A 576,716-nucleotide genomic window follows, 5' to 3' on the forward strand; every position below is an offset into this window, starting at 1 on the left:
CAGAGAATTTAACCCTAAATTTATTGTTTTACATTAGTACTTCTATTTTACAGTAATAGATTTCTAGGATGGACTGGCAATTGAGTTCTTTTTCTCATTTTAGTGTTAAGAGTTCTCATTTGGACTATCTTGCTTTGCTGATTGAAGTGGAAAATGCAGCAAAATAAAACAAAATTTAGAGATGAGAATGGAGTAATTTACTTCATCATATGTATACATAGACATAGAGATTTACATATATGTATATACATGTATACCTCTCTCTATATATGAATGGTACATCTTTTTCTTGTAATCTATGAGCAGGTTTTTGGGATCTTACCCTGTATCTTTGGCCCAAGCACTCATATATTCACAGAGAGTATGTAGTATATAGACCCATGTTCATAATTAATCTCATTACCTTGAATAGTTTTTTTTAAATCAATTTAGATTGTCTAAAATGACCTTAGCTGTCAATTCTTTATAAATAAATATATCATGTGTCTCTTTGATGGCAAATGCCCAGGGCCTACTTGTGTCTCACACAGAATAATGATCTATCTATCTATCTATCTATCTATCTATCTATCTATCTATCTATCTATCTATCTATCTATCTACCTATCTATCTACACACATACTGACTAATCAGTGAATCTGTGCTATTTCTTAGTCACCCACCATCATAAAGGTCCTACTGCTTCTTACTATTGCCTCTAAGTTTGGCAACAATCAAATTGCTTTCTTTATATAAGCTATGAAATCTTTGAAATTGCTGAACCACTGCTGCTCCTTTTTCACTTCTAGAAACACAATGAATGATTATTATTTTTTATATCTAGAGACTTGTGGTGATAGATGTATTCGAGTAGTCTCTTAGAAGTCCCACAGGCTGTACTACTGATTTGCACAATGATTTTAGTTGGTGCATGACTTCACATTAAATAACATTAGCAATATAATATAATGCCCTTTGAGAGGTAGTCTTTTTTTCTAAATACTTTTAAGATAGGGGAAAAAACTATTTTAGGGCCAGAGAGACAGTTTAACAGGCTAGAATGTATGTAAAGTCCAGGGTTGATCCCTGGCACCTAGTAGTCCCCCAACACCATAGGAAGTGCCACCCCATCCCTGCTGGCTCCTCCTCTCCAAGTGGCTCCTGAGAACCACTCTGTCTGGTCACCATCCCCCCTAAAAATTTCTAAACTATCCAGCAAGATATAGAGAACAACTTAATGATACTTATTCAAAACAAATCATCTCTAATAATTCCAAGCATGCAATATTATTTGCTCGAAATTTAATTAAACATCATTGCTTAGTCTCTTTTGCACCTACCCTTTCCTGTTCTCTTCTTCCTTTTTTTCACCATCCTGAAATTGATCTGTATCATTACTGCCTATGACCATGCTTTTTGTAATTCACTACGTATTTACAAAGATATCAACAGCACATTGTATTTTTCTATAGGTTCTCAAATCACATATAAATGATATAAAGTCCTTCTCTGTCACTTGCTAATTTCTCTTACCAAACCAAAAGCATATCTCAAGTTAGAAGCACAAGGCAGCAATATAGCTAGCTAGAATTTAATAATACTGCTTTGTTTTCTATTACATTTCTTTCAAGGCTTACCTTCTATCTTTAAGCAAGTGTTGCCAGTTTTCCATTTTCTTTCTTCTTTCTGGAGTTGAGAGTCGGAAGGCCCAAGACACATTCAGTTTTGTTCATGGCTCACTCCTGGCACCTGCCCTGGCAGGTCTCAGTGAACCTTCTATCTGTACCTCAGATTTATTAAAAACTGGATATCCAGGGTATCCAATCTGTCAGCAGTGTGCAATGCATGCACCGTACCCACTGAACCATGTCTCTGGCACTATGCTTTCCATTTTTACTAGTGATTATTTTCTTTAAAATTTAATGTAGGGGCTAAAGCAATAGTAGGCCTTGCACATGATCAACATGGGTTCAGTCCCTGGCCCCACTTGTGTTCCCTTGAATCTATCAGGAGTCAATTCCTGAGTGAGTGCAGAGCCAGGAGTAATCCTTGAACACCACTGTCTGTGACCCAAAAGCAAAACAAAAATAATAACATAAGAAAAAAGTGATTTAAAAATATTAAATAAATAATAATAAACTGGGCAGTACACAGACATGGAAAAACATTACAATTTGTTGAAATAACTGAAATTTTATATACATTCATCAAATTCATATTCCTTGCTGGAGCAGATAAGATTCCCTAATCTCCGTTGTGGGCTCCTCCTCAGTCTAATCGCCACCACTTTTTCAGTCAGAGTTTCTCTTCTCTACCATCTAGAACAATCTGGGTTGTTTGGAATCTGTCCTGTAACGGAGTCAGCATCAACTTCCACAAGCCTCTCCCATCATCCTCTCAGGCTCCGAGGAAGCCCTCTTCCATTTAGTGCCCATCACCGGCTGAATTTACGGTTTTCTAATGTGATTTTAAACCCAGGGGTAGTACTTAATGCCAGTATTACAGAGTATTATGAATGCCAAAAAGAAATGATGTTTGTAGTAAAAGCTGAGGTACAGATAGAAGGCTCATTGTGAAAAACAACAACAACAACAACAACATTAGTTTTATTTTTCATACATTGAGTTTTACAAAGCTCCCTTCCTATATCTAAATCTCTGATTTTAAATTGTTTTATTTCAACATTGATGCAATACATTATCTATTAGATTAAGGGAAAAATAAATTCGACGTTGGGAAATGGGGGGTTTTATGTTGAGATAGCTGCACATTACTACATCTATTGAAATTACTTGTAGGAAACGAGAGATCTAATGCAGCATTCTTAGTGTAATATATTTGAAGGTTTGATGTTTTATTGGCAAAAGCTCCTAAACAACTGTTGTGAACATTGAGAAGTCGGAACTATCTTCAAGTTTCACAATTACAACGCACCTAAATAAATATAATAATATTAACAAAAACAACGCAGGTCATACGGAAAACTTAAAAGGGGGGGGTACTTCTTATGTCTCCAGTGGAGATGGACTAATTTCATTCATTCATTCATTCATTCATTCATTCATTCATTCATTCATTCATTCATTCCTGAGTCTTACTCTGTATCTGATTGTCACACTACACAATTAAAACAAAAACAAACAAAAAAAGACTGCACTTGATCATAAGTAAATGCTCTTAGTTTAGGTGCAAATAACTCAAAGCACTGCTGGACACGTTCCAAGACTTCCTTTAGTTGGTGGGTTATGCAAGGCCAAGGTCAGAGAAGAAAGGCTTGGGTAGACGGGTTGGGGGTGTTGGTTTAGGAAAGCGACTTTACACTCTTCGTTAGAGAAATGTCATTTTTTTTTTTTAACTCAGTAACGTTCAGCATGCCAAGGAGATGGCGGGTGGAGCGCAATCGCCATCACGCTGTGCATCTTGCGTGTTAGGTTTAACCCGCCTGCCAAACTTTCCATCAATCTGGGTAGGTCAACCAACAGCAAAGCTGCCCGAAAGGGAAATGCTGGACTCTGAGCCGGCTGGTGCTGCCTTTCAGAACGTTAGCGTTGGAAATACTCAGAGGCTCTCAAGCGACTGCACCCAAAGATCAAGCTTCTTTGAATTCGGTCGTTTCCGTTGGGAACTGCGGCACCGGCAGGTCCTGGGTGTGGCGAAGCCAGTCGGGAGTTCTTAGATCTCCTTAGCCTTTCCGCCTCGGTCACACCTGCCCTGCTCCCAAGCGCTGAGTGACCGGCGAGATGAGTGACGCCAGCGCCACTATCCCGCCCGGGGCCTCTAGCGGGTTCCACCCGGCGGCTGCTGCAAACGGGCGCAGCGCTGAGCTCGGCTCTCCGTGCGGGTGCGCTTCTCCCCATTCGTCCCGCGGCTGGAGGCGGATCCCCGTCCCTGCACAAGTCCTTATATGCACCGGGGCGCCTTACTCCGGCCTCGCAAATAACCGGGCAGGGAGGAGGTCGCTCGCTCCCACTTCCCACCGCCGCCTTTTCTGGATTTTATGTTAAGTTTTTGCAGCATTTGCACCCCGTCGCGACGCCCCCAGAGGAGACTGGAGGGCCCTTTGACTGCAGCTCATGAACTGGACCCCCCCAATTAAAGCTCCCTGGTGCCCGTGAGAAGCACGGCCGGGTGCAAGAACAGAGCTTCGGATCCGGGGCCGATCCGTCGGCAGGAGGCTGGCGGCGAGGGTGCGGGGCCCTCCGGGGCGCGCTGGTGCAGAGGCAGCGGGTCAGGAAGCGCGGCCTCTCCCGGGCCCAGACCACGCCTCCTCCGCCTCGGCCCCCCGCCCCCCGCCGTTACTCCTCCCAGGAAGCGGTGATCGACAGTTCGGTGTGGCTCTCCACCCCCACCCCCCAGCTGAGTGGAGGAGTTGATGTGTCTCATTATAACAGCCAAGGCAGCCGCCATCCACGCACCCGCAAAGAAGCATGTCCCATTTAAATACACCCACGCAGCCCCAGCGCCCTTAGCCGAGCGGGGCGCGCAGCCCACACGCGCCGCGGCCGGGGAGCCGAGACCCGCGCAGGCTGCGCTCCGGGACCCCGCGGACCCCGCGCCCAGCACCGGGACCCGACGCCGCGCGGCCGGGGTGGGCGGGGGAGGCTGCGCCCGGGCCTCAGGCTCCGCACCCGCATGAGGACGCCCGCGAAATAGACCAAGGTGGAATTTCCAAGGGGAGAAGCTGCCGGTGGTTTTGGTCCCTGTCTTCGGCGAAGAAGGCGACATGGCGAGCGACTCCCCGGCTCGCAGCCTGGATGAAATCGACCTCTCGGCTCTGAGGGTGAGCAGAACAGGTTTTCTCGTTTTTTCATCCCCGTCCCCACTGGTTTGGGGCCGGGGTGGGGGGGCGGGGGGGATGGAATCGGCGTGTCGACTCGGGCTGGGGGCTGGGAAGCAGAGGCGGGGTCAGGCGATGCCGAGGGACCTGGATTTCTTTGATTCGGGGCTTGCCGGGGGACTCTGGGCTAAGCCCCACGGCAGGACTGCGCGGTACGTGCCCTCCTTTGCTTGGTGCCCAGGTTCCCACGAGAGCGCGTGGAGCGTATGCCTGTTTCACCTTAGACCGATGTAAGAGCATTAAAATGAAAGAGCTCTGTGTGTGTGTGTGTGTGTGTGTGTGTGTGTGTGTGCGCGCGCGCGCGCACGCGCGCGTGTTTCTGTGTGTACACAAACCCTGGGCAGTCGTCTCCTGCCAAGGCGCGAGACCCAACTGTCCTTTCTGAAATATATATATATATATATATATATATATATATATATAATAAAATAACAACCCGGTGCAAAGATGCACTGGCTCCCCCACGTTTGCAGCTACCTGCAAGATGACATTGTGAGCCTGGCGGCCCCTCCAACGCGAACCTGCCGCTCCAAGGGGGCAGCTATCGCTATGCTGCTCTTGCAGATGGCAACTGCCTCCCCTCCCCCTCTTCTTTCCCCTGCCTTGAGCGCCCCGACACTCTCCCGACGCTCTCTTAAATGCCAGTCTGCCACTCACCTTTATTTATGGGTCTAACTCAGCCCTGTCAGTGCTTTCTGACTTTGTGGCTGTGACATTTCAGTTTTATGGCTGAACTTAAGCAGGTGAAAGGATGTGTTCCGTTTCTCCCTAGTCAGATAGGAACTCCCCGGATTGTGTGTGTGTGTGTGTGTGTGTGTGTGTGTTTTCCCTGTGTTTGTGGCCAGTCCTTTGTAGAGCACCTCCCTCCCCCACCCTCGACACCCCCCCCCCCATGATTTGCGTTTACCTTCACGTGAATCGCCATAGACGCCGTTTCATTGTATTGACCAAGATATCACTAATATAGAATCCATTTTGCTGTTGTTTTGAGATCAGAATAGCAGGAATCCCAGTGCAGCCTCGACGCCTCCCCACCCCCACCCCGAGCCCCACACACACTCCTTCGGGGAAGAGGGCAGAGCTTTCTTGCCATTTTAATTAGATGCTGTCTGCCGGGAAGGGGATGAGGGCTGGGAGTGGGGGCGGCAGCCCGGGTAGGAGAAGGATTGCCCCCCAATTTTCAAGGCTTCAGCCTCGGAACCCCATCCTTCCCAAAGGGAAGAAAAAAAGAAGACTGGCAACTACATGTACTTGCGGCTTGCAGAGTCCGGGAGAGCAAATTGCTGGTGGAGATGCACACTGAGACTCAAGACACGTAGGATGGCAAAGCTTAGAAGTTCACACGCCCTCCCGAGGAATACATTGTTAGGCTGAGGGGAAATTTTGTCGCTGTTTACCTGGATCTTCAGTACTTCTGCCGACGTTGCCTTCCTCAGCCTGTGATTTTAATGAGCAAAGTGGTACTTTTTCGTTAGCTGTCTCTAGCCACTCTTCCTTGCCTTTCCCCTTATTCTTAGTCCTTCATCGGAGAGGTGAGGTTTCTGCCAGGCAAGGCGGTCAGGGAGCTGAGAAGGAAGAGAGATGCCGTTTGAAAAGACGCTTCTGGTAGTTGGGCGGCAAAAGCTCATTCATACATGATTACAGTAAACTGTCTATTTCCCAGTGCGGAAATGCCACATTCAGGGCACCTGGGGGTGAGGGTGGGTTACTGGGTGGGTGCTCTGATCAAGTCGCTGGCTTCTTGCTTCGCAGACTGTGCATTTGTCCTACTTTCAACGCTGGGAGTTGCTGCCAGAGGGTTAATCAGGTGGATAGATGGCCTGGACTTCAGGGTAGAGGAAAGTGGCAAAGGGGCGGGGAAGGAGCCTGAACAATGGGCTTATGATCTCCCTGAGCCCCAATCTCCCACAAGCTCTTCTAATGGAAAGCCTGCTGATGGGGTCTTAAATCAGCAGTGTCTCTTGGGTTTTTTCTTTTTTTCCTCCTTGGGGAAAATTTTCTCAGAGACCCAGAGCAGAGTCTGCAGGTCTGAAAGTGTAAAGGTTAAGGTGAATGCCTGGGGTGTGATTCACATGTGGGAGCTCTGTGCTCCAGAGATCTGTAATTCTGCAAAGATATCTTTGTAATATCCAGAGAAATTGCTTTTCCTGGGCTGGACTTTGTATTTTGGCCTTCAGGAGGTGTGTAAAGAGGGAGGGCCACAAGTGAGGCTAGGAAAACAAGGGCTAGGTTATTGCTGCTCTCAGGTCTTAAAGGCAGATTCAGATATGATCGCATCCCCCTCCGTGGGGTCTGCCACCTGTCTTGTGGTAGCTGAGGTGTGAGACAAAAGGCCTTTTAGGTTACTTCACAAATCCTGTGGCCGAGCATCTCCATCTCAGTCTCCCCAAATTGGGAGAGGAAGGCGCTCACTGATGAGAGGTCTCATCTGTCCCAAGCCTTTGGGAAAACCTGCCTGCTGAGAGCCTCCTGGGGAATGCCTGACCCCTGAAATGCAGCCAAGGTCAGTCACTTCTAGGAGAATTTGCTGCAGTTTTACCAATCCCTTGCTGTTTCGGTGGCTCTTTAATGTACACAATCAATGCTCTTTTTGTGGACCCTGTGCTCAATGCATTAAAAGGAGATCCTGTCTGGAGAAGCCTTTATTCTTCTCACTTTGGGGCTTATTGTTCTCAGTCAGTGATCCCAAACTGGACCCTGTCTGAATTTTCCCCAAATAGCAACAATGCATAATTTAAACCAGAGCAACCAGTGACAGTCATTTAAATTATGCAAGATTTGTAGGTTTTCCAAAGTGAACTAAAACCCGGATCTTCTTTGGTTACAAAAGATCTGAATCCAGTTGTATTGGTCCAGATTTTTGAGAGCTTTGAATAGGAACTAAGTCTTGGGGGAGGGGAATGATTTCATAAATTGGGAGCTGGGAGGAAATTTCAGAACACTTACCCACTCCTTTCATTTAATACCTGGGAAGCTGAAGCCCTGAGAAGTGAAATGTGTTGCTCAAGGTCACACAGCACCCTTCTGTGTGTGTGTATGTGTGTGTGTGTGTGTGTGTGTGTGTGAGAGAGAGAGAGAGAGAGAGAGAGAGAGAGAGAGATACAGACAGACAGACAGACAGACAGACAGGGGAGAGGGAGAGAGGGGAAGAGAGACAGAGAAGAAATAATAGTTGGGGAGAGAATCTCAGTTTCCTGACTCTCCATTCAATACTCTTTTAGCAAAGTCACATTGTGTCTGAATCAGAAATCAATAATAAATTTACTACCCTGAGCATAAAAAAAAAGGCAGAGAAATAATTTCACTAGGGCCATGGAATGTAACTGTGGAAGCTCCTACTATGTGAATCCATGGGATTTTTAAGCATCTTTGGAAGTCATCTTATCCAAGCCCTGTCAATTCCTTTTTGTAGAGAAATGACTGAATCATGGACAGATGATTATTATGTGCTGTGACCTCTCTCTGTAACCCATCTGCACTTGAATATGTCCTAAGGGACCAAGCTAGGCATACAGATTCTTCAAGTATTTTTGCATGTGAGGGTCATAGAGCTTCAAGTGTGGTTTTGTATAATCCATATGGAAGCAATATATGCATAGTATTATGACTATAAACTATCCATGTGGGTGTGTGAAAAGTGTATGTACATACACAGACTGCAGAAAACAATCTACTCACTCAAACCCGGGACTTAAATCATTTTTCCTTCAAGATTTCACCATATTAAATGACATTAATCTTACCATCAGTGCTTTATTATATACGAGGTGATATCAGCTCCAGAAAGCTTTTTGGTGATTAGCATATATCTAAATCCGAGCACCTTGGCTGTCCTTAGCTTGGTCCACAGGGTAATGCCAAGACGGCTACTGCTGACTTCATACTCTGTTTCTGCCAGGACTCACACTCACTTTACTATTTGAGCAAATGAGATGACCTCTGCTTGTCCTTCTCTCCTACCCTTACTCCCTTTTAGACCTAGCTGTTTCTTCCCAGATTTAGAAATGACCTCTTTTGGAAGACAGCCCTCCTGCTACACTTTTGTGGTGTGGACTTTCTTTGTCCCTTCTTGCTGAATTGTGAGCTCCTTGAAGCCAGAGGCCACATGTTGTTTATTTTTGAGTCTACAGTCCCAGTGCTTTAAATAAATAAATAAAAGCATACAAATATAAGTGACTGGATGTAAGGGTCTGATCAGTGGGTTCTCTGCCCATGTCTCACTAGATCTGTAATTTCATTTAATCATAATTTACTTAAAATGGGGGTGATCTCAACAGATTGCCTTCTATCTATGCTGGTTTCAAAAATTAAATCAAGTATGGCTGGTAATGCTTTGAAAGTTGTAAAATACTATGCTAATATATTCTTCCAAGATTAAAAGGAATTTTATGGGAAACTTGAATTTGTTAATGTTTGATGCCAATAATTGTGTCTAGCAGAAAATAATGCTAGGAGAAAGATAAAAGTTCTTGCCTCCATTCTTTAGTACCTTTCCTTTTAAGATGCCAATGTGATCTTCTGTGTTTCTCTAAAGACCTGGGTTGAACTTGGCATCTATCTCAGCATTTATTACACAAAGGTGGCTCACTCCAGATGTAACCAGTGTCAAGGATCTTCATTGTTCACCAAAACTTTTCCATTTTTGGGGGTCTCTCTCTATATATCTCTCTTTCTTTCTCTCTCTTTATCTCTCTGTTTTTCTCTCAAGGGTTAAGCTTTCAAATGTATACATGTTTATTAAATCTGTGCCATTTCAAATCCATGTGTGGGGAAATGGGGAGGAATTTGATACCTATAATGATAGAATATATGTTTAGCATTGAAGGCCTCTGGCCAGAGACCTCAGGGTGCTTAAAAAAATCTGAAACACTTTAAATCATTTCTCCAGAACACTTAATTAAACTGAGTCTTAAATAAGACTTCAATCAATTGCAAGTATTGATAAGATAGCAGTAGCACTGTAGACTGTCATCCCGTTGTTCATTGATTTGCTTGACTGGGCACCAGTAATGTCTCCGTTGTGAGACTGTTACTGTTTTTGGCATATTGAGTACACCACGGGTAGCTTGCCAGGCTCTGCCATGTGGGTGGGATACTCTTGGTAGCTTGCCGGACTCTCCAAGAGGGATGGAGGAATTGAACAGGGTCGGCCGCATGTAAGGTGCTATGCTCTGTGCTGTTACTCCAGTACTAAGATAGCAGTATCTTTTCAAAATTATTATTATTATTATTATTATATTTTGGTTTGGGGGCTATACCTGACTATGCTTGGGAATTACTCCTGGCTCTGAGCAAAGGAATCACTCACAGCAGTATTCATGAGCTGAGCTGAATAAAAATGTGGTGCTAGGGATCAAACCCAGGTCAGCTGCATATAAGGCAAACACCTAACCCGCTGTACTAGTTCTCCAGCTACAGATAACAGTATTTTAAAATTATAATAGCATTGTAGTTTTAGAATTAGGTACACTTGTTGTTTTTTCAGAGATATAAATAAATGTTTTCTTGTTGATGACATTGACTTATAATAAAAGTAAGGTGTAGTGACAGTTATCTGATGAACATCAGAGAAATATGCATAATCATTTTCCATATTCACTATTGCTCTGCTCTTTGTACAGAGCCAATATAAGTCATGATTTGGTATTGGCATAATTATCTACTTAAGAGATCACGAAATAATTTTGTTGAAAGAATACCAGCACTTGTCTTTCAAAGGAAGTATCACCGTCCACCTTCGGCTCCCGTCCCTTATCTGTAACGCTCTTTGAAATTTAGTTTTGAGGCTTGCTGGTTGGTTCTTTTCTCTTTCCGAGTCTCTGCACAGAACTTGATCTTCTGTGTCCTTGGAGTTGCAATACCTTCCCAATACGGTGGTTTTGAAGTCCACTCAGCATTATGCTACTCGGATGGAACTATGGCTGCCAGACACAGCTGAGCACAGCCAATCTGTGCATCTGTTTTTCTGGTATAATTTGGGTAAACTTGTGCCTTGAAAGATGCTTTCATGTCAAATTGGGCCTTCCTTTTCTATGGAGGAAGGAACTCTCTGCGAACAAGGTCTGAACTGAATTCCAAGAAAATCTGGCTGATATTTTTTGAATGAAATGTTATTCTGCATATATAAATATAAGATTTCTAGTGGAGAAAGAGAGGGAGGACTTAAATAGAAAACGTTGGATGAATTCTGCTCATAATTTCTTCCATTCTGGTTGGAGCTTATTTTTCCCTAGGGAAAAATTATTCTCTATCCGCTTTTTATATGCCCAGCCTCTCTCTCTTGTTGTCTGCAGGTTATGTGAGAAAGGTCTCAAAACTCTTCATATTTTATCTCTTAGAAACCCTTGTTTGCTGTTATCTCAGGATGCTTCATCTCTCTTTAATCGTGCAGTTGCTAGGATTTCTCTTTCCTCAGTAGCCCCCAGGACAAAGCCCCCTTGTCCTAGCTAGGCTCTCTTTTATCGGGCAGTAGTGATAGTTTTCTGGAAGCCCAGTTTCACTTTGGGTGTTTTTTCTTCAGGATCTCCCCTGACTCTTCATAGGCCACAGATAAAGACTTAAGTCTCCAGGCCAACTCTTAGCTTTCATCCTACTGGGCCTTTCACTGAGCACTGAGGTCTTGGGCCCTCTGCTACATTCCTGAAGCAAGCAGGGAGGAATTTCCTTCTTCCTGTATATGTTGCTTCAGAGGGCAGCCTACTTCATTCTCCTTTTCTGGACCCACTGCCTGCACTAAGCCCTAGAAAACTACAATTCCCACAAAATTGGCTCCAATTCTCTCAATGAGAAGTGTCTCTCCCCGTGAGAAGTGATTTCACTCTTCTTTTCGGACATTCAGAACTTACTCTCTTTGCATCAGCTACTTTAACTGTAAGCTTCAGGAAAACACCACTTGATCTCAGGCAGGAATCCCCCTAACCGTGGCCTCTTAGGCTCTCGGCCCACAAAATACTGACCTTGAATGGGAGCAAAGACTAATGAATTGCTAAATGTTTATGCAATTTTTCTTATCCTCATTATTAATGCAACACTCAATCACTGTCACTGTCACTGTCATTCTGTTGCCCATCAATTTGCTCAAGCGGGCACCAGTAATGTCTTCATTGTGAGACTTTGTTGTTACTGTTTTTGGCATATCGAATACGCCATGGGTAGCTTGCCAGGCTCTGCCCTGTGGGCAAGAGACTCTTGGTAGCTTGCCAGACTCTCCGAGAGGGGCGGAGGAATCAAACCCGTGTCGGCTGCGTGCAAGACAAACGTCCTACCTGCTGTGCTATCATTCCAGCCCAACATTAATCAGTGCAAAAAAAAAGGGGGGGGAAAGTAAAAATAGTTTCCAAATCATCTGAAATATTTTTCTTGGGGCAGGTGTACACGATGTTGTATTCAGGGTTTATTCCTGGTTCTGCATTCAAGGATCACTTCTGGCTTGCTGTAGCAGCAAAGGGGCATGTAGAGTGCTAGGAATTGAACCTGGGTCATCTAGTGCAAGATAAGCACTTACCCTCTGTACTATCTCTCCAGCCCCTCGTGCGAATTCTTTTTTTTTTTTTTTTTTGCTTTTTGGGTCACACCCAGCGATGCTCAGGGGTTACTCCTGGCTTTGCACTCAGGAATTACTCCTGGCGGTGCTTGGAGGACCATATGGGATGCCGGGGATCGAACCCAGGTCGGCCGCGTGCAAGGCAAACGCCCTACCCGCTGTGCTATCGCTCTGGCCCCACCTCGTGCAAATTCTTGACTGCCAGTGATTGCCACGTAGAAATTTTGATATTTTGATATATGGCATTGTGGCTTTTAGTCTGCACTAAACTATTTTTTAAACTTAGTAATAAACCTTTTTGCATACTACTGATGTTTTTCTGTGGCATCATTAAAAACACTTTATTATGGAGAATTTTATAGTTAATCTAAAATATTGTGAATATTGTGATGCTCAAAATTGCTAGTTGGAATGTAAAATGGTATAGGAACTTTGTAAAACAGGCTCACAGTTCCTCAGATGTTAAATACAGAGTTACTATGTTACTCAGAAATTCTACTTCTAGAGAACATATGAATATACATACACACTCCCCAACGGTTAGGTGTTTATGCTATTATTATTCATAGTAGTTAGAAATCAGGAGTAATCTAAATAATCCTTAAATTATGAATGATATCAAATGTAGTTTATTTATACAATGAAATATTCTTTGACTATGAAAAGAAGTGGTGATACATACTACAACATAAATGAACATTATGCTAAATGAAAGCAGCCAGACATCAAAGGTCACATGTTATATGATTCCACTAATATGCATTATCCAGAGTAGTTGCATCCATGGAGATTGTGGTTGCAGGTCCTGGGCTGGGGAAGCAAGGTATGAATGGTTGCTGGTACCCTAAAGTTAGTGGTGATGATTCTTCAATATTTAGGACACTACACTTCCTTAAATACTTCAAGAGAGTGATTTTTATGAAATGTAAATAAAAGCTCAACAAAATGGCTATTAAAAATGTAGATAGAAGGCTGGAGTGATAGCACAGCGCGTAGGGCATTTGCCTTGCATGCGACAAGGGTTCGATTCCCAGCATCCCATATGGTCCCCCGAGCATCGCCAGGAGTAATTCCTGAATGCATGAACCAGGAGTAATCCCTGTGCAATGCTGGGTGTGATCCAAAAAGAAAAAAAAAACCCAAAAATGTAGATAGAAGTTGTACCTGCAGGGCGAGTGCACCAACAGCCTGATGGTGTCTTCAGGCTTCCTGATACCCCAGAATTGACACTGTGCCTATGGCCAGACCCCAACAACTTGGGACCAAGTTTGCCAAGAAACTAAATAGCCAAAAGTTAGGTATATAGGAGAAACCCCCACAAACCACCTCTGACTCAGCTATACTAGCTCATTTATTGGCCTTATTTCAGAGACCCATAGATAAATCTCGAAAGAGATCAAAAGCCAAAGTTAATTTTGGACCCGCACATGGCTAAACAGAGTGGGGTAAATCATAGATGGGTGGGTTGACCTGGTGGCTCACCCACGCAGTGTCCCCAGCAGCCGCTTGCTTCCACAATCCAAAATCCCTGCCATATCCCCGGCCTGACTCCACCGTCTCAGGATGGAGTCACTAAAATATAATCTGCTGAAAATTCTGTTATGTGTGTTTTATGACTGAAATCTCCAGGCTTTTTCAGAATTGGGGTGGGCTACCTCTCCCCCACTTCCTAATATACATGGAAGCACTGGCAGTCACCCCCACAAACCAACTCCAGCACCACCCTGTAAGCTCTACTCCTGGCCTAGCTTCAGAAACCCCTAAATAAATCTCAAAAGAGATCAAAAGCCACAGAAAAGCTTAGACCCTTGAATGGCTGAACAGACCTGTGTAAATTGGAGGGGGTGAGTTGACCTGTGCCTGCTCAAGCAGAGCCCCTGGCAGCCATTTGCTTTCATAATCCAAAATCACCGCCATACCCCCAGCCTGACTCCACCGTCTCAGGATGGACCTAGATATAATCTGCTAAAAATTTTGTAATGTGGATCTTAGCACACCAACAGCCCTGACCCAGAGACAGAGCAGTGAGTCTCAGAAGACACTACAGTGCCAGAGATCTCTCCGGGCTTCATACCAAGCCACTTTCACCAGGGCACCCCAGATGGAGCAGGTCCAGTCTCTCCGCCTATTCCAGATGGAATCCCGGTGACCAAGAGCTTCCACAAGCAGGGCCCAGGTATATGGGTTCCAGGACTGAATCTCCAGGCCTCATGGCAGCAGAGGACCTGGGCTTCCCTCCCTGGGTCCCTGCCCACCCAGAAGACTGGCTGTCATGCCCACAATTTGCCTCCAGGTGCCATATTAGCAGCATCAACAGCCCTGACCCAGAGACTCCTAACTGAATCCCAAAATGGGTTAGTGCCATACAGAGATGTCTCTGGAATTAAACCATTTGCAATCTAGAAATTTACATTTACAATTGTGGCCATACGAGCTCAAAATGATATTCAAAATGAGCAATGGAAAATAAATTATCTAGCGTCTGCCCCTGGCAGGTAGGCTTGAACCTTGGTGGGAAATTTTGAGCAAAACATAATGACCAAAATGAGAGAGAAAGAGAGTATTGAGGAAATTGTCTGCCATACAGGCAGGGTGAGGACTGGTATGTGAGTGGTGGAAAATGTGCACTGGTGGAGGGATAGGTGTTCCATCATTGTATGGCTGAATCCCAAAGATGAAAGCTTTATAACTCTATCTCACGATGATACAATTTTTAAAAAAGTAATGTGGAGTTAATGCCCAATTCAATCAGCTTAATCAATGGCTAAACAAATAACAGTGCTTCTACATTATTTTAAAAAACGTAGATAGAAGAGTAAAATGAGCCCCTACCATATTAATTACCTACACGTGACCAATCTTGCTTTCACCTACATCCTCATCTCCTTTTCCCCCTATACTATTATAATGAAGCATCTTATCTTTTTCTAAATATTTTGATACACATTCATAATATAAATTCAAATTTGACAGTACTGGAGGCTACTCTCAGTTCTGTGTTTGGGGGTTGCTCCTGGCAATGTTTGAAGACCAGGAAAGCTAAGGGTCATAAACAAGCCTCCTGTATGCAATACATGTATTTAGCCCACCGAGCTATCTTTCTGGCCCTCTAAAACATACTTTTAAAGTGTATAACTACAATATTATTAATCATGCCTACAAAATTACTGTGGTTTTAAAATTTCTGCAGAATTTCAGTGTTCAAATATCTAAGCATGTATTTTAATGACTGAGTCAAATATCTACCCATATGTTTTAATGTTTTTAGCATTTTGTGGGGGCTAAATCACACCATTAATTTATGTTTGGATTGTGGACCACACAGAATATTTAACTGATTCCTATTTATGAAGTTTTAAGTCAAATCATTTAAAATCATTTGCAAATAGCACATCAAGGTCTTTGTATACACTTTTTCCTTAGAAGAACTTGTAAGTTATAATGAACATGCATTAGTGATCTCTAATTTTGTAGAAATTTGTCAAATTCTCTATAAGTTCCTGTGAGATGAGTATGTATCATTTGTAGGTGAACATCTGAGTCTTAAAAAAGCTACTAAATTACCAAAAACCGTAGAGCTTTTAGTGGCCAAGCTCATGGCTGACTTGTCTGAAAGCCACTCTCCAAAGTGACTCGTGGTCATAAGCTGACTTATAGACATTGCCTAAACATTGGAGTTATTTATTCCATGTTTTATTTTGGAGAGTTTATGGATTTTCCAGATCCTTAATTTTGAGGCACAGAACCTCTGATGAACATAATGGTGTTTTAGAGTTATTTGTGGTTATCTCTTGCTTGTGGATTTTCGTTGTAAATATGTGATTTTCATCTATGGTTATATTAATTGTACATGTTTTTGCCTAAACATCTGTCACTGTCACTGTCATCTCACTTCTCATTGAGTTGCTCAGGCGGGCACCAGTTATGTCTCCCTTGTTACTGTTTTTGGCATATCGAATATGCCACGGGTAGCTTGCCAGGCTCTGCATTAGGGGTAGAGGAATCGAATCCGGGTGGGTCGCGTGCAAGGCCTAAACATCTAAGACATAAATCTCTTTTGGGAATAGTATGGATTTTGTGCGCATTTCACATGAGGTATATTTCTTTTAATCTATCATTTACTTTAGAAAAATCATTCAACAATGTGCTTGGAAGACATGGAATTAGATTCAGAAGTTTCCATTTTTTAACAGTTGGAAAGCACTTTATTTATGGTTATCATGGAAGAGAACAAAGTGAACCAGCAATCATGATCAGAGCTCCATTTGCAAGCTTTTATGTCAGATAACTGTTACAGCAAAATCTTTAATTATATTTTTTTTCAGATGATTATAGATAAATTAAGACTAGATTGGAGACGATGGTAGTTGGAACTGGCAACCCAAAGAGAAAAAAAAGCTTTGTTTTAGATCACTGCCTACTTTTCACCTGGCTTATAAGTAAGAAACTTAAATTAAGCACAACCTTGTAGCTGTCAGTTCTGTAGAGGATGGTTGCTTTGATTTACTAGATTTTATAATCCAACTGTCTATTTTGAATTCCTGCAAGTGACTTATGTGTGGGGTAATACATATATTCATATGGACATGATTTCACCATTTCTACTCCTATTTTTAAAAGCTGTCTGTAATCATATTATAGCAGTTTGGTGGGTGGAATAGATTGTAAGCCATAATTGCAAGCTGTATTAAATAATAATAGCATTTACAGAGCACTTTATATCTTCAAAATACTTGCAAACATTATCTAATTAAATGCCCTTTCTGATTATAATCTAGATATGAATGCACTTAAAACCAGAGCATGGTCATGAGAAAAGTATGTACTTAAAAGTTAGTACTAGCTTTGCTTTGAAATGGAACCTGTGCAATGATGGGAAAGCTAGAATTTGGAATTCTGTTAGAAGTGTGTGTATGTGTGTGTGTGTGTGTGTGTGTGTGTGTGTGTGTATGTGCGCTCATTCTTTTGTTCACCATAGTGTTGAGATTCAGTTATAGATGCAGTGTATCAATGCCTCTGCTTGATTTCTGATCATTTAGGACTGAATGTTGATCAACGCTCTATTCTTTATAGACACTCAAAGATAATCAACGTAAATAAGCTTTCAAATGAGCTCCTCACTATATTTCATGCCCTGCCCTTAGATGAAACTCCCATTAGCAAGTGAAGTGAAGTGGGGTTGTTCAAGAAAGAATGGTTATGCATTGTGGTTTAGTAATTTCTTTCTGAGAAAAATAGATTAAATTGCACAGTAGGACACACCATAAAGAAATACACTGGAGAAATGAAATGTCTTTAGTTTCACTACACTAATGACTTCTTGCTGTTTTGGACATGTGTCTGTGTATTGTCCCCTTGCACATATGTCCTGTGTTGGTAATTCTCATAGTGTTTGTAACAAAGACCTTTTGACTTACTCAGTAGGTAACTGTAGGACTCTGTAGCTGGTAAATTCTCAGTATATGTTACCCTCTATGTTGTCACTTTCTAAAAGCTGGTTGCCAGGTTACCTGCTAACCCAGTGATTCTCAAAGGGAGATCAGCAGCTTCACGATCATGATCATCTCATAGTACCTACCTCTCTGATCTACTGGATCAGAAATTCTAAGAGGGCCTGAAGCTTCTGCTGTAAAAATCCTTCTATACGGAGCTGGAGAGATAGTACAGAGGTTTAGGTGCTTGCCTTGCACACAACCAACATCGGGGTTTGGGCTCTGGCACTGCATGTGGTTCCCTGAGCCCTGAGCCAAGAGTCAGCAGTATGCCATGAGGAACACTGGGCATTGTCCCAAATTAAACAAAGAAGATGCACAAGAGCACACACATGTAGTCTTCTAGGCACTTCTGATGTACTTAAAGCATAAAAAAAAAAAGAGATTTTTTTTGGTGTCCATAACTAAAGGTGTTTAGAAGCCACACCCAGTGGTGCTAGGGAGACCGTGGGATACCAGGAACCACACCTCAGCCTCCTGTGTACAATGCATGCACTCTAGCCCTTTAAGCCATTTACTGGTCCTGCTCATGCACTTTAGAATTTCAGAACCACTTATCTAAATGCTGAAATAACGGTAATTTTCTTTTTGTTTCAACTTGGTTCATTTATCCATCTAACAGCGATATATTGAGCACCTGCTATGTGCCTCGCATTGTGCTATATTCTGCAGATGTTTAAAAGTATATGAATTCTGTCCCCACAGATTTTAGTGCCTAATGAAGCATATGTTAGGTAAATGATAATAAAAATGATTTACTTAAAGGAGAGTTGCTTGGAAAAACTGTAGAACATAACTATAGAAATTAGAATACACAGGAAGCTGATACAGCAAAGAAAATTCTGGTTTATTTGAGTCAAAAATAACTTTTTAATAAGGTGTTTCGATTCAGATTCTGGAAGTTACATGTTTTTAATAACATCATTTAAAAATTTTATTTAAATTTAGTATGGCAAATTTAGTATGATAAATGCATTTGAGTTACTTATAAGAAAAAATAAAACATGAAGTGGGGAAGTCTGTAACTTTCAAATGATAATTCTGAACCATTCTTTGCATTGCCATTTCTAAAGCAAGTTTTTCAGAGTGCAGAAACACCCTACTATTGTGATCAAGAAGATGAATCTTTTTGGTGTCAATTCTCCAGTTTTCTCAATGGACCTGCAAGGATTAAGTTTAAAGTCCCAGGAGATACTGGTATTTTCCTTGAAGCTGGAAAAAAAGAATTCAGAGTCACAGTTTATTCAGTCCTAGTATTTTCCTTGAAGCTGGAAAAAAAGAATTCAGAGTCACAGTTTATTCAGTCCTACTTTTGTTTGAAGGCTGAAATTTTGGCTTGTTAATGTTTTAAGACTTTGAAAATTAACTGGATGTTTGAAATCTAGACAGCAAGCTAAAATTTTTCTCATGAAATAGTGAATGTAATCAAAGTAAAGAGAAAGTAAAGTGAAATTTATCAGCTACACAGGTGGGGTGGGGGGCTGGGGGAGCAGGGGACTGGGGGGAGGTTTACTGTGGTTCTTGGTGTTGGAATATGTGCACTGGTGAAGGGATGGGAGTTTGAGCATTGTGTAACCAAGACTTAAGCCTGAAAGCTTTGTAACATTCCACATGGTGATTCAATAAAAAATTAAAAAAAAAATTTTTTTCTCATGAGAAATTCATAAAATTTCTTTGTAACAAATTATTAATATCTCTTAACTAATCACAGAGATGTTGATGTTTTATTTATTCTAGACTTCTTAAGTAAACACCTTGCCATATTGCAGTCTGTCTATTTGAGTAAGAATTGTGATGACTATTCTGGAAAGACAATTTTATATATAAGATGAGCATGAGCATATATCAAATTTTATTTCGTATTAAAGGTTAGGGAAGATGTTTTTGAAAAAGCTAATTCAAAGTACTCTTTTGGAGACCTGGGAATACGAGTCCATAGTAGAGTGCTTATCTTATTGGCTTAAGACTACTGGTTTTAACAGCAACAAAAAATAAGGGAAAAAAAAGCAAAGACCCCTTTTGGAAGGTGCACTTCAAGAGAAAAGGGATGATTAAATAATCTTCATTAAATTCAATGTCAAAAGCATCTAGTCACAAATGATTTGCTTTCTTTTGCGATATTGATTATCAAAGGGCCCCATTCAACTTTCTAAGAAGAGGTCTTCATACTATCAAATCATCAGAGAATTGTTTGAGCATTTTATTAGGTATGCTGATTATTCTTTAATGAGGCAGTGAGACTATATTATTCAAAATATTTTACATGGAACGAAGTTTGGGGCACTTGTATTTGGAGTAGCAGTGGCATCTTAGTCTCTATCTGAAGTCATGCTGATTTAAAATGGTCTTTTTGCAGCCACACCATCTGATTCTTATCAGGCTGTTGAGATAAATTGTACTGACATTTGTATGGGTCCTTTTGAGGTTTGGGTGCTAGTGGTTTTCTCCTTGAACTTTTAAGAGATTCTTAGAGTGCAGTTTCTGGGTCACACTTAAATAGGCAGAAGGGGTGTGGTTTTGATCTTGTCCTATTCTGGAAGAGTTAATACAGTCAAAACTGAGTTTTCTTATTTTTTTCAAAAACTAATTTTATAAGGCCCCATGATTTACAAAGTTGTTCATAAAAGAGTTTTTGTCATATAATGTTCCAGTATCACTCCTCACTGCCAGTGTCAACTTCCTTCCACCAGGCTCCCAGTTCCTCTTTCCTCCCCAGCCTGCCTTCTTAACAGGTACATTTTAAAGTTTGGTTGTTGAGCTTAGTGCTTTTGGTATTGTTGGCTCTGTAGTTTAGATATACAATATACCACGGGTCCAAGTCCCCTGATCCCTACTTGTTACCTCCAGTCTGCCTCTCTTCTTACAGCCCCATTTAGTCCTTCCTTGTGCTTCTCATTTCTGTAATTTGGGATCTAGGGTAATCTAGATATCCCCTTTGATACCTTGAATTTCCTCATTCTCTTATTCTACATACCGGAGATACATGTGATCATCTGGTATTTGTCCTTTTTCTGACGTATTAACATGATATCTTTTAGTACCATTCAGGTTGCAGAAAATTTCATAATTCCTTGCAGCTGCATAGTATTTCATTGTCTATGTAATACCATTGCTTCATTATTCATTTATCTGTCATTAGATGCCTGAGTTGATTCCATATCGTAGCTATTGTGCTAAGTGCTGCAATGACTAATGGTGTGCATATGTCTTTTTGAATGAATGATTTTTCCCCCCTTGGCAGTAGAAATTGTTGGGTCATATGGCAGCTCTATTCTTAATTTTCTGAGAAGACTCCATATTATTTTCCATAGGGCAGGTTGAATCAGGCAACATTCTCACCACCTGTCGATGAAAGTTCCTTTTTCACCACATCCCTACCCATGCAGATTGTTCCCAGTTTTAATTTTTGTTTTGTATTTTTTCCTTTGACATGTGCCATTCTCATCTTATTGTCATTTTGTTCTGAATTTCCTGATCATAAATGATTGAGCACTTTCCCATGTGTCTATTGGCCATCTGTCTGTCTTCAGAAAAGTGGCTGCTTGTTTTTGATAGGGTTTTTGGATTTTTGTTGTTGTTGCCAATATTGTGAGTGCTTTATGTACTTTGGATATTATTCCTTTATCGATGTGATGAGTGTGAATATTTTCTCTCATTTAGTTAGCCCTTGTTTCTTTAGCCCTGTAAAACCTTTTTCATTTCATGTTATTCTATTTGTTCTGTTTCTGTTTCCTTTACCAATGAAATCATATCAGTGATGGCACCTTTAAGGTCTAAATCTTATAGCATTCTGCCTGTATTTACTCAGTGTATTCTATAGATTATTGTCTGATATCAAAGTTTTGATCCATTTTGGGTTGATTTTTGAGTAGGTGTGAAGTATGAATCCAGCTTAATTTTTCTTTATATGTGATTATCCAGTTTTCCCAACATCACTTGTTAAGGAAGCTATCTTTACTTCATGGACTCAACTCCTTTGTCAAAAATTAGTTGACCACATATCTGGAGATTTGTTTTTATAGGCAATATTCTTAGACTAGTAGCTCTAGCACCTGTCACAGACCACTATTTTTTTCCCCTGCACACAAACAAAGCAGCTTTCATGGAGTTTACTGCCCAGATGCTACTTCTGGGAAGAATTCTGCACATACATACCCTTTGGTGTGAACTATATGTATGTTCTCTTCTCATTAAGTATTTTAAAGATATAGCTCACACTGGTATCATAGTCATCATTTCTTGGATATAACAGCTTTTATTTCTGGAGAAGAACAGATGTAAATGTGCGAAATACAGAAGTCTACACATTTTGGCAGGGGCAGGGGAGGAGAAACAGTATTTCATGGTAACCCAATCTTAGTTACTCCTTTGTTTTCCTTGAGTGACTGAAAATTAACAGGGGGAAATCTCTTGGAACCTGACCAGCTGGGTACCTAAACCAAACTTGCTTTTAACTGATTGCAACAGGAAATGTGTTTGGTAGTAATTAGCATAGGTCCTCCTGGCCAGGAATCAAACAGGGTGCCTTTGAAGAAGGCAGCCTCTCTGAAAAGAGAGGGCTGTTAGGGGGGTTGTGACACGTGAAGGGCATTGAAAGTTACAGAAGTTGAGAGTGAGATTCTAGAGCTTGGGATTTGTTTTCTAGATGGACAGCCTGCAAGTAGAAGAAACTGAAAGCCTTGCTCTCCTGGTTTTTGAATCAAAGCCTGCTCCGGTTTTCCAGTGCCTACCCACCTTTTAATTTGTGTGTGTCTGTTGATAAAATGTGCCTGTGGGGGTTCAAAGAAGCAGGATATTCTATTCTCCCTCTTTCATTCACATACTGAGATTGTTTCTATCCTTTTCTATTATTTTTTGCAGCTAATCATGGGCTTCAATACAAATTGCATCAGATGAAAAGAAGGTATTCCCCTTGCCTTCTTTCTGGGTTTCTGACTTTCATTGATACCTTCTGTAAATGCTGCTGGTTTAAGAGTTCACAATGAGAAGTGTTGTCTAATTGGCTGTTTAGTGTTTGAGGTGAATTTTGCCTTGTTTGGTTACTTGATTACTCCTCTTTGACAAATATTTTGGAGAAATTCTCTGTGACTATTAGATCACAATATTGCATTTTTATACAAAATGATCTCAGGTATATTTTCAACAAACATCTATGATAATTTTTTTCTAAATTTCAGTGCAGTTTGGGGTGTGAAAAAGAGATGAATCTTTGTGGACTCCACAATTTTTAGAACAGTTGGTTAAAACCGTTTTCAAACCATGCTTTGTGCATAAATGGCACATCTGGATTTACGTCAGAGAATGTCGATAAAATAGAACTCTCATAGCTTTTAGGTGGAAATATAAAATGGTTCACCATTTTGAAATGTGGTTTGGCTGCTTTTGAAAAAGCTAAACAAATGTACTATATAACTCAGCAATTCTGCTTCTGAATAGCTACCCAAGAGAAATGAAAATACATCTATACTCCACACAAAACTTGTATGTGAATAATGGTAACTCCATTGTTCATAATAATTTACAATATTACAAAAAATTAATAGTATTTCCAAAATAGAAACTGCCATCTGTCAAGCAAAATAAGTAAATGAATGGAGTGTGCTGGAATATTATTTGACAATAAAAAGGAATGAAGTGCTGATAACATATTACTGTTTGGATGTTATGGTAAATGAACGAAATCATACATAAAACATCATCTTTTGTTTGATTCCATTTTATGAAATACACAGAAAAGTAAAATCTATAGAGACAAAATAGATCAGTTGTTGGCTAGGAACTGAAGATGAAAACAGGGTATTTTGCAAATGCAGGTATATTTGCAAATTCTTTTCTGAGGTAATTAGCTGGTAGTAACAAATGGATTTTATGGTATGTAAATTATACATCAATAAAGCCTGAGATACTGCTTCATAGTTGGATCCTTTCTGTATGTCATGAGGGAAAATTACCGAGTCCAGTTTCTCTGGTAGTTCAAGGAGATCATCTCTTCAGTACCTTGGCGTGGTGGGGAGGGGATTTACGAGGGTGAGATTCTTCTCCTGTCTTTTGCTTTCTACTACTGTCATGTTATCCTTTATTCGTAATAACTTTCTTCAAGATAAGGTGGCCAGATTGCTTATCTCCCTTTCTAGAGAAATAAGGACTTTGGAGCCAGGCCATAGTAACTAGTTCTGCCTGAAACCATTCCTTACTGAGTGCTTTTCAGTTTACTTTTTCATGCTCTTATTAACTTTTGTGCTGTTCCCTCCTGTGTTATTGGTCTGAAAATCTCTAGGTTCTGTTCTTAATGGATCATTTATTTGCTTACTCTCTTCCCCAAATTTCAATATCTACCAAGGCAAGACATGTGTTTTGATTACTGTTCTAATTGATTATTAATAGAATGAATGATTTCTTATGACATAGCATAAGACCGAACTTTTAGCAACATCCTAGAAGTTCCCAAACTTTGCTGCCTACCATCTCCTTTTCAGAAAAAAAAAACCCAGCAAATCACTCAGTGCTCCCTTATATTCCTTAAGAGAACAATCATTATGCTCCCTCCAATTGTACTTGATGCTGCTAGAACCCCCTGGAATCTTCCACTCTCCCTCAGGAAATTCTGATCTAATCTGTGCTTAGATTTTATCTATTGGCGATCAATACCTTCTCCTCTCTCCCTTTCTCTACCCTGTGTTTTCAAATTGTAATGAATTGTAGAGTGAATCAGTTTTTGCAGAAAAAAATTGAAACCAAGCACACACTGTATTTGCATGTGTAGTGGGTTAGAATGTGTGCACTTCTTACTGTTTACTTTGGGGGCTGCAAGTTTAAAGTTTGCTACTTTTGTTCAGTTGATAAGATTGCTAAATACTCAATAAGTGGTATTTATGTATTTATTATATATTTTTGGGTTTTGACTTAGACCTGGATGTGCTCAGGGCTCACTCCCTGCTCTGCTCAGAGGTCACTCAGGGCTTAATGCGTGAGGGAAAGGGATTTAATTTGGAATTCTAGTTCAATAATCAATCTAGGACCACCATTCTGCACCTCTGTGGCCTTCACAATGGAAGCATATGAAGAAACACTAAAATGAACTGCAGTTTCTGTCATACACCTAGTTAATTTGGTCTCTTGTTTACTTATTAAGTACCCATTAAGAGCTATGAGGAGCAGAGCTGAGTCCCAGCCATAGTGGCAAACCCCAGAGATGCACAGGTTGTCTATGAGGAAGAGTAACTTTTCTTGCAGATTTTAACTCAGCCATACATTCTGCTACTTTTGATAAAGCTCAGAGACATTTGACAATAGCATCAACAGAACAGGAAGACTAGATGCTCAAATGAGCTAGGTTCACTTTAGAAAAGAAATTCTCCAGCTCTGTAAGAGACAAGTACTATGCTGTAGAGCTGAGAGTGGAGGACTAAGTCTAACGAGGACTAAAGGCCAAGTCTCAAGGAGGAGCAAATTACTGGAAACTGCAGTAGCTACCATGACATGACACATGACTGGAAATGAGGATGAAGAGAAGAGGTTTGGAATTTTTATAAGTAGCAAGACTGTTGGTGGCAATGGTGATGGGGCAGAGAGCCATCATCACTGTGGTCATTCCTCAGACTTATATGGTCTTGGATGCCTGATAACAATACAAAGGAATCCGTAGGGATTGCCATATTATGCTCAGGAAAACTGCAAGGAGTATTCTGCAGGCTTCTGCTGTCTGTTGTGTCCCCATGAAGAGGGTAGTTGAGAAGAATGTGGCATTTCTCTCTGAGTAGCTGTGAGATACGGTAACACATCCATGAAAACTGTAGCTCTGTATCACTGTCATCCCGTTGCTCATCGATTTCCTTGAGCGGGCACCAGTAATGTTTCCATTGTGAGACTTTTTACTGTTTTTGGCATATTGAATATGCCACGGGTAGCTTGCCAGGCCCTACCATGCTGGCGGGATACTCTTGGTAGCTTGCTGGACTCTCCAAAGCAGAGGAATCGAACTCAGGTCGTCCGTGTGCAAGGCAAACGCCCTACCTGCTGTTCTATCGCTCTAGCCCGTCCATGAAAACTAGTGGAGGCTAGATACATATTTAATTTGGGTGCCTGTCTATCCCAGTGAGGGATTGGCCAGTATATGGATCTGTCCAGTGACTCCCACTGGCATTGATTAGAGTATCACTGTATCACTATCATCCCATTGCTCATCGATTTGCTCAAGCGGGCACCAGTAACGTCTCCATTGTGAGATTTGTTGTTACTGTTTTTGGCATATCGAATACGCCACGGGTAGCTTGCCAGACTCTACCATGTGGATGGGATACTCTTGGTAGCATTGCATCTGACAGGGATGGAGGAATCAAACCCGGGTTGGCCACATGCAAGGCGAACATCCTACCCGCTGTGCTGTCACTCCAGCCCATTGATTAGGGTAGAGATTCAATATCTTGACATTGAGTCCCCCGGATGTCATGTGATCAGAGTACATACCAATGCATGGATGCACTTGGTAATGATTTAGGGTATCAGTTGCTTATAGACTAATAGTAAATATGATGGTTATGATAGTAACATCAGTATTAACAGCTAATATCCTTTTGACCACTTCCCATGTGCAAATGCACTAGTCGAATTATTTTTTAAAATCTGGTGTTATTAATGTGTGGCATTTCGTGATATATATTATTCTTCTAATTTCACAGAGATTACAGTTCATTTACTTGTTAAAAATAACATCTATGGTTTTAAATCCAGGTTGGAATGATCTTGAAATGTAAGAAATGTTATAAGTATTGACTAATATTAATGCCTGCTCTCCAAATAGAGTGGAATACCTTCCTAGCCACAGAATCAGTTTCTCAAGGCTGTAAATTCTTATTTTGAACAAGATTTGGGAATTTTATTATTTTTCTTTAATTAAAAATTTTATTTTAGGTATCATGATACAATATTGATAATGGTAGTATTTCATAGACAAAACATTCCAGCACCATTATCTTCCTGAGGTAAAAGTATGCTTCCCTCTACCATTATCCAAATATCTCTAGTACCCATCCCACCCTCACCTTCATCTTATTTCTTTCAAACTCCCCTAGTGTCATGCTTCCTACCAAAGACCATTTCTCAGTTTCTGTTGCCTTTGTACATTTTGTGTTTGGTGGCTTTTTGGGTCACACCTGGCGATGCTCAGAGGTTGCTCCTGGCTCTGCACTCTGGAATTACTGCTGGTGGGACTCTAGGGACCATATGGGATGCCAGGGATAGAACCTGGGTTGGCTACATCAAAGTAAACCTACCCTCTGTATTATTGCTCCAGCCCTGCATTTGTACATTTCCTGTTTCCTTACCTTGTTTCTTTATATCTCACATATGAGGGAGATCATTCTCTTTCTGTCCCTCTCCTTCTGACTAACTTCACTGAGCATGATACTGTCCAGATCCATCCGTGTAGCAGCTAATTGCATAATTATGTCTTTTTTTCTGATACTGAGTAGTATTTCATTGCATATTTCTTTATATAGCTATCTTTTCTTGTTCACTTGCATTACTTTTAGATTTTGGCTCTTGTGAAGAGTGCTGCACTGAATATAAGCATGCAAGTGTCTTTCCTGAATAGAGTTTATTGACCTTTGGGGTAGATGTCAAGAAGTAGAATAAGGCAGATGAATTTCTAGTTTTTTGGAAATGTACATATTGTTTTTATGAAAGGTTGAATCACTCAATATTCCCACCAGCAGTACGAATTTCTTTTTCTCCACATTCACACCAAACACCTTTTTTTTTTAAATGATATGTGTCAGTTTTACTATATGAGGTAGTATCAGGTTATTCCTATCTCCTTGCTATTTTAATTAGCATTTCACTGACGATAATGATGAAGAGCATTTTCTTGTGGTCCTTTTGGTTGTCTGCATGTCTTCTTTGAGAATGTTTCTGTTTCTCTCTCCCCCATATGTAATGGAGTCAGTTTATATTAGTTTGCATAGTAAAGTTCTACCAGTGCTTTATACAGCTTGAATGTTTACCCTTTGTCAGATAAGTTGGACAAATATTTTCTCCCATTTTCTGGGGTGTTTTTTGATTCTAGTCATTGTTTCTTTTGTGTCATAAGACACATAATACTCATTTTCCATAATTACTGCAACATATTTGATGGGGTTCAAATATGGTGTGAACCATGGGAACACCTGTAAGGGCAATTAGAGGCCACCCTAAAAGCCTCCATCCCTCTCAGAGAGCCCAGAAAGCTACCCGTGGCATATTTGATATGCCAAAAACAGTAAAAATAATGGGCCTCATTCCCCTGACACTGAAAGAGCCCCCAATACGGCAGTGCTAAGAAGGATGAGCAAGGAGAGGCTGATAAAATTTCAGGGATGAACTAGGTTGCCCAAACTCAGAATGACTAAAATGACTGTCTGTACTTTCAATGCATGTATGCTGGCATTGAAAGCATCCATTGAGGACCTGATGGTGCAAATGCAAAAGATCAAGTATGACATCATTGGTTTGACCGAGACTAGAAGGCATCAATCACATCACGCCATTTTTGACACTGGAGAAGAACTGTTCCTCAGAACATGCGACAATAGAGGTGTCGGTGGTGTCGGTGTCCTTGTCAACACGAACTTGGTCATGAGCATTGATTGATTCGAATGCCTAACAACCCGAATCGGACGATTATGCTTGAGTAGATGTGACTCACTGCCGGCAATTTCTATCTTTGTCATCTATGCACCAACACCAAATACGATGAAGAAGAAATTGAGAAGTTCTACATGGAACTGGAGAAGTTCTATGAAGAAGACCACAGCATCTACAAGATCATTGTCGGTGACTTTAATGCCAAGATAGGACTGAGAAGGTCACCCAAAGAACTCCACATCAGGACCAATAGCTTAGAATGGAACGAACAGGGTGAGAGACTGTCTGAGTTCATCATGTTGACCAAGACCATCCATGGTAACTCACAGTTCCAAAAGGCTGAATCTAAATGTTGGACATGGGAGTCTCCCGGTAAACAGTTCCACAATGAAATTGACCATATTATATTCAATCGATGGTTTTGCCTGACCGATGTCACTGTTGTCCCAAAATTCGAAATGGGATTGAACCACCATCTCTTTCGTGCAAAATTCTACATCACAAAGCGGGAGAAAGGACTGCAAAGTTTAAGTTTAAGAAGAGAGCTCCCAGAATGACCACCAACAGGGAGCTCTTTGGCACTATTGCAGCAATGTGGGAAGATGCTGTTATTGACAACATTGATGAGGAATACGATCTACTGGTTCAGCACCTCCATGACTGTGTGAGGAATGCCAAGAGTGAGAAAGCCACAAAAACGATGCCTGTCTTCGGAAACTCTTGAGCTCATTTGCCAACATGGTTTGGTGAGAGCCTCAGGCAATCACAAGCTAATGTCCGAGCTTGCAAAGCTGGCAGAGAAGTGATAAAGGAAGACCTCAAAGAGAGAAGAGCAGCAGTGTTGGTCGATGTGGCAGAAGCTGGGAAAAGCATTCGCAATGCTCACCTGTCCTTTGCCAACTACAAGACTAAGATGACTGCCCTCTGATGTCCTGATGGATCTATCACATCTTCCAGAAGGGCAATGGAGAGGATTATTCACGACTTGTACTCGGATCTCTTCGATAGCCATGTCTACCTGCCCACATACCAAATTCCACAGGATGTATATGTTGTTTCCAGTTTTCTCCCTTCCAAAATCCGACATGTCATTTCATTGGTAAAGATGCATCAGCACCCGGTCAAGAAAAGGTTAGACCCGAACACCTAAACAATCTGCTGCCACTTCTTGTCAAAACACTGGCTCAGCTCTTCACATGCTATCTGTCAGAATGCAAGGTTCCATCCCATGGAAAACCAGCAGGACTGTTCTGTTGTACAGGGAGGGAGATGTCCATGACATTGGCAACTATCGCCAATCTGACTTCTGTCTGTCATCTACAAGTTGTTCATTCGTGTCATCCTGAATAGAACAGGCAGAAAACTAGACGAAGGACAACCATGTGAGCTAACTTGGTTCCGAAAAGGATTCAGCACGATTGGCCATATCCACACTGTAAAAAAGCTCATTGAAGTTTCGTGGGAGTTCAGGATGCCACTCTGTCTAATGTTCATCGATTTAAAGATGGCCTTTGATTCTGTTGAGACTGAAGCAGTCATCGAAGCCCTAGCCAAACAGGGCGTTCAAACTCAGTACATCAGGATACTCTGTGAGCTGTATTATGGATTCACCACCAGGATCTCATGATTCTACAAGGAAGTGATCATCGACGTAAAGAGAGGGGTTCAGCAGGGTGATACCATTTCACCGAAACTCTTCAGTGCCACCCTCAAGAATGTCATGTGACAACTGGAATGGAAAGGAATGGGAGTGAAGATAGGCATGGAACACCTTCAAGATCGTCGAAGAATTTGTTCAGAGGACGAAGAACCTTCAGTTCTGGGCACATCTTTTTGACTCCACCATTCTTCCAGCACTAACATATGCCTCAGAGACTTGGGCCCTATGAAAACAGGATGAGAACACTATTCAGGTATCTCAAAGAGGAATCGAAAGAGCTATGCTTGGAACATCACATTTCACTCAAGTGAAAAAGGAATCCGGAGTTCTGAGCTCCGTCGATGATTAAGAATTAGGAATGCTGTCTTGTTTGCCAAGACATTGAAAATAGATGGGCTGGACATGTAATACGATATAGAGATGACCACTGGACTAGAGATTACTGACTGGATTCCATGGGACGTTCAAAAGACCGAGTGGCCACCCACCTCTGAGATGGTCAGACTTCTTCATCAAAACCCTGAACAAATGGTTTGAGGTTCTATGTGTTCAGTGAGCGAGCAGATGCTATTGGGCTACACTAGCACTCAACAGGACGAATGGACATGTTACTGGTGCCCACTCGAGCAAATTGAAAATCAACGGGATGACAAGTGACAAATGACAACTTTATTTTGCATAGTTTGTCATAGTCCTATTTGTTTATTTTTGTGGAAGTGAATAGAATTTGCTTGGCCAATGGCTGAATAATCCTTTAAGATGCCTCTCAATTTTATTACATTGGTCTGAGAGTTTTTCTTTATTTCAGTAACACACTTTTTTGATATCTTCAGCCCTACAGTATAATATAAAATTGGGGAAAGAGAAGCCTCCCATCTACTTTTACCCTAGAATTGCTTTGTCAGTTTTGGAATTTTTGTCACTCGGTGTTAATTTCAACAGCATTTGACCAATATATTTAAAATATGTAATAGTTATTTTGAAATTTTGACCAGAAATTTTCTTGTTTCAGTTAAAAAGAAGTTTGTGCCTGGAGCTCTGCCCCGCACGTTGTTCAGGTCTAAACACTACTCCTGCAATGAGTGGTAATTGAACAGCTCTGGGAAAAAATTCACTTATTGCACTCATTGCCACCTCAGTGAACCTAATTAATCCCCCCCACCAAGAAAATAGCTGTCACATATAGTTTTAGTTGTAGTTAATTCATCACCCAGGACCGTCCATCCCCATTTATGTTAATGTCTTCTTATCTTCTCTGATTTTCTGTTTCACTTTTTAAAATAATTTAAATCATTTGTAGCTTTCATTTAAGAATTTTTTTTATAACCAGTATCTTCCTAGCTTTAATAATGTGTTTTTTTTTTAACACAGGTGTGCCAGGTATCTCGGGTTCTGTGTACTCCAAAACCCAGCAGTCCTTTGAGAAACACGGTTTTCATTCTGGTACTCCTGCTGCCTTCTTTAACTTGCCTACAGCCCTAGGAAATGGGGGAGGGGGCCCATCAATCCAGCCACAGCTGCTGTCCACCCACCTGCCTCCTTTATGCACATTCTGACCCCCCCATCAGCAGCCATACTCCCAGATCCTCCTCCATCACCTGCAGCAGGATGGCCAGAAACCACATTTGCAGATGATTCTCTGTTACCCGCACTAGCAGGAGGAGCAGATGGGCAGCGGGCAACATAGCCAGACCAGCTCCATCCCGCAGAAGTCCCAGACCAACAAGTCTACCTACAACAGCTATAGCTTGGCGGCCAACTGAGGCTCTGGCCCTCTTATCCCAGTTCCATCTGAGAGGGTTTCTCAGCATGGCAACTATGGGAACAGCATCAAAGAAAGAAAGGAATATGGAGGCAGGGGGTTCTGCTGCCCCGCACCCCCAGTGGCACCCGCCCTCGCCTCAGCTTCATGTATATTCCATTCCCACACAATTCCTACTCTGTTGTATGTATTACAAATTTGTATTTTCTGTTTTATTCTTCCTTTCCTCTCTTTTTTTCATAGTCTTCTTCTAGACTATGAAACTTTGCTGTGGGCCCTGCCTTTCCTTCTCCTCCTGTTCACCCTGGTGGTGCCTGGGTAAGGTGGAGAGAGGGGACCCCCAAATATATATCAGCCCAACAGCCCTACGTCCTCTCCTTTATTATTAGGAAACAAATAAAAATATTCATAAATCATGAATATGAAAATCATTGTCAGATGATTAATTTGAAGGGGCCTTTTTGTACTGTGTCCTCAAATTTAATGAATTAATGTGTCATGTATGTATAAAAAGAAAACCTCTAAAATGTAATAAAATTAAAAATGGTTTAATAAAACCATTAATAATTGAAAGTCTATGATTTACAATACTATTAATAATGATTTCTCATGCACATAACTTCAACAGCACACCCACAACCAGTGTACCCACCTCACTTCCCCAAAACACCAACTCTTCTCCCTTTCAACCACCTTCTCCCAATTGAATTGTGTGGATCAGTTCTTCCTTTGTGTTGTCTTTGGACCTCTGTTGGTAATCTTTCTGTGTTAAGTCCCACATATGAGAGGGATCATTCTGTATTTTACCCTGTCCTCTGACTCACTTCATTCAACATGATATTCTCTGGTTCCATTCATGATGTTCTTGTTTGCATGAATTTGTTTTTTCTTAGAGCAACATAAATTCAACTGTATGTGTTTACATACATACATACATACATACATACATACATACATACATATCTCATAACTTCTTAATCCATTCATATGTAGTTGGCAATTTGGGTTGTTTTCATATCTTAGCAATTGTACTAAGGGTGGCAATAACAGGTATGCAGGTACCCTTTCAAATTATGTGATTTGTATTTTTAGGGATAGACAGTGAGAATAATAATGTGTCTTTAAATTGGAAACTTTATGATCTTTGTTGGGCGGAGACTTTTGGACCATCCCTGCTGTGCTCAGGGCTTTTTACTAACTCTGTGTTCAGGGATCATTCCTGCTGGAATTTCGGGGACTATATGTGGTTCTAGGGGTTGAACCAGGTTAGCTGCATATAAGAAAAGTTTCTTACCTTCTATACTATTGGTCAGACCTTAAATTGGTAATTTCCTAAGGGCAGGGATACTATATGTTTACATCTGTGATCCATCGGCTTCCGAACTCATAATTCAGTACAAGATACATTTGAAGTCATCCTTAATTCTAGGAACTCATTCTAATGTTTGGATCCTATAGTCTCATTATGGTCTTAAATGGACTATTGGATTTTCACCATTAAGTGGATAGATTGTGGTATTGGGAAATTAGAAAGGGCAGTGTCTCTTGAAAATGGAAAAACTGTATCCCAGGTAGTGGTAGGTTTCATGTTGGAATTACTGGAAACTTCCTATGTCCTATGAAGATGAGTGGGAAGAAGTAGAAGATTTGAAAATGGTGAGATGGCCTTTAATTATTGCTTTTCTATCTCCCCTCAGACTTTAAAGTGGCTCATTAACACAACAGACTATAAACTACTTTATAAGCACAGGCTTGCTAAATGAGACTCAGGTGAATTTTTATTGGCAGCAAGTCACTGTGAACATACAGCAGTTATATTTCCACTTCAGTTCCAGGGCCTCTAAAAGGCACTGCCTGTGGGGGAAGCTCCAGCAACAATTTTCAGGAGGGGAGAGAAAAGGACACTGGATTACAAAATGGAGTGGGAACTCGCTTGCTTGTGAGTGCCCTGAATTTCCTTAGCACCTGTCATCCAGGGCATGATGTGCACACTCAGATATCTGTTGAATGAAGTCATGTGGAGAAGATATAAAAGAGAAAGACTCTTCTTCCTTCCTAACCCAGGAACATAAAATGAAGTTCCTGGTCTCCCATGTGATTGGGAAGCTAACTTGTGCATTCTGGTTACCTGTGAGGAACTGGAAATTGAGGGACAAGCCTTGGCAGTAGACTCACTCTTAACTCCCTGACAATTGCAAGACATACATCTGTATGGCACTGGGTGGGCTTGGGACAGAAGGAAGGACTGAGATATCCTTTTTTTCTCATTTTTAATTATATATATGTATGTCTGTATATGATTAATTATATAAACATGCATGTATATCACATATACATTTAACTTTAAGCACCATGGTTTGCAATAATGTTAATAGTAGGGTTTCATATATAGTGTTCCAGTACTTCACCCTCCACCAGAGTGGCCACTTCTCTCTACTACTATCCTTCATATTTGAATGATAAACTAACCGGGCAGAGTATTATTCATATGACATTCAGGGTCCCTTCCATTCAATCTTCATATCATCCCACCATGTCAAGCTCACTTCTGTAAACCAATTCTAAAGTTCTGTTGCTTTTGGGTATTTGCTATTTCCTAGTATGTTTCTTAATATCTCCCATATGAGAAAGATCATTCTCTATTTGTCCTTTTCTGACTGGCCACTAAGCATGATACTCCATAGATCCATCCACGTGTCAGTAAATTGCATGATTTATTTTGTCTTTTCTCATGGCTGAGTAGTAGTCCATTGTGTACTATCATAGTTTCTTTATCCAGTCATTTATTTTTAGACACAGGGTTTTTCCCAACAGCAAAAGCCATTGTATTTTGGCTTCAAATTTTGGCTGTCATGGATATTGTTACAATGAACATAAAAGCACAATTAGTTTGATATAGTCCTATTTGTTTATCTTTGTTTCCATGTACTTGGACAATGACATTGAATTATTGAAGATGCCTCTCAGTTCTATTCATTGTTTTAAATATTTTGATGGACTATTATTAGATGCATATATGTGTGGGAGTGTGAAATGTTCTTGATATATTTATTCCTTGATCATTGATAAATGACTATCCAACCCTATGGTTTTAAATTTTAAATCATTGATGTCTGATCTAATATGGCCAAGCCAGCCTTTTTAAGGGATTTGTTTGCGTGTAAAATTGTTTACTATCATTGATTTTGGACCTTTGTTTACTGATTGCTCAGGTGTATCTCTCATAGGAAGCAAAAGGTTGGGTTCAGTTTTATGACTCATCCTGCCACTTTGTGTCTCATAATTCAGATCATTGAGGCCTTGATTCTAGCCACCTAATTCATTTAGGTAAATTCAAGATATTGATATTAAGTAATAATCTTGAGTTGAAGATATTTTTACCATAAATTTGTAGAAGTTATTTGTACTTGTGAAGTTTATCTTATCTTTTAATGATGATCCTTTAATACTTTGTGTAAAACTAGTTTCAAGGCTATGGCATTCCTAAGGTATTTCTTGTACTTGAAGTTTTGTATCATTCCTTCATATTTGAATGATAAACTAACTGGGCAGAGTATTATTCATATGACATTCATTTCAATGAGTCTTTTTTTAAACTATCCAACCATTCTCTTGACCTGTAGAGTTTCATTTGACAAATCTGTTCTGAATCTTATGGGAGTTCTTTTATATTTAAGTTTCTTCTTTGTTCTTGTTGCATTCAGTATTCTGTATTGATCTTCAACTTTCATCATTTTGATTACAATGCATTTTGGAATATTCTATTTGGGTCTATTTTAGCTAGGACGGTTTGGACCTCTTGAATCCAGGTGTATGCATTGTTCAACTCTTGGGAAACCTTATTTAATTATTTCTTTGACTCGTGGTTCTCTATCGAGTTAGACTACCTCTTCCTATTCTTTAGGGAGAATAATTTCTTACAGAAATGAAGGTGCTCTGGTGTCTCATGCAGCTGTAAATCCCAGATCAACTAAGAGTGTCACAAAAATTAGCCTTGAAATAAGTGTTGGTGTAAGAGAGAAAACTCCTTTCTCCATTTATACTACTGCTTGCTTTTTCCTTGTTAGTTTCCAATTATTGATTAGCTTTAGGAGGTTTTTTTTTTTAACCCTGTTTTTTGTGACCTCTTTTACATATCTGGGGAATAAGACATAAATTGTATTCTGGGAATAAGCGGCATTTGGAAACAGAGCAAGGTAGAAGGGGAGCTGTTTTTTATCTGCAAAATATAATTCTGCGACCAAGGCTGCTATGTCTCTATGTTCCCTACCATGTGTTGCCAGCTAAGCTGTGAGACTTTTTTTTTCTCTCCGGAATGCACACTGTTGCACTTTACAATAATTAGCTGATATGACTGTAATGGACTCTGACTTCATTGGAGAGGATCTTTGAAATCAAGTGTATTAAATTGGTTCTTCCTCTTTCAGGTAATAATGAGTAGACATTCCTGTTATAAACAGAGAATTAATAGATTCCAGGCTTTTATAGGCTTTGGAGCAGTAATAAAGAAGGACGCTGGCATACACACAGCTTCATTCGCTTTGATTCTCTGTGGTGTGGTGAGATTCTGGACAAGATGGCCAGGTGATCGCCAGGGGCAGAGATGTCACAGGCTCTGTGTGAGGACAGGAAGGGAGGATAGGTGGAAATGCTGCCTGTCCCCTGTGCATTTACATGGAAATGTTCCATCTTTAAGTCTCTCCCTGTCCTTCTAAAATCAGGGCATGTAGATGAATGCTGGTACTTCTGGCATCTGGTTAGAAGCTGTCAGTTGACACCTTAGCAGTGCATTGAGCCAAAACATTTTTGGCAGTTTCGTGGAGAGTAACCTAGAGGAGAGGTGACTATGACATAATTTGGACTCACTTGTGAGCTGATGGTTTATCTCATTTTCTTTTAGAGTCACAGGAAACAGAATAGAACCAAGTTACAGTAAGGGTCAGAGTCTGAGTTTGAGTCCTGGCACTGCAGCCTTAAAAGCTTTGCAGAGTTGGGCAAGTTATATAAATTCTCCAGGCTTTTACCATAGCTATAAAATGGAGATAGCAATAAGAGGACATGTAGGGTTATTTTGGGAATTTAAGAAAACATTTATATAAAGTACTTAGGAAAATACTTGCCACATTGCATACATATGGTAAAATATTCATTATACTCAACACTAGCGTCCTTTTTCAAACAATTGGAGTGCTCACTATGAATCTGGGATAGTGCCAACAACTAGTTCTATGTAAGTTTACAAGGTTCTGCTTGCAGGAAGCCCAGAAGCACCGTGGTAGAGATAGATATAAAAATGGATATATTTGGTGAGAATGCCAGAGTGGATGGTTAAGTGGGTGGTGGGGAGGAAAAAAAGGAGGTGGGAGCAGTGGCCTAAGATAGGGAGTGAGATGTAACAGGGAGATGAAATGCTTTAAAGCATTTCTTAGAGATACCATGTTGGGAGCACATTGATGCCGAATACTGATGTGGAGGAAGTGTGTGTGAGCTGTTCTTACGAAGATCCTTTGCGTTTCTCCATATGTTCGTCCCTACTCCCCCTAGCCTGCAAACAAACTACAGTGCTTTGCTTCTTGTCTGGATTGATAGATGTGTATTTCTTGCCTGCCACCTTCGCATTCCAGGTTTTTCCTTTTTCTTACCTAGGAACTGGAAAAATTAAATTTAATAATTTTGCATCTACACACACATGTAGAATGTTGTTTATTAATAAGTAGCACTGTATGCATCCTGCCTAAAACTTTCTATCTATTGGCAATGGAAGAATTTTAAGCCTTACAGTACCTTAATTTATATTTTAGGAAATTAACACAACACATTGGAAGAACAGAGTGGTCAGATTTTGAATTCTGGATATTAGCTCTTGAATCATTTAACAGATAGCAGAAGACACTGGTAACTTTTACCAGTCACTCTTGATTTTAAATTCTAAGAAACCAATTGTTTTTCATTAAACTTTTTTTTATTTCTCCTACTGCTCTTTCTTATTAATCAGGGATTCTTTCTTAAATTGATACAATTTGTGTCTAAGGACAATAGCCCACCTCATTCCTAATCTTTGAGCTGCAGAAATTTCTCTTTGGCCGGCACTTTTTTAGTTCCTTTTTTCTGATACATTAAAATCTCCTTCCTTACTGTTGAAGCTCTGAATTTATTTTAATATTTGTTTCCCTTCCAAGATCTCAGGGGAAGTGGGTGGGAGTGCAAGGGAGTGTTAAAACTTCCCATATTAACAAAACAAATTCAGGTTGGGCAGGAGGGGACCTAATCTCTCAGCCACAATATGGAGTAGATTAAATACACTGAGTCAGTCATTTGAATTCTGTTCCAGTTGCTGATAATTAGACAAGTTCTAGTATACAATCCTGGCCAATGGAGAGGCCAGAGGACATCTCTTTGTGGTTCCTGGGGAGGTTTTCCTTGCTTCTACATACAAATTTTTCTTTTTCTCTCCATCTTATATTTATTTATTTTTATATTTGGTCCATACCTAGAAGTGCTTGGAGATTACTCCTTGCTCCACACTCAGAAATTACTCCTGGTGGTGCTCAGGGGGCCATGTGGGATGACAGGGATTGAGCCTGGACCAGCTCTGTGCCAAGCAAATACTGTACCTGCTGCACTATCGCTCTGGCCCCAAGAATTTTTTGAATGAGAATTCTTTGTCCTTTTGTGTGTCATTGAAGGTCCTGGTATTGCCAAGGGCTGCTGCTCTAAGTTATTCCCTGGAGGCTCCAGGCATTTGTGCCAACAAGTAGTTGGTACGAAGCTGAGATAAAGAGGTTTCATGTCCCAGGATAATCCAACCCATGTCATTAACAGAGTGTTTTGTTCTGGACCTGGTAAGTTCCAGATTGGGGTACTTTGGGGAGTCCCTAGAACACATTATGACCAGTGTTCACATTATGCCCATCTATACTAAACTAAGACGCATCATTCAGGCCCTATGCAGGGTCAAAGTTAAGTTTGGTTACTACAAGATGCACACTTTAAAGGAGAAGTTTAGCAAGTTTAATGCAGATGAATTGGAAGACCTGGGTGTTGGAAAGTACTTATTCCAGATGATTGTTGGGTCAGACACATCCTCAGTTGTGATTCAGTGGACAAATGGAAGCTTTGCACTCATGTGAGATCAGAACTGCCCCCTTCTTAGTTACACCCACATTAAATCTACTTCCTGAGCACAAACAAAATAAAGGCTTTTTATATCCTGGAAATAGATATTGTCTGCAAGATTATGAGGCATTGATGTGCCATTTTTCAGTTACAAATGGAATGCCTTGGAGGATTGCAAAAAAATGATTCAGGTACCCACATTGTGTGTAGTTGAATTTGTCAACCCTGTATCATGCCTGAACTTCAGACTTCATATGCTACTAGATAATGCAGTTTCCTCATTTCTTAACCCAGCATTCTTCCAGCCCTCTGCACGTGCAGACCAGCACCTGTCCTGCGCACTACGCCATGGACTGGAAGTTATAGCCAAGGCAGTAGGCTAGTGGCTTTCAACCTTCCAATGGGCTGGCACTGTTCTGCAAACTGCTGACCGAAGGAAGCTGATTTAATAGAAATGTATGCTTTATCTTTATGTACGTGTCATTTTTAATAAGCTTTTCTATAACTGAGAGTTGTTGTCTTTTCTTTGTTCCTTTCCTATAAAAAATTACTTGGGTATGCACATATTTTGTTACATTTCCTTTTTATTTCTTTCTTTTCTGGGTGTGTGATGCTGGGGATTAAATCCTGGACCTCACAAATGTAAGGCAAGTGCTCAGTTTTCATCCTGTCGCATTATTTCCTCACCCAAATTTGTTGATGGTTAATAGAGTTTGAGTGCTTCATATTATGAAAGATATTTAGGTTACTGGAATTTGTAGATCATTTGATTTTCTGGCTGGTAAACACAACTGAAATTGAACTTGAGTGGGAGGGGTAAGATGGGGGAAAGGAATTGGCCCCATAGTAAGGGATGGAAGTAGACACTCTAGTGGAGTATGTGGTGTTGGTACATTGTATCCTTAACACTGTTGTCCGTAAAATATTATAATGATAGCACGTAAAATTTAAAAAAATTGAATAAAAATTATAAGAACATTGGAATTAGTTTCTTGGTATATGGATAGGGTCAGTTTTTAGTAATTTTTCTTGGAACTACACTTTTGCTCATGGGAGCAGGTTTGGATACATTTATTCTTTCCTCATGTTTGAACTTATTCCTATGGAATTTGCTAAATTTGAATCTCGGACTATTATAAACCTTATATTACCGTTTTTTTCTCTTTATACAAAAAATGTTCTTTGGACATTTATTTTTATTTCTTTGTTTTTGTGGGTTCCACACAAAGTGGTGTTTGGGGCCAGTGGACTATGGGGGCCACTAGGGATACTCCTGTCAGTGCAGAGATATGGGGACTAGACACAGAGTCCAGGGCTTCCTATGTCCAGGGCATGTCCTTACTGGGTGCCACATCTCCAGCTCCTGCTGTCTTTTCATGTGTCACTTGTTACAATATTTCATGTCTGTTCTTCACAACATGGACATACTTTCTGCAGTGTCCTTTCTGCTCCTGTCTCCAAATTTCTATCTCCATTTTAGCTTCCTGATGTTCTTTTTAGGTCTTTCTTGTCTCCATCATCATGTCTCTCTCAACATTTTGAGTGTTTGCCTCAGTTGTAAGGAATCTCTGGCTCTGTTTTGAGAACATCATTAAAGTGCACTCCAGAATTTTTATGTAATATGTTTGGTGTCGAGATATCAGGACCTCATGCAATATAGAAACAATGGAATAATATTCCAGTGGCACAGGTTTATTGTTATTTTAATTTTGTTTTTGTTGATAATTTCTAAAAAGGAAGTAATGAGCTAATTTCGGGATTTACCAAAAAGAATGGTGGAAGTCTAATCTTGATGACTGTGGTGAGATTTCCTGCCAGCCTCATGTGTTTGATCATGTGTACAATTACTTAATATTTTTGGCAACTCAATTTTTCTATGTATAATTTTTAATGTATAAGTTGGGAATGATAAGGAAAGCAATTTCAGTGTTACTGGAAGTATTGCGTGAGATGATACATGTTAAAAAAAAAGAGAAAAATCTCTTACATAGAAAACTATTGTTTTGTTGCAAAACAACAAAAGCAAAAAAATATCACCTTGCAGGGGTTTTGTAGATTTCTAAGAGTTAATATATGCCTACCAAAAATTAGTATTCAAAATTATTAAATAAGGAGTAAAAAATTATATGTAATCCACCCTGAGACACAACCAGTTCTGTTTACTATTTCAGAAAAAATATATTGTTACAAAACCCTGGACATTTTGGCACTATGCCTCAAAAAAAGAGCTAAATATCCCCAAATTTCTGAAGACAATGTAGCAGATACATTTCCTACTCTTCATAGTGGATTGTGCTTTAAAAAGTAGGCGATCGATTTCAGGATTATATGAGATATATGTATATATACTGTTAGAAGACATTTTACTCTTACTTATGATTGTCATTTTATTTAGGAAATGGAGCTTTTATTTTGGACTATATTAATCTTTTTACAGAAGCATGCAATTTGCAGCAACATGGGCAGAAATATAGAAAATAATATGCTGAGTGAAATCAGTCAGAAAGAAAGGGATAGATGCAGAATGATCTCTCTCGTATGTGGGACTCTAATATATAGCAAGGTAGCCACAAAGGTCAGGCTCTGAGAAAGGTGAAAATATAAACGAGCCCAAAGACAAGAGGAGAACAAATTGAAGATCTCCAAGACTGCATGAGTGTGATCACTATCTTGGTGAATTATAGATAAAAAAGGGGACTGTGCATAATAAAGCATAAAGTTTTGGAGCTATATTAAATTATATTAAAGATTCCATCCATTAACATTCTTTGGTTGGCTATTTTTTGGTCCTATGACACCGCGTAAGATGTTTTGGATAAAAGAATTAGCTCGATGGGCTGAAATGTATACCTACATGCAGGAAGACCAGATTCAATATTCACCACCACATGGTCCCCCAAGCACTGCCAGGCATGACTCACAAGCAGTGGACAAAAAGCAGCTGCTGAGCACTGTTGGTGATGACACTGCTACCCCTGCACCACACACACAGACTCTTGTTGATATATAGATTATTTAGCTGCCTGCTCAGAAAGAACTATATTTTAAACTTCACTGCCCTTCTACAATCCCCAGTTGCCTCCTATCTCAACAGATAAACTGAATTCCTTCATTACTAAAAGAAACCCAAGTCATCAGAAAAGAGATTCCTCACACACTCTTATATCAATATAAGTGCATACATGTCTTCATCCACCATCTTATTCTTTCTTTCCATTTGAGAAAAACTTCCTGACTTCTAAGATAATTCTCTACCTTTAATCTTCTTTTCTTAGGCATATTGGAATGCTTCAGTAATAAAATACTTGGTACAAGGTTACTAGCCTTATGAAAATTCAGTAGCTTTTTCAATGCTTAGCATCTTTAGCTGTAAAATAAAATACAAATATCATGTGCAAGACAGTTATTGTACATAAAAATATGTATAAGCACCTGCCACTGAGTAGGGTGCTTAAAATATAAACAATTGGGGCTGAAGAGACAGGATATTGGTAAGGTGTTTGCTTTGCTTGCTGCCAACCTGAGTTCAACCCCCAGCACTGCATATGGTCCCCCAAGAATTGCTGGCCGTGATCCTTGAGCATAGATCCAGGAGTAAGCACTGAACACAGCTTAGTGTGGTCTCAAATATATATTTATATAAACAGTTATTATTTATTCTTGAAAATCTTCCTGTTTCCATTTATCATGCATGCTTTGTCTCACATTAATCACACATTCACTTAAAAGCAACTGTCTAAGAGGCATTCTAGTCATTGGAAACATAAATGAATTGAAGCCAAATGAAAATTCCTTAGCCTCATGGAGGTTGCAACCAGAGAGAGAGAGAGAGAGAGAGAGAGAGAGAGAGAGAGAGAGAGAGAGAGAGGGAGAGAGAGAGAGAGGGAGGGAGAGAGAGAGGGAGGGAGAGGGAGAGGGAGAGGGAGGGAGAGAGGGAGAGAGGGAGAGAGAAATAGAGAGGCAGAGAGACACAGAGAAAAAGAGAGACAGACAGAGACAGAGAAACAGAGAAACCAAGACAGAGAAAGAGAGAGAGAGAGGGAGGGGAGAGAGAGAAGCAGGCAATAAATAATACCCAGAATAATTAGATGGCTTTGATGTGTTTGGCCAGGCAGTATGATTCCTAACAGTAGAATGCAATTCGTGGTTGGGTATGTGTGGCTAGAGCTTGGAAACAGGTGAAAACTAAATATAGAGAGGTGACAATTGGTGGATTCATTCATCTATTCATTTATTCAATAGGCAACGTTCTAGGAACAGAACAGTGTGCTATGGACCTCAGAAAAGGAACAGGCTGTGAAAGTAGCTTCAGAGATACAGAAGGAGTCAGAGACAAAACAGGAGGAGAGAGAGCAATGGATTTTTGGAGAAATAGTCTTTGCAGTACCTGAGGACACAGGCCACCGATGAGAGACTTAAGAGAAGGCATCTAGAAAGACAGTTGGGTAGAATCAAATGCTATTAGAGAAACAGCTGCACTGGATTCCAGTGGCTATACTGGATTTTAGGAACGTCCTTATTGCAGGCAGGAGTTTTGTTTGGGAGAGAAGAGGATGAGTCCCTTGCTTATGTGTGGGGGAGGGGGCGGGGGGAGTCTGGGGGCAGTTTTTAAGAAAACAAAGGCAGAGGTTTTTTGCAAGAAAGTTAGCATCACATCTTAAATAAAATTAGGAGTGCAGAGAGCTAGAGCATGAATTCTTTTTTCTAAAAGTTAGAAAACTTTCAGGAAGTGGTAATGAGGGAAAGGAAGCAATGGTGGGGAAGAGATATAGGCATCATTACCCTGCAGACTTGCCTGTCTCAGGAAAGGGTCACTCTTAACTCTACAAATGTTGCTCAGGATAAAATGCTTGAGAGGAATCACACAATTCTCCCATTTTTTTGCACCATATATTAGCACTATCTGAAAAGTATTTTGGTTAAAAAAAAACGAGTTGGCTGGCGGACCGCACGATGACTGGACTTGCGTAGGGCCGTTTTTTTAAGCCCAGATCTGCGGGGGATGGGAACCTAGATGGACCTTGCCAATAGCAACCAACCTTCTGGGACCTGCCTACTATCCCTCATCTAGGTACCAGCCCAGTGTGGGTGCTGCCTGGAGCCACGGATGAGTTATCCCCCTCCATATTTCATCACTGTCACTGTCACTATCATCCCGTTGCTCATCTATTTGTTCAAGCAGGTAGCAGTAATGTCTTTCATTGTGAGACTTATTGCTGGAGTGATAGCACAGCGGTAGGGCATTCATCTTTTACTCGGCCGACCCATGTTCGATTCCTCTGCTCCTGTCAGAGAGCCCGGCAAACTACTGAGAGTATCGCACCTGCATGGCAGAGCCTGGCAAGCAACCCGTGGCATATTGGATATGCCATATTCCGTAAGAACCATAAATTATCCAGTTAGATGGAACTTTCACTAGAGCAGCTTAAGCCTTTAAGTCATTAGCCCCACCTCAATTAATATTACACCAAAACCACAACAGTAGTAGTGAGCATGAAAGGCTAAACTGCACAGGTCACAGTGGTAAAGCAACGCAGAAACCCACCAAACTTAGTTAGTAAAGAAACTAGCCCAGAAGACCCAACCAGTAATGAAGCGCTAGACAATCTCTCTGACAATAAATTTAGAAGGGAGCTACTGAGGATGCACAGGGAGCTAAAAGAAACAATGGAATGCACCGCTAATAAAATGCACAAGGATTTGTGAGCTGAAATGTGGAAAATGCAAACAAAATTACAAACGGAAATGACATCTAAAAAATCTGGTAGGTGAATTGAAAAACTCCGTGGAAGGCCTCAGCAGTAGAGTAACAGCTGCTGAGGACAAAACCAGTGGGCTCCAAGATGAAGTGCAGAGACTCTCCAGACAACAGCAGAAAATGGAAAAAAGACTCATAATTAACCAACAGATGCCAAGAGAAAATCGGGATGAAGCCAGGAGGAATAATATAAGAATCATTGGAGTCCCAGAGGGACATGAAGAAAACCTTGATGAAGAAGAAACTGTCAAAGACATCAGTGGTAAGATGTTCCCAGAGCTGAAGACCACACGCGACCAGATTCAGGAGGCCCAAAGAATACCAGCTAGAAGAGATTCAGATAAAAATACCCCAATACACATCCTGATCAAAATGATGAAAACTTTAGACAGAGGCAAAATTCTGAAAGCAGCAAGCTCAAAGAAAGAAATTGCTTATAAAGGAGCATCTTTAAGATAGACAGCCAACTTATCTGTTGAAACCTTCAGGGCCCGAAGACAGTAGTGGGATCATCATCATCATCATCATCATCATCATCATCATCATCATCATCATCATCATCATCATCATCATCATCATCATCCTGTTGATTGTCAAATTTCTCTAGCAGTCTCAGTAACGTCTCCATTCGTCCTTGCCCTAAGATTTTAGAAGCCTCTTTCTACTCATCTTTCCCAACGATGCCACATTGGAGGCTCTTTCAGGGTCATGGGAATGAGACCCAGCTTGTTACTGGTTTTGGCATATGAATACACTATGGGGAGTTTGTGAGGCTCTCCCATGTTCGCAGGAAACTCTCAGTAGCTTGCCAGGTTCTCCCAGAGGAAGAAGTAGGCTATAAGCTTCCAGAAGCTTGCTTTTAAGTCTCTGGATGTTGGCCGTTGATGGGATTACAGGACGCTGTGAACAGTCCCGAAGTGTGACCGCCTAGCTACTAGAAAATGGGAAATCTGGGTGGAAGAGGTCCAGTTCCGATCCAAGTAGACTTGGATTTGGAGGTCTCAGCCCCGGATCCCACACACCAGGGTTCCTCGGCTGGTACCTTCATGCGTGAGGCTTGTCCGAACATGTGGAGAGGGGCCTTGAGCATGGCTATGGCTAGGCTCCAGAGGTCTTCGGCTTCTGGGAGATCTACTCAGGGAAGGGAGGGAAGCTGGAGCCCATCCCCTCCAAGGGGCCCCGGGGAAGACAGTCAGGCACGCGGGCAAGAGACTCTTCGTGTTGCTCTCTTCTGGAAGCTTGCTTTTAAGTCTCTGGATGTTAGCCATTGATGGGATTACAGGGACAACACACAGTTTCCCAAACAACAGCTCATGAATTTCATAGACTCAAAACCATGATTACGAGAACAACTAAACATGCTACTTTAAGACAAGATAAGCCCCTTAAATACACCAAACTTCGGCAGAAAGATGGGACAAAACCCCATAACAATAATCTCTTTCAATGTCAATGGGCTAAATGCACTAATTAAATGACACAGAGTGGCAGGATAGATCAGAAAATTTAACCCAACATTCTACCGCCTGCAAGAAACACACTTGAACAGTCAGAGCAAACACAGATTCAAAGTTGAAAGCTGGAAAACAATTCTACAGGCAAACAACTACCTTACAAAGGAGGGGTGGCCATTCAGGTATCAGACCACATTGATTTCAGCCTGAAGAAGGTCACTAGAGACAGTGAAGGTCATTTCTTATTGATCAAGGATCTGTACAGCAGGAAGAACTTACATTTCTAAATGTATATGCATCTAACAGCAAAGTACTTAAAACAACTACTCATAGGCTTGAGGAAAAACATCAATAGCAACACAATACTAGTGGGAGATTTCAACACCACTTTATCACCTCTTGATAGCTCAACCAGACTCAAGCTTATCAAGGACATACTTTATCTGAGGGATGAAATGAAAGAAAGGGGCTTAGTAGATATATACAGGACTTCTCATCTTCAAAAAGCTGAATACACATTCTTCTCAAGTGTACATGGACATTCTCCAAAATTGACCACAAACTGGGCCACAAAACATACTTCCATAAAATTAAGAAGGTAGAACTTGTATCAATGATCTCCTCAGAACATGATGTACTGAAAATAGAAGTGAGTATCACACATAAACAGAAAATCAGATCAAACACCTGCGAATTAAACAGCTCACTACTGAACAATGAATGGCTTAGAAAGGAAATCAAAGAGGGAAATCAAAACATTCCTGGAAACGAATGAAAACGAGGACACGCGTTACCAGAACATATGGGACATGGCAATAGCTGTGTTAACAGGAAAGTTTATAGCTCTACAAGCATTCCTCAGGAAGAAGGAGTGAGCCATTTAAGTAACCTAACCTCACAGTTTAAGAACTTGGAGAATGTCCAACAAAAGGAGCCCAATCCAGGCAGGAGGAAGAAAATGATAAAACTTAGAGCAGAAATTAGTGAGATGGAAGCCCAAAAAATAATCTGAAAGATCAATGAAGCCAAGAGCTGGTTCTTTGAGAAAATAAACAAGATCAATAAACTTCTAGCAAGATTCACAAAGAAAGGGAGAAAGAAAACCCTAATAAATTGAATCAGAAACAAAAAGGGGGACATAACAACAGAAACTACAGAAATTCAAAGGATCCTCAGAGAGTACTTTGAGAATCTTTATGCCACGAAAAAAGAAAACCTCGATGAAATGGGTAAATTTCTGGATTCTTATAGCCTCCTGAGGCTGAACCAAGAAGACCTGAATACCTGAACAGACCTATCACTGTCAAAGAAATTGAAACAGTAATAAAAATTCTCCGCAAACACATAAGTCCTGGCCCAGATGGATTCATTAGTGAATCTTTCCAACTCTTTAAAGAGGACTTAGTCCCAGTCCTTTTTAAGCTTTTCCAGGAATTGAAGAATCAGAAACAACTTCCAAACAGTTTCTATGAAGCAGATATCACCCTGATAACAAAAGCAAACAGAGATACCACAAAGAAAAAGAATTACAGGCCTATATCCCTGATGAACACAGATGCAAAGAAACAAAATCTTAGCAAATGGAATCCAACAACTCATCAAAAAATCGTACACTATGACGAAGTAGGATTCATCCCGGGAATGCAAGGATGGTTTAACATTCACAAATCAATCCACATAATTCATATCAGTAAAAGAAATAATAAAAACCATATAATCATATCAATAGATCCAGAGAAAGCATTTGACAAGATCCAGCACCCATTTCTGATGAAAACACTCAGCAAAATGGGCATCAAAGGAACTTTCCTCAATATAATCAAAGTCATCTACCACAAGCCTACTACAAGCATCATTCTCGATGGGGAGAAACTGAAAACCTTCCTCCTAAGATCAGGCACAAGACAAAGTTGCCTGCTCTCATCACTCCTGTTCAACATAGTACGGGAAGTTCTGGCCATAGCAGTTAGGCAAGAAAAAGATATCAAGGGCATACAGATAGGAAAGGAAGAGGTCAAGTTATCACTATTTGCAGACAATATGATACTATCTTAGAAAATCCTAAAGACTCTACAGAAAAGCTCCTAGAAACAATAGGTTTGTGTAGTATAATGGCAAGCTACAAAATCAATACTCAAAAGTCCATGGATTTCCTATATATAAATAATAAAAGAGGCGAAAGAAACACTAAAAAAAATCCTATTCACAGTAATACCTCAGAAAATCAAGTACCTCAGAATCAGTTTAACTAAAGAGATGAAGGACCTATATAAGGTCAATTACAAAACACTACTTCAAGAAATAAGAGAGGACACTAGGGTATGGAGACACATTCCCTGCTTATGGTAGGAGGATTGACAATATCAAAATGGCAATACTGCCCAAAACACTATACTGATTTAATGAGGTCCCTATCAGGATACCCACAACATTTTTCTAAGAAATTGACAAAACACTCTTGAAATATATATGGAACAATAAACTCTCATGAATATCTAAAGCAATTCTTGGGAAAAAGAAGATGGATGGCATGACCATCCCTAAATTCAAACTGTACTACAAACAGTAGTAATTAAAACAGCATGACATTGAGCTAGAAACAGACCTGCAGACCAGTGGAACAGAGTTGAATATTCTCTCTCTGACTCTCAAATATATGATCACTTAATTTTTGATAAAGGAACAAGAAATGTGAAATGGAACAAGGAAAGCCTCTTCAATAAGTGGTGCTGGTAAAACTGGATAGCTACCTGCTAAAAACTGAACTCTGACCTCTGTCTAATGCCAGGCACAAAAGCCAGATCAAGGTGGATTAAAGACCTCCATATCAGATCTGAATCCATAAGGTACATGGAGAGGAAAATGTAGGCAGAACCCTCCATGGCATTGAAGATAAAAGTGTCTTTAAGGATAAAACACCACTGATCAAGCAAGTGGAAACAAACATAAACAAATGGGACTACATCAAACTAAGAAGCTTCTGTACCTCAAAAGAAACAGTGACCAAAATTCAGAGAGAGCTCACAGAATGGGAAAGATTATTTACCCAATATCCATCTGATAAATTATTAATATCCAAGATATACAAGACACTCATAGAAGTACACAAGAAAAAAACCTCCAACCCCATCAAGAAATGGGGAGAAGAAATGAACAGAAATTTCCTTAAAAAAAATATTAAATGGCCAAAAGGCACATGAAGAAATTCTCCACATTGCTAATCATAAGGGAGATGCAAATCAAAACAACAATGAGATATCTCACACCACAGAGACTGGCACACATTCAAAAGAACAAAAGCAACCAGTGCTGGTGTGGATGTGGGGAGAAAGTGATGCTCTTTCACTCTTGGTGGGAATGCCGACTGGTCAAGCTTTTCTGGAAAACAATATGGACAGTCCTTCAAAAACTAGAAATTGAGCTTCCATATGACCCTGCAATACCACTTCTGGGAATATATCCTGAGAAGCAAAAAAAAGACAGTAGAATGACATCTGCACCTGTATGTTCATTGCAGCACTTTTCACTATAGCTAGAGTCTGGAAACAACCTGGGTGCCCAAGAACAGATAAATGGTTAATGAAACTTAACCATCTACACAATGGAATACTATGGAGCTGTTAGAAAAAATGAAGTCATGAAATTTGCTTATAAGTGAATAGACATGGAGAGCATCATGTTAAGTGAAATAAGTCAGAAAGAGAGGGACAGACATAGAAGGGCTGCACTCATTTGTGGAATATAAAGTAACATAATATGAGACAGACCCCTAAGGACAGTAGAGACAAGGACCAGGAATATTTCCCCATAGTTAGAAGCCCATCTGATGAGCTGGGGAAGAAGGCAGCTGGAATAGAGAAGCAATCACTAAGTCAATGATGGTTGGAGAAATCATTCAGGATGGGAGATGTGTGCTGAAAGTAGATAAAGGACCAAGCATGATAACCTCTTAGTACCCATATTGAAAACCATAATGCCCAAAGTAGAGAGAGAGAGTATGGGGGAAATACTCTGCCATTGAGACAGGGGGAGGTTTGGAAACCAGGTATACTGGAAACATTGATAATGGAGAATGTGCACTGGCGGAGGGATGGGTGTTTGATCATTGTATGATTGAAACTCAAACATTAAAGCTTGTAATTGTATCTCAAGGTGATTCAATTTAAAAAATTGCTAGAGAAATAGTTAAAGATTTAAGAAAATTTCTTTAAGGCAGCTGACCCTGGTCATTTTCTGGCACTTATGTCCTTTAAAGCAAAGCAAATGCTAGAAACAAACCCTGAGTATAGAGCCAGTAATATTCCCCAAGCACCACTGGGTGTGGCCTACATTTAACCACCATGATGTATGTGTGTGTGTGTGTGTGTGTATGCACATGTACTTGAATATATATGCAGTTTTTCTTACTACATATATATACACACTTGACACATATACACATATATTTGTAAATATATATATATATATTCAACTATTCTCACATCTACTGACATCGAGCCTCTATCACCTTCTCTTGAATTACTTAAAAGTCTAACTGATCTCGCTCCTTCTTGCTTGTCCTGGAGTCTATTATAATTACAGCGTCTAGATTGATCCTAATCAAGGTTAAGTTGGTGTATGCCATTCCATAGGTTTCACCATGGGTCCCATATCTCTTGACCACTCAGAGTAAATGAATCTTATTTTGCACTGTTCCCAGGGTGTGGTCAGGATTGAGCTGCCCACTTCTTCCTACTGTCCTCATTATTCTGCCTTCCCAGGCTGCTCACCTTAATCTCATCAGATTCAGCCCCCCCCCCCCCATCTCTCTTTTCTCTTCCTCACACACACAGAAATGCCTTTGTCCAAATGTTTGCTTGATCTCCCACCTCTTTCAGTTATTTGGTCACACATATACACCTTTCTGGGGTGGGGGGTGGTGTTGCAGGGGACACACTCAACGTTGCTCAGAAATTACTTTCTCCTGGTGCTGTGTTAGGCAGACAATATATGGTGCTAGTGATTGAACCCGAGTCACTTACATGCAGGGCAAGCACCTTAACACCTGTGCTTTCTCGCTGGATCCCTAAAAGATGTGTTTATTAAGTGGAATCTCTCAGAACACATTTTCATAAATTTTGATGCCACAGGGCTTAGCATTTTCTAGCACTGTTTAATTTAGTGAAAGGCATCCATGAGGATTGTTACCAATACTTAGATCAGTGACAGTACAGAAATTAACACACTTTCTTTGTACTTGTTAGACCCCAGTTCAATTGACCATTGATACAGAATTACATAGTACCTCAAGGTTTGCCAGGAGCAACCCTGAGCACAGAACCAGGAACGGTCATCATGAAAAACAAAACCAAAAGCAACAGTAACAAACTATTCTTACTATTGTTTAAATTTTGACCTCCCCCTATTAACCATAAATATTCTTAATGACATTTAGAATGGTGAATTTTTCCCAGAAGGTTTAAATTGATTGTGTCATTTCATCAGTGGAATTACTATATGTGACAGCTATAATCTTAAATGTATTTCTTAATTTGTAAGACACAAAAGTCAAATCTACTTTTAGATCCATGAGTTGCCAAATTTATGCCGTGTTAGAAAGCAAAAAATAATGTTAATCTCTTTATACAATTCCACCAGAGCTCTGTACTGTTGATGAATAGTCATATTTTAAAATGTTTCTTTTTGTCTAAGCAGTAGATCTCAACACTATGTTTAAAATATTTAATAAACCATGTTGTAAATAGAGTCAGGGTTCTTTTGTTCCAGTTATAGAACATAGAACAGAATTTTTATGAGTCTTGAACTTTGCAAAATGGAGGTTAAGGGGGAAGAAGCGTTGGTTTTCATTTAAAGTTATCAGCTGTATTAGTCCCTGTTAAGAGAGTTAGCCTATCTTTTGAAGATTTGAAGCAAGACATTGAATTCTCTCTTGCTATGATGGTTTGATATGCTTTGACTCTCCTAAGAGTCACCTTCTCTTAGGAGAAGATGACTTTATTGATATTGAAAATAGCTGCTCATCATTTAGCTAGATACTTTGGACATCTTGCTAGAGTGCCTCCATCAGCACTTGCTTTACCTTGTGCTTTTATGTTATGGAGATTACTTCCTCCCTTAAACCTCACAAACCACTCTGCTAGTTTCACACATTTGTCTCAGCTTTCTAACCTCTCTCAGTCTTCATATAATTAAATAGAGTTGGAGCCTTGTTCTCGATTAGGTCATGAATTAAGAGAATGACATGGCTAGTTTGACCTTTTAACCAGCACTGTCTGTCATCGACAGACATGAGTGGACACTAGTAACATCTCCATTGTGAGACTTGTTACTGTTTTTGGCATATCGAATATGCCACAGGTATCTTGCCAGGCTCTTCTCTGCGGGCGGGATACTTTCAGTAGCTTGCTGGGCTCTGCGAGAGGGACTTAAGAATTGAACCTGGGCCGACTGCATGCAAGGCAAATGCCCTACCCGCTGTGCTATCACTCCAGTCCACTCAAAATTTGTTCCTTTGAGTGATATGGCTATTTCACTTTCTTTTCATGCATGTGTTTTCTAGAGTAGCACTTACAGTCTCTTCCAAGAACTTTTCCTTTCCATTTACAACGTGTCTAAATATTGCTAGAAATATAGCTTTCAGTGCATTTAACATTTTTGGAGGGTGGCGGGGGATGGGCAGTTAGTAGTAGCTGGTTGGGGTGCAAAGCCTATTCCTTGTTCTGTACTCAAAACCACAAACCAAGTGGTGCTAGGGCTATAATATGAGTTTCCTGCTTGCAAAGCATGCTTTCCAGCCCATTGAGTAGTCTCTCCAACCCCCTTCCTTTGCTTTTGACATACCTTCTTCACTAATCTCACTCATTTCTAGTTTTGTATCTGCATTTGTGTATCTAGTTTTATATTTTGTATTTGTATTCAGTTTCCTACCTCTATCTAGTTTCACTAAGCTTAATCTTTTCTAGTTTCGTTCTAGTTTCAAGTGACAGACAGGAGAATCTTCCTTTTATTTGAAAACCTGAGACCATTGTAGGGTAATTAATTGGCCTGGCCAGGAATGGTGGTCTTAGGAAATAGGGAAACCCAAGGAAATGGAAGAAGACTGAGGAGAGTGAATTACAATGAACCACAAAACTACTCTGGTTACTAACACAAGTCGAGAAAGTAAGTCACATGCTCTGCCGAGATGCGACCTGGGTGGCCACACATTTGTGCAGCCGCTCTGCTGCTGATCGACCACGATCCAGAGGCCAGCTAGACTACTTTTGGTACCAGCAACTGCTTCCAGCAATGTCTCTTGACTATGAACTAAGCCATAGTCCCATGCTGCCCCAGAAAGGGAAATGATGCAATTTCTAACATAAATCTCCCTGGACTTAATTACTAAAATACTAAAATACAGAAATCCTAAACCAACTTCATATCTCTTCATTCTCAGCAATGGAAAACTAATTATTAAATGCTTCCTTGTCAGCAGGGCTGTTTTCTTGGGGAAAACTCCAACAACAATAGTGAATTTTGTGTTGAAATATGGAATGTAACCAAGTAAAGAGAAAATGAAGTGAAATTTATCAGCTACGCAGGCGGGGGTGGGGGGCGGGGGATGGGAGGTATACTGGGGTTTTTGGTGGTGGAATATGGGCACTGGTGAAGGGATGGGTGTTCAAGCATTGTATAACTAAGACATAAACCTGAAAACTTTGTAACTTTACACATGGTGATTTAATAAAATAAATAAATTTAAAAAAAGAAAGTAAGTTAATATTATTTTAACCAAGATCTTATGAATTTTTTCATTTAATGTTGGGCAAAACAATAACCCTTTGGGGGATAGGAAAACAAAAAAAAAGGATAGAGTGCATGTCCTAAGTTGGTGCAAATTCGAGTCCTGTTACTACATGCTCCCTCCCCTGTACCACTGTGTGAGACTTTGGTGGCCCCTGAGCTCAACCTCCTATAAATAATAAAATAAACCAGGTATTCTGCTTTAGGAATCCCCTCCCATAATCTGAAAACTTCCCTGCCTTACTTTCCTCTCATTTCCCTTTCCCTAAATGAAGTATCTTACTGAAGTTTGCCAAAAGAAGAAGAATAAGGAAGAAGAAGAAGAAGAAGAAGAAGAAGAAGAAGAAGAAGAAGAAGAAGAAGAAGAAGAAGAAGAAGAAGAAGAAGACATTTTATCAATATTATGTAATTTATGTAAATAAATTAGACATCATTTTTTAAATATTTCTTCGGTACTGCAATTGTTGACAGAGTTCCAATTTATAAACAGTATTTTAATGGTAAGCACACAAAAATAAAGATAAATAAAAATACTTGCAATTGATTAGCATGTAATTTTATTTTAAAAATTCATTATAGTTGAGGTAATAGCATTGCAATAGTGTTTAGGCTTCTGGTATTGATATTCAAAGTTACTTCATATGACCCTCTACCACTGTGATCATGATGCTTCCCCCACCCCAGTGTCACTCCTTGTCCAATGTTTATTTCCTCCCAATTCTGTCCTCATGTTTTGTTAATTGACATGGTTAGGTGTATACTGGACCTCCTTTAGCACCACCCACGTGATTAAAACACTCAAACAATGTTCTTGTGTCAATTTCAGTTAAGCTATTGTTTCCATACCCACTTCCCAAAACTGGCTTTCTTCCAGTTTCTGAGATTTTATTATCACTGATATTGTCTATTTCCTTAAGTTGTTTCTTTATATACCACAGATGAGTGAGATTATTATCTATTTGTCCTTCTGCCTCTTAGCTCATAGTAGAGAGTGTCTTATGATGTGTCTTTGCAGCCGCTTGGTTTAGGAATATGTTCATTCATACGTGAAGCTCAGCCCAAGCATGTGGAAAGCGGCCTGGAGCGTGGCAGCAGTTGGGTTGTGTTGTCGATTGCCGGGGCTCTCACCCGCCCCCCTCTGAGGCACCCCGAGTGAAAACAGCTTTGCGTGGAGTCCGGTGGCATGGTTATGGGGGCCTCATTTTATGCTCCCTTCTGGGAGAAGAAATCATGAAACAGTTATGGATTATAATTGTTTCATAGGTCTGCCATACTTATTCACCTGAAGCAAAAATATTTAAGATTTCTATTGAGTTTCTGTGGTTTACAATACTATTATTAATGGTTTCTCATGCACATAATTACAACACTAATCACTAGTTACTCACTTCCTTCTCCCAAGGACCCCAACCCCTCTTCCTCTCATCCACCCTTATAGCACCAGTTTAATTGTGTGTATCAGTTCTCCTTTTATTCTGTTGCTTTTGGACATTCATTGCCACCTTGCTGCCTTGCTGTGTAATTTTTTTTTTCAGTTTTTGGACCACACCCAGCAAGGTTCAGGGGTTACTCATGAGTCTTGCTCAAGGATCACTGCTGGTGGTGCTTGGGGGGACCATATAGGATCCTGGGAGTAGAATCTGGGTTGGCTGCATGCAGGACGAGCACCCTGCCCACTGTACTATTGTCTTTGCCCCTTACTGTATAGCTTTAAGTGCCATATCTGAGAGAGATCATTCTGTGTTTATCCCTGTTCTTCTGACTGACTTAACTCAGCATCAGGATACCCTTTATTTCCATCCATGTTGCTGCAAAAAGCATGATGTTTTAGATGACCATTTAACAACTTAATTTTGTTCTGCATTTTCCTTTACCATTTTGGTGGCTATAACTTTTGCCATTTGCATTTGTGATTGGACTTTAGAAGTGAGTGATCTCATAAGGAAAGTAGGAGAGAGTTAACAGTGAAGGGTGTGGTTAAAATCTAGATAATGGGCTGATATTTAGGAGGACATTGGCAATTTGGAGATTCTAGAGAGGATGGAGCTCTCTTAAGGAGGGAGAAATTTGAGACAACATAAAGATAAATAGATTCAATTATTGTTTGAAATAGTTTTATATGCACTACAAAATGGCATTGACATTATTGTTTAAAAAACCTAGCACAAAAACCGTGTATCTCATTGTAATTCAATTAAAAAAGAAATTAAAAACCCCTTCATATTTATAATGTTTTTAAAAATAAATTAAAAAACGCTTCATATCTATAATGTTGTCATTTCTTTTTTTCTGTAAGTAGAAGCTATTTGATCCAAGTGAAATCTTTTTATTTTAAATAAGGAAAAAGATTACCTTGCATATCTTCTGCATAGAGTAAATATACTGTATATGTATGGGTAATATATGTATATTATATATAGCATAAGGTATAGCATAAGGTATAAATATAATTGTTTAAATTAGAATTTGTAGATGACATAGTTATGCAATTTTGCCTTTATATTTTTAGACAGAGGTGCTAAATTTGGCATTTATATTGGTGTGATTAGTGTTACCATTTATAACATTACTAACAGTTATTTGAGAAGACTTGTTGGTTTGAATACCCATCTTTCTGTTTGCATATCTGAGAAGACTTGTTACTTTGGATACTAATATTCTGTGTTTGGCTGTTTGCTTAAATCATAGTTTTTAAAATTTATGTGTGCATGTTGAAATAAATATTAATTTTACTGCTTTCTCTCATACCAGTGGAAATGGCACACATCAAGAATAGTAACAATCAGTGTGAGAGAAAAGGAATTCTCATCCATGGCTGGGAAATGTTGTCTAGTACAACCCAGTAGAAAAATAGTATGGAGAGTTCTCAGTAAACACATAATTAAACTTCCATATGACCCAGCAATACTACTTTTCGCCATCTACCCTCAGGGCATAAAATCACTCTCAAAAGGACATATGCACACCGTTATTCAATGCTGCACTGAATATGATAGGTAAGATATGTAATCAACGTAGATGTCCAAGAACAGATGAATGGATTATGAAGATGTGGTATATATGCACAATGAAATACAATATAATTGCAAAGGATGGTGAAATCATGCAGTTTGATTCAATCTGTTTGGAACTGGAAAATACCATGTTAAGAGAAGTAAACTAGAAGAATAAGGACACAGCATGAGCTCACTTCTCTGTGGTATATAGAATACTGGATGAGGAAATATAGTGTACCGAAAGGGAATCCCTCAGTATATATAGTGTAGTGAAATGGGATCACTCAGCTCCATTGTGTAGAGAGAAGGACAGAGAAGAAAAGAAACAAGGAGGGAAGAAGAAAACAGGAAGCGATGGGTGAACAGGCACCAGAGCTTCAGTTATACTGGTGATATGGGTGAGCGGTATAGCCGTATATTCAAAACACAGATTCAATAAAACTGTAAACATAAGATCAAAGCTGCAAGCTCTGAGCTTTGTAATGGGCTGTGAAGTTTACAGGTGGAGACAGGGTGAGACTTGGAGTGGGGAGTGAATAAGGGAGCACTGGTAGAGGAAAATTGACACTTGTGGTGGGATTGGTGTATTGGTGCCTTTTTTCAGAAGAGCCCCAGATTTTGAGGATTAAGCTGTTCAAAGCCTCCATCTTGGTGGTATTAAGGCATAATTAAAAGTAATATAAACAAGTAAAATTCATTTGGGTATTAAAAAATTTTAAGAAGTCAAGAGCTAGGACAGTTAAAGCACTTGCCAATGACTCTGTGACTGACCCCAGTTCAATCGCTGGCACCACAAATAATTCCCCAAGCACTGACAGTAGTGGTCCTTGAGTGTAGAGTAAGACTTGAGTACAGCAACTTGAGTGGCTCCACAAAACAAACAAAAAATAATTTTTAAAAATACAGTTTTACTGAACTATGAACTTTTCAAGGGTTAAGCTATCTAGGGACCCATATTAGTTGTCTTTATACTTGACACACTTTCTAGTACATACTAGGTAAATGCATAAAATCTAAAATATGTTTGTTTTTCCCATTTCTGAGAGTTCTTTGCAAAGTCCATAAAATAGGACAGAGAGATAAATTAAATGACTACACAAGATTTGCATGGAAGACTCAGATCTAATATCCAGCACTACATGGTCTTGAGTATCACTGAAAGTGGTCCCTGAGTATAGACCAGGGAATAGTCTTCAAATAACCCCAGATATGACCCCTCTACCCAATAAAATTAAAAAATAAAACAGGATTGGGGTGATAGTTGTTTTCTGGAGTGCATTGTTGGCATGCAGGAGATCTGGATTTTATCCCCAGTACTGATGATGCTTTGTTCCCTGAGCACTGAGGAAATAGCTCCTATGCACTCAGCCAGAAGGAGCCCCTTAACATTGCCCAGTGTGGCCCCCAAATAAAGATCAGATCAAACAAAAATCGGTAATAAAAGAAAGTCTTTTGAGAATGGAGAGTATTTAATAAACAATAAATAAAGTTGAAACTAATACGATAGTTTAAAAGCTATATTGTATGGGTAACTTTCATGTTATATCATCATCATCATCATCATCATCATCCCATTGATCGTCGAATTTCTCGAGTGGTCTTAGTAACGTCTCCCTTTGTCCTAGCCCTGAGATTTTAGAAGCCTCTCTTTACTCATTCTTTCCAATGGTGCCACATTGGAGCTCTTTCAGGGTCAGGGGAATGAGACCCATCATTGTTACTGGTTTTGGGATATAAATACACCATGGGGAGTTTGCAAGACTCTCCCATTCGGGCAGGAAACTCTCGGTAGCTTACCAGTTCTCCCAGAGAGAGAACTAGCCATATGATGTCTTCCAGGAGCTTGGTTTTATAGTCTCTGGATGTTGGCTGTTGGTAGTATTACACGGCGCTGGGGGCAGTCCATGGGTGTGACCACCTAGCTACTGGAAAATGGGGAATCTGGGCAGAAGAGGCCCAGTCATGATCCAAGCAGGCTTGGAGGTCTCAGCCCCAGGTCCCACACACCTGGGTTCCTCTGCCAGTTCCTTCATGCGTGAGCCTCGTTTCATGTTTATAGTTTAATTTAATAATTCAGGGAAGGATCAATTGAAAGCATATAATATATGTATTTGAATGCATATGGATAAATACATGTACATATTTGTGGGTACAAAGCTGTTTTATTTATTTCCTATTATACATTTTAAAAATTTTTTCCAGTGATCATACTAAAATGAATGTTCCTTAAAACTGAAAAAAATATTCATTCAATCTTTCAGAATAAGCTACCTTTACAGTAAGCTAAATAAGTCATGGGAATATAAATTTACAGTATGGTAACTATCGTAGCACTGTAGCACTGTTGTCCTGTTCTTCATCTGTTTGCTCTAGTGGGCACCAGTAATGTCTCCATTGTGAGACGTTATTACTGTTTTTGGCATATTGAATATGCCACGGGTAGCTTGTCAGGCTCTTCCATGCAGGTGGGATACTCTTGGTAGCATGACAGGCTCTCTGAGAGGGACGGAGGAATTGAATCCGGTCAGCCACATGCAAGGTCAGCCTTACATGCTGTGCTATCACTCCAGTCCATGGTAACTATAATGGATAATATTGTAGTATATATTTAAAACTTACTAAGAGAATATATAGTAAAAGTGTTCATTTTACTTTTACGTAAAAGTTCTCATTTTGCGAGCTGAGGAAATAGTGCTGTAAGGGTTTGCCTTGCACACCCTGACCGTTGTTTGTTCCCCAGCACTGCATCTGGTCCCCAAAGGTTTTCAGTAGTGATCCTGGAGCACAGAGCCAGGAATAAACCCTGAACACAACAAGACATGACCTACAACTCCAATCCCCAACAAAGAAAGAGAGAAATTGGTGTCTGTTAACTTGTTCACTTCCCAATAGGCAGATACATTGAGTTATGGTGTTATATATCTAAAAATAATACAATTTATATATAAAATCCGCTTCAAGTTAAAAAAAAAAGTTAACTCTTCAGGATGTTCAGCAACATCCTGAAGATGAACACCTCCTAGATCCTGCTAGGTGTTGATCAGATGTTGATCAGATTATTTAACTCAGTGTCCACTTTTTCTTAAATAGTGTTTTTTACTTGGAGAAAAAGTTAACTATGAAAATTTTGCATAACTACTCAGAGCAGGTCTGGGTACTCGAGTCAATATTGTGCCCTAGGAAGCCAGGCTCTCGGTGCTAACATGCATACGTTTCTTTGGGCTGTAGGTGAACCCATTTTAGCAGCACAGCTAAGAGTAGCATGTAGTCATGGGCACCCAGAGGACTGATGGTAATAGGACCTCACACGGACAATGGTGTCAGAATTAAATTGCAGCACATCACTACAGGCAGAAACGGGCAAGTCCCTGTGCTTTTAATACGATACTTTGGTGGACTCTTTATGTCATGTAGGCCCAGGAAGCCCACTTTGTGTTGAGATGTTTTTGTGTTGTGGGGGGTTGGATGTGGGGAACAATCTTGTGTGGGCCATTGTGCAAATATTGCTTTATGCTGAAAATTGTCACCGGAATGTCATTTATGTGCAACTAGTGATTGTGTGTTACCTTATTTACCTTATTTATTTTAACATGTATATCAGATCATTGTGATGCACCCTTACACAATTTTCTGTGACAACTATGTCTCAAAGAAACTGCAAAAAGAAAGTTATGTGTAACTAGTAAATACATGTTTGATTTCATGTCATGGGGTAACCCAGCTTACTGTCTAGGATAGGTAATCATATTTTCATGACGGAAACAAAGGCACAAGGAAATGCATAGTTGTGGCTCCTGACTGTTCAGTAGTGGTTTAAGGATTAGAACTCTAACCTCTAAACACTCTAAACCTTACTTCCCTCTAAGGTCAGAGTAGAATAGCACTTTAGAAATGCTTAGAAATATGGGTATCCCCTTTGATCTTGCTATTGTTTTTGATGGCTTGCTTTTGTATACTGATAAGCTTTAGTATTTTCATCTGCAGAACAGGAATAGTGGCTAAATTAAAGTAGACACAACAATTTATAATTTAGTTTAGCATTAAATGCTAATACATGAGCTTTTTGAAGGCAGGGATCTTTATACAGAGCCCAGTATCAGGTTTATCTCAACGGCAATTACTAAGTACTGGTTGAGATAACAATATTCACAAGTCAGGCATGGCATGATTAAGTTAATCAGTTACCAGATAATACCAACCCTGGACATAAGTCATTGAAATATCTCTGATAACCTGGAAATGTTTTGTCATGGGTATTGGAACTATTAAGTAATAATCGTTTTGTCTTGTTTTGCTTTTCTGGCGGCTACATCCAGCGGTGCTGAGGACACAGTGCTCTCAGAGGATTGTTCCTGTCAGTGCTGGAAGACCATGACATGCCACAAGTGGAACCTAGGTCTCCTGATAAAAACAAAAACAAAAACAAAAAACCATCCTCTCCAGTGCATTGAGCTATCTCCGTGGCTCCAGTACCCACTTAAATTTCCTGATGTCGCCTCTTCTCAGTCAAAAACATAATCTTGGGGGCCTAGGAGATATCTCTAGTAATAGAGCACATGCCTGGAATGTGCAAGGTCATGAGTTTGAACTCTAGCACTACATAACTCCTGCTGTGCAGAATTACCAGTTAAATCTCTGACTCCAGGGCTCTTCCAGCAAGAATGTCACCTGTATAACACCCACACAAGGTGTAGTCAAATTCAGTGCCCAAATATTAAATCAATTAATTTCAAAGAATTACCTAGGTTTCTATGGATTAAATAATAACAATATCATTGAAACCACTGATAGGTGGACACTCTCCATAGCCTCATTTAATTATCACACCAACAGGGAAAGATTGCAATACTCTTCCTATGCCACAGGTTTTAGGGAACTGGAAACAAATCACACATTATTGAGTGGGAATGTTGGAATTTGAAGGGCTGTCATCAAAAGGGCTTTGATCTTTAGGCAATAATCTGGGGTTATGTTAACTAAAACAATTAGGTGAAATATAATTCATTTGTCAGACATCTGAGTTATGCAAGTCAATAGATTTTGGAATACTCAGAGTTGAGCAACCACTATCAGTCAATTTTAGAACATTTCATCGCCCTGAAAGGAACTTCATACTTGTTTTTTGTTGTTATCCATTTCCTACTGCAGCCCATGTAGCCATTAAAAATCTTGTTGCACTTTTATAATTGCTTAGTATGTACATTTCATATAAACATGTTTATATAATATATAGTCCTTTGTGATTAGCTTTTTTCACTTAGCCTGATATATTAAAGATTGACATATTGTAGCATGCATTATTATTTCAACCCTTTTATGACTGTATTCATATAGCAATGTTTGGTTATACCACAGTTTGTTATCTACTTATCATTTGAAATTTGTGTTGGCTTGTGTGCAAAAATGTTATTGTGACCCTTGGTATACTACTTGTATGTGGACAAATGGATAATTTCTTTTAGATCTATGGTAAAAATTTTTGGATTATTTAGTTTGAATCATATTTTTAATCTATGAAGTTTCATAGGTATTTTAAGAAATCACCAGAGTATCCAAAATAGATTGAAGGAACAACATAGAGAACTTCCCAGAGGTTTATGCTGTAGTTATAAAATTTGATCATCATATTCCTAGTCCTTTTTCTGCCCACATGTAACACTCAATGAAGTAACTTCCTCAGAGTTGAAAAGCAAGTAAGGGTTGACGTAGTCTAGCTGCTTTTAAAGATAAAGAAACTGAGCAGACTTACTTTCCATATTGATGCAGCTGGTTAAAGGCTAGACCCAGGCTAAACACATGGTCTCCTTTTCTCTCGGGATGCTTAGGGGTGCTTGTCTTGGGAAGCATTTTGATCATATGAAGCTGGTACATGAGGCCCCAGAGAACAGAGCAGTCTTTAGATTGTTTTGAAAGGTGTCCATTTTTTTTTTGAAAACTATCATTGTTGGGACTAGGTGGGTAGTGTGATTTCTGGAAAGTGGAATCTGAATGTCTCAGAGCCTGATAATCCAGGACATTTACAAATGTCCAAATTCATCAATAGAAGTGGAAATTAAGTAAAACACGTTGGAGTATGAAAAGCAGAAAATTAAGTGATTTTAAATGCTACTTTACTTTTTACAATAAAATCTATTCAATAGGCATAAAAGAAGTAAGCATCTGTAAAATTTATCATTGAAGAAGCTGATTCTATGTGGGACATCACAAGAGTCTGCAGGAATGTAAAGATGAACTAAATACAGTTTTTATCTCAAGGAATTTGCAACTTTTGGATTGAAGTATATTTTATAAGAACTTTAAAAATGTTAATAGCAGATGGAAAGTGACAGAATAGGGTATATGGAATAAAGACCAGAGAGACAGTAGAGGGGGTAAGGTACATATCTTGCACCCTGCTCTTCTCAGTAGCCCAAGAAGTGATCCCTGAGCACAGAGCTAGTTGTAAGTTCTGAGCACAGCTGGGTGTGGCCCTAAAGCAAAAACAAAACAAAAAATATTACAAGTACACATGGCAGGTTTAGGAAATGGAGTGGATTTGTTTCCTCCAGTTAGCACTTGACATGTCTGTGAAAGTTAAATCTTGTTAAAGTCAAGATATAGGTCATCTTACTTTGACCAGAAATATGTAAGGAGAGGGGGAGATCATGTATCTGAAAATTACACAATGATATTTAAGGGGTCGTTTATGATAACTTGGATCTTGGCCTTAAATAGATGACTTGTGTAACTAATGGAGCTTTCATAATTTCTCAATTTGACAGTTAGGTATCTCCCATTTCAGGTTCTAAACACATTATATCTTTTTAGAAAATGTTTGTTTTGGCTTACATTACTATTAATAATGATTTCTCATGGACATAATTCCAATACCAATCCATCACAAGTATATGCATTTCCCTCCCCTCCCTTTCATCCCTCCTTAACACCAAACTCCCAACTTTATTGGATCATTTCCTCTGTTACATTTGGATCTTTGTTGCTACCTTGCTGGGTATCTTTAAGTCCCACATATGAGAGAAATCATTCTATATCTGTTCCTTTCATTCTAACTGACTTCACCCGACATAGTGTCATCTAGTTTTATAAATGGAGATTTCTCAAAAAAATAGGAATGAAACTTCCATATGATCCAACAATACCACTTCTTGGTATCTATCCCTAAAGTACGACAAGGTTAATTCAAAAGGATATTTACACTCTTAAATTCATCGCTACACTGAAATATGAAAATAACTCAAATACCCAACAACAGATGACTGGATTGAGATATTGTTCGTATACACAATGGAAAATTATGTAGCTCTAAGAAATCATCTCTTTGAAAGTAACAGCCTAGCTCAGTTGGTAAAGCAGAAGACTTTATTATTTTAGTGGGGCTAGGGAATGGAGTGGCAGCGGCATTGAGTCAACCTGGAAGTGCTTGGGGGCTCTGTGGTCTTCAGGATCCAAATACGATAGGACACATGCAAAGCAAATGCCTTAACCCCAGTACTAACTCTCCAACCAGCATGAGAAGTCATTTTTTTAAGTGTAAGAGTTTTTCTGTTTAACTTACTCTTTTCAATTATTATAATTTATAATCATATTAACATTTATGTTATAGGCCTACAGTGCTATTATACCCTCTTTTAATCTTTTTTGATCTTTCTGACATAACATTTTTGGAGTCTTACTAAATTGCTTATAGACTATCTTACATTCTGGACAAGTGATAATTTTTTTCATGATTACTTTCAGGTTGAATATTTTGTTAAAATATTTAAGTGATTGCTACTGAGTAGCTCATATTGCATCATATGGAAGCACATAATATTTCTTTATTCAACTCCCACTTGATGATAGCCAATTTACTATCATACGTGCAAATTCAAGAATTAACTGGAACCTTCCTTCCAGAGGGATGCAATTGTCTTAGGTAGTGCAGGCCCCTTTGGTTGATGGTGGGAAGACTTGCCATTATCTGAATGGCATTAGCTCTTGTGTAAGCTGTTTTGCCTACAATTGTGGGATTCTGGTTCCAGAGTTCTTTATATGTCCTATTTATGACATTTATTTCCTGTGCCCTTGCCCTAACTATGAGATTGATTTTTGTTCTTTTGGTTTTATGCATGACTGTTCAAGTGGAAATTTCAAAAAGGAGATTGATAAGTTATATTCTTCATTTAGTGTTCAGTAGGCACTTCCTATTACGAGGCAATATTCTAAGTGAATGCTCCATGTGACACTGGTGAACTATAGAAGGCCCTGCCCTCATGGAGATTACTTTCCAGTGGGAAGACAGGTTATAAAGAAAGAAAAATCTGTCAAATGCCCAATAGTGATAATTACCATGGTGAAAAAGTAGGGGAAGAGACCCCAGTGTGCGGGGCACCAAAGGTCTCTCAAAGGTGATTTTATACACAAATGAGAAAACAGACTATGCTGGTGTTCAGATCGAATATGCACTATGTGCCTGGGGAAGCGTCCAGTGGCTAATGCAGCAGCAGCAGAGCAGTGAATGGGAACAGGGTGGTAGAAAACTGAAGGTAGGAAGAGTACTCAAATATCATCTATGTGCCCTTGTTTTTGTTTGTGTTGAGCCACACCCAGCAGTGCTCAGGATTTACTTCTGGCTTTGCACCAGGGATCACTCCTGACAATGCCCAGGAGTCATATAGTTTGCTGGGGCTTGACCCCAGGTCAGCTAAATGCATGGCAACTGTCCAGCCCTCTGTACTATTCCTTCAACCCCTGAATATCTCTTCTTAAAGATATACACATGCTTTAAAATCCTTTGGTGCCTAAAAAGAAACATGGTAGTCAGGTATAAACTGAAAAATTTAAACCAAGAAACTGGCATTTGAGCAAGCTCTGACACCTTCCTGAGTGTTCTCATTTATCACTCAGAGATAAGGCCTCTGGTTTGTCTGCTGCTGCTGCTGCAAGGATGCACTGAGGTGATGGATATGAATGTGCTTTATAAACTGTGATACACTCTGCAAGTCTAAGGTATTATTATCATTTAAACCTTTATTATAGTTTTGATAAACAGAGGCAGTCTATTCTCTACCTCTCGTTTGAAAGGGGAATGACAAATAGTTACTTCAAGGGAAAATGCTTCTGAAAGAGTAGAATCTGATCAATGCACCTAAAGAGACCTAATGAATTATTCAGTAGTTCTTCAAACCAGCATATCTGAACTAAGGAAATGATGATCACTTTTCACTACAGTTTCTGCCTCCTGGAAATCAGTATGCTGTTTGTGAGATCTTTTTGAGTTTCAGCACTAGATTAATAAACTAGGAGCAGATTTGTTCTTATTGGAGAAATGGAAACTTGAAAAGGATTTGTACATATAAGTAGGTAATTGGCAACAGTTCATCAAGTGTTTCTCTTAAATGGGTAGATGCTTGTAGATGTATACTAGGTCGCTGGTGATAGAAAATGTGTGACAAATGGCTTTGGTAATAATTATAGCTGATATAATTAGGTGATCATATTTGTCTAAGATGAATCTACCCACAAACCACAGTAGTAACTAATACTATTATCCCATTTTACTTAGTAAGAAACACTATTTAGAAGGTTAAAATAGCGTGTTCAAGGTCTTAAGGGTAGAAAATGTCAGACTTGGGATTTGAGTTTAGATTTCTCTGACTGTATATCCTGACCTATGTCCCTAACCATATACTTTCTCAAGTTTCATATATGATGTCATTGGAGAAAGAAGTTTCTCTCAGGAAAGCTACATAGCAGGACTGATTCATGTGTACATACGATGGAGAACAAGTGACAATGGGTTGCTGTGGACTGAGTTATGAGTCATTTAGTCTAATGGACTGAGTCTTAGTGCATTTAGACTACTGTAAATTTAGCGTATAAAATGCAGGAATTTATTACTTACAGTTTGGGAAGTTGAAGTTGGAAATCAGATTGTCAGCATGATCTGGTGAGGCTTCTCTTTCAGTCATAAACTTCCAGCAGTAGCTTCAGTGAGAGGTTTGTATCAATGTATCACTGTCATTCTGTTGTTCGTCGATTTGCTCAAGTGGGTACCAGTACTGTCTCTATTACTCCCAGCCCTGAGATTTTAGCGGCCTCTACTTACTCATCTTTCCCAACGATTGGAGGCTCTTTAAGGGTCAGGGGAATGAGACCTATTGTTACTGTTTGTGGCATATTGAATACGCCATGGGTAGCTTGCCAGGCTCTGCCCATGCAGGCAGGATACTCTCAGTAGTTTGCCGGGCTCTCTGAATATATATTTCTATCTATGATTTGTTGCCTAGTGTCTGAATTCCATCAAATATGGTATGGTAATTATAGAAAATGGATAGGAAGTGTCTTTATAATGTGTCCAGAAAGTGGCCTGGAGCATGGTGGCAGTTAGGTAGTGGAGGTCAGCTACCAGGGCTGGGTCCCTTGGGGCGGAGACAGTTCTCACCCACCTGCCTCTGGGGCTCCCTAAGTGAAATCAGCCTGGCTCGGAGTCCCTGGCATGAGTGGTTCACATGGTGAAAGTTATCTCACAATCTTGTATAAAGACACTTACTCATGAGAGCTCTAGTCCCAGGACTAAATCACCTTTCAAATCCCTTACTTTTTAGACCATTATCATAGGGGGTAGAATTCAGTTTATAAGTTTAAGGGAGGTGGCACATTCAGCTCCACGAAGAAGCTAGGGAAGAGATACAGAGGAGCGAAGGAACTTAGAGACTAATGAGCTGAGAGACCTTGTCCTTCCAGATGTGATGTGATGGGGAGGAGGATTAGAATAGAAGCCCGAGTCTTTGCTGCGAGACAGAGGAGGTTAGTCTGTGGAGGGAGACCAGATTTTATTTTGTTAGTCTATAAGATTCTTTGATGGCTCTGAAATTAGTTTGTGAGTTAACCAGAGTTGTATTTGAGGAGACTTAATTTGGAGTAAGATGTAAGGGCCCATTGGAATTAGAAAAGATCAGATATAAGAAAAATAGGCATTGCCATATGATGTTATATGGTTATTTATCTCTAGTAAAAGAAAATATACATGGATTTTTTGATGTATGAACACAGACTATACAAACACTCTTAGAATGATCCCCATGTGTAGAGTAAGGGTCGGCTGAGGAGAAGAAACCCCACTCACTGTTTTCCTGCTGAGCTTGGCCTTTTTTTGGTTCATGTTCCTGATGTTTCTAAGTTTCTTTCTCACTCTTGTGGTTTATTTTTGCTGGCTTGGCCGTAGTTTCTCTGGCCTGCAAATAGAAAATAGCTGCCATCTATCAGAAACTTACTATGATCTTGGAGGTCATAGCAATTTTAAAAATTAAAGTTGTAAAAAAGCAAATAAAAAAATAAAAAAGAAAAAAATTAAAGTTGTATTATCTCTATTTTGCTGCTGGAGAAACAAGCAGAAGAAGGCTAACATCTAAAGCTCATAACCAGTTCAGTATTAATTGGTAGAGTTGGAATTATCCTTGACTGGCCTTGTCTGAACAAAATATCCATTTCTTCTTCAGTACTTTGTATGGTTGTTAGTAACATAAACTTAATTGTTGGTCATCCCTGCTACTTGTTTGCTAAATGCTCTTGAGCAGACTGTTAAATGTATTTGTGGGCCTCATTTTTCTCAAAGGCAAAATGTGGAAATTTGTTGCATCCCCTTGTGTATTATAAGAGATCAATTAATAGCTTTTATGAATAATGCTTCATTATTATTTTCTATCTCTAGATCTGTTTGTTGACTGAAAATTTCTAGCACTCAGAAAAAGTTTAAATTATGAAACAAAGAGGGACATCTTTGAAAACTCATTTCATTTTTTGCATACTAATTAGAAAACTCTAATTAGCTATTTTTTCCAGGGATTTCTTAACCCAATTTCCATGTTTTCTCTTTATACCCATCAGAGTTCACATTAGCTATAGCTCCCAGTTCAACTCAGTGTACATAATGTTGGCACAGTGGGAAGGACCTGGGCACTGTCTTGCTACCAAACTTACTTTGTCCTTAGCAGAGAAGAAGAGCCTTTCTCCAAAGTGAAAAAAAGGTACTAGAGTTGCCTTTTTATTTTGCCTGTATTGGACAGAAACAAAGTCAAGTAATTAATGATTTGAAATATCTGAAAGTCACCCAGAAAATATGAAATAGACTATTATAAAACCAGACATGCAAGGAAAAAATGCCATGTACTTGGTTGCGATGGCACAGCGGGTAGGGCATTTGCCATGCATGTGCATGTGGCTTACCCGGGTTTGATTCTTCTGTCCCTCTCAGTGAGCCCGGCAAGCTACCGAGAGTATTCCACCCGCAAGGTGGAGTATTTGATATGCCAAAAAACAGTAAACACAAGTCTCACAATGGAGACTTTGCTGGTGCCAGCTGGAGCAAATCAATGAGCAAGGGGATGACTGTTATACAGTGATACAAAGTGATACTTAGTTACACTGATCAGGAAAGGGGAGTATAAAGGACTCTGAGAAGCACTTCCTGCTGAGATTAATAGTCATCTAGAACTGAATTACCCCTTGCGTCTTCTGATAGGACCCAGAACACTGGAGACAATCATTAACAAGTTACAGGTGGGAATACATTTTGATGTAATCGCTAAGTTGGCCTTTGTAGGAGTGACTTCTTTCTTATCTAGCTCTAATGAACAATTTTATATGCAGTTGTGTTTTCCAGTACCAGTAGTATTGATTTTGGGGTCCAATTTAAAATAACCCAAAGTTTAGTGGCTCATCTAAATGAATATTAACAACTGTAGTCAAGCAGAAGTTTGCATTGCTAATGTTCTGAAAATCTGCTTATTCAATATTGAATAATTACTCTCTCATTTCCTCTTGGAAAACCAGTGTAAAAGGAGCAGTGAAACCTTACAATGATCAAAAATGAAAATTCAAGCTATTATACCTCTGTAAAAATACTCAGCTTTTCCACCTAGAAGGCATTAATACTTACATTGATACAATAACTATTAACAATAAATACATTCGGATGATCATTGGTGATGAAGGCCAACTCATGGACTTCTTTCTTTTTTCTAATAAATTCTCTATCATTGGAGATAATAACTCACGCAGTTAATGAGTTGACCACTCATTGTCTCTTTCTATTTTCCCTACCTGAACATTAGGATCACCCATGGAATCACTTATGCCCTTGTCTGGTTACTGGGGTTCACTTTAACCTACCCTATGTTTGTGATAGACAAGGCTAAGGGTACTATGTTAAAGCTAGCTTCTTGTAAAAGCAGGATGGGAAGCAAATGGTGGAGTGGACATCGATGGAGGAAGTAGACACTGGTGAAGTTATCTGTGTTGAAATACTGTATGTCTGAAACCAAATCATGAATAACCTCCTAATTTCACAGTGACTAAGTAAATGTTTAAAAATATTTATAATATGTTATAATATTTTAAATAATTTATATTATTAAACTATTTAAATTAAATATAAATATTTATAATTTATAATATTTTAAAAAATGAAATAAAATAAAGTTGGTTTCAAGTTTTTATCCTGCTGGAAAGGGACTGTGGTAAATTTGGGTTTGTTTGATGATTGCTTTGTTACACAGATTACTTTAGAAGTGACTACCTGTTTTCTGGGCAAAGAGTTTAAGAGACAACCCAAGTGTTTAAGAAAAGATGACTGGATAAAGATACTATGAGATATATATATACATATATATTACAATATATATGTATATATATACATATATATATACAAACACACATATATTTGTATATGCTACTGCTATGTGGGTAGACACAGAGAATATCATTCTCAATGAGGTTAGTCAAAAGGAAAGAGACAGATACAGAATTATCTCTCTCGTATGTGGGATGTAACGTAGTGAGGGAAGAAAAAATGACCATAGGCACAGAATGTGAGAACTAGTCTACTCAACTGAGCTGGCCAAAGTCAGAGGGATGAAGGATGTGTGTGGAGGGGGACGATTGAAAACCAGAGAATGATGGAGTAGACACTAGTAAACAGCGTGTTGTTGGAATGTTGAATACATAAAACCCTATCACTAACATTATTTTACAGTGTCTCAAATAAAAATGTTACAGAGATGTGGCTTTCATTTCTAGAGTATTGTGATGCTTGTTCTAGGAGAAGTTAGAAGCCACGTAAGAAATCTGACTAAGAAATGCTCTGCTTGGAGAGGTTGTGGAGCAAGAGATGCTAACTGACCATAAACAGGAGGTTATACATGTAAATGTTATCAGATGGGAGGGAAAAATCCAAACTATGAAAAACAATAAGGTCATATTTGTGAGCTACGAAGTTTTGGGTGACTTAGTTATCCAATATTAACCAACTTATGGAGACATTTCATTCTTTTCTGTAAGAGGATGCTTTTGCTTTTCCAGAATAGTATATTACTATTTCTATAGTCAGACTTTAGTTATTTAAATTGATATCATCCAAGAGCTTGACTCCACTTTATCTTTATTCAGTTTTGTCTTACTTAGTTGGATGAACAGCGGGTAGGGTGCGGCCGACCCAGGTTTGATTCCTTCGTCCCTCTTAAAGAGCCCAGCAGCTACTGAGAGTATCCTGCCTGCACGGCAGCGCCTGGCAAGCTACCCGTGGCGTATTCAATATGCCAAAAACAGTAACAAGTCTCACAGTGGAGATGTTACTGGTGCCTGCTCCAGCAATGGGATGACAGTGCGACAGTGCTAGTGTTTGGATGACATTTTTATTTGGATGAGCTTCTCTTCCTGTGGTATGCCACTATTGCAAAACTAGTATTGCTCTGTCTAGAAGAAATCCTGGGATGAGGGGAAGAACCTGGAACTTGACAGAAAGGAGAGAGTAAAAAAATTATTTAAAACTAGAAAAATACGGTGACTGTATTAAAAATGGAGAGAAAACAAAAACTCTAGGACTCTTGGTACTGATTATTTAGTGTCTGGAATCTTGACTGTTCAAAATGATTAGTGCAAGGTCTGAGGCGGGATCATGGAAATGAAGAAACAGTCTAAGGAGAATTAGGCTGTAAAGGGGTTCGTGGGACTCCTGGGCGGACCTCACAGGCCTCTGAGGGCCTAATGAAGACTGCACCAGCCTGTGTGTTTAGGGGGCATTTATATGGGAATAACGGAGGTATGGGGCAGGGCGTGGGGGAGTGGGGGTGTGGGTTGGGGTTGGATGTTCTGTTAACTCGGAATCAGGTTCTGTGTCAGCCTGGTGGGGCTTGGTTGACTGGGGGCAAGTCTGTAGGTAGTCTTTTGTTGTGGGTTCCAGGGATTCAGGCAGGGGCCCAGGGTGGTGGTGGAACTGCATATGAAGGCTTTAAAGTCTCTGGGCAGACCTAACAATTTGGTGCATTGGTGCTTGTTGGGAAGCCCATTTGGGGTGTGTGTGTGTGTGTGTGTGTGTGTGTGTGTGTGTGTGTGTGTGTGTGTGTATGATCTCAAGGAATTGATAGAATAAGATTCCAGTCCAAGGCTTTGTGTCTGTCAAGTTAATCATCTTCTCAACAGTAATAATGGTGGAAATTAGGGGGGCCTTTTGGGGTCTGTTTATTTGGAATAGCTGGAACTGAAGACTATATACATCTACAGTCTAAAAGTCACTTACAGTCCTCCATGAATCAACTGGTGGAAATGCTACCAGCTAGAGAATGTTAGTGCATTTTATATTTAGGTTTTTAACTGTTCCTTTTATGTAAGTGTTCTGGTAGATTAAAATCATGCTTTCGTTTGTTTTGCAAAGTGTCAGGTCCTTGGTTAGGTATGGAGGTATTTGTTAAGGCAAGTTTCATCTCAGAGGCACTCATAGTGTTTTTGGCTTGAAGTGTTTTCATCTGTTTCCATATGATATTACCTGTTTTTTTTTTTTAAATCCAGTCCCTTTTAGATCACTGATGCAAGGATGAAGAACTATCAGGTATTACTGCAGATACTTGTCTTTAACTTTCGAAATTCTGGGTTTTCCTAAATTTTACCCGAGAGTATGAATAGAGAAATAAAAACATTAATTAAATGCAGCGAAATGAAAATAACCATAAAGCACAGTTTAGTTGCCCTCAGGAGATGCTCATCTAAAAGTATATCAGCATTTGAAAGGAAACAGTGGAGTGCAGGGAGACTTCTTTTGTTTCATTAACATTGTGTGGAAGGAGGACAGAAAGATGCTAACAAAGGTGCTTCTTATTTGGTGTATTTATTTAAAGCAAAGATCTCCAAATTGTCTTTTAGGAAAATAGATTACTCAGCACCCATTTACCTTCTCTCTGGAAACAGGAAGTATCCCCAGTTTCACCGGAGGTGGAGGCGACTGCTGTTTCTCCAGTTGTTTCAGGACCCCCATGGGGGTCGTATTGCCCAATTTAGGAAACGGCAGGCTTTAAAACTTCACTTACCTTAACCTTGCTTAGTGTCTGTCCAGTGGAGAAAAGTGAAATTCAGAAAAGCTGTGCTTGCCATTCTGCTGGTCTGAGGTTTGGCAAGATGGGAAAGTGAACAAGATGGTAAAGTGGGTTGGAGGTGGCTGCTGTGTCTGGTTAGAGTTTGGTGTGTACTAGAGTCTTTCCCAAGTTGATTTAATTGTCACAATAATTCTCTGAGGTCAGTACAATGATTCTTATCTGATGCCAAGGGGTGTGAAGTGCCAGAAGAGTGTTACACATGTTGGGGAGCTGAAGGGTTCCTTCAGAATATCCTGTCAGTCTGTCCACTTTCTGGCTCTCTGGTGCCATCTGTCCTAGAGTACAGGAACTCTGTCCCTGCAAGCTTGACAAGGATCCTTAGCTGCAGGAGTATTCTGATGATGGACTTTGTTGAAGCTCTCTGTTGTAGGAACCTTCCACGAGCAGGCTTTGGTTGCCTTGGTTGCCTCATCCGCAGAAACTCTTTCAGCAAAGAATGACAAAAACTTCATTCTGGCAAAACTCTTCAACTCTCGTGGGAAAAATCTCTGAGATATTTTATTTTTCTGGGTAGACTTTTTAATGTAGATATAGAATTCATACATAAACATAAGTGGAGATAGTATGTGTATTCTGTTACCTTTTTCTCACAAATAAGCAACCAGTGACATAGTATTTTTTTAATAGAACTTGTATTTTGTTCTGATCCTCATCGAACTGCCGTGATTTTCTATTTTCTCTTGAACCATTTGTGGGAATTGTTTTTACCAGAATGTGAGCTTTAGAGCAGGCTTGCCATTTACCAGGGACTTCAAAGACTAATTTGAAACCTTCATTCCTGAAGGGATTGGAGACTGGAAGCCGCTCTGAAGCCATCAAACCTCTGTTGGGTTATTATATGATTCTTTGGATGCCTGAATGAGCATCATGAAAATAATGGTGCTCATAGCCCTGAGATCTCACATGTGTTTGATAGTGGGAGAATCAGTTCTCTTTGTGTGCATGCTCAGGGAAGTCTAGTCTTAGCAAGAACCTCAAAGCACTAGTTAAAGTCAAAAACAGAAACCCTTTGGATATTTCTCTTACCTTAGAAAATGAGGATTTAAGTTCTTTTGTGCATAAAGTGATGGCATTGATCCTGAGTGCGGTGGTGCTACTTCAGTGCCAACGTTCTTTCTCTTGGCCAACATAGAACATGCTACAGGCAATAAGTATTCATAGTCCAAAGTTTCCCTAGAAAAGATTCCCACAAAGTAACTGGCCAGAGTAGGAGATCATGTTCCCATGACAAATAGAGATGTTCAGAGTTTACAGATGACAAATAGAGGTGTTCAGAGTATGATCTTTCTCAGTACTCTGGGTACTGAGTACTCTGGGTACTGAGGAAGGGGTGTCACTACCTCCTACTTTGTTGAAAGTGCTCTGAATGTAAGTGGAACTAGGTTGTTTTAATAATGTAGCCTTTGTACCATATGAAATGGAACAAAATGAACCAAAGCAACAAGACAGTTTTCACTCTACAAATAGAGGAGTTTCTCTTTGGAACAGGTAATTAAAAAGGTAACTGAATCCTTGCATTACTGAAGGTCATCTGGATGGATGCCTGCACTCTATTTATGCATTTCTGGCATGATTTCTGTAATCTATGTCCTTTTTGCCTTTCTGTCGGTGATCACTGTGGGATCACTCTGGTTCTCTGAGTCTTTCTCTCACTTTCTTCAGCTTAACTTCTCCTGCTTTCCTTTGCTCCTTTCACCTACTCTACACCCATGAAGAATATCTCTCCCCATCTATCTAATACAGAGTTCCCTTTGAATTTCTTCCATTTCTCTCTGAAATGGAGTTGACCACTATCATATCTTCTTTATAAACATAAGCCTTCTCCACTTATATTTCCTCTACTGAAAAGATTTCTTGTTTTCTCTGCTTTCCTTTTTCTCCAAGTAGAGTATTATATATATAGGATCTCCTGTGATCCTCATCTGCAAATCATTATGCTCTCTTGGCTTTCAGTATTAACCCAGAGTACTGAGAAAGATCACACTGATCACACTCTGAACACCCCTATTTGTCATCTGTAAACTCTGAACACCACTATTTGTCTTGGGGACATGATCTCTTATTCGTGGGAATCTTTTCTAGAGAAACTTTGAATACTATGAATACTCAGGCCTGTAGCATGCCTCAGAGTTTTGGGTTTTTAATTCATGGCTGTAATAATCTAGCTGGACAGTAGTAATTGGACTGTGACTTTTGGCTTTTAGAGAGCAGCAGCTGTAAGGTTCTATAGATAGGGAATGTGTTATGGGAACAGGGACAGAACCCAGCAGAACTGAACTAGCCAGGAACTGAACCGATTACAAGAAGAGACTCTGTGTTCTATTCTAGTGTTTCTTCAGTCATTGATTACTGAGTTGTTAACTGAAAATAAGCGCATGTGGTCCTGGCATTATAAGTCCAAATATACTTGTCTGCCTACCTTATATTGTCAGACATAAATTGTCATAAAGTTTAGGCCACCCAGAGTATTATCAATTGTATGTTCTCTGGTCCTATCCATTCTTTTTGTTTGTTTGCTTTTGTTTTGGGACAATACAAAGTGATGCTTAGTTGTTAATCCTGGCTCTATACTCAGAGATTACTCTTGGCAGTGCTTGAGGGACCATATGGGATGCCAAGGATCAAACCCAGGTCTACTGCATGCAAGGCAAATTCCCTACCATTATGCTACCACTTACTCTGTCCCCTCCTGTCCATTCTTAACTGTGTAGACCTTTGGTTCTATACAGGTAGGGTCCTAAGAAATAAGCACAGGCGTCTTGAATTTGTACTTATCCCTAATGTGTTCCTTTTTACCTATGCTTGATATTTGGTCCTGCACCTGACTATTTTGTTGTTCTACCTTAGTATTGCTGATAGATGCTCATGAAATTTTGTTTTAGGTGATGTTTCCTAGCAAGGTGTCATATTCTTATAATTCTGGTAAATTTGGTTAAAATGAGAAAAAGAAAGAAGAGGCAGAGAGACGGAGAGAAGAAAAAGAAGAGGAAGAAGAAGAGGAGGAAGAAGAAGAAGAAGAAGAGGAAGAAGAAGAAGAAGAAAGAAGAAGGAAGAAGGAAGAGGAGGAGGAGGAGGAGGAGGAGGAGGAGGAGGAGGAGGAGGAGGAAGAAGAAGAAGAAGAAGAAGAAGAAGAAGAAGAAGAAGAAGAAGAAGAAGAAGAAGAAGAAGAAGAAGAAGAAGAAGAAGAAGAAGAAAGAAGAAGAAGAAGAAAAGAATGAAGGTAAAGAAGAAGAAGAAGAAAAAAGGAAGGTGAAGAAATAAGAAAAGGAAGAAAGAAGAAGAGGAATAAAGAAGAAGAGTTCCTGCCACAGAGGCAGGCTTGTGGAGGTGGGTAGGTGGGAAACTGGAACATTAATGGTAGGAAACATACACTATAAAGGGATGGATGTTGGAACATTATATAACTGAAACCCAATCATGCACAACCTTGTAACTGTGTATTTCACTGTGATTCAATAAAAAATTAAAAAGAATAAAAGAAATAAAATGGAATTTTGGGGCACTTTACAGTGCATACAGGAGAAAATGTGTTGGTTTCCTGCTTTGGTTGTTGGTCACAACAATCACAACTATTACATGGAAATAGAATAGAGTTAGATTCTCTATTTCTATTTGGAAGTTCTTTGGGTTCAATAGATGCAATGTTTTCAGACTGCTGTTTTACTTAATATGTTTCCTCTATGTTATTTCTGCTGTGATCTTTTATAAAGTTGGTATCTGTGACTTCTTTATATATTTACATTTTTTGTCTTTACAAGGTATACATGGGGAAACTAGAAATTTTTATTATTATTGGAGTAGAAATTTGATGACATTCAATATTCTGTACTTGAAGATATAAAATATTGACTACTATGACAAGAGCCGGTAGTTACTTAGATGTTTCTATATACTTTGGTCACTTCCATAAATCAACCAAAATGTGTTATGTGAGGGATGTTGATTTAAATGTTTTACAAGTTCAAAGATAAGAGAATGTTACATTATATATCTAAAGCTTTCAGCCGTTTCACTTTTCTTGTAATTTATCTTTGAGTAAACTCAATGAAAAATTTTCCCCATAGTTTTATTGCCTATATTCCCGCCATTACCTGTGTTTGATCTTTAGCACATTGGTTAGTCCTTTCTCTTCTCTAAGTGGAATACAGACAGTACCTATCTCTGCCAATTCATGTAGGCTTATGAACTCTGCTTTATTGATTTTCAGGTCATGTCATTCTGGGGACAATTACATCAGGCCTAATGATTTAAAAAGAAGATACTGGGTTTGAAAGTCATAATTACTGTGTTCAAGGTTTGAATTGAACCAGTGTCTTGTAGACTTGACTAGAGGACGTACTGAGTATTACAGCTGAGCGAGGAAATGACTACCCTGCCAAAAGAAAGTTCTGTTTTCTACTCCAAATTCTGTCAACTAGAAGTTTAGAAAAAAAGAAAAGAAAAAAAAACTGCCAAGCCTTATCATCCCTGTCTGTAAAAATGAACAAAATAATGTTTTCCTTGACAGAACTTTTAAGGGAATTAGCATAATCAATGAGAAAACATATATGAACTTAAACAAATTAAAATGTGCACTCTGCAGTTGTGAAGCCATTTAGACTACAGGCTGGCAGGGATTCTAGATTCTTCAAATTTTCTTTAGCTAAGGGATTTTGTTTTGCTTTGTTTTAACTTAAGGCAAAAACTATCTTTAGTAACAGCCAAACATTTGTGAGATCAGATTGCTCATGATTTCTTAACTAATGTGTTATGAAGATTCATTAAGTTAATGAGCTGATGAATATTAGTTGCTGTGTTAGGGCAAGGAGTTGGCAGGTTTGAGTTTGAATTCTTTTTCCTTCTTCCTTAAAGTGGTTCCCAGTCAAAGATACACAATTGGAAATAAGTGTGGGAGAAGGGCATTTTTGGTTTTCACTATGAACTGGGGGTGTGGTGTGGAGTGAGTCATAAAGGTATTCGATGGGCAGGAGACAGGGATGCTAAACAATCTACTCTGAGTTCAGTTTTATGAAGTTACCTTGCTCACAATTTGCATACTTACCTCATGAAACCAACATGTTACTAGGCTTGATTTCTGTACACTTAAAAGTACATAGCCAACCCTCCTTTAAAAAAATAACAAGCTGGGCTCCATATTTTCCTAAATTGAAAATATCTTTCCTAATTATTCATCTTCATTGCTTATACTTTAAAGGCTTCTTGAAATTTTTCCATTTATTCTCTGAGATGTGCATAATACAGGAAGTCAATGCAAGAACAAGTAAAACCACGAACATATAAATGACCAAGAATATAAAAAGCTATCCTACTTCTCTTTCTCTCTTTCTCTCTCTCTCTCTAGAGAAACTTACTTTCTTGCTTTATTTTGTGGTGTACAGGGCCTACTCTTGGCTCTGTGCTCAGGGACCATTTCTGGTGAGCTGAGGTGGGGAGAGCATATAAGATGCTGTGAATGGAACCTGAGTTAGCCACACTCAAAGCTAGCATGTTGCCTGCTGTATTATCACTCCAGCCTAAATTTTATACTTTTAATTTTTTAAATTTTTGAATAGGTACTGATTTGCATGGTTCAAAAATTAAAACAACACTAGAAGTGTGTCTTAGTAAGTTCACCAATCTATTCCTCTCATCCTTATTCCTCTCATCCTTATTCCTCTGTAAGTAGTCAGTATTTTTAGTTTCTTATTTGCTTGATTATAGTAATTCACACACCCCTTTCTAACATAAAGCTCTTTAGAAAATAATTTAGATTTAATTGTATTATATTAATTTAATGGTTTCATATATGTATACATACGTCTCTATAAAAGTGTATGAGTCGTCCCTGTGTACCACCAAGGAGACCCAACCTTCTTCCCCCAAAATTGTGTATAGAATTTGAGAAATTGAGATTTTTATGTTAAATGAAATAAGTTAAAGTGAAAGACAATTTCCATATTCTTTCATATGTGGGATAGAAACTAAATAAATAAACTGACAAGCCAAAACCAAATAAACTGAATAAAAGGCACAACAAAATAAATCACATAGTTTTAAAAGAGATAGTTGTCATCAGGGGGAAAGGAGAAGGCAAGGGAGGAATAGGAAGGAGGTGTTAATTAGGTAGTGTGATTGCAGTAAAATTATGTTAGACACAATTTGTTACACACAATGAGGCATATACACATAGAGGTGTAAAATTGTACAAAACAAATTCTAAACTGTTTTAATCCAGTGGTAAATCAATAACATCTGAGTTCTAGGGATATTGATACTTGGGATATTTGGTGTTGGATATGAAGTTGTAGCAATGTACCCTTAAAATATATAAACTTCTACACTCTTGTAAAACTTTTAATCAGTTAAAAAAAGTTGAAAAATGTATAGGTTATAAATTATACTTTATTTGTAGATGAGTAATTATATAGGATGTGTGTAAATGAACTTATCTCCTTCAAAATTTGGGAACTTAAAGTGACTTAGATATGATACAAAGTTATTCTGTCTACATAAATCAAAGACAATCACTGTCATCACTGTCATCCCATTGCTCATCGATTTGCTCGAGCAGGCACCAGTAACATCTCCATTGTGAGACTTGTTGTTGCAGTTTTTGGCATATCGAATACGCCATGGGTAGCTTGCCAGGCCCCTCTTTGCAGGCGAGATATCTTGGCAGCTTGCCAGGCTCTCTGACAGGGGTAAAGGATTGAACTCCGGTCAGCTGCATGCAAGGCAAATGCCCTAATTCTGAATTTTGGAGCTTCTGTTGATTCTGTTACTTGAAATAGACTGTGTTCCTGAGGATGAAAGAAAGCTATATACTGCTTTGATTTTGTTTTTAGACCACACTCGGTGGTACAAAGGACTTACTCCTGGCTCTGTGCTTAGGGACCACTCGTAGTGGTACCAGGATACCTTATACGATGCTGGATATCAGTCTTGGGTTGACCATGTTTAACCTTACGCATTGCAATATCTTTTTGGTCCCAGAAAGCTGTAGTCAATGATGAAGTACTACTACAAGGTGACATTGTAGACACTGTTCACTATATGACTCTCAATTTATGAAAGAAAAGTATTTTCACACTTAATAGCAATACAAACATTTATTTCTTAGTTTTGTACACCACAGATTATACTAATGATCCCACTTTCTTCTTTGAATTCACTTCCAACCAATTCATAGTCAAGATGATGACCTACCACTAGGATCAAATAAGGGATTTCCTTTGCATGTCCTGTAAGTCATTTCTACTGGGCACCAAATATAAATTAGGTTTTTTCAAGCTTGCCTCACTATCTTAATTTGCTCTGCATGTGTATTTGCCAACCTCCAAAAATTTTTTTAAGTAAAGTGGGGGTAGCAATAATGGAATACCCAGACTCAGAACGTCTTATCCTAAAACTACATTAGATAGACTTCCTAGCAAGAACATTATTTTTATTCAAATATTTTTAATCTTTTGGAGTGCTACATTTTATAGTAAAAAAAGGGACTAATTATCTTTAATTCTTATCACAAGAATACTCAACCACAAACTATCAAAATGTAAGCATAAATCATAAACTACAGAGATATGGTTATTAATATCTTTGTTTGAAGGGTATAGCACCCTACATGACTCCTGAATTTTCACATTAACTGAGGAGTAACTGCTAACATTGTATAGGTGCTTAAGAAATCAAGATCATTCTGCTTGATTCCAGAAATGAATAAGAGTGATAGCAGCAGTGACAACTATAATAAACACGTAGTTTGCGTTCTGCTCAAGACATAGGACTATGTTTAAATACTTTATTTAGCAGTCCATGGGGTCCATAGTAAATCATTTCCTTGGTTTTACTTGTAAATTTTTCCTGAAACTCACATATTTACATTTATCTGATCATTTGCATCTTACTTGATCTTGAAAAATACATTGTTAAGAAGTTCTATGACTGTGCAAACATTGTAGAGTGCAGCCATACCAACCTAGAAAGTGTGTCCTACTCTGCACCTTGTCTACGTGGCACAGCCGATTGGGATCATCATTGTATAAGTGCTTATTCACTGACTGAAACATCACTGTCACTGTCATCCCATTGTTCATCGATTTGCTCGAGCGGGCTCCAGTAACGTCTCCATTGTGAGACTTGTTGTTGCTGTTTGGGGCATATCGAATATGTCACAGGTAGCTTGCCAGGCTCTGCCATGCGGGCAGGATACTCTCGGTAGCTTGCCAGGCTCTCCGAGAGGGGCAGAGGAATGGAACCCAGGTCGGCCTCGTGCAAGATGAACACCCTACCCGCTGTGCTATCTAAACATGCTTGATTGTATTTAATTTTGATTTTTTCTTTTGTCTTTTGTTCCTACCATCTCCCTTAACATAGTCTTACCTTCTAATTGAGAGAACTTGGAACTCTTTCCTCCTTCAATTTCCTGCCTTTCCAACAAAGGGATTTGCTCCTCACTGTATCTACCCTTGCCTTTTAAACTGTGATTTTTATTTTATTTGATTATTTTTTCTGTGCACCATAAATATCTTTTATTTTTAATTAAAAACTTACTTATTTTTCTAGTTAGGTAACATAATTACAATAGTGTTAACATTTGTGGCATAGATGTGCAAAGTTATTGCACCCAAAGTACCCAACATTATTTGCCAATGTCCTAATGCCACTTATATTTAACCTCTTTATTCACCCCCTTCTCCCACTGTGTGATAATCTTAGGAGTTTGTTTATTTATTTTGGTGGATCACACCTGGCTGTGCTCGGGGCTTCTTCCTGGCTCTGTGCTCAGGGAGCATTCTAGGCACAGTTCCGGGGACCATCTGTGGTGCTGGGGATCAAATGCGGGTTGGCTTCATGCAGGGCAAATATCCTAACCATTGTACTATATCTTCTACCCCAAGGTAGAATTATAAAACATCTCAGTTGTGTAATAGTCAAGAATTTGTCATTATTTGATAATGTCTATTCCCTTGTTTTGTCCTCTGTAGACCACAGATGAATGACATTATGCATATTTGTCCTTCTTGAGACATTTGCTTAACATGCTACCCTCCATTTCCATCCACATGGGAGCATACTGCATGATTGGATCAAATTAATTTTTAAGCCAATGTACATTTTAAACTATGTACTGGGCTCACTTGGAAACACTGAAAAATTCTCAGCATGGTCTCAGTATCCTAAGATGAATGCTTGGCAGGAGCAGTGCAGGTCCAGGTATGTGACGGCTGTAACCTCACTGTGTAAGACACAGTGGGTCAGACCGCAGAAGAAATGTGATTCTTTTGTTGAAGATTATGCTTTACCTGGGCTCTGGGTATAGCCTCTCCTTTCTTTTTCCAGGACTAGACTTCCTCCCCATTTCCCCCATCTGTTCTGCCTTTTCCATCACACCCTCTACCCCTGTATCTTCACTACAGCTTCAGAGTGCATTCTTCTCTTGACTCTCTGACCACAGGTCAGTTTCTCTTACCATTCTCAGACAAACCTTCAAAAAATACTTGACAATTTTTGCATTGTTCTCATTTTGGTCCTACCTGGGTCATTCTAGTAAAGATCATCAGTCCTCTCAGAACTTATCTAAAATGTGATTTGGGATCATTCTTATTTCAGTCTCTTTGAGGCACTTTAACCTCAGGAGTTCATCTTCCCTCACCTTTCATGACATCCTTCTGCTTATCCTGTTCTCAATTTCTTCCTTGTTTTGAGTGTTTCCAAAAAATAAATTTTGTCAATGTTAAGAATAAAATAGAACTTTAAGTTTTATATCATCATAAGGGTAAAGTAATGTTCAGGATAAGATAAGATATCTCTCTGTTGTCAGGGGTCTTAATCTCACATTTTCTCTGAAGAAAATGAAAAAGATAATCAGGGAATGGGTTTGGTGAGATTCCTTATGTATTTGTACATTAAATCAGAAGACAACCATTCTAGAACTTGAAATCATTCCTAGAATGGTAAAAGAACTGTGAGTCATAGGTGTGTTTTTAAGAAAATCGGCCAATCCCAGGTTGTCTTTGAGTGGTGCACTTGCAGGAAGCTACAGCACTGCTTGTGTGTCTTGTTCATTGTGAATGCCTGAGTGTTGGTGATCCAGGACCCTGACTCTGGATCTCCTTCCCAAAGCCCGGCTGTCACTTATGAGAAGCTTGGAACAGAATAAGTCAGCATTCTTTACTTTTGTCTGCTTCAATTTTGTTATTGTTTCTTCCCTGCTCTCCATACCATAGTAAGCCAATGCTAATTATAAGTCACATGAAAAATACTGAAAATGAATGGGGAATAAAATCAATTTCATTATCACATATTATGTTGCCACTCAGACTGACACCATTAAACATGATTTGTTTCCTTCTAGTTGTCCCATTCATTACAACTCTTATTTATATATTTTCTCTAAATTGTTTGGATCAAACTATATATTTATATATGTGTGTATATCTGTTTAAATACATATATGGCACTATTGTTCTGATGTTTTTATAACAATCTGTATTATTTCATAAAATTTTTTTTACCAACATGATTTCTTTTAATGACTGCCTAGTATTTTAGTAATGAGATGTTCATAATTTTAGTCAATTTCCTGTCATTGAACATTTAGGCTGTTTTTATTTTGTATACTCTTCTAAATAATTATGCATTTCATAGTCTTAAACATAATTGCTCATGCATTGCTGATGATTTCTTTTGGACATGTTCTGAAAACTGAATATTCTGGGGTTGAGGGTGAGACCAGTACTTTTTGATTGATTGGCCACCAGCTAAACTAGCCTCAGAGAGGGAAGAAGACTCAGGGGCTCAGGGAATTCACATACTGCTATTCACAGCTGCTTGAGATCTCCTGTTACTGCATGCTGAATTTCAGAAAGAAGCTTCAAAGAATAACTTCAGAAAGCTATAAATGGAAAACCCTGCCACAGGTGAAATTGAACATATATAATTCAGAATAAATCCCTGTTTGCTGGTTCTGAATTTTCTGTTTTGGTTAAGTTCTAAATTACTTCAGAGAACAACAATGAAGTTCCTACTGTTTGTAGGGAATTGTGCTTATTTTCAGGGGAAACAAAAATGAAAATGCCCTCATTGGTCATACTTCCAGTGTAGGAAATTGATATGGAGAGGTCTTTTGCCTCAGATCAGGTTCTTTTTAAGGGTGCAGAGAAACAAATTCCCAATTAAATAAGAAACAAGTTTCTATAAAACAAGAAGCTTTATAGACTGTGTGAACTTAGGCTATACAGGTGGTGCTGAATAGAATTTGAAGAATAAGAAATATTTCAGTTTGATAATTTGTTTTCCATTGCTGAGAATGAAGAGATATGAGGTCAAGTGACCGCACTAGCGGCCTCACGGTTTTGGGTTTTTGTATTTTAGTATTTTAGTCCAGAGAAATATCTGCCAGAAATTGCATCACTGCCAACTTGTACTTCTCAGTTACATTATATTCCACATATGAGTGCAATCTTTCTATGTCTGTCTCTTTCTTTCTGACTTATTTCACTCAACATGATACTTTCCATGTTGATCCATTTATATGCAAATTTCATGACTTCATGTTTTCTGACAGATACATAGTATTCCATTGTGTATATGTACCAGAGTTTCTTTAACCAGTCATCTGTTTTGGGGCACTTGGTTTTTTCCAGATTGTGGCTATTGTAAACAGTGCTGCAATGAACATAGAAATGCAGATGCCGTCTCAAATGCTTCCTTTTCAGCAGGTCAGACTTTAGGGGAAGAAACTCCAAACAATAATAGTGAGTTTTGTTGAAATATTGAATGTAATCAAAGTGAAAGTAAAGTGAAATTTATTAGTTACACAGGCGGGGGGGGGCTACGGGCGGGGAACTAGGGGTGTGGGGGGGCAGGGTGGAGCTATACTGTGATTCTTGGTGGTGGAATATGTGCACTGGTAAAGGGATGGGTGTTCGAGCATTGTATAACTGAGACTTAAACCTGGAAACTTTGTAACTTTTCACATGGTGACTCAATAAAAAAATTTTAAAAAAAGAAATATTTCAGTTTACAGAGAGGGAAAGGTTTCTAGGGGAAGGGAATGGCAGGCACAAAACTGGGAATAATGAGGGTGATGTAATAAGTCAGGGGAACGATGGATGTATCACTGTAGGTGTTATCCAGGTAGAATGTCTCAACCACACTGACATGTACGTGACAGATCTGCTTTGACAATCCCTTCCTGAGGGATTGGGTCAGGAACCTGACTTCAGCAAGTCAGCAAGTTCATTCATTTGTCTTCATGTGCCATAGGACACGCTCAGGTAGTCTGATGACTGTGCTTGGTGGAAGAGTGAGGGGAGATGTGCTGGGAATTGGGACTAGCTCCAGATGATGTGGGCAGGTTGAGGGCCAGGATAAGTTCTATTATTTTGTCAGTTATTTAAGTATAGTCCCTCTTCTGCACACCACTCCGGAGGTAGAAGATATGGTACCTCAAGTCACTTACCACCTCATGCAGCAGCCTGCATCCTTTCCTGCTACAGAAACAATCGCATCGTCTTCATTCCTTCTCCCTAAACAACATTTTGATGCTATTAGCTCTGCACATTGACCTGTTTCACACCTCTTTGGGTAAATTATTGCAATGTTAGAACTACACAGTAGAAACTTGCAGTTGTGAAGTCTGTTTTGAGTTGGCAAGAGGTGACAGTCTAAGGAGGAATTATTTGAAAAGTGCTAATAGTAAAACATCAGTTATTTCAGTGTCTCCAAAAGTTCTATACTATTTACTGCCACTGGTGTGAAAAGAATCAGTAAATGGGAAAATTGTGTTTTGACCAATGTAAATTAATCCTTCACATAGCACCAGTGTTTTTCTTTTTCCATCATCTCCTGTTCAGTGCATATCACTTTATATTCGAGGTCTAAGAGATCATTAGCAACAAGGTTAAGAAGAATGTAAAAACTTTAGAATTTCTAAAGGGGAATTAGGTAACACTTTACTCTTTGCTTTGTTTTGTAAACACTGTAGAAATAAAACAGGGAACTAAGCAGAAAAGAAAAAGTACGCCTAGATTATAGTAGTAGCCTCATTGATAAACTCCTCATACTGATATGTTTTATGTAGGTTATCTGAATGTATTATACAAAACACTACTATTATTTATATTTTGGATTTTCTTTTAAATATAAATATATCACTATTATGCATGTGTTTCAAACATAAATTAGCTTTAGGGGAAGTTGTCATTTTGCAAATTCAGTTCTTATAGGAGATATCCTTTTCCTTACCCCTCATTTCTGTTCTTAATTAAGATGCTGGAAATTGGGAGTTCATTTGGGCAATCAGGAAGTCAGCACATTTTCATACACTTTATCAGGGGTATTCAGAAAACTTACTTCCTGAGGCCTGTACTATGTTTTTCTAAGCAATAGTTAAACATGAGTCAGAGATCTGAGAAATATTAAAATTCAGAGACATTTCTTTGTTGGCCAACTTCTTAACCCCCTTGCCACAGCTGATGGAAAGGTAAGTAATATACTTCTGGGACCATCACCTCTGTCCATCAACCTGGCCGTGACTAACAAGGGAGGGGTGAGCGCAGCCAACTGTGAAAAACAAGGCAGGCATGCGGTAGGAAAATTGTAGACAGATGCCCTTAGCACTCTGGTATAGAAAGACTGAGACACTGATACATCAGACCCACAGGGACTTGTGAGGAGGCAAATAGATTTTTCAGATGCCATATCTCAGAATATCCCAAGTGAAACTTCTGGACCCTAAGATCATCCTGTGCTTTACCCCCAGTTGGCCCTGTTAAGAGTGACTGATGGGATATTAGCGTATCTAGAACAATCCATGGTCTTGGTGAAAAAGTAGATTTATCTGACTTTTTATAAATGCACTTACTAAATGTTATTGCCCCCAAAATGGACTATGCCTAATGGGATGATGTTTCTCTATGTCTTCAATATTGCTTTTATATTTCACCCTTAGTGGTTTCATCATTACAGTTGCTGTCCACAGACAGAGTGGACTGAATCCAAGAGAAAAATGCTTTAAACGATGTTATTCTGAAAGTCACAGAAGTCAACCAAGAATGGCCAGGAAGTCAGGAAACCTTTATCAGTCTATTTTCTCTATTTTTCTTGCATTTTATTGTTTCCATTTCTTTTAAAACCACATTGAAATTAAGTATTTTTTTTCTGAAAAGGAGAAAATAGGACAATTTTCTGAAAAGGACAATTAATTTTGGGAATGTTTCTTCTAGACTTTTAAAAAAATTATATTTGATAGGACTGGAGAGATAGTTTAGTGGTAATGTTGCACATGGTTGAACCCTGTTGATCTATGGCCAAGCACCAACAGGATACTCTTAACCATTGAACCAAGAATAAATAGCCTGGGGCCGGAGAATTAGGACAGCGCGGAGGGCATTTGCCTTGCACGTGCCTGACTTTCCGCATCCCATATGGTCCTATGAGCACTGCAAGGAATAATTCCTGAGTGCAGAAGCAGGAATAATCCCTGAGCATCGCCAGGTGAGACCCCAAAAGCAAAAACTGAAACAAAAAAAGAATAAATAGCCCCTTGAATACTGCAGGATGTGTAAAATACACAGAGTGAGTGAGTGAACGAGAGAGAGAGAGAGAAAGAGAGAGAGAGAGAGAGAGAGAGAGAGAGAGAGAGAGAGAGAGAGAGAGAGAGAGAGAAAATGATGAATGATTGTGGCCATTGAGATAATAAGGCCCTTGCTTTACATGAAGTTTATTATTCTGGTTCAATCTTCAACACTGTAAATGGTCCCCCAAGCACCACCGGGAATAACCTATGAGCACAGTACTAAAGGTAACACATTGGTTAACTTCATTCTCATGAGAGGTCCGAAACAGGAAAAAAAGTTACAGAGAGAGAGTGTGTGATAGAGACAGAGACAGAGACAGAGAGAAAGACAGAGAGTCACAGAGAGACACAAAGAGAGATTTGTTGTTGCTAAGGGCTGAAAGTGGAGGACATGGGGCGGGGGGGGGGGGTGGGAATGATAATAGAGGTTGTGCGTTTTCATTCTGAGGTGATTAAAAATGTTCTAAAGGTTGCTCTGGAAATGTCTGTAGGTCTATGTGAATCTACTAAAAACCATACAATGGCACACTTCAAATGAGTGATTGTATGGTCTGTGAGATAAATGCCAAGACATTGGTGGAGGGGTGCTGATCTGCGTGGTGGGTATCTATTTGGAACACTCAATGCCTGAAACTCTATCATGAACGATATCGTAAAACATGGTGCCTTAGTGAAAATTGGAAAGAAAGTTATTTCTTTAATGAAAAAAGAAGTAATAGACATGAGAAATATAAAATTCAAAGTGCCGGTTTCTGTGGAAAGTGAGAAAATCACATGAGGGTAGTGCTGCTTAGATCTTTTACAGGGACTGATAATGTTCTATTTCTTGAGCTGAGTGGTAGGAATTTGGTAGGAATCACCGCGCCCAATTGATTATTATATTTACTTAAAATGAATACTTGGATTTATGATACATCTCATAAAGAATCTAGGACACTCTCTTTTCCAAAAGACTAATGAATACTGGAAGAGATTTCACTTCAGTATATCGTTTCTGGTGGGAAATAGTGGCTTCCCAGCAGTAGTAGGGAGTGCAGTGATACTTGAGCAACTGACTGGTCTATTCAATGCAAAGGACTAGTGATGCGACACTGTTTGGACCAGGCAGCACTGCGGGGGATGGGTGGGGGGGGGCTTTAGAACCAGTCCAGAGGTGCTCAGGACTCTGCAGTGTACATCCAAAGGTATGTACACTGCCATGCAATGCTGGAAATTGAATTAGGAGCCATGAACACACAAGGCACATGTGTGTTCATGTGTGACCTCTGAGTTACTGCCTGTCCCTAATGGAATATTTTAAAAGCAAATGTTATTTCAGATATTTAATTCTTTGTTTCATTGTCATCGTTATCTTTCTCAAATCACCATTTCACAGTTCATCTTGTGTGCCATTTTTCAATGCAATATAGAGGAAAATGTGATGTGTTTTTTGTTTGATTGGAGAAAGGATATCAGAAATAATTGTAACAGTTCCAACCTTGTACTTGGGGCCTGTTCAATGACAAGCAGTGTTAGAGAAGCTTTTTCTGAAACTCTTAATTTAATTTCTAGAGATATGCTTTGAGATGTCTATGATAATCCCTATGGATTGCTGAAACAATGAGGGTTTAGATTAAGAAAAGTGTTCAGAGTGAGAGAGCTGGTTAATAAAGGAATGGGTTGAGAATTCTCATTCAGAGTAATATTGGAGTCTTTACTTTCTAAGAACTATGCCAAGTCAACTTTCACTGTACTGTAGTGTTTTATGAGATAAACACCGTGCTTCTTAAGGTTTATCTCATAAAACACTATGATATAAAAACATGCTCTCCTTAAATGGAGAATCATTAATATTTTTATTTTTGCATCTGCCAAGATCACTTTGTTAAGCATATTTTCAAGTTATATTGAAGGAAAAAGAGTGTTTGGAAGTAAGGGATCTATTTCTATGGTAGAATACATACTATGCATATTTGAGGGTCTGGGTTCAATCTTTGCCACATATGTACACACGCACACACACACACATACGCAGAGTAATTGTTTTCTAGGCATAAAATTTTATTTACCCCCCCTGGAATTAGACATATTTCCTCTCCCCAATGCAAAATCTTGAGATGTTTTGCCAACTGGATAATCCATTTTCAAAAGGGCGCTTCATAGTGGATAGCAGTATTTGATTAATGCCAGATGAGGCGAACAGCAGGTCATTTTCATTGCACTATAAAAAACATTATAGAGTTGAAAGAAACTTAGAAACCATCAGTCTTAATTCACTGTGTTTAGAGTAAGGAGAAACTTCAGTGTAAGGAAGATGTGCAAAACTATCTAACTGCTGCTAACTTCTCAAAATCATGGACTTTGTGAACTCATGAGTCATCTTGTGAGCCAAAAGGATATTGCCATGAGATTTGTTGCTCTGTCCTTCCAACAAATATGTTTTGATCTCCAGCTCCATGCTGGGCAGTGTTCCAAGGATTTTTGTATCAGAAATGTAAGGCAAAGGGCTTTCGCCTTTTCAGAAATCATGGTCTATAAGGGAATATAAATCCAGTTCTCCAAATTAGAGTGTTAAAATGTTATAATAAGACGTTAGGACTATAAGATAGAAAACTGAACGTTTATTTCAGTCTTAGGAAGAGAAGTCAAAGAAAGGGATTTAGGTAGTTGGCATTGTGAGGAATCCAGATAGCAGGGGATGCTAAGAGAAATTTGGTTTGTTGAAGAAGACATTTTTTTAAAAAAAAATTTTAATTGAGGTATTGTGATTTTTACCACTGTTAATGGTAGTTTCATACATCATTTCAGCACCACACCTCTCAGCAGGGTACCCACTTTACGCCACCAAGGTCCCTTTGGTTCAAACCCCCACCCCCAACCCCATAAGCTAAATACGGTGGACCAATTCTCTAGGTCTGTTGCATCTGGCTATCATTTCTCCCATACTGTGTGTTGAAGAAGACATTCTTAATTGGGAAAAACCAAGAGTAAATGATACTGAGAACATAGTGCTGCTGTTTGTTTTTATTCCCTTTTGCCCATAGATGAAAGTGATTCATTAGATCATTCAAAACAGGGAGATGGGTAACATGACCAGATTTTCCCTAGAGAAGTTACTCTGATAGTATTCTCCAAGGATACATTAAAGAGGAAAGGAAAAAAATCAAAAGGAAAACATGATTTACTCAGTTAAGAGGGATTAGTTGATGTGCCTATTATTTTATGGGCTAAGAGATGAAAAATATCTTTATTTTCAAATATATCTTGATTCCGGAGATGTTAACATGTGGGAGGAAATTTGTATTTTTAAAATGGAAATGAAGTGTTAGCGTTTGTCAAAAGAATGATGAGACTTTTCTAGCAATGTTTTATATGTTCTATATTAAATAGAATACCTGATAAATGATCTTTATCTGTGACCTCTAAGTTAATAGCTTCCCATAGTTGATGAGTTTTGCATATTATCAAAGAAGCAAGTTGATTGTTTTCCCTGGAATTTGTCCATTTGTTGGTATAACAATCTCTGTAGAACTTTTGGGGGGAGATTTAGATATGGCTGACAGAAGAAGCTGCTCCAAGGGATAGCATTATTTCATTTCAATTTAAAGTCAAATCACAGAAACTTTTTGGACACACTGGCCACTGATGGGAGCATCATATGGTTTAAGAAGTAGATTTAGAAATTAGATTGTGAAAATGTGTTGATTACCAGCAGGGTGTGTAACAGGAGAAGGCGGGAGTGTGGAATGGTCATGGGAGGCATTTGGGTAAAGTGATGGCACTAAATTTTGGTGATACATGTGGTCACACACACACACACACACACACACAGAAGTGTGAGACTGTTCCTGACATTATACAGTATTGTAAACCAATGGAATATTAATAAAATTTCATTAAAATTAAAAAAACACCAAAACATAACTAAAGATAAATAAAATTCAATGTAAAATCATGCCATAATTGAAAATGATTACCCAGGGATAATTGACATGTCTGCCCTTAGGGGCCCTCCTAGGAGGAAATTGCTGTTTGTGTGCTTAGGCTAAGTTGTTGATGACTGCTCTCTCCTGCGGCAGCTGGGTGCTCTCTGATCCTCGGGTATGTCTGGTCTGCTCTGCCATGACATTTGTTCAGTGGGATTCCAGCCAGGAATGTCTAAGAGACAAGGGCAGCTGGGTCTGGACTGACCTCAAGATTGCATTTTGCTTCTGTGGCTGTTTTGCTTCAGTTCTCACCATTTGGGGCACTTCTACCAGCAGAATGCAGCCAGCTCTGCCAAAGTCAGATACATTCTTCACATTCCCCATGTGTTTAGACTTGTGCAATCTGAGAAAGTGCACTGAGCTAGGAGACAGGGGCTGAGGGGGGTGGTAGAAACTGATGTTGGCAGCCCGGAGATACAATGATAAAGTGAGTTTTTCCCTAAGGTTCCTAGGACTGTGACTTATATGGGCACATCACACCATGTTTAAGCCAGACAGCCACTGTCTGTATTGAGAAATAGAAAACGGAAGGACTGGTGCCTCCCTCCTTGGAGAGATAAGGCAGTTATTCTTGTGTCCAATAAAATGGTTGTAAATATCTTCTCTTAGGAGATTAAAGGGTGCACATAAATGATTTTTGCTTATGATATTTGTATTTTCTTAGCAAGATGTTGAAATTTTTTTTTAAATTGAATCACCGTGAGAACAGTTACAAAGCTCTCAGGATTAAGTCTCAGTCATACAATGATCAAACACCCATCCCTTCACCAGTGCACATGTTCGACCACCAAGAACCCCAGTATACCCCACACACACACTCCCCACCCTGCCTGTGTTGCAGATGCTTTTCACTTTACTCTCTCTTTACTTTGATTACATTCAATTTTTGACAGAAACTCCACTATTATTATTTGGAATTTACCCCCCAACAATCAGACCTGCTGAAAGGCATTATTAAATCATTTATTTTCTATTGCTGATAATGAAGAGCATATAGTGTTGCACGGCCGCAAAAGCTGCCACATGGTTTTAGAATTCTTGTATTTTAGCAATTAAGTCCAGAAGTATTTCTACCAGCAGCCACTGATTGGTTTGTGTTCCTCTGGGCTCATGGCTGTTAGGAGCGGAGAAGTTGTTCGTGTGCAGCTGCTTGGGGTCTCATTTGGGCGGGGAGCAGGGCTGGTTCTGCCCCGCCCATCACAATATTTCCCGAATGCCCCATCACTGCAAGCTCCTACCTCTCTGTCCAACTGGCTCTGAAAAGTGACAGTCACAATGCTGCTGCAAAGGGGAAAAGGCCGAGGGACAAAAACCCTTCCCTTCCTGGAGCTGTACAGGGCCATAGCTTAGTTCACAGTCCAGGAGCATTTCTGCCAGCAGCCACTGTGTTCCAAGATTGGTTTGTGTACGTCTGGGATCATGGCCGCTCAGGGGTGAAGCAGCCATTCCTCAACGGTAGAAATTGTCCCAGTCCCCACATACTGGAGCCATGTTAATAGAAGCTCAGTGTCGCCGGGATTCCATCTGGAGAAGGCGGGGACTCTGCACCTTCTCTGGGGCATGCCGGTGTTCTTGGCCTGGTCTTGGGTCCGGAGCATTGTCCCCAAGATGTTGAAATCTTGCTTGGATGTTTTTGATAGATGAAGGATTAATTGTTTTTACATGGCAAAATGTCCCAAATTGGTTTTGTTCATATATTTTTCCTTCGATGGGACCCTTGTACTTGTGGGGGCTTCTGGTGTTTCCTTCTATCCATTCTTGCTGGCTCCATCCACTTTCTCACAGCCATCAGTTTGACATGGTGAATAGACTGCAGTGTAAGTACCCAGGACTCCACTGGACCTCCACCTCTGCTACTTTCCTACCCCACTTTTAGTTTTACTGATGGCATCTCTTACTGTGTGCAGTACTCCAAATTCTGTCTTTTGGGCTCAATCTCTGGATTTTTGCCAATTGAAAGTAATTACTATCTCTTCTAAATGACCAAGATTTTATTAGTATTTTTTTTTATGTTCCTAAACTAATTTCTGGGCTGGTGCAATAGCACAACAGGTAGGGCATTTGCATTACATGCGGTCTGCCCGGATTTGATTCCTCAGTCCTTCTTTGAGAGCGTGGCAAACTACTGAGAGTATCCCGTCAGCATGGCAGAGCCTAGCAAGCTACCTGTGCCGTATTTGATATGCCAAAAACAGTAACAACAAGTCTCACAATGGAGACATTACTGGTGCCCGCTCGAGGAAATGGATGAACAACAGGAGGACAGTGCTACAGTGCTAACTAATTTCTTTCTTTTTTTTTTTTTTATTGAATCACCATGTGGAAAGTTACAAAGCTTTCAGGCTTAAGTCTCGGTTACACAATGCTCAAACACCCATCCCTTCACCAGTGCACATATTCCACCACCAAGAACCACAGTAAACCTCCCCCCCCACCTCCCTAGCCCCCCCTACCACGCCTGTAGCTGATAAATTTCACTTTACTTTCTCTTTACTTTGATTACATTCAATATTTCAACAAAAACTCACTATTATTGTTTGGAGTCTCACCCCCTGCAAAGTCAGACCTGCTGGAAAGGAAGCATTTGATAATTTGTTTTCCATTGTTGAGAATGAAGAGATATGAGGTTGTGTAGCTACAATAGATGAGGTTTTGGATTTCTGTATTTTAGTATTTTAGTAACTAAGTCCAGAGAAATTTCTGCCAGAAGTTGCATCATTGCTAGGTCGTACCTCTCTGCTACATTGTATTCCACATATGAGTGCAATCTTTCTATGTCTGTCTCTTTCTTTCTGACTCATTTCACTCAACATGATACTTTCCATGTCCATCCACTTATATGCAAATTTCATGACTTCATGTTTTCTAACAGCTGCATAGTATTCCATTGTGTAGATGTACCAAAGTTTCTTTAACCAGTCATCTGTTTTGGGGCACTCCGGTATTTTCCAGATTGTGGCTATTGTAAACAGTGCTGCAATGAACATAGAAATGCAAGTGTCATTTCTACCATACCTTTTTGCCTCTCCGGGATATATTCCCAGGATTGGTATTGCTGGGTCAACTGGGAGCTCAATTTCTAATTTTTTGAGAATCATCCATATTGTTTTCCAAAAGGGCTGAACAAGTCGGCATTCCCACCAGCAGTGAAGAAGAGTCCCTTTCTCCCCACATCCATGCCAACACCACTTGCTTTTGTTTTTTTGGATGTGGGCCAGTCTCTGTGGTGTGAGATGATATCTCATTGTTGTTTTGATCTGCATCTCCCTGATGATTAGTGATGTCGAGCATTTTTTCATGTGCCTCTCAGCCATTCAGATTTCTTCCTTGGGGAAGTTTCTGTTCATTTCCTCACCCCAGTTCGGGCAGTTTTCTTCTTGAGGAGTTCAACCAGTGCCTTGTATATCCTTGATATCAACCCCTTTGCTCTTCCTTTAGTGGAGGTGAGTCTACATTGGTTCAAATGAAGTTGAAAGATTAGTGAAAAGTTAACTGACATTCTGAATTATTAGAGGTCAGATGATCAAGTGTTTGGATTCTAGTCCCTAAAAAAAACCTCCTGCACAATACATGGATTCTGGTTTTAAGATGGTCACACACTCTAATGAGGTTAAGAAATATTTGATAGGGACCAAAGAAAAGAATACAGTGGATAAAGCACTTTCCTTGCTCACACACAACCTAAGTTTGATCTCTGATATCTCATACGGTCCCCCAATCCTCTCCAGAGTGATCCCTGAGCACAGATCCAGGACTAAGCCTTGAACATTGAATATATGTATTTATATATCTATGTTTATATACACACATAATATATAATAGAATATTATGAGGGGAAGAACAAAACCTTCTAGTCATCCTAGGTTAATTGATTGGGACCCTGAACTTCAGACTGACAAAATGAAAATTATTTAAAGAAACAGAGTTTTGAACATGCGTCACATATGTACACATATGTGATGTGTACATATCAGGAAAATCCAGGGATAAGTAATTCCAAGAGGGGTTTAGAATTTGGACTTAGGTAGGATCTTAACAAGAGAGTTGTCCATTTATATAAAAGTGACAAAATGTAGGATTTATTACATAGATTCCTCTGATTCTGTCTCTGGGACATAATAGTCTAGAGTGATCTCTAATAATTAATAAGAATTTTTCTGCTTTTCCTGGTAGAGAGGGTAAGTGCTGTGTATGTGGTGTGTCTAGTGTATGTGGTGTGTGCAGTACGTGTATGTGTGTGCACACGCATGTGGGTGAAGTCTAAGGTTCTGATCAAGGTTCTGATGGTGAACATCCACTTTTAAGATTTTGCTTTACAGTTCAAGTGTATTGTGTATTTATAGTAAGATTTTATTGGAGGGTATCACAACATAGAAGTAAAAGATGGTTGGAGGTTTATAAAACACTTAAGATGGATGCTGAGGAGACAGGCTACTAACAAAGAGTGGAGGTGCAGAGAGCCCCTCCCTAGCTGTTCATTTGCTTGGAGGGTTGGTCCTCTTTTCTTCAGTTGAGGGTCCTGAAAGTTCTCCCTGGAGAAGGCTTCCAAATTAAGGAGAGTGTGAAGTCCAGAAGTAGCCTCATATTTGGTGCAATTTTCTGTTGTGTCACAGTTCAGATATGTGTTACAAAGACCACCTGTTACTTTTTATTTAAGCGAGTCTTCTCACATAGCCAGCCTTTGTCTTTTCTTGACTTTCACATATGTGCTTGTATTGATAACACAAATCATGCTTTCATTATCCCCACCTTGGCATCTCTAGAGTGGTGCTCCATCTGAGTACCCCCTACCTTTCATCAACCAGGATCAATAGTGTCAGTGCACATAACATTTCCATTCATCAGGAATGCAATGACATCAGTTGATTTAAAACAGTTTGCTTAATTATTTTCATTTGTCTTCAGGTCAAAATAATCCTTGCGTCATATTGACATGTTTTGGGATGACATATTCTGAATTTATTCAGTGATTACAATCAGAGCAGAACAGGACAGCACATACATCTGAAGAAGAGCATACAAGAAGATCTGCACTCTGCACTCACATCTGCACTCACATCTGCACTCAGCTACTCATGCTAGATGGTCGTGGACTTTCACCTGAAAGAAATCAGGTGAAATCACTCACCCCATCACTAGCATCAGTCAGCATGACTTTCTTCTTTGGAAGCAAATGCTAAGACCAACGATGCAGTTTGTTCACAAATTGTGTAAACCTCAATAAGATATTTAGTTATGTTAAATGAGTGGCTACCTGGAGACTGGGAAATAGGAACTTTAAAGGAAATAGAAACTTTAAACTTTAAAAAAGGTGTCTTTAAACAAGAATAGCTTACTCCACCACAGAATGCTGCTGGGAACTGAAGGTGTATAAAAGAGCAGAGGCAGGTATTATGACAAAAGCCATAAAATGAATTCACAATTATTCTGTATTATTCACTTTCAGGTTTCTCTGTTTCCAAAGATAGTGTGGCAGTGATTAACTGAGTGACTGAGTGAATGTCTGACAAGAGTGTATTAGTTGGGTGGCATTTTGGTAGCCAAATTAAAGTGCTGAGAGTAATTTCTAATAATCTTTTATATGTGGCTGATGTACTCTTGTGTGCTGGGACAGAAAGTGCCTCCATTATTAGACATTGCTTCAATTTGGTCAATCAGTGCCAAAAGGGTATTGCAAATTTCTACTTAAAACTGGGTTTGCCGAATATGGGTTGGTTACTGACTGTGCATAGTTTTGGTCAGTTAGCACCATGGTTGCACATCTCTGGGGGGGCTATTCACAGTTTATTCTTATCACAATGTGTTGTGCTCTGGGGTACCATTCAGATCAGGTGGCGTATGAACAATGCCTCTCTTTGTTGTGAGCAAAGATGTATCAGCTTTAAGATGGAGTTAATGGATTGATGATGCAAGTCCTATGGGAGTCTGGCAGGACGTGCTATAAAGTTTCCATCTCATAGAGAAATGGTTTTGATATCTTGATAACCAACTTATTTTTAGGTGTCATCATAGTACCATTACATTGGAACCCTGATAAATTCCCTACGGAAGCATTGCACTACATCATATCGCTGAAGTCCATGTCTGGGTTGATCAACATTTGTAACATAGATGCTGTTTTATTAAAAGAATTTTCCATGGCTACATACATGGCACAGAGCAACATAGTCTGTGTTCTACTAAATGATTCATAGATTGCCCAAGGGCAGACTTAATGGACATGTAACATCTGTCCATTAAGAACATGTGCTCTGAAACACTCATGTTTCTATAGAAGTCTCTCCATAACATGCTGGCAGCTCTCATGTCTGCTTGTAGAAAAGTCAAATTGTCTGTAGATTCTCAGTGTTTACAGTTAGAATGAAGCAGACACTCTAAAACCATTTAGAGAGTGATTAATATGTGAACAAAATAATGTGAGTGCTGATACAGTATTTGGTGAAATCAGCTTTTTGTTTTAACTTTATAATTTACAATGTTAACCAACACCAATAAATTTGGTATTAGTACATTTTAGAGTAATTGCTTTATAATTTGAGCAGAAGGAAAATGCCATTCTTTCCCTAGACTTTAGTAAGTGGTAGGTATCATCTTAGATTTTTTTGTGGTAAATTATAGGTTTATAAATCTTTATTATAATCATTGATTTGCTGTATTTGGATCTGTTTACTCATTTGTAAAATGAAAAAGATAATATCTGCTTAAAAGAAATCTTTCCAGGATTTTTCAACATCCTTAACACATAGTAAGTGCTCAAGTAACAAACACTATATTTATTTGTTCATTTATTTATTCAACACTCATTGAGCACCTACTGTAAGTTTGACTTTATTAGAAGTTAGAGTTACTGATGTGACTTAGAATGACTTTAAGCCATTCAGTTTAGTAGGGAAAGTCAGACATGTTTGTACATAATTATGATGCATAGAACATTATAGTTACTTCCTAGAACAAATGCTGTGAGATTCAGAACGGGATCAACCAAGCTCTGCTACTGAGAATGTTGTGAGTTTTAATAAAGTCTCCATAGAAAGATGTTTGATCTGATTTGAAGGTGAAAATCGACCTTAAGGAAATTTTTGTGAAAGACTAGTTCACGATAGAGTGAGCTCTGTGTGTGTGTGTTTTTCTGTGTCTGTACACATACACATATGCAGACTCAAGCATACATCCACAGAAATGTTTGGGGGGAAAGTCATTCTTTGTGAGAGATATATTTCATTCCCAAGAAATTTAAGAAATTCAACTCATAAAATAATTTGTTAAAAGTCCACACACCTAGTAATTAGCAAATCCAGAAATTTGAGCTGGAATGATTTCTACAATACCAGTACTCTTTTGCCCTAATGTTGTCTGACCTAACAATAGGTAGATTACAGTTTCAGATGTGTTTTGTACTACTCATTAAAACTCTAACTTTTCCAGAAGAGAGTATCTCTATCCTTAACAGGGTTGTGAGAAAATTCGGTTATAAAAATGAAGTTCTAAGTTAGGCCGTTCTGTCATGGTTATTTCAGGCAAAGTGAGATCTCTTGATGTGCTCCAGTAAGTCAAGAGGCACCTGTGTTAAGAGGATATGGACCTTGCCTTTTTATTGGGAATAACAAGATGGTAGTAAGTGATGGAGACTTAGAAAAAGTTTGTTATCCCTGACCTTAAGTAGTTATCTTCAGTGAGCTTGTCAGAGTAAATGGAATCACAAAAATGCATACATTCTCCCAAATTATTCTTTATTATTCCTGGAGAGTGATAAAGTTAAATAAATACATCAGTCAAGTCATTTGCTGACAGGAATCTACCCTATTCTTATACCTCTTGTAAGTGTTTTTAGTTGTATAGCCATTGCTTTTGTTTCCAAGAGTCCAAGTTCTAAACCACATTTTAATCTTACATTTCTCCCATGGAGAACTTGGAATAGCTCCACTTACAATGATAAGACATTACCGAAGTGAGAACTAATATATTCCAGCTAGTGCTAACTAGAACTTCACATGCCTCAATTCTTAGCTATCTTAGTTACCTACACACTAAGAAATTTAGCACAGTTTTTCCCCAGTATCTAAAAGTAACATTTTCCTATTTGGAATGGTCTGATATTTTAGTTTTAGGTCTCGGAAAACCTTAAATTTTTTCTTATAAATTAGTGGTAGTATGGTTTGAAGACTCAACAGCTGACTTGCCTAATGTACCTAATAAGTGTTACTTTTGGATAGTTAGGTAAAGCTGTACAACAGACAGCTGGTGCAAACCAAAGGGTTTTATCTCGTGCAACTGACCTCCCTTCCTTCTCTTTCATTCTTTAGTCTTATGATTTTTTTTAATTGAATCACAATGAGATATACAGTTACATTGCTGTTCATGAATGGTTTTAAGTCAACAGTGTTCAACACCTGTCCCTTCACCTGTGTGCATTCCCCCCTCGAACATGCCTCTACAGCAAAATCTTTTCTTCTCTCTCTCTCTCTCTCTCCCTCCCTCCTTCTTTCTCTCTCCCTCCCTCCCTCTCTCTCTCTTTCTCAGGCATTATGGTTTGCAATAATTCTTGGGCAGAGCAAATCCTGAGCACACACTAGGTGTTGCCCTCCCTTCCCCAAATAGTAGGCTGAACATTTTCTTTGTCCTGTTTATTTTCAAGCCTGAGCCCCAAAGTGGAGAATTGGTGATGGGCATGCATTATTTTAATACTAACTGATAAAAACTGATTTCATCATTGCTTGTCTTTGGCAGAATTACTTCATGTTTTGGTCTCATTTTAATTTTAGTACAGCTCTAGGCAACAACCTGTTGGTTCAGTTATTTTACTTTACAGGAAAGGAAAGCAAGGGCTTGAGAATTTCAGGGAATTTTCTCATTATCAGGAAAATGGTATGTGATGAAATCAGATCAGTCATCTGCTCTTCTAACACAGCATTTCTTTTATATTTTACTTATTTTACTCTATTGCTACTAATTAGGCATGCTCCTTAGGGGTTAAGTTATGCTATAATATTTGAATATTCCATAACTAACACAAACCAATTCAGTATTCCATATAGATATTGAAACCACACAGTAATAGTTTCCATATTCAATGAGGGTATGAATGGACCAAACTCCTTTTTGAGTATTTTCTATAAGCTTCTTTTCCTCTCATCATACCTCTGATAGATAGGTTTTGTCAATAATTTTGGAATGTCAATTTTCATTTAATTTTCCCAATGATCTTATTAAACTGTTAATCCTAAATTTACAGGCCTGAGTTAGGCCCACAAGTCTACATTACCCAGGGGTTGGGAAGTCACACTATGTTGATCACTGTATCACTGTATCATTGTCATCCCGTTGTTCGTCGATTTACTAGAGCAGGCACCAGTAACGTCTCTATTACACTCAGCCCTGAGATTCTAGCAGCCTCTCCTTTCTTGTCTTTCCCAACTATTGGAGGCTCTTTCAGGGTCAGGGGAATGAGACCTATTGTCACTATGTTGATAGGTGAAAAATTTGTAGTTCAGAGTAATTTTTCAGGCATTACACAACCTGAAGTAGCAATGATCCACTCAAACCTGGATCAGTTGGGTACGCAAATTGCTGCTCATCTTCTCATTCTGCATGACCAAGGCCAATACTGGTAAATATCTTGGGAAATTCAGAGATAATGAAGCCATAGCTCCTGCGCTCTGGAGATTTGCGTTCTGGGGCAGTATAACAGAAACATTTAGGGAAGTCTTTTGGATGGCCTTCAGTGTAGAGTTTATTGCAGGGTAGTAGGAAGATCTTGGGTACGAATTGTAATTTGAATTGGACTTCAGAGGGAAGGTAAGATTGACACAAAGATGAGCAAGACTTTCTCGATAGCAGGCACAAGGGCACTAAATCTAAGAACAGACAAGATAGCTTTCAGAAATGGATAAGTAGTCAGTGGCTGACATGTGCGGGGGCGAGGTGTACCGATATAAATATGTAGACCAAGGTTGGGTGATAGAGGCGGTTTGAAGAGAGGTTACAGTAGCACCATGCAGGTGCAGAAAATGAGCAGTAATACCATTTTTAAGACGATTTAGTTATTGGAGATGGATTGTCCACACTATTCCGTTGACAATCTACATAGTATTCCCCTGCTTGGTTCCAGGTCACTTTCTCCATAATGCCTTTTTCTGTCTGTCTGTGTAGAACCTATCTTAATACAACTCCATTGCATTGTCTGTGACAGGAAAGGGTACTTGACTCCCTCATCTGAATTCCAAATTTTTACATGTTCAAAAAGCACTGTTTTTCCACAGAGCGACAACAAACATTTTTTTAAGTAGTATTGTTTCTCCAGTAACAAGTTGTAATGGGAAAAAAGTGGAATAGAGACATAATGCAGCCCTAGTCTGAATGGAGAACTGTTTTCCTTTGTGTGAATAACCAGCATTCAGTCAGGTTGCCACAGTGATGCTGAGATTATAACTGTTCATGCCAGCAGTCAGAAAATGTTGCCCAATTAGTTATTCTTAGCTGCTAGGTTACCTTGATGGAGTCTCAAAAAGCAGGTTTTGAGTTCAAAGGCACTCAAATGAGCTGTCAGAAGATTTGTAGTTCTGCCGTGCTCCCTGGGGTACAGGGACTACAAGTCCCAGCATGCCCTGGTTTAGGCCTTCATAGGATGTGGTCAATCATGTGAAAGTAAAGTTCTTTTAGAAATTTTGCCTACTCAATTCACCATTTTTCCTAATAACAAAGCACTCTCAGAATATCTGTGTCTCTAGCCATTTTTGTAAGCACTTTACTATTTCCAGGGCTATTTTGAGGTGCTGTGTTTGGAGACAGTAGCACTGTCATGGCACTGTTGTCCAGTTGTTCATCGATTTGCTCGAGTGGGCACCAGTAACATCTCCATTGTCAGACTTGATGTTACTGTCTTTGACATATCGAATATGCCACAGGGATAGAGGAATCGAACCTGGGTCGTCCACGTGCAAGGCAAACACCCTATCCGCTGTGCTATCGCTCCAGTCCTTGGAGATAGTAGTGAGAACAAATGTTTGGCATTAGACTTTGATCTTACATAGAGTACCTCAGTTTTATATTTTGTGAACAATCATGATCCATACTGATGTTAAATGAAACATAAATAAATTGAATTTTTCAAAACATCCTGCACAGAATCTGGGGATATAGGATGTATCTTGTAAATATAAACTCTTAACTGTTGCTTCAAATTTGATGAACAATGAGACTGATTATTATGATTATTATCTTTGGGTAATATTTTCCATAATAGGTCGGAATAGGCAACCAGTCTTAGGAATTTCATATAAGTGGTTTATTTTCTAACATGCCACATGTCTTGAGAAGATCAGAAGGAAACTAAATTCATCAACTACTGAAAGATATGTACTAGTAGAAGCTTTTTAACCACAGATGTTTTGATATTCATCTCAATACCTTGCATAAGGTATTGTGCAAGGTATTGTGCAAAACAATCCAATATTTCATCTAAAACTGTTATCTTCCTTCTACTTACAAGACAAACCAGGTGATTCATGCAACTTACAGAGAAATGGGAGAAATATTACTTTATAAAACATAAGCAGAAGGAGATATGGAATATTTGTTGTACTATATGGAGCACCACCTCTGTCAATGGTCAAAAGCAGATGGAGAAAAGTCTTAAAAAGGACTATATCAGTTAACTAAGTTCAAAAATGAACTATAACTTCAGATTATAACAGCTGCAATGAACAGAAAATTCAAAATGTTAGGGAGTTATGGAATATAGACTTGTATTTATCTCTCTTGATAAAATAGTGCAGACATTGGCAGTGAAGTAGTGGTATAGTATTATTGTTGTTAGAGGCTTAAGGTCACTTTCTTGTTCTCCTATAATAACCTAACGTGAGCTTCTCATTTTTAAATTCACCTCAGGGTCAGAAGTGGATGCAGAGTTCTAGCCACCACAGTTTTGTTTTAACTGGAAGAAAAAGGATGGAGGACAAAAGAATGGTTTTCCGAACAATGTTAGCTCCATCCCTTTTGAAGTTCCATACAATAATTTTGCCTAGATATTATTGGACAGAAATTAGTCAGATTTTTACTCCTATGTGAAAATGTGACTAAGCTTCAATGGAGCTGGAGTATATAATTGCTCAAGAGATTGCATTAAGGAATAATGAGGAACTTTATAATGGTTGACATTGAGTGATATCTGCTATAGTACCTTTTTAAAAATAATTTTTATTAATGAATCACCATGAAGTACAGTTACAAACTTATGAACTTTCATGTTTGCATTTTGTTTACATCCCTCCACCAGTGCCCATTCTTCTCCACCAATGTTCCCAGTATCCCTCCCATCATCTCCATCCCAACCCCCACCTGCCTCTTCGGCAGGGCATTCCCTTTTGTTCTCTCTCCTTTGGGGTGTTGTAGTTTGCAATAAAGGTATTGAGTGGCCATCATGTTCAGTCTATAGTCTACTATAGACTGCGTTGAAAGTGTGCAGCTTTCAACCCAAGTGGGTTCTCCCAACATTCTCTATCTCTGCTGCCTTTTCCCCCAGCATGTGAGGCCAGTTTCCAAGCTGTGAGTCAGACCTCCTGATTCTTATCTCTACTACTCTTGGGTGATAGTGTCCCATTTTGTTACTTTATATTCCACATATGAGTGTGATCTTTCTATGTCTGTCTCTTTCTTTCTGACTCATTTCATTCAACGTGATACTTTCCATGTTGGTCCACTTATGTGCAAATTTCATGACTTCATATTTTTCCAACAGCTGCATAGTATTCTATTGTGTAGATGTACCAAAGTTTCTTTAACCATTCATCTGTTTTGGGGCATTCTGGTTTTGCTATAGTACTTTAAGAGACAAATTTAATTAAGAATGAGAAGCAAGGTACTGCTTCTTTGATCCACTATTATTTTCCAACCTATGTTTCATAGAATATCAGTGCTTAATGGACACAGAGTTTCATTTAACGAGCATACTTGTGATGGTTGTGGTGTTGGAATTATGTTCCTAAGAAACTATTATTGATAGTATCATCAACCACAGAATCTCAATCAATAAAATCATTTTAAAAATTTTTTTTTATTTTATCACCATGTGGAAAGTTACAAAGTTCTCAGGTTTATGTCTCAGTTATACCATATTCAAACACCAACCCTTCACCAGTGCCCATATTTCACCACCAAAATCCCCGGTATACCCCCCGCCCCCCACCCCAACTGTATAACTGATGAATTTCACTTCATTTTCTCTTCACCTTGATTACGTTCCATATTTCAACAGAAAACTCACTATTGTTGTGGGAGTCATACCCCCAAACAAGATAACCATACTAAGGAAGCATTTGATAATTAGTTTTCCATTAAAAGATTATATGTTTTCAGGTTTTAGAAAAGGTCGCGGCCACGCGGCTAGGATGTGTCCCAGTCCCGAATCCCGGAGCCGTGTTAGTTGCTGCTCAGTGTCGCCAGGGCTCCATCTGGAGAAGGTGTGCAGGCTGCACCTCCACCTTCCGGCTCCCCGGTGTTGTTGGCCCCAATTCGGGTCCGGAGCATTTTCCGGGCCGCGTTGCTCACCAGAATGCCTGGCCACTTCACTGCTGGTTGTGGCAAGATGGCCTCAATCAATAAAATCATTTAAAATGATTAAATTTATAAATTAAAGCTCTAAAAATTAAAAATTATAATAAAATTAAAAGTAAATGTGTTCTACTGCTAGGGACTGGAGAAATCTTACAGCAGGCAGAACATTGCCTTCACATGCGCTGAACGGGATTTGATCTAAGTACCAAACATGCTCCCCTGACCCCTGCCAGAAGTGATCCCTGAGCACAGAGCCAGGAATAAGACCAGAGCACCTCTAGGTGTGGCCTAAAAACAATAACTACAAAAAGTGTTCTTAATTATTTAAGTCAGTTTATACAGTATATACATAAAACAAGGCAAGTTTGAGAAAGTGGAAAACTTCATTCTTTCTTGGAGATGGTCATGCGTGCTGGTCTACTATAAGTAGGTGGTAAATGAGCAACTTTTGGATGAAGAGTTGAAACTCTACTTTCCAAAACAGAATCTAAAATGGTTTTCTAATCTTTCTTAATTATTTAGGTAACCAGTCCTTGTTATTAAAGTCCATCTGCAGCAATTACTATATTTTTATTCATCTATTTATCTTTAAAAAGGCAACATGCCAAAATCTCTGTTGTTCTGGTTCCAATCATTCTGATCCTGCGTTGCTGGAAATACAAGAAAGTTACTTTGTTCTGACAGGCCTAGAGACAGAAATCCCATGTTTGCATATCTCTGTAAACTGCATAATACATTTCCCTGAACAACTGACTAATCTTAACCCAATCTGATGATGGGAAAGAAAGAACTTGGGCGGTGGGCCTTATGTATATACTGACCTTTCAAGTGGCTTGCCAAGATGGAGCCTAAACAGACCATGGGGCAGCTGAGGAAAGTTTTGGGTATTTCTGTCCCTGTTCAAAATCTGCCTTGTGGGTTATCGTAATCCCTTTTGTGGAGTTGGAGTCCCTTTCCCTGATTGTGATGCACTGGGAGATAGTCTTTGAACAGAGCACCTAAACCCCGTGCATGCTTCATGTGTATGGGTAGACTGCTGTGCCTGACTGGGAAGCGCCAACAATTGTCAAAAAGTACCTATGAACCAGAAGATTTATTCAAGTCCATATTATTGGTCCTTCAGGGGTTGTTCTTCAAATTTTATATTCTTAATTATAAATGGTCTCCTGATGTAGTTAGTTTATGTAGAATTTATTTTTTATTCTATAAAGAATAAATTCTATAAAATCTTTAAAGAAGAATCTCTTGCCCGAGCGCCTGACTGTCTTCACCGGGGCCCCTCAGAGAGGGTGGGTTGAGTTTCCCTCCCCATCCCCAGCAGAGCCCTGGCAGCCGAAGACCTCCAGAACCCAGCCACAACCATGCTCAAGGCCCCTCTCCACATGCTCGGATGAGCCTCATGCATGAGGGAACCAGCAGAGGAACCCAGGTGTGTGGGACCTAAGGCTGAGACCTCCAAGCCTGCTCGGGTTGGGACTAGGCTGCTTCCACCAAGATCCCCCATTTTCCAGTAGCTATGCGGTCACACCCAGAAACTGCCCCCAGTGCCATGTAATCCCATCAACAGCCAATATGCAGAGACTATAAAACCAAGCTCCCAGAAGACCTCTTATAAGCTAGTCCTCCTTCTCGGAGAACCTGGCAAGCTACCGAGAGTTTTCTGCCTGCATGGAAGAGCCTGGCAAACTCCCTGTGACGTATTCATATGCCAAAACCAGTAACAATGATGGGTTTCATTCCCCTAACCCTGAAAGAGCTTCTAATGCGGAACCATTAGGAAGGATGAGTAAGGAGAGGCTTCTAAAATCTCAGGGCTAGGACGAATGGAGATGTTACTGAGACTGCTTGAGAAAATCGACGATCATTGGGATGATGATGATGATGATGATGATTCTATAAAGAAATAATTGTATCTGGGGAATTTTACATATATACATATATTGTGTATATATATACAAAAATCTATGAGCTGAGAATACATTTTGAAAAATTCCATTTTTTATACTGATATATATGTACAAGTGACCTACCATGTTGACTGTCTCCAATTGCTGAGATGGGATAAATTTTGTGGATGCTTGATATGAATTGACTTCTTAAGTATTTGAAATTTATAGCTAAATACAGTCTCCTCCCCACCTTTCAACTAGCCCAGTTCCCTTCTCCATTAGGCCCACTGAAAGTTAATAAATTGGATTTGGTTTAATTGAACCAAGGAAAATCAAAGTACCTACTCAGAGAGGACTTTTGAAGTCAAAGGACTTGAGGTACTTGTGGTACACTTCATGCACTTGTGGTACTGACCTAACTCAATGAGATCTTGAATAAGTCTTTTGAGACCTCTTGCTGGGGCTGGGGTGATAGCACAGTGGGTAGGGCGTTTGCTTTGCACGAGGCTTACCCGGGTTCAATTTCCAGAATCTCATATGGTTTCCTGAACACTGCCAGGAGTAATTCCTGAGTGCAAATCCAGGATTAATGCCTGTGCATTGCATTGCCGGGTGTGACCCAAAAAGAAAAAAAAAAACAAATTCTTGCTGGAAAAACTTAGGATATTACAAAAATCCCATTCTCGTTGACATCAGCTTTGGGCTGGAGTGATAGCACAGCAGTAAGGCATTCGCCTTTCATGTGGCCGACTCGTGTTCTATTCCTCCACCCCTCTCGGAGAGCCCGGCATGCTACGGAGAGTATTGTGCCCACACAGCAGAGCCTGGCAAGCTACCCGTGGCATATTGGATATGCCAAAAACAGTAACAGAACATAGGAAGAGATATCTTACTGAGAGATCTCAGAAATCCCTGATCCCAGTGTCAGGGGTCTTCCTTCTTTCCACTCTGAAAACCATGGATCTCAGTAGGAGGAGTGATGATGTAGTACCTAATTAATCCAGAAAATATTTATTGAGTCTATATGCCCATATCTCTGATCTGAGCACTGGGGACTCTGCAGTGAACCAAAGCAGAAGGTCATTTCTTTTTGGAATTTGATTTCTATAAGTAAATATTATTAGCAAAACTTTTGTGCAGTTAAATTTATATAGACATTACATTAACTTTGACATGATTTTATAATATGTAATTATTTATAATATTTAGTAAGGGGGCAATACAAGTTAAATTACATACACAAGGTCACAGAACTGGTAAATGGTGAAGCAGGGATCAGCATCTGATTTTTGGCTTTTTGGCTTACCCATGGTATACTGCTTCTTTCTATCAGTTAGTGGTTCAAATAAAGTAATCAGTATTTATCTTAGCTCATCCTAAGTGGGATTATAAATAATGAATCTCTAGCTTTGTATCACTCAGTTCATTTGGTTTTCCTCTCTGAGACTGCAGGTTTAGATGGAAAATAGGGGAACTGACTAGTCATGTACTTCCAAATTCTGTATTCCCAGACAGAAGGCCTTCATAATCTCTTCAACATAAAATTAATTTAAGCATTGACCACAGGAAAAGGAGTGTGTAATGATGCCCAGTAATCAAAATATCTGGATTTAAATCATGTCTCTCCTACTGACTAATGCTAGCACCTCACACAACTTTTAATCTATCAGCAGCAACAGCAATTACTAGGGGAAGTTTCTATTTACTAGGCATCACTGTTTACAGCGTTAAATACTTTGTAGAAGCTGCTTTTGGTCCTCAAAACAATCACCATTGGAGGTATTTTTATTCTACTTTCACAATATGATCTTGGCAACTATTGCAACCACATACCACTTAGTCTGGGGCAATTTTTTTGAAATTTCTTAAAGCCTTAGTTTCATCATCTGAAAATTAGGGTTGGAAATTGGTGCTTCCCTCAGTTGCTATAATGATTAAAAGGGAAAATGTGTATAAAGCATTTAGGCTTTCTTTACCTTCAGAGATTTATCTCTATCCAGTGATAGTGACTATTATAGTCTGTTGTTGTAGCTATTCATCTAAGGAGCCTGGTTTCAGTCCAACATTAAGGGTTGCTTGTGTGAGGAACTGCTACCAAGTCTGTGGTGGAGCAGGTGAGCAAATGAAGAGTGAGTGGGAAGTTGTTCATTATCACAGAATATGTAGTCGTGGTTTACTAACAGGGAACAAACTCACAGAAAATGGGAGGTTCCAATCTCCTTGTCTGGAGAAACAACTGTACAAGCATGAAAATTGGCATTCTGAGATTTAGCTGAGACCCATCATGACCCTACTAGGATTTAGAATTGGTAAAAAGAACTATAGTATTATTTAGCCAGGTGCAGGTGTTAGGTTATGGATGGGGTTCTTGGGAGACCATATGGGATGCCTGGTCATCCATATGCAAGGAAAGCACCAGACCCAGTGTACTCTCTCTCCAGTTTGGAATTACCAAGTTTATAGAGAAAAGCCAGCATACAAATAATTGGATAAAACTAGTAAGCAAGACTCCAGATTTGAACTCTGCATTTTTTTTTCACCAATACTCTGATAGGACTAAATAGTTTAATTTACTCTATAGGGATGATAAAATGAGATCAATTGTCAATCAGTGTTTCAACTTAATTTTATTTCATGCAAAAATAAATCAACCTGTTCCACTTGCAATGCATAGCCTGAGCAGTATGTTGATGCACGAAGTCTGAGCTGTATTTTTCAACTCTCAAGTGTGCTTTATGCTTTTCCTGCCTGTTGTAAAACAAGCTTAGCTGGCCATACCTATTTGTCGCCTTCCTTTGCCACACTGGAAACACCAGAGGCAAGGGCTAATGTAGTCTGTGCTTCTACCTTGGACAGTGGTTGGGTGCAGAGAAGTTGGGTAGTGCTCAGGAATGAACAGATGCCATTGTGGAAGGCATACTGCTGAATCCTCAGACTGTGCTCCCATTCTCATTCTGTTAGAAGGTGGGAAGGTGAGGGAAAATGAACTTTGAAGGGCTCGAGCTATCATACAGTAGGTACGGTGCTTGTCTTTTACGTGGCCAACCCAGGTTTGATTTCTGGCACAGCAGATAATCCCCCAAGCCTCACCAGGGAGGATCCCTATGCACAGAACCAGGAGTAAGACCTGAGAACTACTGGATATACACCCCCCAACCAAAACCAATAAAGAGTTCTGAGTGCTCACAAGTTCATCATAGCCCAATAGCGAGCATTAATGGTTTTTGCACACATTTCTAGGGATGTTGGGAAGAACTATGGTGTTGATAATTTTGAAGATCTCAAGATAAATATGGAGGCTTCTCCTACTGCTCTTATTTTCTTTGTTCTGTTTTGCTTTTGTAACCATATGCTTGTCAGTTAGGGCTGAAGCTGAACAAAACAGCTGCTAAATTGTGTTCTAAATGAAATTTAACATTTTGGTCTTTTGAATGCCAATAAGTTAAGAGTAAACACAGACATTTGATAGATATTAAAGGGACTCTGAGGTTAGATGGTCGTTCAGGAAGCCCTATCAAAGATTCATATCCTGCCAGGACTGTTTTATCTTTCAAAGGACAAATGGACTCAAGTCAAAGATGTGTCACAGTACTGTTATGCCCTTAAAACACATCTGAGCAAAGAGCTGCCTAGAGTTGTCTAAGAAACTACTTTCAATTGTGCCATTCAAATGTTCTCTTTATTTCATTTTTAAAGAAGGAAGAAGCTTAAGAAGAACTTAAAACATCACATGAGGCTGACACCCAAGGACAGTAGATACAAGGGCCAGGAGGATTGCCCCATAGCTGGAAGACTGCTTCATGAGTGGAGGGGAGAAGGCAAATGAAATAGAGAAGGGATAACTAAGAAAATGATGGCTGGAGGAACCAGTTGGGATGGGAGGTGCATGCCAAAAGTAGATAATGGACCAAACATGATGACCTCTCAGTGTCTGTGTTGCAAGCTATAATGCCCAAAAGTAGAGAGAGAGTATGGGGAATATTGTCTGCCATAGAGTCAGGGGAAGAGTGGGAAAGGGGAGTTTTACCGGGGATATTGGTGGTGGGGAATGTGAACTGGTGGAGGGATGGGTGTTTGATCATTGTAAAATTGTAACCCAAACATGAAAGCTTGTAACTATTTCACAGTGATTCAATAAATTTTTTTAAAAAAAGAACTTACTGGGGAGGGAGGGAAAGAAAAAAAAAGAACTTACTTTATCTCTTGTGATGCAAAGAAAGTCATCGTTCTAGTTAGGTTTGTCTTTTTTCAATCTTTTAGATTTAATTTGAAGATGTTCTTTAGCATTTCAGTAAATACAGTATCATCCATGAGATTTGGAAGAATTAAAGCATAACTTAGTGACTGGAATATTAACCCCAGCATCTTAAATCTCTTCACTGTGCTGTGAAGTCAGGCTTGAACCTGCCAATGTTGCTAGAATTTTATCCACTGATTAAATACAGAACTTATTTCAACATCGCAGGAGCCCAGAAATGTTTATGTGAATCTTCAGTTGTTTCTCTAATTTCCAATGAAACATATGTTTGTCCATACATAAAATATAATGGTGATATTGGCAGAAGGAAACACACATTTTTTTCTTTTTATTACTTTATTAATTGAAAATACATGAAATGCAGACTGGAGTTTTATTTATTATTACATTAACTTCATAGAGAGAAGAAAAAGAAGCAATAAAAGAGGTTAATATGTATTAAAGTCATATATTGAGTTCATCTCAATTCTTTTATAGTACTCACAATAACTTTGTGAGGTAGGTAATATTCTTTTCATGCAAATATGAAGAAACTGACATTTGAAGCAGTTATGGAACATGCCTGAGGTTAAGGTGCTATCAAGTGATAAATAAGGGCTTAGAATTCTGATTTCATAAAGTTAGGGGAGTAATAGGTGCCTAGAGTTTAGAGTTTGGAGTGTGACCTGCTGGTGCTCATTCTGGTTCTGTCACTTACCTGTACTATGACCTTGATTAAGTGCTTCATTCTTTCTGTACCCACTTCTTTATCTGTAGAACACATAGCAGTTACTCCTTAGAGTTGTGATAATTAAATGACCTATTCATGGAAAATGCTTAAAATACTTACCAGTACATATGCACTGCTGAAATTTAGCTGTTATAGTTTTGTTACAATAATTAACCAAAGTTCTTTCATCAATGCTTGCTGAAATATATTTTCTTTCATGAAAGAGCTTGCCTTTTGATATGTCATTATATTTCATTATAGCATAATGTAAACTACTCTACCTTAGAATTAAATTCTCTTTTCAGACTCCCAGAAAAGGTTAAGATCTGAATAAAGGCATGTGTAGCCTACAGGGATTCCTGACTTTGGTAAATGTCAGTGATTTGCTCTTTCTTTCGTTGGCATATGTAACCTTCCATGCAGCCCATCCCGGCTTTATGAGCAGCTAAGCAAACAGGAGAGAATTAAGCTGATTCTTGTCTTTTGCCTTTCCTGTCTTTGTAACATGATTATTAGTTGTAACATCACCTCAGTGTTGCATTTCAAGTGGTTACTTCCTGGCAGCTCATCTTCTCAATGCACATTCTGCACCAAAGAATTTTATGGGCTCCCATTTAAGCTGGCACTACCTGTAGGAACTAAAGTATATGACAATTCGGTACAGTACAAGTGTGGGATGTAGCGGCTGGACAGAGGCAGTGGTTATTGAAGTGGAAGAAATGATGAAATGAGTTTACTATACCTTTTGCTCTGCATTCTGACTCCATTTTTTGGCAACTTTCTCCTTGTATGTGGAAAAGGGGAAAATATCAATTATTATCAGTGAATAGTTGTGCTATGCAGTAATACCTTTTACACTGCTCTAAGTGCTTGGAAATGCAGAGATAAATACCTTGCAGTTCATATTCTCAGATCATTAGTAATTTATTGGATGAAAGAAATCATTATGTTAGCATGTTGTGGAAGTAGATGTCTGTGCCTTTTTCTAAGATACAGACAGGTAGGTGACTTGACAAGAAGCTGACAAACTAGGGATTCAGGATTGGGCTCATCTGCTAGGGGACCATAGAAGGAATAACCATGGTGAGTAGTTGACTACAGCACTAAATGATAGAACAAGACTTTGACATTTAGTGTTAATGTCATTGTATAAGATTATACACATTGTATAAGATTTTGAAACATGGTATGTGGTGTATAGGGTGTCAATTTTAGAAAGTTGTGTGTGAGGGAAAATTGAAAGAAGGAAAACATTGAATGACAGTAAACAGTCCCAGCAAGAGATGTGAGACCTATTGTATGAATAAAGCAGAGTAGCTGCAATGTCCAGTGATGGAGATAAAATCATTAGCACTTGGTTAGCAAGGTAGGAGAGCACCGAGGATGGAAACTTTGGGTCAACCAATGTTAGAGCTGTGGGTAAAAGAAATAAAATCTATGAGAGACTGTTTATAACAGAAGACAAAGGAGAAGCTCTATTTCCTGGGAGTGGTGGTGCTCCGTGTTGTAAATAGATCAAAGGTGGCAGCAAGGGCAGGGCTGGAGAGACCATTACAAATAAGAAATTTGATTAACTGGGAAGAAGAGTATAGAACACAGTCAAATGCTTGCCATGTTGAGCTGAGTCACTAAGTCACAGGAATGTAATTAATATTTTTTCGTGCATGTAAAGGAATATGCATAAGTATGCAGATCTCCAGGTATTTGAATGAAGGGTAGGAAGAAAGAAACTTAGAGATAATGCTAAGTTCAAGTGTCTCTGAACAATGCTTCTACTTTCTGCTTTGTAGGATTTCAGAGATTCCAACTTACCAATACCAGAACTTTACTCTTGCCATTTTTCTTATTACTGTCAGCATACCATGGAAGACAGATACTTACTGACTTGTCTTCCACTACCAAGCTTGAGCTCTTTTCTCTCCTGATGCTTCTAGTAAATGTTGCACTCTGTCACTCCAGTCCCCTTGCCACCGCTGAAGTACACTCCTGTGCCCTGTTGGGAGGGAGATAGGCAGCAAAGGACAGATTGCAAAAATGGCTTGTGTAGGGTGACACAAAGACTCCCAGGCACAAGGCCTCCAGGTGAGATAATTTGAAAATTAAAGCCAGACTCAGAGATCCTGTAGGATCAGGTGATGTGTTTCTATCCTGTTGTAGTGTAGTTGAACTCGTCTATCAGCTCAACCAGCCCTTTTTTAACGGACTCTTCTGACTGGAGTTGATCCTAAATTCCCTCTGTATAAATCTCAGTGATATTCAGATTCTGTTTTCTGGGGAACCACCTTGCTGGCTATTTCCCATTTTATTGCCAACCCAAGATCTATAGACAATCAAACTCTAGTTCCCTGTAACATCTTCTGAGTTCCTTAAGGTTCAGTGGAAAGAGTCCCATGCTCTCCCAGGGGATGCAATAAAGATCTTGCCATTGGGTCATACACTTTCTAATGACTATTTGAAGGGAGCACAGAACATCCTCAGTTAGTTGACAGTCCCCCCGCCCCCCCCCCCCGCCCGAGACAAATCTATCAAGCCTGAAGAGGGGTTAATGGTGTGAAGTCAGGACTCAGTGTAGACATGAATCCCCACTCTGGTGTTATTATCCTACCCCTCTCCCCGATACCTCCTCCTCTTTGCATCCTGAGCTCCTTAAAGGTAGTCACAAGCCACCATCAAACATCTCCTCTTGATTTTCTTTAGTTCCACTCATGAATCTAAAACATTGAAAATTCATTTGCAGAAAAATTTGAAAAATTTGAAAATTTTTTGCAGAAACACCACCAAACAAACAAATTACTGGGAAGTACAGCTTAGAAACAAACAGCATCTGCCACCATTTATGGACTCTTTTTTTTCCCTTTCCTCAGTTCTTTCTATCTGTAATAAAATCATCTCTTTAATGGCTTAGGTCAGGAGCGATAGCGCAGTGGCTAGGGTGTTTGCCTTACATGAGGCTGACCTGGGTTTGATTCCTCCACCCCTCTCGGAGAACCCAGCAAACTACCCGTGGCATATTCGATATACCAAAAACAATAACAGTAAGTCTCACACGGAGATGTTACTGGTGCCCGCTCAAGCAAATCGATGAACAACGGGAAGACAGTGTGGCAGTGCTACGATGGCTTAGGCATTTTGCATACGTGCTTTTTCTTTTCCATTCTGAGGCTTCCCAGATGGCCTGAACAAGTGTCATTGAGCCAGGGCTGGAGGTGGGGTTTCATAGCTCATAGAGTTGTTGGTTCTTACTATGTTTTCCTGTCTCATGGACCCAACTGGAATATGGATCCAAACTGACCTGAAATTGAGACTAGAATGTGGTTTCCTGCCCTTCTTGCTCTGTAACAAAGGGCAATGCTAATTCCAATCTTTTTTTCAGTGACTGAGTACATCAACTATTGGTACAAATCTGGGAATTACTCAGAAATATGTATTTTGCTTTTGCGTTTTATTTGTTTGCTTGGGAAGATGGGGGGTGGGTTGTTGGGCACACCCAGCTGTTATCAGGGCTCACTCCTGTGGTGCTTAGGGACCATATGTGATGCCAGAGATCAATACAGGGCTGATCTGCAAGAAAATTTCATTAAACTGTCTCTCTGGTCTTGAAGGGAGGGAGGGAGAGATTGAGAGAGAGGGAGGGAGAGGGAGGGAGAGGGGAGAGACAGAGAGCGGTAAGAGAGACAGGGAGAGAAAGAAGGAGAGAGAGAGAGAGAGGGAGAGGGAGAGATAAAGGGAGAGAGAGGGAGAGAGAGAGAGGTAGAGAGAGAAAGGGGAAAGAGAGAGAGTGTGTATGTGTGTGTTTGAATGTGTTGTTTTCCTCCACATTATCAGTTCTCAGATACCAGCCAGGTCCCGGAACTGAACTCAGTGAACTCAATGTGAAGCAAGCATAGATTGTTCTCTATCTTTCTGACCAACCAATGACCAAAGAGATTTTCTCAGCCCTCTCTTTAGTTTTGACTAATTTGTTCGGGAGGTTCACAGAACTTAAAGAAATTTCATATATATGTATTTTCATGTACATCTAAAATGATATGATTTATTCACTGTATCACTGTCACTTTCATCATTTTCATATATTTCATATACGAAGAGTTTAATCATCAAAGGATAATAATTTAGGAATAGCCAGATATAAAAAAATATATTGGGCCAGATTATAGGGGGAGGGACGTGGAATTTTCCTAGCTTGTTCAAGTGCACAACTCTCCACAAATTTATACAAGTTTACCACCTTAAATTTCTTTGAACTTGATCTTGTTTTGCTTTCAAGGAGGCTTCATAAGATAGATATAGCTGATTACTTGTATCTACAAGTAAAATCTGATTCAGTTTCTAATTCTTTTCCTTTCCCTAGAGTCAGAGAAAAAGACAAAATATTCCAATTTTTGAATCATATGGTTTCTTTTTCTCCATTTTTTTAGGTGATGTTTCAAAGTAACTTAATTAGCATAATCCATGTCACCTCTGTTGCCCTCCTCACTTAGAAATTCTAAGTTTAAGAGCTTTGTGCCAGAATCAGGAATGCAAACCAAATTGCTCTCTCCATTTAAAAAATTATCTTACTTGTTATTTTGGGTGTTTGGGCCACACCCAGCAGTCCTGAAAGCTGCTCCCAGTTTGAACTCATAGATCACTTCCTTCGATCCTTGGGGAACTGTGTGCTATCAAAGATCAAACCAGGGTAAGCTCCATACAAGATAAGGATCTAAATCCTTGTAGTATTATAGTATCCTCTCTCTCAACATCTCTCTCTTTCTTTCTCTCCATATATATGTATATATATATGTATTATAATAAATTACAAATCACAGTAAGGTCTTTGGGGCTATATCTTTGTGTTTGTTTTTGGGGTTTTGGTCCTACCAGGCTGTGCTTGGGGCTTTGTGCTCAGGGATCACTCCTCATTAGGCTCAGGGGACCATATGAGGTGATGGGAATTGAGTCCCAGTTGGTCATGTGCAAGACAAATGCCCTACCTGAGTATTATGTCTCCAGCCTCTGCTGTATCCTTTTGAAGTTCCTCTGTATATGTCCTTAAGAGAGCAAGTTAGTCTCTAACATTTAAAAATTAGAGAAACTTGTACTGTGAACTAGAGCTCAGCATTCAGGGGCATATGCACTGTGGACTAGAGCCTAAACCCCAACACAGCATGGCCCAAAGCTCCACCAGCTGTTACTCTGGGGATCCTGAGCAACACCAGAGTGACTCTGGTCGTCCCCAGCATTGGAAGATCAGACGGATTTGAAAATTTCAGGCTGCAGCCTTCAGCTGTCTGTCTGGTTGGCCTCCTAAAAACCAGAGGGGCCCCTGGATTCCCTGAGCACTGCTTGGGAATTCCCCACCAAAAACCTCACCTAAAATGATATGATTTATTCACTGTATCACTGTCACTTTCATCACTGTCATCTTATTGCTCATCAGTTTGCTTGAGTGGGCACCAATAACATCTCTATTGTGACACTTGTTGTTACTGTTTTTGGCGTATCGAATATACCACGGGTAGCTTGCCAGGCTCTGCCGTGTGGGTGGGATATTCTCGGTAGCTTGCCGGGCTCTCTGAGAGGGGCAGAGGAATCGAACCCGGGTTGGCCCCGTGTAAGGCAAATGCCCTACCCACTGTGCTATCGCTTCAGCCCTATGATTTATTAATTTATTGATATTCTTATTACTGGTGAAGTGATAGAGGGTTATTAAATAAAGAATCATCATATTAAATAGAATTTAAAAACCTCCAGACCTTGCAATGGTAGGTATGTGGGTGGAATAACAGTGTATTCTAGGCTAGAGCCAACTAACTGTCCCCTCATCTTCTGAAAGCAGATATGATTTCTCCTATTTTCACAGGTTCTCACAGGGCCACCTTGCTCATAGATATTACTTTCCTGGTCTGTTTGGACAGTTTAATTTGAGATGCATGATTTAGATCTTTTTAGAAATCATTCCTGTCCAGTGAAACATTAGCAGAAATCAAAGTCATTTTTTGCTTCTGAGTTGAATTTTCGGTGCTTGGATGTTTTTGATTCAACTTTTCAGAGTAGTAATTCAGCAATAATAGCAGTAAAGATTGGACATTATGGAACACTCAAACATTTAGCTGACTCTGAGGGTGAGTTCACACCTGTTTGTTGCTTAGACTGGTATAATTCTCCAATTTAGTTTATATCCTAAAACCTGCAGTTACTCTGCAGACAGCAGCTATCTTCCTAAGGTGTATTTCCTGTAAAGAAGAAAGATGAATCTGAAGTTAAGCATTTTGAGAAAAGTAGATAGATTAGTTTTATTTTTTTCTTTTGTTTTTTATTGAATCACCGTGAGATACAGTTACAGACTTACAAACTTTCGTGATTGCGTTTCAGTCATACAATGATCTAGCACCCATTCTTCCACCAGTGCCCTTTCGCCACCACCGATCTTCCCAGTATCCCTACCGCTATCTCAAGCCCTTCCCACCCCTGCCTCCGTGGCAGGCACATTCCCTCTCTCTCTCTCTCTCTCTCTCTCTCTCTCTCTCTCTCTCTCTCTCTCTCTCTCTCTCTCTCTCTCTCTCTCTCTCCCTCTCTCCTTTTGGGTGTTATAGTTTGTAATACAAGTACTAAGAGGCCATTATGTTTGGTTCATAGGAATATAAAGTAATATAATTGGAGACTAACACCTAAGTACAGTCGAGATAAGTGCCAGGAAGATCACACCACAGTTTGGAAATTGGCCTCACATGCTGGGGGAAAAGGCAGAAGTAATGGTTGGAGGGATCACTCGGGATGGGAGATGGGTGCAGAAAGTAGACTATGGCTTAATTTTTTTCATTGAAAGTGTTGCCTACCTTGGGTGTCACACAGTACAGAATTAGATTGCCCACAATGCTGACACACTCCATTTTTCATCTTGGTCTCAACCAGCAGTGCTCAGGATCCACTCCCGGCTCTATATGCAGGGGCCATATCACGTGGTTTTTGGGGGACTGTGTATGGTACAGAGGATTGTAACCAGGCTTGCAGTTGCAGCTGCATGCGGTGCAAGTACCTTAACCTCTGTACAGTCTCTCAAGCCTGGACACACCCTTTTTAAAACTCTAGTGTTCAACACAGTGAGCAGAGAACACCTTTCAAAGTGAGACACCCTAACTATGAGAACAATAGTGGGTTCCAGTTAGGTAAGCACCCCACTCTCCTTTCCCCTGCAAGAGGATGACATTTTATCTTAACTCTTAATTTTGTCTTGATGTACCTGCACTTTGTTTTCATTTGACAGGGCAAAATGTGCTAATTCATTTTTGTTCTTTCAATGGAGTCTTCTCCTTTTGACTTAAACACATCTCACAGAAATGTAAGATGAAACAAAATGGATTTTGACTAATTTGATAGCTGCTTCTGAATTAAATTTTAATAACACTAATGTTAATTCATGAGAGCCCCCCGAATCAAAGTTGATATTTGCTTCTTTTAAATAGGTATTGCTTTTGATTTAATACAGTGACTTTAAATTATTTTTAATGACGTCATTGTTGATTTACAAGAGTATAAAAGTTTACATGTTTTAGGGGCACAAGATTTTCAAAGCCCAACCACCAACGTGTCAATGTTCCTTTGCCCTTTTTTACTGAGCACTTCAACTACCTCTGATGCCTTCCTTATACCCCTACTCCCTGCCACCCTATTGACCTCCACCCTTTGGTCATAGTGAAAAAGTTTATGTACTTTTCTTTTTTTTGAACATTTAAAGATATTTTTATTAAGATATTGTCAATTATGAAGTCATTCCTGGTCGAATTTTAGGCATAATATATGCTAGCACCAGTCCCAACATCAGTGTCAACTTCTCCCCATCAGTATCCCCCAGGTTCCCTCCATCTACATCCCTCTTCCTTAGCCCACCGCCCATTCTACCACCTTGACCGGCTGTGCTTCGGATGGATCTCCTGCTTTCAGTGTTGTTGACTTTGTGATTTGAATATATAGCTAATGGCTCCTTTACATCATCAATGTACAAAGGCCCTTGAATCTTGTCCCCATTATTTCCCATTGACTGATTCTTGCTACCCTCTTTGATTTCTTTCCCTGTCATTCTCACTTTCTATATTCTAGGGTCAAGAGTGATTGAGTGATCCTCCATTGAATAACTTTCATCCCCTTATCCAGTTATTCTATATGGCACAAATAAGTGAGCTCATTCTGTGTTTTTACTTCTTTATCTGATGTACTTCACTTAACATGATATCCTCCCATTGCATCTAAGTTGCAGTGAATTGCATAATTTTGTCAACTCTTGAGCTGCATAGTATTCCACTATATATTCCACTATATATTTTATTATATGTGTGTGTGTGTGTGTGTGTGTGTGTACACATACTACATATTCATGATCCACTCATCTATCCTTGGAGACCCTATTCCTTAATCTAACAATGCCTTTAATTTTGTTTTGAGTCTTTATGCTATTTTTTTTTCTTTCAGGACCCTGCAGGGATCTTTGAATTGGTGGAACTTGTTGGAAATGGAACATATGGACAAGTTTATAAGGTAAGATTATTGAGTTTTTATTTGTTTTCTTTTTTTGAGCCTGCATAGGACTACACCCGACAGTGCTATAGAGGGTATTTAATCCAGGTCACTGGACCCTTTGAGCTATCTCTTGCAAAAGATCATTGAGTTCTGAAAATGGCTTATTAAAGCTTCAGTTCATGAATGTTGAGAAACAGTGCCATCCATTCTCATGAGGCCTGTATAGGCTCATAACACACTAAAAGCAGCATTGCAATCTCCTTGTTAATTGACCTCCATCTTGTAGTCCCATTGCCTTACTGAATTCTGTGACTTGGGCATTTTCTTTTTTATATAATGCACTATCTATTTCTGACACATGAATTCTGATGTGGAGTATTTGAAGCTCTTTAGTCGTTTTGTTACTTTGGTTTTAATACTGCCAGAAGTGATTTTCAAGAGAGCAAAGGATGTCATTTACATTAGAAATTTAAACTGTTAAAGTATTACCACTAAAAAAGTAGTGTTGTTTGTGACCTAAGGCACAAGTAAAGTTAATTTAGTAAACGGTGTTCGGGGGAGAACTGGCTATGTCACAAAGCAAAGGCCTGATGACAGCAACCAGGGATTTGACAAGAGGGGAAATAAAGGTAGAATGAAATGGAATTGAGGAATACTATGTGTCTTGTTCTTTTACTAAATATTGCTTACTTATCTACCACAAAATGCTTTCAAAACATATTTACAACTAGTACATGATTTTTTAAAAAGTTTGTTCGAAAAATGTGAGTTAATTTTCTGATTATCAAAAAGAAATGAAAAATAACCTTATTTGGACTAAAACTTGGTGTGGGGGTGTGAAAGAGCTATTGAAATGAATGTCTTCAAAGCAAACCAGCTGTTTCCTCCTGATTATTTTAAGGGATCTATCCACCATCATTCTTCTGAGTTATAGTGACATGAGGTGGCATTTTCATTACAAAATCTCTCTGTTTAAAAACATCTCTTCTCTGAGCTCTAAACTTCTCTTAGTTGATTAAAATGAATATAGACAATCATCCAGCTTGAAATATTTCCAGTTCTAAAGAATGTAAAATATATACCTCAGCCTGTAAAGCACCATTGCAAAGATATACATATTTATTTGCTTAGTTGGCTAATCAATTAAATCTGAACCACACTTGAAAACTAGGGGCTACTTCTGGTACTTATGGGCTCTGAACCCAGGGGTTTACTCCCTGTGGTGCTCAGGGAACCATATCATGTCAGAGCTCAAACCCGACTTCCCACATGTAATTCATGTCCTTCTTTTCAGCCTTTTGAGCTGTATCTCTCCAGCCATGGATGAGGTACACAGCCTTTATTTATAGTGAGAATCCTTTGTTGCCTATTCCAAGCACAAATTTCTCCCTTGTAAGAAATAATTATTTCCTAAAATGTCAGCCTCTGAAATTAGTTAGAATGTAGTCTTCCAATCTGTTGACTTGATGTTGATCCTGTCTGACAGTAAAAAGAAGTGCATCTTAGCAAATGTTTTTAAATACTTTCCGTGAAGACAATTACATTGGAAGATTGTGTTATTGCATTTTACAAAATTAAATTGAACTTGTGCGAAGTAATGTGAACTAGTGAATTAAGCTCTGATTTAGGTAAGAAATTACTTCTGATTTACTGTCAATATAGAGGGGAAACTCTAGACTGTTGGTTTCATGTTCTCATTTCTTAGAGCTAGAGTGATAAGCAGAGAGGGTGCTTGTCTTGCGTGCCACTGACCAAGGTTTAATCCTCTGCACGGCATCTGGTCTCCTGAACCCATGAGGAGTGATCCCTGAGTACAAAGGCAGGAGTAAACCCCGAGCACTGCTGAGTGTGGCCCAAAGACCAATAAATAAATAATTTTATTTAAAAAACTGAACTAGCCTTTATATTACTCAATTGATTCATCATAAATTTATTTTTTACAAGCTTATGTAGAAGATCCAGAATTTTGTTTGCAAGTTTCTTTGATAAATGTTGTTACATGAAACAAAATATATAGATTTAAGAGAATATTCCCTGTGCATACTTGAATTTAAACGAAATATCTCTGAATATGGAAATATAAATATTTTATGCAACCATCATTTAATAGGGTTTAACTTATCTTCCATCTTACTCCCCAGTTTGTTTTGTATTATCTGTATTAAGGGTTAGATTTGTTTGCCGTCAGTATTCTGGTCCCGGGTAGTCAAGTGGCAATTCAGTATGTTATTTACTTTATTTCTTGGGCAGAATAGAAAAATAATAAAATAATGTGGTTTTTCTGTCAGGTTTTATAATAAGGAAACTGTCTTTCCGGGCCTGTGGTTCCTGTAAACCAACAAGAAGCCAAGTCACATTTTGCTAAAAATTTTTGCTATTTATTGGCATGTGAATTGTTGGGAACCTAATGAAATCCAGATGGAATATTATTTGTTGTTGTTTTGTTGTTGTTATTAAAATGTGGAAATTATTTTAATAAGATGCTACAATTATTTAATGTGTAACTGCTAAAATACTGCTAAGTCATAGTCACCAATTTCAAATGAATATCAGTGTGTACATTTTTTTAATTTGTTCCCCTTAAAACATGTATGGGCCTTTACAGATTAAGACACAAATTCCCAAATGACTGTCAGGTTTCTCTGGAATTTTTCAAAGCTTGTACAGTGCTCAGTAAAGAGGCCATTTTGGTGCTGGTAGTGCTTTGAAAGAGATAACTGTGCGGAAGCATATTTGCGTGTCTGTTTTTAAAAACTCTACAAGGATCTTTATAGATGATCTCTCCAGTCATTAGACCAGCCCTCTCTTTAGCCTGTTCTTGATCACTTTTTGCTTGTATGGAGCTCATCACTTCCAATCACATTTTTCTACAACTTTCTTGATTTTTATCATATTGATTTGAAATTCTGCCTTCAGAAAATGTTTATCATTTTAAGCCTATTCATACCATATCCTTAGAGCTATCTTAAAAAGTAAGTTATATCTTCTTCCACAAGTCCACAATCTTTAGATATTTTATAAGGCTTCTTTTTCCATACTCTAAGCAAATACTGTGATCCCAGTTTTCTAGGCAATTGAGTTTCAATTACTTAAGTAATTCTTCATGTAACACAAATCAGGAGCCCTTCATTATACTTATTTATGTCTTGATACTATTCTAACTTAATTCTGGAAATAGTTTTCTATAGATGTACATATGGACATAGATAGAGAGTTAAGTAGATAGTGTTTTTTTTTGGCCACATCTCTCAGTGCTCAGAGCTTACATATCCTTGGCTCTGTTCTCAAGGATCACTCATGGAGGACCTCAGGGTACCAGATGAGGTACTGAGAGTTAAACACTAGTTGACTACATACAAAGCAAGCATCCTCCTCACTGCAGACTCTCTCTAAGTGTCCTGGAAATAGTATTTTATATTTTATTATATTTAATTATAATAGTATTTCATAAAATTGTGTGTCTATTATCTGATTACTGATTTAAATCTTAAAATAATTTTTTAAAATCCTGTTATCACTTTGGGGTCTCTGTGGTAATGGTTCACTATCACCCACTCTCTTATGACAGCTACTCCATAACTCTGATTTGGGTTCAGTTACCCATTCTTTATCTCCATATATAAAGGTCACAGGCTTTCTCTACTATGTCACCTGTTTTGAAAATTATCCCACATTTATGTCTATAAATTAAAAATTTTTAAATGCATGAGAAACAAAAAAGTAAAGGTAAGTATCTGTTCTGTCTAGTCACCATCGGTCCACAGTCTGACACATAGTTGACCATTATGGGGCCAATGTAGCTCTGGTTTCCCTGAGAATTCCTTTTTAATTTACTCTCAGATTTTTTTCAGTATTTTCCAGAAAATCCCAATTCGCTTACTTCATAAATATACATGTATATGATATTTATATAATATATATAAACATATATATGAACATACATATTTGTGCAACAAAATGCACAATTTTTAATGGAGGGAGATGTTAGTTACAGGAATCATCAAATTGGTAGATAAACACCTATGCTGAAGATTTATTAAATGGAAAAATGTATCTGGTAGGGGAGAGGTGCTCAATCTTCTGGCCAGGTTTTCAAACTAGCGAGAAAAATGACTAATGGGGTAATTATTGAAAGTGTAGATTTCTAGAACCAACCTCTGAAATTTTGGTTTTATAGCCATGGGGTTGGGTCTAAGCTCTACACATCTAATAATTATGTGTTTATTCAGATGTTTATAGTCCTGAGACCACAGCTCCAGAGATTCTTAAAATCAAAACTAACAACTACAAAAAACAACAAAACCCAACCAACATGTTATTGTGATAGGGTTTGTGTGAGTGCTAATTCTAATATCTTTAGGAGAAATTTACTTTAGGATTTCTATACTGACTCAAGCTTGTTAAGAAAAATTAAAGAATACACACACATATTTTATATATATATATAAACTCTACAAATGTCTTGATCTGAAATTTGATGGTAGCCAATTCTGATAAAGTCACTCAGATATTTCATTTTGGGGGTGTTTTAATTTCATGTGCTTGTGATCACTCCTTAAGGTTTTTCCTGAATAATTCAACTCAAGACCAGAGAATCAAAATAGTAAAAACTGACCTCACAGAGAATGTGAGCCTATTGCATGAAATTTCCTCAACTCTCTATATTGTGATCTTTTGATTAGCCTTCTCTTAAAATAAGATAGAGCATTGTAATAGTACATTTTTTTAATAAATTTTATTGAATTACCATGTGGAGGGTTACATAGTTCTCAGGATTATGTCAGTTATACAATACTCAAACACCCTTCCCTTCACCAGTGCCCATATTCCATCACCAACCACCCCATTATACCTCCCGCCCCTCCCGCCTCCCCAGTCCCCGCCCTTGAAAGTGATAAATTTCACTTCGTTTATGCTTTATCTTGGTTACATTCCATGTTTCAACACATAACTCACTATTGTTGCTAGGGTTTCCCCCCAAAAAAGAAAAGACAGTCCTACTGTCAAGGAAGCATTTGATAGCTCTCCATTGCTGAGAATGTAGAGATATTAAGTCCCGCTGTTTGTTACATAACTTTTCTATTTCCCCCCCTCGTCCCGCGCCACCGAGTTCATGCCTGTTTAATAATCACCACGATGCCTGACAAAGGGAAAAAAAAAACAAAAAAGATGGTTATTTCCCGTCATCAGCCGGCGTGGGGCTCTGACATAGTTGATAGTCTGGTAGAATGTCTGCCAACAGTTTCTGGAACCAAAAGTAATACGCTGGTATCGGCCCCGGCTCGAGATTCCACCAGCGTCCCGCTGTTCCAAGTACATAATAATTTATTCCCTTGTATCCCATTCCCACGCCACCAGGTCCGTGTCAACTTAATGGACATCATACTATGGTTAACGCCACGCCGCGTTTCTTCCCGAGAAAGAAGGATATTTCTTCTCAGCCGGCATGGGGATATGGCTTAGTTCAGTCTATAGATATGGCTACCACTTTGATTGCCTTCAATATTTCAACAAAAGACTTAACTATTCTTGTTAGGATTTCCCACCAAAGTCCGACCAGTTAAAAAGGAACCATTTCATATTGGTTATGATTAAATGACATTAGGTTGCGCGGCCATGGCAGCGGCCTCGCGGCTTTGAATTTCTGTATAAAGTCCAGGGAAAGTACAGCCAGAAATTACACGTTGCTACAAACTTTAACCCTATTATGGTCCCCCCAAAGTCCAACCCGTTACAAAGGAACCATTTCATATTGCTGATGATTAGATGACATTAGGCTGCCGCGGCCACGCGGTTTTGGGTTTCTACATAAAGTCCAGGGAAAATTCTGCCTAAAATTCTATCGCTACAATCTTTTACCCTTCAACAAAAAACTCAGTACTATTGTTTGGAGTTTCCCCCCACGGTAAGCCCTGCTAAAAAGGAACATTTACACGTTGCTGACAATCAAGAGTTATTAGGTCGCGCTGCTGCTATTGCAGCCTTGCGGTTTTTGATTTCTATATGAAGTCCAGGGAAAATTCTTTTGGTAATTGCATCACTCGCTGGCGGCGCCTGGGCCAGCAGCTCCAAGCACACAGTTTGGAGGCATCTTGGGGGCGCCGCTCGTGTCCAAAGTGGTTCAGTTGCCTCCGGAGTCGATCTCGCGTGGCGGCACAAAGGAGCGTACCCACATGGCTCTGTGCTTAAATATCATCGGCACAGGGCGGATCCAGAAGTCCCGCCCCACCGGCTTTCCCGGGCTTCCTGCATAGTCTAAAAACCGGCTGTTGCCTCGCTGCCTTCAAAAAGAAAGAGTTGAGAGAGAAAAGACCATACCCCGCTGGCGGCGCCTGGGCCAGTAGCGTTTGGAGGCATTTTGGGGGCGCTGCTCGTGTCTAAAGTGGTTCAGTTGCCTCCGGGGTCGATCTTGCATGGCGGTACACTGTAATAGTACATTTATTAATCTTGATATGAAGGTGATTTTGTGCCATACAGAAGAAAAATGCAGCTTTTCATATGGAATATGAGAGGGAAAATGTTCTATTTATGTATAATAAATAATTATGGTAGCATTTTGTTTGGGGGCCACATCTGGACGTGGCATATATCCCACATTTTGCTCAGGGATCATTAGTGCTAAGGCCAGGACTTAGGTTGGCCACATGCAAGGCATGCTTCACTATCTCTCTGACCCTGGCGTTTGTTTTGTAATCAAGAATTTACAGTAATTAATTAATTCTTTGACATTTGTTGAGTGCCAGTTGAAAAAGCGTAGTGTTGTGTGTGAGAAGAATGCAGAGCCAACCCAGGTGATTCCTATTCTAAAGTGTGTAATCAGATGATCTAATTAGAACTCAATGCCTGCTGTGTGCCAAAGGCTTTAAGATATATTCTCTCAGTTACTGCTCGTGATTTTAGAGGAGAGGAAACAAAAATCACTTTTTTTTCAAATCACATTATCACTCCAAATCAGGGTTTCTCAACCTCAGCACTCTTGGCATTTTGGACTTGATAATACTTGTTAAGGGCTGTCCTGTGCATTCTAGGATGCCTCGCAGCTTCCCGGCCCTATACCCACGTGCTGCCCATTACATTTCTGTGAGGACCCAGCCACAGGGGCTGTGCTATGATTCCTGTGTGTCTCATGATTCATGGAGCAACCAGTTCACCCCAGGAGGCAAAGCAGCCAAAGGAGGAAACCAGTTATGGAAAGCGGAATCTGAAGGTCTTTCTGGAGTCTTACACATCCCAGTGTCGCATGATAGTTGCCACTTATGCTGTCTGGCAGACTGATGGCTGTCCTTGCACTCGCCTACAAGTGCACATTTCTTTGGACCTTCATTCAGGACCCTCAACAGTCCTGGGCTATCTCAGGACTCTCCCAACAGCAGCCCTGATTGGGAAAAGCCGAAATACCCCCAGCCATTGGGCAGAGACAGCAGGCATATGACAACACCCCCTTAGGTCTCTGTCCCCCCTCGTACTGTCTTAGAGCACTCTCATGGGGAGAACCAAGCTGAGCAAAGCCAAGGCCTCTCTTCCTGCAAACCCTGGCAGACAGGGATACAAATATGTATCCCAGGTATCGTTTTCAAGGTCCCACTTCTTTCCCTGTGATATATTCCCTGGATTTCACCATTTATACCTAAAAAGCCAAGATCGTGCTATTTTTCTGGGCATTGCTTATACTCGGGCTCATTCCCATCTTGGGCTTCCAAATGTGCACCACACACATAGTCACTTTCACACCAATAGCTTCTGTTAGTGTGGATAAAAGCCTAATATTCTAATAATAACCCCCACAATATCCTAGTAAAAAGTGTCTCCAGACATTATAAAATGTCCCTAGAAAAGGTAAAAATGTCTTTAGATGAGAAGTGCTTTTGTGAAAATAAGGGTCAAATAGCCAAACTCTACACCAAGTTTCGAAGAAAGAAAGACATCTTTGCTTTACCTGTAATTTATCTTTGATTTTTTGGCACTTAGATTTGTGCAGGATTGCATGGTTTGGGGGCCATAGTTGGTGGTGCTCAGGGCATATACCTGGCTCTGCACTCAGGGATTATGCCTGGTGAACTTGGGAAACATAAGGGGTAGCAGGGATTGAACCTGGGTCAGCCACTTGCAAGGAGAGCACCCTACCCAATGTATTATCACTTTAGACCCTGCATTACACATATTAAACTCAATCCAAATATTTCTTACACTTAACCACTGTAGTTTGTCTGTACTATATATAAAATTTCCAGTTACTCAGTAGTTTATAAAGAGAAGAAAATAAGAATAATTGTGAGAATTTTAGTGGAGTGAGAATGATACTTATATAATTTGCAACTTTTGAAATAAAATCCATACAACTTCTTCTAAGGTAATACAAGCTCTATGTAGATGTATTATGAGATTTGTAGAGGCTGTATGCTAATAAGGACATCACTTAAGAGTTAGGAATTGATGGCCTGTATTAATAGCTTCGATTTTTCTTTATTACTTGCTATAGCTTTGAGTTTGCTAAACAACTACTTAGGCCTTAAGTTTTCCATCTGAAAATGATCACAAAAATTGTCTTTCTTGATCTACCCCACCAGGTTATGTTTTGAAGTTTAAATTGATGAAGGACTATAAAAGCATTTGTCAAATTTAAACAGTGATGTACACTTAAGATTTAATTACTGGCATATCCATTCATTGCAGGGGCAATGGTAGAATACTGGTATATAGTGGTCTAGGGAAGTTCTTTTTTCTATGTTCTTTCTCTTCTTCACTTTTATGCTCATTATGTAATTACCAAGTAAATATCTCCCTGTTGGATATTATAACTTCATAAGTTCATTCTTATACCCCTACTTATTTCTTGCATTGTAATATACATGCAGACATGGGTAGTTGGGTTGAGTGAAGGTCTTTCTGCATTTGCCTTTGTCTGGTTTTTGCCTTATTGGCGTTTGTCAGGTAATAGTCATATGTCCCAAAATACATTCAGTGGAATCCAAGATCATCTCTGTGAAAAAAGGTAGTGACTAAAAACTATTTCATAATTCCACTATTTATCATTTTCTGAGGATAAAGTGAACATTAGCATTTATATTACCTTTATTTATTCTATATTTCTCTATTTATCTGTGCAAGCTTCCTTTCCTCTTCCTCCCAGTGTAACCCTTATGGATACATTGAGACTGATTTTTTGAGAGGACACAGATAATGTTGGCACCACATAATTTTCTGCCCATTCCTGAAGGATAATATTGTCTAATCCTTTTGGATCAGGGCTATTTTCGATAAAGCATGACTGCAGAGGTGGCCTTTCTTTATCTATGCAATCTATGTTCTTTGGCTGATATCAGTCTGATATACTGATTGATTTTAAAATGATCTCTTGTACTATTATAGTAACCTTCACTTATTAAAACAAATTAATGATAAAGCTAATGATATGCTCTGGGCAGATCTTTTTGACTCCACCATTCTTCCTGCACTGACATACACCTCAGAGACCTGGGCCCTATGAAAACTGGATGAGAACGCTATTCGGGTATCCCAAAGAGGAATCGAAAGAGCTATGCTTGGAGTATCATGTTTCACTCAAGTGAGAGAAGGAATCCAGACTTCTGACCTCTGTCCATGATCAAGAATCAAGTTTGCTGTCTCGTTTGCCAAGGTTGCCAAGGTGTCGAAAATCAGATGGGCTGGACACCTAATGCGATTTAGAGACTAGAGCTAGACTAGAGCTGTTACTGACTGGATTCCATGGGACGTCAAAAGACCGCATGGCCACCCCCTACGAGATGGTCAGACTTCTTTGTCAAAACCTTGAATGAGCTGTTTGACACTCTTCATGTTCCTGGAGTGAGCAGATACCATTGGGCTGCACTAGCATGTGACAGGGAGTGGAGACATTACTGGTGCCCGCTTGAACAAATTGAAGATCAGTGGGATGACAAGTGATACAAGTGATATGGCTAAAGATACTAGCTGATTCCATTTGGTTTAAATTGTTTATAGGTACTGTAAAAATACTTAAGTAACATTTTTCTAGGTGTGCATAAACTGAGTTTAACATCAAATGTGTATATTTAAAGATCTATTAAGATTTAAAAGGATTTCCAGAGCTTTGTTCTCAATTGTAGGTTTATTTGAGTATAGCTAGTATTTTAGCACTGTTCAGTTATTATTGTTCTTAGTTAGTTTCAGCATATACTTAAGTTTAATCAATAATTTTATGCCTGTTCCCCAATAGGTAGGAGCATCAGTTATTTATAAAATGTCTTGTTTAGTTTTTATCTCATGGATCTCATGTTATTTGCATCAAATATGGAATAGGATCCTGCCATCTCATGTTTCATCTGTGAAGTGTAATGAATTAAAGAGTTGCCACAGGAGCCCAAAGAGAAGACTTCTAATTCCAGCTCCACATTTGAGTCACTGGGCAAAGGAATGTCTCTTGTGTGATAAAGGTTCTTTTCCTTGTCTTTTCCCTTGAGAGAAGTCTCTGCTTTCTTATTTCTATTCTGGAGTTTTGTTGACCGTTTATTCACTTATTCAGCATCAGTCTTCCTAATGGTCATTTATTATCTGGTTGGCATTTGTAGTCCACCTTTTATTTGAAATGTTTGGATTTCTTTAATTCAAAGTGCTTTTATTCTAATCGCCTCAATTAATTGCCAAATAACTTGATACACAACACCCTTGTGCCTTGTACTTTTTATTTCTCAGACCCCGTTAATGACTTGGTGATTACAAGGCAGTGTCAAGTAATTAAACCATCTATAGTTACTATGTAATTACCATTATTTGAGGGTTATTTGTAGCCTAAAAAATGAAAATCTGCCAGGACTACAGGCACAGAATTTAAGGCTATGCAAAGTTTGAACCATTTTGTTCATGAGAAACACTTGAGACTCTTTGAAAGAGTAACCAATTAATTGAGGTTCTGACATTTTATTTCTTTATTTGATCTTATGTCTTTTAAGGGCTAACCTTAAATTTTATTAAAATTATAATTTTTACATATTATAATTTAAATATTCAAATATTTTGTGTGTATACAAATAAATACCTGCTATTGTAAAAGCAGATATCTAGTCTCTAGTGAGGAAGAGCCTTGAAAGTGAGTGGGATAATGAGGTAAGAGGTGGGGTTGAAGTGTAATGCAAGTTGTCCTGTGTTGTGGTCTTGGGCATGGTATCTGATCTTGGTCCTGATGCTTACTTTCCAAGGGAATGCACAGGGCTGGAGCACAGCGGGTAGGGCATTTTCTTGCACATGGCCAACCCAGGTTTGATTCCCAGCATCCCATATGGTACCCTGAGCACCGCCAAGAGTAATTCCTGAATGTACAGCCAGGAGTAACCCCTGTGCATTGCCCGGCATGACCCCAAAAGCAAAAAACAAAACAAAACAAAACAAAACCAAACCAAGGGAATGCCCAGAACCCTTATGTCCCTTTGTTCCCATCTACACCAGAGAAAGCAAAAGAACAATTAGCTCGCTGAGAAATTCTAATTAATACAAGATAGTTACCCTCACATTAGATATCAACAATATTATCTTTCTAAACTTCTAGAAATTACTTGAACTCTGTAGTCTATCTAAGGGGAGAAGGATTTCTTTTGTTTGAGAAAAACCTTCCATTAATAGCATCAAATAGCCCATTGGGACATACAGTCTATGTTAGGCCACATGCATTGATCTGGTTTACACTTTTCTCCAGGGTTTTTTTTTTTTAGAAATTTAGTTTTGGCCTGTGTATTACATTCATGAAGGCTTAAGAGACTCTAAGACAAATTTGCTAAAAATGCCACTACTTATTTTTAGCTTTCTCTTTTTCTATATGCACAAATATAATTGAAATATATAATAATACAAAGTTTTTCATTTTAATATGCAGTTTACTAGCATTAAGTATCTTCACTTCTAGAATTTTTTCTCCTACTAAAAGTGAAATTGTGTCTCCAACAAACAGTCAATTCTTATTTTTTCTTTACTCCCTCACAACCTGCACCTGGATTAAAAAAATAAAAAACTTTCAGTCTATACAATTCTAGAGGTGGTGGTTTGTTGGGCATTTCTCATCCTGTTGATTCTCCAGCATGCCTGGAGTGGCCCTGACCTCTCCTCTGTCTTCCTATGTGCCAGCATTCCTCACGATGACTCACTCATAGACCACTTTCTTCTCTTCGTGCTGACCAATTTGGATGCCTCTTATTCTAAGAAGCAAAAACTGTTGAAGCCCTGTTTTTTTTCCCCCTACCTTTTTTCAGGCCTAAATAAAATAATCCTTCTTAGAAGTAGAGGTCGAGGTCCTGAAAGGATCTGCAAGCATTCTGTGTGAATCCTGGAAGTATTCATTTTTCTCTATTAAAGTGTTCTGGACTATGGTTATTTTCTTAATCATCTTACAAATGAGATTCTCCTTTGCCTTTACAGGTATCCGATATTTTCTTTTTTAAGCAAGAAAAGTATTTTTTCATCAGTAACTCCAATCTGCCATACCATAGAATGTTCTGGATGAAGGGTGATCGGGCTCTGCCTTGTGAAGCCTCCTTTCAGCAATACACCAGCCCCTGACACTCTCCTTCTCAAGCAATCCCCAGAAGTGTCCGTCTCAGGTTTTGGCATATCACCCAATGTCAGATTCCTCATGCTATCACCCTGTTTCCCCTCCAGTCTCATTTTTATCCCATACTGACTCCTACCATGTGCCTCAGTGCTACCACATTGCTTTTTTTCTATTTCTGGCCACTCAAACTACTCTGCATGCCTAAAACTTGGTCAAGTGGTATTCTCTCCCCAGACCTCAGTGCACTTCTTCTGCTGCATTGTTCTCCCTGTTTTCTAAGGCAGATCCTACTCTAAACTCAGATACCTTAAAGTCTGAACATCACCCTACTGTTTATCTGACACCAACACAGAGTAAGGGTTCAGAATAACAAGTCGAGAGATCATTCTATACCTGCTCCTTTCATTCTGATTGACTTCACTTAGCATGATACCATCATGTAGTTCCATCCATGTTGCTGCAAGGAGCATGATTTTGTTCTTTCTTAGAATTGCTTATGTCCCATTATAAATATATACCTCAACTTCTTGATTCATTCATTTGTAGTTGGGCATTTGGGTTGTTTCCATATATTGTTTGTTATACTAAGTGCAGTGATGAGCATAGCTTTGCGTCTCAAATTAATGTTTTTGTGTTCGGGGGATGATGCCAAGGAGTGGTATTGTTGGATCATATATTGTGTTGAGTGAAGTGAGTCAAAATAATCATCTCTATTTTAAAGGTAAAAATCTGCGCTATGAGTACATGAATGACTTACCTGGAGTCACAAGTAGTCACCATGGTCAAGTAACCTAGAATTTCTAGATTCCACTCACAAATTTCTCTTGAACAAATCTATAGGCATAAAATTTTCTGTAAAAGTTTGGCAAGGACTGGTTCTGCCCTGTCCCGGAATTACATGGTTAGAATTCGTTTAAAAGCAATGCCTGATTGGTCTGAATTTATGATGTAAGTCAGTTATGCTATAACTTGCTTCAATCTGTAGTTATTTCCATACCCATATCCAAAATTCTTAATTATGATTAGTAACATGGTCATTAATCACCAATTTTTTACAACACAGGGAAACTTATTTTGTATAACAAACAGAATCAGCTTTTCTAGAAAGATAAGAAGGGTGTTCTTTTCTACCTACAAAAAAAAAAAGAAAGGAAAAAAGATAGATCACCTTGGGTTAGTTAGGTTTTATGATGTGAAAGCGATCATTTGAAAAAATTAGGTGCTATGTTTTTGTGATTTGTTTCTAGTAGGAGACTGAGGGAATAGTATATTTCTAGACTTCTTCAAAAATCAGTTTGTGTAGCCAGGTGCAGAACTTTTTTTTTTTTTGAAAGTCTCTGCAATCAGACTGAAGCTTGATAAATGTTTGTTGAATTGAATTGATTTATTCGCTCAGCTGCAGTTGTGTACTTTTGAGAGCAAATGGATGGATCTTACTGCTCTGGAAACCATGCAAATATTTGCCAGGTGCGTAGTCTGTACTTTTCTCTATTCTGAGCAGAGGGAAGATCAGCTACCAGTAACCTAGTGTGGTTCTGTGGCAAATTGCTTACTTTTAAAGTACTTCCTTTTAAGGGAAGTCCAGGTTTATGTGTTTGGGATGGAGTGTAAGGCATGAAATTGAAACAGGATGCAAGGAAAGAATTCCTGAGTAATGTAATTGAGAGTGTCCTGGCTACATTATTAAAATACGATTTATTGCATAATCTATCATAAATGTAAGTCAGTAAAGATTGTTCATTTCTGTTCCTAAGAAGGAATCATACCATTTTTTGTAGGGGACATATTTTTGTGTAGGGAATTGATAACCCAAGAACACTTGTTGGTGTCTCTAAAGGTTATTATCAGCTAGTTCCAAGGCATTTACCCACATTTATGTCATTTTTCCCATATGTTATACAATAAAAGTTAGTGAAAATATAGGACAATAAACCCTTTGTGGAGGGAAAAGGGCATACTTGATTTATATTCTTAAAAAAATCAAATTAAGCAAATTTTGATTTTGCCCAGATAACCTTTTAGCAACTTCAGCAGAAGATGAGGAATGTTCAATTACCTAAATGTTTACTGCATTTTGTTCTGCCATTTTGTGCCCACTTATATGGTCAGAGGGACACTTCAGAACTTTCAGAGCTTTTCATTTCCTGAAGAAACTTATCAGAGAAGTTAAACATGAAAATTGAACATGGAAGGGAGGGGAAGTGGGTGCCCCTGCCCTTGATCTAGATCATTCCAGCTCCAATATTCTGCAGCAGTATGAAACACTGTTGGGGAGTAGAACATAGCAGGAACAGATAGTTAATATTGCTTATAGCCATCCTCTTTCTTCGATCTCCAGTTTATCTTATTTAGGACAAGACTTCTTCGGACAAGACTCATGCCCACAATTAATTATCTGAATAAATATGCTATACATTTAAGGTGTAAGCAAGAAAATAGTGTCAGTAGGGGTGGATTGGTGAATGCAAAATAGGAAAGAGAGTAAAAAGGTGGGAGGGAGGGAGAGAGGGAGACATAAAGGGAAAAAAATAAAAGTCAGTCAAAAAGGGCCTAAACAAAACCACAACCTCTGAAACAAGAAGCTCTTTTGTTTACCTGTTGTTTGTCCTTCCAGATGTACAGGATATTTGTGTATACCTGGTTAGGTTGATGAGTCAAATGCACCTTTTGAAATTGACCTATATACTGTGCAATCTGCTCTTAGTTCTCTCTCAGATCCATGCACTTGTGAATACCAAAAAGTGAGATAGGTACTGGAAGCATTTTCCATCACACCCCCCTGCTCTGCACTTACATCATCCCTCAACATTCTGTTGTTTGCGTGTGCACGTTATCGGTGCTGAGGGAATGCAGCCATCTTCTGTGCATTTGTATCTAGGGAACATCTTTGTATTTCAAAGACAGTGTTATGTTGTAATTCTAATAATCAAATCTGGAGATTAGTAGGGATTATGCTGACTGGGTGTATGAGCATGTAGAGGCTTCAGCATCACAATCGTTATTCAGGATCTTGTTCCTCAGGAAGGGTGTGAAGAAGCCTAGGCTTTTAGTCTGTCCAGAACTCTTGGTTGAAAGCCTCCATCTGCTCTCTGAGAACTCAGTTATGGTAGAGAGGTGGAACCATGCTTCCTCCAGAAACACAGTTCAGGGAACTGACTTGTGTGGGTGCTGTGAGTTTGTGGGCATATGAGGACAGCTACTGTGTCTCTGTGGCTATTTCCAAAATAACTGTGTGTGTTGTGTGTGTGTGTGTGTGCGCGTGCATGCATGCATGTGTGTGTGTTGGAGTGAAGCAGGGAATTCGTAAATACAGTTAAATCAGTAAATGTTTTGAATTAGAATAAAAGCAATTAAGTGTTAGTGGTGAATATTAGTTAAAAAATGAGTAGACATACAAGGATATATTATCTACCTGGTGTTTTTATTGAACTCTGAACTTTAATAGAATTAGAATTGTCTCCAAGAGTAGGGAACAGTCAAGGACAATTCTTTTTCTGGTAGTATATTGTAAATAAACGTGCCCTGAAAATTTGGTCTTATTAGATTAGTGACACTGTGTGTGTGTGTGTGTGTGTGTGTGTGTGTGTGTGTCTGTGAGAGAGAGACAGGGAGGTATTGGGTGGGATTTGAAAAGTGGAGGATTATTGTAAAAATTATTCATAATAATATTATTATGTATGTAGCACAGATGACTGGAGTGATAGCATAGCAGGTAGGGCGTTTGCCTTGCATGCGGCCGACCTGGGTCTGATTCCTCCATCCCTCTTGGCGAGCCTGGGAAGCTACCAAGGATATCTCGCTTGCACGGCAGCACCTAGCAAGCTACCCATGGTGCATTGATTTGTCAAAAACTACTAGTAACAAGTCTCACAGTGGAGACGTTACTGGTGCCTGCTCGAGCAAATCAATGAACAATGGGATGACAGTAGCACAGCGGGTAGGGCATTTGTCTTGCACGCAGCCAACCCAGGTTCGATTCCTCTGTCCCTCTCAGAGAACCCAGCTAGCTACTGAGAACATCTCCCTGCAGGGCAGAGCCTGGCAAGCTCCCTGTGGCGTATTTGATATGCCAAAGACAATAGCAAGTCTCACAATGGAGACGTTACTGGTGCCCGCTCGAGCAAATTGATGAACAATGGGACAATAGTGCTAGAGTGCTAAGAAATAACAAATATCAAATTTGTTCTGATTAGGAACTGGACACCCTAGTGAAATGCCCACAGTCTGAAAGCTAGCTTCCTAGCAGATCGTAGCCCCACAAGCCTTGTCCTGGTCAGTATCCTGGGACTCCTTATCAGGGAAGAATGTTGCTATCTTTCTCTACTCAACCTTAGAGACTGAGATGTGTCCAGAATGCTTGGTTAAACATCCTTAGACCCCTACCCCTCACCCTGCCCTCCTCTCCCAACCCCACCCCCAAACACACACAAATCTGGAGTCCTCTTGTGGTGAGGAGTTTCAGAAATTTAACATATGCTCGAGTGGCAATTGTGGGCTTATGTTACTCTTTCAAGGTCAAGGGCTGATCTTGTTCTGCTAATGATAAGGAAGAGTTGACACGTAAGCACAGACAGTTCTGCATAAGTAGAGCACCTTATGACCATTCTGTCAAAGATTCCCTTTTACAGGGTCATGAAATAGATACTTATTATCCCCGCCCTACTGATGCAGGGCCTGAGCTTTGAAAAGTTTGTTCTGGTTACATTAACAATAAGTGGGAACCACCTAGAGTTGAACCCACCTATGACATTTTGATATTGGAAACTTTGCAGATATAAATCTTCCAGAGGACAAAGGCCTGGTGGGAGCCAGCTGTGCCGCTCGAGAGTTTGTGGACTACTTGTTAATTAAAAAAATTCTTGCTTAGCCCAAAGTACCTTCTCTTATTCTTTGGATGCCTTTTAAAGTGGAAATCATGCTGATAAACATTACTTGCTTTACTTGATAAATAAAATTATCTTTTCTGATAATTCTTTATTGGTAGGAAAGAGTTATCCTGCTGCTTTTGCAAGACCTAGTAATTCTCCCAACATGTTGAAGTATATGTTTTTAAAAATATCCCTCTTAACAGGAGAGAGGTGGCTTAAAGATAAGAACCTAGCCATATTATGTTGCAATTCTAGAAGGTTCTTCAGTTTATGTCAATCAAATAACCTTGACACCACTTCTACATTTCTGAGTACATTAAAATCTTATTAACTTTCAGAGAGAAAGCTTGGGTTGAACTTGACCTTTTAAAGAGCCTTCAGGAAAAATTTTAGTAGGCAATTTAAGACTATAAACAGAAGTTTAAGAAGTTTGTTGAAAAACCTCTGCCCTCAAGTACCCCCAGGTATATTAAAGCAGCAGTTTACTTATTCCTATTGATATGCTAATCACAAGTTGTACTTTAATATTGAAACATTTCCTCTAGAGGAATTTGTACTGCATGTACTTGGTTTATTAAAATATACAGTGAAAGAGTTATTTACATAGTGGTACTAACGCTTGCATTCAAAGCAGTCTGAGTTAGAGAAGCTTAAGTGAGTAGTAAATGCATTTATGTCAGAGATTTGCCATTTTTGGAGAATTTGGAGTCTGTGGTTGCTATTCTTTGGGTAAATGGACACAGGAAAAGCGCGGCTCAGTTAAATCCGTGATATCACGTGGTACCCAAATATTTAGGGTGTGCCCTTGGAATCCCCTGAGCACCACAAGGTTGTCCCTGCATATTTAATTTTGGGAACCATGAAATTGGACTGAGTACTAATGATCATTTGATTACGCATAACACCTTTCTCAATAAAAAGAGGGAGAACATCCAGCTTCAGGATGGGCTGAGGCTGGAGATAGGACACAGAGTTCTGTTCGTGTTGAACTCCTCCACCAAAAAACAAGACAGTGTTATCAAGGCCTTAGTTTTTAGTGCTGTGAAGTTTATCATTCTCCACAGAGATCAGTCATGCATGGATAAGTGGAGAGAGAAGGCATGTCTTCTCTGCTCTGGCAATACTGGGAAACACGACATGAAGATGGAGAAGACGTAGGTGACCGTTACACGCAGACTTTGAGACATAGGTTACTTGAAATATAGGTTACTAGTTGGCACCACAGACTATCTGTGGTGAAAATCCAAAAACGCTGTCCCCTAAAATATAAACTGTCTCTAATGGTATTATCTTTGACATAGAAATGAAGGAGAGTATGAGGACATGAGGTTGGGAGCTAGAGAGATAGAACAGCAGGTAAAGCATCTGCTTTGCATGTAGCCAACCCAGGTTCAATCTACAGCACCAGCATCACTTTTGGTTCTATTCTACCCAGCACTACAAAAGTGATCCCTGAGCACAGGGCCAGAAGCAAGATCTGAGTTAAACCAAGTGTGCCCCCCACCCCCACCATAATAAAGAACAAAACCAAAATGAACCACTTTCTTCTCAAAATAAAGATTCAACTGCACCTAACAGAAGAGTAAATAAACATATGCATATGTAGTACATTCCTCATGAGGATTAAATAAGATAATAAACAAACTTCATTTAGAAGCATTTCACAAGCATTAAATAAAATAATACATAAACTTCATTTAGAATAAAATAAGTGCTCAAAAAATTAGACTTATTTTTCTGTGCATAATATAAAATGTATTTAAAGGATAAAGTTTCTTTAGCTGTTCCTTTTTAAAAGTAACAGAACTTTAAACTTTTTGTGTAGAAATAGTTCACTTTCTGTTACTTATTTAAATTTAATCATTAATTTTTCTCAGCCAAATTTATTTCAAGAAGAAATAAGATTAACCAGAAAAGCACATCTGAGAATGGTTTTCCTAACCAGGTGCAGTTCTTCAATCTCGTAAATTGTTTTAAGAATGTTTTCATTCAGGGAGTTAAGATAAACTGTCATGTAGCTCAGAAAATTCTTTAAAATCCCTCATCAAAACACCCAGTTCCTTATCTAGATTCAGAGTAAAAATAAATATTGACTACCAGATTAGTTCAGTTTGTACAAGTTTGTTAGAATGCAGAGGTTAAAAACTGAATTTGAGTCTAAGTAGACTTGTGTTTAAATTCTGATAAAAGCTGCAATGTTTGTGCATACATTATGAGGTTAGCCAACAGGATAGTTAATATTGGCAGGGATTAATAAACTAATTGAGAATGTTACCCTTATTAAAAATGTTTGCAATGATGCTGCAGTCCATGCCTTACTTATTTTGTTATTCTTCTGAATGTTCATGAACATTTTCCTTTGCACAACTCTTCTTCTAGTTTCTTGTGGGGAAATGTCTGTTAGCTCTTAGAAACAACACAACGCTTTCTGTTTGGGGGAGTAGATAAATCTCTTCTCCCTCAGTTGAAAATACTTAGACATTTAAGAAAAAAAAATAAAACTCTTAACTTTTTTTTTAAGGTCCTGGATGTTACTTGCTTCTGTTTTAACAATGACTGCATGTATGCAGTAGGGAACTGAGGCTTTTGAAATGGATTGATGTAAATACTTGTGGGGAAAATTTTCTCATACTTTTCCAACATGTAAATAAACTAAAATGGAATGAATTATTGGAATGTTAGACATGAAGACAAAAATTAGTTTGACTTTCCCTCTTCCAGGTTTAGCAGGATCAGAGGCAAGAAGTTTTGCAGAAATGTATCACATTCATGTTAAGCAAGGCTAACCAATTTAATTGTGAGAGAATTTTCTTTTGGGAATAAGAAGTAGGTTTCTTCCAGACCAGGCAGTGATTACTTTAAACCCTAGGACTATATGACTTTTAGCAATATGATCACAGCTGATAGAACTTGACTTGCTGATCTCATTTTTATCTGAATGTCCTATTTTTGTGGGAATCTTTATCAATTATCTGTGTCAATTGCTGTAAAATGCAAGCATTATGTAGAATCAATTTATATTTTCATCAAAAAAAGGACTTTGTTTTTACCAACAAATATTTCTTGATTTTTAAAAAATATTGTTGTTACTGTTTTTGGAACATTGAAAATATGTGACTTATGAATTCTAAAACAAATGATTGTTGTAATTTACAATTTAATTAAGCCACTAGACCATTAGCTTAAAATACTAATTTTCCATTAAGTTGGTGGTGGAAATTCTTGCTATTTTGTTGGGAGATACAGAGAACATCTGATTTATATGGCAACCTTTTGGGTGTTCTAGTGGAATTTGGTATTTCTCAAGATGCAGTCATTCAGACTCTTTGGGTGTGTGTAGGGGGGAGATAATCTTTCCAACACCTGTAATTTTTTTACTCCTAATTTTGTAAAATTATGTTTACAAATATTTTGCTACCATAAATGGGAATCCCTGTTTCATTTTGTTGTTGTTGTTGCTGTTGTTGTTGCGAGGGGTATCAACCCAGAGTCTCATATATTTGACACATTGGCTAAACCCATGGGTCTCATTTTGGTCCAGAAAAACATTATATACAACTACATCATAAAACATAGTCCATATTCTTCAAATTCAAAATATTGTTATTATGAGATCTGATAAATCAAACAAAAGTCTTCCCTGAGTGCTGTGTGTATTGTGTAGCAAGCACACTCCCATGGTTTATCCTATAGATTCTTTTTCTATCCTCCAACATTCCACTCTGAGTTTCTTTGATGATGATTAATCAATAAACTAAGACTGTGGACAGGCACAACTTCCCTGGCTGGTACAGATGCTCAAATAGGACAACCCAACCTCTACGGAAAAAAATAGAATCAGAATCAAAGAAAGTATGAACCAAGTGAAGAGGAACAAAAGTTGATGAGCAGCACAGCTAAGTGGCTTCATAACTAAATAAAATATTTTAAAAAGATATCCATGTATATGTTGTACTTCTATATTATAGATTTTAGTTATTGATGTAACAACTGGTTTTTACTGCTTATTTCCTTTCATGTCCCAACTTGTCTACCGAAGCCACAACTTTTGATGGACAGATTTAAGACTTTTCTTGTAATCCCATACTTTCTGTTTCAAACTATCAGTTTTCTGTCGACTTCTTTTTTGTGTATAAAACCAAATTCATATATAAATGCTTTTTTCTAATAGTATTTTAGCTATTTTCCTTTGAATGAATATGAATAAAAATATCTCCAAAATGAAAAATTCAGTGTATGAAAGTATTTTCCAAAACTTACCAGTTGTTTGCTGTTTTATAAATCATTACTTTTGACAAATATTAATAATAATTCCCAATAAACTTTTACTTTTTCCTTACTGTTTCCTCATTTTCACTTACTTATTTAAGCCTACACCTAAGGCTTATCGTCCAGTGGGTGAAACTGTAAATTAACAGAATTAAATCCTTATATGGATTATATCCAAATTTGACTTTTACAAATATAGGTTAAATAGTGATTTTGAATATTATTTTATTTATTTTAATTGACCTCTATTGATATGCTTGGGAGAAAAAGGTATGTGTTATGGGGATTGACCTTAAGACCTTGCATATGTGCCCTGCCACTTTAAGCCTTATCTCTAAATATTATTATTTAAACTACTTTCAAATAATGGATTTTTAATATACATAGTGCAACAAATGCACGTACCTACATATAACAGCTTACATAAGTTACAGTGTTTAGCAGTTTTAGCAACCAGAGTAAATCAGTTAGAAATTGAAAACACAACCTGATTATATAATTTGGTTAAGGTAATTGGCAAATTCAAATTAACTTGTATCATTGTATAACACCTTCCTTTACAACTTGCATGAGACCTTTGCAAATGAGGCATATAACTGTTGTGATATTACCACAGTTCATAAATTGACCGTAAATTACATGCTATACTATATAAAATAGAATTAAGGTCTCTAATCAATGAAATGATTTGGTGGCCCTATCCTAATAAGGTAAGCTTTCAGAATGATGTCTACAGATCAGGGAGATTCCCTTCTGCTAAGCTTTAATATGTCTTCTTTGTTAACTATTTAGTTCCGTTTCAAAGATATTAATTCTAAAAACCACATGAACTTTTACATGAATAGGTAGTGTCAGGTGATCAACCCTGATAACCCTAAATTTAAGCTTTATGAGTCCTTTATCATGCCTTTATACTTTATTTTGATCTGGGAAACAGAAAACATTGATGTCATCCTAATCTGTATTTGTTGCAATGTGTTATACAACAATCAAAATGAATACAATTAATTCCATTAGCCTTCAGGAGGTGTAGGAAGGAAGGGAGGGAAGGAGGAAGGAAAGAAGGAAGGAAGGAAGGAAGGAAGGAAGGAAGGAAGGAAGGAAGGAAGGAAGGAAGGAAGGAAGGAAGGAAGGAGAAGGAAGGAGAGAAAAGAAGGAAAGAGACAGTAGTAAATACATTTAAAAATTTAGAAAAAATTTTAAATGTATTTACTTTTTTACTGAATGACCATAAATTACAAATTTAGACAGATATTTGTGATTGAGTTTCAGGCATAGTGTTCCAGCACCAGTCTCTTCACCAGTGTTCACTGCCATCTACCAGTGACCCCAGTTTCCTTCCTGCCCCCCAGCCTGCCTCTATGGGAAGAATATTTCAAAGGATCATTTACTCCTTTTAAAAAAGCACTAATCATGAAAGGTCCTACACATCAGAACCATTCATACCAGTGAAATATTCCTCTTATCACTGATAACTGCTCTAGAATGATCAATAAAAGTAATTTTCTTGGTGAAATAAAAAAAAAAACAAGTACCACAGTTCATCAAATCATAGTGGTATTGAACCACAAGAGTGTAGGAACCAATCAGTGTCACCTGTAATATGAGATTTTTACCAGCACAGCAGAAGGCCCTGGGTTACTTTCATAGATCTCAAACTCCATTAAAATGTTTTTTAAAATTTGAGTTTACAATTCCTTGGTAAAAATATATATATTTAAAAACATAATATTATCTAATAAAACATTTTCTTCAACCTAGGAGTACATTAGGGCTCAAAACATGTTGTCTTGAGATGTACTAAAGATGTGATGGTTATTTTTATTAAAACACTTGAAAACAGCATTGGAAGGAATGATACTCAGCCCTGCTTCCTTTATAGTAGAAATAAGTCTTCAATATGAAGAAAAGTTTCCTTCTGCATGAAGGAGAGGAGACTTCTCATCACCACAAACATTTCAAGGCCCCTTTTGCTTGTTTAAATTCTGCCAGATTCCTCTTTGAGATAAGTGAATAAATCTATGTATTGTTGTCTTCGTTTTTCGAGTATGTAATCAAGGTCATTTCAAGGGCTCGATATTTCCATAGCCCCTCCATAAACAAGAGGTAAATTGGTCTTTTTCTTCTGTTCATCTCTTGTGAGTGAGTTTAATTGTTAGGCCTACACAAAGAACCTGTGCGGGAAATTCTACCCTCCAGGCAATTGTTTTCTCCTAATGTTAAAATTAACCAACCATGGCTAGAGCCATAGCACAACGGATAGGGCGTTTGCCTTGCACGTGGACGACCGGGGTTTGATTCCTCCATCCCTCTCAGAGAGCCCGGAAAATTACCGAGAGTATCCTGACTACACAGCAGAGCTTGGCAAGCTCCCCATGCCAAAAACAGTAACAGCAAATCTCACAATTAAGACGTTACTGGTGCCCACTGGAGCAAATCGGTGAACAGGATGACAGTGCTATGACAGTGATACAGTGCTTACATCTAAGCAATTATGACTGTTCTATAGCTAAAAAAAGCGAAAACAACACCCTACCCGCTGCGCTTTGATGTAAAACGAACTTAATTCTTACAGAAAGGTAGAGTTTCCTATGCACAATTTGTGGCTTTCTGCTTCTAGTTGGCATAATCTCAGGTGCACCCAGAAGCTTCTTTCTCTAGTTAGGAAACACGGGCATAGGGTATTTCAGGCTAAGAGAGTTTTGTTGTTTGTTTCGTTTCCATTATACAACGTTATGGTCAAGGAAAGAAGGGCTGATGATGAATTTACTTACTGCTAACAACAAATGAACTACAGATACTTATCCTAGTGCTGTATTAGCTATGAATAGGCAGTCGTAAGGTAAACACACAGTAGGAATTTGAGACGAGCTCGAAAGAGTCAGTGCAGCACCAGTGAGTTGCAAGCTCACTTATAAACACACCCTTTGCTCTGGGCCCAGAGTGAGTGATTTAGAATCGCTTAGTTATTTCTAGCAGTGAGGAAGAACAGTCACTCAGGATGACACTAAAATTCTTCTTTTCACCTGCTCCTTTTAAGGAAGTCACTTCTAGAAGTTTCTTTAGTATTAAGAGGAGGATGGCTTTTTTTTTTTTCCTCTTTGGCCTCTCATTACTGTCTTATCCAGGACAGGCTATTATAAAGCTTTTTGTTTGTGAGGTTAGTTCTCTGATTTCTAACTTCCCCTCTCAAACCTAAATGCCACACTTGCAGTTCTCCCAAATTGCTGCTGCTGCTATTCAGATGACTTCTTGGTATTGTATGTTAAATGCGAGGATCTTTATTTAGGTGCCTTGCTCTCTTGAAAAGAAAATACTAATGAGTCACCAGTTTGCTGATTTCTTTGTAGGTGTGACCAGCTAAGTGCACTGATGTTGGAGTTGAATCAGAAACTCATGTAACACTATAAATGTAACACTTTATATGTAACACTATACTTTCTTTAGGGTTTTTCTCACAGAGGACAAACTCTATAGGCACTGTGGGCTAGAAAAGCAAGAATCCATCTGCCCCTTAGAGCAGTCTGCCTGTGAAAGACAGAGAAATGCTGTGCTTTGTGAGTTTGGTGCTTGGGTTTGGTTTCCTTGCAATCTCCCCTTAATCTCCCACTGCCGCACAAATGAATAATGTGAAAACATCCTTAGGACCCTAAAAATCAAGTAGAAGTTACCCGGATGTGTTTAAAAATATTTTTTTCAGGTGCCAACGATTAAATTCAGGGTTTTACATGCTAAAGCATGTATTCTACCACCAAGTTATATCCCTGGTCCAAAAAAAAGTTAATTGATAAAACACTGGTTTATAACATTGTATATGTTCAGGAACAGAGCATTAAAAGTGTGTATGTACTGCATATGTTCATCACTGAGGTCTGATTTCTTTGCTTGGGAATAGCTCTGTGGTGGAGCTGGTTATCTTGCAGGCATGAGGCTGGGAATTTGATGTCTGCTAAACCCATACATCTCCCAGTGTGATGCTTATGGCATTACCGTTTGATGCCTGTGGTGCCACACTCACGGTAAGTAAGTTCTGGTGTACCACAACCAAGTGTATGATGTTGTGTGTTAGCAAAACAGCAGCAAAGGGAAGGGAAGGGTGGGATGTCTAGGCCATTTATTACTATATTTTGACCCCTTTGTTTTGTTCCCCTGCCTGTGTACTACAGAGAAATCACTAGAGTCTTTATGTTTCTGTATTGGACTAATTTCAGTGAGTGCAAAACCCTCAAAGTACATATATGCTTTTCAGAATGGCAGTGTGTGTGTGTGGGTATGTGTGTGTACACACATTTATGTATTGTACAACTTTTTATCCACTCATTGACAGATATCAGTGATATTAGAACTGTAGCACTGTCATCCGTTTGTCCATCAATTTGTTAGAGCGGGCACCAGTAACGTCTCCATTGTAAAACTTGTTACTGTTTTTGGAATATTGAATACCCCATGTGTACGGGATACTCTCGGTAGCTTGCCTGGCTCTCTGAGAGGGACGGAGGAATTGAACCCAGGTTGGCTGCGTGCAAGGCAAACACCTTGTCTGCTATCGCTCCAGTCCATTAATGATATTAATGACATTAATATATCAAATCATTTCATATCTTCTCAATTTAAATACATTACCAAGTCTGTGGACTTTCTTTTCTTTTTTCCCCCCTTTTCCTTTCTTTTCTTTTCTTTTTTCTCAGTGTGCTCAACTGTTTAATTTTAGTTTTAAATTTATTATTTTGTGTTATGTATTTACAATAGTTTTGACACTTGTGATCTTGGTGTACATAGTTCTCTCACTTCACAACCTCCATACTGCCTATGACTGCCCACTTATGCAATGAGTCAGCCACTACTTTCTTTCTTCTTCTTTTTTTTTTTTTTTTGCTTTTGGTGATGCACAGGGGTTACTCCTGGCTCATGCACTCAGAAATTATTCGTGGTGGTGCTCAGGGGACCCTATGGGATGCTGGGAATCAACCCAGGTGAGCCACGTGCAAGGCAAATGCCCTACCCACTGTGCTATCGTTCCAGCTCACAGTGACTACTTTCTTTTTTTTTATAAATTTTTTAAATTTTATTGAATTACCGTGAGATAATTACAAGCTGTCATTTTTTTTTTTTCTTTTTGGGTCACACCCAGCGATGCTCAGGGGTTAGTCCTGGCTTTGCACTCAGGAATTGCTCCTGACAGTGCTTGGGGGACCATATGGGATGCCGGGGATCGAACCCAGGTAGGCCGCGTGCAAGACAAATGCCCTACCCGCTGTGCTATTGCTCCGGCCCCAACAAGCTGTCATGTTTGGGTTACAATCTCACAATGATCAAACACCCATCCCTCTACCATGCACATTCTCCACCACCAACATCCCGGGTATACCCCCCCTTTCCCACCCTCCCGCTGCCTCTAAGGCAGACAATATTCCCCATACTCTCTCTCTACTTTTGGGCATTATAGCTTGCAACACAGACACTGAGGGGTCATCATGTTTGGTCCATTACCTACTTTCGGCACACATCTCCCATCCCAAATGGTTCCTCCAGCCATCGTTTTCTTAGTGATCCCTTCTCTATTCCATCTGCCTTCTCCCCTCCGCTCATGAAGCAGTCTTCCAGCTATGGGGCAATCCCCCTGGCCCTCGTATCTACCATCCTTGGGTGTCAGCCTCATGTGATGCTACCCTACACTCCACAAATGAGTGCAGTCCCTCTATGTCTGTCCCTCTCTTTCTGTCTCATTTCACTTAACATGATACTCTCCATGTTTATCCATTTATAAGAAAATTTCTCCTAACAGTTTCATAGTATTCCATTGTGTAGATGTACCAAAGTTTCTTTAACCAGTCATCTGTTTTAGAGCACTTGGGTTGTTTCCATATTTTGGCTATTGTGAACAGTGCTGCAATGAATATATAGGCACAGATGTCATTTCTACTGTGCTCTTTTGCATCCTTGGGATATATTCCCAGAAGTGGTATTGCGGGGTCATATGGAAGCTCAATTTTTAGTTTTTGAAGGACTGTCCATATTGTTTTCCAGAAAGGCTGGACCAGTCGGCATTCCCACCAACAGTGAAGGAGTGTCCCTTTTTCTCCACATCCACGCCAGCATTGGTTGCTTTTGTTCTTTTGAATGTGTGCCAGTCTCTGTGGTGTGAGATGATATGTCATTGTTGTTTTTATTTGCATCTCCCTGATGAGTAGTGATGTGGAGCATTTTTTCATGTGCCTTTTGGCTATTTGCATTTCTTTTTTGAGGAAACTTCTGTTCATTTCTTCTCCCCATTTTTTGATGGGGTTGGAGGTTTTTTTTCTTATACAATTCTACAAGTATCTTGTATATCCTGGATATTAATCCCTTATCAGATGGGTATTGGGTAAATATTCTGTCCCATTCTGTGGGCTTTTTCTGTATTTTGGCAGTGACTACTTTCTTAATGCTTCTTCGTTCCTTCTGTTTTATATCTCTACCACCACATTCTAGTTCCGGCATTAAATGTTCATCTCTCACTTTGTCTGTAATGTGCCCCTGATGTTTACCCTGCAGCCCCTGTAGTCTCCAAGTGTAGTACAGAGCAGGCATATGAAAATGTTTATTTGAACATATCAATTTCCTGCCTACAGTCTGTCAAGTGTTTTTCAGTAGCTCAAGACTACATTTAGCATTCACGGCTCTATGATGCTGTGATTGTATGTTATGTGATTAGAGAAACCTCCTTTAAATTCACAGTTATTAGTGTTGACAATCACCCTATAGAATCCAATCTAATTATGCTCTTTTAATACAGCTAACCCAGTTTAAGCCTGCTCATTTCAGGACCTTTATATGTGATATACCACTTCCTGGAATGCTCTTCTCTAATTATGTTACTTTCTCACAAAAAGCCTTTCTGCATCCCCCCAGAAGACCCTGAATTCTCTTAGCCCCCATCATATTCTTCAGGGTAACTAGTACAATCACTATAATCTTAGTTTGTAGTGATATGTACCAGTTGAATAAATGTTTTTATTTGTCTATAAGCTTTATGAGGGTAAATACTTTTCTATTTTATTCACCCTAGTATTCACAGTAGCCAACACAGTACCTGATACATACTAGATGTTCACTAAGTCAAATAATAGGTAAGGTTTTGTGCATTGATTCATGTTTAAGATGCACATAAATAAAAGATGATACTTTAGCATCCAAATCAGAAAAATTAATTATGGAACTTATCATACATTTTGAAGTAGCTTGCACGGTTATCGCAGTGGTAATAGGGAGGCAATGCGGTGTGAAGGCTCCAACCCAAGGACCTGTGCATGCCACACATGTTTTCTAACCCGGTGGGCTGTTTCCCCTGCCATTACACATGGGCAAGGATTTTTGTTCAGAATTGGTCAAGTCTATATTTTTAAGTCAGTTCTGCCTGGATTGTTCAGCTTTTAATGTCATTAATGATAACCATGTCAAGTTTGGTCAAAGAAAAGTGCTGTTCTGCATTCTATTTCCTCTGACTGAATTCCTCTCCTTAGACAGGGCTGGACTGGAGCCATAGCACAGCGGGTAGGGCGTTTGCCTTGCACGCGATTGACCCAGCTTCAGTTGCTCTGTCCCTTTTGGAGAACCAGGCAAGCTACTGAGAGTATCCCGCCCGCATGGTAGAGCCAGGCAAGCTCCCCATGGCGTATTCGATATACCAAAAACAATAACAAGTCTCACAAAGGAGAAGTTACTGGTGCCTGCTCGAGCAAATCGATGAACGGGACAACAATGCTACAGTGCTACAGTAGACAAGAATATTGCTGGCTCCTTTTTTTTCTATGCTTCTGTACTAATGTCTTTTTACTAGGAGGGCCTTCCCTTCATCACCTCCTAGAAGTAACACACCAACATCTAAACTTCCCAGTCCCTGTTTCCTTCACTATGCCTATGTATCTTTCTCTTAAGGCTAATCAACGCCTGCCTTTTATCATTCATCTATTCATTCCAGTCTCTTTCCACTTGACCATTCCTTGAAGATTTTTTTTTGATAAATGATGTTTCCTTAATATGTAGATCAATATCAGATACCTAAAACACACTGAAAGTTTGTTTTTGAGTGAATTATCATGGTGAAGAAAAAGTCAATACTTTGTCACCTTGCTTTTGAGAAAGGAGTGAGGGGTAAAAATTAAAATTTCACTTTCACTGCATGGCCTTAGCCCTTCCCCACACGTTGGATGCCCTTGATGTCTTCTCATTTGTGATGTAGGAAAAGCTTCATTGAAGTAGCTGGTGTTACTGAAGATCAAGTTCTATCCTCCAGTTTCTGGGCTTTATTTCAACCCATGACAGCCTATTAGAAAATCATAACTCATAAATATTTCGGCTTTTGGAACCTTCTTCATGAGCCTAAGATGTAACTATATACAAATACTTTTGTCAAGTGGCAAAAGTAAAAGAACTTAGGCTATTTTTGTCTAAAAATAGTACATGCTATCATTAAACAACAGCCTACTGCCTGCTCTTGTATTCAGTCCTTCTCCAGGCAAGATGCAGTACAACAAAGAAAGAGGCTGGTGGTCACAAGCCAGGACATTGCAGGGCTCATTAATTACTTGGAAAATGGTGCTTGGGTTGCAGCCAGAATCTCAAACAAAGAAAGGAAATAGCCCCTGTTCTCCAATTGATAAGTTGATATGTGAGGTAAGAATGAGAATCATTTGGGCAAGTAAAGAAGGGAGAAAAATAAAATGGAAGCAATAGTTTTGTTCAATAACAAGTATAAAATTAAGACATATTCCCAATCTCAAGAGGGTTGATTCATATCAGTTGAAAGCATGGAAATCACTATCTGCTCCCAGCCACGAGATGAATTCATTATCTCTAATAAAGGATTGGGAACACCACTTTAGAAAAAGTGTTGATGGTGTCAGAGCCTGGGCCAAATTACATGATACGTGTACAAATGAATTATTAATCTCGGCTGCTCCTAAATATCCTTGATTCTTATGACACCTATGTTGTAAATATAGAGTTAAACATCATCTCTCCAGAAAATAGAATCTTTCATTTTAGCAAGGTTAAGAATACTAAACCATCTTCACAAATTTGGTGTAATCACGTGGGAATAGTTTTAAGCAGGATGAGTGCAGTGAGGAAAATGAGAATTTAATAATATACACATATAAAGAAATGAAGAGATCATACTTAGTGGGTTAAATACCCAATTTAGATCTGATTACATTTTGGGGTAGTGTTCACATACTTAAACTTTGACTTTTAGAATTCCAGACTTTGTGAAATACCTAGGGAAGTAAGAATAAAAGTAGTTGAGTAAGTAGAAGGGGAAAGTAATCAAATGCAATTGCTTTGCATGTAGCCGACCCCAGTCCCATCCTAGGCACTGCATATGGTACTCTGAGCATAGAGCCAGGTGTATGCCATGAATACCACTGGCTCTGGTCAAGCCCTCAACTACCAAAAAGAAATGGAATGTACAATTAGTTTTGTTCAAGAACAAGTGAAGAGTTAAGATATAACAAGTGAAGAGTTGAGATATAACAAGTGAAGAGTTGAGAAACACAAAAAAAATGATTTATACCAGTTGAGTATATAATCCAACTGGTCAGATTATCTAATGTTTTATTAAAATGAGGCTGCCAGTGCATTCTTTCCTGAGTACTATTTACATGGTTCTAAGTACTAACTTGGTGTATTAGCCATAAGAGCTGCTCTGTTAGGAGAATCAAAAGTCAAAAGACACACACATGTCACTGCCACCTTTTCTACCACCACCACCACCACCACCGCCATCGCCTCTATCACCAGAAACATGCCACACTCGCCCCCAGCCCCCACCACACCACATGAACCAGAACATATACAGATCCTTGTTATTGAAAGAGATATTTTTGGAGTTTGTGGGTTATCAGGTTAAGCCATGTCCTTGGAGACAAGGTTACTTCCACTGTCCACTGAGTAATATTTTTAATTCCACTTATATGTGAATATAAATTTAAATTTAAACTTGTGCTATAGTCATGCAGAGAAAGAAATGCAGACAGTAAAGTTGCAGGCATCAGTGTGGGCATTATTTTTCAGGTTTGTTTGTTTTTTTGTGGGTGAGGAAAGGTGTAGAGAAGAGAAATAAAAGTGCTCTTTCTAGGTAAAGGCAGGCTCTCAAGTTATTTGATCAATGAATTTGAGATTGGGTCTGTCAGCATAAAGATCACCTTGGAACTTATTCAAAGTGACTGTTTTCTGGTCTCACCTTAGAACCTAAGCTCTGGGAGTGGTACCCAGCAGGCTATGTTGAATAAACCCTCCAGGAGCTGCTGTGTGCTTTAATGTTTGAGAAACACTAATGGGTGCAGACTTAATGAGTTTCATAAGTGGTATCGGAAATATAACAAGTGTAGTACATCTCTGAGTTTATTTAGATTGTTTTAAATTAATTTATTGAATCACCGTGAGAACAGTTGCAAAGCTTTTGTGTTTGAGTCTCAGTTGTACAATGATCAAATGCTCACCTCTTCACCAGTGCACATTTTCCACCACCAAAACCCCAGTATACCCCCCCATCCCATCCCTTCCCCTGCCTGTGTGGCAGATAATTTCCACATTACTCTCTCTCTCTACTTTATCACATTCAATATTTTGACACCAGTCTGACTGTTGTTATTTGGAATTTTCCCCCAACACTCAGACCTGCTGAAAAGGCAACATTAGACAAATTTTTTTCTATTGCTGGTTATGAATAGCATATGATGTCACGCGGCCTTGCAGTCTTGGAATTCTAATATTTTAATTATTAAGTCTGGAGAGATTTCTACCAAAAGCCGTTCGGTTCTGAGATTCCTTTGTGTGTCTCTGGGATCATGGCCATTAAGGAGCTTAATAAGTAGCCAAGGGCCATTAGTAGGCAGCATCTTAGGATCCTGTCCGAGTGGGGGAGGAGAAGGACTGGCTCCTCCCCTATCCTGTGAGGCCCAGCATGTGTCGTCACTGCTGGCTCGTACCTGGATTTTCCAATGAATTCTGGAAGATGGTGGTCACCAGGATCCCCAGGGAACAGGCAGAGGGACAGCACCCACTCCCATCTGGGGTGGCCTGGCGAAGGTGGCCTAATACAAAGTCCAGAGGCATTTCTGCCAGGAGCCGCTTGGTTCTGAGATTCGCAGGGGAGGGGGGATGGGGATGGGGGGCTTCGAGGACGGCATCTCAGAGTCCCATCGGGTGCTATTTAAATTATTATATGATGTCTCAAAGCAGTATAATAAAAAATTTACTCTAAACTAAGATTATTGCTTTTCTTTATAATAAAGATGCAAAAAATTGAAAATATACTGGCAAGGAGAAATATTGCTTAGAAAACTGGGTCAGGAGTTGCTATCCAGTTTTTCAGACCTCTGGGAGAAGGTCACACAACTTCAAGGAGTCCTGTTAAGCCCCACAAAGATGAGGAATTCAGCTGTGTGTTGTGGACTTTGATTTGTCGGTGGTGGAGAGATTAGTCCACACCTGGCAATTCTCAGGGTTTATTCCTGGCTCTGTGATCAGGCATCCCTCCTGGCAGTGTCCTAGAGGCCATAGGGAGGTCTGGGATCAAACCTGGATAAGTGACATGCAAGGCAGATGCTTTACCTGTTGTTCTATCTCTCTAGCCCTATGAATTTATTTATTTATTTATGTTTATTAGTGAATCACTGTAAGGTACGGTTACAGACTTACAAACTTTCGTGCTTGTGTTTCAGTCATACAATGATCGAGTACCCATCCCTCCACCAGTGCCCATTCTCTACCACCAGTTATCCCAGTATCCCTCTCCCCAGCCTTCCCCATCTCCCCCTGCCCCACCCCACCTCTGTGGCAGAGCATTCCCTTTTGTTCTCTCTCTCCTTTTGGGCGTTGTGGTTGCAATAGAGGTATTGAGTCAGCCCTATGGATTTAGTTTGGTAATGGACCTTCCTCCTTTCCATTGTAACTACCAGAAGGATAAAGACTTAATTTGGTCTGTTTTCTCACTCATGCCTGGTATACACATAGTATGCACTTTGTGAATATTATGTAATGATCTCATTGTTTTTCTGGTTCTCCTGACCCCAAATAAAGCCTTAGGATTTCTATTGGCTGTATATTATCAGAGCTGTTGTATTCTGTTTCTTTTTAATTTAGGTTGAATTTACATGCAATTAAATGTACATTTTTTAAGTTTGCACTGAATGACACTAGACAAAATGACACTATGATACTAATTTTCTTTATATTAATGGTTTCTAATTTATAACCATATTCATGGCCAAAAACTTATGGATTTTTAGTTTTGTTATATATTTTCTGATCAGAATTTGAATCAGTGCATTTTTATTAAAAAAGAAACATTAGCATCATCTAAAGTCCAATCACCTAACCCATTTTGAATAACACTTCAAAGAAAGAATAGATTGCTACATTGTGAAATTTCAAGCCCTATTGGAAGGGGAATATTTGAGTTGGGTGGGTTTCTGGTGAAGGGAAAATCTACCTGAAATCTTGAAGTCCCTTTGAGATAGCCTGAATTACTGGGTAATTATTGATAATGGTGATAATATTGGTAATTATTGATTCTACCACAATCTATGGGCTTACTTAGTAGCTTGAAATAAAATGGGAGAAAATTAAAATTCAAGTTGTATTTATCTTATTTAATTAGGCTTACTGTTAACCATAGACTAGAAATTCAGATCTTAGTGGATCAGAGGCATAAATCTAGTGTTTTGAAGGCATTTATGTTGGCTTTAGAACATTTGTAACATAAAATTTACTCTTTTTTCACATTATAAAAGTTATATTATTCTGGCTACTTATAAATATTAGAAAATGTTAATTAACATCCTTATTCATCCCCAATTCTATTAATACTGGTCAACATTATTTAAAATGTGTTTTCCCATAGTTAGAATCATTCTATATATAAAGTATTATAGCTTTTTAAGCATTATCCTATATCATCTGTACTCTTCACAAGATTTTGATAGCAGAAATAAGGCCCATGTGATTCTCTGACATATTTCATTTAACAGTTTTATTATTAATCCAAATCTGTTGCTTTTAGATCTCTGAGAATAACTTAATTCTATGGGATTTTAAAAATGTATGTATAATGTTCAAAAAAGCTTTTCTAGATATGACCAGGCAAAGACCAGTTAACACTGCCAAACAATGCAGGCTGGGAGGGGCTGGAAATGGTTCCATGAATTAGTATGTGCCAGCAAGCACACCTTGCAGGTGTTGCCAGAAGATCTTGTCTGGTTTCCAAAGTACACAATCTGAAAACTACAGCCACAGATCAGATACTGTGGGAATTTGGTATCAGGGGATTGAGGGAGTTGTTAGGTTCACTGTTGAGATGCTTGAAGACTGGAAAAGTGGGCATAAGTATCAAGACATCCTAGGAAACAGTGCAGACAATGGTCCATCTGAGATCCTGAAGCCACACACATGACCACAATGTACCCAATATTAGGAATTATGCTAGGAACTTTGGAATCCTCCATCAATATACCAAATAATTGTCTTCATTTATAAGATTGTACATTCTGGTGAGGAAAGTCTTCCTTGGGTGGGGACCGGCCAAAGTAAAGTGGAGCTATGGTTCCAGCAGAACTAGAATATCTGGTGTGTTCTAGGGCCTTCTCAGGAAAGCAGGAAGGGGCAGAGACGGTTATCAGAATGAACAGGGCCAGATGCAAACTCACAGAGAGTGTGACTCATTCATTATAGAGTCTCTGAGGAGGAGCCTGAAGTGCACCTTTTGGCCTAAGATTATTTGATCCAAACAAGGAGCTATTGCCTTAACCTCCAAATATAGGTCCAAAACTGGCACCTGGATATTGGTAATAGGTCATAGGATATTAATTTATAGCAATAAAAATATGTAATATCCCTACCTCGGAATAGGTGCTATTATACAGCAAATAGACCACTTACCTTCCATGCCACTGATCTGGTTTTGATCCCCAGCACCCTATATGTCCCCCCAAGCCCCACCAGAAGTGATTCTGAGCACAGAACAATGAGTAACTCCCAAGAACCACTTAATGTGGCCCCCAAACCAAAAATACATAAAAATAAAATGAATCAGATAATTGCGGACCCTGTTACAGCTTCTAATCTCCTATATGGCTTGTATTTTATCAATTTTTTAAAATAAATATTTATTTACAGGATGCATGAATTTAGGAAACAAGAAGGATGAGACTCCTGGGAGGAAGAAAAAATAGACAAGTAGTTATGCCATAAATATTTTGAATTTGGTCTGTGACATCAATCTTTTTTTTTTCTTTTTGAATCACACCTGGCGATGCACAAGGGTTATTCCTGGCTCTGCACTCAGGAATTAGTCCTGGCAGTGCTCAGGGAACCATATGGGATGCTGAAATCGAACCGGGTCGGCCGCGTGCAAGGCAAACGCCCTACCCACTGTGCTATCACCCCAGCCCCGGCATCAGACAATCTTAAATTCAAAACTTAGCTCTTCTGTTCTCAATGTATTAGAAGTCATGAACAAAGTACTTAACAACTTTGAGCGTCAGTTCCCCTACCTGTAAATTGGGATGCTAATAGTACCTAATGTACTTGGATTCTTATTCTGACACAAGAATATGTTGGGGGTCTATAGGAAGCATTTAGCAATAGTTAAAATGACACAGTAAATTTTAGTAAAGGGTTGTTTAGGGCTGGTGGTGCTCAGGGAGCCATGTGGTGTTGGTAATTAAACCCGGGCCTTCACACAAACAAGGCACCCCTGGGTGAGTCCCTGGGTTCATGTCAGTGACATACTGAGCTTGTCCCTGGGAATGGAAATGGGGATACTACATGTCCTGACCCATCCTGTCCACTTGTAGTTCCAAGTCTGTTGGATTAGAGAGATTCCTCATTATTCACCAAGCTAATGGAAAGTTGCTAGACTTTTGGAAAGGACATTTTTTTGAAGCAGATACATTTTATTTGTCTCTAGCTATAAAAAATGTAGGTTACCTCAAGTAACGGTGATCTCTTGCGAGTAAATAGCAGCACCTGTTCAGTCTTCATGAGCTCTCCCCACACCCATCCCTCTTACCTCTCTTTGGCATGCTCTTGTGGTAGTTAATTTATAAAGGAAGAAAAAAACTAAAGTAGCTTTAATGTGGACTATTTTTAAGAGGCTAGTTGACACTGCACCTGAGTGTCATATTTCTGAGATCTTGTAAGGCAAGTCTATTTCTGGATGTCTTACTGGGACCATGAATCACTTTGTTGCCTGAAAACCCCTTGGTATCTAGAGGGCCTACAGGAAAATGTGTGCTGCCCTGCTCCTCCTCTTCATGATGTGTCTTCCTCTTCTCCACAAGCATCTTCTCTAATGTTTATTCTACTCACCCATATCCTCAGCAAGGGGCCCTTTGGTTCTTCCAATCACAGAAATTGAGGTGCAGGGGTGCATGCTAATAGCTGCTGGAAGGGGATAGAGGAAAACATGAAAATAGCCAAGAGGGTATTAGGACAATTTCTCAAAAGATAAAAAAAAATAGCATCATCTTTTCAATTCCCATCTTCCTCACACTTCCTCATTTCTCAAATCCAAGTACTGTAATGGGTGTTTGCTTCTTATGCACTGCCTTTACGTACCTTGCTAGCATGCAATATAGTAATTATGCCAAAAGGTCTGCATATTCTCCGTGTCACTGTTTCTGTGCACAGTGGGTCTTCTGTCAAAAGGCCCCTCCACTTTACACCCTGGGTCAATTTTCAGTGGGCCATTAGGTAGAATGTAAAGTGTTCCTTTTCTTCCAACGCTCATGGTCCCCATTCACATGAAGGTAAACGGTCCTCTCCCCTAAGCTTCGACAGAGGATCTGACTCACAGTTATTGTGTACTTATGTGTTTAATTTTGTCACAACTTTTTGATTTTCCTGAAGATGACTTAAGATACAGAACTTGTATCCTACTGTGTATACATTTTTAGCTGCTTAATTCTTATTCAAAATGCTAGTGAATAAACACTAGTGAAAGAAATGGACACATCTGATGTCAGAAGTCCCAAGAAGGCACTGTTTCCTATTCCTAGGACAGAGCAGGTAGTTGAATATTTTAAATATTTTATTTTCCAAGGTGCCACTGTTCATAGAAGGATGGTTAATGTGAGTGCAGAGGAAGCAAAAGCAAGGTAATTGACTAGCTGCATATGAGCCTGACATTTACTGAGTCTGACCTATGATGGCAATTTCAAATCATGATCTCATTTATGCTTCAAGACAACTTTGGGTAGCATGCCTTATTATCCCCATTTGCAGATGAGGAAACTGGGACTTAAATGACTCAGTGACAAGGCCAGAGGAGAGATAAAGGCATAATGTGGACCAAAAGCTATGAATCCAGTAGAATATACTTCTTTAGCTGGATCTCTAATGTTTTGTATGTCTTCTTATTTTTTACTTATTTATAAATGTTCATTTATGTTATCTCTTGTCTTTTGTATTACACTATAGATTTTTTTTAATTTTTAAATTTTTAATTGAATCATCATGAGATAGAGCATTACAAATTTGTTCTTGATTACGTTTCAGTCGGGCTGGAGCGATAGCAAGCTGTAGGGTGTTCACCTTTCACGTGGCTGACTCATGTTTGATTCCTCCGCCCCTCTCGGAGAGCCCTGCAAGCTACTGAGAGTATCGCGCTCGCACTTCAGAGCCTGGCAAGCTACCCATAGCATATTGGATATGCCAAAAATAGTAACAATAAGTCTCACAATGAGAGATGTTACTGGTGCCCACTCGAACAAATCGATGAGCAACGGGATGACAGTGACAGTGACAGTGACGTTTCAGTCATACAATGTTCCAACACCCATCCCTCCCCTAGTGTAATTTCCCAGCACCAGTATCCCCCAGTTTCCCTCCACCCTTTCAAGCCACTATAGATTTTTTAAAACTTCTAATGGCCTTATGAACTTTCTCTTAAGTTTGATGTGGATTCTTTTGTAGAGGAGGCAATGATGCTTTAGTGGTTGGCCGCTGGTGTTGGCCATATTAAATGGGGATAGAGATAGTATTTGGAAGAACTAGCACTGACTGTCAATTTACTCCTACTACAAGAAGATTTCTAAGTGGCTTAGCTCATTTGGCCCTGAAAGGAGATGGTGTTTCTAAGCGAGGTCACTATCTTTGAGTGAGGGCCACCTTTGGTAGGAGACACCCTCAAGTGTAGTAGCATGCTCAAGTATAGCATGGTGGGAAAGGCAGAGAGTGCTTTTGGGGGCCTTGATAGAATTTGCTCAATGTAGGGAATTGTTGAAAGTCCTTGTAGTAGGATGGAGGTTATATCTTCAGCTACTTTCTGAATCAGGTAAACCATTCTAATGAATGAATATACAGTGTCTAGTATGCTTTTCACTGCCAAAAATCCCCTCAAATTTGAACAAGATTGCTAGGGAAACAATATTCTTACCCTCAAGTGAAGTTTGCTCATTATTCATATAGTTGATATACAAACATCTTAATTGTTTCTTTTTCTGGCGGTGGAATTGGCCTACCCTGTGGTGCTCAGAGACTACCCCAGCATGTTGCCTGGAGGTTATTACCTGGTGGTGCTCGGGGTGCTTGGGATTGAACTCACACAAGGGCTCGTACATACAAGGCATTGCATTAGCCCTTTAAGCTGTCTCTCTAGCTTCTCTGTGTGTCTGTTGCTCAGAATAATGGTAGTCCACATATGACACTTCAGATTCTTGATAGATTCTATTTTTTTCTCAGCCATAACTCCCCTCATTCTGGTTTCAGTGGGTTGGGTTTGAGTAAATGTATGTGGCTTTTGGTTAGAGCTGAACCAGGAGGCGTTTGGCCCGCAGAAGGATTATCTGGAGACTTCAGTGTCCCACACTGCTTTTGTTTTTGGCTCCAGTAGTCCTGATTCACAGCAGACCCCCTGCCCTGAGGCTCTTCCCAGGAAGAGCCCTGGAGTGCTAATGGCAGCATTCAGGCCTTTCTGGAAACTTATCAGACATACCCATGTTTAGAGCTGAGGTTGGCTGGCATGTGTTCTTCAAGAATAAGTTAATTTTCTGTGAAGCAGTTTAGCTGTGTCTAAAAAATGTGCATTTAGAAGAAAAGATAAGAAGTATGCAGAGTTACGTTGTTTGTAAAACTAATTCCCATAGTTAGAAATGTTCCACAGTATGGTCATATAGCATAATGATAAATGGCTCTTTGAATGTTTATAAAGAATTTTTAATAACATCGGAAAATGCCATAAGTAGGCAAAGGAAGCAGGGCATAAAATTTACATGTTTTACAGAGCTAGATCCAGTTTTTCATGTATAGCCAACTTTATAGGTTTTTTCTTCATTATTACACTATTCTGTATTTTCCCATATTCTTCAGTAAAAAAACTTTTTTAATTTTAGAGTAGCTTTTCTTTTTCATAGAAGAGCTGTTAACAATAGTATAGCTCCAACATACCACACTCAGTTTCCTTTACTTTTTAAAAATAGTGTAATTTAGAATTATTCTTAAAATATTTTAAACAGAGTTTTGTAGCTTACATTATCACAAAATAAGTTTTAGCCATGATTGAAGTTTATTTTAAAGGAGGGATATTTTTAACCAAAATTTGTTTTACAGGAAAGAATATGTTCTTCATCAAAAGGCAGAGTAGCTTGAACCACCATTTTCTTATTTACTTGTAATTATACATTTAACAGAGATCCCAAGAATTTCACACATACCAGAGAGACATTAGAACATTCAGAAATACTCTATAACTTTACTATTTATCCTAAAATGATTTAAATGAGTCTATTGTTTATCATTTGCTTTCTTTTGGATTTGATTTACAATAGAAATGAATTTCAGACAAAGTTGTTATTCTTACTTCTTTGTTGAGCTATATATATTTTTATTTCTTGTCAAACCTCCCTAGCCATATAAAAGTTAATTTTATATGAATCTGTAATGGATATGAGTTTAAAATGCAGTCATCTGAAATTGAATTTACCAAGTAGATACTATTTTAATGTCTATTTGTTTTGACTGATCAGTTCACCAAAGCTGAAAGCTATAAATGATAAGCACTATTGTCTTTTCAAATCAAACCACCACAAAAATATTAAGAAATTGTAAAGATGGTATTTCAGAGGTTTTCTTTGCTACATGGTTTCTGAATGGAAGACTATTGAGAGGGCTGAGGTTTCTGGGGCAGAAGTTTTCTAAATGAAGATGTCAGACACTGTCCCGGTACCTTGTTCACTAAGAAAGGAGGTAATGGTTGAGAATTGCACATACCAAAAATAGGAAAAATCTGTGCTGGCGGGGATGTGGTGAAAATAGAACTCCCATCCACGGCTGTTGGGAATGTTGTTTGGTTCAAGTTCTGAGGAAAGTAGTATGGAGAGGCCTCATTAAACTTACAACTGAACTGCCATATGACCCAGCAATTCCTCTTTTGGGCATCTCCCCCCAGGATTTAAAAACATTCAGTTGAAAAGACTCTGCACAACATTATTCATTGCTGAACTTAGTACAATAGCTAAGATGTAGAATTAGCCTAGGTATTCAACAACCGATGAATGGATTATGATGTGATACATATAAACAATGGAATATTATGCAAGTGCAAGTTGTGATGAAATTATACAAATTTCTGCAACCTGATTGGAACTAGGAGATATCATATGTAGTGAAATACGCCAGAAGAAGAAAGACAAGCACAGGATGATCTTATTTATCTGTAGTATGTAGAATAACTAAATGAGGAAATGTAGTATAGTAAAGAGGGGATGCATAGAATCAAAAATTGTTCCATAGAGTTCATAGATGAGAAGGACAGAAAAGAAAGAAATAAAGGGGGAAGGAAGTTAAAGAGAAAGAGAAGTAATGGGTGAACAAGGGTTGGTGTTTCAGACCATCCTGTGTTTGTCTTTCTTCTTCTGGCTTATCTCATTCGACATAATATCTTTTAGTTCCAAGCAGGTTGCAGAAAATTGTATGATTTCATCATTATACTAGTGAATGGGAGAATGCTATTGCTATATATCCAAAACACACATTCAACAACACTAAAACCACGAGATCTGCAAAGCTGCAACTACCAGAACTTTGTAATGTACCTGTCAAGGTGACAGGAGGGGTTGGGGCGGGGTGAAATATAGGAACACTGGTTGAGGCAAGTTGACACTGGTGGTGGAATTGGTGTTAAAATATCATATGCTGACAACCTAAACTATTAATATGTGTAAATCACTGTTCTTTAAATAAAAAATTATTTTAAGAAATGGAAAGGAGCTACTGGTTCAAAGAGGATTTGAGGCCCAGTTAATATCCCTAATGGTTTTTCCACTAAGGCATTAGAACTTGTGCTACTGTTTTAGGGGATCACACAGTTTGTTTCTATTTGACAGCTTCAAAGGCTTCTGTGTCCAGTTTGGAAAATTTGGACATAAGCCAAACTCCTGTCTCATTCACTCACCAATTAGTTTTCTTCAGGGAGAGACGTTATGAGTATTTTAGTTTAGTTTTGGTTTGGGGGTCACAGCAAGTTTGGGGGTTGCTCCTGGTTCAGTGCTCAAGGGAGTTCAGTAATACTCATGCTTGGAAAACCATGTGTTGTCAGGGATTGAATCCATGCAAAGCATATGCTCTAGCACATGGGTTATCTTTCTAGGTCCCAAGAAGGTTTTGTCACTTACATCCCCTTTACTTAGTTTGGAGCACTGCCTGCACCAGAAAGTATGACAGATAAAGTATTTGCCTTGCAAGAGTATAACATGGATCCCATCACAGGCATCCCATATGGTCCCCCACAACTGCCTGAATGGTCCCTGAGCACATAACAAGGAATGAGCCCTGAGCAAAGCCAGGTGTGGCCCCAACCCCAAATCAACAACAATAAAATAAAAAAACTACCCCAGTTATGAAATGGTCTCATCCCTTTTCCATTTAATAAGATAATATTTCTGGCATTTTCAAAAGACTACCCCAAATTCTAAAACTTCACCCCTTGTTGTTACTATACTGCTATCTTGAATTAACATTCTCTTTATTTTTAGTTCTATTCATTATTCTTTTTTTATTTTTATTTTTTTCCTTATTCTTTTTTTAAATTTTATTTTATTTAATCACCATGAGATATAGTTAAAAGCTTTCTTGTTTGAGTTACAATCACACAATGATCAAATACCCATCCTTCCACGAGTGCACATTCCCTACCACCAATATCCTCAGTACACCCACACTTTTCCTACCCTTCTCCTGCCTGCATAGCAGACAGTATGTCCCATACTCTCTCTCTACTTTTGGGCATTAGGTTTGCATTGCAGATACTGAGAGGTTATCATGTTTGTTCCTTTATCTACTTTCAGCACACATCTCCCATCCCGATCCATTCCTCCAACCATCATTCTCTTAGTGATCCCTTCTCTATTTCAGCTGCCTTCTCACTCCCCCACCCCACACCCCTACCTCCCACTCATGAGGCAGGCTTCCAGTTATGTTCATTGCAGAACTGTTCACAATTGCCAAAACCTGGAAACAACCCAAGTGCCTGAGAACAGACGACTGGTTAAAAACACTTTGGTACATCTACACAATGGAATACTATGCAGCTGTTAGGAGAGATGAAGTCATTAAATTTGCTTATAAATGGATAGAAATGGAGAGTATCATGCTAAGTCAAATGAGTCAGAAAGAGAGGAACAGATATAGAGTTAACATATTTAACCAAAGGGAAATCAGTATATTCTACCTCCACAAAACCAGCTAGAAAGGGAAATGAAAATTAAGAAGCAATTTGGTTGGTTATCATTAATCTTTGTTTAGCCTTGTGAGAAGGTTAGGTTTTTTCTTCTGTCTTTGTTAGCAAGTACATTAAATTGGTTAAAAAATACAGTGGTGAGGAGGTATGATGCTGCCGTACTTGCATCAGCAGTCTGATGGTGTCTTCAGGCTTCCTGATACCCTCAAATTTTCACTGTATCTTTGGCCAGACCCCAACAACTTGTGACCAAGTTTACCAAGAAATTAAATGGCCAAAAGTTAGGTATGTTGTAGCCACACCCACAAACCACCTCCAGGTCAGCTATACAAGCTCATTTATTGGCCTTATTTCAGAGACCCATAGATAAATCTTGAAAGAGATCCAAAACCACAGTTAATCTCAGACCCACACATAGCTGACCAGGCTGGAGTAAATCGGAGGAAATCAGGTTGGCCTGTGCCTGCCCAGGCAGAGCCCCCAGCCACCGCTTGCTTCCACAATCCAAAAATCACTGCCAGACCCCAACCTGACTTCACCATCTCAGGATGGACCTCACCAAGATATAATCTGTTGAAAATTTGGGTATGCAGGTTTTGTGACTGAAATCTCCAGGCTTTCTCAAAGTTGGGGTGGGCTACCACCCCCGATACCCAATACACTTGGAAGCACTGGCAGTCACCGCCATGAACCAACTCCAGCACTACCCTGTAAACTCTATTACTGGCTTTGCTTCAGAGACCCCTAAATAAATCTCAAAAGAGATCAAGGCTAGAGAGACAGCAGGGAGCCCTGAAAGACACCACAGAGCCAGAGAATTCTCCGGGCCCCATACCAAGCCCGTTTCACTGGGACACCCCAGATGGAACAGATGCAATCTCCCCACCTACTCCAGATGGAATCCCCGCGACGGACCAAGAGCTTCCACAAGCAAGGCCCAGATATGCGGGTTCCAGGATTAAATCTCCATTCCGTGTGGTGGCAGAGGTGTTGGGCTGTCGATTCCCGGCTGCCCGCCAGTTCGTAGGCCTGGCTGTCACACACACAATGTGTCTCCGGGCTCCATCTTAGCGCACCAACAGCCCTGGTATAGAGATGCCCATTTGAATACCAGAATGGATTAGTGCCTTACAGAAATGTCTATGGAACGCAACCATTTACAATCCAGGATTCCAGAACCACGCAACCGAGGCACTCATGAGATTCAGAATGAGCAATGGACAATAAATGATCTAGCATCTGCCCCCTCTCAGGCAGACTTGAATAGTGGTGGGAAAATTTGAGTAAAATATAATGCCCCAAAGTAGAGAGTATTGGAGAAATTGCCTGCCATGGAGGCAGGGTGAGCACTGGGATGGGGGGAGATATACTGGGAACACTGATGGTGGAAAGTGTGCACTGGTGGAGGGATGGGTGTTCGATCATTATATAGCTGAATCTTGACCATGAATGCTTTATAACTGTATCTCATGGTGATTCAAAAAAAAAAAAGTAACGTGGAATTCATGCTCAATTTAATCAGCTTAACCTTTGGCTGAATAAATAGAAGTACTCCTGCATTTAAAAAATAATACAGTGGTGTTTGAGGGGAAAAAAGATAATGGCATTTTGCAGAGATTCTCCAAAGGAGCTGAAACTAGTTTTTCTTTCATCTGTTTTGCTGTCTAAGATTCAGCGGCATTTAAGTGATTCGGGTCAGTATCTAATAAGCACATCTGTGTCCCAAATGGAAAATCAGAATAACTAGACCTCCACAAGCACAAACCTAGGTACATCTAGTAGTGTCACTAGTGGTTCTCTACATTTTAGTAAGGGAGATCATTCAATACTTTTTTTTTTTTTGCAAACCTCAAATGCTAAGCTCTGAATCACCTGTTTAGGCATTCAGAGCTGCCTAATGGATGATGCATAATTGAGTGGAATTTAAGTTTTTCTTCCAGTCCCCTATCTGCAACAATCTTTGACATTGCATAGATTTTGAAAGTCATATTGTAAGATTAGTGCCAGGGGTCTTTCAAGCATCCTTGCAACTGAAAATCTGTTTTCTCATTCCTCAATATTGAAAGTCATGAAGAAAAGAAGAGAAATTGCTCCTAATGAACACGTTCAACTTCTTGTAACTTGGGTTGTTCATGTGAATCAAAAATAGCTAAAAGTAGGTCAGATTGTAAAGAACAGAGGTAGGTTCATGTCACATTTTATTAACTTTACTAAACTTTTTCATTCACACTGACTGATCTTTAGCTCATGACTGACCCAAATAAAGAAACACTGATATTCTTTTTTTTTTTAATTTTCTTTTTTCATTGTTTACTTTAGAACATAAGCAGGTGTTGTAAAGTTGTTGGTAGTAGAGGATGTTACTTTAATATTTTCTTATTCACACAGCAACCTTTAAAATTGGGAAGTTTTGTACTTGTTTTATAGATTAGGGTGCTGAAGCTTCTATAGTTAGCTGTAGATAAATGACAAGGACATACAGCTCATTAGTAGGTGACCTGAGATTTGAGCAATTTTTTCTGTCTCGGAACCCTGATTTTTCTACTTATTCTCTTTATTTAATTTTTTAAAATTTCTTGGTGAGTAAATAATTAACCAGTGTAAAATTGCCAGTCTATTCCTTTTAAGACCTAAAAAATTTATTCATCATAATATCAAATTACTTAAAGAAATTCCACTATCACAACACTTACTTGATTGGAACTCTTAATATGGGTCAAACATTAATGAACTCTTGAATAAGCCATTGATGAGATCTACATTTTTGCCATTTTCTAGTGAATTTCAGAAAAATTTGGGTGTTTGTTCAAGGTACCAAGGCCAGTAAACCAGATACAATCCTGGCAGAATTAGGATTCAGTTCCCAAGTTAGAGTTTTCATGATCCAAGTGCTTCATTGCACTTCACGTCATGTTTAGCAGCAAATGGTAATAACCTGTGGTGATCAATATAGATGTAAATATCTCTTCATTCTCATCAGTGGAAAACTAATTATCAAATGTTTCCTTGTCAATAGGGCCGTACTTTGGGGGGATAAACTTGAACACAATTTTAAAGAGTACCTTAATGTGTATACATATTCCCTCTGAAGTCTGGTTGAGAACTGAGCTGAGGTCTTACAATGTGGGGACTAGTTTCCTGCAGAGCTGTAGACTTTGGCCTTGAGAGGAAGTTAGAGAGATGCTGGTAGTTCCCTGAAGAAAAAGTAGATTAATCTGTGATTTGGTGATAAGCCAGCACTACACTGAGATAGCAGGAGGAGCAGATAATTTTTTGGGGGGGTTTGGTTTGTGTTTTTGAGGGGTCCACACTGAGCAGTGCTCAGGATTTTCTCCTGGGTCTGCACTTGGAGATCACTTTTGATAGTGCTTGGACAACATATGCAGTGCTGGCAATTGACCTGGAGTTAGCCACATGCTAGGCAAGCACCTTAACCCCTGTAGGATCTCGTCACCCTCCAAGAAGGAGGTGTTCTTAACTTTTCCCTCTGTGCAAGGTATTTATTCCATTCACATGATTTCCTGGGGTCTAGGTACAGTTGATTCTTGACTTGTAAACTGGCCACCATAATAGTTGGTGAGGGGATGTAAGCTTGGGATGCTTGTTTTTCAGAAATAGCCCATCTGCAAGCACCAGGTTTCCTACAGACAAGGTATTTAAAAGTTATTCATAAATGTGTTTATGAATATTTTATGTTTCTGAAAAAAAACCTGAACTATTCAAATTAATTTTTCAGAACAAGAGAAATTAAACATTTTCAGAGAAACTCTCTCAGCATCTCAGGACATTTTTATCTCTGAAATATATTTCGCACAGAATAAAGCAAAACCCTAGAGAGTATGAAATGAAACCATTCAATCTTCTTATAACAAAACCCTTTCTTATTTGTATAACTAAGCTATAAGGATCCAGTCCATATTCATTTTTTAAGGTCACTCCAATGATCAGATTATTTAAGCTCACTCATCTTTTAGAGGATGAGATTCATTTGTTTGGTTATTCAAAACATTTATTCAGCATTCACTTATTTGCCAGATTTTAAACACAAGGGCTCCAGGGACCTCATGTGAATGAGAGAAACAGACAATTGACAAGTAAACAAGTAATAATGTAAAATTTCGGGTGATTAATAGAGAAAAATAAAATAGGGCATAAGGATTGTGTTTATGTGTATGTGTTGAGGGGACCTTTAGAATAATGTAACACTTGAACAGAGACATAGGGAAGTACAAGGGTAAGGCCTCTTACAGCTGGAGAAAGCTGTCGCAGAAACAGAAAGTTCAAAAGCCCTAGGATGAAACAATTTTGTTTTGAAGCTCAATGAGGGAGCAGGGTCTCAGAGAGCTTATTTGGGCTCCGTGTGCTCTTCTGGAGGAAGGAATTCCTAGACTTGGTTTCCAGGATGACATCTTGGGAAGTCAAATCTACCATGCACATCTACTTCTGTTGTGAAGGGTGGTGGAAAGTTCTCTCAGCAGGTTGAGGGAGTGGGCATAGGCTAGGGCATCCCCCACTGCAGCCTATCTTGTTTACACAGGAAATGCTTCCTTCATCACCCATACAACTCAAATAATTTTAATTGAGCATTTAAGTCCTTCTCACAGGGAGCTATTTCAGGCCTTGGGTTTCATGCCAATGTTGCATCATCTTAAAATAGATGTTTTTAATTTAATTAAACCTATTAAGCTTGGCTATTTGATTCTTGTTGATAGAGAATTTAGAATCCTCACTTAAAATGATTTGATGAAGATTAGTAAACTGATCAAAATGTTTTACATACCTGGAAATGTGTTGTTCAGTCCCCAGATAGGGATAGACTGATCCATGAAGGGGATTTTGCAGGGTAGCCCCATTAGGAAAATCTGTGTGGTGATTGAGAGAGAGTCTGGTCTCTGAGTCAGTGGGTTTGGAGAGGAGGATTCAGTTTTCCCAAACAAGTGTCTTTTTTTTTTCTAACAAGTGTCTTTCTAATGAACGAAGTTTGAGAAGCTGTTTGCAATCAAGATTATGCAGGTTCCATGTAATACTGAGGACCACAGTGGAACATTGGTGTGGGTGGGCTCATGTTATACAGGACTTCTCCTGACCCTCACATCGTGAGGATAAATTAGGGAAGACTTGGCTTTGCAGTAGAAACAAATAACCCTCGCACTCAGATGCTGTATATGAATGTCCTTTTTAAAAAAATTCTTGCAATGTTCTGCATGGACTGGCTGCCGCCTCCAAGCTGTAACTTTTATCAAGTCCCATAGTTTCTCCTAGGATTCCTCAGATTCCTATAGAGTCAACTGAGGGAGGTTTTGTCCATTTTTGTGGATTGCTTTAGGGACCAACTCTGGAACTGACCAGCACTTCTGCCTTTTTGTGTGTGTGTGGGAGGGGGTAGATGGAGTTACTTGTTCCCTATTAGGTGCAGGGGACTGGGAAAGATCGTGAATGTGCTCAAGAAGAAGAAGCAAGTAGTTGTCACCTTGGTTCTTCAATGGGTATCTATAGTTCAGCCCTTGGTGCTGTTTCCTACAGGGTCTCAGTGTTCACCCACATGTGCTAGATATTTCTCTGTGCTCTGAACCCAGGTGCAGTGTTGGAAGAACCAACTTGGTTAAAACAAATCACACTGAAGTAGGGTAGTGTGATAGATCATCATCTTCACTGCAGAAATAATTTTTGTCTTAAATTAGGAATTTCTTCCCAGGAATAACAAACCTTCATTCCTTTGTTTATCATAGTCTTGAAAAACTCATTATTTTACAATGCTTATTGGATTATTGGTAGTAAGAGTACTAAAGGATCAGAGTAGACATCTGTGGGGAAGGGATGATTCAAAGAATGATGCTTGTGAATTGGGAACTTCTAGACATTCCCAAAGTCTAAGTAGGTAAGATGTAAATTCTAGGAAGGATACATTTAAAGCACATGTAATTTCCTTATTTGATATGACACTCATAAGTATTCAAGGTGAACTAATGAATTAAGCAATAACATGTACAATTTCACAAACACAGATTTCATAAGAATGAGTTATAAACAAGAAGTATTCAAATCCTTTAAGAAACTAGGAAATAGTAAGAAATAGGATTCTTAGACTCTACCCAAGACATACAGAATTAGAATTTCCGTGGACAGAAAGCAACAATCTGTTATGATGGTCCCTTGGATGATTTAACACACAGCAATTAATGTGTGAAACTCATTGGTATAGATGTTTATCTACTTATTCCACTTTTATTTAAATGTAGGTAATTAGAAAATTTGAATAAGGGGTTACTTTTCCCAATGGCAGTAAGAGATGGATACAAATTTTTCTGGATATTTGTGAGGGAAACTGCCAGCCTTTTAGCTTTTACCTATTGCCTGCTGTTGTTGTTTACACAATAAACTGCAGAAAACATCAATATCTAGAAGTATAATGAGGCAATCCATGTGTCTATGATTACTGGTTATTTTTTCATATGCTGCACAATAAAGCATGAGAAATGAACTAGCAAAATTTAAAAGCATCTTAAAGCAAAATATGATTGAAAACATCGTTGAGCCTTCTTTTTTGCTTATTTATTTTGGCCACATTTCTCTACTACCCGGATATTTTTTCTCTATTTGGAATGCAGTATGATGACTTGGGGGGATGGTTCAAATGTGTAAACCTTAAAGTACTTATTGAGACACATTTTTATCTCTCTTCCCCTTCTGGAGCATACAGACCTTCTTCAATCATGAGCAGTAAATGAATTAAACTCAGGGAGACCCCAGGAGTTCATTAAGGATCGTTATGATGTCTGGAGGATGGAGGGAAGTCTTGGAAACGTGGACCCAAGCATGCATGGTCTCAGGAATTGCTTTCGGGCACAGGCCCCAGATGTCAGCAAGGTTGCTGCTTTTTTCACATGAGCAGTAGAAACAGGTTTAAGATAAAAATGCCTACCTCTGGCACTTCTGTGAAAATCAATTAATGAATCATAACCCAAAATAAGCTCCTTCCAAAGTGGTCTTTTGGCATGTTGGAGAGTAGTTATGTGCTCCCTTCAATCCTTAAAATATCGCTGACCTTGGCTTTTTGTGTTGGTCACAACTCAAGTTGCCAGATAAAATATAGGACACTCATTTATATTGCAGAAAAGCAGCAAAGAATATTTTAAAGTTCCTTATAATGCTAAGTAGGTGATATTTGAATAGATTAAATATAGAATAAGCACAAACATCTGAATTTGAGGTAAAAAAAATGCACTTTTTGAATCAGGGGACTCCTAATCAGTGCTCAGAGACTCTGAGGGCCAGTCTTAGTGATACTCGGCTTGCCAGGCTGGATGACTCAAAGCTAGAACCCCAATATGTCGTGATACTCAGGCCCTGTAGTGCTGGAGACCATCCAGGACACAGCCCTGAGCAAGCAAAGTATGTGGCTGTGACCCCATGCTACCACCCTAGCCCAATTAATTATTATCTGCTTGTTTCTACTTTGGGTGGCCACCCCAGTAGTGCTCAGATCTTACGTCTGGCTCAGCACTCAGGGATCACTGCTGGCTGTGCTTGGGGAAACCACATCTTGTAGTGGGGATCAAGCCTGGGTCATTGGCTTGTAAGGCAAGTGCTTTCGTCCCTTGTTCTATGACTCTGGTCCCTGAATTATCTTTTTGTTCAAATATACCCTATGATACTTACCACTCACAAGTTAGTTGTGCACACTTTTGAAGTATATACACCCAAAATGGAACTATATGGAGCATAGCATGCCCTTCATAAGAAGGACATGCAAATTTGTGAAGAATTTGGAGCACTGTAGCACTATTGTCCCATTGTTCATTGATTTGCTCGAGAGGGCACCAGTAACGTCTCCATTGTGAGACTTGTTGTTACTGTTTTTGGCATATCGAATACTCCATGGGTAGCTTGCCAGGCTCTGCCGTGTGGGCGGGATGCTCTCGGTAGCTTGCCAGTTTCTGTGAGAGAAACAGAGGAATTGAACCTGGGTCGCCGAATGTAAGGAAAATGCCCTACCCACTGTGCTGTCGCTCTAGTCCATTTTAAAAATTAGATAAATAAAAACAAAAATTCTGTTTGCGTGAAATTTAAAACTTATTGGGAATCCAGATATTTTATGGTTAACTATTTTTTTATTATTCATGTGACTTGTGCAAAGGCTTTCTTGGAGGCTGTGAAGTTGTCTAGAACTTATTCATTCTTAGACACAACCCCTAACAAGCAGAGGTATTTGTCTTTGGACTGTTGTCTAAGCCATTGTCATTTTACCACTCTGTGTTTGGGCAACCACCCTTTTTCCTCTCTGTGCTCTTTCTGGTCTCTGAGCTGTTTGCGGAGAGAAAGGCCCACCCATTGAACTAGCACTAGCCAGTCTCCTTCCTAAAGGTTAGCTTTAGGGCCTACTTTTTCTATTTTGGAGATTAGGGATATATGGACATTTTTGAGTCAAAACCCAGGTTTTTTATTTTTAAACTTAGTAATTCCAGTTCTCTTATATGTTTTTATCATTAACTCATCAGACAATCTCTTTAACCAATCTTCCCCAAATTAGGTGATTTGAAGCCCCAGAGGGTGCTAGAAGGATGGGGGTGGGATGGGTGCACAGTAGCAGCCTCAGATTCAATCTGGAAGTACTTTCTGTTTACTTCAACAGTAAAATTTGAAGGTGGTGTTGAGGAAATTTTATTTTCTGAAAATGGGGTGATAGGTCCGTTTTTTTTGGAAACCTTTGCTCTTCCTGTAGGTAAAAGTAACCCATCGAAACTTGAATGAGAATGCCTGACCTCCACCAGCTGAGGTTCTAATGAGAAAACCAGTGTGAACAGTGTCCCATACAACTTAACAACTAAAGAGGCCTGTCTCAGCCATCTGTGAGAAAATAATAAAGACCCAGTAGCAGCAGTGTAAAGTCATTTTGTTCTTTCTGTCCTAGATTCCAGCTGCCGCTTCTCTCTAGAGACATTTTATGCTTGCTTAGTTCTCTATGAAGTCAACAGGAGCATAGGACACCAAGGAAGCCTGGAAGAGTGGGAGACTTTGACCCAATTTGAAAATCCCCATAGCTCAGTTACTCAAAAGAATTAAACTTTAAAGGCACAGAACTTGAAGTTAGTAGAACTTCACCTAACTCTACCTACAGAGGGATTGCAAAATACTATAGAAATAGGCCTTTTCCTTTGCTCTCCTCTCTCTCACATGCACATGTAGATTGTTGGCCTATACAATACACAGGATGGATTAACTTTATTAGGACATGGACCTTTCCTTATCCGAGTGGAGTTCTGCCTGGGGTTGACCAGCTGTCACTACCAGTGCCATTAGGTTTACATTGTGGAATGAGGCAGAGTGGAGAGGGAAAAATGCTTTTGCTTTGTTGTAAAATTGTTAATGCCATTGATTGGCTATTGCAGGTAGTCTCATTTTTGTGTATAGGACTGAATTGTGGATTTTGTACTTGGGCTAAATATAATGAAAAAATAATTTGCGGGGGGAAAGGTTTGGCCACAATAGGGGTGCTGGGGGTGGGTATGGTTGTAACCTGGCTCTAAGCTCTGTGATGGCTCCCTGTGGTGCTGGGGATACAGAAGGCACAGTTGGGGGACGGTGCAGAGTACTCAGCTTGCCATGAGTCATACACGGAATTGAGATTCGTTCCATCTTCATCAGAGGCTAAGCTCTTCCTTTCGCTCTAAATCACAATTTCAGTAGGATAATCTCCCAATGGACACATTCTTATTTGGGACCTGAAAAGCATCACACCATGGAGTTGCACTTTAAAAGTTGGTTTTATTTCTGGGACTGGAGCAATAGTTCAGCAGGTAACGCACTTGATCTGCATCTGTTTGACCCGGGTTCAATCCCCAGCAACCTTATGTTTTCCCAAGTCTCTCAGGAGTGAGTGCAGAGCCAGGAGTAAGCCCTGAGCACTGCTAGATATGCCTAAAAGAACAAAAAAAATTTTAATTAAAATAGGAAACTTGGCTGTATTTATTTCATCCAAGAGGCACAGAAATGATTCATTGGCTGTTTTCGAAGGTGGCATTCTGCACTGAGTTTATATCACCTCCTGCTGGAGCCCTGTGCAACTGCCAGGTAGGACTCTGTGGTGGCATTGCCGGTGTCTGACTTTACGTGTTGAACCCAGCAAGACAAAAACTACATGATTCCTCCCCACTCTGTATGTGGGAAAGGATCAGGTTCATGAGATTGCCAGTAATTTAAAGAGCCTCTAATTTGCCCTTGCTTCAGGTTAAAGCAGACCTGGAAGGATATGAAGCAGTGCTTTGATCCCAAAGGAACAGCTGGTGTCAATCCTCAGTAAATGACAAGGGATGTTCAAATAGATATGATAACAGAAATCATATCAAAACAGCTTATAAAGAAGAGCTTGAGGTAGTAGCAGTGTCTCTCATCGCTGCTGAGTTTTTGTGTAGTAACTGCTCAGTGTTTATAAATTTTCCACGTGATTCTGAAATTGTTTCAAATTTTTTCTATTCCTTCCCCACTTCTCAGGTTCTGTTCAGTCACCTGACCTACACTGTCACAGCCTCTCCCAATTGTACTAAACCAAGATCCTGTGGGCAGAGGTGGTGTTCATTATGTCGATCTTGGAATCCTTAGGGTCCAGCACTGATGGGAACAGAGTAGGAGCTCAACAGATGTGAATGAAATAGTTTTCAGAGTAGTGTAATCCCAGCATCCATATTCAATAGTAGATTGTCAGTAGAGTCTTAGGACTTGTTTGAGTTTTCAGAAGATCTAGAAAAAAAGCTGGAACTTTGTCCATTTATAAATTACTTGCCTATCTAGATATTCTGGTTATCTTTAGACGATGATGGCCATCTTTAGTAGACACATAAAGAAATATGACATGTAAAAAAATGTGACATGTAAAGAAATGCTTCTAAATGCTTCTAAATGAGTTGTTAGGGAAATATTATGTCTTGAAACAGAGGATGGTAAATTCTTTTCGTTAAGAGCTAGAGAGTAAATATTTCTTATTTTGTGGAAATACCATCTTTTTAAAGGCCATACCACTCAGTTACTTTCCCTGTATCAAGAAAGCTGCATGGGCAATAAACAATGAAACAAGTGTTCAAAAAATACCAAGTGTTTTAGTTTTAAATACTTTATTATTGTAAAGAGGGTTTCATTCAAACTCCATTTATGAAGACTGCAATGTGAATCTCATATAATTTTCATGTCATGAGTATAATAAAAATATATTTCCTGTGCCAGAGAAATAGTACATCAGATAGGCAAATTGCTTGCATGTAACTGACTAGGTTTGAACTCTGGCACCTCATGAGGTTCCCTGAAGACTGCCAGCAGTGATCCCTGAACACAGCTAGGATTAAGTCCTGTGCAGAGCTAAACAAGCAAACCAAACTATACTTCCTTGGTATGAATATTTCTTAAAATATTAAAAATATATTTGCCATTGATATAACAATTACACTGCTAGGTATCTATGTATCTATCCCAAGTGCATGAGAACACCTCTTGAAAATGATATATTTACCTTTACTCACCGAAACTCTTTACAATAGTCAGAATCTGAAAAATAGCTCAAATGCCCAATGGCAGGTGAGATGATAAAGAGATCATATATATCATATCCTCTCCTCTCTCTCTCCCTCTCTCTTTCTACACACACACACACACACACACACACACACACACACACACGTATACTACTCAGCTACCGAAAATGAAAGACAGAGCCTTGCTTTTTGTGGCAACATGGATGAGACCTGAGGGGATTATGTGATGTAGAAGTAAGTCAGAAGGAGACAAATATTGGACAGTCTCACTCATATAATGGATTATAGAGTAATAAAACTCAGGTGCAGACCAGCCCACATTTGAGTGGGCCACAAAATTCTACAAAAACACAAATTCCTTAAAAACAAACCTGTCCACTGTGATCATAGAACTGAGTGAGTTAGCAGAGGTGGAGGGAGAGGGGCTCCATTGCAGTAGAGGGGTATGGTGCTCTAGTGGTAGTTGTAGTGTGATAACGTGTTTTAAAATTTATATAAAATGTACTCCTGAAATACGTGTAGTAATGTAAGCCAATGTAACCACAATAAAATGTTGAAGAACAAATATTTCCTCCAAATATTTAACAATACATAACCTGCTGACTGTAATGTAAACAGTGGATGTACTAGAAACTGATCAGATTAATGAACTTGCACTAAAAAAACCTACCAATACCAAAATCAAAGTTTTGTCAGATAGAAGGAGCATTTTGATTTATTTGCCTTATGCTTCCTTCTTTTGGTAGTGAAGCATTGAAATGAAGGACAAAGAGTACTTTATAGTGGCTTGGTTCTAAATAATTTTGTGCTTAAGTAAGTACATGTTTCTTGTACTTACATTTGTGAGTATATGCACATAGTTTTAAGGTTGTAGTTTTCAGACGAGTTTTTGATTTTATCTTAGTAGGCAATTGGAATAATGAGGTAAAACACGGAAAATACAATGATTTCATTTTTAAAGCAGTTGATATAAAAACTGATAGAGATCTGTTTGTAAATAGTTCTGAAAGTTGGGGCTGGAGATATAGACCTGGTAAAGCCCTTGCTATGTACATGCCAACCTAGGCTCTATCCCAGACACCTCATATCGTCCCCTGCGCCCTTCTGGGGGGGTGTCTCTGAGTACAGAGCCAGGAATAAGCACTGAACAGGGTAGCTGCAGTTTAATGCGCACCCTCTACTCCCCACTTCCGTGATAGTTGAGACTGGGACTGGGGGAGGGGTATTTGAACTTTTATTTGAATTATCTACTTTAAAATAAGAATTGTTCTTGCATTATTTGTGAGATTAAAATTAGCCATGTATTTAATTTAAAATATATTAATAAAAATGTAAATATCACCTGCCTATCTATTGTGAATTTGCAAATATGAATTATCTGTGATTTTAATAATGTAATTTTTCATATTTAACTTTATTAACTATAATTTTGGGGAAATCTTTTCACTTATAGGAGAGTTACATTTCATGGAAGCAAAACTATTTTCTTAAGGGATGCGGATATTTAAAATGACATAAATAAACAATAAAATAAAATTGATTTACGATATTATGGATTTAGTATGCCCAGCATTTTAGAACTCATTCTTCACTAAAACACAAAAGTCTTTTAAGGCACGTTGCGAATTTGTCCCCTGATACCAATGTGTTTTAATAAGGTTCCACTAGATTTTCTAAGTCTTTGGTTAAATTGGAACTGACAGTTATGCTAATTAGCTGGGAGCATGAAACAGGTAAAATTGAATTATAATGGACTGTAAATTATGTTTATTTTCAAAATGATGGCTCTGAAGAATATTTTGGTGTATTTGTCAGTTATTTCATATATGACTGTTTCTATCATTCTCTTCCTGCCTGGTGTGTTAATTTGGTCATCTGAAATCTTTTTGTCTGCCGGTAACATGATAGGCTGTTTTCTGTGGTCCATCTGTCTCTTGCAAGAGGTGAAACTACTTATCAGAAATGACTTGGGTTGACATTATTAATCTTTATAAGCAGAGAAATTTCTTGAATAATTTAATAGCCAAATGGTATAAAGGGGAATTGATATGAAAATGAATTTTCTTGTCTGCTTTACAAGTCACAATATGACCTGTTTTTCACACATACAATTTAAATGTCTACATCCTGGGTATACATTCTCTTTTATGCAGCTTTTTCCATTTTGAGCCACCTAAAACAATGAGAAAACAGCTAGAAAATTGTGTTAATTTTTTTGATTAAAATTAAAAATTCCTGCCATAAAGTAGCAAGCTAAAAGAAGGCTTTTTTTGTTGTTGTTCTCTAAAATAACAGATGCTGCCTTTGACCTTGATTTCTAAGGGCAAATCTATTCTTGTTTACATGTCTTGAATTTCTTAGATTTGCCAGTATGAGGGCAGCAGTTGGGACTGTTTTACAAGTAACATGAATGAGTTAAAAAAAAAAATGTAGTCTGACAGCTGTCGCTAAAGAAATGGTTCTTCTCCCTCCTTCCGGTTCACTGATACCTAGGCTTTTAAATTTTGTTATAATTATTTTATTTTCTACTTTTAATTGGAATGAGTTGAGTTACAGATGTCACTGCCTCTGGGGGTCTGGCCTTCCATCTGACACCCTGCTTCCTTGTGAAGGCACATAGGGTTGAAAAATGACACATTTGATTTGCAGGCTCTCATTGTTCCTTTATGTTGGGAGAGGGGAACACAGCCAGCCCTGTGTTCAGAAAGCCAGCAGGAATAGGAATATTGATAACCAAATATGTTATTTTTACTCTGACAGCCTATAATTTTTCCTTCCCTATCTTTTGGAAAGTTATTGATGATGGTGGCAAAAGCATTTTAAGAAACGTAAATAACAGATGAAATGATTCGCATAAAGTGTCCTCTCATGGAATTATCACTTTATTAAAAGACTGCTAATAAGTTTGTTATTTCTTAATTGCAATCCGTAGATATGCCTTGAATGTTATTGTTTCTTTTGTCATGAATCACTAGTGGAAAAGGAAATATTGATGATGAGAAATGTATGATTTTTAGTAACAGTTAGTGACTTTATTCTTTTAAAGATTACTAGATGTACTTTTTCTCTAAAAGTGCAATTTGATCAAATATCTTTTATATAACATTCTTGAAGAAAATTGTCATAAGGTGATCAAATCAGGCTCTTTGTTTCCCTTCAGCTAATTTTATTGAATATTTACTTTTCTCTTCTGAATTTAACCTATGTGAGTTAATGCAGTCAAATTTACAATAGAAGTTTTCATAATATTATTAGTTAACTTACAGGTAAAAGACAAGACTTTCAGAATGGGTACTAAACTAGAAAATTCCTTTTTGGTTGTAATCATCAGATTGCTAGTGTGTGGCTCTAGCACTGACTGTACTCCTGCCATGCTTTCTTAATCGTTTCATTCCTTATCTCTTTGTGTCACTTTAAAATTAGGTAAGGGAAGATATTTTAAATTTTATAATTTAAGAGATGGACACTCATGAGGTCAGAGTGACAGTACAGTGGGTAAAGTGCTTATCTTGTACACTGCCAACCCAGGTTTATTCCCTGGCATTCCCCTATGGTTCCCTGAGCACAACCAGGAGTGATCTCTGAGTGCAGAGCCAGGAATAAGCCCTGAACACAACAGGTGTCTTCCAGTCCCCAATGCCGGGACCCCGACCCCCAACCACAGCCGCCCCCTGCCTCCAAAAGAGAGATAAACACTCGCTGTAAGGAGATGGTTGAGATATCCTGCCATCTCCGATTAATTCTCTTATAAAATATCATTGGGATATCCTTAATGTGGTTGGCATTATAAGAAGGTCAATACTACCTTTTGACCAAGTTCTTAATTCTTTCCCTAGGACACTTTCCAGTTAACTTCTGATATCCTATAAAGGTTCCAGTGTTTTTCTTGAATATCTTAAAACTATAAAGGAGTTTCATTGTTGACTCTATAGCCAGCTTCTTAGAAATCCATTTGATTGGTTTAGGAATCCAAGATAGAGGTCTAAATCATCTGTTTTCCCAACCAACCAACTACCTATCCACTCAGCTCACCAGCCAGAATACCAACTAACTTTACTTGTTTTGTTCTGGAAATTTTATTTCTAAAATACTCGCAAAGTTTTTAAAGAATATAAAGGATGGTGAAAGTGTGTTTTATCAGTCCTGCACTTAAATGTGTTAATTTATCAGTAATGAGGAAAACACTTTACCTGTCATTTAACTTGATTTATGCCAAAGTCCTTCTAGAATATGATAAATCACAGCATTCTTTCCCAAGAGTTTTAACATTTTCTATAAACTTATGGAAAATTGCTCATTTTTTTAAATTCTAAATTTAAAAGTATAAAATATTCCTCAAGTTAGAATTCATTTCTGATGTTTTACATGTAAATCTTAGCACTGAGTCTGGTATAAATTTTCTTTTACGTTCACATTAATAGTATATTTGTAGATGCAGTGTCAATATCTGGAATACACTAGCATCCACTATATTGTGTAAGTGTTTTACTCACAATATCTAAATTTTGAGAGTTTAATAAAGATGTCTGGAGCGATAGCACAGCAGATAGGGTATTTGCTTTGCATGTGGCCGGCCCGGGTTTGATTTCTCTGTCCCTCTCAGAGAGCCCTGCAAGATCCCGCCTGCACAGCAGAGCCTGGCAAGTTACCCATGGCATATTGGATATGCCAAAAACAGTAACAAGTCTCACAGTGGAGACGATACTGGTTGCCTGCTCGAGCAAATCAATGAACAACAGGATGACAGTGCTACAGTGCTACAATAAAGATGGTTGTAGGCTATATGCTCTTTAGACATTATTTCCTTCACAAGGACAGATTCAGGTAAACCCATTGAGTAGGACTTTTCAATATAAGATATAGAGGAAAAGCATAAATTTCAGAAGGAGGTAAATAGAATTCAAACCTAATCAGTCATCTGTTTAATTTGTGATTTCTTTCAGTCCAATTAAGCTTTCTAGATGCCTGACACTATGTCAGGAATAAACAAACACTTCTTTTCTTTGGAATGTTACCGAGCACAAGGAGAGAAAGAAAATGTTAATATATGTAGTATGTGTGCTCAGGGTCAAAGAAATGTGCTCAGAGTGGCATGATGCAGGGATGCTCCATGTGCTCTGATGCTTCAGAACACATTTCTTGGGCATCTAGCTGTGTACTAAGTACAGTGCTGTGCCACTACGGATACCATCTTGAAAACCAGCATGAAGCAGGTAAGCACAACTTACCCTTGGGTGTTTTCTAGTCTAAATATCAAACAAACAACTGCATATTAGAAGTTCTTGGATGATTCTTCTAGGAGGACAAAATGAGTTTCCTCTCTTTCCTATGCCACCTCCATCCTGCTCGCTCCCAGGCCTCTCCACACACCTATACCAGCCCCAATCCCCTTTCCCTAAGCTGAGCTTGCTAGATAGGTGGGTACCCTTTGAGATAAGTGTTTGCCTCTGGTTAGCATGGCCATATAAAAAAATTATAGGTGAACAACTGAGGCACTCAGCCTGTTAGATGCCTCTCTGGCCCAAAAGGAACAAAAATCTGTGATACCCGTATTGGGGACCTCTAGCCTCAAAAAATGTGTAAGAACAGGCGATTGCTGTTCGGGCCACCCAGTGTGTGGCTATTTGTTACAGCAGCCCTGGGAAACATATTTGCTCTTCTCCAAAGAAGTGACAGCACCACAGTGCGCTGAAATTTGGGTCCTGAGTGGATTTACTTGAATGATTGGATGAGTAGAGTTAGTGTTTTCTCTTTTCAATGCCAAAGAGCAGGGTGAATTCAGGATAATTTTTCTGTTCCAATTCTCCTGAGAGGAAAAAATTGTGAATTCACAATTAAAAACATCGTCATTAGTTGAGGAGGCTGTACTGAATTACTTAATTGCCCATGGGACTCTGTCTTTAGAAATAAAGCTGTGCTTTCTGCCAGTGTGGTTAGTGAATGGGTATAAAGAATCTGGAATCACCAAACATTGTAATAGTAACAACTCTTCCCCCCTTTTTTTTCTTTGTCTTGTCTCTAACTGCTACATCCCCGGGCAATTTGTGCTTGTCCATGTAGTTGAGTCATATTTGTTTTCTTTTGCCACATTTTTTTAATTAAAGCACTGATTTACAAAGTTATTCATGTTGAATTTTAGACATGCAATATTGTAGAACTGATCCTACTATCAATGTCAACTCCCCTCCACCGATATTCTCAGATTTTCTACCATAGCCTTAAGCCCTACTACCAGCTCCAGCCTGCCCTCTTGACAGGCACCTTTCTAAATTTGGTTAAAGTTTGAGTCTCTGGATGTCAGTGCTGCTAACTCTGTTGTTTGGATATTTGACTCTGTCATTCCTAACACCACCTGTGTACCTTAATCCCCTGACCTGGATCCTCCTCATCTGTCTCTTCTCCCTCTCCCCTCCACTCTTTCTTTTCATCTCCTTCCTGTACTCTGGGGCCAAGGTTGATCAGGGCATCTCCATTTTAGTCATTGCATTTCCTCATGCAGTTATTGTAAATACCACATATAAGTGATTTCATTCTATATTTCTTCTTCTTCTGGCTTATTTCAGTTAACATAATGTCTTCCAGTTCTATCCATGTTGCAGCAAATTGCATGATTTCGTTATTCCTTACAGCTGTGTATATTCCATTATGTATATATCCCTCATCTTCATGATCTACTTATCTTTCATTGGACATCTAAGTTGATTCCAAGTCTTAGTTATTGTGCTGAGTTTTGCAATAAATAATAGTGTGCATAGATTCTTATGAATGAATGTTTATCTGTCCTGGAGATATATACCCCAAAAGTGTGATTGCTAGGATATAGGGGCTCAATTCTTTGTTTACTGAATACCTTCCATACTGTTTTCCATGGGGTTGGAGCAGATAGTATTTCCGCCAGCTGTGGATGAGGGTTCCTTTTTCACATCCCTGCCAAGAGAGATTGTTCTCAGTATTTTTGATGTGTGCCATTCTCACAGCTATAAGATGATGTCACATTGTTCTCTTGATTTGGATTTCTCTAATAATAAGTGATGAAGAGCATTTTTTATAGGCCTGTTGCCCATCCATTGGTCTTCCTCAGAGAAGTGTATGTTCATTTCCTCTCCCTTTTGATGGGACTTTTAGATTTTTGTTTTTGTTGGCTTTTGTGAGTACTTTAGAGTTCCTGGATACAAACCCTTAATTTGATGCGTTGATTGCGAATATTTTCTCCCACTCAGCTTTCATTAAGTTTTAGCCTGTTTCTTTTGCCATAAATTGTTAAGTCTGATATAGTCCCATTGTTTAGCTTAAATCTGATATAGTTTCATTTGTTTAGTAGTCTTTGCCAATGGCATTATATCATTGAAGACTCCTTTGAGCTCAAGGTATTGTAGCATTCTTTATTTATCTCATTGTACTTTATAGATTATAGATGGGCTGGAGTGATAGCACAGTGTGTAGGGAGTTTGCCTTGCACGTATCCAACCCAGGTTCGATTCCTCCATCCCTCTCGGAGAGCCTGGTAAGCTACCAAGAGTATCCCGCCCGCACAGCAGAGCCCGACTAGCTCCCTGTGGCATATTCGATATGCCCAAAGCAGTAAGAACAAGTCTCACAATGAAGACATTACTGGTTCCTGCTGGAGCAAATCGATGAACAATAGGAGGACAGTACTACAGTGCTATTTTATAGATTCAGGGCTGATCTCAGAATCTTAGATCCTCTTTGAGTTGATTTTTGTATAAGGTGAGAGATATGGATCATCTTTAATTTCTTGAATGTGGTTATCAATTCTTCCAACAACATTTGTTAAAAAGTCTGTCTTTATTCAATTTCATGTTCTCAGCCCCTTTGTGAAAAATTGGCTGACTATACATTTGGGGGCTCATCCTTAAGATATCTTATTCTGACCATTGGTCATAAAGTCTTTCTTTATTCCAGTACCATGCTGTTTTGATCATTGTGGCTTTATAGTAAAGATTCAAGTTAGGCAGTGAAGATGCCTACAAGTTTCCTGATTTTCAGTATGGTTTTGGCTATATGGGTGAGCTAGAGTAGCAATCACACCTTTTTTGTTTTTGTTTTTGATAATCATTGTTATACTCTGTTCTATTTGATGTTTTCAGAACATTCACATGTATTTTGCTATGAATGTGATAGCAGTTAAGAATTAATAATCTTATAGTGGTTCTGTTTGTTTTTGTTGTTGTTTGCAAAGGAGAAACAATTCAAGAGCAGATTGTCACAACTGAATCCTAAGATAATCAGATACAGTGCTATGGTAATCAGGTAATCAGTGGTCCCATCTTTCTTCTCTCAGAGGGCATGTCTTATTCCCCTGAATTCTTTCCCCTCTTGGTCTGTCATGCTGCTACCTCTAAAAAGTTTTCATAATTTCATTAGTCACAAATTTTCATTATATTTTATTGTATGAAGTTTTGTTTGTGTATGTTTTTCCCATGTAGAGTCTGAGTCTTTGAAGAATAGGTAAACAAATTTACTCAGGAGGCATATAGGAGCCATCTTTTAAAAATCTGATGAAATAATTGAGTTAATATGTGGCACAATTCCCTAGAGTTAAGTTAGAACAAAAACTCAAATTCTTTTGTTAGACTCCTACCCATTTTATAAGACCTAAGACCATATCCCGGAAACTCTTCTATGCATTTCTAAACAAAGCACAGATGCAGGAATGTGACTACAGTATCAAGTTATGGAACATCTTGGTCAATCTTTAGCTCTGCAAGGATTGCCTACCCTTATTCTCAATGAAAAATTGACTGAAATATTTTCACTGTCCTTTTATCATTGGTGCTCAGATTTGTAGGCTAGAGTCCCGTGGTTATAGCCTCATGGGGCAGGCCATGTTGACCATTATTACTCATAATCATTGCATCACTGTATTACTGTCATCGAGTTGTTCATCAGTTTGCTCGAGTAGGTGCCAGTAATGTCTCCATTCGTCCTAGCCTTGAGAATTTAGCAGCCTCTCTTTACTCATCCTTCCCAATGGTGCCACATTGGAGGCTCTTTTAGGGTCAGGGGAATGAGACCCATCATTGTTACTGGTAACATAATGGTCGAGAGTAAACCATGCGTGTCAGAGACATGGCTCTTAAATGTAAAAATAAAATGCTAGTTCCTGAGAGGTATAATAAAACTTCTGGTTAAAATTCAAAGTAAAAATCTGTCACACTTTCTTAAAGCATGAGTAGGTCTGACTTTAGGTACTCAAGTCCTGCTCAAGATCTTTTAATTGGCATTTTGCATATCTAAAATTGCTTTACTGGAAAGGATCCATCTAAGAGACAAGATTAACCTCTAAAAGCCTCCAAACTCTTGTGTGTCTCTCCCCTTTCCCTATCTCCTCTAAAGAGTAGCCATCATCCCATCCCCCACTCCAAGCCACACAGCAAGGGAGTGAACCTCAACTGCTGGGTCTGACACTGCCAATCAAGGGATCAAATTTCAAGATGATGGGGGTAGCATTGAATGGCGTTTTGGTGTTTCATTTCTTAGTCATATTAGAATATTTCACCCATGTCAGATATTTTACTTTAATAAAATACCTTAATAAAACTTGTCTCTCATTCAAAATCTTTTAAGTTACAGGTGCTGATGCAGCTCAGATTGTACATTCCATGTGACTTCCACAGAGGTCTCATGGACAGATTCCTTTTAGAGGGGGATTCACCTGCAGCCCCAAAACTTACAATACTTTTAGCAGGAAGTAGCCAGAGCATCTCTTTGTTCGCGCCTGCCCCCCCCCCACCCACCCAATCTCCTGCTGAAGATGACAAATGATGGGAACAAAATGGGAGCAGCAGGGTAAGATTAGGAACGTAATCAACATGATCCTATAAGAAAGGGAATCATCAATATGGTAGGCCATGGGGGTGACTAGGCAGACAATATGTGACTTAGAAAGTAACAGTCCCAGCATCCTCTCCCCCATTTTAATGACTCATATTCTTTGAAAGCGATAGAAAATTGCTAACTCACCCCTTCCCCCACTTCATGTAAAAGGTATAAAAGGGGAAAGACTTCTTCCTTTCTCTGGAATCCTTCTTTAAGAGCCACTCATAATCTTGAAGCTTCCCTGCTTCCCTCCCCTTCCTCTCCCTTCCTCTCCCTTCCCCTCCCCTTCCCCTCCCCTTCCCCTCCCTTCCTTTCCCCTCCCCTTCCCTCCCCTCCCCTCCCCTCCCCTTCCCTCTCCTCTCCTTACCTTCCCCTCCATTTCCTTCCCTTCCCTTAATAAAGTCTTTTCTCTTAATAAAGTCTTTTCTGAATTTGGCTACATGGAAAAAAATTAAGTTAATATGTTGATTTAAGTTTCAGATTTTTAAATTCCTCCAGATTTATGTGGAGGATTTGCGATTTCAACTACATAATTATTATTTAGGAGGGAATCTAAACATTGAGAAAGAGTGCTTAAAATGATAAATATATATATATATATATATGAGTAATATAAGTACATTTTTCAAAATTAGACAACCTAGAGTCCTCAGAGGCAATATGCCTGATGTGGAATTTATAAGCTAACTTGCTGTGGAAATCTCTTGAGTCTGTTATGAGCATTTATATTCTTACTACTTTCATTTTCAAAACAATATCAATGTTATAGCAAAGCAGTCCTCCCTGAGATGCTCTCTCTTATAGAGCATAGCATGCTGGGAGCATGTGGCATCCATGTAGAGAAGCTGAGTGCACGCACACACGCATCGTGAAGGTCACAAGTACATTGAATGGCACTCTGTGCCCCAGTTCCTTCATCTTTAAGCATTAGTAATTGCCATGAATACCCAAGAAAGTGCCCTCATCTACATCTCGGGTGCTGGGGTTGGATCATTAGTTAGAATCTGAAATTATGTATGTTGTGAAAGCCAAAGTGTTAGTGTTGCTGACAGGAACACATACGTGATTCTACTGAATTAATGAGTGAGACATTTTGCCATTCCTGCTTGAAAAAGAGGTGGTGATTTATTAAGTTTCAACAAAATAGAGAGGAAAAGGTTGCATCTAATGATAAATTTTTTAAATGAGACATTTTGATGGCATAGGAAAAAACCCCAGTTACAAGAGTTCTGACACAAAAGATTGAAAGCAGTTCAGTAAATCAATCTTCTGATCCAGTGGAGACCCACTAAGAACTGAGGCACTATAAGGAAACACCTCCACATAGGATGTGTGAGTAGCTGGAACCAAGGCTTCCGTTTTCTTGGAACAATCAGAAAACAGTCATTCTCCACGGTCACACGATCACCTTCTAGTTCCAATGTTATTTTAATATTGGCAGTTAGGACTTTATCACTAGAGCCATCCATGCACCATTCTTTATTTTAAATCCAAAAATGTACTTAGCTAAAAATTTTACTCTGTGGAGTCTCATAGATACTTTCCTTAGAAAAGAACGTTTTGAGTTAAATTGACAAAATATAGATATGCAGATGTTGCCCAATATTGATAATTGTATCATTCAGATATAACTTTTATTAATCTCAGACTCATTTTATCTACTGTATTTCCTTATATTTAAACACTGAGTACATGTGATTTTGCACACATTTAAAAATTTCAAACATGCAAAAATGTTATTGGCCCTTTGGTATTAGAACAGATATTAGAAATACTTGAGGTCCTGATGATCAATAGCTTAAGAGTTCCTCCCTCCCTCTTCCTTTCCTCACATGCCTGTGGGGTTTGAGTACAAAGCTGCTGCTTAAAGAGCTGTGCCCTAAGACACCTTGCCATGACAGGTGACCACTTTACTCCCATCCCCCACAAGGAGCCATGGGTCCTCTTAGGGATTCTAATCATTCCTGTCCTTTCCTGGATGCGACTAAGTTTTTTCCTGTCTCTTCAAACACAGCTACAAAAATCTAGTTGGCTAAACTTTTGCAAATCAAATTATGGCAATATAGATGATGAAAAGCAAAATCTAAATGTTGATTTTTCTTCTCTATTTGCAAAGAAAATTTACAACTGGAAATGTCCTTGTATTTATTTTGACACATAGTTAGAATCATGGGCTAGCCAGGGGAAAGTTCATTTTATTTATTTATTTTTAATTTATATATTTTTTTATTGAATCACCATGTGGAAAATTACAAAGCTTTCAGGCTTAAGTCTCAGTTTTACAATGCTCAAACAACCATCCCTTCACAGGTTCACATATTCCACCACCCAAAAAAACCCCAGTATACCTCCCACCCTCCCAGGCCCCCCAGCCCCCCCACCTGTGTAACTGATAAATCTCACTTTATTTTCTCTTTACTTTGGTTACATTCAATATTTTAACAAAAGACTCACTACTATTGTTTGGAGCTTCCCCCCTAGAATCAGACCTGCTGAAAAAGAAGCATTTGATAATTTGTTTTCCATTGCTGAGAATGAAGAGATATGAGGTCTCTCATATCGTGGCTATCGCGGCCGCATGGTTTTGGGTTTTTGTATTTTAGTAACTAAGTCCAGGGAAATTTCTGGCAGAAATTGGATCATTGCAGGCTTGTACCTCTCACTAGTGGTCCTCAAAAGCTGTTGGTCGCCACGCCCTTCTCCCCCACCTCCCCCAGCAAGGAAAAGGTGAAAGAGAAAAACCTTTTCCTTCCTGGGCAGGCAGTGGGGCCGCGGCTTAGTTCATAGTCTAGAGACATTTCTGCAAGAAGCTGCCGCTACCAAAAGTAGTATAGCTGACCTCTGGAATCATGCTCTTGCAGCTGCAGACGTGCAGCCGCCGGGGTCACATCTTGGCGGAGAGCAGAACCGGTACCGCCCACTTCCCCGAGAACACCCGCGAGTCCCCGGAAAGTCCATTTTAATTGCTAGTATTTCTTGGTCAACCAGGGTCAGGGTTTCCATGCGTGCTTTGGGGGAAAATCTCTATGTTAAGAGATTACTTTTAGAAGTCAGCTTAGTGGGGAGGAACTTGTTAGAGTTTGGACATCAGACAGGCTGGAATTGATGCTGGTTTTCCTTCATTCCTCTCTAGGACCTTGAGTGTGTTACTTAACTATTTTTGAGCATGATTTGCCTTATCTGTGAACAGTAGGGTGATGATGCATATTTCCCAGGTGTTTAAGAAGGTTAAATAGAGATTTGTGTGAGGTTCCTAGCAAACAGTGGGTGAGTTTGTTCCTTCTGTTTTCCCAAGGGGTTTCTGGGAAGGATGCAGAAGAAATCTGGTTTCTCAGTGAGGCAGTGACTAGTGTTAACAGTGTGTTCTTATTTACTCAGAAAAGCACTTTGGATAAGACCATTTGTATTGTTAGTCAGTGGTGAAGGTTCCCATTCTATTTATGATTTGAGTTTTCTTTGTACAAAGTGGTTTGGCTGGGATAGTCATATTCTGCAAAAATTGGGTAATCGGTGAACCTGGAAGAAAAATAAAAGGTAGTTTTGCTTTCTGCTTGTAGCAGTTATACTGAGGATTGTGATATCAACCTTTTACTCTGCTATTATCATGCAAGGTAACACTGTAGATTTTGTAATGCTTGAGAAAACAAGCTTCACTTAAATATTAATATGAAATAAACAATTGCTAAGTAATAGTTTAGAAAAGGACAAGGGACCTGGAGTGATAGTACAGCAGGGAGGGCGTTTACCTTGCACTCGGACGACCAGGGTTCAATTACCAACATCCCATATGGTCCCCCGAGCACTGGCAGGAATAATTCCTGAGTGCAGAGCCAGGAGTAACCCCTGTGCATCGCCGAGTGTGACTCAAAATGCCAAAAAATAGTAAAATAAAATTAAAAAAATAGAAAAGGACAAGAATTAAAAATGTGTGACAAAAAATTCAAAAGAACATATGCATACTATTATCCATTGCAGCACGTAGCACAATACTTAGGATGTAAAATGTACATAAGTGTTCAGTGATAGATGAAGATATGGTTTACATACAGAATGAAATTTTTGTTGCTGAAAGGAATGATAAAAATCATGCAATCCACTGCAACTTGAATGGAACTGCAGGATATCATGTGAAATGAACAAAATCAGATGAAGGACAAATTAGGGATTATCTCATTGATCTCTGGGATATAAAATAACAGAGTAAGGAATGTCAGGTACTGAAGGGGTTACCCTCGTCCCTAGGTTATAGAAATGAGAAGAGCAGGGGAAGAAAGAAATGAAGGGGTTGCGGTAGTAAGGAAAGGTGGACTGGTGGTAACAGAATCAGGGTCAGATGGGTGGGGTAGAGATGTGGTACATGCATGTGTCTAAACCACAGAGCCAACAGCGCTATAAGCATGAGGACCTAACTCTAATAACCAAATTTTAAAATGTTTCTGTCAAGGAGGCAGACTGAGGGATGGGATATTAGTGTAGGGAAGTTGACACTGGTGGTAGTATTGGTGTTGGGACATTATGTGCCCGAAATTCTCATTGAATAATTTTGTAAATCATGTTGACTTAAAAAAAATAAATCACTCATGCTCACCAAATCCTGTCTGAATGCATTGCATTTTAAAATGAAAATAAGTTTAATGAAGGGGAACAAATAAATAAGGCACTAGATATAAAGTGTTTTCACTATGGGGGGAAAAAGACATAAGACAGTTGAAAAGATGTGTGAAGTTTCTTATTTTTCAACTTGTTTTAATAATTTCTTTCAGTATATTTTTTAACATAGTGCATTTTCTGTCAATAAATTGAGTTCTCTTACATATCCTTTATCTTAATAAAACAACTTTTTTTCCCCAGTCAATCATCCTGAAAGTGAAGCCAGAGAGAAAGTAATTTGGGATGTTTAAAGCTTGATTCATACTTTAGGAATGGAGAATGGTTCCTTCACAAATTTGATCCCTTTAAATGAGTTTTGAAGTGACATCCTGTATATTACTGAACTAAAAATAGTAACTTCATTCCTTAAGGAAGAGCATTCATTTACAAGAGATATTTATTAAGCACTTATCTATTACATGGGGTAGGCAAACAAGTCTTATGTTCTTTTCTCTTTTCATATTCACAGGAGGGCCAGAATCAGATTTTATGTACCATGAATTATATTGTATGGCTTTGTTACTTTTGTACATGTGCTTTTCTCAATTTCAAATATTTAATTTCTAAACTGACAGATTGATATTCATTCATTGATTAAGTCCTTGTACACACCTTTCCTATTATGTGGGAGCTAAGAAGAAAAATATCAACATCTCACAATCTTGGTTTAAATCCTGTGAATGGAAACTACAATCATTCTTGTGGTGAGAGATGAGATCAGACACCTCATGCACAGATGAGATTTCCTCACACCCGAAGCCCACTGTTGACTGTTACCAGCACTGGCATCTTCCAATCTCCCAGTCCTCTCTGTTGCTATCAGAGATTCCCCATCACTATGAGAAAACAGCACACACTCTGTTTAGAGAGATTGTTATTTCTCGAAAAGATCAGCCTGAGTTGTTGAGAATCCCATCTCTAGTGTCTGATCTGTAAAAGCGAATATTCATTGCTGGTTGTTTTTCTTTCCAGCTTCCTGAGGCTTTAGTGGTATTTATATTAGTCCCTGTAATTTTACTGTTTCATGACAAATACATTTAAGTGAAATAATTGGCATTGTTCCTTTTGAACTGGTTAAAATTTATATATATATACATAAATATAGTTAAAAATTTGTCTAAATGTCTAACAATCTCAACATTGATCACTGAAATGGAAAGATTAAAAACTCTTGTTTGCTTTGTTTTGCCTTAAGTTCAGTAACAAGTAATTTTTCTCACCCTACAGAGCACAGCTGGCTTCTATAACCTGTCTTCTTATTTTGTATGATGCTACTTTCCACTTTACACTGTCAAATCTGTGACACAAGAAGAGTTCTTGGAAGAGTTCCAAATGACTTTCCAAAGGAAATATTCTTACTAATGGGTAAAATATGCTTCAGATCTTGAACTGTTCTTGTATCCATGCATCCAGTGTGGCATTTACCTTAGTTACAGATGCCAGCATTGAAAAAAACCGCACTTATGAGCAGATGTCCCATCCTCTTACCTGGATTCTCCTCTGAATTCTGCACCTATTAACTCCATTTTAATTCCTGCTTCCTCTCATTGCCTTCTTCAGCTAAGATCTGAACCCACAGTGAACTCCTATGGACTCCTAGCTCCTCATGGTAGACAAGATGTTCCCAACTTTCCTGGCCTACTCTCCCTTTTTTCAGAAACAACATTACTTGGAACCCCAGTAAATCTACCTATTCTAAGTGAACAAATGGAAGGTATACCTCGAGTGTACCCAAGGTTACTTCTCCCTTGACTGGACCAGTTTAGTGTTGTTTTTAGGGTGGTATCTCCAATTTGGGAAATACTGCTGTAGATAATTCCAGTTTGTGAGGCATCATTGTATTCATCATTGTATATCTGATACTGCATTCCTTCTAGGTTCAGGACCACAAGCTAACAATGTTATTCTGTTCACATCTCCGGAAGGCTCAGATGGAGCCAGGGTACCATAAACCAGGGTATATAGTGTTGACCTATTCATACTAGGGTTGGTATTAGAAGAGTATTTCAATACATATACTTTACATACTGGAGACAACAGAAGAAAAATGTGAGTTTTACCTTGGGGAGGGTGGAAGGGAAGGGTCAGTCTAGTCTAGTTTTAAACTTTTTGTGTGGAGGCTATGCTAGATAATGCCTTGAATTCAGTCACTTATGGGAGAATAAAAGGTACCAAAGCTGGGAAAAATAATAGAAATGAAAAGAAATGAAGAAAAGAAATGCAAAGAGGAACTAAAAGGATGGCCAGGAAGTATCAGAGTCAAGGGTCAGGGGTCTTGGACACATGGGTATTAGAGGTGTGGTACATGCATATATTTAAACCACAGAGCCAACAATCCTGCAATCATCAAGCCAAATCATAATAACCAAACTTAAAATTATGCCTGTTAAGGAGGCAGGCTGAGTTTGGGAGGGAACCCAGGGGGTATTGGTGAAGAGAAGTTGACACTGATGGTAGGACTTATGGTGGAACATTTTTTTGCCCAAAACACTAGTATAGACAGCTTTATAAATCACGGTGCTAAATTTTTTAAAAAGGAAAAGTTTAAAACATAATCATTTAATCTAACTTTTAAAAATATAATTATATATATATTTATAAAAATAATGATAAGTGATAGGCTATTAAAACATCAATTAGACATACATTTTTATACTACCAGGTACTTTTATATCTAAAATACATGTTTTAAAAATGTAAAACATGGGGAGGTAGGGGGGGTGGGGTGGAGGTATACTGTGATTCTTGGTGGTGGAATATGTGCACTGGTGAAGGGATGGGTTTTTGAGCATTGTATAACTGAGACTTAAACCTGAAAGCTTTGTAACTTTCCACATGATGATTCAATAAAAGAATAAATTAATAAAAAATGTAAAACAAAAGTACTCAAATGAAACTGGTATAGCTCATTAGTTTACATAATACTAAAGCCTCATGTTAGGTCAAATGAATTTGTGCCTAGAGGAATAAAAATAGGTCTAAGGCCTATGGAATATGAAGGCTTCCAATTTAAAAACTTTTTCCAGGAATATCTGCCAATTTTGTAAATACTGTTGTTGAACATTAAAAGATAAGATAGTCACTTGATCTACACAATTTTAATAGAAATGTTACTTTGTGTGATAGTCAGAAACTTAATTTTGTTTTTCTATAGAAATTGGATGTTAGTTGGTATTAGTTCCATCATCTTTATAATAAAGGTGTTTTGTTATGTTAGTACCAGGCAGTCGGTAGAGGTGGAGAATCACTTAGTAACAGGAATCTGATTTTGCAATATTTAAACACAACTGGAAAGGCTGAATGATAATGATAAAGAAGCCAAATGTCTTGATTGAGAGAAATAGAGGTAGAAGTGACAGTTGGGGACATGGAAACTCTAGGGAGGCAATGGGATGGTGTTGTCTCCAAATGCAGATGATTGTGTAAAAGAGCAGAGAAAGGATAAAAGGCTTAACCTTGAGCTGTTATTTATTCATATCACATATTTAATTTTTTCTCTCCATATACCAAAATGTTATTTTCAAAGAATTCATGACTTTCCTCTAAATATGTACTGAATTCATTCATATTTGGACTTTTGAATTTTAAATTATTTGCTCTTGATTTTTGGGCAGAAAATTTAAGACTTATGCCTATCTTTTACAGATTACTGATACTTATTAAATAGATTGCATGCAATTCATATTTATTAACATCCAGAAAACAATATTGCCATTATTTAGTTTGGAAAAATTATTAACCCTCATGGCTGATTTCAATTTATTGGCATGGCAACAATGCCAGAAATTGTCTCCTTGCATGTTATGTGGTATGTTGACTTTCTTTTATGGGTTTCCATGTATATTAGTCAGCAAGATCCAATATCATCACTGTGTTGTCATATCACTAAACATCTAAAGTCATGCCTGTGTTATTGGAGCCTTCAACTTTCTGCATACCTAATGTAACTTTATTAAAAGTTCGAAAAAACTAAAATGATGGAAAATCGTTTTACTTGGTTCTCCAGCTTCCAATAAGAATACTGCCTTTTAGTCCTTCTTGGAGCCCCATTTCATTCTTACAGTAGGACAGATGCTTCGGCCCAAAACTTTCTTAAGCCATGCAACAAATAGTTATCATAAAATCCATCTTTAATTGTGTCAAGCCCAAGCAGATCTCAGGGTGCAGTGTGGTGTGTCTAATATGGAAGCTCCTGCATTGGCTCTTTCACACATGCACAAATTCAGCCTCACAGAGATGAGTGCAAATGGGTTTAGACATTATTTCCACAGACAGTGAAAGCAACTCAACATGACATTAGCTCTCTGCCCCCCTGGACCCCACACAGATGACACCGAACTGGAAGTACTAGATTATGGGTGCTTCTGGCAGTGGATTACTCTTCCCTGCTAGAGCTGACATTAAGTGGATTCATAGACAGGGAAGCCTGCAGCTGTGCCCTACAGGAAAAAGGCCTTGAGATAGGAAATCTTGTATTTAAATAAAATGAGGAAAATAGAGGGGAAAATATTCTCATGGCATCTCCTTCTGTACTGGGGGATGGATGTAAAAACTAGTACTTGACATAAAGCTGCTATCTCCCTTGTATTCTGAAGAATTGCAGAGCGTCCCATCAATCTGGGTTCAGACTAGGTAAATTTGCCTCCATGGCCCATGTGGCTACATGCAAACTTCCTGAAGTGCCTGTTGGCATTGTTCCCTATAAATCACTCCTCTCAAGCATCAGTGTGGAAGGAAATAATGTCTGAAATAATGAAGTCGTCAAAATTGGTCAGGTGAAAATTTGGGTGTTCTTTTTAAAATGTATATTTCGGATGAGCTGGAGCGATAGCACAGCGGAAGGGCGTTCACCTTTCATGCGGCTGACCCGTGTTTGATACCTCTGCCCCTCTCGGAGAGCCTGGCAAGCTACCCATGGCATATTGGATATGCCAAAAACAGTAACAATAAGTCTCACAATGAGAGATGTTACTGGTGCCCGCTTGAACAAATCGATGAGCAAGGGATGACAGTTTTGGGGACTGGAGCCATAGCACAGCGGTTGGGCGTTCGCCTTTCACTCTGCTGACCCAAGTTCGATTCCTCCACCCCTCTCAGAGAGCCCGGCAAGCTACCGAGAGTATCAAGCCCGCACAGCAGAGCCTGGCAAGCTACCCGTGCATATTGGATATGCCGAAAACAGTAACAATAAGTCTCTCAATGAGAGACATTACAGGTGTCCGCTGGAACAAATTGATGAGCAATGGGATGACAGTGATCAGTGATATTTTGGACATTATTTCATTCACAGTAAGACAGATATACTGCAGGAACAAATGCACTATGGTCTAGTGACTGAATACACAGATTTGTTTCTTGTTCTCTGAACACACCTAACGGAGTCGGGTTCTACATTGCCATTCAGCATCCTAGGTGATGGCAGTAGTTTTAGAATCTTACAGCTTCTGTAAGTCCTTTGCTCTTGGTCACTAGGATACAGAAAGATTCAGCCAGGAGAGCAGTACAGCTTTTAAAAACTTTGGCCTAAATGCAATGCAAGTCATTCCTCCCCACAGCCTGTCAGAACTTTTTATTTGCAACCTAATTGCAAAGGGACTGAGAAATGTGGGAAACAGATGAAATACTGAGCAGCCATATTGTCTGTCATAGGCAGGCGTTTCCCCAAAGTCAGCCACAAATTTAATTTAGTACTTTTACGAGGAGGTATTGACTAAAAATTGTGAAATGTGTGACATGCTTCCTGCTTCAGAAAGGGCATTCATAATAATTATCTTTAGAAAGAGGCAAAGAGCCCAAAGTTCAGGAAAAGGAACTTGCCCAAAGCAAAGACAGTGAATGATGATGTTTTAGTATGAGTTGTATTATGGTCCATGTGAACTTCTTGGATGAAAATCAAAATGTTCTTTAGTCTATATTGATTTTGGTCAAAGCTGGGAAGATCATTTTGCATTTGTTTGTATTGAATGGAAGTCACATGGTAGATGAGCTCCCCTCTAAATAAATCACCTAAATTTCTGTTCTATTCTTGAGCTAATTTGTGTTCATCCTTTGATCCACTTTGAGTATGGGGATAACCCCCTCTGCAGTTGGAAAGAATGTAACAGTATCTGTATTCCAGGTGCAGACCATTTTACTTTCCACTTAAGTCTAACTAGAAATTTAATTGTTGCTCTTCAGATGTGCAAAACAAGGGAATGTAACAATTAGAACTGTCATTATATGCTTTAGTGTACTCTAATATTAGCCGGTTTAAAAATATATGTTTTAAACCTTTGGTGGTAATTATTAAAAATTTACATGAAATTCAAATCGATTTTATTTTTTCACTTCAAATAATTTAGAAAAGCAGATCCAGAATATTAACTGATAAAGATATCAGAAAGAAAAAAATTAAAGATGAATTAAAAATTAATAATGTGGGGGAGAAACATACTATACAGTTCCTTCCTAGCTATATGACTTGGATTCTATTATCACATGCAGCTCTATCCAGTGAGCCAATTACATGAATATGACTTGGGGGAACCAGCCGTTTATGTAGGTATTGTGAGAACTTCAGCAAAGATCAGGAGAGGTAGTACAGTTTGCAGCCGTTACCTTCCATGCAACCCACCTGAGTTTAATCCCTGGCACCTCATAGAGTCCCCTGGGCCTGTCAGGAGTGTTGCTTGAGCACAGAGCCAGGAATAAAACCTGAGCAGTGCTGGGTGTGTCCCAAAACCAGAAAGAAAAAGGAAAAAAAAAAAACACTAACAAAAAGCTGCCCTTCACCCACATTCCTTTAGTGCTTTAATTGTAAAGTAAGAAAGTGGAGGTAAAGGTGGGAATGAAAAGTACATATTCAACCCAGCACATCACCTTGTCTGCATCACCCCTCTCTGGGCTCGGCACCTGTGTTGTGGTTTCTTCAAAAGCTGAAGAGTCCAAAGGAGAGGAAAACCAAGCTGTGTTGGTGCCTGAAATGGAAGGCAGTCTATTCTTTTTCTTCTTGTCTTCTCCTCCTCCCGCCTCCAATCTCTTCTCTTTTTGGAAAGGGGAGGACTTTAGGGGCTGAAATTTCAGTGCTGACATTGAGAATGATGCTAAATTATAGCTGTGGCTGGATACCTAGGATCTTCACTGGCCTGTAAGAGGCAAGGACTACAGAAAAAATTCATTTCAAAGAAATAGATTCCCTACTAGGTTGAAATAAGCTGGAATAGTGGAAATAAAGAAACTAAAAAGGAAGTTCTTCTTATTATGACATTAACTTTAGGAGAAAGTTATTTTCTCCTAAAAGTCATTTAATATGGACAAATGAAAACTCTGAAGCCTGGAAGATTTTTTTTGGTATCAGGTATCAAACCCAGGATTTCGCTCATGCAATGCAAGTGCTCTAATGTCACTCCCATTCCTGACCCATTTTAAAGAAAGTTTTCTGAAAAATAAAAAGAAAATCCCCAGTAAGTATAGTACAATATCCTGCTACTAGAATAGAGGACATGCTTTGTGAAAGGACTTGGAAGATTGCTCATGTGTCTCGATAAATAAGAATTAAAGGACAAACTTGAATTTCGAACAAACTTGAAAGTAGAATGAATTAATTGGTACTGTGCCATTTTCATAATTTTTCCCATCTTATTGTGCATGCTTTGTCATTATCCTCTAATTTTTAGAAGGAGAAATTTTAAACAAGTCCTAAAATTGCCATAGAATTGCTTATTTCAGATCTCCTAATTACACAGCAGCAAATTCAGGAACAAATTAAAATCTCTACCCTCTGACTCCAGAACCTGTCTTCTCTTTTGGAGTAGACAAGGCTGCTAAGAAGACTCCTTAGATGGAGTTAGTGCTAAAATCACTGTGACTAACAAGTAAGTCAACCTTCTGAAAACCTCCACAGTAAGGGGTCCATATAGATATTTTGCAGAGGAATGGATAGGGATTTGCCCTTAAGCCTTTTCCGTGGTTATAGCATATATATCTGATTTTATCCTAAAATGTATATATATATATATATAATTTATATTTTCTGACCCACACTGCCAACAGGTCATGAATTTTAAATCGCAATGGTTGATAACCCATCAAGTCTGATGAAGGCTTGGCTCCATAGGTGCTTGCCTCTGTTTCTGAAAAAGTGTGGGCCTGACTCTTTAATTACAGTGTTTTTGGAATTAGCAGAGGTTTGACATCTACTGTTCTTGATTGTTTAAAAATATATTAGTTCAAAGGATTGCATAGAACACAATATAAATGACTTCTGATTTTCAATGGTGCCCAATCGATCATTTGAATTTAATTCAGTCATAATTACTGAGCCAAAGCAAACCCTTTTTGATGTGTGAAAAGCACAGAGAACCTAAAGGAGAGGGGTTAAGGAAATTTAAAAATGTAACGCTTTTAAAGAGCTGCCACCATGTATGAGGGACTCTCCGAATAAGAACAAGGCAGATGCCCAAGACGTGTGGTGGGACAGTTCTTTTGAGGTTGGTTGATGGTGCGGGTGGGGCTGCAGGGCTGGTCCCTGGGGCGCTCGGCAGGAACTGCAGTAGTTGAGTCTTGGTAGGACTGATTGGAAACAGCACTGTGGTCTCCTAGAAGCCACCTCCTAAAGTGTCCTTAATTTCCCCGGGGGAAAGGAAGAGCTTTCTATTAACGTTAACACTAGTTACATTTCCAGGTTAGCTAATTGGACTCTGTGAAAGCAAAGTCTTTGCGGAGAGTTTGGGAGCAGGATTAGTACTTTGTAATTACAAAGCTGTGTGGAAGAGAGGATAGGGGTGGAGCTCAAGCTTCCTGCAGCTTGGAGGTGGAATGAGTATCCCTGGCTCCTGTGTGGGAGAAATCTACTGAAATCTGTGGTATATTCTATTGACTGTCTGCTGTCACTTACATCTCCTGAGCAGTGATGGATGCAATGAAGATGTGATGTTAACTTAGAGAGTCATCTTTTCAAAACGAAGCGATATATCTGAAACAAGATGACTCTCCACTTTTTCTACATTGAAGAAACATATAGTAATACATTCTCCCACACTTTATGGTCACAAACACCCGAACTATTTTTCTCAGGCACAGTGTAAAACCCATTTCCGGGCTTGTCTCAGAGTTAAAGACTGAGTGCAAATCAGTGGAATGAGCACAGAAGGATGTATATCTTTTCTAAATCTGGCCACTGAAAACCTCCCATGCTAGTCTGCCATGCTCTCTCTCTCTCTCTCTCTCTCTCTCTCTCTCTCTCTCTCTCTCTCTCTCTCTCTCTCTCTCTCTCTCCCTCCCTCCCTATCTGCTCTTAGGCATCTTGTTAGAGATTTTGAAATTTGTTGTGTTGAAGAAGGTAGACTCTTTCATCCTGGACCCCAAATGAACACACAGAAAAACTACAATAAACAAGAAATACTCAGTTGAAATCTTCATGAACAAGAAATAAATTATGAATAAATTATGTCCATTTTAGCTACAGATACGAGGGGACATATAACTGTTAGAACAACCAGAATTATTCATTTTGCTATAAATAACTCCCATTCTTAGGGACTACTATCATATTCAAATCAATTCATTTTTTGACAATTTTTATTGTCAAAATTTAAACTATATTCTTGTTTTATTTTGTTGGTTTTGTTTTGGGGCCACACCCAGAAATTATATTACTCCTGGCTCTGCACTTAGACATGACTCCTTGTGGTGCTCAGGGAAGCACTGGGGATGTCGGTGATCAAACCCCGGTAGCTGCATGCAAGGCAAATGCTCTACCTGCTGCACTATCTCTCCAGCCCCTAAAATAACCTACATTCTTATCACAAATGGAAAACATTATTACTGCCAGTAGAAAAAGAAATGAGTGAAGTCAAATAACATTATTCATCTTAAGCTAAATGTTAGTGCCTAGAGATGGTTCTTTGTGTGAGACCTGCTATTTCTTTGCAGAAAGAGGGAAATTAGCCACTATTAGAAGGTGTTAAAGGCATATTAACACAACACTGAAGCTCATTTCTTGAGAGAATCAGAGAAGTTCAAAAGAAAATGAAAGTATCTTCTCTTAGTGTGATTCAGTGCTATTTAATGTGTCTTGGCTTTCTAAAATTATCTAGTTTACCTGTGGTATATATATATATACATATATATATATATACTTCACTAGGTATAATATTGCACTTTAGGAGTGGAGTAAAATGAGACTATATTTTTGCAGCCTGTAAGGCTTAAGCCTGTATATATGTGTGTATGCATATAAATTCATTTATATATGATATCATATATGTGTGAAAGAGATAAATTTGTGCTTTCCACTTTTAGTATGATAGAGTAAGCTTTGAATGAACTAATATTTCACATATAGCAGCTATAAAACTGTACACTCAGAACAAAATATTTTAAGTGGTTAACTGAAGTTTTTTTGTTTGTTTTTTTGTTTTTGTTTTTGTTTTTTTTATTGAATCACTGTGAGATACAGTTGCAAGCTTGCATGTTGGGTTACAATCATACAATGATTAAACACCCATCCCTCCACCAGTGCATTCTCCACCACCAATCTCCCCAGTATATCCCCCCATTCCGACCCTCCCCCTGCCTCCATGGCAGACAATTTCCCCCTACTTTCTCTCTACTTTTGGGCATTATGGTTTGCAATACAGATTCTGAGAGGTTATCATGCTTGCTCCTTTATCTACTTTCAGCACGCATCTCCCATCCCAACTGATTCCTCCAACCATCATTTTCTTAGTAGTCCCTTCTCTATTCCTACCTAACCAAAATGTTTTGAGAGTTGAAAAAATAGGCTTATTATGTTGGGCATCAAACACCTAGAATAAGAGACTTTTATGGAGAAGAGTGTCCATTTTTATGGCTTTGGACTGAAAGCAGATTAGCTCTAATAAAAACTGCTATTTTTCTTTCCTGAGTTGTAAGAGAACAAAGACTGGGGCAGCCCTAGTTATTTGAGAGAGGCGAGTACCAGAAATGACATAGCAAATCAAGAGCCCTGGATTGTAGTATAAACTCCATTCAGATCTCTGGTAGAATCCTGAATCATGCATTGGTTCAAAGCAGCACAGATTAAAAAAAAAATAGAAACAAACTCAGATTTAATCTGTTACTACCACAGGAAAGAAAAAAATGTAGTTTAATTTAATAGCCTATTAAAAGGCCTCTTCAAAGGAATGTAAAAACATCTGAAGTCTCTCTACTCTAGCACTCATAATACATGACTTACAAAATACAAAAAAATGTTATTCATTCTCTAAAGAGCAATTTCAGAGACCAATCCTGAGGTAGTCCAGTTGTACGAACAGTCATTGTTCTTTTTTTCTTCAGGCCACACCTAGCAGTACTCAGGACTTACTTCAGGATCTGTGTTCAGGGATCATGCTAGCGAGGCTTAGGGGACTCTATGGAATGCCAGGGAACCAACCCAGGTTAGCTGCATGCAAAGCAGAGACTCTGCCCTCTGTAGTATGTACTCTCTCTCCCACCCCATAATGTTAAAAGCAATTATTATAAATGTGATAATAAAAATACTCTTATAAAAATCAATGAAATGTAGGAACTTTCAGTAGGAAAGTAGAAAAAGAACAGAGGGAAGTGTTGTTTCTAAAAATATTTAGTTGATGGGCTGGAGCAATAGCACAAGGGGTAGGGTGTTTGCCTTGCACGTGATCTTCCAGGGTTCAATTCTGAGCACCCCATATGGTCCCCTGAGCACCACAAGGGGTAATTCCTGAGTGCAGAGCCAGGAGGAAACCTTGTGCATCGCCGGGTCTGACACAAAAAGAAAAATAAGATTTAGTCGAAGTAAATAGAATCCACCATATGTTTTTAATAACAGTGTGGATTATATAAAGAAAATATCCAGTAAACCTAAAAATGAGTCAAAATAAATTTAACCTTGAATAAAGAATTAAGAATATGAGGGGCACAGAACTAAGACTCGAGGAATAAAATTAAATAATATGTTTAATGTTCTAAAAGAAAGGAGATAGAGAACTAACAATGATAGTTGAAATAATAACAAAAACTTTTTCAGAGTTCATTAGAAATAAATTTACATATTTAAAGTTCAATTAAACCTACTTAAGATAAATACTACGACAGGTACACCAAAGTGCACAAATTGCTTTACCACAAATTTCTGACATTAAAGATAAATACAAATATTAAAAACTCTCAGAGGAAAATGGTACACTATGTATAAGATAACTGATTCAGATGATAGCTTTCCATCTGAAGATGTAAAAGCCACAAGAGAATGGAGCATATTTTTTAAATTCTAGAAGAGAATAAAAATCCTGTTGAAGCAGAAATATATATATATATACAGTAAAATTATTTTTTGAGACTAGCAGCAAGGATGTTCTTAAATAAAAAGAAACTACTAAGAAACTTCATTGCTAGCAGGTCTGTACAAGAAATGCTAAAGAAAGTTCTTTAACCAGTGAGGAGATAGTACATGTGTAATTGAGTGTTTTAGGAAGTGATATAAAGCATCAGAAATGGTAGGTTTTATGTAAAAAAAAAAGACTTTCTTCTCAATTTATTAAAATAAATGCTTATTTAGAGCATTTTTGCTGTAATTTATATTATCATGTGATGTTTATAATGCATAAAATAGAATTCATTGGGCAACCACTGAGAATAGTGTTAGGGGCTGTGAATGGAATACACAGAAAGAGTTCTAAATTATGTTCTAAATTTCCTGTCAACGTTACACAATTTAGGTAGATAGTAAAAGGTCCAGAACATACATTACAACCTTTGACAATCTGGAGAAACATTGAAAAAAAGTTAAAAATGTCAATAAAATGAATTTAAATGGAATTCTAGAAATTAAGATTGTAGTGTGGATAGACTAGTATAGTAAAGGTCCAGGCAGTTGGGGGATTTTATGGACTCATCACATTTGATTTATCTTACCTTTCTATGTATTTTTCTAGTTGTTTTTATTGCAATAACTCCTGGGATAGATTCCTGCACTGGACACACTGTTTTCCTGTTTCTCAGAAATGTTGAAATACCAAGCTTTTGTTCTGTTCTTTGAAGATTTATGGAGATGAGGATTAGGAATTTTCATATAATTAATACATACTTTCTATGCAATTCAGATTTTTTTTCTAAAAGATTAAGTACTGATAAATTGCAAGTTGGAGCTAAGAGAGATGTAAAAGTAACTCATTAGTAGTGTAAATGGGATCTGATATTGTAAAATTTTGAGTTTTTTAAAATAAATTTAGTTTGCTATGCAATAACGTCTACCATTTATCACAGACCTATTATATTCCAGGTACTATAATCTGCCATTTACATGTTATATTTAGCACTCAAAAAAATTCCAGTTAGAAAAAATATATAATTTTATTATTTAATAGTTTACAATATAGGTGTAGAGAGGGAGTTCTAGGAACTGGTAGACCTGTGCATAGTAATAATTATCTGGGATTAGAACTTCATCCCACGTGTGACGTGTTTTCTTATTTAGGATTTATTAAATTTAAATGCTCTTTTTGCCTTGCCATCATCATTTATCAATGGATAATTTAAGCACTTGAAATTTTAGCAAGCTGCAGCTAGACACATGATCCAATGGTAATGTAAGTGTTAGTACATGACTTAACTCAAGCCCAAGATGTAGAAGTTTTTCCCCCTATCTACCTCTACCTCTACCTGACATGTTTGGCTTACTTACATTTCACATTATCTCCGGTGCGATCTATTGTTTACACTATTCAGAAGAATAACTGAGACCCAAATAAATTATCTTGTAAGAATAAAAGTGGGAGGTCTGGGGTTAATTTCTAAATTGTGGCCCTCTCTCTGTCTATCTGTCTCTGTCTGTCTGTCTGTCTGCTCGCTCTCTCTCTCTCTCTCTCTCTCTCTCTATCTCTCTCTCACACACACACACACACACACACACATACACACACTCTGGCTGTTTGGTCACATCCAGCGATACTAAGGGGTTCCTTCTGCCTCTGCATTCAGGAATTACTCCTTGCAGTGCTCAGGGGGCCATCTGGGATACTAAGGATCAAACCAAGGTCCACCATGTGCAAGGCATATGCCTCACCCACTGTATTAATGCCCCAGCCCTTTTCTCTTATATTTTAAATGAGGATATCTATTATAGAACTTGAGAGGTAAAGATATATTTTAAAAAGTGTTCCAGGACTGAACTGGATCCTGGCAGTTTAGGGTAGTGAGGGGATGGGAATAACATCTATATAAGCCTGTCACGTTTTCTTCTACCTAATGTCTAGAATATTGTGGCAGGATATCAGATCGGTAGTGACATTTCCAAGGAGTGGAGCATTTTTAATTGGAAAGATGCGGAGTTTATAAGACCTTACGAAAACCCAATTCTAAATTTACCTAGCACCACAGGTTTTTGAAGTGTGAAGTAATCTAGAGAACACCTTTCTTATATTCTCTTCTTACAGGTGCGTTTAAGATCTAGAGGGTTTTGTTTGTTTGTTTGCTTTCTGGAACATACAGAGATATGCCAAGGGTTTACTTCTGAGTCTGATCTTGGGGATCACTTCTTACAGTGATCCAGGGACCACATTAGTGGCCAGAGGTCACATCTCTCTGGCCCTTAAAAGAAATTTAATATCTACTTTAAGGCCATACAATTAGTCATGCTAGAAAAAGGCGATCCAATTCTAATTTCTTATCACATTTGCCATCTATTTTTACCTTTATTTATGGATTAAATTCTAAAATACTAAAATAAATGACATTGAATACTAAAATAATAGTGTCAAAACTTTATGAACAATCAAAAAGAATTTTTTGTCTGTATTTTGAGTTGGACAAGGAAAAAAGAGTATTTATAATAGTATTTAATACCTATAATTAGATTTGCCTTGACAACCAGAGAAAAAATCCCCATTCAGCCTCAACATTTTTCTGGGAAAAAATATTACAAATTGATATATTGTAAAACATACTTTTTTGAAAAAGTAGCACTGTAGCACTGTCATCTATTGTTCATCAATTTGCTCAAGCAGAAACCAGTAATGTCTCCATGGTGAGACTTGTTGATACTGTTTTGGCATATCAAGTATGCCTCGGGTAGCTTGCCAGGCTCTGCTGAGCGGGCGGGATACTCTTGGTAGCTTGCCGGGCTCTCCAAGAGGGAAGGAGCAATTGAACCTGGGTCAGCCGTGTGCAAGGCAAACGCCCTACCTCCTGTGCTCTCACTCCAGCCCAGAGACTATTTTGGAGGAAGCAGATTTTCTGAACTAAGTCTTGGCACTCTCTTATCAACAGTAAAATAAAGAATATATGAATATATGGAGTAATATTCTCATGCAAAAAGTTTCCTTTGCAATTGATTAATGAGGTAAATTGGAATTAGAAAATAATGAAGAAAACTCTTCAAACTACAACACTGTGGTAATTTGATATATGGAATTTAGTATTTTTAAATACTAAATTTTAGTAATTTTATTATTTTTAAATAAAAATGTGTAATTTAGTATTTTCTCTTTCATTACAATGTAGTATAACTTGACATCTTTCAGGAATGCTGCAATTGGCTAAATCTGGGTCCTACTCTTGCTCTTTTAGGAATAGAGTGGAGAGTTCAGTAAAACACCAAGCTATAGAATAACCACTTTACTCCAAATTGATTTCCACACTTTCAAGTGTTCTCTTTGACCAGTATTTATTTCTTAACTATCAGAAGTGCCAATACCTAGCCCTCAGTCACAGGCATTGTGACTCAGTTGTTTAATGGTAGGGTGGTAGTTTGTTTTCTATTTGCTGGCTTTTAGATTTTTGGGTTTTGCCTCACTTAAAAACTGGTGGAGGTGAATGGGCACTGGTGGAGGGATGGATAAAAGATCACTGTATGAGTGAAATGCAAACACGGAAGTTCATAAGTTTGTAACTGTACATCACAGTGATTCTCTAATTAAAAAATAAACAACTCGAGTTGAATTTGATATGCAGCTCAGCTGACCACTACTGACAGTATCTTACTTGCCAAGTGAAAAAATAGTCTTAATATTCTTAACATCTACCAAGTCGTGAAAAATAAAAATGGGTGCTTCTTAATAAGAATAATAACTGTTTCTCATTATTTTCCACTCTTTCACATAACCTCCAAACTGTTCTCAACACCGTTTTTCTTTGAGTAAATATAGTTAAAGACCTACAGGCTAACATATTTTAATGTTTTTAATAAATGCAGGTTCCTGAGTGTTGCTGACAAATTTCAATGGCTGATTTGTTTGTCCCAGCCTTGGGTATGAATGCTACATTAGCAATAGCTTATTAAAAAGGTGGTTTTATAAAAATAAAGTTATCTTCTTGACTTTTATCACTGAAGACTGAAGATAAGTGATTCCTGTTCTGTAATATAAATAGTTCACATCCTTTAAATAATTCATTTAATATTCTGTATTTGCCTCATGCATTGCATTATAAAGGTATTCACCTGATGTCTTAAAGCAGACTATTATTAACTTAGAACTCAAAGAAAGACGTTTTTTAAAAAATAATTTTCTCTTCTCTTGATTCTCTTATTGCAAGCATGTGGAAATGTTTTGGCATTTGCTGCTGAGAATAAATTTTCTGCCTTTTAGTCAACACACACTTTATCTGAATTTTCTTCCTCCTTCTCACTCTTTTGTAATCTCCAGGAAACCAGACCATTCTAATTTGAGTGCTTACTCCCAGAATTACTTATTAGTATGTTGGCAGATATATGCTAGAGTTTAAGGTATGTATTCTTCTAGCTCTTATAAAACAATATGTGCCCAAAACCCCTGAAATAATGAAATTTACCTGATGTTGACTATTTTCAATAGAATGCTAATTTTTAATTTAAACTTTTAAATTGTAATATCACTGACTATAGCTTTATATAGGTTTCTGGGTTACATCATCTTAAATCAGCATCTGTAAAGACGTTATGTTTTCCATTAAAAGTCTAATTCATCTTTCACTGTAAAGTTTATCCTTTTAGCCAAAAGTACCAATGTACAAATTTTAAAAAACTGTTTTATTTTACTTTTGGTTTGTGGGCCACATCTGACATAGCTCAGGGCCTACATCCTGTTCTGGTCTTCCTGGAGATTAGCTCCACTGTTATAATCTAGAGTGGATGAGAAAATGAATAAAATCCAAAAAGCATAGGTCTGAGAACTGAGACATGTATTCAACTTCTGGATGGAGTTGTACCATAACCCCATTAGTTTTACATTGCCATGACCACACACCTTCTCTGTTCCTTGTGATTTGAGATCCATCCCTGAGGTTCAGTTACTGGTGTTTCTATGCCAATGGTAGGTTACTAGAGCTTCTTAAACCCTAGGCTTGTGGTAGATTTTCCTGACCCTCACCTGCCATACAACTTCTCTGAATTTGTAATCCAAGTTATGTAATATTTGACATCCTCTTTTCCTTGGCTTATAGAATCAGGGAAAATGGGTGACCCCAAATTGCTATCTTTCTTTGTCTGGCATCCAAGACAGTTTGGTGAGAGGGAAATTTTAGTAATGTGATGGTTATTAATTCTAAAGTATTGACATCAGAGTTTGAAATTCTCTTATCTTAATAATTTTGAGGGAATCTACTTTCTTTAGTTAGCCAATTGGTTTTCTCATATGTTCATTTAAATTGTAAAATCTCCTATGTTGTCCTTATCTCCCATCTTAAATGGAAGAAAGAGATACTGCTGTTTTTTTATATTGATTCACAGTGAGATACAGTTACAAAGCTTTCATGTTTGAGTTTTAGTCATCTGATGATCAAACACACATTCTTCCACCGATGCACATTTTCCATCACCAATGTCCCAGTATCCCTCCCCATCCCAAACCTCCCATACCTCAATGGCAGACAATTTCCCTCATATTCTATCTCTACTTTTGGACTGTTTTTGTAGGAAAAAAAAGGGAAAGAACCCAGACTATATTTCCAAAGATTTTTTTTTCAATTCTTTCTCCTGATGCACAATAAATTTAAGGGAAATTTGTTCAGTGGCTAACATTACATGAAATTCTTTTCAAAAGTAAATACAAAAAAATATATAATGAGCTCCTTTCCCTCTCCTCCACAAGAAACAATGAAAAACTCAGCTTATACAAATAAAATAAAATAATTATTTTATAAAATTAACTCCTTTTATTCATAATTATTTTCATAGAAAACTAGCATAAAAGGTGGGTACTTTATGAGTAAGGTTCTACTATATTTGTGTATGTGACTTGATCAGGATCTCAGCCTTTCAGACTACCCACTTTGTTTCTGTTATAATTCAAAATAGCACCTGCCATTTATGCTGGAAGATTAGGATTCCTTCTACCTGGTACTGCAATTTTTTGTCTTTTCCTTGGAATTTCATATTATCTTTTTTCCCTTCGAATATTAAGAAAAGAAAATAGTTTTATTATCTTGAGAGTTTTACATCATTTATTCATGAGTTGCAGAAAATAGTCAGTTTAAATTTTAATATCTCGATTTTTCTAATCAGTTCCATTTGTTGTTTCAAAAGCTTCAAGATACCATTAGGAGAATCCACAGATAGTTCCTTGGCAGAGACAGTGGTTAAAAAATGCTGTTGGCCATGCACCAAGTCAGTGACCTATAAATACTCCTGCTGGATCTTCTTTCTCTTTCTTTATGATTCATTGGGATGGAGATTTTGGCCTAATGCCATGAGGAAATGTTATTTTGTTGATAGCCAAAGATTTTCAGCTGCACCAGAATTAAGTCATTTACTGGACCTCGGTGATTTCTTAGAACCCAAACACTTGTTCTCTAATTCACATCTCAAGTTGTTTTGGTGGGTGCTGGAGAGTTCACATGATCTGACATTTTAAATGACACTAAATATTGACAGAAAATCACTCTCAGTCATCTACAGCTATGTCAGTCTAGGGGGCTGTCTGAAATGTAGACAAATTTATATGTATCTGTGAAATAGAGGAACTAAAGTATCCTAGGTAAATTTAAGTTGTTACAACTGATTATAAATGTTTAAAAGAATTCCTGGCTCATTTGAACCACCTGCTATATTATACTTTGCATGTGTTTTATCTTACTGAATCTTCCTAACAGTATTATAAAGTAAAATATTCTACCTATCCCCCTATTGAATTATAAACAGTTAAGGAAAAGTGAAAATAAATAGCTTGTTCATAATTTCATAACTGGTAAATAGCTAGCTCTAAAATTTGAATTCACATCTCTGACTTGAGAGCAAGAGTCTTAGGTACCTTTTTTCCCTATGGAAACCTCTAACTTGGATCTAATGTAGTCAAAACTTGTCTACTGTGTAATTCCATTATTGTTTGTTTGTTTGTTTACAGAGAGTTGGGCTAAATCTGGTGATACTCAGGGTTTACTCCTGGTTTTGCACTTAGGAATAGGTCATGGTGGTGCGCAGGCAACTATTTGGAATCTGAGGATGCAGAGTATTTTTTGTTTTAAGTTATAAAAAAGTAGCCTCCATCTAAGCAAAATTTAGAGAACACATGTGATCCATCTCAATTTAATTAGAGTATTATATTTCCCAACATTAGATGGAAAACATTGTGTGAAAGAAGTGTCATTCTATGGGACATCAGTACCAATTTCTTTGGGGGAATTTCCTAGAAGTGAAAAAGATTGTTTATTCTGGAGGTTCCTAGCACTGAGTGTTTACTGACTACTCAATACGCTGTCAAATTGTTCTTCTAGATCTACAGTCAGAATTATAATAGCATAAATTTTATATATCTCTATTGTTATAGTTGCTTCTTTAAAGGAGACTGATGGAATAATGTTTGTGTTAAGAATGCCTTCAGGAATCTGAGAGACAGTACAGCAGAGTCTCTTGCCCCTGCACCTGGCTGTCTTCACCGGGGCCCCTCAGAGGGGGTGGGTTGAGTTTCCCTCCCTGCCTTGAACAGAGTCCCAGAAGCCGAAGACCTCCAGAACTCAGCCACAGCCATGCTCAAGGGTCCTCTCCACATGTTCAGACGAGCCTCATGCAGGAAGCAACTGGCAGAGGAACCCAGGTGTGCATGACCTGTGGCCACAATCTCCAGGCCTGCTCTGATTGGGACTCAGCTTCTTCGGCCCAGATCCCCCATTTTCTAGTAGCTAGGCGGTCCTACCCAGAAACTGCCCCCAGCACCGTGTAATCCCATCAACGGCCAACATCCAGAGACTATAAAACCAAGCTCCCGGAAGACATCTTATACCCTAGTCCTCCCTCTCGGAGAACCTGGCAAGCTACTGAGAGTTTCCTGCCCGCATGGGAGAGCCTGGCAAGCTCCCCATGGCGTATTCATATGGGTCTCATTGAGACCAATGATGGGTCTCATTCCCCTGACCCTAAACGAGCCTCCAGTGCGGCACAGTTGGGAAGGACCAGTAAAGAGAGGCTTCTAAAATTTTAGGGCTAGGATGAATGAAGACGTTACTGAGACCACTCGAGAAAATCAACAATCAATGGGATAATGATAATGATGATGATTATTATCATTACAACTTTAGATAAAATAGTAATTTTATCTAAAATTGTAATTATAATTTTTAATTAATTATATTGATATTAATAAATAGGAGAATATTATTGATATTATTTCTACCTGGAAATATAAAAGTTTAAAGAATTATGACAGGGGAAAGCTAAGGATATGGCATTTGCACTCTTTTTTAAAGTATCTATAGAATATTTCTTAATCTTCATTGCTTTGACACTAAATCCTGAGTTTTTGTTAGTTGATGTCAATAAGTTTCATTCTAATATCCACATTAAGACACAGGCAGACATTTATTTTTGTGTGAACATGTAAAACTTGCTCCGTTTTTGACAGGTAACATTCAGCATGTAGTAATGAAAATACAAGGGCCAAGTTTTTACCATCACTTGAAAGGTTAGGGAAAATATAGCATAATGAGAGGCTCTTTCTGTTGTTGTTTGATCAAAACAAGGGTTTATAGGTACCTTTTATATTCCCAAACAAGAAAACATTTGAGGTCAAGTCATGGGCATGTCTGTTTCTAGAAGGTGAATTATCCTCAGAAGAGGAGCCTTTTAACTTAGAAGTCAATTCTTTTCAAAAATTGAGTTGACTATTTGACTATAGATTTCATTCCCTATCACCGCACCCCAAAAATTAGTGTTGAGATTTAGAAATCATGATTTTTTTTCTGTATAGACCCAGGTAGTAAATACATTAGGCTCATAGGCTAGTATCTGAGACAATATCTTAACTCTTCTATAGCCTAAGACAATGTGTAAACAAATTGGAATGGAACAGTGTTCCAATAAAACTTTACTTAGTAGGACCAGGAATGCAGCTCAATGATAGAACACCACCCTGCATGTGTGAAGCCCTGAGTTCAATCTCTAGTACCATAACATAACAAAACATAACAAAACAAAACAAAATTATTTAGAATAGTAGATAGTGAACTGTATTTAGTTTGTCAGTACCTATTATTAGAGACCAATCATTTACTATACCTGCTCAAGGAAATTTTATCTTCTAAGTTAATGACATTTTCCCCCAAATGTACTAATTTTAAAAATTAAATGCCAGCACATCTCCAAAAACAAACACTTCTACTTCAACTTACTACTGCCTATATCTGCTCCCTAAAATAATAGATTATGTCTCTTTAGCCTGAATCTTCTGGGTGTTGGCCTCATCTTTAATAGTTATTTCCTAATTTATTGATTTCTAACATCTGGTCACATTTGCTAAGATAGATGAGAATTTAGTTCATTCATGTTCTCCTGTGCCCATTCTTCCATACTTATATTTCTCTTGCTATTTTTCTCTACTTATTACTGAAATAAATGTGCATAGCAAGTATTGGCTTAATGAATTTTTAATAACAGCAATTTTAGGTTCTCTAGTTTGTAAAATTGAATTTTGTATTGCTTTTATACTCCCCATATTTGTTTTTAGTTTAAATATCAAACACCATGTTTTACAGTAAACCTTTAATCATTAGTTTTTGTTATTTTGTTATTATTATTAATTTTGTTCCTTTTCTTGGTTGGAGAAGAATTCCAGGTTTTGCTCAGGAGACTCAGGGGCTCCTTCTGGCAATTCTCAGCCAACCGCAGTAACAGTTCAGGGGAAGGCCCCAAGGTTGCAGTGCTGCCGAGTCTCTGTGGTACTGGGAATTACCTAGGGCACCACAGTGGCCTCCTCACAGGCAGTGATGCTGGGATCCCTGGATACCAGTTTGATTCCAGGGATCAAACTGGAATCAACCATGCAACTTAAGACCTGTACTATCTTCATGCCCCCAAATCATTAGTGTTTTAGCTAAAAGAATTGTTGAAGAATTAAAGATGAAATAATACTGGGTTAGAGAAATTCTACAGAGGTTTCTAGAAATACTAGAGAGTTCTTGCATGTGTTCAACCCCAGTTCAACCCCAGTTCCCTTCACCATACATAGTCCTGTGAGCACATTTGGGTGTTACCCCAAGCACAGAGCCACCTGCGTACTGGGATGCAGCCCAAACTATCCAACACACACAAATAGAAAAATATCAAATAATACCATTATCAGTGCTTTACTATTTTAAGTAAAGCTAAAAATCACTATAATAAGAATTTCTTATTTGTAAATTTCCTGTGGAATTTCCCAGTTCCATTTTTGTAATGCCTCCTGGTTCTTGAATCACATTTTCACATTTTAACACTTTACCATCAGGGTTCCCTTTAGTGTTCTTGGCTGCAGACCGTCACCCCAAGGTGTAGCTTCACTCTGTTCTTTAACCTGTGTCTTGTCTGTCCCCTGGGACTGTTGGCCCCAGGTGTACTCATGTCCCAGTCATCCCCTTGTTTTGCTCACATGGATCCTTAATGATCATCCGGTGACATTTCCTTTTACTCTCTCTCTACTTTGGGGTGTTGTGGTTTGTGCCTGCTATATTTCTGTTTCTTCTGGGACTATTCTATCCACCTCTTTCAATTTTTTAAAAAATTATGTTTGTTCTCATTTTTTGAGTATTTTTTGTCAGTTTTTCTTTTTTGCTCTGGTAACTTGTGATTGCCCGTTCATAAGTAAGAACCAGATCATCAACCAGCTGCCTTTGACTCTATCTGGGCTTTGATTTTTGATGAATGAGTGGGTTGCGGTCTGAATGGAGACTGTTTCTCTGAGGACTTTTACTTTTTTCTTTTTTTGCTTTTTGGGTCACATCTGGCAATGCACAAGAGTTACTCCTGGCTCAGTATTCAGGAATTACTCCTGGCGGTGCTCGGGGGACCATATGGGATGCTGGGAATCAAATCCAGGTCAGCCGTGTGCAAGGCCAATGCCCTACCCACTGTGCTATCGCTCCAACCTGACTTTCACTTTCTTTACAAAAGATCTGGTAGATATTTTTGGGGTAGTAGTAGATGAGTTCTAGTGTGAGGGGAAAAGAACTGGGGAAGAAGGTGAGAGGAGGTGGGAGAGATTGGTTGGAAGAGGCACATGCTGGAAGTTAATTTTGATTGCTGTGCACACAGACTTTCAAGGCTTTGGGTATTTTGTTTATTTTCTCCAAATCCCATTGCTCTCAGCCTTAGTACTACAAGGAAACTCAAATGCGTCCTTGTTCTGCAAGTTGGGTATTTTGGGTGGTTTTCCACAATTCAACTTTCATTGTTAGTCTTTCATATTTCTGACTTGAGTCTCAACTTCTCTGAGTCCCTTATATTTAAAAAATAAATTATTATGATTTATGCCCATTTTAACCTCTTAGCTATCATTTAGTGTTGACTGAGGGGAGAAGATTTACTTGTATGGTCCATCAAAAGTCAGAATATTTTTTTTGGGGGGGGTCACATCTGGCGATGCCCAGGGGTTACTCCTGGCTCATGCACTCAGGAATTACTCCTGGCCATGCTCAGGGGACCATATGGGATGCTGGGAATCGAACTCAGGTCGGCCACGTGCAAGACAAATGTCCTGGGGCTGGAGCGATAGTACAGTGGGTAGGGCGTTTGCCTTGCATGCGACCGACCGTGGTTCGATTCACAGCATCCCATATGGTTCCCTGAGCACCGCCAGGAGTGGTTCCTGAGTGCAGAGCCAGGAGTAACCCCTGTGCATCGCCAGGAGTGACCCAATAAAAGCAAAAAAAAAAAAAAAAAAACCAACTTTGGCCTAAATGCGATGCAAGTCATTTCTGCTATCACTCTGGCCCCAGAATATTGTTTTTTATGCCGACCTTTTGCATTCTTATTAGACATCATCTTTTTCTACCAACTTATAACTGCATATGGTTTTGACCTGCCAATTCAGACTTTGTGTGAAACAAATTCAGGACACTAGCACTATATTTCTATCTTATAACATTCCCTCTCCACTTTCCTCCTAATTACTCCTTCCTAGCTTGTATTGGCAAAGACTGTAGGAACAAAGGAGAAGATTCTTACTCATTAGACAGACAACAGTTGTTAGCTGGGGTGCTTTCTGCCCCTTCCTTAGTCTCAGTCCTTATAAGCAACCTGAATTAGTTTTCCATAGCTTTCAAAATAAAATTGCACACATATAAGTGTGTGTTGCTTTTTGGTTTCTAATACTGTCAATCATCCCAAACTTATTTTTGTGTACTACAAAAAATTGTAATGAAGGCATTCATATTTCCTCTCTACCTTTTCTTTTGCTAAGGCTTTTCCTTGTATAACAACGAATGGTCCATAACTATTCACCCTTTTTGGCTATAGGACCTATGTCTGCTTATTTTACCTTAAATATAGATAAATTATCATTAAAAACAGGGAAATGAGCTCACCCCCATTAAAGACATGCATGTTTCTATTTTGTAAGAGGTAAAAGATAAATGGGAAGTTTGGGATCTATAATTAGCTCTTTAGAAAGACTATGTCTCATTGATATTCCAGGTTTCCTCACGAAAGTATAAAGAAATTCAAGTTGTTAATTCTCAGATTTTCTCACTCTGATTTTAGTCCTGAGAAAACAAGGTAAAACAAATAGTTTATGTGTTTAATTATCAGTTTTCACAAAGTCATTATTCTATGTCACTTTATTTAGACTCCACTCACATTTTATTTAGTAGTGGCTTTTTTGGGGGATTGTTTTTGAGCAAAATATGTAACTTAGGCTCCACTTGTACCTTGCCTGTGAGTGTGGGTTAGTCATTTTATATTTATGTCTCATCCTTGGAGAGTGTCCAGCAGAGCACTGGCCCTCATTTCTTTCTAAGTACTTATGGATTTTCCAGGAAACTCATCTATACTCATCTTAAGAATTCTGGCACCTATTTTTCAATGATGAGAGAGTTTTTAAGTGGTGATCCACCTGAAAACTAATTTTTTTTTTTCATTTTAACAGGACACTTGTCTTGGTATTGTATAGTCTCACTGAACACAGAATATGCTGTTGTGTATATTAAATCAAAATATATGGGGGGAGGTAGAGGATAGTTAGACAGAAATTAAAAAGTAGTTAAAAAAGGAGGCAATGAGGTCAGAAGTTAAGTGGGGGGTGGTTAAGACATTTGTTTTGCATGCAGTCAACCCTGGATTGATTCAGCACCATATGTGGTCCCTTGAGCGCTGCCTAAAGTGATCCCTGAGGATCATGGAGTGAAATACACAAAATTCCATTTACTACAAGCTATCTTTATCTGTGATAGAGCTGTCAAGTTTTACCTTTATGAAAATATGAGTCACCTCTTTGGGCATCAATACATTGTGACAGCCATGGTGTTAGCAGGTCTTATCCTCAAGGGTGTGCATCCAAAGGCACGTGTGAACTTGAAAAGGAAATGGGACTCATTGTTTGAACAATAGGGATTAGTGTTAATATAAGCCAAATAAGTCTCTGGACATTTACGTTCCTTGTATTTGCTCATTCATCATATATTGTTCTGCCTGAGGGTAGCGCTATGTGTAGGCTACTTATTATAGGTAACAATCACAGCCTTCCAGGACACTGATAAGCTATTGCTATATGTAAGGAATGTTTTGAAATAGCTAATACAGCATATTTATAATATAGCCCAAAGTTATCTACCATTGTAATGTATTAATTACACTATCATAATATATAAATTGTTGTATAATATGGTTGAAACACTAACGTATCTGCAAATATATAAAATATAGTACATACATAGTAACTTTCATAACGACTCATTTGAATTTGATGAGACTCATCAAATTAACACTATGATGGCCTTTTCAGTATTGTTGCATTCTGTTACATTTGTCCCGTTGTTCATCAATTTGCTTGAGCAGGTGTCAGTAATGTCTCCATTGTGAGAATTGTTGCTGCTATTTTTGGCATATCCAATAAGCCATGGGGAGCTTGCCAGGCTCTATCATGGGGGCCAGATACTCTCGGTAACTTGCCGGGCTCCCTGAGAAGGATGGAGGAATCGAACCTGGGTCAGCCACGTGCGAGGCAAACGTCCTACCCGCTGTGCTATTGCTCCAGTCCCTGGTGACAGCATGCTCATTAAGTTTCTTCATAGAATAGACAGCTTACTCATTAAATTACCCAATTCATTCATCTTTGTAAAACTAGAATCTGATTCTTATAGAAAACAAGTTACAGAAGCACAATTTTTCTCTCTACTTTCATTTTTAACTTGCCAGATGGCTTAACAAACCTGGCTCATTCTTTTGCACAAACACAGCAAAATTGGAGAACTCTCATTTGGGGTACCCCATTACTGAGAAGTCCTAGGGGTTGGCTAAAGACAGGAGACACGCCAATGATGGTATTGATCATATCTGGCACATCAGAGTTACCCAGGCCTGGTCATAAGGTCTCCCACGATGAACTGGAGGTGCCTCGAGCCTTCAGATTAAACTGGACATGACCTTGGGCCTCATTTTCCACAGAGATGACCTGGCAGAAAGGAGCCTATCCCATCCTTTCTTCAGGGCTGGGAGTATTCCTGGTTTCTGGGCTTTTACAAGGCCCAAGCCTAGTCAGTCACTGCAGATTCCCAGATTCCTCACTGTCCCTCAGGGCAGCCCTAGTGACAGGCCTGCTCAAGGAAAGACTGGACACTTTCAGTATCACAGGACCAAATTTCAAGGCAAAAATTAATCTGTGAAAAGACAGAGAGACTCTGAGGACAATGATTAGGGAGTAGCATGAACCGCTTTTGGCTTGGACCACTGCTGTGGTATTGAATAAAGATGTCTTACTGGGCATGGTAGTGGTTCTGGGAAAGTCACAAATCATTCTCTGTGTCCTTTACCCACTTTGTGTTGACAATCTGTGGAGACTTTCCATAAGTGTTCTCCTGTTTGACATGGAAGGGTTTAGGGAGGAGGACGGTATATTTTTTTAATTGAATCACCGTGAGATAGCTGCAAGCTTTCATGTTTGGGTTACAATCACACAATTATCAAACACCCATCCCTCCACCAGTGCATATTCCCCATCACCGATATCCCGGGAGTACCCTCACTTCCCACCCTCCCCCTGCCTCCATGGCAGACAGTATTTCCCATGCTCTCAGAGGAGGACGATATACCGCCTCTAGATTTCCCCAAAAATTTGCAGATCTTTATAATATATTAAGATCTTCTCCAGGACTGGAGAGATAACTCACACGGCGAGTACACTATTTGCCTGCAGTAGATTTGAATTCAGCCCTCAGCATAGCATGGTTTCCTGAGCACTGACAGAAGCAACCCCTGAGCACAGGGCTAGGAATAGACGAGGGGCACTTTCATTGACCCCCATGGGATCACTCAGAAACAAATAAAATAAATATCCCCAATTTAATAACTCACTATTTTTAATTTAATATTGGATCCTATGAGAATATTGTCAATACAACCTTGAAAAATGTTAATTTGGCAGATAACCTTGGCAGTACCTGAGTATTTCCTTCCAAACGTGAAATATGGGGTTAACTAAGGAAAATCCTTATTGTTAGAGCTCTTAAGTAGGGATTGAACTGCTCAGTGTGTGTGAATGTGTATCCATGTATGAAATTATGCTTGGTTGTGTCTTTCCTATTGAGATGAAAGAAATAATTACAGATGACTTACATCATAGATGAGGAAGTCAAAATCTTTTTAGGTATTCAGTATTTGTAAAGTTCTTTAAAATGTGCTTTAGAGGGGAGAAGGCAGCTGGAATAGAGAAGGGATCACTAAGAAAATGATGGTTGGAGGGATCGTTTGCGATGGGAAATGTGTGCTGAAAGTAGATAAAGGACCAAACATGATAACCTCTCAGTATCTGTATTGCAAACCAAAATACCTAAAATATATAGAAAGAGTATGGGGGAAATTGTCTTCCATGGAGGCAGGTGGGAAAGGGGGGATATACTGGGGAGATTGGTAGTGGGGAATGTGCACTGATAGAGGGATGGGTGTTTGACCATTGTGTGATTGTAACTCAAACATGAAAGTTTGTAACTATATCTCACGGTGATTCAATAAAATAAAAAATATTTAAATAAAATGTATTTTAGATAAACAAAGGAAGTCTTTGTGGACACTGATTGTAATAGTTGCCTTACTGCCACTTCTTCAAAATGCTTTCACTCTGACCTTTCTACAGGAGTAAGAAAAAGACCATTTCAGCAATGATTATCTCATATATCACTTTCTCTCTGAAGATAAAGAAAAACTGAACTCTAATCTCCCTCGCATTGGCTGTTTCGGGGGTCTTTCATGTAGGACATACTGAAAGCACACCAGCTGTGTCTGAGGCTTGTGTTGTCACTGTTTCATAATAAGGGAGAAATCACATTTTGAGACAACCCCTCAAAATTTTCTAATGTACTGTTTTTAAATTGTACCAATGAATTCAAGCTATCCAAGGGTACTATCTATTGAGGTTGTTTGGGTGGGGGTGGGTGCAAGGATATTGTGTGATGTATATTAGCTGATATACTAAATACTTCAGAATAACATCAATATGTAATTTGCATGGTTACAAATATTATTGGCATAAATAATTCATGCTGTTGCATTTTATTCACTTGATTAACAACATCTTTGTCATTTTTATCAGTCATGTTGCCATTGCAATTTTGCACATTGTGTTTAAAGAATACTTGGGGAAATGTTTCAACTGTGTGTCTGGATAGTATAATGTATTTATTCATTTAGTCAGATGAAATGAAATAGAGAGTGTTTAATATGCATGCCTGCATTATACTAGATACTCTCCAAATAGATTACAGACAGTATTACTCTTTCATTGCAAGAAAAATTGTACTCTGATTTTTTTCAAGTAGCCAAAATGCAGCCATTTTCTACTTTTAATCATACTGTTTTGAGGCTTTTTAAATGAATTTTGAACAATTGTCCACTTTTTGTATTGAGATATCAGTAAGAAAACTTTGGCAACTCCAGTGAGATCTATCAGAAAGGAAGTGGATTATTCTGAAATACAGTGTGTAGGCTTTCTTCCTAGGGGTAAACCTACTTCTGGAAATTATACATGGCTGTGACATTGCCGTGCCTTTATAGTTAAATCTCTTCATGAAAGTCATGATTTTAGCTTCTGTTACACTTTGGAGAGGTGCCACCCCTCCCGGACTAGCTAAGCTCATTTTGTCTCTTTCCCTGTCTTCCTCTTTCAGTCTTCTTTCTCATTTCCTAGAGCCAATGTTCACCTCGTCTAGTACCTCTGCTTGTAGCATGGATGGATCCAGGTTTCTGTCCATTCTCTTCTTCTTCTGAAATAAAACTCTAGCTTCTTCTTGAGCTGATCTCTGCTTAACATTAGATCATACAAAACTACTGGAGGAATCTGTGCTCAGCTTTGGAAGTCTGATGGCAGCAGAAATCAGAACTGGACAGTAGTTTAAAAAAAGGAGTAAAAGCAGAGTATTATTCACAGCTAATTTGGGAAAAGAAACCACAGGCTTTAGTAGTTGGGAAAAAGAGATCTCAGTATAGAGATGAACTCAACTTCAAATAAAATGAGGAGTGGGTGACTCATCGCTAAGGAGTGGGGGTGTGGAGATTGTGACATAAAGTTGCTCCAAGGATAGGGTAGTTCTTCATGACTGAGATGATGGGATTCTCGGGGAAGGCAGTCTCTGGAGATCAGATATCTGAGGGCCAGTGGAAGGGGTGTTTGAGGAAGGTGGTCTCATAATGGTCAGACATCCTGGCTAAACCAATTTGACAGGGTTCTCGCTAAGAGTGAGCAAAAAACATGTGAAAATGGATACACAAGTTCATGAATGGAGGCTTTATTAAGGAGAGGACATGGAGAAAGCCTGAATGAAGTTTGGTCTTTTCCATTCCCTGGCAAACTATTCCAAGAGGGAGGGCTGCATGTTTAATGAGGAGGGGTTGCCTGTGAATCGACCAGATTAGGCATAAATTTGAGACACTCTTCTGAAAGGATTGCTCAGATATGGTCCTGAGATAATGCACCGCGTTGGAAGAGGCATATTGGTTGTCTTCTGTTGAAGAGAAGCTGAGCAATGAAGGCTCTTGTCATCACTACAATTGGCAAGGGGTGGGCGTGAGGTCTGTGCCCATCTTGCATACTGTTGAATCTATATCCCTGCTCCAAATCCAGGCACTGACAGTGGAAACTCAAAATTAAGCTTTAAGATGAATGAATAAGTTTCTCTAATAAAAATTCTAGCCCACAGATAAATGGAGGAGCTTGATTCTATTATCTTTCATATATCAGTTTTATGAAAAAATTACTTTTTTTCTGCCCTTTCCAAAGGTCATGGTGTCTAGATAATTTCTGGTGCTTTCCTATGGATGGCACTTTAAGTTACTCATATGAAGAGACAATATTAATAGGTTTGTCACTATATATGGGGGATCTGGGTGGAAGAGGCCCAGTCCCGATCCGAGCAAACTTGGAGATCTCAGCCCCGGGTCACGCACATCTGGGTTCCTCTGCTGGTTCCTTCCTGCATGAGGCTCATCCGAGTGTGTGGAAAGGGGTCTTGAGCATGGCTGTGGCTGGGTTCTGGAGGTCTTAGGCTACGGGGGCTCTGCTCGGGGCAAGAGGGAAAGACAACCCACCCGCTCCGAGGAGCCCCATGAAGACAGCCTCGTATGGGAGCAGAAGACTCTGCGTTGCTCTCTTCCAGGAGCATGGTTTTACAATCTCTGGATGTTGGCCATTGATGGGCCATCTTCGGCCCAGATCCCCAATTTTCCAGTAGCTAGGCAGTCACACCCAGAAACTGCCCCCAGTGCAGTGTAATCCCATCAACGGCCAACATCCAGAGACTATAAAATCAAACTCCTGGAAGTGCATGGCCGCTTATAGCCTACTTCTCCTCTCGGAGAACATGGCAAGCTACCTGCACAGGAGAGCCTGGCAAGCTCCCCGTGCCATATTCATATGCCTAATACAGTAACAAAGATAGGTCTCATTCTCCTGACCCTGAAAGAGCTTCATGCGGCACCATTGGGAAGGACGAGTAAAGAGAAGCTGCTAAAATCTCAGGGCTAGGACAAATGGAGACGTTATTGGGCCCGCTTGAGAAAATTGAGGATCAACGGGATGATAGTTATAGTGATAGTCACTATATATACATATATATATGTATACACACACACACATACACGTGTGTGTATATGCTTACTACCTGGAAATATAATCATAAAGTAAAGACAAAACGTTTTACTGTTCCGCTTTGATTCCAGAGGTTTGTCTTAAAGGCAGTTTTTGAAAACTGGACCATCTCCCATGATGAAACATACCCACTGAGACTGTGGCCAACATGCACACTAAGACTTCTTCCAAGCGGGAGAAGGCTCAGTTCATCTCGGGAGTTCTGATCTCAGACTCTTTTGAGCCTTGTCACACCCATTTTCTAAATTAGGTACACTTTTGTACTTTTGTCTTATTTAATTTTGGAAGAGGTTGGCTCCCATATTTTCTCCAGACCTGTGGAGCAGGAATCCTTTGGTATATTGTATTGGACCCAGCCAGGTTAAGGGAGCAGTCGTCTTGACTGACTTCTTGGGAAACTTTTGTCTCTTCTAAGCAAGATGTCAATTCTATATTTAGCAACTCTTATAAAGTGATGCATCCTTGCCACAAAGGGGGACTTCTACTAAAACACCCAGATGGTTTAACCACAGACTCTCCTTTCATTTACACTGATTAATATGCTTTTACTGATCCTTTTTTTAAAAAACTGTTAAGTTGCTCTCAAGAAATGCAACATGGATTTATCTGTGCCAGTTTCTTATCATGAGAAAAAGTCTAGTAAAGCTGAAAGTGCCATTTGCCTTGTCTAGGCTTGTCATTATCAGAGAGGCATTTTAAACAGCAATCTGAGAGTGAAATGTTTTTGGATTTTACACTGGCCAGGCTGTTCTGAACAGACTCTGAGTGAGAATAGTCGAATATGATAATCATCCACTTTGGAGAGCAGAAGGAAACCAGTTTACTAAAGCTGGACTGATTTTTCAAATTTGGAAGACTTAGGCTTCTGGCTCCTCAAAGGCCAGAGGAAGGAAGTGTTTTCAAGTTATTCTAAATTTTTTTTCAGGTTGTTTTTTCCAAATTTCTATTTGGTTCTCTTTGTGTAAAATGTGTTCTTTTTCTACTAAAACCCAGGTTTTCTCATGCTAGCATCCAGATTTCACAACTCAGTTGGATTAGACATTTGGCATATCTCACAGAAGTGTGGTTCAAGCGGAGTGATTTCTAACAGCAGGAAGAATTCCTAATGAGGACTGAGACCCCCACACTGGCAGAGCTCAGTTCTGTTCTGTGTACTTAGGTGACACAGCCTGGGGGACAATCTTAATCAAACTCGTGCCTCCCTAGTTCAGGAAAAAACAAAAAGAAATCAAGAGGGACAAATATTTCTAGGAGCTTTAAAAAAATGTTCTCAAATAATAGACCCAATTACGGATATTTATAAAAAATCAGAATTTAAAAAAATTCAGAATACTTAAGAATTCCTTCTTACCTGGTTTCTCCTAAGGAAGCATATTGAAACAATTCCTAGAATTGTTATAGCAATCATATTCTTTTTGTATTTCATTTTGGAAAGTTCATATCCACAGTTATTTGTCAACAAGAATCAAATTTGTCGACTAAGAACCTCTTTTTCATTCTATTTTCTTATAGTCTCCCACTGTTCTTTCTGTTTTCTCTTCCCCATTTCCCTCTTTTCTCTCCCTTCTTTCTTTCCTTCTGACCCTCACACCCCTTCTTCCTCTCCTTTCTTTCTCAGTCCTTTCTTTCTCATATCTGTTGGCTTCTCGCCTTTTCTTCACACACCTCTGCATTTGAAGGTGTGCTGAGCCAAGAGAAGGTGACATAGGAGGACTGCACTGATTTGTGGAGTATAGAATAACATCACATGAGGCTGACACCCAAGGACAATAGATACAAGGGCCAGGAGGATTGCCCCATAGCTGGAAGACTGCTTCATGAGTGGAGGGGAGAAGGCAGATGGAATAGAGAAGGGATCACTAAGAAAATGATGGCTGGAGGAATCAGTCAGGATGGGAGATGTGTGCCGAAATTAGAAAATGGACCAAACATGATTACCTCTCAGTGTGTGTTTAAAGCCATAATGCCCAAAAGCAGAGAGAGAGCATGGGGAATATTGTCTGCCATAGAGGCAGGGGGAGGGTGGGAAAGGGGGCATATACCTGGGATATTGGTGGTGGGGAATGTGCACTGGTGGAGGGATGGGTGTTTGATCATTGTGTGATTGTAACCCAAACATGAAAGCTTGTAACTATCTCACAGTGATTCAGTAATTTTTTTTTAAAAGGTGTAAATCCAGTGGCCACTGTAGGCCAGCTTCTCTAGGGGGCTGAAGTAGCTTCAGGGTCACTGAACAAGAACGTATAGGATCATATCTAGTCATTATTGCCCTCACTATGACTTTACAAAGAAAATAAACATAGTTCTTCCTTAAAGCCAGTGGTAGAGCTTCAGAATCCATCCTTCAGACTAGACTGTATCCAGTCCCATCTCTTTAGAAGACTCCCTATTCTTGCTGGGTTCCAATTAACCTTGGTTATATTAATATTGACTTGTCACATCACTGGTAGCATTCACAAAACTTAATCACCTTATGGGGATGATTTTAATCATCATTTGCTTGCAACCTTTAACCATTCTTGCAATGTGTTGGCTGGGAGAAACTGTTTGAATTGCAAATGCAAAGAAATTAAACACTTGAAGAGTGGCATTTTTCCAACTTTATTTCATGAGACAGCTTTGAAATCTGTGTCTCTACCAGAATGAATGCAAGTCTCAGACCACCCACTTTGTGGAAATACCTGTTGTGTCATTAAAGTAAAAAGGATCAAGTTCAATTGAGGAAACTTTTCTTTAAAAAAAGTCAACAGGTAAATATAGGTTTTGAAAATGAGCATTCACACATCTTTTTAGGTTCAACATTATCTGCTTAGAAGCTCTATCCAAACTGATCCTGAATCATAATTCCTTCAGATTTTCTTTATATTATTTGAAATATTTTCAGTATTTGATTCTTTAAATGGCAAATAGCTGTGCCAATTTTCTTGAATTTTGTCACTTACCAGCTTTTGCTTTTGAAAATATACTTAATATACAATATTCTTCTTCTAGGTACTCATGTTTGGAGAGAAGCAGGACTCACTGACACATTCTCAGATTACATGAACAGGAGAACCCGCCCTTTCTCTCTCGTAAATGTTTCATGACACAGACTCTGTGAGTCACACATACCAAACACTTTGAGCTCCTTTCTTGTCCTCAGAAGTCTTTGGCCTGGGAGTTCAGTTAGGGTAAGAGAGGCTGTTCTCTGTGCTGGCAGTCTACTGAGTCTCTGCCAACAGCACAGAAGAACCCTCTCCACCCCAGACCAGCCACCACCCAAAGGATTTCCCCCTTTACTGCAGGTCTGGGACTGGAGCGATAGCACAGCAGGTAGGGTGTTTGCCTTGCATGTGGCCGACCCGGGTTCGATTCTCTGGCAAACTATTGAGAGTATCTCGCCTGCACGTCAGAACCTGGCAAGCTATCCATGGCATATTGGATATGCCAAAAACAGTAACAACAAGTCTCACAGTGGAGATGTTACTGGTGCCCGCTCGAGCAAAATGATGAACAACGGGAGCACAGTGCTACGGTGCAGTGCTACTGCAGGTCTGAAGTGCTATGCAAGAACTTGGGGAGAGCATCCCCCAAACTTCTATTTCTTTACCTATATCTGAGTTTATCTAAACTTTAAGATCTTGCTGTCTAAAATGCAGATCTGAAGTTTCATTTTTTCGTGTCAAGGAATAATCACCCCTTCAGCTGCTCATTCATTTCTTCCTCAATGGAAGCTGGTCTGTGGACTATCTTTCAAATTTGAGAGCTTTCTGAAGTGAGATCTGCTAAGAGATGGAAAGCCTGGGGTCATTGAAGACTGGAGCTGGAGGCGAAGGAGGTAGAAATATATCGTGCAGACAAATTTCTAGTGCTCACAAGAGTCCTCAGACTTCATGGAAGCTGGACTAGGGCTTAACCTGTCTGGGTGACAGCTTCTTGCTTCACCCCAGGGCTCCAACCTTATCAAAACACTTGTGCTCTCCAAGAGGCCTCCTTTTACCCCTTTTGCTGTACCTTTTTACTTCAAATATCAAATCAAGGATTATTTACATCAGCAAACCCCTCCCCCCCCCGCCATCCTGGCTCTGGTTAGGATAAGAATCCTATAATCTTCCCATAGTCCTTTTGGGCTTTCTTCTAATAATTGATTGTGATATCTTCCTTACTCCTCTATATCCTTTATTCCTTAGGGGAGGAAACTGTGCTTTTAGTTAAAAACATTTTGGGGGTACTCTTGGCTTAGTATGCAGATGACTCCCATTGGTGCTGGGGTAACTGTGTGATGCCAAGTCTCAAATCCGGGCTTCTGAAATGCAAAGCATTAACTCCACACATTATATCCATCTCATCAGTCTGAAAATGTGCTTTTAAAAAACAAACACACACATTAATGCATGTAGGTATCACCCATTCTCAAACTAGATATATATATATGTATATCCAAATGATATATATATATCCAATGAATAAGATATATACATCTTATGCATTTAACATATCTTATTCATTATTCTTATTCATATATATCTTATTCATTTAACATATCTTATTCATTTAACAAATATATTCCTTTGGAATATATTTGTTAAATGTATCCTTTGGATATATTTGTTAAATGAATAAGAGGTGGTTTAAAAGAATAACAACACAGCACAGAGCTTCAAGCACTCATATGGACTTGGCAGTACCCAGTTTAATTCCTGGTACAGCTTATGGTTTCCTGAACACTGCCAGGAATGATCCCTGACTATAGATCAAGTAACAAGCCCTAAGCACAGCTGATGTAGGATATCCTCCCTCCTAGAAATTATTCAGCATCTTATAAATTCCTCAAAAATCATTTTAATTAAAGCTCCACCCCTTCTCTTTTTTTTTCTTTTTGGGTGGCTCTTGCACTTAGGAATCACTCCTGGCAGTGCTCAGGGATCATATGGGATGCTGGGAATCAAACCAGGGTTGGCTGGGTTGCAAGACAAACGCCTTACCCGCTGTGCTATCACTCCAGCCCCATTCCACCCCCACTCTTTTCTTCACAAATATTCCTCTAGGAGCAGACCTGGAATCTGGCACAGTCAGTGTTAATTTCCTTTCCTATTGCCTTTCTTAACTCTCTCTAATTTGAGATTTAATCCAAAAATTAATTTGGAAAGCTTTGCATGTACAAATTATTTTATCCCTGTGAGGAAAAGCCCTTGATGAATCTCTGGTCACTTGGCAAGGGCCTTACAGAAGGTATCACTTCCATCAGCTCTGTGTCTCCTTCCTAAAATGGTTCTAAAATGTACTCCCGTGAAAGTCCCATGATCTTTGGAACAAAAAAGGACTTTAAAATTTATAAAGCCTGGCCCACTCATATTTAAATATGTGAGTGGCATGGTGAATTTCTAAGGGGATAGAGGTTATGAATTGGAAGGCTACAGTATGGTTTTAGGCCGACTTACCTAGAGCCCTTCAATGTAGTTACTAAAGTTCCACTTGTCACATGCAAAAGCGATAATGTCTCAGGGCTGGAGTGATTGCACAGTGGGTAGGATGTTTGCCTTGCATGCAGCCAACCCGGGTTCAATTTCCAGCATCCCACATGGTCCCTTGACACCGCCATGAGTTATTCCTGAGTGCAGAGCCAGAAGTTAACCCCTGTGCATCACCAGGTGTGACCCAAAAAGAAAAAAAATCCAAAAGTGATAATGTCTAGCAAAGAAAAAGAAGCTCGCCTCTCTCTCTCTCTCTCTCTCTCTCTCTCTCTCTCTCTCTCTCTCTCTCTCTCTCTCTCTCTCTCTTTCTCTCTCTCTCCTCTCACTATCGTATTAGCTGGGGAGCTGGGGAACTTTTCCCATAAGACCCCTACCAGAATTCGTCTTCTGTCCCACTGGCCAGAGCAAATTTTACTCCCACTCCTAAGCCAATATTCCTGCAAGAAGACCTGCCAAAAAACTGGTCATCAAGATAGGCCATAATTTGTATCTGAATTTGAACTGTACTAAAGGGTAGCTACTAGAACAGGAGCGTCATTCCTTTATTTTGGAAGGGGAGAATAATACTTTTTGTTAAGGTCTTCCAAAGAGAGGCCCTCTCAGGTCCAGTTTCTAATTACCATGAGCCAGATCTTAAAACATCCAGAGAGTAAAACCAGGCATGTGTTTTTATCCTGTATCTAATAAGCCCAAATAATGCTTAAATTCTAGCTGTTCCTCTGCTCTTTTGAGACTTTTATGTGAAAAGCAAATGATCTGACTCAACTTCCAACAAAAGAATTTCCAGTAACATGATTCTCCTTACCAACTGCCAGGAAAGGCATCTCAGCTGATTCTTACAAAAGGATCCAGCACTGCAACATTTCATTTGAAGATTGTCAGCCAATCCAGAATTTTAAGCACATATCCTAACCTTGATTAGACCCTCCCCTGTATAATCCTAAATCTCACCTCTGCTCTGACCTTAATAGTACACTTCTTGGGACCACCTTAGTTGAAGACTCACTGATGATTCCTACTTGTAAATAAAATCTGAATTACACCTGGTTCGGGCGGGTGGGGAGCGAAGGGGGGAGAATCTCTTGTTTAAGATTCAGCCTTGTTCTTGGATCTATTTGAATTCTTTGTAGGTACAGCTGACTCTGAGTTTGAACTACAAGAGTTCACCTATGACTGGATTTTCCTTCTATCCCAGCATCCTCTATTCACAGATACAACTAGCTGTAAATGTCAGTTCCTTGAGTCCCCTCTTTGGGAGATCACACATCTAAGGAGAATCATCTATAAATTATAAGTGGACGTTTGAATGCACATGGGCATCGCCCCTCTGCCTTCTCCCTCTCTTCATTCAAGGAACAATGTATATGGGTACAAATGCTTTCAACCTTGGGGCCTAACAATGTTATTCACCTGGAAAAGTCAGTAAAAACTACCTCCAGGTTAGAAATGATATCTTCCTTTCTCCCTTGGCAACTGCCCTGAATATCTGAAAGAAGATACTTTCAGATATTTATCTTTCACCTTCCAGAGCATTTATTTGGAATCATGTTAGAACTTTTTAAAAATTTATTTATAGGTTTTAAGGTGGAGGTAGGCAGATAAATTGAGATGTGAAATGCCAACTTTTGTTTTTCCCATCAATGTCCAGATGAATGTGAAGTAAATATCATTTATTCTCATTTCAGAAAGGAGTGTGATGCAAAGAGAGTGATGGAGGGGGGCCATGAGGAAGACAGGCAGAAACTAAATCTGCTGTTTTACAAAAGGTCAGAGAAATCAAACATAGAAAACAGTTTTTACAAACTGAACCAAAGAAAGGTAAACATCAAGATCAGGGTGTAATCACTCTGGAAAGGCGTGAGCAGAACTGAAGTCTCTGTCTTCTTCCCAGTGACCCAGAACAGTCTATGTATGACTGACCCCATTGCTGGGTTAGAATTCAGGAGACTAGAAATAGAATTATTATTTTTTAATTTATTTTATTTTAATGAGTCATCGTGACTTACAGACTTACACATTTTTTAATTATATTTTTATTAATGAATCACCGTGAGGGTGCATATACAGATTTACATATTTTCATGCTTGTGTTTCAGTCATACACTGCTTGAATACCCATCCCTCCACCAGTGCCCGTTCTCCATCACCAATGTTCCAGTGTCCCTCCTGCCACTCACACCACTTCCCACTCCCTGCCTCTGTGGCAGACACATTCCCTCTTACTCCCTCTTTCTCTCCTTTTGCGTATTAAGGTTTACAATATAGGCACTAAACAGCCATCATGTTTGGTCCATAGCCTACTCTCAGCACACATCTGCCATTTCAAGTGATCCTTCCAATCATCATTTACTTAGTGGTCTCTTCTCCAGCCTACCTACCTTTTTGCCCAGATCGGCTTCCAAGCCATGGTGCCACCCTTCTGGCCTTTATCTCTACTACCCTCACGTGTTATTCTCCTATTATGTTTCTTTATATTCCACAAATGGGTGCACTCATTATGTGTCTGTCCCACTCTTTCTGACTCATTTCACCTAACATGCTACTCTCCATGTTGATCTACTTATATGCAAATTTCATGGTTTCATCATTTGTAACAGCTGCATAGTATTCCATTGTGTAGATATACCAAGTTTCTTTAACCAGGCATCTGTTCTTGAACACTCGAGTTTTTTTTTCCAGATTCTGGCTGTCAAACAGAAATATTTGTCTTTGACTTCAGTTGTCCATACTGCACAGGAATCAAGTCAAATGTTTCCTCTTCGGAGATTTTGTTTCTACCCAAACTAAATTAATTTTGTGTCCCCACACCCTTACCTTGTGGGTTTTTTTGGGCAGTGGGCTGTTTGGGTCACAGCTGGTGAAATGCTGAGATTAAACCAGGTTCAGCTGCAATTATCCTAATCCTTATATTATTGTCTTAATCTTTATATTATTTTACACATTATTATATTTACTTTGATCTTAAAGATCAAAGGTCAGTTACCTTAATCTTTATACAGTCTCTCAGTCCCAGTCCTTGTGTTTTAACACCAGTTTTATTTTATAAGTGCCACATATCTTGACCAGCAGTGGTCTTGATTTCTGTACTTACTTAACTTCCAAAGAACAGGACTCTGTCACCTCACCTGTTGCCTCAACCTCTGTAGGTTGGATTTTTGCTGTCTAAATAGATAAGGCATACTTGGTTCAAGAAAATCATGCTTTATACACAGGAAATTGACATAGATTTAATTCTTCCATATTATAACATGGCCATTTACCTTGATTTTTAACAAAAATCACAATTTTTAATCCATTCACTTAACACATTAATTGACTATTTATGAGGAACTGCTATTGATGATGGAACCCCTGTTTGAAAATAGGTTGACATTTTAGATCAAAATAGAAGAGTAAATAAAATGAGCAGATGTTGTGATTAAAATGCATGTAAGAAAAGGTAGAAACAATTGATTCTACCTGAAAGAGAAGGTCAAGGACTTGTACACAGAAAATATTTGGACTGGAGTGTGAAATACATGTGAGTGTTTATCAGACAAATGAAGGAAGTACAATCTTTACTGGGAAAGCATCATGATCAGTGGTATCCAGATGTGACATCATGTGGAATTCTAGGAGAAATGCTTTTATTCCTAATCTTGTACGGTGGGATGCAGAGGAAAGGATAAACTACTGAAATTAAAACAGAAAAGCCAGGCCAAGACCTTTGGGCAAGACTTTGTATCTCATGCTAAGAAAATTTTACTTTAATTGGTAAAAGAATATAAGTTAAATATGAAGATCTATGAAAAAAGTTGTTTTTCATTATATAGTTCTTTACTTTTATCTGTTTTAAATTTCATAACATTTTTACCTGAAAATTAAAGAAAAGTGACATGAGTTTTAGATGTTTCAAATTTTTATTTTATAGGTATATAATATATTATTCCTCCTTTATATTTTGCTGTATGTTTAATTTTTTCAGGAGGTCATACCAGGCAGTGCTAAGAAGCTACTACTAGAGTGGCTTTGTACTAAGGCATCACTCCTGCTAGTGCTCAGGGCACTATATATGGTGCCATGGATTGAACTGTGGTTGGCCATAAGCAAAGCAAGTGCTATAGTCCTTGTGCTTTTCTTTCTTTTTTCCTTTCTTCCTTCCTTCCCCCCCTCCCTCCCTCTCTCCCTCCCTCCCTCCTTCTCTCCCTCCCTCCCTCCCTCCCTCCCTCCCTCCCTCCCTCCCTCCCTTCCTTCCTTCCTTCCTTCCTTCCTTCCTTCCTTCCTTCCTTCCTTCCTTCCTTCCTTCCTTCCTTCCTTCCTTCCTTCCTTCCTTCCTTCCTTCCCTTCTTCCTTTCTTTCTCACACCCAGCTATGTTTAGAGGTTATTCATGGATCTGCACTCAGGAATTACTCTTGGCAGTGCACTGCGGGCCATGGGATGCTGAGGATCAAACTCTGGTCAGCCATGTGCAAGGATTTTAAACGTCCTACCCACTGTACTCTTGATACAGCCCCCTTGTGCCATCTTCTGGCCTTATTTTTGCTATGCAAAATTAATACAGACTTAGTGAGTTAAGGTAATGCAAACTATATTGTCTTACATTTATATTTTTCTGAAAGTCAGAAATTCACAATATATTCTCTAGCACTAAAATCCAGACATTGCCCTCATCATGTTGCCTCTGAAGAAAATCTGTTTGAATCTCCTTTCCACTTTCCAAGAACACGTGTATTCTTGGGCTAGTGTCATTTTTTTCCATGTTTGAAATGTTTGGAGCGATAGCGGGCTGGAACAATAGCGCAGCAGGTAGGGTGTTCACCTTGAATGCAGCTGACCTGGGTTCGATTCCTCCACCCCTCTCGAGAGCCCAGCAAGCTACCGAGAGTATTTTACCCACACTGGCAAGCTACCCGTGGTGTATTCGATATGCCAAAAACAGTAACAATAAGTCTCACAATGGAGACATTACTGGTGCCCGCTCGAGCAAATTGATGAGCAACGGGATGACAGTAAGACCTTAACCTCTGCTTCTATCTTCAAATATCCTTTTGCTGATTTTGCTTTTTCTTCATCCTTTTTATAAGGACATTTACAGTTAAGTTGTCACTACCTAGATCTTATGTCTACAAAGTTTCCTTTGCCATGTAAATGAAGAGGTTCACAGGTGCTGGTATCATCTTTATGGAGAGTGTTACTCAAATTATACTCACTACTTGCAGATTCATTAAAAAGAATAACAGTAGAAATGGGTGGTTTAATTTAGATTATTTACTTAAAGGTTATATACTGGTTCACGAGCCATCATCCATTTGGTTGGCAACTATTCTCTTTTCTCTTCCTTCCCCTGCTTTATTTTTCTCTCCCTTCTCCTTCCGTACCTCTCTTCTCTTCTCCTCTTCTCTCCTTTGACTTTCCCTTGACCACCTTTCTCTTCTTTTCTTTCTATGAGTGCCTTTGGAGAGTTTTGGAGGCTTACCTAAATATGATATTTATAAATGTCATTGAAGTGATAGGGTTCACTGGTCTGAGTGATAAAGCCAAAATTATTTTAATAAAATGAAAAAAATGTATAGCTCAACAGCTCTTCTGAAAAATAGTTGGTGTGCCATTCAACTCAGTAAAGTAAATAGGGAGCAAGTAGCACATCTTATTACTGACAAACAGTAAGGTCGGAGTTGGTTCTTCAAATCTTAGTAGGAATATTGACCAAGTAAGTATATCTCCAGTGGCAGAAAGAATCCAAAACTGTTCTATATAAAAAGTCTGGGTTCCAAGGGATATAAAGGTATATGAGTTATAAAAATCAACGGTAATTATTTGGTGAAAAGATACCTTATAAACATGAGATCAAATGTTTGAAAGAGAGTTTGGAAAAGAGTTAGAATGGTATGATGAATCAGTAGAAAAGTTATATTACATATACATATCTGCTATGTGTTAACTCTTCTGCTGGAGTTTGGTAAAAATAATTTTCGTCTGTTAAGGCATCCATATTTGTTGATGTTTGTTGGGTGTGTGTGCATGCTGAATGCCAGTAAGACAAGATGAGAGTAGACAAATATTGAGATTACATTACAAAGACCCCTAACACTATGGTAAGGTGTGTGTGTTTCAAAAATTAAATATCTCTTGGGCCTTTGTATTGAAATGTAATTTCACAGTTCAAAGAGGACTGGAATCAGAGTTAGTTGCTCTGAGTGGAGAAATGGGGTTCTACCTCTTAATAACGTATCACCCTACTGAAGACCCTTGCCTCAGCCTTACATCCTCTGTTAAGTGGGAGGAACTATTCTTACAGTGACCGTGACTGTAATTCTGAGATTTTGTATGAAACTAGAAATGATAGTGGAGGAAACATTATATTGTTTGTGATGCAAAAATCTCATTTTGTACAGAGGTGAAATTATTTTACATGTGTATATATATAAACATGTTACAAGAAAAAGATGATTTTTGAAGGATGTTTTAAATATTGACTTGAGTAGAGATATATTTCTTTGATATTGAAATATTCAGTATGGTTTTGCTTATTTGCATGTAAAGAGTTGGGGAAAAGGATTCATTAACTTTAACTAACCCATGTAAATAATGTCCTTCCATGCATTCTTAGAATGACTATGCATCCCTCACCTTATGCTTCAAAACACAAAAATATAAACTAATGTGAGCATTGGTATGACCAATACATAAAAATAAGCTAACTTCACTAATATCACCCTAAAATGTACCTGTCATTGTTCTGAGTATTTCATATGTGTTGTTCATTTTGTAAACGTAGGGGTCCAAAGAAAAAAGTTCAGAAGACGATCTGAGGTTCTTGGAAGTGGATTCACTTACCAGAGTCACATGGTTTAGAAACTGGCAGTTCAGAAATTTAAATAAAAATCTGGAACTTTGGAGCCTTTGTCGTTCCCATTTCAATTAGAAAATCTTTTAGGATTCACTAGCAAGACAGGCTGCAGCTGGACCTCCTGGGTATCCGAAGTTTACAATGTTTGTGGAAACAGCAGAATTATAATTCCAGAATTTTACCATTTTGTGGCTAGCTAGCCATTGAATCAGCACCTCCTCAAAGATATTAAAAAGAATGAACATAGATGACAGGCAAATAGATGAGTCTATGTGTGGATGAATAGAATGACAGTAAGTTATACTAGCAGCCATGGAACTTGAGGTTCAAGTAAAATTTATGCCAAGTTGCAATGTTTACTGCAATTAGCATTTCTCTTCAGATTCGGATAGAAGGCACATTGTAAAAGGATTTATAATATTTCATGTGTATTATACAACTTTGTGTTAAACAGTCTTAGTTTTTATTTTATTCATAAAACTTCCCAGCACCAAGATGGAGTGATTTCTACCATATCAGCACACCAAAACAGGCAACTTTAATATCCCTGGTTTACTTGACTGAAAATATAGCTTGTTCATTAAGCCAGTCTCCAGATACCAAGTGAATTCTGGGCCTTCTCATCTGAAACAAGGGGCCTCTATGATGCAGTCAGTCAAGAAATTTCTGTTTGTCTCTTCCTTATTCTTTATTCTTTATCCTATTAAAGAAAGAAATCCTTTTTGCTGAGCACTAAAAATATTAGTCTACTTAGAGAAATGTTAAATAAAGTTTGTTTGCATCATCTTGATTTTCTTCCTTAATCATTTAAAATTAGCTAATCTGTCCACTTCCTATTCCTTTGAGAAATATGGCAAGTCAATGTGCAGATTGCTCATCTCAGAGCAAAGTTTACTTCAAATTAATATTGTTGAAGAAAATGGTAAACTCTGTTCTGCCTGCTTCCTCCATTACCTTGTTCCACAGGGAAAAAAGACTTATTATCAAGTTTTATATAATTCTCACAGTATGGACATGTGTTGGTTCTTTCTTTTTTTTTTTTAGCCATACCTAGTAGTGCTCAGGGAGTATTCCTGGATTCCTGGCTCTGTGCTTAGGGATTACGTTCATCAGTCTCGGGGAACCAAGTAGGGTGCTGTGGACCAAATCCAAGTTTTCCAAGTGCAAGGCAATCACACTACCCTTTGGACTATTTCTTCAGCCCCCAAACGTTAATGAAGCACTCTTGAAATATTGATGTTACAATGCAATGATCTTCTCATAGCACTGTAGCACTGTCATCTCGTTGTTCACCGATTTGCTCGAGCGGGCACCAGTAGCATCTCTATTGTGAGACTTGTTACTGTTTTTGTCATATTGAATATGCCACGGGTAGCTTGCCAGGCTCCGCCATGCTGGCGATACTCTCTGTAGCTTGCCGGGCTCTCCAAGAGGGACAGAGGAATCGAACCCAGGTCGGCCGCATGCAAGGCAAACACCCTACCTGTTGTGCTATCTCTCTGCCTAAGGAAAAAAATCTCACAGATAGCAGTATAGGCTGTTTATTTGACTAGCAGAGACTTAAGAGTCTTCAAGGACATGCACTGGCTGCAGAAACTCTGGGCTTGGGGTTCTGAGGGAGAGACCTGGCCAGCTCTCTAGCTCCAGTGTATCACAGTGAACAGACAGTGAACAGACTGTGTCTTCCTACCTGCTAGATCTCTAGCACTTAACATTGTCCATGGACAAGGAAAGACTTTGCTGCAGAAAAAAAAAATATTTTCTGCAAACACCATCTCTTAAAAAATTGTCACATAAAATTTTTTAAGCACCAAATATAAAATAAACCCTTAATTTGGGGAAAGATTTAGCAATAAAATCCTGTACTGCTTCATCACTAACCCTAGATATCTGGGAGAAAGTTACTAACTGAGAGTCTTAGAGCAGTAGGCCTTGGAAAAAATACCCCATTTGACCCAAAGGATTTTCATAATGCAATTTAGCCATTAAAAGAAAGGAAAGAGCTATTGAATTTTTTTAAATGCTGTGTGAGACCATTTGTTTAAACAAAACACTGAAGTGTCTTAGGTTTTAATGAACCCAACTGAAAATTTAGCTAAAAAACAACTCATTGGGAAGCAGATGGTGTAGTCACCATTGTGAATCGAATTCAACTCTCTTGTTTTCTGAAGTGCATGTCAATTTACTCTCCAGGACTCATGGGACAAAGATGCTATTAATTCTGGGAGTCTCTCTACCCTACTCACCCTCTCTACCCCACCCCTACCAAATAAGCACTTCCTTTCTTTGGAAATTAATGCTTTCAGTAAAATGGAGGAGACAGAGGGGAAAATGTCGTCTCTCCAGGTTTTCATCCTTTTACATGGTATGAGACAACTTAGTCCTACTCTGAAGATTAGTTCTGGCTAAAAGGGGCAAGAAAGCTAAGGTACCTCGGGAGCACAAAGAAAGTTGCATACCGATCGCATCTCTCAAAGAACTTTGGGTGAGGTATGGAGAAGACAGTAGAGCAGATGATGGCAGAGTTCAGAATGATGATTCTATGTTAGGTTAAAGAGAATACTCAACTAATAAATTTCAAAGAATGTGTGGTTTTTGATCGTAGATACCACTTTCCAGTTGCTTTAAGTTTCGTAAGTCCTGGACCTTTGATCATGCATTTAGTTATTTTCTCTCTGCCCTTTCTATGCAGTAATCTATTGTATTACAGTTTTCTACTTACGGATACTTTGATTATGATACCTTTACAGTATGTGAATGAAGCAAATTCTAAGACACATAAATTCTTTCATTGCCAATTTTTTAAGAATTTAATTCAGAGTAGGGGTGGGAACATTTGACTGTAGACTGGATAAGGCCCTTGAAGTGCTATAGTGTATCCTTCATCCAAGACATTATAGACACATATGCCTCAGCTTGTCTGCTTGTGTTGTGTGGCTTGATAATGATGTTATAAGTATATAAATGGGCCTTGGCAGAAAAAGGTCCCAGCTCCTGGAATATGGCTCTTCACCTCTTTATATCCTTGCTTGGACTTCTGTGAGAGATAGGCCATTGGACTGACTTTAGGAGTATCAACTATCAATTATCACTGGCTAGTTCTTTCTTTTTCCTAAAATATGAGACTTATTCTCTCATTCATGAAAGAGGTCCTCTAGGCAACCCCAGAAAGACCGGAGTGGCTGCCTTCTGGCAGTTTCTATTTATGCTTAAATGTAGATCTGTTGTATGCTAAAAGCAGAAAAAGGACCAAACATGATGGCGTCTCAGTGTCTGTAATGCAAATCATAGTGCCCCAAAGTAGAGAGAGATTAAGAAGGAAAGTACCTGCCATAGAGGCAGGGGTTGGGGTAGGGTGGAGGTGATAGGAGGGATACTGGGGACATTGGTGGTCAGAAACATACACCAGTTGGGGGATAGGTGTTCTAACATTGTAGGACTGAAACTCAATCATGAAAGCTTAGCAATATGTATTTCATGGTTATTCAATTAAAAAAATTAAAGAAAGAAAAATAAATATATAAATGTAGATCTGTGCATATAATGTGGGTATCACCACTCTGCCTGAATGTGAGTGCTTGGTATACGATTTATTTCTGCTTGGAGGGCTTGCTCAGAATAGGAGATAAGTGCTGAAAGTAGACCATGGACCGAACATGATGGCCACTTAGTATCTATATTGCGAACCATAACACCCAAAAGGAGAGAGAGAGTAAAAGGGAAGGTGCTGCTACAGAGGGGGAGGTGCATGATGGGGCAGGAGGGATACTGGGAACATTTTTGGTAGAGAATGGGCACTGGTGGAGGGATGGATACTCAATCGTTGTGTGGTGACTGAAACATAATCACAAATGTTTGTAAATCTGTAACTGTATTTCACAGTGATTCATTAAAAAATAAATAACAATTTTAAAAAAGATTTATTCCTTAAATGTTTATTAAACATATGTTACACAAGCACTCACACAGTCTTTTACTCTGTGGAGGATAAGATATATATATGAAAATTGCAAACCTAGATTATTACAGCACATTTCAGGACTGGCAGATACATGAGCATCGACAGGGAAAAATCAAACTTAAATGTCGCATTCATGTGCATGTGTACATACTTGTGCACACACATGATGCTGAATTGAACTGTCCAAAGAGGAAACAAGGGCAGTAAGTTAATGCAATTGTACTGACATTGTCTTCATCAAATTCTCTTAGCTTATGCATAACCAGAAACATAAACATAGCGTCACAGATTATGAGAGTGTCAGGAGAACAGGAATAAAAGGAAAAAATGCAGAAGTGAGGTTTCGTGGGCAGAAGGAGAGCAAGAGAAGGGGGAAGTCTCCTGGAAAGAATGGAGAGAAATCCTAAACTGGGCATGACTCAATAGAACTTCCTTTTTATCTGTGTTCAGTTGGAATCTGGATTCTCCTCACCAAGAGGAACCTGAGTGCTGCTTGCCTTCATCTGTTTTCTGGCAGCTCGTGCAGTGGCTGAGGACGGGTGTTGTGAGGTCGGTGTTTAGCTCTCCTTTTGTGACTGAATCATGATGGGCATAGAGAAGAGAAAGTAACAAAGCAGCTAGAGAGAGAAACAAATGAGTCATGCTTCCAGCTCTGAGACCATTATTACTTGCATTTTCTCTCTGATATTACTTGCATTTTCTCTCTGAAAGTTGATTCGGGTCAGTTGGGAAATCATTAGTGGGCTACTGGAGGGTTCCTATTTATGGATGCCACGGGCTTTTTTGGATTGTGCATTTCTTTTGTTCTGCTCCTCCAAGTGGTGGGCATTCTGCATAAAAGATTAATCATAGTTGGTTTTTTTCCCCATTTCTAGTTGCACAGAGATATTAAGAGTTATGACCACGAAGCCTTGGCACAGCTATATTTCACTGCCCACATATCTTCCAGAGATGACACGTATGCTTTTCACTTTGCTGCCATTATTCTCCATAAGATTGCGGGACATCAGTCATCACTGTGGTGGGGAAAGGAAGGCCAGGGGAAAACACACCATTCTGTAAGCATAAGAGGATGTGTTTGTCGGCAGTAGTGAGGGGCAATCTCTGAATACAGTAACCCAAAGAGGCTCTCAGACTTCCACCTCAGGAATAATACTTATCATCAGTGAAACCTGAACCTGGGTCCATAGTTGGTATTGCAGAGGTGTTTGGGGAAGCTGTGTTGTGCTTAGCGGAAGCAGAATTCAATCTCTACAGGCAGTGAAATGCAATCAGAGACTGGCTAGGATGAAAGGGTAGGGACACCTGCCTTCCACACTGTCACATCAGGCTTGCCTGGATTTAGGATAACAATGAATGAAGTGTCAATTATCTAAGGGATTTTTTTTGGTAGATGTCTTGACTCAGCTGCCAGTAGGGAACCCTAGTCTCTGAAACATCGAACTTGCTTTTATTGCAAGTATGCACTTTGTACGTAGGAGAACCAGGTTCATCCCTAGCACTACATGATCGTGTGAGCACTGCTGGATCACAGATAGAGCTGGAAGTAGCTCCTGATCACGGTTAGGCATGGCAAAAGTCCTAAATAAACATAATCACTGTATCACTGTTATCCCATTGCTCATCAATTTGCTCGAGCAGGCACCAGTAACGTCTCCTTTGTGAGACTTTTATTTTGTTACTGTTTTTGGCATATCGAATATGTCACAGGTAGCTTGCCAGGTTCTGCCGTGCAGGCTGAATACTCTCTCTGGCTTGCCAGGCTCTCTGAGAAGGGCGGAGGAATCAAAAACAGAAAAATAAAATACTATTTTAATTCTGAAAAGCCAAATCATAAGGACAGAGAGCTATGATGAGCTCTCTGTCATATAATTTAAATTAAATATAATTTAAATTTAAATTAAATTTAAATCATATTAATTTAAATACAATTAAAATATAGGCATGGCAATAATAATAATTATCATGGATTGTATCAGTACTACATGGACTCCCATCTAGTAATCTGAGGTGGGATGTATTATTATTCTTATTTGGGTAAACTGAGACCACAAATGGAAAAAGGGTCCAGGTTATAGGGGCTGGGATTTGGACTTCTGTCATGCTCAGTAACTTTGTACTGCCATAACAGGTGGCTACGTATAGTTGCTTAAATCTCTCTTAACATTGTGCATATGGAAAATGAGTGACCAGCCCTAGAGCACCCCAAGAGCTCTGACCGTGGTAGCAGAGTTGTCAGTATTTCCAACACTCTAGGAGCTCAGCAGAGCTCCAGGCCCTGCAAGCCACACACCTCACTTCCTCTGAAACAAAGCAGGCCCAGAGCTGCTTCTTTCAGGACTCCATTCTCACTTTGCCCATTTCTAAGCCATCATGCACATGTAGGTTTTACTGTGGAGCAAGAATGAATCATATTGTGGTGGGTAGTGTCCAAGCATAAAGAAAGATGGAGGGTCAGGAGCAGTAATACCAAAGGCGCAGTGCTTACTTTGCATGTGACTGACCGAGTTTCTGTTCCCAGCACCACCACATATGGTCCCCTGGGCCCTGCCAGGAGTGATCCTTGAACACAGAGCCAGGAGTAAACCTTGAGCACTGCTGAGTGTGCCCCCCCCCCCACACACACACACAAAATGATGGGAAGGTATTTGGAACTTGGAAAGTAGAAAGATTTCTCAAGTAGCAAGGTTTTGTTGGTTTTTTCTCTGTATATTTTTATACCGAATGTAAAACCTCCCTATCCCAGGGAAATGCAGAGACAAAAGGATGGTAAAGTTTGTGGACTCCCCAAAGTGAGCATTTACTTTATCTTGATCCTTGGTCTCAAATCCAGTCTGATTCCAGTGAACTTTTTTTTTCCAAATTCCTTCTGGATTCACCAAGCAAACCAGGAACTAACCTCCACTGCTGTAAGTAGATAATGTGTATGTTCTCCGATGTGTTAATAAAACTAAATCAGTGAACCCTTAGTAATTAACCTCTTTTAGGTTTTATCTGGCCTTGACACTTAAGTTGACTGGCAGAGACATAGAGTATGTCTTCAGATGCTCATGAATTACCTCCCCAATTTTGCCCTTAGCCTTACTTGGTGTCTGAGGCTCTTGTTATTGAGTGCTCATGGAGTGTTGTAGAAAAAAATTCCCAAACACTTGATTAGGAAGATAGTTTCCCCATCGGGACACCCCAACTATTTTCCAGCAAAATATTCTTCCTTTCTTGGCTGTACCACGTAAGCTAATTAACCTCTTTATAGATATTTTTCTTCTCCTCATTTTAATTTTCATCTGGTATTTCTCTAGGCCCTGGGTCTTGGGAATTGTAGAGCCATTTTTTGAATTTCTAGCAAGGAAAAATTTCCAATAGTTTTATTTTGATTCTTAGACTTAATAAATGGGTATAAGAACCTAAGGAAGAAAAAGGAACTGGGAAAAATCCCAAAACAACAGCCGTACTCAAAACAGACAAAGCAATGTGGCAGAAGGTGGTTTTTATTACTTTTTTTAGTTTATTGAGATTTATGTTTTCTGTCTTCTTGTTCTTTCTCTATCTACCTCTCTCGCATGCACATTGTTTAATAATTCAGTTCCTTCCTGTGCTTCTATAAAATGATCTTTCTTTTGGTTTCTTCTAGATAACTAGATCCACCTGTTTTCTCTCCTTCACCTTACTTTTATATATACTACCATGTTCTACTCTGAATGTGAACCCACAAAGATGTCACAAATTTCAAAATCTGTGAAAAATTGAGATCTATAGAGACATCTGAAAAATGGATCTGGGGAGCCATTGCAGATTAGTTGCCTTCTCTGTTTTATTTGAGTTGTGTCAAAGACCTTTGAACTGGGTCAAAAGGAACTGTTTTAAGATACAACCATGTGTTGTGTGTGCACATGTGTTGCTGCTGAGCACATGTGGTGCCTGAGTACATGTGTTGTCCACATCTCCACTCGAGATGTGTACCTTGATACTTTCATATCCAATCCTGGGGTGCATACTGGGACTCGTTCTGCACACTAGAGACGCCCACATTCTCTCGTGAGCATGTCATTCTCTTTCACTCTCTCCCTCTCTTTCTCTTTCTCTGCTTCTCTCTCCTGCTTAATAAAATTTGTTATACTTAAAATCCTATACCATCAAGAAAATCATTGCTTGAGAACTCATCAGATCACTTGATCTGTTGGTAATGGATTTTGACCTGGAGGATATATGTCAATTCTGGAACTGAGGAAGTGGCTTAAGTGGTATAGCACATGCCTTGCATGTTTTAGGCATTGTAGTGTGTCCCCTGAGCACAACGTAAAAGAATCAGTAAATTCCCTTTTAATCCTTAGAGAACCTATAACCAATTATATATGTGTATATATATGTGTGTGTGTGTGTGTATATATATATATATATGTCTCCAAGAACAGTTTAAGTTTTCTAACATGAATTACTATTGAATCACTTGTTGCATCTTTTTCTTTTTCTCTTTTCCCTTCTGCAATGTTTTATGGTATGGGGGAATGGTCACACTCAGCAATGCTAAGATATTTATCCCAGGTTCTGTACTTAGGGATCACTCTTGAAGGGACCATATGTGGTACTGCAAATTGAACCAAGGTAAGTTGCATGCAAGACAAGTGCCTAAAAACCCTGTAATGATCTCATCACCCCGCTTCATGCAACTTTATAAGGAAAATTAAGGCACATTTCTGTGCTTTTAAATTTCTGCCTGAATCTCTGTGCCACAAATATTCTTTCATTTAAAGCAATCCACTTTGCTTTTTGCCTCTTGAATTTTAGTTTGACAAAAAATACAGAGTTTAGAAAGTACCAAAAAACTTTGAGTTCTCATGTCTCCTTCCAACAGAAGGACATTTCTGAAACAAAAACCTGTGGTCTTTAATGGTGCTCCAGACTACAAACCCTGGTGGATTCCTGAGGATGTTCAACAATAGCTTTGCTCCTTTTTTTGCTTTGTACCTGTGACATAAAACATTCCTTTCTGTGTTCAGGAACTTCAGCTTGCATTCACTTTTTTCCTGACTTAACAGAAAACTTTGTATTTATTCTGCTGCTTTCCAAGGGGTGGTATAGTGACTGAGAACTTGGGCTACCTGTGAAAAATAGGTTTGGAATATACCACCACAAAAATGTTCTAAAATCTGCTCCTTCTTGGGTGGTGTCTAAGTAGTGAACAAAAAAATAGCCATAACTTGTACCCGGATGTTGCAAGAGAAGGAACTGTCAGAATGATTTGCAGTTTGCTTTTGAAGCTGTCTTTGCTCTAGCTAAGCCATGGGGCTTTGCTTAAACCAGACAGCATTTGTTACCCAGACAATTGTAGAAAACTCTACTGTTTCCTCATGTAGAATATGGGGGTGGGTAGGAAAGGCAGGGACAAAGCATTTGAGGAATCTTTCTGGTTTCTTTAAAGATTTTCCATAAACAAAATGAGTAACAGTTTCTCTATCTTTATTAGATGTTTTTGGACAGATGTTTCTTTAAATAATTGCACCTCTTTATTTTCTAAATTTAATTGGCATCCAATAAATCAAACTGCAACTTCAAAATAAAATGCAACTCAGCAGCATAAGAAGTCTTTATGAATTAGAAGATAGGGCTGAGGTGGGTGGGAACTAGAGATTTAGTGATTTTCAAACACAATGAAATGAATTTTTCCTTTTCAATCTTTGGAATAGTCATAGGATCCAACTATGTATTAAATCCCTTTAGTTTGGAGCTGGAGCAATAGCACAGACGGTAGGACATTTGCCTTGCATGCGACCAACCCGGGTTCGATTCCCAGCATCCCATATGGTCCCCTGAGCACCGCCAGGAGTGATTCCTGAGTGCAGAGCCAAGAGTAACCTCTGTGCATCGCTGAATGTGACCCAAAAAGCAAAAAAAAAAATCCCTTAAGTTTGCTTCTCAGAGCAATATTCCCAAAATCTTTAGTAAATTCTAAATGAGAAAATATTTATTTAAAAGTAGTGAAAAATCAGATGGTACATTCTGAAGAGGTTCTCTGTCCTGATGTTTCATGTATCATTTCTTTCTACTTATTAAATTGAATTAAATCAATAGAACCTTTGTTGTGTTTTCTGCCCTTGAACTCTATCACAAATGATAAATCAATACTACAAACTAGAACTTCCCCACTGTCCTTACTTTTAATTGTGATATAGTGCAGAGGTAATATATCTGTATTGTTCAGCAACTGAAAATAATAATCTAATAATAGAAGTTCAATGAGTAATAATATTATTGTTTTCTATCCAAAAAAAGGATATGGAGAATTGTTAATATTAGCACAGTGCAAAACTTCTGAATAAGACTTGTGTCTGACTTTATTTCAACGTTATGTACCCAGCAATTGAGTCTATAATTTCAGGGAATCTAAATTTTTTTATAAGAATCAGAGTTTCTATGAGGAGAAGTGAGAAAATATTAAAAGATCAAGAATTGATTTTCAAGTACTCTGGTTATAGCCTGAAATTCTGTAATTAGATCATCATTAATCTGTCCTCTTTTAGCTTGATGGAAGAAGAGAATTGGTGCTCTTTGGGGTCAGAAATATTAGAGAATGGGATTTAATAAAATCAGTTTTTCTTTTAAAGACTATTTGGGAGTGTTAAAGACTATTTGGGGGTTACTCTACAAAATTCCTTTCATAATAGAGAGCCTACCATTGAAAAGATAAATATAAATGAACTATTAGGTATCTTTGTTGTGTTCTTCTACAAACACTAATGATTATTTTATTTCTTGCCAAAATAACATCCTTAAAAGAAAGGGTACTTCATAAATTTATTTTGATTTATATTTTTGGTGTGAAATGTGGATTTAAGGGTAGATTAAAGAAAGAAAGGAAATTGAGGCCCGAGCGATAGTATGAAGGTACATGGCTGATCTGGGTTCAATCTCTGGCACCTGATATGGTCTCCTAGCACCTCCAGGAGTGATCCCTGAGCACAGAGCCAATAGACTCTCTCACTGCAATATAAAGACGGCATTATAAGTTTTGCTCTTTGAGGGTGAGAATAGCTGTATCTGGTGAATGAGTTTCTTTGCTGAGAAGGCTGGTGAAGACACACCACCTGAACTTCCTTCCTAATCTCAGTGACACTGCATTCTATATTTTCAACTAGTTGTGACATTGTAGAGAATCTCTAAAATAAACCATACTGATTTCTTATATTCTTGAAACTAGATCTATACAGTAGGAAATGGGACTCCAATAACCAGCTGGTTCTAAACTCAAGAGGAGGAAGTAGAGGCCGCATGGCTGAGTTTGCTTCCAGTTGTTTTGGCCTACTAATAGTAATTTGCAGAGTGAGGGGCCAGAAGTCAGGGTCCTCCCATCGCTTCACACAAACCCCTGATCACCAGAGAGCCAGTCTGAAGCCTTGGTTCAATATTCCAAGACATTTCTGTTATTTCACAAAAAATAAGAAAGAGTTGCTTCTACTGGTCTAGGAAAGAAGTGTTTGGCAATAGGTAAAATGTCTCTTCATACCTCACTCTATTTAAATTTCCCATAATTGCTCTTTATTCTTTGTCTTATTTGTTATTCCAGCTGTTGATGACCTTCAGGTTTCGAGGAAGCAGAATTGGTTGAGGTCCCTGGAGACCTGGTGCTTCCCCCAAACTGCCGGCCCCATTCCTGTGTTGCTTCTTACCAAACCAAGGGGTTTTTCCCACCTCATAAACAGAAAAGCTAACCAAACTGGTTTCATACTTCAAAGTTAAATTGTGAATGTTGAATCACCAAATCTATACATAGGTGTATGATATTTAGTTTAACTCTAATTTAATTCATGCTGGTGGGCCATGTGCTTGCTTTAATATGTTACCTTTTAAGTGGAAACAATAAAGCAGAACTAACCCTGTTATTATTAAATGTGTAGTCTCCCTAACATGAGTTATCAGAGAAAAATGGGTACAGTCTGATTTACAAGATGCTGGTTCTTTCCAAGATCGCATCATCTTTGCTCTACCCATTTCTGATTTTTATCATCACCTACATGTCTAAGAGAACGTGTGAATTTTCTACCAGCTATGCAGCTATGTAGTTTTCTTGCTCTTGTGTTAAGAAAATTTATCTAGATTTATGTTTTGAATTCTTGTGCATCATTAATTTAGTATTTACTGTCAGTTCAGCATGAAGATACAGCTAATTGGTAAGCATAGAAAAGACCAGGGCATATTTTCATATTCTCTCTCTCTCTCCTCTCTCTCTCTCTCTCTCTCTCTCTCTCTTTCTCTCTCAAAATATATGTTAGTGGTGCAGGTTGGATTCTGTGGGCCTCCCTGATGCTTTAAGAGTAAGTGAAATGAATATTATGAAACACTGATATATGACAAAGGTGAAAATATGCTTTGCTAAAAGCTCCTCTTTAAAATATCATACTGGTCAGAGGTAGAAAATTTTATTTTTTGAGTTAGGGTGCCAAAGAATGAACCCAGAGCCTCATATATTTAAAGCATGACCTGTATCACTAACATATATTCCCAGCCCCTCAAATTTTTGTCTTTCTTTATTTTTTTTTGTTGTTAAGAGTTGGCTGAAATATGCTTCTGCTTACTACTGTTCTTCCATTAGAATGCAACTCTAAACACAAAAATTATGAAATGATAAGAATAGGGTTAGTAACTAACTGCATTAGGCCTTTAATTTGCCATTTAAACTCCAGCTTTTGCATCCTCAGATTACTTAGATTGTCTGACCATGAAAATGGAGGGCTAATAATTCATCATCAAAGAAAATGAGAGTCACTAACAGTTGAACAGAACTAGTGTTCACAGTTGGATTTCTGCCAAAATTTCAACCTCAGATGAAATATGTGAGTCTATAGTTCAGATCTTTCTAAATCACCCTATAGCATCCTTGTACTTGACAGTGAAAATAACTATTTTATTTGTACCTATAAGTTAAATAATGGGTGACATACCTCTCCAGACTTGATTTGTATTTTATGATCTGAAATAGTTCTTAATTATTTCTGTTGCTACATTAGATAACTATTTGCTTTAAGTGTTCTTAAAATAATAAAATACTCTGCAAAGTTACATTTTAATCCAATTTTTAGGCTTCTATATGAGAGGTAATAACCAGAATATTGAGAGCAAGCCTGTCACTTTTACTTGCATTTTAAGTCAGATGTATAGTTTTCTTTCATTTACAACTTGTTTCAGACTAAAAGCAAAATCACTATCTTATTTCTTACTCAATGATTGGAGGGAAAAGGTACCAAATGAAATTATTTTTGTATAGAAAGATGACAGGATTTGGCAACAAAAAATATGGATTAAAATCTTGTTTGCTGTTAACTGGGCCATTGCATAAGTCAGTAAATCCCTCACTCATTAGTAAAATGGACTGCTGTTGAAACTACCACTATCTTACCTGTCCAACTTGTAAGAATACCTTTCTCCGTGACTCATTTATGAATCTTTTCTTGATGATATCCTATCTACTACTCTCACCTTATTCCTACTGTTTTTAATTTTTATTTACATAAGCTTTTTTTTGGGGGGGGGAAGCGGCATTACCAGTGGTGCTCGGGTGGTAATCCTGGCATTTTGCTCAGATGTGAGCCCTGGAGGTGCTCAGGGACTTATGAACATCTGGAGATTTGGAATCTTTGTTGTTTTTAAGTGTAAACAGTAGAAACATTTTTTTTAATGTTTCTCTATCCAAGTTTTTAGTGATTACATTGGTTACTCACAGTTTTTGAGTCACTTTAGTTTCCATTGTTGTCTTAAAGATGTACCTCTTAGACTTGGGAAAAGTTTTGGAGTGATATTTGGCTTGGTATGTTCAACTCACAATGATTTGATATGATTTGTCAACTTCAGACCATAGAATAGTGCCATTCAGAATGTGATAGAACAGTCTGACCTGGCTACATTAACTTTTTTTTTTTTTAAATTTATTTATTTTTAATTAGAGAATCACCGTGAGGGTACAGTTACAGATTTATACACTTTTGTGCTTATACTTCCCTCATACAAAGTTCGGGAACCCATCCCTTCACCAGTGCCCATTCTCCACCACCCGTAAACCCGGCGTCCCTCCCACCCTCCCCAATCCCATCTCCCCCCCACCCCACCCTGCCACTGTGGCAGGGCATTCCCTTCTGTTCTCTCTCTCTAATTAGCTGTTGTGGTTTGCAATAAAGGTGTTGAGTGGCCGCTGTGCTCAGTCTCTAGCCCTCATTCAGCCCGCAACTCCCTTTCCCCACATGGCCTTCGACTACAATGTAGTTGGTGATCGCTTCTCTGAGTTGACCTTTCCCTGGAATGTGAGGCCAGCCTCGAAGCCATGGAGTCAACCTCCTGGTACTTATTTCTACAGTTCTTGGGTGATAGTCTCCCACTCTGTTATTCTATATACCATAGATGAGTGCAGTCTTTCTATGTCTGTCTCTCTCTTTCTGACTCATTTCACTCAGCATGAAACTTTTCATGCCCATCCACTTAACTACAAAATTCTTGACCTCCTTTTTTCTAACAGCTGCATAGTATTCCATTGTATAGATGTACCAAAGTTTCCTCAACCCGTCATCCGTTCTGGGGCATTCGGGTTTTTTCCAGATTCTGGCTATTGTAAACAGTGCTGCGATGAACATACAGCTACATTAACTTTTTCTGAAACATGCTTTCCTGCACTCTCTCCCTCTCTTCTTCACTCCCTTCTCCCTATCTCCATACACAGAGCTCTTTGCCCTCTGTTCAGAATTCCACAATCCACTTTTCTTACCACTGCTCGCATTATGTTCTCAAGGCTGTACTAAACTAACACTCACTCTGCCCTTTTCTATCCCCACTATTCAACTCACTCTTTAATGTTCATTTACTCAAATCATGGTATTGATAATATAATGTATGCAATCAAATGTACACTGAAGAAAAGCCATGATTGTAAGTTCTGTGAGAGCAAAAGAGAGCATTATATTTATATTTGTTTAAGGATAAATATTCAAATAAAAGTTATGCAAGGTAAGCAAAATCTATTGGAAAAATATGTGTAAACTATAAAAATCAGTACACAGTTAAAAAAATAAGCTTAATTTAGTCCTGCCTAAATTATTATGTAGGACTGTAAACCTACATAATACCAAAATCTTCAGGATCTAATTTTATTTATATTTTACTATTTGGGGGCACGCTTGGATGTGTTCAGGTCTTATTCCTGGATCATTGCTCAGGAATCACTGTTGGTCCTCAGGGGACTGTATACAGTGACAGGTCACCTGTGTGTGAGGTAAATAAGCATCAGACCCACTTTAATATCTCTGTAATATCTCTTTAGCTCTCTAGTTTTATTTAATTTTTTGTTTTCCTTATTAATCTATTTTTGAGTTTCTTTTTTGGGTGTGAGGGGGACATAGTTGGCTTTGCATGGCTTCCTTCTGATGCTGTACTCAGGAATCATTCCTGGTGAAGCACAGGGGGTCATATGTGGTGCCAGCAATTGAACCTGGGTCAGCCATGTGGAAATCAAGCACTTAACCTTCTGTACTATCACTTTGGCCCTTTCTAATTTTTTTAGCACTGTAGTACTGCACTGTAGCACCGTCCTCCCATTGATTTGCTCGAGAGGACACAAGTAACGTCTCCATTGTGAGACTTGTTGTTACTGGTTTTGGCATATCAAATATACCACGGGTAGCTTGCTTTTTAACCTTTTAAAATTATTTTATTATGGATCAACATGGAAAGTATCATGTTGAGTGAAATGAGTCAGAAAGAAAGAGACAGACATAGAAAGATTGCACTCATATGTGGAATATAATATAATTGAAAAGTGCAAGTTTGCAGTGATGCAATTTCTGGCAGATATTTCTCTGGACTTAGTTACTAAAATACTGAAATACAGAAACCCAAAACCTGAGGCCACTAGGTGTGGTCACTCGACCTCATACCTCTTCATTCTCAGCAATGGAAAACAAATTGTCAAATGCTTCCTTTTCAGCAGGTCTGACTTTAGGGGGGAGACTCTCCAAACTATAATAGTGAGTTTTGTTGAAATATTGAATGCAATCAAAATGAAAGTAAAGTGAAATTTACCAGTTACACAGGCAAGGGGGGGCTAGGGGTGGTGGGGGGGCTAGGGGTGTGTGGGGGCTAGGGGTGTGGGGGGACGGGGTGGATCTATACTGTGATTCTTGTGGTGGAATATGTGCACTAGTGAAGGGATGGGTGTTCGAACATTGTATAACTGAAACTTAAACCTGAAAACTTTGTAACTTTCCACATGGTGACCCAATAAAAAAATTTAAAAAAATTATTTTATTGATGAGTTGAACAGATATTTGCAATGAGTAAGAAGTAGAATGAAACTAATATATAACATAAGTAATTAAAAACTCATGTGCACAGTTTACTATAAAAATCATATTTTTAAAGAACAGCATGCAGTCCACTTGTCACCTATTGAATGTGTATATTTCTAATTACTCAATCTTCAGAATAGGCTTTGAAAATGAGAACTGCCATATGTGTTAGCATTATTATGCGACTAATATAGCCTCTATAAATTAAATGTATTTGCAGATATATGCCATTTTTTTATTCACAGGGATAATTAGTGTTTTCAATTCCCCTCTAAAATTATAATTCCAACATTTTAATGTAGGAAACATCTAATTTTTTTGTAAAATATCATAAAATTCTGCCTCTATCTTCTTAGATAACAATTACCCCTCATTCATCTTATAATTCCACTTTTAAAGAGTATATGTAAAGTGTAAAATCGCGGCCGCTATTGTGGCCACACGACCTCATATCTCTTCATTCTCAGCAATGGAAAACAAATTATCAAATGCTTCCTTTCCAGCAGGTCCGACTTTAGGGGGGGGTGGGGGGGTAACTCCAAGCAATAATAGTGAGTTTTTTGTTGAAATATTGAATGTAATCAAAGTAAAGAGAAAGTAAAGTGAAATGTATCAGCTACACAGGTGGGGTGGGGGGTTGGGGGGAAGGTTTACTGTGGTTCTTGGTGGTGGAATATGTGCACTGGTGAAGGGATGGGTGTTCGAGCATGGTGTAACTGAGACTTAAGCCTGAAAGCTTTGTAACTTTCCTCATGGTGATTCAATTAAAAAAATTAGAAAATTAAAAAATTGAGTTAAATCTATGGTTTTTCTTGCTTTTAACTGAAAAAAGAGGTGATAACTCATATACTGAGTGTCCTTCTCCCCCACCATAACCTGTTCCTTAAACTATTATGATGTTGAATTTTTAATTGTAGACTTGCATTCCAATCATTCAGATTACTCATAGAGTCCTCTGTTATCTCTCACTTTGATTTAGTTTGTGGAATTTGAATTATTATATCTTTATCCAAGTATACTCTTGAAGATTAAAAGTCTAGTTATTTGTTTCATAGGATTAAATCTTTACATTTCTTGTTCCTTGGAAGGTAAAGGTTTCAAAAACTTGTTTTTACTATATATTCTATTTCAATTTCCTCTTGCCAATAATTTGCTTTAATATTTAATTGTCTAAGGTATCATGAAATATTCACAATATACAAATAAAATGTCATAAATAATATTAGTCTAGTTAAATGCAACTTAGAGAATTTATATATAAGTCTAAGTAACTTCTTTCCTTCTTTTTAATAATCTCAAGAATTTCAGTTCTCTATTGAAATGTAGAAAAGCACCTGTGGTATATAGAGGATCAGTAAGTTAATTCTCCTGACTTTGAATTAATTTTTCTAGAAGGTGTACTATATGAAATTTGGGCATTCCTATTAATAAAATACGATAATAAAGTTTATTTCAGTTCATTTCCATATGACTTTTGCAATACAGAGGCCAGTAGATTAAATTTCAAGCCGAAAACATTATTTTATTAATAATATTCTTACCTAATGCTGTGGCAGAAATAGTATGTGACCAGACTATAGAGTGATTTGGAGATAGAAAATATAAATTGTAATGCAATATGTAGTCATTCTTTGCTAAAATTTATTAAATCCTTGTGAAAAAATTTTGAATTGATGAGTATATTTGAGAATGTGATCTAATGATAATTTTGTTGAATAAAAGGAGCATTTTTGCTCATCATAGCATATCACTAAACATAAAGTAAGATTGTGTCTTAGTTTTAAGACAACAGCTTTAAAAAAAATCTCAGTCTGGGCCAGAGCCATAGGATGGCAAGTGGGACACTTGTGTTACATGCAGAAAACGTGGCTTCCCTCTCTGTTCCACATAGGATCTCCCAATCCTCACTACCAGTGATCCCTGAGCATAGAGCCAGGAGTAAGCCCTGAACAACACAGACTGTGGCCCAAAAAATAAAAACCAAGACCCCAGTCCTTTTCACTAATTCTTAATGCAATAGGATTGATTTTGAAGGATGTTGTGAAGAAGTTGTGGAAGGATATTCCATTTATTTTGTTATTTCTTATTGTTTAATATGGACAACTTATGTGAAAAATGTTTTTATACAGTATTTGCCCAAGATGGCATTATTAAATGCCCTAACTTTGAGGAAACCTTTGTAAAAAAGACCAAATAAAAATAATTCATAATTTTTTATGAAATTCCTCTTAGGAAGCTGGGGTGGCCCATACTTGTATCTGACAACATAGATTTCAGGCTGAAAATGATTAGAAGGGACAGCAAAGGCCATTTCTTAATAATCAAGGGATATGTACAACAGAAAGAAATTATACTCCTCAACATATACACACCCACTGAGGGGTCAGCAAAATACTTAACACAACTGCTAATAGACTTCAAGGAGGACATTGGTAGCAACACAATAGTAGTTGGGGATTTCAACACCACCTTATCACCTCTTGACAGATCAATTAGACTAAAACTTAGCTAAGAAGTACTGGTCCTGAAGGAAGAAATGGAAGAGAGAGAGTGAGTAAACACATTCGGGGCTTTTCATTCCTCCAAAGCTGGATACACGTTCTTCTCCCATGCACGTGGAACATTTTCCAAGAAGACCACGTGCTGAGCCACAAAACATACCTCAATAAAATCAAGAAGATAGACATTATATCAACTATATTTTCAGACCGCAATGCACTGAAAAAAGAAGCACACAGAAATGAAGAATCAAATCAAACACACGGAAATTAAATAGCTCATTGTTGAACAAAAAGTGGGTTAGAGAGAAAATCAAAGAAGAAATCAAAAGATTCCTGGAAACAAATGAGAATGAAGACATGAGCTACCAGAACATGTGTGACCCAGCTAACGTGTTAAGAGAAAAGTTTATAGCTCTGCAAGTGTTTGTCAGGAAGGAAAGACCCACATAAGTAGCTTGACTTCACAGCTGAAGATTTTAGAAAAGGACCAACAAAAGGAGCCCAAGCCAGGATGGAGGAAAGAAATAATAAAATGTAGAGCAGAAATCAATGAGCTGGATTCTCAAAAAACAATCCTAAAGATCAATGAAACCCAGAACTGGTTCTTCATAAAAGTAGACAAGATTGACAAACCACTAGCAAGACTCTCAAAAAGAGAGAACCTTAGTAAACTGAAGCAGAAATAAGAAAGGGGGACATCACAACAGAAACACAGAAATTCCAAAGATCACCTGAAATTACTTTGAGAAACTGTATGTTACAAAACAAGAGAACCTAGAAGAAATGGATAAATTCCTGGATTCCTATAACCTTCCCAGGCTGAACCAAGAAGTTTTGAAATACCAGAATAGACCTATCACTATCAGGGAAATTGAAACGTTAATAAAAATTCTTCCCAGAAACAAAAGCCCAGGTCCAGATGGATTCACTAGTGAATTCTTCCAAGCCTTTAAAAAGGACTCATTGCCAGTCTTTTTCAAGTTTTTTTCCAGGAAATTGAAGAAACAGAAACATTCCCAAACAGTTTTTATGAGCACATATCACTCTGATACCAAAAGCAGACAGACACCACAAAACAAGAAAATTGCAGGCAGATATCCCTGATGAACACAGATGCAAAGATTCTCAACAAAATCTTGGCAAATAGAACCCAACATTTCATCAAAAGGATCATATACTACGACCAAGTGGGATTTATCCCAGGGATGCAAGGGTGCTTTAACGTTTGCACATCAATCAACAGAATTCATCATATCAGTAAAAGAGAAGCTCAAATCCATATGATCATATCAATAGATACAAAGAAGCATTTGACAAGATCCAACATCTGTTTATGATAAAAAAAATTCAACAAAATGGGAATTGAAGGAACTTTCCTCAATACAGTCAAAGCCATATACCACAAGCCCACAGCAAGCATTATTCTCAATGGGGATAAACTAAAAGACTTCCCTCTAAGATCAGGAATAATACAAGAATGCCTACTCATGCCACTTCTATTTAATATAGTACTGGAAGTACTTGCCATAGCAGTTAGGTAAGAAAAAGACATCCAGGTAGGAAAAGGGCATCCAGATAGGAAAAGAAGTCAAACTCTCACTATTTTCAGATGACATGATACAATACTTAGAGAAATCTAAGACCCCTAGCACGAAACTCCTAGAAATGATATTTTGCATAGTACAGTGGCAGGTTACAAAATCACTACACAGAATTCCATGCCTTTCCTATGTACAAACAATAAAAGAGAAGAAAGTGATATTAAAATAAAATCCCATTCACAGTTGTGCCTCAGAAAACCAATTACCTTGGAATCAGCTTAATTAAGGAGATTATGAACCTGTACCGAAATCTACAAAACGCTGCCTCATGAAATAAAAGAGGACTCAAGGAAATGGAGACACATCCCCTGCTCATGGGTTGGGAGAATTAACATTGTCAAATGACAATAATGCAGTCCCTATAAAGATACCTTTGACATTTTTAAAAAAAATAGGAAAAAAACTCTTTAAATTTATATGAAACAATAAACCCCCATGAATAGCTAAAGCAATTCTTAGGAAGAAGAAGATGGGAAGAATCACCTTCCTCAACTTCAAACTGTATTACAAAGCGGTGGATTAAAAAAAACATGGTATTGGAATAAAAACAGACCTGCACACCAATGGAATGGGGTTGAACATCCTACACACACTCTCAACTATATGATGATTTAATCTTTGATAAGGAAGCAAGAAATTTGAAGTGGAGCAAGGAAAGCTTCGTTAACAAGTGGTATTGGAAAAACTGGACAGCTATATGCAAAAGAATGGACTCAGACCTCTATCAAACATGCACAAAGGCCGGATAAAAATGGATTAAATACCTTGACATCAGACTAGAATCCATAAGGTACATGGAAGAAAAGGTAGGCAAAACCGTCCACAACATTGAAACTAATGGTATCTTCAAAGATAAAATGCCACTGGCCAAGCAAGTGAAAGTGAAGATAAACAAATGGGACTAAACCAAGAAGCTTCTGTACCTAAAAAGAAATAGTGACCAAGATACAAAGACAGCCTTCGGAGTGGGAAATTTTATTCACCCAAGACCCTTCTGAAATGGTTAATATTAGAGATATACAAGGCACTAGTTGAACTCCACAAGAAAAATCATCCAACCCCATCAAAAAATGGGGACAAGAAATGAAAAGAAACTTTCTCAAAAAAGAGATTTGAATGGCACAGTGGGTAGGGCGTTTTCCTTGCACACGGCGGTCCCGGGTTCAATTCCCAGCATTCCATATGGTCCCCTGAGCACCGCCAGGAGTTATTCCTGAATGCAGAGCCAGGAGTAACCCCTGAGTATCGCTGGGTGTGACCCCCCCAAAAAAACCAAGAGATTTGAATGGTCAAAAGACATATGAAGATATGTTCTTCATCACCAATCATCAGGGAGATGGAAATATAAATGACAGTGAGGTATCTCACACCACAGAGACTGGTGCTGGTGCGGGTGTGGGGAGAAAGGGACTCTCGTCCATTGTTGGTGGGAGCACTGATTGGTCCAGCATTTTTGGAAAACAATATAGACATTCCTCAAAAAACTCGAAATTGAGCTCCCATTTGACCCACAAAAAAACCTGGGAGCCCAAAAATACACAGTAGAAATACCATCTGCCTTCACATGTTCATTGCAGCATTATTCACAATAGTTAGAATCTGGAAACAACCTGAGTGCCCCTAAAACAGACAAATGGATAAAGAAACTATGGCACTCTACAAAATGGAATACTACTCAGCTCTTAGGAAAATTAAGTCATGGAATTCGCCTATAAATGAGTGGATTTGGAGAGTATCATGCTGAGTGAAATGAGTCAAAAGGAGAGGACCAGATATAGAATGACTGCATTCCCTTCTGGCAGGCTTGTGGAGGGGTGTGATGGGAGGGAAACTGGGGACACTGGTGCTGAGAAGTGTACACTGGTGGAGAGATGGGTGTTGTAACACTGTATAACTAAAATCTAATTATAAACAGCATTGTAAAGACCTATCCCACAGTGATTCAATAATACAATCTTTAAAAATAAATAAATAGGGGGCTTGAGCGATAGTATAGCAGGTAGGGCATTTGCCTTGCATGAGGCCAACCCAGGTTCGATTCCCAGCATCCCATATGGTCCCCCGATTGCCACCAGGAGTAATTCCTGAGTGCAGAGCCAGGAGTGACCCCTGTGCATTGCTGGGTGTGATCCAAAAAGCAAAAATAAATAAATAAATAAATAAATAAATAAATAAATAAATAAATAAAATTTCTTTTAGGAATAAAAATCTATAAAAATGTAATTAAAGTAGAGCAAGTCACTTCAATATAGGGGGAGCCCCCCAGCTGTGGGGGCCACTTCCAGGGCTATGGCACTTTGTGATTCACTTTGTGATACCACCCCTGATGGTGGTAGAGACTCCTGGCACTGCCTTCAGTGATGCTGGTGGTGGAGGATATGCAATCCTGGGTATAGGCCTGGGTCTCCTAAATGCAGGCATGTGGTCCACCCTTTGAACTATCTCCTGGATAGTTTTAATACTTAGTATTTTCATGATTATGACCCTTCAAAAATGGACATAGTGCTTTATGTAGAATAAATTCTCAATAAGTAATCTATGAATCTAAATGTTAACGAGCAAGGCTGCCATCTTATTCAATTACAGGAAACACCATTCAGATAGAAAAGAATGGGAGTGATTATTTTGGAGTTTAGTAACAAGGTGGCATAAGATTGGAGTAAGAAAGGTCTTATTTTCTTTAGCTCCATTTGTGGGAAAGGATTGTTACGCTTTGTTAAGGGATTATTCCTGGAAGTGCCTGGGGGATCATATATGTTACTGGAACTAAACATGTGTTGGCCTCATGCAAGGCAAATGTACTCTGTACTATCTCTCTGGCAAGTAATTTTTACTTGCTTTGTTTGAGGGGTTATACCCCACAGTGCTTAGAGCTTATTCCTGGCTCCATGCTTGGTTATAAGTCTTAGAAATGCTTGGGGTCTATATGGGGTGCCAATGATTAACCCCATATCATTCATATAATTCTTATTTTCCTGTTTAATGTAAGATCAATAGATTTTTTTTGCTTTTGGGGTAACACCCAACGATGCACAGGGGTAACTCCTGGCTTTTCATTCAGGAATTACTCCTGGCAGTGCTTGGGGTCCCTATGGGATGCTCGGAATCGAACCTGGGTTTGTCACATGCAAGGCAAACGCCTACCCCTTGTACTATTGCTCCAGCCCCGAGATTAATAGATTTTTAAAATAAAACTTTTTTTTGCAAAAATTTGCCTACATTCTATCATGCACTGAAATCCATTTTATTTTAAAGAAATGTTGCCATTTTGTAAAGTTTTTGTGCTGTCATTCAGTGGAATGTCTCACTGACTGTACTTATAATATGTTGAGAACCCCTGAACAGAATATTTCAAGCTGAGACAATTCTATGAGAAGTTTCCATGAGTAACACAAATGAAATATTGACTCAAGAAGATGAGTCATAAAACTCTTTGCTTATGCTGCCGTTTTTGTCCTGAAAGTGAAAGGTAGTCTATTTCCCTTTATAGAATACATGTAAAGTTTAAGAGCTTTACCTAGTCTTAAAAAAATTTATAAACTGATAAAATTCTGAATAGAAATTGCATATATTCTCTTGTTAAAGTCCACTGAATTTTCTTTCATCCAAAAGTCTTCATAGCTGCTGAATTTGTTTTCTAAAATGAGGTCTCAAAAATATTTTTATTTGTAGTAAAAAATACAAATTGAATATGAGTTTAAAAATAATAATCCAAACGTTTTAGCATTGGTTAACTACATATTTTCAAAAATCCTGTAAAAATTGACTATACATCAATGTTCAAAAATTAATATATTATGTTATTACTATCATTAAATCATTATAGCTCTGGCTAGAGAAATAGTACAGAGGTACTTGCCTTGCACATAGCCCACGTGGGTTCCATCCGTGGCATTTCATAGGGTCTGCTGAGCATCACCAGGAGTAATTCCTGAGTGCAGAGTCAGGAGAATCCCTGAGCACTTCCAGGTGTAGCCCAAAAACCAAACCAAAACAAAATATAACAAAAAGGATGCAAGTTTTAAAGGGTTCAGAGTGATAGTACATCCGATATGGCATTTGCCTGGCATGCAGCGAATCTAGGTTCGATCCCAGTGTCTTTTATGGTCCCCTGAGTCCTGCCAGGAATGATTCCTGACTGCAGAGCTAGCAGTAAGCCCTGAGCACCGCTGCATTTGGCCCAAAAATAAAGAAATAAATACATGAAAATAATAAATAATTATATCCTGATATCTATTAATCTAAGATATCTTGATAAATTTTCTAGCTTGGAGTTCATGAGACAGTATGGAGTGCATTTGCATAAAAAATTCTCAATTCAGTAGTTTACTTAAGTGAGCACTGTTTACACTTGTTTTTCACCCCTTTTCTAAAATTGAGTACATTGATGACATAAAACATCAATATTACAAATACAACGTAGCTAGACTAAATACCTAAGAAATAAATAATTTTATATGAAGTAGGATCTAAGGCCCAGCATGATATAAATTAGGTCCTTGCAATTATGTTTAAATTTGACTTTATATTTGGGAGTTTGGCCTCATGCCTGTATGGAAATGAAAACGAGTAGGAAGGAAAGGCAGGTCTTCATTCCTTGTTCCACGTAACATCAAGTGAGTGAAATCTAAAAGTTGTTAGATTCTTCTTTCTGAAGTTATGCTAAGGAAAGGTTATCAAATGTTTTCTAGTTCAGGAAGCACAGCCCTATTCTTAATTGCTAGGTGTAAAGTTCACCTGCTGGCTACTGATAGCAAAGATATAATTTAGATATGTATTCATCTTCCATACTTGATAGCTTTTCAGTTCTCTTATCTAACTTCTTTTTTAAAATATTTGAATGTTCTTAGTTTTAAATTTAATCATCATGAGATATACAGTTACAAAGTTGTTCTTCAAACTTGTTCATGATTGGGTTTCAGTCATATAATGTTCCAGCAAATATCCCTTCACCAGTGTTCATTTATTTCCCACCAACAGTGTCCTGTTGCCCTCCCACCCACCATCCCCCCCTCCTGCCTGCCTCTATAGAAACTTTTCCTCTCTCTCTCTTTCTCTCTCTCCTCTCTCTCTCCTTTTATTAAATTAATCACTATGAGATACAGATACAGACTTACAAACTTCTGTGATTACATGTCAGTCATACAATGATCAAGTACCCATCCCTCCACCAGTGCTCATTCTCCACCACCAATGTTCCCAATATCCCTCTCGCCACCCCTTCTCACCCCCTGTCTCTGTGACAAGCACATTCCTTCTTAATCCATGTTTTTAATATTAAAAATTAGTTATCTGTAATCATACAAGTAATTCTTCTTTTAAAAGTCTTCTTAAAAATATACTCTGATTGTCAGATGTTTTGATTTTATATTTGTCTTTATCCTTTAAGTTTTAGGGAAGAATTTTAAATAGAATTTAGAAAGAAGAAAGTAGTAAATTCCTTCAGTTTGTTAAAAGCAATTTGAAAGTACAGCATATCACCTGTGAAAGAAATGTTTTACTTTTTTTCCTATTTTATGATGATACTTGTTATATCAGATTTGTTAGCCTTCAAGCTAAAGGTGCTCTGAACTTTTAAAAGTGAACGATAAGATGAACTTTAAAAAATGTTTCCTGTGAAGTTGTGGATTCCTATAGTGCATATTTGCTGAGTGCCCACTTTGCAGCTCTGGCCTGCTGAAGCATCAGTAGCAAGCAAGGCAAGAAGTGCCCGCCCACTCCATACTTCAGTTCAAGAGTGATAGATGTCCAGTATTCACAATAACAAGATTTGGGTTTGTTAATAAAAAGGAGAGTTAGTGTAAGAGTGGGATTGATATCTTAGCGGGTGTGGCCAGGGAATGATCCCGGAGAGGGTAACCTATGAGGAGACTGTGAAGGTGGGCGGTGGCGGGGTGCAGCACAAGGAAGAAAAAGGAGAAGTCCCCACACTGGCATGCTGGAGGAAAGGAAGAAAGACCCGCGCTGTGCCATGGATGTGATGAGCTAGGGAGTAAGGTCAGAAATGCAACCTCAGAGCTACATTAAAGACACTGTCATACCAAGCACAATGCCAAGTGTTCATATAAGTAACAAAATGTATCTAAACTGTAGATTATTCATATATATAAATATAAATCCAATCTTATGACAATGGAGTCAGTGAATTATCTGATACACGTTTTACAGATGATGAAGCCACAGCCCCAAACTAATCACCCAGTGCAAGTCACTCGGTACAGATCTCCCATCTTCCCACGAAGTATCTCCTCTTTACTCTTAGATTCCCCTGTGGGGGGCCTCAGAAAGCTCCAGCTTAGATTGATAGTTCTAATCTAGACTAGAGGAGATCAATATTTGAGAAGTTTGTCAGAAAAAGCATCACTTGCCCTTGTCACATTCCCATTTCATGATTCATCGAACTGGGATTCATGGGAATGTAGGGGAGGAGAATAATTCCACTGGAGACAGGGAAGTCTCATCCTCCTTGAGAGAAATCTTCCTGACAGGTCACCCTTGGTTTGCAGTCACCCTTGGTTTGCAGCTAAATTTAGCTGCAAATCAATGTGTTTATCAATCAGCTAACCACCTGTCCATTCTGGCCTGCCCAGAACTAAGGGCTCGTTATTTTACTTCAGAGACTAATTTTTCTCAACGTGTCATCAGAATTTGCCCATTTCCCCTCCTCCAGGATTTCAGGTATGAGTGTTCTCAGCATTCCTGTCCTGAAGAACGGGGTAGGGCTCTGAGAATGGCGTGAATGCCTACTCTCAGTGTCTAGCTTCACGAGATAGCGATACTTGCTGATAAGTAACTGCAGTCTGAACTGGCCACCACTCTGAAAGATCATGAATATGTAAGAACCTCCTGCATTTACAAAATTAGTTTTTTCAGTTTTCAATGTCCTTTTTGTCCTTCCACCCTCCTACCCAAAACAACGATTTGCTTGGAAAGCACAATCGCTAATGTAGTGTGTGCTGACAAAAAGGCTTGGAGGGTGGAGGGTAGATCTCAGCCTCGTGAGATGCTGGATCCTCTATGCCACAAGAGGCTGTGTGACTCGGCCATGATCATTGCCCTCATCTGTGTGGAGCATCTGCCCTCGGATGCTGCTGTCTGTTTACTGTAAAGATATCTAGGTTCTTCCACGGGTGAGTACTTAAAGGGTGGTCATCGCTGTCACTGATAGAAAACATTGTATCTCATGGTAATCCTTCTAAACCACTTGGATTTTGATTCCTTATTTTCTCCTTATAAGCATAAACAGCAATAGCAAGATTCTGTATTCCTTCATTTGAAGAACTCAGCATTAGATAAGGCAGCTCTTTTTCTTCTCTTCTTATAAGGCCTTATGTTTTCACGCTAAAGCTCCCTCATGATCCATATTTTAATTTTAAAATATGAATGACTCAGGTGCCAGTTAGAACTAAACCTTGAGAAGAGGGAAAGAATGTACTTCTGCTTGCACTGAACCACACTCTGGACAGTTAAGAAGACATGTCTGAGAAATGAAAGGAGGCATGTGTGCGTCTGAGCCCCAACAGCGAAAAGAAATTTAGTATAGCCCAATTCTGCTTTGTTTTGTTTTTCAGCTAAATGAGGCTTAATGGGGAGATGTGAGAGACTTGGGATTTGTGTCTTATACAGAGGGAAGCTACAGGGATAGTAGCTTCATAAGTGATGGGATGCCGTATATGTTGATCAAACAAGAATTATAGATGGCCTATCTGTGAATGGGAGAGTGAGAGGGTAGAACTGGTCTTCAGAACCAAGCTTATCAAGAGCACAGGGGGTGTGAGGGTGTCAGGAGATAGATATGAGGGGACCTGAGACAATGGGGGAAGAAAGCCGGCACTCTGATGAAGTGTGTGGTCTTGAATGTTGTAGACATGAAACACTATCATTAACAATATTATAAATCACAGTGCCTTAAACAAAAATATTGAATTAGGAACTGAAGCATACAGTGAATAGGGCTTTTGCCTTGTACCCGGTCCTTCAGGTCCTAGCTCCAGTATCACGTAGGTTCCTTCCCAGGCCGACCAGGAGTGACTCCTGAGCACAGCGCCTGAAGTAAACACTGAGCATCAGAAGTAAACCGTCAGGGTGTGGGGCCACAAAACAAAGCAAAATAAATAAAAAAGAAATAAAGTAGCCTCATAGACCGTGGGTATCTTCTAAGAGACCTTGGCTATCAGTATTAAAAAAATATGCCCTTCCCTAAAGGTGTTGCCAAACAAAGTAAAAGTGCCGCCTCCATTTTGCCCTTCAGTGCACCCATGGGGATACCTGAGGTCAAGGCACTGTCTTTTACTCTTCAATCTTGTCCCCGGGGAATGAAACATTTAATCTCACCTTTTGTCCTTTCACTGAGCACCTGCTAAATCTCAAGTCCTTTTAAAGTAGGTTTTCTCATCTTGGTTCTAGAGGCATTTGGGCCCAGTTATTCTTTGGTGTAGAAAATCAAAGGCCTGTGCATTGTAGAAGGTGCCTCTGACTTTGCCCCACTACATATCCAGTAACAAAATTCTTTATTTTATTTACTTATTTATTTATTTTTATTAGTAAATTATCGTGAGGTACAGTTACAAACTTACAAACTTTTGTGCTTGCATTTCACTCATACACTGATCATTTACCCATCCCGCCACCAGTGCCTATTCACACCAATGATCCCAGTATCCCTCCCGCCACCCCCACATCATCCCCCAACCCCCACCCTACCTCTACAGCAGGGCATTCCCTTTTGTTCTCTCTCGTTTTGGGTTTAGTAACAACATTCTTGACAACCAAAAAATGTCTCCAGATATCTTTCAAACACTTCCTAGGGATAGAGTCAAAATTATTCCTTAAAGAATATGAAGTAGAGAGTTTGTATTTTGTTGAGGAAAATACATAGTAGTTGTTTCAAGTTCCATCTCCTTCATCTATCCACCTGGAGCTCTCTCTGGATCTACTGCTCTATTGTCTACATCTACTGCTCTATCGTCTACATACATGCACATGTTCCTGTAGTGTTCACGTAGAGGAGGCAGTTGGTAAGGAGTCTCACTGTAGTCCTTCCCCTCCCCCCCATGGAATCATTATGACTCAGTAAATTGCTCACTAAATTTAATCTGTCGCCTATGTTCCTGTTCAGATACAGCTAAAGCCTATTGAAATTGATTTTTGTGTCAGCAACAGAGTAGGGATTCAGTAGGAGCTTGAAAGCTTCCCTTTTGTTACCTGTCCCCTCCACCCCACCTCCCATATTGCTTTAGATTTGGTGGGCCCTAATTATATTACAGTGCTTCTCCTGCTGACATTTCTTTTGTTTTAATTAGAGCTTGTGGAGGTTTGAGGACCAATGGGAATGGGTTGATTCATCATAAGTGCTGACAGAGTCCAAGGGGTTCTTATTTCTGTTCTCGCAGCCCAAAGAATTATAGCTGGTAACATGGCGATCCTTTCCTTCTGCTTTTTGCTGGTGACACCTTGAGGTCGTCTCTCTTCCTGAACAGCTGCAAGTTTTGAGACCAGCTCATGTTGCCACCACAGATGTTCTGTTATTAAATGACCCAGACACCTCTGTGAGTTGACCAGCTTCCTGTTGAAGCCATAAATTTTGTGAAATGAAATGCAGCACTGTCCTTTATTATTATTATTTCTCTCTGTCCCCCTTGTCTCTGATACCTCCTGATGCAAAGCCAGCCCCTCCCAGTCCCCACAAGGAGGTGATAAATCTCCAGCCAGAGAAGCCAGTGTTGGGCTGTAATTGACTACCTTGTGCAGAGCCTGGAGAGCAGCCATCATATATCTTTCTCATCCACAGCTGGAAGATGGGATGGAGTAAGCCAAGGGTCAGCCAGCGGTCCTCAGGGGAAAGACAGAGATGTCCATAAAGTAGTTTGTACAGACGGAGTTACTGATTCCAAATCTGGAAAGATGAGCTGCTCTCCTCCAAGAACTGCTGGATCTTCCCTGCCCCAAGTTTGTATTCTTCCAGAAAAAGGGGGGTAAAATGGAGGCAATTGAGTGGGGTGATACCTGGGCCTTGCTGTTCTGTTGCCACGTCTGTCTCCCTGTCCCTTTGCTCAGCTAAACCCAGATTGTGAATGCAGGAATCTCATGTTACTTCCGGTCTCCAGAGCTCAAGCCAGTAACCCAGTTAGCGCCCTTGGAAAAGCAAGAGCAAAACTTTCATGAACAGAAAGCTCATATCAGACCACATGGCTCTCATAAACAGAGGGGCTACCTCAGCAGTGCTGGGGGTCTACCCTTGGTGATGCTCGGGCTAGTCAATGATGCTGGCCCAGGGCTGAGGAGGTGAGTATGTGGTGTAAGACATCAAACTCAGGACTACATACAACACATGCATCTCATCTCTGAGCGCTCTCCCACACCCCCAGATATGAAATGTTTCCCTCCAAACTGGCTACGGTTAGTTGTTCTTAAGGCTGTCTTTATAAAAAGAAAAATTTCTGCTACTCTTAATATAGCACTTCCCCAATTCTATCTATCATTTCCCAAGTTAAGCCCCTGATGTATCCCTGGCATCTTTCCACTCACTGTGATTTGAGGCTGCTTACAAGATTCATTACGTCTAGAAGTTTCATGTTTCCTGGTGTAATTTAGCACCTGCTCTTTACAAGATGCTGTTCTAGGCAATGTGAGGGGATTAAACAGACCTTAAGCTGAGTTTCAATCTCTGAGGAGCTTCTGGTTCTAGTGTGTAGAAGCTATGTGCTTGAGCCTACTGCAATCAAAGTGTTAGGGATAAATGGAAATCAAAGGAGAGAGAAGTGGGTTCCAGAACATTCCTGCTGGTTCTTGTGAACAACTGAGTGTTCCGCTGTGATGATTAATCTTCTACCAACAGCATCAACTTCGATTTATCTGTGGTCCTTCATAGAATCAGTGCCCTATCAACATACTGACCTAGCGTACAATGTAGGAATCCAAAAACACGTGTACTTTAAATTTCATAGTAAAAAAAAATCACATCCAGTCACCCTCAGTGAAAAACGACTGATGGGAACCAACAGAAGGTGGTTTACATTTCTAAAATTTAAGAATATTTCAGACAAATTTTAATTCCATCCCCATTCTTCTGTTTAGGAGGGTGAAACACTAGTCTGTGCTCAGGGATTTTTCTTAGTTCAGAGGTCAGGGCTCACTCCTGGTTGGCTGGAAAAATTATATGGGGTGCCCGGGATTGAACACGTGAGGCTACTTGCCAGGCAAATGCTCTACCCACTATACTATCTCTCGAGTCCTCCACCACATTCTTAAAGAAACAGTGCTATACTTTTGACTTTCTGAAAATACACTATTTGTGGTAATTTTCCCCCCATTTTTTTTTTTTTTTTTTTTGCTTTTTGGGTCACACCCAGCGATGCTTAGGGATTACTCCTGGCTCTGCACTCAGGAATTACTCCTAGCGGTGCTCGGGGCGACCATATGGGATGCTGGGAATCGAACCCGTGTCGGCCTCGTGCAAGGCAAATGCCCTGCGCGCTGTGCTATCGCTCCAGCCCAATTTTCCCCCATTTTATGGAAGTTGGTACGTATTTTATCCTGTTCTGAGCCAGGAACCAGCTGTAGCTCCAGGTGCCTCCCCACCTCAGAAGCAGGCAGAGCAGGCTGTGGCTTGGGGGAGTTGGTTGTATATGTCTATTCTCTCTCCTTCTTCTGAACCCCTCCCTCTAGCAGGTTTAGTTTACTTGGAAAATAATGTCTGAAAGCCACAAATGATTGTGGTGATTCTGTGGTATGAATTAGATGGGAGCCAGTCAGATCTTGGATTTTATGCTCATTTTCAGAGTGGAGAGAGGAGGTTACTCGGAAATATGTTCTTTCTTGGCTTAAGGCCATGGCCAAGAGACTGGTTCTGCTACTTTTTTGAGCTCTCATCACCCCACCCACAGCCTGTCTGCCTTGTCACTGCTGTCACGTCAGCTGTGCATGCCTTTCCTGGGTACAGGCATTGGGCTCCCTGCCATAGAGACTGCATACATTAACTATTGTCTGCTCCAAATTGCGACTACTTGATTTTTCCCCCTTTAATCATCCATTTTGATTTATAAACTGAGCCAAACTGGCAGCCACGAAGACTGAAAGAATTGTTTCTAACAAAGAAAAATGCAGCACATCCGTCTTTCCTTCCTTATTCTTATGTCTGTGTGTAAGCCTCAGCACCACTCTGTTGGTGAGATCCCGAACCATCTTGAAAGCAATCCATTTCCTCCCTCTCAGATGTGCCAAGCAGAAGAATTCACAGTGAATGTTAAGAAGGAGAACATTTGCTTGGAAATTGTCCCGCTTGTATACCCCTCTTATCTTTGCCACCAGTCTGGGAGCAGAGGTGACTGGTTCACCTGAGGGCAGGATTTTGTAAGTTCTGGCTGGCACATGTGGGCCAAAGCAAATGGCAGCCCCATTTCACCTGGGGAAACCTTTGGTGTAGATTCTGTGCCAGGCATATTCTATAGAACATTTGTGTTTCTTGATCACAAGGATCTTTGGATCCTCGACAATTTATAAAATTGTCTAGTCAACCGCTTTACCTCAAGATGTGTTATGTCAAAGAAAAGGAGCATTTCCAACAAGAATCAGATAGGTTTCTTAACTGTGCTTTCATCTGAACTGTGAGTGGGAAATCAGTGCTCCCCTTCCTTATATGAGAGGGAAAGCTTACACAATTTTCTGGGTTCTCTGTGATCTTGTGGAAAGGGAAAATAGATTGTCCTCGATTGCAGTTTCAAAGAACTTCATCTATTATATTTATCTTCCAACTTCTTATTAATGGATAAATTGCTTATAATCTTGGCATGCAGCCCCAATCCATCTGCTCCTATAGTCTTTGTAACTGGATAGAAATGTGCAGGTTGGGAAAAATTTGATATGGACATATGGATGCTGTTGGCCAAGAACCTGAAATACAGCCTCAAATCTTACTACTTCATTCAGTCCATTATTTGGCAAATGCTCATTGAGTCCTTACTGTGCCAAACACTGTGGGAAGGAAGCTTGGGGTAAACAGACATTTGATGCATTCCAAAATCCTCTTGATTTGACCTCCTGACTATCTCTCATCTCTACCTACTTCTCAGTTTTTCTATTAACTCCACCCTAGACCAATTGCCTTCATCTCTCAACTGAATATGGAAGGAGAATTATAAAGGCTATATGCCCATGATTCTTTCCATTTTTCTATATTGGGGCCTTGCCCTCGAGTGATCTTTTAAAATGAAAACTTAAAGTGTTACACCCTTTATTTAAGCCTTCAATGGTTTCACATTGGCCTTCAGGAAAGACAGAACTCAAAGTGACCCTGCATGAGCTTGACAGACATGTGCTCTCGAGCAATCCTTACCTGGTTTTGGTTACTTAAAGACTCTACTAACCATGGTACAGGACCTTTAGACATGCTGTTGTCTTTATTTAGAGCAATGTTTCTTAACCTGAAAACTTAAGGCTCTCTGTAGGCCCTCAGAATATCCCCCCAGGGGTCAGAACTGAAAATCACATGAATGAGAGGCCACAGCATGAGTCTAGAAGGCTACCCAGTAGAATGGGCAGGGGCACCAGAAAAAAAGAGGTTTGAGAAGGGGGTCAAGTTAGGAGAAAGTTTGAGAGGCACTAATATTGAATATAATATTTGTCTCAATATCTGACCTAGTTATTTTGTCTATCTGTTAGGGCAAGAGTTTTTCTGACTACTGTTATACCAGATTACAGATGTTCAGGTTGAGAGTCAGGCAGATAGCTCCAAGGTCTAGAGAGTATTCTTTGCATGAGAGAGTCCTGGGCTTGATCCCCTGAATATCACTGGAGTGATCCCTAAAGACCACTGGAATGCTCCCCCCAAAAACCTATGTATAAAGATGTATATTTTCATTAAGCCTGAGAATACACATACTAGTCAATCAATAGATAGAACCTTTAATTGATTACTCTAAGAAAGATATTCTGAGGACATAAATTTTTATATAGGGAGTGTTTTGAGGTAGTTTTTCATCATCAACACTGAGAGAAGGCGATTTCCCTCCAGAGGAGAGAGTTGAACGCAGTTTTAAGGAACCTACCAATCCTAAAGGGTACTTTGGACCTGGCATAGACATTCAACATTGATTCACTTTCACAAGTGACAAAAGGAGTAATTACATATATCTCTATATCACCCACCACCTGCTCCCTCTGGGTAGCAAGCAACACTTACGCAAGGATCATGCCTTGATCTGGCTGCTCTTTCTAGTTCATAGTAATTTCTGAAAAGAGATTCTGAGTACCTGGGTCTTGAAGGGAAGAAGTAAAGTCAATCTTTTGTGGTGGTTAAATCGATTTGTTCAGTATGAATATGGAAACAACTCCAATAAGATTCTACTTAGACTCTTCCTTGTCGAAGTGAGACGACTCCTCCTCCTTGACATACTGTCTAAAGATTGAAAGTGGAAAGGTTGAAAGTGAACTATTTCACTCTTATATTTTACTTTTCTACCCTGACTAAGTATCTCTGCTGGAATGACCTTTATTTTGTTCATGAGAAAATAAGGTCACCATGATTTTCTCCAAGTTGATGGCTTGTCCATCTACCAGAAATTTGGGCCATTAAAATGTTCTCATCTTCTAAGCCCAAGAGCAGAACAGGTCCATGAGCACTAGGAATTAATTCGCATAGTAAAGAAAAATATTGAGTCTTCAACACAAATCTTGTTTGAGAAGAAATGAGATCCTAAAACCTGGAATTCAAATTGATGTATTTGAAAGCTTAAAATTTCAAATCCCTTGAACTTTCTGAGCCTACAGAACTGCTATTTTCTTTGGTACACAGTGCACAAATCTCAGCATAACTGACAAAGTGAACACATTCCCAGGGTTTAACCTCACCTCACTTTTGATTTTCACACATGGCTTTCATTTGATGATTAATCTACTTTTCATGGTCTTACCCAGTACTTTAGTGATACTCAGCAAAAGCTTTCTACCTAAATGCTTTTAAAAAACACAAATGTTTCCTCCGGACTCCTCAAAACTCTGAATCATTGAGCTCATCATAGCATTCTTGTGCTTTGTATTATTTGTGTTTCCCATTAGCAAACATTTTCAGGTTGACACTTCAATGGAATGCCAGATGCCACCGGTGTACCACCTGCTCTCAGTGACAGGCACTCTTGCAGTCTACTTTCTTCAGTCATTCCTGGCACCAACAAGCTAATGTAGAGTTCCTTAGAAATAGACCTTGAGGGGCCGGAGCAATAGCACAGCGGGTAGGGCATTTGCCTTGCACGCGGCCTACCTGGGTTCGATCCCCGGCATCCCATATGGCCCTTCAAGCACCGCCAGGAGTAATTCCCGAGTGCAAAGCCAGGAGTCACCCCTGAGCATCGCTGGCTGTGACCCAAAAAGGAAAAAAAAAAAGAAAAAAGAAATAGACCTGGATTTAGGCAGATATTTTTGTGAGGTACTCTTAGAATTTACATATGTGGCAATAGTATAACTGTGCTGAGGAAGAAGGTTAACTGTAATTCAGTGTCAACAAAGATCACATTCATCCTGAGGCAAAGTCAAGAGCTGAAAGAGCCCTTCAGTATTATGTCTGTTTAAGATGAGAAAGTGACATCTTTGTACTCCTTTTTATCATCAAGTCATTGTATTTGGCTGTGTTTCTCTAGTAGAGAGCACACCTTGGGCAATACCTTAAGGCTGATGGTAATTCCAAGGAGTACCTGATTAAAGAGCTGTCTTGAAGGGGGAAATCTTGGAAGTGCACTGAAGCATCAATGATATCAGAGGGAAAGAGAGAACAATGGACAGACACAGTGACTGAGTAAAACATCTAACTAGAACATTTAATCCCTGAAAGAACAGCTACTATTATTACATGTTCTGCACTCTGATTTTTCTCTGAATGATTTTTCATATTTCCTTGATTCTTGTGATGCACATTTTGAAAATAGCAGCTGTGGTCAGAACAGTTAATGTTGGATGTTGTGGAAGTGCTCAGTAAGGCAGGGCACTCACTTGCAATTTGGCAAATAAAGAAGTTTTCCTTAATAAAGAGAAGATAGAGTTTAAGCAAAAATACAAAGACCAAAACCTAAAAATACTCTCCTCATGTATAAGTCCTTGGGACAAAAAAAGCAATAAAGATGGTGGATAGAGAGTCTGCATTTTCTTTCTGTAACACCAGTTTGCCTGTGTGCTCTGCTGGAAACAAATAGATTTGGTTGACCTAGAAATGAAAGAACTCCTGCTCTCCCAGGCTAGCCTCAGGCTAGCAGCTCTAAGCCATCTTCCTGCTAGCTCCTTAGGAAAAAAATCAGCAATAACAAGCAGCGCCAAGGCTTCATGATTCCAGCAGACAAAACTGTTTTTCTCAGGCATTCATTTCTGGAGGAGGTAAAGGGACTATCAGCCTTGAGTGATTTCGATTTCGCCTCAATGTGGAGTTATTTATTTTCTATGGAACAAATGTGGGGGAAATGGCAGGAAGCTAGGGAGCAGGATAGGGTTGTAGGTGCATCTGAGGACTAGCTGGACAGCAGCCACCGCCTCTGAGGGACCCCAGCCTCCATAGTTTGGAGGTGTGATTTTCCTCCTTCCTTGTGGACAGCTTTTTTATACTTTAGGCTGTGATTGACATCAGTCTTTGTTCCTGCTAGAATATCAATCTTGGCTTTCTAGATTTAGTCTGTTCTTTGTGTTATTGTTGATTATTTAGTAGAAAAAAATCTTAGTTCCGTTTTTAAAGAAATGACTCAGCAATTGCAATCTAACAGAACATGTTCTCTTATTTTTGTGTGAAGAAAAATTTAACCCTTTGTCTTCCTTCGGAAATTTATTTATTTACTTATATTTATTTTTTGTTTGTTCAGTTTGGGGGCTACAACTGCTAGTGCTCGAGGCTTATTTTTGAATAAGTTCTGAATTCAGAGATCACTCTTGGCAGGACTCAAGTGCTGGTGATTGAACCCACGTCAGCTGTGTGCAGGATTAGAAATTTATCTTTGTTCCATCACTCTGGCCCCTAGGAATTAACTTTTACCATAATTTAGCTTTTAGTTTGGGGCTGAATATGTTTTTAAAGCTAAGTTGAGATATTATCTATGTTTATATTTAATTCTCTCATAAATGGAAACACATTAAATAGGAATAATATTAAATCAACACTTCAAAATTTGTCTATAGTAATAAGATCCTCCCTAATGCCCTGTATTGAAATAAAATTTTTAAAGGATAAATTATCTGCATAAAACTAATGAATTGTTTTGATATCTAACTCAAGTTATCCAATATCTCAAAGAAAATATGCATATAAAATTGATTTTAAGATGTAATTGATAAGAAACTTGAAGTCAAGAACAGGACTGGAGTGGAACTGGAGAAAGATGAATATCTCTTGGGCTTAGTCCTTGATAGTTTTAAGGATTTAGCCTGGTGTCTAAAAATAAAATGGAGAGAGATTAGTCTAGGCACTTCAGGGTCTCTTTCTACTCAATTTACTTGTTATTTTATGAAGTTGTCTCTTTAAACACAGTCCTAATAATGAGCATGCCTCAAGTGTGTAATGATCCTTAAGTTTGTGAACTCTCTGGCCATTCCCTTAAATTCAGCCTTCATTGAGATCCTAATTGTATTTGACATTCTCTGGTGGAAAAGGCTATTCATGCTCGGTGACCTCCATCCTGAGACATGCTCTGTCCCCATTCAATGTGACAACTCCCAAATCTTTGTTTCAGAGCTCAGATGACTTGATCTGATACTAACTGGAGGCTGTTGATTTTTCCACCTCTAGAATTTCACCTAAATCCATATGCCATCCCCAAGGTGTATTAGTCAGTCATTTGTCAGACCCATTGAGGACTGTAATTTAGTTTAAATGTGAAATTTTAAATGGAGGATAAGTAGCCTTTTGTTTTCCCAGTGTTACCTTTATTACAGCAGTCACAAAACATAAAATGATGTATCCCAAGTTTTTTAAATTAGCAGAAATTAATTACTTAATTTTGAATTCAGAATTGCCCAGTGCTTTGTGTTTGAAACGTAAAGTGAATCACCTGCATTTTGTCTGATTTCTGGCCTTTGACCAGTACTATGGGATAGATCAGCTCAAGTACAGACTGCTGACGGAAAGAATTAGATGCTGATGTGTCCTTGTGTCAAATTATTCATTAAAAAATTATTGCCTGTTTTGGGACAGGGCAGGACACTTGCCTTGCATCAGACTAACACATGTTCAATCCCTGGTACCCCATATGGTACCCTATGCCCCACCAGGAGTGATCCCCAAACACAGAGCCAAAATAAACCCTGAACACCACCAAAACAAACCAACTAAAAGGAGCTGAAAATCAAGCACTGTTTCTCTGTTATGTATGAGTTTAAAGACAAAGGTCTAAAAGGAAGCAAAAACAGAGGGTGAATGGAGGGATAAAGGGGGTAAAAATAGTGGTGCCATGGATTTAATTAAATAGTAGAAACAAAAACATATTTGTTGATAACCTTGACATCACCCAGCCCAAGCACTTAACCATCATGCCTGCACTACGTCGGTGTGACTCACTGGGTATGGTCACTAAGCAAGCCACACAGCAGAGTGGGTGATTTCCCAGTGAGTAAATAACTGTATTCTAGATAAATCTATAATAGAAACCACGCCCTCCGCACTTGTTCTCTAGCCCCTTATCAATGCTTTCATAGAGAAACACCTGTTGTTTTTAGTATGATTGATGGTCCTTATTTTTAAAACTTTACTGTCCCAGAGAGAAGTCATTGATTCTTTCAGGAGATCACCATTACCACATTGCAAATTCTTGGGACCTGGGCATCATGCAGTGGTGTTAGCAGAGGACAATGCTGCTGTTTCTCGTGCATGTAGCACTGACCTGTACTCTGCAGAGAGCTAGCATTGCTGGCCCCAGAGCAGTAACTAGCAATAGCAATATTCTCTCCACTCAGTCAATGCAAGGATTGATCTAAGGCTCCTTCATACAAAATAAGGTTGTGATAAAAATGATACATATTCTATCACCCCCAGACATCTCCAAACTTTGTGCAGGTGGAGAATTCAGATTCTGGATAGATTGTATATCAAGTCCTTGCTAGCCTGCTGGTCCTGGGCAGATCCTGGGGAAGAACTGGCCTCTGGATGTGTGACTCAATACTCTCTGATAACAATCCACTCCCCTCTCTTAACTTCCTTAAAGTTGAATTAGCCCTAAGGAGCTGTCTGTGATACTACTGGATAACTGGTTTAATTTTTCAATCTTGATGTTCTTTTCCCAAATGGGGGGAAACAAAAAGAACAGAATGGAATCAAAAGGTAAGGATAGCAACATCAAAATCAGGTTATAAAGAGGCAATACGCTGATATATATATATATATATATGATGTATGAGAGGGAAAGGACACAAAAAAATGATCACTTCTACCCAACTTCAAGTGAGCATGCTTCAGTTGCCTGATATTGTTCATTTATAGACATGCCACACCCCTTATGGGATAAAAACCCACTATTCTATTCCAGGCACCACAAATATGATGGAATATACAGCCTAAAAAGGGAGATTGAAAATTAAAGTAATCCAGCACACACTAACACATAAATTGTGATCACCAACATCTGCTGACAGCTAATTTGGGCCAGCCATTGTCATGTTCTTATGTACATGATCTCATGTAATCCTCATTGCTATTCTATGAGTAATGCAATATTTCAAATTTTTGGATTAGTAAACTGAAGCTTATAAAGTGTATAACTTGCTTAAGGTATTGTAAGCAGGGATTTTAATACTTAAAATTAGCTTTTAAGTATTAGTTTAATACTTAAAATCAGTTACCAGGTGACCTTGGTAACTATATTATACTCTCCAATAGCAGTCATGGAAAAAAATGTGTACTTGAAATCATGCATAGAATACATTTACAGGTGAAGGGTATAGGCCATCTTTGGTACTTTCTGAGAGTCGGATGTCAAAGTTTTTCAAACAGCAAACAAAAAGAGCCTCCCTTCTGGAATCACTTCCTCAACACACCCCATTTTCCTCTGGTTCAGTTCTGTGGTTGATGCTTTAGTTTGGGTCCAGAAGAAGCTTAGTTCAGGGAAGCCACTGTTTATGCTTAAAACTATTTTCTTGGTCACAGATTTGTATTGATTGTTATCTGTTTTATTTTAGACTATGCACCCTTGATATAAATTAAAATTAACTATTTAAAATGAATAGTATAGTAGAATAAGATCCAATTAAGATTGTTACAGGCTATTTTAATTTTCAATATAACAAAAGTGTTTCATGTACTGCATATTTTCTGAGAGAAAAGTTATTTTTTTCTACCCAGCAAATAGGTACCTTCTTCGCAAACAACTTTGAGAGGAGGAATAATCAAATTTTTTAATATTATTCTTTTCAATTTAGCTAGGCAAGCTTTGTGAAAAGAAACTCAAAGGATAGAGATGGAAATGTTTTACAAAATAAATGCTAAATTGAAATTGATCCTCAAAGCCTTTCAGATTTCTGTGTATATGTATCTGTATCTGTTGTCCCCAGTGAACACAGACTATAATGCTGAAGTAGACAATAGAATACAGTTGGAGCTTAAATAATATTACTCATCAGAACTAAAATATATTTTTGGTTTTCTATTTTCCACAGGGTCGTCATGTCAAAACAGGCCAGCTTGCAGCCATTAAGGTTATGGATGTCACAGGGGTAATGTATCTTTATTTTGCATCTCAATAGCTGTATCTTTATAAAAGAGAACTTATTAATAAAAAAATAGTTTCTAGAAATCAAATCTTCTTAAGCACCTGAAAAAAGAAAGGATTTAACCACTTGTGCTTGATTTAAAGAATCAAGAGTACTTATCAGCTGATTAAAAATACAATGGGCAAATCACTCTATTAAAGTGGATATCTATACACAGCCTTATATAGTTAGAAAAATGTTTGTCAATAGCTTATATGAACACAACTAACATTATCTGCATGTGAAGATAGAATGGGGATTTGAAAGTATTAAAATAATAATACTGAGATTTTCTGAAACAGATGGGTCTTACCATTTTCCCCATGGAAAACCTGGGATGTGTAGCTCTGAAATTGTAACCTGAATATTTGCTTTCCCTAAAGCATTATTGACCAAATAATCACAATAATTATTAAATTCTTATTACTGAAGGCAACACTGAAACAAAATTTTTGCCTTTTGAATGATCAAAAGCAGTCTAAGGAACAGACTTTATTTTAAATACAATATAATGCTTTCAATCCTTTTTGCTTGTTCTGTTTAAAATATTTTAATGCTTTTTCAAGAGTTCAGAGTAAAAATAAGACTTGAAAAGACTCATTGAACATCAAAAGCATCCTAATAATTTTCTATCGTCATAGGAATTTTCCTAAGACTCGTCTGCTGCACAGAAAAGCTAAAAGACCAAAGACTATTTTTTCAATCCAGAAGTAAATTATTTAATGTAAATAGAATGACTGGGTCACATAAAAGTATCAAGATCCAATATTCATCTAAGAAAGGCACACAGTACAGCTGTCAGACTTCAATCCATACATTTTCTGGCCTAGTTTGTTATTTATATATCTGAAAAGTAAATTTGACAAGTAAATTTATATGACATGCTAACATTTCTATGACATGCTAACAATATTAATTGTTCTCATTTTCACTTATACCACACATTGTACTGTTTTCTTTCCTTGCCTATTAGTCCATTGTATTTCTCTTTTCGTTGTCACCCAGCAGTGCTGGTGGACTGCTCTTGGCTCTGTGTGGATGGTTGCTTCTGGCTGTGCCAGTGCTGGGTTCAGAACCCAGGACTTTCACATGCAGAGCGTGTTCTCAGCCCATTGACCATCTCTTCTGCCCTGATCTGAGTTCTTCTTCAAATTAAATAAAGTTGTGACAGTAAAAAATACAGTTCCCATGTATCTATTATCACTACAAATAGTATTTTATCCTAAACACATTATTTCCATTTCAGACATTGAAAGTCTGTTCTTATATTTAGTTCCTATTTGTTCATCAATTCATGTGTACTTCATGAAAAAGAAAGTGTATATAGATCTTATTAATTAGGTTTACAGTCTTCAACCTAATAGAAAATCCAAAACCCAAGTCTTGTGTGTGATAGGATGTTTTTTTTTTCTCCTTGTGTTTTTTCTCCAGGGACATATGGTAACCATGTGGTGATGTAGAAAGATGTTTCATTTTTCTTCTCCATGATTCTAATGTATAGCTATTACATTTAAAGTCACTTCCATCATGCAATTAGGTATTGAATTAATATGAATCACCTTCTTTGGCAGGCCTCCCCCCTCTAAAAATATTAATTAAAAGGTAAGGTTGTATAAGTAGAAACTATTTTTGAAGGAGACGCCTTTCCAAGGATATCTTTCCACTTACAGCTTTTCTATTTCATCTTTTCTTTGTTATATTTACCTGCAAGAGAGGCTGAAAACTATAATATTTTTTTCATTAATTTTCCAATAACATAGGGTCTACTAGTCTGCAATGGAGGATGAATGCATAATGGTGTGGCAAATTAACAGTATCTAATACATAAATTAAGATAAGTAACTATAAGTATCTATATACAAACCCATCATAAATGTGTAAAGCTTTCACAAAAATCTCACCACAGACAAAACTAAATTTATTTTTGCAATTCTACTAAAATACTACTATATTTTTTTCTTGAAAGAATAGAATCTTCATATAATATGATGCACTTGACCATTTAGCACCAAATTGTTGTAGATGGAATCCAAGTTACTCTTTTAATGAATTTATATTTTTTATGTAATAAATATAATTGAGTTCCACTGACATCATTTTTCTATTTTTTATTTTTTAATGAATCACCATGGGGTACAGTTACAGACTTACAAATTTTTGTGCTTACGTTTCAGTCATACAATGATCGAGTGCCCATCCCTCCACCAGTGCCCATTCTCTGCCACCAATGTTCCCAGTATCCCTCCCATCCCCCCACCCCCCACCCTCCCCCACTCCACCTCTGTGACAGGCACATTCCCTTTTACTCTCTCTCTTCTTTAGGGTGTTTCCACTGATATCATTAATTGGAATGTATGACTATAAACAAAGTTATCTGTTGATGTACTGTTATCTGTTGATAACTTGGGAGCATTCGACATAATTTTCTTCTTTTTGCTTATATTTATGAGAATTTAAAAAATTATTTTGGGGCCACACATTGCAGTTTTTACAGATACCTGGCCATGCTCAGGGTACCATGCTGTGCCAGGGATGGCATTGGGCCTTTTGCATGGAAAGCATGCCTGGTGAGCTACCGCTCTAGGTTCCATTTGTAAGACTATTTGGTCAAATAACTTCTTGCTAATATTGCCATACACTTTGGATTTGTTCAGGTTTGGTTTGGCCTCCTCCACAGTGCTCTGTGGCATGTAGTGCTAGAGATCAAACTCAGTCCTTCATAGTAAGGAATGTACACTTGTCCTTTGAGCTACATTCCCAGCTGGTATCAGAAAAGATATTTACTTATTTATCTCAGAGTAAGTATTTTCACTGTAAGGAGTAACAATTACTTTTTCTAAACTGAGTTTGAAGAGTCAACTAATTCCTATAGAAAACTGATTTAAATGACTTTTCTTAAATTTTCCAAGAATGGTATAAAGCTGACACCATTTCTCATGCATGAAAGACTTAATCCATTGAACACAATGGATGCTTTTTTTGTATTTCAACTCAATTCTCTTGGGGAACCCCTGTTGAAAGGGACAGATACTTTTACTGATTTAAGCACATTACTGACCATTATGTAACCAGTGACCCCTAACACAGATAAATATGGAGACACACTCAGGAAATGGCTTTCTTATTTCCCATGGTATCTGATATGGCTGCAAACGACTTTTCTCTCAGCCCTTTACACATCATAGTGAACATAAGATTTCCTTTGTGAAACTCATGTGGTACACTCAGAAAACAGTCTATTTCATTTTGCCATATTGTCTTTTGTGTATTATGGAATGCTGCAAAAGCTTCTCACCAATTATTATAATTGTGCTCATTATAGCTGCTCTGTTTAAATCTGAGATGAATTCTCAAAGGTCATCTTTGTTAATTGTTTGCTATGATTACTGCAAAGTCACTATAGTTTATTGTAATGAAACTGATAACACATAACCCAATATCAATTTTTAAATTATTGTTTATATTCTATACCAATTCCTTTTTTTTGTAGAAAAAAGCCACAAAGAGAACCAAATATAATGCTTATGTCCTTCCGGTTTTAGAACTGAGATACTTGCAAATTTGCCAATATTTGCTTCAGAAATACTGCTTCAACTCAGACTCATTCTTTGAACTTCTTTTAGTTCCTATCACAAGTTTGGGAATTTCTTCTTTTCATCACTTTCTGGGGATTTCTTCTCCGTTGAATTTGTATATCCTAGATTTGCTTACAATATTTATGCAAAACTAGACTCTCAAAGTAGACTATCCACCTCTGTGGTTCGGAGTATCCTGAGAAATGCATATACCTAAATCTGCTCTAGGATTTCTGGCTGGAGCCTCAGAGGAGCACTTTTCCAAGGTTTTAATATTTAATGCTTTCTGGCCACCAAGTATGAAGTGATCATGATTCTCTAACAACCCCATAAATAATTCCCATCTTCATTTGGATAAGAGAAATTCCTGGTATAAACTATTCCTCTCATACTACCTTGACATTTATATAAAAAATTAAAAAGATAATGACTTAAGATCTTAACCTTTCACCTTTAAATTGCTAATTGTAATATTATTCAGGACACTTGCATTGTTGTACCAAAGTCCTACTAAAACAGACAGAAGCTGAAAATTTACATAGGCTTTACTGGCTTGTAATATGGATTTAAAACAAATCATCATCATCATGATCTTCACCATCATCATCATCTCAGTAGGATCCAGGAAGTCGCATGATGTATTTAGGTATTTCATCTCTCTAAGCTCTGTCTTCTTTCATTGCTCTATGTCCCTGTTCTAAATACTACATTATCATTAGTCTCAGTAAAAGCACCAGTATGAATACCAGTGGCCCATATTCAGTCAAGTTCCAGTCCCCAAACATATCCCTGCTTTAATTCAGCCATACCTGGGTTGGGGTCTGACCCAAAGGATCTACCACAGAGGTGAGAGTATGAAGAAAGAAACTTGGGTACATCTACACAATGGAATACTACGCAGCTGTTAGGAGAGATGAAGTAATGAAATTTGGATAGACATGGAGAGTATCATGCTAAGTGAAATGAGTCAGAAAGAGAGGGACAGACATAGAAGGACTGCACTCTCATTTGTGGAGTATAGAATAACATCATATGAGGCTGACACCCAAGGACAATAGATACAAGGGTCAGGATGATTGCCCCATAGCTGGAAGACTGCTTCATGAGTGGAGGGGAGAAGACAGATGGAATAAAGAAGGGATCACTAAGAAGATAATGGCTGGAGGAACCAGTTGGGATGGGAGATGTGTGCTGAAAGTAGACAATGAGCCAAACATGATGATCTCTCAGTGTCTGTGTTGCAAGCCATAATGCCCAAAAGTAGAGAGTATGGGGAATATTGTCTGCCATAAAGGCAGTGGGGGGTGGGAAATGGGGGTATACCAAGGATATTGGTGGTGGAGAATGTGCACTGGTGGAGGGATGTGTGTTGATCATTGTGAGATTGTAACCCAAACATGAAAGCTTGTAACTATCTCATGGTGATTCAATAAAATTTAAAAAAAGAGAAAGATTCCTTAAAAGGAAACCAGGCGAGGGCCAAAGAGATTGTTTAATGTTCTAGCATCAGATGGTTCCTTGAGCACTAACAGAAGTGACTCTCAAGCTACAAGGATGAGTATTTCATAATCACAACTGGCTAGGGTTCAAACAAGGAAGGAAGGAAGGAAGGAAGGAAGGAAGGAAGGAAGGAAGGAAGGAAGGAAGGAAGGAAGGAAGGAAGGAAGGAAGGAAGGAAGGGAGGGAGGGAGAGATGGAGGGAAGGGAGGGAGGGAGGGAGAGAGGGAGGGAGGGAGAAAATAAAGAGGAAGTGAAGGAGGGCAAGGGAATGGGGGTATTAGACAAAGTGGTGGGAAAATTATAGATAGGCAAAGGCAGAAAAATGCATTACTGTGAGCTATCATTATAGTAGTTGTGTTAATTATGTACTTGGTCCTTAAATTATCTCTCTAGATACATATTTTATATTTCAGCTAATAACAGCACCACCAATAATAATGGTAACTATTACTGATAGTTATTATGATATCATAATTTTCAGATATTTAGTGTATATTGATTTACACTAAATTAATTCTATAATTTAATAAATTAATTTTATAATAAATAAATATAATTTATTTATATATATTAATATATAAATATAATTTAATAAATTGATTTTATAATAAATTAATATAGTGAATAATTCAGCGATCTGCAATAGATTCTGTTATCATCCTATTTATCAATGAGAAAAGCAATCATAGAAAGTATTATGCTCATTGTAGTAGTGCTATAAAATGGTAGAGCCTGACCATTTGAATTCTATTTTTGAAGTTCTCTTAGCCACATTGTTGTAGGTCTTCAATTAAATAGAGGATTATGTCATTTTAAATTTGAAATTTTTTTTTTCATGAATTTAGTAGTCAGTAGTGCTTCATGAAAGATACTGTAAAATCAAGGATTTTTTTAAGTGGTCATTTGGCCTGAAGTGGAAATCTTAAGATAGCTTCCCCCCACTCCCAATTTTTTAAATACAGTTAATCCATTTAGTAATAAAGTTAATAGTAATTTAGTAGTAGATAATAGTAATTTAGTAATAGATAGCATCCATAAATGAAGTCGCTTACAAAGTTTGGTGTAACCTTGAGAGTAATGATACTCCTTTTAGGAAAATAGAACTAGGAAATTTTTGGTCAAAGTAATACTTTTTGCTAAATCATGGTGAGAGAACATAAGCAGATTCTGGAAACTGTTAGATTGCCTAGTCTTTGGATGAAGAAACGCTAATGAGTGATATAAATCTAGACAAATTAGGGCCAGATCACGAAGCAATTGAGTGTCATGGAAGAGCTTTCCAAGTTTCTCAAAATTTTTGTTTTCCCAATGGGACGATATTGATCAAATAACCTCAGATAAAATCCAATATATAAAAGAGATACAGATAGTAATTGTCTTTGTTACAAGGGAGGGGGAGGACATAGTTCTGGATCCTTCCTCGGAAACAGTGGTAGAGCCAATACAAGAGCCAGAAATTGAATAGCAAATTGCCATCGTAAGATTTTCTTTTCAGAACGACCCATACTTTAAGCTCAGCTACACTAAGGTCTGATATCTGTCTTATTATTGAATTACTGAAGGTGAGGAAAGCACCTATCTTATGGCTGTTTTCCATCTCTTTATGAGAAGTAAGGAGGGAACTTTTTCCTCCCTAGAGTTTCTGGTGGGATGCTTTGATCATAGTTAGTGGGCACTGTGTTTGCTGAAATTGTCCAAAAGAAAAAAAATGTAACTTCCTTGTTGGATTGTCTGGAAAAAGTCAGAGGGAGATGCTCTTACAAGTACCTTTAGTTCCTCTCTTTCAAAGGGAGGCAGTTCTGAGAAATGATTAGCACACAACACGGAGAATAATACTATTGTTGGTAACAGTTAAAACAGCAGCCAGGGTCACAAAAAATGACTAATAATGGTGCTGGATAGATAGTATAAGGTTAAGGCTCCTACTGCCTTGCATATTGCCAATTCAAATTCAAACTCCTGGTACCTCACCATTGCACCCAGAGCCCTGTCAGAAGCCACTCCTAAGCATGGAGCCTGGAATAGCTCCTGAGAACCACTAGATGTGACAAAAGAAATTCATAGAGTGCTTATTATGCGACAAGCATTGATCTAATGCAACATGCACTTAATCCTCAAAAGAACTCTCATTAGGGGACCACTGATTTAAAAGTACAAAGAAACTTTTCCAAAACCCACAGACAGGAAATGACAGAGTTCTAATTCATATGCAAGTAGTCTGGGTGTTACACCCTCCCCATACTTGGTAATAGTAGTGGCATATGGTGACAGATAGGGGAGCTCTGTCGAAGTATAACCTTGAAAGTCACATCCCACTCTCTTTAATGACTAGGGAATATTTCTTAAATTTGCTGAGTTTCAATTTTTTGTGCAAATACACACTACAAACTTTTTGTGAGGCTAAAAAGAAGAGTATCTGGTGTCTGACACAAAATGTTATTTTGGTAAGTAATTTTACCCACTGACTTGATAATATATTGTGAAGGACGAAGAGGGATAAGCAGTAGGAATGAAAAGAATTCATTAATGAACTTTGATAGATGTATTAGGGACTGGAAACCTGTGCTATAAAATAACCCATACTTGGGTTTTTACTTATTACTTGTAAACAGGACTTATCCCAGTCACCACCTGTTATAAGTTTTTGGCCTGTGCGTATGTAATTGTTTAAATGATTTAGTGTACAGTAGAATCCAGAAGAGGAAGTAGGGAAAAAATCCAGAACCTGAATACTGAAATTATAGGAATGTTCTCATTTACTCAGAAGAATTATTTGTTTAAATATGCTATGCTCTAGGATGAGAGCTGTAAACAACCGAAAGGACACTTACTATCTTCTCTGTCATAAAATTTGTATGCGTGAAAGACATTGACAAACAATTGGACAGTTACTTAGGCATGTGTGGTTTTCTTTCAAGGAGTACGAAGAGGTATTAAGAGAACTTAAGTGATTTCTCTTGGTGGCCAGTGTATTACTGATAAAGTATTAGCCACATGAAAACTAGTGAGCTGGACTGGTGTTGCTTACTTTGGTAGAGGAGTATTCATTCCTTGTTGTGGAATCTTGACCTACAGGTAGATTCGATGAAGCTCTTTGGTACCTCTTCTTTAGAACTGTTAAGGTAGAATTCTCCAACAGAGAAAGCAATCTGAAAAAGTACACGCTAAGAGTTTTTAATGGAGAAAAGATAAATTTTTCTCTGTCTCCATGATATCAACCATCTTTGGGGTTATTTTTAGTGTTTCCATTCTCTATGTCCTAGTGCATGTAGAAACTTGGAAAGCTCCTAGATTTCTAAAAGTGAACAGTCTGGGCTGCCCACTCTGTGATCACGTCAGTATCTCTTCTTACCTTGCAGGAAGAATTCTTCCCTTTCGGTGGCTTCTGTGTGTCTGGGTTTCCGTACATATGCCTGCAGATGGGGTGGAGAACTTGGAGAGCTTAGAGAGATTATTTAAGCATGAAACATGCATCAGTTCTCGGCCTTTTGGCTAAGAAAAAGTGAAGAGTAAAACATGGACCTGTAAACTATTCCCTATAACCCCATACTAATAAAAATTAGCACTTTGGTTTTAAGAAAAGCACCAGTTTTAAGAAATATTTTTACATCATGATGGCTTGAACTTAATAGTGCCTTGTGTTTGTACCTTTCAATGTACCTCAGAGCATTTGATCAATAAGTCTGGTGGATTGTCTGAGGGGGAGATTGTCTGTCTCCCGGAGGAGAGGTGGATATTGATGAAAAGAATGACATTTGGATGAGGAGACTGGTGTCCTTGAATCATGGGCCTGCTGTTTAAATCCAGACTTAAAATCAAGTTCTTTAGTAGTGGATTGTTGACTCTCCATTTTAACTTCTCAGCTATTGTTCTCATTGTCTCATTTTTTGGCTCCTCTTTTTACTTTAGAAGTATAAAGTAAAGTGTTTTATAGTCATTAAACCAACATCTTTGTTGTCATTGATTGACTTTATAAGTAGGGATTTTGCATTTAAACCTATATGATTAAATGCTTATTTTTTTCTAAAAAAATGACTAGTTTATGTTGTTGGCATCTTGAATAAAATTTCTGTTGGAAGAAGCAAATTTATTATTATCATTTATAATTTAAAAATTACATTCTAAAAATATCAACAATCCTTTCCAGTTCTAAGAGTCTGTAATTCTTTTTTTTTCTTTGCGGGGGAGGACTTTTTGGTTCACACCTGATGATGCTCAGGGGTTACTCCTGGCTGTGCACTCAGGAATTACTCCTGGCAGTGCTTGAGGGACCATATGGGATGCCGGGGATCAAACCTGGATTGGCCACATGCAAGACAAATGCCCTCCTTGCCTGAGCATGTTAGATCAAGTAACAGAAGTGGCTGCCCAGTGCTGAACACTGCTGTGAAAAGTGGGACAGATGAGAATAGTCAGTACTAGCCAATTCTCTGCTCCTGCCTTAGGTGGAAGATGAGAGGGGGAGAATGCACTTAGTGGATCTATACTCCACTTCTTTCCAGTATTCAAACTGACTATGCATTAATAGATTACACCTGTCTTATTATTGGGGAACAGTTTTCTCCCAACATGCCCGGACACATTGTGCACTGGGTTCAGGCAGATGTGGAGCGAAGGATGATGGACGTGGGGAGAAACACCCTTCAGGAGCAGCTGATGACTGTTCACCTTATTGCCAGATACACGCATATTTTTAGAGCGTCTCAGCTTATAAGAAAGTTCAATCACGTAAAGTTCAGCATTATTGGCCTATCACCTCGCCAACTCTCCTTTGCCCTGGTCCAATCCCAGTCAGAGCTAGATGCTGCAGTTAGAATGACTTGCTCAGCATATGTGACAGTTTCTGTGTCTAGGGCTCATGTGACTAGGAGGTCCAGTGAGGCTCAAGGCTGAACACCTGGTGCTGGCTGACACCCTGTTTTTGCCAACTTTGCCCAGATACTCCCTCTTTCAAGACTTTGCTTCTGGGCCATTTGCAAAGTCGGGTCTTATCTGCTCTAAAGCCCATCACCATGCTCCACATTTTATAGACAGAGAGTTGAATGTCGATCATGCTTTTGGTATAAGCACACTAATATTAAATGTCTAATTTATCTTATTTTTAAATCCCAGTATATTATAGACACTTAAGGTGTCTATACCCTATATGCTATATACTATACCCTATAATACTATACCCTATGTAGTATCTACAAACTTAAAATCCCTCCATTATCTGCTGAAATAATTCATAAGCAGATATTATCATCTGCTAAAAATAAGCTTTTCCAATTGATTCCTTTTAATGATCTTCTCTTTAAGAGTTGTCTCTTTAATGATGGTATAAGATAATCCACATTCTTGTTTTTATGCTTTGTAGTTTTGGTAGAATCACAAGGATTATTGTCTTTCTTCTGTCTAGGAGTTGCAGTCTGAACCCTGGCTTTGAAATCAGATGAATCTGGCTTTGAATCTTAACTCTAACATTTAAAATATGAATAAACTTGAGAAGTTTAGCCTCTCTGAATGCTTTTTCCTCAATTGTAAAATGTGATCACTACAACTATCTAGCTTAAGCAAAGCTTTTGAATAAAAGAAAATATACATACAGCATACAGCTGGTACACAGTGTATATAGCTGAAGGTTAACTTTAGCTGTATTTCATGACCATGCGTGTGATTAGCATGTACTCACCCCAAGCACCCAATGAAATCAAAGCATCATCTGAAATCTTGCAATTCTTACATTTGAAAACCACTGTCTCTTCATATGACTTCTCATTTTCTCAGAGACCAGTCACGATGTCTCACTTTGCAGACTTCTCTGCAAATAGTGAGGACTTCCCTAATACCAATTACTTTTTAAAAATTCCCCTTTCATAGTTTTTGTTGTTATTATTATTTGATGACAGGTTATCTCACACACACACACACACACACACACACACACACACCTGTTTGTGGCACTTGCTGAGTCACATAACCTAGTTGCAGTGCACAGACATACTGATTCTCCTCCTGTATTGGAGATTTAGTTGTGGGGCTCCGCAAAGGCTGCACTCCTGATCTTAGTGCTTGCCATGTCTTTAGTCATGATGCCCATGGGGTATTGCACACTCTAGCTGTGGTGTTTGCACACACCTGGATCATGAGCACCAAAGATCATGCAGTTTGTTGCAGCACCAGGGGGTTTCAATCAGCACAGCTGTTAGTTCTGTACTCATTGAATGTGGGTGGCACCAGGGAGCAAACTTGCAGCTTCATGCTGGCAAAGCAGAAGCTTCTGTCACTCAGACATTCCTTATGCCACAAGTTCTTCTAAAAGCACAGCTGCATCACATTTGCCAGTGCTGCCCAATCAAATCACATGGCCAGGTCCAGGGACAAGAAGAAGAAATGGTAATTTTGTTTTTATCACAAATATTAAGCAATAAATAAACACTCATGATCTTAAGGAGAAGGGGGAGCCTTTTATGGTGCTAATCATTTAGAAACCTAGAAGGGAGGTATGATAAACATTCTCCATCCAATTTACAAGTGAAATTACCTGACATTTGCAGTTTATATTCCATGCTGCAGATTACATAATGAGTTGTAGATTTTGAAGTCTTCTGGTCGGAGTAAAGCTTAGTCTGAGAAAACTAAATTTGATTATTACAGTTACTTCCTCTGAATATAGTATGCCTGAAATTCTATTGAAAATAACTTTGTAAATCATGGTGCGTTAATAAAATAAATAAATAAAGCTGTTCCCTTTGTAAATTTGTGACAGTTTGGATTCATTACTTTACTTTTATTATGATACAGTATCATTAGTTTATGTGGGGGGTATTTTATTTTTATATTTTTTATTTTTATTTAAACTGTAGTTTACTAAGTTCATAATACAGTTAGTATAGGCTTTCAATGTTCCAGCAACAATCCCACCATGAGAATGACCTTCCTTCACCATTTCTCCAACCATTCTCAGAGCCTGCCCCCTTAGCAAAGGCACAATAATTTATTTTTATATTACTTGTTGTAACTGAACAATTAATAAAATTATCAGAAATTTTTCAGGAGAGGAAACTTTGTGAAAATTGTTCCATTTCACCATGGATTCCTTGTTTGACGTCTAAGCTATTTGTTGCTAGCTGAACCCTCTTTGTTACTGTTTTTGTTTGCTGAGTTTAGTTGACTTCTATGGTACTTCCCCATCTAACTTGGTGTGCTCTGACTGGAATGTCAGTATTGTGGAATTTGGAGGTGTTGAGGCCTGATATATAGCTCTGCAGTCCAGAACTTTAGGTTTCTAGAATTGGCCATGAGTTTTCAGGATAGTGGCTTCGGAGGAAATGGGCGTGTCTGGTGGTGCTTCTGGAAGTATGGGGGAGGATGCCCACCCACTCTCTGAGAAGACCCCAGAGTTCCTACCTTGGAAACCGGTATATACCTGGAATTTTTGGGGAATGATCTTCCTGCAGAGATTGTTCATGAGGACATAAAATTGGGCCATTGGTATAGTAACAGCTATGGATTGTGGCTGTTAAGGCTTCATCCTGACAGAGGCTGAGCCGGCCCTCTCCTGAGGGCACCCCAGAATTTTCGACCAGAAGATATATAGATCCATTAATTGTAGTGGCTTTGTTTATATCTCCTCAGAGATTTCGTCATGAGTCTGGAGAGCAGGTCAGTGAGGGAGTGTGTCTTTGTCCTTGGGAATGCAATGTCACTTACCTTCTTTAGGAAACCTGATAGGAGAGGGTAAAAATATATGCATGAGAGTTTAATTAGTTTTATTACTTGCTAGAAAATGTCCCTTTCAATTTCTCTGAACAGCATATACTGCCATCATTCCCCTGAACTGAAGCTCTAGATAAAAAGTAGACCCAAAGGCCTAATAAATGGCATGTTCACTTACTAGGGTCACTTAAGATCAAGATCAAGTTTCTCTATTACAGTCACATAGCCATGACCCACAATGGTTCTATAATTGTGTTTGGGAAGCTTTCGATCTAAACCTAAAATTCAAGTTGCCGACATTCCTATCCTCCACCTCTAGATTTATTCTTTAGAAGATTAATAATGTTTATTTGGTTTTATACTCCATAACTTTCATATTCGGCATTTAACTATTCCAAAAAGCAGACATATAGTAGCACTATTATTATTATTTTTTAAATTTTTTAAACTTTATTGAATCACCGTGAGATAGTTACAAGCTTTCATGTTTGAGTTACAATCTCACAATGATCAAACACCCATCCCTCCACCAGTGCACATTCCCCACCACCAATATCCCCGGTATACCCCCCCTTTCCAGCCCTCCCCCTGCCTCCATGACAGACAATATTCCCCATATTCTCTGTCTACTTTTGGGCATTATAGCTTGTAACACAGACTCTGAGAGGTCATCATGTTTGGTCCATTATCTACTTACGGCATGCATCTTCCATCCCAGCTGGTTCCTCCAGCCATTATTTTCTTAGTGATCCTTTCTCTATTCCATCTGCCTTCTCCGCTCTGCTCATGAAGCAGGCTTCCAGCTATGGGGCAATCCTCTTGGCCCTTGTATCTACTGTCCTTGGGTGTCAGCCTCATGTGATACTATTTTATACTCCACAAATGAGTGCAGTCCCTCTATGTCTGTCCCTCTCTGACTCATTTCACTTAGCATTATACTCTCCATGTTTATCTATTTATAAGCAAATTTCATGACTTCATCTCTCCTAACAGCTGCATAGTATTCCATTGTGTAGATGTGCCAAAGTTTCTTTAACCAGTCATCTGTTTTAGGGCACTCGGGCTGTTTCCATATTTTGGCTATTGTGAACAGTGCTGCAATGAATATATAGGTACAGATGTCATTTCTACTGTGCTTTTTTTCATCCTTGGGATATATTCCCAGAAGTGGTATTGCGGGGTCATATGGAAGCTCAATTTCTAGTTTTTGAAGGACTGTCCATATTGTTTTCCAGAAAAGCTGGACCAGTCGGCATTCCCACCAACAGTGAAGGAGCGTCCCTTTTCCCCCACATCCACGCCAGCATTGGTTGCTTCTGTCTTTTTGAATGTGTGCCAGTCTCTGTGATGTGAGATGATACGTCATTGTGTCATTGTTGTTTTTATTTGCATCTCCCTGATGACTACCAATGTGGAGCATTTTTTCATGTGCTTTTTGGCCATTTGTATTTCTTTTTTGAGGAAAACTCTGTTCATTTCTTCTCCCCATTTTTTGATGGGGTTGGAGGGTTTTTTCTTATACAATTAATAGCACTATTATTACAATATCTTTTTTACATCATAGATGAAAAACTTAAGCTTCAAATTGGGGTTTTTTTCTTGAGTTCATAAAACCAGGAAGGCATGAAACCCAAACACACCCTATATTCTGTTTTGTCATCCTCAGCTGACTGATATAAGCTTTCCACATTGACCTGTTTCCTCAGTTTACCTTTGCAAGGATGTAGAATATGTTGATGTCCTCTTGGTCTCCAATACTATTTATTTTAGACTTAATTGTATACTGAATTACATTGTTATTAAACTATTTCATGCATTCTTATTTTCTTAATGATATAGTAAGCTAAATTTAAAGAATTTATTTCTCTTGAATTCTCCCACATATCCCACCCTCCTGTTGAGATCCTATAGGCAAGCAGCAAAGACTTGCAAAATCAACTCATTTTCCCACTAGAAACGACTTACTAGTAAGCCTGGCATGGTCAAGCAGGAAGTATCATATCACCTCATGTAGTTGTCTCTTTAAAGAGTGTAGCCACACTGATGCCAGACTGCCTACAGAAACCCTTGGGTTTGTTTTCTCTTCTTCTATTTAGACAGAAATATATCCACTCACATCGTACATTCTTTCACAATTATTTGGTCTCATGGGGTGAATTTAAAATAGCTAACATGTGCCATAGTAAGTCATTGAAGATATACTACAGGAACACTTAAGCCAGTTGAAGGCTTGTGAAGGTCACACTCTCCTTATGCCTGCAGAGAATGGGAGGGCACTGCAGGGAGAATTCCTTGGTCAGCATCACACACACACACACACACACACACACACACACACACACACACCTCAACATCTATCCTAGATCCTCACTCCTCTTCTCTCCCCCTCGATACAAGGGCCATAGATTTCTCCTTAGCTCAGCATCCCAAATCTGCATTCTATTTTGAGTTTACTAGCCTTTGGCTTAGTTAAGCTTTGTATGGTATAGCATGCTTAGTCCTACTAGGTTTGCACATTTCTTTCTGTTTGTTTGTGTACAGTGGCTATATTTTAGTATGGTTAGAAATGTCAGCAGTTTACCATGCTCCTTAGCTTACTCTCATCTAAAAGGATATGATGTCATCAATGATGCTGAAAGTGATTGGGCCCTTTGTAGGATTTTTTCTTTTTACTTACATTTATTCAACAGGTCTTTTGTTTAGGGCTGGGGATGTTATAGAAATCAAAAACAGACAGAATCCTTGTAGTTATAATTGTCATAGGCTGAAGGACGGGAGGCTGTAATAAAATGTTAGGATCTATGAAAGTGGGTTGCAGTTCTCGTAGGTGCTAAAAAGGAATAGAAATAACATGGGATTGATCCATGGTATCGGATCAGGCAGATAAAAAAGCTGTGATGTGGAGGAGACCTTTGACCTGGGAGCTGACAGTAGAGGGAAACTTATGATATAGGGAGAAGAGGGTCAAGTAAAAGAGCAAATCCAGCGTAGTGAGACTCATATTCCATAACGGTACCAGCAAATATAGTGTCTGCTTATAAGAAGTGTAGGAGATGGACAGGCTAATAATGAGGCAGGGGGCAGAAGGGTGTTAACATTGCCTGAAAAAAATTAAAGAAAACATACTTCATACAGTTGTTGAGTATCAGTTGAACTCCGTCAATCAGGGACAGTGAGTAGGAATTATAGGAAAAGGAATGGAGGAAATAAGTTACTATAGAAAGGCCCAGAAATGTAGAGATCTTGAAGGAAGGCTGAACATCTATAAGGGAAAGGGTGCAGACAGGGATACCATGAGTGCTCTTTCAGGTTAACTTATATGGAGCCAGAGAGATAGTACAGTGGGTAGTGCAATTGCCTTGCATGCAGGGTTTGATCCCCAGCACCGCATACGGTTTCCAAGCACCACCAGTAGTAATCCCTGAGCACAGAGTCAAGAATTACCCCTGAGCACCGCCACATGTGGTCCAAAACCAACAACAACAAAAAATTAAAACCCCAAAGTTTATTATTCTCAGGGATAATCACTGCTGTGGCATTTAAGAGAATTGTCTGAGATGAAAATATTTTCAACCTGAAACTTAAAACACTCTTTTATGTTCAAATTGCTATTTTCAATCAAAATAGAAGTATTTGAGAATATATATGCTCCTCACCAAAATCTGGGGGGTATATGTGTTTTCACCAGCCCATGTTTCTTCAAACTGAAACTTCGAATGAGTGAAACTTGGATATTAGAAACTCTTTAAGAGCTCTTTCCTTTGACATCCATGGCACTATCACATTTCCCCCCTTTCTTTTCATACTTAGTTTCCTGAAGGTGAGATAGGTACTTCTACTTTGTGAATGCCTCAGATCTCGGGAACTTAGACTTGCTCCCTTTTCCATCTGACTTATATCATCTTCAGTAAGGTACTTCAATAAAAGTAGACTTCAAAGGAAATGAACCTAACAAATTTAAAAATCTAAGAGCCTGCATTTTTATCTTGTCACTTGCCTCAATCTTTCCTATGCCAGATTTGATAAGTGATAGTGCTTGATAGATATTTAAAGTCGTAGAGTAAATTTTAACACAATAATCTACTTTCCTTACTTTTCAGGTGAAGAATAAAGATGTTAAGTTTGTTGTGTTTCTGTTATTTTCTTCATTGAATTGCATGACAGATTGCATGTTTACTGTTCAAACAGAATACCCTAAAGACTGCCAATATGTTCTTATATGTGTACTTCCTAGTCAAGATAAAAGTCAAGTTATATAATAATTTTGTTTGTTTGTTACCACTAGGAAAAAAATGAAAGACCTTAGCATACAGATGCTATAGATGATAGATAAATGGATTGGTAGATGGTTTGCATAATGTAAAATAAAAGCCTACTAAAAACAATTCTTTTCATGATGAAATATTTATTGTTCTAATACAGGATGAAGAGGAAGAAATCAAGCAAGAAATTAACATGCTGAAGAAATATTCTCATCATCGGAATATTGCTACATACTATGGTGCTTTTATCAAAAAGAACCCTCCAGGCATGGATGACCAGCTTTGGGTAGGTCGCCTTATCTCCCCAATTTGTCTTACTTTATTTGTTTGAATTTGAGATACAGATGGTTTGGGCCATGCCCAGCAGTCTTCAGGACTTGTTCCTGACCTGGGACCACGTCTGGTTCTAAGATCAGTCTGGAATCATCTGCGTGCAAGGTTAGAGTCTTGTCTCCTGTCTCCAATACCCCCAAATTTGTCTTGATGAAGAATAATCAGGTTTTACAAGTCCATCTCTCTGCCTGATGAGTATGTTTAAGTAAATTGTTTGGAACTCTTGATTTCCATAAAACATTGTGTACTTAACATTGTTTACTTCCATGTCCTTGAATAACTTTATATCTTTTAAATATTTCTTGCTGCTCTTACTTAATGTGACCCATCCTTACAAATGGCTATGCCTTTTTTTTCACCAGTATCTCTATGCATTTTCACTGTATTTTAGGCACCACACTATTTTATATAGATTATAAGTTTGTTCTTTTTGCAACAGTTGTCATTATTATCCTCATTTGTTTATATTATAAAACTAAGAGTTACATAGAAGATAAATAAGCAACCCCAAATCTATGCAATTAGAAATGGCACAGATACTTTATAATTATGGTCAATGTGAGTCTTTCTCCATTTTCTGTAATTATTTTATGGATGAGTGAAATTTAAATTCAAGTTTTATGAGCGAAACATACTAGATAATATCTGATGCTAACTTGACACTTCATTTAGTATCCAGTGTCTAACTAAATGGACTTGTACACCCTGCTCCTGTATTACTTACACTGCCCAAATTTCCTCTCTTCTTAACATTTCTGATTTCTGTAAATGGAGCATTTGTTCACTTAATTTTTCAGGCAGTACTTTTGTCTTTTTTTAGAAGTATAATTAGATATGGTAGATTAAAAAATTTTAAATATTTTCATTTTTCTCAAAAATAGATATAATTATAAATGTATATGTATATTAATATTGTAGCAAAATCTAGTATATATATACCAATTGTATTCAATATTCATGTTTCTGGGAAATTTTTTAAATCATTCAATTTTTGAAGCATTTTTATTCTGATCTGCCTTGTTTTTCTCTTATGTTTCTCTTAAGTCTAGCATCAGAATCACTTCTGTTTTTTCTTCTTGTTTTTGCTTCTCACTATCTTTATTCTTCACTACTACCAGAGTTATGAGGACAAGAAGGTGATTTTTATGTCTTAGAGTTGCCCTGAGCCTTTGGGAAGTTCTGGGCCTGTGAGGCTGACAGAATATCTATTTTGTGACTGAAAAGTAATTATTATTTCTACATACATGATTGCTACTGTTATTAATTCACCTAATGGCTACCAATACTTTTGAGAATTTAATTTCCATGTGGCCTGCAAGATCAAAAGGCTATAATAAGATGGCACAAATTAGAAAGGCTCTGTATTCCCAATAGCCTTAGCATTGTCAAGGATATATTGTAGCAGTAACCCCTATATTTCTGTAAGCAGCTACAGATAACAAGAGAATAGCAATAGCTCTTTTAATGATATTTATAGAAAGACTTTTTTAGTCAGACTGTGGTTCCAAATTAAAAGAAAGCACTAATGTAGTTTTGGAACCACCTCTCAGCTCATCACCTGAAGCAGTAGAAGTATTTCTAGATGAGTCACACCTGCTTGTGAATACCATTTCTTTTGTGAGATGGGCCAGAGCAAGTAGTAGGTTTTCATGTTTGATTGAAATCTAAAATGGAATATTTATTTATAAAACATCGATTGTGGGAAGGAGAGGAATGGTCAAGCAGGATCTGATTATTTTCATCTTTTTTTTCCTTATGGTGAGATATATTTTTTTAAGCAAAAAAAAAAATTGCTGGATAAATTTAATAGACTTTCCCAGGGTCTCCATATGTATTAATAAACTCATATAAACTGAGTATTGGCGTGTACACAATACACACAATGGCCATTTTGCTTGGTCTGAGGTTCAGAGAGGTGCTAGAACTTACTATTTTGTGGGGTTAGAGGGTGGCTCTTTCCTGAATTTGCTCAGGGATTACTCCTAGCTGTCGATTACTCCTGACAGTGCTCAGGGAACATATAAGCATTGCCAGAGTTCAATCTGATTAAACTTTATATAAGCAAGCAACTTAACCACTATACTACATCTCCAGCCCTGGCTATTATTTTCTTTCTTTCTCTTTCTTTCTTTCTTTCTTTCCTTCTTTCTTTCTTTCTTTCTTTCTTTCTTTCTTTCTTTCTTTCTTTCTTTCTTTCTTTCTTTCTTTCTTTCTTTCTTTCTTTCTCTCTCTCTCTCATTCTTTTCATCAATCTGCAGTCCTTTTCCAGATCAGCCCTGGGAGAAAGCACCAGGCTTATTTGCATCTGTATGGTATAAGCATGAGGTTTTGTATTCTAGAAATGAGTCACTGCCTAGAGTTCTCATCCTGAACAATTACTCTTCTCTTGGGCTTGGCTATGCTTGTTGGGAACCAGGAGTCTGTATATTTGTGCATTTATTGATTCCATTTATTTATTCACCCGCCAAATACACATCAAGCACTTGTTTGACACAAGACATTCTTCAAGACAGTTGAGCTATCTTAGTGAACTAAACTGATGAAAGCTCCTACTTTCATACAGCTTATGTTCTTACTGTAGATAACAAACAACAAATGTAACAAATTAGGACACTCAAGAGACTGCAGGAAGCTGATAAGTTCCTAGAAGAGTGGGTAATGGTTCCATGGGAGGCAGATAAAGGTTGTGGTGGTGAGTAGAAAGGGCAGAAGTTCCACTGTGTGTAACTGAAGAAAAGCCCTGTATTTTCCGGGAATAGCCATGAGGCTAGTGTTATCAGAACACATGGGAGAGAAGAGCTGGATCCATGGCTTAGAGGTCCTTGGGTTAAAAAGCAGCTTTCACTCCAAGAGAGATGGGTGTCATTGGGAGATCTTGAGGTGTGGGAATGGGTTCTGACTCCCATAGTGACAGATCTCTCTGGTGGGTAGGTGGGGGGATGGGTGGAGACAAGACTGAATGGAAGCCAGAGCAGAAGCAGGGAGACCGCTCGGAGACTGTTTTGACAAGCTAATCCCTTCCTGGAGTTGGCACACACTCATTTTATTTCCCTGGCAACTAAATGTGGATGAAAAACAAGGCAATACCAGACCCTGTTCAGCTTGGGAGTCAGAAAGCCTGGCATTTGTCAGTGCTGTGCCCATGCTGAGGACTCTTCGGACAGTCCCTCTTAGCATTATCCACTAGCGTCCATATCACTGGGGATGAAAATACAAAGCAAGTTGGGAAGCAAAGAAATAGTTTAGGCAGGTGCCTTTCCCTCAGCCCTCTTGTGTTTGTTTAATCTCCAGTACCCTGTATGATCACCGGAGCACAGCCATGAGTAATCCCTGAGCAAGACACGAGGAGTAAGCTCTGAGCACTGCCAGATGTGTCTCCCCTCTTACTGCCCCCCCCCCCACACACACACACAAAGAAGGCAAGAAAGCAAGAAAGGAAGTACAGAGTGATAAAATACTATATGGGGGAAAAAAGAATCTTTCCTTTTTTCCAGTTGTGTTTCTAAGAAGCTAATTTTAAAAAAGTAAAGACAGAACTGAAGCCCTATAGTTAGAAAACTAGTATTACATCACATATTGGGGGAACTCAGTTACAGAATATAATACTCTTTTCTTATTCCACAACCTTCCATTCTGATGGCAGATGAAGAAGTAGCCAGCTTATCACATGTCAAATACTATTCTTGTTTGTAATATATTGTTTAACTACATCTTTACATCTTTGGAGCCATAGCACAGCGGTTGGGCGTTTGCCTTTAACGTAGCCAACCCTAGTTTGATTCCTCCACCCCTCTCGGAGAGCCTGGCAAGCTACCGAGAGTATCGAGTCCGCTCAGCAGAGCCTGGCAAGCTACCTGTGCATATTGGATATGCCAAAAACAATAACAATAAGTCTCTCAGTGAGAGACGTTACTGGTGCCCGCTCGAACAAATCGATGAGCAATGGGATGACAGTGACAGTGACAGTGACATCTTTACCAATACATTTTAAATTAGCTATTTGTAATTTACAAATACTAAAAGTTTGCTATTTCTTTAAATTAAGAAATTTGCACAAGGTCTCATAGCTACTGTATGATGAATCCAATAACTTCTGTTTGAACCTGAATCAAGTCCCTGAATACTATGTCTTCTTCTTATATCTGATATCAGAGGTTGGTATTCTCAATAGAATTGAAGCTTTGTGTTTAAATAAGTTTAGTTTCGTTTTTTCCTTAATTTCCACAATTTTTAAAAAAGGAGAACAAGGTGCATTAGCTGCCAAGTAAGATTGCTGTGAAGTCTAGGAAATACATTCTTTAAAGTACCTTAAATCCTTTATTAATGCTTTAACCAATAATTGTAACATTCTTGCAAGCTAACGTGGGACAAATGGCATTCTGTTATGATTTATTTATATAGAGATGTTATGGATTATATACAGGCACTGACTATAACCTGCAAAAGCAGAATTTCCAACATTTATTCCCAACATCCAGGCTACAGGATCTCTGTTTTTAGGGGAGGAGGGCGGTGAGGTTGCTTGGACCCCTCCATGAGGTGCTCAGGGATTGTGCTCTGAAGATCATATGCAGTGCCGAGTATCACGTGCAGGCTAGGCAAGTGCTTACCCATTGTACTATCTCCTAGGCCCCTCCTCCACATGTTTTTTTTTGCTGTGGCTGAAGAGCTGAGGTTTATACATATCCCATAAGCCAATATACTTTCTGGTTTTGGTGTCTGATTGAATTGCTATCTATGCGAATTCTATCAGTCTTATTGTAGAGATAAACTCTTGTTTAGTACCAGCTCTTTGTGGAAGTACAACTACTTCTGATAATGGTCAAGTAATTCTCCTTTATCAACTGCTCAGGGCCTGATCCGGAAATCAAAAAAGGGAGCTCTTTCAATAAAGATTCTGATCTCAGAAACAAGGCAAGCGCAACACCCGACATAGCCGGCTCATTTCACTGCAGTTTATGAGGCGGGACATCTCCATCCTCCTGCACACCCTCAGACATGAGTGAGCAGTGTGCTTTATTAAACAGACTAATTCCTTTAAAATTAGAAACTGAGCTCACACATGTTTTGCATTCTCTTGTGTTCCCACCACAACAGTCATCATACTAGAATATCTTATCAAAGGAACCACATTTCAAATTGACTTCTGACATGTAAGTGGTCCCATAAAATAGGGGATCATTGTACTGAAGTGACTCAGTTAGTCATTCACTAGATTGTCACATTGCAAATTCACAGAGCTAAGAGTCAAGAAATTATAATGTAGGCAGTTTAGGGACAGAGATGTCAACAGTTGTCTGAAAACTGCCCTGGAATTTAGAAGTATGGGTTCTAGTTTCCATACATGCATCATCTATAGCCCTTGGTGTCTTTGTTACAAAAATGAAAACAGTGGATCATCTCAGAGTTTCCAAATGTGTAGCTGGCTGAGTATGTTTCAATTTTTTCACATAAGATGGTGTTGTTTTACTTTTGACAACATTAGAAAAATGGAACATTTTCACACAGAAGTCTGGATTTCTTATAGAGTTTTTAAAACTCAGATGATCTGGAAATACTGTGCCTGAAATCTAAGAAAGCACCAGTCTGCTAGAATGGTCAGCCAGCTGTTGGAGGTGCATGTATCCCTGCCACACCAGGGGCCTCATCCATGTGGTCTTCCAAGCAGACTCAGTAACCAGCATGGACATAACTTGTCACTTTCTAGGGATTTTGATATGATTTATCAAACAACTTCATTCAACTACCCATGAAGGGTACCTTCTAGAGTCAACATTGATGTTTGCCATACCCAAAACTGAAGTCGGTTGCAGTTTGAGTTGGTGTGGCTGGATCATCTTGATTTGAGGGAAAAAACATGACCACTAACAATTATGGCTATTATAACATTTAAATGAAAGCATTCCAGCTAGCACTATTAAATACTTAACCACCTATAAATGAATCTTTCAAATAGTAATAACAAGTTCTCTCAGTTATTTCTATCATAAATGATGGGGTGAAATTGGATTGTTTTAATCAGCGTTTGTTACTCTTGTGTTAAAAAAATCCTATATTCAATCTAGAGGTTAGGTAACTTATATGAAGATATGATGAAACATTATTTAGAGTAGAAAACTTGAAAATAATTAATTTTGTAAATATAGGCATACCTAAAGTAGCACTGTTGTCCCAATGTTCATCAATTTATTCTAGCGGGCACCAGTAATGTCTCCATTGTGAGACTTGTTGTTACTATTTTTGGCATATCGAATACGCCACAGGGAGCTTGCCAGGCTCTGCTGTATAGGCGAGATACTCTTGGTAGCTTGCGGGCTCTTTGAGAGGGATGAAAGAATCGAAACCGGGTCGGCCACATGCAAGGCAAATGCCCTAGACATTACTGGTACCCACTGATGTTATGTCCAGGTAGAGAATGTGGGAACTGAGTTCAATTATAGGACAGCCATCAGGTGTTACAGAATTGCTTGGCTGTTTATGAAATAAAATCACACATCAGCATTGAATACCAAATTCTAAAATTCATCAAAGTGAAGTAAACATTTTAACATAAATATTAACATAGACTTCCTCTAGGAAGAGATCTAGGGGGTTGTATAAATGATCTCTGTAAAAGCTTTGTGCATACCTAAATTCTTCCTTTGGCTTTTAATACTTGGTTTTTAATATCCTTAGCTATTGAATTCTTTGTCCAAAATTAGCTTTTCCTATATTGAACTTGTCTGAAAACTTGTTCCCATGACCCCATTCAATTTCTTCTATGTGGGTGTATCATTATGAAATTCAGAGTTGTGATTTTCATTTGGGAGAAGAGGGAGACTTGTGTTTGGGCCACACCTGGTGATACTAGGGATGCTACTCCATTATCAGTGCTCAGGGGGATCCTTGCAGTGCCAGGGATCAAATCCAGGAGTCCTGAATGCGAAGAACACACTCACCATTTAACTATCTCTGGCCACACAGAGTTGTGCATTGTTTATAGCCTTAAACTCAGTTTCCATAACTAAGACCACAGACAAATGGGCCTGTAATAATTTACATCTGACAGGAAAAAAATCCTCTCTTTTGCCCTATGAAATCTGAGTACTAATACCAAACACAAGCTTGTCGCAATGATCTTCTGTCTTTCCTTCACTGCTGTCATCCTCTCTCTGAGGTGGGTTTTTCCTATGTCATGGGGTCATGGAAGTTTGACCTCTGAGCAGGCTTCTTGCTGTTAAAAATTCCAGGCTTTCATTGTGATTAAACGGCCTTTGTCATTCTTGAGAAATAAAGTTGCTCTTTATCAAGACACATTATGGGCAGCAGTTAGGATATTACATATCCTTGGGACTTGTTATTTTATTTTTGGAATGCTTAGGATTTGTCCTTCAGGTAATTTTCTTTTTTAAGTCTAAAATTATAATTCAGAAGCCAAAGGAGGGGTTTATCCCCTCCAAAATATGTTCTTTTTTATATATTTTTTTAGAAAGTAGAAAAGTTTATTGGAAAGTAGAAGAGAGAGGAAACGCAACTCCCCAGGTGGGGAGAAACCTAATATAGGACTAAGTTCTCTTTTTGAAAATATGCTCTTTTAAAAGTGAATAATGCAAGTCTGTAACAAATCATCATGAATAACTTTGTAAACCATAGTGTTCATGTACAGTGTAAGGAGAAAAATTTTTAAATATAAATAAGTTAAGTGGCAAAAATGTGAATGCAAGGCAGCAGAAGTTGTTCTTCTAAATGGCAAATTCCCAACAGTTTTATTTTACTTTTATGTCAGCTTATTGAAATAATGAATGTGTACATTTACATGATTTCCAATTTTTATACTTGTGTGAAAATATTTTTGTTGTTTGGCAGTACTCAGGGTTTACTTGTGACTCTGAACTCAGATATCAGTCCTGGTGGGGCTTGGAAGACAATATGTTGGGCTGGAGATTGAACTTGAGTCAGCCATGTGCAAGGCTTGCATCCTACCTGTTGTACTACTTCTCCAGACCCTGTAGACACATATTATATACATCCTGGTGCTAGAACTGCCTTTGAGTAATGACGAAGCGTTCTTTACCAAATCTACTACATTAAGATTCTATTTACACCCCCATAAATTGTGCAGATAAGATGTGTGACTATTCCTAGCCACACCTGAACACTGTGCCTTGCTGATGTTTCTGGACTCCCAAGGAGAAAAGGCTGGTCATTTTGAAGAGTTGTGAATTCTTTGAAGTTTGTCTTTCTTATTCCTTTTTCTCTGATTCTCTTTCAGTTGTTCCATGAAAACTTCTGTCATTTTAAGCAGAATATCATCCACCTGCTCCTTCTCATTCCACCCTTTTACTTTAAAAGAGAAGGGATTGGGGACAGAATGATGTTAGAGTGGGTCGGGTGCTACCTTGCACGTGGCTGATCTGGGTCTGATCCTTAGCACCCCAGACAATACTCCAAACCCGGCCGGGAAAGACCCCAGAGCACAAAGCCAGAAGTAAAGCACAGAGCCAGAAGTAAATGGTGAGCATCACTGGCCCCCACACCAAACCAAGTCAAAAATTAACTATTGACAGTGTTAATAGTTCAGGGGCCAGAGAGATGGTAAAGATGAGAGGGTGCTTGCCCTGCATACTGCCAACCTGGGTTAGATCCCTGGAATCCCATTCGATATCCAAGCATCTCCAGGAGTACTTCCTCAGTGCAGAGTGAGGAGGAAATGCTGAGCATAGCCAGGTGTGGCCTAAACTGTCCCTCCATCCCCGCCAAAAAAAGTGGCCATGTGTCCTATGTACGAATGCTCAGAAGAAAGAAATTTTTGTCAGGATATTCTGGGCTAGTAACTCCAGTTTTTTAAAATATCTTAGACCTTTGTTTCTTGCTGCGGAAACTAAAACCAATTAACTAGCAAGTGTGTGAATGACAAAGGGACCACAGAAATCAAACTAAACTTCTTAGGACTCAGAATAAACCCTTTACCTGTCTCTCAGAGGTCACTGGGATTAGAAAGAGCACTTAGAAATAGTCACCTCTGATGCTCCCTGTGCTCCTCACGGAGAGGCAAGAGGCTCAGGTATTAAAAGGTACTGAGAAGGTGCTTCTGAAATTCCTGGGATCAGCTGATGTCAAAGACGCTCCCTTCTGACATTGTCTTGGAGGAGGGGACAGATTCCTCCTAACCCCACAATCTCCAAGACAAAATATGCAGTCCGCCTTTCCATCTCAATAGGTAGTTGACCAAAAAAGTGTGACCAACCAGCCCTGTAAATTGTAAAATTAGTTAGAACTCTTTGGTTTTTAGCATTAACCTTTCAAATGTAGTTAAAAATATCTAGCCATGTCCAAATAATTCAAACAATGCTTTTACTAAGCATTGAATTACTGTGTTATGCTGAGCTATTTTAAATATCTCTGGCTGATGGTTCCCAGCTCAAGTCCCCAGAAAGAGTAAACACAGTTCTTTACTCACCTCCAGCGTACCCTGCCTTCTCTCGCTCCAGATGCTATGCATGGGTAGTTCATTTTCTTTCTTTTTTTCTTTATTTAAAAATATTTTATTTTTATTTTTATTTCCTTAGTTGTTAATAGTTGACATATATTTCAACACCAGTGCCATCACCAGTGTCAACTTCCCTCTACCAGTGTCCCCATATTCCCTCCCCACCCAACCCCTGACCCATTCCCACCTGTCAACTTGACTGGCACATTACAAAGTTCCCGTGGCTGCATCTCAAGTCTCATGTTTTCAGTGTTGCTGAGTCTGTGTTTTGGATCTATGGCCATACTTCTCACCCATCCTGAAGGTCCTGATGCTATTCACCCATTACTTTGCATTCTCTTCTCCCCCGCCCCCTCCACCACCGCTTACCACCCTTGATTTCTTTCCTTCTCTCTGTTTCTCCTCTAAGTACTAGGGCCAAGTGTACTTAGCCTTTACTATTCTCCCTTTACTATAATACACTTTTTCATCTGGTGCTCTATATATCACAGATAAGTCAGACCATCCTGTGTTTATCTTTCTTTTTCTGGCATATCACTCAATATGATATCACTAAATAAGATATCTCTCAATATGATATCCAGTTTCGACAAGGTTGCAGAAAATTACATAATTTCATTGTTCCTTGAATCAGGGTAGTACCCCATTTTGTATACATGTCACATCTTCATAATCCATTTATTTGATTCCATATCTTAGCTTTCATACTGAGTGTAGCAATTAATAGTAGTGAGCATGTGTCCTTTCGAGAGAGTGTTTTTAATGCCCTGGGGTAGATGCCCAAAGGTAGGATTGCTGGGTCATATGACAGTTCAAATATAAATTTATGAAAACTCCGCATCTCGTTTTCCACAGGAGTTGTACCAGAAAATGCATATGTAGTTTATTTTCTAAACAAATTATTAAGATGGTAAAGTTCCTTTTAAAATTTTCTCACTATCTGGGGCTGGAACAATAGCACAGCGGGTAGGGCGTTTGCCTTGCATGTGGCGGACCCATGCTCGATTCCCAGCATCCCATATGGTTCCCTGAGCACCACCAGGAGTAATTCCTGAGTGCATGAGCCAGAAATAACCCCAGCACATCGCCGGGTGTGACCCAAAAAGAAAAAACAATGTTCTCAACTATCAACATCTTTTAACTTTTCTATAAAAAATATTCTGTAAGTACCCCTTGTTCTTACTTTGTGTCATAAAAAGATAAGTGTCCTTGACATTCTTTCATGAATTAAGGTTTGAGCAATGCATGTTCCCAAGGTCCTGTCTCACCACCTTTCAGCACTGTTTCACCACCACTCAAATGAAGTAGATCTTGAAATACTATTGATATTATCTTCTAAATGAAACCCTTCCTTATTTTCTGTTTTATAAATGCAAATACACTAAAACTATAGATAAACATATTAATATTCATGGGTCCTTTGAGTTTTACATTCATAGACACAAATAATATTCACAAAAAAACCAGTAAGGTGGATACTCCATTTTGTTGTTGTTTTGGGGCCACAGTTATTCCTGATTTTGTGCTCAGGGATCACTTCTGGCAGAGCAGATGATATGGGTGCCAGGGACTGAATTCTGATTGGCTGTGTGGAAGTCAAGTGCCCTACCCACTGTACTTTTGTTCTGGCTTCTGGTTGATGCCTTCCACTGTGTATTTTATAGTGATTATTATGGAAAGCTAGATCCAGGGTGGTTAGAGAACATGATCACTATAATTAGTGCTGGAGAGAGCATATGCTTTCAACCTTACCCTGGCTATTTAATAAATTTGTATCATATGATAACTTCACTTCCTAATAAGTAAAGGAAAGGGGAATGAGAAAAAGAATGAGAAATGACGGTTGTAAATCACTTTCCCAGTACCTGGCACATGGTCAATGTCCAGGCCATGTTTGCTAGTACAGTTGCCCCAGTGTAAATAGCTCCTTGTGAACTTTCTTCGGGGAGGATATTAATGAGCCATTATTTCTTGCCTGTGAGATGTGACACTACTGACTTAGTGCTGCTGGGTCTGGCATATTGAGCCCTGTTTCTGTTTATTAATGTGATGAGGTTACTTGTGGTGAGGGAGGGTCCCCACTGTGGAGTGGCGGTAATTATCAGTGTAGCTCTATGGCTACAGGACCCAATTGCTAGCAAGTGTTGGTTTCTTTCCTTTTTTCCCTTAAAAAAAAAAAAGAATCCCGTTACATAATTTAACAATCATTTTGTTCTATAGTGAGATGAAAAGAATTTAGCAGGCTTCAGCTGGATCTGAATGGAGGCACAAATTATAGAAATCACTGGCATTAGTGCCTGGCTAGCGTGGATTGTTGCCTACTGAATATTTGAAAGTGTTTTGTCCAATCTAATTTTCAAAGAGTGGAGTCTCTGGGCTTCCACTGCTTTCTTTGGGACTATAATCGTGTGGCCTAATGGAGCTCAGGGGTGGGACATTTCTCTAGCTGATGCAGGAGTGATGGCTGCATTTATAGATAGGCTGGTCACCGTGTTTTCCAAAATGAGATTTGGAAAAAAGGTGAAAACATATTTTTCTCACTTGAGAAAATATTTTTTTACTCAAGCATGTGTCTTTGATTATGAACTGCTGTTGAGCCATGGTTATGATAAAATAAGACTCTCTTTAACTTTGTATCATGAAAAAATCCCAGAAGTGCATGGAATTAAATAGAGCCATATAATGACCCATAAGCCCTAAGATGATCTCAATAGCTATCAATAACCAATATTATCCCTTTCAACTACCCAGGTAATTCTCTCCTTTACTTTGAAATAAATTTCATCTCATCATGTACTTTTTTAAAAAACGTATGGTAAAATAGGTATAAAATATACCATTTAAGAATGTTTAATACATTTAAGAATGGGTGTGGGAATAGAATGTTTAATTCAGACCCCAAAGAGATAGCTAAAGTAGTAGAACACATGTGCAAGGTCCGAGCTCAATTCAACAGTTTGTCACTCTCAATATTCCTTCTCCCTAGAACTTGGCAGCCATTACTCTGCTTTCTATTTTAAAGACATACCAATTTTTTTATGTTTCATATGCATTGAATTATATTTGGTTTCTTTCTATTAGCATAACGTTTTCAACATTTATATATGGTATCTTATATATCAGTACTTTTTTCATTTTCATAGCTGTACAATATTCCACAATTTCATTATACTATATTTTTTTATTGACCCGATGGACATTTTGGTTATTTCTACATTTTTACCTATTGTGAATAATGTTGTTTTGATTATTTAGGGAATGTTAATGTTTGAACAGATAATTTTTAGTTATTTTGAAAGAAAGCAGTGGAAGAATGGATCATATGATAATTCTATGTTTAGTTCATTGAGAAACTATCAAACTTTACCACAGGTGACTCACCAATTTACATTCCCTCTAGCAATGGACAATGATTTCAGTTTCTCCACATCCTTGATAATACGTTAAATGAAGCAAAATATAATCTGCTTTTTAAAAATATGAGAACCTTCACAATGGATGTGAAATTGAGTCTAGTTGATATGATTTATATTTTTCATAATTTCACTGTAACATTTTATTTATATTTTGGGGGGAAAAAAGCACATGCAAGTATTTAGTCCATTGTAAATGAGAATATCCCACTTCCCTTCCTTTCATTGCTGTTGTTACAATGATGACTACAAGTTTCCTTACTTAGCTGTGCCCTGGAGATTATACATTATTGTGGCGCCAGGGATCTCAAAGACAATTCACGTTAACCACAGTGTTCGCAATCAAACTCTTAGCTTCATTCCTGCTAGACACTTTGCTACTAAAATACATCTCTTTGCCTTGAATTGGGTTGGGTTTATTTTTACTGGTGAGTTGTAAGTGTCCCTATGCATTATGAATACTAGATCCCTATTAAGTATATAACTTGTAAATATTTTCTCATTATTTCAATTATCTTCTCACTATCTAATACCATCTTTTGGTGCACTAAAGTTTTAAATTTTGGTAAATATAAATTTATCTTTTTTCTTGTGGTTTTGCCATCCTAGCTGAGAACCTCCATGGAGTCCATGATCGTTGAAAAACTCTTTTGTTACATTTTTTTCAGCCATACCTGTGCTCAGGACTTACTCCTGGCTCTATGCTCAGAAATTGCTCCCAATGAGCTTGGGGGAACATACTGGGGAGCTGGGGATTGAACCTGGGTCAGATGTGTGCAAAGGAAGCACCTTATCTCTCTGATCTCAAGTTCACTGTTCTCTTCTAAGTCTTTTATAGTTTTAGTCTCTTATAGTTTTAGCTTTTGTATTTTCCTTTTATCTATGTCAGGCGAATTTTTGTATAAGGTATACGATATGGGTTCAGAATCAGTCTTTTTTCTTGATTACATACATGTAAAATATTACATATATAAGTCCAGTTGACTAAGCATAATTTGTTCATGCTCTTTCATATGTTACTCTAAAAAATAAGAAAGTTTATATGATCACAATATGATTATACATGAGTATTAATTATTTTCCTTTTGTATTATTAAAGATCTGGGATGGAGCAGTAGTACAGCAGGTAGGGCATTTGCCTTACACATGGCCAACCCGGGTTCAATTCCTCTGTCCCTCTCGTAGAGCCCAGCAAGTTACCAAGAGTATCTCGCCCGCACAGCAGAGCCTGGAAAACTACGCGTAGCGTATTCAATATGCCAAAAACAGTAACAAGTCTCGCAATGGAGACGTTACTGGTGCTCGCTCGAGCAAATTGATGAGCAACAGGATGACATATACAACAGTGATAATTATTAAAGATCTAGTCTTTATTCAAAGTTGTAATTTTCTCAAGAAACTTTAAGTTATTCAAAAAATTAGTGTCCAGATAAATTGTGTACAGTACTTTCAGTTTGCTTTTTCCGGTTTTAATTTTGCTTTTGTAAAGGTTTAAATTCTATAGACTTCATCTCATTTTTCTTCTTTTTAAAATAAATCATATAAGCCTATTTGCTCTTTGAAGTTTTCTGTTTTAAACTTTGCTTATTGTATCTTGGCATGTAATGTTTTTATTGCTCTAAATTTTAGTCCTCTAAATTTCCTGTAAATCTGAACTACAAAGTTAGTGGGAGTCATGTGTTTGTTTGGGGTAAAACTACTTACCTGGGTATGTATCTTTTTTATTTAGAAGCAAATCATACAAGGTTGTTTCTTATTTTTAATATTGACAACCGTTGGTGATTAGTACACAAATCTATTAGCTCATTAGAGTTTACAAAATAGTAGCACTGTCATCCCACCAGTAATGTCTCCATTGTGAGACTTGTTGTTACTGTTTTTGGCATATTGAATATGCCATGGGGAGCTTACCAGGCTCAGCCGTGTGGGCGGGATACTCTCGGTAGCTTGCCGGGCTCTCCGAGAGGGACAGAGAAATCGAACCCAGGTTGGCCTCATACAAGGCAAACGCCCTACCCGCTGTGCTATCGTTCTGGCCCCTACAAAATAGTAATATTCTAAATGTATTCATATCTTTCAGTTCTAGCCATGTTCTCTAGATTGAATTCTTCTTCATATAGAGAAACTTCAACTATTTCCTAGTGATTAAAAAAAACTGCCAAGAAATTAATTTTTCTTTTTCTGTTTACCAACTCCCAAAATAAAAGTGAACTATTTTTTTACAGTGCCACAGGGCTGAGAGATAACACAGCACTCAGGGGTCATGCCTCACATATGCCCATCCCTGGTTTAATCCCAGCACCTGATAGCCTCTATCACATCATGGAGTGCAGCCCTGGAGGCCCCCAGACTACCGTTTGGGTGCTCCAGATAATCCTAGGCACTGCAGGACCTGGAGTAGAACATCCTCATCCCTGCATTGAACTGCTGGCCTGAGAAACCAGTGTAGCCCCCGTGCCTCCTGAGCACTGCCTTGGAGGCCCCGAGATAAATTTAAAATAAACAATGCCAATTATGATTTTTGTGATGGTGTATCTACATTCATGTACTTAATTTTGTATACTTCATATGCTTTGAGACATTTCAATTATTGTTCTTTTTGATATTTGGATGATCCCATCTCTAGCCCTTCTAGCTCTCTTGCCCTGAACTCCTTCTGATGTGTATATTTGGTAACTTTCTGTCCATTAAGTATATTAAATTTGCAATTCTTATTAGTTTGGAATATAACATTGTGGCACACAAATTTCTTACTGAAGCTCTTAATCTGTCTCTTTTATGTTTTCTCTGTTTTACTGTCTTTGAAGAATTGTGAAGTGGTAAGTCAGAAGAGGCATTCAGAAAACTCATTTCATGCAATTTTTCTAAATTGAGAATATGTGAGAAAAGAACAAACTTCTAACCTAAGAGGATATTACTTCAATAGTTTGGGGTGGGTGCAGGTGTTTAAACTGACCTGGTGATGTGGTGCTGAAGTTTAAATTGAACATTGGATATAACTGATAGCCCACCCACCGTAATTTCATTATGACTCCACTTCAATCTGATTGATGTTCAAAGACTAATTACAAGTTGTTCTAAGTTATTTTTCATAACTAGCAAAAATATAAGTACCTAGTGATGTAACTTTGTCTTTAACTTTTTTGAAGAAAAAAAGGTGGATGTGAATGAGTTTTTTAGAAACCAGAAAATAAACAGAAGAGCTGTTTGATTGTTCATGGCTTTTTTTCTTTTGCTTTCTACTTTCCCTGTTAGGTAAAGAAGATGTTTATTTGCTTATTTTTTAGCTAGTTTTATAAGGCTGTTGAATACTGTAATGAGATTTTATTTATAGAGATCTTGGAACTTCTTGGATGAAAAGTGGTAAATTAGGGCTTATCGTTATTAAATTTATCTGATGTGTCCAGTCTCATGGGGACATTTAATGAAGTTAATTAAAAACAAATAGTCCCCATTCTGACAGCTTACAGTGTCACTTACAAACCATCAGCACAAACAGTGTGCATTGTTCTAACTTGGACCTACTTAGAGACGCATAACTAACATATAGTGAAATCACCCAAATTTTGTATGAAATATGAGTTCAGCTCTGAATATTTAACACAGAAATATTCTCAACTATGTCCGAATCACCTAGATTCCTTAATTTAAAGAAGCTTAGAATATGGATATCTTCCTTATTTTGCAACTACTTTTAAAGATTAGAAAGTTTAAAATTTTTTAAATAATATTCCTATCATTATTGGAATAAATTACAAAGAAAATGTATGTTTGAGGGTGGGGGAGGAAAGGAAGAGAAGGCTTAGAAATAATACTAGGACAGTAGAGGAGGACCTAGGTAGCACTGGAGCACTGTCATCCTGTTGGTCATCAGTTTGCTCGAGTGGGCACCAGTAACAGCTCCATCGTGAGACTTGTTTTTACTGTTTTTAGCATATCAAATATGCCACGGGTAGCTTGCCAGGCTCTTCCCAGTGGGCAGAATACTCTCAGTAGCTTGCTGGGCTCTCCAAAAGGGACAAAGGAATCAAACCCAGGTCAACCTCGTGCAAGGCAAATGCCTACCCGCTTTGCTATTGGTATAAATTAGGGCAGTAACTCTGTGAATTTAAAGCGAAAATACAAACACTGTTGTAACTGTGTACCTCGACCACAATCACAAAAACATTTATGATTTATAGATTGTTTCACAATCACTTTTTCCTCAGGAATGGCATTGTGCAGTAGCAACCAGAATATGTTATGCTTTCTTAACTCAATGGAAGCTGTAAATTATAATGATGATAATGTCCTGTTTGCTTCCTTTGCCAGTTGGTGATGGAGTTTTGTGGCGCTGGTTCTGTCACTGACCTCATCAAGAACACAAAAGGGAACACTTTGAAGGAAGAGTGGATCGCATACATCTGCAGGGAGATCTTACGAGTAAGTGACCATACATGCTGTCTTGGGAAGATTTTAACTTTATTACAAATTGACACTGAAATTCATAAGCATATTAGAGATATTTTGAAAGTCTTATTCTAACAGTGATGTGTTTACTGCACTGTGAAAGCCATTTTGCTGAGGTTGTGGACAATTATTTTGGGAGAATTAACCTTGAGTGATTTCCCTTACCAAGGGATTTGTTTCTATTGGACTTTCTAACCAGAAATCTGGTTTTAGATGATGGAGATAGTATTCTATAAAGAAAATTGATCGTTAGAGAGGTACTTTATTTTTTCTTTTCTAAAAATTAATAAATAGTTCAAGGGTTCTGTGATTAGCCATGTCAGTGCATGCAACCTTGTTAGCTGCTTTTACATTGTAAAAAAATACTTATTTGAAATGTAAATCACTTAAGTCAATAAGATGGCTGGACAAGAACCAGATTTTCCCCATAAATTCCATAATCAATTAATTTGGATAGCAATGAGCTTGCTAAATTCAGTTTAGGGAGAAAGTAATGGATCACAGTTTAGCTCATTTAGACTATTTAAGTTGTCTCTTGCTACTAATATGGAGACTATTTATGTAAGCTAAATATTCTCTCTTGATCTACTTGTGTATTTAATTATACTTCTGCTTTCTTAAATAAGAAAATAGAAATTAGGACTATTCATGATGTATCCAAGGTATGCCTTTGAGAGACAGATTATATGCTGAAGATTTTGTAGACTGAAAGACAAAAAAGACATGAAAATATATTTTTATTTAAAATTACATTAGGCAATGCAAAATGAAGAATTTTAATGACTATTTTATAGTATATGAAACAAATACTTATAAATAAACTTAAAGGCTTCCTCTTCAAGCCCATGTTCTCCCTTGAACACAATCTTGCTTGCTTGTCTCTATGGTTTTTTTGTTTACTTATTTCCATTCTGGGTTACCCTAGTTCTCTCTTGAACACATTTCACCTTTTTCTCCCATCTGATATCTTTCTAAGCAAATTTCATTCAATAAAAACTACCTTGTTTCACAAAAAAACACAAAGAAATCTATAGAAATACAGTTTCTACACTGAAAACTAAAATATTACTGTGTGAAGTTAATGACAACCTTAACTGTAGATGGTATATATTATTTCACAGATTAGAACATTAATATTATAAAGGTGTTATTTATCCCCAGTTTTACTCATGATTTTACTAGATTATCAATATGATTCCTATCAAAATTACTCTAGGTTCGGGGCTGGAGTGATAGCACAGCAGGTATGGCGTTTGCCTTGCACGCGGCCGACCTGGGTTCAATTCCCAGCATCCCATATTGTCCCCTGAGCACCGCCAGGGGTAATTCCTGAGTTCATGAGCCAGGAGTGACCCCTGGGCATTGCCAGGTGTAACTCAAAAAGCCAAAAAAAAAAAAATACTCTAGGTTAGTTGTGAATATGGAGGATTTGAGTTCTGCAATATGATTTGGATATAATTCCTGGCAAAAGGTGAAAATTAGCCAAGGTAATCTTTTTTTTTTTTTCTTAAAGAAACATTTTTATTGAACCACCGTGAAAACAAAAAAAATACAAAGCTTTCAGGTTTAAGTCACAGTCAAATACTGATTAAACCACCATCCCTTCACCAGTGCACCCGTTCCACCACCAAGAACCCCAATACACCCCCCTCCCACCCCACCCCCCATCTAAGTAGCTAATGATATTCCCATTATTCCCTATATATATTGAGTACATTTCATATTTCCATACAGAACTCACTATTATTGATTGGAAATTTTCCCCAACAATCAGGCCTGCTGAATAGGCATCATCTAATAATTTCTCTTCATTGGTAAGAGTGAAGACTTTGAGTCCGCACGGCCGCTATTGCGGCCGCGCGGTTTTGGGTTTCTAATATTTTAGCTCAGATCACAGTCAAAATGGATGGCTGCAAGAATCGGCTCTGGTGCCAAAATGGGTTAGGAGACCTCAGGATCACAGTCAATAGGCGTGGAGGCTCTGCTTCTCGTGCCGCGGCTCTCGGTTCATCTCTGGGCGGAAGGCGCGCCGGGAACGCCCCCCCTCCCAGGACCACCTACAGGCTACGTCACTAAAGAAAGTCCTACCTCCTGGTGGAGGGGTCTTAGAGGGTGGCTCTCACCCCGTGGCTGCTGCCGCTGCCGCCATTTTCGCTCAGAAAAATGGGGTGGAGAGGGAAAAAAAATCCCTCCCCGGGCTGCACGAGGTTGTAGCTCAGTTCACAGTCAAAATGCATGGCTCAAGCATCCGCTCTGGTGCCAAAATGGGTTAGGAGACCTCAGGATCACAGTCAATAGGCGCGGAGGCTCTGCTTCTCGTGCCGTGGCTCTCGGTTCATCTCTGGGCAGAAGGCAGCCAAGGTAATCTTAAAGAACAAATATATAAGGTTGATGCTACAAGTTATTGGGATTTTTTAAAACTGTTAAATAATTAAAATATAGTGATATTGTAATAAGAGTAGATAATTGCTCAAAGAAAGAGGATATAAATTCTAGCAGAAATCCATTTCATGTGGGCCTTGGTTTGCGATCACTGATATGCTTTAGTTGTGTAGAGAAACAGGATCTTATCAGTGGATAAAGTTTGAGAAATTAAATGGCAGTATGAAAACATGAAGTTTAACAATTGCTTTATACCACACTTAAAAATTGATTTGAGAAGTTTATAGATAGAAATGTGAAAGACATGAAAAACTACACTCTTCCAAGAAATTAATAAGAGAGTCCTCCAAGACTTTTATAAAGTAGTCAAAAATAATCTTTGTATTTTTTTAGAAAATCCTTCTTAGTTCTGGGGATTAAACCCCGAGCCTCATACAGGCAAGGTATGAGCTCTACCTTCTGTGCCACATTTCCAGCCCACAATGTTTTTCTCAAACTGCGTGCAGAACATTTCAGGGATAAACTTGGAGATATGGCTCCTGATTTCCTTCAGACATAACATTTATCTTCTTATATTAATATTCCATGGTGTAAGCTGAATTTTAATTTCTTACTGAGAATGTTACACACTCCATGACTAGTTAGCCTTCCAGACCACCTTGTGAGTTCCAGGAAAATCTCAGGTCTCCGGGAAGTTCTATCTATTCTATCCTTCTATATGCTGAGAGGATTGGTTATATCATCTCCATTCTTTAAAAAGCAGCAGGGCTGTTTCACTGAACCCTAAGGACTTTTTAGTAGTTGGTTTTCATATGTATAAAAATATGGTATTCTTTGCTCTTTCAGTTTATTCTCTTGAGGGATAATGATGAGGTGATTCATTGGAGCAGACACTTGTTCACCAAGATTGCTGGTCACAGAAGTTTCAAAAATCTTGTGTCAGTGTTTGTTCTCATTAAATACAATCGTGGGCTTGCTCCTGTGTTTTTTTTAATCAGCTTTCAATCTCTTTGTTCGTAAAAGAGAGAGAAAGGGATCTTCAAACTGTCTTTTAGGAATTTATGGGATGTTTATAGACTGTTAAAACAGCATATTTTAATCAGATACTTACTTTGACTTCAACTGACTAGATACTAGACACGACAGGTAATTTTTTTACAGACTGAAAAAAATCTTAAAATATTCTTCTATGTGGTTTACTTTGGTTGATACTCTTAAACTTTACCCAGTGACCTTTGGGGGCATCTGGATTCATATGCTGAATTTTTTCAACATGGAAATTTAGGTACTGTTTCATTTCTTTATGTGTCAACTTAATATTTTGTACCATAGTTTTATTGTAGAGAAAAGTTAAGATTTCACAAAATCTTCAGTAATGAAATGTTAATTCATGAGTATAGAAATCCTTGATTTAACAAGTGTAGTATAATATGATTTGCCTCAAGACTCATTTTTATCTTAGAAGCATTACTACCTTAAAGTCTGTAGGTTTTATGACTCTCCCCATAAAGTAACCAAAATCAGAGAAATTTATGGAGATATGGACCATAATCAATTATATATGCCATCAAATGTTTATTTTATATAATCATCCCCATAAAGTATTAAAAATGTTAGGGATAAAAAGAAAATTGGAGGTTTTGTTTTTGTTTAATGTAAGCCACAATGTCTAAAGGCAATGGAAAATTTTTTGTCTAGTCTAAGAAATATTTTTATTAGTAAAAGTTATACAATAGAAGGTCATTTTTAATTTAAATTTAAGTAATATTCCCCAAAATGCAGGATTTGCTTAAATCAGCTTTCTATGAGGAGGTTCTACAGATGTTTCCTTTACAAACCAGTAAAGACCTCACTTTTTAATAGTCCTGTTAACCAAAACATGTGCCTGTTGAAATTATCTCATCTCAGTGTGGCTCTGGGGTGCCTAATCAAACCTGATGTGCATGGGTTCTTTTAATCAGCATTGTGTTTTACAAGGACCACCTGTATATATCAATTTACTACAGTTTAGTACAGCACTGTGGGCACTGACAGATGTGACTATAATCATGAAAGTATCTCTTGGTGAGTTGAAATTTTTTTTTTGGATCATTAACATCCAAGATAGTTTATTTCTATCTTGGCTTATATTCCTATTAACACATCTCAACTCTCCATCATCCAGGGTCTGAGTCACCTGCACCAGCATAAAGTGATTCATCGAGATATTAAAGGGCAAAATGTCTTGCTGACAGAAAATGCTGAAGTTAAGCTGGGTAAGAACAAATTCAGTGAGTCTACAAATAGCAGGAATTGATGAGATTATTTCAAAATGTTACATCGGTTTGCTGCTTGTTTTGTAATGATTTTTTTCACCATGAACCTGGAGGTCATTGTGGTGAAAATGGAATGGGAAGTGTTTCTGTTTTAAAATAGTATTGAAAAATGCTTTAAGGAGTGAATTGGTATACACTTGGTAAATTCATGTGCTAAACTAATGTGTAGAAATATTTACTTTTTTAAAAGCAAAGATCCTTTAGATTATGCTCTAAATGATTCCTTATGGTTTATCATTTGTTTATCTTGTAACAATGGCAGTACAGTGATAACTCTTTTTTGATTAAAAAAATCCAGTTATAAATATTTTTAATAATGGGATTCTCACAATATTTTCATGTTTTGCATTACTTTTTTATATTTTATTTTATGCAATGCAAGCATATAATAATAATAACATTATTATTACTATGCAATTCTGAAAAATGGATGTTCTACCTCTTTCCCACTTCCATCTGCCATAGATATCAGGAAAAGAAATGTTTTCTCTGGCTGCCAGTTGAGCCCCTCCCACAGTAAATCTGGGGTTCTTCAGATAAGGTATCTGAAGAATGGCCTAAAGCCATTTGCCTGCTTGGTAAATATAATTAAGAGCATGAATTGACAAATATCCTAAAGGATATATAACTTAAGCTAATGTATACCACTAGTTATTTTCAGATAGATTTAAATACCTTCTATGTTTATATCCCAAACATTTGTTGTTCTTTTTTGTTAAAGATATATGATTTTAGTTGTTCATAGTTATTATTTGGTACCAGAATTTTATCTCATGAACATTTTATTTTAAGACAAAAGCTGTATAGCGAAAAAATTTTAATATGTAATGTCTGGATAAGCTATCTTCAGAATATTCATCATCATTTATTAAAATTACTAAGAGAATATTCTATTCCAGGTCGTGTGCAAGATACTTGCATAGATGATCTCATTTTAACATTAGAGCAACTCTATGAAACTCTGATAAGTTTCAGTATATGGATTAGGAAACAGGATTGCAAAGTAGTTAACTACCTCCCCTAATTCATATCTCTAATATGTGGAATAATGGGATGAAAACAGGCAATCTGACTCCATTAATTTATCTCACAATAATTTTCTTTGTAAACCTACACACTAAGCTTTTACACAACCAAGCTTGTTTAGTACTTACCACTTGTTTCTGGTCCTTGCTGAGGTTTGGTGTAACTAAATTCACTTTGCAATTTCTCACTGGTGCACTTCATTCATTTACATATCCAATTAAAAGTTCTCATTCACAATGAAGAAAAAGTAGATGCTACCTAAGAGTCCATCCGGACATAAATGGACAAACAAAATGTGGCATTTCTAAATAGCCTTTAAAAGTTGGCAGCAAGACCATTTCCCTGTTAATGAAAAGAAAAGAGTAGTCACAAAGGCATCCTGACAGGTTCTAAGTCAGTTGAGTATAGAACTATTCTCTATTCATCTGCATATGCCCCTAGCATCTTTATTTAATAATCCTTGAACATATTTTTAAAGAAGTATTGACATGGGTTGAAGCATAGATAAAGATATTATGTTAAATGAAATAGATCAGTCACCAAAGAAAAGACAAATTTTTACATGATTTCACTTACTCCTATCTTTTAGTTATCAAATTTGTAGAAACATAAAATTGAAGCAGGGAAGATAGAACAGCAGAGAAGGCATTACGTGGCCAACCCTGGTTCAATTCCCAGCACCCCATATGATCTCCTGAGTACCACCAGGTTTGATCCCTAAGCATAGAGTAAACCCTAAGAACCACCATATGTGTCCACTCCACTTAAAAAAAGGAAGTCAGTTGCCTGGGGCTTGTGGATAGTGTAGGAAGGAAAGATAATTGTTTAATGGCTACAGAATTTCAATCTGGGAAAATGAAAACGTTCTGGAGTGGGATGGTGGAAATGGCTTCAAAACCATGTGATTATACATACTACAGATCTTTATACCTAAAATGATAAAATGACAGCTTTTAATTAATGTACATTTTACCACAATAAAAATGCATATTCATTTTACCACCATATGAAGATCATAGATTGTATGCACTTGTCTTCTCTTGAATAGTGGACTTTGGTGTCAGTGCTCAGCTTGACCGAACAGTGGGCAGGAGAAATACTTTCATTGGGACCCCGTATTGGATGGCCCCAGAAGTGATTGCCTGTGATGAAAACCCAGATGCCACATATGATTTCAAGGTATGACTTCTTCCATCTTTATATGTTTCAAAAGCATGCATAACATCTCATCCTGAGTCTTGCGATGGGAAATTTCTCACATTTCTTTGGGATCATTATTTATGTGATCTAGAGGGAGAAATGTAAAACATTATTTAAATTTAAAATGACAAGACATTCAAGCAAGAGTTTTTTTTTAATGAATTCACCCATCTTATTGATTGCCTATTTGTAAAACTCTAAGCCCTAGTCTATGTTCCCTTGAATTTACTCTTATTAGAAAATAGATTTCTACCCTAGTTATAATTTACAGTTTTAGAAAAGTATATATCTTGATAGCTTTTATGTTAAAAGAAATCTGCATATGAATTTGTTGCCTTAAGTCACCTTTTTCTGATTTAAAAATAATTGGACTTACTCATTTCTGCATTGCTCATAATATGATTATTAAGGTTTCTTTTCAATGAGAGACAACCAAATGGAATGTGGGTAGCTATGTCATTGTTTCTACGCAACACTTTATGATATTTCAAAGAAATTTGACTTGAGACCTCTTTCTTTGTATTAAGCAGAAACTTTTCTAGTAAATCCAAACTAGGGTTTACGTAGGGGATGAAATTTCTCACTTACCTCAAGAAGTCCTCCTCTTTCTATTTTTCTCAGCAAAATCAAACATAAGTTAGGGTTACAATCCTATCAACAGCTGCAATTTCAGGGAACACTTTTTGTCATGGATTATGGTAGAGAACAAAGACATATTTAGAAACAAAAGGGAAGTAGGATTTGAGAGTTTTCAGATTGTGTAATAGATGGAGTAGATGATGTATGTTCATGTAGGTTGTGAGACAGACTTGTGCAAAATCTGGCATACCTAAAGCTGATTTTATAAGTCCATGGGATTTTTTACCAAAGGAATTCGGTTATCATCTAGAAATACCCTGTCTTCCAGATGAAGAGATTGAGAGTTAAGACCTTTGTGGTAAATTCTGAGCTAGTGATCTTCATGGCTGGCGCTTGAACCCAGGCTTCCTAACTCTCGATTCCCAATATATTGCCTTCTACGGTCTGCTCCTTGGTAAACCTCCAGTTCACCAAGGAAACAACCCCTGAAGAAGAAACTTTTTTAAAGAATTCCTCTTTTAAAGAGCGTTTTTAGTTCTCCACATATGGGTTATTATTGAAATTAGGTCACGAAAACACAAATACTAAAATGTCTTCAGAACCCAGTGTCTCAGGCAGTGACAAATTATTTGCCTCTTTGGAGAAATACAAGCTTGAAACTGAAAACAAAATAATCTCTTGTAAATTTCCTTCCTCTTTCAAAGTTAGTCACTGGAATAACCTGACAACAATCTGTTTGAAAACAGCTGCCAAGTTAAAAATTAATCTCTTGCCAAAATAAAATGTCATTTATTTAAACTGCTAATGATAAGCACATTTAAATAATTTTATTTTCAAATCCCTTCAGAGGAGCTACTATCAAGTGTATGTCCCAGTCCAGATATGTGTATCATAATAGTCTCATAAACAATTTTTTAAATGATAGCTATATTTAGCAAGTGCTATCTTGTCTACATCTGGACCACAGATATTTCAGACTACCATGGAGAATAAAGGTTTATTTTTAGCTTATCTTTTCAAGTTTTTATTTTACTGACTATAGTATATATGGACTTTTATTCTGTGACATAAAATAGGTTCCTATGATTTAGTTGTTTCTCATAGAGAAATAGAAGCTTAGTCTTATGGACAAATCAAAACTTGGAACAAAACCGATACGCTGGTTCTCTTTCCTCAAATTATACCGAATAACATGGTTTGGAATAGGTGAAACAGTTTTGAGCCCACTGGGTAATAGGTGTGGATGAAGTCTGGCGTGTTGGGAAGCTCATTGCAACACTGGGTGAATCAGAAGTACTAGAATCTCCATATTACTGTTCTGATGTCCCAAGACTCCATAAACTGAAGATTAATTTCTGTGTTTTCCATTAAGAAATGAAGATTTCTAGAGCCGGAGAGATAGTGCAGCGGGCAGGATGATTACCTGGCGTGTGACTAACCGAGGTTCAATCACAGGCACCATCTATGGTCCCCTGAGCACATAGCCAGAAGGAAGCCTTGAGCACTGCTAGTTGTCACCCAAATGTTTTTTGAAAAATAAAAGGCAGAAATGAAGACTTCTGATGAGAAAACAGACCCACGTGTATCTGTTCTGTAGCCTTGGGTGCAAAATTGTTTATCAGGTTTGTCATAACTGTAACTTGTCCAAGAGGAGGACTAAATTTTGGCAAGAATGTGAGTTTTACTAGTCACTAGTCAAGGGTGAACCAGAGACCTTGATAGGGAGAAGTAAGGAGAACCTGGCAGAAAGGAACATTTGGAGATGTGTCAAAGATTTTTTTTTTCACCACAACACTGTTTTGCTGTGGACCAGAGGAGTGATTCTATGTAAACTTTCTCCTTCTGGGTTGGTACCAGATCATATCTTTTGTTTTATTCCTGATTCTTTCAAATATGGTCTGTCACCAAGAGACACCTGACAGTTCCTTGACTTTCATACACATTCATTCATCACTCAGCATCTATTTATTAAACTGCCACCATCTATAAGGAATGCACCAAGTAGTATCTGGATATGCCGTCTGATTTCATTGGGGCTTTGTTTTCTTGGGTCTCCCAAGTGGTGCTCAAGAGGGCCAGGGCCCCCCTGATGATTCCCAGCCAACAACACAGGCAGTTCAAAGAAAGGGCCTGAGGATGCCAGGCTGCCTGGGGCATCAGGGATACCCTGTTCATCCAGATGGTTTGGGGGTCTTACAGAGATGCACCTGGTGATGCCCAGGAGACTTTGTGGTGCTAAGAATCAAACCTGGATCAGACATAGTAGTCATGGGCCCTAACCACCATACTATCTCTGGGCCCTGGCTGGGCAACATTTTATGCTTTAGGTTGTTTACTTGGGACTCCATCAAAGTTCACAAGATTGGTACTATGTGTGCTGTAGTCCATTTGGCTCAGTACTATATCCATTCAGCCCAATTCTATATATAAGCCCCAGAAACTGGTGTCAACATTTTGCCCTCTCATGAGTGATAGATGTTTTTACCTTTGAGGACATGTCTAGAATAAAAGATGATGGGGGGTTTTATAAAATACTGCCACCAAAAAAAAAATCTTGATTTCAAATTAAAGTGAAGTGCAATGGGCTAGAGCCATAGTACAGTGGGTAGGGCATTTGCCTTGCACATGGCCGACCTGGGTTCGGTTCCCAGCATCCCATATCATCCCCCCCAGCACCATCGGGAGTAATTCCTGAGTGCAAACCCCCGTGCATTGTCGGGTGTGATCTCAAAAGCAAAAAAAAAAAAAGTGAAGTACAAGAACTAAGGAAGACTATAATGTTATCTTACTATCTGATGTGCTATTGATTATGATGTGTCAGCAATATCTGAAACACTGGAGAAAATTGATCTAAAAATGACAGTATTTTTATAAAAAAAAAAAAAAGGTGGCTCCCTAGGAAAGTAGTTTGAGGAGCTCATGTTTTTTTTTTTTTATTCCAGTCTGGTTTTGTCTGCTATCTACCAGGCACCAGCAGTAGCTGACTGAAAATAACCCTCCCTGAGGGAGAGAGCCAGAATCTCCCTGGTGTGGTGTGTTCGCTCTCCCCTGGAGGTCCTTCCTTTCTTGTTTTCAGAAATTCTGTCAAAACACTTCAAGCAAAAGGAAAGGTTTCATTTCCCTGATAAGTATGTGGGGTAATAATGAAAGCTTTCTCATTTAATAATAAGCATTCAGAAGATTTGAAATTAATAAAACTGTTCGAAATGCCTAGGCCTCTCAAATTATTTTTTAGTTCTGAATTTCATTTCACTCGAATGTGAGGTGCCAGGTATTTAAGGATGTAATGTACTCGTTGCATTAATGGAACCGCTCTCTAAAGAAAGATCCCTGTGGCCAGAGGCCCATCACGGAGAGCTGCTACAGAAAGAGGTGAGCGTGTCCAGAGCATCTCTGCAGTGAGGGAGCATGTGGAGCTGAGCACTCTCCCAAATACATATCAATGCCAAAGCAACTGAGAGTTTCCTATATGTCTTATTTTCTCCTACTCCAGGGATATGTGGAATATGAGTAGAGAACTTAATTATTTTATTTTATTTTATTTTGCTTTTTGGGTCACACCCAGCAATGCTCAGGGGTTACTCCTGGCTTTGCACTCAGGAATTACTCCTGGCAGTGCTTGGGGGACCATATGGGATGCCGGGGATCAAACCCGGGTCGGCCGCGTGCAAGGCAAACGCCCTACCCGCTGTGCTATCGCTCCGGCCCCAAGAACTTAATTATTTTAAGTGGCATGCCATCCCATTCTAAAATTGCAACCTAGATTGATCGTGTCTCTATATTAATTTGGTAAAGGGGCTGGAGAGCTACTATAGGGGTTAAGACACTTGACTTGCATGTTACTGGCTCCAGTTTGAATCTCTGGAACCACATATGATAGCCTGAGCAACATTTGAATCAGGAGTGACCCCTGAGCACTATCAGGCGTGGCAGAGCCCATGCGCTCCACTTAAAAATAACTGGTAAAGTAAGAAAAGTACTATGAATTGGCATATCCCCCGTTCCTCTGGGCTGATCTGGGGTAATATTTGTTATTCACCTAGACTCTAATTATGAGACTTGGCACACAAATATGTGGGTCATTCGCAGATACAGATATAAGGTTGAGTGAGTATTAAACCTGTGATATGGGGAATCAACTGGCCTTAGCTCAGCAGGATAGAAAGAGCTACTCTAGTTAAGAGACTGGCCTTCAGAGATAGTGAATAACCTCACTATCCATTGCTGCTGAGATGCACTCAGGGTGTTTTGCAAGAGGACAATACGCAGAGTAGAATGATGCATTATTTTCACCAAGGCCTACTGCTGAGATGCATGCTAAGATCCTCTCCCTATTTAGCAAGAAGGCAGAAGGATACAAGCTCCACAGTCTTATCTCCAGTGAGCAGCTGCAACTTCTGTTAAACATGCCACTAGTGACTCTATGTTCTCATCTACGTATGTAGAATTCCTCAGTCAGACCATGTCAGTCCTTCCTGCAGGCCATGCGCTGCAGGGTAGAGTATCAGCTTTCCTACAAACACTTCTCCTTAGGCCAGGTAACAAAGTACTCAGCTTTCTGTCCTTAATTTGTTTCGGCTGTGAAACAGGATCATTAATAATACCTGTGGTTCAATACTTTCATTGCTCTGGCTTCTCCACCTTGGTTCTAAAGGCACAGTGACTGAGAGACAGGCATTTGGAGTTGATCAGGGCTGGTTTAAAATGGAAATTTTGCCTTCTTGTGTATTACAAGATTGTATAAAATAAAGTATGCCAGCACTTGGTAACTACTCAGTAGTTGACAGTTAATATTTATGACTACGTATCATATGAAAGTTTTTCTCTTTGAAGCCACATTTGATTTTAAAAGGCTAGAAATGTCACAAAATTCAAATTTGTATCACTCTTCTAGTTTCTTATATTGAGCCAAAAATGTTTCCCTCTAACTTTAGCCTCTAGGTTCAGACTGCCCTTAGGGATAAGTAGGTATACACAAAACAAACAAGCTCATTTCCCCAGTGGTAACATTCCTAAAAAGAGAGTACCAGGCTGAAAGTAGAATAGAGACTGAACACGATGGTCACTCAATACCCCTGTTGCAAACCACAACACCCAAAAGGAGAGAGAGAGAACAAGTTGGAATGCCCTGCCACAAAGGCGGGGTGGGATAGGGGGGATGGGATGGGGTTGGGAGGGATACTGGGTTCATTGGTGGTGGAGAATGGACACTGGTGGAGGGATGGGCCCTTGAACATTGCATGAGGGAAAAACAAGCACGAAAAGGTGTGAATCTGTAACTGTACCCTCACTGTGACTCACTAAAAAAATTAAAAATAAAAAGAAATAAAATAAAATTTCTTCAAAGACAAAAACAAAAAAGAGAGTACCAGATAATTTATGTGATAAGGCTGTCAACTGGTCTTTGAAACTCAGTAGAATCCACTCTGCTAGCTATGCCCCTGATGAAACAATTGCTTCTGGGCTCTGAGCTCTGGATGTCTTTGGTACCTCATGAGATGATGGGGGTGGCTGGGGGTGGGGGGGGGGTGCTAAGACTCAGCTAGCTCACTTTCTGCCTGATCGCACTTACCAGATTTAACCAGTAGGGGGAGACTGGATGAGAAGGATAAAGTCTCTCCTTTGTGCTTCTGCAAGTTTCCGGTTCACTTCTTTTTCTTTTTTTTTTTCTTTTTGGGTCACACCTGGCGATGCACAGGGGTTACTCCTGGCTCTGCACTCAGGAATGACTCCTGGCGGTGCTCAGGGGACCATATGGGATGCTGGGAATCAGACCCGGGTTGGCCACGTGCAAGGGAAACACCCTACCCGCTGTGCTATCACTCCAGCCCCTTCTGATTCACTTCTATCATCTAACAGCTACTAGGTACTCGAAGTGCATTCAGTCCTGGAAGTCATTATCAACTTACCTGCCTTCGGTTTGTTGTCTGAACTCTCCACCAGCAGTGATGTTTCAGCACCAGGATTACATTGCATCATACTCTTGGCATAGGCTATCTTACTCAGTTACCTGCATAAACCTGCAAGCTAGGTGTTCTATTCAAATTACCGCAAGGACACAGGTTCAGAGGAAGGAAAGCTTTGTTCCCTGGCACTCAGCTAGCTGAGTGAGAGCTGATGAAACTGGGGTCTACTTGACTTCACAACGTGGACTTTTTTGGTTTCTCAGCTCTATCCTTCCTGGATCTCTTTCCTGTGCCACAATCCCACTCATTCCTAGTATAGTTGAGTCAGCCATCGGAAAGGTTTTTTTAAACCAGATTGGGTGGTTCAGCCTTCAAAAGAATTTATCTTTGTTATGTTCATTGTTTACAATGCCTGCACCACCAGCCAGAAGTTGTGTGTTTGCTTCTGCCTTCTCAGAGGCACTAGACTTTGTCTCTGCTCTGTTTGCACATTGCATTGATCATGCCACAGGCTGGACTGCACACACCTCTGGAATAATGAGTTACCTAGTTCTTGCCAAAATGAATCACGTCATGGCCACTATGGAAACATCTCTGCCTGACTCTCTCCTCATCTTGTTCCTCCCCTTCCGTTTTTCATCTCCTGTGATCTGTCTTGCTCACTGTAATTGGAACATTTTCCCCTGTACTTAAGTTCTGAAGTGTCTTTGGGACTCGATGATGTATCCAAAGGCTTAAACAAGGCCTGTCAAGGACATTTATTGCTTTCTAGCATGGGCAGTTAAATGTAGGTTACAAGCAGCTCTGGATCTATGTGGGCAGAAATAGAAATGTTCTTTTGGAAAACAAAAGAGGAAGGAAGGAAGGAAGGAAGGAAGGAAGGAAGGAAGGAAGGAAGGAAGGAAGGAAGGAAGGAAGGAAGGAAGGAAGGAGGGAGGGAGGGAGGGAGGGAGGGAGGGAGGGAGGGAGGGAGGGAGGGAGGGAGGGAGGAAATCCCTGACCATATCCAATGAGATTTTAGAGAAGAAACTCTCTCTGGCCTGATCATGTGACAAAGAATACACAAGAGTTAGTATGGTTTGGCCTAGAGATTCTCTGCAACTTGAGAAAGACTCCCCAAAAGGGAATGTGATATGATTTGTACTAAATAAATCAAATATCACTTTTCTCTGACCCTGTGAGATAATTCTAGGACCATCAGCAACTCAAACCTGTCCATCTCTTCACTGAACAATTATGCTTCTTCAAATTGCTGCTGTACATATATTGTCACTAAAGAATAATTTGGGCTATGTTTATGTTTCTATGTCAACAGAAATCTACAGGCAAACTGTTTAGGGCCAGAGTCTTCAAATCCTAGGCTCCTACATTTCAGTACTGTCATTATTAATTTGTTGACTTACTGCCTCCAGGTAGCAAAATGAATATTGTGGTTCTAAGTATCATGATCATAGAAGTAAGAAAGTATTCTCAAGACATGGGTTATTTGTTCCTTATTTCATGTAAAGCAAATACATTCCCAGAGATCTGTAGAAGATATTTGTCTTTATGTCATTGACTAGAGCTGTGACAGTTTTAACTTCTGGTTTTACCTGCAAAGGAGTTGAAATATGCATGGTTCCTGTATTCTTAAACAGAGGTGATAAAGAAAAATAGTAATTTAAAAGATGCCTATTGGATTAGCCAACAAACTGTTTATTGTATCTGCTTGATTGTATCACAATAAAATAAAAACCATAGAAGACTAAACTAGATAGGAAAAGATAGTTCTATCTAACAGTAGAAAAGAAGGAAATTAGTATTCTTGCTCACACTGTGTGCCAGATTTTGTGCGAGGCAGCACACCTGCAGACTTTAATATCAGTTACTTCCGTTGTGTAGTTCAGAAAATAAGGTTTCAACAGAATTCAGTGTGTAGCTGAATTTGGAACCAGATTTTAATCCAGATCTGTATGATTTAGTAGACTAATTTTCCTAGTACTGTTATTTTTTGATCCAAGATGCCTTGAGGAAGTTGAGACCAGACCAGTTTCCAAGTATCAGTTTTGAGGGTACCACTGTCTTCTCGTTGTTCATCAATTTGTTCAAGGAGACACCAGTAACATCTCCATTCATCCCAGCCCTGAGATTTTAGCAGCCTCCCCATATACATCTTTCCCAAGGATTGGAGGCTCTTTCAGGGTCAAGGGAATGAGACCTGTTATTGTTACTGTATTTGGCATATCAAATACACCACAGGGAGCTTGCCAGGCTCTTCTATGTGGATGGGATACTCTTGGTAGCTTGCCAGGCTCTTCAAGAGGGACAGAGAATGTATATCAGAGAATACAAGCTAAATTGTAGCACTTTTATTGAGTTGATATTTTAGTTACCTGTAGAAAAATATGAATCTGAAGCAATATATTATAAACCCTGATAATTTTTTATAATAAGCAAAGGTAAATATTCAGGTCCTTACATTGTCATGACAGTTGAAAAAGAAAACTGACCTCAGAGTTAGTTTTCAAAACTTACAGCTGAGTTGCTCTGTGATCTTGAGTAAGTCCCTTTCCTTCAAGTTTATTCATCTGTGGAACGTCACTCCAGGGTCTACCAGGAGTCCAAGAGCCCTGGGACATTATATTTGTCCATCTCATGCATCTTTCTACTTATTCATTCAAGAACATTTATCAGCCATCTGTTGTGAAGGGGTACCATCTAGATTTGGGGGATTTTTTTGGTTAGCTTTGTCTTGGTGAGGGTTTTTTGGTTTTTGCCTTTGTTTTGATTTTGGTGCATGCATGTGCCACGGATCAAACCCAGAGCCTCATACTTGTGAAACTTGTGCTTTACACCCTATCCCCACCCCCAGATCTAGGCCCTCAAAACATACATTTCAATAAACAGAGTTCCCTGCCCTTGTGGATTCCATGTGTTTGTTTCACGTGTTTGAGGTGATGTGGCAGGAAAAGAAAGCACAAAACCTATTAAGTTGGTGATGATATATGAGAAGGTCCTTGGTTTCTTTAGGGGACAAAGGCAGGAAGGGGAAGCGGATCTGGGAATGCAGGAGAGCAGCTGAAGGATCAATGCACAAGGTGATTTGGACCAGGCCTGTGACTGGAGAGCCACAGAGGGAGAGTCAGAGCAAAAACCCAAAGTTGACATTTGCTGGGATTTCTGAGCATTTTCTTCTTCCATTTCAGGACTGATCTGGGGCCTTCTTACCCCATTATTTAAAAAAAAAAGTCTTTTAATTCTGCTCAAGCTTTCTGGACTTGAATTAATTTAAATGTGATTTCAGGATTGATGGTTAGGGACTCAGTGCCTGGCCACCACCTTTAAATATGTGCTTTATTTTAAACTACACAAACACTTGATTCCCAGGGATATTGGGGACATAGCAAAAGAATTATCAAGGTCTGGATATAGTTCAAATGTTTTATGATAATAGCACAATCCACCATTTTCAGATTTCTCTAGCTGTGTTTCCTGTTTAATGCCTCCCGAACAGTGACTCAGTATTTTCGTCATGTTCCCAGATGATTGTTTGTGTCAATTAACCATAAAGCCCCAGGTACAAAGAACTGTGTTTCGATCTTTACCAGTAACTGCTCCTGAGTCAGCCTATAATAGATGAGCTGTGTCTTCACCATGAACTATAGCAGGAACCTCACTAAGTAAGACAAAGCCTGCAGAAAAAACTCAGTTACTTACTGAGCTAGATGAACCATGTGGAGAGAGAGAGAGAGAGAGAGAGAGAGAGAGAGAGAGAGAGAGAGAGAGAGAGAGTAATTAATACTACTTTGCATACATCTTGGGCTGAAGCGATAGTGAAACAGCAGGGCATTTGCCTTACACACAGCCGACCTGGGTTCCATCTCCAGCATCTCATACAGTCCCCTGAGCACTGCTGGGAGTAATTTCTGAGTGCAGAGCCAGGAGTAATTTAACCCTTGTGCATCGGTGGGTGTGACCCAAAAAGCCCCCCACCCACAAAAAATACATTTTGAATTGTAATAGTGAAAAAGGAAAATTACTTCTTGAATTGTTTTTATCTGGAATATGAGGACAGGGTATTTTACAGATGCATTATTATCCCTAGTTGAATCAAGAGAACTAAGAGCCTATAACATTGATATAAATACATTGATGGGCCCATCAATTAAAGAATAGACTGAAAGTCCCCAGTGTAGTTAGCATGTTTCAAAGCCCTGGATATAAGGTAGATTTCACTTTAAGGAAGATGCTGAGACCCCAGGACACTTTATTTAGGCCTCTTTCAAATACTGAACAGATCTGCCTGCCACTCAGGGGTCATGAAAGGGCTGATTTGAGAGAATGTTTCAGCATAGATCAGTGAACGATACTAATAAAAAGATTCCCTGTCCTGTCTCTACACCTTAGGTTAAACCACATGAAATTATTGATTGTTTAATTAATAACAATGGTTTATATATGTTAATCTCTTATGTAATTCAGCCATTCTACTCCTAGGTATTTGCTTTAAAATACCTTGAAAGAAATAAAAACACATGGGACTTATATGGGGATTTTTGTAGCAATTTTATTATAACACACACTTGAAAGAATCTAAATGCCTATCAACAAGTGAATGAGTTTATCACGAATCACGAAATCCCATTGATTGTCAAGTTGCTCAAGTGGTCTCAGTAACCTCTACATTTGTCCTAGCCCTGAGATTTTAGAAGCCTCTCTCTTCTCGGCCTTCCCAATGATGCCACATTGGAGGCTCTTTCACGGTCAGGGGAATGAGATTCAGCTGGTTACTGGCTTTGGCATATGGATACACCATGGGAAGCTTGCAAGGCTGTCCCATTTGGGCAGGAAGCTTTCAGTAGCTTGCTAGTTTCTCCCAGAGGGGAAAGTAGGTTATAAGCGCCTCTGGGAGTTTGCTTTTAAGTCTCTGGATGTTGGTCATTAATGAGATTACACACATCTGGGTTCCTCTGCCGGTACCTTCATGCATGAGGCCTGTCCAGACGTGTGGAGAGGGGCCTTGAGCATGGCTGTGGCTAGGTTGCGGTGGTCTTCAGCTGCCGGGAGCTCTGCTCGGGGTGGGGAGGGAAGCTGGAGCCCATCCCCTCCGAGGGGCCCCGGGGAAGACAGCTGGGCGTGCAGGCAAGAGACTCTGGAATGAGTTTATGTGTGTGATATATCTATACAATAGAATAGATCATTGAGGGGGCTGGAGCAGGTAGGGCCTGCCTTGCATGCAGCCGACCCGGGCTCGATTCATGGTATCCCATGTTGTTGCCCAGCACTGCCAGGAGTAATTCCTGAGTGCAGAGCCAGGAGTAACCCCTGAGCATTGCCGGGTGTGACCCAAAGCAAAACAAACAAAAATAGATCATTGCACTTAGTGTGGATGAATCTTAAATACATTATGCTAAATGAAAGAAAATGGATGATTTAATTTGTCTAAAATTTTAGAAGATGCAAACATATTCACAGTGAGAAAGATACATCAGTGGTTGCTGTGGAACACAAGTGGGATTAGTGACAGGTCAGGTAGGCGTGGAGACTAATGAGAAATAAATGGTCCTTGTGGAGGTGATGACACGTTTATGGTTTTGATTGAGGTCAACATTTTATGTATGTAAACACAGCAATGTTTATTAAATGGTACACTTAAAACAAGATTTATGAAAATGCATGAAAATTATGCCTCAGTAAGAGTGTTAAAATATCCTAATATTCATTTCACATAATTCTATGATAAATTTTAGTGAATTCAACATTAAAACATTATACTCATGCTTCATACATTTATTGGAAACTCCACGTGTTGTGAAAAGTATTTTCAGTGAGAAGTGAATGAGGCTGTTTCTTCTTAGAGGCTCAGGCAGTAAGACGGCTGCAGAGATGCGAGTGGTTTGTCCGCAGGCAGCTCTGAGGCAGTTGCCTTCTTTGAACCCGGTGATCCTTTGTCACCTGCACTCACACGTGGGTTTGCGCCTTTCTTCTCTTTCAGAGTGACCTGTGGTCTTTGGGCATCACCGCCATCGAGATGGCAGAAGGTGCTCCCCGTAAGTACCGCCTCCGCTGGCGTGGTGGCTGGTGTGCGCCGTGGGGGCTGGATGGTCCTTGCCAGGAGCTGGAGTTGTTTTTCTTCTGCTCTGCTGAGCCCTTGCCAGAGTCAACTTGGCATATTTAGAAATCAGAGGCCTGTGAAGTCCACCAGGAATATATTCATTTCAGTGTAGCAGGACAATCTTATTTTTCCGAAGAAAACAAAAAGGCAGCAAGCATGGGGAGTCTGGTTTGCTTGATAGAGTTGAATGGTTCTTTATTCCCAGACTCCTCTTCACCTAACACAGACCTAGCGCCAAGCGAATAAGACTGTAAATCTTAAACAAGGATGAGGGGCCAGTTGTCTGTGCAAGACTTGTACACCGTAGCTTTTACTCTTCATAAAATGTTGATTTGGAGGGCCAGGGCGATAGCACAGGGTGTCAGACACTTGCCTTGCACGTGGCCTACCCCAGTTCAGTCCTCAGCATGATATAGGGTCCTTTGAGCCCAACCAGAAGTGATATCTGATGGTAGAGCCCAGAGTGAGCCCTCAGTGCTGCCAGGTGCTGCCCCAAACAACAATAAAACAAAACAAAACAAAATATGGATTTGAGATTTTTTTATTTCCTTGCTGTACTGGAGACCCTCTCAAATTCCAGGTGACCTGAACTATTGGCATTGTGAGGGTCTGTACCAAGTAGGAGAATGTGCCAGGCAGAACACAGTGTCGAGACTCAATTAGTCAAGGGCTGCAGTGACCCAAAGGTTGTCTCCCAATAGCCTTTTGTGGCAGGAATAGAAGGCAGATTCTTTCCAGAAGACACAGGATTACTTGGTAGGCAACTTTCATTCAGGCAATCCCCTTAGCTGGGTGAAGCCATCGTAGACCATGAGATAGGTAAGCAGTTTTCCGGCCACTTTTACCTTCCTTGCTCCTTCACTCAGAGTTCGATTTGCATATCGATCTGATGCAAATCCCAGCCTTCCCTGGCTCCCTCCTGTTTCCTGCAAAAGTTTCCCCCAGTGATCCTCTCATGCTGGATACCGCTTTGGTGACAGTTTTTCAGAGGCCTCATGCGTATACCGCTTAGTTGCATGACAGGTCCTTATTTCATTACTTTTTACTTTCAGCATATTGTAGCCTTTTTTCTTACTCCAGAGATGGCAGAATTCATCTGTAGCATCCATCTGTAGAAGTCATTTATTTATACAGAATTCATCTGAAGATTGATTTGGAATGTTTATGGAGATAATACCTTTCATCCACAATGTTAATAAGCTTATGAATCAGGAAAATTGAATATTGCTCTCTTCGTGACCAAACTTGATGAGTGATAGATCGGGTTAAAAGCAAACTGCTACCCACAGAAGATTTTAGCTTTCAGGGAGCATATATTGTTATTCTAGAAAAAGACACTCCCAGATATTTGAAAAGTCAACTGGTCACATATTTTGATTAAAATATGAACACATGAGTGCTTTCAGTATAAACAGCATGTTAACAAGTTGAAATATTTTTGAAAACATCTCTTGTCAGACTCCCTCTGTCTTAATCCTCTGACCTTCCTGGGCCAAGTGAATGAAACAAAATAAAAACCTAAGAAAAGTTTTTCATGAAATCTAAACAGCCATTCTCAGGATATTTTGAAATATAGAGGGAATGTGTTCTGCTTCATACTTCAAGCTTCCAACATCAGTGCAATTATATTAATGGTGATTGATCTTCAGTGTGTAAAGAATAGACCATGAATTATCAAACATATTTTGTTTTATGACTGAGTCTTCTACAAATTAAAAAGTCTACTATTATTTGGTTCCTCAGATGTTATTTACAACAAAGCAATGTTGTAGATCCTTCAACTTATTTTCTGTAAAGATAAAGGGAAGGTAGAAAGGTCAATTTTATCTGTTTGAGATGTGCTGTATTTTCTCAATCCTCTCATAATTTGACCCCAGCTCTTTTATGCGCTTGCCAAAAGGCAGCTTTGTGATCCTCTGACACTTCTCGCTGGTCATGAGTGGACTTGAAGACCACTTGGCAGCATTAGCAAGGATAGACTTGGCCAAGGTTTGACTTCCTAACAGAGTTGGTCCTTGTTTTGCTCTACAGCTCTCTGTGACATGCATCCCATGCGAGCCCTCTTCCTTATCCCCCGGAACCCAGCACCTCGGCTGAAATCGAAGAAGTGGTGAGTTTGGCTTTCAGTGCCTTATAGATCAAAGGGCAACAAGTTTTCTGTGATTCTTTTTTGTAAGAACTCAAATCCTTAGGCCCTGCCGGCAAGATTAAACTAAGACATGCTAAGATTTGTCAAGTGATTTTCCATATGCTAAAAGTACATTTGAGTGGCTATTAGCCCAGCAAGTCTTTATTTTCACGCTCTTAAGGTAAGTAGTTATTAGCCAACATGGGTAGTGAAATCCAAGTGATCACATAGAAGCTTTTTGATTTATCACCCCAATAGTATTTTTTCTTGTAAGTACAGAAGATCTTGTCAGTGAGGGTATAGTTCGAGTGTCAACCCATTAGACTGGCTGATTTTTATTTTGTTATTTAAGACAATAAATCCCTGAGGTGTAAACACACACACACACACACACACACACACACATACCCCCCTAGTAGTAGTTCACTGGATGACTACACTGCTCAATGCATGAGCATTGGTAATGATTGTCTTTATTGTTGCTTTTTCTTTATGCAGTTACACTTGTATAATATTTGGGATCGTGACAATCAACTTATTCACATAATTTTTTAAATGACTTAATTCTGACTAGTGACTTTTAGGGTAGTAATATCAGTGTAATACACATTGTATCGACAAGTATAATTGAAAATGTGGAACCATTGTGCTATTAATTCATTTAGATGTGGCCTTTGCTTGGCCTTTTTGTGAGTGTTTCTATCAGGGTCTTTGTTTCTCACCATGACAAACCCCATTGCTTTCTCCTTCTCTGTGGCTCTGCTGTCTCTTCCTGAATGCATTCTTGGATTCTGCTTCTCCTCAGGCCGTGCCCCACCCCAGCACGGCCTGTGACCTGTTCTTTCCTAGAAATATATTCTGAACCTCTAGAACAGGAAGGGACAAGGAAGATTCGTTCCCCTTTGCAAACCACTTTGTGACCATGCCTTTGACCGATCCAGACTGTGGGAAAACAGTCTTCTGGTCATGACAAACCACCCTGCTAAAACCAGAGGCAGGCTTTTTGCACCCAGAGACAGAAAAGGAAATGACAGCCAAGTCACAGCCAAGTCACAGTGAGGCGAGACCTGGAGTTGCTATTGGTAACCAGCAGCCCTGTTCCTCCTCCTCTCTCTAGAGGGTCACTGTGGTGTGAGGCGAACATTCTGGCCCCAGCAACAGCCTCCCATTGGGCCCCAGCGCTGCATGTGACTGGGGGCTGCTTCCTCCCATCTCCTTGGTACCCAGCCTGGGAGGGAGCAGAGTGCTGGGGTCTGTACTCTGGAGCCGCAGCAGCACTGCTGGCTGTGTGAGGTTTGGCTGCAGAGCCTCCCCTGGACCTTGCTTCCTGCCCCCTCCTCACCCTCCCTCCCCAGCTCAGACCATGGCACAGGCTGGCCATGCACAGGTGCTGTGTGAGGAGCAGGGTACTTGCATTTCTGACCTTCCTGGCAAAGGTACAGCAGTCCTGCCTTGCTGAGCAGCTCTGTTTCCTTGTGGAATATGAGGCTGCCCTTCGGCCCCTACTCAAGAGCTCAGGAGGGCCAGTAGGTCACCACACATATTCCCTTTGCCTCCTGACCTGACTGTGCAGGCTCTATTCTTCCCTAGTCCAGCCCTGCGGAAGTTTGAGGGAATGGCCCCACCCTGAGAGCACTTACCCGCTCTCTTCCAAAGCATCAACTCTGCACTTACCTTGTTGCCGGCAATGCTTTTCTCCCCAGGTCTTTAGTGGAACATAGGGGCTACTTTTCTGTTTCATTTTTTTAAAATTTATTTTTTTTATTTTATTAGTTTATTTTTAATTAGAGAGTCTGTTTCATTTTTATTTTCTTTTATTTTTCAAGAAGTGTTCAAAGAGCTCCTTTATTTATATTTTTCCATTTTTAAAATTAAACCTCAGTGAGATACACAGTTACAAAGTTGTCCATGATTGAGTTTTGGTAACATAATGTTTCAACACCCATCCTTTCACCAGTGCACATTTCCCTTCACCAATGTCCCTAGTTTCCCTCCCCAAGCCTGTCTCCATGGCAGGTACCTTTCTTCTACTTTTTTCTTCTCCCCCTCTCCTTTCTCTCTCCCTCTTTCTCTCTCTCCCTCTCTCTCTATCTCCCTCTCTCTCTGTCTCTCTGTCCCTCTGTCTCTCTCTGTCTCTCTCTATCTCTCTGTCTCTCTCTCTCTCCTTTTGAGTGTTATGGTTTGCAATACAGATACTGAAGGGTTATCACACATATCCCTTTACCTACTTTCAACACTCAGTTTTGTCCAGAGTGATCATTTCGAACTATTGTTGTCATAGTGATCCTTTTCTTTTGTTTTAAACCTTTTGCCAGGAAAACTCACTTTCATAATGCTGGAGAGAGCTGCTTTGACACATGAAAGGCAGAGGCCAGAGGACTTAGTCTCCCCTATGGATTCAGAGGCCCCGAGTTGAGGGTCCCACCCTGTGCTGCCAGACAGAGAGAGGCAAAAGGATTAAACTCTTAAAGAGTAGCTGTTCTTAAAGAAAAGTCATGTTAAAACCCTCTTTCTCAGGGCCAGAGCAATAGTGAAGTGGGCAGCACACTGGCCTTCACATAACCAATCTGGGTTTGAGTTAGGAATGGTCCCTGAGTACAAAGCCAGAAGTAAGCCCTGACACCACCAGATATGGCCCCCAAGCAAAAACAAAACAAAACAAAACACAAAACATACCCTTTTCTCACATGTATACCAGTCATGGTACATGTGGTACAGCTCCCAATTCTCTACCACAGAAGAACTCCCATTTTCAAGTGAAACTATTTAGACTCTTTAGAGTGATTTGTCTTGATTGGATCCAACATGATTGAAGTAGTCTAGAGTTTGCTTATTTGGTTTAGGTCTGACCCCAGAGTTTGGAAAGAAATGGAACATTAAACAATTTTTTCCACATTACTATTATTAACACCATTATTTGTTTTGGGGGCCAAGAACAGAAGGTGGGGAGGCCCTGCTGGCAATGCACAAGCTGAAGCTGGGCCTGCCACAGCATGAGCTCTCACCCCGGAGTCGGCTCCCCGGCCCTTACTTTCATTTGTTAAGAAGAAGAAAGGGCCCCACCCAAAATCCAAAAATGTTTTTTACATCTGTCTATTCTCCGGGCTGGAGTGATAGCACAGCGGTAGGGCATTTGCCTTGCACGCAGCCGACTCGGGTTTGATTCCTCCTCCCCTCTTGGAGAGCCCGGCAAGCTAACGAGAGTATCTCGCCCACACAGCAGAGTCTGGCAAGCTACCCATGGCGTATTTGATGTGCCAAAGACAGTAACAACAAGTCTCACAACGGAGACGTGACTGGTGCCCACTCGAGCAAATCGATAAGCAATGAGATGACAGTGATACAGTGACAGTCTATTCTCCACTCAAGTTTTGTCAGATGAAATGCAGTTTCTCATCATCTATACCAGCATGGTAGCAAAAGGAACACCATATGGGAGTTTTGAAATGTTCATTGGAAGTGTTCATTCAGTTAAGGATCATTCCTCACTAACATTGAAAATGTCCAAGACGTACAAGATTTATGTATATTGTAGGTTCACTAATTTTTATCTGTGCATAAATCTAATATAAGGAAGGAGATCTCAATAGACTGAGTTCAATAGACTCAACAGACTGCCTTGTGTATGTATAGGAGGCACAGGTCCAAGTCCTGACTAGGTGGGCTCCTAGCACCACTGGGAGCAACCGCCAACACAGATCCAGGAGGAACCCCCAAGTACTACTTCATTTGGCCCAAACCTCTCCCCAAATAATGACAAACATATAGACACAGACCCCTTTATTTTTTTTAATGAGTGAAATTAATTTTTTTTGGAGTTTTAATTTTTATTTTATTTAATCATCGTGAAAAAAGTTACAAAGCTTTCAGGTTTAAGTCTCAATCATATAATGATCAAACCCCCATCACTTCACCAGTGCACATGTTCCACCATCAAGAAACCTGATATACCCCCCTCCCACCCCCCACCTTAGTGGCTAATTATCTTCACTTTACTCTCTATACTTTGAGTACATTCAATATTTCAACAGAAAACTCACTATTATTATTTAGGATTTTCCCCCAACAATCAAACCTGCTGCAAAGGCATCATTTGATAATTTGTTTTCCATTGCTGAGAGTGAAGAATATATGAGCTTGCATGATTTTGGATTTCTGATATTTTAGTAATTAAGTCCAGAGAGATTTCTGCCAGAAGTCACCAAAAGACAAGGCCGAGAGAGAAAAACCTTTCCCCTCCCCGGGCGGCCTGGGATTGTAGCTCAGTTCACAGTCTAGATGCATTTCTATAAGAAGCCGCTGGGTGCCAAAAGTGGTTAGTAGCCTTCCAGGATCATAGTCTTTAAGGAGCAGAGGAGCTGTTTTGTATGTGGGAGTGTGCCAGTAACACCCCCCCTTCCCGAGATCTCTTGCACGCCATGTCACTGCAATCTCGTACCTCTAGTTAATGGTAGACACAGACCCCTTTATTTTTTTTAGTTTATTTTTAATTAGAGAGTCATCGTGAGGGTACAGTTACAGATCCATACATCTTTGTGCTCATATTTCCCCCATACAAAGTTCAATAACACATCTTTCACCAGTGCCCATTCTCCACCACCAGTAAACCCAACATCCCTCCCCCACTCCCCAGTCCCGTCTCCCCCCACCCCACCCTGCCACTATGGCAGGGAATTCCCTTTTGTTCTCTCTCTCTGATTAGGTGTTGTGGTTTCAATAAAGGTGTTGAGTGGCCATTGTGTTCAGTCTCTAGCACAGACCCCTTTAAATTTAATCACAACCCTGCCAAACAGATGTTTTGTATCCTCATTTGGTTGGTGAAGGATTGAGGTTCAGGTGTGGAGAACCCCTTGAACATAGCTGTGTAGTCTCAATTTCCTAGTTTGATTTGTAACCCACGCATTTTCTCTGGCGCCATTTAGTCTCTTTTAGTTCAAGGTGAAAATGAGAGAGAATGACTTATGCTTGTCTCTTAGGTGAAATTTTACCCCGTACTTTCACATTAGGGGCAGAAAACAGGATCACTGCTCTTGGTCCCTTTCCTCCCAAGAGGAAAACTACAGTGCACCACATAGCAACCTGGCCCATTTTCTCCAATGTGAGCGATGCCTCACCAGGCCTCGGTGTAGCAGGCATGTGTCATGTCTCCATCCCATCCCCGTAGCCCAGCTATTTGATAATTACGTCCCAGGAAGACTATAGCCTCAGTGGAAGCCTAGGAAACCAAGGATGCTCTTGCCCTACGACTCCATGTCCCAGCAGCAAATAAACAGTGAGTTGGGATCCCAGTTCCTCTCTTGTGTGTATGTGTTTGTATCTGAATGGATGCCTCACCTGGATGAATCATCACCGGCAGAAGATTTCCTCCTCTTCTCCCTCTTCCCTGCACCATGCAAACACTCAGCCCTACAGCTCTCCTCTGGGAATTTGATAAAAAGAATGAGATATCTTTGTTTCTGCAAAAGATGGCCCCCCTTAGGGCTGTTTTTAACATGTCCCTTAAATGTGAAGATTCCACAGAAGCAAACAAGTGTGTGGTTGAGATTAGAAAGATCACAACCCGTTCTGGTTGAAAGATGTGTGCCGGAAGTAGACTGTAGACCAAACATGAAGGCCACTCTATCGCAAACTACAACATCCAAAAGGAGAGAGAGCAAAAGGGAATGCCCTGCCGCAGAGGCGGGGTGGAGTGGTGGGGGATGGGGTGGGGGTGGTGGGAGGGATACTGGGAACATTGGTGGGGGAGAATGGGAACTGGTGGAGGGATGGGTAAACGATCACTGTATGACTGAAATGCAAACACAAAAGTTCATAAGTTTGTAACTGTACTTCATGGTAATTCACTAATAATTTTTTTTTAAAAAAAGAAAGAATGAAAGATCACAACTGTTTATCCTGATCTGAGCAGGACCAGGCTTCAGATGAAGATGGGAGACATTGGAAGGCTAACTGCCTTATCCCAAGCCTGGAAACAATCTGGAACTCTTCTTTGCTTATAGCCATTCCTCATGTTTTATGGAACACCAATCCTGATTGTTGGTTGTCAATCACATTTGTCTTAAGAAATAGGGGAGGAGTCAGAAAGAGTGGGTGAGGTGCATGTTTTGCATGCAGCTGACCCAAGTTCGATCCCTAGCACCACATATGGTCTTCTAAGCACTACCAGGAGTGATCCCCAAGTACAGAGTTAGGTGTAAGTCCCTGAGCACAGCTGTTGTGACCCCAAAATAAAAATGAACCAACAAAAAAGGAAATAGCAAAGCTTTTTTGTGTGTCTGTGTTCTAAGTAAAATAATGATGCTAGAAAGAAAGTACCAGAAAATACTTCAAACAAACTAAATCTGCCAGTAGTCATAGCACAACTTTGGACTTTGTTAAATTGACATCAAAATAGCTATGCTGATTTTTTAAATTTAATAATCCTACTAGAAATAAAAGTGCACTTGACTCTTCCTCCTACTATATTCAATCCAAATAAATCTATGTGAAGTGATTCTCCAAAAGAATACAATGCAGTAAGTCCTCAGTTAATATTCGCAGTAAATCATGAACAGTGCTGCTTAAGCAAAACAACAGACAATGGGAGAGAGTAATTAGGTAATATCATCATTGTCTACATTGGCTAGGAGGGGTTTTTCCTTGTCAAAGTTATTACAGAATGACTTTGAATGAAGGGATTTCATTCAAGGACATGTTGTGCACAGCAGAAATGTGTAACATGCATTCAGATTTTCATCCCCAGCTGTAATGACAGGGATGCCTGGTTGTCAGCCTGATTCTTGACAGAAGTTGCTGGGACATTACCATCGTAAATAGCAATAATGCACTGCACTGTAGCACTGTAGCACTGTCATCCCATTGTTCATCGATTTGCTTGAGCGGGCACCAGTAACATGTCCATTGTGAGACTTGTTGTTACTGTTTTTGGCATATCGAATATGCCACAAGTAGCTAATAGCAATAAGCTATTAGCTACAGTGATAACACCGTTTTCATCAACCAACATGCAATGTTCTATATGCTTTATGTAGATCAGCCCATTTAATTATAAGGACAAAATTTTAGTACTACTACTAATAATAATATCTTTATTTTCATACAGGGGAACTGAGGCACAGAGAAATTAAGTAATTTGCCTAAAGTCAACAATTAGAAAGTGATGAAGATTAGATTGTACTTGAAAAGTCTGATGAGGGCCAGAGTGATAGTACAGTGGTAGAGTATTTGCCTTGCATGAAACTGACCCTGGTTTGATCCCAGGCATCCCATATGGTCCCCCAAGCACCGCCAGGAGTAGTTCCTGAGTGCACAGCTAGGAGTAACCCCTAAGCATCGCTGGGTGTGATCCCCCCAAAAAAAGAAAAAAAAAGTCTGATGAGTAAAACTTTTAGCCCAGCTGATTCTAATGATTAATACAATTAATTAATTACAGCTGTTTTTTAAGTCTTCTCACACAATTTAATCTGTAAACAGGAAGTATCTGGAAAATAAAGTATTCAGTTACTCTGGTATTAGTATTCTGCCTGCCACAGACTCCAGGACCAGTCCTGAACACTGATCAATCAGTGCCAAAACTGGGGAAGTTTGTATTATTAATCTTAGGCAATTTTTTCGAGAAAAAGATTTAAGATATTGGCAGCAGAAATTTAAGCAATAAAATTTTGCAGAAGCATCATAAACCCATTAGACCACTCAGCAAATAGTCAGATGGTGTTCAACACAGGTGAGGGGCTTTTATTTTTGATTAATGTAATTAAGTCTATCGATTTTGGGGGTGACACTAACCTACAGAAGAGACAATAAATTTTTTTAAGACTTATTTTAAGTAAACATCTTTCCTTTAAAAGTACCATTTAGCAGGCATCAGGGATGGTTGGGGAAATGCGGCTCTGGTGCAGGGATGGCCACTCTGCTGGGGGAATTGGTGTTAGAACATTGAATGCCCGAAACGACTGTATTTGAGTAACTTTGTAAGCTACAGTATTTAAAGGGAAGAAGGGAACGTACCATGTGAAGGGCCTGGGGATATCATACAAAAATTATGCCGCTCACCTTGCACTGTGCAAGCAGACAGCCCCAGTTTGATCTCCCACGCTTCTGAACCCACCAGAAGTGAATCCTGAGCACAGCCAGTGTGATCCAAAACAAAAATAAAAACAAAAAAATTGAGCATCCTTTGAAGAAAATGTAGGACTCAACACTCCCTCTGGAGTTCTGCTGTCTCAGGCCTGTCCTTTAGGTGCTGAGTTATTCCCCCCATGTCTCTGTGGTGGAGACCTTGGAAAATGAACTCCGCTGTAGCTGACTCGTCAGATATCTTGAACACTCTCTGTTTGGAGACAGCCCAGCCTTTTTTTCAGGTCTCAGTAATGAAGAATAGAATGTACAGTCTGAATCTCATTTTAAATTGGGCATAATTCCTTTAATTTATCACGCCCCTAATTAATGTTGAAGACTTCATAAAAAGAAGAAAAGAGTATTTTCTTCTAGTTACAAGCAGGAAAAAGCCAAGCAGCATTTGCATGCCTTGTGACTATTTGATAGCTTTGTTTTAATTTGTTGTTTTGTCTAACACTGATTTTTTTTTTCTAATGCTGGAAAAGTTCTATATAGAGTTTGTCTTTTTCTTCATGTAGGTTAACCTCATTCTCTTCTGTTTATTCCTTAGAGGAGTCCATTATTTCATTAGAGGTTGTTGGCATCTTGTATTTTTGCCAAATCTCTCCTTAGATGCTTTCATAGCTATGCCTACGGAGTATTATCAGATCAACCTGACAAAGAAAATGTATTAAATAGCGTCTCGTCTCCAAACCTCTGTCTCTGTTTTTCACAAGCGCAGGTCTGAAAGGTAGCCATAATACAGAACTTTCATCCTAGTCAGCCTTCATGCATCCATTCCTTCATCAAGCACTTAAATGCAGTCAGGTTGATACTAAGATGATGCAGTCACGTGACTCAGGCACATGGCTTAGCTAAAGAACTTCACAAGAAGGTGCATAAAGTATCCATCCTGTCACCATTATTTCTAGTCCAGAGAAAATCATATCTATCCTTGGATGACGCCAAGGCTAGTAGTGGTCTTGACCTCTATATAAGATAGTTGAAAAACTCAAACATAGTTTAAACATTTAGAGGGGGGGGAGTAACAATAATTCAATACTTAAGTAAGAAACTCCTTTGACGTGGGCTGAAATAGAGGTGGTGCACAGACGAGTACTCTCTCACATTTGAGTCTTGAAGAACTTGCTCACATTCCTTCCAGAGTGATGAGGAACCCTACAGGCCTGAAAAAATTTATACAAGGTCTGCAGGGAGGCTGGGATCTGCTCCTGTCACTCCACAACGTTCCACAGGAGGGAGACAGAGAGCACTACATGACTTCTGTTCTGAGCAAGGGTGAGCAACCAGCAAGGAGCATGAAGAAGAGAAAGGTGACTAAGGTTCACCAGGCTGCCCGGGTGATATGATGTGCTGCCAATGAAGAATTCTTGGGGCATGCCTTAGAGTCATGAACAATTTTATAGAGTCGTGAGTTTTATTATTTATGATGTGGGACAGGAGTAACTTCCAGTAAGAGTGCATAGATACCCAGGTCATGAGTCATAGCTAAAAGTCCATCACTAATTTCTACCACGTTGTGGACTTGATGCCTTAATAATCCTTAACCAGTGAGACTTGATAGCTCTTACCAGCTCTCTCTGCCCCATGCATCTTTGGCACAGGGTTTATCTTGTTGGACATAGCGCCTCGCTAAAGAGATAACATTCCTTCTTGGTATGAACTTAGTCCCATAAATTTCCGTTTCTAAGTCCATCTGTTGATAGCAAATGTGCATATGCATTATATTCTTTAAAAAAATTTTTTTTTGTTGAATCACTGTGAGAAAGACCCTTACAAAAAAAAAAAGAAGCAAAGTTCAAAAGTGGTTCTGAAATTGGCAGTTCCAAAAATATATGCCATGAACCCAGGGCATGGCAGGTAGAGTATTTGTCTTCCATGTGACTGACCTGGCTTCAATGCCTGACATTCCATATGATTTCCTGAATCTGCCAGGAGTAATTCCTGAGTGCACAGGAGAAGTGACCCCTGAGCAGCAGGATGTGGGACCCCCAAAATTAATTTAAAAATTAAAAATATGTGCCCAATCATATCAGTCTACTATATAAGGATCTTACTGATTTCTACAAAATTTACTCCCCATAACCATTACAGCCTTGGCTTTGCTTTATCCAAGCTACTTTCTTCCTCATTGTGGCAACTTGCTTCAATGTCCCCTGGCACATAGTGTGTTCCCGGCTTGTGTTTTTCTTTTCTTTTCTGTCTGAACTGTCCTTTCCCCTGAATAGCTCCAGGAGACCCCCCCAGTCATAATTTCCATAGTATCTTTCCCTTCTCTCATTCCACCTGCTTCCCTGTGTGATACTACATGTTAGCAGTTGCTCAGATGTTCTCACGTATGTAGTAACTGTGTTGCCTAGTGGGGTGTGAATGGTCGTGATGCCACGGGACTCCATTGTGCCAAATAAGTAGGGAATATACCTTATAAATGGTTGGTGCCTAGGTGGACTAAATTTTTTTAATTTATTTCTAGCATTTCAGAAAGCAAATTTTTCCTTCTCTTTGGAATCCCTTATCTGTGTGTCTATCTCCTTTGGCTGGCAGGTCAAAAAAATTTCAGTCATTTATTGAGAGCTGCTTGGTGAAGAATCACAGTCAGAGACCAGCCACCGAACAACTGATGAAGCATCCATTTATCCGAGACCAACCTAACGAGAGACAGGTCCGTATCCAGCTCAAGGACCACATTGACAGGACGAAGAAGAAACGAGGAGAAAAAGGTTAGAAAAATGTTTGTATTCCAACTAGGACAACAAAAGATGGACTTGATGTATTTAAATATCTCTGGGGCTTCCGCATGGGGCTGCATGATTCTGCAATGTGAAGGGCTGCCTCGGAAATTGCAGCCACTGGGCTTCAATAGAGTGAAACTGAAAAATGAACCCGCTGATAGGAGAATAGACTAGTGAGAAAGATTCCCTTTTCCAGGCACTGCATAAGAAGTCATATGGATTGCAACTCTGAAGTGGTTTAATGGAATAAGTTCTTCTCTTATTCCAATCAATATTCATGTTTAGAGGACTAAAAATGCCCGAACCCTCCAAAATCTAAATTGGCATTTTTCTGTATTGACAGTTTTTTATCATTTCAGTTTCTGTGCCTTGATACTCATTTTTATTTCGCTGAGAAATCCAAATGAATTTTCTTGTAGTTATTATGATATAAAGGAGGCTGCCAGGCTTACTGGGCAAAGCATAGAAGACTAAGTCAGTAGATCATTTAATACTTCACTTTATCTTATGGATTAAGCCTTATATGACTAGTGATTATACTAGATTGTCTTTTCCTTTCTGGAAAGAATATGAGCTTGAACTTGGGGTCTGGGACCATACCCCAGCAGTTTGAATAGTCCTTAAATATCTCTGAATCTCCTGACCTTGTGGGGAAAAAATGGTCCAGGACAGGTTTTATGCAAACTGGAGAGGAAAGTAGGGAAGGTGGGAAATGAGGAAAGGGGTGAGAAGGAGAAATCTCTCCCTCGCTGGCAGAGAGATGTTGGTTGGGAAGAAGTTGGGCTAGTAAGAACACGTGGAGATAAGCTTGTAGGTTCAGAGCATCCGAGGCACAGGGTGGGCAAGGCAGGGAAAAGCCCAGGAGTGAGGAGGGGGAATGTGAATGCTTTTCTTCCCTTTTATCCTCTCCTATTTTCATCTCTGTTCTTCAGTCCTTTCTTTGTTTTTGTTTTTGTTTTGCTTTTTGGCTCACACCCGGCGATGCACAAGGGTTACTCCTGGCTTTGCACTCAGGAATTACTCCTGGCGGTGCTTGGGGGACCATATGGGATGCTGGGAATCGAACCCGGGTCGGCTGCGTGCAAGGCAAATGCCCTACCCACCATGCTATCACTCCAATCCCTCTGTTCTTCAGTCTTAAAGGGATCAGTGGGAGGTGGTAGATAGCACAGGACAAGGGGTGCTCCCCCTTTTTTTGTGTTCATTCCCTTATTTCATATCTCTGCGGTATGGCTAAGTGTGAGTGAGAGCTGGGGTGGCAGGGATAGTGCAGGTGTCTGAGCCAGTGAGGTCAGCAAGGACTTTGGGGAGGGGAATTCTCACAGGAGACTCTGGGGCCGTGGTTCTTCTGCAACCCACCCAGCTGACTCCTGAAGGGTCATTAGCTTAGATTCAGGGGCTGGAGGTCATGAAACCGAGCCTAACAGGAGACCCACAGCAAGGCTTAGAGGATGGAGAGGGAGGAAGTGACAACTTGAACCCAAGAAGAGGGTAGCCCAAGCTGGTGAGGTTAGACTTCAGAAGAAACAGACAAGGCAAGGTCTGTGGGGCATAAGAATGATTTTCCCGTGACTGCAATATTAGAGTTGGTCTTGGGCTACACCATGAAGTCAACATCTTAAAAGAAATACTTATCTATGCATACATATGTGCACAGACATAATATAAGTGTTAGGATCACACCAGACACTGCTCAGGGCTTTATCCTGGCTTTGTACTCAGGGATCACTCCTGGTAGTGCTTGCTCGTCCATAAGCTTTGCCAGGGAACAGATTGCATTGTTCATATGCAATACGCCTTAATCTCTATACTATTTCTTCTGCCCAAGGAAATATTTTAAGATGGTGAGTCTGTCTTGCAACCATTTAAAGCCAACTTTATTTTTTTTTATTTATTTATTTTTTAATTAGTGAACCACTAATTAGTTTAACCACTAATTAAAAATAAATTTAAAAATTTATTTTTTAATTAGTGAACCACTGTGAGGGTAAAACCACAGATTTACACATTTTCGTGTTTGTGTTTCCCTCATAGAATGTTCGAGAATTCATCCCTCCACCAGTGTCCATTCTCCACCACCAATGAACCCAGTATCCCTACCACCCCCCAATCCCACCCCCCAAAAAACCCCGCCTCTGTGTTAAAGCCAACTTTAAATGAAAGGTATTACACTCTAAGTATATAGTTGATTAAATTCTCATATTCTTAATTTCTGACTGAAATACTGAATTCAAATTCCAGCTCTATTCGTTTGTAGTTAAATGTATTTCATCCTAGTTTTTCATCTTCAAAATAGAAGCGGTAACACCATTGTAATCAATGTTGCCTGGCATATTGAAAAGGCAAAATGAGATCATGATTATAAAATGTTTCATTGCTGACTGGCCCAAATACATATGCAGTAAATGTTAGCTGTTTGTTTTAGACAATACTATATCAACCTCTGATTTCTCAGTATTATTAAGGGTTTCTTTTTGAGAATTCGAGATCTCTTTCTCCTTAACCTTTGAAGGAAAAAAGGGTAAAGCTTTGTGCCTTGAGTTGTTTCCACATTTTTGGGGCACAGACTCCTGATTATGACTCAGGACTCACTCTCATAAACATAGTTTTAGTGTGATCATTCTCTACACAGTAAAGGAAAAAAATTCTTAGTAGTAGATTTGCTCAAGAATTATATGGTAATTCAAGGAACCTAACTCTGTTTAGTTTTAAAGCCACGAGAAGCCCTCAATTTTATCCTCTTTTCCAAAATGGATGTAGCTTAAAGGAGGTCTCATTCCATTTGCTCAGTTTGAACAAATGATTTAATATGGTCCTTCTGATCCTTTTTACTTTTTTAGTCACTCCAAGGCCAGCTTTGGAAAAAAATCAATGAATTTTAACATGCATAGCCTTGTGATTTTTCTTTACCTGATATTTTTCTCCTTAAGATATGTTGACACATGCTAATTTAAGTCAGTGATATAAAAGCAATCAAACCAGACTCTGATGAAGTATTAAAATTGAGGAGCCTGACAAATGAAGGTTTTACACTAGAGAGTCGAAGTAATTGGATTAATTGTGTGCTGCTTTGCCTTGCTATAATTTCCTTTAATAGATAAAAATTTCTGCATTCTACTTTGAAGTCCCTGTTCATTAATTTCAGGAAACTTTGAAATATTAAGCTTTTAATGTGGAATATTAAAACACTATGAAAAATTCTTTTCTTTCTATTTTGATGATATAATATTTAAATAAATTGCCTGAACTTTATATACATCTATGTATATGAACAAATAATAAGTAATTTTTCACAAATACACTTGAAGCCAACACTTTTGGCTTCTTTCCATTATCCCTTCAATAACAGTTAACTACTACGGAATTCAAGCACGTTTGCATTTATCATCAAATCTATAGCTGCTTTTATGTGATTGCTGCCTCCTGGTGGTAACATACCCAAATCACTGTTTCAGTTTTTTTACTGACTCATAGACAGGGTAAAAGTTGTAAGTAATAGCCCACAGTTATGCTGGGGTAACAGTGGTGCGACATCCTCTCATGATTAAAGGCTCTTCCTTAAAGGCTCACTACTATCCACAGAGAGGCCTTCTCAACAGGTCTTTATAAGGACCAGCAAGCTGTATCAGATCTGTCAGTCATTCTCTGATCAGGTTCTCTCACCCAGACAACCATCTTCTCATGACTCATTGTATCCTGAGCATGCCATGTGCCGAAACCTCAGCCTAACTCATGTGATTATGCTACTTGGACTCCTTCCTCCATCATTTTCATCTGCCATTCCCTGGGCATGACCCCCAGAGCCCTACAAAAGTTTGCTATACTCTTTCCCCACTAGGACCTGTAGATGTAGCTGCTCCTTTTCCTAATATCTCATTACTTTTTTAGCTTCTTCTGTTCAGTATATAATACACTGGAAAGCACACCAGTATTGAGTTGGAAAAATTCTGGATTGATTCTGAATCTAAATGTCAGATTGACCTTTTACTTAATGAGATGGTATTGGTCATTCTGCTTCGTCTCTTATCATCTAAAATCTTTGTTTGAAAAGTGAGTGTTATATAAAGTGATTGTTAGAAGAAATGAATGTAAGACCACAGATAAAATCCAACATGATGACTGGCTCAGGAGACACCCAATAAAAACAAACTCATTTTCCTAAACTCTGATTATTTCCTTCTCCACCTTGCCCATTTTGTCTCCTCCGGAAAAAAAAACACAGTATTATTCATTATTGCATATTCTCTTGCTTAATATATTATGAATTCAATAAATGTCAACAGAGAGGTCAGTCTTTCTACTATTTCTCAAGGTAGTTAAAGTCAGTTTGTGAATGCATGTAAGTCATAATAAAACTCCTACTTTTAAAAGGATTAATACTGTCAGTAGTGGACCATTGGAAAAATTGGTTTGGGTGGTCCTATCATGGGAGTTCAAGCATATAGAAAGGCTTTACGTGAATGGATTTGTCATTGCTTTGGGGTGAATATGAGACATTAGGAAGAGATAGCTGCAGTCACTAGGGACGATCTAACATTGTTAGTTACATTTTCCTCATGGCATCCAGCTGTCGTGGGCACGGGAGGCTGTAGGACACAAACAAGGCCTGAAATTTATCTCCGCTCTATACTAGTGACAACTCTTTAGTCCTCAGACTACTTGTATATAAGATATGGGTTTGGGCTACTTGTATATAAGATATGGGTTTGGGCTTGTCTGCGCTGCACACCTTCTCAGCACTAACCTCCTGTGAGTTCCTGCAGATGAGACAGAGTACGAGTACAGCGGCAGCGAGGAAGAAGAGGAGGACAACGACTCGGGAGAGCCCAGGTAGGTGAGAAGCCACATCCGTACTTCCCATGTTCTGAATCGTGTGTGTGAAACTCATTCTCCTTTTGATTTATTGGTTCATTTCGAAGGCTCTAGCAGGTGGTCCTACTTAATTTATTGCCACAAACATACTCATTAATTTGGGGAAATTTCTTTTGGCACATTCAGGAAAATAACGAAAAAGAAAGTCTTTATCTTGTCCCCCGAGATTTATGGTCTCTGTTCAAGACCCTGTTTCCTCACCTCTATAACATGAGACCCGGTAACAGGCAATTATAATTGAGTGACACATGACTAAAAGGAACTAAAACTTCAACTTGCTGGAGACCTCAGTGGCATTTTTAGACTTACATTATTCACTTTGTTACCTCATGCCTCCAAGAGCCCTGTCTAGCAGCCATTATCCCTATCACAAGCCCATTTAGTGTTTGCTACAGTAGAATCCAAAACAAACTGATTTTCAAGAAATCAAATTATACTCTAGAGGGTCTCCTTAAGTAGGAACTCTGTGTCCACTCCTATTGTCACATGCTGGGGGAAAAAGCAAACGCTTCTGTGTTCATTTCATCCCTGGGTTTCGCTTGACTTCCTTCTAGTCTTCATTTTGAACAGTTATGTACAAGTAATCAAGGCTCTTGTGCTCACATGGTTTCATATCCACTCATAACGGAGCACAGGTAAGCTGAGAAAATGAGATTTGTAAAGAAAATGTCAAAGCGGAAGGTTCGCCATGGTGTCTAGGTCCCCATCCTCTAGTCTTCCAGAGAGAGGAGTCAAATACTCCACATACCACATACTTTCAAAGAAAGGAGTCAAGTACTCCAAATTGTAAAAATAAGAGTCTCTGTAACACTTTTGTGTACTGATGAGATGGAATTTCCTGATCATCATCGGTCACTTCTAGAACGAGCTCGGGGATTCCTACTTTTTTTGAGTAGACCTTTCAAACTGAATTATTGCTAAATAACCAGTAGAGGGAAGGACTGGGCCTACACAGGGTCCTCCACATGCCCCAAGGACTCTCAGGAACCAGAACTGAAAAAGAATTCTTGCCATCTGATACTTTGTGTGTCAAGCTGCTCCTCTGTCTTGCTACATAAAATAATGACTACCAACCAGTGACATAGAAAACGAATATTCTGGGGTCAGAGCAATAGTACAGCTGGTAGGGTGTTTGCCTTGCACTTGGATTCAATCTCCAGCATCACATATAGTCCATCAAATCCACCAGGAGTAATTTCTGAGTCCAGAACCTGGAGTAATCCCTGAGCACCACTGAGTGTGGTCCAAAAACAGAAAAACAGGGAAAAAAAAAGAAAGAAAATGAACATTCTTACAAGGCAAGGGAACAAACACCAGTTGAACCCTACTTTTGCCAAGCTCACCCAGATGGTCATGCCAGCCCTTCTGATTCTCTCCCTATAGCTGAGTCACCTTGTTCATGATCACTTGCACGAATGCATGCTAGGTTTCATTTAGGGGGCTGTCCTCAGCCTCAACACTGCTCTAATTATGATATGTTGTTGATCCTAGCAAAGTTCCTGTATCAAGTCCAAGTTGTACAACTAATTAATCTTCATGAACTCCCAAAAAAAAAAAGGGACTATGGTTATCTCATTTTAGAAACGAGGTGACAGCCCAAGGGTGGCAAACCAGGTCATGAGCAGAGTGGCTGATTGAGTCACTCCACAGCACAGGTCACCTGCCACTGGTTCAGCATCAGTGACTCTCAGTAGGTGTCCTCTGTGCAAGGGAGGCGGGTGCCCTGAGCCTCTCTGCCTTCACACGCAGTGGATGTGCACCACCTTTGGAGACTGGTTTAGAGTTCAACCCAGAGACTAAGAGCTTTCAATGAGATTTACTAATGGAATTTGACATTATCAACAGACATCTAAGTGAGGTCTTTCTGAGGTATTTTACAGCTGTGTCTCCTGAAGCATAACTTTCCAAAAACAGAAAGCTGCCACCACGCCCACTCCAGTTATCCACCCCACTCTACCCCAGTGCTAGGGTGTGAAAGGCATCCCTCATGCAAACTCTCCGTCCATCGCGGAGAGGCCCTTGGGCCTGTTCACTCCAGCCCCAGCCTCAGTCCCCACTGCCCTACCCAGAGCCTATCCGAAGCCCACAGGTCACTCGCTTGCCCTCATGTCCCCTTCACTGTCTTCTCTCAAGCTTCCCCATGGAACCTTCCCAGGTGGCCTGCACTGGCTCCTGTCTGGGCCACCTCCCCCCACCTCCCACTGCGCTCTTTCCTCAGGCATCCTGCACTGGGAAGATGGCCCTGGCCCTGGTCCCCAGGAACCACATTCCTCATTCCCCAACGCAGACCCTGGGATGCCCGAAGGCTTCCTCCTGCCCCCTCTGCCTCTCCTGAGTTCACATCTGAGCCTTGGCATCTGAGTCCTGATCTGAGAGAGCTTTTCCCTGGTCAATGAGCCTCACCTCGGCTTATCTGTCACACTCTTGTTTCCTTCAGAGCCTACTCATACCTAAAATGATGATCATGACTGTTTCTCAAGTCAGCTACCATCTGTGTTCCCCTGAGAGAGCTTATTTGACTAGAGCTATGTCCACAACAGTCAAATACAGAGCCTGCTCCACAGTAGATGCTCAGTGATTGTTTAAGGTCGCATTTCTCAGCTTGTTTCCCTGGTCCAATTGACTCGTCCCCTAGTCTCATGCCGTGGCCTTCTATTTGCATGGTTTTCACCTATGGCTTCCCTTGGAATGTCCTGGGAGCTCAGAGGGGGCCCGAGGGACCATGGCTGAGAAGCACTGACTTAAAATATTAATGTCAGGTGAACACTTGCATAAAAATGAAAAGAGCTGGATTTCTATTACAGATTTGAGCCATTTTCATGACACTCACTACTTGGCTGCTGGGCATGATCACGGAGCCTGAAACTTTGTGCTCACACAGTTAGATGTGAATGATACAGCACCCCAACTACCAGACACATCCGTGGAATTTCTTTTTGCTATTTTCTGGCATCTTGATTTCTCTTTTCTCCAGGTACATGCATGCACAAAATATACACACACCAAATACACACTTACACAATCACCATTTTACAACAGAGAAACTGAGGTTTGTGGGATGCCTTAAAGGCTTTGAGTCAGTGAGATGAATTAAAGACCTGTATGCACCCTTTGTGCCCATAACCACATGAATGACCTAACCTTTACTACAGCAAGACCAACCCTGTGTTCTGGGTAGTGACAAAGAGGTGAAAGTCCTGCCTCATATCATACAGGGCTGAGACACTTTCCCTTCCTGGCCATCCTGAACAGCCTGTCCATTGCATCCTGGGGTCAGTGCCAGCAGTCAGGGAGCTGTTTTGTGAGAGTTGTGCTCTGCTCTAAGTGGTGGAGACTCCTGAGTGTCCCCAAACCTTCATGTTCATTTGCTGGCTCTATGCCCGCATCCCTTATCCAGGAAAAGCAGCACATTCACTGGAGCCCTAGAAACAGTTGCATTGTCCATGATGTGACGCCCCATCGGGATGGAGCCCTCCAATTGCAGTGGTCGCTCTGGAAGCGACGAAGGAACACTCACTTTTGACCTTGGCTGTCTCTTGGGGTGGGGGCAAGGGGCGCCAATGCAGTTACCGAAGGCTCCAAGAGCTTGTGCTCCAGCCTGTGGCTTTTTTTCTCACGTGTGGCTGAGTTATCTTCCCAGGTTGGTGGCCCCAGGACCCGGGGAGCAAAGTCCCTCACCCTGGCCAGGATCTGAACCCTCTCTGCTGCCCACAGCTCAATCCTGAACCTGCCTGGCGAGTCTACCCTGCGGCGGGACTTCCTGAGGCTCCAGCTGGCCAACAAGGAACGCTCAGAGGCCCTGCGGCGGCAGCAGCTGGAGCAGCAGCAGCGGGAGAACGAGGAGCACAAGAGGCAGCTGCTGGCCGAGCGGCAGAAGCGCATCGAGGAGCAGAAGGAGCAGCGCCGGCGGCTGGAGGAGGTGAGGGCGCTCACGGTGCCTGTGTGCCCGGGGCTCGGCCACCTCCGTCCACGGGCACACGGCCCCGCACCCGACGCTGCCACAGAGGGAGGTTGAGGCCCCGATGCCCCCCCGAGCGAAGGCCTTCCGGGCCCCGGTGGTGTGGCGTGGGCCGGTGACTGGGAAACACGGGTGCAGGCCGGGGTGGTCCAGGCCGGGCAGGTTCTCTCGGCCAGGCCGCCTGAGCCGGGCACGGACACCCGCACCTTCCCGCAGCGTCCCCGGCCTGCGCTCCTCGCCGCTCTGCGCCTTTCGCTCCCTGCCCGCGGCAGTCTCTCCCCGCTGGTCAGGGGTGACCTCCGGTGGAAGGGAGTTTACAAGCCGTGGGCAGAGGGGCAGGAGCCGCTCTCGTGGGTACCCGCCGGCCACAGCGCTCGTTGCTAGCCCCGAGGATGCCAGGGCAGGCCGTGATGCTGGGGACCGCCTAGGCCACACCCAGCAGTGCTCAGGGGCCTCAAGGGCTAGCAATGCCCAAGAGGCCGTGCGATTGGGGACAGGGATTTTGCATGCACCCCAGCCCTTTCAGAGGCCCTGGAAGATGGGCAGGGTTGCCCTTTAACCCAGTGTAGCCCAAGTGCCTAGAAGAGAACCTAGCACACAGCAATGCCTCAGGCACCTGCAGGCACGAAGGAGAGAGCAGGACAGTGAGCCTCAGTGAAGGAGAGGCGGGAACTGGGCCAAGAGCCTGAGTGACCGGGCTGGTAAGTGAAATACCAGGTATAGAAAACGTGTCATTGGTCCTTCTTTGTCACTCCTGGTACTCTGAGGAAAGCATTACCCATGCCCTGTCTCAGCTGAAGTGCGCGTGTGTGTGTGTGTGTGTGTGTGTGTGTGTGTGTATAGACTCTCTCCCTGCTGTGCTCTGTGCCAGAAGCTGTGCCACAGCCACACTTGGCCTGCATGGCACGTCCTGAGGAGATTCTCACCCTTGTGGGCTTAGATGCTCGTTACAGCCTTCTTCCCCCAAAGGCTCTCGGAGGCCTCCTTCATCTGCCCCCGAGTCCAGCCTCTAGGCAGTTAGGCAGCTAGAAAGCTGGGCTCCTGGAGAAGCTGGTGGCAGATGAAAGCTCAACTAACTGCCTGGCAACGGGAAGGTAATTGTGCAGTTCTCTCCAGTCCTGTCATGCTCCTCACTGACTGCAGCCATCCCCTTACTTGATCGGGTGGCCACTAAGGGTGAGGCAGATTGCTTCTAAATGGACACATCCAGGTTTAGCCTCCCTGGCTGCAATCAGCGACGGCCTCCGTTTCAGGTTGCAGAACATCCCACCAACGTCTCTGCATGCCAGAAACTCTGAGAGAAACGTGATAATACTCGAGGGGGCATTTTTTTGTATCTTATTTTTTTGTATCTTATTTCTGTTTCTTTCTTTTTTTAATTTTATTGAATCACTGTGAGATAGTTACAAGCTTTCCTGTTTGGGTTATAATCTCACAATGATCAAACACCCATCCCTCCACCAGTGCACATTCCCCACCACCGATATCCTGGGTATACCCCCCCTTTCCCACCCTCCACCTGCCTCTAAGGCAGACAATATTCCCCATACTCTCTCTATACTTTTGGGCATTATGGCTTGCAACACAGACACTGAGAGGTCATCATGTTTGGTCCATTATCTACTTTCAGCAGGCATCTCCCATCCCGGCTGATTCCTCCAGCCATCATTTTCTTAGTGACCCCTTCTCCATTCCATCTGCCTTCTCCCCTCCGCTCATGAAGCAGGCTTCCAGCTATGGGGAAACCTCCTGGCCCTTGTAGAGGATTCAACTTTCAAATGACTTGTGTGTGCCAAGCAGCAAATATACAACTTTGTTTGTATCCAGGTTATTACGGTTATTATCATAACTCTTCATGTTTACCCATGACCTCTCTTACAAAATGCATACAATCCCCATCTAACAGGGGAAACTGAGGGAGGGGAAGTAACCATTTTTCAGTGAGAAGAACAGTTCTAACCAACTGTGCATGATGAAGCTCAAAACTGTCTCATGTGAACTCTGCAAGCAGTAATAGGCCAGGAAAGCCCTTTCTATCTTGTATCTCAGGATACAAGTCTGTTGACAGTGTGAATCCTCAGCACTCAGGAATGTGGGAGATCTCTTCTCTTCTGTTCTCGGGAGGGCACCAGAGCAGACAGACAAAGGCATTGCAGTGTGGTGAGACAGGTTGAAGGGAAGCCTGGTGCCCAGGAGGCTGTTCCAGAAGTAAAGCACAAAGTGGAAGGTGGAGGTGCCTGTCCCACCTGGCCTCATCTTCCTGGGCACAAAGGGAAAACGCAGATAATGCTTGCAACTGTGTCCTGGTTTCATCCCTTTTAGTCTCACCCCAGCCAGTGTGTCCTTGGTCCTGGTCCTAGCCAGGCCTCTGCTATTTGTCTGACAGGCTTATTTTTCAAGGCTCTGAGCTGACTGCCAGGTGAGTCACTCTGTGAAGCACTGTCCCAAATCCTGCCTTCCCTGCCCTGTGGTTTGTTCCTCCTGAGAGCATTTCCCAAGACCTCTACCTTGACAATGGCTTGCATCCTGGAAATTATCCACCTTTTGCCCTTCCCCTGCCTGGTTAGTGCATTCCTTGCCTAGTGATTGATTATACTTAGTTTCAAACCAGAAACACTACATAATTCTAGAAAATCCTCATTGTCAGTCCACAAAGCATCTAAAATACTCAAAAATGCAAACTCAAGAATACTAAAAAATGTGTATGTGTATCCAGACACACAGACATAGACACACACATTGTGTGAGTATACTTTCTGTTTACACTTTTTGATTATGAATTAATGTAAGTTCTTTTCAGGAATTGCATTGCATTATTTAGTTTAGGTAAGTTCTTTTTAGATTTCCTGTTTTGATTTCAGTTTTGTATTTTTTAATTAGTAGCTAGAATAGCAGATCTGAAGACATATCATATAACAGGAAGTGTATTCAGCATGTTATGTAAATTATCTCATAGGATATGAGATACAGTGTCCACCAGACTGAAGAAAATGTATTTGAAGTACTTGAGTGTAAGACATTTACCTTGTATGTGAGCAACCTGGGTTTGATTACAGAAACCCCATACATGTCCCCTGAGCCCACCAGGACTGATGGCTGAGCACAGAGCCAGGAGTAAACTTTGAACACTGCTGGTTGTTGACAAGAAAGAAAGAAAGAAAGAAAGAAAGAAAGAAAGAAAGAAAGAAAGAAAGAAAGAAAGAAAGAAAGAAAGAAAGAAAGAAAGAAAGAAAGAAAGAAAGAAAGAAAGAAAGAAAGAAAGAAAGAGAGAAAGAGAGAGAAAGGGAGAAAGAATGAAGGAAAGAGAGAGAGAAGAAAGGAAGGAAGGAAAGAGAGAGAAGAAAGGAAGGAAGGAAGGAAGGAAGGAAGGAAGGAAGGAAGGAAGGAAGGAAGGAAGGAAGGAAGGAAGGAAGGGAGGAAGGAAGGGAGGGAGGAAGGGAAGAAGGAAGGAAGGAAGGAAGGAGCCACCCAATTTTTTTAAAAAATTAAGATACTGCATTTGAGTCTCAGAGAAGTTAATAATTTGCTACAGGTCACACAGTCTAAGAAGAGACTAGACGCCAAACTCAAAAGATCAGGTTCCAGAGCTTAAGGATTCTGTCTGCCTTTTCCCTATTCCAGGGAGAATGCACTTTTATATATTCTTCAGCCTTTCTCTACTTCTGTGGTCTTTTATCCCCAACCCTTGGTAGAGTTTTGAATAAGGGCAAAAATGTTGCACAATCACGGGCACAAAACTTTGAGTGGAGCCATTTCTCTGACTCTCAGCCAGCACTCCTTTGGGTCCCCTTTCTAGTGATATTTATGTTAGGGAGACTCGTCCTCAGACACAAGTGCTATTTGAGTACTTGGGCACATTATACGCTAGACACACAAACACAGTCTCTCAGGGCTTGCTCAGAAGGTGAAGAGGCATGTGGTATACACAAGGACCTGGCTCTTTGCTCTGTGCTCCAGCATGCTTGAACCCTAGCTTGTCATCGGAAACAAGAATGCCTGGCTCCATGGGGCATCCCGAAATTATACCAGCTCTATATATCAATACTTTATTTTATCTTTGTTAGACTGGAGTGGTAGCACAGTGGGTAGGGTGTTTGCCTTGCACATGGCCAACCCGGGTTCAATTCCTCCGTCCCTCTCAGAGAGCCTGGCAAGCTACCGAGAGTATCCCACCTGCACAGCAGAGCCTGGTAAGCTCCCTGTGGTATATTGGATATGCCAAAACCAGTAACAACAAGTCTCACAGGTGGAGACATTACTGGTGCCTGCTCAAGCAAATCAATGAACAACGGGACAAGAGTGCTACAGTGCTATCCTTGTTGCTCGGTGGAGAAGAGAAAGAAATACTAAGTACTTAGGACACTCTAAATTCGAAACCCCAGAGTACTGACTCTCTGCTTTAGAGATGCTGCCCCTCTCCCACTGCTGGTCACCTGACAATGGCCTGGTCTCAGGGCTGCCTTATATTTCTGACATCCCAAGCAGGAACTTGAGGACATTGTTATAGTAAAGCAGTTCGGTGGAGAATGTCCACTCAATGTGAGACTGTGGACTTTGCTTTTGTAGGGGTCAGGGAAGCTGTTTTCTGCCTCCTGAAACGCCTCCTGAAATCCATCCCAAAGAAAGTGTGTCCCCTCTTGATGCCCTTTTGGTGAAGGGGGACAATGAATGTTTGAGCCTCTGCCTTCCCCTGTGAGCTTGGCTGTCTTCTTCCAGGGCCTCTATGGTTTATGTATGAGTCACCATGTGGATTTGACTAGGTTTTCCATCAGAATCTATTCATAAAGTGCTTGACTATAAGCTGAGTATGACTATTTATCACCTTTGTGGAAAGGACTTTGCTTCAGAGCAATTAAATTGTGGATAGAAGACTCTTCTGCTTCTGTGCAATGATGAAGTACATTTATAGTTAAGTTTCAGGAAGTTGATGAAATCCAGATCAAGTAAACGAGTCCATCAACAGGGAAATAAAGACTCCAAGAGGACCACTTACCTCTTCTATTTTTATTCAATGCACTTTAAATTTCTACCACTTGGCTTACATAAAGGACAGCTTGTTTCTTTCTCAATGGCAGAGTTGGAGGCTAGGACTCAAGTGTTAAGGCATCTACTCTGATCATATTTTCAGACTAACCTTGGGCAGAAGATTTGTGGTGATGCTTATATTTGATCAAGAGTTTTTAAATCATATAGGTGATGTATATTTTTCTACTTGCCTTCTACAACCCTGGAGTACTTCCTAGAGCCTTGATTTGGGGAAGAGTATCTGTAAGTCACTTGAATGAATAAAAAATTGATCCCTCTGGCAGCAGTTGCCCCATTGGAGTCAGGTTTATTCTCCAGAGAATTGTGTTTTAACTGAAAAAAACTATCCAGGGGCTGAAGAGATAGTACAGTGGGGACAGTACTTGAGTGACCCAAACTCAGAGTAAGCTGTAAGAACAACTGGACGTGGCCAAAACAAAGCAAAACAAAAAATTTAAAGTAATATCCACCCTATCTTACTGGTAAATGATACAGAAGCACTACAGCATGACATGAGAGTCTGGTCTCAAAATGTGCCCCTAATGCTTCTGATTTTGTGTGTATGACTATCAAAGAAAGGATGTTGGACTCAAGTAATTTTTTTTTAAGAGTGAGGTAGGGGAATAAGAATAGTTTTCCTATTCCTATAGGCTGTCACTTGAAAAACTTAATAAATTCTTACCTGTCTCTGCAATTTGGCAGCTGCACACTGGAAGCATCAGCAGGAAAGCCTCATGGCCGATAAGCTCTTGACTAAAGTAGCAGAAGAATCACACGGCAGAGCTGGAGCTCATGAGAGCACATTTGCTTCCCCGAGCCAAGAGGTAGCAAAATAATTGAGTGGGGAACCCAGACCAAAATGGCAGCATTCATTGTTTTTCCAAGATGGTGGATGATGGTCCTCCCTTGGGGTTTTATAGCTCTCTGGTTCCAGACAGAGCTGGTTCCATGCAGAGTGACATGGGTCTCAGTTTGAATACAGACTGTTAGAATGTTTAAGTGTTTGAATTCTTGTCCTGTAGGAATAGAGAAAATACTTAGAGTATAAAAAAAAATCATTGTGAGCTGTCCTCTTTGTGAGAACACTGCATCCTCACCTGACATATGGAACCACAGAATTAGGCACCTGAGTTCCTGTTAAAAGTCACTGCCACACCCCAAAGACTCTAATTAAATGGCAAGGGAGATTATAGCAACAATACCACTAGCAGGAATGTAGTCTTCCCTATCTATGATGAAAACAGGCATTCGGCAAATATTCACCCAAACGCTATTCATTACCTTTTCCAGACACCACATGGGGAGAAATGGAGCACTAAAGTGGGGGAGTCGGAAGGCATGGAGGTTTGCTGGGGTGTTGGACAGGAGAGCCAGCGAGGGTTTCATGGAAGTTCAGAGGCCAAATTAAGGGGTTTAAATTTCATTCTATGGGACACCAGTGACAGGAGTGTTATCTCATCTGCATTTTTTTAAAAATGAAACATTGACAGTTGCAAGAAACATTATTGGAAAAAAGCCAGCCAGGGTAAGAGAGATGTGATCAGAGAGGATGGTGTTTTGGGTGTGGTCAGTGTAGTGGGATTTGTGGGCACATTTGAGGAAGGGTCGTCTGTCACGTTTGAGGGATGGGAAGATGATATGATTCAACATCACAGAAAAAGGAGAGCAGACAGGCACAGGGGTTCCTCCTGTCAACTGTAGTTTTTCGGCGAGGGACTGGCTTTGAAACCATAAGGGTAAGGTCAAGGTGGTAATGCAAAGAGTTTAAGATGCCTATGATATAGCCAGCGGCAGTGGCAAGGATGCAGTTGGATTTTGTAAATTCTTCCATAGAAGGTGAATGGAAGATGGAGGGTTAAATGGGAATGACTAGGTTTTGGTTACAGATGACTACATTGAAAAAAGAACAGACCCTATATTTGAGTCCTGAGAGCTCAGAGAAGTTGGAGAGAAGCCTGACAAAAAGGAGAATGAAATAAGGAGATGTTGATAGTTACCAGGGAAACTAGGTATTTGAGCACAGGCTGAAGCTAAGGAGCCCAGTTCTGCGTAACACTGCCCAAAGTCTAGTAAGAGAGAAGCAATCTTTAATTTGTATGACAAAGAAAAAAATTAAAAGGTATGTTTTTGTCTGGTAAAAACATTCCTATCTTCTCTTTGGGAGGAAAGGAAATAACCTCTAATGTAGTCAGGAGATACAGATTTGAAGTAAAAGTTTTCACTTTGAATGTCAGGCTCTGTACCACGCCAGCATGCACTCGTGCCTCTCTTAAGAACCCATACCCACACCTACTTCCTGTGCTCTCCAGGGAGATGGCACAAAACTGGTTCTTACCACTGAAGTTGTTCTGAGGATAAACCCAAAAAATGAACATGAAAGAATGTTGTCCATTGCCAAAAGCTGGACGGAACTTGCTTCTGAGTGACTTGCTAAATCCAGTTCAGATATTGCAAAGGAGACTCACCTTATGCTTCAGGAGGGAAAGAATTTTGTAATTCTGTGATCAGCCATTGAGCTTTTGCTCACATTCTCTCTCGGCATTCCTATTTACTCCGGTAATCAGGCCAGTCCCTGGTTACTGGCAAGAAGCCATGCCAAACTGAGCCCAAACTCAGAGCTTCTACTGCTGCACATGCTTAGTCTGTGGACTCTACGTCACTGTCCCTAAATGTTTACAAGCCAAGAGCATTGGTAGGGCAGGGAGGAAGCAGAGTGCCCTCATATGAGAACTCTGAAAAGCCTGATGGCAGAGAACTTGGGAAAATTCTGTGAAGAGGGATAATTTGGCTCAGAATTGTCTTCCATTTTTAGTTGTCTCAATTTTTCTGTGCCTCAATTTTCGCATTTGTGAAAATAGAAAATACAAAGCCAGAGTTATAGTACAGCAGATAAGATATTTGCCTTGCATACAGCCAACCTGGGGTTAGATCCCTGGCACACCATATGGTCCCCAGAGCACCACCAGTAGTAATTCCTGAGTGCAGAGCCAGGAGTAACTCCTGAGCATTGCTGGGTGTGACCAAAAAAAGCCAAAAAGAAAAAATATTAGTATTGCTATCTTAGAATGGTAGTGAGGATTAAGTAAATTAATTCATAGACAGCCTTAGAGTAGCACCTACACTTAGAATGCACTCAAAAAAAAAAAAGATACAGGGTACTATTTTATTGGAGTAGATGTCTTTGGTTGGAGTCAGAGATATAATTTCTAAAAGTTTAAACTCATTTATGTGTAATAGTAAATGTATTAAAATGAGACTCAGAAGAACTTTCACTCAGGCTTTGGAAAGAATTTCATGCTAATAGTAGGAATTCCATTGTGTTAAGACTAGTGATGAATTTCATAAAGACTGGCTAGCAAGCAGATATACAGTAATCTCCCTTAGATATAAAGGGATACTTTTCATGTCCTCTAGAGATGCCTGAAACCATGGATAGTACCAAGTCTAATGTACTATGATTTTCCCAACACATACATACCTATGATAACTTTAATTTTAAATTAGGCATAATCTTAATTTTAAATAGAGTGTTGCAATAAAGGTAATTGGATGTAATTTATCTCAAATTATCTTCTTGTACATACTATTTGGGGACTGTGTTTGACCAGAAGCAGCTAAAACCAAGACAAGGAGAACTGCAAATAAGTAGAGACCTTCTGTGAGAAGGCAAAATGCATCAACTTTATAGTGGAGACCAAGGTTCAGTTCTAACTCCGTGGCCTGGTATCCATCACCTGCCCTCCCTGCATACTGCTCCCCTACAGTCACAGTCAGGAAGTTGTTTACTTTATAGGCTGTTGTGAGAAATTAATGGGGTTGGCTGCACATTAAGGATGACTTAATGCCTAACAAAATGGACAGAATTGTTGGGTGAATGTTTTATTATTACTTCAAAATTGATGATTTCAAAGTTTTTAGCTTTGTTTGTGTTAAAGATTTTCTATATTCAAGTTTGCTATAAGCTGAACTTTGTCATAAAGCTGAGGAGTTAGTTCAGGGATTAGGAGGCATACCTTTTATGTGTCTGACCTGGCTTTGTTCCTTGGCACCACATGGCTTCCTGACCAAGTAGAGCACTGGAGGTCCATGAGCACTACCTGGTGTGGCCCTAGTGGCCCCGAGCACCAAGGACCTGAACAACTCCATATCCTTGAACCCTAGCATCAACCAGATGGCCTTGCTGGCCTTGAATCACATGGAAAAGCTCCCAGGCCAGGCCCTCTGAGTATCATGTTGGAACCTCGCCCACCAAATTAATCTTTTCCATTCCTCCCTAGGTCTCTTTTCAAAGCATCACCTTCTTAGTTGGTCTTTTTGGAATGTTTGCCTGATGTTGCCTCTGTAGCATCAGCAGCCATTCTGGAATTCTCTCCTCCTAGCCTGAGCTAGAGGACCTTCCCCAAAAGAAACTCTCTCAGTAAGTGATGAGTTTCTTGAGTCATTTCCAACACTAGGTAATCATAGTCCTATCATTGCTACCATGGAACTCATCTGCCAGCATCTGAATAGAACCTTAAAAGGAGGGAGATGTTGAGATATCCAAATTCAGGAACTACAGTCTGTTCAAAGAGACCTTTTCACTGAGAAAAGAGAAAGTAGGCAGTCAAGGGCAAATGCAGCGAGAGGCTGGCAGGGACTGGCGCCTAGCTCTGCTAGGGAATGTCTTTGTGGTCTGGAGTGGGAAATGGCTGATCTATGCCTCAGTTCATTGATTTATGAAATAGATGATAGCAGTCGAAAAGCATTAAGTGGCTGGATGCAAAGCACTTAAAACCATACCTGAGACCAAATAAGAACCTGAATCAGTCGGTTCAGGAGAAAAGTCGTACAGAACAGGCAGCATCTGTTTCCCACGATCTGCCTTGTTGCTGCTCTGAGTCATCTTTCCAGGCAGGGGACTCACAGTGGCAGGAGCCCGTGCCAGCTCAGTGGCAGCCGCAGGAGATTGAAAGTCAGCAGGGCCAGTCTCCAGCGCGTCACTCCCACCCACCTGACCGCGCTCCCAGATCCTCAGCCCCCAGAAAGCACCAAGGGCAAGTCGAACTCCCCCATTTCAGGGCCTGGAGTGTTAATTCATTGGCACTGCTGAGAAATGTCCTTTAATTCACTTAAGCATCAACTCCAGGCATCCTGACGTGTCCTGTGCGCAACAGCCACTGGTGGGGGGCAGAGCAGCACTTTGTTCCTGGATGTCATTAGTAAGCAGCGCAAAGACTGAGAGCTTTCAAGCCTGGCATTTGCTCTATTATTTCGATAACTGAACATAAATTATGAAACAGCCAGGAGCCTGCCAGGCAAACTGAATTTTCATTGTCTGGGGCAACACCTGCCCACAGGCCTCTGACCATGGTGTGCATTCATTTGTGCACCAAGCTTATGTTCAGGAGGCCCTGGGTTTGCAGGAGGTATACGAGGGGCTACTTGGCGGTGGATCCCAGTAGGGTTCCTTGTTGTAACTCATCTGCCAGGCTGCCGGAGGATTGTCTGCCCACTTGGTCACCTGAATTCTATGGTAGGAGCAATTTCTGCCGACATTAAGATGTTAGGTTTTACTGGAGCTTAAAATGCTACAGATAGGTTTAGGAAGAAAGTAGAGGGGTGAGTTCCTTGAACGCACCTGAGTGGAATTCTATCCTCAACACTACATAGATATTCAAGCACCACTGGGTGTGACCCTGGAGGCCTTTAAGCACTGCCAAAGTAAACCCAGTGGTCCCTAGCAGCTCTGGACCCAAGCAACACTGCATCTTACAGTCCTAACTGTGAATCATAGGCATGGTTGGATTAGTAACACCAGAAGTATACTCTGAGGAGGCCAAAACACAAACAAAAGTGCTGCTGATGCTAGAAATCCTTTGACCTAAATGTCTCCCTACACTTCCAAGGGATGAGAAGGGTGCACTGGTATTTTACACCTCCAGCATTTCATACTGTGGAAAAAGAAAAGCCCAAGATGGCTTTGTGACCCTGTTAGACACTGCGGGTGGGTAGTGTAGTGGTCTTCAGTGAGGGGGAGAGGCAGACCATTACTCAGACCTGCCTGTCATCATCCTCTTATTACGTGGCCCATATTTCCTGCCCTTCACTGCCATTATTCTCAGCTGTTCCTAACCATAAACAAAATTGTTTCACTTGAAAGTGTTAGTTCACATGTCATTTAAATCACATTGTTTTTATTTCATTTTTTTTCCTTCAGAGAACAGTTTCATGAGCTCAAGGAACATAAGAGACCTCAGAAGTGATCTAAGTCAGTTCTTTTCTCAAAAAGAATCTCTTTGACAATATTCCTCAGGCAGAGTCATTTAACTTGTTTAACATATAATCTCTGCTTATGTGCTTAGAGACTTGAGGCAGCATATTCTATTTTTTAACAACTCCTAATGTTAGAAAATTGATTGATTCAGGTCCTTGAGAAATCCCTGCAAGAATTTAAGATAAGAAAACTAAAATGCCTTCCACATCAGCTCCAGAAAGATTCAAAGGCAAGGATAATATTCTTCCCCAAATGCCTCCTACTCTAGCATCATTCTTATCCAGGAGTGCTGGACAGCCTCTTTAGAGACAATGAATTAATAAGTTACTAATCATGTTTTCTTAGGATTCAGTCTCTAAGTCTCATATTAAGACTTCAGGAAGATTTTGTAGTTACCTTTGCCCTGACTTTCATACTAACTCAAAGGGTCAGAGGAACTCAGGATGTCCTATGGCTGTTTTTGATCTTCTGAGTCAATATTTCCCGAAGCAGTTACCTCCTGTGAGGTGCTGGTAAAACAGGGGACAGAGTGGCCTCAAGTGCTATCGGGAAACATTTTGTGTTCAGTAGATTTTCAAGGGACTCTGGGTGACTTTTATCTGGAAAGGTGGCTATAAGCCAAATCAATTTGGTACCCATACAAACCTGAGGAGCCCATCTCCTAGGCAAAACTGTAGCTCAGAAGAAATAAGGAGGATGAGCGAATCTTTTTTTTAATATTGAATCACTGAGAGACACAGTTACAGAGCTTTCATATTGAGTTTCAGTCATACAATGATAAAACACCCATCCCTACACCAGTGCACATTTTCCACCACCAGTGTCCCCAGTATTCTTCCTGCCACCCCCACCCCATCACACCCACTGTGTCAGGCACCTTCCTTCTTACTTTCATTCTACTTTTGGGCATCATGAGTTGCAATACTGATACTGAGAGGCTATTGTGTTTGGTCCGTAGTCTACTTTTAGCACACATCTCCATCCCAAGCAATCCCTCCAACCATCATTGACTTAGCATTCCCTTCTCTATCCCAACTGCCTTCTCCCCCAGCACATGAGGCAAGCTTCCAACTTGAGCAAATCTTGAGATCTGGCTTTGGGAGAAGAGGCAGGACAAACACTCAGTCTGTTAAGAGTTTTCATTTCTCCTCTACATACATAAAAACAAGCTCAGCACATGTGTATTCAGACTGTACCCAGCTACGGGGTTGCTTATTGATATAAAGTTTGACTGGAAGTTCAATGGAAAACTTCATGTCAGCAGTTCAATTTTTAGAAAAACTCTGATTAGGTGAACTGTATAGTTTATCTTCATCATTGTACAGTAGATAAAATAGAAAAGAGTCAAGTACATCTAGCCTGCTACCTTTTGCCATGATTCTCTGGTTTACTGGTACCAGATAGTACCAAAGTAAAGATAGAAATAGAGAAGGGCCAGAGAGATAGTGCAGTGGATATAGAGAGTGAATACTTGTCCTTCATGAGTGTAACCCAGGTTACATCCCAGTTAGCTTGCCGATATCTCTTATAGTCTGAATATCACCAGAAGTAATTCCTGAGTTCAGAGCCAGGAGTAGTCCCTGAGCATTACCAGATGTACCCCCAAAAACCAAAAAAGAAAAGGAAGGGAAGGAGGGATGGAGGGAGCGGGGAGGGAAGAGTGATGAAGAAAGAAAGAAAGAAAGAAAGAAAGAAAGAAAGAAAGAAAGAAAGAAAGAAAGAAAGAAAGAAAGAAAGAAAGAAAGAAAGAAAGAAAGAAAGAAAGAGAGAAAGAAAGAAAGAGAGAGAAGGAAAGAGGAAGAAATGAAGGAAAAAAGGAAAATGGCCACCTGATGTCACTAAGGGTACATCTTTTACTTTATCTGCAAAGGTATCTCAACCAGCTTCTTTTGAACCCACAAAAACAGCATGGCAAGAGGTAAAAGCACATATAGTGCTGGCTTCCCACTTACTGATGAGTGAAACTCACCTTGGTATTGTCCTGAGTGTGCCTACTTTTGTTATCAATCAAAGTGGGATGGTGAAAGTAGCTCTTGCTTCAAGGAGTTAGGAGATGATGAGTTCATTTGAATCAAATGTTTATATATCAGTGCCTAGATTATAGGAAGCACCCATAGGTGTTTGTTCTTATTATTAATGATTACTATTTTTTTCTCTGATTACTACATGACATTACTTCGCCATGTAGCAGATTCAGAAGTGACTGATGGTAACCCCAACTCCAGTCACTCTTGTACGCTTCCTATAAAACAAGACTTGGAATAGCAGTGGTTGTTATGAGGAATAATGTTCTTGCCCTGCAGCGATCTTTGCAAAGCAGGAATTCTCGCCAATGTTAAAATGGGCAGATAGAATGCCCAGAAGCTTGAAAGCCTCTGGTCACAAGTCTAGCTCTCACAAAGCTGATACAGAGCAGCCCTATTTAAGTGAGGGCCAAGTGTGCTGTGTGGTGGATTCAAAAGACCACACTGGGTGCTTTCATTCTCACAGCCTTTGAACAGAGAGCCCTGTGTGGAAGGGATGGTTTTAGATACTTCCCAAGAAGCCTGACCTAATCCCGTGCCAGCTGCTGGCTTGTCCTCTGAAGGCCAGCTCGGGTCTTTCTGCCAGTAGGATCCCCTCTCCCCACTTCAGGAGGTCACCCAAGATGAAACACAGAGGAGCTCTCCACGAGCAAACTAAAATTCTGTTTCATTTCACTTCTCATTCTGAATCGTTAGTGGATTGTGCTTTTCAATACAGCATACTCTTGCCTTAGACTTATAGAACAAGCAGGCACGTGAAATTCCCTGACCTGTGTCCTCATTGATGGCTTGGCTGAACTTGACTTCCCCACACTTACACAGCACTTACTCTGAAATCAGATGTCTACTGAGCATCTGGGCAGCAGTGTTTGTATTGGTGGTGGAGCAAGTACTGCAGCAAGGTCTTAGACTGGGCTTTCCCATAGATGTGCTTTCCTTCAAGCCCTGTGGCCCTCTTATTCATAGCCCAACCCCTCAGTAGCATGGACCAACAGCCAGAGTCGCAGCTGATAGAAAAAAATTATCTGTGCAAATGTAGAGATTAAATTGACTTTACTAAAGCTGTGTACTCATGAATCAGGCAGTAGCTTTTCCAAGCAAGTCGAAGGCTCTGCGTATGGGGGGAGATGGTACAGCAGGTAGGGGACTTGCTTTGCTTGTATCAGAACCAGATTCAATCTCTAGCACCCCATAAGGAACCCTGAGTACTACTAGAAATGATCCCTGAACACAGAACCGGGAGTAAGCTCAAAGCAGTGACAGGTGACCAAAAAAACAATCAAACCAACAAAAGACAAAAAAGATAAAAGACTCTGCCTGGATTAAACAGAACAAGAAGGCTTTTAAGGTTAGAAAGAGACATGGGCCGGACATGTGGCTCAGTGATAGAGCACATAGTTTGCAAATATAATTTAATCCCCAGCACCAGGAAACAGCAACAACAAAAGGAAGGTGTGACACAGGTGGCTTTTACTAAGAGGAAAGGAAGATTATTTCAGGCACAGTCCCCTTCCCTCAGGGGAAGGCTGACAGATGGAAGGCAGGTGACATCTCTGGTATAGACCAGGATACTCCAGATTTGGTTGTGTTCTCTCTTGAACACATATCTTTATCTCTCTATCTTTCTCTCCCCTCACATGTCTCTAAGTAAATTTCTTTCAGTAAAACTATCTTTTGCTTCACTAAATAAATATGCCACCAAGGAGAGGTTGAAACTGCGTCTCCTCATAATACAAAAGCAAATTTTGTATTCAGTCTTAGTGGGAACTGTGGTTTCTTTGACCCAGCTGTGGGAAACTCATTCTCAATGGGAATGTTATCCCGGAGGCAACCTAGTGGGAGATGTAGTGTATGTAGAAAAGAAGCTCAGGGGGCTAGAGATGTAGTAAGATCCGTAAGATGATTGCATTGCACATGGCCAATCCAGGTTCGAATCCTGGCACCCTATATGGTTCCCAAGCACTGCCCAGATTCATCCGAGAGTGCAGTGCCGGAAGGAAGACCTGAACAAAGACAGGGCTTAAAAACAAGAAAGAAAAGATCAAGTCATGCCAGAGGTTAAGGTCTTATGGCAGCCAACAGAGTTTGAGCCCTGGCACTGCATACGGTCCCCCAAATACCACCAGAAGTTATTTCCTGAGCTCAGAGCAGGCGTGACACCTGAGACCGCTCGGTGTGTCCTGGCAGAGCCAAACAAAGAAGCCTGTGGTCTGAGGCTGGAGTGCATATTTTGTATGAAGAAATCCAAGTTCAGCCAGTAGCACTGCATGATCCCAAGCACTGAAGGAAGTACCCTCCTTGCCCACCTTTCCCCCAGTAAGTAGATAATTGCAGCCTAGAATCTTAATTCATAGACATTTAACCTTACTCTCCTAAATCTGCCGAAACCACAGTGAGAACCAAACTCAAATTTCACCTGAGCATTTTGATAAGCAGAAAAAAAGCAGCCACATATCCTACCTGGCTTTTCTGAAGGATATTAAGGAAATACTCTTTTTTCTTTTTTTTTTTTTACCCACACCCTGCTGTGCTAAAGGCTCACTTCCCTGGCAGTGCTCAGAGGACCATGTAGGGTGTCGGGGATTGAATCTAGGTCAGCCACGCCCTACCCACTGTACTATTGTTCTGGCTCCAATGAGGCATCTTTTTTTTTTTTCATTTTGTTTCACACCCACTTGGCTGTAGGACATTTGCCTTGCATGCGGCCAACCTGCGTTCGATTCCTCTGTCCCTCTTGAAGAGACCAGCAAGATACTGAGAGTATCCCGCCCGCATGGCAGAGCCCGACAAGCTCCCCATGGCGCATTTGATATGCCAAAAGCAGTAACAAGTCTCACAATGGAGACATTACTGGTGCCCGATCAAGCAAATCGATGAACAACGGGACGACAGTGCTACAATATGTCACAATGGTGATGCACAGGGGTTACTCCTGACTCATGCACTCAGGAATTTCTCAGGGGATTCTGGGAATCAAACCCGGGTCTGCCGCATGCAAGGCAAACGCCCTACTCGCTGTTCTATTGCTCCAATCCCAAGTGAGGCATCTTTTATTAGATTCTTCCTCCATGAATTTGTTTACACTGTTTCCATTGTATTTGCAATTGATAGAACACAGTCCTCGGGCAGCAGGAACTGGGCATAGTTGGGCCTGGAGTGGAAAGAGCCTGGATTTAGAGCAGCTGCATTGGATTCTGGGCTCCAGCTTTTCCATCTGAGACATGGAACAATGTGCTTGTGTTCTCTGAGCTTCGATTTGCTCTTGTAAATGGGAATAACAAGAGTGAGCTCAGAGTCCCATCCCGGGGTAGAATGAACTGACACATGTAAATCCCCGAGCTCAGCAAGTCCCAGGCTGACAGTTCACATTCATTCATGATCTCTCCCACCACCCCACCCCCAGCGTATCTTAAAGCCGTTGTCTGGCAGTGAGTCTCCCGAGAGTCACTGAGGCAGAAAAATGAGAAGTGACTTATTTTTCACTTATCAGGGTTAATATGAGCATCTAGTTAAATAATCTATAGTGAAGTGGGTTTTTTTGTAAAATTAAGCTGATTGTGTATGTGAGGAGGAGGTAAGGATTGTCACTGTGGTCCTGCTTAAGGCAGCCATCAAGCTGCAGCCGAGATTCACTTATCTTCATGGCATGGGAGCTGATCTCCATCATCCGAATGTCTGGGGAGCTGTGGTTCTCTAGCCAAGGTGAGGATGTGGGTGTCACAGAAAAAAAGTCAGTCCCAATCTCTGCCCCATTCTGTCTTTGCATTGCAGAAAAGAAATTTCCTGAGAAGACACATGTAAACTAAACGCTTTCATTAAAAATACTAATTTTAAGGAGAGTATGAGCTTCTGCAGAAGGGAAGGAAAGAGACCCCGGAAGTAAGGGAGGCTGCACCCAAAAGAAGATAACAGCAACTCAAGAGCAGTTTTGTAAAGATAAGGAGAAATCATGTAAAGCTACAGTGGAGTGCCCTGAACTGTTTGAGGATTTTAATAGACATTTTTTATTTCCTCCAGGCATCTTCAGCTTGGGCTGAGCATTGCTGCTAGGGAGTTGTCAAGGAAGACTTTTAGCCCTGGGGATTTGTTTCCCTCCATCTTATCAAGCCCCATTCCTGGTCTCAGTGATGTCAGATAAGATCTGGATTTCGCCCTGAGCTGGCAACAGGGTGCCCCTCTTCAGAATAAACCTTGTCTCTCCAAACATTTCTTTGCTGTTTTATAGCTTTGTGTCTCTCCCTGAAATTTGCTACCATGGGTTACAAATCTGCCAGCCTGCATCCTACCCAGATTTACAATCCTCTACTCTTTTCTAAAAGCTTCTGGATACTTGAAGTGATGGCTAAGCCATGCTTTGTTCCGAGAGAGGGGGGTGACAGGGCCCATGTAAACCAATTCCACTGTCATGAAAACCATTTGAATCATGTGCTTGAGTGACAAACAGAGGTGGCAGCTTCATAAACAAAGAGCTAAATTACACATCAACAGGTCCTCTTTCTTTGTTTTGGTCTTTCTCAGGGAAATTCTTTGAAGTTTCGAAGGAGATGGAAGAGTCTGAGATGGTTGTTACTTGTTCTGAATTTTACTTCATTCTGAGGACAGAGCTTATAGTGGCTTACAAGGGTCAAGACAATAGCTGAAAATAAAATAGATAACAAAATTAAGTAGGAAGGACTAAAAGACTAACAGAGAAAAGCCAGATGAGGCTAGCGTGGGATCAGCTCATAAATGGCCGCAGAGCAGGGGCCTGTGCTGCTGCCGTGAGACTTGCTCGTCCATCCAGTGCAGAGCCCTAGAAACCAAGAAAAGAGGCAAGCTAGGAATTGGCTCAGTTCACATAGTCATCAGATATGAGTAAATGTCACTCAGGCAAGCTTTTAGAAATAATTGAAGACCCCTAACTTGCCTTGTTGCAATTGAATAGTGCTCGAAGCTGAATAGTACTGTAATAAGTCCTGCCATAAATATAGTGGTTAGTGTTCTGGTAACATTGAAAATTCAGTTTACAGCCTAATATTTCATCAAAGTCACTCCTACAAGATCCAGAACAACTTGATGTAGATTTCACCTTTCTATTGATTTCACATAATCTAAAAGGAACATTAAAGAGACAGAAAGGAAAGAAAAATGATCAATTCCACACAGTCTTTGTGATGAAAACCCTTGAAGATGGGTATTAAAGTCCTAGATTTCTCTAGGACTTTAATAAGAATTGATTGTTTTACAGTTGAAGTAATATTTAATTTTTCAAATTTTTTAATTTAACTTCTATGTATTCTTTTGTATAGTTTGGTTTGGGGGCTACACCCAGTTGTGCTCAGGGCCTGCTGATAGCTCTGTGCTCAGTGATCACTCCCGCTGTGCTTGGGGAGGCATATGCAGTGCTGGGCATCGAACCTGGGTTGACCACGTGCAAGGCTTATCTGCTATACTGCATCTCCAGCCCCACTGTATATTTTCTTAGAAAAATTTCAGAGCTAAAATTCTGTGTAGTCAATTTGAGATATATGTAAAAGTTTTGAGGATCTCCTCCCAAGCAGGATGATTTGATTATTTCTTCTTTAAAAGAAGCTAGCCAGCTTGCATAATTGAAAGTATAGCTACACAGTGTATACCTGGAGGTGATATTAGGGCAACATGGGAAGGATCAATGTTCTCCTGAAAAAACAAAAATTTATTCCATACACCCACAAAGGACAAAAGAGTCTCAAGAAAAATTATGGATCTACTCCATAAAACAAAGCAACACTAGCCTGAGAAACTTTCAGCAGATATCATCAATAATCCTGCAACCAGGAGGAAAAATTAAGAAACCTCTAAGAACCTAGTCTGTATCCTATTTTAAATATTATAACTGTGGTGATGATGCTCCAAGAAAATGTGGATGAAAATTTAGTCTCTAAGTTCAAATATAGGAAGGACATCTTGCAAGCATTTTTAAGTAGTTGGTTCAAGCCATTCTCTTTGGATACCTCTGTCATTTTTAGGCAGAGTGTGAGTGAAATTTAGAATTACCCTCTGGCTCTGACTTCTCCTATACCCTTCTTCTCAGAATCCTGTTCCCATATTTTATTTTCTTCTATTTCTTTAAGATCAGGAAGAAGTACTATGTCAGTGCCAATCAGAGGTAACTTTCTGTTTAGAAAATGATTCTTTGACCTTTTTCATGTTTGGATTAATAGAATAATTGGGTGTTCTAAGGCTCTGCTGGGCTATATCCTCTTAATTTTACTCATAGACCATATTTGTAGCAAATACCAATGATCTCAGGTCCTGAAATGCATATACAGTGAGAGGAAAAAAGCTTGAGTGGAACTGCCCAAAATAGCATTTCACATTAGGTAAAAGATCCTCAAATTACCATACAATTAGTAATACTGTAAAACAAGCTGAAAGTATTAATGAGAGGGAAAAGGCCCCAAAGGAATTCAGAGGAAACTGTTGTCTTCTTTAGGATTAAAGTTGTTCTCTGGGTCATTTTAATAAAATCTTCTGTGCACCTTCCAAGTTTAAGCCCTGAAGAAACAAACAGTGAAGCTTCCACAAAAACTGAGATTAGGCTTTTTCCACTGCTGTAGCAAGAATCACCAAGTTTCGGTGGTGGAGAATGGGCACTGGTGGAGAGATGGGTACTTGATCATTTTATGACTGAAACGTAAGCAAGAAAGTTTATAAATTTGTAACTCTGAGTCATGGTGATTCATTTTAAAAAATTAAAAAATAAATACATAAATAAAATAAAATAAAGACAAGAAACCTGCAGTAGATGGAAGTTTAGTTTTAGTCCCACACATTTCAGTATGTCCCCTCAAACAACCCCACAGAAGAAAAGACCAAACATTTTTCTGGAAAGGCATTAACATTGAGATACAACAGCTGGAAACTGGCAAGGTGCCTTCTGAAGGTTGGGGAAGTGGTTTATTTTTCCAACTTCGCCACAGGAACCAAAGCCCTGGCAGATGCCTGTCTGAGTTAGCGGCAGATGATCCGAATGACATCATTATTAATTATTAGTCACTTTTGAGTGTCTTTCTCAGAAACTACAGAGTATTTGGGAAGTCCAGACCCTTTTAAGTTGCAATCAATATTGTATATACCTTGCACAGGGACCTGAATGGCATGTAATTATAAAACAGTATTGATTCCAGGCAAAGGAGTTGAAAATGTACAAATCCTTCACATACAAATCAGTTAAATCTTCAGAAGCCTTGATTATTTTTTCCCCCAAAAAAGAGACCAATATTGGGAGTAAAAACTTAAACTGTTAGCTAAATTAGGGCTATTTCCTGCCAGGAGCTAGATCTGCACACATAATTATTTGATTCTCTGTGCTGGCATTGATTCTCTTTGGTTGAGTGTTGGAAATCTCTCTTTTTTGGGTCTCTAATTCAAATTATTCAGTCAGCTTCTATAATGATGTTTTCCACTGCTCGTGTCTTCCTTTATTATTTTTCTATCAAACATATAATCACAAATCTGGAAGTTGATTCATTCCTCATCCCTCAACTCCAACTTACCCCTGATCCTTTCAAGATCCCTCCTCCTCTCTGTCACACATCATCCACAGTCCTTAGCCAGGAACTTCTCTCATCTTCACATACCCCATAGTCACCCAATTCTGCCTATCTTATTTTTATTATATTGTTATTATCATATTATTATACATAGTATGTATATTATTCACTGTATCACTGTCATCCCGTTGTTCGTCAGTTTACTCAAGTGGGCACCAGTAATGTCTCTATTCTTCCCAGCCCTGAGATTTTAGCAGCCTCTCTTTACTCATCTTTCCCAATGATTGGAGGCTCTTTCAGGGTCAGGGGAATGAGACCTATCGTTACTGTTTTTGGCATATCGAATATGCCACAGGTAGCTTGCCAGGCTCTGCCTGTGTGCGTGGGATGCTCTTGGTAGCTTGCCAGGCTCTCAGAGGGTGTGTGTGTGTGTGTGTGTGTGTGTGTGTGTGTGTGTGTGTGCATATATATATATTACTCTTTATGATTTGTTGCCTACTGTCTGAACTCCATCAAATATGGTGTGGTAATTACCCGACCTGGGTATATTATCATTGTTCTAATTTTTGTTATAATAATTATTATTATAATTGTTATTGTTCTAATTATTGTTCTAATTTTTACTTCTCACTCAGCATCCAGTGTTGTTAGAATGCATAGGATCTGGATCGTCTTCTTCCCTCTGAGTCGTTTCTATCCTTAGCAGCAATGATGAACATGAGCTCTCCAATTACCTTTCTTTATTCATTGATGCCTTGCAGTTTTCTGCCTGCATCCAAAGGCTTGTACTTTCTTTCAGTGTGTAGTCTTGCCTCTTCTGTGACTAAGAACATGTCTCCTGAAAAAGCAAGTGCAATCATGGCACTAGACTGCAGAAAGTCCTCCAGTAGCGCCCCACCACATGCTGCAGTCTAAGATGAGCAAATAAAATGTTGATATGGAAGTGACAGACATTGCAAAGAATGCAGCTTATCTCCCAAGTCTCAGAGGTTGAAAGATAGATGGACCAGAGGATTGCAGGCAGGAACCACAGCAGGAAGTTTTCCCTCTTGGTCTTCATTGGAGATTTAAACATCTGTGGTTCATTCAGTTAGGGGTTGTGTCAGAGAGCTTTCATACTAGAAAAAGGAGTTTCCCTTGTTGTGTGGAGCTATTAGAAATACATATTTTATCCACTTGTGTTTTATAGAGAGAACATTGGTCTGGAGTGATAGCCCAGCGGGTAGGACATTTGCCTTGAACGCAGCTGACCCAGGTTCGATTCCTCCGCTCCTCTCGGAGAGCCTGGCAAGCTACCGAGTGTAACCTGCCTGTGTGGCAGAGCCTGGCAAGCTACCCATGGCATATTCGATATGCCAAAAATGGTAACAAGTCTCACAATAGAGATGTTACTAGTGCCCACTCGAGCAGATCTATGAGCAACGGGGTGACAGTGACAGTGACAGAGAGAACATTATTTCTTTTACATAAATTAGAATGTATATCTACTCTTTTTTGAAATATAATAACCTAGTATTTCCTCAATCAGGTAGTGTAATATTATTACAAGTATTACAGGAGACTGGATATGCTGATATAGTCCCTCCAAATTTCATATTTGAGAAAACTGAAATCCTAATGCCAAGTCAGAACTCCTACACAAGTGACTGCAATCGTCTCAAAAGAGGTGCTACAGCCGTGTGGAATATGTAGTGATCCTTGTAGAATGATCAGCATGTATGACTCCTCAAGCTTCCAGTCATTCTTCCAAGCCATTGGAACAATATGAAAAACTCTCAGTGTCCCCGTACATTCCAAATGCTCTAGGGATTGGGAAATAATGGTTCCCTGTGAGTTTCCACAGAAAAGGGCATGGGGGCACACGAGCGTTTGGTGGATGAGAGCCGTCCCCCTGGTCAGCCCACAACAATGGACAGACAAATCACAGAGGGGGGGGAATGGAGAAATAGGAACTGCACCCCAGACTGGTCGGTAGTCAGTTTATTTCTCTCTCCTCCCAGCGTAGTCCAATCTCTCTCCTACAGCAGAAGTGTAGTTGTAGTTTTGGTCATAGTCCCAGTCATCATAGTTCCATCATCTTTGTCTCCTCGGAGACCTCTTACCCCTTACAGCCTAGTTATATAGTAATCATGAAGGGTTGGGTACACATAGCTGGGGCTAAACATTGTCATAACAACAAACAGAGGTAAAGCCACTCCTTCAGGGGAAGTTCTAGGGGATTACCTCAAGGACAAAATCTCATCTGAGAGTTCAGCACTCCAGATTACTAGGAGATCCACTCAAGGACAGGATTCCATCCAGGGTGTATTACTTTCTCCCTTCCTCAGCCAGTAATCCATTTAACCAATCATAGTAAATTTACTTCTTAAAATATTTCCAGCAATGACATTTTGTATGAACACAATAAGAGCTTAAAGGTTGGCTCTTCCTGGGGACCTCTCGCTATAAATCCCAGACCAGAGTCCTCAGGTCAGGCTAGTCTTTCCTAACCCCAGCAAGGTCCTTATTCAGTTACTTCCTTTTGGGTCATAACGGTGTTTGTCCCATGACCATGTTCTTAATTTATTATACGTATGGTGCTTAGCTTGTCCCCTTTTTTCTTTTTTTTTTTTTTTTGACTTTTTGGGTCACACCTGGCAATGCACAGGGATTACTCCTGGCTCTGCACTTGGGAATTACTCCTGGCGGTGCTCAAAGGACCATATGGGATGCTGGGAATCGAACCCAGGTCAGTCGCGTGCGAGGCAGCCCTACCCACTGTGCTATCCCTCCAGCCCCAGCTTGTCCCCTTTTGATGCCAGGGTAATTATAGCTTGCTCTGGGTCCATCCAGTCCCTTCACTGGGACCCTGCTCTTGGAGTGCTAGGAAGTAAGGGCAACTGAGGCTTAAGTTAAGTAAATATGGATGCCCAGGAGTAAATATTATTTTGGAGCCAATTAACTCCCATGTTACAAAGCATAGCGTGAACTGTCTTCCTGTGTTTATACAAAAGGGACATTGCTGAATAAACATGCAAATGACATAAGGGAAAGAGAAAAGCAGTATAGGATTATTAGTGCTTGATGGAATTGGGGCACTGTTGTGGGAGTAACTCAATAAGCCAAAGCTCCCTGCAGGAGGAGCAAGGGTAACGCAATGTTATCCAATAGTCTTTATAACTGTTTCTAAGGCATCCGTTCTCTTTTGCTGAGAATATGATATGGTTGAAAAGTTGGGCAGCAGATAATACAGGGGTTTAGGCATTGGCCTTGCACACTGTACTCTCAGCTTCAATCCCCAACACTGCATACAGTTCCCTGATCACCACCGGAAGTGATCACTGAGAACAGAGCCAGGAGTAAGCCCTGAGCACTGGTGGGTGTGTCCCCCACCCAAAAATGAAAAGAGTTGAATTTGTTACATTTCAGTCATTTATCTTGCCTCTTCATGTTCTGTAAAGATTGAGTTTAACCTCTGGAGTCACATCGCCTATCTTTAAACCCAAACTCCACCCTTACTGGGCATGGCCTTGAACATAATGTGCCCTTGACTAGTCCATCTTCGTGTGCCTGTGTTCCCTTTGGAATTAGAGATAATGGTAACATCTACCTCATAATATTTTAGGGGTTTGTTTTGGATTTTTGGTCACAATTAGTGTTGCTCAGGGTTACTTTTGGCCCTATACTCAGGAATCATTCCTGGTGGTGCTTTACGGACCTTATGTTGTCTGGATATCAAAGCCAGATTGACTATATGCAAGGCAAGAGTCCTACTTGCTGTACTGTTTCTTCAGTCCACACCTCAGAAGATTTATGCAGATTAAAACAAAGTGAAAGTATGAAAGGGTCTTACCACACTGTCCACAGTTAGACACATGGTAACTACAGTTGACCTTTGGACAATACCAATTAGAGACTCTGTGGGTCAACTTAAACATGGAGGTTTTTTTTATTTCAGGTTCTATATGCCATCTGTTGGTTGGATCCCTGGGTACAGAAGTTGATATGCAGAGAGGTGCTCACGAGTTTCTCTGTGGATTTTTGACTGGAGTCTTGTGAATATTCATAACCCCCACATTATGCAAACATCAATGATGGTGGTTCCTGATCTTGGTTGATGGAGAAGTTGAAATTGACACTTAAAAGTGAATACATAAAAGCTGCATGGCATAACATAAATAATAAGGAACTGGGTGCCAGTTAGTTAATTCTGTTAACCCTTCAGCCATAAATTACTGTTAAGGCTTGACTGTGTTACTTCACTTCTGATTTTTGCTTTCTTTGCCTATGAAATGTCTGGTGTATGTGATGTGGAGATAATTGAGTGATGGGGGCAGTGTGAATGAGCTTCCAAACCTATAAAGTCTCAAGACAGTTTGATGATATGTAATGAGTAACGTATTACATGTTTGTTGTTTCCTACCCCTGATTTGAAAACCCCTCAATACATTGGGAGGACACACTAAATAGGAATTTCCTGGGAGGTGTTCAAACTGTGAGAGTCGACTTGCATGGTAAGGGGTAGGAGGTTTTTGCTGGATTCTGAGTTGTCAGCTGCTCCATCCTTGCCAGTGTTCCCTCTAGTTGCTCTGGAGAGAAATGGCCTTGGGACATGAAGACAGGTGGTAAGTGCGACAATGCTCACTGGCTCCCTGACACTTTCTTCATCATGCCCAATTCCTTGATAGACTTCTGCCTCTTTTGCCCCACAGCAACAAAGGCGGGAGAAGGAGCTGCGGAAGCAGCAGGAGCGGGAGCAGCGCCGGCACTACGAGGAGCAGATACGCCGGGAGGAGGAGAGGAGGCGAGCTGAACACGAGCAGGTACAGCTGGGGACAGGGAGCCTGAGAGGGGGCCCCTGTGTGTGGTCCAGTGCCGGTGTCTCCTGGGTGTGGGCCACCTTCTCTTTGGGACTGCTCAGTTTAAGCAGATGCTCCTCTTGCTCAAGCAATTCTTTTTGCTTATTCATTCAAGAAGGCAAATGCTTGGCAAAGTGGACTCATCCAGACTGGCTTTCCACAAGGCCCACGGCCCCTGATATTCCTTCAGTTCTGGTTTCCTGCTTTGAACCTATCAAAGAGACCCACGAGCAAGTCCCACTCTTCCATTGCTTCGGAGAAGCTTTTCAACTCATGCATCTCTAGTGCCGTAACTTTGAGCCGTGGATGCAGGTTTTGTTTGAAGCAGATTCAGACAAGTGAGACTGCAGGATGCTTCCATGACAAAGACATGTTTCATGAGGATATTCAACAAGTTTCTCCTTGCTACTTGCATAAACAATCTCAAAGTTTATAATATTGCTACTGCTAGCCAGCCCCAAATGAACCTATCATGAGAAGCCTTAAAATGCAGCTGAGTTTATTAAAAGTATGAATAGGAGCAGCCAAGTGCAGAGACGTCTCTGTCAGCTGCTGCAGGGAGAGGGCTTTGCTTCGGCCGCTTTGGAAAGCTCTGGCTTTGGTGTGGTGTACTTTCCCTTTGTGGTGAGGGGGCTTCTGGGTATGTTTTCCCCTCCTTTCTTCTACACTTTACTTGACAGCCCTTTGTCGCCTTTGAAATTACCGGTTCTTTTTCTCTTCTTTCTCTCTTTGTGTTCCTCTGAATTTTCTGCTGCCTACCTCTGCAGGAGTACATCAGGCGGCAGTTAGAGGAGGAGCAAAGACAGTTAGAGATCTTGCAGCAACAGCTACTGCATGAACAAGCACTACTTCTGGTAATGGGAAAGTCAAGCTACAGCTCACCTGCTCATGTTGTGTGTGTATATGTGTGTGTGTGCGTGTCCATTCTTTCAGCAGACAAGTCCAATATTGGGGGTGTTCTCCGAGTCTCATGATCTTAAAAAATATCCTTGAAACTTAGAACATTTCCTGATATAGTTGTGAGGAGTCCATGTATTGAATATAATATGCTTTTTCATACATCCTTTATTAACATAGTTGTGAAACTTTAACATGATTGCAACCTTATTGTAAGTTCTGACTGGTTTTGAAGCCCACTGTGTTTATAGCAGAGTGGTTTTTAATGCCATTTGCAACATGCTGCAGTATAATCACTGTAATATGTACCTCTATAAGAACCCACCAGCTCCACAATCATATTTCATTCACAGACTATTAGTTTTACCCTGATGATGGAAACATTTCATGTATTTCCTGCTCACATGACTTCCACTTGAATCACTTTTCTTTAATTATTATTGCACAGCTCTCTGAATGAGCTTCATGATGTATCTTTCCTTTCAGTTTTTAAAACTATATGCAGTGGCATTCTGATACGTCTTAGCCTACTTTGTAAGCTTGGCAATGGCTTCTGTGGGTACAAGTTTTGTTAAACAAAAGATTTAGATACTGTATTTAACCACTTGTTTAGTTTGATATTTAATTGTACATATTTGAATATTCAGTTTTATTACTAAATCAGGAAGTCATGGCTATTTATAAGGAGTGAGTGCTGACCATCCAAATGTCCTCTTCATTCCCACTTTCTTGGTTACGATTCATCAGGGAGATGTCACTTTACAATGGGTAGTGTTCCGTAGAGATTTCTATTGAAAGCAATGGAGTTTTCATTTAAAAAACACATTCCATGCAAATGCTACCCCAAGCATGTAACTTGTCTCTACAGTATATCTTTATACTTTTCTGTGGTTCCATGTCAGAATCCTCTGTTATCATCGTTTGCCCCATTTGCATACCTCACTGGGGAAGACAAATGGTTTCTTTGTGGAGACGTGGCTCTTTCTTTACTGTCTTTCCTGACCTGCACAGGAATACAAGCGCAAACAGTTGGAAGAACAGAGACAAGCAGAAAGACTGCAGAGACAGCTAAAGCAAGAGCGAGACTATTTGGTTTCCCTTCAGCATCAGCGACAAGAGCAGAGGCCTGTAGAGAAGAAACCACTATACCATTACAAGGAAGGGATGAGTCCTAGTGAGAAACCAGCGTGGGCCAAGGAGGTGAGTGAGAGAACAAGTATAGCCATGCCTTTTCAGTGAAGCATTAACTTTAACTAATTAATCCAATAAAGGAGAAGGGTTAAACTTACTGTCCCAAGATTGGAAAACAGTTCCTCATGAGACATGCATACTTCACACTTAGAAAAAAAATTAACATTGTTCTATAGAGAAATGGTATATTTATACAAATAATGCAGATTTTGAAAGCAACAACCAGAAGTAGAAACATTCTTTTCTTATAGGACTCCAATGCAATTATGGCATGAGAGTTTATAGTCACTTGTCCATGAAGTATGTGATTTAGAACTTAAGAAATTTTAGACTGAATGATTGAATGATTTTTCTAATAATACCTGACTTACTTGCCTTATGACTGACACACTCTTGTTCTTTGATGATATCAACAAACACAATAGACCTCAAATTGTGGTTGTGGTACTTACTGATAGAATCAGCAGTCATTTGAGTTTCTTTTGCCAACTCTTCCAGAGAAATGGCCCTTTATTTGCCAAATTATTAAACTAAGGGATGAATTTCAGAATATTAAATATATAAATTTAAAATTAAAAAATTTCAGGATGTTTAAATATAAAATATATTTTAATATAAAAATTATAGATAGTATGTTAAGTGAAATGAGTCAGAAAGAGAGAGACAGACTTAGAAAGATCGCACTCACCTGTGGAATATAAAATAACAGAGTGGGAGACTAACACCCAAGAGTAGTAGAGATAAGGATTAGGAGGTCTGCCCCACAGCTTGGAAACTGGTCACATGCTGGGGGGAAAGGCAGCTCAGATAGAGAAGGGAACACCAAGTAGAGGATGTCGGGAGGACCCATTCCGGTTGAAAGATGCAAGCTGGAAGTAGACTATAGACCAAACATGAAGGCCAGTCAATTCCTCTATTGCAAACTACAACACCCAAAAAGAGCGAGAACAAAAGGGCATTCCTTTTGTTCCTGCCGCAGAGGCAGGGTGGGATGTGGGGGATGGGGTGGTGGTGGTGAGAGGGATACTGGGATCATTGGTGGAGGTGAATGGACACTGGTGGAGGGATGGGTAAACGATCACTGTATGACTGAAATGCAAGCACAAAAGTTCATAAGTTTGTAACTGTACATCGCAGTGATTCTCTAATAAAATTTTTTTCTAAAAAATAGATAAAACAAAAAAATTATAGATAGCTGATAAAAAAGATGATAATGAAATAGATCCAGTAATATGCAAACAGATCCAGTAATAAATTCAGCAATAATTAACTTTTCTTCCAAGAGTCACTGTGTCAGCTCATGGAAAGAAGAAACACTCTGGTCTTCAGTTCTGTCATTACTTGTGGCAATAAATAATTTCCTTTATTTTCTTATGATCATAGCTATAATTTAAAGGCTTCTGCATTTTGGCTTTGTTCTAATATCTTCAGATATTTTTATAGCTAGAGCTTATCTCATGTTATCACCAGAACCATACTTCTTACATAAGGTGCTATTTTTATAAAAATAATTTCTTTCATTTTTATATTCTCCCTCAGATATATACAGAAAACAGTTGAAATGATTCTGCCTTAATGTTAGTGATAATTGTTTACAGGAGGTAGAAGTTATAGGGTTTTTCTCTTAAACATATTGTCAGGGGTGAGAGCACACCCTCAAGTGCTCAGAGATTATTCCTGGCTCTACGCTCAGGGGTCACTCCTAGCAGAATTCTGGGGACTATATGTGGTGCTGGGGATTGAGCCCATCTTAGCCAAGTGCAAAATAAGTGCCCTATTCACTGTACTATCACTCCAGCCCCTAAACTTTTATGTTTTTGTACATTTTTTTAATCCTTGATAATAGTTGCTTTCTTCTTTTCTTTTTTTTTTTTCTGTGCCATAACGGGTTAACTCTGGCTCTGAGTTCAGAGATCACTTCTGGAAGACTTGGGGGGCTACATGGTTTCCCAGGGATCAAAAAAGGGTTAGGAACATGCAAGGCAAGTGCCCTACCAATTGTGCTATCAGTTCAGTCCCTTATTATCTGATATTTTTATTAAAATGGTTCAATTTTTCATACCCAAAACTAAATCTGTTGAGAAAACCTTTCACTTCAATATTGAGAACAGTTTTAATCACTTTCCCTAGAAATCTGTACATATGATTTGTATTTACCTGTGTCTGTAACAACTGCTTCTTTCTTTTAGATCAATAATTCAGTTTTGTGATCCTATTCCCAAGTACAGCACCAACCCCTTAATAACCCACCTGTTCTTCCAGCTAAGAAGAACCACTGTGCTGTTCAGTGGCAGTTGGTACATATCCTGGCTAGAAGAAATGCATCTCCTTCCTCTACGCTAAATCATTTTCTAGCAATGCCAAGTTGAAACTCTCAGCTAAGCCAGACTCAAAGCTCCTGTTTATAGCAGGTGTTTAGAAAGCTGAAAAACTGGTCTCTACAAAACAAAATTAATGATTTCAATCAAGAAGACTGTTTTGATCATTCATGGAGGATAAATTAACTTGCTTGTTCCATTAGATGTGACATTGAAGAACAACTGCAGTCTTAGGAAATCTTAAGAGTCGAAGGCAGATCTCCAAAGCAATCTCAGTTTCAAGAATGTAGCCCTACCCAAGAATTAGCCACTAAGGTCATTTGTATGTCTTATCCCAACATCTCCAAAGTGCCAAGCCCCCAGTTCTCCATTACAATAAATAAGGAAGGCTTTAAATACTTGTGTAGAACTCAGGGTAGGAAAGGCAGCCATGCTTGCATACTTACAAGTATCTCAGCCAATCTAAGAGCTGTGACACTTAATGATCTCTCCCTGACCACCTGGCCTTTAGTGTTCCCAGCCCCAGGTCTCTGTGGAGGAGAGGAACCCCTGCACATCCCACTGAAAAAGACTATAATTACTTGGAAAGCACTTGAGAATTCCTTCTTTCCTCTCAACAGTACCCTATGCACAAATTTCTAAGAAAAGGGGAGAAGGCACTCACCAGATTCCTCTTTTTTCTCCTACTTCCACCCAGAACATTGTGATTTAAACCTCAAATCAAAATGTTTTGAAGTTGTTTTCTAGCTACTTATCATCATCATCACTGTCACTAAATTTCATGACCTATCCACTCTTTAGAAATTTCTCATGGTTCACAAGCTTTCAGAAACTATGATATACCTGCTAGAAAATCTTTACAAATGTCATTGAGACAGTTTCCTAGACTTTCTAATTCCCATGTACTTCCCGTCCAGACTCCTAACAATCAACAACATGTAAGAGTTGGTCATGCCAACAACACTGATGTGTCATCAAACACTCCTGATATAAGAGTCCATGTGCATCATTAGTGTGAACCACTTCTGGTGGGTGACATCTTCCCAGATTCCTGGCCTGTTAGCACCTGGGACTTCTTTATTGCTTGTGCATTGCTAGACATATTGAAACATTCTTTGGGGAGAATTCATAAAGACTTAGTCCTGTTTTCCTGGGTGTAGTTAACAAAATCAAGCTACCAACTAACCCTGAAACAGTTTATGAATTCATGAAACAGTTCCCAAGTCTTAGAGTGGGTGTCATATTTTAGAAGAAAGATGAAACATTTAGATGATAAAATGAGTGACAGTGCTAAATTTAGGATTAGAGAAACTGATGTACAAATAAGAATACATAATTGTCTGCCTTAATCTGATTCATCATTTTAAACACCCACTTCTTAAAAAGGGAATGAAAAATGAATTTGAAGATCCTTGTCTTCTTGATCTTTTAATGGTCTCATCAACAATGTCTGAAATTTTCATCTCAAGCATTATTTACAGATCTAATTTCTTAGAATTGGGGATATTCTTAGAGTCTTGCACTTAAAGTAGCCACGTCTTTTTTTTTTTTTTGGGTCACACCGGCAATGCTCAGAGATTGCTCCTGACTCTATACTCAGAAATTTCTCCTGGAGTTGCTCGGGGGACCATATGAGATGCTGGGAATTGAAACAGGATTGGCCACATGCAAGGCAAATGCCCTGCCCGCTATAATATCATTCTGGCCCCAAGTAGCCAAGTATTAAGAGATATTTCAAGACTTCAGATATGGACAGAATATCTAGCTCATCAGTATATCCTAACTATCAACTGATAAAAAGAATCTGGTTAAATTCTCTTTTGGAGGTAGAGTCAAAGGTGCCATTTTCTTATTTTTTATTGTGTTTTGGGACACAACTGGCAGTCGTCATGGGTTACTCCTGACTCTGCCCTCAGGAATCACTCCTGGTGCACTCAGGGAATCGTATGGGATGCCGGGTATCAAACCCCAGTATGTCACATGCAAGACAAGTGCCCTGCCTGCTCTATGATCTCTCTGTCCCTACCATTTTCTTTTTTAAGAAAATACAATACAAATTTATATTTAAATTCCAATATAAATTGGAATTGAAATTGGAACTCCTCAAGGAGTGAAAAGCTATGCCATACTATGGTTTCCAGTGACACATGTCTAGGCTTTTTTTTAAATCCTTCCCAGACTCTTCTATTCCCTATAGACTCATCAATAATCTGCTCCACTATTTGTTTTCTCATTCAGCTCTATATCTTCTCATTAGGATGGCATCTCCTTCTTTGATTGCTTTCCCATCAATCTCTCTTTATTCCAAATCAACATTTTTTTCATTAGCAGTGCAGCTGTTATTATGCTTCATGTGTTTTAGTTGCTTCATTTTATAAAATCGTAAGTCATCATTGTACTTCTCATTACCTTTCTCTTTATCGGTGGCAGTAAGAAAAAATGATAATGCTCATATTTGCAAGTCTTGTTGAACTCTTCTCTTTTTGGCCTGATGTTTTATATTTCCTCAGTACCATAGAGACATTGATTTCCAGATCTCACCCTGAAAGGAACATTAATTGTAGTCACAGGATAAGTGGAGGCAGTCTCATCCCTTGTCATCCCTTTCACCATCTCTGAGTTAGGATAAAAGTCAAATTTATTCTGTGCAAGCATCAGTATAGAATTCTGTCAAACATCAGCAAATGTAAAGGTCATTTTCTCATTGTCAATTATTTTTGGGTTTTGGGGTCATACTCCACAGTACTCAGTCAGTACTCCTGACTCTGCACTCAAGGATCACTTTCTGGCTGGTTCAAGAGACCATATGAGTTGCCACTTGCAAGGAAAATATCCTACCTGCTGTACAATTTTTCCAGTCTCTCTAATTGCCAATTTTTAAAAAAAACGGTTTCTTTTAATTGCTTCTTCTTCTAAAGGAACAAGATTCCTATTCCTTCTAATGGCTTTTTGGTGTTACCTACTAAGTGCTACCTGCCACCACCATCACCTCTCTGAACCCTTGCATGCAAACACACACACACACACACACACACATACATACATACATACACACACACCCCCTCTTTTTATTTCTTTGCACACTGCAAATCAGCTGCAAAATGCTCTATCCCTGACAATATTTTTTAAATTTTATTTATATCATGTTCTCTTTTTCTCTGAAAGCCATAATAATCAGCTGGTTATAGTTGTGTTTGGCATATAATAAGGCCAAAATTTATCTTTCTATCCTATCTATCCATATTTTCAGATTTTGAAATTTTTATGTGTAAGAGCTTTTTCTCCATTTGGTTTTCTCTGTGCTACACAGGCATGCTTTTAAATTTTTTAATCAATTATTTTATATGTGATATTTACAAAGTACCACTTAGAGAGTATAGAGATCTTCCTTGTCTTTCCCTGTCCCTGCTTATCAAGCTCATAAGACTAAGCTTAAGAGAGATAGGTAGAAATAGGAGTGTCTTTGAGACAAAGTTCCAGCACTCCCTGATTATGTAACTCTCAAACAACTCTGGAACTTTCCTGAGACATAAACACCTCCCTTTCCCCTTCCCTCACCACACACACACTTGTTTCCACTCAAGTGGGAGGGTCCTGGAAAATCTTATGTGTAAATGTGTACTTGAAACACTAGATGCTATAAAAATTCAAATTAAATCCAGTAACCAGCATATTTCTATGTTGTTTGTACGGCCACATACAAAAATAAGTCCTTTTTCTCTGTTGTCTCTTATTTAGCTGCCACATGAACAGTTCAGATGACTTTCCCATCTGCTCCACCTTTCTCCAGTGAGATGACACTTCTTAATTCCCCCTATCTCAGTTTACTACAAGTTCACCTCAGTAAGTCATGTGTCACACTCACAGAAGGATCTATAGTTTTCATTATTTGGAAAAGAAGTTCAGGAATTTAGCTTCAGACAAATCTTCATCTTAAGCATTTCTTATGAATGAACATCTCCCCTGTTGTCCCAGAAAACTGACATCCCCAACTTTAGTCAGCAACCTTCTCTTCCAATGGTTTTGTCATTAGAGGAAAAGCCACTGATCTATGTGTGATCAGTGAAGACAGAGTTGCATATATGATAAACACCTGACAGTTATTTGTTGATATATTTCCCCAGCATTGCCAATAAAGACAAACAAACTGAACTGTTCAGTTTGGTAAAAAGGAATTCTCATATGACTGTGTTCAATTCACCTCTTTCATAGGCTGCACAGAGCCTACATCATATGAAATATTATTAAATGTACCCAGATAATATTGCGATTCATCTGTAGTTGGGCTTTGGGGTTATTTTACTACGTGTGGGAATTAACAGAGGTGTACATTTATCCTTTCATATTAGTAATTTGTTTTGGGGAGAATAGATGGCAATAAATGGCCTCACTGGGCCATAAATGAAGTCTATTCCTAGTTTTTGAGACTTCCATATCATTTTCCAGAGAGACTGAACCAAATGACATTCCCACCAACAGTGGATGAGAATCTTCAAAGTTATTATGATATTTTGAACAAAAATAGTTTTATTTAAAGAAAGTTACTTAGAGAAATTGAGGGGAGAAAGAGTAAAAGATAAGTATTCAAGAGAAACCCAGAGTTTCTATTGAGGGAGAAAGACTAAAAGTATACATCTCAGGTTGAGATATAGGCAAATCTTCAAGGTGAAGAATGCCCATTATATTAGTTTTGATGTTGAAAGGATTTTTTTCTCTTTGCTCTTTTTGGGATCACACCCAGCATTTCACAGGGGTTACTCCTGGCTCATGCACTCAGGAATTACTCCTGGCGGTGCTCAGGGGACCATATGGTATGCTGGGTATTGAACCTGGGTCAGCCGAGTGCAAGGCAAATGCCCTACCTGCTGTGCTATCGCTCCAGCCCCAAAAGGATATTTTTAATAAGATTTTTAAAAGAAAAAAGTTTTTTAAAAAGGAAACTACTTTGTTGCCAAATTTATCACTCATTTCCAATTTTGTTCTCTATATTCACTGATAACACCTTCATCTATGAAAATCTCTATAACAATTTCTTTTGTTATTATGACCTGTCACCTTAAAACTTTATATCTAAGCTAACAGAACACTCTGCTGGTGTTACTTCTGGGTTTTACATTTATTTAGCAGCAGAAGCATGTAATATAGCATTGGCTAGTTGTTTTTTAGCATTGTTTTAGTTTGATTGAAATTTATCTGCATTGCATTCCAGTTTCTAACCATACATATCTTTAATTGGAGATGGGCCCCTTTTTTAGTCCATTCAGTCACTAACTACTATTCAGTATATAGCCATGTACATGATAAATTAGGAGCAGACATTTGCTCACTCTCTAAGTAATAATTAAGAACACTCTACCAAGCTTCCCTTCTGTCCTACTGAAATTGATCTTAGAAGTAGTTTCCTATGTTTGAGCTACTATAACTGCTCTATCCTTGAGCTAATAACAAACAAACAAAAAAGTAAGCAAACCCATTAACAAAAGTCATCTTTCTGTCCTGTTCCTTTTGTCCTGTCCTCCCTTCCTGACCTGCTTCTTTCCAATGACAGCTTGAGGAGCAAGGTGGTGTGAGGTTCTGCTACAGGCCTGGATACATCCATTACTGGGAACTTGCTGTTGGCAGTTGCCAAAAGAGTTCTTAGTTTAGAAATGTTTTCTTTATTCATGATGAAGTCTTTCAGAGCAAGCTTTTCAACTATTGTTTCTAATGTGCTGTCTCTCTCTATGTGTGCTTAAAATTGTCCAGGGATATTTTTTCATAAATAATGACAAGCATTGGTTATTCTCTGGATATATATGTGGCTTCTGGCTATTAATACAGTATATATTAATACTATATATAGTATATATAAATTATATGTTATATAAATATATTTATTATATATTATATAATATTATTCTACAATATATTATATGTGATATATTGTATATCATATGCAATATATTATATATTAATATATAATTATACATAATATACTAATAGTATCACACAAATCACTAAATCCCATTGATTGTCAAATTTCTCGAGCAATCTCAGTAACCTCTCCATTCGTCCTATCCCTGAGATTTTAGAATATTAATATATACTATTAATACTATATATACAGTATAAATAGTCAAATAAATAGCCTAATTGTTTTTTGGAAATTTTGTATGAATTTCTTAGGTTCCTGAACTCAGACAGCAATGGTTTGAATGGTGCCAGGTGGGATAGAGTGAAACATGCTTGTAAATGTGGTATTCTATTAGTGATCTTCCCTTGAAATAAGAAAATAAGAAATTTTTGACAATTTTTATTACCTGAAAATAGGCCATACCTTCTTCTCCAAGTTTAGTATTTTGGAAAGTAATACATTGTATGACCTGGTATTGGTTTATCTACTAATGCTATATGTGCAGACTTTGTTGTTTTCTTTTGTTCAATACAGTATCCAAATAAACATTACTGATGTAATACTTTGAAAAGAGATCATACGTGCTTTGGTTTATATTTCTGTATTCTTGCAGCTAAGCTTACTTTGTTTCTGGTAAGTTTCTGGGACATGTAATTACAAGACTAAAGTTGATGGATGTCAATTATATGTACCCTGGCCAGTCGTGAATGGAGTAGAGATGTCCACATTACCTCCATGTAGAGGCAGGAGGGAAGTTTTCCATTCTGTGGTGTATTTTGAATAGTGTATTTGCGATTCATGTGAGAATTTAAAAATCAGACTGCTATGTATAAGCGTGCCTCTAGAAAGATTCAAAATGGTGTACGAGAATGAAAATAACTTTAAACTTGAATAGTGGGCAGCAGAACGAATAATGATTCCTACTTAGGCCTGTATGTGGGTTCTATGACAGGCTCTCATAGAACGTAATGAGTTAGTTGAGTTAAGGCTCACAGTTCAGGGCCATGGGAGATGGGGTGATAATGCGTGACCCTGGAAGATCTGGAAGGATACTGCTGTCAAATTGATTCTAAAACAATAAAGAACAGGAAAAAATGATCTTGAAAATAGTCATATACTTCTTCAACTTGTTAAATACTTTAAGTTATGTCTGGCAATGTCTATTTTTCCCCTTAAAATTAAAAACTATTATTGCTGTAAATTTGTATTAAGGGTAACTTTGATTAGAAAAAATGGGCATTTCCTTGGGTATTCCATTTGGGAATACTTTTCATCCATTATCTTTTGGGAGTTGAGAAAGACTGCTAGCAAAACAATCATAAAGTGTCACTGAAAATACAGGGCCAAGGAACAAAAAGAAAGAATGTAAAGATCAGATATGAAGAAATAGAAAGCATGAGAGAGGGAGGCAATGAAGTCCAATCTGGAAATAGAAAGAATGAGGAGAGGCAATATATTTAAGGATCAGAGTGAGACAACTGAAAAGCAAGATTCTTAAGGAGGTTTCCATCATACAATGTTCTAACACCCATCCCTCCACCAGTGTAATTTCTTGGCACCAGTGTCCCCAGTTTCCATCCACCCCTTCAAGCCACCCCATCAAAACCCACTCCAGCCTGCCTCTATGATATACACCTCTCCTCTCTTTTTCTCTCCCCGTTTCTCTCTCATTTTAGGCATTAAGGTTTGCAGTACAGGTGCTGAAAGGTTATTATATATATTCCTTTACCTACTTTCAACACTCAGTTCTTGACCAGAGTGTTTGTTTCCAACTAATGTTGTCCTAATGGACCCTCCTCTATCTTAACTGCTGTCCATCCCCATAGCCTTGTGGTAATTTGTGGATGGATGGGTGTTGGATGAATAGCTTTGTAATAAATACATTAAGAAAAGAAAATCAATTATATTATTCATTGTTCCAGGAGGAGAGAGCCAAACAATGAATATCTATTGTGAGATCATTACATAAAATGGGTATTTCTACAAATCCCCATAGCTATTCACTATGGTGATCTGAGGTGAGCCTTCAGACAGCTAAGTGTTCATGAAATGGGTGAGCTGATTAAAAAAAAAGACTGTGACAGAAGGAAAGAGAAAATGATACAGAAAGTTTATTTCAGATGGCCAGGTTCATTAAGTGAGCCACCAAAAATGCCCACTGGCCTATCAGTAGAACCTGTGAAAAAAATGTAAGCTTAATACACTCAGCCTCATCCTCTCATCAGCCCTTCTGCATTGCTCCCACCTGCACTGTTCCATGAGTCAACTCAAAGCAGTTTTCTATTTCCCCTAAGCAATATTAATGTCTACAGTAGTTACCTCTCTCTCCCTCACTGGCACCATGGCTTTGTAGTGTCAGTAAGCTGTTCCCAGGACCTGGAAGATTAACTCTTAAGCAGGTGCCCAACTCCTAGGTGATTAAAATAGCACTAGAAAATGAATAATGAAAGAGTGATGGAATAGTATGGGAATTTTTACTAGTGTTTCCTCAGACAAGAGAGAATCAATTTTTTCCCAAATTCCTGATGCAGAGAAGATACGGAGAGTTTAGGTTCTGTAAAATGAATTGAACTGAGGATGCAAAAATGGCTGCAGGTGACTACAGAAAATCCCTACTAAGATGTAAATCATCTTCAAATTACTGAACATCTTTATTTTTTGGCTTCCAGGTAGAAGAACGGTCAAGACTCAACCGTCAGAGTTCACCTGCCATGCCTCACAAAGTTGCCAACAGGATATCTGACCCCAACCTGCCCCCAAGGTCAGAGTCCTTCAGTATCAGCGGGGTCCAACCTGCTCGGACACCCCCCATGCTCAGACCAGTTGACCCCCAGGTATTGTGTCTCTTTGTTCTGTTGGATATTTTGTGATGGTATAAACCTACTGAAAGACCAGAAAATTTTACAGATATTCAGGTATAGGATCAAGCTATTTAAGAGACAACAGAGAAATGACATCAAGAGAAAGGACCCACAGAATTTAAAGAGTAGAGAGAGAAGTTTCTGGAAGTGAAAACAAAACATTCTTGTAGTTATAATTATCAAGTTGAAAATTCATATAGACATTTGACATATATAAATTATGATATATCTTTTATTCCTTGGGACTTGAGTATGATCCTGAAAACAGAAAAATTCAGTAGTTTTGGTTAAATAAAAGTGTGTTTCCTAAACTGTGTTTCTCAATGTATGGCTACTGAACTGTCACAGCTGCAGCGGCTGCAGCCAGGAATTTGGTAGATAGACACAGGTCTATCCCAGGTCTGTCAGTCTCCTTTAAACTCGGAGGAAGAGCAAACGGCTAGTGATCAGTGATTTAACAAGACCTTTGGATGGGCATGTTATGCTTACAGTTTGAAATGCACTATTTTAACTTACTTGGAAAAGAAAATAAAAGTTATTCCACTTTCACAAAAGAAAGAAGTTTTAACACATGGTAAGCCAAAAAATAAAATATGAAGTGAAATTAAAATATTAACTTTCATGGAAAATAAAAGGTAATGAAGTTGCATTCGCATAAAAGTCTTCATTTTCTTCCAGGCATACACCTGTGCTAACAGTTCCACACAATATTTTGAAGTCACATTTGAAATAGATGGTGCTGTTTGAATGATAGCGACAAAATAAAGAATTCTTGGTTTTAATTTTGCCCTAAATGAGGTCTATAATTTTTCTGTAGCAACGAGTTTGGCATGTTTCACTCACTTTCACATTCTTTAGTGTTTCAACTGTGTATAGTCTTTTATGGTTAACTTTCCAAATGATGCATGTTTGCAGGAATATCTTTGTTGCTGTTGTTTTGTTTTGCTTTGGGGCCATGGGTGGTGATGCTCAGGGATTATGCTTGACTCTGCACCTAGGAATTACCCCTGGCAGTTCTCCAGAGACCTTATGGGATGCTGGGGATTGAAGTCCGGTTGGCTGCATGCAAAGCAAACTTTCTATACTCTGTACTGTCACTCCAGCCCCTGCAGGAACATCTCTCTCAACACTATTCTTTTGAAACCCCAAACTTTACCCTTTATGGTAATTTTGCCTGTAAAGGGGAGCAGCAGGGGGGATCTGAGGCAGCTCTGTGAAAGTGCAGAGCAACTGAAATGTAGATTCCCCTGAGACAACTAATGATGTCATTCTTCAGTAATTTGATTTTTATGGCTTTTTTTGGAGGGGAGGTTTAGGGGGGAATAAGGATGCTCTTTTAAAGTTGTTCTGTGTTCCTTTTATGGCTCATATGCATGATGATCAGGTATTCACATGTTTGTGTGACATGTGCCTCCATTAAATATTATTACAATGTCAGCACATTACTATTCTGATGTGAAAAAGAAAGACAGAATAAAGAAAGAAGGAAAGAAGAAAGAAGGCGGGAGAGAGGGAAGGAAGGAAGGAAGGAAGGAAGGAAGGAAGGAAGGAAGGAAGGAAGGAAGGAAGGAAGGAAGGAAGGAAGGAAGGAAGGAAGGAAGGAAGGAAGGAAGGAAGGAAGGAAGGAAGGAAGGAAGGAAGGAAGGAAGGAAGGAAGGAAGGAAGGAAGGAACAATTTTTAGGCTTTCCACTATGCCTTACTTTGATTATTGCTGGCAGTGTATCTAGTGGTAAAATATATGTTCCACACATCTGAGGCACTGAGTTCATTTCCTGGTGTGTGTGTACAGACATTTTAATATTATCATTGAATGTTTTTAATGATAGAAAAAAATACTTCTAAATATGCCATATTACTTGTTAGGGAACTTTACTAAATTTATTATTGTTACTATCATCACAGTTTCACTGACTTCTTAGCCATTCCAAGACCGTCATCTCTTAGGCAGAAACCTGTATGTTTAGCTTGATATATTTCGCTAAAGAAAATTTTGAAGAACTTGCTATGGACAGTGTGGGCTCTGTCTCTACAAGCCTTCTTCCCTAGCACTGGATCTTCTTGACTGCTGGGGACATGCTCGGGGAAGGCTTTTCTGTCTGTTAATCCTGCCTCTGTTGGCTTGATGCCTAGATCCCACATCTGGTGGCTGTCAAAGCCCCAGGACCTGCTGTGACGGCGTCTCAGTCCGTGCATGAGCAGCCCACCAAGGGCCTCTCCAGCTTCCAGGAGGCTCTGAATGTGGCCTCTCACCGCGTCGAGATGCCGCGCCAGAACTCGGACCCCACCTCTGAAAACCCGCCTCTCCCCACCCGTATTGAAAAGTTTGACCGAAGCTCTTGGTTACGACAGGAAGAAGACATTCCACCAAAGGTGATATTTATGGGATAGACTTATCACCACAGTCACTGCTGATTATTACCCCTGTTTCATACTTTTTAAAAATTTTATTTTATTTTTATAAATAAGGTTGTTCACAATCATTTATTACATTCAATATTTCAACACCAGTCCTACCACCATTATACCTTCCCACCACCACCCAGCCTGCCCCAAAAGCAGGTCCTAAGTAACTTATTTTGTATTGCTTGTTATGAATATTAACACTGCACTGTCTTAGCACTGTCATCCTGTTGTTGCTCAAGTGGGCACCGGTAATGTGAGACTTGTTACTGTTTTTGGCATATAGAATACACCACAGGTAGCTTGTCAGGCTCTGCCATGCAGGCGGGATACTCTTGGCAGCTTGCCAGGCTCTACAAGTGGGATGGAGGAATCGAACCCGGGTCGGCTGCATGCAAGGCAAATGCCCTACCGGTTGTGCTGTTGCACCCTGAACGCTTCCGATCTCGTCTGTTATGAATAATCCACTAAAAATTATTCCAAAATGTTTCCTTGGAGGAAAGTGTGTAAAGATTGTTGTGTCTCACCCTGGTGCCATTAAGCCCTTGTATGTTAGTTATATATTACTAACATATTCCATACTTTTTATAGTCATAAAGAATATGTCTCTTCTCACTCTTATTTTGGTCTCTTGCTATTCCTGTCCTACGACTTGGATTATCATTATTACTTCAGACCAGTTTTACCCCAAAGAAATAGAGGCTTATATACGAGAGTCAGAATTACAACTCTTTTTTTTTTTTTTTTGCTTTCGATGCACAGGGGTTACTCCTGGTTCTACACTCAGGAATTACTCCTGGCAGTGCTCAGGGGACCATATGGGATGCTGGGAATCGAACCCAGGTCGGCCACGTGCAAGGCAAACGCCCTACCGCTGTGCTATCTCCAGCCCAGAATTACAACTCTTAACCCTAAAGATTCCAAGCTGTTATTGTGCTATAGATGTTAAGAAAAAAAATAATGGGTGTTTTTATAATGGGTGTTTATAAACTTCCAGATATTAAGCATAGAATTAATTTACTATTTTAACACCACCAAGAAGATCAGATCTTAGGAGTTTAGAAGATATTATTGCTCTGAGGATATATCAGTGGAACCATTTTATAAAACTCCTAGGCCAGGCTATAATTTAATTCCAACATTAATTGCTAATAATGAAATAATCCATTCCACTGGACAAAACAATTCCAGGTTTGGATTCTTTTCTTACTGTTAATAATAATTTTGTTTTATTATTACTTTGTAATCTTATCCCAAGTCATTACTCATTCCAAAAAAATGTTCTGGAATATAGTCATGCATTTCACTACAAATAACCTGTAAATCCTTTAAAATACTGAAAAAATTTTGCATCAGATTCAGCCTAGCTCAGGATTCCTCTCTCCCTGTGCTCAGAATAGAACGTATGACAAATACAGTGTCACATAGTCTCATTGCCATTATTGATTTCAGAGAAAAGGTAATATTTTTACCCATTACATTTCAAGTATTTCTCCTTATTTTCCTCTCAAAAAGATATTATTACAGAATTGAAATTATTTTGAAAATGAAAAGATAATGATGACGTCCTTTTTTGTCGATAGTCTTCTCTGTTAGAAGATATTGTTTAGGGAGCACAATTCTGTATGTATAATAGAATATGCAGAGGAGCAGATTCTGAGCTAGGGACACTGGAAATAGGAGTTATTGGTGCACTCCCTAAAGCATGCAGGCTGACAATTGTAAAGCCGGAAGATGATTTTTAGGTCAATATAAATATTGTAAGTTTCAATAATTCACTAATCTCTTTATTCCCTGCAGTGAACGTTACAGAAAGAAAAAGGAAAATAGCTATGAAAATACTGATTTAGTGATTCTATTTTACTACATTAATTCTTCTTTCTAGTCTTTATTTTAAAATGTGTACTGTAGAATAATGAAATTTATATTTAATATTAAAAATTAACATGCTGTTAATTCTCAATATCACCATTAATATTAATCAAATATGTTTAATAGTAAAAATTATAAGGCCATTTAAAAAATATTTCAAGAAAAGTAGTGAAAATTGAAGCACCTTGACAAAGGTTTGAACCAGTTAGCTGTCATGAGATGTCTATTTTAATTTCTTAGTCATTTTCATGGGGTGCATTTTTCTGCTCTCCGGAGAATCTAACTCTTTCATGTTAGATTCTTTTCCGTTCTCTAGAACTTTATCTTAAAATCAAACATGCATGCTTGAGTTTGATTTGGACCATTTCAGATACGTTATTGATACATTTCCCTGCTAGACCTCTCAGTTTTATTTGAATTCATATAGGCTTTTGGAAGACCTTTTGACTATTTTTGGTAATAATACTGAGTTGCAGTACATTTATAAATTTACATTCTTATGAATAGTGGTTTAGGTTTATTTTTATTCAGTAACTCCAACTTGAGGAAAACCTATCACCATTGCTTTCTGAGCTGACTGACACATGACTTATATCTCAGGTTCTAGTCTGATATCCTAGCTCATCACTAATTTCCTAACATCTTTATTGCTTTATCAGTTATGATGTGAGTTAAAATTTAAATTTGACATAAATGACATGTATACCTGAATCTCATCTGATGCCTTTTCCAATGATCAGATGAGTTCATGGTACCCTAAAATAATTTCTGGGGCCAAAGAAATTTCAGAAGAGTTAAGGTATTTACTTGCCTTGTTAAGGTATTTACTATTGCTTTACAGCAGATCCCAGTTTGATTCCCAACACCTTATATGTTTCCCCAAGCACTCCCAAGAGTGATCACTAAGTACAGAGCCAGGAGTAAGTCCTGACTACTGCTGGGTTGAGCCTCCAATCCCATGAAAAGAAACAAAAGAAGAGTACAGGAAACAAAATTAATCAAATTTCTAGTATCCACCAATCACATAAAAGGAGGTCAACTCTTTTAGTCCAGTGAATCAAAATTATTAGCTTGGTTTGTTTTGATCTTTGTTTTCAAAACTGAGTGGCAGCAGAAGCCTAAGGTTTGATCACTGATAACACATGGTGTCCTGAGCACTGCAGGAAATGAGAATAACACCAGAGTTTTTCCAAAAACTTTTGGCATAACCCAAATTCTTGGAAATTGAGTCATTTCTAAATTGTTGCTGAATTATAGAGAATTTTTGTATAGAGAATTGCCTTTTCTATAGAGAATTTTTTTCATTGAGAAATGTAGGGTATTTCTAGTTTCTGAGAGTTACTAAAACTCCTGGCTAATATTTAGAAATGAGTAGGCTATTTTTCAGGCAAGAGCCACAGGAGACTATTTTGTTAAACAAGTATTTCTGAATTCTGGTTTTCTTTCAGGTGCCTCAAAGAACAACTTCAATATCCCCAGCGTTAGCCAGAAAGAATTCTCCTGGAAATGGCAGTGCTCTAGGACCCAGACTAGGATCTCAGCCTATCAGAGCAAGGTAAGTGAAGGATAGTGTATGAGATTTTTTTAAAAAATAAAAAAATTCCTCTCCTCTCCTTGCATTTGTTATTTCCTATGTCAAATTAACTGCTGTTTTTCACTTCGAAAAAATATTGACTTGCCACCTGGACTCTCAGCTTTGGCAGACTAGACTATAGGCTTTCATTTCTTCAGTAACATTTTACTGAAATCAGGGTATAGTGGGAGCACATGAATGAGACATCCATAGACTAACCAGGTATACCTTATTTGGTAGTTTTAAAAATTGCAGTACAAAACTGCAAATTTAAATCTGGCTGTAGACTTACACATTTATAGTTGATCTTCCATCCCTAGAGATTTTTTATTGAGGTTTCCTTTCGGATGGAAAATACTATGTCAAGAGGTCTTTAACAGTTGCATCTGTAATAAATATCACTATCACTGTCATCCCATTGCTCATCGATTTGCTCGAGCGGGCACCAGTAATGTCTCCATTGTGAGACTTGTTACTGTTTTTGGTATATGGAATACGCCACAGGAAGCTTGCCAGGCTCTGCCATGCAGGCAGGATACTCTCGGTAGCTTGCCAGGTTCTCCGAGAGGGGTGGAGGAATCAAACCCTGGATGGCCTCGTGCAAGGCAAATGCCCTACCACTGTACTATTGCTACAGCCCATAATAAATATGTACAGACTTTATTTCTTATCATTATTCCTAAACAATTTAACAATTATTTACACTACTTTTACTTTATGTTAGGTTTTATAGCTAATCTAGAGGTGAGAAAATGTATGTATGTTATATAGCAGTCTGTGCCATTTTATATAAAAGACTTGAACATCCTTAGATTTTTGTATTCACAAGAATAGCCAGGAGGGGCTGGAGCCACAGCACAGTGGATAGGGTGTTTGTCTTGCACACGGCCAACCTGGATTCGATTCCCAGCATCTCATATGGTCTCCTGAGCACCGCCATTCCTGAGTGCATGAGCCAGGAGTAACCCCTGTGCATCACTGGGTGTGATCCCCTCCCTTGAAAAAAAACAAGCAAAAAAAAGAAAAGAAAAGAATAGCCAGGAACATCATCCTCTACGGATACCAAAGGACTACTGTACCCCCCAAATCACTACTGCAAGACCAGAACAAGATGAGATATTGAGATAATGTTTTTAAGTAACAAATCAAGAAATGTGCTATGAGAACCACTGGGTATTACTAATTAATTGCTCAAGAAATGCAGTAATGACCAGCTGGAAAGATTCAGTAGTCTGACAAGTTACTAAAGGACTCACTCTTTTGAATAACAACAATAACATCAACAAAATACCACTTTAATTTTTAAGGGCTGCTAAAATACAGTTATGTTTCCATTGTTGCTTTGTATAGTCCAGTTTTTCATCAACAACATAGATTCCTGCAGTTATAAATGATTGGGATAGAGGTCTCGGCAGGATCAGGAAAGTAAACACTATCTGTATCTGGGCAGATTTTATATGGTAACAGATGCTGTTTGCTGCTGTAATTCATCATGCTTCCCTCAGATTTTTCACGATAAATACACCCCTTTTTGGAATTAACTGAAATAGCAAATGGCCTCTGCTGAAACTATAAAAAGGATGAGCTTGGGCAGACTGTCTTATTTTCTTCATTGTGTTCACAGTGAAAGATCCTCCCTTCCCAGTTAGGAAGAGAGACTGGAAATGAAACTCATGGTTATTTTCACATATCCTTAAAAAGTAGAATTGCTTCTGATCATAAAGCTTCAATTTCCTTTTTCTCATAACAAGCCATAGGAAGCAGTCGGTCCATAAATAAGTTGGCAATGTAGGAAGAACATAAATCCCTGTAGGGCAAAGAGGCTGGGTCATTCTGAGTGGAATTACCAATTGCATGAAGAAGCCCTTTTACTCCAGTGACTTGTCAGTTTCACGAGCTGGTATGATCAAGCAGTCCTGAGGAAGACTGGAGTGTAATGGGACTAGGTAACCAGAGGAATTTTAACCCTGGATTGCCACATTGAAGGGTTTAGTCACCTCTTCGTAGAGTCTCCTGCCCCTGTGCCTGGCTGTCTTTACCGGGGCTCCTTGGAAGGGGGCGGGTTGAGTTTCCCTCCCCACCTGAGCAGAGTCCCAGCAGCCGAAGACCTCCAGAACCCAGCCACAGCCATGCTCAAGGCCACTCTCCACATGCTCGGACCAGCTTCATTCATGAAGGAGCCGGCAGAGGAACCCAGGTGTGAGGGACCCGAGGCTGAGATCTCCAAACCTTCTCTGATGGGGACTGGGCCTCCTCCACCCAGATCCCCCTTTTTCCAGTAGCTAGGCCGTCACACCCCAAACTGCCCCCGGCGCCATGTAATTCCATCAATGACCAAAATCCAGAGACTATAAAACAAAGCTCCCAGAAGCCTGTGGCCACACTCGAGGCCTAGATAGTTCTCCCCCTTGGAAAACCCGGCGAGCTACTGAGAGTATCCTGCCCACACGGCAGAGCCTAACAAGCTCTCCATGTCATATTCAGTATACCAAAAACAGTAACAATGATGGATCTCTTTCCCCTGGCCCTTAAAGAGCCTCCAATGTGGCACCATTGGGAAAAATGAATAAAGAGAGGCTGCCAAAATCTCAGGGCTAGGATGAATGGAGACGTTACTGGCACCCGCTTGAGCAAATCGATGAACAATGGGATGACAGTGATACAGTGATACAGTCTCCTCTTTAAGCAGCAGTAAGCCCCCAATTATCAGTGTTTATTGCTCTTTGAACCCTGCCCTCAGGCTCTGTTCACTCATTCAGTTGCTTAGAACTATAGTTTCTGTGGATCAAACATCTTTTCAACTGGATTTTTCCTTCTATCAACCAAATAGAAAGAGAAGGATCATTATGAGTCAAATAGAAAGCAGCTATTGTTCCCTCTGAAGCATTATTTTAATGACATGAGGACCAAGATAGTTAGCACTTGATAGTCAGTGGCTTGTAAAACATGAGTTTTTCCATTGAAATCACTTAAATATTGTACTTTGTTCAAAGAATGCAGACTTCGGAAAATAGCTAACATTTTCTGCTTACAAAGGAGTTAGGGAGGAAGCAAACCAAGAGATAATAATAATTTACCTAAAATGAGTCAGAGGGACTGGGGGGAGGGGAGAATAGAGATTTTCTGGCCGTGCCATGTGGAGCAGTTCTACCAAATGCCTCTGCTTCTTCTTGTTCTTCCAAGTAACTTTGAAGATGGGAAAATACAGACTAAATTGCATTTTTAAATGTCTCAGGATTTTTTTTATTTACTGTGGTATATAAATAGATAGAGGTAACTTTAGTCTACCTTTATTTGAAATAAACTACCCTAAAATTAGTTGCCGGACACCCTAGCAATGAGTATTTCTCACCGTTCTGCAGGTTAGCTAAGAACTTCTGCTGGTCTCACTTAAATCTGCTTATGCAGCTGCACCAGACTGGTTAGTCACATTTGTGTGGTTGTTTATCCTGAAATCCTTTGCTTGTTGGTCATCTCAGAATAGAATCCTAACAAAGAAGTCTTGGTCTGTAAGCATTTTTCAAAGCTTCTACAACATCATATGCTGATGTACTCTTGGCTCTCACCATCACATAGTGAATTCTTGTGTACAGGAAATAGGAAATAGATAAGGAAGTCATCCAGAGGACATGTGATTTCAGGGTTGCGCGTGTAGCATAAAAGACACTGTGCTACTGTTGGTCGTAATGAAGTTCTCATGGTTCAGTTTACCATTTGTACCTCATTGTACCCTACGTCAGACAAATACCCACTTGTAAAGTCATTATGAATGAATTTCTTATGGTCCATGATTGCTCAGCATCAATCCAGACTGAGTTTAAACTCTGGCACCACATGGACCCTGAGCACGACTGGATATCACCCGAGAGATCCCTGTGCACAACTGAATAGTCTCTCACTGCAGAGCTCAGGCAGCCCCATACCCACAGGCCCCCGCTTGCCCCAGTTGCCTGAATTTCTCCAGGAGTAGTCTCAGGTTGCATGGGAGGCCCTAGCCCAAAATAAAGACGTTAAAATTACTCCTCTTGAGTAATTCATCCTTCAGAATACTTCTATGCTTTGTTACTTGTACTTGCCAGTAATTTATTTATCCATCCAGGTGTTCTTTGAGATGTTTCTCAAGGGACAAAAGAAAATTAGCAAACTTAGAATGGAACCTAAGATTTTAAAAAAAAGTGAAAATGGAAAGATTTTAGGAAATTTACTTTTAATGTTTTTCATTTGCTAGGTTTAGCAAATGTATGTAGAAAATATGTTTTATTCAGGACTCCATGTGTCCTTCGCAACTCATCCAAGACTCCCAACCTGGGACCCAGGTGCAGAGATTATCCTTGGGAGGCAGCATGCATTATTATGGGATAACCTATAGAGAGTCTCTTGCCCTCACGCCTGGCTGTCTTCCCCGGGACCCCTCAGAGGGGTGGGCTTCAGTGTCCCTCCCCGCCCTGAGCAGAGCTTCCACAGCTGAAGACCTCCGGAACCTAGCCACAGCCATGCTCAAGACCCCTCTCCACACGTTCAGATGAGCCTCACACAAGAAGGAACCAGCAGAGGAACCCAGGTGTGTGGTACCCAGGGCTGAGATCTCCAAGTCTGCTTGGATCAGGACTGGACCTCTTCCACCCAGATTCCCCATTTTCCAGTACTTAGGTGGTCACAACCAGGGACTGCCCCTGGCGCCATGTAATCCCACCAACAGCCAACATCCAGAGACTTTAAAACAAAGCTCCACGAAGAGGCCACGCGACATCTTATGGCCTAGTTCTCCCTCTGGGAGAGCCTGGCAAGTTCCTAAGAGTTTCATGCCTACATGGGAGAGCCTTGCAAACTCCCCATGGCATATTCATATGCCAAAACCAGTAACAATGATGGGTCTCATTCCCCTGACCCTGAAAGATCCCCAATGCGGCACCATTGGAAAGGACGAGTAAAGAGAGGCTTCTAAAATCTCAGGGGTAGCAAGAATGGGGACATTACTGAGACCGCTCGAGAAATTGGGATCAATGGGACGATGATGATGATGATGAATATATAATCTAGTTCTGCCTTGCATTCTTAATTCCCTTTGTGGTGAGTGTAAACTAATTTTACATTCACCTCTCTAACTCTCTAACCATTTTTTGACAAATTTAGAAGACACATTTATTTACTTATTTATTTATTTATTTACTTGGGAGGGTGTACATGGCTCAGGGATGACTCTTTGCTCAGAGATCACTCCTGGCAGGTTCAAAGAACCATATGGGGTGCCAGGGATTGAACCATGTCAACTATGCAAGGCAAGTACCCTTTGCACTTTATTATCTCTTCCTCCCCAAGACCCACACATTTTAAACAAGCATCTCAGACACATGAATTAAACACATAAAACAAGTATTTCAACATGGGAAGAATCAGGAATCTAACTTCTAAAGGCACCACTGACAGAAGAGTCTCCAAGAAGAGTCAGTGGGAATAAACTATTTCTGTGAACTTAATGAGAAATAAGAGAATGAAGGCAGAAAGAAACCTTTAAGAAAATTTAATGGTTAAGAAGCTCAGGTTTTGCTTCCTTTAATCAACTCCTAATAAACTACATATTCCTATCACAGGATATTATTTAGTAACTCTAGAATGGATGACAGTTTTTGAGAATTAAGGTATTTAATAAACTTACTGGTAACCTGAGTATAAAACTTGAGTTAGCATGGGTATATATACACATATGTGCTGATAACAAAGCATTACCATTCTCACCACCTTTTAAAGGTAGTTGTTCTGATGGGTCTATTTGTATCCCAAACAGTTTCCTACTGCAATTAGAACAAGTACTACATATGCTTTTGATAGTGACCTGTTAGATGGCTCACATCTGTTGCTAACACAATGACCATGACCTTCTATGTGATGGTCAGCCTTTACTTTTCCCATTTGTGCATCTGGGCAGAGCCCAGATGGTAAGGTCACTGGGCAGGTATCACCTGCTGTGGAACTCCCAAAAGCTTTATGTCACTAAAGATGACAAGTTGAATTTTAAATCCAGACTTAATTTGTTGTGATTTGATATGGCTTAAAAGTCCCACATACTTTATATTTAACTTTGATTCATGTGTTGTTTTTAAACATATTAATAGTTAAGTCACGTTCTCTGTCCTAGAGATGTGTACTGTCTTTCTCTCCATGTTCTCTGTTAAATCCCAATACCCCTTCTTTCTTTTTATCTCCCTCCCTCTTTCCTCCTTCCATCTCTCCCCCTCATATTTCTGTAAATTAAAAAAAATAATAAATCAGATTAAAGTTTTGGCCAGAGCAATAGTAGTGTGGGTAGAGCATTTGCCTTATATGCAGCCAATCAAGGTTTGATCCCTGGAATCCTGTTGGATAACATTGGGTTCTCCTTGCTCCACCCATAGGGAGTTTAAGGTTTATTGACTACTCCCACAACAGTGCCTCTGAGGCACTCCCAATTTTATCAAACCCTAATAATCCTCTATTGCTTTTCTCTTTCCTTTGTGTCATTTTCATGGTTTATTCAGCAATGTCCTTTTTGTATGGACACAGAAAGATAGTTCATGCTATGCTTTGTAACATGGGAGTTAATTGACTCCAAAATAATATTTACTCCTGGGCATCCATATTTACTTGACTTATACCTCAGTTGCTCTTAGTTCCTAGCACTTCAAGAGCAGTATCCCCATGAAGGTACTGGATGGACCCAGAGCAAGCTATAAGGTACCCTGGCATCAAAAGGAGACAAGCTAAGAGCCATAAGTATAATAAGTTAAGAGCATGGTCATGGAACAAACTCTATCATTACCCAAGAAGAAGTAACTGAATAAGGACCCTGCTGGGGTTAGGCAAGACTAACCTGCTTGAGGACTCTGGTCTGGGATATATAGCGAGATGTCCCCAGGAAGAGACAACCTTTAAGCTTAATATATTTCTTAATGTGTTCATATAAAATGATCAGAAATGTTATAAGAAATAAATTTACTGATTGTTTAAATGGATTACTCGCTGAGGAAAGGAGAAAGCAATACACCCTGGATGGAATCCCGCCCTTGAGCGTATCTCCTAGTAGTCCGAAGTGCTGAATCCTCAGATGAGATTTTGTCCTTGAGTTAATTTCCTAGAACTTCCCCTGAAGGAGTGGCTTTACCTCTGTTTGTTGTTATAAAGATGTTCAACTCTACCTATGTGTACCCCCATCCTTCATGGTTGCTATATAACTATGCTATAGGGGAGAGAGGGGACTAGAAAGATGAGAACTGAGACTTTGGAGACTTTGGGACTTTGAGGTCTTTGAAGACTAGGGGTCTGTGAGGACTAGAAGGAGGACTAGGTGATGACAATGACTGGAAGTAGAGGACTATGAGACTACGATGAGATGGGGAAGAAGATGTAATGAAGTGGAGGACTTTGAGGTCTACGAGAAAAGAGGATGATGGACCTATGATGATGGGGACTACAACCAAAACTACTACTACGATTGTGCCATAAGGGGAGTGATCGGACTAGGCTGGGGAGGAGAGAGAAGTAAACTGACTGCCGGCGGCCTGGGTCCCAGCTCTCTTCCTCTTTTCCCCCCATCCTTTGTCTATCCATCACCATATCCATCACCATGGGCCGACTAGGGAAACAGTTCTCTGCCACCCAACACTTGAGTCCCTCGAATGCCCATGCACCTTTTCTCTTAGAAACTCACAGCATCCCGTATGGCATATGGTCCGTGAGTACTGCCAGGAGTAATTCCTGAGTGCAGAAGCAGGAGTAACCCCCAAGCATCACTGGGTATGACTCCAAAGGCCAAATATATTTTTTTTTAAAAAGCCAAATACATATAAACGTTTCATCAAAGAAATGTATTCACATTATGAGATGATTTTAGTTTTGCCAGAAATACCAGCAAAATTTTTAACTTTAGAAGAACAGTACTCTGTCCCATCCCAAACCTGTCTTCTCATGGCTCATCTATTCTCATCAGCTGTGTCATCAAATAACAAAGTACTGGGGATTTAGGCAGTCAGCCAGTTAATTATTGACTTCGTCCAATTATTTGAGCCAAGAAATCACTTTGTAATCTGAATATTATGGTTTGAAATTTTTTATGATTTAACTAAGAGGAATTATTACCACATTTTCATTTTACTATGTGTTTTATGAACCAAACAGCATTGTCTGAGGATGGCAAATGTCTGGACTAAAAGTTATTGTTTAAGGAAATCCATATGATAGTTTTTTACACATTCAGATATGAAAATCAGTTAATTATGCATTGAAGTGTGGAGTCTATTCTTTCCTGAGATTTTTCTTAAATTGATCTTCTCTAAGAACATTTTGTCTTAGACCTTTTGTCCCCCAAGCCAAACCACATCACGACATAATAAGGAAGAGAAAACTGAACAGTGGGATATTTATTAAAATGCACATATTTTGTCCAAAAAAGAGCAACAGGGGCATTTTTAATTCCCCCTATTTCTATGTAGGATTATTTAGAAACTAAATACTTCTTTTAGTTTCCAGCAGTAAAAATAGCAGCCTACCAAGACCTTCACCTTCACTGGTTAGCTCCAGTTGGGAGGACTTGTGCTAATGAGATCCAGGTCAGGGATTTAATGCCCAGGGGATCCAATTAGCTTTCACACAGTAAGAGTTTCTATGTTGCTTCAGAGAAGCATGTTCATCCCAACTGGTTGTATTAATGCTATGTACCACACGTTGACCAAAACGGCCCTTTCCTGGACCTTATCAGCTAAAATGGTTTTAGCTTCCTGCGTTTGGGCCTGGCCTAGAAATCCAGTTCTGTGTCCATCTGTAATGGCCATTGTAGTTTGGATGATCTGCTCTCCCAAGACTTTCTACAGATCTGGTAGTCCATCGGAGATGTGTCTTGTCTTCATCAGACAGCTCTAGGAAGACCATAGCCCCTGTGTCTTTGCAAGGCTGTTCCCCTAGGTACCCCGCCAAGGCCCAGAAAAAGCTCTCCTCTCTCTTCCGAACTCTTTGGCTTCCATTCCTCAAGCTCCAGAAATATTTGCAAACTCTTTCATACACAATATACAGACTTCTATTTTGTCACCTATTGTCTCCATTGCGTGTATCTTATTTCTAGGATTTTTGGTAACTTAACTATCTACTCTGGGTGCTGTGCCTTTCTCCATCCCTAGTACTGCTCCAAAGAGACTCACAAAGTGGATACTTAATAGGGAGGTTTTAGTTCAATGACCAAAGAAGTCCTCCATTCACACAATTAGCCAGGTCCATTGCCCATACCACACCCACCAGAGGAACAGGCCAGGGCTCACAACCACCCTTTTCTTGACAGAAATTTTTTATGTTATAAAGAATGCAACATTAATGTTCCAGAAAATGAGAGTACTATTCCAAATTCTGTTTGTCATCACCATTCATCTGCAGTAGAGTTGTTTAGCAATTCAATTTTCAGAAATTGATTTCTAAATTTTTGAAATTTATTAATCACACACAAATTATTCCTACCATTGTTAACAAAAGAAGACAATAGGTAAAAGATCATTATTTGGAAATTAAAGGAATTCAGATTGTTTACCTATGAAATATTCAAAATTTAGAATATTTCAAAAGTACATACTTTTATTATCTTAGTTGTTCTCTAAATCAAAAATTGTTCTGTTGTGGCTCTACATGTCTTTTTTTTTTTAAAATTTAAATTTTATTGAATCACCATGTGGAGGGTTACAAAGTTCTCATGATTATGTCAGTTATACAGTACTCAAACACCCTTCCCTTCACCCGTGCCCATATTCCATCACCAACCACCCCATTATACCTCCCGCCCCCTCCCACCCCCCCAGTCCCCGCCCTTGTAAGTGATAAGTTTCACTTCGTTTACGCTTTATCTTGGTTACAGTCCATGTTTCAACACATAATTCACTATTGTTGCTAGGGTTTCCCCCCAAAAAAGAGAAGACAGTCCCACTGTCAAGGAGGCATTTGATGGCTCTCCATTGCTGAGAATGTAGAGATATTAAGTCCCGCTGTTTGTTACATAACTTTTCTATTTTTTTCCCCCCTCGTCCCGCGCCACCGAGATCACGCCTGTTTAGTAATCACCACGCTGCCTGACAAAGGGAAAACAAACCAAAAGAGATGGTTATTTCTCGTCATCAGCCGGCGTGGGGCTCTAGCTTAGTTGATAGTCTGGTATAATGTCTGCAAGCAGTTTCTGGAACCAAAAGTAATACGCTGGTATCGGCCCCGGCTCAAGATTCCACCAGCGTCCTGCTGTTCCAAGTACATAATAATTTATTCCCTTGCATCCGGTTCCCACGCCACCAGGTCCGTGTCAGCTTAATGGACATCATACTATGGTTAACGCCACGCCGCGTTTTTTCCCGAGAACGAAGGATATTTCTTCTCAGCCGGCGTGGGGATATGGCTTAGTTCAGTCTATAGAGATGGCTACCACTTTGGTGGCCTTCAATATTTCAGCAAAAGACTTACTATTCTTGTTAGGATTTCCCACCAAAGTCCTACCCGTTAAAGTCCAGGGAAAATTCTGCCTAAAATTCTATCGCTACAATCTTTTACCCTTTAACAAAAAACTTAGTACTATTGTTTGGAGTTTCCCCCCATGTTAAGCCCTGCCAAAAAGGAACATTTACACGTTGCTGACAATCAAGAGATATTAGGTCGCGCGGTTGCTATCGCAGCCGCGCGGTTTTGGATTTCTATATGAAGTCCAAGGAAAATTCTTTTGGTAATTGCATTGCTCGCTGGCAGCGCCTGGGCCAGAAGCTCCCAGCACACAGTTTGGAGGCATTTTGGGGGCGCCGCTCGTGTCCAAAGTGGTTCAGTTGCCTCCGGGGTCGATCTCGCGCGGGGCCGCAAAGGGCTCTACATGTCTTAATAAAACAACATTTGCTAACAGTTTTGCAAAATACTACATAAATAGCTGCTATAAAATGTTAAGAATTTTTTAAGGTTTCTTTAATTATTATTCTTATAGCTGCTTTTACTGTTAGGCTATCTTAGCAACCCCTTTTCCATGGAAACAGAAATGATACAAGTACATATTATAAAATTACTAAATTATTGTGGTATATTTATTTTTTTACATATACTATTTTCCAAGGCAGCCAGCCATGCTTTCTAAACCATGGTATTTGGGAATTTTTGTAAATCAATCAAATGCGTTAATGTCACAAAGCAGGTTCTTGTGTTTTTAAAGAGAAATTATTTGGTTTAGTTGCAGCTAGAATGGTGCTAATTTTCAGACTGCCTGGTAGACTAAGCTACAAGTGTTTCAGGGAAAAGAACCTTATTATTTCTTATTCACACATGAAATTCCTATTCACAGTGCAGTGTGCCAGGTACACACTTGGTACTCTTCAAAGGGGCTGAGAAAAGTGAAATCATTAAGGGATATTTTAATACCATGTCTCACTGCGGTGTAATAATACCCAGTGACCAGAGATGTGGAATTTGGCAGCGGTGAAAGAGACGGAGCATCATGGAGTTGAGCATCAACCTTGGAGGAAGCTAGTGCGTCTTCCACAGCTGTTGGAAGGCAGAGAATCTGAGCCATGATTTCAGAGGAAGAAACATGTAAAAAAATGAGAATGTGCTCATTTTTATTTTTTAAAAAAATATATAAAAATTTGGGGCTGGAGCGATAGCACAGCGGGTAGGGTGTTTGCCTTGCATGCGGCCGACCCGGGTTCAATTCCCAGCATCCCATACGGTCTCCTGAGCACCGCTAGGAGTAATTCCTGAGTGCATGAGCCAGGAAAAACCCCTGTGCATCACCAGGTGTGGCCCCCCAAAAAACCAAAAAAGAAATAAAAGAAAAAAATATATAAAAATTTCTATCAACCTCTGCTTAGGTGTTTCATTTTTCTCGTCCATTTTTCAGTGGTCACTAAAAGTAGCTGTGAAACAGCCCTTCTCCCGACTCTTCTATAATTCTGTGCTAGTACAGGCCAAGCACTGTGCAATCTGTTGTTTTTTCTGGCCACGCTGGTAGAGAGAACAAGCTGTGTCTTATTTACTGCCATATCGCAAATGCATGGCCTAGTGCTAGCATAGACTAACTGAGTAAAAGAATAAAGGCCACCATAGGACAAAAGTAATGATATGAGGCAAAGTAATAAATTTTATAAATGTGGGTGTGGCTGTAGACTGCCAACAATCTAATTTGTTCTTTGAATTAGCACTTAATAACAATTTTCAAATACATCATACCCTTCATAGCAACTAAAGTATATAAAGACTTCTAGCTGGAAGTTTTTAAAATTCAGATACTACTAGCTGATTAGCAAATAATTTAAGTAATTCACAGAAAGTGAGTTAAAATGCAAATAAACATGAATAAATATTATTCTGCTTCCATGGGAATGGTTTAAACTATATCAAAGCAAGAACATAATTTTTCAAAAATTATAAAACTGATCATAATAATAAAGTCTAGTAAGAATTTGGTGATGACTATCTGATGCACTTCACTTATTACCAGTGAAAATAATTAACACATTTATACGTTTGCATACATGCACAGGGGTGCATACGTGTGCTGCGTGCACACACACACACATGCATGCACGCACACTAGATCATGCCCTTCACGTAGGGACTCCAATTCCAGTACAGAGTAGGTGACTGGGTATTTGTAGGTGGTAATTCTAGTGACGTTTGTCACTCCAAGTATTGCAAGCATTTGTTGTTGAATAATCAAGAAATGGATAAACTGAATAATCCATTTAATAGATTCTGATACAGCCAATGCTAGTTTATTAAGGGCAAAAGAAGCTCTCACAATGTGATATAAAATATATTTCATACTTCTAGATATATGAAGGAAAAAAGTAAGATATAGTTGAACCAGCCCAGTTACTGCAAACTGGCTGGAGCGATAGCACAGCAGTAGGGCGTTCGCCTTTCGAGAGGCTGACCTTTGTTCGATTCCTCCGCCCCTCTGGGAGAGCCTGGCAAGCTACCGGGGGTATCGTGCCCGCACACAAAGCCTGGCAAGCTACTCATGGCGTATTGGATATGCCAAAAACAGTAACAAGTCTCACAATGAGAGATGTAACTGGTGCCCGCTTGATAGTTGAACACTTCTAGGCTCAAAGACTGCATATTTTGCTTCTTGTTTTTACCTTTTAATATTTCATAAGTTCTTTGTAATGCACACAAGAAGAATAGCTCTTCTTTGAAGAGTTACCATTTCAGATCTCACACTTTCAGGGTGAATGACGTTGATAACCCACACTTGAGTCTGTCCAGATCCAGTATCTGGCCTGGAGAACGGCAGGACTCTCGTTTCTGTTCAGCCCTTCAGTGCAAGGTCACTTTTCATTTCCCTTGCTCCTTTTACTACACAAGACACTGGTCGTGCTTGCTGTCAATGCCAAGGTCTCGAGAGTGTGTGCCCTACTATCTTTGCAGCAACCCTGACCTGAGAAGAACTGAGCCCATCTTGGAGAGCCCCCTGCAACGGACAAGCAGTGGCAGTTCCTCCAGCTCCAGCACTCCCAGCTCCCAGCCCAGCTCCCAAGGAGGTTCCCAGCCTGGATCGCAAGCAGGCTCCAGTGAACGGACCAGAGTTCGAGGTAAAGCTTTCCCCTTTCTGGAGAGAGAGGCATAAGGGAGGGCAAGTCAATAGCTTCTTTCCTCACCTCTGTGTCTTTTGCTTCTACTATGCCCACCACAGTGTTAGTCTAATGAGCCTCTTCGCTACCCTCAGCCTCCTTAGACTGAGAGGATTGGTCTGGATCCCCACTTACACGAGTAACGACACAGCAAGGCTGCTCTCTTCAAAGATACCAGCACATTCCAGAGAGATCACAGATTGGCCTTATTTGAAAATATATTAGCTTAGTAGTAGTCTCCTGAATTTGCATTTACATTTCATTACTTGATTAGACTTTTATGTACCCCTGAAGATCCTCTCCCTTTGGGGCCCATATTCCCTTGGATATTATGAGCATGGTTCATAAGTAATTATAAAAGTTGAAATGCATCAATGATTAATGTGAGCTCAAGAGAAAGAATAAATCTCTGACTTAACTATCTTTCCTAAAGTGTAATAAAATCAAAACCAAAAATTTTTATCTAAAAATTGTATTTGACTCTTATTAGTATTCCTATTAAAGAGGTAAACATTAGTCGCTGATCATTTAATTCCAATCATTCATCATTGTTTAGTTTTCTTTAATGAGAAGACTTATGGGAAGCATTTTATGTCCAGCTAATTATACATGACAACACATTGTTTCTAGCTCATCAAAATCTTAATAACCGTTCTTAAAAGACAGTTTTTCTTTTTCTTTCTTTTTTTTATTTTGTTTGAGTTTTTGGGCCACACCCAACATGTTCAGGGTTTCTCAGTATCCAACCCAAGTCAGCTCTGTACAAGGCAAACACCCTACCCGCTATACTATTCCTCTGACCCCAAAAGACAGTTTTTCTTACAAGTAATAAAGTGCAATATTTTAACAGCAACTGGATAAATATTAATGCACTTACAAATTATGTTCTCCTTTACAAAAGCTCCCAGTCTTTATCAGCCTCCTCATTAACACAATTATAGTTTATCTCTCCATTTAAGACTGAATAAATAAAACAAAAGCACTTTGTAAAAGTCGGTATTTAACAGCCGAGGCTTTTAGGATAAAATACAGACTGACCTTGCCCCATAACACTCTCCTGTCCCCAGTTACCAAGCCCACCAGTAGGTACACTACAGTGGCTGTAATCAAAATACAAATGTACTTCATTTATCTTTTTAAATAGTTAAACATTTATTGCATATTTCAACATGGTACAGGTGACTTTATATACAGATTGCATGGTGCAAAAGACAGAACATGTGTTTCAGAGTAACTGTATCATTGATTAGGTTTCACAGTTTCATTATGAATATCACTTTGTACTTCTGCTTTAAGCTTGCTATATACTTTGAACAAGAATACAATATTTTTGTTGGTGATTTTTTGTTGTTGATTTATTCACCAATGTGAAAAAATGATGCAAATGTACACTGGTGTGGGGATGGGTATTGGAACACTGTATGAGTCATTTTGAAAGATAAATGTACAGATGACTCTTGAACCAGTATTATGCTTTCTAGAGTGTACTCTAAAAGATAATTTGGCTAGAAAATGGTTAAGAACTTTATCAATTTGAGGATTAGAATTTCAGAACATTTTCATATTCATGCACTCAATTTTATTTTATTTTATTTTTTTCTTTTTGGGTCACACCCAGCGATGCTCAGGGGTTCCTCCTGGCTCTGCACTCAGGAATTGCTCCTGGCAGTGCTTGGGGACCATATGGGATGCCAGGGATCGAACTCGGGTCGGCCGCGTGCAAGGCAAACACCCTACCCGCTGTGCTATCGCTCAGGCCCATGCATTCAATTTTAAATAAGATTGTATTATTCATTTAAGTCAGTATAAGAATGGGGAAATAATATTGGTGAATAAATCAATAACAAAAACATTGTATACCTTAAAGTGGAATTAAAAAGTGAGATTCATAATGAAACTGTTAAGCCTAATCAATTATAAAGTTACTCTGAAGCATGTGTTCTGTCTTTTGCATACTGCAATCTATATAGTCATCTGTATCATGCTAAAGTATACAATTAATGTGTTTAAATATTTTTTAATGTACTTAATTTAGAAACTGCCATTCCCTTACCTTTTTGCACTCATAACCAACTTAATATCCTTAGTTAGAGCAAATGCTAAAAGAAAACCTAACTTCTATATATCATTTTAATTCTCTAATCTGGTTCTGGTTTAACATCAGCTCCTAGTTTTCAGGATGAAAAGTACTCGTATCCCTGGTATGTTCCCTTCGAGAACTCTTTAAGGCAAAATTGAATAATGTCTCCCACCTTTGACTGCTTCTGCTCTACCTGTAAATTTCTAAAGCAGAAGATTTCTCTCCACTCTATAACTATTAGAGATTCCTTCCCTCTTTTGTTTTACAGTTTATCCCCTTTATCAACACTTTCATTCTTATACCAAATTCATTCTTTCTAACTTTTTAAGGATCTAGACAACATCCACTCCCACCCCCAACTGAAAAACCATACCACCAAGTGAAAAAGCTGGTCTTCTTCCTACAAAGTTCCAGCCGGATAACCTACCTTGATAGTTAAGATAAAAGAAGAAACCAAGGCCGAATAGGCTAAGCGCATGTACAGACCTCGCTTAAGCTCAAGAACCACATGGTCGCCCCAAAGTATGGCCAGGAACAATCCCCAAGTGAATCAGGAGTGGTCCCTGAACATTGGGGGGTGTGACACAATACTTAAAAAATAAAGGAAAAATGATGGAAGCCAAACATTGAATCCAATATAAGAACTGGTATAGCATAGCAATTGAGACTAAGACAGCAATCAATAGAATTGCAATTCTGCCCATAATTTTAGCATGACCTTAGACCGACTCTGTCATCTTTCAAAGTCTGTGTTTCACTAAAAAAATAGGAAATAGTGCTACATCCTTGTCATCAGTATTCAAGAAAGTAATCAACAGAAAGCATTTAACTGATTAGTGCTCAAGTTTCCGACCCTGGTGGTGATGCTAGCTACTTTTCCTTTTATAATTCGGGACTGCTGGCTTACAAACCTACATTTGCTTGCTGGGTTTTGTTTGGCTGAACAAATGAAAATGCTATTCTTTCACAGACATACCTAAGGAAGAGCCTAAATGATTGACTATCCTCTGAGTCATTCTGCAGGAAATGATTCACCAGAACTCCGAAAATTGAACCAACACTTTTTGACAATCATTGTCTTTTTTGGCCTTCTGTTTTCTCTTCCAGCCAACAGTAAGTCAGAAGGATCACCTGTGCTCCCACATGAGCCTTCTAAGGTGAAACCGGAAGAATCCAGGGACATAACCCGACCTAGTCGACCAGCTGTGAGTATTTTTCTTTCAAAGAACTTTGAACTCTTAACTGAGCAGAGAACCTACCTGATAAAGTGGTTGAAATGTATTTATTATTATAAAACAAAGATTACTATTATTAGTAAAAACAGATGCTTAGAAACATCTACAAGGAAAAAAACTGAACAGATCTTGAATTGTTCACCTATTTCCCTTTTACATATTTGAATAATCTTTAGCAACGTTTTTGAGAATAAAACAGGAGGAGACATAACACACCTTTCCTTAATTTCTATTCAGCAACTTTGGCAAAAAAGTTGTCGAAACCAACACATAAGGAAACTTGGGCAGTTTCTTTGATTTTTCTCTTGCATGCTGCATTTCCCCTCATACTATATTTGTATGAATTAACGTAATTTTTTCTACATTTAATATATCTGCAACTGTGTTTTCTGGAGTAGAACTTGATGAGCAAGATATGAGAGGAAATCTGAAAATTTGAAACTAAGTCACAACATCAATAAGACATATAAACCCCAAATAACAGAAAGAAATAAAAACTTAGAGACTAAAATTTGAAAGTTGAAAATTAATGTGGAATGAATTACTACTTGCTTATTTTATTTAAATTTTCAGAGATTCTCCGATGTAATGTGCATGAAGTTTTTAAAGTAAGGATATGCTAGATAGTGAGTAATGATGAATGGAATTTGCAACACTTCATGTTGAGGTTCTCTTTACCCTTTTCTGTTTATCGATTGTGTACTAATGATACCCATTTTGTGTCTTACCTGCTACCTCACCTCTGGCTTTCCCTTCCTTCTATGGATTCTTCTGGATTGGGTTCCTCTAATCTCAGAGCTATAAAAAAGCTATAGATGAGGTTAGTATTACCTTTTTTGATCATGCTTTCACAATATGTAAATATAAAACTTATTTCCTATTGTTGACATTTAGAAAGGTGGCCAGTTGATTTATGCTTCACTCATTTGAGTAATCTGGCAAGAGAGCCCCTTTAACAATAGCCCATCTGAGCCCCTCAGATATGGTGTAAAGTCTCAGAGGTCTTCCTTTAAGTCAAAATACCATCATTCCAGTGTTCCTATCTAGATTAAAGAAACATTAGTGCGTGATTATTGGCATAGTTTCTCAGTTAAGTATCTTCCAATACTAGAACCAGAGCTTTTACCCTGTGCTTGCCAGCCTTGCTAGGGGAGGGATCTCAGCAGTTTTACTAACAAAGAAAAGAGGCATCATTCTAAGACACTCCAAATTTATAGTGTGTGATTTGTGAGCAAGGAGTTACCGGGTATTGTTAGATTAATTTTGTGGGACATTAACTACAGCATCAGCACCAACATCAACTGTAGTTAATGAATCCTGGTGAGTTAAGTGACTTTATTTCCTTATCTATGAAGACATTTTTCCATTAGAAAAATATATGGCTTTGCCAATCTTAGGTACCTTGCTAAGAAGGATGACTGCCTTACTGCTGTTTGTCAGAACTGCATGAATACAGCCGAGTGTAGTTTTATTTTAAGAGCCAGTTCTTGCAGAGCCCTAAGTGCATGGAAATTGAACAGTAGCATATGGCTTTTAGGCTGTGGCTCTGCTGAGCACCATTTTTTTGTGAAATGATATGGAAAAAGCACTGGCTTTGGGAGAAAAATGCTGCATCATATTCTGACTCCCCCAGTAAATAGCTGACTGGGACAAGTCTCATAGTATCTCTAGCATCTCATAGTTTCCTCATCTCCAAAATGAGGATAAAAATGTTTGTTCTTGGTCCAGAGAGATAATACAGCGGGTAGAATGTTTGCCTTGCACACAGCTGACCCAGGTTCAATGGTCCTCCGAGCCTAGAACTGGCCCTAATGCAGAGCCCTGAGCATTGCTATGTGTGGTCCAAAATCAAACAAACAAAAAATTCTTGTCCTGCCGAACTCAAAAGATTGTTTAGGACTACTCAATATCATCGGCATAGAGCATTATATGAATTTTGAAGTGCCGTGTAACAAGAGGTGAACCTCATTCAGGGTTTGACTCAAAGACATGGAGCTTTGAGAAGGTGGAGAAGCATGTTTCTCTGTAACTGATCCTTTTTTAAAAGGCTTCCTTTTTTCAGAATTATGATCACCACACATCCAGAGTGATTTAGAAACTTGTTATAGCCAAAGGATTATATAATAGTGATAGTCTACATGTCTAGTATGTGGATGAATTTATAGAAAGTTAAAAAAGGATGGTGTTTTTGATTGTTCTTTGCTGTAGCCTTGCCCCTTTCCCTTCTAAGAGTGAGAACAGGTAATTTCAAAACTTTTGCAAATTTCTTCCAAACTATTGAAGAAAAAGAAGACATTCTGAAGATATGGCTGCCAATAAAATGCCTGTGTGTATTATATGGGGGATGTGGGTCGGGGGACAAACAACTCAAAGCAAATCTCATGAGTCAAGAGCTTGATGAGCAAGAAAGAATGAGACATCCAGCTAAACCTGATATACCAATTTTTATTTTGTTTTAAATTGGAGTTATTTTGATATACTCTAAGACACTAGATAGATAAGAAGGAGCAAGAGAAATACAAATGATTATATCTAACTGAAGGGGTGTAAACTGCACCTGAAAACCTTTAGACTGCGTAATTGAAAAAAACTATCCCTCCAAGTAGTTCTGTTCATGTTATCCCTTAATTATATATGATCAAAATTATTAAAAATACAAAATTACTTGGTTCTCCCTTCCCAATGGCTCTTGATCAGGGACCTTTCCTCATTTCCTGGAAAACCTTAGGCAAAGTGTGGAGGCAGTTTTGGTTTTCACGTTGGAGCTAGAAAGTAGTGCTAACTGGCATCTTGTAGTTGGAACTGAGACATGTCACTTGACATCCTTAATGCACAAGATCCTATGGTTCTAGACATACAATGAAGAATTTTCTAGCCCCAAATATCAATTGTGCCACAGTTGAATTAAACCTTAATTAAGCTTTAAATTAAACCATTCTTCAATCTCCATTTCTAGATTTTTTTAATGACTTCCTCTCTACTGACTAATTTTCTATTTGATAGTATGGTATTGAAAAGTCTTAAAATTCTTGAAAACATGGTCTTTGTATAACTAATGTCAGGGAAAGAGTTGATTCCCTCTTCCCTCTAAATTCTTCTAGGTTGGCAAACTAATATCAGGCATATTAACAAGATTTTAAAAAAATTTAGAAACGAGAGAGATAGTACAAGGGTTAAGGCATTTGCCTTATATGGGGCTGATCCCTGTTCATCCCTGACACTACATGTAGTCCCCCAAGCACTGCTAAAAGTGAGTCCTGAGGACAGAACCAGGAATAAATCCTGAGCAAGCTCAGGTACGGGCCCCAAGCTCCCCTCCAGTAAAAACACAAAAATAATAACATATGTTGGAGAATATACATAAGAATTCCATAAAGAATTAGGCAAAACTGAGAAGCATATATACATTTATAATTACATGTACATTTATAAATATATATTTACAAATATATACATGAACTAAGGAGAAAGGGGCCAATGATTCTTCAAAGGTAATAAAAGCTTATGGGAAGATAAGAAAGATTACAGGTTAGGAAAATAAACATTTGCTAAGCCATGTAGAAACAACAGGAAAGGGAGGGATTTTAATTAATACATTCAGTTTAGGTTCCTCACTGTCAGTCACAGCTAGCTCCTACTATGTTGTAACTATTTAGGATGTTGGTTCTTCCTTTAGTCTTCTACTTAAATTATTTAGGAAATAGAAACCTAAGTCATTACTTTATCCTGGATATCTTGGGCCTTGAATAATTTCAATTCAAAGAATCTGCACCCTTGAATGGTATATTTTGAGGTGTCCACACCTATATAGGTTAGCACAGTTAAATACATGACATAAGGATTAGCTGCAAGAACAAACACTGCCTTTATCACTAATTTTTTATTCACATATAAAAATCTGGAAAATTCCAGGGAATATCTGTAGATTGGACATTTGAGAATACTAGTGGCCCAGCTCCTTTATATCTCAGATAAGGATTGAGTGCCACAATGTCATCTCTTTAGAATGTCTAAAAAGGAAATAAATTCTTATAATAAGTAAAAGATAGCTTAAAATGTTTAGCTATTATTGTTCTAGTTCAGACTTGAAATGAAATTAAAATAAGCTATATTGTTCTAAAAGAGACTTGAAAAAGTGCCTTTTTGAGTGCAGTATTTCTAACCATCAATTCAAATAAGCTTTTCTGAAAGAAAAATTATATTAAGATGATTCTAAGAAGTGTTATATCAAAGAAACCATCAAGAAGAAGAGTCTCTTTAAACTCTTATTTTTTCTCAGTAGTCAAATATTTTACCATTTACTTTATTTTATGTTTTGTTTTACATTTTCAATTATTTTCATGCTAAACAGAACTTTCTGCTCTTTTTTTTAATACGTTTTAGCTCCAGGCTTGAAACAGCCAAGCAATAAATTACCACAAATCTCATTATATGGAGAAAATTGGTATTGTCAAAAAATAAAATGTATGGAAATGGATCTGAACTCAATGGTGTCTTTTTTAGAACATGTCCGTTTCCTATAACTTTGCTATTGTAAATTTTTCAGAGTGAATGAATAAGGAACAACATTTGAGCTAAATGCACAGGCTATTGGCAATGGAAGATTAATTTCTCTTTCCTAAGGAACAACTTTTGGGTTGTACATTATTATTACCTTTAGGTTTTTTATTATTCACCTCCACACTAAGTTTAATTAAACTTAAAATGAATTTGCAATTATTGCTATTTCAGGGGGAAAAATCATTTTTAAATAATGCCCACACACAAGAATCTAATTAAAAGTGAAATTATAAAGCAAATCAGAAATAAAAGTGTTTCTAAATGTAGGATTTAGAAAAAACATTGGTCATTTCAACAAATTAGACTTTCTTTAAATCAATGAGGTTTTGACCTGCCAAATATTTTAAATAGGTGTTGTTTTACTTGTTTCCTTTGTCTTATTTTAAAGTGTCAAATAAAAGGAAAGGTAATCCATATGGAAATGTATTATTAATTTAACTAAATTATATCTAATATATTTTACTCAGAACTATGGACAGTACAAAAAATTTTAAACCATATTCTCTCTTTAAATTTTAATGATGTGTATTTTCAATGACAGTAACATACTTAAATGCTAGTTGTACTCATTGATGACACCTAACTTAGATCTAACATATAGAAAACACAGTGCGAAATAAATTTAACTAATTTGAATTATTATTGATTTGGAAGATTATAATGTCCTTTTCTATTCATAGCCTTAAAAACTACATAAACTGTATTTTCAAACATACTCAAGTATAGAATACACTTCCCTTTTTTCTCTATTTGACAATAAATAAGTATGGCAAGAGTCACAGGAAATTAAGAAATAAAAACTGAAATCTGGATGTTAAATGTACTTGATTTGGCTAATCAAGAAACCAGAAATAAATTTATATTAAATTTTATCTATGCAGTAATTTTCTTTTTTAATGCTATGCATTACATTTAATAACCACTGAGTCTTTTTACTTCAATTCTATTTTCATTTTCACAGTTGGAGCAAATACAGGCACTGAGATTGAGGTCATGTCTCTGTGCATGTGACCACACGTATAAAAGCCCTGAAAAATGCTTGTGTAGAAAATGCACGATTTGAATTTTCATAAATGTCTCTTTTCATAGAGATACAATTCAAAAATGTCAGGACAAATTTAAAATTTAGGTCTAAGTGATATAGTACAGCAGGTAGGGCACTTGCCTTATATGTGGCCAATCCAGGTTCAATTCCAAGCACCAAATATGGTTTCCTGAGCTCACCAGAAGTGATACCTGAGCTCAGAGCCAGGAGTAAGCCTTGAGCACCACTGGGTGTGACACAAAATAAATCAAAAAACAGTTATTGTTGTTTGGATTTTGATAAAATTTAAAATGACTCCTTTATTTAACTTACTTTCTAGACAAAATAAAACAATTTAAAGGATTTCTCTTCTTAGCTTTAACCAGTCTAGAAAAGTAACATGATTTGTTGTCTTCACAAAATACTATTATTATTATTATTATTATAACTTACATTTATCACAGTTTTTTTGTTTAACCAAGTAGAATAGAATATCAAACATTATTAAAATCACCTAGATTGCTTTACTCTGCATCAGTTGAATGGAACCAATACATTTCTGGATTGAAATAAAGAGAGAATATGGCCATAAGAGAACTGTGGGATTTAGTATCTTTCAATGAGTTTTTTTCTCCCTAACCCCCTGTCTTTCACTGAATGCTCTGATTCCCACATGGGTCACTAATATAGGGAGAAATGGTAAGACTGATGTCAAATTGCTTTTTCCTCATTTGCATGCTGTGTGCCATGGGCAGTTTAACCCATGCAAATTAGAGCGGCCATGCTTTTGCAGAACTGCTTCCCTCTGCATTGCTCTGAAAGCATGTCAAATAAAAGATAGTCAGATATTTAGCACACTGCCTGCAATATGCCTGGTGATTAAGTACCACATCATCATATCCATAAGGCTAAAGGTTTCATCATACTCTTGGGAAATTGAGAAAATTATCTCTTCCTCTGGGTGTTTGCATATTCATTTCTGTATTCTTTGCCAGGGTTTCTGCCAGGTGACTGCATTTAAAACTAAATGAAACACCTATCATTCTGGAAGAGTACTCCTTTTATCTTTTTTTCCTTCCTTCCTTCTTTACTTCCTCTTTCCCTCCCATTCCTTTCCTCCAGTCTTTCCTATCTTTTTATGCTTTATTCCTCTTGATTAACTGAGCTCTATGGCTGTCTATTTTAGTGACACTAGGCTTTGGGGTGGGCCATTATTTGATGTGGTGCCTCTGCTCTCCAGGGAATGATGACATACCAACTAAGTCATTGTAATAACTGGAACCTTGGGAATTGCTCTGTTCTGTAACTGATGCTAGATTTTGGTACAGTAGCAGTCATAACAGGGAAAAGTCCATAAGTATGGCTTGGGCAGGAATATCAAAATCCTGGGAAACAATTTATAATCTCATGTAATTTCCCATTAATGTTGAGGGTGATCACTTCACCTTCCCAAAATAAAATGAGGACTTAATGTTTGTACATATGTGTATTCACATGTGTTTACACATTCATGTATATATATTTATTTATTTATTTGGAATTGAACAGTCTCAGTCTAGCAATTGGTTTTGAACAAAGTTTTGATTTATTTCATCTTTCTTTTCTAGTTTCTACATGCTACAAGCATTGTTTTTTTAATCCCATGCAGTAACTATGTTTGTAACAGTTATAGAGAGAGCTTTTTTACTTGTTGCTTAAGCGGGAGCACTGACTTGCTGAGATATAGCTTTGGTCATATCTACAGTTCACCCACACTGAGCAAACTCTTCCTTTGTAGGACCTGACGGCATTAGCCAAAGAATTAAGAGAACTCCGGATTGAAGAAACAAATCGTCCACTGAAGAAGGTGACTGATTACTCCTCCTCCAGTGAGGAGTCAGAAAGCAGTGATGAAGAGGAGGAAGATGGGGAGAGTGAAACCCATGATGGGACGGTGGCTGTCAGTGACATACCCAGACTCATGTAAGTGGGCTGATTTTAAAAAATAGGATGTTGAACCATTGCAATAGTATAGCGGGTAGGGCATTTGCCTTGCACGCAGCCAACCTGAGTTTGATTCCCAGTATCTCATATAGTCCACTGAGCACTGCCAGGAGAATTCCTGAGTTCAGAGCCAGGAGTAACCCCTGAGCATCATCAAGTTTGACCTAAAAAAAAAAAAAGCCTAATTAATTAATTAATTAATTCTAGCACTGGAGCACAGCTGGTAGGGCATTTGACTTGCACTTGGCCGACTCGGATTCAATTCCTTCATCCCTCTTGGAGAGCCCAGCAAGCTACCAAGAGTATCCTGCCTGCATAGCAGAGCCTGGCGTATTCGATATGCCAAAACAGTAACTACAAGTCTCACAATGGAGACGTTACTGGTGCCCGCTCAAGCAAATCGATGAACAACGGGTCGACAGTGCTACAGTGCTACAATTATAGAATGTAAATGCTAGGTCTCCAAATCAGAAGAGCAAGACTATTAAACATAAAATCACTATGAGTCTCTAGTAGGATCAATTAACTTTGGTATGTGAGAATTCTCTAGATAATAGTTCTTTATCTCTCCATAGACCATCACTTGGAATAAAAAGCATTTCTAGAGCTAAGGAACTCTTAATGAATTAACAATCCTTTCAGTGATGATTTCTTGACTCTTGTCATGCCAGAACAAATGATATTGATAGCCAGATGTTGACATGTGCTTTTCTCATAGGAATGAATGAATGTATGGGCAAAAAACCCTTAGAGATTTAAATGTGTGGCAGAAAACATATGTTTGCCCATTGCTACCTCTAAATAATAAGAAATGCACCTGTCAGGGTGGGGGTAACATTCTAACCAAAAAATCAGGTGTCAAATAATCCTACAGAGAAACTTCTAAGATTGGGGTTCTAATATGTTCCTCTTAATGATTTTCCTCATCTTCTGTATTCCTTGTGACATTTTCACATAGGTTCTGTCATCATTTTGTGGTTCTATCTTTGAATCTTTATCCCAGTATTTTGTCTTCCTGAATTATAGCCTTTACCTCTTTATTTGTGATACTATTTTTTTTTCATTAAAATGAAGCCTATGACCAACCGTCCCTTCTTGACTTAAGGTTTCCTCAAATGAATGCCAACAGATTCATTTTATTACACTTCCATATTTCATTTCCTCCTTCAAAGAAACAAAAGGAGGCCACATGAACTTTTCTGTATTTTATACTCATTGATTTCTTGGACTCAGCAACTAATATTAGTCATTCCCCTACAATCACTTCTATAATGAAGATACCATTTCAAGCCAGATATGATGGCCTTGTACAGCAGGGGCTTCAGAGAGAGGATTGACCAGTCGACAGGAATGATATTTATTGATTAATAACTGTTACATGCAATAAATTCCAAAAGCCAGATCCAATTACCAAAGCTGAAAATCCATACTTGTTCTTTTACTCTTGATTACCAATTATTTGCAACCATAAATAGACTAAACTATGACATTTTAAAACAAATTGCATTAAATTGTTAATAGCAAACAAAAGTGTCCTAGAGGCAAAATCATTAATCCAAAACATTTCTGCAGAATATTCTTCTTCTTTCAGTTTTGCCTTGATTCAGCAATGATTAATTCTTCTAATGGATGTTTTGAGTTTTCTTTAAACACCGAATATACATCTAACAGGAAGAGGACGGATTATGAATTTAAGATTGGTTAAACTTTAATTTATGTATCAGTTACCATTCTTAGGGATTTTAGACACTGGGAATGAGTTCTGCCTTCAAAAAGTTTATATTACCATTAGAGAAGAGTTGATCTTTCACCTGGAAAACCAAAATAAAATAAATATTTGGAAGAATAACCAAACACAGCCACAAAACAATCTTATTTGGTTTTTAAGCCTCTTTCTTCTTTCGCGTGATGTGTACCCTCCCATCTTATAAAGGTGAGTCTGTGACCTCCCCTCACTGCAAAAGGGCCAACTCGTTTAATTCCTCCACAAATAAACCATGCTGTGTTTTTTCCCTGCTGCCTTGTACTCTTATTCCCCTTTAAAAATCTCCGACTCTTAGCCAGCTGCATAGGTAGAGCCAGTCCTGCTAGAGCCTAACCTCTCTTCTTTGCAACCACTGCATCTCACGTGTCTTCCTGGAGTTGCATGTAGTGTTTTGAATTGACATAACTTCCTGTATATTATCTTCCGCTCTGGGCTATGACATCTCTAAAAGTGAAACTTATTTCTACTCTACTCAACAATGTGCATGTATCTGGAATTGAGTCATTCTTCAGTGAGCTTAATTTATATTTCATTGCTTTGTACTGAAATTCTAAGTTTTGGCTTCAAAGGTTTATAGTCTAACTCAGAGGAAAGATGGATACCTATCTTCAGGGTAGAAAGGAACAGTGAGGTAATAACTGTCAGAATCCCAAGCAGAAATGTTGAAGTCGAGGGTGAGATTAATGGAGATGAAGGGTGTAAGGAGAGAAAGTGGATCAGAGAAAACATACCAAGAAGTGTGCATCATCAGGGTGCCATTGGAGAGCCTCAGACAATCTCTCCTGTTGGGGAGTAACATAGGCAGGGTTACATTTGACAGTACTTCAGCAAGATGGTTTGGAAAGAGAACAGATATCGAACTGCATCAGTTATTGTAATCCGTATAAAAAGTAATACATGAACTAGCCTGAGTGAAGGGAAAACTTGAGATAGTTGTTAAAGAATTGACTATGTATACAATTGAAGTAGTCACTGTTAAAGAATATTGAAAGTATGTAATTGCACATGAGGCACACTCAAAGGGGAAAAGGAAGATACAAATGTGTTTATTCAAAATTGATAGAGTTATTTATTTTTGTGAGTATAAAATGTACATCCTATTCTACAATGGTATGACACATGTATATCTAAGAAACTTCACACTATTCAATTGCCCTATAAAAATAACAGTAATAGAATATTTTATTTTATCTTTATTTTATTAGTGAATCACCGTGAGACAAAGTTACAGACTTACAGGTTTTCATGCTTACATTTCAGTCATACAATGATTGAGTGCCCATCCCTCCACCAGTGCCCATTTTCCACCACCAATGGTCCCAGCATCCCTCCCACCACCCCGACCCTGTCCCCTTCACCCCACCCTGCCTCTGTGGCAGGACATTCCCATTGGTTCTATCTCTTTTTTTGGGTGTTGTGGTTTGCTACAGAGGTATTAAGTAGGCATCATGTTTTCTATAGTCTGTTTTCAGCCCGTATCTTCCATTCCTAGTGGGCCCGCCTAGCACCCTTTGCTTGGTGATCCCTTCTCTATCAGAGCTGCTTCTTCACGTAGCATGTGAGGTCAGCTTCCAAGCTGTGGAGTACTCCTCTTGGTACTTATCTCTACTATTATTGGGTATTAGTCTCCCATTCTGTTACTTTATATTCCACAAATGAGTGCAATCTTTCTGTGTCTGTCCCTCTCTTTCTGACTCATTTCATTTAACATAATACTTTCCATGTTGATCCACCTAGATGCAAATTTCATGACTTCATCTTTAATAGAATATTTTAGAGTTGTCACTGTATCACTGTCATCAGGTTGCTCATAGATTTTCTCGATCGGGCACCAGTAACATCTCTCATTGTGAGACTTGTTACTGTTTTTGGCATAGCGAATATGCCACGGGTAGCTTGCCAGGCTCTGTCGTGTGGGCAAGATATTCTCAGTAGCTTTCCAGGCTCTCCAAGAGAGGAGGAGGAATCGAACCCAGGTCGGCCACATGCAAGGCGAATGCCCTACCCATCTTGCTATCGCTCCAGCCCATTTTAGAGTTAGAGTTTCTAAATATGGTTTTAGACTTTAATTTGCTTTTGTTAGATAACCTTTACCTTTTGTGCAAAATAAATAAATAAATATGCATTGCCACATTTTACTACCATAATGTAGACAAAAGAAAGTCTCAGAAATTGAGCCTTATTGTAGATCATAACATACAAAACAATACCTTTTTTCTATGAACAGAACTGGTTTTGTCTGTATAGTATAACTATAACCTGTAAGTGCACAGAACTAAGATTGTATCTGCTAATGAACCAATTGCACTATTATGAATGGAGGGGAATGAATCAAAATTATAAAAATGATTACTCTGTATATAATTATGCAATACATTAATTTTATGTTAGTCTCCAATTTTATGATAGACATGTACTATTTCTACAATCAGGAGATAGTTAAAACTTTATGGAATAAGAAGAAAGGAAGTAAGGACATGTAAGTTAATTTGTGTTATATTGAGAGGGCTGGAGTGATAGCACAGCGGGCAGGCTGTTTACCTTGCATGCGGCTGACCCAGGTTTGATTCCTCTGTTCCTCTTGGAGAGCCCGGCAAGCTATCAAGAGTACCTCTCTCGCATGGCAGAGCCTGACAAGCTAGCCGTGACGTATTCGATATGCCAAAAACAGTAACAAAAAAAATCTCACAATGGATATGTTACTGGTGCCCATTTGAGCAAACCAGTGAGCAACAGGGAATGACAATGATACAGTGACAGTGATTGAGAAGGCAAGAGCCATTCTTTTGCATCAGTTTATTTCCTTAAGTTTGAGCACATGCTTCAGAACAGACCTCACTAGTACACTCATGGGATCTCTCAAAATTAAATTTGGACAATGAAAGCCACATATCTTTGTGTTCCATTCTTTAAAAATATATATATTTTGAATCGTTGTGAGATAGACCCTTACAAAGCTGTTCATTATTGGGTTTCAGTCAAACAGTATTCCAACACCCATTCCTCCACCAGTGTACATTTCTCAATTTCCCAGCACCAGTGTCCCCAGGTTCCCTCCCATCATCCCCCACCCCCACCCCCTGCCTGACTCTGCCTCTATGGCAGGCACTTCTCTCTCTCTCTCTCTCTCTCTCTCTCTCTCTCTGTCTCTCTCTCCCCCCACCTTTGGGGCATTGTAGTTTGCAATATTGATACTGAAAGGTAATAAAGAATATCCCGTTACCTACTTTTAACCCTCAGATCTTGTCCAGCGTGATCATTCCCAACTATTATTGACATATCAGTTCTCTATCTTACCTACCCTCAGCCCTACACACCCTTGTGGTTATTCCAATCATTGATCAGTCTTCCTAACCCCTGTTTTCCCTGACCATGGATATTAGTCTTCTAGTATATATATTTTTATATACCACAAATGAATATAATCATTACATATATATATATATGTCCCTCTCCTTCTGACTCATTTTACTCAGCATGATACTCTCTATGTCCATCCATTTATAGGCAAACTTCATGACTTCATTTAGAAAGCCATGCCTCTGAACCCATTGCTTCCCAGGCTCTCAAAATCCCCACCAAGATTTCAGTTCTTTCTTCCTTTGTCAGTATTGATTGGTATCATATGGCTCTGGTCATATTCTACCTACACTGTGCTATATTTTACAGCCCTGGGGCTGTAATGGCTGGACATATATTCCACAAAAGACTATTCTCACCCATTTTTTTTTGCTTTTTGGGTCACACCCGGTGATGCACAGGGGTTACAGGATGGCTCATGCACTCAGGAATTACTCCTGGCAGTGCTTGGGGGACCATATGGGATGCTGGGAATCAAACCCGGGTCAGCCTCGTGCAAGGCAAATGCCCTACCTGCTGTGCTATTGTTCCAGCCCCTATTCCCACCCTTTCTTATATTTTCTAATGCCATGCCTTTTATTAGAGTTAATTCCTCTTTTATACCACTTTCTTACTTTTATCCTGCTTAGTATTTGAATATTTGTATTATGGTTTTTTGTCTTCTGAATTCTTATTTCTTTAATTCTAGGAAATGTGTCATCTTTTATTTTTATATCACTACACAATGCTAAACTAAAAGCCTTTGATATCGCAGGTGTTCAATAAATTGGATCAAATTCGTATTTAATTCGTATTGGATCGAATTAAATCAATACCTCCAGGAACACTTTGACAAATCTAATTAGAGGAAATTACTGTTCTAAATCTGTGACCTAATTACAGGAAATTTTTCATTTTTTCTTTTAATTTATTGAGATATTTTGTTTTATTGTCTTTACAGAAATGTTAACAACATTGTATGCTGAAAAAATAATTTTTAGAGAAAGGATAACTTTAACTATACAATGTCATACATGTAATGTCAAATTGTACAGTTTTATCCCTAGTGTTTTTTTAAATTATTGACTTTTTCCTTTATTATTAATAAACTGTTAGAGAAGTTTTAGATTTTATTGTATCTATTGATATAACACAAATCAAATTTTAATGTTACTATCCCTACCGTGTAAAAATTCCCTTATTATTATCATATGCTCAGTGTTAATGAAACAATATTTATACATTTTAATCATAGTCCATAGTTTCTTAAGATGTTTTCAGTTTTGACTAAATACTCAGGATTCCAACGGGATGCTACGTTGCATTTTGTGACTTAATTATCACTTCACATTACATTCATCCTGATTGTGGTGGTTTCTTCCACCTCCCTTGTTTTTGATGAGCACCAGTTTTGAGGAGTAATAATTTGGAGTAGTTAGAATGTCCCTCTACTGGAATTCTTATTTTATTCTCATGATTAAACTAGGGTCATGGATCAGAGGAGAAAGATCACAAAGATTTTACATTGTAACAATGAAACATACTATCAGTTGACTTCAGCCATTGATACTGTCTTTTGTTCTCCACTGTACACTAATTTCCCCCCTCCTTTCCTACTGTTCTGATTTTTTTGTTTGTTTGAGGGGGTGGGGGTTGGTTTGGTTGTTTTTACTTTAGTCAAAGTGATTTACAATATTGTGATATGGTCAGTTATAGGGTTTCATACATTTAGCATTACAACCCTTACACCCTCATCAGAATGTTTGTTTCTCTTCTTCATTGTTTCGGCTCCTACTATTCTTTCGGGAAGGAAGCCACTATGTACAGCCTGCATTTAAAGAATTACAGTCCTGAAAAGTAATACAGTATCTACATAATTTATTTGAAATTGACACCTAAGATTTATCTCTTCCATTTATTTATATCACTACAGATACATGGATATTTATTTTGTAATTTTATAATATTTTCATAATATTTTAACAACATTTTATAATAATTCGATTATTATTCAATAATTTCTTTTTTTTTCTTTTTGGATTTTTGGATCACATCCAACAGTGCTCTGGAGTCATTCCTGGTTCTGCATTCAGGAATCCCATCTTGTGGTGCTCAAACCTTGGTCAGCCACGTGCGAGTCAAACACCCTATCCACTGTATTTTCAGCTCCAGCCCCTTAATAATTTCTTTTATTTTGTGGCTCAAATTGTTCCGACATCATTTTTAAGATTACTTACAATCTAAGTTTTAAAAAATATTTTAGCATAACCTATATAGATGAGTGAATCCAATGTCAAAGTCACTTTTGAAGTTTTAAGATAGCAAATTCTAACATTAATTTTTAGAACATCTTAAGCATACTAATAATTTTTCTCATAGCTGACTGCTCAGCAATTCATATATTTTGACAAACTGTTTCAATGCAGTCTTCACTCAAGTGAATTAAAAAAAGGTTTTGGTGTTTTTGATTTTTAAAAATAATTATGTAAAGAAGGGCTTAGGAGCATGTTCAGATACAAGGGTTTTCCATAATAAAGAGCAATTGTCTTACACAAAGCCATATGGCAACAGAAAAATGAATGGTGTGGTGACTAATATAATATACAAAGAATGAATCAATGTTTATTGAAAACTCATAAGATAGAACAGAACAACCCACCAGAACAAAGCATCTAAGAGAAATTGCTCATTGTTTATGAAGGGAATTGACTAAGAAAGAAATCTGCATTATGATACTTTATCCATAAGTCTCTTGCTACCAGAAATAATACAAAATGAAATTCAAAATATCCCAACTGTTTATCATAAACATTTATCAAAGATGTTAGGAAGATAGTTCTTTCAAGTGGTAGAGTACATGCCTTGCGTATTTAAGGACTGAGTTCAATCCTTGATACAGCGTGACATTCCACCACCCAACTTCACACATCACTACCCAGGGTAACCCTAGGAGCCACTACGTTCCACCAGCCTAAACCCAACAGCTTTACAAGTGGAACTATGCTGAATGTGGCCCTTATTGAAATAAATATGTCATTGATAAAGCAGTTCTATCTCATAAAATCATAAGTATAAAAGTTGACCCAGAAAAAGCAGCTTAAGAAAAAATATTTGGGGGCTGGAGAGATAGCACAGCGGGTAGGGCGTTTGCCTTGCACGCGGCCGACCCGGGTTCAAATCCCAGCATCCCATATGGTCCCCTGAGCACAGCCAGGGGTAATTCCTGAGTGCAGAGCCAGGAGTAACCCCTGTGCATCGCCAGGTATGACCCAAAAACCCAAAAAAAAAAAAAAAAGAAAAAAAAAAAAGAAAAAATATTTGGCATAAGGTATAGTGGTTAACATTTGTATAGTAAAATTTGCTGTTGAGTAAAATATTAGCATAAAATAGATATTAGTAAAATTTACAACTTTAAAATTGATGCAGGGAAATTGGACGTAGTAAAAGCAGTGACTGAAGAAGCCTTTAAGAAAGGGTATGGATAGAAAATGGCATATTAAATCTTTGCTATGACATTTACATAAAAAAGAATTGGAACCAGTGACTAGAATTTTAAAATAATAATAATGAAAGCACAAAAATGGGAGAAGAGTTTAGCTGAAATATTTAAAAAGTTAATCAAGAAAACTTTACTTGAAAATAGTTTTTACAGGGCCAGAGTGATAGTAGATAGTAGATAGCTTTGCATGTGGCTGACATGGATTAGATCCCATGCAGCACATACGTCCTCCAAGCCTCAACAGGAGTGACCTCTACATGCAGGTCAGTAATTAACCCTGAGCACAACTGGGTGTGGCTCAAGAAACAAAAAGTAAATAAAATTAAATATGACATATTTTTAATGTAAAAATTACACACAATCTAAAATGAGAAGTTTGAAGAAATCATAGTTTTGAGACATACTCTCAATTACTGATCTAACAATTTGCCAGAAATTCACTGCAGCAATCCCTTTCCCCCATCCTAGCATACTTAGAGCCCCTTTCTAGGAAAGAAAATTTAAGAAGACATCTTTGACATTTCCTCTCAAACATTTGAGTTCTAATCCATATTTACATTGATTCAATCCAATTCAATTTCTCAATTGCTCCAGTTGATTAATTTCAAAGTAAGCATTTGGCACACATACACACACACACACACACACACACACACACACACTCACACAAGTGCACATGCATTTTGAAATTGAAAGAGGAATCCTAAGTGCAACATGATCACAAGAACACACAGGAAACCCCAGTCTCTGCTCCCAGGCTCCCAAGACACTCTTACCTTCCCCATTGAAATTATCCAACATGTAAAATCAAAGCAAAACACAAATCTATCTACCTATCTATCTATCTATCTATCTATCATCTATCTATCTATCTACCTATCTGTATGTGTGTATACCACATTGTACCAATGGGTCAGAGACTTTCCTTGCACACAGCCTCTCTGAGTTTGATCCCTGGCACCCCGAGCACTGCAAAGGGATTGATCCCTGAACATAAAATGCAGAAGTGATTACTGAGCATAGCTGGATGTGGCTCAAAACTTAAGAAAAAAACAAGTACCAACAAATTTCCAAGGAGATGCGTGCCAAGCAGCTAAAATTCATGGAAACACATCCCTGCAACAGCTGAAAATTCTGGGGTACCCTAGCGAGGCTGAAGTACCCACCCTGCTGAAGCTCTCCGCAGCCAAACCCACACCCCATCCCTTCAACTGTGCCAAGAGCTTAACTCTACCGTTTCACGAATATTCTCTGCAGAGACCCAAACTGCAAATAATTACAGGTGCCCTGCTGCCCAGGCTAGAAATCTGGGGGCTCTTCTCGGAATCGCTGTAGGCAGTGGGAAGTCTCCCCCACCTATACTTCTGGAAGCCCGGGTAGCCACGCCCACCTCTCATAGGCACCAACCTGTCAACTCACTGGTCCGGACCATGGATCATGAAGTCTCTGGACCCCGCAGCCAAACACCCTCTAATTCCTCAATACTGAACCTCCAGTAGGAGCCTGCCAAATTAGATGGGCGAGTAGCATAGAAGCCAGCTAAACTCAACAAACCAAAATAATAACACAGGACTAGAAATAAACAGTTTAACAAATTCTTAGACAAGAACTTAATAACCCCGTGATCAGACATAATGATTTTTACATAAAATTTATTTTTATACCTGGAGCTTATCTAATCAATTTTGACTCTAGAATCGGATCAACAGTTGTGACTTTTGTCTACATGAAAAGACTTCACAATTTATTGTTTTATTATAATAATATTGTAGTGCATTCTAAATCTAAAAGAAACTGGCTAATTATGTAACACATAATACATTAACAAATTAATTTTCAAGAATAAATTTAAATAAAATAAAAAAAAGAGTACCAGGTCCTATTTGAGGTATATAAAGGCACTGGAATACTTTTTTCCAAGTGTTTGCTGGTCAAAGGGGTCAGAGCGCCAGGAGAGCCTGCCAAGGCCGCTGGGATGAGATGTGACTTGTCCATTGTTCTCTTTGGAGAGCAGGAAGCTCTCTGGCTGGACGGAGAGGAAGGCACAGCAGAAGGGGGACATCTGCTCAGGCATCATTGCCACATTATTAAAAACCCAAAACTAGGGTGTGGCTCAGCGCCTAACATATGTGAGGCAGTGGGTTCAATCCCTAGACACACACAGTATGGAATATAGTAAAGATAGCTGAGCATGTTTTTTTTTTTAAAAAAAAAAAAGGTCAAAATGGGGGCCAGGAAAATAGCTAAGTGGACTGGAAGGTATGCTCTACATACAGTAACCCTAGTTTCAGTCCCTCGTGCCCCAAAGCACTGCTGGGTATGGTCACAAAAAGCAAACCTTAAAAATAGTTAAAGTAGGGCTGGGAGCAATAGCACAGCGGGTAGGGCGTTTGCCTTGCACACGGCCCACCCGGGTTCGAATCCCAGCATCCCATAGGGTCCCCTGAGCACCACCAGGAGTAATTCCTGAGTGTAGAACCAGGAGTAACCCCTGTGCATCGCTGGGTGTGACCCAAAAAGCAAAAAAAAAAAAAGTTAAAGTGATAAATATTATTTTATGTCTATTTTGTCACAATTAAGAAAGAACTAACCTGGACAGGAAATGTGTTCCCATACCTTGCATGAATACTGTTCTTTTTCCCTTCAGACCAACAGGAGCTCCAGGGAGCACAGAGCAGTACAACGTGGGCATGGTGGGCACCCATGGGCTGGAGACATCCCATGCTGACACTTTCAGCAGCAGTATTTCAAGAGAAGGAACCTTGATGATACGAGAGGTGAGCTAGCACAAAAACCATGTTGTACAAGTGTATTTCTGAAGTTTTTAAGTTGACAGTTTCACACAGAGTGCTTATACACATATATGGAATTAGTTGGAAGTAGGAGATGCTTCTAAATGATTGGGTGATTTTGATTATCTCTTCTCTGAAGCCTCTTAAGCTTTTGCAGTATGATTAGTTACATTAGTCCAAATTTTCAGTAAAAGTTCTACACATTGTAATATAGAACTGGAGCCTAAGACTAAAATTGGCAACCTCAAATGTTTCGTACGATAGAAAAACAAACATGATTTGTTTTTAATTTTATTGAATCACCGTGAGATGATTTTACAATGAAATTACAAGCTTTTATGTTTGGGTTACAATCACACAATGAACAAACACCCATCTCTCTACCAGTGCACATTTCCCGCCACCAATACCCCTGGTATACCCCCATTTCCCACCCTCCCCCTTCCTTCATGGCACACAATATTCCCCATACTCTCTCTCTACTTTTGGGCATTATAGCTTACAACACAGACACTGAGAGGTCATCATATTTGGTCCATTATCTATTTTCGGCACACATCTCCCACCCCGACTGATTCCCCCAGCCATCATTTTCTTAGTGATCCCTTCTCTATTCCATCTGCCTTCTCCCCTCCGCTCATGAAGCAGGCTTTCAGCTATGGGGCAGTCCTCCTGGCCCTTGTATCTACTGTCCTTGGGACACTCAGCCTCATGTGATGTTATTCTATATCCACAAATGAGTGCAGTCCTTCTATGTCTGTCCATCTCTTTCTGACTTATTTCACTTGACATGATACTCTCCATGTCTATCCATGTATAAGCAAATTTAATGACTTCATCTCTCCTAACAGCTGCATAGTGCATAGTATTCCATTGTCTAGGTGTACCAAAGTTTCTTTAACCAGTCATCTGCTCTAGGGCATTGGGTTGTTTCCAGATTTTGTCTATTGTGAACAGTGCTGCAATGAACATATAGGTACAAATGTCATTTCTCCTGTGCTTTTGCATCCTTGGGATATATTCCCATAACAGGTATTGCAGGGTCATATGGAAACTCAATTTCTAGTTTTTGAAGGACTGTCCATATTGTTTTCCAGAAAGGCTGGACCAGTCAGCATTCTCACCAACAGTGAAGGAGCGTCCCTTTTTCCCCACATCCACACCAGCACTGGTTGCTTTTGTTCTTTTGAATGTGTGCCAGTCTCTGTGATGTGAGATGATATGTCATTGTTGTTTTTATTTGTATCTCCCTGATGACTAGCGATGTGTATTTTTTCATGTGCCTTTTGGCCATTTGTATTTCTTTTTTGAGAAAACTTCTGTTCATTTCTTCTCCCCATTTTTTGATGAGGTTGGAGGTTTTTTTCTTGACAATTCTACTAGTGTCAAAAAACAAACATGATTAATAGCACCAGTGACCTTGTTTTTCTTCCTACCCACAAAACTTTCTCCTTATGGATTTTATATAGAAAATTCTTTAGTACTACAAGATATGGTTATATCACATACCTAGTTAGTGTACTAAAAATGCCAGTGAACTATTTTAGTGAAAAAATTAGAGAATTAGGCAGATCTTTTGCACCTTACCAGTTTGGATGATTTTATTTTGTAAACTCTAGGAATGTTATATGTTGAGTGTACATTCTCCCTCTCATCTGTTTGTGCTAACCTGAACCCTTGACTAATCGGAAGCTGTCATCTCCTCCTTCTTGTCATTGCCCTGCAAGTTTGACAACAGGTCTCTGCCTGGACAGAGCAGAATGACTGTTTGCACAGGGTCAAAGTTACTAGATGTCTCCCTGTATCATTTTAAATAATCTAGAAGCCTTCATAAATAATAGTATCTGACTATATGAATGGAAGATGAAATGAGTTAACATAGGGGGGCAGTCGATGGATGTTAACTATTTTATGTGACTTTACTGTCTCCTTTTACTGTGTATAAGTCACTATTGTTCTCTTAGCCTTAAATATAAGTCATTTATTATTCTTCCTTCTCAACCAAGATAACATTGGAAAACTATAAAAGTGGCTTTGCACTACAAAAAAGGCAGCAGGTATCTTGCTTTTGTAAGAAAGAAAGGAACTAAAGTTTTGAGATAAGACCTTTGAAGTAATCACTGGTGATAAGATAATGTAGAAGGGTTATTCAAAAAGCAACTTTCTAGAATTTTGTTTTAGGCCCTTGATACATCTTTCAAGTAGGCATTAAACAGGCCTTTCACTTAAACCTAAGATGAAAAATGGGCTGGTTTGCTGAAGCTGACACTGTGGAATGCTGGCTTATAAATTTCCTAAGGTAGTGAATGAACAATTTCATCAGTAGTATAGATGACTTTATCACAAGAACTTGTCACTTGGGAAAAGCAGGAAAGAAAATGTTCTGAATGGATTTACTCCCTAGCTCCAAATAAATTCATTTGTTTTCTAATATGGTTTAAAATTTGCTTGAGGGCCAGAGCAATAGTGCAGTGGGTAGGGTGTTCGCCTTGCACGCAGCCGACCCAGGTTCAATCCCCAACACCCCATATGGTCCCCCAAGCACCACCAAAGTGCAGAGCCAGGAGTAACCCCTGAACATTGCTGGGTATGACCCCTCACACACCAATAAAAGAAAAAAAATTAAAATAATAATAGAAAATTTAATTTTTAAAAAAATTTGTTTGAACCTTTTCAACAGAGTCAGTAGTTTGAAGTAAGTATTTTGGAGCCGTATTTCCTCTTCACTTGCCAATTGCTTCCAGATGGCTCAACACTGGGTTGCTATATGACCCCGACCAGTCATTCTGAGAGAAGCATTCCCCAGTATTCTCTGTGAGTTTCCTCTCTCTTGAGATCTCCCAAGTCTTCTTGCCCTCTTAGTGTTTAAATGCTTCTTTTTCCAAGTATTGGGTTTTTATTTTATTTTTTAGAAAATGGAGAAGTTTATTGAAAAATAGAAGAGAGAGATGCTCTCCGTCAGAGGAGGGAATCAGTATAGAACTAAGTTCAAGTGTTTTTAAAAGAACAATTTTTTTTAATTGAATCACTGTGAGTTACAGTTACAAAGCTTTCCTGTTTGAGTTTCAGTCATACAATGATCAGACACCCATCCCCTCCACCAGTGCACATTTTCCACCACCAATGTCCCCAGTAGTCACCTATTCCACACCCCGCCCCCCCCCCCCCCGTGTCAGACAGTTACCCCATACTCTCTTTTGCATTGCTCCTTATAAATAAGACGTTGCATGGCCACAAGAGCAGCAGCTGCACGCTCCTGGAATTCTAAAATTTTAGATAATTAGGGTCTAGGGAAATCTCTGCAGTGAGCTGCTCAGTTCCAAGATTCTTTTGTGCATCTCTGGATCATGGCTGTAAGGAGCCTAAATAGCAGTGGGAGACAGTTAGTGGGCGGGAACTCCAGGGCCACATACAGATGAGGAGATGAGAAGGACTGACTTATCCTTTAATCCTTGAGGCCTGGAGTTTTCTGTCACTGAACCCATGTACCTGCTCTTCTCATTGGAAAAGAACAAATCTTGAGTGGGAACCCACTGAAAGTCAATGTTTAAAAGACCTGTAAAAATTCAAGCAGGTTTGAAGAAGTAATAAGAAAATGAAATGCATTATAATATGACTTAGTTGACACTGTGCTGGTATTAGTTTAGTTCTCTGAGTCAGATGCACAGATTGCCCTTTTCATGCACAACCTGTCCATTGTTACTCCCTTCTGCAGCCCACAGAACTATAGTTTTCTTTACTTTAGTTTGAGGATAAACATACCAGCTATCCTAGGCCACTCTGTCTATGGGAACCATCTGCCAGAAGAGCTCTTTGGGTTCCCCATCACAGCTAAGTCTTCACTCAGCACATCCGTTAGCCATCCCTTTGTTTTTTTTTTCTTTCTGGGTCACACCTGGCGATGCTCAGGGGTTAGTCCTGGCTCTCAGGAGTTACTCAGGAATTACTCCTGGAGGTGCTGTTATTCATTTGTCTTTGTGTTGCCAGCAGTGTATGTGCCACAGAAAAGTTATTTCATTCTAAGGTGCTGGTTGAATGAACAGAATGACTCAGAAGGAGGAAGATTCAGGGGTCACTGCCAGAGTCCTTCAGGATTCTCCTGTCTGGTCCATTTCCCCTTAGCCTTCTCAGGTCTTTCTTCATAACTGATGTGTCTGAATCTGTTTTTGGCTTGGAGCAGAACAGTGCTGAACCAAGAGGGACCCCAGCACACTACAGAGACAGTGCATGATTTATGTTACTGAGAGGCTGGGGGAAGGAGGTATATTAAGAAGGTTTTAAGCTTTTGAGCAGGAAAAGCTGCCCAGTGCACATAAAATAAGGGGAATAAGATAATTCAAGGTCAAACTCTCCAAATGTCTTTAGAAGATGAAATATTCAACTTGGAGAATAAACTAGTGAAGACTATGGACAAGTCTTTGGGCCATCTTTCCCAGGCATTTTTTAGGCAGAGTCATTTGCCAAGAACCACTGAGGGCATTGAGGCTTTCTGGTTCTTTCTCAAGTTTCCTAGTAACATCAATCACATATGCCATTCAGACTCTTGGGAGTCTGTTTTATCCTGTGAAAAAAGATTAAAAAGAAAAGTTCCTCCTGTCATTTGCAGGCCAGAACTGTCAAAGTTCTCAAAGGAAAGGCCGGGTCCAGGTCAGTCTGGTGACTACAGGAACAGCCTGAACTCAACACCAATCCCTACAATGCACATCAGCAAATTTAGTTCCTTTTGTATTACTAAATCTACGCTCAATATTTGAATGCGGCCTTCCCACATCCCATTTGGAGATGGTGAGGGATGGCATCGTGGCATTACTCTGTGACCCTTGCCCTTCCTCTCTAATGCTCCATGTGTTGTGCTCCTTCAGACTTCCGGAGAGAAGAAGCGATCTGGCCACAGTGACAGCAATGGTTTTGCCGGCCACATCAATCTCCCAGACTTGGTGCAGCAGAGCCATTCCCCAGCCGGGACCCCCACCGAGGGTCTGGGGCGCATCTCCACCCACTCCCAGGAGATGGACACTGGGACTGAAGTAGGTGCTGGGCATTAGCCAGGAAAACTCTGTTCTTTTTCAGTGTTTATGCTCTCTGGGTGACAAGACTTTGCCAGCCCCCTGAAACTTGCTTGGTTGGTGTCTGCTGTATAGCAACTTACATGTGTATTCAAAAGAAGAAAACAAAGCTGCAGAGCAGTGAAAATTTCAGATATCACCTGGACCCATTTCTGCTTGTGTCATGTAGATGAGATTACTGAGGGCCTAAAGGAATTTGTGACTTGCTGGAGCCAGAGATAGAACCTCTCTCTCTCTCTCTCTGTCAACAAATATCCCAATATCAACAGTTGATACATAAATTTAGTCTAGCTAAATTTGACTTCAATTAAATGAGGTCATAAGGTCAAGAATGTGGCTCAGTGATAGAGCACTTGTGTTGCAGTTCTTATCCCCTGAATTCTATCCCCAGTACCTATGAGTTACCCTGAGAATCACCAGGGGTTACTTCCAAGTACCACGCTGGGAGTAGGCCCTAAATACAGTCTGGTGTGCCTCCTTTTGCACAAAAATAAATAGCTAAAATTAAGTTGAAACATTTGTTTGTGGAAATAAAAATCAATAAATGGGTATATTCCCAAGGAGTTTATCTTCCTAAATTCCTAAATTACATTTTAAAAAAAAAGGAGAAACATATTATGTATAGAAACAGTCCTGGAAAGATTTGAATAAACACAGTCAAATGAGCATTGCTCACTAATGTTATTGACTGATGTTGACCAATTTGATAGTTCACAAGAGACACCATTGGGCTACTCTGGCCAGGACAGAGATGAATGGAGACTTTACAAGTGCCCGCTTGAGCAAATCGGTGAGCAATGGGATGACAAGTGATACAAGTGTTTATATTAGTACTGAATCACACATAGAAATCTAAAAATATTTATGAAGCATGTGCACTGTTGTTGTTTTTCATGTTATCCACCCAGCATTTTATTAATTAGTTAATTGTGGCTGGAGCAATAGCACAGTTGGTAAAGCATTTGCCTTGCATGCAGCCGACCCAGGTTCAATTCCTCTGTCCCTGGCAGGAGAGCCTGGCAAGCTACCGAGAGTATCCCGCCCACATAAGAGAGCCTGGCAAGCTACCTGTGGTGTATTCTATATGCCAAAAACAGTAACAACAAGTCTCACAATGCAGACATTATTGGTGCCTGCATTGAGCAAATCAATAAACAACGGGACGACAGTGCTATTTTATTAATTCTGTCTTTGGCTTCTAAAGCTCATTTTAGCAGACGAACTTTGCTTGCAGTAAGGAAAATAACATGGGCACACATTGGAAAATATAACATCCTAATGTAGTTTTGTGAAGATAGGCAGGTACTTCTCCCTGCTCAGAAACAAAGATGACCCTATGAGTTTGAACCCTGCTTCACATTTTGCTGCTCCCACAAAGTGGCACTCAAAGTATCTTTCCCTCCTCTGTCACTGACTTTAAAGATCAGAGGATGGGGCCAGATAGATAGTACACTGGGTAGGGTGCTTGCTTTGCATACAGCTAACTAGCGTTCAATGCCTGGCACCTCATATGGTCTCCTTAGAACTGCCAGAAATGATCTTTAGTCACAGAGCCAGAAAGAAGCCCTGATAACTGCCAGATGTGGCTTCCAAAACAAAAATAAATAAGGCAAGAGGAAAACATGTCTGTAAAAGTACTATTTTAGAAAGAGGATCTTACCTTATAGAATATAAAATTCTTTCGGCTTCATAAGCTAGAGAGAAAATCTTAAATCAAGTTAGGTTGAATATTTGTAATTTTCTTTTTATGTGGTTAAGGAGGCTGTTGGTTTATGTTTTTAATAAAAAACTACAACCATAAACTTTTATCCAAGCAAAAAAGAAGTTTATTACGTTGAAAGCTAGTCTCTTCATCTAAATATGTACTAAAAAAGGACTAAATATGACAAGCAAACTGGGAAGTTGATTACTGACACTCCTTTTGAAAAATTTAAACATGGAATATTAGGACACAGTGCCTTGATATTTGAGCATACTGTTCTTGAGTCTGCTTGATTTCATATTTCATGGTGCTTTTCAAACACCTGAGTTGTTTTGTAAGCTCACAAAGTGCACTGACTTCAGATTTTGTATCTTCATGAGGTCCCCAAGTAAAGCATGTACATAATTTTCTAAATTAACCATCTTGGGAAGTAAAAACTCAATCACTGGATGAATTTGTCCATGAATTGAAAACTTAAGATTCTTAAGCCAGTATTAAGCCACATGTACCATCATTCCTGTGTGGAGAAATTCAAAGATCCCAAGAGTGAACCTTTAATTTATTTTGTGTTCAGGATGAGTGCTATTGTGTAGAAAGTCCTGGTTTATTGTGCAGCTTTTCTTAAGACTATTTGGTAAATAAGAGCTTTGCTTTATTTTATTTTATTAGGAGAGGTCAGCTCTTTCACCACAGCCATCTTACCAGATATGAAAGTCATATAGAGACCAAAATGCAGGTTTCTCACTTCAGTCTATGGCCTTACAATTAATGTAAATTTGCAGAGTCGGAGGGGCAATGAATAACTAAGACCGGAAGAACAAGGAGAGGCTCACAGCTTACTTCAAGGGTTAGAGTATGAAACCGCTAAATAGATTTTAAAGTTCAAGCTAAATACTATTAGTATTGTTTGTTCCTACAGTGTTTATCTGATATTTGTAATTTTCTTGCTTACTGGTTAGTATGGCGTTGGGAGCAGTACTAAGTCCTCCTTCACACCCTTCGTGGACCCCAGAGTGTATCAGACATCTCCCACTGATGAAGATGAAGAGGATGAGGAGTCATCAGCTGCAGGTAAGCTAGAACCCTATGATCTTAAAATCAGCTTGGTATTCTTTTATTGTATGACCTGATAAAGAAATTAATCATTCAGCAGTTAAGCCATTCACCGCTAAGGTCCTTTCTTAAAGGAAAGAATTATATATTTTTAAGATTCCTAAAATAAACATATATAATCTCTTCTATTTTGCTTCTGGTAGGAATCCAGAAGTTTCCAGGGGCCCTAGGAAAAGCTGTTCCTCAGAGATCTCCAAACTCACCTCATATTTCTCAAAAGCAATTTCTGGGTACAAATGTTGTGCACGCAGTAGACTCAATAAGTGCGTGTTGAGTTGCATTCTAGATGTGTGCTCTCCCTGCAAAAATGTGGCTGACTTAGAGGAGAACCTTGCTTTCTTTATACTTCTGTTCCTCACAAATCATCAGTCAGCTTTGGCCAATTTTGATAATGTCAAATTTCAAAAAATAAATTTTTCTGGATCTAACGCAGGAGATGCAGTGGGATGTTTAGTTTTGTAAGATTAATATCAATCCTCTAAATAATCCAATCTAACTGTAGGCCTGTTTTACTAATTAATAAAATACTACTTATATAAATAACATAGTTTATTCTACTAAAAATAAACCTGTAGTTTCCATTTATTTGTCTTTACCATAATGCATACTAAACAAGGAGAAGCATAATCTTTTGAAACCCCTTTTTCATATTTCCAATGATAATTTTTAAGATATCATTCATTGACTTCTCTGATTCTTTTTATCAAAGCTCTGTTTACTAGCGAACTTCTTAGGCAAGAACAGGCCAAGCTGAACGAAGCAAGAAAAATTTCTGTGGTCAACGTGAACCCAACCAACATTAGACCTCATAGTGACACACCAGAAATCAGGAAATACAAGAAACGATTCAACTCAGAAATACTTTGTGCAGCGCTGTGGGGTACGTAATATTATTGGTCATTTAGGGAGAAATTGACCCTCAAACAGCAGAAGCTTAGCTAACAAGGTCATGAGTGTGAAGGACCCGACTTGGGAATGTTTAGCCTCTGAGGACATTGAACACCTTTACTCTAAATTGATAACCTAATGCCCAAGATAATACAGTAAGATTCAGAATAATCTTAACCTTAAATGTGATTACCTAAAACCAGCAACAGAACTATCACCAGCTAATAAATACCATTATGTTCCCAGAACTTTGTGCTATGCCTATATTTGGCTTTGTGAGCCCTGCAGAATTCTTTAAGTAAAATAGTCACCTCCCTGTGTGGCTGAAAAAAACAGCCCAGTTTATTTTAGTGAGTTGTTTGACTGTCACATCACAGGGAGTAGCAATAGCATGATAAAAATTTAAAAAGGGACAATAAATAAACCTTTTTCTTTTGTAAATATATCAACCTGCAGGTATTTTTAATAGATCTGCAGGTCTTATTGTTTGTTTAGAGGCATCACCGGAGGTACTCAGAAGTTAATCCTGGCTCTGTGCTCAAGAGTCACACCTGGCTCTTTAGGGGACAATATGTGGTGCCAGGGACCAAGCCTGCATTAGCCGTGTGCAAGGCAAGATGCAAGGCAAGTATCCTTTACCCACTGTACTCTCTCCAGACCCAAGGTCTACAGGTTCTAACTGAGCCCAAAGTTAGAATTAGCACAATAGAATTATACTGAATTTCTAGCCTGTAGTGCCATAAATATCTCTAGCCATCTAAAATACTAAGCCAGGTTAGAGGTGTCACAGTTCATGTGGGCAAAAGCACTTGCAATGTTAGCAGATAGGAACATGAATCTTAGAAACCATTTTTGTAAGAGAGGCAAGATGGAGAGTAAGATTCTACCTACTGCAGAAATGATGGAGATGAGGAGACGGAGATGAGATGGAAGTGAGAGAGCCATGTTTAACAGTGAATGGTATATAAATGGAAGTGTGAACTTTCCTATTATGTAGAAGGCAGACTTTGCATAGTGGACCTCTCTATGTATGGTGTGTGTGTGTTTGGCTAGAGGAGAATACCATTTACCTAGGGATGAATTATTACAACTGTAGCTAATCATATAAGAACTCTTGCCTTCTAGAATTTCTGTAATAGAGCTATCTTGTAGGTGGGACCAGATAAGATTCAGGTCTCTGAGAAGTCCCTTAGAATCTGTGAGTCTCAGACTAGTCACACTTGAATCAATATATTATTTCCCCCGAAGAGAGCAGAACCTTGAGGATTTGGAGCATCAGTTAAACTTTAGTATGAAAAGGAAGATGATAATGTGAGGCATGGAAATGTGTTTTCTATTAAACATTGAAAGTTGCGAAAACTAGAGACCATGCCATGGGGTGGGAGTGAGCTCTGGGGAAGTCTTAGGGTGGGATCTATAGGGAAAATTTAAAAAAAAAATAGCTGCCAAATACAATGGGAAAGTCGCTTGCTGTGCACATTGCCAACCCAGTTCAATCCCCAACACCCCATATGGTCTCTTTAGTCCCTGCAGGAGTTATCCCTGAGTTCAGAACCAGTAGTGAACCCTGAACACTTCAGGGTGTGGCCAAAACTCCCCTCCACAACCCCTCAAAAAGGGAAAGTGTTACGGGAGAGGAATACAGTCAGACTGTGCCAATATCACAGCTCTGCCTAAGCTCCTGAAGAAGTGTTGTAGGTGATATATGTGAAATGGGAAGAAAAGAAGTAATCTCAAGAGGGGAGTCTTGACTTCCTCTTTACCCCCCATTGTCACTCAGAAAAGGGCCTGGCAGATTAGGCCTGATAGAGTTGGCTGCTATCAAGTTTAGTTACAGAGGGTAGATCTTGCATCTTATCCAGCCCCATCACTCTGCACCTGAGTCCCACTTGACCATCACCGTGTAAGAATGAATCCTTACACCTTGATTTTGGGAGAGTTATGGGATCAGACTGAAGTGAGGAATTGTTCTTTACAAAAGAGAACACTCAGTCCTCTTTCTTCCCTATTCTTTTTTTGTGGGGGAGAGGAGGCAGTCTTTCTCTGGCTTATTGCATACCCTTAAGGAAAAGATTTTATGAAAGATACAAATAGTTAAGTTTATTTGGGAAATATGATGGGAGAGAAAGGGGGCTACATGCTCAAGAAAAATTGTGGATTTCCTTAGAGTGGAGAGAACTGAGTATACATCCTAAATTCCCAAGATGGAGAATGTGCTCCAAAAAGTAAAGGAAAGGAATTACAGACATCAGATGGAGATATGGGTGGGCCCTAGAATGGGGAGATAATGCTTCTATCAAGCTATTTTTTATACAGTTTTCAAAACTGCTCCCCTGTCCCCTACTCAAGTCTGTTGGCTAGGGTATTAATAGGAAAGGCTTGAAACTATTGGTGGTTTCTTTGATATTTTTGTGTGTCCTTTGCTCCAATTTCTGCCTCTCCCCCTCAAGATCCAGCTCATTGTGATGCTCTGGATCTAGAATTCTGCATCTTACAGGTTTCTTGGATACTCATATAGGCCCTGTATTTCTGTCTTAAGGGTTTTGGTTTGTCTTGGGTTCCAGACAATGTCTTTCACCATTTCCAAGATCCTGATATCTCTTACTTGACATAGTATGATCTCACAGCACTAGGAAGCAAAAGGCCATATGTAATGAATGCTGCAATCACTTGATGAATGAAAATTAATTTTATTACCAAAAGGGCAGGGATTTAATACCTGTGTCAAAGCCTCCATATTTATACTCTTCTCTAGTATCTACTTGTCTGGTTATTTAAATTGACAAGGCACTGTTGCTTCAGTTTTATCCAGATGCAGCTGGTTAAAGCTGGTTTTTTAAAAGTCCATCTTTGTACCTCTGTAACAGTGATTTAAAATTATTCAATTGGAATAGTATGGTGGTTAAGGCACTTGCCTTGCATGCAGCTGACCTAGGTATTGATTATGATCCCCTGAGCCCTGCCAGGAGTGATCCCTGGGTATAGAGTCACTTTTTTTTCTGGCCTATTGTCAGCCCTTAAAGGAAAAAAAATTAGGAAAGACAGAAATACCTACATAAGATAAGTTTATTTGGGAAATATGATGGCAGAGAGAGTTACATGCTCTCATGTAACCGAGTAAAACTGATGCGGCCCCCAAAAAATGTTTTTTAAGGTCAATCTTCCTGGAGATAATATAGGGAAGGTCCTGGGCACTTCGCTGATGATGGTAGTGGTGAACTGCAGAAATTTTATGATAAATACCATGAAATTTAATACTGTTGTGACTACCTAAGTTAATCTTTTTAAGTTATTTTTGGAATGCTGCTTAAATTTGCAGGTGTAAATCTCCTGGTGGGAACTGAAAATGGCCTGATGCTTTTGGACAGAAGTGGGCAAGGCAAAGTCTATAATCTGATCAATCGGAGGCGATTTCAGCAAATGGATGTGCTGGAAGGACTGAATGTTCTTGTGACAATATCAGGTATATGGTCAAGCCCTCTGGGTCTGCATAAGTGGGAAAGGAATTCACCTAGTTACTGAAAAAACACTAAGCCCATCCTTCCCAACTCATGACCAACACTGTATAGTACATAAAAGTAGAGTATTGTGAGCAAAATCACCCATATTTGATGACTGTGGAGATTCTGATCTCTCAAGGGGAGGCTTACAGTTTTGCATGAAACCTCTGAATCACAGACATTCCACCAAGGTCCTACGTTCTTGAACTTCTGCTGGGACTCAATAAAGATGTTACAAAGTTGTCTTTACTCATATCAACTGTAATTTCTACTGTGGAGGAGAGCATCAAATGTGGACTGAGGGCTCTGAGAGTGGGAGTTTTTATAAACAGAAATCTTGTAAATAGTTTCCTCACAAGAATTGCTCTTCCAGGTAGTCCACGGATGTCTTAGGAAGTGCAGCTGATGAACTGAGTGATTAACTCTTTCAAAAGAAGATTTTATCTTTTCATGGTATTTAAAGGAGTTTAATAACATCTGCTTTTTCCCCCTCCCATTCATCTAATGTGAAATTGGCACTGCACATTAGCCCCACTTGAGTAAAAAATCCACAATATCCATACAATGAACAGAATCCGGTAAGGACTTCAGGCATCAAGGACTATAAGGCTCCTGAGATGTTTCCACTGAGGCTTGGGCATGCCAGCTAGGTTTATATTCTGCCTCTGAGCATACCCCTGGTCCTTCTTTCCAGTGGGTAGGGCATTTGCCTTGCATGAGGCCAACCTGATTTCAATTCCTCCATTCCTCTCAGAGAGCCCGGCAAACTACCGAGAGTATCCCACCAGCACGGCAGAGTCTGGCAAGCTACCCATGGTGTATTTGATATGCCAAAGACAGTAACGACAAGTCTCATAATGGAGATGTTACTGTGCCCGCTCTAGCATTCCTATCAGTGATCTCAGCACCTTAAATATTCCCAGCATTATTTTCTAATTTGTCTAGATTCTCTTGTGTCAGGGTGCTAAGGTAGGGGTACCCCTCTGAGTTCTCCTCTAGCTGGATAAGTAATCAAGACAGAATATTAGAGATTACTAGAGGAAAAGTTGTTTTAATAACATATGTGTTGAGAATTGAACACATTGAGTATGAATTCTAAATAAAATGAGCAGATTGAGTATATCAGTCCTGTGCCAGAAAATCTGGGATGTCAAGAAGAGATAAGAGGAAGAATTTCTGACAGAGGAGAATGATCTTTTACTCTGAAAACAAAGAGATAAATTTCTCAGATAAACAGCTCATAAAGATGGCTGGGCACATGTGCACACACAGACACACAGACACACACGCGCACATACACACACACACACACACACACACACACACACACACACACACACACACACACACACACACCACTACATCACTACATTCTTCTGGGTCAAAAGGCCAGAAAGTTTTGATTGCTCCTTCTATTAAAGAATACAAAAGACTGAGACAAAGCTTCTTTTATTCTTTGGGCTTTCACTGCTTTAACCGAAAATAATCTGCATTCTTCAGTAATGATAAAGTTTTTCCAGAGTCCCAAAGAGATATCATTGGCCCTTAGTTCCCCACAGCAAAATGTCACTTATTGGAAGAATAATCTATCTTATCCAGGAGACTGATTTCACAGATTATTGAACTATATCTTTAAAAAAATTCAGTTAGAACCTAATACCAACTGTTGTCTTTAATATAACGGGAGTTAAATAAAACTCACCATTAATATATGTTGATGGTTTAGATGGTGAGGGAAGCTAAAATGTCCAGTTGTCAACCCTCCTTCATATATTAGGTCTAGAACATTCTATAATGCTAATTCATTCAACCACTCTATCACAGAATTAGGTCTTAAATGAGTTCAGTATACATTGCACTTTGCATTAAGAAGGGAGGATAACAAACTACCTGAAAGACTAGGCCTCAAGGCCCTGAGTTTGATCCACATACTGGATCACCACCACCATTAATGCCACCAGGGGTAGCCCTGAAGGCCTGAGCACCAATTCACTAGACCCACACCCCACCGAAGGAGTTCTCCTATTAAAAGAAGAAAAAGAAGCAACATAAAGGTATAGACAAATTATGAAATTATTTGTCCAAACACTCGGAACTATTTTAACTTTATGTCCTGACAGAGAAAACACTTTGGTGATGCTGGGGACACTAGATATTGTACCTTCACACGCACACAAGCACGCACATAGAAATAGAAATCTGTCACTGTCACTATCATCCCATTGCTCATCGATTTGCTCGAGCGAGCACCAGTAACATCTCCATTGTGAGACTTCTTGTTACTGTTTTTGGCATATTAAATACACCATGGGTAGCTTGCCAAGCTCTGCCATTTGGGCGAGATACTCTCAGTAGCTTGCCAGGCTCTCCAATAGGGGCAGAGGAATCGAACCTGGGTCAGCTGCATGCAAGGTTAACGCCTTATCTGCTGCGCTATCACTCCAACAATAGACACATATATGAATAAATGAGAAATTTAAATGGGGAAATGTTGGAAGAAAAATTGATCTCAAAAATTTAAAATTAAAGCTTTATTATTTCAACAGGAAAGAAGAATAAGCTACGAGTGTACTATCTCTCTTGGTTAAGAAACAGAATACTACACAATGACCCTGAAGTAGAAAAGAAACAAGGCTGGATCACAGTTGGGGACTTGGAAGGCTGTATACATTACAAAGTTGGTAAGGTTTAAGATGTAGTGTTATTTGTTTAATTCACTGTCACTGACATCCTGTGGCTCATCGATTTGCTCGAGCGGGCACCAGTCATGTCTCCTTTGTGAGACTTGTTACTGTTTATGGAATTCCAAATACACCATGGTAGAGTTTTCAATGTTTCATACTGTTATTTTTCTATCATTTATTGACGATACATTTGTTATTAGCTTAAGGTGCTGCTTGAAACAAATATACCACTTTAGTATGTTTCAAAAATGCCATATTGGTGAAGCTAAATGAATATGTTCAAAGAAGTTTCTTTTTTTTAATTGCTTTACATTGCATATATAAATACATATATATATATATATATATTTTATTGAATCACCATGTGGGAAGTTACAAAGCTTTCAGGCTTAAGTCTCAGTTACACAATGCTCGAACACCCATCCCTTCACCAGTGCACATATTCATTCCACCACCAAGAACCACAGTAAACCCCCCTCAGCCTCCCACCCCACCTGTGTAGCTGATAAATTTCACTTTACTTTCTCTTTACTTTGATTACATTCAATATTTCAACAAAAAACTCTCTATTATTGTTTGGAGTTCCCCGCCCCCCCACAAAGTCGGACCTGCTGGAAAGGAAGGATTTGATAATTTGTTTTCCATTGCTGAGAATGAAGAGATATGAGGTCGTGTGGCTACAACAGCGGCCTCAAGGTTTTGGATTTCTGTATTTTAGTATTTTAGTAGCTAAGTCCAGAGGAATTTCTGCCAGAAGTTGCGTCATTGCTAGCTCTTACCTCTCTGATACTTTATATTCCACATATGAGTGCAATCTTTTTGTGTCTGTCTCTTTCTTTCTGACTCATTTCACTCAACATAATACTTTCCATGTTAATCCACTTATATGCAAAGTTCATGACTTCATCTTTTCTAACAGCTGCATAGTATTCCACTGTGTAGATGTACCAAAGTTTTTTTAACCAGTCATCTGTTTTGGGGCACTCCGGTTTTTTCCAGATTGTGGCTATTGTAAACAGTGCTATTGCATATATTTTAAGACTGTAGTTTCACACTTCTTTAAACATATGTTACCTTGACACGACCCACCAGTAAAGCACCAATATCTCTTCCTAGGCTTCCATTTGTGCATTTATATCCACTCTCTTCCAATGACCCATTATAAAGGAGAAGCGAAGCCAGCAAATAAGAGACAGTCACAAAATTAGACAAGTAGTTAGATGAATATGAATACACCTAGCTGAGGAGGAAATGCTGAATTCTGTTGAAATCTATTGAAAGAAAGGTTATCACAGTCAATTCAATTTTTCAGCAGAAAGAACCAGAGGTCCCAGATAGATCTGAAATGGAGGGTAGGATATGATTACAAAGAAGAGAAATGTGGAAAAGGCAGTGTGTGCTGCCCTCCTGGGAGTCAGGCAGACACTCTTCCCACTGTATCAGAAGATAAAAGGTTGGCAGAACTGTGATAGTGGATACACACACACAAGCACATGCACACGCAGTTCCCAGGTGTTGACAATCATGATTATGCTACCAAGGAATGAAGTAAAAGATTTGTCTAGAAAATAAATAGCCAGAAAGAACAGGTATTCAGGTGCTAATATTTGAAGCACCAATAAAAATACTTAAATGAAGCCAAAATTCAGAAAACGTGATCGGAAGAATTGTAGATAAATAGAAATAAATGATGAGGAACAGAAAAAAATTAAAGAAAATGTAATAACTGCAGAGATTAGAAAAGCTTTCTCTATGCGTGCTGAAAGTCAACTATAGATTGAACACAATGGCTACTCAATACCCTTATTGTGGACCACAACACCCAAAAGGAGAGAGAGAGAACAAAAGGGAATGCCCTGCCACAGAGGCAGGGGGGAGGGCGGAAGGAAGGGGGATAGGATTGGGAGGTTGGAGGGATACTGGGTTCACTATGGTGGAGAATGGACACTGGTGGAGGAAGGGGTGCTCGAACATTGTATGAGGGAAACTCAAATATGAAAATGGGTAAATCTGTTACTGTACCCTCATGGTGACTCACTAATTAATAAAAAAATAAATAAATAAAAAAGAAAAAGAAAACAAAAAGAAAATCTTTCTCTAATGGAGCAGTGACTAACAAAAGTTAATGGAGCGAGATGTTGGTAGGTCATTCAGAGATCAAGAAAAAAATCTTCAAAATGAAAATATATTTTGCAGAAAAAAACATGCATTTGAAGTAATAGAACTAAAATATGGAGCACCTAGAAAATAGAACAAAAAAGAGATGGAAATGGAGAATAAGGGTAAGAAAAAAAAAGAATCCTTTTGGATTGAGCACTAAGAATAAAAACAAACAGGAAATGAAAGCAAATAAAGTACTAAAGAAATAATACAAATCAGTTTCTATGACCAGAGCCTTGAAATCTCAGATTAAAAGAAAAAAGCATAATGAATTAAAAAACAGACTCCTAAGAAGACATAACTGCATGATATTTCAGTATTAGAAAAGAAGATCCTTAAAATTATCAACAAAATAGTTTATGTAAAATGGAACCAGAGTGTGTTGTTTTGGGACTTAGGGGCATTGCTAAGATTAGAAAACAATTGACAAAACCTTCGAAACTGAGGGAAAATTATCTTCATCTATATTTCATAACCATCTCTTAGCTGTTTCTCCCAAGAAACATAATTTTTGTGTACATATGTGTGCATGTATATGTGTGTGTACATAGGCCTAGAATGCTGTTAATACATTGCCTGCTTACTGTATTTTGTAGAACTAGCAAAAAGCTTACATTTGTTAGAGATATCCATAGAAAATAAATGTAAAGAAATGATATAAACCATTAAAGAAAGGTGGCACGTACCACATAGTTCACCTGTGATTGAAACCTTAGATGTAAATTTAACCAAAATTAAAAATATAGCTATATTGGGGTTAAAGTGGAAGGATAAATGTATTGAGAGAACTAAAGACAGTAATTTGGACTAATTTCTTTCCCAACTGAAGTCAATAGAGAATTATTTTTAAAAAATAAGAAATAACATTATAAGCATATTATTTAGAAATAAATTGCTGGTTTGGTTGAAAGTGTATTGAAGAAAATTGGTAAGCAGGAGGGTTAGAAAAGGAGCTCAGAGAACAAAAATTTGGCCCATTTTCCTAGGCTGTCTGATTTCTTCAGGACACTGGATATATTTTAAAAGAGAATGTAGGCCATAGGTAGTGGCTTGGTATGTCTAGCTGCTATTGAAGAATACCAGGCATCACTTTCACACAGTTCTGGAGGTTGGATAGTTCAAAATCAAGGTGCTGACACATTCAGGGTCTGAGCAGTACCCTGAATATAGGAAGTCAGGTTCCCAGGCAGCTGTGTATTTGCTATAAGAAGGGTATCTTCCTAGAATATCTCTTTATCAGAGCACTTATGTCTTATAAATTCATAATATTTGGATTTCAAAATTGAATAATAAAGAAGCTTCCATCTTATATCTTGTCATTTGCTTACTGTTATCATACCTGCCACCTCCTATTTATACTCTAGAGAACATTAAAGCAAAGGGGTTAGAGAGATTGTAAGGTTAAAATTTAGAGAGATTGTAAGGATACAAGGCGTATCCACACGCCTTGCATGTGGATACCTGGGTTTGATCTCCCATCACCCTATACAGTCCCTCAAGCCTGTCAGGCATGATCTCTGAGCATTGAATCAGTAGTAGCCATAAATACAGCTGGTATGGCAAAAAAATTGCCACATAAGGAGAACATGCAACTTATAATACAAATTCTGCTTACAGTATGTAGTTCACATGTCAACCTAGTAGTTAGAGTCCTGAGCAGCTTTATCTCTATATAAAAAAACCTTAAACATAAAACAAAAGTTATCGGGTATTTTCAGATCATGTATACTAACATTCAACACTTATGAGAAAAATTCAGCATGAAGAACATCGCCTTCAGTTACACTGTATATATATTCTACACATACAGTCACTTACACAATTTTTAATACAGACACTAAATAATTTTATGTGGTTTTTAATTTGTAATTTTCCCATTACAGTTAAATATGAAAGGATCAAGTTTTTGGTGATTGCCTTAAAGAATGCTGTGGAGATATATGCATGGGCTCCTAAACCATATCATAAGTTCATGGCATTTAAGGTAAGCAGGCATGTTCCCACAAGCTAACAAAGTGGTCTCTCTTGCACAATGATTATTACCAATATTCTATACATAATAAACTTTTAAACTAATGGTATGAACTCTTGAATGTATTATACTTTAAGTAGAAGCAAAACATTAATAAATGTTATAAAGTTATCCATATTAAATTTTATGAAGGGAATAATGGAAAGGGGGATTATGCAGATTATACATTCATCCATAATCTCTGAATCAACTCCAAGTGATATAGTATGAACTGGTTTTTAGACAAAATATTAATTACAATATTGGGCAATGAGAGTCATTACGCAGTTACCTAAATTAGTCTTTGATATTTTGTTTGAAAATATTTGGTGACAAACACTGTCACTAAATCTCAAGTTTGAAATTCTTATAATCCTCATAAATCTTTGGGTTAAATCCCTATAACCCACGCAGTGCTCATCTATCCCCAGCATACTGGGGCTCTCAGAAGTAAATGTGGGATGTATTCAAATATGAAAATAGCCTGTTTGCCTGTTGTCTCAATTCTGATTGCTCTTTCATTTTGACCTTGTCTGAATCTATAGTCATGTGGTAGGATAAATTACTCCAGGAAGCTTATGAAAATTGACTCCTAAATATTAGAGGGGCAAGTTCTTAAAGACCTGGTACTTCAGTGTTTTCAGAACTAACTGTAATCACTGTTAATTTATCTTCTACTTATTCTTTCTCTGTCTATCTCTCTGTCTCTGTTTGCCTCTCTGTCTCTGTCCTGTTTTTCTCTCTCTCTTCTCTCTCTCTCTCTCTCTCTCTCTCTCTCTCTCTCTCTTCCCTTTCCTTATATACTTATAGTCCTCACTTACTTTTTCTCCCTACTTGTGTGATCATTATCTTCCTTTGATTCTTTATTCTCCCTGCCACATATGTCAAGTAAGAGCAAAAACTACCTTGGGAACGTTATGATGTCCTGTTTGGGTCTGAATCACCCACTTCTATCTTGTCCCCTTAGCACAAAAGGCTCATTCATGACATGCTCAAAAGATAGATGCAGCTTTGGAAATAGGCTTTCCCCCATCATCCCTCTTTTGTGGAGAGTATTTTTTAAAATGCATTAGCTAGCAATAACACTTAAGGGATGACTCCTAAAAGCTAAAGTAGTGCTGATGTTCTGCCAAAATACTTCTCCAGAAGAGCTTTTCAATCAAGATGCCAAGCTAGTTTTGAAGTTCCTGCAGTGGTTTACTAGCCAAAAACTTGAGGGAATGCAGTATGCTTTGTTAGGTAGAACATGCCAGGCCTAGATAGAGGAGAGAACACAAACAGAACTTGAATAGGCATGGAACTAACAAAGGAAACTGAGCCCTCCTGTGGGATAAAGTGATGAGGCTCTATTCCCTGCATTAGCAAAAGATAAAAGTGAAAGTTCTGTGAGAGGCAGTGTCATTATGGTCCAGCTATTTGTGATGTCACTAGGTGTTATCCTGGACTTTAAGACTTACTAAAAGCAGAGTGAATAAATATTAGCAGAGGAAAACAGGAACACTTGACAGTTGATTGGAACTTAGAATCCAGATTCCTAGACTCTTGATGACCCGGCTGATGATCAAGCACTCTTTTCCTTCCTAGTTAAATGTAGCTATCAATGCACCATATGTGACTTTTTGCCCCATCCTCTTTATCTATCACCCAAACACAACTCTTATTTCAACATGAAGTTTAGAAAAAGTGCCCATCTGACATCTGCTTGTTGAAGGAAGACCAGAACTGGAGCATGTCTCTGAATCTGAACATGCATAACAGAACAGAATTGGCTCAGCTGCCCATCCCAGGCTACCTTTGAGAGGATAATAGCTGTCCATGCACTTGTCACATGGGAAAGATAAGGACCACAAGAGGGCTTGGACTTTCTCTTGAGGGAAAGGACCAAAAGCAAACAGGAAAAGACAGCAGTACCCAAGTAGTAAACTTTAAATATTCAATGTCACTACCAAAATTGACAACTGTAAACCACATCTCTGCCCTGGATAACAACAAATGGTTAAAGGGGTACAAATGTGTGCTAGACTCTTCCTCCTCAAACTAGACTATGAAAAGGCCTAAATTCAAAGAAATTTTCTAGCTTTCAAATTCAAAAAAGTCATACATTAATTAGTCAGGCAATGGCCAAAGGATAAAATTATTACGATTACCCTCTGAGTGGTGTGGATACTCACAGTGTGGTGTTTAAAGTCTTTTGCAGATCTCCAGCACAAGCCCCTGCTTGTTGATCTCACTGTGGAAGAAGGTCAAAGATTAAAGGTTATATTTGGTTCACACACTGGTTTCCATGTCATTGATGTTGATTCAGGAAACTCTTATGATATCTACATACCATCTCATGTAAGTTCTGAAAGCCAGTGATCAATGTACTCTGTATAAACCTGCATGCAAAAGTGTTTTCCATTTTTAATGAAAATCATTCTAACTTGGACAAATCACCAAAGCAGATGGACACTGGGCCTTCATTAAATATAATGCTTTGAATAAATACAGCATGTAATTTTAACTTTTATGATAAGCTAAAACAATAATGCATAATAGAAATTATTTGTAATTTATTTAACTTGTCTCTTTAAACGTTAGAAAAGTATATATATTTTTCCCTCAAGGGCATAAATTAGTATTTTTAAATAATGGTATAATAGATGTATTCCTATTTGCATTTTTTGAAGGAAAGTGGATTTATTTTATGTGGGAAGGCCAGTGGTCCTTTATCAAATATTTGTGTTCCTTTTTATCCTGAAGATAATGTTGTATTAAAGAAGTCTAAAGAAGTCAGACATGGAGCCCATGTTCTGGCTCTAGCACAGATTCACTTTGCAGTAATGGCCACATTAGGCCAGCTCTTCAACCCTCAACTTTCACATCTGTAGAATGGGATTTAAAAAAAAAAAAAACTTGCCCAGAGAGCTCGCATCAGCACAATGTGATTTATCTAAAGTATTTGGCAGAGCTCCCAGCAAATGTAGTCTTAACATTACTTTCTGGGCACAGTGCCTAAACATGATCTTTACATAACTACAGGCACTTGCTTAAAATATGAATTCTAAAGATATTTGTATATCATTCACTAAGTAGTATTACTGGGGAAGTAATTATGTGTTCCATTTGTAACCCATAGTCTGTGTTAGCAAAAAAGTCTTTATCAAGAAAGTCTGAAACATTACCTAGAGTTGATTGAGATTTTGACTTTTAAACTTTGCTCCAAAAAAGCACAACAGTTTTAGTACATTGCACTTATATCTGCTTGCACAGATGTCCTGCATTGCTGCATTGCACCATGTCACTATGTGTAAATGTGCACACGGGACAGTCATCACACCTCAAACTAGGGTATAGAGCATACATGCTTTTCCTAGAACAACTTCTTAGCACTTATTTCGATTGGTGACATTTTTAATAAGTAGTAATTGAAAGTGTTTCTTTTCTTTCTTGTTTTTTAACAAATCCCTAAATTGAGTTATTCTGGTATCTAGCACCTAGATCAACCATCTGTGTTATATTCTTCTATCCTGATGGGACATAGACCAGACTTTAAACCTCCCACATTTTGGTCCCATTTGGGGTCATTTCCAACAGTCAACTGGTGTGAGTTCTCCTCACCTTTCATGGAAATCAGTTTTTCTCATGAAAAACAAATCATTTTCAAAATTAAAAAAATGCTCTCTAATCCCAGTTCTACCACCAAAAATTAAGGCAGCTTTGGTCAGCTTATATAATCCTTATGACATGCAACTTTTTGTTCTGTAAACAAAGAAAATTGTGGAGTTAGACTATAAATAATATAAAGTAGACATGTAAAAAGATTCAGTGATTGTCACATAATCGCTGCTCCATAGTTGCTCCTGTTTTTAAAGACAGATAAATTAGATTCTCAATATAATGAGTAAAATTGTATTTTCCATGTCAGTTGTTAAGCTATATGATATAAAATCTTAGACTCTGGAGTTAAGATTAAAAAGTACTTTTTTTGCAGTTCTTAAAAATTAATAGTCAAATATCATATTTTATATGAAAGAAATAATGCCTGACCTTTCTTTGTCTTCTAGATTCAGGGCAATATCACTCCTCATGCCATTGTCATCTTGCCTAAAACAGATGGAATGGAAATGCTTGTTTGTTATGAGGATGAGGGGGTGTATGTGAACACCTATGGCCGGATAACTAAGGATGTGGTGCTCCAATGGGGAGAAATGCCCACGTCTGTGGGTAGGTTAACTATTCCTTATCTCCTTCAGCAGTTACACTCCCCAAATGAAAAGAAAACCAAGAAATGTGAAACAACCATTTGATTCCACCAAAAAAAAAAAAAATGTCTGTGAATAACTCTTGTAAGACTTGCTTTGTGTGTTTATCTCAAGTTGTTTGTCATTTTTGTGGTTAAGATGTGAACAGATGATGTGAGTTATTGCCCATCTAATGTTTTTAATGCAGTTTTGGAAATTCCTTTTGACAGCCTACATTCATTCCAATCAGATAATGGGCTGGGGCGAGAAAGCTATTGAGATCCGGTCAGTGGAAACAGGACATTTGGATGGAGTATTTATGCATAAGCGAGCTCAAAGGTTAAAGTTTCTATGTGAAAGAAATGATAAGGTAAATCCGTTTCAACATTTGCATTAGTGTTTGCATTTTAAGAGACCACCAGGTACCTGTGAAACCTTCATTTTCTTTTATACTGCTTTGGATTACATCTGTGTTAAACAATCAATATTATCTTGAAATGGCATTATTTGGTTTGATTCATGTGAACACTCAAAATACATATTCTTCACATTCAAAAAAGGCAAAAACATCTAGAATTTTCTTGTAAACTCTTAGTATTTTCTGTGGTCTGCCGGCCTTACAATGACCCAATAGGCATCCCCAAATTTTCCTAACCACCTAGAATGTTGGCCCACCATAAGTCATCTCATAGTGTGATGGGGTCATCATTGTTCTTTCACTTTGAGACTTTTCATAAAATCACCACTGGAATTGACCCATCATATTATAATCCACTTTAAATGTAAAATATTTGATGTATAGAAAATATAACCCTTAAAAATCTCACCCATTCTTTAAGGAATGCACAATCACAAACTCAACTAGTGCCATGTCCTGTGTCATTCCAGCCATGTTTCTTATGAAGGGCCATAGGGGACTGTTTTCCAGTGAAACTGATGATGTCCATTTGGCATGATCAGTCACCTCCGAAGGGCATTCCACAGCATTGCTGCTTCTCCCTGCCCTTCCTGTAGAATGACCCAGAGTTTATAGTAGCTAAGTTGTATGTATTTGTGAATTCATTCTTTGTGACTATAATCAACTTAGAAATTCTGTTCTCCCACCCCACATCCCCCATAGAGATATAAATTGTAGAAAAGAGTGTAGAAAAATATGTTGGGTTGAATAGGCAGATATCTTTTTGACAATCCTAGTTCCCAGAAGTCCACTTGTCTTAGTCAAACCCTAGATGTGTGACTCCATACTAGATTCAGTCCTTACCAAATTCTGCAACCTGGAATGGTCTGCATGAATAGCAACTGTAGGTAGAAGAGATGGCTCCAGGGCCTTACCAGAGTTAGCCAGAAGTAGCTACAAACATCCCTCATAAAACCCTAGACTCTACAAGTCACTAGGGAATCATAAGACTAAGAATGATCTGGGCATGGATCCCAACTCCACCGCTGCAGTTCATATAAGACCTACCCAACAGACTTCCATACCATGTCCACATCTTCTAGTTCAGGATTGGAGGTACCACTGTTGGGGATGCTAGGTTTAGAGATCAGGGCCCATACAACTCAGCAGTTATCCTTTCCCTCATTGTGGTTTTCAAGGGGCTTTCTGTGCCCCCCATTTGTCCCATTAACTCTAAGAGTAGGTTATTTACCTGTGTAGCATTACCCAAGTGATAAGTATTTTCAACAGAACTTTACAAGTTGTTGTTGGGATAGTTAGTATTCTTCTAAAGAAGTTGTGGAAATGAAGTACCAAGACTTTATACTAGTGACAAAGTAAATGCCTTGGATAAAGTTTGGTGTCAGCTGACTAAAGGGCTACACCACATCCTGGAATTTTGTCTTCCCCAGGCAGTGGTGCATTTATATTCAGCTCAAGCAAGCAGGAACCCATGTTTTGCATATTTGTATAACATATCTTAAGAAATCCAGACATAAGGAACAGAACTTTTATTTACTAATGTCATTATCCATAATGCCCAAAAGATATTATCTCATTTGGCCCAAGATATAGTAGTATCAGGGGAAAAAAGTCAAATATTATCTCTTAAAATTCCAAATGTTTAGTTCCTACTAAATTTTTTCTGACTATAACCACTTTTTCTTTCCTAAAATTGAGAACTAAAGTTGTATAGTAACCTACTCCCACCTCAACCCCAATGCCTGCCTTGACATTGAGGTCTGAAGGGATTCTCTTCAATCCCAAGCCTGCCTTCTGTCATCCTAAGGGAGAAGAAAGCCTCCGTGACTTCGCAGAAATGAACTGTTGTGTCCAAGGGCAGAAATAAAGCACGTTTTCCTAGCAAAAAATTCTCTTTTAAAATATGAGCATTGAAAGAAATGTTGCAAGTCACGATAAAACCCCTTCCATGTCCCTGAAAACCAATCTCACAGTAGTAATCAGAAGTCAGAGTATACAAGCAGAAATATTTACAGAGATGCACTGTACCCAAAGCACTTTATAATCACCAGTATTGAGTCTTAAAAGCTGGTTCATGGCAAGGATAGGACATGTGAGAGTAAATGGATGGACGGTTGGAGAAAAGAAGGAAAGAAACCATTCAGTTGAACTAACTTGTTTTTAATTTCAAACAGGTATTTTTTGCATCCGTGCGATCTGGAGGAAGTAGCCAAGTGTTTTTCATGACCCTCAACAGAAATTCCATGATGAACTGGTAACAGAAGAGCACTTGGCACTTATCTTCATGGCGTAATTTCTAATTTAAAAGAACATAACTCATGTGGACTTATGCCAGTCTAGAGGCAGAATCAGAAGGCTTGGTTGAACATACTGCTTCTCCCTTTCCTCTCCCTCCACCCGTCCCAATACAGTCCATCTTTCAATGTTGCAGCCTGGTTGAGAAGGAGAGAAAAAGGTGGCAGAAATTCCCAGGAGATCCCCCAAGAATGCTGCGTCTTCTGTGGACAAAGATGGACCTCGTGCCCTTTGGAGTTAGGGATAGAAACAAATATTGTGTGCTCTTATAATTAAGCTGTGTTACGGTGGAATTTGAGTTTGGGATTGTTGTTTTTCTTTTATTTACCTTTTTCTTTACCCCGTTACTTTGTAAGAATGGGGAGAGAATGCATACTGAGAAAATGAGTCTTTTTAATTCTGTCTGCCTGCTAGCTTTAGGTATACAATATGTTATAAAATTTTCGATTTCAAATGGTGAGAGACAGCACAGCACAATAAATGTACCTTATCTCCTTACACTGAAGGCCATAACTGCATAATGGGATAATTTTAGAATTCTTTTGCCTTCACCAACCCAAAAAAAAGTTGCTTTTTGATAGCAACTGACTAATGAATTTTTAAAATGAAAAGAAAAGTACTAGTTTTCCCCTCTTTGGGGAAATAGATTTTAAATGGCTAAACTACTAGCCTTAGACTAAAAAAATCCAACTACCATTTTTTTGAGGCTGGCAGGCCCTATTTTTATATGGCCCTGTTCAGAATGGAGTGTGTTGAATGCGATAGTAGCACCATTGAACTGAGTTGGCTCTTGCAATTGAGGGAGTCTGTAACACAGTGTTCCCTCAGCTCTTATGCAATACATCAGGGCCCCCAAAAGAATGATAGATGGGGGTCAGACAGCAAGAGCATCTGGGAAATAAGAGAAGTTTGACAGAGAGGGACTTTTTTTTTTTAATGCACAAAGCCTCCCAGCTAAGAGGTCTCTCAGTTTGAACTTGAGTTGGACTGAGACTATTAAGTTATTTCTGGGAACTGGGGAATAGGTGATGTACAGGCTCTGGTCATACCCAGCTTTCTCCTGAGGGTGCCACTTTCTCAAGATGAAAACTGTGACTGAAAAATTAATAACAATAAATGTTGCTGAGCTACCTGTGTTCTCTCTGGGATGGTGAGAGAAGGGACTAGATGACTGAACCTGCCTGAGACACTGCAGGTACCATTGGTTCCAGTTTTATAGAACTTGAAAGCAAGGCTTTGGCCAAAATTCTGAGACCCTAATCATTTAACCTTCCTCTAAATGACCCAACATACGGTAAACAACATTTGTGCAGAAATATGTATGTATTTAGTTCAGATTGATTCGTGTCCTTATAAATTCTTACTCGGATGATTTGAACTCTTACGTGACTGTCTGGGAATCTTCTTTTCCAAAGCTACAAGCATGGCTGCCCATGGTATCGAGGTGTTGCAAAAACAAAATACAAAAACAAAAAAAAAAAACGACAAAACAGAAAAAAAAACAAAAAAAAGATATCTGTGTTGCGCTTCCTGTTTTAACCTACCTCGTTTTGTTCGCTTTTGTTTCATTGTTCATCACAGCAGTGTTAACTCCAGGAGACATATAGAGAGCTCAACTGGCAATCTAAGGTATTCTTCATAGTCTTTGAAAATAAAACAGTAGTTGACCAAATCATTCTTTAAAAACCTGGAAAAGAAATGTTTCCAGTAACTACAAAATCTAAAGTGGCTTGTGTCTGGAGAAAATATTCACTTCGGAATATTATGGATTTTTTTCAAATCTGTGATTTTACCTAAATACAAATGCAGCAAATGTAATATTAATGAGAACGAAACACGCTTTAGGAAAAATGGGGCCATTCCAATCTGTTGGTTTGGGCCGTGAGTGGCAGTGGGGGATGGGAGGAAATACTACTGTGGGTACTGAATTCCATGCCTAGGCCCCTCAATAAAGGTGGTTGTCATTTGCATTTATTTTAGGTAGGTAACACTCAGTAATGGAACTGAGGATTATCTTCAGGCAATCTAAGATGTCCTTGTGGTCCCTTTAGCTCTCAAAAGCAATGAAACCCTCCTGTTCTCATTTTTACTGCTGCGAACTGCTGCTGAACAATATGACCTTTGCAAATTCCATGCAAAAAATTCAGCAATAACTTTTTGGATTGAATTTAGCAACTACTGTAATTGGATGTTGCTGTGGACAAAAAATATTGTGTGGGTCTCACCCCAAAATGTGATTGCCACCAGCTCTTTATATTGCTGCTGTGGTATTTTAAACCAGAAGCTTCTTTAAATTATGTTGCAAACTGATCCTTGTTTTCATGTTTTGTTTTGTTTTGTTTGAATTTCTAAGTGATAAGTTCGAAACACACAGCTTTAAATGATTTTTTTATTGTGGGATTTTGGGTACAGTTAAGAAATAAAAGGGAATCATTGTGTTTAAACATAAGGTAGTTTGTGAATGTATTTTTTAAAATCTAGATTCATTGAAACAAAAAATCATAAAACAATATTAATGCAGTCTTGTTTACAGTATGTACAGTGACATAACATAGACCATGAGCTTTTCTGGTGCCAACAACAATAAAACACAGACGTTAAACATCAAGCCATGACTTTTATATTTTTGTACAACCTACACTGAGAGTCAAGGTAAAACCAAATTTGACAAAGGGTCTGTCTGTGTTCCTTAAAGCATACCTGAAAAATTTCTTAAAACTTCTATCTTCAAAAATACATTTTTCTCTTTCAGGATAGATCCTACCCTTGACATACTGAGACCAGGTTCCTGCACACTATTCCCTATGGTTCATAGCAAGTTCATTTCTATATTGTTTTCTTTAGGTTTTCCATGATTTTTAATGGAAAGTTGCTTTTATTCTTCTTAACAAAGTCTTTTTTTTTCTTTTTGGGTCATACCTGGCCATGCACAGGAGTTACTCCTGACTCTGCACTCAGGAATTACTCCTGGCGGTGCTCAGGGGACCATATGGGATGCTGGGATTCGAACCCAGGTCGGCTGCGTGCAAGGCAAATGCCTACCCGCTATGCTATCACTCCAGCCCCTTAACAAAATCTTGATAAAATTTTCTTCCATTTTAAGACTAGTTTTAGAAGTTGAAATTTTTAGTTTCAGTTCTTCCTATAGAAGATTTTTTTCTCTAAATTTGGCTCATTATATTTTTCATTTTCTACAGGGAGAAAATGAGTCCTCTCCCCAAAATAAGTGTCACTAGACCTTTTCCATCTTTACTGCTCCAAATTTATGATAGCATAATAAAATCCACTGAGTCTCTCACACCATAGATTTGGTCTTGAGCCTAACCAACCATTATTTTTTATGCCAGTCAGCAACTGCAATCCTTGGTAGCAAGGATTCCTATATCTAGTTATTGGTAGGAATGGAAGACCTATAAGTTTTCTTCAAATACCTAACCATGTCAATTTCTTAAAATCCCTAACCATGTCAGATCATTGGGACCACACACAATATATACAGCACTGTCATCCCATTGTTCATCGTTTGCTCCGACAGGCACCAGTAACGTCTCCATTGTGAGACTTGTTACTGTTTTTGGCATATCGAATACGACGGGTAGTTTTCCAGACGCTGCCTGCGGGCAGGATACTATTGGTAGCTTGCCAGGCTCTCCGAGAGGGTCGGAGGAATCAAACCCGGGTTGGCCTCGGGCAAGGCAAGCACCCTACACACTGTGCTATTGCTCACACACAATATAGATGAAGGCAAATGCATTAAGTTTCACATAAACTCAAACTGCTCTATTTAGAAATATATCACTATTTTTCTTGAAGATGTATAAGTAATATTACAAGAAGGCCTGAACTATTTATGAATCTAACAGAATAGATTAAGGTACAAGTAATATCACACATGGCATTTGGTCCAGGATTCAATTTTTCTAACAGTTTGATATTGTTTTCTAAGATGCACTCCTCACATAGTTTGCATCAATACACATTCTTAAAAGCATTTTAATATCTGGCTATCTGATCTACTAACAGTCTTCTGTCTGCTCTTGTGACTCATTGGTAATTGGTGTCTCATCCCTCCTGCCATAGATTAGAAAGAGTTGTGAAATTCAGGCCAGAGTCATTTTGGTTTTGTCCATTACCAGATAATGTATCAACAACAAAAGTCTGATGCTTCAGTCCATAAAGATAAAAAAAGTTTTCCCTACTATTATGTGTTTCAGTTCCTGTCACTGTATTCTTGGAATGTGGACACACTCTTTGTGTGGGTAGTGTGTACTGTCTCTGAAAGTCTGCTTGAGTGGGCCTCTCTTGCATTTGTGCTGATTGATTTAACACATAAGATGTGCCACATTATTTTTAAACAAGATAATATCAAATATTTTTAACCTGTGAAAAGAAAATAGAATATGCACACACAAATTAAATTTGAATACCACCATACGCTAGATATGTTCCAGATATTTCCAAATCTTCACTCATATCATATTCTAGTTTCATTCATTCATTCACAATGAACAGTTTCTATGAATTATTATTTTTACTTTTTAGTTCATCTCTCTCAAATCCCAAATTTTAATCTAGACTAGACAAATGGCTAAAAAGGCTAGAGCACATGCTTTGTATGCTGGAGTCCCAAAATTCAATCCCTCAAGCACAAAGCCAGAAGTCCTTGAACACCACTAGGTAGGGCCCAAATATAATTTTTTAATTTAATATAAACAAATAAAGTATAAAATAAAACCAAACCCAGAGCCAACCTTTTCTTTAACTACATAGTTACAACATAAAATCCAAAAGTCTAGATTTGATTTCTTTAACCTGCCAGTACTTCTTATAAATGCCACTACATTTTATCTTGATTGTGATGTCTAACAGGAATCTGAAAATGTGCTGTCATTTCATAAATTCAAAATGGTTATACACACATCTCTATTCTGAGACCCCAGCAATGAAAACCTCTTGAGAATCTGCAAGTTCAAAACAGACTATTGGTACATTTCTGCCAACTACTTCCCTTCTGTTGGTGTTAGACTTACATACTATGTTTATTCTGGAAATTTTTCTATAGGTAGTTAGAATACTTAAAGTGTGCAAAGCATTCAACAATATGAGACTATAATTCTTTCTTGAACTTTATTCTCATGGCCATTTATTCCAAGGAGGACCAGTATATGTCGAATTTAAAATCTCCATAGAAGCATTTTAAAATAAAAATTGCTTGATAAGATTTAGAATATTTTAAATCTAGATTCAAATCTTATATTCTTTGTCCATAATGCCAAACATTTGGATAAAGCCAAGAAAATGCAGTGAAAAATAGAAATATTACAGTTTCTGAATGTCTAGCTTTGTGGAAACACCCTCAAACTAACTCCTTGAAGGAGTGGGCTTGATTTTGATTGTTTTATATCAGCATTAAGTTTCATAACACTGTTGAGGCTAAGCAAATGCTGGTAGAAAGTTGGATTTTCATTTCTAGCAATGGATCACTCTTTGTACACAGGAATTTGCATGGCCTAGTTGCCATTTGCTCATCTCTTTCCTGGGGTCAGTGTTAAAAAACAGTGGTATGTATTATGGATTATTTTAAAAGCTCGGACATTACCCTGTATCAGAACTTCAAAGGGTAAGTTACAGACAGAAATAAATCTACAGTGATGGAGAAGAGGCAGTTGGGGTGTGGGTGGCAGGGATAAAATGATCAGTTGAATGAATTTTAAAAATTGGATGTTGTGAATCTATATTTATGCATCTTAGCTGTCTTATTCCAATGCTAACATAACTGCAGAGGCACCAATATAAAGGAAAAATATCATTTTGCTATGCCTACAATCATTTATATTGTTTAAATCCCAGTTTTCAAAAGTGTTTTATATTGTCATAAAAGTGCTGAAACTAGATTATAGTCTTATCCATGTCAGCATATAAAAGATAATATTAAAATATGTTATAGTCTGAGCTTTTTTGGTCAATTTCAAGCATTTTTCCCCTGCACAAATAAAACCTCCAGTGGTTCTCTACTATTGTTCCATTATTAGCTAGAAATAATTAAATAAGTTCTAGCCAAAGTGTTCCAAAAAGTCCCCTCCATTACCTAAGGTGTATTATTTTATCTCAGTCAAAATATGATCAACAAAGTATTAGGACACCTGCTAGTTTCTTAGTGCCACTGCCAGATTATCTCTCCCTCCTCCTAAAAAGTCAATGCTTTGTAAAACCCTTACTGTAAGTACATAAAGTTTCCAATTGCCTTTGATAACTCACCTTCATTGCACAAATATTGTCTCTTATCTCATAACAATCCCTACTCCCACCTTTTAAAATTCCTGGTGATTTCAGTGTCCATATGAACAAATCCAATAAATGCCCTGATCTTGTCCAATTTCTTGACCTTGTCCAGTGAAATTTATCATTATCAATTTCAGTCCCAATTCCCTCTGAGTTGATAACATGCAACTCTTCCTGTTTGTTAGGGCCATCCAACCTCATTAATCAAGGTCCATGGCCCCAACTATATTACATTCGTGCTGCTATAGCTTGTTCTTTCAATACCCTTTTTTTGGCCTCACTATCTCTCTAACGGGCTCCTATTAAAAGTGCATATCATATGCGACAGTTGTGCATACTTGCTACTTCCATTTCCTCTTTCCTTGGTCTCTTAAGGGAACTTAAGTCAGACTTATCCCCACCATTATAGATTTTTCTAAGGATGCCAGAAATCCTGATGGTGTTAAGTGTAATGAAGGATCTCTGACTTCATGCTTCTTGACTTCATAACTTCTCACCTCTAGGATATTCTTCTCATCTTCTCACTTTTCTGGTTCACATTGGAGTGATCAGTAATGGATATCCACTTTCTAAATTATCTCCTCTAGTCTTTGGACTAGAAACATCATCTATTTACTGACAACTCCCATATATTTATCTTCCAGGTCTAGTGTCTTGAATGTCAGAATCATCTAGCAACCATGGATTCATACCAGATTCATACATGTACGAATACATGTGATTCCCAAGTTCATATCTTCATTTGGATGTGTAATTGGTGTCTCAAATTTGATAAGGTGATACCCAAACTAATTTGCACCCCACACACCAGTCTACTCCCATTATAGTCTTCCCTCTGACAGCAAATAGAAACCCTAGTCTTCCAGGTCAGAAAGTCTAATAGTTAACTTTTAATTGTTCTCTTTCATATACCATACCTAATCCATTTTAGAAAAAATACTTTTTACCTAGGTTCAGACTATATCCACAGTTCAGAGTTCAGGTCACTTTTATACCTGTGGTTTTTTTCAACTAAGTTATGATACTTTTCTGCTTTAGTCTTCAGTGTATTCCCATCTTACTTAAAATGTCAGTGGCCTTATATTGGCCTTTAAGACCCCAGTAAATATGACCAACCTTCACCCTATTCCTAGCCACCATTATCACTGTTTCGAGCTCATTTTCTAGTTCCATAGTGAACCTTAAGCAAACACACTGCCTACTTGGCTTCTCCCAGGAAACCCTCAGAGAATGTTTCTATCTCACGGTCTTTATCCTTATTGCTTTTTCTGTCTGAAAATCTCTTCCTCCATATAGCTGCATTTCTTGTTCTCCCGTTCCTTAAAGTATCTGCTCAAATATTCCTTTTCTATCAGATAACTATTTAAAATAGCCTTACCATTTCCATCCCCCGCTCATTTTTCTGCTTTATTGCCTTCATAGCACTTACTAAACTTTTGGTTCACTAGCCAATCTTCATTACTTGGAAAAATGCCTGGCAAATAGTAGTCGTTCTGTAGGTATTTGTTTGATGAAAGAATGAAGGAATGGAGATCTTATAGGATAGTAAGGAACTGTATTGTTCCTTTTAATTCAATTTTATCAAAGCAAATTCTAAATTCTATATCATAAAAATATAGACTTTCTGGATAAAATAGAAAAACATGAATTTTCTTTTTTGGAAAGCTATTGTGGACAGAAAACACCTGACTTTAATCCTGGCTACTTTCTTACTCGGTGACTCACCTTAAGAGGCCAAGTTCAAAGAGAAAAGTCTATCATGTAGAACTTGAGAAAAATAGCATTCCAAAACTCTTAAATTTTTAGAGAGAATGACCCATTTAAAGCGTTTGGTAGTAGAAAAAATGAAGGGTTTTGGGAAAATTTGGGAGTTTGCATATTTTTTCAGATTAAATGTTTAAAAATAACAAAAATACAACTTTTTTTCTTAAAACAAGAGATAATAAAAATATGTCTTTCCTACCAATGAAGATTTAAGAAAATCTAATGACATTTCAGTTTTATCATTTCATTAGTTTGAGGCCTCCCTGGTCAGCCTCACCTATGTATATATTCTGTCCACTGAATGTTGTTGCATGAAGTTTCATTATAGGAAATTTACACATGCCTTTTGATAACTCTGTTGTTTCACTCAGTCTTGTGAAGGGCACACCTTGTAGTTTTAGTTTGTTTGGTCATGTAATTTTCCTGCTCTCTTAATAAAAGAAATATTTTTTAAGAATGAAGAAAATATGAAATAATATGACATGAAGTAATATAATAGTGAAATAATACTTATTCATTTATTTTCCTCTCTTCATAAATCTGTTAAGATGAGTTTAAGATGAAAGATAATGTGTAATTTATACTGAAAAACCAGGATCAAGGAGTTGATCAGTCTTTCAAGGATCAAAGTCATTTGGGGATCTCATGATGCTTATTTGCAAATTACTGGAGTCCTTTAAATAAGGTACAAGATTGGTTTCAGTTACATATGGAGAATAGAAAACATGCTGAGAAATGTTCACGGTGTCACAATCATTGTGGACAGTAGAGGTGTCACCAGCTCTAAATATAAAATAAAATGAACGATTTCAAAATTAGTTATCAACATTTTATATGAAAAACATTTTAGTTTGTTTACTTTAAAATTTTACATCAACACTTTTAAACGTGCTTTCATATTTCCATAAACAATTAGGGATCCTTCCTTCCAAAAATAGTCATCTTGGTTTCTAAGATTTAAAGGTAATTTACCAAAGGAGATCATGACAGAATGGATTATTGGAAATATCATAGTCAAAAAAAAGCATCATAGAAAAACGAAATTTTTTTAGTTCTGTACTCAATATTCTGATCTTTAGTTATCAATTAATAAAAATATGCAGTTGAGAGACTAAGGAATTTAGATCTAAGAAGAGATGACTGAAGCAGAAAGAATTGAGTGGCCTTGCTATCAGATTGATGCTTTCCCCATATTTCTTTCTTTTTCCTTACTGAAATAGTCAATCCTTCAATAAGTCAGTCAACCGTATCAGGTCAAAGTCATCACTAGTTTAATGTAAAACAATTAAAAAAGAGATTTTCATAAAAGTTTTTTAAAGATAGTCTTATTTGGAAATGATACACTCATTTGATAGTACTAATATGTATTTTGAGAGCTGATATTGATAACATAGAGCCATTCATTTTATTAAATGCCTAATTTAGAAAAACTGAAAGCTGGTGGTCTTTTTTTTCATCTTCATAACCTTTGAGGTTGGGTGGGAGAAGCTTTGGTTCAGCTTTGAAATTTTCCAAGTGAGTGAGTAATTTTAAATGTGATAATAATTGTTCTATAGTACAACACTTACTAAAAGTTTAGCTTACTTTTTTAGCTAAAAAATATATTTTATATCTCAAAAATGTCTGGGATAAATACAGAAAGGGAAAACAAACCAGTATCATCCACCGTTGGGATCAAATATCTCATCCAGTGTTTTGGTCTGTCAAGGTACATAGTAATTATATACCTTGGGTAAAACTTTAAAAACTTTCATAGACTTCAGTGCCATAACAGATTGAAACTTTTTGAGAAAGAGGAAGTCACAGAACACAGAAATCACCAGCTAACTGCAACATAAGCATCTTATCAGCATGCAGTTCCAAACTTTCAACTATGTCAACTTTCTACCATACCCACCTAAGAAACAGAAAATCAGCACAAATTTCATTAACACATTTTGTAGGTGTGAAAAATGTGCTCTACCACTGAGCTGCATCATTGGATCTTTAGCATTCTTTTGAATGAAATTTTGTTTTACACCTTTACAGAAAAGCATAAGTAATTCACTTCATTCACAAATAATGTGTAAACATGGGTTTCTTTCCTGTCTTTTTTTTGTTTTCTTGGTTTTTTGTTGGGGGTGTTACTCCTGGCAATGCTCAGAGATTACCCTGGCTCTACACACAGGAATTACTTCTGGTAGTGCTCAGCGGACCAGTCAGGATGCCAGGGATCAAATCCAGATTGGCTGCATGAAAGGCAAGCACCCTATCTACAGGTCCCTTGGGTTCCCCTTGTGTAGGGCCTAAGAACTTTGTTATATTTCCATATGAACCCTGTCTAAAATTCCCTGTTCTATAATTTAGATATTTAAGTGTAACCATTTCCCTTAGAAATCCTCATTTGATCTTGGTTGTGTCATATGGAAGTGTTTAATTCCAGTATATTAATGGTAAATGGTTATGTTTATTTTAATAAGGTTTACCTTATAGCCTTTAGAAGCCATAAAATTCAAACATATCATTATAGTATTTGTATTTGCAGCCCATTCATGAAACATCTTATCTTTGAGCAACAGAAATAGATTTTTGTCAAGCTTCCAAAGCAAACCTTGAGCATGTAATTCTTGTGAAGAGAAGCAAAGTAGCAAGGTGTTCACAAGCAGCCTGTTGAATTGCAGGACCACAATGAGTGCTATGGAGAAACAATTGAAGGAGTGATGCTGCCCTTAAGAAACTGCAGTCTCTGGGAAAGGAATACTATGGAATACAAACATGTTTTGAGCCAATACCCCAAGAGCTGCAACTAGCATTTGGTAGAGGAAATATTACAGAGACTGCCGTGTGACTAAAGAGAAAAGGCCCCCTGTCTGAAAGGGCTTCTGGAGGACTTCCTAGTAGAGGAGGTCTTTCCCCGATAGTGAAGGACAGGAAAAAGGAAGGAGGCATTCAAGCAAAAGGGGGTGGCTTGTACAATAGTTCAGGGGAATGAAGGGAATTCAAGTGATTCAGAGAAAGTTCTGGTGGAATAGGTAAAATAATCAAGATTTCTACCCATGTAGGTTTATTTCACATATGTAAAACTCACTTTATTATAATCACATTTTCTAAAGCAGGGTCCAGGGTTTCACAATTTTGATTCAATCTGCTGCCTGGCCCTCCGCATTGTCTTGTAAATGGGGTAACACCATCAGGAAGATAATGGTTCTCATATGTCACCAACAGCAATCCTATGGGTAGCTCATTCCATGCATAAAATTCTTGACTTTCTTTGGTGGGTGGGAACATGAGAAGGCCCTCACCCAGCTATACTCAGGGATTACTCCTGACTCTGTGCTCAGGAGTCACTCCCAAAGAGGTTTGGGGATCGTATAGGGAGCCAGAGTTCAAACTCAGATCAGCCACATGCAAGGCAAGAAACCTACCTGTTGCTCAGGCCCCAATTCTTGACTTTCAAATAATTTTTTGTGTCCAAAGCAGGGCTTTCAGAAGAGAGAGCCGAATAGAAACCACTAAAATTATCAGTTTGAAATGGGCCCACTGACCTCTAATTTCGTCTACAAGGAAACATCACTGAGCAAGATTCATCACTAGAGACACACTCCTATGTGTCCATGGGAACCTTAGTTACCTACCTGCAGATACCAGGCTCCACATGTGTGCTCTGCTCAGAGGACCTTGCTAAAGACTCTGGACACCTGGGCTCGGAGGTACACAGACTGAGCACTTGTTTTGCACAGAGGAGGCCCAGGGTCTATCCCCAGTACTACATGGTTATTGAGCACATCCGGTGCTAATTATTTAAAATTGTACATTCAAGCTCCTTTCCCAACATGTTTACATTTTTACTCCCTAATTTTAGTTTCAGTTCATTCCTCTCAATTTCTTCATACTGTAAAATGGGGACATGAGGATGCATAGTGTTAGAAATAACTTGCACCCTCAGGCACTCACCGTTTGCCAACGTTGCCACCTTGCTCCCCAACCCAGGTCTGTGAACGTCCTGGACTGCCATCCCTGCATTAGCGACCTCGGATTGGACCCACACTCTCCCACAGCCTGGACCGCCATCCTTCCTGCAGGTGCATGCCAACACCACCGCCTTGCCCCCACCAAGGTCTGTGACCCCAGCGACTTACACGGCAGGGGGCATGACCCTCAAGTTGGGGGCGTGGCCTCCAGTGCAGTAGGCGTGGCTTCTCCGTTAGTGGGCGTGGCCTGAGCTTCCTTGGCTAACGGCAATCTTCATCACCTAAGTCCCTGAGCAATATCATCTTCCTCAAACACAATAGGCCAGTAGTCCACTAGTCTACTCCAATTGCACCAAAATACTAGTGAACACAAGAAGCAGTATAAACCCAAAATAGAAGATCATGCCCTCCGAAAGCTTCACTAGAGGCTCCACATAAGGCACAGAGGAACACCAGAAGAAGTACATATTCTAGGAAGGAAAAAACCAGAGGCGACCGCAATTGATCAAGCTCATTCAGATTCCTTTCTTGCTACAAGAGGGAACAGTGATAGTGAACTAGAAGATCACACTTCCATACAACCACAACATGAAGACACAGCGCAAATCCCCACCATGAGGAAAGGATGATGAAAAGAGTCCAGAAGCCTCCCTAGGCATTACCCACAAATATGAGCTCTATGACAAATAATTTAGACATGAAATGCTGAAGATGTTCAGTGAACTCAAAGAAACGGTGGAACAGATATCCAGTAAATTAAAGGAGGACATAAAAGAAACAAAGAAACAGACAGCCAAGAAAATAAGGAAGAAATGAGAACAGAAATTGGAAAGCTACACACAGAAGTATCAAGAATAAAGAATTCGGTAGATCAAATAAAAAAACTCAGTGAGTGAATGCTCTCAACAGTAAAATGGCTACAGAATCAGTGAACTTGAAGATGAAATTCAGGAAGCTTACAGGCAAAAACATACAATGGGAGAAGACCTCAAAGTAGCTCTAGGGTGAATCAGAGACCTAGGGGATGCTTTCAAGAGGAACAACATTAGAATCATCGGATTACCAGAGGACAGAGAGGCAACCCCAATGGAAAAGTCACAGTTAAATAAATCATTGCTGGAAAGATCCCAGAGCTGGAGAATGCAGGTATTCAGATTCAAGGAACCCGAAGGGTGCCAGCTAAAAGAGACCCGAATAAGAAGACTCCAAGACATTCTATCATAGTTAGAATGGTGGATGTCATGAATAGAGACATAGTACTGCAAGCAGCAAGGTCAAAGAAGGAAATCACATACAAAAAAGCACCCCTTAGATTTACAGCAGACCTATTAGAGGAAACCCTCCAAACCCGAAAACAATGATGGAATATAGTGAAAACACTCAATGAAATGAATGCCTCACCAAAAGTACTTTATCCAGCTAAACTCTCACTCAAACTCAAAATAACAATACACACTTTTATGGATAAACAACAGCTCAGGAACTTCATAGATAGACTCAAAATGAAAGCTAAAAGAAGGACTAAAGGGGCTACTGTAAGACAAGAAAAAAACCTACAGGGACAACAATCCCTTACAGAAAGACGGCACAAAACCTCATGACAATAATCTCTCTCAACATCAATGGTGTAAATACACCAATTAAGAGACAGAGAGTGGCAAAATGGATTCAGAAACTGAACCCAACATTCTACTGCCTACAAGAAACACATCTGAACAGTCAAAGCAAACATAGACTCAAGTCAAAGGATGGAAATCAATCCTGCAAGCAAACAACTCCCTCAAAAAAGTGGAGGTGGCCCTACTAGTATCTGACAACATAGATTTCAGGTTGAAAAAGATCAGAAGGGACAGTGAAGGTCATTTTTTATTAATCAAGGGATATGTACAACAGTAAGAAATCACACTCCTAAACATATACGCACCAAATCAGGACCAGCAAAATACTTACGACAACTGTTAACAGACTTTAAGTAGGACATTGTTAGAAATAGAAGTTGGAGGCTTCAACACCACCTTATCACCTCTGGAAAGATCAACAAGATTAAAACTCAGCAAAGAAATACTGGCTTTGAAGGAAGAAATAGAAAAGAGAGGGCTAACAGATCTGTACAGGACTTTACATCCCCCCAAAAAAGAATACACATTTTTTTCCAGTGCACACAAAACATTGTTCAGAATAGACCACATGCTGGGCCACAAAACATACCTTAACAGAATTAGGAAGATAGATACTGTATTGACTACCTTTTCAGACCACAATGCACTGAAGATAGAAGTTAATCATGCACGGATGCAGAAAACCAAATCAAACACATGGAAATTAAACAACTCAATGTTGAACAATGAGTGAGTTATGAGAGAAATCAGGGAACAAATCAAAAGATACCTAGAAACAAATGAGAATAAAGACATGAGCTACCAGAACCTGTGGGACACAGCTAAAGCCTTGTTAAGGAGTAAATTTAGAGTGCTGCATTTCTCAGGAAGGAAGAAAGGGCCCACATAAATATTTGATTTCACAGCTCAAGATCTTAGAAAAGGACCAACAAAAGGAGCCCAAGCCAGGCAGAAGGTAAGAGATAATAAAACTTAGAGCAGAAATTAATGCTGTGGAAACTCAAAAAACAATTTGAAAGATCAATGAAACCAAGGGCTAGTTCTTCGAGAAAATAAACAAGATTGATAAACCACTAGCAAGATTTACAGAGAGAGAGAGAGAGAGAGAGAGAGAGAGAGAGAGAGAGACCTAATAAACAGAATCAGAGGTGAAAATGGGGACATCACAACAGAATCCAAAGAAATTCAAAATATCATCAGAGTCTACTTTGAAAGTCTGTATGCCATGAAACAAGAGAACCTAAAGGAAATGGATAAATTCCTGGATTCCTATAATCTCTCAAGGCTGAATCAAGAAGATCTGGAATACCTGAATAGAAACCAAACAGTTTCTATGAGGCTCATATCTCCTTAATACCAAAAGCAAGCAAAGACACCACAAAAAAAGAGAAGTATAGGCTGATATTCCTAATGAACACAGATACATAGATTCTCAACAAAACATTAGCACTGTACCACTGTCCTTCCGTTGTTCATTGATTTGCTCGAGTGGGCACCAGTAACATCTCCATTGTGAGACTTGTTGTTACTGTTTTTGGCATATCAAATGCTCCACGGGTAGCTTGTCAAGCTCTGCTGCGTGAGTGGATACTCTCAGTAGCTTGCTGGGATCTCCAAGAGGGACAGAGGAATCGAACCCAGTTGGCCGTGTGCAAGGTTGTGCTATTGTGTGCTACCCGCTGTGCTATCGCTCCATGCCCCAACCATGGTATAGTGGTGAGCATAGCTGCCTTCCAACAAAATATTAGCAAATACAATTGAACAACTCATCAAAAAGATCATACAACATGACCAAGTGGGATTCATCCCGGGGATGCAAAGCTGGTTTAATATTCACAAATCAATCAACATAATCCATCATATCAACAAAAGAAAAGATAAAAAAACATAATTATATCAGTAGATGCAGAGAAAGTATTTGACAAGATCTAGCACCCATTTATGATGAAAACTCTTGCCAAAATAAGTATTAAAGGAACTTTCGTCAATATAGTCAAAGCTATCTACCACAAGTCTATGGCAAGCATCATCCTTAATGGGGAAAAACTAAGAGCCTTCCCTCTAAGATCAGGGATGAGACAAGGATGCCCACTCTCACCACTTTTGTTCAATATGGTACTGGAAGTACTTGCAATGGTGGTTAGGCAAGAAAAGATATTAAGGGCATTCATGTAGGAAAGGAAGAAATCAAGCTCTCACTATTTGCAGATGATATGATACTATATTTAGAGAACCCTAAGGCCTCTATCAAGAAACTCCTAGAAACAATAAACTTGTATAGTAAACTTGTAGGCTATAAAATCAATACCCAAAAGTCCATGGCTTTCCTATATGCAAATAATGAGAGAAAAGAAAGTGACATGAAAAAAAAGCAATCCCATTCACAATCATGCCTCAGAAAATCAAGTACCTCGGAATCAGCTTAACTAAGGACGTAAAGGACATGTACAAAGAAAACTACAAAACACTACTTTACGAAATAAAAGAGGACATGAGGAAATGTAAAGATACCCCCTGCTCATGAATTGGGAGAATTAACATTGTCAAAATGGCAATACTCCCCAAAGCATGACATTCTTCAAGGAAATAGATCAAATACTTCTGAAATTCATATGGAACAACAAGTCCCCACAAATAGCTGAAGCAATCTTTGGGGAAAAGAAGATGGGAGGCATCACCTTCCCCAACCTCAAACTCTACTACAAAGCATTATTAATTAAAACAATATGGTACTGGAACAAAGGCAGAGCCACAGACCAATGGAATAGGGTTGAATATCCTGAAACACACCCTCAAATATACGATCATCTAATCTTTGATAAAGTAGCAATAAATGTGAGGTGTAGAAAGGAAAGCCTCGTTAACAAATGATGCTGGCAAAACTGGACAGCTACATGCAAAAAAAGTGGGCTCAGATCTCTACCTAACACCATATACAAAAATCAGATCAAAATGCATTAAAGACCTCAACATCAGACCAGAATCCATCAGGTATATTGAAGACAAGGTTGGCAAAACCCTCCAAAACTTTGAAGCTAAAGGTATCTTCAAAGATGACACACCATTGGCCAAACAAGTGGAAACAGAGGTAAATAAATGGAACTATCTTAAACTAAGAAGCTTCTACACCTCAAAAGAAACAGTAACCAAAATACAAAGACAGTCTGCAGAATGGGAAAGGATATTCACCCAATAACCATCGGATAAGGGGTTGATATCAAGAATATACAAGGCAGTGGTTGAACTCTACAAAAAGAAGACATCCAATCCCATCAGAAAATAGGGGGATGAAATGAACAGAAACTTTCTCAAAGAAGATATCCAAATGGCCAAAAGGCACACGAGAAAATGCTCTTCATCACTAAACATTAGGAAGATGCAGATCAAAACAACAATGAGATATCACCTCACACCATAGAGACTGGCACACATCCAAAAGAACAAAAGCAACTGGTGTTGGTGCGGATGTGGGGAGAAAGGGACTCTCCTTCACTGCTGGTGGGAATGCTGACTGGTTCAGCCTTTTTGGAAAACAGTATGGACATTTCTCAAAAAATTAGAAATTGAGGTTTCCGCCGCCATCGCTGCTGAGAAAAAAATTTCTGCTTCACCTGCCAAGTTTTTGAGCACCATCCCATTCCCACTGTCCATCTCTACGCAGCGGGGGGGGGGGACCCTTGCTGTTCTGTTTGGAGATGTAAACATTCTGGAATATACTCAACAAGAGAAATGCCCATGATCCTGGAGGCCAACTAACTACTTTCGCACCAGCAGCTTCTTGCAGAAATGTCTCTAAACTGTGAACTAAGCTACAGCCCCATGCCACCCCGGGAGGGAAAAGGTTATTCTCTCTCGGCTTTTCCTTTCCCCGGCGGTGGCGTGATAACCACGCCCACTAAAGAGAGGTATGAGCTTGCAGTGACGGGATGCGCGGGAGATCTCGGGATGAGAGGCATTACCGGCACTGTCCTCCACACAGATATGACCAGAGTGGCCACACACGAGCAGCCCCTCCGTTGTTGAACGCCCATGATCCTGGAGGCCAACTAACTACTTTCAGAACCAGCAGCTTCTTGCAGAAATGTCTCTAGACTGTGAACTAAGCTACGGCCCCATGCCACCCTGGGAGGGGAAAGGTTTTTCTCTCTCGGCTTTTCCTTTCCCCCGCAGCAGCATGGCAACTCCCATCTTATAAGTCCCACTACACTAAACAGAGGTATGAGCTTGCAATGATGCAATTTCTGGCAGAAATTTCTCTCGACTTTGTTACTAAAATGCCAGAAATCCAAAACCTCATATGCTCTTCATTCTCAGCAATGGAAAGCAAATTATCAAATGCTGCCTCTTCAGCAGGTCTGATTGTTGGAGGGAAATTCCAAATAATAATAATAAGTTTCCTGTTGAAATATATTGAATATAATCAAAATAAAGAGAAAGTAAAGTGAAAATCATTTGCCACACAGGCGGGTGGTGGGAGTGGGATGGGAGGTATACTGGGGTTCTTGGTGGTGGAATATGTGCACTGGTGAAGGGATGGGTGTTCGATCATTGTATGACTGAGACTTAAGCCTGAAAGCTTTGTAACTTTTGACATGGTGATTCAATAAAAAAGTTAATAAATAAAATTAGAAATTGAGCTCCAATTTGACCCAACAATACCACTTCTGGGAATATATCCCATAGAGGCAAAAGAGTATAGTATAAAAGACATCTGCACTTGTATGTTCATTGCTACACTGTTTACAATAGCCAAAATCTGGAAAAAACCCAAGTGCCCAAGAACAGATGACTGATTAAAGAAACTCTGGTATATCTATACAATGGAATACTATGCAGCTATTAGAAAAGATGAAGTCATGATATTTGCATATAAGTGGATCAGCATGGAAAGTATCATATTAAGTGAAATGAGTCAGAAAAAGAGGGACAGACATAAAAAGATTGCACTCATCTGTGGAATATAAAGTAACAGAATGGGAGACTAACGCCCAAGAATAGTAGAGATAAGGACCAGGAGGTTTACTCCATGGCTTGGAAGCCAGCCTCAAATGCTAGGGGAAAAGGCAGCTCAGATAGAGAAGGGAACACTAAGTAAAGGGTGTTTGAAGGATCCGCTTGGGTTGGGAGATGCGTGCCCGATGTAGACTATAGATAGAACACAATGACCACTCAATGCCTCTATTGCAAACTACAACACCCAAAAGGAAAGAGAGAACAAAAGGGAATGCCCTGCCACAGAGGCAGTTTGGGGCGGGGGGGATGAAAAGTGGGTGGGGGGAGGCATACTGGTAACATTAGTGGTGGGAAATGGGCACTGGTGGGTACTCAATCATTGTATGACTGAAATGCAAGCACCAAAGTTTAAGTATGTAACTGTACCTCACGATGATTCACTAATAAAAAACCAAAAAACCCTTGCTCAAACTCTTAGGTGAGCAGTGTTACCATCTAAGGAAGAAACAACTACCTTTCTCAATTTCCAGTCTAGTGCTTTCTATCAAAGTACGCCAAGACCGCTGAATGTGCAAAGAGCACCCTACTTTTAAAATAACAAACAGCTGGTTGACCATCTCATCATCTTAGTTAGTTGCTGAGCCATTAGAATCAAGACTCTTAATGTCAGTGATCAACCTTCAGGGAGATTGCTCCCTGATCATTAACTAAAAACAAATGTGAAAATAAAATTAAAAGGGAGAAAACGAGAACTTTACTCCTGTAACACACAGAACAGAACCTGAAGAGAGAATTTAATATGTGAGATGGTTGGGTGGTTGGCCCTGGACCAGAACCTGCCTGCATGAGCTTTTTTCTTACTCCTAAAATAAGTTCATGACTTTGAGTCATGCTCTTTAAACATTCCCACTAGAAGACAATCACTATCTTTGATTACCATTAAATTTCACCCCCAAAATATTTGATGCTCCCAAGGCTGATTGATACTCCCAAATAATTTCTAAGTTTATCTTGGAACTTTGAGAATTTTGTCCCCTTCTTGGTTAACTCAATCCTCTTTGAGTCAAAAACTGCTTTCTCATCCTTCTATATTCCCAAGTATCAACAAAGTACGTGACATCAAGGTGATATAAATCTGAACTGGTGTTGAGTGTATGTCTGTGCACCACACAAACTGGAGTGGAATTATGATGCTCATTTAATATATTATAGATTAATTTTTCATTAATTAAAATAAAATGGAGACCATGAGACCATTTATATGGGCCTTGATTGTTTTATGTTAAGAAAAAAAGAAAGAAAGAAAGAAAGAAAGAAAGAAAGAAAGAAAGAAAGAAAGAAAGAAAGAAAGAAAGAAAGAAAGAAAGAAAGAAGAGAGAGAGAGAGAGAGAGAGAGAGGGAGGGAGGGATGGAGGGAGGGAGGGAGGGAGGGAGGGAGAGTATTTTGTGAACCTTACTTATTGAAGTTCTTATAATGCCCACAAATTTCAAAAAGTTTCAGAGGCATGCTGACAGCCACTCTCCATATGCTCAGGCTGAGCCTCACCCAAGACTGAGGCTGTTCCTGAACATCTCATACCTCACAACGCTAGTATTCCAAGAGCAGTGCACCACATGTGATGGGACTTAAAGTAAAAGTCAATGAATCTTAGAGGGAAATATATTTTTACAGATATATATGTATATACATATATGTGTATATATATAAGCACACAAGGCTCAACCTTTAACAACATGTTAGAAATCTCTTATTGACCCCTGGTTTAATGACCCCTGTGTGAAATACAACAATCTACACACTTTCCTCTAAGGAAACATTTTTGGATCATTTTCAGCTGTTTATTTATAATAAACAATACAAAATAAATTATTTCAGTTCTGCTTTGGGGCAGGGGTTGAGGTTCAGGATGAAAACATTCTAAATATGGTGGTGGGAAGGGGTAATGGTGGTCAGATTGGTGTTCAATGTTCAGTGTAATCAAATATTGTGAATTACTTTATAAAATAAATTTTTTTAATTTTGAAAGGGATTTAAAGGAATAATTACATAAAAAGAATTCTGGGATTTTTAACTATGTATATATGTATGAATGTATAAATATACAAATATATGCCTTTAAATAGAAAAAGAATACCTCTAAGATACTTAAGCCCCTGTCAACACTCAAAATCATTATACTTCCCCCCTTTTATTAAAAAAAAAGTTACTTTTCATTAACTTTCTGTCATTTGTTACACTTTCCCATCTGTTGATCTGTTGTTGTTGGTTTTATATTCTGTATCCTGTGCATGCATTTACTTGCTTAATTTCTTAAACTTTAATGGCAAAAAAAAACTGAATATAACCTTACCTTAATGAAAGATACTTGATAAGAATATCTGTTTCACTCTGAAATTTAGCCTTACCAAGCAAGTGGTGACTTCTGTAGCAGCCCATTACTCCCTTACTTGATACATTTCTCACTCTTATATTCCAGCTAACATTCTAACTACAATCTTTGTGGAACTTAACAATGACAATCAGAAAAACTATTACCTTGTGCATCTGGTATCTAAGATTTGTTTTTATTTCATTATCCAATAAACTTTTCCAACAGCAGTCTTTCAGAGCACAGGCATCTGGAGAGGTTATGTTATAGACAGAGCTGGATCTGCAACAACAAATTTCTAAGTTAAAATGCTAAGCAAACTCTTTCTTGTAAGAAAGCAATCTACAAAGCAATGGATGAGTTAGATCCTTTACTAGCTCATGAGGACAAAATGATCAGGCACTTTTCAGTGCTGAAGCTTTCTCTTGATCATAGCTCTGTAATCAGAAAATATGAACTAGAAAATAATCTGTACACTTACCTACATCAACATTCAATTGCATCTTTACCTTTCACTGTAAAATCATCAGTAAAAATCCACCTATTATCCTTGCTATTTGACAAGTTTCTATTGCTATATAAATAACATTGATCTATAACATTATATAGCTTTGAGGTACATAATTATATGGCAACATAAATTTACACATAAGTGTGTATATTGCAACATATAAAGAGCATATATGTTTATATTATGCACATATTTAGAGATAGCATTGCATCTCTAACACCAAAACACCCAGTTGTTGAGTAACTCAAGGTAACCAGAGAGTTGCAACAGCAGAACTGGAAGGCTCATCTGCAGACTCTCAGGACAACACTCTGACCTCCTGACCATTCCACTTCCCTGACCCTTCTCATCCTGCTCCCGTCAGTGCTAAAGCAAAGTCGATGGCTTTGGTGTGTGGCAACAGTCTCTCTCCCATCAGGCTTGGCTGAAACTTTGCTGTGGAGTTGGATTGGAGACACAGACCTTTCTGCTCTTGCTTTAGACAAGGAGAACTATTTCTCCCTTCAACTCAACACAGGTCACTGTATCACTGTATCACTGTCATCCTGTTGTTCATCAATTCGCTCAAGCGGGTGCCAGTAACATCTCCATTTGTCCCAGCCCTGAGATTTTAATAGCTTCTCCTTACTCGTCCTTCCAAATGATGCCATATTGCAGGCTCTTTCATGGTCAAGGGAAAGAGACACGTTATTGTTACTGTGGAGCTTGCCAGGCTCTGCCGAGCGGGTGGAATACTCTTGGTAGCTTGCTGGGATACCAACACAGGTCACCTTGGAGAATTTGTCGGGGGTAAAAAAGAATAGGAAGGAAATGGAGAGCAAAAACCAGATTGAAGCCCCAGTCAGAGTCCATACATAGGAGAAAGACCACAGCTACCAACAGGGAAGTCTCCTTTCTGATTCTGCCTAGAATATTCCTGGAGGTCAACAGTATTGTTCCTTTAATTGTGGGAACTGAAAAGTTGCCTACTACAAGGAGATATTGAGACAGGGGCTGTCATTCAATGGTTTGCCTAGTTGAATCACTAAAGAAAATCACTTGATCATATGGGAGTTCCATAATCACTTTTCCAATAAGTCTCCATATTGTTTTCCATAGAGTCTACACCAGATGGACATCCCCACCAATAGTGCTTGAAGGTTCCTTTCTCACCACACACCCACCAATACTAATTGTTTAAAGTTTTGCATATATGACATTCTCACTGGTGAAAGATGACAAACTTTGGTCACTGAATTACAGACCTGAAAATACCAGGTTGGCAGGAGGGGAATGACAAGGTAGACAGGAAATAAAATAAGAGCATAGCACATCCGTGGTCATAAAGTGAGGTAACCACATGTGCCCAAAACTGTATTTATCAATCAAAAAATAGTGACGGTTAGTGTGGATGAAAGAAAGATCAGACCAGAGGTGACAGCGGGGACAGGGATAGAGGGTCATGGGTACTGCAGTGGCAGTGATGTGCAATAACTTTGTACTCCAAGACTATAAAATTAAACAGAATAATAACCCTGTTACCTGTAATTTTTAAATGAAAGAAAAGAAAAAGATAAAAGGCTTCCTCTTTCCGCCAATCACCCCAAAGTGATCCACAAACCCACTGGTCCTGTTCAAAGAGATGAGATGACTTAGAGTGGCAAGGGAGACAAAAATTCTCTTATATCAGTCTGGTCACTGGGCAGTGATGTCATGTTGCAAACCATTGGATGCTGGGTATTTTCTGAGAAGGGGGCTAATACATGAAAGCAGATTGTATTTCACACGGATCTCAGAGACAAAGGCATGGTCAGGTCACTAGCCTGCCTACTACTGAGTTGCACCATCTGTTTGTGACAGGACATTCCTGGAACTCCTTTGCCTTGTAAACAGCTATCACGAGAACCATTTCTCCCTGACACTGCGCCTTTCATTGGTGACCTATTGGTCAACAACACCAAGTGACATTGTTTGTTAAACCTCAATGTTGATCTCATGATCTTTGTTCCCACTTTTTTATGCCAACATGATAAGCCTCCCTGAGCAATTCACAAATGAGCAGCAAATTGTAGCAAAGGCAAAGATGGGAGAAAAAAGCACACATCTGAAAATGATTAACCTGCAGACATTAGAAAGACACAAAACCATAACAGAGAGATGCCCTGCAGAGTATTGTGCCTATTTAAGCATACTTGATTGAAAAATGGTTAGTAACAGAGAATTTTAATGGCTTTAATTTGAAATGAGATGACTCAAGAATTACAAATAAAAATTTCCTCCATGCAGCAGCACCATTCAATTTAGTCTGAATTGCCCAGTGATGAATTAATTTGGAACAGCACTGACTGAAAAATTGCCATAGATGTGCATCTGTCAAAGGAATTTGTCACAGATTGTCAACCCACTGTGACACGAATAGCACAAATCCAGGGGGCTGCTCTATGAAAGGTGACCCCTTATGCTTAATGAGAACTTCCCTGAGAGCCAAATATGGTAAGGTCCAGGCTAAACAAAAAGCAAACTCACTGAATTTGCTAGTTAACCCCAGGGGTTAACAGAAGCCCATATTAACTTCTAGAAAGGATGTCAAATTGAGAACAAAAAATCATAAAAACTGAGAGCAGAAAAGTAATCATGGTTTTCTCTACTTAACAGTGTGTATGTGTTGAGCTGTATTCCAAGCTCTGTGTGCATACTGTATTAATTAAAATCTATTAATTAATATCCCCCACAGCCATCCTCTGCATCAGATCTAATCGCCATCTTGCATGTGAAGAGATTTAAGATGACCTATTTAGCTTTACAGATGAGCAGAGGCTGAATCATTAAACCCATAAAGACAAAGGGCCCATGCAGTGTCTCTTGAATCAGGGTTACTGGGTGACATTACATTGTTTAACAAAGAACCTTGGATTGAGAAGACATAAAATTAGTCTAAGGATACAAAAAAAGAGTACCCAGACATATGACCTTGGTCTAAAGAATGGGGTATCACTTGTCTATGGACCTCTGTTTCTTTTATTTTTTTTTGGTTTTTGGGTCACAGCCGGCGATGCACAGGGGTCACTCCTGGCTCTTCACTCAGGAATCATCCCTGGCGGTGCTCAGGGGACCATATGGAATGCTGGAATTCGAACCCGGGTCGGCCGTGTGCAAAGCAAACGCCCTACCCGCTGTGCTATCGCTCCAGCCCCTCTGTTTCTTTTAAAGGAAGCTTCTTAAAGAGTAATTAAAATCTCACTGACTATGACAGAGAACAAATTGGGAGGCAAGCAAAGTTAGAGCACCAAGAAAGAAGGGTGAAGATCCGAAAGGGGTGGTGGATTGGCAAAATACCTACAAGCTAAAAACAGAGAACTTTTAGATGTCTTGGTTGAAGAAACAGGTCATTAGAACTTTCTTTTCATTCTATAATATTTCCTTAATGAGAATTAACCCAGGTAACTATAAGTATGTTACATTTGCTACTAAAATGAAATATTTTTGAAAAGGGAAGAAATAAATGAAAGGTGGAGACAGTGCCTAGTATAAACTATTAAGGTACTGCTTATTGACCTTGGGTCTATAGTCCCCAATGTGAGTTCCGGAATCTTGGTAAGATCAATGCATCTGTCCAAGATGTCCCAATAGTCACAGCCCCAGTGAAAAGAACCACTTTCTAAATTCATTATCTGGTTCCCTTTGTCCACTTTTGAAATGGAGTCAAGAGCTTCCACGGGCCTCTGTTAAACCTGGATTAATCTTCTCAGATTGAACACTAGTCTCTCCAGAAATTACTTTGTGTGCTAGCAATTTCCTAGGATTGGGAGTAGAGCAATGGGTATGAAAGAGTCTGTCCCTCAAGGAATTTGTATTGTTTGGGAGAAATGACCAAAACTGTGAAATAAGAGCTATTCTTACTTAAATGGAAAGCAATTTGAATGTCGTGACTTCCTACTTTTTCTCAGACTAAAGAAAATAGCTATTGTCTTTTAAGTTGGTGTTGATGTTGTTGTTCTTGTTTCTGTACGCTTTAGTATCTGGGATCGCCAACATCTTTACTTTCAAGTCTTAGATATAGAAAGCAAAAGGCATAGAAACTGACATGTACCTGAAAAAGGAAAACTTATCAGGGTTAAAAAAGATGTAATTAAGAAACATGTATCTAATGTACACCTTTAATGAAACAACAAAGGGCCCCTTTCCCTTGGGTGTTTTTAGAGGAGGTCTGCTACAGAAACAATGATTTCCCCCACTGCCAAGGATATAATGAGGTTCTTCCCACCAGAGTGAAAACAAAGTGGAGTCCATATGGACAGTTAAAAAGGTCAAAATTTGGAAATACTGTTAAATCAATATCAACAGGGAAATTACAGCATTCAATGCATACAATAGAGGGAAAAAGAAATATCATTAAAAGACTAAGTTAATCTACTACCAAAGAAGTGAGGAACTTAGGGGAAAAAATAACAATACAGGGGCTGGAGCGATAGTACTGCGGGTAGGGTGTTTGCACTGCACATGGCCAATCTGGGTTCGACTCCCATCATCCCAAGCACTGCCAGGAGCAATTCCTGAGTGCAGAGCCAGGAGTAACCCCCGAGCATTGCTAGGTGTGACCCAAAAAGCAAAAAATAAAAATATTTTAAGAATAACAATACATCTAAACAAAGAAAAAGGGGTAATAAAAATAGTAGAAATAAATGAAATTGAAAGTAGAAAACAATGACAAAGACCTGGTTCTTTGAATAAATTAGTAAAAATTTATAAACCTCTAATGAGACTGGAAAAAAAAAGAAAAGACAAATTATCAATATTAGAAGTTACATGGGTCATACCCAAAATCATTTAGTATGAAATAGATAATTTGGATAGTCTTCAATAAGAAAATTTATAATTTGTGAAATAAAATTTCTAGATACAGAATAATTCACTTGAGAATTACACCAATGCCATTTTTACACATTTTCTTCAAGAAAATTGGAGAACAGAGATGATTTTAAAATGATTTTATGGAATTATGTTACTAAATCAGACAAAGATATTATTTCAAACTCTCTAAACTAATATTCCTTATAAGTATGTAATAAAACTCTTATATGTAATATTATCAAATTAAAATAATAAAATATAAAAAATATTATACATCATGTGACTGCTCTGAAGAAGCCAGACTACTTCAATAATTAAAATTCATTTAATACAATCCACAGTATTATCTTGCTGAGGTAGAAATATTACATGACCATTAACGCAGAAAAAAGCATTTGCGGCTGGGACTATAACTCAATGGTAGAGTACCTGTGTTGTGTACACGAGGCCCTGGTTTGTTTGTTTGTTGTTGTTGTTTATTGAATCATTATGAGACATGCACTTGCAAAGTTGTTCATAATTGAGTTTCAGTCAAACAATGCTCCAGCACCCATCCCTTCACCAGTGCACATTTTCTGCCATCAGTGATCACAGTTTCCCTCCCATCCACCCCACCCCCCGGCCAGGCCCTACTCCCCAGCCTGCCTCTATGCAGTCTCCTTTTTTCTCTTTCTCTCTTATTTTCCTTTTAGACACTGTGGTTTGCAATATTGTCTCTAAACAGATATCAGTCAAATCACTTAACCTCTTTTCAGCACTCAGTTTTTGTCCAGAGTGATCATTTCCAACTATGATTGTCATAATGGCCCCTTCTCCTAATAGCACTCCTCCTCCACCTTGGTGGCAGTATTCCTGGCCCTTGTTTCTATGTCTTTGGCTATTATTCTCCTATTTCCAATTTTTATACATTTTGTTTTCATAAAATAATTCATAATAGTTTATTACAGATAGTACTCAAACACCCACCCAACCAATGAACATCTTCCCACCACAATAAGAGGGAAGCATGTTAAGATTGTTGATTTCATTCTGGGGTCATTTAAGACCATATATAAGAAAATACAAGCAAATATGTTAAAACCAAACACATATGTGCTGCTTTAGGCTCGAGTATAAGAGGTTGAGCAGCTGCAAATGCAGCTGCACACTCCAGGAAATACTCTGTGCTCTCTTCCAGGAGCTTTGTTTTATAGTCTCTGGAACTTGGCCATTGATGAGATTACATGGTGCCAGGGGCAGTTTGTGGGTGTGACTGCCAATTTACTAGAAAACTGGGGATCTGAGTGGAGGAGGCCCAGTCCTGATTCGAGCAGGCCTGGAGATCTCAGCCACAAGTCCCGCATACCTGGGTTCCTCTGTTGGTTCCTTCATGGGTGAGACTCATCTGAGCATGTAGAGAGTGGCCTTGAGCATGGCTGTGGCTGTATTCTGGAGGTTTTCAGCTGCCGGGGTGCTGCTTGGGGTGGAGAGGGAATCTCAATCTCTGTGAAGTCAGCTTGGAGCAGGGGCAGGAGATTATGCTGGCTGTTATTCAATACACATACTATGTATTATCACTGTATCACTGTCATCCCTTGTTCATCAGTTTACTCGAGCGGGCACCAGTAACGTCTCTATTACACTCAGCCCTAAGATTTTAGCAACCTCTCCTTACTCATCTTTCCCAATGATTGGAGGCTCTTTCAGGGTCAGGGGAATGAGACCTATTGTTACTGTTTTTGGCATATTGAATATGCCACGGATAGCTTGCCAGGCTCTCTGAAAGGTATGTATATATCTGTTACTGTATTTGGGATATGAATATGCTGCAGTAGCTTGTCGGGTTCTCCAAGAGGGAGAACTAGGCTATTAGGTGTGTTTGGTTAAATAGACTCTGGATGTTAGCCCTTGATGGGATTACACTGCGCCAGGGGCAGTCTCTAGGTGTGACTGTCTAACTACTGGAAAATGGGAGATCTTGGTGGAAGAGGCCCAGTCACAATCCAAGCAGCCTTGGTGATCTCAGCCTTGGGTCCTGCACAACTGGTTTCCTCCGCCCGCTTCCCCATGTGTGAGGCTTGTCCGAACATGTTGAGAGTGGCCCTAAGTATGGCCGTGGCTAGGTTCCAGAGGTCTTCAACTGTCGAGGCTCTGCTCTGGGTGGGGAGGGAAATGAGACCCGTCCCCTCCAAGGGGCCCCGGTGAAGACAGCCAGGTGCAGGACAAGAAACTGCATCACTCTCTTCCGGGAGCTTGGTTTTATAGTCTCTGGATGTTGGCTGGAGAAATGTTGGCTCTGGCGGAGCCACTGGAGGAACCCAGGTGTGTGAGACTCGGGGCTGAGATCACCAAGGCTGCTCAGATCGGGACTGGGCCTCTTCCACCCAGATCCCCCATTCTCCAGTAGCTAGGCGGTCACACCCAGAGACTGCCGCTGGCACCATTTAATCCCATCAACAGCCAACCTCCAGATACTATAAAACCAAGCTCCTGGACAAGAGCGACAAAGTCTCTTGCCCCGCACCTGACTCTTCACCAGGTCCCCTTGGAGGGGACGGGTCTCATTTCCCTCCCCTCCCTGAGCAGAGCCTCAACAGTTGAAGACCTCTGGAACTCAGCCACGGCCATGCTCAGGGCCACTCTCCACATGTTCAAATGAGCCTCACACACGGAGAAGCCGGCAAAGGAACCCAGGTGTGTGAGACCAGGGGCCGAGATCACCAAGGCTGCATGGGTCAGGACTGAGCCTCTTCCACCCAGATACCCCATTCTCCAGTAGCTAGGCAGTCACACCCAGAGACTGCCCCTGGAGCCGTGTAATCCCATCAACTATGTAGTTGGATTGTTTTTTAATATCCCACAAATGAGTGCAATCTATGTCTGTTCCTTTCCCTCTAACTGATTCCACTCAGCATGATACTTTCCAAATCTATCCATGTATAAGCAACTTTCATGATGCGTTTTTCCTGACAGCTGCATAGTGTTTCATTGTGTAGATGTACCATTGTTTCTTCATCCACTCATCTGCTCTTGATCACTTGGGTTGTTTCCAGATTCTGGCTACTGTGAATAGTGCTGCAATGAACATAGGAATGCAGACGCTTTTCTATATTGTGTATTTTGGGCTGCTAGGGTATATCCCAGGAGCAGTACTGCTGTATTGAAAGGAAGTCCTGGATTTTATTCCTGTCTCAAAAAAAAAAAAAAACACGACAAAGTACTTGTCAAAATTCAATTCCCATTCATATATATATATATATATATGTATGTGTATATATGCTTGTTGGGTCACACCCAGCAATGCACAGGGGTTACTCCTGGCTCATGCACTCAGGGATTACTCCTGGGGGTGCTCAGGGGACCATATGGGATGCTGGGAATCGAACCAGAGTTGGCCACATTCAAGGCAAACGCCCTACCCGCTGTGCTATTGCTCCAGCCCCAATTCATATTATTTTTTTTAAAAAAAAAACACTTAGAAAAAAAGAATAGAGGTAAATTTCCTCAGCTTGTTAAGGAGCATATACATAAAATTTACAAATATGTTATTACTTAATTGTGAATAATGCTTACCCCAATGATCAAAATCAAAACAAAAATATCTACTGTCATCACTAGTACTCAAAATCAATTGATTTGTTCTGCTTTAGGGGGAATGGTTCGGGATTTGTGGTGGAAACATTTGAAATATGGTGGTGAGAAGGTGCAATGGTGGTAGGATTGGTGTTTGAATATTAAATGCAATATTCATTTTTCATTGTTGTACTGTGAACAACTTTATAAAAATAAAATAAAATTTAGAAAAAATATCTCTAACAAAGGCACAAATAAGCAGATTCAGAAAACAAAATATAAAGTATAACATATCCTCAGATATCAACAATCATTATTTTTTAAGATTTTTTTTTTGTATTGAATCACTGTGAGATAGATCCTTTCAAAGCTGTTCATGATTAGGTTTCAGTTTTACAGTGTTCCAACATTCATCCTGCACCAGTGTACATTTCCCAGCACCAGTGTCCCAAGTTTCTCTCCCGTCACTTCCCCCTCCCAAGCCTGCCTTTACGACAGGCACTTTTTCTTCTCTCCCTTTCTCTTTCTCTCTCTCTCTTTCTGAAAATGATCATGCTGGACAAGAACTGAGTGATAAAAGTAGGTAAAAGGATAGACAGGCTAACTTTTCAGTATCTGTATTGCAAACCACAATGCCCAAAAGGAGAGAGAGAGAGTAATCATTCTTAATTTAAATAAATGAAACTCACCATCTGAAAAGTATAGTGATTGAGCAGACACATATACACATATTGAGCAGACACATATACATATATTGCTTACTTATGCCATAATTTAAAACTCATTTAAGTTACACTTAAGACTCATTTAAGCTATTAAGACAAGCACAACTGAAAGAGAAGAGATGAAGGGAAATGGTATCCTAAGCCAGTAGGGGGAAAGATCATATATATACAAAATAGACAGTAATCCAGGAAAAAAAATAGGTAACAAGGAGCCAATGGCATAGTTAAGGGATCATAGATTTGCAATGCAATCATCCATGGTTTGATCCCAGCATTTCATATGCTGAGTACCCTTAGTACCCACTCAGACTCCTAGTACTCCTAGTACCATCAGCAGTTGCACCTCAGCATCAAGCTAGGAATAACCCCTGAACACCACTTGGTGTGGTGCAAAATAAAAAAAGATAGCAATAGGCAAAGAAGGACATTATAGTTTGATTAAGTGATCAGTAAAGCAAAAATACAGGACACATATATGCACCCAATATACATGCACCAATACACATCCAGCCCACCCCATGCTTAGAGCAATGAATATATCATCGTAACAAAAATGCAGGGAGATACAAATCAATACAACAATGAGATATCATCTTACACCACAGAGGCTGGTATGTATCAGAAAGAATAAGAACAACCAGTGCTGGCACAGAGGCGGGGAGAAAGGAACTGTCATTCATTGTTGGTGGGAATGCTTCCTGGTCCAGTCATTTTGGAAAACAATATGGATATTCCTCCAAATGCCAGAAGTTGAGATTGCATATGACCCACTTCTGGGAATATATACTAGGGATGCAAAAAGACACAGTAGAAATGGCATCTGAACGTGTATGCGTGTATGTTCATTACAACACTATTCACAATAGCCAGAGTCTGGAAACAGCCTGAGTGCCCAAGAACAGAGGATTGGTTAAAGAAACTATGGTACATCTACACAATGGAACACTATGCAGCTGTTATAAAAGATAAGTAGTCAAATTTGCCTATAAGTGGATGGACATGGAGAGTATCATGCTAGGTAAAATGAGTCAGAAAGAGAGGGACAAATATAGAATGACTGACTGCACTCATTTGTGGAATATAAAATAATATAGTATGTGAGTAACACCCAAGGACAGTAGAAACAAGAACTCCACAGGATTGCTCTGTGGTTGGAAACTTGCCTCATGTGTTGCGGAAGAATGCAGTTTGGAGAGAAGGGACCGCTAAGTCAATGATGGTTGTAGGGATAGCTCAGGAGGGAGATGTGTGCTAAAAGTAGGCAAAGGACCAAACCTGATAGCCTCTCAATATCTGTATTGCAAATTTTAATGCCCAACATTAGAGGAAAAGTAAAAAGGAAAGTGCCTTCCATAAATTGGGGGAGGATGGGGTGGGGATGGTAGGAGGGTACTGGGGACATTGGTGGTGGAAAATGTACACTGGTGAGGGATGGATCATTGTGTGACTGAATCATTGTGTGACTGAAACTCAACCATGAAAGCTTTGTAACTTTTTTCATGGTGATTCAATAAAATAATAATAATTTTCTAAGAAACCATAGGATATAAAAATGAGTAAAATTGAGACTCAGTGTGTGCTGGTGCCCTGGGTCAAGACTCCCATGCCCTGACCAGCAGAATCACATCCTACACCACACCAGCTTGTTACACACACAACAACCTCTCAGTGGAGGAGTTTACTGGATTCAATAAGGAACCATTTCCCTGGATCCTAGTCCATACACCCTGCTCCACTGAGACCTACCCCCAATCCTGCCCACTTGGACTCCCCTCTCAGTACTGGACTCCCGTGGAGCAGGGAGACCGGCACTGGAGCGGGAAAAACCCAACCTTGCAAAACAGCCCTGAAGTCAAACGTCACAAAGGGGAGCAACTGAGCAGAGATAGCAAAACAGGGTTCCTGCATCATGTGTCCAGCCGTGAGCCTCACTCAACCCCTTAGTCACATATACCTAAAACGCAGAAACCATCACATACGCCTTAAGCAAGTCATTCTAACTGCAACAAATAGCCCTGAAAGGGATTGGACCAGGGCAAAACAGTGGGAAAAGTGATATGCCAATGGTGTTAAGTTCTATGTGACTGGACTTCCTGTAAGCCAAGACCCTATATAAAAATGTGTGTATTTAGCAATAAAATGAGTTGTGATCAACTGCTCCTGGAGGGGTTTCTCTGCGTGCTCATCCTCCTTCACCCCACAGTCAGGCTCCTGCCCGAACCCGGTGTGCAATGTGTGTGGGCATGTTAGGGATAACTGTTCCCCGACAGACTCCCTGATAGCAGGAATCATAATTGAGATGCACACACACACACACACACACACACACACACACACTCTCTCTCTCTCTCTCTCTCTCTCTCTCTCTCTCTCTCTCTCTCTCTCTCTCTCTCTCACCCAAGAACTCTGCCTAGTCCCCTAATCAAAGGAGATATCTGCAGTTCATTAAACAATGAAGTAAAACAATTCATCTATACTAATCACTGTATCACTGTATCACTGTCATCCCATTGCTCATCAATTTGCTCCAGCGGAACCAGTAACGTCTCCATTGTGAGACTTGTTGTTACTGTTTTTGGCATACCTAATACACCACGAGTAGCTTACCAGGTTCTACTGTGCAGGCAAGATACTCTTGGTAGCTTGCCGCGCTTTCTGAGAGGGGCAGAGAAATCAAACCCAGGTCGGCCGCATGCAAGACAAACGTCCTGCCCACTGTGCTATCACTCCAGCCCTATACTAATAGGCAAAAAAAGCACTAAGAAGACCTCAAACACAGAAGTTATCTATAGTCTCCTAAATGAGGACTTCAAAGTTATAGTTACCAGACTGTTTACTGAATTGAAAAAAACAGTGGGGTATAGAACAGTGGGTAGAGTTATTGCTTTGCACATGGCCCATCCTGGTTCAATTCCTGGCATCCCATGTGGTCCCCAAGTAACTCCAGGAGTGATCCCTGAGCACAGAATGAGGAGTGAGCCCGAAGCATAGCCAGATATACTCCCACACACACCCCAAATAAATAATCAATCTTAGGCACATAGTAAAAGAACAACAACAAAAAAATTATAGCAGGAAAAAAGGACAGAATTATAGAAACAGAGGAGTGAATCAGCATACTAGAGAATAATATGCCATCCAAAAAGATAAAAAGAAAATAGAGGTAAAAAAAGAAAGAAAGAAAGAAAAAGAAAAATGGAGAAAATATTGAAGATCTGTGAAAGAGAAGTAACATCTGAATTATAAGGACAACATAAGGAGACGGGGAGAAAGATGGGAGAACAACATAGCCAAAAGCTTTCTCAATCTGAAGACCAATTAAGACCCCAGTCCCATGAAACTAAAAGTATATCAATTAGAATAAATCCAAAAAATAGCAAGATATACCATAATTAATAAACAAAACACCAAGATATACCATAATTAATATATCAAGAGACCAAAGATATTATGTGAGTGCAAGACCAAACACAAAAAATATCTATAAGGGACCCCCATAAAAATTCCAGCATCTTGGGGCCGGAGCGATGGCACAGCCAGATAGGGCGTTTGCCTTGCACGCAGCCAACCCGGGTTCGACCCCCGGCATCCCATATGGTCCCCCAAGCACTGCCAGGAGTGATTCCTGAGTGCAAAGCCAGGAGTAACCCCTGAGCATCACTGGATGTGACCCATAAAGCAAAAAAAAAAAAAAAAATTCCAGCATCTTTCTTTGGAATAAAGCTCTATAGACTAGAAAGGAATGGTATAATATCATATCCAACAACATCCAACACACTGAATGAAATGAAGTTACAACAAGAAACTTTAACTAACTATATTATCATTATAATTATATATGAATTGAATAAAATCCTAAAAACAGAAAATATCCCAAGTGTAAAAAAATAATTAACATACAAATCGAGTAAGTAAACTGAAATATAAATTAAAAAATCTCCCCCAATGTGAAAGCCCAGGATTGATTTCAGTAGTAAATTTTAACAACCTTTCAAAAATAATTTTTGTATATTAACCTTGCTTATATATACTTATGCTTATATATGCTTATATATATAAGCTTATGCTTATATATGCTTATATATACTTATATATACACATATATACTTTTCAAAACTTTCCAATGGTTGCATAGGAAGGGAATCTTCAAAATATTTTATGAAGTGAAAATTACCCTAATTAGAAAAAATCAGAGGAGCTGGAGTGTAAACACAGTGAATAGAGTGTTTGTCTTGCATGGGGCCAACTCAGGTTCACTTTCCAGCACCCCATACGGTCCCCTGAGCACCTTCAGAAGTAATTTCTGAGTCCAGAGCTAGGATTTAGCCCTGAGAATTGCCTGGTGTAACGCTCTGAAAAAGAAAGCAGAGACATCACACAGAAAAAAGAAAATCATAGGTCAATATATGTGATAAACATGGAAGTAAAAATTCCTTACAAAATACTAGCAAACTGAATACAACACTACATTTAAAAAATATACACCAATCAAGTGGGATTAATTCCCGGGATGTAAAGATGGCTTAGCATATGCAATCAATTAATATAGTGCACTGTTGCAACAATAAAAGAAACAAATCATATGATCATCTCAGTAGACACAGAAAAAGAATTGAACAAGAATTGACATCCGTTATTATAAAAAATCATCAACAAACTGGGTATAGAGTAAACATACCTCAACCAAATAAAAACCGGAGTCAATATCAGACTCTAGAAAAAACTGCTTCCTCAAAGATAAAAAAACAAGACGAAGAAGTATAGCATCAACACTATTGTTCAACATAGTATGAGAAATTATAGCCAGAGCGATTTGAAAAGGGAATAAAAGTTATTTAAATTTGAAAGGTAATATTTGTAGATATTGTTATTCCTTGAAAATCACAAAAACTTCAGTTTAAAGAAACTGTAGCAATAATAATAAATTAATATGACAAAGTGGCAGATTACAAAATTAATATACAAAAATATGTGTGCTTCTATATGCAATTAATGAACTTGCAGAAAGATAAAACAAAAAAATATTCCCATCCCATTTAAAATCACTTTAAACAGAATTAAATTTCTAGGAATAAATTTAACCAAGCAATGAAAGATCCACACACTGAAAACTAAAACACTGTTGAAAGAAATAGAGGACATAAAGATATGAATAGTCCACAATTGTAAATTAGAAAAATTAAGATAGTTTAAACGATTATATTGTCGAAAGTAACAGATTCAATGTAACATATATCAATTTTCTAATAGCAGTCTTAACAAAAGTAAAACAAAATATCATTATTTATTTAAAATTTCAAAAGATCCAAAATAGTAAAAGCAACACAAAGTAGGAAAATTGAGCATCATTCTCTCAGATAACAAATAATACTAAATAAATTCAGTACAATAAACTGACAGAACTATACTACACTACAAAACAGTAGTAACTAAAACAGCATGATATTGAACTCAAAACAAACACAAGCACTAACAGTCTAGAAATAAACCCACATGTATATGGACAATTCCTTTAGACAAAAGTGCCAAGAGCCACAATCGAGCATTGAAAATATGTTTAGTGATAGGTGTAACAGGAGCTGGAGTGATAGTACAGGGGGTAGGGCGTTTGCCTTGCATGCGGCCAACCCGGGTCCAAATCCCAGCATTCCATATGGTCCCCTGAGTACTGCCAGGAGTAATTCCTGAGTGCAGAGCCAGGAGTAACCCCTGCACATCTCTGAGTGTAACCCAAAAGAAAAATAATCAGAGTAACAAAAGAAAAATTGAATACCTAAATATCACTTGTCTTCCCGTTGATCTTCAATTTGCTGGAGCGGGTGCCAGTAACGTCTCCATTTGTCCCTGTCGAAAGCTAGTGTCGCCCAATGATATCTGCTCACTCCAGGAACAGGAAGAGCCTCAAATCATTCATTCAGGGTTTTGACAAAGAAGTCTGAACATCTCGTTACTGGGCGGCCATGAGGTCTTCTGACGTCCCATGGAATCCAGTCAGTAACTGCTCTAGTCCAGTGGTTGTCTCTGAATCTCATTACATGTCCTGCCCATCTGATTTTTGATGTCTTGGCAAACGAGACAGCATCCATGATTCTTGACTATGGACAGAGGTCGGAAATAGGGATTCCTTCTCTTACTCTCACATGATACTCCTAGAATAGCTCTTTCGATTCCTCTTTGGGATACCCGAATAGAGTTCTCATCCTGTTTGAGTAGGGCCCAGGTCTCTGAGGCATACGTTAGTACAGGAAGAATGGTGGAATTGAAAAGATGTGCCCAGAGTCGGAGGTTCTACATCCTCTTAACCACTTCTTCGACGCTCTTGAAGGCATTCCACACTGTTCTCTTACTCCTGCGCAGTTCTGGCGCCAAGTCGTTCCTCATGTTGAGTTCTCAACCGAGGTACACATAGCTGCTGCATTCGGAGATGTTCGTTCCATTGAGAGCAAATGGAGATGTTCATTCCATCAAGAGCACATTAATGCATGTGTTCAAATATGGTGTGAACCATGGGAACACCTCTAAGGGCAATTGGAGGCCGCCCTAAAAGCCTCCATCCCTCTTGAAGAGCCTGGCAAGCTACTGAGAGTACCCAGCCTGCTGACAGAGCCTAGCAAGCTACCTGTGGTGTATTCAATATGCGAAAGACAGTAACAACAATGTGCCTTATTCACCTGACACCGAAAGAGCCCCCAATACAGCAGCGTTAAGAAAGATGAGTAAGAAGAGGCTGAAAAAAACTCAGGGATGAACTAGACTGCCAAAACGAAGACTGAAATGACTGCCTGTACTTTCAACGCACGTACGCTGGCATCGGAAGCATCCATCGAGGACCTGATGGTGCAAGGGCAGAAGATCAAGTACGACGTCATTAGTCTGACCGAAACAAGAAGACATAGATTGGGGTCTGGAGTGACAGCACAGTGTGTAGGGTGTTTGCTTTGCACGCGGCCAACCCGAGTTCAAGTCCCAGTGTCCCATATGGTCCCCCAAGCACCGCCAGGGATAATTCCTGAGTGCAGAGCCAGGAGTAACCCCTGAGCATCTCCAGGTGTGACCCAAAAAGCAAAAAAAAAAAAGACATAGATCACATCACAACATTTTCAACACTGGAGAAGAATTGTTCCTCGGAACGTGTAACAACAGAGGTGTTGGTAACTTTGGTGTCCTTGTCAACACAAAATTGGCCAAGAGCATTGATTCATTTGAATGCCTAACAACCTGAATTGGATGATTACACTTGAATAGATGTGGCTCACTGCCTGCAATTTCTGTCTTCGTCGTCTATGCACCAACATCCAACTACGATGAAAAAGAAATTGAGAAGTTCTATATGGAACTGGAGAGGTTCTATAAAAAAGACCACACCTTCTACAAGATCATTGTTGGTGATTTTAATGCCAAGATAAGACTGAGAAGGTCACCCAAAGAACTCCACATTGAGACCCATGGCCTAGAATGGAACGATCAGGGTGAGAGACTGAGTTCAATTCATCATGTCGACCAAGACCATCCATGCTAACTCACACTTCCAAAAGGCCGAATCTAAATGCTGGACATGGGAATCTCCCGGTGGACAGTTCCACAATGAAATTGACCACATCATATTCAATCAAAGGTTTTGCCTGACCAATGTCGCTGTTGTCCCAAAACTTCAAACGGGATTGGACCACCATCTCCTTCATGCAAAATACTCCTGGTGGAGTAATTCCTGAGTGCAGAGCAGGGAGAAAGGGCTGCAAAGCTTAAATTTAAAAAAGAAACTCCCAGAATGACCACCAACTGGGAGCTCTTTGGCACTATTGCGACAACGTGGAAAGATGCCGTCCTTGACAGCATCAACAAGGAATACGATCGACTGGTTCAGCACTTCCATGACTGTGTGAAAAATGCCGAGAGTGAAAAAACCACAAACAGAGGCCTGCCTTTGGAAACTCTAGAGCTCATTCATCAACGTGGTTTGGTGCGAGCCTCAGGCAACCACAAGCTAACGTCCAAGCTCGCAAAGCTGTGCAGAGAAGCGATAAAGGAAGACCTCAAAGAGAGAAGAGCAGCAGTGTTGGCCCATGTAGCAGAAGCCAGAAAAAGTATTCGGAACACCCGCCTATCCTTCGCCAACTACAAGACCAAGATGACTGCCCTCCGATGTCCTGATGGATCTACCACATTTTCCAGAAAGGCAACGGAGAGGATTATTCATGACTTCTACTCGGATCTCTTTGACAGCCACATCCACCTGCCCACATACCAAATTCTGCAGGATGCATATGTCGTTCCCAACATCCTCCCTTCTGAAATCTGACAAGCCATTTCGTCGGTAAAGACCTGTACAGCACATGTTCCAGACAAGGTCAGACCCGAACACCTGAAAAATCTGCCGCCAGTACTCATCAATACACTGGCTCGGGGCTCTTCACACACTATCTGTCTGAATGCAAAGTTCCGTCCCAGTGGAAAACCAGCAGGAATGTCTAAATAAAAAACAATAAACCTGGGCCAGTACATCATAGCATGCCCCCCAAAAAACTCAAAATAGAATACTTGAAAGTAAGGATCAAAATTAAAGCATACATAGAAAAAAACACAGTCTTGTGGATTTGATCCTAAGGGGAAGGTAAACAAAAGCAAAAAAAATAAAATAACAAACACGGCACATCAAACTAAAGGGTTTCAATGAATAGGCATGTTATTCAGTGGGAGAAGATATTTGCACATCATATAATTGACAAAGGATAATGACAAATTAATAATAATTTATAAAATAACAACAAAAAACCTGATTTAAAAATTGTCAGGGTGGATCCTCTGAGACATACTGCAGAAATAAAGCACTTGCCTCGCATGCAAACAACCCAGGTCAATACCCAGAGTCATAGATGGTCCCCCTGGCACTGAGAGGAACCACCCCGTAGCACAAACAAACCCAGGAATAATAGCAGCACTAGGCATGTCCCCAAAACCAAAAGAAAAAAGGAAAAGAAAAATGGGCAGAGATTTTAATGGAGTAGTCTCCCAAAAAGACATGGGTCATGAAAGCAAGGTAATGAGTAGATGTTTCATCACCCATTATATGAAGGGAATATAATTGAAAATAATAATAAACCCATTTCACAGCTATGGTATTGCTATCACCCAAAAGATAAGAAGAGTAAAGATTATAGAATATGTGAAGAGACTAGAACACAATTCTTGTTTCTTTTTTGGTTTTGATTGTTATTGTTCTGCTTTGTGGTCTTGCCAGTGGTCCTGATGGCCACCAGTGCTTAGGAAGCCATAGAGTGCTAGAAATCCTACTGGGGATACTGTGCGTGTCCCACAAGCACTCCAGCCCTTCAGCATCTCCTCACCCAAAGAAAGGAGAAGTTGGTGGGGATGTAAAGTGGATAAGAGTGTGGATATTCATCAAAAAATTACAAATAGAGATCCCATGCAATTTATTATATTTAATTTTTTATTTTTTATTTTAATGAACCACCATGAGGTACAGTTACAGACTTACAAACTTTCATGACTGTTTCAGTCAAACAGTGTTCAAGTACCCATCCCTCCACCAGTGCCCATTCTCCACCACCAATGTTCCCAGTATCCCTTCCTCTATCCCCACCCCTTCCCACCCCCTGCCTCTGTGGCAGGCACATTCCCTCTTTCTCTCTGTCCTTTTGGGTGTTATGGTTTGCAATATAGGTATCAAGCTGCCATCATGTTTGGTTCATAGTCGACTTTCAGCATGCATCTACTATCCCGAGTGATCCCTACAACCATCATTTACTTAGTGCTCCTTTCTCCATCCCAGCCCTGTTCTCCCCCACCCCCCGCGGAGATCTCATGCAATTTAGTCATCCTGCTTTGGAGTATTTTCCCAAAGAATATGAAAACACTAATTTAAAGAAAAATATGCATCATGTGTTAATTGAAGCATTATTTATAACAGCTAACAGTTGGAAATAACCTGAGAATCCAATGGCAAAGAATTGGATAAAGATAATATGGTATAAACACATAGTGGAATGCTACTCAGTCACAAAAATTGATAAAGGGGATGAAGCGATAGTATAGTGAGTAGATTCCCAGCATCCCTTATGCTCCCCCAAGCACCACCAGGAGTAATTCCTGAGTGCAGATCCAGGAGTAACTTCTGCATATCACTGGGTGTGACCCAAAAAGCAAAAAAAAAGAAAAAATTGATAAAATTCTGCCTTATGCTCCAACATGAATGGACTTAGATAATATATTAATGAATAAGTCAGATTGAGGAAGAAATATGATTTCACTCATGTAGAGAAAGAAAACAAGTGGATGAATAAGTAAAATAAACTATTTGATATAAGATCAAATTAATTGTTCCAATGGTAAGGAGAATGGAGTTTGGCAATTTGGGTAATAGAGGTACTGAAGAGTTAGTACAGTAAAATAGAGTAAGATTTTTAATGGCGAATATAATAGTATATACATGATTTTGACTTATCATGATGCACACCTGAAATCCTTATGTTTCAAACCAGTGTAACTTTAACAAACACTTTTCTGGTGAAAAAAATTTAAGATGTTTTTCAAATGAATATTTATAGTGTTTTTATTTGCAATGCCACAAACTATAAGCTACTCTGATTCTCTTTGAATGAATATAATTCAGCAATAAAAACCGAAGAATTATTGATACACTCAAAAACTTGGATGCATCTGGAAAGAATTATATGGAGCATAAAAAGACAATCTCAAAGGCTACATGCTGTGAAGATTAGTTTGTTGTGTCAACTTGGCAAGCCCATGGTACTCAAATGTTTGGACAAATAAGTCTCTGGATGTTTCTGTCAGGATGTTTTGGATAAAATTTACATTTAAATCTATGAACTTTGAGTAAAGCCAGTTGCTTCCCAGAATGTGGATGCAGCTCATTCAGCCCATTGTTCAAAAGAAAAGGCTGACTTCCCTAAGCTAGAGGACATTTTCCAGACTGGTTACTTCCTGGCTTAAAATGTAGCCTTACCAATCAGTTTCAATCAAAAATTAATATATATAATAGATACACATATATATTAGCACACAAGGCTCAACTTGTGTAGTAATCGCTTACACAAGGGCTTAATAGCTCTAGGGTGAGATACAATGATTTTTCACACATTTTCCTCTAAGGAAACATTTTTGGATCATTTTTATCATATCATTCACATTATTCATAACAAAGTAATACAAAATAACTCATTTAGGACCTGCTATGGGAGAAGGTTTGGATGGTGGTGGTGGGAAAATTCAAAATAATGGTGTGAGATGGTGAATGGTGGTGGACCGGTGTTGGAATATTGAATGTAATAAATTATTGTGAACAACTTTATGAAAATTATTTTTAAATAAATAAATAAATAAATAAATAAATATTACCTTCTACAGTTGCAGTTCCTTAAAATAAAGAGCGCTCTCTCTGGATGGACAATGATGGATGGATGGATGGATGGATGGATGGATGGATGGATGGATGGATGATGGATGGACGGATGATGGATGGATGGATGGATGGATGGATGGATGGATGGATGGATGGATGGATGGATGGATGGATGGAGGGACGGAGGGATGATAGATGGATTGGATACATAAGCACACAAATATCTGAATCTCAGCTACTGCCTTTTCTTCGCGCTCCCCTTGGCCCTTTCAGACACAGCAGCCAAAAGTATTTATAAATTAAGCCAGGCCACACCACCACTTGCTTACTCCAAACAACCCACCGTTCCTGACACATCTGGGGGCAGGTTATTATAGAGAACTCTCAACTCCGAGATGCCGAACTCTCAACTCCCTTTGACCTTCGGGGACTTTGCACTCTCCACTGCACTCCTGACTCCGCCCGCTTTGAACTCAGTTCCTTCAGTTCCCCACACTCCCCCTTCGGAGAGGAATAAGGCTCGCTGCGGTAGCTGCTTTTTCTTTCCTGGCACTTAGAGAGAAGCGGGGGAAATACCACGGATTTCTCACTTCACCGATGGAAGGAAAGTAATGAAAGTAGAAAACACTGTCCTTGTAAACGCTCACCACTTGGAGCTCTCGGTGTCTACACGATTATTCTAATCAGGAAGTACTGGGAATGTGATGTGAGGATTCCAAAGTGTGAAGTCAAAAGAACACCCACGTGAGCAGGTTCTCCCCGCCCCGCGGGACCAGACGGACAGCAAAGCCGCCTGCCAGCTGCAGCTGGACTCTGCCTGGGATGGAATCTTCTCCCCCCAGGCTCGGTCCGTCGGTGCAACCCCTGCCGAAACGCTTGGCTTCCACCCCGGAAACAAAGCTTCAGCCCACCCCTGATTGGTGCAGAGCTGACTCATTCCTCAGCAGGAGTCCAAAACGGGAGGAAGCCGGTGGAGGTGGCGGGTCAAGGTCCCGCGTCCCTTGTTAGTGATGGGGCCAGACTCACTTGCGCTTGCGGTTGGGGCTTAGGGAGCGCGCACAGACAGCGGATCTGATCCTGGAGACGTTCGAGGCGCTTCATCCTCACATCATGCCCCACCTCTTGAAAGGAAAACTCAACAAAGGTTGGTAAATAGCCCCAAGAAGCTCTCATTTTTCACAGCCGCACAGAGACCCTACTTGGGTGACATGTCACTGGGAAATGATGGCTGAGGAATCCTGCCTTGATTAGAGACTCTGACAACTGCCATCCACATCACCTGCCCAAACTGCAGAAAGCGATCCTGGAACACTCTGTGTGGCTACCTGCTTTAAAGTCCGGTTTCAAAGCCTCTCCCCAAAGTATGGCTCTACCACGGAGAGCGCTTCATTTGTGTTTGAACAAGTTAATCTGTGTACAGTGCTGAGAGCAGCACCTGGCATCCAGCAAGCACTCAATAAAGATTAACTATCCTTGCTACTAGCATTCGTTCATGCTTTTCCACTAAGGAATTGCCATGTTGTGTCTTTGCATTTTCATTTGCCTCTCCTTAAACCTAATGGCTTCTAAGTGATGTGTTTATCTCATTCATCTCAGAGTCTGCAGCTGTGCAGGAGTTCAATAACTGTTTATGGTTAAATTGAATTATTTACTCAGGTGCTTTACCTCACAGAGGTGTACAAATGAAGCAAGGTTGGTGGAATAAAAGGCAAATGACAAATCTGAGTCTCCTTTTCCTCCTGGCTCTATCACTTCAGAATAGTCAGTTATTTTTGCTGCCGTGACATTCGCCTTATTGGGAACCAGTTCCAGTTGACACTCAGTGGAACCAGTGACCCAAGAGGTCAAGCACAGTTCAAGTTCACCCATTCTGATAACTCCAGGGTCCCACAGAAACTGCATATTGTAGACAAGGAACACACAGAAAACATGAACTTAAGCCATGTGAGCAGAGCATTTATTTGTTGGAGCCACACAACAAATACAAATACCTCTTGTCATGCATTGATCAATAATAATAACAGTAGTGAGATCGGTAACAACCACCGTTATGCACTATATTGAACATTTTAGATAATACTTTTTGGATTTTTTTTTTGAGGGGGTGAGTGGTTTGGGCAACAGCTAGGAATGCTCAGGGCTTACTCTTGACTCTGTGCTCAAGGATCATTCCTGGCAGTGATAAGGGGACTATACTGGATGTTGGGGACCAAACCCAAGTCATCCTTGCAAAGCAATTACTCTGCCCTCTCTACTATCTCTCCAGCTCCTCTGCTGAACATTTCAATATATTACTACATTTAATCCACTCAGAAAGTGTGTATTCTACTTTTTTATGTTACTATATGGCAAAGCAAGGCACAGAAAAATCACAGAAAGCTACTGGTTTACTATCAGAAAAATACTGAACTTCAAACCCAAGTCCACAACTCTCAAAAGCTCATTCAGATAACCACTGACACCTATAATGGCTCTGACTGCACAGTCCAGCTCTAAAGCACCAATTTAGTGGGAAGACCGTGGCGTGTGTCCCTACCTCTGTCTTTTCTTACATTCCCCACAACATAGCATGCCAATCCCAGTGTAACACATCTTCTACAAAATATTTCAAATATTTCTCTTTTCACACTATGCTCAGTTAAGCCACCGTTAGCACATGTCTTAACGAGATTTTGTAATTTAACACAAAAGAAACTGCTCCCATTTTCTTTCCTGGTGAAACAAAGGCATTAAAACCACCAGTCATTGAGGGAAAGCATTTATTGATTGGATTTCCATCAATAGTCATTCTCTAAGATTAGACGACTTGGACTTTTAGGCTTTGCCCCTCCTCTCATAATGTATAACTAGAGAAACCCTGGAGGAAGACAGGCACAGGGCTGGCCAGCCTGCAAGTGGTTCGTACTCTACAGGACTTGGAATAAGAAGAGGAGATTCCCACTCATAAAAATGGCAAAAGATAAGGTAAAGTTGCCTTGCGTTCATTTTGAATCTGACTTTGAGGCAATTTATAAGGTGGATACCATCAAGTTAGCGGGCATATGAGGGTCTGGGGTGTTGGGTGAATCTGCCCCAGAACTTAATGCTTCTTTTTGTTTGGCCAAGTTATAGTTAATTGTTAAAAAATTTTATTTCTTATTTAGTTATTGAGGTTTTAAGGAGAGTTGTTCTGAATTTCTGGCTAATCTGTGTGTTTCTCAAGTAATTCCACATAATCCAGCGTAGGATTAGTTTAGTTTAAAGAATATTCTTCTAAGGGGCTATATTTTAAAGGCAGACTAACTGAAGTTGCCTAATGAAAACTTTTTGAAATCTCAAAAATGTCAATGTATGAGAAATAAGAAGTGGGCAAATTAAAGGAAAGTAAGAAAAACTAAAACCAAATACAAGTGATTTTATGAGGAAGGAATGGAGAAATAGCTCCAAAGTATAATGGGAATGGATGATAACTTTTGAAAATTGACTGGTTACTAATTATTAGTGTATCTATCAAATTTCTATAAAAGAAACTGCAAAATGTTCTTGTGAGTTAAGGTTTTCAACTCAGATCAAAGCAACATAAATGTCTGCAGTTTATTTTCAGATGCTTCGGCCAAAGCAACACACATATGAAACACACAGACACACAGTTACATATTGCTGTAATTCTCAGTGAATATTGAGCATTGGGAAAATGTTAGTCTACTACTCTTGCAGTTTCCCTGTAGATATGATACATTTCAAATTTAAAAAAATCTTGAAAATAAAAGAGAAGGTGCTATTGTCTCTTCAAAATTCCCCCTAACTGTGATGATCCACCTATACACACAATACAACACACTGGTAACTCTGTGTCCAGTTAGAGTTCAATTGGTAATTCTGTGCCCCAGTTAGAGACCTATAAACTCTAATCTGTAGCATTCTTTCAAGTCAGCAAGTGACAAGGTTGGGAACATGGGCTTTGTGAATAGCTAAGATTAGATCTGGGGCTGTAATGATAATACTTACTGGCTCTAAGAACATAGTTTTTACTTAACTGAGTTTTTACCATAACCAAAAATAAAAGGCATTTGGAATATAGTGTAAGGATATGATGTGGAATAAACAGGGATTGGAACCATTCTTTATGGTCTGGAAGTAATTAAATGAGATAATATTAAAGATTTGGATAACATTTTAATGTCAAGTATTTGCATAATATATATTTGAAGAATAAAAAGGGCCATGATTTTATGTATAGTGCTGATGATTTCATGTACTATTGTGAATATTATTGGGTATATGTGAAAAGTTGACAGGTAGCAACTTTTCAAATAGGTTGCCTTCAAATAGGAACCAAATGTGCTACAGCCAGCTCTTAGAACCTAGGATAAAACTAAAGTGATTGAAAACAGAAAATTTAAAAACAAACATTGATTTAATGGTTATACAGATGGCATGTTGTCTTGGAAAACTATGAAGTTAAATTTAAAGGTTGGGGCTGGAGCGGGTAGGGTGTTTGCCTTGCATGGGGTCGACCCAGGTTCGATTCCCAGCATCTTATAGGGTCCCCCGAGCAGGAGTAATTCCGAGTGCAGAGCCAGGAGTAACCCTGTGCATCACCGGGTGTAACCCCAAAACAAACAAAAAAATTTAAAGGTTGGAGAGATACCACAGAGTACAGACAGTACGTCATTTGCCCTGCATGCAGCAGACCCCCGTAAAATCCCCAGCACAGGTAGTCCCTGAAGCAATGCATATAGCTACTCCTGAGTATAGTGCCAGAAGTGTCCTTGAAATATTATGGTCCCAAAACAAAACACTAGGGGCTGGAGCGATAGCACAGTGGGTAGGGCATTTGGCTTGCATGCAGCCAAACCGTGTTCAATTCCCTGTATCCCATATGGTCCCCTGAGCATCGACCGCCAGGCATAATTCCTGAGTACAGAACCAGCAGTGACCCCTGTGCATTGCCAGGTGTGACTCCCCCCCAAAAAATAAAAAAAACAAAACAAAACACTAAAATTTAAAATACATTGGAAAAGGGAAGGTAATGTGTTTGCCATAGTACCTGACACATAGCCAGTGCCCAAGGTCAGTTAGAGCTATCATTAAATTCTGAGGGGCATTAAGATAGCATGCTGTAGGACTTTTTTGAGAACTTTTATAAGAAATCTATAATGGTTGGAAAAGAACAAACACTGATGTAAAGCATAATGTTTCTTTATAGGACTGTCAGAAGACCACTCTGTACATGCTCATAAATAGACTGTAGAAGCGATTGGAAATCTGCTTCACCAATGAAAATATTTAAGAGGCTACACTAGATTCTCTAAGGTCCTTTACAGCTTGAAAAGTCTATAACTGGACAGGCCTCTGGGCTTTTTCAAAGTTGAGTGCGAGATCACCTTTGGGTTGGTATGTGGAGGGTGATTGAGGGAAGGATATAAGTTTCTCCTCCCTATCTAGTGAATGCTAAGCTGATGGAAATATGACTTTTGTTTATTTAGCTGTGGGGATTAAGAACAACAGCTTGGAGTTCCCGTAGTATATCTGTAATTATCAACTGTGTGTGTTGGGAAGCCACTTCAACTCTGAATCTTGTCTTCTTCTCTTCTAAAATGACAATCATCTAGTGTACTTATATGAAGATCATTGGGGATGTGTGAAAAGCTGGCAAGTGTCAAGTTTTCAAACAGATTGCTTCCAAGTAGGAACCACATCTGCTCCAGCCATCTTCTTTATCCATCAATAGCTGGGGAGGTTGTGTTCTTCTTCACCTATTATGAAGTTCTATATATACTCAAGGAAATACACTCTGTCATTTAAAAACATGTTGCAAACATGCCTTTTCGGAGAAAATGGATGGAATTTGAAGTGATTACGCAAAGTGGAATGAGGAAGTGAAAGACAGTTGCAAGACTGTTTCACCCATACATGGACTACCATACATGAATAACCAAAGCAAATAAACTGAAATCTTAAAAAAATGAAACTCAATAAAAATCATGCTGGTTATCAGAGGGAAAGAGATAGGAAAAAGAGAATTCCATAAACGTGTTTTCTTTTGTTTGTTTTGATTTTTGCTTTCTGTCCCACATCCAGCAGTACTCAGGACCTTCAGCTCTGTGATCATGAATAACTCCTGGTGGGCTTGAGGTGGTACTGGGTATTGAACTCAGGGCAGCTGGGTGTACTGGGTATTGAGGTGGACTTGAGGTGGTACTGGGTATTGAACCCAAGTGTAAGGCCTTATCTGGTGTACTGTCTCTGCCTCCCCAGTAGAGGTATATTTTTGGTGGTGGGATGGCATTGGAACTTTGACAGTAGGTGGGATTGTGACCCCTATATATAGGGAGAGGTAAAGCTATATCCTTGATATTTTATAGTGCTGTTAATTAATGGTTTAAAAATATTTTAGACAATATAAATTAAAAGTCTCCTATATTCTTCAAGTTGGGGCTGGAATGATAGCATAGCAGGTAGGGCGTTTGCCTTGCACGTGGCTGACCAGGGTTCGATTCTTCCATCCCTCTCGGAGAGCCCAGCAAGCTACCAAGAATATCCCGCCTGCATGGCAGAGCCTGGCAAGCTCCCTGTGGTGTATTTGATATGCCAAAAACAGTAACAACAAGTCTCACAATGGAGACGTGACTGGTGCCCACTCGAACAAATCGATGAACAATGGGACGACAGTACTATAGTGTAATGTATGACTTGCAGTTACTTAAATTATACATTTGGAGTGGCAGAAAAGGGCTGATAAGGATCACACAGAACCAAATCTGCTGCAGTCACCACTTTTGCTCAGCTTTTATTTTTAAGCACCCATGTTCTCCATTGCTATGGGTACTGGTTGAATTTTTAAAATAAGAATGAAATTGTTTTCATGTCTGGTGGGAGATGGAGGAGAAAACCAGGAAAGAGAGGAATTCAGGGATAAGTGAGAAGGACAGACACCGAATTTCTTATGGATATTCTACCATAAGAAAAAAAAGAGATAGCACAGCAGGTAGGGCGTTTGTCTTGCACTTGGCCAACCTGCGTTCGATTCCCAGCATCCCAGATGGTCCCCAGAGCACCACCAGGGGTAATTCCTGAGTGCAGAGCCAGGAGTGACCCCTGTGCATCGCCCGGTGTGACCCCCCCCAAAAAAAAAGTTAAAAAGAAGTTGCAGGAATGAAACTGAGTGAGTATATTGTAGCCCTGAATTTAGTTGTTCTTCAGCTCATATATACAATAGCAGTTGTGCAAACTTTGTCTTATTTGGATTTCTATTCAGAGACCTCTCAGAAGTTTTGTATGTGTAGGTAAGGAAGAAAACTTCTGTGGTTGGATGTGTCATTGGAATTGGCAGGTGTATGGTGGTTTGGCTTCATCATCAAATTTTCAGCTTTTTTCAGTTTAGAAAGATTATGATCTTAGATTTTTAGATGTGCTTGTCTTTGGAATATCTGTTTATTAGCAATGAGGTAGAATGCCAAATAACAAAGTGCTCAAAAGCATAGGATAAGAGCTCAACAAAGTAGTTATCTTAAAAAAATATATACTGTCAATGTGGTTCAGTGGTAAAGTGCCTGCTTCATATTTTGGGGTCCTATTTTTAATCCTTATCACATAAAATATAAATCGAGAAAATAGGGATACTAAAAATGGTACATGAGGTGTGTCAGAGGACCAGATAATGGTCCTTCTAAGATTCCACAACCTCATCCCCTACTATGATTAATGTCACTTTTACTGGCAAAACGAGGTTATGGACTTGGAGATGGGAAGATTTTCCTGGATTATCCAAATAAGTTACATGTTATCCCACAAAATCATACAAGGGAAGAACTTCCTTGGCTGTTGTCAAGGTCAAAGAAATGCAACATAAGAATTTGACTTACCATCTTTGGTTATAAAGTTTAAAGAACGGAACCAACAAAACGGAAAACAACATGCAAAACACATTAATTTCAGGATGATTCTTACCAGAGTTCTGACCTACAAGAACAAAAAGAAATTTGCATTATATAAGCCACTGTTGATTATTTGTTCTAGGTACTAGAGAACATTAATACAAGGAATGAGATAAGACACATGTAGCAATGAGCAGACATAAAAACAACATAAATATTCTGTATTGATCTTAAACTGTGTTTACATTTTACCGGACATCAAATTGTTCTGATTATGTGGTGAAAATTAGGGAAGTATGTTAAAACCATTTCAAGGTGCTCACTTTCCCCTCACTATTGCTGAGTTACTATTTGCAACTAGAATGAAATTCCAGACCTTGGAAATAGCTGAAGAGAAATGAAATTTGAGGAGAAACCACTGAGTCACTGAGTGATTTATGTGCAGTTACAATTTAGATAATAAGTTGGGGTGTGAGGGGGCGGGGTGGAGCTATACTGGGATTCTTGGTGGTGGAATATGAGCACTGGTGAAGGGATGGGTATTCGAGCATTGTATAACTGAGATTTAAACCTGAAAACTTTGTAACTTTGCAACTTTCCACAATAAAAAATTAAAAAAACAAACAAAAAAAAACAATTTAGATAATAATTCAGAATCTCTGATAATCCCAGATAAGGTGTGCATACACACAGGTACACATGCACAAGTGCATTTTACATATAAAATACATATATAAATAAATGGTTTATATAATTATATGCTGGAAATTATATATTACACAGAAACTAAAATGTATGTGTCATTTATAGAATAACATTTCTAACTTTTGGATCAGTTTGAAATCCTTTCTTTCCAGGGAAGTAAGTTACTGGTGGGAAAGTCTACATAGATGCAACTTGCAGCGAATCCTGAATTAGTGAAACAGAGGGAGCTTAATAAATTTTAGATTCATAGTTCCTACCCCAGAGAGGCCAATCCTGTAGTAGGCATTTCACAAAGCTACGTGTAGAACAAATTCTCCAAGGACACTTTTAGAACCATGAGGTTCAATAATTTAAGGACTTTTAGTCCCTCAGAAGTCTCATAAAACAAATTTTGTTGTTGATGAGACAATAAAAATCTGATCTCTAGCATGACTGAGGAGTGTATTTTTCTGATTGATTAGCTATTCTTCACACTGAGTAAGGGTATTTACTCATTAGTGAAAAATTGAAGATTATACAAGAGAAATTGCATGGGTCAGACATGATGATAAGTATCAGAGTGAGAGCTGGAATTCATATTGATATGATTCATTACTTCTCTCTCTCTCCCTTCTTTCCTTCCTTCTTTTCTTCTTTCCTTTCTGCTTTGGGATCACACCCAGTTAAGGTCTTACTGTGCTCAGAGTTCACTCCTGGCTGTGTTCAACAGATATATGCAGTTCTTTGGATTGAACCAGATCAGCTGCTTGCAAGGCAAGCAACTTAAACCATATACTATCTCTTTGGCCCACAATTCATTCTTCCATTCAGCAAAGTTCTACAGTATCCCATGTTATTTACTTAAATTTAAAAATCATGTAACTATTCATGGAATTTTTTTTTGAAGTCTCTAATTATTTAAATGAAAGAAAAAACTCTTGCCTCTCTTTCCAACTTATTTTTTGTGTCATATAGAATCCAATTGTTATTTGTTCTTCAAGAAAATATTTTATGAAATACATACATATAGCATGCCTAAATCAAAGAATACTCAAGCTTTTAAAAATATGAGACTTTGAAGCTTCCATTTTTACTTCAAATTAAGTCAGTGCATAATAATATATTCCTTTCAACTGCTCATAATATGTTGTATGTATTGTTATGCATTTCTGTTTGGCATTTCTTATTCAAAGGCATTAAGATTCATTCTATGCATTTTTATATTACACATACACAATGCTGCATCAAATATTTTTGTATGTGATTTGCATGCATATGATTTTTCTAAGGTGGCTGGGCATGCAATTATGAGTTGAGGAGAATTATTTCTCTGCCCCTTTTTAAACTGTTTTTTTATAGTTGCACTGAATTGGGTATAAGATAATATTCCCTAACTCACAACTGCTTTCAATTCAATACAAATTCTGAATAGGTATACTTACTTGGATATTAGTATGGATCATGGTAAATGCTGTATCTTAGAAGATTTTTGAAGTGTTATTATACTATAGCAATATCTGAGAAAACTCCTCATCTCTGTCATTGATGTTTTATTTTTGTAGTTGATTTCCCCCTGTGATACAAATGACAAATACAAAGTTTTTATCTTGGTAGTTTCTTTTAGTCAGCAGCAATTCCAGTTCTCACTTCTAATTTTGAATCTCATATATATGTATATATACACACATTAAATATGTGTGTACATATGTATATGTATACATACATGTATGTGTGTATGTGTATATGTATACATGTGTGTATACATATACATATATATACATATATATATACACAGAGAGGCATTCTGTGAATCATTGTGTCAAGGTTAAAACCAGTTCATGGTGAATTAATAAAAGAATTAAAAAAAATAAAATAAAATAAAACCAGCTCATGGAGCCTTCCCATGAGCCTTCACCTCCCAGCTGAAGTTCGAGGGGGTGGTGGGTAACTGAAGTTGCCTACTGTTTCTCTCAACTGTGTTCTATTCCCCACAGGTCACTGGGACCTTGGTTTTCACTGTGTTTACCATCATGCTGAGTTCCTTCCAGTTTGGATATGACATTGGTGTTATCAATGCACCTCAACAGGCAAGTGATACATGTATATAACACATATATAAATCTCTTCTTGGCAATTTCTCTCTGTATCAGATAGATAAACGCACATTCCTTGTATATGGAGTAACCCCATGCTTCTATCAGGTACCGAATGTGTGGCTCCAAAGCTGATTACCTTGGCCTTGAGTCCATTGACAACTCTCACTTGAAACTAAAGGGCAATAAATAAGTCTTAATCTCAGACTCTGCCATTTGCTGAGCTCAGGAAAAAAAAAAACAACTCATTCTGGGGAACCATGTGATTAGAGATGACTTAAGAGAAAACATATGGATCTATTTCTTTCTGTGTATATTGGTTGAGCACCAACTCACTATGAATCAGACATTTTAGCATTTGCCCTCCACAATTACAATATTTTTATACTCCTTTTTAGGCCTGATTAAATTTGGTCTTTTTAAAAAATGGAGGTGGATAGAGAAAAAAGCAAAAGGAATGACAAAAAAATGAAAACAAACAAATAATTCATTCAGAAAAATCATGTATGGATATTATTCTGAATTAAACCACCATGGACTTAGGGTCCTTGCATAGGTGATCCAAAGTAAAGTAACACAAAACTTTTAAATTATGATCGAGAAGGACAATCAAGTTTATATTCTCTTCATAGTGACTATTTGGTGTTTATTTAAATAGCAAATCATTTTTATTATTTTCTTATTTATTTTAGTCTCCACTTAATATCCAGTAAACAGAGAGGAGAGGGAACTCATTATTCCTACTCAGTAAGTGGTAGAACCCAGGATTTAATTCCACTACTGTAATTCAAATTGGCAGGGCATTTAGATTTGAATTAGTTTCTTGTTTCTCTTTCATGTTTAGATGTAATGACTGGGGATAAAGTGGGGGAGGGGTGACAAAAGGAAGAGTACAAGCCTTTATGTGTCTTTTAGGGACCCATCCCATTTTATCAACTTCTCTTCCAATTCTGGAATCTAAGGAAATATAAGACACTGTCAGGTATGAGTGTGTACTGGCCACAGCCCAACACTAAAAAGGATTGCTCTTTAAGCCCAAATACATGCACTGATTAACATAGCAGGTATCATCATGAGGGTGGCAAGCCTTGTGAAGGTTGAAGAGATTTAGGGAATGAATGCTAGGATTGGGGGTGAGGAGGGTGAGGGTCCTATTTTTTCCCATGGTGATGACATGGGCTAATGTAGTAGACTTCTTGAATCCTGTTCCATACTACCCAACTTGGCATTGATAAAGCCTCTTTTCTTTCTGAAAGATCGGTTCACGTTTTAATTAGAAGCATTCTCTTTAGTCTTAGAAAATTAATCTAAAATTTCCCTTCATTCTATAACAAGTTCTAGAACCTGAAAGCATAAATCTCCCTCTGACTTCTAGCATGGTACCTCTTCCCTCTGTGTTTAAAGAGCTGTTAAAACATATCTCTGCATAAGAATAAACATTTCATCTCCTTCCTTTTTTTTCAGAATGAGTTAAGGGTGGCCTGGAGTGATATCACAACTGGTAGGGTATTTGCCTTGCATGTGGCTGACCTGGATTTAATTCCTCCGTCCCTCTCCGAGAGCCCAGCAAGCTACCGAGAGTATCCCGCCTGCACGGCAGAGCCTGGCAAGCTACTCGTGGTGTATTCGAAATGCCAAAAACAGTAACAACAAGTCTCACAATGGAGACGTTACTGGTGCCCGCTCAAGCAAATCGATGAGCAACGGGATTATAAATATATTTGTATGATTTGTATTATATTTATATTATAAACATATTTGGATGAAACTGAAACTATACTGCACATGGATTGCTGCAAAAAGTTTTATGTTTTTAAAAAAACTACCCACAGTCATTCTATACTGTAGGAAAAACTGCTGAGAACAATTCATTCCAGACTTTTTTCTAATGTGTTGTCTATATAGAGTAGCCTTTTTTTTTAAGTCATGAGTTAATTCCCTTTCTTTCGCATTGTACTGACTGCCACCTAGACTTTGTCCTTGTTGGGCAACCTAGATATCTGCCTTCCAAGTCCTTGTCCAAGTCCTTCCACTCAGCATTGCTCAACAGTGACTGAATTCTTACTGCAAAGAATGGCCTGGAAAAAGGAGAGTCAGAAGAAAATGCCTTTAACTAATTATGGTGCATAAAACCTTTATACCTGAATATGATTCTGTGAAATTTCTATTGCCCACTGAGCTCTGCAAGGACCTTTAAGAGAAACATTTTATTGTTGTTTTGGGGCCACACACAGCTATGCCCAGGACTTGTTCCTGGTTCTGGAGTCAGGGATTGCTCCTGGCTGGGCTCTGAGGGAACACCATATGTAGTGCGAAGAATCAAATCCTGGTGGGCTGCTTGCAGGGATAGTGCCTTACCTTTATACTATCTCTCCCAACCCTAGAAACTTCTTTCTGGTAAAACATTTTCTCAGAGTTTATGAGCTGTTCTCTTTTCCTTTTGTAGTTCATCAAAAGACATTTTTTCTCCCTTTTCTCTGAATGCTAGAAGTTCATTACTAAATTTAAGCTTTACTTCTAGCAGAGATACAGCATTCAAGTGTTCAAATGTTGTATAGGAACTTCATTTTGGTCTCATCTTATTTTTTCCTATCTTTTTTCATAAATCCACTTTTATATTTCTATTAAAATATTTGCTTAAGTTTATTTAAATTCTTGGAAACAATAGTTTGAAAATATACCTTTTACTTGCAGGATACTATTCTATTTAAATAGTTGCCAGCATTTAAGTTTTCAATTTGAAGACTCATATTTTAAATATATATTAAAATGTTTCTGATCTCTCCTGAAAATTTAAAGGTCACATGACAGACATTAGTTTCACGTCTTGACCTGTTAGATGGGGTGAATGCTCTCCAGGGCCATAATGTGACACCCTCAATGGCAGAGGATTTTGTTCAGTCTTTTAATCAGAGGCTTCTGCTGGCCTCCTTCCCTTATTGTTCCTGTCCCTTTCCTTCTTGGCACTGGAATTTGGGGCCTGTTTTATAGACAATGGTCAACTGTAAATAAAAGTATTTGTGTGTGTAACACATTTAAATGGTTTCACCTAAAAGCATTCTAAAGAAAGTTTAAAATATATAGATTATTTGAAATATTGGAACTACTTATTTTATTTTCTTTCCTCAGATAATAATATCCCATTACAGATATGTTTTGGGTATGCCACTGGATGACCGAAAAACTCTCAACAACTATGCTTTCAACAGTACAGAGGAATTGCTGCCTACAGACTCAAGCCCTCCAATTTCAACGCCAGCTGCTGGGAGTGAGGAAGAGACATCTGCCTCTACTGGCATTGTCATCATGTTCTGGTCCCTGTCGGTATCCATCTTTGCAATTGGAGGAATGATTGCATCATTTTTTGGTGGATGGCTTGGGGACCGACTTGGAAGGTATGTAAGTCTCAGAAATGAGCATATAAACAGAATTTTTTTTATTGGAGTTCACCAGAACTTGTTTAGAAAAAAAAAATGCTCCTTTTGAAGAAGAGTTTTAGAGTGCTTTTTTCACCGTCACTGTACTGTCATCCCATTGCTCATCCATTTGTTTGAGCGGGCACCAGTAACGTCTCTCATTGTGAGACTTATTTGTTACTGTTGTTGACATATCCAATACGCCAGAGGTAGCTTGCCAGTCTCTGCCGTGCGGGCGAGATACTCTTGGTAGCTTGCCTGGCTCTCCAAGAGGGGCGGAGGAATCAAACCCTGGTCGGCCATGTGAAAGGCGATCACCCTACCGTTATGCTATTGCTCCAGCCCCTAGGGTATTGTTAGGTCAAATAATGGAGAAAGCTTTCGGAATTTTTTTCTTTTTCTTTTTCTTTTTCTTTTTTTAATTTTATTGAATCACCGTGAGATAGTTACAAGCTTTCCTGTTTGGGTTATAATCTCACAATGATCAAACACCCATCCCTCCACCAGTGCACATTCCCCACCACCAATATCCCCAGTATACCCCCCTTTCCCACCCTCCCCCTGTCTCCGTGGCAGACAATATTCCTCATACTCTCTCTCTACTTTGGGGCATTATGACTTGCAACACAGACACTGAGAGGTCATGTTTGGTCCATTATCTACTTTCGGCACACATCTCCCATCCCGACTGATTCCTCTAGCCATCATTTTCCTAGTGATCCCTTCTCTATTCCATCTGTCTTCTTCCCTCCACTAATGAAGCAGGCTTCCAGCTATGGGGCAATTCTTCTGGCCCTTGTATCTACTATCCTTGGGTGTCAGCATCATGTGATGTTATTCTATACTCCACAAATGAGTGCAGTCCTTCTATGTCTGTCCCTCTTTCTGACTCATTTCACTTAGCATGATACTCTCCATGTCTATCCATTTAGAAGTAAATTTCATGACTTCATCTCTCCTAGTAGTTGGATAGTATTCGATTGTGTAGATGTACCAAAGTTTCTTTAACCAGTCATCTGTTTTAGGGCACTTGGGTTGTTTCCAGATTTTGACTACTGTGAACAGTGCTGAAATGAATATATAGGTACAGATGTCATTTCTACTGTGCTTTTTCGCATCCTCAGGATATATTCCCAGAAGTGGTATTGCGGGGTCATATGGAAGCTCAATTTCTAATTTTTGAAGGACTGTTCATATTGTTTTCCAGAAAGGCTAGACCAGACAGCATTCCCACCAACAGTGAAAGAGCATCCCTTTTTCCCCACATCCACACCAGCACTGGTTGCTTTGTTCTTTTGAATGTGTGCAAGTCTCTGTGGTGTGAGATAATATCTCATTGTTGTTTTGATTTGCATCTCCCTGATAACTAGCATTTATTTCATATACCTTTTGGCCATTTGTATTTCTTTTTTGAGGAAATTTCTGTTCATTTCTTTTCCCCATTTTTTGATGGGGTTGGAGGTTTTTTTCTGATACAATTCTACTAGTGTCTTGTATGTCCTGGATATTAACCCCTTATCAGATGGGCATTGAGTAAATATTCTTTTCCATTCTGTTGGGCTCTTTCTGTATTTTGTTCACTGTTTCTTTTGAAACTTCTTAGTTTGATGTATCTGTTTGCTTCCACTTGCATGGTCAGTGCTGTTTCATTCTTAAGGATACCTTTAGCTTCAATGTCATGGAATTATTTTCTTAATGGCAGAAGCATGTACAAACAAAAGTTGTTTGATGTTTATTTATAGATACTCAGTTCAGTTTTGTACCTTTGTAAGTTACGAAACCTATTATAAAATTGCTCTATGGTTAACTCAGTAACGTAATAGAAGTTCCAAGAGTAGAATTTCTAATATGGGGATCAATTGTTTCCTTCACAAAATCATTCCATTTGTCAGACAAATGTCTTTTCACCTTTTTTTGGAGGTGTAAGTGGACTTCCTGGTCATCCCTGAGTCCCCATGGAGCACTCCCAGTAATACTTAATCTGGCAGGGAGGGTCTGAGAAATTCAGTGTTCTGTTGACAAGCTACCAGTGGCGTATTCGATATGCCAAAAACAGTAACAACAAGTCTCACAATGGAGATGTTACTGGTGCCCACTCGAGCAAATCGATGAACAACAGGATGACAGTGCTACAGTGCTACAGCTGTCAGTGCAGTGCTGGGATCACCAAGGCTATCCCCCGCAATGCGGGAGGAGCTTGGAATGCTGAGGATAGAACTCAAGAACTTGAGCATGCCTTGCAATCCAGCCCTTTGAGCTACCTTCCCGGCCCTGTATTTTTATTCTTAAATTAGAACTTGGCATTTGAATCAGTTAAGTCCTAAAAATAAATCAATATCCTCAACTCCAAATTGTCTAGTATACTCAGCTTACAGTTTCTCGTTGTTTCTGCTACTATTTCAAACCTTAGTTTCTATTCCTGATGAGGATCACAAAAACAGTAGAGCAGGTAAGGTGCTTGTTATACATGAAACCTTCTCCAGTTCAGTGCCTGGCACTGCACATAGTCCCCAGAGCATAACCAGGAGTGATCTCTCAGCAGAGAACCAAGACTGAGTCCTGAGCACATCCAGTTGTGGCCACATGCTTCTCCCCAAAGCAAACCTCAACCTGTGAAGATGTGAATGGTACCTTCATTTCTCTATTCAGCCATACAAACTCTCAATTCAATCCCCCTGGAAAATAATGGAATTAGAAAAAGAAATGGTTGTCCCTTTAGTTCTATTTTTTATTTTTGAGTCTGTGTTCTCGTTTATAAATAACCTTTTCTGATGATAAAAATAATATAGAGAGAGATAGTACAGCAGGTAAGGCACTTGTCTCACACACAGCCTACTTATATTTGATCCCTAGCACTTGCATATGGTCCCCCAAACACTGCAAGGAGTAATCCCTGAGCATAAGAGTCAGGAGTAAGCCCTGAGCAACACTGGGTATGACCAAGAAACCACTATATATGTGTGATATATATATATGTATAGATATGTGTATATATACATGCATATATATAAAGTGAAATTTTAGAAAATGCGAAATCTTTATATACAGAAATGGAATTGGTAATACTACTTTACATATACATATATTATATATAATGCCTTAATTCTGAATGATAATTTATTTAGTTTTTACAATTTTCACTTTGATGTATAATTTTATCTTTTGGTTATTTACAGTCTAATGAGTTCTTATACTGTTGCTTTTATATAATGACCATACAAAGTATTCTTAACAAGTAACAGAAAATTGAAATTTTATTCTTCTGATTTGGAAGGAATTTTCCTCTATCACAGAAGTAAATGGTCAGATACTCACATTTTTATCAATGTACTGGTTTCCAGCTGAACTTTAACTTTCCAGCTGAACTTTAACAGTTTGTTAACCATGATATGTAGTTAATAAACTGATTTTAATGATTTAAAAATTGAAAAAATCATTTTAATTTGTGATTTTTAAAATTTAAATAACAATTGAAACATTTTTATCATTTATAAAAAATAAAGGGAATAAAAATTACATTAAGATTTAAAATATGAATAAAGTCTTTTAGCAGCTTCCAGTGGAAATACTTTCTCACCTTTAAAGAAAAAACTTAAGCCTACATTGACTTTTATTTGTAGATAAGATTCTGACAAAGATAATGACTTAATACAAACCATGTTATCAATATCCTACTGCCAGAATCAGGATGCATATCTTCTCGGTTTGAATTTGGTATCAACAATGGTTTTGCACCAGACAAATGTCAAGTGCTATCAGTGATACCAATATCAGTGATTTATGGTAAACTAAAAGTGAATCTTTTCCAGCTCTAAGCAGAAAAGGAGTCCTGCAGTCCTTCCTTAAAAATGTTCATGAAAGAAAAGGTGCTTGCTTTGCATGTAAGGGGTGGGCACTAATTATAGAAAAACAAAGTCTCCTTTAAAACAGAATAAATAAATTAATTAATTAATTAAAAGATGCTGCTTAGAAAAAACCAACTAATAAAGTTTATAATATTGAAACAAGGCATAAAATTTGCTTACATTTGTGTGTGTGGCATAAACATTTGCAAATCTGTCTACTGTAATTGCTCTATTGGCCCAATTGTTACCTACTGAATTTTAAACTTTTTATACCTCACTTTTCTTGTTTATAGGAATAAAAGTATGAGATGTGTGCAAATTTGACAATTTCCAAATGATTACTTTTGGAAATGATATTTTTGCTACTGTTAGATTGATTGTATGTTTGGGTTTTTTTTTTTTTTGCTTTTTTTTTTCTTTTTGGATCACACCTGGCGATGCACAGGGGTTACTCCTGGCTCATGCACTCAGGAATCACTCTTGGCGGTGCTCGGGGGGACCATATGGGATGCTGGGAATCGAACCCGGGTCAACCGCGTGCAAGGCAAACTCCCTTCCTGCTGTGCTATCACTCCAGCCCCTGTTCTATGTTTTATACTGGTTAATTTTAATTTAACCAGTATAGAGAGTGTCTTGCCCACACGCCTGGCTGTCTTCCCTGGGGCCCCTCAGAGGGGATAGGCTCCAGCTTCCCTCCCCACCCAGAGCAGAGCTCCCAGCAGCCAAAGACCACCTGAACCTAGCTACAGCCATGCTCAAGGCCCTTCTCCACACGTTCGGACAGGCCTCAAGCATGAAGGTACCAGCAGAGGAACCCAGGTGTGTGTAATCCCATCAATGGTCAGCACCCAGAGACTTAAAAGCAAGCTTCCAGAAGATATCTTGTAGCCTACTTCTCCCTCTAGGAAAAACTGGCAAGCTTCTGAGAGTTTCCTGCCCACATGGGACAGCCTTGCAAGCTTCCCATGGTGTATTCATATGCAAAATCCAGTAACAAGCTGGATCTTGTTCCCCTGACCCTGAAAGAGGTTCCAGTGCGACATCGTTGAGAGGGCAGAACCGAGAGAGTCTTCTAAGATCTCAGGGAAAGGACGAATGGAGAGGTTACTGAGCCCACTTGAGAAATCGATGATTTAGTGATTCGTGAATTTTAATTCATTAGACTCTAGAAATATGTTAACATACAATATTTAAAATAAAACAATTATAGTTTTTCCCTATGATAAGGCTTTTAAAAAAGTATGCTTTAAGTTACAAATAATTTATATTCCATACATTTGAGGAGCCAGGCACACTGGGCCCCACCTGACAGTGCTTAGGGGCTACTCCCAGCTCCATGCTCAAGTGATCATACAGTGCCAGGGAGTCAAACCAGATTTGATTGCATGTAAGACAAGCCCTGTACTATATCTGTTGTTCCAGATCATTGATATTAAAGGAAGTTTATTTTTTTAAGTTTCTTTCATTATCTATTTCAACTAAAAACGTATACCATACAAATATAAAACCATCCTTGTATCCTGGAGATGAATCCTTACTTGGTCATGGTGTATGATCTTTTTCTTATTCATTTATTTATTTAATTTTTAATTTTATTGAATCATTGTGAGATAGTTGCAAGCTTTCATGTTTGGGTCACAATCACACAATGATCAAACACCCATTCCTTCACCAGTGCACATTCCCCACCACCAATATCCCCGGTATACCCCCCCTTTCCCACCCTCCCCCTGTCTCCATGGCAGACAATATTCCCCATACTCTCTCTCTGCTTTTGGGCATTATGACTTGCAACACAGACACTGAGAGGTCATGTTGGGTCAATTATCTACTTTCGGCATCTCCCATCCCCACTGATTCCTCCAGTCATCATTTTCTTAGTGATCCCTTCTCTATTCCATCTGCCTTCTCCCCTCCGCTCATGAAGCAGGCTTACAGCTATGGGCAATCCTCCTGGTTCTTGTATCTACTGTCCTTGGGTGTCAGCCTCATGTGGTGTTATTCTATACTCCACAAATGAGTGCAGTCCTTCTATGTCTGTCCCTCTCTTTCTGACTCATTTCACTTAGCATAATACTCTCCATGTCTATCCATTTATAAGCAAATTTTATGACTTCATGTTTCCTAACAGCTGCATAGTATTCCATTGTGTAGATGTACTAGAGTTTCTTTAACCAGTTATCTATTCTGTATGATCTTTTTCGTTGGAAGCTTGCCTCAAGAAGGGGTTTGTCAGGGCAGTTAGGATAGAGAAAGAACCACTATGACAATAGTAGTTGGAAATGATCACTCTGGACAAGAACTGAGTACTAAAAGTAGGTAAAAGGATATACATGATAACCTTTGAGTACATTGGTAGTGGACATAGGACACTGGTGAAGGGACAAGTGTAACAGTGTATGACTGAAGCCCAATCACGAACAACTTTGTAACTGTACCTCATAATAATTCAATAAAAACAAATAAATATATAGGTACATATATGTTTGATACTGTTAGATTTACTCATACATTATGGGTTTTGTTTTGCTTTTTGGCTCACACCTGGTGATGCACAGGGGTCACTCCTGGCTCTGCACTCAGGAATTACCCCGGTGGTGCTCAGGGGACCATATGGGATGCTGGGAATCGTACCCAAGTCTGCTGAGTGCAAGGCAAATGCCCTATCTGCTGTGCTATCTCTCCAGCCCTTATTACTCATACATTTATATATGTATATATACATATGTATAAAACATATGATGGCATAGCTTTCAACTAGAATTTAACTATTATCTATTACCTAGAAATTACTATTAAAACATAAATTTATAAAATTCATTAAAAATTGAGTTAACTAAAGTGTTAGCAGAAGTTTCCTTGAAATAAATTTGTCATCATCATCAGTGAGTTGTTTTCATCAAAATGTGGAGACCATGTGTAGGAATACCTCTGTGTTCATTATAAATATTACTTGTAATAAGTGGGTTAATCTATAGAGATAACAACCGTCTTTTACAGCCAAATTAAAATTACTATTAGATAAAAATTGCATCAAGCAACAATAGCAAATATTTTTATCAAGTTGTGATTCTTAATTAATAATCCTTGCTTTTTTAATTTTTAGAATCAAAGCCATGTTGCTAGCAAATATTCTCTCATTAGCTGGAGCGCTCTTGATGGGATTTTCAAAACTGGGACCATCTCACATTTTTATCATTGCAGGAAGAGCCATATCAGGACTATACTGTGGTAAGTCTCTCTCTCTCTTTCTCTCTCTCTCTCACACACACACATACACACACATACACACAACACTCTCTCACTCTCTCACTCACTTACTCGCTCACTGGCTCTCTCTTAAAATACAGTAACATGCATAAGAAGAAAAAATTAGAAAAGAAATGGCAGGAGGTTGAACTTGAGAGTCTGGGAAATTTGGGACCATTAAGTTGAAGTGACAAAGCTGTTCTCTTGTTTGTAGCAACTTTTGGTCCAATGATCTCAAATAATCTAATTTTAATTTTTAATTCTATTTTAAATTAAGAGGATAATACCTACCTGGTGGAGTATATATAAAGCCTTCAGCCCAGAACCTACCTATAAATATTAAGCCGCCATGTTATTAATTCTCATGTCATGAAGTACACAATGAAGAGACTGAGATACTCAGAACTCTTAACTGGGCAAGCACAGCACTTATGCTCTCTATTCCGGGCCTCCTCCCGTCTCTGTCTCCCCCACCTATAAAGACCCTGACACCCAGCTCTCTCACACCACATTCCACAGTTAAAGCTCTTGCTTTGCACACAGCCAACCTCTGCTCAATCCCTAATACCACCAGTTCTTTGAGTATAGAACCAGAAGTAAGTCCTATGCACCACTAGCTATGGTCTTGCCACCCCCCACTCCCTCCCCCTCCAAAAAAAATTTTTTTAATCAAATAGAAGAGATCTGAGCAAAAAGAGGATCACCCATTCTCTAAAATGGCCAAATCCTTAGTTTTTCAATAGCAGAGAAGCCCAGATTTTTGATGAACCTGGGCCTAGGTTTTAACCATTGTCCAAATCACCTTTCAAAGCATCCATGAGCGTGGCAGAGGAAGGATGGGAGCACAAAATGGTGTCAAAAAATATGCACTTTTCCCTGAAAAATGAAAAGACTATATAAATTGCCATGTGCTTTTAGTGCTCAGGTGAAACAAGAGCCTAAATGAGCACAGATTAATAATTTAAATACTTTATTTAATCATTAATATTATTTAGTCTAATTAATATTAATACAAGTCTCACAATGGAGATGTTACTGGTGCCCACTTGAGCAAATCAATGAACAACGGGATGACAGTGCTACAGTGCTAATATTACTACAAATAAGTAAAGTCAGACTAGTTTACATGGCTCATGTGGAGCAATTGGCTAGTGCTCAGTACTTCATACAGACTAGCTTATAGGGAAATCAACCCAAAAATGGAAAGATTTTGACTTCAGAGTGAATCAGTTCTGGCATTATCTCTGTCTGACCTCAGATTGCCTGATCTGAGCTTCAGTTAACTCTTTTCTAAGAAGCAAATAATGGTGCAATAATAAAAAATCCAAATAATTATTTTTTGCTTCTCTTTCATTTTTTGTTTAAAAATACAAGAGTGAAAGTCAAAATATTTTTGGCAAAATTAAAAATAAATTTTAAAGACATACTTTGAAACAACCTATTCAAGCATTGCCAAAAAACTTGTGCTCTCCAACTATCTTTAATAACTATGTCTTGTTCTATTCTGAGCATTAACATTTCTAAATATTATGAAGATACAATTTCACTTTTAAGTTTTTGTAAAACCTCAAATATGTAAACTTATTCTGTCCTTGTGGTATCATAGTAGATATTACAAAAAGATAGTAAATGCTGGAATAGAGCCAAGTAAATTGATGTGGAGTGCAAATGTCTGTGTGAGGCAATAAGAAAAATTTTATACATTTGATACATAAACACTTCCCGAAAGCATCTTTACCCAAAGAGCATCTATTTCCACTTGGTAGACAGGCATCTTTCTAAGAAGGCGCCTCTAACAAACTTATTTCATAAATCTTTATAAAATTCCAGAAGTAGAGAACTATAGCACAGGAGTTAAGTCACTTATCTTGCACATAGTCGAAAATGGTTCAGTTGTTGGCACTGTGTACGGTTCCCCAAGTACTGCCCAGAGTGATCCCTGAGCACCAAATGGTGTGTACCAAAAATAAAGCCCACAGAAATGTCCAAATATTGTATTACTTTTGTTATTGGTAGTGCCTGACCATTCACCTTTGCAGTTTATATTCTCTGACTTTTTTATGTATTTAGCAAATACTTGTAAACTCCAATTACAACATTACTAGTTATATCTACATTCAAGAAAGTAATAGAAGACAGAATTCCTTGGTACTTTTCAATTTTTTTTGTATTCTTTTAAGCACCAAAAGTATTTAATAACAATTAGTCGGAAAGCTTGTTATTTGAAGAGAATACTGCAGTAGCAGTATTGCTCAGGTTGGAGGAATTAGTAATATCTAGGAGTAACTTGGGGTAACACTCCTCCATAAAGCTAACAGTAATTCTGAGGCACTCCCCACATTGTGGAAAACCAAATAGGTCTAATTGTTCTCATGCTCATACTTACTGGCACTACACTTTTGGTTAAGTTGTTTCTCACCTCTTGCAAGTAAAGATACTGGCCTAGAAATATTCGTATTTCCTTAAATCCCTTACCCTAGAGTAAGAATATTATTTAAAAATTCTTCCATCTCTCTTCTGAAGAAAGCAACTATAACCTATGATACATTACATAAATCAGTATTAATATTTTAATTTTTAATTTTAGTTTTAACTTCGTAGGACAATATTACAAATAATTGTCATTTTTATAATTAACCAGTTATTTCTATTTGTATACACAACTGAAACAACATTTAAGTCTAATCAACATAGGGGGCTGGAGAGATAGCACAGCGGGTAGGGCGTTTGCCTTACACACAGCCGACCCGGGTTCAATTCCCAGCATCCCATATGGTCCCTTGAGCACCGCCAGGAGTAATTCCTGAGTGCATGAGCCAGGAATAACCCCTGTGCATCGCTGGGTGTGACCCAAAAAGCAAAAATAAATAAATAAATAAATAAATAAAATTAAGTCTAATCAACATATATTATTTGCTAAACTATGTCTAAGGCTGGGTTAAAGGGCTCCTCCTTCTAACAGACTCAGGAAAAGATTTTTCCATCAGGATATTGGCTGTAATTTAATCAAATTATTGTTATTAAGATAATCCTGGCTGTACTTTAATGTTTCTGTTCATGTTTCACACAGGGCTAATTTCGGGCTTGGTTCCCATGTACATTGGTGAAATTTCTCCAACCACACTCAGGGGTGCTCTCGGCACTCTCCACCAGCTCGCCATTGTCACCGGCATCCTTATTAGTCAGGTAAAGATGACCATTTCTCCTCCTTCACCCAACTTCTTGGCTGAACTTCCTCACTGTCCACTCTTACTGTAAACCAACATAAACAGTTCTATGAGTATTAGCATAAGTATAATAGGGACCAAGGCATTTTAAATCAAAACGAAATTATAATTATTATATGTCCATTCCTCACCCCCATGGAGCATGGTTGGCAGTGAACGTGATCTGACAAATTGGGTTTCATGTCTAAAGTTATTCTGGAATGGAGTTATTCTATTTGGCTTTTAAGAAATAGGTAGTTCAAAATTTTTATTTGTCTAGGTCTCCATTGTTTTGAGCAATTACTTGGAAATTATTACTTTCTGTCTGTCTGGTTTTACTCTCCCCTTCTATACTCCTGTCTTTTAAAAAAAAATTTTATTAGAGAATCACTGTGATGTACAATTATAAACTTATGAAGTTTTGTATTTGCATTTCACTCATACAGTGATCCGTTACCCATCCCTCCACCAGTGCCCATTCACCTCCACCAATAATCCCAGTATCCCTCTCACCACCCACACCCTATCCTATACTCCGGTCTAAAAGAGAGTTATTGACTCCCCAAGCCAATGGCTATCCAAAGGGGAAACAACTGTAATTACAATAAAGGTCACAAAACTAGTTCTCATTAGCGTAATTGTAGCCACGTCATCCCATTCTATATATGTTCTGAGTAATGTAGAAAGAAATATTTTCATGAGAGTGAAAAGCTATGGAATAGATTTTAGTGTTGCATTAGATAGCGAAAGCATTTCTCAAAGTTTGGTTGACTCTCATTCTCAATATCCAATTGTACTTAATGAAAATAAACTCAGGTGAATTCTTTGAAAAATAAATGGCCCGTAATTTAATCAAGGTAAGACACACTAATAGTAATTTACTCTATCCTATTTGTGTTTGAATCATAATTGTCAGGAATTACTATTTAATAGCCAAAGTGTTTTTTTTTTTCAAAAAAAATTGTTTCAGAAGGCAGATTCAAGGGTTACATAATGGACGTATGGATGTCCTTCTTTCCTACCTGTTCAGATCATTGGACTTGACTTTATCCTGGGAAATGAGGATTACTGGCCCATCCTGCTCGGTCTGTCTGCTGTGCCAGCTGTACTCCAGTCTCTGCTGCTCTTTTTCTGTCCAGAAAGCCCCAGATATCTTTATATCAATTTGGACGAGGAAAAGAAAGCAAAGCAAAGTAAGTATATGGGTGATTTTACAACTTTTCTATTATTTTTGACTAACAGCTAATGGAAAACCATTCATGCATGGTTACTTGAGAAATTTACAAGTGACACCAGTGATTACCTCCAATAAAAATGCATAAGATCACTTTAATATAGTTGGTGCATGCTATTTGACACTCATAAACATTTTTAAAACCCAAAAGAAATCCATATACAAGATACAGAAACTCCATCAGAGTTCTTAAGAGATCTTTCTAGCATTATGCTTCTGTGATAACAAAGATCCTAGCTTTCTTTGTCGTGAGCTATTTGTAAGGCCAAGGAAAAAAATTAAGTCGACTCATTTCACTAAAAAAATAAATAAATAAGTGGATTTAATTTAACAAAAAAGAATTTCCCAACATTCATCTATTAAGTTTATGCAGAACTATAGTTCTTTCATGGACTTAACAAAACAGCTATTTTTGTTTTAACACAAATTGTGTTGCTTAACATACAGTCTGAGAGGCTAGGGTAGGGTGATAGAAGTCAAGTATGCATGACTTGTCTTTGCCAAATCTGATCATTGGTGTTGCATGGCCTCTACCCCCAGTGCCACCAGGTATAGCCCTGTGGAGGGAGTCCTAGTGAATCCCAACACCACTTGGGATTTGAAGCAGCACCACATTGATGCAGCACTTGAACCAAGCACTAACCTGTTCAGTCCAGTTGGCTAAATATTGCGTGGAGTGGTCCCAGACCTTCTGAGTACTGCTTGAGAATCCCTCCCTAATTACATATTTAAAAAATACAGCATAAAACAGCAAAATATTTTTTGGCAAAACTGAAAACAAATTTTATAAACACAGTTTAGAGAAACGTACAGGAATGCTAAGCAACTGTACTTTCCAAACATCTTTTAAAATTTGGTCTGGAATCCAAAGAGATAACACAAATGGTAAGGCACTTGCGTTGCTTGTGACTGACCCCAGCTCTAATCCCTAGCCCACATTTGATCCCCTGATCCCCTTCATAATTTACTTGTGAACACATAGCACAGCTGGGGTGGTCCAAATCCACCCCCTCCTCCACACTAATAATAATATAGTTAGGTCTGTTCTTACTCTAAGCATTAAATTGCTTTTAAAAAGTTATACAAAACATTACTTGACTTCCGTTTCTTCATCTTATCTATAGTGTCCTGTTAATTTTGATCATCTTTGTAACAGGCTTGAAAAGACTAAGAGGGGATGTTGATATCACTAAAGATATTACTGAGATGAGGAAAGAAAGAGATGAAGCAGCAAGGGAACAGAAAGTCTCCATTCGTCAGCTCTTCACCAGTTCCAACTACCAACAACCTATTCTAGTGGCACTAATGCTTCACATGGCTCAGCAATTTTCTGGAATCAATGGAGTAAGTTTAAGAATAACTCTTATGATCAAAGTGAATTGAGATAAAGAAAGGAGTTCAAGTAGCTAAAAGATGCAAAGTGTCAATGTTACACATCTGACTGCAACAAACATTGAATATGTCATTTTTCTTTGTTTTATCTTAGCTGTTCTCTAAATTTTGCTTCTAATTTTAATAAATTTCCATAACCAATGGTATGTTACAATAAAGATTAAAAGGTCAAAATAAATTTAAAGAGGAAAAAGAGAATTATTACAGTACAGAAATAAAAACCTAAATCGCAAGATGCTTCTAGAGTGAGTGGAGCAACAAATTCAGAAATTCAGTAGCTTAGGCAATCATTTCGTGGTTCCCTCTGTTTAATAAAACATATTATGTAGCCAGATACAAAACATTTTTTTGCATCTAATTATATGGTATACAAAATTCTTGCTATCCAAGTAGCTTTTATTCTATTAGGGTGGAAATAGCACCCAAAATAAACAATAGCCTGAGGTGGTATGGTATTGGTAAATGAGGATAATTGGTAAAATTAGATTGGAAAACACACTGATTAGTAAAGTAGTGTTCAGACTTTGACCTGAAATCCTTCCATCATGCAGAGTTAAGTTGTTCTACTGGAACTAGCTACTGGAAGAAAAAAAGTTAAGCAATTATTAATAAATTAGATAAAGTTACCTTCATTGCACTTTAACAATGTAGTTTGGGCTTCCTCTACAATGAGCCAATCTCAGATTCACAAGAGACATTTTGGGGTGATTGATGGGTGGAAAAAGATTTGAAAGAGGCAAAATAATAATTCCCATCAATTGCAGCAAAAGGATAACTAACGACCACTTGGCAAGCTCAACACTTCTGCTATCATTGTTGTCCCTCTTTAAAGTTCTTGATGCAGACAAGGATGTCCACTCTCACCACTTCTCTTTAATATAGTACTGGAAGTATTAGCAATAGCCATCAGGCAAGAAAAAGATATTAAGGGGATTCAGATTGGAAAGGAAGAAATCAAGCTCTCACTATTCGCAGACGATATGATACTATACCTAGAGAAACCTAAAAGCTCTAGTAAGAAACTCTTAGAAACAATTGACCTATACAGTAAAGTCGCAGGCTATAAAATCAATACCCAAAAATCCATGGCCTTCCTATATGCAAACAATGAGACAGAGGAAAGGGACATGAAAAAAGCAATCCCATTCACAATTGTGCCCCAGAAAATCAAATACCTTGGAATCAGCTTAACTAAAGAAGTAAAGGACCTCTACAAAGAAAACTATAAAACACTACTTCATGAAATAAAAGAGGACATGAGGAAATGGAAAAATATCCCCTGCTCATGGATAGGGAGAATAAACATTGTCAAAATGGCAATAGTCCCCAAAGCATTATACAGATTTAACGCGATCCCTATGGGGATACCCATGGCATTCTTCAAAGAAGCGGAGCAAGCAATCCTGAAATTTATATGGAACAATAAACGCCCACGGATAGCTAAAACAATTCTTGGGAAAAAGATGATGGGAGGCATCACCCTTCCCAACCTTAAACTCTACTACAAAGCAGTAACAATTAAAACAGCATGGTACTGGAACAAAAGCAGAACTGCAGACCAATGGAACAGGGTGGAATATCCCCACACACAACCTCAAATGTATGATCATCTAATCTTTGATAAAGGTGCAAGAGATGTGAAGTGGAGCAAGGAAAGTCTCTTTAACAAATGGTGCTGGCACAACTGGACAACCACATGCAAAAAAATGGGCTTAGAACTCGATCTGTCACCATGCACAAAAGTCAGATCAAAATGGATTAAAGACCTCAACATCAGACCACAAACCATAAGGTACATTGAAGACAAGGTAGGCAAAACCCTCCAGGATATTGAAGATAAAGGTATCTTCAAAGATGACACGGAACTAAGCAATCTAGTAAAAACAGAGATCAACAAATGGGACTACATTAAACTAAAAAGCTTCTGCACCGCAAAAGAAACAGCGACCAGAATACAAAGACTATCTACAGAATGGGAAAGGATATTTACACAATACCCATCAGATAAGGGGTTGATATCAAGGGTATATAAAGCACTGGTTGAACTCTACAAGAAGAAAACATCCAACCCCATCAAAAAATGGGGCGAAGAAATGAACAGAAACTTTACCAAGGAAGAGATACGAATGGCCAAAAGACACATGAAAAAGTGCTCTACATCACTAATCGTCAGAGAGATGCAGATCAAAACAACCATGAGATACCACCTCACACCACAGAGGCTAGCACACATCCAAAAGAACAAAAGCAACCGCTGTTGGAGAGGATGTGGGGAGAAAGGGACCCTTCTACACTGCTGGTGGGAATGCCGGCTAGTTCAGCCCTTTTGGAAAACAGTATGGACGACTCTCAAAAAACTTGAGGTTGAGCTCCCATTTGACCCAGCAATACCACTGCTGGGAATATATCCCAGAAAAGCCAAAAAGTATAGTCGAAGTGACATATGCACTTATATGTTCACCGCAGCACTGTTTACAATAGCCAGAATCTGGAAAAAACCCGAGTGCCCTAGAACAGATGACTGGTTGAAGAAACTCTGGTACATATATACAATGGAATACTATGCAGCTGTTAGAAAAAATGAGGTCATGACGTTTGCATATAAGTGGATCTACATGGAAAGTATCATGCTAAGTGAAATGAGTCAGAAAGAGAGAGACAGACATAGAAAGATTGCACTCATCTGTGGAATATAGAATAATAGACTATAAGACGAACACCCAAGAATAGTAGAAATAAGTACCAGGAGGTTGTCACCATGGCTTGGAGGCTGTTCTCTCATTCTGGGCTGTTCTCTCTCAGAGAAGGGAACAGCAAGTAAAATGTGGTTGTTGGTCATGTGGGGGAAAGATGATGCGGGCCAAATATAGACTAGAGACTGAACGCAATGGCCACTCAACACCTTTATTGCAAACCACAACACCTAACCAGAGAGAGAGATCAAAAGGGAATTCCCTGCCATAGTGGCAGGGTGGGGTGGGGGGAGACGGGACTGGGAAGGGGGGGTGGGATGTTGGGTTTACTGGTGGTGGAGAATGGGCACTGGTGAAGGGTTGGGTTGTCAAACTCTGTAAGGGAGAAACATGAGCACAAAAATGTATAAATCTGTAACTGTACCCTCACGTTGACTCACTAATTAAAAATAAACTATAAAAAAAAATAAATAAATGAGATGACAATGGGAAAAAAAATAAATAAAATTTAAAAAAAAAATAAATAAAGTTCTTGATGCATAGTTTTTTAACCTAATAATATAAAACCCTGGAATTCAGACACCAAATTTTTTCTCTATGTCTCAGTTCTACCACATACCCAAGAGCACAATATGTAATTTCTCTGAACTTCCCCTTTCTATCCTTCATCCTAGTACTTGACTAGAATCAACCTGAAATGCTGAGTCTAGTTCTGGTGGGCAGCATAGAGATGGTAGTACATCTTGTTTACATTCGACAGTTTGCATTGTGCTTGATCCACTTCTCAACAAACACAGCCAGTGTAGCTCAATATCAGCCCTGTTCGCAAGAAGAGGTACCCTCGGCAAGGCATGGCAAGTAAGGAAGGAATGACAGATTTAGAGAATGACAAAATAACTTGAGAGTATTATAAACCCCAATATGAAGTGCAAAACCAGTAAGAATTAGTCTCCATGGAAGAATTTGAACTCTTTGGGGTATAAATAAGGGGATATTTAGATTTTCTGGAGTGCAAGAAGGGAATTATTTCTGGATTTAGGTGCAGGTGTCACAGATGTGTTGTTTGTGATCAACTGGGCTGTGTGTTTTGATATGTATATTTTTGTATATATTTAATGATTTAACAAAAGTTTTAAAAATTCATTACTGTCTGTCACTGTCATCCCGTTGCTCATCAATTTGTTCAAGTGGGCACCAGTAACGTGTCCATTGTGAGGCTTGCTGTTACTGTTTTTGGCATATTGAATACACCACGGGTAGCTTGCCAGGCTCTGCCGAGCGGGAGGGATACTGTCAGTAGCTTGCCAGGCTGTCCAAGAGGGGTGGAGGAATCGAACCCGAGTCAGCCGCATGAAAGGCAAACACCCTGCCGCTGTGCTATCGCTCCAGTCCTTAAAAATTTATATAGAGTAAATTCAGAAGCATAATTCTCTGCTAAACATAAGAAAACTCTCAGGAAAATATAAGAATGAGGAGTTCTGAGCACTAAGAAAGTGGGATTTCTGGGACTGGAGTGATAGCACAGCAGGTAGGCATTTGCCTTGCACGTGACCGACCCGGGTTTGATTCCCAGCATCCCATATGGTACCCCAGCACCGCCAGGAGTAATTCCTGAGTGCAGAGCCAGGAGTAACCCCTGTGCACAGCTGGGTGTGACCCAAAAAGCCAAAAAAAAAAATCGTGATTTCTTCTTTAGAGGGTGAGTAAAATAGGAAGTCCTATAGACAATAATTTCATAGGAAACAAAACAACTTTAAAAAGGGTGGGAGGCACACATTGTATGTGGGTGTTCCTGGTTCAACCTGTGATCCTGCCCATTCCCCTGACAATGTCAGGCCTGATCCCAGCACCACACTGGGAACAACACTGAGGAACACTGGTTGTGGCCCCCAAAAGAACAAAACTAAAAATAAGCAAACTAAAAAATTTCTTGCTTTAAAACCTAAAATACTAGGTTTGTTTATTAAGTATAAACTGTTATTATTTTGCAGATCTTTTACTATTCAACCAGCATTTTTCAAACAGCTGGGATCAGCCAACCTGTTTATGCAACCATTGGAGTTGGTGCTGTCAATACATTATTCACTGTTTTCTCTGTAAGTAAATAACCTTGATAAATATTTAGTTTTGTTTAATTCCAGAACTGGAGGTAAACACACACACACACACACACACACACACACAATCTAGAAGTTATCCAAGATTTAATGTCAACTGTATTTGGTACATGGAACCAAGGGGATTATGGGAAGAGTCTCATAAAATCACATATTAGAGATACTGTGGGTTCAGTTCCAGATTATTGCAATAAAGCAAGTAGCTCAACACAGGCCTTACAATATATTTTCGCTTCCTAGTGTATATAAGTTGCATTTGCACTATGCTATGGTGTATTAAATTTATAGTAGTATTATGTATAAAAACAATTTTCTAAAAACTCTTTGTTCTTTTTAAAAATGCTAACAATAATCTGAGTCTTCAGACATTGAAAATTATTTTGCCAGTAAAGGATTTTGCCTTGATATTGATGTTTCCTGACTTATCAAAGTGGTGGTTGTTGAAGGTTGAAGGGATATAGGTTGTTGAAGCAAATTGATACTAAAAAAAACAGTGAAGGGCTGTGAGATTGTGCAAAATGTTGGAGCTGTAAGAAAGAAAGAAAGAAAGAAAGAAAGAAAGAAAGAAAGAAAGAAAGAAAGAAAGAAAGAAAGAAAGAAAGAAAGAAAGAAAGAAAGAAAGAAAGAAAGAAAGAAAGAAAGAAAGAGAGAGAGAGAGAAAGAGAGAGAGAAAGAGAGAAAGAAAGAGAAAGAAAGAAAGAGAGAAAGAAAGAGAGAAAGAGAGAGAAAGAGAGAGAGAAAGAGAGAGAAAGAAAGAAAGAAAGAAAGAAAGAAAGAAAGAAAGAAAGAAAGAAAGAAAGAAAGAAAGAAAGAAAGAAAGAAAGAAAGAAAGAAAGAAAGAGAGAGAGAGAGAGAGAGGAAGGAAGGAAGGAAGGAAGGAAGGAAGGAAGGAAGGAAGGAAGGAAGGAAGGAAGGAAGGAAGGAAGGAAGGAAGGAAGGAGAGAAAACAATGAATTTGCCTCATAAATTCACTTTTTTACAAAGTTTTTCTCTGTAAGACATGATATTGTATGATAGCATTTTACCTACAATAAAACTTCTGCAGGTTTGAAATTTCTTTTAAAATTGAAATCAATTTTATCAGCTCTGCTACTGCTTCTCAACTAAGTTTGTATAATATTCTAAATACTTTCATGTCATTCAACAATGTTCACATCATCTGTACAAGGAGTTGATTCCATGTCAATAAATTCCTTTCTTTGGGCCAAAGAGATGGTACAGGATGTAAGGCATTTGTCATGCATGTAAACAATGCCAGTTTAAATCACCAGCACCACATATATCCCCTGAGCTGTGCCAGGGGTCACTTCTGAGCACAGAGCCAGAAATAGCCCCTAAGCACCAGGGGGTGTGATCCAAACACACCACCCCTTCTTTGATCAACCATAAAAAAAGAACTTCTCATCCACTCAAGTTTTATAGTGAGGTGATAGCCTTCAGACTCCATTTTTAATTGTTTCTCTTGCTATTTCTATCTTATCAGTGATTACTTCATCCACTGAAGTCTTAAATCCCTCAAGGTCATCTATGAGCATTGCAGTCAGTTTCTTCCAAACTCCTGTTAATGTTGATATTTTGACCTCTTCTGATGAATTGAAAATATTCTTAACAGCATCTAGATGGTGAATTGTTCCCAGGTTTTCAATTTATTTTAGTAAAATTTACAATTTACATCAGAGGAATTGCTATCTATGGCAGCTATATCAGTATAAAATGTACTTCTTAAATAATAAGATTTGAAATTGAAGTAACTTTTTAATCTATAGGCTTTAGAATGGATTATCAGGCATGTACACAACACTAATTTTGTAAATCTCCACCAGAGTTCTTAGCTAGGTGTGTGGTCCAAGAATCATATTTGAAAGAAAAATATTTCTAAGCAATAGGTCTCAACGTCAAGCTTAAAATAGCCAATAAATCATGTTTTAAACAAATATGCTTTCATGGAGTCTTTGTTGCCCCATTTATAGATTATAGGTACAATAGATTTAGCATAATATTAAATGCCCTATGGTTTGGGAGATAGTAAATATTGGTTTTATGAAAAGTCATTAGCTCCTAATGAAAGACCACTTGGAAGCTTTAAACCTAAGCACTGCAACTCCTTAATGTTGTGGATGGTTTGATCATTTATTCAGACCACTCAGACATCTTCCATCTCAGCAATAGACTTTCACTTCCTGGGTGCCTGAGCCATAGTACAAGGGGTTAGGTATTTGCCTTACACACACCCAACTGAGTTCAATCCTCAGCACCACGCATTTGGTCCCCAGAGTCCCACCAGCAGTGATTCCTGAGCTCAGAGTCAGGAGTAAGCCCTGAGCACATTTATAACTTGGTTCAATGATTGTACTAGATGTTTGGCTTTCAATCTTAGCTTTTGATTTGCTGTCCTCTCAAAACTTTATCATATCTAGCTTTCGACTGATCGTGACAGAAATTGAAAATCTTTTCACTTGATCATTTAGAGGCCAATATAGGGTGATTGCCCTAGTCTCAATATCTTATCTCAGGGGATAGGGTGTCCCAAGGAGAGAGAATGGAACAGTAAGAACACAGACGTTTTGGGGCCAGAGATATAGTATAAGAGTTAAGGTATTTGCCTTGCATGCAGCCAAACCCAGTTCCATTCCATCCCTTCATATGGTCCCCCAAGCATTGGTAAGAGTTATCCCTATGCACCATCAGAGGTGCAACCCAAAACCCCTAAAAACAGAACACAAACATTTATTGATCAATTTTGCCATCATAGGTAGGCATAGTTAGTGACACCTGAAAATAATTATAGAAGGGACATCAAAGACTATATGCCATAGGCAACCATAAAAGATGTCATTTTTATTAAAAAGTTTTAAACATATTAAGAATTGTCAAGATGTGACATGAAGATATAAATTAAGAGGACTGGTATCAAAATACTAGAAAGATGCAGGCATACCACAAACTTCCAAATAGTAGCACTATTGTCCCCTTGTTCATCAATTTGCTCAAGTGGGCACCAGTAACATCTGCATTGTTAGACTTGTTGTTACTGTTTTTGGCATATGCCATGGGTAGCATGCCAAGCTCTGCTGTGAGGGCAGGATACTCTTGGTAGCTTGCCGGGCTCTCCGAGAGGGACAGAGGAATTGAACCTGGGTTGGCCATGTGCAAGGCAAACGCACTACCTGGTGTGCTATTGCTCCAGTCCAAATAGTAAAAAGAAAATATTGATATATGCAAAGCACTATAAGGCACTATAAGGCAAAGCACAATAAAATAAGGCATGCTTGTAAGTAACCAATGAACTACTATATTGATTTCAGACTAATTGACATCTGCTGTGATGTCATTTAGTCACTTTTTTTTTCAATTTTGGAAGCACCTTTTTGAGACTACCAAAGACTCTCTGTTTGTTTAAATATCTGGGTTCCTTCTACTTTTCTCTGTACTTAGGCCTTTAGAATTATCTAACAGCTTGTCATTTCTCTCAGTATTGAGTTATATACTTAAGTTCCTCTCTCCATATTGAAATCCTGTTTTTATTCTGATGTTTTGCAAATACATTTTTAGAGAATAAACGATCCTAATTAATAGTTACCCAAGTCGTTATCAAAGTTAAACAAATCAGTTAAACTGAGATTCCTATGATATTAAGTCATTAGTAGATGTTCTAGGTGGCTCACAAGGCCATGACTTCTGGTACTACTTAAAGGTATGTATGATATTATGAAAAAAAGAAAGAAGTGGTAAAACTTAAAATTTGATTCTTATTTTTAAAGTTTTAAAAGGCCAAATGTTATACATTTTTGAAATTTATTTTTTTCCCATTAAGTGTGAGAGGACTGGAGCTATAGCATAGTGGGGTAGGGTATTTGCCTTGCATGCGGCCGCCCCAGGTTTGATTCCTACGTCCCTCTATGAGAGCCTAGCAAGCTAACGAGAGTATCCTGCCTGCACAGCAGAGCCTGGGAAGCTAGTCGTGGCATATTCCATATGCCAAAAACAGTAACAAGTCTCACAATAGAGACGTTACTCGTGCCTGCTCAAGCAAATCGAGGAACAATGGGTACAACAGTGCTACAGTGCTACAGTGCTAAGAGTGAGAGATCATTCAAACCAATTACTTTGAAAAGGCTCAAAAAGGCTAGTGTTGCATTTAGGAGTCTATTGTGAAAAGGGTTCAGTATCCAGCACCTCATGGTTGCCCAGAAAAAAAGATCAGGAAGGTCATTCAGTATATCAATGACAATGTTTATATATTAATCTAAGAATTAAAGTAACCAAACAACAACAAAAAACAAAACAGTGATTTGTATGATGTCCTCTATAATAATGATAATTAATTTATTTTCATCTTTGAATACAGGATATTTAAAAAGCATATGTATTTCAGTTTTGATCACAAGCTTTATTTAGTATATTGGACGTTTTGCTGTTTTTTTTTTTCACATGGACGTTTAACTATTACCTTAGGTGGTCAATAAATTACAGCCTTGCTACCTAGATCAAAAGGCAAACTTATCCAGACCACATTACCCAGCGCTGGACCTTTGAAAGAGGTGGAAGTACAGAATACAAGGGAGTAGCAGTGGTTCTGTGGGCATACCTGCCTTTAAAGATAATGCTTTTACAAATAAAAAGGACTCACTAAATCAATGAGGTCCTGTACTGGAATGTTTTACTAGGGACTATTAACATTCTTTTGCTTCTTGAAATAATGTGTTTTACAAATCTGATTTCACCATATTTTTCTAATATAAAAACTATGATTAAAATATTTTATAATATAGCAGTACTTATGTGTAAAACATTGAGTGGCAAAGACTAAATATCCCAAACTCAGATTACCTCAGGAGTAAAGTATTGTAGGATTTCACTTTCATGTTTCCTCTCTCACCCCGTTAGAATTGCATTTTTTTTTAGTAAATGACTTGAATATTTTAAATATGCGTTTTAAGAATTCATTCTTTGATTCTGTAGAAATTTTGATCAATTAACACAACAAAAAATCATTTATAATCATCTATATGACTATATGACTGGGATTACAGATAATATCTTGAATCTTCAATTGTATTTAATTTTTAAAAAGTTGTTTTAAATTCAAAAAATACAAAACTTGGGTATGCCTCTCACTTACCCAATTTCTCTCACTCAAATTAGCCAAAATTACTATATTCCAGTTTTTTTGCAAGTAGTTATACACAAATAAATATGCACTATTATTAATATTTACCAAGTTGGAAGAAGCAATATTTTTATTTCTTTTTCCGAATTAGTATTTTACAAAAAAGATACTTTTCTGACTGGATTAAATATCATTAAAAGTATGAAAAAATTTTTATACTTTCTATGCTGAATTAAGCCCCATATTTCATTTTTTTTTCTTTTATACTATCTGACTGTTAGAGGGTCATGAGAAAACAAACCAGAAATATGGATGGCCCTGGATAACAGAAGCTTCTGGGAAGAAGCAGCACCTCCCAGACTCCAAGTGAGCAAATAGGATCCAAGTGACTTACCCTGATGAGGACAAAGACAAGGGTTGCATGGTCAAACAGAAAAGTCTGACCATGGATCTAGTCGCACCCTATGTCATTGTCTTCCCTGAGCGTTCATCAGGCCCATAAAGGGCATTCTGTTCCATCTTCAAGTCATGTGGATTTAGAGTTTGTTGTCTAATTTATAGTGTCCAGAAACAGATGTAGTAAAAATATTCTTGAAAACGATTTCTATATTCTGGCTAAGAATGGAGTATCATGAAGTCATCTTTGCAAGTCACAATGATAGTCAAAATATATATTAAAATTTCATGAACTGGAGAAAGGTTTGATTTTCTTACTTCTTAATAATTGGATTGCTTATCAGTATGAAGCTATTTTAAACTTACATCTAAAATTCCTCTAGAGTTTTTCACTGTAGTAAAATGTTTCTTAGATGTTTTCAGAGCCAGAATTCTAACTCTATTAAGGGACAAGGCTATTAATTTACTCATAAACTTAAGTGTGTGTGTGTGTGTGTGTGTGTGTGTGTGTGTGTGTGTGTGTGATCAATGTTGGCAGTTGGACCAGGTTCCAAGGATCAAGCATTCTAGTCAACCAACTCTGGTCTTTGTTAATTTTAAATATAATTATTAATATAAAAATGTGCACAGATCCCAAAACATCAATAATATATCTCTGGAATTAAGATAAGAAGTACTTTGACCTTTTGCCTCAAAGTCTTATCAAGTGAGAAGTTCACTTTCAATACAGGAACATTTGAACCCACCAGAGAAATGCGGACCTATTTTAGTAAAATGATCAGATTTTGTGTATTGTCAGATGAGTGGTCATAATTTAACTTTATAAGCAGTGAGAACATTGAATGAAAATAACTGAGATATACTGTTTCAAGTATCTTTGGCATAAAAATGTCTGTGCATGTAACTTAGGATGATCATAGAAAGAGAAATTAATGACATTTAATGAAGAATCATATTTTAAAATGTATAAGAAATCATATAGGTGTGTGTAATGCCATCAACGGCCAACATCCAGAGAGAGACTTAAAAGCAAGCTCTCAGAAGAGAGTGATGCAGAGAGTCTCTTGTCCACACATCTGGCTGTCTTCCCCGGGGTGCCTTGGAGGGGATGGGCTCCAGCTTCCCTCCCCACCCCAAGCAGAGCTCCTGGAGGCCGAAGACCACCGGAACCTAGCTACAGCCATGCTGGAGGCCCCTCTCCATTCATTCGCACAGGCCTCATGCATGAAGGTACCGGCAGAGGAACCCAGGTGTGTAATCCCATCAACGGCCAACATCCAGAGAGAGACTTAAAAGCAAGCTCTCAGAAGCATGCGGCCATGCGATATCTTGTAGCCTACTTCTTCCCCTGGAAGAAACTGGCAATCTTCTGAGAGTTTCCTGCCCCCATGGGACAGCCTTGCAAGCTTCCCATGGTGTATTCATATGCAAAATCCAATAACAAACTGGATCTCATTCCCCTGACCCTGAAGAACCCCCGGTGCAACATCGTTAGGAGGGCCAAGTCAAGATGGACTTCTAAGATCTCAGGGAAAGGACGAAATGAAATGTTACTGAGCCTGCTCGAGAAATCGGTGATTAACGGGATTTCGTGATTCGTGATAAGAAATCAATTAGGATGCACACAAACTATAGATCTTTTAGTATTTCTTAAGTAATCACTGTGGAGAGGTGGTAAAACAACATATCTGTCTTTCTGAATGTAAATGAAATAAAGATGTGGGCTGGAGTGATAGCACAGCGGTAGGGTGTTCGCCTTTCATGCAGCCAACCCGTGTTCTATTCCTCTGCCCCTCTCAGGGAGCCCAGCAAGCTACCAAGAGTATGGCGCCTGCAGGGCAGAGCCTGGCAAGATGCCCATGGCGTATTGGATATGCCAAAAACAGTAACAATAAGTCTCACAATGAGAGATGTTACTGGTGCCCGCTCAAACAAATCGATGAGCAACAGGATAACAGTGACAGTGTATGTGTTGATTACCTGTTTGTCCAGACCAGCTCTGTCAACTGGAACATGAATCACTTGCTTCTTCAATCTCATATACATAAAGCAGAATTGCTTATTGTAGCAGTAGAATTTTATTTTTTCCTAAAATTACTTGGTTTGTTTCATATTTGGGAAAAGTGGTTTGCAAACCATTCATATGCAAAGATGATCAGTGTAGGAATTTTTGTTTTTAAGAGCCTCTTCTTCCTTTTATTATTTCTTTATTTATTTTGTCTTTTTGGGTCACACCCAGAGATGCTCAGGGGTTACTCCTGGCTCTGCACACCAGAAATGAGTCCTAGAGGAGACTTTATGTGATGCTCAGGGGACTTTATGGGATGCCAAGGATCGACCCTGATGGGCCGCATGCAAGACAAATGCCCTGCCTGCTGGACTATCGCTTGACCCTTCAGCAGTATCACTGTATCACTGTCATCCCATTGTTCGTTGATTTACTCAAGCAGGCACCAGCAACTTTTCTATTACACTCAGCCCCAAGATTTTAGCAGCCTCTTCTTAATCATCTTTCCCAACAATTGGAGGCTCTCTCAAGGTCAGGGGAATGAGACCTATTGTTACTGTTTTTGGCATATCAAATACATCACGGGTAGCTTGCCAGACTCTGCGTGTGAGCGAGATACTCTCGTATCATGCCAGGCTCTCCAAGAGGTATGTATATATCTTTCACTGTATTTAGGATATGAATATGCCATGGGAAGCTTGCAAGGCTCTCCTGTGCAGGCATTAGACTCTTGGTAGCTTGTCAGGTTCTCCAAGAAGGAGAACAAGGCTATTAGATGTCTTCTGGGAGCTTGGTCTTATAGTCTCTGGATGTTGACCATTGGTGGGATTACACTGCGCCGGGGGCAGTTTGTGAGTGTGGCTGCCAGGCTACTGGAAAATGGGGGATCTGGATGGAGAAGGCTAGTCCCAATCCGAGCAGGTCCCGCACAGCCCCAATCCGAGCAGGTCCCGCACAGCCCCAGGTCCCGCACACCTGGGTTCCTCTGCTGATCCCTTCATGCGGTAGAACTTTAAAATGAATTCTTGATCAGTAAAAATTTTTGAAGTATAGTCAATATTTTAATTTGTTTCCCTAGGTATTCCTTGTGGAGAAGGCAGGTCGGCGCTCTCTGTTCCTAATTGGAATGAGTGGGATGTTTGTCTGTACCATCTTCATGTCAATGGGACTTGTGCTCTTGGTGAGTTAAGTGCCTGAATGGAAAGTTTGGGTTACCAAACGATAGCACCTCTGTGCTCCAGGTTAAAATGATTTGTATGCCAAAAGACATTTGAAAGTGACATGATTGAATGCCTGAGGACCAACAAATAACATAATGGAGAAAAAAAAGAGAGAATACTCTTTGAGGTGTCAACACTGGACATAATCAAGAAAACTGCACTTGCTGTGCAGAGAAGTGTAGTAAAGCTGGCTTTGTCACTCCCTGTGCTTGTGTCTTTGGGCAGTACCTGGATCTCTCCAATCCAGCACCTTTACCTACTATTTCACAGGAAGTCATGCATCTGTTTAGCAACCTTTCTCTGAACCATAGCAAAGGTCAGTGAATTGTTGCCTTACCTTGCCTTTCTCAAGAAAAGAGTGACTAACGTGCCACATTAACTTTTAATCCAGAGGATGCTCTGTAATGGAGTTTCAAAGACTTAAGGATAAGTCTATCTAAAATAAATTTGTCTCTACAGCTACAAAAATGTGCACTTAATTTTGCAGATAATGTCATATCAGGGAGACAACTCTGTCACCTCCAAACTCAACGAGAGTCTACTTAAAGAAGCAGACAATATCCAATTTTGTTTTGATGTTTTCCTTCAGAATAACTGTGTTGGTTGTTTTTTTGTTTTCTACAGAATAAATTCTCTTGGATGAGTTATGTGAGCATGCTAGCCATTTTCCTCTTTGTCAGTTTCTTTGAAATTGGGCCAGGCCCTATCCCCTGGTTCATGGTAGCGGAATTTTTCAGTCAAGGCCCACGCCCTGCTGCTTTAGCTTTAGCTGCGTTCTGCAACTGGACCTGCAATTTCATCGTAGCTCTGTGTTTCCCCTACATTGCGGTAAGCAGCCTCCTTTTGTAAGAAATAGTCCCACTCCCCCCCCACTCCCCGTAGCCCAAAAATCCAATAGGCTGAGCAGCTGCTAATTGGTGCTCTGTTCCCTGGGGCAGGACTTCTTCGGACCTTACGTATTCTTCCTCTTCGCTGGAGTGCTTCTGGCCTTTACGCTGTTCACGTTCTTCAAAGTTCCAGAAACCAAAGGAAAGTCCTTTGAGGAAATTGCGGCAGAATTCCGGAAAAAAGGACGATCAACCCAAGCAGCAAAACCTGCCGTGGAAATGAAATTTCTTGGCTCTACGGACACTGTGTAAAGAAAACCTACCTTTTGACATAAACAGAAATAGGATTTCATCAAGTATTACCAAAGAAAGTATTTTTTTAAGTGAGAGAATCTATTTTTGATGCTAAGACTCAGTAATTAAATAAACCTAAAGTCTAGCTCATTTGCTTCCCTAAACGGCAAGTGTAATTGTTAACTAATATTCGTAGTTTCATTTTCTATAAAAAAATTTACCTAAAATTTAACAATTTCAAAGTATGATATATTATTTCCTTATTTGACAGTGAAGTTCATGTTAAAATTGCTGACTTTTATATTTCTCCCACTCAGTGTGTGTGTGTGTGCATGCATTAGGATTTGTATTTTGTTTAAATGCAAACATTTGTTTGTTTTCCTGTATTTTCATGCAGAATGGCTTATTTCATATATTAAAATATGTTCATTTAAAAAATCTCTGACTTGTAGGCTTATAAAACTTTTCATTTCTTGGGAAAAAAGTTTACTTTCTGAGCAAATTAGGTCATCAGATAATATTACCATCTATTATAAACCCATGTTAATTACATCTTATATATAAATTCATATTGGCTCAATCTTTTATATACACATACAAAAATTGAGCAAGTGTAGTTTTCTGAGATCATTATAAAATACACTCAAACACTCAAAATTGGGCATTTTTAACACTTCTTCAAATCCCAAATAAATTAAAGGATTGCTTTATTTTTAAAAAGTGTTATTGGGGCTGGAGAGATAGCACAGCGGGTAGGGCATTTGCCTTGCACGTGGTCGACCCGGGTTCAAATCCCAGCATCCCATATGGTCCCCTGAGCACTGCCAGGGGTAATTCCTGAGTGCAGAGCCAGGAGTAACCCCTGTGCATCACCAGGTGTGACCCAAAAAAGCAAAAAAAAAATAATAATAAAATAAAAAGTGTTATTATAAAATGTTTCAAAACAAGTTGAGAAGGTGGAAGGAATTCCAGGTGTGGATCCTCACACTTTATAAAAGGTCAATTTCAGCATTAATTTTTTTTTTTGCTTTTTGGGTCACACCTGGCAATGCACAGCGGTCACTCCTGGCTCTGCACTCAGGACTTACCCCTGGCAGTGCTCAGGGGACCATATGGGATGCTGGGAATTGAACCCAGGTTGGTCGCGTGCAAGGCAAATGCCCTAGCCGCTATGCTATTGCTCCAGCCCCTCAGCATTACATTTTTATTGAAAGACTGAGATCCTAATACAATACCATCATTCCTTTTCACTTTTCCTTCTTTGTTGTAGCAATATATGGATGCTGTGTAATCTGATCTATTGTTCTTTTACTATTGATATCAGTCATTACACACTATCTATTTTTCAGGTGCTATATTAAGTGGAGTTTTTTAACCTATGTAGACAAATTGAAAATACCAGATGATCAAAGAGATTTTCTTAAAATTACACAACCACAGAAATACAGTTCTAATACCAAAGGCTTAGCAAAAAGTTAAAGTAGTTTCAGGCTGTTTTGCCAGAAATGTAGAACACTGTATCATTGTTTATAATGTGCATAAAAGAAAAACTTCTTTAAAAATCATTTTTAAAATTGGGGGATTAAAAACTTATACTTTTTCCCATTTTGGAAGAGCTGAAATGGTAATTTAATACTTTTTCATACACACATAGATGTATAATAAGTCTTCCATTTTCTTCTGTCACATGCCCAGTTTATACTAAGCCACTAAAACTAAGATTCAACTTGGTAACTTGCTTCCTTAATGAAAAATAACTGTCCTACGTAAGGGGCAAATTCATCCCTAGTTGTCAAAGTAATTTTCCAAAGAAGACTTACTTTTCATTTAATTGAAATTTTCACTTCCATAAGGTCCCTTAGTATTCATTCAGGGACAGCTATCTCCTGTCGGAATCCAGCACTTTCACAGATAAACAGAGACCTGACATAGTCTGTGTTGCCATGAGTCTGCCTCCTGTGTTTTTGTACAGGCACTTTATGTTCTTTTCCTTAGGAGTAAGACACTGAAAACAAGTGGTTTAGCTCTGCTAAACAAAAGTGGCTATTATTCTTTTCTACAATGTCTGAAATTACAATATACCAAAGTTAGGGCAAAATGTAGTATTTCTTGTCTTACCTTTACTAAGGGAGGATCCATAAAATTAATTCCAAGTATCCCTTTGTCTGGTATCTCTAACGATTTAACTTCTTGGGGGCAATGCATCATGATGAGAGTCAGGGCCCAATGGAGACAATGCCTGTCTTTTGAAAAGTGGAAACAGGATGATTATGAAAGGGAGTATTAGAAAGAACTGGCCTAATGCCCAAGTGCAGGCACATTGGGCACAAAAGCCCATATTTTTGTCCATGAATAAGAAATGACATGCACAACTTTGAAAACATTCATTACAAGCTAATCACAGACTAAGTGCCAGGGTTCTGGTTGTGGGGGGTGGAAAAAGGAAATGTAAATGGCTAATCCAGAAGAGTTAGCATCCAAGCAGTGGGAGTTCAAAAGACTGTAAAGAACCAAATAAAGGAAAAGAAATTATTAGATACATTTATATCAGAATTTTGCTGAGCTGAGCAAGACTTGAATTTGAAAGCTCATTGTGTGCCGAACACAACAAATAAAATCCATATTTTTATCAAGAAAATTCAGAATACCAAAGATTGAAGTACATAAAATCATTTTTAAAGAAAAAAAGGTTATGGGACTGGAGTGATAGCACAGCGGGTAGGGCATTTGCCTTGCATGCAGCCAACCCAGGTTCGATTCCCAGCATCTCCTATGGTCCCCTGAGCACCTCCAGGAGTAATTCCTGAGTGCAGAGCCAGGAGTAACCCCTGTACATCTCTGGGTGTGACCAAAAAAGCAAAAAAAAAAGAGGTCACATATAAAGGAACAAGATTCATAATAGGAAGCAATTTTGGAACAACTATGGAAACTAAGTTATGGAACAATGCCTACAAAATTCTGAAAGACTTATTTTCAACCTAGAATTCTATCCTGTGACATTATAGGTGAAGTACAAAAGTAGAATAAATATATTTTCAGACATGAAAAACTCAAAATTTTACCACTTCTGCACCTTTTTTTAGAGAGCAAGTAAGAGGTGTACTTTTTTAAATCATAAAGTCAAAAAAGGAAGATGAAGTTGGAGAGATAGTATAATATGTAAGGTAGTTGCCTTGCATGCCTCTTATCTGATTCTGACCCCAGTACACAGTGCCCCAAGCCTCTTCAGGAGTGAGCCCTTCCACACGTAACCCTCAGGAGTGAGCCCTTCCACATGTAACCCTCACCCACCCACCTTCCAGAAAAAGGAAGAAGACAAGGAATTCAGAGGAGATAGAAAGCGAAGTTTGAAAGCAGTGGTCTTACTTGGACAGCCATATCAAGGTCTAGAAAGAAACCATTTCTAAATCAAGACTAAAATAAGGAAAAGAAAGCTCAAGAGGAAAATATAAATGAAATATTCTCAAACTTACTTGGCTACATGAATAAAAAAACTAAAGAAATTAGAAAGAACTATTGATAGATATAGAGAAAGCAAAAATGAGAATACATATAAGCAATTATAAATTCCTGATAAGATAGGGTAGGAAATAGCTTAAGGAGGAGACGGACGGCTCAGGGAGAGAGCTCAAAGGACTGGATCACATGGTCTGCATGAACAAGACTTGGGTTCAATTTTTGGTCCCCAAACCAAAAACAAACCAAAAAAGGGGGGGGGGGCTCACTTTATATTACTTAGTTAGTCGATTAATAATTTCATATGTATGAGAAGAATTGAATCATGTTATAATTCCTGTTGTCAATTAAATTTTAAACAGTACTGGAGCCAGAGAGAAATTACAACAGGTAGGGTGCTTGCCTTGCATGCAACTGACCGGGGTTAGATCGCCCGGCATCCTATATGACCTCCTGAGCACCCCAAGTAATTCTTGAGTGCAGAGGCAGAACTAGCCCCTAGGCATTGCTGGGTATGACTCAAAACAAACAAAAATTTATGACAGCACAATATGTGGAAATAAAAGGTAAGAGTGCTTTTTTATTATAATAAGTTGTCAACACATAGTCTAAGAGTAAAAAATGTATGTCTTAGCAATTATTCCCATGCTGTGAATATCTGATTTTTCCCTTTCTAACTTGCTCTGACCTCATCAGATAGTATCATTCGGGTTCCTTGTTTGGGAGTTCTAGTGAGTTTATTGAATGGGATATGAAAGTGGGAAACAGGAGGACAAGAAGAGGCAAAAAGCTAGATTACTGTGTCATTGGCTCCTCCTCCCTTCAACTGAATAGTGAGTGTAGTCCTCAGCCCATAGCCACAATCCCTGAACAACAACAGCTATATTTATAGTTCTTCCCAGGTCCTGGTATCACTATCCCACCCTTTGCCACCTTTAATCCTAGAGTGAAAAATTGAATCCTACTATTCTTAGTTTACTATTACTAGCCCCAGTCATTTTATCATCCCTTGTTGGTCCCAAACTTGTCCTACACCTTTCTAAATCATCTCTATATTAAACTTCTTCAATTACCCCCTTCTTCAATCATTCCTTTTCAGCAGCCCATCTGTTTCTGCTGGGACTGAATTAGATTATGATTCTGCTACAGAACTTAGTCTGGCAAACTAGAAATTACAATGAGAGAATATTGGCACTCTGGTGGCAGGGGTGATGAAGTAACATTCTAAGCCTAAAACATTAATACTATTTTATATCACGATACTTCAAGATAAAATCCCGGGGGGCAGCAACAGGATGCGTGCGAGATCTCGAGTTGGGGGTGGTACTGGCACTGCTCTCCACCGAGATGTGACCTGAGTGGCCATACGTGTGCGGCCTCTCCGTTGCTGGATGACCATGATCCCAGAGGCCAGCTAAACTACTTTTGGTACCAGCAGCTTCTTGCAGAAATGTCTCTAGACTGTGAAATAAGCCATGACCAATGCCACCCCAGGAGAGGAAAGATTTTTCTTTCGTCACTTTTCTTTTCTGGGGGGAAAGGCGTAGAGACCGCCATCTTATAAGGACCACTAAAGAGAGGTACAAGCTTGCAATGATGCATTTTCTGGAAGAAATTTCCCTGGACTTAGTTACTAAAATACTAAAATACAGAAATCCAAAACCTCATATCTCTTCATTCTCAGCAATAGAAAACAAGTTATCAAATGCTTCCTTTTCAGCAGGTCTGATTTTGGGGCCGGGGGAACTCCAAACAATAATAGTGAGGTTGTTTTTTGTGGAAATATTGGATGTAATCAAATTAAAGAGAAAGTAAAGTGAAAATTATCAGCTACACAGGCCGGGGGGCGGGGGTGGGGTTGGGAGGGGAGGTATACTGGTGTTCTTGGTGGTGGAATATGTGCACTAATGAAGGAATGGGTGTTCGACCATTGTATAACTGAGACTTAAGCCTGAATGCTTTGTAACTTTCTACATGGTGATTCAATAAAAAATAAATTAAAAATAAAAAACTTGGGGTCAGACAAGTAGTACAATGGATGTGGTACTTATTTTGCATGCTGCTGACCCTAGTTCAAATCCACAGCAACATTTTGGTCCCTGAGCATCACTAGAGTGATCCGTAAGCATTGTAGCGTGAACATTCCTGTGGTCAGAGGCGCTGAGATAAGGAATGCGGAAGAAATATGTTTCATGGAGGACCAAGGCTCGCTCTGGCTCTTGGCAAAGGTCGAGGGCTTCGTGGATCTCTGTTTATTGATCATGGTACCTCTAAAAGGCACAATACAGTGACATCACCAAAGGCATCAAGAGATGTTACAGGAAGAACATTGAAGCAGCATTATTTCCTTGTATCTGCAGGCTAGTAATCTAGGCCTCCAGAAAGAAGATACAAAACCAAAACTGAAGCCTTCCTTGGGCTAAAAGCACTTGAATTTACATGCCAAAGACAAGGCTGGGCTGCCATAGGAAATCTACATGTCAATTATAAACTAGGCAGCACTTGAAATCTACATCCCAAAGACTAGGCTGGGCCAGAGCCTACAATTTACAGTATCAAAGGTCAGGCCTGGCTAACACCTGAGATCTGCATGTCAAAGACCAGCCAGGCTTCTGTGAGAGAAGGAAAAACTGCCTCTTTCAATATACTGAAATTATTTTCTGAAGGCAGCTTGAAGGGGGAAAATGTTCCTGTCTGTAGTACAGTCTACATGGGCTCGCCCTGATAGCTCAGTCTATCCCCAACAAAGCATAGAATCAAGAATAGAATAAGCCTTGAGCACTACTGATATGGTCTCCAAAAAACAAACAGACAAAAACTTCTAATGGCTCACCTTTAAGGAGATTCATAGGTTGGGAGGAATGAGAGAGTAACCAATTGTGGTCTTTTATGTGTATATTTAATAAAACTTTGTACATTTAGATTATAGAAAAGCATTATTTTGTAAAAAGTAAAACATTAATATTTCAATTAGAAATATCAAATCATATCCAATCATTGCCGTGTGTGTCCCAGGCAGGCTCCAATACCATCAGAGCCACAACCCAAACTACATGCTTGGGCTTTAACATTGAACCAATAGGCCCTGTGGGCCAACAGTCATCTGAAATGGACTTCAGGCTACACAGCAAACAACCAAAAATGTTATATAACTCAAAAATGGATGAGATGTACATGTATTTTTAAATAGAAAAAAAGAATCAGGGAAGATAAGGATAGATGCAAAGAGAAGGAGGAAGGAACAAGGGTAACATTGTCAATAGGATTTTAGATGATGAATACATGGTTCCAGTTATCTTCATTATTCTCATCGTAGGATAAATTTTCTCAGAAGAGGAAATGTGTACCTATTGTTGAAGACTAATGCAGTATTTTCTTACAGTCAGGTAGTATGTAGATGTGTTTATACATTAAGGGGGCAACAAGAAATTTTGTGGAATTTTAGATTAGTTCTATTGATATAGGCAGGTAGATAGAGAAAGGCCCTTGGCAATGAAACAGATTAACAAAGTCTCTGGGAAGGAGAACCCTGAGACTGACTCACCTTGTGGATACAGAAAACAGACCTGTTAAGACCTTCAGCAGACCCTGAGGAGGTTGGACCCCTCCCCATGAAGTTCCTGGAATTCTATCGACCTCTCCTTAATCTGATTAAAATGTGATCCAGCCTAAAGAAGACCATCACCACTCCCAACCTCCCTGGTAACCTCCTTAGCAACGGACTTTTACCTGGGAAGAAGCCCCCACGTGGGGGCAGGTTGGAGAAACCCTATAAAGGCCACCTTGAACAAAGGAAGTGCGCGCATATGCTGCCTGAGCCCATGTGCTGCTTGTGCCATGTGGCCGAGCACATGTGTCGCCCGCATCTCCCCCCTTGAGATGTGTACTTTCATGCTTTCATGTCCAGTGCTAGGATGTGTGTAGAGCTCTCTCCACCCTTGGAGAAGCCCGCGTTCTCTCTTGAGCGCGTTATTCTTACTATTCTCTCTCCCACTTATCCCTCCTCCTTCCCTCAGAAACCTCTGAATAAAATCTGTTACTTCACTGCTTGTCTACTCCTGAAATTCTTTTCCGTGAGCAAGACAAGAACCCAGTAACCCTGGGTCCCGGGTGTTTGAGGCGGTTGGAGAGAAAGTGACCGTCTTTCTCGTCCCCGCTTCACGTAAGTCACCTGTGGGGCCCACCGACATCACTATTCCTCTCCTGATCCGAGCTGGCTTGAAGATCTCAGCCTGCTCGGATCAGAACTGGGCCTCTTCCGTCCATCCAGATCCCCCATTTTCCAGTAGCTAGGCTGTCACACCCAGAAACTGCCCCCGGAGCCATGTAATCCCATCAACAGCCAACATCCAGAGACTATAAAACCAAGCTCCCGGAAGAGAGCGATGCAGAGTCTCTTGTCCCCGCACCTGGCTGTCTTCACCGGGGCCCCTCAGAGTGGGTGGGTTGACTTTCTCTCCCTGCCCCCAAACAGAGCCCCGGCAACCGAAGACCTCCAGAACCCAGCCACAGCCATGCTCAAGGCCCCTCTCCACGTTTTTGGATAAGCCTCACACATGAAGGAACCTGTAGAGGAACCCAGGTGTGTGGAACCCAGGGCTGAGATCTCCCAGCCTGCTCTGATTGGGACTGGGCCTCTTCCGCCCAGATCCCCCATTTTCCAATAGCTAGGCAGTCACACCCAGAAACTGCTCCAGGAGCCCTGTAATCCCATCAATGGCCAACATCCAGAGACTATAAAAAAGGTGATTAAAATATTTTAAAAAGTGATTAACAATATTATAAATCCTGATACCTCAATAAACTTTCACAAAGTAAAAGTCTTATAGTAGCTAGTTCTTCCTCTCGCAGAACCTGGCAAGCTACCAAGAGTTTCCTGTCCGCATGTGAGAGCCTGGTAAGTTTCCCGTGGCGTATTCAGATGCCAAAACCAATAACAACGATGGGTCTCATTCCCCTGACCCTGAAAGAGCCTCCAATGCGGCACCTTTGGGAAAGACGAGTAAAGAGAGGCTTCTAAAATCTCAGGGCTAGGATGAATGGAGACGTTACTGAGACCGCTCAAGGAATTCGACGATCAACGAGATGATGATGATGATGATGATGATGATGATGATGATGATGATGATGATGATCTATTCCTCTCCATGTATAGTAGTAAGAGAGCAACAATGGTCAAAGTCATCAGAAATGAGGATTTTGTCTATTAAATAGAACTTACATTCTATTGGGGGGAAGGAATAGGGGTAAAAGAGGAAGCCACAATTTCCCCTTGCCAGCAGTTCCATTTCTCCCCCATCGACCACCACAACTCTTCCCCAAGGCCCTCTCTTTAACATTCCCAGAATTCCCCAGGACCATATAATTCTGTCCCAGAAGTAGGAGTTACAAGACTAAGATAATGAACAATACCCAAGGCAGGTGACCAGAAAGACAGACCAGCCAGATCACCCTGCAGATTCCCCACTTTCTCTGTGATACTTGCTGATTGACGCAAAGGCCGTTACAACAGCCAACACCAAACTCCTACTTTTAAATTAGTCGTACACTAATTTCTTTTCTACTTGGGGAACTTCTGTTCTCTTCTACTTTCCAAAAAAACTTTTCCCCTTTCCAACTCTGAGTCTGAGCATCCTTATTCTTCAATATTTTCAAGAATGAAAATATTGAAGAAACTGGAAATTGCAAACAAACAGACTTGCTGCCACAACTTCTGCCTCACCTGCATCAGGGGTGGTACACCTAAGGCAGGAGGAAGTAGCTTCCCTGGTGATGGATTTGGTGTTGGAATGGCGTGTGAATTAAAAAAAAAGTGATTAACACTTGGGACACTGGCAGGACAGGGGTGACACAGTTGGGGATCGAGCAGAGAGGCATGGGGATGGGAACAGGGTCTGGAGGGTCGTGGGAGGGAAGGGTGGGTAGGGCGGGGCCCACCTGAGAGCTGTCCAAAGCCCAGTAGGGTGGCGGGGGTGGGGAGGTTGTGATTGGAGGGTGGGAGGGATACTGGTTTCATTGGTGGTGGAGAATGGACATTGGTGGAGGGATGGGTTCTCGGACATTGTATGAGGGAAACACAAGCACGAAGTTGGGTAAATTTGTAACTGTACCCTCATGGTGACTCACTTATTTAAAAATAAATAAAGAAAAAAATAAATAAAACAATCTTTACCAAAAAAAGTGATTAACAGTATTGTAAATCCTGATACCTCAATAAACTTTTATAAAGTAAAAGTCTAATATCACTTAATAAATTGACTTGACATCTAGAAAAGGCATTCTTATGAGACTAGAAAATAGTGAACTTTTTGGAAAAAAAACAAGTTAATTTATAAAGAGGCAACATGAGGGATCTGGGGAGAGTAATATAGCTATTCTTTATCTTGCAGTGTATGTTTTATTGTAGTGGTGATTTAGTAGACTATATGTATAGAGATACAGATATGAATATGTTTCCCTTTTGTACATACTAAATATATACTAAAATGAGGAAAATGTATTATACATAAAATTTTAATTGATTTCTTTAGAAGAAATGAACTTTGTTTTGCTTCTCAGATCACTTGAGAGATTTTCCATGTCTTCTCAACTATTAAGCATCAAAACATGGCTGGATCAATTAATATTAAACCTTGTTTATTCCATTAATCAGTGGTGATTTGCAACAAAAAAGTAATATGCCAATCATCAAAATCCAGAGAAAATTCCTAAAAGAGAATCACAGTTTGAGCTTCTCTTTCCAGTCTCTGAGCTAACACTCAAAATCTCTTTCCAGAACTGCCAAGCAGGCTTAATTGAGTTTCAGCATCATTTCCATACCTCCCCGGCGGAGCCAATAATAATCAGTGAAATGGTGCAAAGAAAGTACTGAAAGGAACAACAGTTTCAAAACCTGCTAACTGCCTTATCAACTTTTGAATGATTAAGAACCGAATATATGGGCCTACGTTCTGCTTTCCTTGTCTCACACATCAAAGCAATGCTGCAATGTTGATCTTATGATTGCATAATTTTAAAGAGCAGTGATGAGGCTGGTTTTATCTGGAGTTAGATGTGTTGGTTGTCACTTTTCAATCTGCACAGTCAGGAATGTGTGTATTTAGAATCTCTGATAACCAATTCCAGTTTAGACTTGTACTGGAGTGACACTGGTCATTATTTTAATCTCCTAATGTTATAGTTTAACTAATTCACTAATGATTAAGACGATTTTAAAGAACGAGCAAGCCCCACTAGCTAAATGGTGGTTGCACTTTAGTTAACATGCGAAGAGTGTCCACTGCCTGCAGTTAGCTAATAATGCATTATAATTAATAGTACTTGGGGAAAGTGTCCTGTCAGCGGGAACCCAGAGGTTGTTTTTGTAATGCGCCAAGATGATCTCCATCAGGGTTTTTCTGTTTCATTAGATAAGTGACTGGATTCTTTTAATACTAAAAGTAATTTGAGTTGTGGTTCAAAAACTCAAAGCAACTTTATTAGCATCTTCTTGAACTGACACGTGGGGGCTATGGTAAAAAGAGTGAATAACCACCTTCTTATTTACTCATATCTAATTTTGCCTTGCAAAAGTGCATCTATCTCAGCAGGAGGAATTGGCAAGCAAAAACTAGGGGAAATCAGAACAATAATCCATCCATCAGGTATTAATTTTTCCCTTTGCTTGTATTTATTCATGCTCTACAAATATACTTTCATTTTTTAATTTATTGGACACACTCCAACATTTTTACCATTGTGAGCTCTACTATTAAGATGATGATCATTTCCCCCTTTTTCATTGAATCACCGTAAGATACACAATTACAAAATTGTTCATAATTGGGTTTCAGTCATGCGATGTTCTAACACACCCATCCTGATCATCATTTGTAAAAGAAAAAACTGAGGTCCCTGGGTTTAAGAAAATTGTGCAGTGACCTGTTTAGGACTTTGTCTCATTCTTCTTAATTTTTTTGTTTTGGTTTGTTTTTTTTTTTTTTTTTTTTTGCTTTTTAGGTCACACCTGGCAATGCACAGGGGTTAGCTCCTGGCTTTGCACTCAGAAGTTACTCCTGGCGGCGCTCAGGGGACCATATGGGATGCTGGGAATCGAACCCGGGTCGGCCATGTGCAAGGCAAACGCCCTACCCGCTGTGCTATTGCTCCAGCCCCTCATTCTTCTTAATTGATACTAGGACATGTACTTTGTACTGGGAAAACAATCTTTGATGTTCTGTAAAATTATTGTATCATCTGACAAAACTGCTGAACTAAGAAACAATTGATAATGGTTTCTAATATCAGAGTAAAAGCCAAGCAAAATAATGGCAAATAGCATAAGAAATAGCCAAAGATCCACCCTTGCCTCTCACATTATTATTAGTCTCAAGGGCATAGGTAAAAATAGTTTGGGAAATTCAGTGCCCATTCCTTAAGGTCTCTTTCCATTTCTGCCCTCTGACAGTGCTCACCCCCTTCCGGGGGCAGTGGCAGAAGAGGGATGAATGAGAATATCTGCCCCCCACTCTAAACTGCCCCAAAGTAGGAAGGAACTATGAAAAGTATGAGACGAGAAGTCTGTGCTGCAGAACAAGGATTATTGTTCTATTGGTTCTCTAAGTAAAATGTCAAGTTAGAAGTTAGATACAAGTGAAACCTCTGACAATCTTGACTGAATCGCCTAGTGGTTAGTCTAGTTATGGAATCTGTGAAATTGGGTTCTTTTCTCTCATTATTTCAACTGCATTTCTTTATGTGGGATATAAAGAAATATAACTGTGGCTGAATGAATGCCCAAAGACAATGGAAAGAAAGAAGATGGAGAACTGGTATTCAGTAGGAAACATGACATTCAAGGGGGCTGCTGGAGGATAGGGGTGGGATGGGGTGAGAAATAATAATCCCTACGGGGAAGCTACTCATTCAACCAGGGAAAGGAGGCACTAAAATATGGTGAAACATGCTGTATGATTACGGCGAGTTATGGAGAGGCTACACAACGCACTCTTCATGGGCAGAGTTCTCTCATACCTGTGGTGCAGAGTCCTGCTGCTGAATTCAGTGCAGAGCTGCATGCCATGCCTGCCCATGCTTTTAGTTTCCAGGTCTCATCTACTGTTACTTTTTGATTAGGGCTATATTGTTTCTTGCTCTCACCACTGCTTTTGTGTTTGGGGGAGGGAATGTTGATTGGAGTAGGTTCTAATGAACTATTGGTCTAATGTGCTTGGGGCAGTAGATCCATCAAACATCCACATAAGAGGCTAATTTGTGGATAGGTTTGGAGAGGGAGGGAAACTGATGGTGGGAAATGTGGCTGGTGAAGGGATTGGTGTTGAAATATTGTATACCTGAAATCCAATCATGAATAACTTTGTGGCTTCATGGTGACTGAAAAATATAAATTTAAAATCTTGGTTAGCGTTCTATGAATCCTAATCAGGTCAGTTTGGTTAATAAAATTGTTCAGATTTCCTATACCCTTACTGATGAGTTTTTTTTCTAACTTGTGTTCTTGATTACCGAGAGAAAAGTACTAAAGTCTCCAATGGTCGCTGTGGATTTGTATAGTTGTGACATCTTTGTCTCTATCTGTTCTAACATTTTTGCCATTCTAAACTGTGTACTTAAAATATTCACTATTTTAAAAATTAAAAACTCAGGCACCAGCACATATAATACATTTTGCAATGTATGTTCATCCCCCAAACATGCTGTAATCTATCTCACTTAGGAACTTCAAGAGCCAGTAAAAGAGAAGACATGATTTTTTTCAGTCTTTACAAGGTGTTTTGTGGTACTAGTCAATTTCGGGGAAACTCAAGCACTATTTCACTCTCTGCCATTTCCATCTCCAACTTTCCTCAACAAATACCATCCTCCTCAGGAGTACTTAGAGGGGCTGTGCTGCTCAGCTGTGTTGTTAGGAGTTGCTGCTTTTAGTGAGTCTGGAAGAGGCCAAATCCCTTGATTTGATAAAATGCTCTTTAGTGTTATCTATTTCCTTCCAGCATCTCCTGAGTATTAGTTTCCTTTGTTCAGGATGCTGGTAAATCCCTGATTTAAGAAGGACACTTGCCTTGGAATGGCCTTGTGGTACAACCTCGGGTGATAAAACTACCACAATTTAACAAATGACCACAAAGACATGTTTTCAGGTCTTGAACTTTGTTTTTTTTTTTTTTTTTTTGGCTTTTTGGGTCACACCTGGCGATGCACAGGGGTTACTCCTGGCTCTGCACTCAGGAATTATCCCTGGCCGTGCTCAGGGGACCATATGGGATGCTGGGATTTGAACCCGGGTCGGCAGCGTGCAAGGCAAACGCCCTACCCGCTGTGCTATCTCTCCAGCCCCCAGGTCTTGAACTTTGGCTTGGAAGACAAGAGTATCTTTCTGGTTCACTCATACTTCACTGCTTAGCAAGAACAGATGTCTCACAGGAGTTGGGGCCTAACTTATACAGCAGGGGACTTGGCTTCGTGAATAATATGTATTATCTTAGGATGTGGCTTCTAAATGTATATTCCTTAAAGACACAGTAAAAAAATGGACTAATGCCCACTTGTTTTCATCATAGAAAATCTCAAACTATAAAAACTCTCTCTAAACCCAAGTAATACCAAATCCCATCCCAGAATATGACAGAATCATTTTCCCTGTAGGGTAGATTTATACTTGAGAACAATCCTGATTTAAATTAGGGTAAATTTTGAATTCCATGCAAGAGAAGCTAGAATCTTATTGAAGGCCAGTATACTCGAAGTTTATGAAGCAAAAGATAACCCATCATCTTCTTTAGTTGACTGAGGAAGAGTTGTGAGGTCTACATTACAAAAGTAAGACTGATATCCACACACTTATAAAAGTAACTCCCAGAGCACTTTTACAAACCCAGCAAAGTTAAATTTATCTTATTGCATTTATCACAGCCACGGTCTGAGTTCAGCTTCTTAGGCTGGAAAATCAGTCCTGGTAGTGACCCCACACTGCCTGATAAAGTGCTTAGAAGGAAAGAACAAGAACTCGGGAATCAAACTGAGTTCTGAATCCACTTATCTGCTGTTTGCAAGCTGCTTAACCTCCATGTGTCTCTGTTTTCTCATTTAAAAAATAATAAATGACAATAGCTGTCTTTTAGGATTGTGTGAGAATTAAGTGAGTTAGTCCTGAATAGTCGAGAACAGAGTCTAGCACATAGTATTGTATAAATAGTGTCTCAAAACTGGTGAGAATGATAATGCCAGAGCAGTCAATTCATTCACAGTGAGGAAACGGAGTTATCCAACAACATAGAATCTCATGTTAATCTGACTGACCCCAAGTGAAACTAAGTTTCTTAGTGAACATGAAATGTTAGCAATCTAGGAGATTTATAATTTAAGTATGATTTATGAGTTAAGAAGTAGCAGTGGGTTCTGAGTTTGTGTCAGACTAGAATATTTCTATAGTAAATGTGTTAGTGTATCTATCAGGTCAAAGTTTGAGGAAGGGTTAGTCAGCTTATTTTTATACAGTTGTTTTTCATATCTCTGATCTAATAAAATATTGAAATAATAATTTTCATAATCATAATGTTACAATAATTTTATATAATAATTTGTGGGTAATTATAAAACAGTCTGTTATACAGAGAATATAATCTCATTTATGTTTCATAAAACCCCTATAAACTGAACACTATAACATATGAGAAAATCAAGACTTATATAGACAAATGCGATTCCTCTAGGATTTTTTTTTTTTGGCTTTTTGGGTCACACCCAGTGATGCACTGGGTTACTCCTGGCTCATGCACTCAGGAATTAACTCCTGGTGGTGCTCAGGGGACCATATGGGATGCTGGGAATTGAACCTGGGTCGGCCGCATGCAAGGCAAATGCCCTAACCACTGTGCTATCACTCCAGCCCCTCTTCTAGAATTTTGCCTCTGTCGTTTCTTTTTCTGAAAAAACACATCTCCAGTCATCTAAATTATCCTATTAATATTTCAGACTTAGTGTCAATGTTCCTTACTCTAGAAAAGGGCCCCCAGTTCCTCTTTCTAGGGTCTCATGTGGGTTAGAGATCTCTTCCCCCACAATCCTAACCCTCTGCATTCTCACTGAAAAAACACTTACTATACCATATTAAAATGTTCTTATCCAACTCTGGTACATCTATACAATGGAATACTATGCAGCTGTTAGAAAGAATGAGGTCATGACGTTTGCATATAAGTGGATCAGCATGGAAAGTGAAATGAGTCAGAAAGAGAGAGACAGACATAGAAAGATTGCACTCATCTGTGGAATATAGAATAATAGACTATAAGACTAACACCCAAGAATAGTAGAAATAAGTACCAGGAGGTTGTCTCCATGGCTTGGAGGCTGGTCTCTCATTCTGGGCAACTCAGAGAAGGGAACACCAAGTAAAATGTGGAAGGAGGTCATGTGGGGGAAAGATGATGCGGGCCCAATATAGACTAGAGACTGAACACAATGGCCACTCAACACCTTTATTGCAAACCACAACACCCAATCAGAGAGAGAGAACAAAAGGGAATACCCTGCCATAGTGGCAGTGTGGGGTGGGGGGAGATGGGACTGGGGAGGGGGGGAGGGATGTTGGGTTTACTGGTGGTGGAGAATGGGCACTGGTGAAGGGATGGGTTATCAAACTTTGTAAGGGAGAAACATGAGCACAAAAATGTATAAATCTGTAACTGTACCCTCACGTTGACTCACTAATTAAAAATAAACTATTAATTAAAAAAAAGATACTGCCATTTAAGAAATTTGATTGTTTAGAAAACAGAAAACAAAATCAAGATAAACAATTACAGTCGTACTAGGGTACACTCTGTGGAAGAAGGAAGGCATGTAGAGTAGTTAAAGTCAAGGTGAGATTCATTGGTTATAATGACAATGAAGTCCACATGACCATTGTAAGCTCTAAGGAGATTCAGAGTAAAGGCAGTCACCACAACTACTTCATACCTGTGCTTGTGACCTGCGATATCCAGTTGCCCTGACTTCATCCAGGGGATATTTTGGCTCTCTCTGAGCAACTGTGAGTCATTTGAGGAAGGACAAAGATAGAGATTGCAGGGTGATGTGTGGGACATAAAGTAACTAAGATAAATGACTTGTACCTTTCTCCCCTTTTTTCATTTATTTATGTGTGTCTTCTATAAAGATGTGGAAATCTTATAGATAGATATAAGATTTACTTATAAAGTCACAAAATATACTTGGATTTATCAAAGATTTTGTTTCCACCGGTTGCTAGCTTTGTTTGGTATCCATGAGGGGTTTATGAGGATGTAGCAGGATCAGTGACATCAGAAGAATTCTACTGGAATAGCCTTGAAAAGGTTCTTTCTTTGGACCAGGAGCATTCACTCTGGAAGACCAATGAAGATTATACCCAGATTTCAGGGCTGTTAGCTGTATTTCTATCATACTCCTTCTACGTCCTATCTTACCTTTTCTCCAAATGCTTATCCCAGGAAAATAAAGCCATATTCTTCTCAGTGTAAAAAAATAATAATAAAATGTTCTTATCCATCTCCTCTGGTAGAGCAAAGCCTGACCTAATAGAAGTCTTTTTTTGTCTTTTCATAGTTGCTTAGTATCTAGCAGAAATGATTATTCAGTAGAATGGATACTGTGCTATTGAGCAGATGCTCAGACATTTAGGGAATCATAAATTAAATAATGGTAAAGATTTCATGTGTTAGATTGAATTAAGGACCCTTCAAAGACCTACCCATCATGAAACACTACTGTTGAAACTCAGGTTTGGGCCTGTTATCTTCTGTAGATGATGACAGTCTTCACGGAGAAAAAAGAAGTGGTTTCAAGAGAAAATGAACTCAGTTTGGGGATGTTTTAAATTTTCTTATTTAGACACTGATTACAAAGTTGTTTATAGTAAAGCTTTTGGTACACAGTATTCCCACCTTCAATCCACCACCCTGTGACCCCATTCCTCTATCAAGTTTCCCTTCCCATCTCTTTGACTCTTTGACAGATACATTTTAAATTTTATTTATTGTAATCTGGGTCCCATGCATTCAGCAGAGTTGAATCTAGTGTTCTAGATATATATACACAGATACCTCACCTGTCCAACACAGAGGACCCCAAGGCCACTGACCCTTGCACCTGTTATCAAAATCAATTCTGAATTTAACTTACCCAGAGAATTGTTGCTTTAAACTCATCTAAATTGAAGAGTCGACTCTTTTCTTTTTTTTTAAAGAACAAATGTCCCCATATAAATCAATGGTATCCTATTCTGTAACTCTTCTAATTATTAAATGTAAACCATCCCATTTCTTAATAATAGTTTGCCCCTAGAAATATTTCTACATTTAGAACTCCAATTATAACCTAAATGAAATGAAATGTTCTCCAGGAAGCCTAGGTGCCTGACCTTGTTACCAAGTGGCCATGCCTGATTGACTCCATTCATAGCCTTGATGTACTTTGACCTCTTAATTACTCTATGACCTACACCAAGGCACCACATGCTCGAGCCATTCTTTTCTTCCTCCTAAAGCCTTCATAACTTATAAATCAATTCAATACTGATAAGCATATATCAATTCCCACTTGATAAGCATATATCAAGTATGTTCTGTTCCACAACCTAGTTGTTTCATTAGTTAAAAAATGTATAAAACTTTCAGCTTAGGAAATTTATGGTAAGAATTTCTCTCACTGGTGAGCACTAGTATTTCACTAAAATCTTGGTAACAAGCTTAACAGGATGTAGCAATTCTTCTTTTCTCTTCATCACATAGGAAATATTTTTAGGAGCATCTGGTATAAGTCTCACAAGAGTATTTATTCTCTATTTTAGAGTCAAGTTTAATCTGAATATTGCAGGAATACTAGTTTCATTGTGGAATTTAGTACAAGAGATGTACTCATGTTCTGACGCAAATATGAAACTTTCTGGTTGGGTTTGTCAATAATAGAGTCACTGTAGTACAAAATCAAAGTTTAATGTGCATGTGTCCACGTGCTTTCCAAATGCATTTCAGAGTCCACCTGTAGTACAGATAAGCTCAGAATCTGATGTTTTGGATTTTATCCAAGAAGTTCTACAACTTGGAAGGCACATGTTATTTTAACTTATAATTGACCTTCCTCAGTGTATTTCTTTTTATGTGGTTTTAAATGTTATAAAATACTTGATTAAATTTGACCAAAATCATCATCCCTGTAAATTCTTCTACATTTTATTTTGCAATACTTCCATGTAAAAACTACAGGGGTCCCATTTTAGCATACAAGAAGAATGACTCTAATAATACAACAGCTTGGTGGATAATGAGCCCTTTATCATCACGATCCCTGCATTTATTGTGTATATATAAATTGCATGTATCCTCTATACCAAATACATTCTTCGGCCTTAAATGAAGCTTTATTTAAATACTGTGATTTACAAAGTTGTTCACAATACAGTTGTTTCAGATATTAAATATTTCAACACCAGTCCTACCACCAATGTGCCCTTCTTCCCACCAATGTCTGCAGTTTCCCACCAACCCCCAAAGCCTTTTCCTTTAGCAAGCACAAAAGCTTTTACTTTATACTGCTTGTTATAGTATATATCTCATAATGGTGTTGCTAAACTCATGGCCTGAGGACTTGCTGAGCTGTTAGGTGTGAGTTGAGCCTTCTGCATTATTGGTTTCACTCATTGAACTTAGTGAACTTCTACTCAATTATTCCATCTAATTTTCTGTGTTTCTACTAGGGTTTCAGCTCTGTGTCATTTGGAGGTGCTGCAGCCACATGCTTTAGGAGCTTTGGAGTTAGTATGATCAGCTTCCCTTGTCCCTCTGGCAGGTCAGTGGACAAGCTGGGCCTTTTCTCTGGCAGTGGTAGGAACCAGATGTATAACTGGGCCTTTGGCAGGAGGGGGATTCAGTCTGCCCCCATTCCTTGCTAAGGCTCCAGAGGTAATGGACAGGTGGTAGCCAGACCTTCTTAGAATCACTCAAATGCTGGCATCCCTCCTAGATCAGTCATGAAGCAGATTTCCTTTTCTTATTTTTTCTTTTTTTTATATATTTTCAAGTTGAATCATGGTGACATATACAAAGTTGTTCATGATTGGATTTCAGTCATATAATGTTCCAAAACCCGTCCCTGCACCAATGTACTTTTCCCAACACCAATGGTCACAGTTATATTTCATTTTCTTGCTACTGTTTTTAAGGCTAAGAATCCAAACTGTCTCAAGGTGAGTTCCTAACTTTACAATGGGTAAGTCCAGCGAAGGAGGCATATTAGAAATCTTAGATTCAATTCAAAGATGGACTTTTATGAAGTAGAATAACTTGACCAGCTAAAGAGTCTCCACAACGCCCCTTTAATTCTCTTTCTTTTTTCTTTTTTTTTATAATGCTTCACTGTAATATACAGTGATTACAAAATTGCTCCTGATTGGGTTTCAGTCATACAATGTTCCAACACCTGTCCCTTCACCAGTGTACATTCCACCACCAGTGTCCCCAGTTTCCCTCTTGCCTGCTTCCCCCAGCCTGCCTTCAAGGCAGGAATTTTCCTCTCTCTGTGTCTCTCTGTATCTCTCTCTGTGTCTCTCTCTTTTTCTCTCTCTCTTTCTTTCTGGGGTATTATGGTTTTCAATCCAGGTACTGAAAGGTTGTCAGATTTGTTTCTTTGCCTACTTTCCGCACTCAGTTCTTGTTCAGAGTGATCATTTCCAACTATCATTGTCATAGTTGTCCCTTCTCTGTCCTAACTATCCTCTCCCTCAACCAATTGAGGCAGGCTTCCAACTGTGAACCAGTCCTCTTGGCCCTAGTTTCTATTGTCTTTGGGTACAGTTTCATATTGTGTTGTTTTTTAATATCCCACAAATGAGTGCAATCATTCTATGGCCATATGCTTTTTAAGTGCTTTATATATAGTGTATCTGTCACATAGAAACTGTATGTGAGTAATATTATTAAATCTTAAAGATGAAAAGAACTTAGCATTCTAAGCAATGTGTCCTGCCTCATACATGCAAATAGTAAATGAGTGCCAGACTGTGTCCATGGATCATATGGCAAAGTCCTGTGCTATTAGATCACGACTTAAGACCAAAAATTTCCTGCAGCAAAGGAGGTTTGAACTAAATGATAATTTAAGTATTTTCCAATCTGTATATGGCATGGAGAATCCAGGAAACCACTCCTAGCTATACATGGCCTGACAGTGCTAACTCTCCCAATTCAGAGCTTGAGTCAAACATGCAATGTCCTAAGAATCACTTAGTGCCAACCAGAAGGAGAAGCATGCCACTCAACAAGCCACACTGTGGGCTTCATGCATGCAAGACATATGATCAACCCCTTTGAGCTATCTCCCAGGTCCTACTATGGAGTGAGTTAAGTGAGTTAAGTTGTACCTATTACTTTCTGTTATTTTAAACAAGTAAAGGCCAACACTGCCAAGCCAAGTTTGGTAGGAGTGAACATCAGTTCCCCTAAACCCTGCTTAGGAAGCTTACTATCCTCCAAAACAAAACAAAACATTCAGTAGGTTCTTAGAAACTGTAATACTAAGCAAAACCACAAAACAAAACCAATTTTACTACAGACTAATTGCTAGGAGCAATATATAAGTTCTTGTGGCATCTTTCTAGTCACAAAACTTTTATCACACTACTAAAGACAAAAAGCATTTCTAATATTAAACAATCATTTGTATTCATTTACTATTTTATTTTACAACTCACTTATTCCAGTTCAGTGTCTCCAGTGGCTGAAGTTTATCTTCAGCTCAGGACATAAGATGGGATCCAATCACAGACACGACACCCTTACACAGCACAGAGCACACTTGCGCACACACACATACCACATGCATTTACTTTCGTGCATGTGCGCGTGTGTGAGTGCACACACACACACACACACACTCATACTGCAGCAAAAAAAATCAATGAATCTTTAGGATGTGGGAAGAAACTTGAATATAAGAATACCCATGAAAAAAAAAAAAGAATACCCATGAATAAAGTAAAGTGAAATTTACCAGTTACACAGGCGGGGTGGGGGATAAGGTTGGTGGGGGGATGAGGGGGGGGGAGGTATACTGTGATTCTTGGTGGTGGAATATGTGCACTGGTGAAGGGATGAGTGTTCGAGCATTGTATAACTGAGACTTAAACCTGAAAGCTTTGTAACTTTCCACATGGTGATTCAACAAAAGAATAAATTAAAAAATAAATAAATAAAATGTTTATAAAAAAAAAAAGAATACCCATGAAGACATGAAGAGTGAGTGTGCAATCCCCAGTCATAGAGACCCCTGCCAGGAATTGATTTTTTGTTCACTGATGTTATAACAGAGCAACCTTGAAAGAAACAAAGTTATTGTAACTATTATATTACACACAATCTCAATCTCTCCATTTCTCACAATAAATCAATTAAAATATTAAATGTGTACATAAGGGAAAAGATTGATTTTTGAGATATAGATTTTATTCCTTTTTTGTCAGGGGAAGTCCCAAGTGTTTCTCAGGGCACCTGGAGGCTGCTTTCCTATGATACCCAGCTAACTGGACCCAGTTCAGTTCTTGGTCCTGAGGATATGGTGTTGCATGAGACCACCAGGGCCACCATAGAGATACTCAGGGGGCTCTGGACCATACCCAGCAGTGCTCGGGAGAAAGTATGGTGCCGGGGAGTCAGCATAAGTTGCACCCTTGCCTCTGTACTATCTCCCAATGACCAGAAAAAATTTTGAAAGCTTAAGCTATACAGTGACCAGAATACAAAGACAGTCTACAGAATGGGAAAAGATATTCACCCAATGCCCATCTGATAAGGGATTGGTATCAAGGATTTACAAGGCACTGGTTGAACTCCACAAGAAGAAAACATCTAACCCCATCAGAAAATGGGGCAATGAAATGAACAGAAACTTTCTCAAGGAAGAAATACGAATGGCTAAAAGACACATGAAAAAATGCTCCTCATCACTAATCATCAGGAAAATGCAGATCAAAACAACAATGAAATACCATCTCACACCACAGAGATTGGCCCACATCCAAAAGAACAAAAGCAACTGGTGTTGGCACGGATGTGGGGAGAAAGGGACTCTCCTTCACTGCTGGTGGGAATGCCAATTGGTTCAGCCCTTTTGAAAAACAGCATGGACGCTTCTCAAAAATTAGAAATTACGCTCCCATTTGACCCAGCAATACCACTTCTGGGAATATACCCCAGAGATACAAAAAAGTATAGAAAAAGTGACATCATCACCTATATGTTCATTGCAGAACTGTTTACAATAGCCAGAATCTGGAAAAAAACTGAATGCCCGAGAACAGATGACTGGTTAAAGAAACTTTGGTACATCTACACAATGCAATACTATGCAGCTGTTAGAAAAGATTAAGTCATAAAATTTGCATATAGGTGGATCAACATAGAAAGCATCATGTTAAGTGAAATGAATTAGAAAGAGAGGGACAGACATAGAAAGATTGCACTCATTTGTGGAATATAAAGTAACAGAATGGAAGACTAACACCCAAGAGTAGTAGAGATAAGTACCAGGAGTATCACTCCACAGCTTGGAAGCCAGTCTCACATGCTGGAGGAAAAGGCAGCTCAGATAGAGAAGGGACCACCAAGCAAAAGGTGCTAGGTGGGCCCGCTAGGGATGGGAGATGCGGGCTGAAAATAGACTCTACACTGAACATGATGCCGATGCCTACCTAATACCTCTAATAACAAACCACAACACCCAAAAGGAGAGAGAGAGAGAGAGAGAGAGAGAGAGAGAGAGAGAGAGAGAGAGAAAGAGAATGCCCTGTTACAGAGATGGGGGAGGGGGAGGGGGAGGGATGCTGGGACCATTGGTGGTGGAAAATGAAACACTGGTGGAGGGATTGGTACTCGACCATTGTATGACTGAAACACAAGCAATGAAGTTTATAAGCCTGTAACTTTATCTCATGGTGATTCACTAATAAAAAATTTAAAAAATAAGAAATAAAACAAAAGTACAGTAGATCATCATCACCCAAACTCACATGTTCTGTATCTACTGTTTAGCATAAATCTTCTCCTAGTTTTTCCTTTCTTTACTGGTTATAACAAATGTACTGCCTCCTATGAAGTGATTTAAACAAACAAATAGGCAAGCAGTAAAAACCCTCCATAGTAACAAATGTAGATTCAAAAAAAAAAAATTAACGGGTATGAGACAGTAACGGTTCCTGGGCTTCAACTGCATATTTCACAAAAGAAATTATAACACAAAAATTCTGAGAAACACAAGCAGAACCCCGGCAACTGAAAACCTCCAGAATGCAACCACCACCATGCCCAAGGCCACTCTCCACATGCTCAGACGAGCCTCACCCAAAATGGGGTGAACCTCACCAAAGAGCAGACCGGCAGGAAAATCCAGATATGCGGGAACCCGTGACTGAGATCTCCAAGCCCGCCTGGATCAGGACTGTCTCCTCCCCCCATGTCCCCAGTTTTCCAGAAGCTTGGCAGGCACACCCACAAACTGTCCCTGGTGCCATGTAATCTCATCAATGGTCAAGACACAGAGACTATAAACTAAAGCTCCTAGAAGAGAATGACACAGAGTTTCATGGACATTATATTCTATCCATAGCAAGCAATAAAAAACAAAGCATTCAGCATTGCCTTTTCGGCAGGTTTGAGTGGTGCTGAGACTGGTGTCGAAATATCAAATGTGACCAAAGTAGAGAGAGAGAGTATGGGGGAAATTGTCTGCCACACAAGCAGGAGAAGGGTTGGAATGGGGTGGGGGTGGGGTGAATACTGGGGATTTTGGTGGTGGAAAGTGTGCACTCGTTAAGGGATGGGTGTTTGATGATTATATGACCGAAGCTCAAATGAGAAAGCTTTGTAGCTGTATGTCATGGTGAATCAAAATAAAGGGGGAAAATAATAAAATAATAAAACAATTCTAAGAAAAATCAGTTTGCTAGGCATTTTACTTGTGATTACTTTTAATAATTAATTTCATCAACTTTCAAATGTGAAATTCAATTTTTTTCAAATTCCTACATTTTTGTGTTTGAGGTAATATTGCTTTACATTGTCAAATGATGAGGGGTGTTTTAATACCTCTTCCAAAGTTAGTTGTCTTATGACAAAAGCAATCAGCAAGTGCTGTTGTACCTCCTGCATACCTTTTCGACCTCCTCCAGCAATTCAGAATAATAACTATTATCACATTGCTGTTTGCTATACTACCCTTATAACTAGTTTATTATATTTAGATCTCCCAGTTTTTCCCTGTAACAACACTGAATTTATCAATTTCTAAAAAATGTTATGCCAGATCCCTACTTAAAATCCCCCTCTTATCAATGAAAAAGAAAAAATAAGATGGAAGCGTAGGGTAAGAGAGGGAATAGTAGTGACACAATGGGCAATGCTGGCCCTGGTTCTTGTAAAGTCATTCAACAGTCATCTCGCATGAGTAATAATCAGGTAACAAGACTTCACAAAAAATAAGATAGCAGTGGAGGAGGATGACTAGGAATCAATATTCATTGGCCTTCCATCCATCAATTTAGTAAGGGGAAGAGATGTACTTCAAAACCCAAAATTGGAAGCAGGACCAAAGAGTGGTGGCAGTGACATTCCAGATGAGAGGCAGGAGATAATCATAGAGTAAACAGCTTCAGAGAATAAAGCATATCTCTGTATCTGAGAGTCAGAAAAACAATGTCTTAGGAATCATTTATCATTACACAAGAACTCTCTGTAAGGGACAGAAACTCTTTATTTTTTTTAATTTTTTTAAATTAAAAAAATTTTTTTTCTTTTATTGAATCACCATGTGGAAAGTTACAAAGCTTTCAGGTTTAAGTCTCAGTTATACAATGCTCGAACACCCATCCCTTCACCAGTGCACATATTCCACCACCAAGAATCACAGCATAGCTCCACCCCGCCTCCCCACATCCCCAGCCCCCAACCCCATCTGTGAAACTGATAAGTCTGATAAGTTTCACTTTACTTTTCTTTACTTTGATTACATTCAATATTTCAACACAAAACTCACTATTATTGTTTGGAGTTTCTCCCCCTTAAAGTCGGACCTGCTGAAAAGGAAGCATTTGATAATTTGTTTTCCATTGCTGAGAATGAAGTGATATGAGGTCAAGTGGCCTCACTAGCGGCCACACGGTTTTGGGTTTCTGTAATTAATATTTTAGTAACTAAATCCAGAGAAATATCTGCCAGAAATTGCATCATTGCAAACTTGTACTTCTCAGCTATATTATATTCCACATATGAGTGCAATCTTTCTATGTCTGTCTCTTTCTTTCTGACTCATTTCACTAAGCATGATACTTTGCATGTTGATCCACTTATATACAAATTTCATGACTTCATGTTTTCTGACAGCTACATAGTATTCCATTATGTAGATGTACCAGGGTTTCTTTAGCCAGTTATCTGTTTTTGGGCACTCTGGTTTTTTCCAGATTGTGACTATTGTAAACAGTGCTGCAATGAACATAGAAATGCAGATGTCATCTCTACTATACCTTTTTGCCTCTCCGGGATATATTCCCAGGAGTGGTATTGCTGGGTCAAATGGAAGCTCAATTTCTAACTTTTTGAGAATCATCCATATTGTTTTCCAAAAGGGCTGAACCAGTCGGCATTCCCACCAGCAGTGAAGGAGAGTCCCTTTCCCCCTACATCTGTGCCAACACCGGTCGCTTTTGTTTTTTGGGATGTGGGCCAGTCTCTGTGGTGTGAGATGGTATCTCATTGTTGTTTTGATCTGCATCTCCCTGATGATTAGGGATGTTGAACATTTTCTCATGTGCCTCTAAGCCATTTGGATTTCCTCTTTGGGAAAGTTTCTGTTCATTTCATCACCCCATTTTTTTATCGGGTTGGCAGTTTTCTTCTTGTGGAGTTCAACCAGTGCATTATATATCCTTGTTATCAACCCTTTATCGGATGGGTACTGCGTAAATATCCTTTCCCATTCTGTAGATTGTCTTTGTATTTTGGTCACTGTTTCTCTTGAGGTGCAGAAGCTTCTTAGTTTGAGATAGTCCCATTTACTTATCTCTGTTTTCACTTGCTTGGCCAGTGGCATGTCAGCTTTGAAGATACCGTTGGCTTCAATGTCGTGGAGGGTTTTGCCGACCTTGTCTTCAATGTACCTTATGGATTCTGGTCTGATGTTGAGGTCTTTAATCCAGTTTGATCTGACTTTTGTACATGGTGATAGGTGGAGGTCTAAGCCCATTTTTTTGCATGTAGCTGTCCAGTTTTGCCAGCACAATTTGCTAAACTTGCTTTCCTTGCTCCACTTCACATTTCTTGCTCCCTTATCAAAGATTAGATGATCATATATTGGGGGGGATGTGTCAGAGTATTCAACCCTGTTCCATTGGTCTGCAGCTCTGCCTTTGTTCCAGTACCATACTGTTTTAATGACTACCGCTTTGTAGTAGTGTTGGAAGTTGGGGAGGTTGATTCCTCCCATTTTCTTTTTCCCAAGAATTGCTTTAGCTATTCGTGGGGGCTTATTGTTCCATATGAATTTCAGGAGCACTTGCTCCATTTCTTTGAAGAATGCCAAGGGACAGAAACTCTTTGGAATAAAAAACACAACCTTTATTAAAACCAATTTCTCAAAATCAATTTTTCCTATTGATAGGTGGTCATGCATTTAAAACAACACAAAAAAATCTAGAGCATCTTTTTTAAAGATATAACTTACATAAGCCAACAACTTAAAGAGTGAAATCATTGCTTAAAGGGTAACACTAAGAATAAATACATAGTAAGACGTTCAAGAAATAGGTCATGTGTAGCAAATGTGGTTATCATAAGTACCTGAGAATGCAGGGTGTGTCCTCAGTATGAGACTACAACTGAAGAGAGGAGTTATCTAATCAAATGTTTGCAATATGAGGATTGGAGGCTATAGTCAAGTGAGGACTTATCTCAAAGCACGTCAAATATATATATATATATATATACATATATATGTATAAAACTACATGAAAACATGAATAAAACTATAGAGCAAAATAGTCATACTATACAAACTATTTACATTATGTTTTATAAAATGTTGGTGACAGGATCCATAGTAGTTGAAGAGGAGATGGGAAGGAGGGCAGAATGAAATTTCATTCTGTCAAGAACGAAAGTTATTGTGCTTCTAATAATACTCAATAGCTTTATCTGGGTGATGGAAATATGAAGCATATATATTTGTCATAGTTGTTGAGTTTTTGAGTATACTCGTTCATCTTGTTCTCTTTTCTGTATATAAGGATTTAGTAATATAAGAGGGGGGAAATAAAATATTCTGGGTACTACACAGCACTTTCTAAAAGACAAAAACAATATTTGGCAACTTTAATGAATCTGGACAGGAGTAGTTCTGTTCTTAGGGCCTTGAACACCCTTTGCTTTTCAAGTGCTTGTATCTCTTGGAAATCCCAAGACACTCTGGAGATAAAGAGCTAGAAAACATGGTTTAAATCCTGTTGTCATTGCACTGATCATCTCTGGAAACATGTCCCACATGTCCTCATCTTTAATTTTCATCAATTATTTGTTGGTTTCTGAACAAGTCTCGGTGATGCTCAGGGGATTATTCTGGCTCTGCACTCTGGAATTACTCCTGGTGGTGCTCAGGAGATCATATAGGATGCTGAGGATAGAACCCAGATCAGCTACATGCAAGGCAAGTGCACTACCCACAGTACTATCTCTCTGACCCCATTGTCCTCATTTTTAAAATCTGTAAGTGAAATGCTAAACTGTGAATCACCTGATATCACAATACTTTAATTAATATTCACTCAATATCTTCCATTTTTCCTTCCTGGAAAGGAGAGCATTTTTAAGGTAATTTTCTGGTCACTGGTAAGTGCTCTCCTTATAGTATTACATTAGTATTGCCGTGTGTCACTGTCCTATGTTAGAGTCTGGAGGGATTTCTCAGTTCTACAAAGTTTAAGTGAGACCCCATTGGAAAAGGCAGCCTTTGAGGTTCCAAAAGAGCAGCACATCCCTTCCTTCCATAAAATGATCTTTCTGCAATCAAATCTCTTGTACAAATTTTCTTTGTTGATTGATTGAACTTTCCATTTTCACTATAATGCATTCCTCCCCTATCACCTCCCGGATCCTTTGTACATATATGTACTCAAAATACACTAGGATCCGACCATACCAAGATCAGCGCAAAGCAACCTGCACTTCCATGCGTTCCCACCATTTTGCTTACTTGGGAGTCTTTCCATAAACCTCACCAGTCCTTCAAAAACTAGAAATTGAGCTTCCATATGACCCTGCAATACTACTTCTGGGAATATATCCAGAGTATGCAAAAAAGGAACAGTAGAAATGACATCTGTACCTATATGTTCATTGCAGCACTGTTCATAATAACCAAAATCTGGAAACAATCCAAGTGCCCTAGAGCAGATGACTGGTTAAAGAAACTTTGGTACATCTACACAATGGAATACTATGCATCTGTTAGGAGAGATGAAGTCATGAAATTTGTTTCTAAATGGATAGACTTGGAGAGTATCATGCTAAGTGAAATGAGTCAGAAAGAGAGGGACAGACATAGAAGGACTGCACTCATTTGTGGAGTATGGAATAACATCACATGAGGCTGACACCCAAGAACAGTAATACAAGGGCCAGGAGGATTGCCCCATAGCTGGAAGCCTGCTTCATGAGCGGAGGGGAGAAGGCAGATGGAATAGTGAAGGGATCACTAAGAAAATGATGCTTGGAGGAATCAGTGGGGATGGGAGATGCGTGCCGAAAGTAGATAATGAACCAAACAGATGACCTCTCAGTATCTGTGTTGCAAGCCATAATGCCCAAAATTAGAGAGAGAGTATGGGGAATATTGTCTGCCATGGAGGCAGGGGGACGGTGGAAAAGGGAGGTATACCGGGGATATTGGTTATGGGGAATGTGCACTGGTGAAGGGATGGGTGTTTGATCATTCTGTGATTGTAACCCAAACATGAAAGCTTGTAACTATCTTGCAGTGATTCAATAAAGTTTTAAAAAATTAAAAATAAATAAATAAAAAACTCATCAGATCATTTGAATTCATATTTCCAAAGGTGCCATCTTGAGGATTTTTTGTAATTTAAAAATAAGAATAGAGCTACTGGCACTTCTTGCTTGTATGACTTATTTGCCTGGAATTGGCAAACTTTCTACAGTTACTGCTACCAAATTACTGATTACTGTTTATAATAGACAGTGGTGATGTGGGTTGGACATTGCCAGGCCACTGAGAATTGCTACTTGCCAAGTGGTCTCTGTACCAGTTTCATCTCCGAGTTGCCAATGTCAGTCATGGCCAAAACATCACTTAGCTGTAGGCAACAACATCTTTATTTTGGCTTAGTGTAGTCTTGCTATTTCAGCTGGAAACAATAGCTCTAAAATGCCATCCCAGTCCATTCATATGTTAGACTCACTTGTGAATCTTAAAAAACAATTATGCATTCTCTCTACCCACACAATTCTTTATTATTATTATTATTATTATTATTAGTGAATCACCGTGAGGTACAGTTACAGGCTTACAAACTTTCGTGCTTGCGTTTCAGTCATACAGTGATCGAGTACCCATCCCTCCACCAGTGCCCATTTTCCACCACCAATGGTCCCAGCATCCCTCCCCCCACCCCCACCCCATCCCGTCCACCCGGCCCCACCTCTGTGGTGGTGGAGCATTCCCTTTTGATCCCTCTCTCCTTTTTAACCACGCAATTCTTACTGAATTGTTCTGGGATGAGACTGGTCATGGTTTCATTTCAAAGTTTCCTCAGATGAATCTAATGTGCAGGCTGGGTTTAGCAGTGCTGAGTTAAAGAATATCTAAAAGGACATCTGAAAGAATATACACCGAAGGATATACCATCCTGGGTTTTTCAAGGTGGTGAAGTGTTTTTTTTGTTGGGTTTTTTGTTTTTGTTTTTTTTTGTTTTTTTTTTTGCTTTTTGGGTCACACCTGGCAATGCACAGGAGTCATTCCTGGTTCATGCACTCAGGAATTATCCCTGGCGGTGCTCAAGGGACCATATGGGATGCTGGGATTTGAACCCGGGTCGGCCGAGTGCAAGGTGAACGCCCTACCCTCTGTGCTATCACTCCAGCCCCAAGGTGGTGAAGTTTTATAAATTGTTTTCATTTTGTTCATTTGTTTACTTTGTTTCTAATATTCAAAATAAAAAACCACTTAAGTTGCACATTAAATTTTTTTCAAAAATGAAATCCATGGGGGCTGGAGCAATAGCACAGCGGGTAGGGCGTTTGCCTTGCATGTGGCCGACCCGGGTTCGATTCCCAGCATCCCATATGGTCCCAAGCACTGCCAGGAGTAATTCCTGAGTTCATGAGCCAGGAGTAACCCCTGTGCAACGCCAGGTGTAACCCAAAAAGAAAAAAAAAAAAGAAATCCATGGGGAAAGTTAAGTATAAATTTTAATTCTTATTCTCCTGTTAAGTTCCTATTTTTTTTTGGAATTGTTTTAAGGTAAGCTGTGTAGGTAGTAATAAATTATTTTTCTCTTAAAATAATTAAATAATTTCGATTCATATGAATAATGCAAGGGGAATTTAATATGGTATCCTACTACAAAGGCTAATTTTAGAGCTTACCCTAACCACAAATAGTTCCAATAGGCTGAGAATGCCTTTTGTTTCCTAATTCTACCCCTTCTCCAAAGAACTAACATATCTGAACCCTGTCAGAATTACCCATCCTAAGAATCCATTTTGTATCACAGGGAAACTATGGTATGGAGAGATGTGCAATAAACACTCACAAGAAAAAATAATCTGGTTTTCATTTTTTTTTTAAAATTGGCATCAGGATGTTAGAGATAGAGTGCTTGCTGGTTCAATCTCTGGCATAGCATACTATACTTTCCCCCAAACACCACCAAGAGTGGCCCCTGAGCACAAACCTAGGAAGAAGCCCTGAGCACAGCAAACTGTGATACAAAATTTTTTAAGCGACATCAATGTTTTAATTGATAAATGCATAAACTTTTAAGGATAAATGCATAAACTTAGTGGGAATTGTATCTACTGTTGAGAGTAAACTTTATGAGAAATAAATATGGATCTGGACTGGAAAATGGCACAAAGAGAGGCAAACCATGAGACAAAATTTATAGCTAATATTTTTACAGTACACAGAATAATATGAGCAAAAAAAACATTAAAATGCTTCATTTATCATGTTTCTCCTACCCAAGTTTTTCCTAAATACATATCCAATTAATTGTCGGCATGAAATGTTTTCCTCTTTATTTCTCTTCATTTGAAAAGCACCAGCACCACCTGGTGACAGTATCTCAGATTTCCTCTCTAGTCCTGAATTAAACCTATTTCTTTTTAATTAAAAAAATTGTCACTGTCACTGTCATCCCGTTGCTCATTGATTTGCTCGAAATGGCACCAATAATGTCTCCATTGTGAGACTTGTTGTTAACTGTTTTTGGCATATCAAATATACCATAGGTAGCTTGCCAGGCTCTGCCGTGTGGGCAAGATACTCATATATATATATATTATATGTATATATATACATATATAATGTATGTAAGTATATATACATTTGATATCTATATGAAAGTTGAAAGAATACTGTAACAAAACCCTGATACCATTGTATAAATTTCCAGTTGTTAAATGTTTTTCCACATTGACTACACATATATGTTATATCTTTCTATACATATATGTTATATACTTATATATACACACTAAATCATCTAATATTGCAGATATTAGAGTAGTTTAACTCCAAAGTGCCCTACATGATGTTTATAATAAAAGGCCATCTTTTATATGACTATATTACTAAAGCATTATTCAAAAATTAATTTTCATCAGATAATATGATATATAAAATTCTCCCATTGTCACAGAATATTTATGATTTGAATTTTTCAAACCAAAATATAATCAAGACTTCAGTTTTGTACTTTGGAGGAGTGAAGTTTTTTAAAATTTAGAACAAATTTACCATTTTTTTCCCTCTTATAACATTCCATTTTTAACCATTCAGCCCCTTGTCAAACTATGTCAAACATAGTGGGTTTAGCCAATTATTTACCTCAGTTAGATATATATTAAATTTTTGAAAAAATATTTTTTGCTTCACTTAAGAAAGTCTGTTATATTTTCCTCCTATGGACATGGCTTAATTTGATAATGTGGTTGAGGTGATGAACACAAGATTTACCTAACATCATGAGTGAGGTATTACTTTGAGGCCATAGGAGTATCTTCAACCCATAAAATTTTGCACAAAGATTTTAATATATATTACAATTCTTACTTGAATTAGTAATTACTCTGAAATTACAAAATGATCATTCAATTCTATCTTTTTTTACATTTACTACTAAATGGAAACAGAAACTAACTTAAATCAAAATGAAAATAGTGATTCAAGTGACTAAGTACTTTGTATATCTTTCATGTGAAATATTCTGAAGACTAAAGGCATTAAAAAAGAAATCTCAAACTTTACTTGGTTGGTATATTACTAACTGCATAGGTGTTGAACTTCTGAAATTATTTTGTGTAATTCTAAAATAAAGCTTATTTGTTTTATGAAATTAAATTAGGAACCAACCACTGTAAGAGAAAAAATTATATACCTACAAAATGAAATCAATTGAATAAGATAAATTTAAAATGCTACATTACATTTGAATTTTGGGTATTAATTTTAAATCATAACTTTAAAGACTTACTTCTCTGTTCAGTCCATTAATGACCCAAATAATAACATTCCAGAAGCAACAGCCTACTTAGCACCCAGATTTTTGTGTCCTGTAGACTTGCTAGTCATTTGTACAACTTCACATGTGAGTAGTCTTTTTGAATTTTTGCCTATTTTTAAAAGATCTTTATTGAGGTACTGTGGTTTATGATACTATTAGTAATGCTGCCATGTGTACCTCATTGTACCACACCACACCCATTACCAAAGTGCTTGTTTCTCTTCAATAATGTTCCAAAGGAGTCTCCCATACACCCCTGCCCCTTAACTAAACCCAGTTCTGTCGACAAGAACTCTTCAGTTCTGTTCTTTGGTTTATTGTTGCTCCCTTCCTGTGCACCTTTAAATCCCACATATGAGGGGAGTCATTCTGTTTCTATCCATTTCTTTCTGACTGACTTCGCTCAGCTGGATACCTTCTAATTCCATCCATGTCGTGGCATTTGGCTATTTCTTTCTGTATCTGTATATTTTATTATCATATATATGCTTTTTGAATATTTTCTTCCATTCTGATGGTATTAAGGAGCAATGTTAAACTATGATGAAATCCTATATATATATATATATATATATATATATGTATATATATATGGATGCTGTTTTTTCTGCAATGAGAATGCTGTTTTAAGTTTTGATAGTTTTCATTCTTTTAAAAAACATTTTTATTGAATCACAGTGATACACAATTACAAGGTTGTTTATGATTGGGTTTCAGTCATATAATTTTCCAACACCAGTCCCTACACCATTGTACATTTCCGACCACCAATGTCCCTAGTTTTCTTCGCACCAGCCCCGTCCCCAGCGTGCCTCTATGGCAGACAATCTCCTCCTCCTCCTTTTCCTCCTCCTCCTCCTCCTCCTCCTCTTCCTCTTCTTCCTCTTCCTCCTTCTCTTCCTCCTCCTCTTCCTCTTCTTCTTCTCTTCTTCTTCTTCTTCTTCTTCTTCTTCTTCTTCTTCTTCTTCTTCTTCTTCTTCTTCTTCTTCTTCTTCTTCTTCTTCTTCTTCTTCTTCTTGTTTTTTCTCTCCCACTTCTCTTCCTCTTCTCATTTTAAGCATTATGGTTTGAAATATAGACACTAAAAGATTATCATGTATATATGCCTTTGCCTACTTTCAGCACTCAGTTCGTGTCCAGAGTGTTGTGTTCATTTCTATTATTGTCATATTGTTTCATTTTCTATCCAACTGTCCTTTGCCCCCACACACTTGTGACAAGCTTCTAACCATGAACCAGTTCTCCTGGCCCCCATTTTTCCTGGCTTTTAGTATTAATCTCATAACTGTTTTAAATATCCCACAAATAAGTACAGTCATTCTATATCTGTCCCTCTCTTTCTGACTCACTTCACTTACCATGATACTCTCCGTGTCCATTAATTTACAAGCAAATTTCAGGACTTCATTTTTCCTAACATTTATGTAGTATTCCATTGTGTAGATGTACCATAGTTTCTTTATCCAGTCATCTGTTCTCAGGTATTCAGTTGTTTCCAGATTCTGGCCATAGTGAATGGTACTGCAGTAAACATAGAAGTGCAGATGGCATTTCTGCTGTGTGTTTTTGGGTTCCCAGGGTACTCTGAGGTGAATATCATCCTAATACCAAAAGCAGACAGAGATACCACAAAAAAAGAGAAAATTACAAGCCAATATCACTGATGAACACTAGTGCAAAGATCCTTAACAAAATATAATCTGACGACTCATCAAAAGGATCATATACCGTGGCCAAATGTGATTCATCTCGGGAATACAATGATAGTTTAACATTCACAAATAAATCAACATAATCCATCATATCAACAAAAGATAAGATAAAAACCACAGGATCATATCAATAGATGCAGAGAAAGCATTGGACAAGACCCAGCATCCATTTATGATGAAAACTCTCACCAAAATGGGAATTGAAGGAACTTCCCTCAGTATAGTCAAAGCCATCTACCACAAGGCCACAGCAAGCATTATTCTCAATGAGTTTCCAGGGTATAGTCCCAGAAGTAGTATTGCTAGGTCAGATGGGAGTTCAATTTCTAGTTTTTTAAGGAATACCCATATTGTTTTCCAAGAAGACTGGATCAGTCAGCACTCCCAATAACAATGAAAGGGGAGTCCTTTTCTCCCTGCATCGCA

The 576,716-nt window shown here is 39.0% G+C and overlaps 2 protein-coding genes and 1 non-coding gene across 7 annotated transcripts; all 3 read left to right on the forward strand.

Annotated features, from left to right (window-relative positions):
• The first annotated feature begins 4,628 nt into the window (after positions 1-4,628).
• Positions 4,629-464,967, forward strand: TNIK (TRAF2 and NCK interacting kinase). Of its 5 annotated transcripts, XM_055125449.1 has the most exons (34): positions 4,629-4,760; positions 120,787-120,852; positions 275,012-275,068; positions 292,303-292,428; positions 309,669-309,779; positions 314,353-314,443; positions 316,578-316,708; positions 329,189-329,243; positions 331,340-331,418; positions 342,099-342,274; positions 347,050-347,116; positions 350,873-351,077; positions 376,624-376,734; positions 377,538-377,624; positions 378,679-378,867; positions 389,739-389,903; positions 392,062-392,301; positions 395,652-395,758; positions 409,181-409,344; positions 412,571-412,668; positions 413,495-413,518; positions 420,060-420,244; positions 431,516-431,645; positions 436,523-436,687; positions 439,388-439,499; positions 439,685-439,771; positions 440,251-440,421; positions 443,749-443,892; positions 446,476-446,610; positions 450,657-450,757; positions 452,972-453,121; positions 454,831-454,990; positions 455,238-455,377; positions 457,600-464,967. In XM_055125449.1, exons 1-34 carry the CDS (start codon positions 4,704-4,706, stop codon positions 457,681-457,683), a joined length of 4,170 nt encoding a protein of 1,389 aa, XP_054981424.1. In that variant the 5' UTR covers positions 4,629-4,703; the 3' UTR covers positions 457,684-464,967. The 5 variants fall into 5 exon arrangements, with proteins under 5 accessions (XP_054981424.1, XP_004618920.1, XP_054981425.1 ...); XM_004618863.2 differs by lacking the exon at positions 439,685-439,771; XM_055125450.1 differs by lacking the exon at positions 413,495-413,518.
• LOC129402609 (small nucleolar RNA U13) lies at positions 391,283-391,386 on the forward strand. The gene has a single exon (XR_008628725.1). It is a non-coding gene; the product is annotated as a small nucleolar RNA U13 (small nucleolar RNA).
• A 37,584-nt stretch (positions 464,968-502,551) lies between the features above and the next one.
• SLC2A2 (solute carrier family 2 member 2) lies at positions 502,552-541,653 on the forward strand. Its single transcript, XM_055128157.1, has 11 exons — positions 502,552-502,619; positions 510,193-510,285; positions 513,421-513,686; positions 520,659-520,783; positions 523,872-523,987; positions 525,038-525,200; positions 526,398-526,585; positions 531,318-531,422; positions 540,036-540,137; positions 540,802-541,005; positions 541,116-541,653. Exons 1-11 carry the CDS (start codon positions 502,605-502,607, stop codon positions 541,314-541,316), a joined length of 1,578 nt encoding a protein of 525 aa, XP_054984132.1. The 5' UTR covers positions 502,552-502,604; the 3' UTR covers positions 541,317-541,653.
• Positions 541,654-576,716: the final 35,063 nt, after the last annotated feature.

Source organism: Sorex araneus, chromosome 2, assembly GCF_027595985.1.
Source record: "Sorex araneus isolate mSorAra2 chromosome 2, mSorAra2.pri, whole genome shotgun sequence".
Lineage (NCBI taxonomy): Eukaryota > Metazoa > Chordata > Mammalia > Eulipotyphla > Soricidae > Sorex > Sorex araneus.

Excerpts from the sequence above, each read along its gene's own strand:
- TNIK (XM_055125449.1), top strand. The coding sequence starts at position 4,704 with ATGGCGAGCGACTCCCCGGCTCGCAGCCTGGATGAAATCGACCTCTCG. Across the intron at positions 309,780-314,352 it reads TCTGCAGGGAGATCTTACGA|GGTCTGAGTCACCTGCACCA; the intron begins GTAAGTGACCAT and ends TCCATCATCCAG. Across the intron at positions 443,893-446,475 it reads TGTTCTTGTGACAATATCAG|GAAAGAAGAATAAGCTACGA; the intron begins GTATATGGTCAA and ends TTATTTCAACAG.
- SLC2A2 (XM_055128157.1), top strand. Across the intron at positions 526,586-531,317 it reads AATTTTCTGGAATCAATGGA|ATCTTTTACTATTCAACCAG; the intron begins GTAAGTTTAAGA and ends ATTATTTTGCAG. Across the intron at positions 541,006-541,115 it reads TGTGTTTCCCCTACATTGCG|GACTTCTTCGGACCTTACGT; the intron begins GTAAGCAGCCTC and ends TCCCTGGGGCAG.